Below are 490,712 nucleotides of genomic sequence, written 5' to 3'. Positions count from 1 at the left end.
GTTCTTCTTGTCATTGTTTGTGCTGTTCTGCTGAACATTGTGGACAGGCTATGTCGGCGCTGGAATGTGTGTGACGACGTTTGTGGGCTGCCCCAGCTCACTGTTGGGTGTGTTGGTTGTTAACAGAAACAGTAACTGCGTGTTTCGATATGAGAAAAATAAATATAAACCTGAATCCCAGTCAGCTGCGGAGCAGGACTCAGAGTGTTTCTGGTCTAACCTGGCATACCTGCTTTCCTCCATGCCCTGGGCTCCGCAGCCTGTTAACTGAGGAGGGAGAAAGGTTCAGTAGACACAACCTACAGACTCACTGTCAACGACTCTACCACTCATGTTCTCAGTGGTATTTATTTACTTTTTTAATTTATTATTTGCATGACTTGCAGTTTTTTATTTATTTTATAAATAATTTTATTGGCACATTTTCTCGTTTATCAGTCTTTAAGTATAGTCTTTCATTGATTTCTATTGTATTTCTTTATTTTCATAGAATAATAGTCACAGAACACAACAGCACAGAAAAAGACTCTTCAATCCACCTAGTTCCATCTACCTGTACCATAGCCATTCAAATCCCTCCCATCTCTGCACCTGTCCAACGTTCTCTTAAATGTTGAAACGGAACCTGCGTCCACTGCTTGTTCCACGCTGTCACCACCCTCTGAGTGAAGAAGTGTCTCCTCAGGTTCCCCCTAGACATTTCACCCTTCACATTTAACCCATCACCTCTAGTTCAAGTCTCGGCCAGCTTCAGTGAAAAAGCCTGCTTGCATTTACCCCATCTACACCCCTCATAATTTTGTATGCCTCTGTCAAATCCCCCTTCCTTCTCCTATGCCCCAGGGAATGAAGTTGTAAACCTATTCAATCTTTCCCTATAACTCAGGTCCTCTAGTCCCGGCAACATCCTTGTAAATTGTCTCTGCACTCTTTCAATCTTACTGACATCTTTCCTGTAGGTAGGTGACCAAAACTGCCCACAATACTCCGTGCAGTAACATCTTAACTCCTGTACTCAGTACTTTGATTTATGAAGGCCAATGTGCCAAAAGCTGACTTTATGACCCTACCTACCTTTAACATCACTTTCAAGGAAATATAGATCTGTACTCCCAGATCCCTTTGTTCTACTGCACTCCTCAGTTCCCTACCGCTCACCATGCAAATCCTACCCTGGCCTGTCCTTCCAAAGAGCGACACCTCACACTTGTCTGCATTGAATTCCATCTGCCATTTTTCCAGCTGGTCCAGACCCCACTGCAAGGTTTGATAGTCATCTTCACTGTCCACTACACCCGCAATCTTGATGTCATCTGAAAATTTGATGACTAATGAATACCCTGCCACCAGAGAGGTCTCGTCAAATTAACAATTACTGTTTACCTGTTCCACACACTACATGCATTTTGAATTATATTTTATCAGCTTATTTTGTTGTAATAATTTATGTGCTGAGTGTGATGTATGTCTTGTGGGTGCACCGTGGTAAGGAGGAGCGTTGTTTTGTTTGGTTGTATATATGAACAGTCAGATGACAATAAACTTGAACTTCAACCTGAACCTGAGGGGAACTTCTTCACTTAGAGGATGGTAGGAATGTGGAGCGAGCTACCAGTGGAATAGATGGATGTAGATTCCATTTCAATCTTTAAGAGAAGTTTGGATAGATACATAGTTGAGAGGGGTGTGGAGGGCTATGGTCCAGGTGCAGGTCAATGGGACTAGGCAGGATTAGTATTTGGCATGAACTAGATGCCAACAAAAGGACTACAACCTTGTCATGGTTTGGAAATTTATGTGCTCAATGACCAAAGAGCTATGCTGGCTGGAGTCAGGGCTTCAGGCTTTGGGTCTTGGTCAGGATACCCATGCTAAGCAGGTTAAAGGGTAGAGGCCAGATTAAGAGTGGTTCACCAAGAGCCAAACCACAAAGCCCTGACTCCAGCCAGCATAACTCTTGTTGCAGAGAGAAGGTGGCCCCTCCATAACTCTCCGGGTCATTGAGGCTCAATTCATTAGTCTCACAGCCTGAGGAAGAAACTGTTACCCAGTCTGACTGTCCTAGTCCCTCCTTCCCTACGGTAGTGAGTCAAAGAGATTGTGGGATGGGTGGTGGGCATCCTCAACAATGCTTTAGGTCCTTCCCGGTAAATGTCACAAGCAGGGAGGGAGAGACCCTGGTGACCCTCCCAGCGGTTTTTATACCCTCTGCAGGGTCTTGCGATCTGATGCTTTGTGGCCTCCATACTGTAGGCAGCCATCGATCCCAGGGGATCATGGGTTTGCACCTCTAGTGGACTGTGTCCTCTCCAGGGCGCAACCCTGAGCGGGAAGATTTGAAGAGCAGGCTGTTGTCCGTGTAGCGGGTTCCTCCTCTCCCCATCACTGATGTGGCCCAAGATAAGGACAAACACTGACACAGCTCGGCAGCAGTGTCGTCGCAGAGGCTGCCAGAGTGAAGTTGTAAACGACATCGAGCTGCTCCGGATTTCTTTCTCAGGGTTTACTCCCAAAGCTTTTGCCGCGGGTGGGTCTGGCTGCAAGGCAGTGGAGGTTTAAAATCAGAGTTCTCTCTCTCCTTCTGCCGCCCAAGGCTGACAAGCCCTATCTGCCCAAGTGGATCCATACCACACAGTGATGGAGTCTCTCAATGGTGGTCCTGTAGAAAGTTGTTAGAATTGGGGTGGGGAGCCTTGCATGTCTCAATTTCCTCAGAAAGTGTAAACGCTGCTGTGTTTTAAATATTTCATCTTTCATCGTTAAGCTACGATCTCTAGTTCTGGTTTCACTCAATCTCAGTAGAAAAAGTCTGCTTTCATTTTCTCTATCTCCCCCTCATAATTTTGTGTACCTCTATCAAATCTCCTCTCAGTCTCCTACACTCCAGAGAATAAAGTCCTAATCTATTCAACCTTGCCCTATAACTCTCTCTCTGTCCCATTTCCCTTCCTGTCTCCCTCTCCTCACTGTCTTGCATTTCCCTTCCTGCCTCCCCCTCACTTGGTCACTTTATCACAGACACGCCATGTTGCACTGCACTCATGTCCATTCAATCTCCGTTGCTCAGCGAACCATCTGTTCAGCCTGCCTCTCTCATCACTGCCTTCTCCTGCTTGACGTCATTTCCTCCATGGTCACTCTTCCGCTCACTCCAGCCTCCACATGTTCAGCGTTCTCCCCTCTCACCCCAAGTTCAAGGTTTCGAGTTTACTTATCACGTGTACATCAAAACATACAGTGCAATGTGTCATTTGTGTTAAAGACCAACACAACCAAGGATATGCTGGGGGCAGCCTGCAAGTGTTGAAACACATTCTGACACCAGAAATGCTTGGCAGAACAACACAGAACACAACTAAGCCAAACGGAACAAGCAATTAATGAAAAACAGCAGAACAAGCCCTATTCCTCACCTCCACTGTGCACTTACAGAGTCCTCGGACCCCAGGACGGGCCGTTGCCAGCTGCCAGCGGATTCTGACTCAGACTTGCAGATGTTGACCTTTCAACTTTCCCTGCAGGCTTACAGAGACTCGCAGTGTTGTCTATCACTGCAGAGTCTCTGTCCTTGCTCCCAGCTTGACTCCTGGCCCATGTATTCCTGCTCGTCTCCACATCTGTCCTAACGATGGTGGGCTCCATGATCAGTCTCCCCCACCACCCAGACCATGTTCCCTTCTCCACCAGGAGGCACAGGAGCCACAACACCAGGTTCAGCACGGTTATTACTGTTCAACCATGAGGCTCCGGAATCAGTGTGGTTAACGTCACACACTTCAACACCGAACCGACTCCACCATCTACAGACCCTCAATTCATGTTCTCAGTGTTCCTTATATATTTATTTACTGTGCAGTTTGTCTCCTTTGCATATTGGTTGGTTGTCAGTCTTGGTTTATGTAAAGATTTTCATAGATTCTATCGTATTTCTTTATTTTCTTGTAAATACCTGCAAGAAAACGAATCTCAGGGTAGCACATGGTGACATGCAGATTAGCCACTTTATGAGGTACAGGAGTAGAACTTACTGTGATCTCCCGCTGCAGCTGCAGCCCATCACTTCAAAGTGTTAATACATTCAGAGGTTCTCTTCTGAACACCACTGTTGTAACGCCTGGTTATTTCAGTTACTGTCGCCTTCAACCAGTCTGACCATTCTCCTCAGGCCTCTCTCATTAACAAGGTGTTTTCGCCCACCGAACTGCCACACACTGGATGTTTTCTTTATTTTTCGCACCATTTTCCCAGAGAGATCAGGAGTTTCTGAGATACTCAAACCACCCCGGCTGACACCGACAATCACTCCACCATCAAAGTAACTTCGATCACATTTCTTCCCATTCTGAAGTTTGGGCTGAACAGCAACTGAACCTTTTGACCGGGTCTGCATGCTTTTATATATTGAGTTGCTGCCATATAATTGGCTGATTAGATATTTGCATTAATGCGCAGGTGTACCTAATAAAGTGGCCACTGAGTGCACAGTATATATACTCAGATGATTAACTTACTTTGACTTTGACTAACTCTCAACTTCAGTCTGGGGCCTCATGGCTGAATGGTGTCTGGACATTGTTGCTGCAAATGCGGTCTCAGCTCTCAGTGGAACCCAGCATTGTTCGGTGTTTGGCAAACCAACAGCACCATTCCCCATGCCCAACTCCACCACCACCATCTGACCTCCAGGTGGAGAGAAAGGCATTTCTCATACAGAAGCTAATCTAGTCAACACATCTTGACATTTCAAGCCCGTGGGAGGCTGCAAAGAGAAACAACTGAGCAGGCCCTGACTGTGATTTTCTAAACTTATTTGTATGAAGGGTAAGCCTGGAGGGAGCATGGTGATAATAAAAGAGAAAGAATGACATAAATAATCAGAAAACAGTGTCTCCTTTCTAACCCCACAGTTAAAAGGTGAAAGAAAGGGTTAGTGTGAAAGAAGGGAGGGATAGAGGGAGAATGAAGGTGGGTGGAGGGGAGGAGGAAGTACAAGGTGGTTGCTGAAAGGTGAAAACGAGAGGAGGTCTAAAGAGTCAGTAGTCACATAGCCAGCTCGTCACGTCACCCCTCCCTCTTCCCTCTCCCTGTTTCACCTCATCGAGACAGGGGTTGGACACGGCACAAAGAGCTACAAAACCAAACTCTTTGGAGCTCACAGTGCTCAGGAAATTGAAAATTGTTGAAAGGTGAAGGCAGGGAAAGTGCAGACGGCTGCGTGGTGCTGGAAGTGCGACCTTCAGGGAACACAATGATAAGTGGAATGAAAGAGGACAGAAAGCCATTTGGCCTATTGTTACCGATACTGGCTGTTGAAAGCACTTAAAGTCAAAAGTCAAAGTCAATTTATTAACAAATTACGCACGTTAACACCGTATTCTACCTTGAGATTCATTGTCTTGTAGGCATTTAAGGGAAAATAAAGCAGACATCCCACCTCTCCTGGAGGTTCCAGGAGTCTCCTGCATGTTAATAGTGGCTCCCTGATGCCCGCAAATTATATACGATGTCCCAGAAACCAATTTTTTTGAGAGCGAGAAAGAGAGCACGCGAGAGAGAGAGAGAGCGCGAGTGAGAGCGATGGCGACATGTCAGAGTGTTCCAAACAAAGAAAATATAAAATGTACGTCATCCCAGACTACCCTAAAGTGTAGCCCTGACTAATAGGGGTCAAAATAATGACAGTGTTGCTCGCTGCACTGTTTGCAACAGTGACTTTTCTATTGCCCATGGTGGGTTAAGACTGTAAAAGACATGTTGAGGTGAGTTTAACAGGTGTCATTCGTTCATTAGCAAAGCTAACGTTATTTTAACTAGCTGGCTAGCTGCTAAGGAGCTACTCTGTTGCAGACATCCCACCTCTCCCGGAAGTTCCGGGAGTCTCCCGCAAATTGATGGTGCTACCTCCCTGAAATGAGTTTTTGCAGGGTGGGATGTCTGATAAAGAAGTACAGTTACGAAAACCTATCAATTCGTTTGTTATACACTGTGTCATATGATGTGGGCAATCGTAGTCTTTCCATGACCATGATTGTTTTTGGCAAATTTTTCTACAGAAGTGGTTTGCCATTGCCTTCTTCTAGCCAGTGTCTTTACAAGACAGGTGACCCCAGTCATTATCAATGCCTGGTATCAGTGATCGCATAATCAGGACTTGTGATATGCACCAGCTGCTCCCATGGCTTCCCATGACCCTGCTCGAGGGGTGAAGCAGGTGCTACACCTTGTCCAAGGGTCACCTGCAGGCTAGCAGAGGGAAGGATCACCTTACACCTCCTTCGGTAGAGACATATTTCCACCCTGCCACCCAAAGAAAAATTATACATAGCAGTTTCATTTATACATATATAATTTTCTTTGCATTTAGTGTAAATGCCTGCAAGAAACTTTGATAATGCATTTATTTTGAACTTTGCTTGTTTATCAATCTTTGTTTATTCAATGTTGAAAGGAAGAAAAGTTATACAAATTAAAAAATAAGAAGTAGATAATACTGAGAACATAAATTGTAGAGTGAGTCTGTAGGTTGTAGAATCAGTTCAGTGTTGAGGTGCGTGAAGTTATCCATACTGCTTCAAGGGCCTGATGGTTGCAGGGTAATAACCGTCCCAGAACCTGGTGGTGTGGGTGCTGAGGCTGTTGTATCTCCTGCCTGATGGTAGTCATGAGAAGAGAGCATGGCCTGGATGGTGGGGATCCTTGATGATGGATGCTGCTTTCCTGTGGCAGTGCTCCAGGTAAATATCCTCACTGGTGGGGAGGGCTTTGCCTGTGATGGACTGGGCTGATCCATCGTTATAGATTTTTCCATTCCCAGGCACTGGTGTTTCCATACCACGATAGAACCAGTTAGGATGCTCTCCGCTGTGCATCTATGCAGTCAATCTCACTCTCTGCTGTTTCTCCATCACCCTGCAGAAGTACTTCCTCCATTATCAACTCCAACTCTCTGAAATTCCCTGTTGAATCCAGGTACCCCATTTTCAGATCACAAAAACTGAGTGTGTGGAAGCATTCTCCTTGTCTCCCCATCTTTTGTCAATTATTTTGAAACTTACTGCCATCTCTCCCTCAGGACGCTCACCGTCTGGGTGATAAAAGGAATCATTTATTGTGTTTTGTGTGGAATTTGAATACATAAATTCGGCTAAACCTCAGTTAAACTTACAGTAAGTCAGTGGTATTGCAGCGCACACTGAAAGAGTAGTCACCAATGTCTTTAGCTTTTTACTGAGGTCTTCCATTCCCACTCCTACACCCACCTCAGCCCTCATTAAAGGAGTTGCAGTCAGATCTCAGGAGGAGACACCTGGTTTGTACGTGCTTCACAGATGTTTCACCTGGTGGCCAGCAGGGGTCAAGGAGGGCAGGAGTTTCAGGTCAGGAGTTTCAGGGTAGAAGATTCAGGGCAGGAGATTCAGGGCAGGAGGTTCAGGGCTGGAGTTTCAGGGCTGGAGTTCCAGGGAAGGAGATTCACGGCAAGGGTTTCGGTTCAGCCCAGTTTCTCGACAGGCGTCAGCAGCCTCTCAAGTTGCTGTTTGGACGCAGGCCTCAGAGAGACGCCGGACGCTGTGTCAGTTGCTAATCTGGTGTTGCGAGGCAGAGGCGTCAGCAGCTGCTGAAAGTTACTGAAAACCAGGTTCAAGGACAGTCCTCCAGCCTTGCAAATGACTAATGCAGTTAAGGAAGCTAATGGCAGCTCACAGCTGGGCTCCAGCCCTGAACTCAAGCTGTCACAGCAAACAGATACACTGTGGATGCAGTACCATTTAAAGAAAATTATTAGAAATTTATTTGTCACACATACATTGAAACATAGAATGAAATACTGCCATAAGACAAAGGAGCAGAATTAGGCCATTCGGCCCATCAAGTCTGCTCTGCCATTCCATCCTGGCTGTTTTACTATCCCTCTCAACCCCACTCTCCAGTCTTCTCACCTTAACGTTTGATGTCCTAACTAATCAGTAACCTATGAATCTCCGCTTTAAATGCACCAAATGACCTGACCTCCACAGCCACCTGTGGCAATGAATTCCACAGATTCACCACACTCTGGCTAAAGAAATTCCTCCTCATCTCTGTTCGAAAGAGATGTCTTCTATTCTGAGGCTGTGCCCTGTGGTCCGGCATCACCAGCGTTGACGAGTCGTTTGCATTGACAGCGCACTCCGAGGGCGTGCCAGGGGCAGCCCACAAGGTTTGCCATGCTTCTGGGGCCAGTGTAGCATGCCCGCAAATCACTAACCCTAACCCGTACGTCTTTGGGCTGTGGGAGGAAACTGGAGCACCCAGAAGGAACCCATGCAGCTGCAGGGAGAAGGCACAAACTTCTTAAAGACAGCGGCAGGGATTGGCTCCTGATCCGTGATCGCTGGCACCTAAAGCATTGCACCGACCACTACACTACCATGCTGTCCTGTTCTCTCTGTTCCTCATTCACTTGAGACCTGCTGTTTCCAAGAAGTTTAGTGTGTCTCGTTTTCATGAAGGAAAACATATAATATCTCCCACATTTTTTATTTCTGAAACACTTCTTCCCCCAAGCAGATAATCTAATCCACCATTCTAGTTAGGCCCCCCCCCAAAAAGCCCCTCTCTGTCTACTACCCACATCGCTGCACTGTACAGTAAACATTTTTAAACCACATTTTATAATGCTGTTTACATCGTATGTACCTGCAGGACTGTGCCTAAGTCTTAAGCACTGATATATAGCTGGGGTGTCTAAGACTTTCACACAGTACTGTATTGTCAACATGGAGTGGAGAGCGAGTTTGTAAATCTGGTGGGAGGAAAGGATGTTGGGAATGGTGAGGGTGGAGGGCCGTGGGAGGGGTGTGGGACAGGTGGCAGAGAAGGAGTGCCAGGGGCAGGAGGTGGCACAGGTACAGACTCACCCAACCCTGAGATACCAGGCAAGGTCATTTGATTCCAAACATTTGGTTCATTGATCATTACAGAATGTCTTTCTGATGCTTCCCACTCCCTCCCCTCTCCCTTCCCCTTCCCCATGATTCCCCTCTCCCTTCCCCTTCCCACTCTCAGTCCACAATAGAGACCCAGATCAGAATCAGGTTTATCATCACTCACATATGTCATAAAATTTGTTTTTTTATTGTGGCAGCAGTACAGTACAATACATAAAATTACTGCAGTACTGTGCAAAAGTCAGGGGCTCCCTCATGATATGTACTGTATGTGCCTAAGATTTTTGCTCAGTTCTGTATTTCATTGTACGTTCCAATGTCCATCAGACAAATAAACTTGAATCTTGTATCTGACACTGGGTTTCAGCTACCCTTGCTCGCCGGGTGTCGTGGAGAAGCTGGTTTGCAGGGTCACAGCACAGTTATAGCACCAGGTGGAACCACTCCGCCCCTTGAGTCTCTGCTAGCTCTCTTCAATGCTTAGTTGGACAGACAGGAGGTTCTGTGCACAGGAACGAGATTCCCAGATGGTATATTGCTTCCCAGGTGCCAGGGACAGGGACATCTGAGATCGAGTCTACAGCATTATTAAGTAGTTTGTGTCAGTACCAATGACATAGGTAGGAAGGAGGTCAAAGTTCTACATAGTTAATCCAGGGAGTTAGGTGCTAAGTTATACAACTATACATAGCAACACACACACACAAAATGTTGGAGGAACTCAGCAGTTCGGGCAATATTTATGGAAAAGAGCAAACAATCGACATTTCAGACAGCCTCTTCTTCAGGATGGGGGTGGGGGAGAGATGCCTGAATAGAAAGATGGGGGGAGGGGAAAGAGGCTAGCTGGAAAGTGATAGGTGAAGCCAGGTGGGAGATCAAGGGCTGGAGAAGAAAGAATCTGATAGGAGAGGATAGTGGCCAATAGGAGAAAGGGAAGGAGGAGGGGACCCAGGAGAAGTAATAGACAGGTGAGAATGGCCAATAGGAGAAAGGGAAGGAGGAGGGGACCCAGGGGAAGTAATAGACAGGTGAGAATGGCCAATAGGAGAAAGGGGAGGGGACCCAGGGGAAGTAATAGACAGGTGAGAATGGCCAATAGGAGAGAGGGAAAGAGGAGAGGGACGGGGGGGGGGGGGGGGGTAGTAATAGACAGGTGAGAATGGCCAATAGTAGAGAGGGGAAGAGGAGGGGGACCCAGGGGTAGTAATAGACAGGTGAGAATGGCCAATAGGAGAGAGGGAAAGAGGAGAGGGACCCGGGGGTAGTAATAGACAGGTGAGAATGGCCAATAGGAGAGAGGGAAAGAGGAGAGGGACCCGGGGGTAGTAATAGACAGGTGAGAATGGCCAATAGGAGAGAGGGGAAGAGGAGAGGGACCCGGGGGTAGTAATAGACAGGTGAGAGTGGCCAATAGAGAGGGAAGGAGGAGAGGGACCCGGGGTAGTAATAGACAGGTGAGAGTGGCCAATAGTAGAGAGGGAAGGAGGAGAGGGACCCGGGGGTAGTAATAGACAGGTGAGAATGGCCAATAGGAGAGAGGGAAGGAGGAGAGGGACCCGGGGGTAGTAATAGACAGGTGAGAATGGCCAATAGGAGAGAGGGAAGGAGGAGAGGGACCCGGGGGTAGTAATAGACAGGTGAGAATGGCCAATAGGAGAGAGGGAAAGAGGAGAGGGACCCGGGGGTAGTAATAGACAGGTGAGAATGGCCAATAGGAGAGAGGGAAGGAGGAGAGGGACCCGGGGGTAGTAATAGACAGGTGAGAATGGCCAATAGGAGAGAGGGAAAGAGGAGGGGACCCAGGGGTAATAATAGACAGGTGAGAATGGCCAATAGGAGAGAGGGGAAGAGGAGAGGGACCCGGGGGTAGTAATAGACAGGTGAGAATGGCCAATAGGAGAGAGGGAAAGAGGAAAGGGACCCGGGGGTAGTAATAGACAGGTGAGAATGGCCAATAGGAGAGAGGGAAAGAGGAGGGGACCCAGGGGTAGTAATAGACAGGTGAGAATGGCCAATAGGAGAGAGGGGAAGAGGAGAGGGACCCGGGGGTAGTAATAGACAGGTGAGAAGACGTGAAAATTCAGAGTGGGAAATCTGTTCACTGGAAGGAGAAATCGATGTTCGTGCCAACAGGCTGGCGGCTACGCAGACAGAATATAAGGTGTTGCTGCTCCACCGTGAGGGCGGCCTCATCTTGGCATAAGAAGAGTCCGTGAATCGACACGTCCATCCATAGCTATTTCTGTGCCTAAGACTTTTGCACAGTAAGATACGCTCTGGTATTAAGTGTTTATGCACATTTTATTCCATATTCATACTTTTACCTTATTTTTATATAATTCTTCATAATTGTTGAATGCTGTTGTTTTTGTTGCGTGTCACATCCTGACCAACACACCTCAGCAAATTCCTCATCCACGTGATGTATATGGCGAATGAAGTTAATCCTTGACCCTGGATTCCACAGAGTAACTACTGCCTCAGTCTGTAAGAGGCTCACACTTCACCTTTCCTCGTAAATCAGTGGTTGCTTTAACAGTTTTTTTTTCGCGAGGATACTTTTTCGTATCAGTCTTACTCCGTCTTTGCTGAATTCTGAAATTTTCCCAGTCCTTCAACGGGGACAGCAACAGTGTGAGCTGTTTGATCCACTTTCTTTTGATGCAGCTCAGCTACTTTTGATCTTTAAAAGGGCAGATTTAGCATGGATGGAGCATAGGTTATTAAAGCTTACAGGGGGATCTGGACCAGCTGGAAAATGGGCTGGAGAATGGCAGATGGAATTTACTGCAGACAAATGTGAGGTGTTGTGCTTTGAGAGGAAAAGCCAGGGTAGGATTTTCACAGTGAATGTTGGGGCACGGAGGAGTGCGGTAGAACATAGCGATCCAGGAACACATAGACATAAACATAGAAAATAGGTGCAGGAGTAGGCCACTCAGCCCTTCGAGCCTGCACCGCCATTCAGTACGATCATGGCTGATCATCCAACTCAGAACCCTTCCCTCCATACCCCCTGATCCCTTTAGCCACAAGGGCCATATCTAACTCCCTCTTAAATATAGCCAATGAACTGGCCTCAACTGTTTCCTGTGGCAGAGAATTCCATAGATTCACCACTCTCTGTGTGAAGAAGTTTTTCCTAATCTCAGTCCTAAAAGGCTTCCCCTTTATCCTCAAACTGTGACCCCTCGTTCTGGACTTTCCCAACATCGGGAACAATCTTCCTGCATCTAGTCTGTCCAATCCCTTTAGGATTTTATACGTTTCAATAAGATCCCCCCTCAATCTTCTAAATTCCAGCAAGTATAAGCCTAGTTGATCCAGTCTTTCATCATATGAAAGTCCTGCCATCCCAGGAATCAATCTGGTGAACCTTCTTTGTACTCCCTCTATGGCAAGGATGTCTTTCCTCAGATTAGGGGACCAAAACTGCACACAATTTTCCGTATCAGAGCCATAATTCCTTGAAAGTGATGTTACTGGTAAAGTTAAAATCCAAGTAACACTTATTATCAGAGTACATAGATGTCTCCACATGCAACCCTGAGATTCTTTTTGCTTCGGGTGTTCTCAGCAAATCTACAGAGTTATAACTGTAAACAGGATGAATGAAAAATTATACAGAGCATAGAAGACAACAGATTGTGCAAATGCAAATATAAATAAATAGCAATAATTAACGGAAGCATGAAATAACAAGATAAAGAGTCCTTAAAGTGCGATCACTCTTCTCTATAGATGAATGTAGTTATTCCTTTTTGATCAAGAGCCTGATAGTTGAGAAGCAGTAACTGTCTTGAACCTGGTGGTGCGAGTCCTGAGGCCCCTGTACCTTCTACCTGATGGCAGCAGCGAGAAACAAGCATGGCCTGAGAAAGGGTCATAAAGAAAGCTTTTGGCACCTTGGCCTTCATAAATCAAAGTGTTGAGTACAGGAGTTGGGATGTTATGTTGGAGTTGTACAAGCTGTTGGTGAGGCCTAATTTGGAGTACTATGTGCGGTTTTGCTCACCGACCTACAGGAAAGATATCAATAAGATTGGAAGAGTGCAGGATGTTGCCAGGAACAGTCGCAGGGAAAGGTTGAATAGATTCCGACTTTATTCGCTGGAACGCAGAAGAATGAGGAGAGATTTGACAGGGACGTACAGAATTATGAGATATAGGTAGGGTAAATGCAGGCAGGCTTTTCGCACTGAATTTGGATAAGACTGGAACTAAAGGTCATGGGTTAAGGGTAAAATGTTTAAGGGCAACTTGTTGACTCAGAGGGTGGTATGTGTGTGGAACAAGCTGCCAGTGGATGTGGTGGGTGTGGGTTTGATTCCAACGTCGAAGAGAAGTTTGGATAGGTACATGAATGGGAGGGCTGTGGTCCGGGTGCAAGTCAATGGGTCTAGGCAGAATAATAATTAGGCGCAGACTAGATGGGCTGAAGGGCCTGTGATGTAGTGTTCTATGCCTCCTTCGAATCATTACATAGTGCATTGAGCTAGAATGAGGTAAAACAATAACAATGCTGAATAAATTGTGAGGCACTATGTTGGTTGGGGTTGACCATGGATGTTGCATTTTAGCTGCCTCTGTGATACGCAAGCCGGGGCAGTACGATACGGGGAGCAGGCTGTGGCCCGTGTAGCAGGCTCCCCCTCTCCACGCAGCAAATGAACCCAAAGGAACGGCAGAGACCGATACAGTTTGGTACCAGCAGCGTTGCAGGAGTTGCCCATCAGCATTGAACTCGACGTAGGGACTCCAGCTCCAGGTTTTTCCTCGGGGTTTACTCCCGAAGCCTTTCCCAGGAGTGGGTATAGCTGCAAGGCGGCGGAGGCGAGAGATCAGTTTTCCTTCTCCTCGGTGAGCTGACAAGTTCTATCTGCCCGAAGCGACTGGTTTTAAGGCACCAGTAACCTGCCTCTGCCCCTTCTCCTGCCAGTAGGAACGGTTCTGCCCAGCTCAGTAGCTACGCCACACGTGAAGGCCAGGAGCTGGACATGGTTGTCAGAGCCCATTACAGACGCATGTCATTGGGAGCTCGTTCCTTTGACTACCCCCGGCTGCAGCAACCTCATGGAACATGAACATAAAGCTACCAGAAGAGTGAAGTATGAGATGCTAACGAGGTAGAAAGTGAGGATAAGCATCTCTTTCCTTGAAGGGACGAGTGAGGCACATGGAGATGGATTCTGTGCGTGGCTACTCGTTTGAAGTTTAAGGACACAGTCTGTGTGTTGGAACTCATTTTCAGCTGTTATTACTCATAAATTTCCTCTTATGATAAACTGTAACCAACCAAGATGATGGTGCAGTGTCTGCAGGACAGGTTTTGATTTTGAATTTGCAATGTGCCTACAGGGCAAGATGAGACATGATAGTCAGCTGCATGTTCTGAGACGCCGATTTATCACTGAACATGTTTGTTCCTCTTTCAGGATCCGGGGAGTACTGACAGGGGTAGCAGTTATCACTAATTACACCCGTATTACCCCTGTAAAGGTGTCAGTGACAGCTCTCCAGTTACCCCTGTAAAGGTGAGGGTGACACCTCCCCAATTACCCTGTAATGGTGACCCCAATTACCCCTGTAAAGGTGAGGGTGACACCTCCCCAATTACCCCTGTAAAGCTGCCGGTGACACTTACCCCAATTACCCTGTAAAGGTGAGGGTGACACCTCATCAATTACCCCTGTAAAGGTGAGTGCAGCAAGGTAGCCCAGCACTATTACAATGCCAGTAGTGTGTGTTCAGTTCTTGCCGCAGCCCGTAAGGGAGTTTGTATGTTCTCTCTGGGGTTTCCTCCTGGTGCTCTGGATTCCTCCACAGTCCAGTGACACGGTTTGGGGTCAGTGAGTTGTTTGCCCACGCCGGGCCCCTAGGCCTGAGTCGACATAGTAGTAGAGTTGTGGGCATGCAACACTGGCACCGAAGGCATGGCAACTGTTGTGGGCTGCCCGCAGCACAACCCCAGACTGTGTAGGTCACTGACGCAAACAACGTATTTCACTATGTACATTTGGCAAGTAAAGCTCATCTTTATCTTTATAGCTGTTTTTCCTTTTTTTATTCAGAGACTCAGCATGGTTACCAGCCCTTCTGACCCAACGAGCCCACAGTGACCAAATACACCCACTACATGAGCAATTACCCTACTAATCTCCCCGACTGCCTCTTCTTCCAATCTCTGCTCTCCCCACCCCCTTCTCTCCCCTCCCCTTCTCTCCCTCCCCTTCTCCCCCTCCCCTTCTCCCCCTCCCCTTCTCCCCCTCTCTCCCTCCCCTCTTCTCCCCTCTCTCTCACTCACCCCCTCACTCCCCCCTCACCCTTCTCCCTCCACAACTGTCCTCCTCCCCACCCCTCCGCTTCTCCCCATACTCCTCAACCACCTCTCCCCTTCTCCCCCTCCCAGCCCCCTCTCCTCCTCCCCGCACTCTCCTCCCTCTCTCCCTCCACCTCCCCTCTCCCCTGCCCCTTCCATTTCCCCCTACCCGCTTCCCCTCTCTGTCCCTCCTTGTGATTCACAAACTACCCATGCACCTTGTTTTCCCAGCCACCTGCTTGCATTGGAATCACCTTTTCCCAAAGCCATAAATCCCTCTGTATCCCGCTCAGTGTGACGGTGTCTGTCCCCTCGTATCCCACTCAGTGTGACAGTGTCTGCCCCCTCTGTATCCCGCTCAGTGTGACGGTGCCTGTCCCCTCTGTATCCCACTCAGTGTGACAGTGTCTGTCCCCTCTGTATCCCTCTCAGTGTGACGGTGTCTGTCCCCTGTATCCTACTCAGTATGACGGTGTCTGTCCCCCCCGTATCCCAGTCAGTGTAACAGGAAACTGCTTTGGATTTCTGAAGCCTGTCCTTGATCTTTCAGCCACGTGACCCAGACCACCTCATGGACACACCCGGTGAGCAGTGCCCTGCCCCGTGCAGAGGGGAGCGTCGAAGCTGTTACAAGGGTCCTTCCAGAGTTCAGGAGCTGACAGAAACACAGAATGTCCAGCAGCAGGGATGGCGAGAGCATTAGAAAACTCATTTCATCGAAAGCATCTTGCACAGATCACACAAGCAGTGAGATTTACCAAAAGATCTTGAGATACCAATGTATACCCAGTCGATATGTTCAGTCTGTACCGGGTCAATATGCTCGGTCTATGCCCAGCCAAGTCAAGGTATACCTGGTCAATGTGTTCAGTCTGTACTCGGTCAGCGTATGCCTGGTCAATATGTTCAGTCTGTTCTAAGCACAATAGAATTTAGATCAGTGAGTCTCAGTTGTCTGTGTGTAGAACCCTGACCATCCACCATTGCACACAGGGAAGGAGTGGGAAGGCCTTGTTCACCAGACAAGAAACACCATCTTTACCATTCCAGTGACACAGTGCTGTTGGAATCTGCATTATGAAATTGCAATAGAGACGTGAACATTAGATTTTATGTACATGTCTTGGGAGTGTGAAGCTTCACTCTGTGTCTGACCATAGGAGTGTGTGCTGAGACAATGTGGAGGGAGCTTCACTCTGTGTCTCACCCTGGGGGTGTGTGCTGAGACAGTGTGGAGGGAGCTTCACTCTGTGTCTCACCCTGGGAGTGCGTAATGGGATGGTGTGGAGGGAGCTTCACTCTGTGTCTATCCTGTGCTATTCCAAACCTGGTAGTGTTATTTCTGAAAATGGGAGAAAATTATTCCTTTTCTCCACACCAGCAGCCCCTCCCTGTTTTCTAACCTACGCTACTTCACAAATAAAAGCAATAATTGTTTTTGTGGAAGGGTAGGTTTTTTCACTGTATGTTACATCCTCTGAAACCGATTGCCCATATCCTGGCTCTCGCACAGTGGGACTGTTGCTGAAGCCATTATCTCTTGGATCAGATGTGAGTGAGATTCCTTCTGCGCACTCCGATGGATATGAAAGGTCCCAGGACACTCTTCAGTGAAGGGCAGGGTCCCATGTACAGAGTTCCTGCTTTCTGTGCTAATTCATGTCGTGACCTCACAGTCCAACACTTCAGCCGAACATCCTGAGGTCACCAAAAGTTAAAGCCATTCGACCTGTGGAGACTGAAAGATTAAAAAGGATAAAAGGTTAGCTTTATTTGTCATATGTGCATCGCAACGTATAGTGAAATGTGTTGTTTGCATCAATGGCCAACACAGTCCAAGGATGTGCTCGGGGCAGCCCACAAGAGTCACTACGCCAGCATAGCAATTTACTAACCTGCAACTCATAGTATCGTACTAACTTACTGACCCATAGCAACTTACAAACTTACTAACCTGCAACTCATAGTAACGTACTAACTTACTGACCCATAGCAACTTACAAACTTACTAACCTGCAACTCATAGTAACGTACTAACTTACTGACCCATAGCCATGTACAAACTTACTAACACACAGCAACTTACTAACCTGCAACTGATACTAACGTACTAACCCACGGCAACTTACTTAGCTGCAACTCAGAGTAACGTACCAACTTACTAACCCATAGCAACTTACTAACCTGCCCCTCATAGTGACGTACTAACCCATGTGTCTTTGAAGTGAGAGAGGAAACAGAGCACGCGGAGGAAACCCACGCCGCCGCGGGAAGAACGTATAACCTCCTTACGGGCAGTGGTGGGATTTGAACTCAGATGGCTGACATTGTAAAGCTATCCATGTCATCCATTCCACCATGACTGATTTATTACCCCTCTCATCCCCATTCTCTACCTTCTCCCTGTAACACTTGATGCCCTGACTAATGAGGAACCTATCAACCTCCGCTTTAAACATCTACTCATTTCTTGGCTGCTACAGAAATGCAGTTGGTTATTGTAATGGTGTTTGATCTTGGTGTGGAGAGCGGATGGGTGAGTCACTTTCCGAACCAGAATCAGATTTGGATGCAGCCAGCAGCCGTGTACGGAGAGCAACAGAAATGCCACGCCAATGTTTTCCTCATCAGCCCCTCTGGCAGGATGCTGGGGTTGGCTTCCTGTCATTGTGTGTGGACCGGGAGAAGCTGCAAGTTCATCACCTTTGCAGAGATGTCTGCCCAGATGAAAGGAGCAAGCCGCGTGCCCGTGACTGTTGCCTGTCTGTTTCACCGCGACGTGCAGCCGCACGCACAGAGCGTTCACTGGGTCAGACCGAGGTCAGACACTCCCTTCCCAGCAAACAGAGTACGGGTCAGGATACAGAAACACAGGTCCACACTGCCAACCTACCCCTCCGATCACAGATCAGAGCAGGGTCCCAAGATACTGCCCTTACAGTGCTAGGCCCCTGACCCTTGAGATTCAGAGTATGTACATTGGAACACTGTGAAATGCATCGTTTGCAACATCATGTCAATCCACGGTCATCTCTACTGCCACAATGAGGCCAAACTTAAAACAGAGGGGCACCACCACATATTCCCTGTTGGAAGCCTGCATCCTGATGGCATTCCTTTAATTTCCTGTAATTTCTTCTGCCTGCCCCTTCACTCTTTCTCCATCTTCCATTTTGGTTCCTCTCTCAGCCTTTTTCCTCTCCTCACCTGCCCTTGTTCCCTTCCTCCTTCCCTTTCTCCCATGGTCCACTCTCCTCTCTTATCAGATTCCTCCTTCTTCAGCTCTTTACCTTTTCCACTCATCACCTCCCAGCTTCTTACTCATCCCCCTATCACCTGCCAAGTTATCCTCATTCCCCCTCCCCCCCCCCCCAACTTCTTATCCTGGCTTCAACCCCCATCCTTTCCTGTCCTGATGCAGGGTCTCAGCCCAAAGGTTTGACCATTTAATCCCCTCCGTAGACGCTGCCTGACCTGCTGTGTTCCTCCAGCATTCCGTGATGTGGCTGTAGATCTCCAGCATCTGCAGAATCCCTTGTCCGAGCTCCCAAAGCAGGCAGCTTCGTCAGCTCCAACACAAACACTGCACGGACCAGGCAGCGGCTGCGGAGGCTGGGAGAGGCCGTAGACATTTCAAGGTGGTGGTCAGGGAGGGACACGTCCCGTGGCCAGAATGCCGGGAGCCTGTGCAAGGAGTGAGACTGAATGGGCCACTCTGCATTTACGCTGGGCCACGCCAGGGTAAACCCTCCTGGAGGAGTAACAAGCCTCCGGCTGCCCAAACCCCACAGTCCCCACACCACCGGTGCAACGAAAGCGTAGCGGTTAGCACGAAGCTATTACAGCTCAGGACGTCGGAGTTCAGAGTGCAATACCAGCATTCCCTGCAATAAAGTCTGTATGTTCTTCCCACGAGTATGTGGTGTTTCCTGCCAGCTCAATGGTTTCCTCCCACAGTCCAAAGGCGTACCAGTTGGTAGGCTGGTTGGTCGTTGTAAAATGCCTGGTGAGTAGGTGAGGGTTAAGTCGGCATATTTATCATTTGCAAACGTCTGTGGGCAGCCTCAGACCCACCCCAAACTTGCACTAATAACCAACACGACTGAGGATGTCACCACTCTTTCCAGCATCGACGTAGCAAGCCCACAATGTTCAAGAGAGCAACACAGAACACAAGCAAAGTCTTTTTATTATCAAAGGCCATATATGTCACCATACACTACGTTGACATTCATTGTCTTTTATAGAGAACATAAAAATCTACATCACATTACAGGCCCTTCGGCCCACAATGTTGTGCTGATCATGTAACTTACTCTAGAAGCTGCCTGGCCACATACCCTACCACATAGCCCTCTATTTTTCTAAGCTCCAAGTACCTATCTCAGAGTCTCTTCAAAGACTGTATTGTATCCACCTCTACCAGCTTTGCTGGCAGTGCATTCCATGCACCCACCACTCTCTGTGTGAAAAACTTACCCCTGACATCCCCTCGGCACCTACTTCCAAGTGCCTTAAAACTATGCCCCCCATGTGAGCCATTTCAGCCCTGGGAAAAAGCCTCTGACTATCCACATGATCAATGGCTCTTATCATCTTATACACCTCTATCAGGTCACCTCTCATCCTCCGTCGCTCCAAGGAGAAAAGACCAAGTTCATTCAGTCTATTCTCATAAGGCATGCTCCCCAATCCAGGCAACATCCTTGTAAATCTCCTCTGCACCCTTTCTATGGTTTCCACATCCTTCCTGTAGTGAGGTGACCAGAACTGAGCACAGTACTCCAAGTGGGGTTTGACCAAGGTCTTATATAGCTGTAACATTACCTCTCAGCTCTTGAACGCAATCCCATGGTTGATGAATGCCAAGACATCATATGCCTTCTTAACAACACTGTCAACCTGCGCAGCAACTTTGAGTGTCCTCTGGACGTGAACCCCAAAATCTTTCCGATCTTCCACACTGCCAAGAGTCTTACCATTAATATTATATTCTGTCTTCAAATTTGCCCTACCAAAATGAACCACTTCATACTTACCTGGGTTGAACTTCATCTGCCACTTCTCAGCCCAGTTCTGCATTCCTATCGATGTTGTGCTGTAGCCTCTGACAACCCTCCAGACTATCCACAACATCTCCAACCTTTGTGTCATCAACAAACTTACTAACCCACCTTTCTACTTCTTCATCCAGGTCATTTATGAAAAATCACAAAGAGGACGGGTCCTAGAACAGATCCCTGCAAAACACCACTGGTCACCAACCTCCATACAGAATATGAACCATCTACAGCTTTGCTTTCTGTGGGCAAGCCAATTCTGGATCCACAAAGCAAGGTCTCCTTGGGTCCCATGCCTCCTTACTTTCTCAATGAGCCTTGCATGGGGAACCTTATCAAATGCCTTGCTGAAATCCATATACACTACATCTGCTGCTTTACCTTCATCGATGTGCTTTGTTACATCCTCAGAAGAATTCAGTCAGGCTCACAAGGCACGACCTGCCCTAGACAAGTCCATGCTGACTATCCCTAATCAGATTATGTCTCTCCAAATGCTCATAAACCCTGCCTCTCAGTATCTTCTCCAACAACTTGCCCACCATTGAAGTAAAACTCACTGGTCAATAATTTCCTGGGTGATCTCTACTCCCTTTCTTGAACAAAGGAACAACATTTGCAACCCTCTGGTACTTCTCCCATCCCTATTGATGATGTGAAGATCACCAGAGCCTCAGTAGTCTCCGCCCTTGCTTTCCACAGTAGACTGGGATATATCTCATCCAAACATGGCAGCTTATCTGCCTTAATACCTTTCAAAAGCTTCAGCACATCCTCTTTCTTAATGTCTATATGGTCAAGCATTTGTCCACTGTAAGTCATCCCCACAATTGCAAAGGTCCCTGGTGAGTACTGAAGCAAAGTATTCATTAAGTACCTCCGCTACCTCCTCCAACTCCATGCACATGTTTCCACTATCTCACCTGATTGGTCCTATTCTCACACGGCTCATCCTCTTGCTCTTCACATACTTGTAGAGAGCCTTGATGTTTTCCTTAATCCTGATCACCAAGGTCTTCTCGTGGCCCGTTTGAATTCTAATTTAATTCTTAAACTCCTTCCTGGCAACCTTATAATTTTCTAGAGCTCTAACAGTACCTAGTTTCTTGAACCTTTTGTAAGCTTTTCTCCTTAGCTGAATTTTCTACATCCTTTGTACACCATGGTTCTTTTACCCTACCATCCTTTCCCTGCCTCAATGGAACACACCAATGCAGAACACCATGCAAATATTCCCCAAACATTTGCCACATTTCTGCTGTGCATTTCCCTGAGAACATCTGCCCCCAATTTATGTTCCCCAGTTCCCGCCTTATAGCATCACATTTCTCCCACCCCAATTAAATATTTTTCCCAAATTGTCTGTTCCTATCCCTCTCCAGCACTGTAGTAAAGCAGATAGAGTTGTGATCACTACTGTACCTCCAAAATGCTCTCCCTCAAGAGATCTGACACCTGACCAGGTTCATTTCCCAATACCAGATCAAGTACAGCCTCTTCTCTAGTTGACTTATCTAGATATTGCATCAGGAGACCTTCCTGAACACACCTAACAAACTCCACCCCATCCAAACCCTTTGCTCTATGGAGATGCCAATCAATATTAGGAAAGTTGAAATCACCCATCACAACAAACCTATTATTATTGCACTGTTCCAGAATCTACCTTCCTATTTGAACCTTCATGTTTCTGTTACTATTGGGGGGTCTATAAAATCACCCAGTTGAGTTATTGGCCCCTTCCTGTTTCTGACTTCCATTTACTCTAACTCAGTAGACATTCCTTCCATGACTTCCTCCTTTTCTGAAGCCGTGACACTATCCCGAATTAGGAATGCCACACCCCCATCTCTTTTGCCTCCCTCCCTGTCCTTTTTGAAACATCTAAAGCCTGGCACACTCAGCAGCCATTCCTACCTCTGAGTCATCCAAGTCTCTGTAATGCCCACAACATCGTAGTTCCACGTGTCGACCCATGCTCTAAGTTCATCCACCTTGCTTATAATACTCCTTGCATTAAAATAGACACATCTCAAACCATCTGCCCATCCTTCACAAACTCCCTACAAGCTGTCTCTGCTTGTGCGCCAACATCTCCATCCTCTGCCTCTTCACTTCGGTTCCCACCCCCCTGCAAATCTAGTTTAAACCCTCCCCAACAGCATTAGCAAACCTCCCTCCCAGGATATTGGTTCCCCTCCAGTTCAGGTGCAACCCGTCCCATTTGTACAGATCACCAATTCCCCAGAAAAGGTTCCAATGATCCAAGAACTTGAAAGCCTGCCTCCTGCACCATCTCCTCAGCCCCTCATCCATCTGCGATATCTTCCTGTTCTGACCTTCACTAGCTCGAGGCACTGTGAGTAATCTAGAGACTACCACCTTGGAGGTCCTGCTCTTCAGCCTCCTTCCTAACTCCCTAAACTTACTGCGCAGGACCTCTACCCCTCTCCTGCCTACGTCATTGGTACCAACGTGTACCACAACCTCCGGCTGCTCGCCCTCCCCTTCAAGAATCTTCTACAACTGCTCAGAGACATCCTGGACCCTAGCACCCAGGAGGAACCACACTATCCTGGCGTCTCTTTTGCTGCCACAGAATCTCCTATCTGTCCCTCTAACTATCCAGTCCCCTATGACTATCGCTCCGCCTGACTTCACCCTACCCTTCTGAGGCTCAGAGCCGACCACTGTGCTGCTGCCTTGCCCAGATAGGTCATCCCCCTCATCAGTATCCAAAGGGATAAACCTGTTGCTGAGGGGAATGGACACAGGGGGACCCTGCACTGTCTTCTTTCTCCCTTTACCTCTCTCGGTGTTCACACACCTACTCTCTGAATTCTGCACTCAGGGTGTAACCACCTGTCAATTCCTTTGCCTCCGGGATGAGCCTTAGTTCATCCAACTCCCACTCCAGCTCCTTAGTGCGGTCTTTCAGGAGCTGGAGTTGGATGCACTTCCCGCCTCAGCTTCCTTGAATTCCCACGTCCCACGGGTGGAGCTTTCCACTGCCATCCTGCCTGCACTGTACCATGGGCGACCAAGACCACGCCAGAAATGATGAGATGAAAAATCTGTCCTCCTTACCTGTTCCTTTGGCCTCAGCCTCTTCTCATCAAAGCCCCTAAGTTCCCAATCTGACTCTAGCCCCACTCCGACAATGGCCGCTCCGCTAGATCCTATCTCTCTTTTATGGTTTAAAAAATGAGAAAAAAAGCACACAAGGAGAAAGAACTCACTGCGGTTGGTGGTGCTCCGTCTGCCTTCCGCGGCCGCCGATGCCTCTGACGCTTCTTGCGCTTGCACACTGGTTGTTATGGTTCCTTAAGGTTGTTATAGCTGGGGGGGGGAGTTATGGGGAAAAGCTCCCACTACATATTAAATGTTCCCAGTAGTGTGTGTCTCAAATAGCTTCTGACAACCAAGTCCCGCTCCCTGCCTTCGAGTGTGGCTTAGCCCGGCGAAGCTGTTTCTACTGACAGGAGAAGTGGCAAAGGAGGGTTACCAGTGCCTTAAAACCAGTTGGTTTGGGCAAATGGGGCTCGTCAGCCATGCTTGGCAACTCACCTAGGAGATGGAAAACTCTGATCTCAAGCCTCTGCTGCCTTGCGGCTGTACACAGTCATGAGGAAGGTCTTAGGAGTAATCCCTGAGGGAAAAATCCGGTGCTGGAATCCCTAAGGCGGTCCTACATGGAGTTCAACGCTGACTGGCAACTCCTGCTGTTCTGTTGAGTTCATCAAATGCGTGGAGAGGGGGAGCCTCCACCACTGCAATGGCTTGCGTGCCATGTAGACAGCTGGGACACGGCATCCATGTCGACCCTGACCAAGGGAGGGCCTCATATAGAGAAATACAAAGGAATTGATGAAAAAAGACACATAACGAAGACCGGCAAACATCCCAACTGCACAGGAGGATACGTCGTGCAAACAATAAATTTAAACAGTAAATAAATACCACTGAGAACATGAGTGGTAGAGTTGTTGACAGTGAGTCTGTAGGTTGTGTCTACTGAACCTTTCTCCCTCCTCAATTAACAGGCTGCGGAGCCTAGGGCATGGAGGAAAGCAGGTATGCCAGGTTAGACCAGAAACACTCTGAGTCCTGCTCCGCAGCTGACTGGGATTCAGGTTTATATTTATTTTTCTCATATCGAAACACACAGTGAAATGTGTTGTTTCTGTTAACAACCAACACACCCAACAGTGAGCTGGGGGGGCAGCCCGCAAACGTCGTCACACACATTCCAGCGCCAACATAGCCTCTCCACAATGTTCAGCAGATCAGCACAAGACACACACCCACACACACAATTCCTGAAACTTATTGTCTTTGAGCCAGCAGTACATAATAATGGAGAAAAAAAACGTGAATTGCAGAAAGTATATATATTCAATAGTTAAATATATAAGGCAAAAAGAGTAGTAGGGTAGTGTTGTGGGTTCAATGTCCATTTAGGAATCGAGTGGCAGAGGGGAAGAAGCTGTTCTTGAATCGCTAACTGTGTGTCTTCAGATTCCTGTACCTCTTTCCTGATGGTAGCAATGAGAACAGGGCACGTCCTGGGTGGTGTGTGGGGGTTTGATAATGGATGCTACCTTTTTGAGGCATCGCTCTTTGAAGATCTTGTCATAGAATCTTAGAAAAGTACAGCACAGAAACAGGCCATTCGGCCCATCTACTCTGTGCAGAACCATTTAAATTGCCATTCTGACCCCTACCATTCAGGACCCCAAACAGTCCTTCCAGGTGAGGCAACGCTTCACCCGTGAGACTGTTGAGGTCACCTACTGCTCCCTCCTTTGGTGTGACCCACGTAGATTGGGAGCGCACTCCACCAAGCACCTACACTCCATCTCCCAGAAAAAACGGGATCTCCCGGTGGCCACCCGTTTCAACTCTGTTCCCCATTCCCACTCCGATATGCAAGTCCATGGTCTCCTCTACTGTCACAACTAGGCCACACTCACATTGTAGGAGCAACACCTTATGGAAATCGAGCTCACACGCACCACTTGCACTGACAGCTCATTCCACACTCTCACCACCCTCTGAGTGAAGAAGTTTCCCCTCCTGCTCCCCTTAAACTTTTCACTTTTCATCCTTAACCCATGACCTCTGGTTGTAGACCCACCCAATCCCAATGGAAAAAGCCTGCTTGCATTTACCCTATCTATACTCTTCATAATTTTGTATACCTGTTCAAGTCTCCCCTCATTCTCCTGTGCTCCAGGGAATAAAGTCTGAACCTATTCAACCTCTCTTTAACTCAGGCCCTCAAGCCCTAGCAACTCTTTATTCCTTTCCATAGATGCTGACTGACCTGCTGAGTTCCTCCAGCATTTTGTTTGTTACTCTGGATTCCCGGCATCTGCAGAATCTCTTGTGTTTATGAAGTTTAACAGTTCCTCAGTTAATGTCTCAGAGTTTTGATTAAAACTTGTTGGCTGCCAACCAGACGACCCCATGAACTCAAGTGGGCAATCCCAGGCCTGGGCTGAATTAGCTGATCCCCGTTGGAACAACAGGTTGCTGCAGGTCCATCTGTGTGCTGGAATGGGATGTGGGGCAGACTCGTAACTATCCTATAGTTAGGATTGTTCCACAGAAGTACAGTCCTTCCCAGAATGGGCTGGTTCAGCCTGTATCCCTGCTGTATTGTCCTGTGTCCTAGGCCACAGTGGTGTCAAATGTTCTGTGCAGGGTCTGCGCAGGTTTAAAGGTGCTTTGTAAAAGTTCAAAGTAAATTTATTATCAAAGTACATATTTCACCAGATACGACCTGAGATTTGTTTTCTTGCTGGCATCACAGTAGATAGACAAACTACACACAACAAACAAAAATGGGCAAAAGACAAACTGCAAATACAAATAAATGTGAGAATATCAGTTGCAATGTTGAAATTTATGTTGCTAAAGTGGGGGAGATTAAGGGAAAGCTGTGAGTAAAACTTTAAATCCATTTCATATAACCATATAACGATTACAGCACGGAAAAAGGCCATCTCGGCCCTTCTAGTCCGTGCCGAACTCTTACTCTCACCTAGTCCCACCGACCTGCACTCAGCCCATAACCCTCCATTCCTTTCCTGTCCAATTTAACTTTAAATGACAATATCGAACCTGTGTCAACCACTTCTGCTGGAAGCTCGTTCCACACAGCCACCACTCTCTGAGTAAAGAAGTTCCCCCTCATGTTACCCCTAAACTTTTGCCCTTTAAATCTCAACTCATATCCTCTTGTTTGAATCTCCCCCACTCTCAAGGAAAAAGCCTATCCACGTCAACTCTATCAATCCCCCTGATAATTTTAAATACCTCTATCAAGTCCCCCCTCAACCTTCTACGCTCCAAAGAATAAAGACCCAACTTGTTCAACCTTTCTCTGTAACTTAGGTGATGAAACCCAGGCAACATTCTAGTAAATCTTCTCTGTACTCTCTCTATTTTGTTGACATCTTTCCTATAATTCGGTGACCAAAACTGTACACAATACTCTAAATTTGGCCTCGCCAATGCCTTGTACAATTTCAACATTACATCCCAACTCCTATACACAATGCTCTGATTTATAAAGACCAGCAAACCAAAAGCTTTCTTCACCACCCTATCCACATGAGATTCCACCTTCAGGGAACTATGCTCCATTATTCCTAGATCCCTCTGTTCTACTGCATTCATCTTAAATCCATCTCCGCAGCAAGAATTAATCCAGATGTTGTTCCCGAGTTTGCTTCTCGCACGCTTTCCGTCTGTGCTGGGTTGAGCATCGAGCAAGCAACTCGTCCTCATTAAAAACTGCTACAGAAACAGCAAAAAAAATGCCACCCGATGCACCACAAGGCGCGATAAAAACAACATGGCAGAAGGTAGACAATAATAATTCTCGGATTTACACCAGAGCCACGGAACATAGCAAAGTCAACATCAACATTGCGTTCAGTTCTGCTCTCCTCATTATAGGAAGGATGTGGAAGCTTTAGAGAGGGTGCAGAGGAGACTTGCCTATATTACAGAGTACGTCTTATGAGGGAGCTAGAACTTTTCACTTTGGAGCAGAAGTGATTTGATAGGGGTGTACAAGATGATAAGAGATATCGATCTAGTGAACAGCCAGAGATCTTTCCCCAGGGCAGAAATAGCCAATAGTAGGGGGCAAAGTTTTAAGGTGTCGGGAGGAAAGTATAGGGAGAGATGACTGATATACCGGTGAGTTATTTTACATGGAAAACAATGGGTACATGGAACACACTGCCGGGGTGGTGGTCGAGGCAGATGCATTAGGAACACGTAAGAGACTCTGAGACAGACACATGGATGATAGAACAATGGGGGGCTATGTAGGAGGGAAGGAAGGGTTAGATTGATCCTGGAGCAGGTTAAAAGATCAGCACAACGTTGTGGGGTGAAGGTCCTGTGCTGTGCTGAACTTTTTGATGTTCTAGAACCGGAAGCGAAATGTGGGGAGGTCGTAGGGCACAGTCAGGCGGTTGAAGTCTGGGTGAGCAGACCGAAGACCAGGAGAGGCAGGAGTTACTGAGCCGAGTCAAGTGCATGGACAGGAGAGGACCAGGAAAGATTGGGAAAGGGATGAGGGGTGCTTGGGCAGCAGCTGGCATAGGCCAGCGCCCTCTCAACTGCTGGGACCAAATAAGTCGAAGGTACCAGCAGCATGGCAAGGGAGAGGGGAGCTGTCACACCAAAAGAGCCTGTTGTGGAGATAGAGGTCGACATGGAGATGGAGGTTGCCATGGAGATGGCAGTCGCCATGGAGACAGAGGTTGTCATGGAGACTGAGGGTGTCTTAGAGATGGAAATCATCATGGAGTTGAAGGTTGTTGTAGAGATGGAGATTTGTCCAGTGCAAGGGAGGATGCTTCTCCAAACTGTTTTAACCCTGAGGAAGCAGATGGAAGCAAGGTTTGACCTCTCACTCGAACGTCAGTGTTTCCTCTTTCTCCCTGCTCCCCACTAACAGCCTAAAACTATAGAGGACACTCCCCCCATATCAATCCAGTACCTGTGAGCACGGCCTCACCAGCACCTCCCAGCGTACAGTGATGGGATCCCACGCCCCATGTCCACTGTCCACAAGAGAGAAGCGGTACCTTCAGAGGACACTTGCCGAGAGATCAGCAAAAAGGGCAGAGGAGAGCAGTGAGCGACCGGTTCACATCCAGCCGCCTGCACAGTTGCTTAGAAACACAAGCAGAGTCGGAGAATGAGCAAGGGTTGAATCAGCTGTAGTATTCATTGTGAAACAAAGCAGGATTAACTGTGAAAGAGATTGAAAATGGTAACAAGTCCTGAGGGTGGAGACTGAATCCAACGACTTGTGCTGAACGTGTGATGGTATGGGACCGTGCACTCTGCTCTAATTCACTGGCTCATCTCCACTGTGGCTGACTAAATCCCAGCCTCAGTAACACTCAGTTGTTGGATAATTACTCCTGTGTTGACAGGATTACTTTCTGTAGTTAACTGTTGTCGTCCTGAGAAAGTCTATCAAAGAAAGCAACACCAGTAAGTCCAGGGAATTGATTGTGGACTTCAGGAAGGGGGAGGTCGAGGGACGTACGCCAGTCCTCGTGGAGGAATCAGCTGTGGAAAGGGTGAGCCATTTCCTCTTCCCGGGTGTCAACAACTCTGAGCATCTGTCCTAGGCCCAACACATTGATGCAAATGCAGCTGCTATATTTTACTACAAGTCTGAGGAGATTTGGCATGTCACCAAAAGCTCTAGCAAATTTCTACAGTTATACCACGGAGAGCATTCTAACTGGTTGCATCACTGGCTGGCACGGAGGGGCCGCTGCACGGGGTCAGAAAAAGCTGCAGAGGCTTGTAAACTCGGTCACGGGCTCTAGCCTCCCCACTATCAAAGCCAATACCTCAAGAAGGCGGTATCTACCGTCCCTCACCATTCGGGACATGGCATCTTCTCATTGACTACATCAGGCAGGAGGGACAGGAGCCTGAAGACCCACAGCCAACGCTGCAGGAACAGCTTCTTCCCCTCCACCAGCAGAAACCACAAACACCATCTCACTATTTTTCTCTGTTCTTGTACTCTTTTAAATATTTCTTATTGTAACTTACTGTAATGTCTGTATATATTGCAGAGAACTGCTGCCGCAATAGAAGAGATTACGTGACAGGTCGGTGATAATAAGCCCGGTTCGAATTCTGATTTGTTTCTCGATTCCGTTGCTGCTTCCTCATCCTGTGCTCTGGCTCACTACAGCAGTGAAGGTACAGAGTATTCATCCCAACTCTTCCGAGACAGGACAACAACACTGCCAAAGTTCGGGAAAGGAGGCAGAGATTCGCGGGGTGAGATGGAGCAGGAGTTCAAATCATTCATGTCCCTCCTCCCTTGCTGAAGGGAATGGATGAGGAGTGGTTGGATTGGATTGAATTTAATTTGAATTGACTTTATTTCTTACATCCTTCAAATCCTTACGTTACTTCTCCGTCTAAATGTGCCTTCACTGTGACCTGAGCAGTGAATTAAACAACGTCTCTCCAATTCTGTTCGAGAGTCGAGAGCCAGGAGATAATGTTGCAGTTCTATAGAATACTGGCGAGAACACACGTGCATTCAGTTCCTTATAGGAAGGATGTGGAAGCTTTGAAGAAAGTGCAGAGATTTACACAAGAACCTAAGAAATAGGAGCAGGAGTCGGCCATCTGGCCCGTCGAGCTGCTCCGCCTTTCAATAAGATCCTGGCTGATCATCTCCACCTACCTGCCTTTTCCCCGTAACCCTTAATTCCCCTACTATGCAAAAATCTCTCCAACAACCAGGATGCTGCCTGGAGTAGAGAGTGTGTCTTGTAGGAGGACAGGTTAAAGAGATTGAGCTTTTGTCAGCATCAGAATCAGGTTTAATATCACTGACGTATGTTGTGAAATTTGTTTTGTGGAAGCAGTACAGTGAAATACATCATATTAAAAATATATAAATTACTAAATTACAAAAAGAGAGGAAAAATAGTAGAGTTCATGGGTTCACTGTTTATTCAGAAATCAGACAATGGAAGGAAAGAGACTGTTCCTCAGTCGTTGAGTGGATGCCTTCAGGCTCCTGTAACCTTCTCCCTGACGAGGAGAGGGCTCACCCTGGGTGACGGGGGTCCTTACTGATGGATGCTTCCATTCTGAGCCATTGCCTTTTGAAGATGTCCTCAGTGCTGGGGAGAACAGAGTCCACGATGGTGCTGGCTGAGATTACAACTTCCTGCAGCTTTTTCTGATTCTGTGCAGTAGCCCCCATCCTACCCCCCCCACCCCCATACCAGACGGTGATACCAGTTAGAATGCTCTCCAGTGTACATCTGTAGAAATGTGCAAGTGTCTTCTGTGACCTACCCAGTCTTCTCAATTTCCTAATGAAATATAGTTGTGCCTTCTTTGTAACTGCATCAATATGTTGGATAGATTCTCAGAGATGCTGACATCCAGGAACTTAAAACTGCTCACTTTTCCCACTGTTGACCTCTCAATGAGGACTGGTGTGTGTTTCCCTTGACTTCCCCTTCCTGAAGTCCACAATCAATTCCTTTGTCTGACCGGCACTGAGAGCAAGATTGTTGCTGTGGAACCACTCTACCAGTTGACCTATCACCATCTGAAACTCTGCCAACAATAATGCCATCAGCAAATTTATAGATGGCATTTGAGCTGTGCCTAGCCACACAGTCATGGGTGCAGGGAGAATAGAGCAGTGGGCTAAACACACATCCTTGAGGTGCGCCAGTGTTGATTGTCAGCAAGGAGGAGATGTCATTTCCGATCCCTGCTGCCTGTGCTCTCCCAGTGGATCCAGCTGCAGGAGCAGGTACAGAGGCCCAGATTTTGGAGCTTGTTGATTAGAACTGGGGGTATAATTGCATTTAGCGCTGAGCTGTAGTCAATAAACAGCAGCCTGATGTAGGTATTGCTATTGCAGAAATGGTCTAAGGCCGAGTGAAGAGCCAGTGAGATGGAATCTGATGTAGACCTACTGTGGCGACGGGCAAATTACAGCAGTCCAGGTCCCTGCCTAGGCAGGGGTTGATTCTAGCTCATTCATAAGGCCAGTGACGTTGTGAGGATGGAACTGGACTCTCTGACGGTGGTGTCTGAAAAGAGGATGCTGTCCAAGTTGCATGCCATCTTGGTCAATGTCTCCCATCCACTACATAATGTACTGGGTGGGCACAGGAGTACATTCAGCCAGAGACTCATTCCACCGAGATGTAACACAGAGCGTCATAGGAAGTCATTCCTGCCTGTGGCCATCAAACTTTACAACTCCTCCCTTGGAGGGTCAGACACCCTGAGCCAATAGGCTGGTCCTGGACTTATTTCCTGGCATAATTTACATATTACTATTGAACTATTTATGGTTTTATTACTATTTAATTATTTATGGTGCAACTGTAATGAAAACCAATTTCCCCCGGGATCAATAAAGCATGACTATGACTAACCAACCTCTCAAAGCACTTCATCACCATACGTATGAGAGTTATTGGACAATAATCGTTAAGGCAGTTCCCCTTCCTCTTCTCGCCCACTGGTGTATTTGTCGCTCTTTTGAAGCAGATGGCAACCTCCAACCGCAGCAGTGAGAGATTTGGGGCGAGGAAGGATGTGGGGAGACTTGATAGAAGTGTCCAAGATGATAAGAGGCATAGACTGAGCGGACAGACAGAGACTTTTCCCCAGGGCGGAAGTGGCTGACACCAAGGGACATAATTTTAAGGTGATCGGAGGAACGTACAGGGGGTTGTCAGGGATAGGTTTTTCTACACAGAGAGCGGTGGGGGTGTGGAACGCCCTGGCAGGGGTGGTGGTAGAGGCAGATACATTAGGGACATTTAAGAAACTCTCAGATAGGCAATTGAATGACAGAAAAATGGAGGTCTATGTGGGAGGGAAGGGTTAGATTGATATTAGAGTAGGTGAAAAGGTCGGCACAGCATTGTGGGCCGAAGGGCCTGTACTGTACCGTTCGATGTCCTAACATCCACGCTCTCACACAGTGACTTTGCTAAGCTGCGGCTTACAATACAATTAATATAAAAGCCCTCAAAGAAGATCTGAAATCTAGACTCATTAAAATGCAGAGTGAATTAGTTGACATCAGCAGTTCAGACGGAGACACCATCGATCCTGAGCCGTGGCGTGTTTTGTACTGTAATGCAAGCTCCACTTTGCACAGATATTTGACAACAGCTTCCCCTCACCTGCCTCCCCTCTCTTCCTTGGTTGCGCATTGTAATTAAATTTTTACCCTCTGATTAACTGGGAGATTCAGCCCTGCAGAGGTGTTAGAACTGGTTTTACTGGATGAACTCTGCACTCTGTGTCCGGGCAGGGTGTGGCAGGAGGAGTTCGGTCTGAGTGGTGACGGAACCTCGGGGCCCCAGTGCGCAGTCAAGTCAGGTGAACTGCAGGGTTTTTCTACCATCGCTCCCCACTATTCCAGCTCTATGGGGGGTGGGGGGGGGTGGGGAAAGCATGCAAATTTTGGACAGTTTAACATTACAGCACAGCGCAGGATCCTGGTCTCGCCCATGCCCGGGCAAGGTGCTGGGTGCCTGCAGTCCCTTCCAAACGCTGTGAGCATGATCCACATGCTCCCTGCGCTCAGAAATCACCAGTTCCACCTCCTGTAACCGAGCAACTCTCCCCAGTAGCCGGAAGAGTGCTGCTGGTAGTGTACATAGAACATTACAGCACCGTACAGGCCCTTCGGCCCACAATGTTGTGCTGACCTTTTAGTCATAGTCATACTTTATTGATCCCAGGGGAAATTGGTTTTTGTTACAGTTGCACCAGAAATAATTAAATAGTAATAAAACTATAAATAGTTCAATAGTAATATGTAAATTATGCCAGGAAATAAGTCCAGGACCAGCCTATCGGCTCAGGGTGTCTGACCCTCCAAGGGAGGAGTTGTAAAGTTTGATGGCCACAGGCAGGAATGACTTCCTATGACGCTCTGTGTTGCATCTCGGTGGAATGAGTCTCTGGCTGAATGTACTCCTGTGCCCAACCAGTACATTATGTAGTGGATGGGAGACATTGACCAAGATGACATGCAACTTAGACAGCAACCTCTTTTCAGACACCACCGTAAGAGAGTCCAGTTCCATCCCCACAACATCACTGGCCTTACGAATGAGTTTGTTGATTCTGTTGGTGTCTGCTAACCTCCTCCAAGATCAATCTAACCCTTCCCTCTCACACAGACCTCTATTTTTATTTCACCTATGAACCTTTCCTCGAACTTCACAAATTTCCCTATTGGGTCCTTACCACCCCTCTTGGCAGTACTTTCCATGCACCCACTACTCTCTGTGTAATAAACCTACCTTTGACATCTCCCTATACTTTCCTCCACACACATTAAAGTTCTCACAAACATGAGGAAGTCAGCAGATGCTGGAAATTCAGAGCAACACACACAAAACACTGGAGGAACTCAGCAGGCCAGGCAGCATCTGTGGAAAAGTGTAAACAGATGATATTTCTGACCGAGACCCTTCTTCAGGACTCATGAGTATTCCGTAGATGCTGCCTGGCCTGCTGAGTCCCTCTAGCATCATGTGTGTGTCACCTCAAAGTCATACTCCCTCGTATTAGCTAGTTCCAACCTGGGAAAAAGTCTCTGGCTGTCCACTCTTATCTATGATTCTTATCATCTTGTACACCTCTATCGAGCTACCTCTCATCCTCCTTCACTCCAAAGAGAGAAGTTTTAGGTTGCTCAACCTGTCTTCACAAGACATGGTCTCTAATCCAGACAGCATCTTGGTAAATCTCCTCTGCACCAGCTCCGAAGCTTCACACCCTTCCTGTAATGAGGCAACCAGAAATGAACACAATGTTCCAAGTGTGGATCTTCATTAACCGGGGGATTGAGTTCAAGAGCCAGGAGGTAATACTGCAGCTCTATAAAACCCTGGTTAGACCACACTTGGAGTATTGTGTTCAATTCTGGTCACCTCATTACGGGAAGGATGTGAAAGCTTTAGAGAGGGTGCATTGGAGATTCACCAGGATGCTTTCTGGATTAAAGAGAAGTCCTAAGAGGAAAGATTGAGCGAGCTAGCTTTAGTAACTTTATTTGTCACATGTACATGAAAACATACAGTGAAATGTGTTGTTCGCGTCAAATCAAGTCAGCGAGGAGGATTGTGCTGGGCAAGTGTCACCATTCTTCTGGAGCTAACGTAGCACGTCCTCAGCTGACTAACCCAAACCCATATAGTTCATCTTTGGAAAGTGGAGGAAACCCACGTGGTCACAAGGTTAAGGTACAATCCACACGGTACCCGCACGTTCACACGGTCACAAGATGAAGGTACAACCTCCCTACTGACAGCAGCGGGAATCAGATTCAGATTTTCAGGTTGGCGGCGTAAGGTGTTGTGTTAACCGCTATACTACCATGAAGAGATGTGCGAGGCAGGTTTTTACACACAGAGGGGTAGGTGTTGGGAATTGGCTGCCCGGGAAGGTGGTGAAGCAGATTTGATAGCCACGTTTCAGAGGATATTAGATAGGCAGATGAACAAAACAGGTTTAAAGTTCAAAGTAAACTCATTATCAAAATACGTATCTGTCACCATATACAACCCTGAGACTCATTTTCTTTCAAGTATTTACAGAAAAATAAAGAAATAAATGGAATTTATGAAAAATTACAAAAACTAAAAGGCAACCAATGTTCAAAAGAAGACAAATAGTGCAAATAATAAATAAATAAACAAATAACATTGAGAACGTGAGTTGTAGATTCCTTGACAGTGAGTCTGTAGGTTCTGGATTCAGTTCGGTGCTGAGGTGAGTGAAGTTATCTTGATGGCTGTAGGGTAATAATTGGTCCTGAACCTGGTGGCGTGAGTCCTGAGGCTCCTGTACCTCCTTCTCGATGGAATCAGTTCAGAGTTGAGGTGAGTGAAGTTATCCACACTGGTTCAGGAGCCTGATGGCTGCAGGATAATAATTGGTCCTGAACCTGGTGGCATGGGTCCTGAGGCTCCTGTACCTCCTACTTGATGGTAGTAATGTTGGAGCTTAAGAAGAGGGAAGTGCCGGTTGGCCAAATCTGAAGGACTTGGCTCAGCCTGGTCCACTGACCAATGACTGGATACAATAACACTGGACAATGGAGATTCTTTGGGTTAATTCCTGGGTTGAGAGGGTGAGAGGGTTGTCCTAAGAAGAGAAACTGGGCAGTTTAGATCTGTGCTCATTGGAGTTTAGAAGAAAGAGGTATGACCTTGCTCAAACAACTAAGATTCTGAAAATGGAAGGTGAATCTACACCTGGTCAGGTGGGGCCCACTCGCACGGGACTTGCACTCTGTACAGTGATGTACTGGGAGGTTAGTCAACTGGTCGGAGTAAATTACTGCTCGATGTAGCTTTACGGCAATGTGGAGAGTCGAATAAGGACGTTACCCACCTGCGATCTGCCTTTTCCAAAAGGTTTCCTCTGGAAAGTGCTGTAGGCCAATTAAAACAAAAACATCACACCACCTTAAAAATTCTTACCTCTGGCAGTTAATGATCAACCATTCCGACTTCAAACGAGAGGGGTGTGGAAATGAGGAGGAATTTCTTTAGCAAGAGAGTGGTGAATCTGTGGAATTTGTTGCCACAGGCCAGGTCACTGGATGCATTTAAGGCAGAGGTCGAGAGGTCGATATTCGGGGCATGAAGGGATACGGGGGGAAAGATGACAGGAGACCGGGGCTGAGAGGGAAAATGGATCAGCCATGATGAAATGGCAGAGCAGGATTGATGGGCCGAGCAGCCTAATTCTGCTCCTGTATCTTATGATCTTATTGTTAACTTCCCCATCCCCCCCCCATCGCTGCACTACAAACATTTTAAACCACTGTTTACACTGTCAATACATGCTGGGATTTATGTAATGCTGCACATTTATTCCATATCTGTTCTTTAACCTCTAACTTCCTTTTTCTATAATTCTTTATCCTTTATAAACAAATAACACCGGGCATGTGGCCAAGTGGTTAAGGCATTGGACGAGCGATCTGAAGGTCATGAGTTCGAGCCCCAGCCGAGGCAGCGTGTTGTGTCCTTGAGCAAGGCACTTAACCACACATTGCTCTGTGACGACACCGGTGCCAAGCTGTATTGGCCCTAGTGCCCTTCCTTGGACAACATCAGTGTCGTGGAGAGGGGAGACTTTCCAGGCATAGATCCATGGTCTCGCAAGACTAATGTATGCCTTAATTATCCTTTATAATTGTTGAGTGTAGTTTTCTGTAGCATGTCACACCCTGACCAGCACACCACAGAAAATTCCCAATCCATGTAAATGTATATGGTGAATAAAGCTGATCCTGGGAGATCAATGAGATCCACAAGAGGGTACAGGACAGACAGGAGGGTGGGGGAGGATGGGACCAGTGAGTCCTCCCCCATGGGAGGTGGAATTGCTCCAGTGAGTTGAATGATCTTCTGAATTGATATAAAGAACTGAATTAATTATCGTGGCTTCAGGAAGTTGGCATTCCAGCTCTTCTGGAGGAACAGACCGTGTTGAAGGGATGGGGGAGGCTTGTGTGAGGAGAATCAGCCCCTGCAATTGTCAGTTGTGTGATCTCTGTACCGAACTGTGTGACCATCAGCCCATTTACAACAACATCGTCCCCTGCCCTGGAACCACATCACCATCACTGTGCCTTACACAGGAAGAACACAGCTAACCTGCAGTTCAGTGGGTTTTGTACTGAGCAAGCCTTCTCACCCACCCTTGCCCTTTGCCCTCTCCGCGATTGTGACTTCCGGGCACAGACGTAACAGGGCTGTCCCTCTGCTTCCTAAACACAGGAGATTCTGCAGATGCTGGAAATCCAGAGCAACACACACAGAATGCCGGAGGAACTCGGTAGGTCAGGCACGGTAGTGTATTAGTTAACGCCATCACTTTACAACGATCACCGATCAGAGATTGATTCCTACCGCTGCCTGGGAAGGAGCTTGTACGTGATCCCTGTTGCTGTGTCAATTTCCTCCGGGTGCTCTGGTTTCCTCCCACCATCCAATTAGAGATTGTGCTGTGGGAGTTTGTACGTTCTCCCTGTTGCTGTGCCAGTTTCCCCTGGGTGCTCTGCTTTCCTCCCACAATCCAAAGACGTACAGGTTAGGGTTAGTAAGTTGTGGGCATGCTGTGTTGGCGCTGCAAGTGCCAGATCCCTTTGTTCTACTACATTCCTCAGTTCCCTACCACTCACCGTGCAAGTCCCACCCTGGTTTATCCTCCCAAAGAGCAACACCTCTCACTTATCGGCATTAAATTCCATCTGCCATTTTTCCAGCTGGCCCAGACCCCACTGCAAGGTTTGATAGTCGTCTTCACTGTCCACTATACCCCCAATCTTGGTGTCATCTGAAAATTTGATCCAGTTTATTGCGTTATCATCCAGATCATTGATATAGATGACAAACAACAACAGACCCAGCACCAATCACTGCGACTGAACCTTTTTAACCAATCTCCCATGTGGGACCTTGTCAAAATGCCTTGCTGAAGTCCATGTAGACAACATCCACTGCCTTGCCTTCACCAACGTTCCTGGTAACCTCCTCGAAAGCTCTGTAAGATTGGTTAGACACAACCTACCACACACAAAGCCATGTGAACTATCATTAACCCAAATACTTACATACCCAGCCCCTTAGAATACCTTCCAATAACTTTCACACAACTGATGCTTAGAGACTTTCTTAAGCAACAGAACAACATTACAAACACGAGGAATCCCATCCAGCCCGTTTACAGTATGGGAGTCCCAGTCAACCTGCCCTGCTTGAGCACTGCCACCCATCCCCTTTAACCCCTCCCACTCCATCACGTCTAAAACCCCGGAACTTGAGCTGCCAGTCCTGACCCTCCAGCAACCAAGTGTCACTAATGGCTACAATGTCGTAATTCCACATGCTGATCCATGCCCTAAGCTCATCTGTCTTTCCCACAATACTCCTTACATTGCTCCGTACATTAGTCCCACCATGCGTGATCCTTTGATTACTGACTATGTATGTAGGCTTAACACCAGCTTTCTCCACAACCACTCCACTATCAGTTCTGGCACCCTGGTTCCCATCCCCCTGCACCTCCAGATTAAACCCCCTCGTGCAGCAGCAGCAAACATAGAAACATAGAGCACAATACAGGCCCTTCGGCCCACAAAGCTGTGCCAAACATGTCCCTACCTTAGAACTACCTAGGCTTTACCCATAGCCCTCTATTTTTCTGAGCTCCATGTACCTATTCAGGAGTCTCTTAAAAGACCCTATCATTTCCGCCTCCACCGTCACCGGCAGCCCATCCCACAAACTCACCACTCTCTGCGTAAAAAAACTCACCCAACATCTCCTCTGTACCTACTTCCAAGCACCTTAAAACTGTGCCCTCTTGTGCTAGCCTTTTCAGCCGTGGAGAAAAAGCCTCTGACTATCCACACAACCAATGCCTCTCATCATCTTATACACCTCTATTAGGTCACCTCTCATCCTCCGTCGCTCCAAGGAGAAAAGGCCGAGTTCACTCAACCTATTCTCATAAGGCATGCTCCCCAATCCAGGCAACAGCCTTGTAAATCTCCTCTGCACCCTTTCTATGGCTTCCACGTCCATTCCACAAGGATATTAGTCCCCTTCCAATTCAGGTCCAAACCGTCCATTCCACGTTCCCTGGAAGAGAGCCCAATGAACCAAAAATATGATGCCCTCTCGCCTACACTGTCTCCATAGCCATGTGTTAAACTGTATAAACTTCCTATTTCTGGCCTCACTAGCATATGGTACAGGCAGTGATCCTGAGATCACAACCCTGGAGGTTCTGTCCTTCAACTTGGCATCTAACCCCCTGAATTCACTTTGCAGGACCTTGTTCCCCCTTCATTCCCACGTCATTGGTATCGACATGGACCACGACTTCTGGCTGCTCACGCTCGCTCTTGAGAATGTTGTAGACTTGATCAGAGATGTCCCTGTCCCTGGCACCTGGGAAGCAATATACCATCTGGGAATCTCGTTCCTGTGCACAGAACCTCCTGTCTGTCTAACTAAGCATTGAAGGGAGCTAGCAGAGACTCAAGGGGCGGAATGGTTCCACCTGGTGCTATAACTGTGCTGTGACCCTGCAAACCAGCTTCTCCACGACACCGGGCGAGCAAGGGTAGCTCAAACCCAGTGTCAGATACAAGATTCAAGTTTATTTGTCTGATGGACATTGAAACGTACAGTGAAATACAGAACTGAGCAAAAATCTTAGGCACATACAGTACATATCATGAGGGAGCCCCTGACTTTTGCACAGTACTGCAGTAATTTTATGTATTGCACTGTACTGCTGCCACAATAAAAAAAACAGATTTCATGACATATGTGAGTGATGATAAACCTGATTCTGATCTGGGTCTCTATTGTGACTGAGAGTGGGAAGGGGGCAGGGAGAGGGGAATCATGGTTGGGAAAAGGGGAAGGGAGAGGGGAGGGAGCAGGAAGCACCAGAGAGACATTCTGTAATGATCAATAAACCAAATGTTTGGAATCAAATGATCTTGCCTAGTGTCTCAGGGTTGGGGTTGTCTCCACCCACACCACCCACCACCCCTCACACCCCTGGCATTCCTTCTCTGCTATCTGTCCCACACCCCTCCTGTGGCGCTCCACCATCACCATTCCCAACACTCTTTGCTCCCACTAGATTTACAAACTAGTTCTCTGCTCCACGTTGACAAATACAGTAAACACAAAATACTCTGCAGATGCTGGGGTCAAACCAACACTCACAACACGCTGGAGGAACTCAGCAGGTCGGGCAGCATCCGTGGAAAAGATCGGTCGACGTTTCAGGCCGGAACGTCGACTGATCTTTTCCACGGATGCTGCCTGACCTGCTGAGTTGACAAATACAGTACTGTGTAAATGTCTCAGGCACCCTCGCTGAGACTTTTGCACAGTACAGTATTTCATTTGCATTACACCCCTGGATGTGCTGGGGGCAGCCCACAAGCATTGCCACACATTCTGGTACCAACACAGCACGTCCACAATGTTCAGCAGGGCAACACAGAACACAAGAAGCGATGAAACAACAAGAACAAGACAAGCCCCATTCCTCCCTCACACCCACCCAACGCATAGTTCTCTAACCCAAGGACAGTCCGTATCCTCCAGCCTCCAGCTTCCAGCAGACTCAGATGAGGATGCCTACACGCAGACAATGGACCTTCAACTATCATAGCGGACTCACAGATCTGGGCTTCCAGACAACGAACCTCACCTTCTGGACTTTTGATCTTGGCCCTCAGGTCTCAGTCCTCAACATCGACCCCAGGACGTGCCAATCACCGAGCAGCAGGCGTCAAACACCAGGCTTACTGAAGACAGGACCTTGAACTTTGGTCTCAGCGACCTGTGAACCCGGGGGCGCCATTGGACCTCACTCTTGCCCGTCCAGAACAACGACTCCGGAACTCGCGAGCACGGAGAGAGCTGGAAACCCTGAGCAGGTCAGGGGCGAGGAATAGACTGTGGACCACTCCACATAGGCGCTGCCCGACCTGCTGAACCCTTCCAACCGATTGCATCTGATTTCAGACTTCCAGCAGCCAGAGTTAGGTGACTTTCAACATTTCCCTACAACTCAAGTCCTCAATCCCGGCAACATCTTTGTAAATTTCAAAGACTCAAAGTACATTTATTATCAAAATACAGAAGCAGTATACACCCCTGAGATTTGTCCATCCACAGGCAGCCACAAAGAAACACCGTTCAAAAAAACATCAAACACCCAACGCGCGATAAAAGAAAAAATTGCACAAGCAGCAAAAAGTGAGTTAACAACATACTAAAATACCAAACAACAGGCCAGTAGTATTCAGTTTAGTTCATTTCAACATGGCGTCTCTAGCCACTGCTGGCCGCAAGCCCGTTCTTCACCAAAACGCCCCAGTCTGCATCGATCAATCCGCTCAAAAGCAGCAAAAAAGGAGAAACCAGAATCTAGGGACACACAACCTTACAAAACTTGACACGACCTGCAAAATGTTCTCTGAACTCCTTCAATTTTACTAATACCTTTCTGTAGGTAGGTGACCGAAACTGCACACGATACTCCAAACTCAATATATATGTTTGCTGATGACACAACAATTGTAGGCCGTATCTCGGGTAATGATGAGTTTGAGTACAGAGAGGAAATTAAGAACCTGGTGGCATGGTGCGAAGACAATAACCTATCCCTCAACGTCAGCAAGACGAAGGAATTGGTTGTTGACTTCAGAAGGAGTAGCGGACCACACGACCCCATTTACATCAGTGGTGCGCAAGTGGAACAGGTCAAAAGCTTTAAGTTCCTCGGGGTCAATATCACAAATGACCTGACTTGTCCAACCAAGCAGAGTCCACTGCCAAGAAGGACCACCAGCGCCTTTACATCCTGAGAAAAGTAAAGAAATTTGGCCTGTCCCCTGAAACCCTCATTAATTTTTATAGGTGCACTGTAGAAAGCATTCTTCCAGGGTGCATCACAACCTGGTATGGAAGTTGTCCTGTCCAAGACCGGAAGAAGCTGCAGAAGATCGTGAACACAGCGCAGCACATCACACAAACCAATCTTCCGTCCGTGGATCAAAGTTGCTGGTGAATGCAGCAGGCCAGGCAGCATCTGTAGGAAGAGGTGCAGTCAACGTTTCAGGCCGAGACCCTTCGTCAGGACTAAGTTAGTCCTGACGAAGGGTCTCGGCCTGAAACGTTGACTGCACCTCTTCCTACAGATGCTGCCTGGCCTGCTGGTGAACCTGACGAAGGGTCTCGGCCTGAAACGTCGACTGCACCTCTTCCTACAGATCGTGCCTGGTCTGCTGGTGAACCTGACGAAGGGTCTCGGCCTGAAACGTCAACTGCACCTCTTCCTACAGATGCTGCCTGGCCTGCTGCGTTCACCAGCAACTTTGATGTGCGTTGCTTGAATTTCCAGCATCTGCAGAATTCCTGTTGTTTCCATCCGTGGACTCACTTTACACCGCACACTGTCGGAGCAGGGCTGCCAGGATAATCAAGGACACGACCCACCCAGCCAACATACTTTTCATCCCTCTTCCCTCCGGGAGAAGGCTCAGGAGCTTGAAGACTTGTACGGCCAGATTTGGGAACAGCTTCTTTCCAACTGTGATAAGACTGCTGAACGGATCCTGACCTGGATCTGGGCCGTACCCTCCAAATATCCGGACCTGCCTCTCGGTTTTTTTGCACTACCTTACTTTCCATTTTTCTATTTTCTATTTATGATTTATAATTTAAATTTTTAATATTTACTCATTTTTGCTATTTTAAATATTTAATATTCGTTATCCAGGGAGTGGGAAGTGCAGAATCAAATATAACTGTGATAATTGTACGTTCTAGTAACAATTGTTTGGCGACAATAAAGTATAAAGTACAAAGTATAACTAGGCCTCACCAATGTCTTATAAACTTCAATGTAACATCCCATCTCCTGTACTCATTACATTGATTTACGGAGGCCAATGTGCCAAAAGCTCTCTCTATGACCCAATCTACCTGTGACGCCACTTTCAAGGAATCATGGACCTGGAATCCCAGATCCCTCTGCTCTACCACATGTTGTGGGAAATGTTGATTTTCACACAGCCACACCTATGTCTGATGAACACAAAGCTGTTTCTCACCACGTTTCACACCAGGAAAGGAAATTGCTTGTTTGGTTGCATAACACTAATTAAAACAGTGTTATACATCGAGTTTCCAGGATGCTGCCTTAATTCATTCTTGCGATTTTTCTTCTCACAGAACGTCAACGGGTTATTAACCTCCGGACTTGTCTGTGTCACGAGTCACCACGTAGACTCTGCGCTGCCAATATCTGGAATTGGAATGGTCACATCTGCAGAGAAAAGCTTGTCTTGCAAACTGTTTCAAATTCAGATCTGTTTACTTACCGCATCAAAACATACGGCCAACACAACCTACAGATGTGCAGGGGACAGCCCACAGGTTCAGGCGCCAACACAACGTGCCCACAATGTTCAGCAAATCAACACATGCAACAACAACAACACAACAAACAAAATAACAACAGCAGAACAAGCCTCTTTTCTCCCTCCTACCTGTCTCACATACACAGACAGGCCTCCAAACCCAGGACAGGTCACTCTGGGCCTCCAACCCCAGGACAGGCCATCTCTGGGCTTCTAACCCCAGGACAGGCCATCTCTGGGCCTCTAACCCCAGGACAGGCCATCTCTGGGCTTCTAACCCCAGGACAGGCCATCTATGGGTCTCTAACCCCAGGATGGGCCGCTCCGGGCCTCCAACCCCAGGACGGGCTGCTCCGGGCCTCCAACCCCAGGACAGGCTGCTCCGGGCCTCCAACCCCAGGACAGGCCATCTCCGGGCCTCTAACCCCAGGACAGGCCTCTCCAGGCCTCCAACCCCAGTGCAGGCCGCTCCGGGCCTCTAACCCCAGGACAGGCTGCTCCAGGCCTCCAACCCCAGGATAGGCCTCTCCAGGCCTCCAACCCCAGTGCGGGCTGCTCCGGGCCTCTAACCCCAGGACAGGCAGTCCCTGGCTCGGACTCACAGATGTGCAGACGTTAGGCCTCTGACTTCAGGACGCGCTAACCTAGAGGCTTCAACTATCAGGCCTCAACTTTCGGTCTTCAATTTTCAGACAACTACCTTCAGCATCGACCGCAGTACCCTGCTGTTCACAGGACTTCCGGGCCTCCACCTCCAGACTCAGATGGGCTACCAATCCCGGGACTCACTGACAATTACTGCACAGTACATTGAGGTGGAACAAGGGGTAGGAGGAGCTGTCCTTGAGCCTGGTGGCTTGTGCTTTAAGGCATTAGTAACTTTTTCTCAACAGAGGAGAGAAGAGAGAATTCCTGGGAAGGTAGCAACAGGGTAGCCAGTTGCAGCTGAAACATCAACTGTGTATTCCCCTCTATAGATGCTGCCTGACCTGCTGTGTTTGTACATTTTTCCGTAATGGTCTGGGTTTCCTCTGGATGTCTGGTTTCCTCCCATGTTCCAAACACAAGCTCTCCAATCCAAGCATCATCCTGGCAAATCTCCTCCCCACCCTCTCTACGGCTTCCACATCCTTCCTATAATGAGACGACTAGAACTGAACACATTACCAGTGTTTTGTAGAGTTGTAACATTACTCACTTGAACTCAATCCACCAACTGACAAAGGCCAGCACACTGTAACCACCCTATCAACTAGCACAGCAACCTCGAGGGATCTGTGGACGTGGACCCCAAGACCCTCTGTTCCTCCACACAGCTAAGAACCCTGCCATTAACCCTGTACCCTGCCTTCAAGTTTGACCTTGCAAAGTGAATCACTTCACACTTTCCTGCATTGAACTCCATCTGCCACTTCTCTGCCCCCATTCAGACTTTGTTGATTGTTGACGCAAACTATGCATTTATATTTCAATATACTTGTGACAAATAAAGCTCACCTTTAAAACTTTAGGTGGCCATGATTTCTTTTTCTTCCTTTGTTTTTGTAACAGTTAACCTGCACCATAGCCCTCCCATCCACGTACTTATCCAAATTTCTCTTAAATATTGCAATCAAACCCACAACCACCACTTCCTCTAACTTCCCCTACCAGTCAAGAACCTGTCAATCTCTGATTTAAATGTACCAAGTGACTTGGGCTCCACAGCCGATTCACCACCCTCTGGCAGAAGAAATTCCTCCTCACCTCTGTTCAAAAGGGACATCCCTCTATTCTGAGTCAGTCTCCTGAGATCCAAGACTTTCCACGAATGGAACATCCTATCCACGTCCACTCTATCTTTGCCTTTCAATGTCCAGAGGGTTTCAGTGAGATTCCCCTGATATATCTGAGCTCCAGTGGGTACAGGCCCACCGCCATCAAACGCACCTCCTACGTCAACCCTTCCATTCCTGCGATCATTCTTGTGAACCTCCTCAGGTTCTCGTCTCCAGGGCCAGCACATCCTCACGGGGCCGAGATTCCAAATGCAGTCTGACCAACAGGAATCCTGAAAGACCACAGGACTGACGTGCTGTCCCTCACGGACACCTGCAAAGAGCATCTATAGCTGGTCAATGTCGATGTGAATGACTGGGAAGACAGAACAGACGGCCAGGCCTCCTGGAGTCGGGCAGTTTGAAAGGGCCTGCGAAGAGCAGAAAGTCCCCGCATCAATGAGCTGGCTGCCAAGAGGGCTGGACAGAAAGGGAGGGCCGTTCCAACCAGATGCCCGTCTTCCTTCACCTGCGGCCACTGTGGAAGAGACTGTCACTCCAGAGTGGAACTCCTCAGCCACTCTAGGAAGTGCACCACCACCAGCTGACACCCAAGGTCTTTTGAACCAACAACAACAACGGTACAGCAACAAACAGAGGTCTCTCCATTCTCCTCCATGAACGGTGTCCACCTGAAAGCACTTCAAACTGCAGGGAGCTGTGGACACGTCTCAGTACGTCATAGGAACCAGCCTCCCCTCCATGGATCCTGTCTACACTTCTCACTGCCCCAGTTACGTCCAGGGTGTCTGGGTCTTTGACTATGCTAGTTAGCACAATCAAAGAGTCGACCCACCCTGAGCTTATTGTCTTCTCCCCTCTCCCATCAGGCAGAAGGTACAAAACGTCTGAAAGCACGAAGCACCAGGGTCAAGGGCAGCTTCTGTCCTGCTGGGATAAGACTACTGAACAGACCCCTTGCGCACAGCTTGATGTCTCCTATGCTCTTGCTCTTTCATTGATCCTCTTTACAGTTACCGTTCTATAGGTTCGCTGAGGATGCCCGCAGGAAGAAGAATCTCAGGGTTGTTTGTGGTGACATGTATGTGCTCTGATCATAAACTTCTGCTTTCAACTTTTTGAATTTTTCTACTTCATTATGATCTTGCACCTTATTGTTTGCCTTGCACTGCACTTTCTCTGTAGCTGTAACACTTTATTCTGCATTCTGTTGTCACTCTACTTTGTTCTAGTTCTTGATCTGCTCTGTATGAACAGTATGCAAGACAAGATTTTCACCATACCCTGGTATGTGTGACAATAATACACCAGCTTACCAATTTAATTCTCACAATGGAGCATGTCAAATGACATACAGTTACGGACAAGAGGCCACAGCCTACGCCAACTACCTTTCTTTGAAAGACTAATTCTAATCTGAGAATTTAATGAGTCGCTGCTTCACACACAGCAGATTGGACCTAACAAGACTGATTTCAGAGTTTTAGCAGTTGGCTTAAAAGACTTGAATGAGATTTGAAGTCTTTTAAGGGCATCAAAGGTTACGGGGAGAAAGCAGAAGAACGGGTTTAGAGGGATAATAAATCAGTTTGACGGGCCAAATGTCCTCTGCTTCTGCTTCTACATCATATGGGTTTAGTAGACCACTGTAAATAATGTGAATGAGGGGGCAATTTTTTTCAAAGATTTTTGTGATTAGCTTCCTTGCTCATATATACCTGTACGTAGAGAGAGGAGGAATTCCGTTAGTCAGAGGTGGTCAATCCGAGTCCCGTTTAATTTCTCTGGCACTTGTCGTGAAATTTGTTAATTTTGTGGCAGCAGTACAATGCGATACATAATAATAGAGGAGATAAAACTGAATTACAGTAAGTATACATAGGTCTATTAAATAGTTAAACTGAGATAAGTAAAACAAAAACAGATATTTTTTTTAAAAATCACCATCACAGACTGTTGTTGAGGCCAAGTCAACAAAGGTTGATAGGTTCCTAATAAGTAAGGTTACGTGGAGAGGGCAGGGCAGGAGGCTGGGGTTGAGAGGGACGATGCAATGCTGGAGCAGACTCAATGGGCCAGACACTCCTGTACCTTACTATCTTTCCCCAGATAGACCTCCAGTGATCAAATACAGTTTGTTCCATCTCGTTTCTATTGGTTCCGTCCGCTCTAAGCTTTTCTCTGTATGTTCTCAAACAGCAGATGAAGAATTTCATGTTGTGAGTTTAATGTTTGGTCTGGTGAAGGACCAAACCGTTGACTTTTGTCTCAATAACCGGTGACCTGGGAGGAACTTGTTTTCTGTGTCTCAGGCGAGTGACCGGCGTGGGTTTACCACGGCTATCTGGTGACTGTGGCGATGAGCGAGTTAGCACGGCGCCGGGGGTGAGAGTTGGCAGTGTGCACACACCCCCTCACGAGGCATTTTACACACAGACGCCAACGGAAGGGGGAGCCAGTCCACTGACTGGACCCCACACCACTGACCGGGCTCTGCCGCACTGGGGCCAAGCTCACGCACGCTGGAGCTGCTCGACACAACGAGGTCAATCAGACGCACACACTCACACACACACACATACATGCATACTCTCACACACACTCACACACACACACACATACATGCATACTCTCACACACACTCACACTCACACACACATACATGCATACTCTCACACACACTCACACTCACACACACATACATGCATACTCTCACACACACTCACACTCACACACACATACATGCATACTCTCACACACACTCACACTCACACACACATACATGCATACTCTCACACACACTCACACTCACACACACATACATGCATACTCTCACACACACTCTCACTCTTACACACACTGAACATCTTAACAGAAAATGCCCTCAGAGGAGACCCGGCAATCCTGAGGAACAACAGCAGAACCAAGAGGGAATAGGGAAGTATTTGAAAGCCTAATGCATCTCTCCTGGAAGGTCTGACAACTTTTTTTTAGTCTGACAACTTTGCATTAGTTTGACAACTCCTCCTGATTCCACAAGCTCTCGAGCTCCTTCCAACCCTCGGAGAGTTACAGCGGAGAAGCAGACACTCTGTGGGAAGGTGGGCACTCTGATAACCCTGGGGGGCTGGAGATCCTGGCAGTTTTGGCAGTTGGACTGTGCAATCAAGTCAATCAAGATTCAAATAGCTCAGAGTCAGCAGAAAGCAGCTGATTGGACAATCGAGGCCAGGTGACCAAGCAGTTTGAACAGCTCAAACAGATAAATAGAGGGCTAGCTCAAGCGAAGCGGCCAGTGCGTGAGTGGGCCAGTGAAGGAGTGGAGCTTTGAGGCTTCGACTCGAGAGGCTTTGACCAGAAGAGGCGGAGGACGAGTTTGTTCCCAATTAGTCTTTACAATGCTTCCTGAGATGGTGATGTGCCTCTCATGTGAGATGTGGCAGTCTTGGGGGAACGCCCCTCTCCCGCAGAGTCACATCTGCCAGAAGTGCATACGGCTGGGCGATCTGGAAGACCGTGTCAGGAATCTGGAGCAGCAGCTGGCTGACCTTCGACTCATAAGGGAGAATGAGGCAGTCATAGATGAGAGCTACAGGGAGGTAGTCACACCTAGGCTGCCGGAAGCAGGATGTTGGGTGACAGTCAGAGGGTGGAAAGTGAAGGTGAACAGACAGGTAGTGCAGAGCACCCCTGTTGCCATTTTCCCTGAATAATAAGTTTACCATTCTGGATACTGTTGGCGGGGACAACCGACCAGGTGTGAGCCACAGTGGCAGGGCCTCCGGCACTGAGTCTGACCCTGTGGTGCAGAAGGGTGGGATGGAGAAGAGGAGAGCTGTCATCATTGGGGACTCGATAGTCAGGGGAGCAGACAGGAGATTTTGTGGACGTGAGAAGGACACCCGCATGGTTTGTTGCCTCCCAGGTGCCTGGGTCTGGGATGTCTCTGACCGGGTGCACGAGAGAGAAAGCAACCAGAAGCCATGATACGTGTAGGGACCAACGACATAGGCAGGAAGAGGGAAGAGGTCCTGAAGTGTGAGTTTCGGGAACTAGGCAGAAGGCTGAAGAACAGGACCTCAAGGGTGGCGTTCTCAGGATTGCTGCCAGTGCTACGTGACAGAGATGGTAAGAATTGGAGGAGATGGCAGTTGAATGCGTGGCTGAGGAGTTGGTGCAGGGAGCAGGGTTTTAGATTTTTAGATCATTGGGATCTCTTCTGGGGAAGGTGGGACCTGTACAGATTGGATGGGTTGCACCTGAACCCGAGGGGGAGCAATATCCTTGCAGGTAGGTTTGCTAGCATGGTTCTGGAGGGTTTAAACTAATCTGCGAGGGGAATGGGACCCAGAGCGATAGAGCAGTGGAAGAAGTGCATGGAGTAAAGCCAGATCTAACATACAGAGAGGCTTTGAGGAAAGAGAAGCAGAATAAACGGTGTAAAGACAGTAAGGTAGAAGGGCTGAAATGTGTGTACCTCAATGCAAGAAGCATCAGGAACAAAGGTGATGAACTGAGAGCTTGGATACATACATGGAATTATGATATAGTGGCCATTACAGAGACTTGGCTGGCAGCAGGGCAGGAATGGATTCTCAATATTCCTGGATTTCAGTGCTTTAAAAAGGATGGCGGGGGGAGGAGAAGAGGGGTGGCATTACTGGTCAGGGATACTATTACAGCTACAGAAAGGGTGGGTAATGTAGCAGGGTCCTCTTTTGAGTCAGTATGGGTGGAAGTCAGGAACAGGAAGGGAACAGTTACTCTACTGGGGGTATTCTATAGGCCTCCTGGTAGCAGCAGAAATACTGAGGAGCAGATTGGGAGGCAGATTTTGGAAAGGTGCAAAAATAACAGGGTTGTTATCATGGGTGACTTTAACTTCCCTAATATTGATTGCCACCTGATTAGTTCCAAGGGTTTAGATGGGGCAGAGTTTGTTAACTGTGTCCAGGATGGATTCCTGTCACAGTATGTGGACAGGCCGACCAGGGGGAATGCCATACTAGATCTAGTACTAGGTAACGAACTGGGTCAGGTCACAGATCTCTGTGGGTGAGCATCTGGGGGACAGTAACCACCGTTCCCTGGCCTTTAGCATTATCATGGAAAAGGATAGAATCAGAGAGGACAGGAAAATTTTTAATTGGGGAAGGGCAAATTATGAGGCTATAAGGCTAGAACTTGCTGGTGTGAATTGGGATGATGTTTTTGCAGGAAAATGTACTATGGACATGTGGTCGATGTTTAGAGATCTCTTGCAGGATGTAAGGGATAAATTTGTCCCAGTGAGGAAGATAAAGAATGGTAGGGTGAAGGAACCATGGGTGACAAGTGAGGTGGAAAATCTAGTCAGGTGGAAGAAGGCAGCATACATGAGGTTTAGGAAGCAAGGATCAGATGGGTCTATTGAGGAATATAGGGAAGCAAGAAAGGAGCTTAAGAAGGGGCTGAGAAGAGCAAGAAGGGGGCATGAGAAGGCCTTGGCGAGTAGGGTAAAGGAAAACCCCAAGGCATTCTTCAAATATGTGAAGAACAAAAGGATGACAGGAGTGAAGGTAGGACCGATTAGAGATAAAGGTGGGAAGGTGTGCCTGGAGGCTGTGGAAGTGAGCGAGGTCCTCAATGAATACTTCTCTTTGGTATTCACCAATGAGAGGGAACTTGATGACGGTGAGGACAATATGAGTGAGGTTGATGTTCTGGAGCATGTTGATATTAAGGGAGAGGAGGTGTTGGAGTTGTTAAAATACATTAGGATGGATAAGTTCCTGGGGCCTGATGGAATATTCCCCAGGCTGCTCCACGAGGTGAGGGAAGAGATTGCTGAGCCTCTGGCTAGGATCTTTATGTCCTCGTCTACGGGAGTGGTACCGGAGGATTGGAGGGTGGCGAATGTTGTCCCCTTGTTCAAAAAAGGTAGTAGGGATAGTCTGGGTAATTATAGACCAGTGAGCCTTACGTCTGTGGTGGGAAAGCTGTCAGAAAAGATTCTTAGAGATAGGATGTATAGGCATTTAGAGAATCATGGTCTGATCTGGGACAGTCAGCATGGCTTTGTGAAGGGCAGATCGTGTCTAACAAGCCTGATAGAGTTCTTTGAGGAGGTGACCAGGCATATAGATGAGGGTAGTGTAGTGGATGTGATCTACATGGATTTTAGTAAGGCATTTGACGGGGTTCCACACGGTAGGCTTATTCAGAAAGTCAGAAGGGATGGGGTCCAGGGAAGTTTGGCCAGGTGGATTCAGAATTGGCTTGCCTGCAGAAGGCAGAGGGTCGTGGTGGAGGGAGTACATTTGGATTGGAGGGTTGTGACTCGGATCGGTTCTGGGACCTCTACTTTTCGGGATTTTTATTAAGGACCTGGATGTGGGGGTAGAAGGGTGGGTTGGCAAGTTTGCAGACGACACAAAGGTTGGTGGTGTTGTAGATAGTGTAGAGGATTGTCAAAGATTGCAGAGAGACATTGATAGGTTGCAGAAATGGGCTGAAAAGTGGCAGATGAAGTTCAACCCGGAGAAGTGTGAGGTGGTACACTTTGGAAGGATGAACTCCAAGGCAGAGTACAAAGTAAATGGCAGGATACTTGGTAGTGTGGAGGAGCAGAGGGATCTCGGGGTACATGTCCACAGATCCCTGAAAGTTGCCTCACAGGTGGATAGGGTAGTTAAGAAAGCTTATGGGGTGTTAGATTTCATAAGTCAAGGGATAGCATTTAAGAGTCGCGATGTAATGATGCAGCTCTATAAAACTCTGGTTAGGCCACACTTGGAGTACTGTGTCCAGTTCTGGTCACCTCACTATAGGAAGGATGTGGAAGCATTGGAAAGGGTACAGAGGAGATTTACCAGGATGCTGCCTGGTTTAGAGGGTATGGATTATGATCAGAGATTAAGGGAGCTAGGGCTTTACCCTTTGGAGAGAAGGAGGATGAGAGGAGACATGATAGAGGTATATAAGAGGAATAGATAGAGTGGATAATCAGCACCTCTTCCCCAGGGCACCACTGCTCAATACAAGAGGACATGGCTTTAAGGTAAGGGGTGGGAAGTTCAAGGGGGATAGTAGAGGAAGGTTTTTTACTCAGAGAGTGGTTGGTGCGTGGAATGCACTGCCTGAGTCAGTGGTGGAGGCAGATACACTAGTGAAGTTTAAGAGACTATCAGACAGGTATATGGAGGAATTTAAGGTGGGGGGTTATATGGGAGGCAGGGTTTGAGGGTCGACATGACAATGTGGGCCGAAGGGCCTGTACTGTGCTGTACTATTCTATGTTCTATACTTTAGTCCCCAGCTCTGACTGGCTGCATTCAGCATGGGCAGAGCCTGTGGAGGGATGGAGACACACAACTGCCATCAGCAAGATCTAACAGTCTAACTCCAATCTAAATATAGAACAGTGCAGCAGAGGCCATTTGGCCCAACAACTCTGTGCTCTCCCAATCTCATCACCTGTACTCACTCCCCCAGTTCCCTGTCTGTTCACGTGAAACTTGCATTTCTTATCAGAGTAAAATGTCCCAAACTGATTCTTAGTAGAGATGTTAAGTTCAGTTAGAATGAGCAGATGGTTGGGAAGGTGAGGACAATGTATTCAGGGTGGTGGGTCCACATTTGCTTTTAAATTTACTTTGGCGATACAATGTGGGGTAGGCCTGCTGGCTCGTCGAGCCACACTGCCCCAACTCCGCTCAATAACCCCGATTTAACCCTGACCTAATCACAGGACAATTTTCAATGACCAGTTAACCTCTGGACTGTGGCAGGAAACCAGAGCACCCGGGGAAACACAAATGTCGCAAGAGAAGGACGTACAGAAGACACTGGGATTGAACTCTGACATGCTGAGCTGAATTAACATTGCGCCCAGCGCTGCGCTACCGTGGAGATCTTTGACCCCCAACGCGGACTGTCCCTCTGCCTCCACAGATGCAGCGCGACCTGCTGAGGTGGTTTCAACAGTAAAAACATCGACATGCCAAAGACGGGACGTTGGGATACTGTGTTCCATTCTGGGTGCCTCGCTATAGGAAGGTTGTGGAAGCTTTAGAGAGTGTGTGGAGGAGATTGATCAGGGTGCCGCCTGGATTAAAAAGCGTGCCCTGTGAGGAGAGGTTGAGGGAGCTCGAGCTTTTCTCTTTGCAGTGAAGGGGGATGAGAGGTGACCTGATAGAGGTGTACAAGATGAGAAGAGGCATAGATCGAGTGGATAGTCAGAGGCTTTTTCCCAGGGTGGAAATGGCTAGTAGCAGGGAGCATAATTTTAAGGCGATTGGAGGAAAGTACAGGGGGATGTCAGAGGTAGGTTGTTTACACAGAGGGTGGTGGGTGTGAGGAACACACTGCCAGGGGTGGTGCTAGAGACAGATACATTAGGGACATTTAAGAAATTCTTAGGCACATGAATAACCGTCACCAGCAACAAGGAGACGGCATACAGGGAGGAGATCCAAGAGATGGAAGAGCTCAAGGGCTGGTGCCAGGCAAATAACCTCCTCCCCAATGTCAACAAGACAAGGAAGGTGGTTATTGACTTCAGGAGGAGTCACACCACTCACACCCCCCTTTACATCAACGGCACAGCAGCGGACACCGCAAGCAGCCCCAAACTCCCCGGGGTGCGCATCGCACACAATCTCTCACGGTCGCAGAACACAATCAGGAAAGCTCTACTTTCGAGGAGGCTGAAAGGAGCTGGACTTTGCACATCTACCATCACATCGTTCTACAGAAGCGCAGTAGAGAGCATCCTGATGTGCTGTGTCACTGCTCGGTACGGAGACCGCACTGTGGTGGACTGGAGGACCCTACAACGGGTCGTCAAAACTGCCCAACGCACCACCAGCTGCAGCCCACCCACTAGCAAGGACTTGGACACAAAGAGGTGCTGGAAAAGGGCCAGTAACATCATGAGGGATCCACTCACCCTGCTCACGGTCTGCCTGGCCCACTCCCATCAGGGAGCAGGCTACATAGCATCCACGCCAGGACCACCAGACTCGAAAACAGTTACTTCTCTCAAGCAGTAAGGCTGATATTTGTCAGCCACACTACGTATAGACAACCCTGTATCTACTATCACTTTACAGATATACAATCAATACAAGTATATAAAGCTATCTTATACATTTATTCTTTATTATTGTGTTTTTTCTCTGCATTGTATCCGGAGTAATAATTATTTCATACTCCTTTACACTTGTGTACAGAAAATTACATTAAATAATCTTGAATCTTAAATCTTGGATTGTAGAAAAATGGGGGCTGTGTGGGAGGGAAGGGTTAGATTAGTCTTGGAGTAGGTTAAGGGTCAGCACAACATTATGGGCTGAATGGCCTGTACATGATTGTATTGTTCTGTGTTCTATCCCTTGAGACTGCAGAGAACTTGTTTTCCAGTTCCTGTGCCCAATGGCCATGCCTCAGTACACAGCAGAGAACGGCACTGATCGTTACAAACAACTCTGATGTTAGTCAGGACTGCTGAAATGATTTTCCTAGCCAGGGCTGTGCCAAGCAGGCAGCAAGATATCCTTCCGGTGGGAAGCAAGGCCCCTGAGGGTTCTGCAAGAGACGTGGGGACCCTCTTCATGGTCCATGGACTCAGAATGAGGGCAGGAAGTGTGCAAGAGGAGAGAAAGAGAAGGTGTCGGCTGGGGTGTGGTGATAGTGCTGAGATGTGCTGGCATGTAGCAGTGAAAAAGCCCTGAAGCTCTCTACAGCTAAATCATTTTTTCATGGTTTTTAGCATAAGAGGCTCACTCATATGACACATCCATCTGTAACCATAAATAACTAAAATTAATCTCCTAAACACAGGAGGTTCTGCAAGTGCAGGAAATCTTGAGCAACACAGACAAACTCAGCAGGTCAGGCAGCGTGCATGGAGGTGGAATGAACAGTCGACATCCCAGGCCCAGGTTCTACACAGTGGTAATGATCTGATCTGTGTGACCAGTATGCAAAACAAGCTTTTCACTCAACCCTGCTACATGCCATCAGAATAAACCAAGTCCAACTCAATTTGCATTTTCATCTGCATTTAACTGAAATGTTTTGATGTACATGACTAGTAAATTTAATCAAAAACCTTATCTAAACCTCTTCGCTGTACCTTGCTACACATGATGATAATCAACTGATTTACCAGTTTAAAAATGCCAACCTTTTGTCTCCTCTGACACTCCTTCAATTTTCCTGCCAAAGTTCCCGGTTCAGAAGGACGGCTTGAACGCTCAGAACCTCTGAAACCAGAGGGAAGGCAACCACCTTCAACCCCAAACGAAGGCTGATGGAGAGCTTGCCACTGACATTACATCAGAGATATTAACTGGCTGAGATATTCCGAGTGACTGCTGTTAGCTTACAGTCTTTCTGGATTGTTATTTTATTTAGAGATACAGCACAGTGGCGGGTGGAGATGCGATCCGTCTCTGTCAGGGGTGTAAGTAAGGCTTGCTTGCAGGGCACCCTTGGGCTCTCTTTGTGCACACTTATTTAATTGATATGTATATTTTCTTATTTTAATTTATAGTTTTTTTTATTGTTATGCACTGCACTGTACAGCTGCTGCTGAACAACAAGTTTCACGACATACGCCAGTGATATTAAACCTGCTTCCTCTTCTGACTCAGGAACAGCTTCTTCCCCTCTGCCACCCGACTGCTAAATGGACATTCAACCCTTGAAAACTACCTCACTTTTTAAAATTTAACTATTTAATATACTGATGCACTATCAATTACTCCAGAAGACTGGAGGTAGAGTAAATACTGAAAGGCTTTTATTAACAGTAAATGGACCCACGTCCATGCTGAGTATCTGCCCTGGACTGAGGGAGGAGCAATGGCGCAATCACCTTTATTCAGGGGTCTGTGGGAGGAGCCACAGGAGCAATCAGCAAAGGGGCGTGTCCAGACAGGTAACCCAGTTACAACGTATATATATATATATGGTTTACCACATATACATAAATATTTACTGCGATTGACTTATTTATTTTTTTCTATATCATTAAGTTTTGCATTAACAAATTTCACGACACATGCTGGTGATATTAAACCTGATTCAGATTCTGAAGCCTCAGGTCCTACACCACCAGTGACTTCCCCTCAACCATTCAGTTCCTGAACCAACTGGCAAAACCCCGACGACTACAGTCCAGCAGCACCGTGAACCATGAGGCCCTCTGTTTGTCCGGGTCAACCACGATGTTGATCCTAGCTGTCCGTGGGGTGCACAAGCCACGACAGTACGACACGGAGGGTAAGCTGTTGCCCACACAGCAGGAGCTGCCAGTCAGCATTGAACTCAACATTGGACTGACTTAGGGACTCCAGCTCTGGATTTCTCCTCAGGGTTTACCCCTTGAAGCCTTCCCCGTGAAGTGGGTATAGCCACAAGGCAGCAGAGGTTTGAGATCAGAGTTTTCCTTCTCCCAGATGGGCTGCCAACCACAGCTGACGAGCTCCATTTGCCCAAAGTGACAGGTTTTAAGGAGCCAGTAACCTGTCTTTGCCCCTTCTCCTGTCAGTAGAGACGTGGTTCTGCTGGGCTCAGCAGCCAAGCACCAGTGAGGCCTATGATCACTTTGCATCCAAGTGGACTTTCAATGGTCTAGATGTGCACTTTCTAGTTAAAATTATGTATATGTTTAATGTTTTTCGTGTGAATGACGCCTATCTGATGCTGTTCCTTGTGATGAAGTTGGTCATCGTGCCCACAGATGGACTTACTTCTACCTATGTCAATAAACTCAACTTTTTTTTACAAAATATCTTGATTACAAATTCAGCGCTACAACATATACAAACCAGTGACCAACACAATTACTACACTACTGCTAGACAAACGTCATTAAACTAAAATGTTTCCATCTCTGTCAATGGTGGCGCTAATCCCCCGCGGTGCCCAACGGTCCCGGAAAGCCTCTATGGTCACCGTGGACAGCGCGTGTTCCTGCTCAATGGTTACCCGGGCACGGGCGTACGCCCTAAACATTGCTAGCCAGTCTGCCCGGGCAGATCCTCCGCCACCCATTTCCAGGACCCACAGATAGATGTTTTCGCCAGCCCCTGGAGCAAGTTGACAAGATGGTCATCTCTCCATGCCCCCCTGGCTGACCATATAAATAGGGTGGGGCTAAAATGTAACCAGAAGGTTACATTTGGTTTGTCCTGTTTTCTGTGATACCACTCCGGAGAAACATTGTATCATTTCTTAACGCATGTATGCATTTCTAAATGACAATAAAAGAGGACTGAGTGTTCTCATAATCTAAAAAAAACAGGGGCTGCCCCCTCACACACCCCATGTACAAGTGGCACACGGTCTCCTCCAGCCCCCAGAAGTGACATGCGGCTGGGAGGTCCGTGTACAAACTAAGGATCTTGTTACAGGGCACCGCTCAAAGCAGCGGCCTCCACCCCAGAGCCCCAAGGTGCATGGGAAGAACTCCCTCCACTGGGGACCCCCTCACCTCCAAGTAGAAAGTCAGCCCACCATTGGCGTGCAACTCAACTTTGACAACCACCTAGTCAATGATCTAGTTACGCACAACTCTTTTGGGACCTTGTCAAAGGCCTTGCTGCATCAATCACAAATCCCCCATCGATCCTGGTTAAGAACTGTTGTGACTTAGAAGGCTATTAGGAGGGTACAGGCTGACCATTTCTCATTGCGCAGGAACAACTCCGCCATGGAGAGTTAAGAGCACCAAGTTTCAGGGCGCGCTCACAACGGACAATCTCACCTGGCCCCTCAAGACCAGTTCTTTAGTAAAGGACAGCAGCGTCAACCTCCTGAGGAGATTGAGGCTCCCTCCCCTTATCCTAATCAATTTTTACAGCAGCACCATCGAGAACATCCCAACTAAATGCATCACCGTCTGGTATGGGAATTGGAAGACGTCTAACCACAAGACCCTATGTAAGATTGTGAGGACTGTTGAGATCACCAATGTCTTTCTTCCACCCAAGTGAGATATTTATCAGGAGCGCTGCATATGCAGGGCCCTTAGCATTGTCAATAGTCCCTCCCATCTGTCCCACAATCTCTTTGACCACCACCCCCCACAACCACCATCAAGCAGGAGGTACCATAGCATTAGGACATCAACTGTTAGGATGAGAATCAGCTTCTTCTCCCAGGACGTGAGACTCCCTGCCACCAGCCACATCTCATCACTTATGAAGTGCCAGTAGTGTTATACTGTTTACTTTTCAACTTGTGTCATAAATGCACCTTATGTTAAACGCCAAACTTCTGGAATAGATTTTACTATCTGTTAATTTTGGGTGGCGCGGTGAAGATACGTCTCTACTAAAGGAGGTGTAAGGTGCTCCTTCCCTCCACTAGCCTGCAGGTCACCCTTGGGCAAAGTGTAGCACCTGCTTGGCGCCGTCCCCCACCCTGCTGATCAGGGTCATGCGGAGCCATGGGAGCAGGTGGTGGATGGTCGTACGACTTGTGCCCATCACAAGTCCTGGTTATGTGACCACTGACACCAGGCAGACAATCTCTGAAGAGTTTTGATAATGGCTGGGGTCACCTGTCTTGTAAAGGCACTGCCCAGAAGGCAAAGGCAAACCACTTCCGTAGAAAAATTTGCCAAGAACAATCTTGGTCATGAGTCACGTCATCGAATGATGATGATGATAATCTGTCAATTTATTTGTGGTAATATTACTTTGTGTATTGTGTGAGTTATATGCACTGTGTTGTGCACCTCGGTCCAGGGTAACATTGTTTCGTTTGACGGTGTACATTTGGGCGTTTGACAGTGTTTAGTTGGGACATTTGACAGTGTACATTTGGACACTTGACGGTGTACATTTTGAGGTCTGACAGTGTTTAGCTGGGATGCTTGACAGTGTACATTTAGAGGTTTGACGGTGTACATTTGGACATCTGAGAGTGTACATTTGGACACTTGACGGTGTACATGTGGACGATTGATGGTGTACATTTCGAGGTTTGACGGTGTACGTGTGGACGGCTGACGGTGTACATTTGGACAGTCAGCCATGTACATTTGGACATTTGACAGTGTACATGTGGACATTTGGCCATGTATATTTGGACATTTGACGGTGTACATTTAGAGGTTTGATAGTGTACGTGTGGATATCTGATGGTGTACATGTGGACGATTGACGGTGTACATTTTGAGGTCTGACAGTGTTTAGCTGGGATGCTTGACAGTGTACATTTAGAGGTTTGATGGTGTATATTTGAAGGTTTGACATTTGACGGTGTACATATGGATGGCTGACGGTGTACATTTGGGCATTTGACAGTGTACATTTCGAGGTTTGACAGTGTAAGTGTGGACATGTGGATGGTTGGCAGTGTACATAGAAACATAGAAATCTACAGCACATCACAGGCCCTTCGGCCCACAATGTTGTGCCGACCATGTCACCTACTCTAGAAACTGCCTAGAATTTCCCTACCGCATAGCATCCTATTTTTCTGAGCTCCATGTACCTATCTAAGAGTCTCTTAAAAGACCCTATCGTATCTGCATCTACCACTATTGCTGGCAGTGCATTCCACGCACCCACCACTCTCTGTATGAAAAACTTACCCCTGACATCCCCCTTGCACCTACTTCCAAGCACCTTAAAACTGTGCCCTCTCGTGTTAACCATTTCAGCCCTAGGAAAAAGCCTCTGACTATCCACACAATCAATGCCTCTCATCATCTTATACACCTCTATCAGGTCACCTCTCATCCTCCGTCACTCCAAGGAGAAAAGACCAAGTTCACTCAACCTGTTCTCATAAGGTATGCCCTCCAATCCAGGCAACATCCTTGTAAATCTCCTCTGCACTCTCTCTATAGTATCCACATCCTTCCTGTACTGAGGTAACCAGAACTGAACACAGTAATTCCAAGTGGGGTCTAACTAAGTCTTGTATAGCTGTAACATTACCTCACAGCTCTTGAACTCAATCCCATGGTTGATGAAGGCCAACATACCATACGCCTTCTTAACAACACTGTCAATCTGTGCAGCAACTTTGAGTGTCCTGCGGACACGGATCCCAAGTTCTCTCTGATCCTCCACACTGCCAAGAGTCTTACCATTAATATGATATCCTGTCTTCAAATATGACCTACTGAAATGAACCACTTCACACGTATCTGGTCTGAACTCCATCTGCCACTTCTCAGTCCAGTTTTGCATCCTATCCATGTCCCGCTGTAATCTCTGTCAATCTTCCAGACTATCTACAACACCCCCAACCTTTGTGTCATCAGCAAATTTACTAACCCATTCCTCCACTTCCTCATCCAGGTCAGTTATAAAAATCATAAAGAGAAGGTGTCCCAGAACAGATCCCTGAGGCACACCACTGGTCACCAACTCCATGAAAAATGCAAAGCATCCACAACCACCCTTTGCCTTCTGTGGTCAAGCCAATTCTGGATTCACAAAGCAAGGTCTCCTTGGATCCCATTACTTCCTGAATGAGCCTCGCATGGGGAACCTTATTAAACCTTATCCATATACACTACACCTACTGCTCTACTTTCACCAATTTGTTTTGTTACATCCTCAAATAATTCAATTAGGCTCATAAGGCGTGAACTGCCCTTGACAAAGCCAAGCTGACTATCCTTAATCATATTATGTCTCGCCAAATGCTCATAAATACTGCTTCTCAGGATCTTCCCCAACAACTTGCCCACCAATGAAGTTAGACTCTCTGGTCTAAAATTTCCTAGGTTATCTTTATTTCCTTTCTTGAACAAGGGAACAACATTTGCAACTTTCCAATCCTCTGGTACTTCTCCCATCTTTATTGATGATGCAAAGATCATCGCCAGGGACTCAGCAATCTCCTCTCTCACGTCCCACAGTAGCCTGGGGTATATCTCATCTAGTCCTGGTGATTTATCTAACTTAGCACCTGTCAAAAGCTCCAGCACATCCTCTTTCTTAATGTCTATACACTCAAGGTTTTCAGTTGGCTGTAAGTCAGCCCCACAATTGCCAAGGTCCTTGTCACTGGTGAATACTGAGGCAAAGTATTCATTAAGTATCTCTGCTACCTCCTCCGGCTCCAGGCACATGTTTCTACTCTCTCTTCTGATTCGTCCTATTCTCACATGGCTCATCCTCTTGCTCTTCACATACTTGTGGAATGTCTTGGGGTTTTCCTTAATCCTGCTCACCAAGGCCTTCTCATAGCCCCTTCTAGCTCTCCTAATTTCATTCTTGAACCACTTCTGGGCACCCTTGTGATTTTCTAGAGCTCTAACAGTACTTAGTCTCTTGAACCTTTCATAAGCTATTCTTCTTGACTAGATTTTCTACATCCTTTGTACACCATAGTTCTTTTACCCTACCATCCTTTCCCTGCCTCAGTGGAACACACCAATGCAGAACGCCATGCAAATATTCCCTGAACATTTGACACATTTATGCTGCGCATTTCCCTGAGAACGTCTGCTCCCAATTTATGATCCCCAGTTCCTGCCTAATAGTATCATATTTCCCCCTACCCCAATTAAATGTTTTCCCAAATTGTTTGCCCCTATCCCTCTTCAGCGCTATGGTAAAGGAGACAAAGTTGTAATCACTATCTCCAAAATGCTCTCCCACCGAGAGATCTGACACCTGACCAGGTTCATTTCCCAATACCAGATCAACTACAGCCTCTCCTCTAGTTGGCTTATCTACATATTGTGTCAGGAAACCTTCCTGAACACACCTAACAAACTCTACCCCATCTAAACCCCTCGCTCTAGGGAGATGCCAATCAATATTAGGAAAGTTAAAATCACCCATCCCAACAACCCTATTATTATTGCACCATTCCAAAATCTGCCTCCATATCTGCTCCTCAATCTCTCTGTTACTACTGGGGGGGGGGTCTATATAAAAGTTGAGTTATTGCCCTCTCCCTGTTTCTGACTTCCACCCACACTGACTCAGTAGACCATCCCTCCATTACTTCCTCCTTTTCTGCAGCTGTGATACTATCCCTGATTAGCAATGACACTCCCCCACCTCTCCTTCCTCCCTGTCCTTTCTGAAACATCTAAAGCCCAGCACACTCAGCAGCCATTCCTGCCCCTGAGATATCCAAGTTTCTGAAATGGCCACAACATCATTGTTCCATGTATTGATCTAATCCACGCTCTAAGTCCATGCACCTTGCTTATGATACTCCTTGCATTAAAAATGACACATCTCAAACCATCTGGCTGAGTGCTTCTTTGCTCAATCATCTGCCTATCCTTCCTCATAAACTCCCTACAGTTGTCACTACTTGTGCGCCAACTGCCCCGTCCTTTGCCTCTTCACTTCTGTTCCCACCCCCCTGCAAATCTAGCTTAAACCCTCCCCAACAGCATTAGCAAACCTCCCTCCCAGGATATTGGTTCCCCTCCAGTTCAGGTGCAACCCGTCCCATTTGTACAGATCACCAATTCCCCAGAAAAGGTTCCAATGATCTAAGAACTTGAAAGCCTGCCCCCTGCACGATCTCCTCAGCCACTCACTCATCTGCGCTGTCTTCCTGTTCTGACCTTCACTTGCTCGTGGCACTGGGAGTAACCTAGAGATTACCACCTTGGAGGTCCTGCTCTTCAGCCTCCTTCCTAACTCCCTAAACTTACTGTGCAGGACCTCTACCCCTCTCCTGCCTGCGTCATTGGTACCAACGTGTACCACAACCTCCGGCTGCTGGCCCTCCCCTTCAAGAATCTTCTACAACTGCTCAGAGACATCCTGGACCCTAGCACCCAGGAGGAACCACACTATCCTGGCGTCTCTTTTGCTGTCGCAGAATCTCCTGTCTGTCCCTCTAACTATCCAGTCCCCTATGACTATCGCTCCGCCTGACTTCACCCTACCCTTCTGAGGCTCAGAGCCGGCCACTGTGCTGCTGCCTTGCCCAGATAGGTCATCCCCCTCATCAGTATCCAAAGGGATAAACCTGTTGCTGAGGGGAATGGACACAGGGGGACCCTGCACTGACTTCTTTCTCCCTTTACCTCTCTCGGTGTCAACCCCTCTACTCCCCGAATTCTGCACTCTGGGTGTAACCGTCAGCTCAAAAGTTGTTTCTATGAATTGCTCTGCCTCCCAGATGATCCTAAGTTCATCCAACTCCAGCTCATTAATGAGGTCTTTCACGAGCTGGCACTTCCTGCAGATGTAGTCTTCAGGGAGACCATTAGATTCCATGAATTCCCACATCCTACAGGTGGAGAATTCTACTGCCATATCTGCCATCCTGCCTGCACTGTACAATGGGCAACCAAGACCACACCAGCAATAACAAAAGGAAATACCTACCCTTCTTACCTGTTTCTTTGGCCTCAGCCACTTCTCGTCGAAGCCTTGAGTCACAGCCTGATGCTCCCACTCCCACTGCTGGTCTACTCACAACAATAGCCGCCCCGCTTGTCCCTTCTGTACTCTTATTCAATTTGCAGTGCCCTGCTCCCGACGCTGATTGGACCTCTGGAATGCCCGAACACCTGCAAAGCTCTGCTTTTATACCAGCTTCACCAACCTGCGGGTAACCTCTGTGAAGTGCCCTGCTCCCGACGCTGATTGGACCTCATGTGGATGTCTGGCGGTGTACGTGTGGACACCTGACACTGTGCATGTGGACATTTGATGGTATGTATGTAGACGGCTGGCGGTGTACGTGTGGACACCTGACACTGTGCATGTGGACATTTGATGGTATGTATGTGGATGTCTGGCGGTGTACGTGTGGACGGCTGACACTGTGCATGTGGACATTTGATGGTATGTATGTAGACGGCTGGCGGTGTACGTGTGGACGGCTGACACTGTGCATGTGGACATTTGATGGTATGTATGTAGACGGCTGGCGGTGTACGTGTGGACGGCTGACACTGTGCATGTGGACATTTGATGGTATGTATGTAGACGGCTGGCGGTGTACGTGTGGACACCTGACACTGTGCATGTGGACATTTGATGGTATGTATGTAGACGGCTGGCGGTGTACGTGTGGACGGCTGACACTGTGCATGTGGACATTTGATGGTATGTATGTAGACGGCTGGCGGTGTACGTGTGGACACCTGACACTGTGCATGTGGACATTTGATGGTATGTATGTAGACGGCTGGCGGTGTACGTGTGGACACCTGACACTGTGCATGTGGACATTTGATGGTATGTATGTAGACGGCTGGCGGTGTACGTGTGGACGGCTGACACTGTGCATGTGGACATTTGATGGTATGTATGTAGACGGCTGGCGGTGTACGTGTGGACGGCTGACACTGTGCATGTGGACATTTGATGGTATGTATGTAGACGGCTGGCGGTGTACGTGTGGACGCTGAATGACAATAAACTTGAACTTGGTACATCAAGTCTATCCGAACTCACCAGTTCCAAACCCTTATCTTATCTCACTCTCACTTGCCCAACATCTCTTCATCTGGGCAACCACCTCATCAAGCACTTTCTCCTGGTCCACCACAAAAGGCAGGATCTCCTGCTGGTCACCCATTCCAATTCCACTTCCTGGACCAGGATGTCTTTCAATTCCAATTCCATTCTGATATGTCTATCCAAGGTCTCTACTGCTGCCACAATGAGGCCACACTCAGGTTGGAGGAGCAACACCTCATATTCTGTCTGAGTAGCCTCCAACCTGACAGTTCAAACATTGATTTCTCCAACTTCTGATAATTTATTCCCCCTGCCCTTCCCTCTTTTTTCAATTACCCGTTACCTTCTCATCCCTTCCTCACCTGCCTATCACCTCCCCTTCGTCTCCTTCTATGGTCCAGTCCCCTCTACTAGATTCCTTCCTCAGCCCTTCAGCTTTTCCACCTCTCTCCTGCCCTTCAGATTCTGAAATAATAGTCATACTTTATTGATCCCAGGGGAAATTATTTTTTGTTACAGTTGCACCATAAATAATAAATAGTAATAGAACCATAAATAGTTAAATACTAATATGCAAATTATGCCAGTAAATTATGAAATAAATCCAGGACCAGCTTATCGACTCAGGGTGTCTGACCCTCCGAGGGAGGAGTTGTAAAGTTTGATGGCCACAGGCAGGAATGACTTCCTATGACACTCTGTGTTGCATCTCGGTGGAATGAGTCTCTGGCTGAATGTACTCCTGTGCCCACCCAGTACATTATGTAGTGGATGGGAGCCATTGTCCAAGACATCTGGAAGCCTGCGGCACTGTAAATCGGGGGTAACACACACACAAAATGCTGGAGGAACTCAGCAGGTCAGGCAGCGTCTACGGAGAGGGAATAAACAGACGACGTTTCCATCGGCGCTCACAACAGGACCTCACGCCGGCAATGTGTGCGATCAGGGCGCCTCTCCCGAGTGGGTGAGCGAGCGGGAAGAGGTCTGTCGCCGGCGTGAGTTCGAACCGCAGCGCCCAGGGCCACGGGGGTTTTGCGGAGCCGGGAGGGCGCACATGGTGACCAATGTGAGCGGCGGCGAAAGGCAGAAGTTTACAGCGAGCGGCGCCGAGCGATTGGCCAAAAGTGGGTCAACTCCGCCTCATTCACATGACTTGGATTTTCTGCAGGGGAGAGAGAAGCGTCAATGTGTTCGCTCGCTGGCACAGCCGTTTAGTGCAGGAGCGAGAGAGAGAGCTGGATAGATAGAGGGAGAAAAGAGAAGCGGAATATTCGACCCCAGATCCTTGACGTAAGGGTTTTTCTTGGGGGGAGCGGATGGGCGAGGACTGAGGGGATCTCCAGCCGAGTGCAGAGCCGCCGCTGTCCGTCTCCCACACGACCGAGCCCCCGCGAACGGAGCCGCCCGGAGATGTCCCGCCCGGTCCCGGTCCCGGTCGCCCTCAACTCCCGGTTCGTGCCGGCGACGCACGGAGTCCTCAAGTCGCTGCTGGAGAACCCGGTCAAACTGCCGCCGCGGCAGGACGATGGTGAGCGGGGTGGGGGCGGCGAGGGGTGACACGGGGTGGGGGGAGCGAGGGGTGACACGGGGTGGGGGGCAGCGAGGGGTGACACGGGGTGGGGGGCAGCGAGCGGTGACACGGCGGGGTTGTGTGGTGGGGGTGGGCGGTGAGGGGGAGGTGATGGAGGAGGGAGAGGGAGGGCTGGCAGCTGAGGGGGAAGGTGGGCGGGAGAGGGAGGGGGTGGGAGACTGAATTGGTAGGAGTGGAGGTTGAGGGAGGGGGGTTGGGGTGGATGGGAGGGGGAGGAGGGAGGGAGAGGGGTAGGGAGGGTGTGAGTTAAGGGTTAGAGGGAGGAGCGATAGAGGAGGGAGGGAGAGAAAGGTGGAAAAGGAAGGGAAGAGATGATACAGGGGGAGGAGTGGAAGACAGTGAAAGGGTTGCTGATGGAGGAGGGGAGGAAGGGAAATGGAGGGGTAGTGTGGTGGAGGAAGGAGAGGGGGTGGGTCCAGAGGGAGGGGTAGGGGAGAAAGGGAACTGTGGGGAGGGTGTTCAGATTGTGGAGGAGCGGGTGAGGTACTGAGGGTGGGGAGAGACAGGGATTGGGGGAGGAAGTGAAGGGGTGTGGACATGAGAGGGTGTGTGAGGTACTGAGGGTGGGGAGAGATGGATTGGGGAGGAGTGGGGAAGGAGGCGGCGAAGGGGTGTGTGGAGATGAGGAGGAGAGGGTGTGTGGTGTTAGGGTTAGGATCACTGGCACAAGGGACCCAGGGTCAGACTGGACCCCCAGGATAGAAACTGATCTACTGCCAGGCTGGGGAGGAAGCAGTGTATAATGTTGCGGAGGGAGGCCACCCTCACGTGGGATGCCAACCTGGGATGTTGCCCTGTAGGCTGCTGGAAGTCGGGTTGTTGTTGTTGTTGTTACTCTGACAAACGCGGTGGACGTCCGCGGGAACCTGCGGGCTGCCGCCCCCCCCAGCACGTCGTGAGGTGGTGTTGGGTGTTAACGCAAACGGGCATTTCACTGCATATGTCAGAAACAAATCATGGATATCGTGTGATGTCAGTGCAAGATTATAATCTAAAACCGTGGAGACCCAAGTGCACTACCATCTCTGCTGAACCTGTGGAACTAGTGAAGGATTGTAACCAGCATCATAGTGTGATTCAAATTCTGGCAATTGTCCAAATGCAGGAAAATACAGTGAGGTCCCACAGCAACTCCGTCTCCCTGAAACACTTTTCAGTGCTCTGACTGTGTTCTCCCCGTACTTACGCCACCATGTAATGCCTGACTGTCTTTCTATGAAGTGTTGTGTTCGTATCGCTGGAGGCACGGTAGCACAGCGGTTGGCCCAATCGGTTCACGGTGCCGACAATAACCGATCGGGCTTTGATTCGTGCTGCCGTCTGTGAGCCGGTTGTATTTTCCCTGGGTGGCCGTGTGGGCCCCTCTGGGAGCTCCACGTTCCAGACACGTACAGCTGGGGGTCAGTGAGCTGTGGGCGTGCTACGTTGGCGCCAGAAACACGGCGACACTAGCGGGCTGCCACCCCCTCGCCCCCCGCACACTCCTCGGACTGTGTTGGTCGCTGACACGACGACACTTCACCATGTGCTTTGATGTACATGTGACGTCCTTACTGGTATAGCCGGGGGTGGGGGGAGGTGGGGATAAGCTCCCACTCCCTATTAAATGCTTTATGTCACATGTGGTAAGGTCCTTCACTGGTTGGGATCGACCATGGATGCTGCATCCCAGCTGTCTGTGATACACCAGCCGGGGCAGTACAATACGGGGAGCAGGCTGTTGCCTGTGTCCCAGGCTCCCCCTCTCCACACAGCTCATGAATCCAAAGTCACAACAGAGACCGATACTGTTTGGCACCAGGAGTTGCCAGTCAGAGTTGAACTCAAGGTAGGACTACCTGCCTTAAAGTTTACTAACTGTTTACCCCCAAAGCCTTCCCCATGAGTGGGTATAGCCGCAAGGCAGTAGAGGTTTGAGATCCATCTCCTAAATGATCTGCCAACAATGGCTGATGAGCCCCACCTGCCCAAAGCAACTGATTCTAAGGTGCCAGTTAACCACCTTTGCCCCTTCTCCAGTCAGTAGAAATATTTCTGCTGGGCTTCGTAGCTACATGTGAAGGCCAGGAGCTGCACGTGGTTGTCAGAGGCTGTTTGAGATGCACGCCATTGGGCGCATTTAATAGGTCGTGGGAGCTTGTCCCCACTACCTGTAACAACCTTCAGGAACCTCTGTGATAGTAATTCTCGAGCAACTCTCACCAGAAGCTGGAGGAACTCAGCAGGTCAGGCAGCATCTGTGGAGAGGAATGAGCAGATGGTATTTCAGGCCGAGACCCTTCATCAGGACCAGAAAGGAAGAGGACAGAAGCCCGAGTAAGAACTTTCTGACCCTTTCCTCTGCAGTCCTGATATGAGAATGATAAGGTGTTTTTGTGATACACTGATATTGTGTAACCCTAGTGCAGAATGGCCCTTGAATATTTGGTTGGAGTACTTTGTCACCATTACTTTGTTATTCTTTTATGGGATAATTATGCTCTAGGTGGTTACACAGCGGTTAGTGTAGCCCTTTTACGGTGCCTGCGGGCACCGATCGGGGTTCAGTTCCTGCTGCTGCCTGACATGAGTTTGCATGTTTGTGTGAGTTTCCTCCAGGTGCCCTGGTTTCCTCCCACACTCCAAAGGTGCATGGGTTAGGGGTAGTGAGTTGTGGGCATGCGATGTTGGCACCGGGAGTGTGGCAACACTTGTGGGCTGCCCCCAGCCCAATCCTTGCTGGTTTGACTTGACACAAATGAGGCATCTCACTGTGCGTTTCGGTGCTGCGATGTACATGTGACAAACAAAGCTCATCTTTAATCTTTTTAAGCCTTGATGACGCTGTGTGGTTCTGCTGCTGGACTGTTCCTGGCACGGGGAGGGAATCCTGAGGAAATGCGGTGAGATGTCGCTGGGGCCGGAGGATTTCAGTGACGGGCTCAGCTTGTTTCCAGATGTTAAAAAATTGGCTTTAATTGTCACCTGTCCAGTGAGATGCGTCGTTTGTGTCAGTGACCATTATGGTTCGAGGATGTGCTGGGGGCAGCCCGCAGGCTTTGCCGTGCTATTACTGCGCAACATCGTGAGCTCACAGCTCAGTAACCCTGACCCATACGTCTTTGGAATGTGAGAGAAAAGCGGGAGACTCGGACTAAGCCCCTGTGGTCACACAGGGAGAGCACACACACTCCTTGTGTTCTGTTTGAGAATGTCACGTTCCCTGGAGCAAAGGAGATTGAAGGCGGACTTGATAGAAGTATATACGATTATAAGAGGCACAGGTAGCCAAAGTATTTTTGCATGATAATCGTATCGGGTGGGCGTAGGTGTAAGGGAAGGAGTTTGAATGGGGATCTGAGAGGTGCGTGTGTTTTTTTTTACACAGAGGGAGGCTGATATCAGGAACTGACTGCCTGAGTAGGTGCTGGATCAGATACAGTCAGTATGTTTAACAGACCTTGCATAGGTGAGATATAAAGTTCAAAATAAATTTATTATCGAAGTATGTATGTGTATATCACCATATACTACCTTTGAGGCCTCCGTCAGTCAGGGTCAGCCATGGATGTTGTGCCCTGGCTGTCTAGATACACAATCCTGGTCAGTACGATACAGAGAGCGAGCTGTTGCCCAATGTATCAAGCTCCCCCTCTCCACACATCTGACGAACCCAGAGGAACGGCAGAGACCGATGCAGTTTGGCACTGGCAGTGTCGCAGGAGCTGCCCATCAGTTTGATCTCAATGTAGGACTGCCTTAGGGAGTCCAGCTCCGGATTTTTCCCTCTGGTTTTACTCCCGAAGCTTCCCCGTGGGTGGATACAGCTGCAAGGTAGCAGAGGTTTGAGATCAGAGTTTTCCTTCTCCTAGATGGGCTACCAGCCACGGCTGACATGCCCCTTCTGCCGAGAATGAGGGGTCATAGTTTGAGGATAAAGGGAAGCCTTTTAGGACCGAGATGAGGAAAAACTTCACACAGAGAGTGGTGAATCTGTGGAATTCTCTGCCACAGGAAACAGTTGAGGCCAGTTCATTGGCTATATTTAAGAGGGAGTTAGATATGGCCCTTGTGGCTAAAGGGATCAGGGGTATGGAGAGAAGGCAGGTACAGGGTTCTGAGTTGGATGATCAGCCATGATCGTACTGAATGGCAGTGCAGACTCGAAGGGCTGAATGGCCTACTCCTGCACCTATCTTCTATGTTTTAAAGTACCAGTGACCCACCTTTCCCCTTCTCCCGTCAGTAGACATGGTTCTGCTGGGCTTAGTACCCAAATGTGAAGGCCAGGAGCTGGGTCAGTTGTCATTGTCATTGCCCATTTGAGAAGCGTTGGGAACATTCAATAGATAGTAGGAGCTTGTCCCCATTACCACCCCCAGCTATAACAACTTTAAGGAACTATCTACTATCTAGAGGTTGTTTTCTTGCGGGCATCTACAGGAAAATAAAAAAAAAAGAACAGAATTTCAGAAAAACTGTAAATGGCAAAGAATGACCAACTAGAGATGTGTGAGTGTAAGATGTACAGAAGGACGTGGTCTCACTGTGGGCACAGGGGTCAAATGGGATCTGGTGTGTTTTGGAAGGGCTGCTGCTGTGCCCTACAGCTCTGATCCTCTCAGGTATTATGACCCTCGTGTTACTGGATGAGGGTCTGTCATGTTGGGACAGTTTGTGATTCTGATGGTGTGTGTGTACGTTATAGTCTGATCCTTGTCACGAGCAGTCACCTCCTGATGCTGTGGGATCTGAATAGGGATGTCACCTATGTTTTCTGACTCGGACATGGGGCAGTTGCCCTATAACGGCGAGTGATAGTAACACTCGTTTCTGTTCCGGATACGTAGATTGTAGAACATAGAACACTACAGGCCCTTCGGTCCATGATGTTGTGCCAGTCTTTTAACCTATTCTAAGATCAACCTAACCCTTCTAGGCCTCCATTTTTCTTTCATCTATGTGCCTATCTAAGAGCTTCTTAAATGCTCCTAATGTACCTTCCTCTTCCACGACCCCAGCAGGGCATTCTACGCACACACCACTCTCTCTCTGATGAAAGAAACATGCCTCGAACATCCCCCTATATTTTCACCTTCAAGTTATCCTCCCTTGTATCTGCCATTTCCGTCCTGGGAAAAAGTCTTTGGCTGTCCACTCTATCTGTGCCTCTTACTATCTTGTACACCTCTATCAAATCACCTCTCATCTTCCTTTACTTCAAGGAAGAGAGCCCTAGCTCGCTGAACCTATACTAATAAGACATGCTCTCTAATCCAGGCAGCATCCTGGTAAATCTCCTCTGCATCCTCTCTAATCCAGGCAGCATCCTGGTAAATCTCCTCTGCACCCTCTCTAAAACTTCCACATCCTTCCTATAATGAGGCAACCAGAACTGAACACAGTACTCCAAGTGTGGTTTAACCAGGGTTTTAAAGAGCTGCAACATTACCTCGTGGCTCTTGAACCCAGTGCCCCGACTAATGAAGTCCAACACACCGTACGCCTTCTTGACCACCCTATCAGCTTGCGTGGCAACTTCATGCGATCTATGGATGTGGACCCCCAAGTACACTGTAAAGCACGTGGTGAATCTGTGTTTTTGATAGGAGACTGTCGTGCTGTGATATCATTTTGTTCTAATGTGAGGCAATCATAGAACAATACAGCACAAAACAGGCTATTCAGCCCATCTAGTCTGTGCCGAGCTATTATCGTGCCTGGTCCCATCATCCCACTGCTGGAATCATAGTCATCCTCACCCCTCCCATCCACTACTTATTCAAACTTATGTTAATTGCTGCAATCCAACCCACATTTATCACTTCCACTGGCAGCTCCTTCCACACTTACCACCCACTTGAGTGAAGAAGTCCCCTTCCCCCCCCCCCAGGATCCTCTTAAACATTTCACATTTCACCCTTATCCCATGACCTCTAGGTCCAGTCTCACACAAGGTCGGTGTCTGCCAGCCTGTAATGAGTCCCTTCCCCTTACCACCTTATTCTGGCTCTGCTCCTTTTCTTTCCAGTCCCGAAGAAGGTTCTCAGCCCGAAAAGTTGACTGTTTATTCCTCTCCATAGATGCTGCCTGACCTGCTGAGTTTGTCCAGCATTTATGATTATGATTATGAGGACACACAATCCCCTTTTATTGTCATTTAGTAATGCATGCATTAAGAAATGGTAAAAATGTTTTTCCAGAATGATATCACGAAAACACATGACAAACCGACTTAAAAACTAACAAAAACCACATAATTATAACATATAGTTACAACAGTGCAAAGCAATACTGTAATTTGATAAGAACAGACCATGGTACAGTAAAAATCTCAGAGTCTCTCGAAAGTCCTATCATCTCACGCAGACAGTAAACCTCCAGCACAGCCAACTTGCCGATGCAGCATACTGGAAGCATCCGACCACAGTCTGACTCCGAGTCCGTCCGAAAAACTCTGAGCCTCTGACCGGCTCTCTGACACCAAGCACCATCTCTGCCGAGTCTTTCGACCCCGGCCCCAGCAACAGGCGATACGCAAAGCCGAAGATTTGGGGCCTTCGCCTCCGGAGATTCTCGATCACACAGTAGCGGCGGCAGCGAAGCAGGCATTTCAGAAGTTACTCCAGATGTTCCTCTGCGCTTCACGGCTGTCCCCATCAAATCCGGATTGTGCACGGCCCCTAGTTACACATATCGATATTTTGTGTGTGTTACTCTAGAAAAAGCCTGCTTGCATTTACCCTATCTGTATTCCTCATAATTTTGTATACCTCTATCAAATCTCCCCTCACTCAGGTCCTCGAGCACTGACAGCATCCAAAATTATACCGGTGCTTAAGAAGAACATGGTTATCTGCCTCAATGACTATCATCACTTACATTCACAGTGATAAAATGTTTTGACAGGTTGGCGATGAAACACATCAACTAATGCCTGAGGAGTGACTTGACTCCGCTCCAATTTACCAACCGGAGCAACAGGTCCACAGTAGATGCCATCTCTTTAGCTCTTCACTCAACCCTGGAACATCTGGACAGCAAAGGTGCACACATCAGGATGCTCTTTATCAACTACAGTTCAGTATTCCTTTAATATTCCTTCAATGCCTTTAATACCATCATTCCAAATAAACTGATTCCTCAGCTCCGGAACCTGGGCCTTAGCACCCAGACCTGCAGCTGGATCTTCAACTTCCTCACAGACAGGACCCAGGCTGTAAAAATAGGGGACAAGCTCTCCTCTACAATCACTCAGACCTGCAGCTGGATCTTCAACTTCCTCACAGACAGGACCCAGGCTGTAAAAATAGGGGACAAGCTCTCCTCTACAATCACTCTGAGCGCAGGTGCCCCACAAGGCTGTGTACTCAGCCCCCTGCTGTACTCACTGTACACCCATGATTGTGTAGCCAAGTTTCCATCAAACTCAATACATAGGTTTGCTGATGACACCACAATTGTCGGCCGTATCTCGGGTACTGATGAGTTTGAGTACAGAGAGGAAATTAAGAACCTGGTGGCATGGTGTGAAGACAATAACCTATCCCTCAACATCAGCAAGACCAAGGAATTGGTTGTTGACTTCAGAAGGAGTAGCGGACCACACGACCCCATTTACATCAGTGGTGCACAAGTGGAACAAGTCAAAAGCTTTAAGTTCCTCGGGTCAATATCACAAATGACCTGACTTGGTCCAACCAAGTACAGTCCACTGCCAAGAAGGCCCACCAGCGCCTTTACTTCCTGAGAAAGCTGAAGAAATTTGGCCTGTCCCCTAAAACCCTCACTAATTTTTATAGATGCACCATAGAAAGCATTCTTCTAGGGTGCATCACAACCTGGTATGGAAGTTGTCCTGTCCAAGACCGGAAGAAGCTGCAGAAGATCGTGAACACAGCCCAGCACATCACACAAACCAATCTTCCGTTCGTGGACTCACTTTACACTGCACGCTGTCGGAGCAGTGCTGCCAAGATAATCAAGGACACGGCCCACCCAGCCAACACACTTTTCGTCCCTCTTCCCTCCAGGAGAAGGCTCAGGAGCTTGAAGACTCGTACGGCCAGATTTGGGAACAGCTTCTTTCCAACTGTGATAAGACTGCTGAATGGATCCTGACCCGGATCTGGACCGTACCCTCCAAATATCCGGACCTCCCTCTCGGTTTTTTTTTGCACTACCTTACTTTCCCTTTTCTATTTACGATTTATAATTTAAATTTTTAATATTTACTATCGATTTGTGATCCAGGGAGCGCGAAGTGCAGAATCAAATATCGCTGTGATAATTGTACGCTCTAGTATCAATTGTTTGGCGACAATAAAGTAAAGCATTCAATACCATCACCCCCTCAAAGCTGATCAATAAGCTTCAAAGCCTTGGCCTCAATACCTCCTTGCGCAATTGGACTTCCTCACTTGTAGACAACAGTCATTTCAGATTGGCAACAACATCTCCTCACAATCTCCATCAGCACAGGTGCACCACAGGGATGTGTGCTTAGCCCCCTGCTCTATTCACTTTACACTTATGACTGCATGACTAAGCACAGCTCCAGTGCTATATTCAAGTTTGTTGATGACCCCACTGTCACAGGCTGAATCAAAGGTGGTGATGAATCAGCGTACAGGAGGGCGATCTGGCTGAGTGGTGCCACAACAACCTCTCACTCAATGTCAGCAAGACCCAGGAGCTGATTATTGATCTCAGGAGAGGGAAACCAGAGGTCCGTGAACCAGTCCTCACTAGAGAATCAGAGCTGGAGAGGGTCAACAACTTCAAATTCCTCGAGGTTATCAGTTCAGAGCATCTGTCCTGGGCCCAGCACAGAAGTACGGTTGCAAAGAAAGCACAGCAGCACCTGACTCCCTTATTGGCATCTAAAACTTTGATATTCATCTATAGATGTGTGGTGGAGATTATATTAACTGGCTGCATCAAAAATGGTATGGAAACACCAATGCCCTGAACGGAAAATCCAACAGAATTAGTCTGAAATGGCCCAGTCCATCACGGATAAAGCCCTCCCCACCACTGGGCATACTTACAAGGAACACTGTCACAGGAAAGCGGCATCCATCATCAGAGACCCCGCCACCCAGGTCAGACTCTCTTCTCGCTGCTGCCATCAAAAGGAGGTACAGGAGCCTCAGGACTCACACCACCAGGTTCAGGAACAGTTATCACCCCTCAACCATCAGGTCCCACACCACCAGGTTCGGGAACAGTTATCACCCCTCAACCATCAGGTCCCACACCACCAGGTTCAGGAACAGTTATCACCCCTCAACCATCAGGTCCCACACCGCCAGGTTCAGGAACAGTTATCACCCCTCAACCATCAGGTCCCACACCACCAGGTTCAGGAACAGTTATTACCCCTGAACCATCAGGTCCCACACCACCAGGTTCAGGAACAGTTATCACCACTCAACCATCAGGTCCCACACCACCAGGTTCAGGAACAGTTATTACCCCTCAACCACTAGGTCCCACACCACCAGGTTCAGGAACAGTTATCACCCCTCAACCATCAGGTCCCACACCACCAGGTTCAGGAACAGTTATCACCCCTCAACCTTCAGGTCCCACACCACCAGGTTCAGGAACAGTTATCACCCCTCAACCGTCAGGTCCCACACCACCAGGTTCAGGAACAGTTATCACCCCTCAACCGTCAGGTCCCACACCACCAGGTTCAGGAACAGTTATCACCCCTCAACCATCAGGTCCCACACCACCAGGTTCAGGAACAGTTATCACCCCTCAACCATCAGGTCCCACACCGCCAGGTTCAGGAACAGTTATCACCCCTCAACCATCAGGTCCCACACCACCAGGTTCAGGAACAGTTATTACCCCTGAACCATCAGGTCCCACACCACCAGGTTCAGGAACAGTTATCACCACTCAACCATCAGGTCCCACACCACCAGGTTCAGGAACAGTTATCACCCCTCAGCCATCAGGTCCCACTCCACCAGGTTCAGGAACAGTTATCACCCCTCAACCACCAGGTCCCACACCACCAGGTTCAGGAACAGTTATGATCCCTCGACCACCAGGTCCCACATCACCAGGTTCAGGAACAGCTATCATCCCTCGACCATCAGGTCCCACACCACCAGGTTCAGGAACAGTTATTACCCCTCAACCACTAGGTCCCACACCACCAGGTTCAGGAACAGTTATCACCCCTCAACCGTCAGGACCCACACCACCAGGTTCAGGAACAGTTATCACCCCTCAACCGTCAGGACCCACAGCACCAGGTTCAGGAACAGTTATCACCCCTCAACCATCAGGTCCCACATCACCAGGTTCAGGAACAGTTATCATCCCTCAACCGTCAGGCTCTTGAACCAGATAGATAACTTCACTCGCCCCATCGCTGAACTGTTCCCACAATCTAGAGACTCATTTTCAAGGACTTTTCATCTCTTGTTCTCAATATTTATTGCTTATTTACTTATTTATTTTTCTTTTTGTATTTGCAGTTTGTTATCTTTTGCACATTGGTTGTCCATCCTGTTGGCGCGGTCTTTCATTGATTCTACTGTGGTTATTATTCTATAGATTTATTGTGTATGCCCGCAAGAAAATACATCTCAGGGTTGTATATGGTGACAAGTATGTATGTATATGTATATATATACTTTGATAATAAATTTACTTTGAAATGTTCTCTCCACTCTTTCAATCTGTGGTTAAGGCGGCGTATGGTGTATTGGCCTTCATCAATCATGGAATTGAATTTAGGAGCTGAGAGGTAATGTTGCAGCTATATGGGACCCTGGTCAGACCACACTTGGAGTACTGTGCTTGGTTCTGGTCGTCTCACTACAGGAAGGATGTGGAAACCACAGAAAGGGTGCAGAGGAGATTTACAAGGATGTTGCCTGGATTGGGGAGCATGCCTTATGAAAGCAGGTTGAGTGAACTCGGCCTTTTCTCCTTGGAGCAACGGAGGATGAGAGGTGACCTGATAGAGGTGTATAAGATGGTGAGAGGCATTGATTGTGTGGATAGCCAGAGGCTTTTTCCAAGGGCTGAAATGGCTGCCACAAGAGGACACAGGTTTAAGGTGCTGGGGAGCAGGTACAGAGAAGATGTCGGGTAAGTTTTTTACGCAGACAGTGGTGAGTGTGTGGAATGGGCTGCCGGCAACGGTGGTGGAGGCGGATACGACAGGGTCTTTTAAGAGATTTTTGGATAGGTATGTGGAGCTTAGTAAAATAGAGGGCTATAGGTAAGCCTAGTAATTCCTAAGGTAGGGACATGTTCGGCACAACTTTGTGGGTCAAAGGACCTGCATTGTGCTGTAGGTTTTCTATGTTTATTGATAACTTTCCTGTAGGTAAGTCACCAACACTGCATACAATGATACTGTGTGTGCTTTTTAAAATGGACTGTTTTACTGTGAGAATTTGTACGTAGTGGTCATTGTTGAACATTGTCCCTGTCCTAATAGTGACATGGACTTTAATATAAATCAGAGTGCTAGTAACGCTGGGCTCAGTTTATTGTATAGGACAGTGATAGTGTGTGATTCTAATTCTGGACAATCCCAATGGGGGAATCTGTGAAACTGTCTGTCGCTAGGACAGACATGTCACATTTATACAGTCATACTGTAAACAGTGCGATTCCAACATTGTGCAATCTGTGTTTCCGATACAACTTACTGGAGACAAATGTGAGGTTCTGCACTTCGGTAGACCGACGACAGTAGATCTTGCACGGTGAACAGTGAAGCTCTGAGGAGTCTGGGATTACAGGCCCATAACTCATTGAAAGCAGCACCACAGGTAGATAGGGTTGTAAAGGAAGCTTTTGGCACATTGACCTTTATAAACCAATGTATTGGGTACAGGAGATGGGGTGTTATGTTGAAGTTGTATCAGACATTGGTGAGGTCTAATTTGGAGTATTGTGTGCAGTTTTGGTCACCTAACTACAGGAAATATGTAAATGAGGTTGAATGGACGGAGAAAATTTAAAGGATTTTGCCTGGTCTGGTCAATTGAGTTAGAAGGAAAGGTTGAATTGGTTAAGACTTTATTCCTTGGAGCGTAGAATATTGAGGGGAAATTTGATAGAGGTATACAAAATTATGAGGGATATTGATAGGGTTAATACAAGCAGGATTTTTCCACTGAGGTTGGGTGCGACTAAATAGATGGACACTTTACTGATCCCAAAGAAAATTACAGTGTCACAGTAGCATTACAAGTGCACAGATATACAAATAGTAGAAGAGAAGTAAGAAAGAAAGAGAAGAAATAAGTTACCTCAAACAGTCTAACAGGAAGGGGTCATCATTAAAGGTTTACTCATTTAAAAAGTCCAATGGCCAAAGGTAAGAGTGACCTCATATAGCCCTCTTCGGAGCAGCACAGTTGTCTTAGTCTATTACTGAAAGTGCTCCTCTGTTCAGTCAAGGTGGCGTGCAGAAGGTGAGAAACATTGTCCAGAATTGCCAGGATTTTCCGTGGGGTCCTTTGTTCTACTACAGCCTCCAGTGTAGACTATAGTGTAGTCAGTGTGTCAACTACCTCTAGAGGTCATGGGTTAAGGATGAAAGGTGAAATGTTTAAAGGGACCATGAGGGGAACCCTCTTCACTCAGAGTGGTGGAAGCTCGATTTCAATGTTTAAGAGAAGTTTGGATAGGTCCGTGAATGGTTGTGATATGGAGGGCTATGGTCCCAGTGCAGGTCAATGGGAGTAGACAGTTTAAATGGTTCAGCATGGACTAGATGGGCTGAAGGGCCATTTTCTGTGCTGTACTTCTGCATGACCCTAACTGTCTAGCTGTGCGATGTGTGTTCCTGATCCGGGTCTGTCTCGTTGAGTGACGTGCATTTCCGATAAAGGACAGCAAGGTCGCGTAGCGGTTAATGCAACACTTTACAATGCTAGCAATCAGCAGTCGGGGTTCAAATCTTGCTGTTATCTGTAAGGAGTTTGTACGTTCTCCCCATCACTGTGTGGGTTTCCTCTGGCTGTTACCTGTAAGGAGTTTGTACGTTCTCCCCATCACCGTGTGGGTTTCCTTCGGGTGCTCTGATTATCTCCCGCGTTGCAAAGGTGTACAGGTTGGGGTCCTACCTGAGCTGAGTGCCTGCCCGTTTTCCAGAGTTGCACCCGTCTTGTGAAGACACTGCCCAGGAGAAGGCAATGGCAAACCACTTCTGTAGAAAACTTTGCCAAGAACAATCATGGTTAAAAGACCATGATCATCCACATCATATGGCATGGCACTTAATGATAATATTTTAATTTGAAACTGTAAATAGTTAATGAAGCCTTGATTACTGAATTATTGTGTAATATTTCACTGTGAATATACTTTTGTATAAATAGCACAAGTTTCCTAATACGGGGTTGCCATGAAGTGATACTGTTTTATCTTGACTATGGGACGGTCTCGCTGTGAGATGGTGATACTGATTAGGACATGCCACCTTTACAGTGTGATTCTGTTACGGGATAGTTGACTGCTAACGTTGTAGGTACTATTCCTGAAATGAAACTGATACATTGTGGTCTAGTGTGATCCTGATACGGGACTGTCCCACTGTAGTATTGTGTGGTAATAATGGGCTCTCGCCTGTGATATTATTAGATCTAATACTTGACTTTAGTATGGGACTTGTCACCTTAAAGTTTTATTTGTCGCCATGTGATATGTGTTCTTGATGCTCAAAGCTATTCTCTGCTATGCATTTACCCTTATGATCTGTTAGTCCTCAGATAGCTAACATCTGAGGTTGTGAGAGAGATGGATGTAGTCCGGTCCATCCCTACTATTGGGTACATTTGAGGTAGAGGGCTGAAGAAGGAATCTGATAGGAGAGGACAATGGACCATGGGTGAAAGGGAAGGAGATGAGAGAGGGAAACCAGAATGGGGAATGGAAAAAGAGAGAGGGGGAGAAATTCTCTGAAGTTAAGAGAAACTGATGTCCATGTCTCAGGTTGGAGGCTACCCAGACAGCATATGAGGTAGTCCTGGTCAGTGGAGGAGCTTAGATTAATCTGAGCTCAGGGGAAAGCTTGTTTGAGGTGGTCACCTTGGCTTTGTAAGGGAGGGAGCTTGGGGTGCGCCTTGTCATCTCGATTAATAGAATAGACACAGGGACAGGCTCTTTGGCCCATCGGATCTGTGCGAACCATGCTGTAGATCTGAATGAATTGCACCTGTCTGAATATGGACCTTTTCTCTCTGTTCCCAGCCTTCCATATTCATATCTGAATGTCTCTTAAATGTAGTTTTCACCACTTCCCTTACTGACCTGTTCCAGACACCTATTGCTCTCTGTAAAAATAAATAAATAAATAAATTTTTAATGCCTTGTAATTCTCTTTTAAACTTTCCCCTTCTCGCTTTATTCTAATATTTGAAGTTTCTGCCCTGGGAGAATAAATCTATCTCCCCTACCTCTGCCTCTAATAATTTATCTACACATGATCCCTGTGTTGCAGCCATTCAAGTTATGGAAATTTGCCCTTGCAGAATTCAGAAATCACAACCCAAAAATCTGAGATGCACGATAAAGTTCATTCTCCTGGAAATTATGTGGGAGGTAAAGTGTAGACAAGCAAACAGAACAGTTATTTTCTCTCAGTTTGCACATAGAAACATAGAAAACCTACAGCACAATACAGGCCCTTCAGTCCACAATTCTGTGCCGAACATGTCCCTACCTTAGAAATTACCTAGGGTTACCCATAGCCCTCTATTTTTCTAAGCTCCATGTACCTATCCAGGAGTCCCTTAAAAGATTCTATCGTATCTGCCTCCACCACCATCGCCGGCAGCCCATTCCACGCACTCACCACTCTCTGAGTAAAAAAACTTAACCAACATCTCCTCTGTACCTGCTTCCAAGCACCTTAAACCTGTGTCCTCTCGTGTTAGCCATTCCAGCCCTGGGAAAAAGCCTCTGACTATCCACAAGATCAATGCCTCTGATCATCAAATACAGGAGATTTCACAGCTTCACGTTATGAAAAACCAGGCTACAGACCAATTCCTAGGAATCAAGTGTACCAAGGGGGGGGGTCCCTGCACTGTGCAATGATCCGATCGGTATGAACAGTGCCTAAGACAAGCTTTTCACTGTATCTCCGTACCTGTGATAATATAAACCAATTCCAACTCGACTGGCATTGCTGAAATGGGCTGAGGGGCCTGTTTCTGTCTGTATGTCTCGGCGGCACAGCATCGCAGCTATCATTACGCTTTCCAGCGCATTCAGTATCCACCGCTGTTTGTAAGGAGTCTCCCCGTGACCATGTGGGTTTCCTCTGGGTGCCCTGGTTTCCTCCCACATGCCAAAGACGAACGGGTTGGTGAGCTGCGGGCATGTAATGCTGGTGCCGGAAACCTGGTGCCACTTGCGGGCTGCCCCCCCCAGCGCATCCTCGGACTGCGTTGGTCGTCGACGCAAACAATGCACTTCGCTGTATGTTTGGATGAACGAGTGAAGGATGAAGCCAATCTTTATTGGTCTCACCGCCAATCGCCACTGCAGCGTGGGACAGTCACCCTGTGAAATACCACAGCTCCTGCCAGTGACTGGGATGGGTTTGGGGGTGCCAGCCGGCGATGGGGCAGGAGGCGGGGCCGCGAACGGCACAGTGGGGGGTGCCCTGTACTGACGACCGGGGTGGGGGAGGTCTGGCATCAGTGACTCGGGCAGGGGGAGTGGAGGGGTGGAGTGCCAGGCGACTGGGATAGGGGAGGGGAGGGGGTCTGGTGCCATTGACCAGGGCGGGAGAGGGGTCCAGCGCCAATCGACTGGGACTACGAGGGGAGGAGGGAGGTGTTTCGCCAGGGACCGGGGTGGGGGCCGTCGGTCATTACTTGCACAGGGGTGTTATTTATTTTTTATGATGTGCTGTAACTAAGGTTGGATGTTGTGTCCTCTAGGGTTCAGTAAGGAGGAGAAGGAGAAACAGTTGGAAGATGAAGCAGCGAGCAGCACCGTCACGCAGTCCGCCTTCCTGGGACCCACGCTGTGGGACAAGACGCTGCCCTACGACGGCGACACCTTCCAGCTGGAGTACATGGATCTGGAAGAGTTCCTTTCGGAGAACGGCATTCCGCCCAGTCCGTCGCACCAGCAGAAGGCAGGACAGCACTCGCCACTCCAGCACCCCGGTGCCCCGCAGGCGCCGCCCATTGACCTCAGCAGGGCCGGCACCTCTGTTCTCCCGGCACCGAGTCCACAGAATCTCCTACCCAACACGGCAAGGACAGGTAAACTCTTTCCCCAGCTTCACCCCCCACCACCGGCACCGTCTGACCGACCGACCGGGAATGCAGGTGCTGGACTGCGGGACGAAAGGGTCTGAATCAGTTCAGCTTACTGATCCGTGAAGCTTTCACTCACCTCAGCGCTGAACTGACTCCGAGTCTGCGGCCTGTAGTCGTCGGCCTTGTGGTCTGGTTTCACTCACCTCAGCGCTGAACTGACTCCGAGTCTGTGGCCTGTAGTCAGCAGGCTCCTGGTCTGGTTTCACTCACCTCAGCGCTGAACTGACTCCGAGTCTGTGGCCTGTAGTCGTCGGGCTCCTGGTCCGGCTGCAGCACTGAATTGGCTACGTGGCTGTGGACTAATTTTCAGGGTGTTTGTGGTTCATGTTCTTTGGATGTCTGTTCTTCTTGTGGTTTGCATGATTTGTTTTTCATTGAATATTTTGACAGTCTTTGCTGTGCGTGTGTGTTTTTGTGGATTCTATTGTTTATCTGTGGCTTTCTATAAGGTTGTATATGATATTCATACTTTGATAATGACTGCAGAACTTTGAATGTATGAGGAGTGACAGATGGCTCTAGGTCTGTAATTGCTGGAGTTTAGCAGAATGGAGGGGTTCTCATTGAACCCTGTGGTGCATTGAAAGTCCCAATCTGGGGTTCATAGACCCCTCGGTTAATGGTAAGGGTCCATGGCCTAAAAAAAGTTGGGACTAAATGGGAGAATGGATCAGCTCATAATAAAATGGCGGAGCAGAGTCGATGGGCCGAATGGCCAACTTCTGCTCCTTTGACTTATGGTCTTACAGAATTCCTAGCCTAGATAGAGTGGATGAGGAGAGGGTGTTTCCTATCATGGAGGAGTCTAGGACCAGAGAGCACAGCCTCCGAATAGAAGGACATCCCTTTAGAACAGAGATGAGGAAGAATTTCTTTAGCCAGCACGTGGTGAATCTGAGGAATCCATTGCCACGGACAGCTGTGGGGCCACGTCGTTGGGTATATTTAAAGCAGAGGTTGATAGGTTCTTGATTAGTTAGGGTGTCAAACGTTACAGGGATGGTGTTGAGAGGGCTAATAAATCTATCAAGGAACAGCTGAGTGGGCGACGGGCCGAACGGCCTAATTCAGCTCCTGTGTCTTGTGTCAGAGGGTTTGAATCACTGACATGTAATAATCATGAAATTTATTGTTTGTGACAGTAGTACAGTCATCATCATTATTGTGCCGTATCGTATGACATGGGCAATCACGGTCTTCCATCAGTCTTTAACCCGAGAAGTTCGAATAAACTCTACAAAAATTTTGCCTGTCCATTGCTTGATGTAACTTACGAATGTCATGCACTGTCAACCATGACTTTTTCTCCCATCAGATTTTCACGTCACTGCAAGATGTACTGAGGAAAGAGAAGCTCAAACATGTCCCAAAACCTCCAGCTGATAGTTCCTGATTGATGATATCAGCTCTCTTCTTATTCTGGCTTTTCACAACTGTAAGAAATATGTCCCACGGCAGTACAGTACAAGACATAAATACTGTAAGCTACAATTAGTAAATTAATAGTGCAAAGGGCAAGTATTGGGGTAGTGTTCATGGACTGTGAAATCTGATGGGAGGAGGGAGGAAGTTCCCCTAACAGGTTAAGTGTGTAACTTCAGGCTCCTGTACAATGAGGGGTGGGCGTGAGCTCGATGGTGAGGGTCCTTCATGATGGACACTGCCTTCTTGAGGCATTGCCTATTGAAGATGTCCTCGACGCCTATCCCGTTAATGGTTTCAGCTGAGACTGTGCAATGCCCCACCCCACACCAGACCGTCATCCAACCAGTCAGAATCCTCTACATCTGTAGGAATTTGCTGGAGTCTTTGGTGGTAAACCAAATCTCTTGTGAAGGAACATTCCGCAGGGATCTGGGAATACAGATCCATAATTCCTTGAAAGTGGTGTCACAGGTGGGTAGGGCTGTAAAGAGAGCTTTTGGCATATTGGCCTTCATAAATCAGAGTATTGAGTACAGGAGTTGGGAATCTACCAGCAGAAGTAGTGGATGTGGGTTCAATTTCAACATTTAAGGGAAATTTGGATAGGTATGTGGATGGAAAAGAGGTGGAGGACTGTGATCAGGGTGAAGACAGATAATAGTTTGGCACCAACTAGATGGGCTGAATGGCCTGTTTCTGTGCTGCAGTGTTCTATGACTCTAGGTGTGGTCTAGATGCTGACTGCACTCCGGTACTGGTGAAAACACCCCGATTGACTGGACATCAGCATGCCGCACATATAGAGGAGCGGTCACGTGTTTCCCATCTTCCTGTTCCTTCCTCAATTACACATCATCCCCTCCTCAAACTCTATATAAACCAGATGATCATCCGCACCAGAGGAACTGTGCCCTAGGGTTCTGGAAGAGGTAGCATTAAAGATTGTGGAGGCATTAGTGACGATCTTTCAAAAATCATTGGGCTCTGGCATGGTGCAAAGTCACTCCACTCTTTAAGAAAGGAGGAAGGCAGCAGAAAGGAAACTATAGACCAGTTAGCCTGACCTCAGTGGTTGGGAAGATGTTGGAGTCAATTGTTAAGGATGAGGTTATGGAGTACTTGGTGACACAGGACAAGATAGGACAAATTCAGCATGGTTTCCTTCAGGGAAAATCCTGCGTGACAAACCTGTTGGAATTGTTTGAGGAGATTACAAGTAGGATAGATAAAGAGGATGCAGTGGATGTTGTATATATGGACTTTCAGAAGGCCTTTGACAAGGTGCCACACATGAGGCTGCTTACCAAGATAAGAGCCCATGGTATTACCGGAAAGTAACTAACCTGGTTAGAGCATTGACTGATTGGTAGGAGGCAGCAAGTGGGAATAAAGGGATCCTTTTCTGGTTGGCTGCCGGTGACTAGTGGTATTTCACAGGGGTGGTGTTAGGAGCACTTTTTATGCTGTACATCTATGGTTTAGATGATGGAATAGATGGCTTTGTTGCCATATTTGCAGATAATACAAAGATTGGTGGATGGGCAAGTAATGTTAAGGAAACAGGTAAGCTGCCAGAGGACTTGGACAGATTAGGAGAGGAGAATGGGCAAGAAAGTGGCAAATGAAATGTGTGTTGGAAAATACATGGTCATGCACTTTGATATAAGAAATAAATGTGCAGACTATTTTCTTAATGGGGAGAAAATCCAAAAATCTGAGATGCAAAGGGACTTTGTGCAGAACACCATAAAGGTTAAGTTGCAGGTAGAGGCAGTGGTGAGGAAGACAAATGCAATGTTAGCATTCATTTCAAGAGCAGGGATGTGATGCTGAGGCCCTATAAGGCACCGGTGAGGCCTCGCCTCGAGTATTCTGAACAGTTCTAGGCTCCTCATCTAAGAAAAGATGTGCTGGCATTGGAGAGGGTCCACAGGAGGTTCACAAGGATGATTCCAGGAATGAAAGGGTCATCAAATGAGGAACGTTTGATAGCTCTGCGTCTCTACTCGCTGGAAGTTAGAAGGATGAGCGGGATCTCATTGAAACCTTTCGAATGTTGAAAGGCCTGGACATGGTAGATGTGGAAAGGATATTTCCTTGGTGGGGGAGTCTAGGACAAGAGGGCACAGCATCAGGATAGAGGGCCGTCCATTTAAAACAGATGTGGAGAAATCCCTTTAGCCAAAGGGTGGTAAATTTGTGGAATTTGTTGCCACAGGCTGCTGTGGAGGTCAGGTCATTGGGTGTATTTAAGGCGGAGATTGATAGGTTCTTGATTGGACGTGGCATCAGAGGTTACGGGGAGAAGACCAGGGAGTGGGGCTGAGGAGGGGAATAAAAAAGGATCAGCCGTGATTGAATGGCGGAGCAGGCTCGATGGGCCAAATGGCCTAATTCTGCTCCTATGTCTTATGGTCTTATGGTTTTATAAGCATCATGTCATGTGATAGAACTTTTTTTAAAAATTCTTCTTCCTGCTCCTTTAGAGTGATGACATGGAGAGCATTGTATCCAAAGTTCAAAATAAATATGCTGTCAAAGTGCATGTACATCACCATATACAACCCTGAGGTTCGTTTTCTTACGGGCATTCACAGTAAACCCGAGAAACACAATTGAATCAATGAAAGACTATATTCAGCAGGACGAACACACAACCAGTGTGCAAATGACAGGAAACTGCAAGTTCAAAACTAATAATAACAATAAATATTAAGAAAATGAGATGAAGAATCCGTGAAAGTGAGTCCATTGATTGTGGGAATAGTTCAGTATTGGGGCGAGTAAAGTTATCCCCACTGGTTCAGGAACCTGATGGTCGAGGGGAGAGCAGTAACTGTTCCTGAACCTGGTGTTGTGAGTCCTGAGGCTCCTGTACCTTCTTTCTGATGGCAGCAGTGAGAAGAGAGCATGTCCTGGGTGCTGGGGGTCCCTGATGATGGATGCTGCTTTCCTGGGACAGCGTTTCGTGTAGATGTGCTCAGTGGTGGGGAGAGCTTTACCTGTGATGGACTGGTCCGTATCCACTACCTTTTTATAGGATTTTCCGGGATCCAGCCACAGCAGCTCCTGTAGACTTTGTGCACATGGCCTGCCCCTTTAAGTGGTGTCTTTTGTGCCTGGTTCTGCTTTTTAAGATGAAAGTTTATTTGAATACTTTGGCCCAAGTGTTCTGCCCCGGGGTTAAGTGATGTGAAGTATTTTTAATCTTGTGACCTGGGGGAAACAATGTGGCTCAGTATCTGGGTTTTGGTTGTGGTGATGCTGTTTTCTTTGATTGTGTTTCTTTATCATGGCTGCATGAATTCCCTGAGGATTAGTTTTCAGCAAGTCCCGCTGCTACAAGCAGCAGTGGCAGGAGGCATCCTTTTCTCTGCTCCTTCACTCTTTATCAATTCCTTCTCCTCCTCCTCCTCCTGCTGCGGGGGCGGCAAGATAGTGTGGCGGTTTATGCATCGCTTTGAAGCGGCTGGGGGAGATCAGGGTTCAATTCCCACCACTGCCTGTGTGTTCTCCCCGTGACTGCGTGGATTTCATCCGGAGCGGTGCCTCGGTACCCTCCCGCTTTCTGAAGACGTGTGCGTTACGGTTAGAGCATTATGGCATGCTACGTTGGCGCCGGAAGCTTGGTGACCCTTGCACCTCCTCAGACTGTGTTGGTCGTTGACAGGAATGATCACTGTATGTTTTGACAGATGTAAATAAAGCTCATCTTTAATTTCTCCCCTCCTCCCACCTTTTAAATCTATTCCTCAGCTTTTTTTTCTCCCTTCCTGTCCTAGGGTCTCAGGCCAAAGCGCCGTCTGAACTCTTTCCCATAGATACTGCCCGGCCCGTTGAGTTCCTCCAGCGATTTGTGTGTGTTGCTCATCTTTAATCTCTTTGTTTCCATGAGCTTAGCCACGTGGAGGAGTTAACTGATGCCACACAGGCTCGTTATGCAGACATGAACCACTCCTCCTTGCCTCACTTGCTTCTTCTCACTCCCTGCGACTTTCCTCAACCCCTCACTATCTCCCTCACTCTCTGGGACCCACCTCTTCCCTCCCTTCACTGCCGCGGTTCCCTTCGATCTCTGTGACCCTCCTCCCTCTTCCATTCTCGGAGAGTCTCCTTGCTCCCTTGTTTTCCCCTAGCTTTCCCCCGGGACCCTCCTTTCCACCTTCCTTCTGGAACCTACTACCGCCCGCGCTGCCGCTGGCGTCTGGGGCAGTGTTGAAGGTCCTCCGTCTCCATCTGTCCTTGGCCACACAAATGTAGAAGGATTCTTCACTGCTGCTTCCAGGGTTGTTAGCCCTGAGCTGAACCCCCGAACCTGGAGGACCAGTGGGTCACTCTTAGTCTGGCCTTTACCCTCTGACCTGTTTGACATGAGTGACCGTACCAAGAGACAAAGCGTAAAGCCCTGACTCCAGCGCTCTGAGTCACTGAGGCACACAAATTTCCAAACCTTCTGGCAAGGTTGTGGTCCTTTGGAGATCTCTCTGGACGCCTCACCTTACTTCCCCTCACTCCTCGAACTGACTCCCTCCCCCTGCCTACCTCCACCCCATTAACCCACCCAGCAGAAGGAGAAGCCTAGAGCCGGTTGTCCCCTCTGGGTGTGAGCTGCTGGGGGTTCTCAGTAGAAACATGGTCCCTTAACGTCCCAGTCAGGGGCCAGCCGGGTGATCTCATTGTCTCTGTCTGACTGCACCAGGACTGGGTGTAATTCTCATTGTCTGTGTCTGATCTGCACCAGGACTGGGTGTAATTGTCATTGTCTCTGTCTGATCTACACCAGGACTGGGTGTAATTCTCATTGTCTGTGTCTGACTGCACCAGGACTGGGTGTAATTGTCATTGTCTGTGTCTGATCTGTACCAGGACTGGGTGTAATTGTCATTGTCTGTGTCTGATCTGCACCAGGACTGGGTGTAATTCTCATTGTCTGTGTCTGTCTGCACCAGGACTGGGTGTAATTCTCATTGTCTGTGTCTGACTGCACCAGGACTGGGTGTAATTCTCATTGTCTGTGTCTGATCTGCACCAGGACTGGGTGTAATTCTCATTGTCTCTGTGTCTGACCTGCATGGACTGGGTGTAATTCTCATTGTCTGTGTCTGACCTGCACGAACTGGGTATAACTCAGCCGAGCAGTCTCACACCGTGTAGCAAAGGCCAGTCCCGGAATACACTGGAACCTCTGACAGATCGGATGGCCGTGGTTCAAGGTCCCGATGTCAGGGGTCGGTGGAGAAACCAAGAGACTCTTCATTTAACCCTTGTGTCACCTCGACCCCGTCTCATTTTCTGTTTGACTCTTTTTGAGTGGTTCTCTCTCTGGGAGATGTCTGTCTTGTACAGCACGGAGGGAGGCCTTTCAGCCCATCGTCTGTACACGACCCACATGCCCATCTACACAACATGCAGGATTAGAGAGCATGTCTTATGAGGATAGGATAAGTGAGCCCAGGCTTTTCTCTTCGTTCAAATTTAATTGTCATCCAACCATACTCATGTACACAGCTAAACGAAACAGCGTTTCTCCGGGGCCAAGCTTTACAACACTGTAGATATAGTTCCGATTCAGCGCACAAAGTCACCAATAATATCAGCACTAGTCCCTAAGTAGCATGTCCTGAAGATTGATGGTGTAAAGGATATTGTCCTGGAGCCACGTTTCTGCAAGAACAAGTACATAGCAGTTCCTTATCTCTTTGGAGTGATGGAGGATGAGAGGTGACTTGATAGAGGTGTACAAGATGATAAGAGGCATTGATCGAATGGACAGTCAGAGACTTTTTCCCCAGGGCAGAAATGGCTAATACGAGGGAGCATAGTTTAAAAGTAATTGGAGGAAAGTCGCTTGCCTGCATTAATTCCATATTCCTCTGAGCCTTGCTCATTCTGGTACTTGTCCAGATCCCTCTCAAATGTCATTACTGCTCCTGCCTCCACCGCCTCCACCACCTCCTCTGGAAGCTCATTCCAGATACCAACTCCCCTTCAAACCTCCTCTCTCACATTAAACATTTGCCAGAGTGCATCACAGAATCATAATCCTGAACTCCTGGGTCTTCGCATCATCAGTGGAGAGGTTCCGGAGGATTGGAGAGTTATGGATGTTGTTTCCTTGTTCAAGAAAGGGAGTAGAGATAGCCCAGGCAATTATAGACCAGTGAGTCTTTCTTCAGTGGTTGGTAAGTTGATGGAGACGTTCCTGAGAGGCAGGATTTATGAACATTAGGAGAGGCATAATATGATTAGGAATAGTCAGCATGGCTTTGCCAAAGGCAGGTTGTGCCTTATGAGCCTGATGGAATTTTTTGAGGCTGTGACTTAAACACGTTGATGGAGGAAGAGCAGTAGATGTAGTGTGTATGGATTTCAGCAAGGCATTTGATAAGGTACCCCATGCCAGGCTTATTGAGAAAGTAAGGAAGCATGGGATCCAAGGGGGTATTGCTCTGTGGATCCAGAATTGGCTTGCCCACAGAAGGCAAAGAGTGGTTGTAGACGGGTCGTGTTCTGCATGGAGGCCAGTAACCAGTGGTGTGCCTCAGCGATCTGTTCTGGGACCCCTTTTCTTCGTGATTTTTATAAATGACCTGGGTGAGGAAGTGGAGTGATGAGTTCGTAAATTTGCTGTTGACACAAAGGTCGGAGGTGTTGTGGATAGTGTGGAGGGCTGTCAGAAGTAACAGCGGGACATTGATAGGATGCAAAACTGAGCTGAGAAGTGGCAGATAGAGTTCAACCCAGATAAGTGTGAGGTGGTTCACTTTGATAGGTCAAATATGATGGCAGAATATAGTATTAATGGTAAGATTCTTGGCAGTGTGGAGGATCAGAGGGATCTTGGGGGTCCAAGTCCATAGGACACTCAAAGCTGCTGTGCAGGTTGACTCTGTGGTTAAGAAGGCGTACGGTGCATTGGCCTTCATCAACTGTTAGATTGAGTTTAAGAGCTGAGAGGTAATGTTGCAGCTATATAGGACCCTGGTCAGACCCCACTTGGAGTACTGTGCTCAGTTCTGGTCGCCTCACTACAGGAAGGATGTAGAAACCATAGAAAGGGTGCAGAGGAGATATACAAGGATGTTGTCTGGATTGGGGATCATGCCTTATGAAAATCGGTTGAGTGAACTCGACCTTTTTTCCTTGGAGCGACGGAGGATGAGAGGTGACCTGATAGAGGTTTATAAGAAGAGAGGCATTGGTCATGGGGATCATCAGAGGCTTTTCCCCCAAGGCTGAAATGGCTAACACGAGAGGGCATAGTTTTAAGGTGCTTGGAAGCAGGTACAGAGGAGATATCAGGGGTAGGTTTTTTAGGCAGAGGGTGGTGAGTGCGTGGAATGGGCTACTGGCGGTGGTGGTGGAGGCGGAAACGATAGGGTCTTTTAAGAGACTCCTGGATAGGTACATGGAGCTTAGAAAGATAGAGGGCTATGGGTAACCCTAGGTAATTTCTAAAGTGAGTACATGTTTGGCACAGCATTGTGGGCTGAAGGGCCTATATTGTACTGTAGGTTTTCTATGTTTCTTCCACTGGTCTATTAAATTTGAACAATCTCCCTCAGAAGATAATTGGTAGGTCAGCTTTTTTTGTTAACTATGCTTCTAAACTGTGGAATTCAAAACCTAAAGCTATAAGGGATGCAGACTCAGCTGATGGTTTTAAAATCTAGCTTAGAGCCTATTTATTTAACCTTGCTTTCAACTAATATATATTTATTGTATTTTCATGTTTGCAGTTTATCCCATTGTAAGATATAGTACTGTGAACTGCATCGTCTGTATGAAAAGTGCTCTACGAAGAGGCTATTGTTAGTGTTGATTATTTAGTTATAGACACCCCTACCATGGCTGTCTGCCTTATCTGTGTCTCTCAAACCTTTACATACGTGCATCTATCATAGCATTCCTCAGCCTCCTTCACTCCCGGGGAGAAGGGCTCAGCCTGTCCAATCTCTCATTGTCACTCGGCCCCTGCAGTCTAGGCAAGTTCTTTCCGAGTCTTTTCTGCACCCTCTCTAGTTCCGTTGCATCATTCCTGTGGTGTGGTGACCAGAGCTTTACACACTAATCCCAGCGCTTTAGGACATAGAATGTTCCAGTTATTCAGGCCCTTCGACCCACAGTATTGCTACTTTCCCACCTGATCCATACCCCGTGGTCTCGCTTAGACCACCAGCTTCAGTGTATCACATGCCTGCAAACTTGCTAATCGCGCCACTCACATTCAACCTTGCAAAGTCCTCTCAAATATCTGGGCACTGGTGTGCAGACAGGCTTGTCGAGTGACAGCCAGACACAGATGGTCCAGGCGACATTCCTTCACAATTCCCGTGTGACTCCTGTCCCAGTGACGGGGCACAGGTAAACAGGTAGAGGTTGGGGGGGTGGAACGTAAGGGATTCTGCAGACACCTGCAATCCGGCTCAGCGCGCACACTGATCGCTGAAGGCATTCGGCAGGTCAGACAGTGTTCAGCGGGACAGTCGGCCTTTTGGGTTGAATGCCTTCGTCAGGACTGGAGGGAAAAAAGGGGGTAGAGGGGGCGGGGGAAGAGGTGTAGTAAGAGCCGGCAGGTGATGGGTGCATCCAGGTGATAGGGAGGTGAGGGAGGCCGGGTTGTGGGAAAGCTGTCGGAATCTGGGGGAGGTGATAGGTAGAAGTCACAGACGGTGGTATCTGACCAGTGAAAATTGGAATAAAGGGAAAGATAAACATGAGAATCTGCAGGAGCTGGAAATCCAGAGGAACACCCACAAAAGGTGGAGGAACTCAACAGGTCAGGCAGCATCTGTGGAGGGGAATGTTTTTTCCTGAGACCCTCCATCAGGACTGGAAAGGAAGGGGGCAGAAGCTTGCTGCCTCCTCCCTCTCCCCATTCCCCATTCACACATAACGAATATTGATTGACCCAGATAGAGTAGACATGGAGAGGATGTTTCCTGTAGTGGGAAGGTCTAGGTCCAGAGGGCACAGTCTCAGAACAGAAGGACATCCTTTTGGAACAGATGAGGTGGGATCACTTTAGCCAGAGGGTGGTGAATGTTGGATTCATTGACACCAACGCCTGTTGATGCCAAGTCATTGGGTATATTTACAGCTGAGGTTGATAGGTCCTTTGGTGGTAAGGGAGTCAATTTTAAAGTTAATCATGGAATAAAATACAATTTAACATTAACAGTATTCTGCAGAAAGGATCACAGGATTATTGTTTTAAATATATAGTTCAATTCCTTAAGGATACAGGTAATTTTTAGAGAAATTGACTCAACTATAAATAGATATCCTGACCAGAACGTGGCCGTTACACACCTTAAAGCTGTTTGACAACCACCGTAAAACCTTGGAAGAAGGAGGATGTCAAATGTTACGGGAGAAGAGGGAGAATGGGGTTGAGCAGGAAAACAAATCGGCTGTGATCGAATGGTGGAACAGACTTGATGGACCAAATGGCCTAATTCTGCTCCTGTGTCTTGTGGGAAGCATAGGGAGGAGATTGGGACAGATTGCTTCAAACACGCGGCTGTTGTGTAGCAACCACATGTTCTTCAGTGAGGCGGTGAGCCGGCAGAGAGAAGTTGTTTGTGTTGGGGGCAAGCAGGTGAGAGAGCTGGTCATGTGATCCCGACATGTGCAGTGTCTGAGTGTGTGGAAAATTACTAGACATCAGTGTTTGGTTCAGACAGATGGAGACCTCAGGCAGAATAAGGTTTAATATCACGGGAATCTGTTGTTGCAGCAGTCCAGTGCAATAAATAATAAGTTAAAAGCTGTTTGAATTGCAATAAGACATAGTGTGTGTGTGTGTCTGTGTCTGTGTGTGTGTGCGTCATGATCTTACGGCTGGCGTACTGAAGTACTGAAGTGTTGCACTATCCGCTGTGCCAGCCTGCTGCCCTGTTGAGAGTCTATTGCTGTGGCTCTGGAGTTTCATACAGTCCAGAGGGAAGGCAACTGAACCTGTTGGGCTTTTTCCTTTGACACTCAGTTTTCTTGGCCACTACACATTTAAAGTTTCTGACGCCTCCCTCCTCTTTCTCGATCTCTCTGTCTCCATCTCTGGAGACAAACTGTCAAACGACATCTTTTATAAGCCTACCGATTCCGGTTGGCTGCACCCCTTGCCACTCTGTCTCCTGTAAAAATAATATTCCCTGTTCTCAGTTTCTTCAACTCCACTTCACTTGTTCCCAGGATGTGGCTTTCCTTTTCAGAGCATCAGAGATGTCCTCCTGCTGCAAAGAACGGGGTTTCCTTCCCTCCGCTATTGATGCTGCCCTCGTTCTCATCTCCTTCATTTCCTAATAATCCACGCTCACCCCATCTTCCCGCCACCTTAAAAGTGATAGGGTTTCTCTTGTCCTTACCTACCACCCCATCAGTCTCTGCAACCAACACATCACCCTCCACAACTTCTGCCAACTCCAAAGGGAGTCTACCACTAAAGATATTTTTACCTCTCTCCCCCCCCTCCGCTTTCCACAGTGATCGCTCCCTCCACGGTTCCCTTCTCCGTTTTTCCCTCCCCGCTATTCTCCACTTAACCCCCTGCGAGTGGCCAAGTGTTAAAACTGCCCATTCGCCTCCGCCCTCACCTCCATTCAGGGCCCCAAACCGTCCTTCCAGGTGAGGCAACACTTCACTTGCAAACCTGCTGAGGTTGTCATTGTGTCCAGTGTTCTCGATGCGGCCTCCTCCACGTTAGTGAGACCTGCCGTAAACTGGGGGAACCGCTTCCTCGAGCACCTCCACTCCCACCGCCAGAAGTGCAACTTCCCAGTGCCCGAATACTTTCATTCCAGATCTCATTCCCTTTCTGATGTGTCGGTCCATGGTTGCCTGTTGTGCCAAGATGAGGCCACCCTCAGGGTGGAGGAGCCACACCTTGTATTCCGTCTGGGTAGCCTCCAACCTGATGGCATGAACACCAATTTCTCAAACTTCCAGTAAAAACTTGTTCTCTCCACCTTCCCTCTTTTTCTTTTCGCCACTCTGGCCTCTTACCTCTTCTCACCTGCCTATCACCTCCACCTGGGTCCCCTCTCCTTCCCTTTCTCCTATAGTCCGCTCTCCTCTCCTATCAGATTCCTTCCTCCCCACCCCTTTATCTTGCCCACCCACCTGGGTTCACCTCTCACCTTCTAGCTATCTAGCCTCTTTCCCCTCTCCCATCTTTTTATTCGGGCATTTTTCCCTCCCTTCTCTGTCCTGATGAAGGGTCTCAGCCCCAAACGTTGAAAGTTTAGTAATTTCCAAAGGTGCTGCCTGACCTACTGAGATCCTCCAGCATTTTGTGTGTGTTAGTCTGGATTTCCAGCATCTGCAAACTTTCTTGTGTTTAACCTTTTTATTCTAGTTTAATGAAATTAACTGATTAAATGTTCAGCAAAGTTGAGTTTACTATCCTACTCAGAAATCCATATGTACACAGGTGCAATGAAAAGCTTGCTTGCAATAACATGATACAAGATACACAGCATGATACAAGAAGCTGTTCGTAACGAGTTTGTATGTTCTCCCTGTCACCAAGTGTGTTTCCTCCGGGTGCTCCAGTTTCTTCCCACATTCCAAAGACATATGAGTTATGGACACACTATGTTGGTGCCGGAAGCCTGGCAACACTTGCGGGCTGCCCCCAGTACATTCTCGGACTGTGTTGGTTGACACAAACAACATTTCACTGAGCGTTTTGATGGACATGATAATTGATCTGAGTGGCGGGGTGGAGATACATCTCTGCCACTGGAGTTGTCAGGCCCTCCTTTCCTCCCAGTAGCCTGCAGGTCACCCTCGGGCAAGGGGTAACACCTGCTTAGCCCCTTGATCAGGGTCACGTGAAACCATGGGAGCAGGTGGTGCATATCACAAGTCCAGGTTATGTGACCACTGATGCCGGGCAGACAATCTCTGAGAGTATTGATAATGGCTGGGGACACCAGTCTTGTAAAGACACTGCCCAGAAGGCAATGGCAATCTACTTCTGTAGAAAAATTTGCCAAGAACAATCAAGGTCAAAGACCTTGATCGCCCACATCATACGACATGGCACGATGATGACATCATACAACATAACACATGATGTCATATGACACGGCATCTAATGATGACATCGTACAATACAACACATGATGTCATACAATACAACACATGATGTTAATTGGTCGGGTGTAATTGCGCAGCACAGGCTTGAGCCTGAATGAAACACAATATAAGCAAGAAAAACAAACATTAAACAGCATATTTTATAAGAAAGAGTACAATAGAACTGAAAAGCTAGGTCTGTTTTAGTTCAAAGTGGCTGTAGGGTTGTTTTATCAGCTGCCCTAATCTCTGAATCTTTAGAACCACTGACGGGGGATTAAACAGTTACTCAGTTCTGCATGTAGGCGGTCCATTGCTTCCTCCGGGTAATAAGGTTAAGGTTATGAGCTTAAATGAAAAGTCTGCACTCAGTTCTGCATGTAGGCAGTCCATTGCTTCCTCTGGGTAATAAGGTTAAGGTTATGAGCTTAAATGAAAAGTCTGTATGGGTTCAAAGCCATCACCGGGCCCCCGATGGCTGTTGCCTTGTGTGTGGGCGTTGCAGAGGCGTTTATAGACACAAGAAACAGCAGATGCTGGAATCTGGAACAAACAATCTGCTGCAGGGACTGAGTGGGTCAGGCAGCAACAGTGGAGGGGATGTGGCTGATCTGAACTGATAGACTCGGAGCAAAGCACAGACTGCCCGCTGCCACCACCCCCCCCCCCCCAGCCCGCTGCGTTCCTCAAGCATTTCTCTGTCACCACAGCGGTACCATAACATACAGGAGCAGAATTAGGCCATTTGGCCCATCGAGTCTGCTCCGCCATTTCATCATGGCTGATCCAATTTTCCTCTCAACCCCAATCTTCTGCCTTCTCCCCGGATCCCCTCATGCCCTGACCAGTCAAGAATCTATCAATCTCTGCCTTAAATATACGCAACAGCTTGTCCTCCACAGCCACCTGTGGCAATGAATTTTGCAGATTCACTCCTCCTCATTTTTCTAAAAGGATGCCCCTCTATTCTGAGGCTCTGTCCTCTGGTCTTGGAGTCCCCCACCACAGGAAACATCCTCTCCATATCTACACTATTGAGGCCTTTCAACATTCGATAGGTTTCAATGAGATCTCCCCTCATTCTTCTGAATTCCAGTAAGTACAGGCCCAGAGCCATCAAACACTCCTCATATGATAAGCCTTTCAATCCTGGAATTATTTTCATGAACCTCCTTTGAACCCTCTCCAATGTCAGCACAAAACTTAAATAAAGGGCCCAAAACTGCTCACAATACTCCAAGTGAGGCCTCACCAGTGCTTCATAAAGCCTCAACATTCCATCCTTGCTTTTGTATTCTAGTCGTCTGGAAACAAATGCTAACATCCCATTTGCCTTCCTTACCACAGACTCAACCCGCAAATTAACCTTTAGGGAACCCCACACAAGATCCCTTTCCACCTGAAGTTTTTGAATTCAGATCTTTGATTTTCCTGGTGGAGTGTATCCCAGGATAGATGCAGGTATTGTTGGGATGGAGCACAGACCACTGAGAGAACGGTGGTGCCTGGGGAACTTTAAATACTGCTTATTAATGACCTAGCATTTAAAAAGCTAGTATCCATCTCAATCTCCTTCACACTTTTGCCCAGCCTGGTTCATCACGACACCATCCCGGTCTGTGGCTGAGAGGGGGTTGTACAGAAGTAGGCCCTTTGGCCCATCTAGTCCCAACTGCACCCGGACCGTAACCCTCCATACCCTACCCATGTTCTTATCCAAACTTGTAAATGTTGCAGTCAGCCTCATGTCCACCACTTGTGCTGGCAGCTCGTTCCACACTCTCACTGCCCTCTGAGTGAAGTTCCTCCTCATGTTCCCCTTAAACATTTCACCCTTCACCCATGACCTCTAATTCTAGTCTCACTCAACCTCAGTGGAAAAAGCTACTTGCATTTACCCTCCCTATACCCCTCATAACTTTGTACACCTCTATCAAACCTTCACTCATTCTCCTGCACTCTGGGGGATAAAGTCCTAACCTATTCAACCTTTCCCTGTAACTCAGATCCCCAAGTCCCGGCAACATCCTTGTGAATTCTCTCTGCACTCTTTCGATCTTAGTGATATCTCTCCTGTAGGCAGGTGACCAGAATTGCACACAATACTCCGAATTTGGCCTCACCAGTGTCTTGTACAACTTTGACATAACATCCAACTCTTGTACTCAATGCTCTGATTTATGAATTCTGTTGTGCCAGGTACTCAATGTGAGCCTTGCCAGAGATGCCCACAGTACAGAGCACTGAGCAGTGTTGAGGTGGGGCATTGGGCTCAAGAGCCACGAGGTAACGTTGCAGCTGTTTAAAACCCTGGTTAGACCACACTGGGAGTATTGTGTTCAGTTCTGGTTGTCTCATTATAGGAAGGACGTAGACGCTTTAGAGAGGGTGCAGGGGAGACTTACTGGGGCTTTTCTCCTTGGAGTGAAGCAGGAAGGGAAGTGACTTGATAGAGTTGTGGATGATAAGTGACATAGATCAAGTGGACAATCATTTCCTGGGGCGGCAATGACCACCACTGGAGGGCTTCCACTTGAGGTGAGTGGAGGAGATGTCAGAGGTAGGTAGATGTAGTGCAATACAGAAACAGTTACTACAAGTTACAATAACGAATATATTTTTAAATATAACTACTGCAAGAAGAGAGAAAAATAATGATCCAATCACAGAGAAGAGAAAGTCTGCAAATGCTGGAAATCTGGGCAACTCACACAAAATGCTGGAGCAACACAAATGTTGCCAGGCAGTATCTAGGAAAAGAGCACTGTCGCCGTATCGGGCCGAAACCCTTCGGCAGGACTCAAAGTAGTGAGGTAGTGTTCGTGGGTTCAATGTCCATTCAGAAATCAAATGGCAGAGGGGGTGGGGGGATGAAGCTATTTCTGAATCGTTGAGTGCGTGCCTTCAGGCTTTTGTACCTTCTTCCTGATGAGATGAGGGCAAGTCCCATACGGTGAGGGTCCGTTACGGTGGATGCCGCCTTCTTGCGGCATTGCCTCTCAAAGATGTCCCTGATGGTGGGGAATCTCATCCCCCTGATGGAGCTGACAGAACCTACAACCCTTTGCAGCTTTTTCCAACATCACCCAGGACATGCCCCCTTCTCACTAGGGCGGAGGTACAGAAGCCTGAAGGCACACACTTAATGATTAAGGAACAGCTCCGTCCCCTCTGCCATCAGATTTCTGAACGGACATTGAACCCATGAATGTTACCTCACTGTCTTTTCTTTTTTGCACTAGTTATTTAATTTAACTGTTTTATATATTGATCAATCAACGTCCAAGTCCAAAGAGTGAAGCAGGTCCAAAAAAGCCAGCTGAATGGGAAGAACGAGATCAGAGCCATCAACACATTCACCCTGCCAGTCATCAGATACCCAGCCGCAATAGTGTGCTGGTGAAGAAACAAACTGGAAGCCGCTGACACCAAGACCCAGAAACTACCAACAATACATGGAAGATTCTGTCCAAAGTCCAACATCGAGCGACTGTACACCCGTTGGAATGAAGGGGGATGGACACTTGGATGTGTCAAGGCCACAGTCCTGGAAGAAATGGGAAACATCCATGAGTATGTCAGGAAGATGGCCCCTAAGGGTGACCTGCTAGGAGAGTACCTCAGACAGCAGGCAGGGGACATGGAAATGGAAGAGGATGAAGCAGAGCCAGAGGACCAGAGGCCATGGCAGGACAAGCCGCTGCACAGGATGTAGCATCAGGAGGAGAAGATGGCAGCGTGACGCAGATCGCGCAGCCTCTCTGGTGAAATGATATCGTATTTATTAAATAGGGGCCGTGCACAATTCTGATTTGATGGAGATAGCCATGAGAAGCACGGAGGAACATCTGGAGAAACTTCTGAAATGCCCGGTTTGCTGCCACTGCTACTGTGCGATCGAGAATCTCCGGAGGGAAGGCCCCAATATCCTCGGCTTTGCCTGCTGCTGGCGGCTGGGTCCGGGGTCGAAGCGTTTGGATAGAGATGGTGCTCGGTGTCGGAGGGCTGGTTGGAGGCTCGAAGTTTTTGGACGACTCAGAGTCGAACTGTGGTCAGGCATGGCAGGGAGAGTTTTCTTCCTTCTCCCGTCTGCGTGAGATGTGGGACTTTCGAGAGACTTTGAACTTTTTTTTTTTACCATGCCCATGACCAACGCACCGTACGCCTTCTTGACCACCAACTGTGCGCGATCTATGGATGTGGACCCCAAGTACACTATAAAGCACATGGTGAATCCGTGTTTTTGATAGGAGACTGTCGCGCTGTGATATCATTTTATTCTAGTGTGGGGCAATCATATAACAGTAAAGCACAAAACAGGCTATTCAGCCCGTCCAGTCTGTGCCGAGCTGTTATCGTGCCTGGTCCCATCATTCTATCAATCTGCAGCTGGAATCACAGCCACCGCACACCCCCCCCAATCTCTGTACGACCCCCCAATCTCTGCGTGCCCCCCCAATCTCCGTGCACCCTCTCTAAAGCTTCAATGTTCTTATAATGGGGTGAACTGAACAGAATAAATGAATTGTTGTAGACAGTTAACAAGTTATCAAGTTATGGTATTGTTTGCACTGTTGTAACTATATGTTATAATTATGTGGTTTTTGTCAGTTTTTCAGTCTTGGTCTGTCTTGTGTTTCTGTGATATCACACCGGAGGAATATTGTATCATTTCTTAATGCATGCATTACTAAATGACAGTAAAAGAGGACTGTGTGTCCTCATAATCTAAATCTAAATCACCAGATATCAGAGGTGGCTGATATAAGAAAGTCCCACCTATGGCTGGAAATGACAGGACTGAGGAACAGCACGGGGACGCTGCTCATGGCTGCACAAGAACAGACGCTGAGCACAAGAGCGATAGAAACAGGGATCTATCACACCAGACCAGACCAGACCCAAGATGCAGACTGTGCAAGGAATCCCCTGAAACCATCCAGCACCTAGTAGCAGGATGCAAGATGCAGGAACAGCATCAACAGAACAACCGCACCAAGTTGCAGGAATTGTATCTGCACTGAGTATGGATTGGACACTCCCAGGTCCAGATGGGAAATATCTGAGAAGGCAGTGGAGGATGACAGAGTTAAGATCCTGTGGGACTTCGGAATACAGACTGATAAGCAGGTACTAGCCAACCAACCAACCAACCAACCAGACATAGTAATACTGGACAAGAAACAGAAGAAATCAATAGTAATAGATGTGGCGATTCTGAATGACAGGAGCATCAGGAAGAAGAGTATACCAGGAGAAATGCCAGAGCTTGAAAGAGCAGATAGAAAGGATACGGAAGGTTAAAGCCAGAGTGATCCCAGTGGTGATAGGAGCACCTGGACTGGGAGAGTGGCTCCAACAAATCCCGGGAACAACGTCTGAGATCTCGGTCCAGGAGAACGCACTATGGGGAACAATTCAGTTTTCTTTTTTCTCTCTATTATGTATTACATTGTACTGCTGTTGAAATTTAGCACATTTTGCCACATATACCAGTGATACTAAACCTGATTCTGTCTGCACTGATTTTGTTCATTTACAGTCAATCAAAGGAACACAGCAACATGCGCTGCATGAATTCTCCAGTTGATAACTATTAAAACTAATACAGTTTTATAGTACTGTACTAGTAGCATTGGTAGTGTTCTCATTTGTTCTGTATTTCCTTGAAATGTATAATTTATTACTCAGTTAAAATGTAGTTTGTCTTTTTTATACCTTTTGAACCATTTCAGTTAATTGGGGCAGTCACCTAATTGGGCATTGATCCCGATGTGTCCAAATTAACCAGAATCCACTGTACTTGGGATTTTTTTTTCAGGAATTTACAGATTCTGCAACCAATCAGAATGCTCCCCACTGTACATCTGTAGAAATTTGCTACAGTCTTTGATGACATACAAGATCTCCTCAAACTCCCAATGGCGTGCCTTTCTCAGGAATCCAAGAAAGTGGGGTTGGCTCAAAGTGAAATTAAATGTATTATCAAAGTGTGCATATGTCAGCGTGTACAGCGCCACCTTGGGATTCGTTCTCCTTTAGGTGCTTACAGGAAAATAAAGAAATAGAATAAAATTTATGAAGAGCTGTATATAAAGTACAAAAGAACGCAAACTGCACAAACGAAATAAATGATTAAATAACAGGATTTGTAGAGTTCTTGAACTTGGAGGCTAAAGATTGTAGAATCAGTTCAGAGTTGTGGTGAGTGAATTTCAGGAGACTGATGGTTGAAGGGTAATAACTGTTCCTGAACCTGATGTTGTTTGATCCAAGGCTCCTGTACCTCCTTCCTGGTGGCAGTAGTGAGAAGGGAGCGTGGCCTGGATGGTGGGGGTCCTTGATGATGGATGCTGCTTTCTCCTGGCATCGCTCCTTGTAAATGTGCTCAATGGTGGGGAAGGTTTTACCTGTGATGGATTGAGTTGTGTCAACCACTTCCTGCAGCCTTTCCCCTTCCTGGTCATTGGTGTTTCCAACTCAGAGCATGATGCGACCAGCCGGGATACTTTTATTTATTTATTGAGATGGTCCAGAATTGGCCTTTCCAGCCCATGGAACTGCAACACCCAACAACCCATCATGGGACAGTTTACAATGACAACTGAACTACCAGCTGGAACAAAGATACTTCCTGGGAGATGAGGAATGTCCTGTCAAGAGAGGCTGGGCAGTTTAGGTTGCACTCTTCAAAATTTTCTAGAATGAAGAGTGACCTTATTGAAATATTATCGTAATAAGACACAGGACCAGAATCAGGCCAATCTTCTCCACCATTCCATCTCGGCTGATTTATCATCCCTGTCATCCCCATTCTTCTGCCTTCTCCCCTTAATCATAAGACCATAAGACAAAGGAGCAGAAGTCGGCCATTAGGCCCATCGAGTCTGCTCCACCATTTTATCATGAGCTGATCCATTCTCCCATTTAGTCCCACTCCCCTGCCTTCTCACCATAACCTTTGATGCCCTGGCTACTCAGATACCTATCAATCTCTGCCTTAAGCACTCCCAATGACTTGGCCTCCACTGCTGCCCGTGGCAACAAATTCCATAGATTCGCCACCCTCTGGCTAAAAAAATTTCTTCACATCTCTGTTCTGAATGGGCGCCCTTCAATCCTTACGTCATGCCCTCTCGTACTAGACTCCCCCATCATGGGAAACAACTTTGCCACATCCACTCTGTCCATGCCTTTCAACATTCGAAATGTTTCTATGAGGTCCTCCCTCATTCTTCTAAACTCCAAGGAATACAGTCCAAGAGCGGACAAACGTTCCTCATATGTTAACCCTCTCATTCCCGGAATCATTCTAGTGAATCTTCTCATGAATCTCCTCTTTGATGTCCTGACTAATCACAAACCTATCAACCTCTGCTTTAAATCTACTGAATGACTTGGGCTCCACAGCTGCCTGTGGCAATGAATTCCAGATTCACCACCCTCTGGCTAAAGAAATTCCTCCTCGTCTCTGGGTTCTAAATGAATGTCCCTAGTCTGAGGCATTTCCCTCTGGTCCTAGATCCCACTACAGGGAACATCCTCTTCACATCCACTCCATCCAGACTCTTCAATGTTTGATAAATTTCAACGAGATCCCCTCTCTTAAGCTCCAGCCAGTAGAGACCCAGAGCCATCAAACGCTCCTCGTACATGAATCCTTTCATTCCCAGAATCGTTTACGTGGTTAGAACAGATATGGTCCTGTTGGATGATAGGGCAGGCTTGAAGGGCCTCCAGTTATACCTGTGAGGTTTGCTGCCGACGGGAAGTGAATGACTGTGGTGAGCAAGGCTGGAGGAGCTCAGCAGGTCAGGCGGCATCTGTGGAGGGGAATAAACTGTCGACATTTCAGGCTGAGGCCCTTCATCGGGACTAGAAACGAAGGGGGCAGAAGCCAGGATAAGAAGGTGGAGGGAGGGGGAAGAGGACAAGCCAGCAGGTGATGGGTGAGGAGAAAGATGGGGGAGGGGAATGGGTGGAAGAGGTAAAGGGTTGAAGAAGAAGGGATCTGAGAGAGGAAAGTGGACTATGGGAGAAATGGAACCAGAGGGAGGTGAGGGTGAACAGAACGTGGAATGGAAAAAGAGAGTGGGGGGGAGATATTACCAGAAGTTGGAGAAAGTGTGGTAGTGTAGTGGTTAGCACAACACTTCACAATCAGACAACCGGGGTTCAATTTCGGCCGCTGCCTGTAGGAATTTGTATATTCTCCCCGTGACTGCTTGGGTTTCCTCCAGGTACTCTGGTTTCCTCCCACAGTCCAAAGACGTACCGGTTGGTAGGTTAATTGGTCATTGTAAATTGCCCCGTGATCAGGCTAGGGTTAACTTGGGGGTTACTGGGTGTCACGGCTCGAAGGGCCGAAATGGCCTGTTCCACGGTGTGTCTCAATAAATACCAATGTTCATGCCGTCAGGTTGGAGGCTGCCCGGAGGGAACATGAGGGGTTTCTCCTCCAGCCTGAGTTTAGCCTCATGATGACCGTGGGAGAGGCCATGGACTCGCGTGTTGAGATTCAAGATCACTTACTGTCATTCTTCAGTGCACGCGAGTAAGGTAGAACAAAGTGGCCATTACACCAGATCCCATGAATCGTTAAAAAAACACCCTAAAAGCAGAATGAAGCGATCATTACAGTACTCCAGATCCCATGCAGTGTAAAAACACCCTAAAAGCAGAATGAGCTGCTAAGCATAAATATGGAAACAATCCTATAAAAGAAAATGTACAAGTAACTTTTTGAGTGTGGCCGGACATACATAAGATTAGTTTGCATACGTAGACTGATTCATAACGTGAGGTGGGACATTATGTTGAAGATGTGTACGATATTGGTAAGGCCTAATTTGACATATTGTCTGCAGTTCTGGTCATCTACATGCAGGAACCATATCAATAAGACTGAAAGACTGCAAGGATGTTTCCAGGGAAAGGTTGCATCCGTTAGGAATTTAATGCCTGGAGTTTAGGAGGATGAGGGGAGATTTGATAGCAGTGTACAAAATTATGAGAGGTGTAGATAGGGTAAATGCAAGCAGGCTTTTTCCACAGAGATTAGGTGAGACTAGAACTAGAGGTCATAGGTTAAGGGTGAAAGGTGAAATGTTTAAGGGGAACAAGAGGGGAACTTCTTCAAGAGAAATTTGGAGAGAGAAATGGATGGCAGGGGTATGCAGGTTGATGGGAGTAGGAAGATCAATAGATTGCCACAGGCTAGATGGGCCGAAGGGCCTGTTTGTGTGCTGTTGTACACTATGACTCTAAGTGCAGGTGACTCTGACAGGAAATGATAATGTGACAAACACAGGAGACTCTGCAGAGGCTGGAGATCCAGTGACATGCACAAAATGCTGGAGGGACTCAGCAGCCAATCGTCTCTGACTTCTCATCTTTCTTTCCTGTCCTGAGGAAAGGTCTCAGCCCGAAACACCAACTGCTTACTCTTTTCCGTAGATGCTGCCCGACCAGCTGAGTTCCTCCAGCATCTTGTGTGTGTGTTTCAAGTGACAAGGTGACTGGGCGAGAGAAGCTGTGCTCGGTAGCAGCACACTGAAATACTCCAGACCGGCAGCCTCTGCGGAACGTCCTGTGCTTTTGACGGTGTGGCTGGATACGATCCGTGGAAAGGTGCTGCTCCCTGCCAGCAGTGGCTCACGTGATTTACTAATCTGGGATGTGCTGGTTTCGCCCGGGTGCCAGTTAATCCCACTCGCGCTCTGTTGGGTGAATCATGTTTCAGCTCAGCAGGGCCCACCTAAATGAAAGCTGTGCTATCACTCCCCCGTGTGGTGAACAGCAAACACTGTGGCTCACTGCTACTGCCATCTCTGTGTGTGCTGCAATGTAAACCACTGGCGGGCGGGTACGCACCGACACAGCACCACATCTTCAGAGCGGGCCTCTCGCAGTTGAGGACGACCCAGGTTCACTTCACTTCCCTTCCACGCAAGCACTTGGCCTGACTGCAGTAGGATGTGAGCACTCTTCAAACTCCTCCACCCCTCTTTACCCCTCCTCACCCCTCCTCCCCACTCCTCCCCTCCTTACCACTCCTCCTTCCACACCCCCTCCCCTCCTTACCCCTCCTCCCATCCTCCACTCCTCAACCCTCCTCTCCTCCTTAACCCTCCCCCTTACCCCACCTCACCCCTCCCCCTCCTCCCCTCCTTACCCCACCTCACCCCTCCCCCTCCTTACCCCTCCTCCCCTTCTAACCCGTCCCTCTTACACCTCCTACCCTTCTAACTCCTCTACACCTCCCCCCCCTTACCCTCCCCCTTACCCCTTACTCCTCCTCCCCCTTACCCCTCCTACACCTTACACCTCCCCCCTCCTCCCCCTCCTTTCCCCTCCTCCCCCTCCTTTCCCCTCTTTACCCCTCCCCCTCACCCGCTCACACCTCCTTACCTTCCTCCCCTCCTCCTCTCCTTCTCCTAACCCCTCCTCCTCTTCTTACCCCCACTCCCCTCCTTACCCCTGCTCCCCTCCTTACCCCTGCTCCCCTCCTCACTCCTCCCCTCCTCAACTCTCCCCCTCCTTACCCCACCCCCTCCTCACCCCTCCTCCCCTCCTCCACTCCTCAACCCTCCTCCCCTCCTTAACCCTCCCCTCCTTACCCCCTCCTCACCCTTCCCCCTCCTTACCCCTCCTCCCCTTCTAACCCATCCCTCTTACACCTCCTACCCTTCTAACCCCTCTACACCTCCCCCCCTTACCCCTCCTCCCCCTTACCCCTCCTCCACCTTACACCTCCCCCCTCCTCCTCTCCTCCTCCTAACCCCTCCTCCTCTTCTTACCCCCACTCCCCTCCTTACCCCTTCTCCCCTCCTTACCCCTGCTCCCCTCCTCACTCCTTTCCTCCTCACCTCTCCCCCCTTACCCTCCTCCCCCACCCCTCGTCCCCTCACCCCTCCTCCCCTCCTCACCCCTCCTTCCCTCCTCTCCTCCCCTCTCACTCCTCCCCTCCTCCCCTCCAAACCCCTCCAAATCCCTCCTTACCCCTCCTCCCCTCCTTTCCCCTCCTTACCCCATCCCTTATTTATTTATTTATTCCCCCTTTTTTCCCCTCTCTCTATCACTCTCACAATAACTCCTTGCCTGCTCTCCATCTTCCTCTGGGTTTTCCCCCCCTCTCCCTTTTCCTTCTCCCTGGGCCTCCTGTCCCATGATCCTCTCATATCCCCTTTTGCCAATCACCTGCCCAGCTCTTGGCTCCATCCCTCCCCCTCTTGTCTTCTCCTATCATTTTGGATCTCCCCCTCCCCCTCCCACTTTCAAATCTCTTACTAGCTCTTCTTTCAGTTAGTCCTGACGAAGGGTCTCGGCCTGAAACGTCGACTGTACCTCTTCCTAGAGATGCTGCCTGGCCTGCTGCATTCACCAGCATTTTGTGTGTGTTGCTTGAACTTCCAGCATCTGCAGGTTTCATCATGTTTGCAACTCTTCTAACCCATGTTGTTTTCACTATAACAGCAGCTCCTCAGAGTGGTACAGCACAAAAACGGGCCATTCAGCCCATCCGGTCTGCACTGACCATCAACCATCCACTTCATCCCTCCTCCACCTGGTCTCACTTATCAGCTTCGCTTCTAGCTTGTCCTCTTTCCACTCATTCCCACCCCCCGACCTTTTTATTCTGACATCTCCCGCCTTCCTTTTCAGTCCTGATGAAGGGTCCTGGGTCTGAAACGTTGTTGGTTTATTCCTCTCCATAGATGCTGCCTGACCTGCCGAGTGCCTCCAGCGTTCTGTGTGTGTTACCATTTTATGGCCAAACAGCAAGCATGTCTTATGAAGTTTGGTCGAGCGAGCTAGGGCTTTTCACTGGAGAGGAAGGAGGATTAGAGGTGTATAAGATGATAGGAGGCATAGATTGAATGGACAACCAGAGACTTTTTCCCAGGATGGAATCGGCTAAAACCAGGGGGTGTTAAGGTGGTTGGGGGAAAGCAGAGGGGATGTCAGAGGTAAAGTTTTTACACAGAGAGTAGTGGGTTTGCAGGGTACCCTACCAGGAATGGTAGTAGAGGCAGATACACTCACAACATTACAGAGACTCTTGGATGGTAGAAAAATGAGGGTTCTGTGGGAGGGAAGGGTTAGATTGATCCGGGAGTAGACTAAAGACGAACACAACATCATGGACCAAAGGGCCTGAAGTGTGCTGTACTGTTCTATGTTCGAACTCAGCAGGTCAGGCAGCATCTATGGAGGGGAATAAATAGTCAGCGTTTCAATCTGAGGCCCTTCATCAGGATTGGAAAGGAACTGGGTAGAAACCAGAATAGGGGTTGAGAGGGTAGCCAGCGTAGCCCTGCTTCACTTTTTCCATTCCCCATTCTGGCTCCCCTCTCACACCTTCTCCTCACCTCCCTCTGGTTCCTCTCCTCCTTCCCTTTCTCCCATGGTCCACTCTCCTCTCCTATCAGATTCCTTCTTCAGCCTTTTACCTCTTCCACCTATCACTTCCCAGCTTCTCACTTCTCCCCATCCACCCTCATTCCCCTTCCCCTGATCTCACCTATCCCCTGCCAGCTTCTCACTTCATCCCTTCTCCCCATCCACCCTCATTCCCCCTTCCCCTGATCTCACCTATCCCCTGCCAGCTTCTCACTTCATCCCTTCTCCCCATCCACCCTCATTCCCCCTTCCCCTGGTCTCACCTATCACCTCCCAGCTCCTCACTTCATCCCCTCTCCCCATCCACCCTCATTCCCTCTTCCCCTGGTCTCACCTATCACCTGCCAGCTTCTCACTTCATCCCCCCCTCCTCCACTCACTCGCCTTCCCCCCTCATCTAGTCTCACCTATCCCCTCCCAGCTTGTACATCCCCTTCCCTAACCTCCTTATACTGGCTCTTTCCAGTCCTGCTGAATGGTGTCAGCCCAAAACATCGGCTGTTTATTCGTCTCCATAGAAGGAGCCTGAATTGTTGAGTTCGTCCAGCATTTTGTGTTTTTTTTTGCATAGGAAAGTGTTTGCATGAGCTCCAGAAGTCTCCACAAAATGTGTAACACTGCTACAGACCTATAAATATCCCCACCACTGACCTTCAACTCAGCCTGAGGCAGAAACAGGAGAAAATCGTGTGTGTTTTGTCTTCATGAAGATTCGCAGCTGGAAACATTGAATACTCGGGTCTTTTAAGTTATGGAGAATCTCGAACATAAACACTGACTGTGTCTCTTTGCAATTGTGAGGCCCTTCGTTGGTCAGGGTGGACCATGGCTGATGCGTTCCAGCTGTCTGTGATACACAAGCCGGGGCTGTACGATGCGGAGAGCAGGCTGTCGTCCATGCAGCAGGCTCCCCCCCTTCACGCAGCTGATGAATCCAACGGAACGGCAAAGACCGAGACAACTTGGCACCGGCGGCATTGCGGAAGTTCCCAATCAATGTTGAACTCAACGTCGGACTGCCTTAGGGACTCCAGCCCTGGATTTCTCCTCGGAGTTTACTCCCGAAGCCTTCCCCGTGAGTGGGTATAGCCGCAAGGCAGCGGAGGTTTGAGATCAGCGTTTTCCCTCTCTGAGATGAGCTGCCAACCATGGCTGACAAGCCCCTTCTGCCCAAAGCGACTGGTTTTAAGGCACCAGTAACCGTCTTTGGCCCTTCTCCAGTCAGTAGAAGTGATTCCGTTGGGATAGCCACATGTGAAGTCCAGGAGCTGGACTTGGTTGTCAGAGGCTATTTGAGGCGCACGTCATTAGGAGCATTTAATAGATGGTGAGAGCTCACCCCGCTGGTTATAACAACAACTTTAAAGAACCAGCCTTTGCAACGATGCTCTGATCCCCGGGAGTTCCTGACGTTTTCTGTTTTTATTTCCGATCTCTCATGCCTGTCGATTTATCTTTTTATTTTTGAAAATAAGGCATCCATTAGTCTTGTGAGACCATGGATCTGCGCCTGGAAAGTCTTCACTCTCCAGGGCGCAGGCCTGGGCAAGGTTGTATGGAAGACTGGCAGTTGCCCATCTTGCAAGTCTCCCCTCTCCATGACACCAATGTTGTCCAAGGGGAGGGCAAGGGCCGATACAGCTTGGCACCAGTGTCGTCGCAGAGCACTGTGTGGTTAAGTGCCTTGCTCAAGGACACAACATGCTGCCTCGACTGGCGCTCGAACTCTCAACCTTCAGGTCATTTGTCCAATGCCTTAACCACTTGGCCACATGCCCACTTTTTATTGAATTGGGTGGTTTTTCATCTCCGGTTTGGACTGAGATTGTTGGTGTCTAGACCAAGGAGGAAGCCCCTTGAGCAATTCTGTCTGATTAAACCCGAAACATGGCCCACTCATCAGAAGGTTGTAAGTTCTGTACAAACCCGCGTAAGCGTGATCCTCTACAATCTTCACAGGTGTCGGAAAGCTGTCCTAAACCAATTCAGCTGTCAGAACAAGGTACACACCCGAATCTGCAGGGTGCCACTGGCAAGAGCTCAGTCACATTCCAGAGCTGGAGTTGGTGGAAAAGTTTTGCAAAGTTGGGAAATTAGTCATTATTGATGTTAGCATGGCTGTTCCTAATATCGTACTGATTCTTGGTAAATCTTCCGGAATGCTGCTGGTGGGAGACCTCAACAGTGACCATGATGGGGGGCAAGGTAGCAAAGTGGTTAGTCTAACACTGTTACAGCACCATCAACCCACGTTCAATTCCTGGCACTGGTCTGTAAGGAGTTTCTACGTTCTCCCCATGACGGTGTGGAATCCCTCCGGGTGCTCCTGTTTCCTCCCACGTTGCAATGATGTAACGAATGGGGGTTAGGGAGTTGTGGGCATGCTACCTTGGTGCCAGGAGTGTAGTGATACTTGCGGGCTAGCCCCAGGACATCCTCGGGCTGTGTCGGTCCTTGACGCAAACTGTCTGTTTTGATGTACGCCTGACAAATAAAGCTCATCTTTAATGCCAGCACATGTCAAAAGGGATTAGACGCACCTGCTGAAGATATAACTTGGTGTGCTGTGAGTATCACTCAGGCTTCTGAAAGGCAGATCTGATTGTTCACAACTTGTTAGACAAGAGCTCAAACTCTAACATAGTTTGGATCTGACGTGCATAAACATGGGAAGCCATTAGATTAGTTTTATTTGTCATGGGTACATCGAAACGTGTTGGAACTGTGTCATTTGCGTCAATGACTAATCTCTCAATCCTAGGTCAGGGAATGCCAAGAAAACCCGGTGAGACAGTAAACACAGGCGATTCTGCAGGTACTGGAAATCCAGAGCAATGCACAGAAAATGCTTGAGAAACTCAGCAGGTCAGGCAGCATCTGTGGAAAAGAGTAAACAGTCGATGTTTCGGGCCGAGACTCCTCTTCAGGACTGGAAAGGGAGGGGGAAGACGTTAGAATAAAAAGGTGGGGGGGCCAGGGGAAGGGGGATAGCTAGGTGGGGAGAGGGGCCGGGGAAGGGGGATAGCTAGGTGGGGAGAGGGGCCGGGGAAGGGGGATAGCTAGGTGGGGAGAGGGGCCGGGGGAGGGAGATAGCTAGGTGGGGAGGGGGCAGGGGAAGGGGGATAGCTAAGTGGGAGAGGGGCCGGGGAAGGGGGATAGCTAGGTGGGGGGGCAAGGGGAAGGGGGATAGCTAGGTGGGGAGGGGGGCCGGGGAAGGGGGATAGCTAGGTGGGGAGGGGGGCAGGGGAAGGGGATAGCTAAGTGGGGGGGCCAGGGGAAGGGGGATAGCTAGGTGGGGAGGGGGGCCGGGGAAGGGGGATAGCTAGGTGGGGGGGCCGGGGAAGGGGGGATAGCTAGGTGGGGGGGCCAGGGGAAGGGGGATAGCTAGGTGGGGAGGGGGGCCGGGGAAGGAGGATAGCTAGGTGGGGAGGGGGGCCGGGGAAGGGGGATAGCTAGGTGGGGAGGGGGCAGGGGAAGGGGGTAGCTAGGTGATCGGGGAATCCCGGTGGGCAGAAAAGGTAAAGGACTGGGGAGGGAGGAATCTGATAGGGAGGAGAGTGGACCATGGGAGAAAGGGAAGGAATGGGCAGGTGATAGACTAGAGGAAGAGGGGAGGGGGAGTGAAAAATTTGTTTACCAGAAAGAGAAATCGGTATCATGCCATCAGGTTGGAGGCTACTCTGATGGAGTATGAGGTTTTGCTCCTCCACCCTGGGGGTGGCCTCATCTTGGCACGAGAGGAGGCCACGGACCGACATGACGGAATGGGAATGAGAATCAGAATTAAAACTTTCAGTGGGAAGATCATCTGGGCTTCTGAAAGGCAGAAGTTCCACTTTTGCCGGATGGAGCGGAGGCGCTCGACGAAGTGGTCTCACCAGTGTAGAGGAGACGCATCGGGAGCACCGGACGCAGTAGACAACCCCCCAGCTGATTGGCAGGTGAGGTGTTGCCTCACCTGGAAGGACCGTTTGGGGTCCTGAACAGAGGTGATGGAGGAGGTGAACGGGCAGATGTAGCACTTTGGCTACTGCCAAGATAAGTGCCAGGAGGGAGATTAGTAGGGACAGGCGAATGGACAAGAGATTCACAGAGGGGAGCGATCCCTGCGGAAAGTGAGAAGTAGGGGGAGGTAAAGATATGTTTAGTGGTGGGGTCCCTTTGGAGATGGCAGAAGTTGTGGAGGATGATGTGTTGGATGCAGAGGCCCGTTGGTCGGTAGGTAAGGACAAGGGGAACTCTATCCCTGTTAAGGCAGTGGGAAGATGGGTTGAATGTGGATGTACGAGACATGGAGGAGATGCAGGTGAGGGCAGCATGAATGGTGGAGGAAGGGAAACCACGTTCTTTGAAGGAGGAGGACATCTCTGATGCCCTGGACTGGAAAGCTTCATCCTGCAAACAGATGTGGAGGCAAAGAAACTAGTGGTAGAGACAGATACATTAGGGACGTTTAAGAGACTCTTAGATATATTCACATTGACGGAAAGAAAATGGAGGCTGTGTGGGAGGGAAGGGTTAAATTGATCTTGGAGTAGGGTAAAGGGTCGGCACAACATTGTGGGCCGAAGGGCCTGTACTGTGCTGTAGTGTTCTGTGTTCTATTACTTACATGTTGCAAATAAAACTAATCTTCTTTAAAATCTTTTATCCTTGCAGGCCAAATCCTACCGCCCAGCCGCAACACGCCAAGTCCGATTGACCCAGAGAGCATCCAAGTGCCAGTCAGCTACGAGCCGGATCCCGCTGACCTGGCCCTGTCCAGTATCCCAGGGCAGGAGATGTTCGACCCGCGCAAGCGCAAGTTCACGGACGAGGAGCTGAAGCCTCAGCCAATGATTAAGAAAGCCCGTAAGGTCTTTGTGCCTGATGAGATGAAGGTAACTTGGAACTGGTTCAGCAAGGTGGGGAGGCAGTGCGGCGCGGTGGGGGGGGGGGAGGCGTGGTAGGAGGAGGGGGGGGAGCGGTACGATGCTGGTGGTCTGAACACCACTTCCAGTAACTCGGCAGATTTTCTTGCCTTCAGTCATAGGGCACCACAGCACAGAAAACGGCCCTTCGCTCCATCAACCTCCTCCTGAACCACAGCCCTCCATGTCCCACCCATCCAAACCTCTCGTAAATATTGAAATCCACTTCTGTTGGCAACTCATTCCACACTCTCGCCAAACCTTCGAGCGAAGGTGGTTCCCCACGGCTTCTCCTTAAACATTTCCCCTTTGATCCTTGTCCTCTTCTCACCCGACCTCAGTGGAAAGACCCTGTCTATACCCCTCGTAATTTTAAATACCTCCCTCATTCTCCTGCGCTCCAGGGAATAAAGTCCAGGTGGGGTTGGCTCCCTGGCACAAGAAGTGAATAGCAGGGCCAGTTTATCCCTGGTGGATAGATGGATACGATGGAAGGTTTGGAGAACTTAAGAGTTCTGGGGGTCTGACCCAGGAGGAGCTGAGGCCGTGGAACATAGACCATTACAACACGGTACAGGCCCTTCAGCCCACAATGTGGTGCTGACCTTTTTAACCCACTCTAAGATCAACCTAACCCTTCCCCCCTACTTAGCCCTGCAGTTTTCTACCTTCCATGTGCCTATCCAGGAGTCTTTTAAATGTCCCTAATGTATCTGTCTCTACCACCACCCCGGCAGTGTGTTCCACACCCACCACATTTTGTGTAGAAAAAGCTACCCCTGACATCCCTCCGTACTTTAAAATTACCCTCCCCATATCAGTTATTTCCACCTGGGGGAGAAAATGTCTGGTTGTCTGCTCGATCGATGCCTCTTATCATCTTGTACACGTCTATCAAGTCACCTGTACCTGTCAAAAATGTCTTCATCACTTCCTCTGGCAGCTCATTCCACATACGGACCACTGTCTGTGTGGAAAGAGTTGCCCGTCAGTCTGTCCCCTTTCACCTTAGGCCAGGGTTTCCCAACCCTTTTTTATGTCGTGGACCCCCGGCAATTACCGAGTGGTCCTCGGGCCGCAGGCTGGGAACCCCTGCCTTTGGCCATGATCATGTTAAGGGATAGGGGAGGCTTAAGGGGCTGAGTGAGCTTCTGCTGGTCATGTTTCCTTGCCGCCCTTGGATACGTGCAGCTGTGGGCTGTGCTCTCTGTAGATCTTAGCGTGGGAAAAATGTTGCATGTGAGACCCCAGGGAAGCTGCAGGTGCTGGCAACGCAGAGCAACACACACAAACTGTTGCAGGAACTCGGGCAACATCTATGGAGGGGAATAAACAGTTGATGTTATGGCCAAGGTCTTTCGTCAGGGCTGGAAAGGAAGGAAGTCCTCCTTACAGCCCTTTCTCTCTTCCACCTCCCAGCTTCTCACATCGTTCCATAAGCCCATAAAACACAGGAGCAGAATTCGGCCATTTGGCCCATCGAGTGTTCTCCGCCATTCCATCAAGGCTGATTTTTTACCCTGTCCCCACCTTCCTTCCATCTCCACCCTTCTCACCTGATCTCACCTGTCACCCGCCAGCTTGTCCTCCTCCCCCGTCCCCACCCCCCACCACCCTCCTTCCTACCCTGCCTTCTGCCTCCTTCCTTTCCAGTCCTGATGAGGGGTCTCAGCCCGAAACGTCGACTGTTTATTCCCCTCCATTAATGCTGCCTGGCCCGTATGTGAGGGGCAGGCTTGGAAATTTGACAGCAGATCCAACCGGTGTCAGGTGGAGAATCATTCTCCATCAAACCCAGCTCCCTGCTCCCCTCCAGTGTCTCCCTTTTACTAAGTCTAACATCTCCCCCTTCCCCTCAAACTTCAAACCATGAGCAGGATGAAAAGTACTGGGCTCGGCGCAGGAAGAACAACATGGCGGCCAAGCGCTCCCGGGATGCCCGGCGCCTCAAGGAGAACCAGATCGCCATCCGCGCGGCCTTCCTGGAGAAAGAGAACTCGGCACTGCGTCAAGAACTGGCCGACCTGCGGAAGGAGCTAAGCAGGTGCAAGAACATCCTCTCCAAATATGATGCCTGACCACCACCCCACCAGAGGGCTCTGGAGGAAGTTTGCAAGACCTGATCCATCTCCCCCCTGTTTCCTCCCCCTCCCCCCTCCCCCCACCACCTGTTCCGAGCACAAGCCAAGAGGGACAGATTGGCATCAGTTCCAGAGTCCTGTGTCCCCTTTGGAAACAGGGCCTACCTTCCCCCTAGAAACAGTAATCATAGTAAGATCTTCAATTTCACTTTCAGAGCCCCCTCCCTCCCCTGAAATCCAGCATGATTCATCTCCCCCCCCCCCCCCCCATCCAGCACACAAACGGGTCGTCAAATGCTCTTAATCTCCCGTTTTTTTTTAAACTGTTGTTAGATAATTGCAGAGTTTTAAAAAAAAGCATTTGTAATCAGTCACCCATATGGAGTTCTCTAGCCCCTGGGCTTCTAACCGCAGACCCTGCGCCTGTTTTTTGAGAACTCGTCTGTTGCTTCTAGATCCAAGTTCATTTCTTCCCCTCGCTTTTGGCGATAGGCCCTGCCTTTCCCCATAGAAATAGTCATCGCTGTAAGATCTTCAATTTCGCTTTCAGAGTTCCTAACCGCCCCTGAGATCCAGCATGACCCCCCTCCCCCATCCAGCAGACAAGCAGGTTGTCAAATGCTCTCAATCTCCTATTTTTAAAAAAAATCTGTTGTTAGATAATTGCAGAGTTTTAAAGAGAAAACATTTGCAACCTGTCACTGACTTCTAACCCCAGGCTGTGTGTTGGTTTTTTGACAGCTCATTCTTCCCCATCATTCCCACCTTCTCCCCCCCCCCCCTCACTATTCTCCAACCTCTGAACTTCTGGTGAAGGAGAAAATGCTCAAGATTATATATAATTTAAATTTTAGTTGTTAACTGTATTCCCTTTCTCTGTGATGTATCCCTAATGTGCTTTTTAGAATGAAGACGGTAACCTTTCAACGTTGGTGAACTTCCTCCTCCAAGTGCATGCTTGTTTATGAAAACAATTTAACAATTGTGAGTTTACTCCCTTCTCCCAACACTCTTCTCATCTCCCTGAGTGTAAGGCATGGCGTGTTGGGCTAAGCTTTTATTTTTCTCCAAACTAAAAGCAATAATGGTATTAACGTCAGTGAAGGCAAGGTTTGTGGTTGTCATGGAGTCCTGGTTGGTCCAAGAGGGCTGGAAGAGCCTCCCTTTCTCCAAAGCTGTTGGGATCTCGGATTAATCAGTTGCTCTTTATGTCAGCTCCCCCCCTCAGAGGTGGGGTTGGCTGTCTGAACGAGGGGCTCCCATACCACGAAGAACTAGCACCAGCTATTGAGAAGGGGGATCGATTCTCTTTTTTAAAAAATCTGCAAAGAAGTGTAACCCTTGTGGGTTTTGAAGGCCACTTGATTTTGGATATTTGAATGTAGAGGTGGTCAGTACAGGCCCCCAGTGATCAGGGTTTAGCTGTGAATGGTGGGTAATTCTCGCTTTCAGCCTGATTTATACTCACCAAAAGCATAGATGTTCTATATGATAATGTTAATGTTTATAGAGAGAATTATAAAGGTCCTTTTTGTACAGTATTTTTGAATGGAATGCTGACAAGTGTATTTTAAGAAAAATAAAGTTATATTATATATTGTGTATTCTATAAAGAAAGAGTTTAGATCATAGAACAGAATGCTTCACTCTTCAGTGGACAGGGAGAGAGGCTTTAACTTCAATGTTTGGATACTGGGGTAGTTGTCTTTTCCTTCAACTCAGAGACACAGTAAATCAGTTTCTGGAAAGCTAAAAATTTGTATAAAGCAGCCCTCTTCAGTAAGGCCCAATGATACAGATCAGTCAGGTTGGGTCGGGTGGATATGGCTTCAAGATCACATCAGAGCAGTTTGTCTGAGTTTGATCTCCTTGGTGTAGAACAAGCTTCTCTTCTCTCTGAGTCTGACCCAGGGAGTGTGTGATGGGACGGTGTGGAGGGAGCTTCTCTCTGTGTCTGACCCCGGGAGTCTGTGATGGGACGGTGTGGAGGGAGCTTCTCTCTGTGTCTGACCCCGGGAGTCTGTGATGGAACGGTGTGGAGGGAGCTTCTCTCTGTGTCTGACCCTGGGAGTGTGTGATGGGACAGTGTGGAGGGAGCTTCTCTCTGAGTCTGACCCCGAGAGTGTGTGATGGGATGGTGTGGAGGGAGCTTCACTCTGTGTCTGACCCCGGGAGTGTGTGATGGGACGGTGTGGAGGGAGCTTCTCTCTGTGTCTGACCCCGGGAGTCTGTGATGGGACGGTGTGGAGGGAGCTTCTCTCTGTGTCTGACCCCGGGAGTCTGTGATGGGACGGTGTGGAGGGAGCTTCTCTCTGTGTCTGACCCTGGGAGTGTGTGATGGGACAGTGTGGAGGGAGCTTCTCTCTGAGTCTGACCCCGAGAGTGTGTGATGGGATGGTGTGGAGGGAGCTTCACTCTGTGTCTGACCCCGGGAGTGTGTGATGGGACGGTGTGGAGGGAGATTCACTCTGTGTCTGACCCCAGGAGTGTGTGATGGGACAGTGTAGAGGGAGCTTCATTCTGTGTCTGACCCCAGGAGAGTGTGATGAGACCGTGAGGTGGGAGCTTCACTCTGTGTCTGACCCTGGGAGTGTGTGATGGGACAGTGTGGAGGGAGTTTCACTCTGTGTCTGACCCCGGAAGTGTGTGATGGGACGGTGTGGAGGGAGATTCACTCTGTGTCTGACCCCAGGAGTGTGTGATGGGACAGTGTGGAGGGAGTTTCACTCTGTGTCTGACCCTGGGAGTGTGTGATGGGACGGTGTGGAGGGAGTTTCACTCTGTATCTGACACTGGGAGTGTCTGATGGGACAATGTGGAGGGAGTTTCACTCTGTATCTGACACTGGGAGTGTGTGATGGATGATGCGGAGGGAGCTTCATGTGTGATCCCAGGAGTGTTTGATGGGACCGTGTAGAGGGAGCTTCTCTCTGTGTCTGACCCTGGGAGTGTGTAATGGGATGGTGTAGAGAGAGCTTCACTCTGTGTCTGAACCCGGGAGTGTGTGATGGGATGGTGTGGAGGGAGCTTCACTCTGTGTCTGACCTCAGGAGGGTGTGATGAAACTGTGTAGACGGAGCTTCACTCTATCTGACCCTAGGAGTGTGTGAAGGGATGGTGTGGAGAGAGTTTCACTCTGTGGCTGATCCCAAGAGAGTGTGATGGGACAGTGTGGATGGAGCTTCAATCTGTGTTTGACCCTGGGAGTGTGTGATGGGACCGTGTAGAGGGAGCTTCTCTCTGTGTCTGACCCTGGGAGTGTGTAATGGGATGGTGTAGAGAGAGCTTCACTCTGTGTCTGAACCCGGGAGTGTGTGATGGGATGGTGTGGAGGGAGCTTCACTCTGTGTCTGACCTCAGGAGGGTGTGATGAAACTGTGTAGACGGAGCTTCACTCTATCTGACCCTAGGAGTGTGTGAAGGGATGGTGTGGAGAGAGTTTCACTCTGTGGCTGATCCCAAGAGAGTGTGATGGGACAGTGTGGATGGAGCTTCAATCTGTGTTTGACCCTGGGAGTGTGTGATGGGACCGTGTAGAGGGAGCTTCTCTCTGTGTCTGACCCTGGGAGTGTGTAATGGGATGGTGTAGAGAGAGCTTCACTCTGTGTCTGAACCCGGGAGTGTGTGATGGGATGGTGTGGAGGGAGCTTCACTCTGTGTCTGACCTCAGGAGGGTGTGATGAAACTGTGTAGACGGAGCTTCACTCTATCTGACCCTAGGAGTGTGTGAAGGGATGGTGTGGAGAGAGTTTCACCTGTGGCTGATCCCAAGAGAGTGTGATGGGACAGTGTGGATGGAGCTTCAATCTGTGTTTGACCCTGGGAGTGTGTGATGGGACGGTGTTGGGGGAGATTCACTCTGTGTTTGACCCTGAGAGTATGTGATGGGACAGTGTGGAGGGAGCTTCTTTCTGCGTCTGATCCTGGGAGTGTGTGATGGGTAGGTGCAGTGGGAGGTGTGCTCTGTGTCTCACCTGCATCTCCCTGCTGTGGGTACATCTAATAGGACATTGTAGGGTGAGCTTTGCCCTGATCCTAACTTTAGAAATGTCTTCCCAGGGAAGCCTTGGAACTACTCTAATGAGCAAAGTTTTGATGCAAACCATTTACTGAGATTTTTCTCCTTACACATCAATCATGGGGTAATGTGATTCCCTGAGAATTAATCTCAGCATTTGGGTCTTGTTCCACTCTAGTTGTTGGCTTGTGGTCCTGATAAAGTTAAAACCATGAAATTGTTCCTACATTAAGTCAAACTCTAGGGTCAGAATTCGGCACATTCTGGGCCCGTGGAGATGCACTAGAATTCTGAAACTCTTAGTAAATGATGTTGGGTATAGGTAGCAGGTCAGGTTACAGGGAGATCTTTGACTGGGTCTTTTTGTCAGTCCCTTGACAAAGCAGCATAATTATGGGCTCACCAATGCTGATTGCTACTTGGAAGAGGCAGGCGAGTTGTAATGTCCTTTATCTCTCAGAAGCTACCCTGAGGACGCTTTCCAGCATTTTCTGTTTTGTTTGGGACATACAGCAGGGAATGAGTGCCTTTTCATCTGCGATGAAACCCATGTTTAACTGGGGAAGGTTTAGCTTACAGATCAGTGTATTTGCTTTTAATTCCTATTTATTTAAAGCTTTGAACAATATAATTGTGACCTCCACTCCCTTTCCTCGCCGGGCATTTCTCTGCTGCTGCAGAATATTGATAATGAATCAGTGTGTGGAGAAATCCTGGGCGAAGGGACAGGTGGTGGGATTTGTCCAAGCTGAATGCAGGGGAATGCTTTCTCCATGTAAAGCAGAATTTGTATATTTACGAAATGAAAGGGGAACGGCTGATTGTGAAGATCCAAATTGAAAACTGAAATTGCTGGAATAGACCCATCAAACCCCGATGTGTGATGAGGCGTTAAGATGCAATTCTTCAAAAACACGATCTCTATCTGCCTTTTATAACTGAGCTGCTATGTTAAGTTTTTTAATTTATGTATTTAGTAATTGGTCACAATTGAGCAAGGACATTTATAAAGCCTTCACTCTAAACCTAAGAGGATGTCTAAGTCTTTTAGCTTCAACGCTTACTAATTTATAATAACGTTACAAATAAAGTGTTTTATTTTCAGTGGAGTGATGTTTTTTTTTCAAGAAAGATCAAATTAAAGAAGAAAAAAGAATCATCAACCTATTGTATTCCTGGCAACACTGTCAGGTGATCAGTTATAAAAGTAAGTAACTAGAATACTTTTCAGCTGTCTCCTAGTTTGCATCTATTGTGCAGCCCGTTCCCAGCTGTATGTATTTGTAGAACTGTTTTAATAAATTCTCTTGTTGCCTTGACTGTATTTCCTCCTTGTTTACTCTTGCTGTTTGCCTGATGCCCGTGGAGTCGACTTCCGGGAGTGGATTGCTGCCTGTGTTTGGCGGTGGCTGATTGCCGAGTTATCTTCAGACACGTTTCCCAAATTCAGTGCAGACTATCACTGTGCTAGGAATGGCTGGCTTTGGGACCGGCCTCAGCCAGACCCATCGTGGACACCAGCCTCCCCGCCGTTGGGGACATCTTCAAACAGCAGTGTCTCAAAAAGGCAGTGTCCATCATTAAGGGCCCTCACCACCCAGCACCTGCCCTCTTCTCATTGCCCCGTCAGAGAGCAGGCGCAGGAGCCTGAACATGTGTTCAATGTTTTAGCAACAGCTCACCCCCACCCACCCACCCCATCAGATTTCTGAACGGTCCATGAACACTGCTGTGCTATTTTGCACTGCAAATTTATTTAATATCCCTTATTGAATACGATCTAAGTATTTTGCTCTCATTTTCCATGTGCACACACTCACACACAGTATATATAAAATAGATAATTTTCTGTATTGCACTGTACCACTGCCCCAAAACAACAAACTTCAGGACGTGTTGGCGATAAACCTGATTCTGATAATCAGACACCAAGGTCAGAACACAGGCTACAAGTTTCACCTTGGGAGGCCACTTTAGAGATTTGCTTTGGAAACTGATAAGTAATTATTTCCTACTGATAGTTGAGGAATGATGCTGTATTGAACAGTGTAACGTGTATGGATTCTTCAAGCCCATTGAGTGCAGGGATTGCCTGACTGTCCCATCGTAAGTAGGCACAGGAAGTTCAGGATAACTGGTCCTCATTGATGCAAATTCAGATTTATTTATTGATAACACGTAATGCAAACTTATAGTGAACTGCGTCATTTGCGTTAACAATCAACTTCACCTAACGATGTGCTGGGGGCAGCCTGCAAATCAGAGCGTGCCCACAATGCTGGGCAGAGCAAGACAGAACACAAGTAGCAACAAGTCAAAACAAGCCCTGTTCCTCCTTCCCACCCAAACACACGGACACGTGGGCAATCCTCCAGCTACAGGGCAGGGCTCCAGGCTTTGGCCATCGGAATTCTAGAGTACTGATCAATCTTCAAGCTCCAATCTTCAGTATCAACTCACAGATTAGGCAGTGACAGGTCTCGAACTCCGGGTGTGCTGAGTGACCGGCCTTCATGCCTCCTGGTCTCTGCATCAGCACCCATTACAATACTAGAGGTTATATAGCTACTGTATCTGGTGATTTTGTATAGAACCCGTTTTAGCCCAGAACACACAGAGACTGTGGACTGCGCAGGCGTGTGACGTCGGGCAGTGCAGCGCGGCAGATTTAAAAGGGCAGACATCCTGCTTCGGGTTTGAGTCGAAGAAGGAGTCTGAGAGTCTGAGTGGGAGTGCCGAGAAAGACATTTTTGAAATTTTCGTTATTTTTTTTTCTCCAACGGCGTTCTGAGAGGCGGGACTGCGCAGCCGTGTGACGTCGGGCTGTGTAGCGCGGCAGATTTAAAAGGAACAGAGCCTCATAGAGCGGGCAGCGGAGTGAGCCGGGAGCAGAGTGAAGACTTAAGGGCTTCGGCTCAACTGGCTTAGGCGGAAACAGGCGAGGCGAGGGAGGTTTGGCGTTCATTTTCTGTTGTTATTTGAGGAGAGGGGCAGTATGAGTGTGAGGGCAGTTTGTTGTTCTCGGTGTCGGATGTGGGAGGCCCTGGAGCCTTCAAGCCTCCCGGACATCTACATCTGCGCCAAGTGCATCGAGATGCAGCTCCTAAGGGACCGCGTTACGGAACTGGAGCTGCAGCTCGATGACCTTCGTCTGGTCAGGGAGAGTGAGGAGGTGATAGAGAGGAGTTGCAGGCAGGTGGTCACGCCGGGGCCACGGGAGGCAGACAAGTGGGTCACGGTTAGGAGGGGGAAGGGGAAAGATCAGGTAATAGGGAGTACCCCGGTGGCTGTGCCCCTTGACAACAGGTACTCCTGTTTGAGTACTGTTGGGGGGGACAGCTTACCCGGGAGAAGCGACAGTGGCCGTGCCTCCGGCACAGAGTCCGGCCCTGTAGCTCAGAAGAGGAGGGCAGTTGTGATAGGGGACTCGATAGTAAGGGGGTCAGATAGGCGATTCTGTGGACACAGTCCAGAGACCCGGATGGTAGTTTGCCTCCCTGGTGCCAGGGTCCGGGATATTTCTGATCGTGTCCAAGATATCCTGAAGTGGGAGGGTGAGGAGCCAGAGGTCGTGGTACATATAGGTACCAATGACATAGGTAGGAAAAGGGATGAGGTCCTGAAAGGAGAATATAGGGAGCTAGGAAGGGAGTTGAGAAAAAGGACCGCAAAGGTAGTAATCTCGGGATTACTGCCTGTGCCACGCGACAGTGAGAGTAGGAATGCGATGAGGTGGAAGATAAATGCGTGGCTGAGGGATTGGAGCAGGGGCACAGGGATTCAAGTTTTTGGATCATTGGGACCTCTTTTGGCGCAGGCGTGACCTGTACAAAAAGGACGGGTTGCACTTGAATCCTAGGGGGACCAATATCCTGGCAGGGAGATTAGCGGGGGCTACTGAGGTGACTTTAAACTAGAATGGTTGGGGGGTGGGAATCAAATTAAAGAGGCTAGGCGTGAGGAGGTTAGTTCACTACAGGGGGATGGGAACCAGTGCAGAGAGGCAGAGGGGTGTAAAGTGAGGGTAGAAACAAAAAGTACTATGGAGGAAAGTAAAAGTGGCAGGCCGACAAATCCAGGGCAAGCATTAAAAAGGGCCACTTTTCAGCATAATTGTATAAGGGCTAAGAGAGTTGTAAAAGAGCGCCTGAAGGCTTTGTGTGTCAATGCAAGGAGCATTCGTAATAAGGTGGATGAATTGAAAGTGCAGATTGTTATTAATGATTATGATATAGTTGGGATCACAGAGACATGGCTCCAGGGTGACCAGGGATGGGAGCTCAACGTTCAGGGATATTCAATATTCAGGAGGGATAGACATGAAGGAAGGGGAGGTGGGGTGGCGTTGCTGGTTAAAGAAGAGATTAACGCAATAGAAAGGAAGGACATAAGCCGGGAAGATGTGGAATCGATATGGGTAGAGCTGCGTAACACTAAGGGGCAGAAGACGCTGGTGGGAGTTGTGTACAGGCCACCTAACAGTAGTAGTGAGGTCGGAGATGGTATTAAACAGGAAATTAGAAATGTGTGCAATAAAGGAACGGCAGTTATAATGGGTGACTTCAATCTACATGTAGATTGGGTGAACCAAATTGGTAAAGGTGCTGAGGAAGAGGATTTCTTGGAATGTATGCGGGATGGTTTTTTGAACCAACATGTCGAGGAACCGACTAGAGAGCAGGCTATTCTGGACTGGGTTTTGAGCAATGAGGAAGGGTTAATTAGCGATCTTGTCGTGAGAGGCCCCTTGGGTAAGAGTGACCATAATATGGTGGAATTCTTCATTAAGATGGAGAGTGACATAGTTAATTCAGAAACAAAGGTTCTGAACTTAAAGAGGGGTAACTTTGAAGGTATGAGACGTGAATTAGCTAAGATAGACTGGCAAATGACACTTAAAGGATTGACGGTGGATATGCAATGGCAAGCATTTAAAGGTTGCATGGATGAACTACAACAATTGTTCATCCCAGTTTGGCAAAAGAATAAATCAGGGAAGGTAGTGCACCTGTGGCTGACAAGAGAAATTAGGGATAGTATCAATTCCAAAGAAGAAGCATACAAATTAGCCAGAGAAAGTGGATCACCTGAGGACTGGGAGAAATTCAGAGTTCAGCAGAGGAGGACAAAGGGCTTAATTAGGAAGGGGAAAAAAGATTATGAGAGAAAACTGGCAGGAAACATAAAAACGGACTGTAAAAGCTTTTATAGATATGTGAAAAGGAAAAGACTGGTAAAGACAAATGTAGGTCCCCTGCAGACAGAAACAGGTGAATTGATTATGGGGAGCAAGCACATGGCAGACCAATTGAATAATTACTTTGGTTCTGTCTTCACTAAGGAGGACATAAATAATCTTCCAGAAATAGTAGGGGACAGAGGGTCCAGTGAGATGGAGGAACTAAGCGAAATACATGTTAGTAGGGAAGTGGTGTTAGGTAAATTGAAGGGATTGAAGGCAGATAAATCCCCAGGGCCAGATGGTCTGCATCCCAGGGTGCTTAAGGAAGTAGCCCAAGAAATAGTGGATGCATTAGTGATAATTTTTCAAAACTCATTAGATTCTGGACTAGTTCCTGAGGATTGGAGGGTGGCTAATGTAACTCCACTTTTTAAAAAAGGAGGGAGGGAGAAACCGGGGAATTATAGACCGGTTAGCCTAACGTCGGTGGTGGGGAAACTGCTGGAGTCAGTTATCAAGGATGCGATAACAGCACACTTGGATAGCGGTGAAATGATCAGACAAAGTCAGCATGGATTTGTGAAAGGAAAATCATGTCTGACGAATCTCATAGAATTTTTTGAGGATGTAACTAGTAGAGTGGATAGGGGAGAACCAGTGAATGTGGTATATTTGGATTTTCAGAAGGCTTTTGACAAGGTCCCACACAGGAGATTAGTGTGCAAACTTAAAGCACACGGTATTGCGGGTAAGGTATTGGTGTGGGTGGAGAGTTGGTTAGCAGACAGGAAGCAAAGAGTGGGAATAAACGGGACCTTTTCAGAATGGCAGGCGGTGACTAGTGGGGTACCGCAAGGCTCAGTGCTGGGACCTCAGTTGTTTACAATATATATTAATGACTTGGATGAAGGAATTAAATGCAGCATCTCCAAGTTTGCGGATGACACGAAGCTGGGCGGCAGTGTTAGCTGTGAGGAGGATGCAGGGTGACTTGGATAGGTTGGGTGAGTGGGCAAATTCATGGCAGATGCAATTTAATGTGGATAAATGTGAAGTTATCCACTTTGGTGGCAAAAATAGGAAAACATATTATTATCTGAATGGTGGCCGATTAGGAAAAGGGGAGGTGCAACGAGACCTGGGTGTCATTATACACCAGTCATTGAAAGTGGGCATGCAGGTACAGCAGGCGGTGAAAAAGGCGAATGGTATGCTGGCATTTATAGTGAGAGGATTAGAGTACAGGAGCAGGGAGGTACTACTGCAGTTGTACAAGGCCTTGGTGAGACCACACCTGGAGTATTGTGTGCAGTTTTGGTCCCCTAATCTGAGGAAAGACATCCTTGCCATAGAGGGAGTACAAAGAAGGTTCACCAGATTGATTCCTGGGATGGCAGAACTTTCATATGAAGAAAGACTGGATGAACTGGGCTTGTACTTGTTGGAATTTAGAAGATTGAGGGGGGATCTGATTGAAACGTATAAGATCCTAAAGGGATTGGACAGGCTAGATGCAGGAAGATTGTTCCCAATGTTGGGGAAGTCCAGAACGAGGGGCCACAGTTTGAGGATAGAGGGGAAGCCTTTTAGGACCGAGATTAGGAAAAACTTCTTCACACAGAGAGTGGTGAATCTGTGGAATTCTCTGCCACAGGAAACAGTTGAGGTCAGTTCATTGGCTATATTTAAGAGGGAGTTAGATATGGCCCTGGTGGCTACGGGGGTCAGGGGGTATGAAGGGAAGGCTGGGGCGGGGTTCTGAGTTGGATGATCAGCCATGATCATAATAAATGGCGGTGCAGGCTCGAAGGGCCGAATGGCCTACTCCTGCACCTATTTTCTATGTTTCTATGTTTCTATCTCTGAAGTGCTGTGAAAATGGGCCTTATTCCCTGCAGTGCAGGAGAATGAGGGGAGATTTGACAGAGGTATACAAAATTATGAGGGTATAGATAGGGTAAATGCAAGCAACACACACAAAATGCTGGTGGAGCACAGCAGGCCGGGCAGCATCTATAAATCGCTAATACAAGAGGGCATAATTTTAAGGTGATTGGAGAAATATATAGGGGGATGGCAGAGGTAAGGTTTTTATACAGGCAGTATTGGGCACATTTTTGGGTGGTGGTAGATGCAGAAATGTTAGAGACATTTAGACTCTTAGATAGGCACGTGGAAGGAAAATGGATGTTCATGTGGGAGGAAAGGACTGGCCCTCAATTTCTATTCATCCCCTGGCACCATGTTCCACACACCCACCTCTCTCTGTGTAAAACAATTTACCTTTGATGTACCCCCTGAATTTTCCTCCAGTCACTTTTAAATTAGCGATTGGCATCCTGGGAAAAAGTCTCTGGCTGTCCACTCAATCTATGTCTCTTATCATCTTGTACACCTCCATCAAGTCACCTCTCGTCCTCCTTCACTCCAAAGAGGAAAGCCCTAGATCATCGAACCTATACTAATATGACATCCTCTCTAATCCAGGCAGCACCCCGGTAAATCTCCTCTGCACCCTCTCTAAAGCTTCCACATCCTCCCTATAATGAGGCAACCAGAAGTGAACACAATACTCCAGGTATGGTCTAACACGTTGCGTGATCCAGGTTTGCGAGCTGCGGTCTCTGGAGGGTGCTCCCACTGAGGCGCCGATAGGGAGCAATGTACTTTGGATCTGGAATGGAGCATGTGACCCCTGCACTAGGTTGGTATTGTCGACATTAGATGAGCAAAGACTTAGGCTGCTGCCTGCTAGAGTCGCACGGTCAACGGGTTATACAGCACGGAAACAGACCCTTCAGCCCATCTGATCCATACTGACCAAGTTGCCCATTGGCCAGTGTTTGGCTCAGAACCATCTAAATCTTTACCTGCCCAGCTGTCTTTTACACAGTGTTATTTGGTCCGCCCCAGGAGCTCATTCCATGTACGCACCAGCGTTTGTGTTTAAAAAATAGTTACCCCTCCGTAGCTTAGCGGTCAGTGGGACAATATAACCAGTTTGGGGTTGAAGTTCGGTGTTCAATTCTGCTGCCATCTATAAGGCGTTTGTATGCTCTCACTATTGCCATATGGGTTTCCTCCAGGTGTCGCGGTTTCCTCCCACAGTCCAAAGTTAGTAGGTTAATTGGTCATTGTGGCGACCTTTTATTCAATATTATCATTTAATTTGATTTATTATTCTTTCAATCTTCTTTTTTGAAGTTTTAGATTGGACCGGGAAGTCTGTCTTTCTTTTATTTTCATCGTATCTTCAAAAGGACTGCCAAGTCCCTTTTTTCCCTTTTTTTTTGTTTTTTTTTCATATAGTGTAGTGGGTTTTTTTCTCTTCATTTTAAACTCAATGTTTTTTTTTCTCTCTATAAACTGATAAGAGGAGAATTGCTATTTGCCTTTTTTATTATATATTTTATATTAGTTTAACAATATCTATGATTTTGACAATGTTTGTCTTAATCTCGGTTTATATTGTTACTGTTTTATATATATATATTTGAGATAATTCTCGGTTGTATTTATGCTCCTTTTAAATCAATAAAAAGATTAATAAAGGAAAAAAGAAAGAATTGGTCATTGTAAATTGCTTTGTGATTAGGCTAGAGATAAATCCGGGGATCGCTGGGTGGTGCAGCTCGTTGGGCTGGAAGAGCCTGTCCCGCTTTGTATCTCTAAATAAAATAAATCTCTCCCCTCTCACCTTAAGCCAATGCCCTCTTGGTCTTGATTCTCTAACCCTGGAAAAGATGCTTGCATGCATTCATTCTGTCTTTGTCCCTCGTGATTTTATATACCTCTATGAGATCACCTTTCAGTCCATTCCCTCATCAGAATTCCTCACTGCGTCCCTCTTTGATATTGACATCATAGTTGGGGTTGGCGCAATAGGATCGTGCTATTACAGTGCCAGTGGGCAGCATTTGAAGGACAAACTCCAAGGCAGAGTACAAAGTAAATGGCAGGATACTTGGTAGTGTGGCGGAGCAGAGGGATCTGAGGGTACATGTCCACAGATCCCTGAAAGTTGCCTCACAGGTGGATAGGGTGGTTAAGAAAGCTTATGGGGTGTTAGCTTTCATAAATCGAGGGATAGAGTTTTAGAGTCGCGATGTAATGTTGCAGCTCTATAAAACCCTGGTTAGGCCACACTTGGAGTACTGTGTCCAGTTCTGGTCGCCTCACTATAGGAAGGATGTGGAAGCATTGGAATGGGTACAGAGGAGATTTACCAGGATGCTGCCTGGTTTAGAGAGTATGCATTATGATCAGAGATTAGGGGAGCTAGGGCTTTACTCTTTGGAGAGAAGGAGGATGAGAGGAGACATGATAGAGGTGTACAAGATAATAAGAGGAATAGATAGAGTGGATAGCCAGTGCCTCTTCCCCAGGGCACCACTGCTCAATACAAGGGGACATGGCTTTAAGGTAAGGGGTGGGAAGTTCAAGGGGGATATTAGAGGAAGGTTTTTTACAGAGGGTGGTTGGTGCGTGGAATGCACTGCCTGAGTCAGTGGTGGAGGCAGATACACTCGTGAAGTTTAAGAGACTACTAGACAGGTATATGGAGGAATTTAAGGTGGGGGGTTATATGGGAGGCAGGGTTTGAGGGTCGGCACAACATTGTGGGCCGAAAGGCCTGTTCTGTGCTGTACTTTTCTATGTTCTATGTTCTATTTCATTTCTGCCACTGTCTGTACGTTCTCCCTGTGACTGTGTGGGTTTTCTCCGGGTGCTCTGGTTTCCTCCCACAGTCCAAAGAAGTACAGGTTGGGGTTAGTGAGTTGTGGACATACTACATTGGTGCCAGAAGCCCAGCAACTCTTGTGGGCTGCCCCCAGTGCATCCTTGGACTGTGATGGTCGTTGTCGCAAATGACGCCTTTCACTGTAGTTTTCGATGTTTCGACGTACACATGACAAGTAAAACTAATCTTTAATTTTTAAGTGGCCGCAAGGGTCTCGGCCCGGAACGTCGACTGTACTTCTTCCTAGGGATGCTGTCTGGCCTGCTGCGTTCCACCAGCATTTCGTGTGTGTTGCTTTAATTTTTAAGTCTTTACTGGTTGAGTCACAAGAGCAGATGTTCTTCAGTGTGTCTCCCTCTGAAGTTGATATAATGGTCACAGTTTAAGATTGGGCAGTCACTGAACTCTATCCAGTAATCATAAAAGAGGAGAGCGGAGGTGGGGGAATGGAAGGGCCCACCCGGGAACCCACATTGCTCCAGAGACAACTCCAGCGGCAGACACGACTCCTGGGAGCAGGACTGGTCCTTGAAGATCCTCAGCGTGGTGCTCTCAATGCCTGTCCAGGCCCGAATTTGGCCAATCAGTCCGTACACCTTGACGTGGGAACGGACCGTGCGCTGTAGGTGGCCGGGGTGGGACCGCGAGTTGCTGAGGCTGATGAGGCGCAGGTCGAGAGAGATGTATCTGGGCGGGCAGGGGAGGGGAGCAAAGGAAAGACAGGTCAGTCAGGAGGGTGGTGAACCTCGGGAATTCATTGCCGCAGAGGGTTGTGGAGGCCAAGTCATTGGGTATGTTTAACTTGCAGGTTGATAGGGTCTTGATTAATCAGGGCAACAAAAGTTATGGAGAAAAGGCAGGAGAATGGGGTTGAGAGAGATAATAAATCAGCCATGGTGGAATGACAGAGCAGACTCAATGGGCCAAGTGGTATAATTCTGCTTCCATGTCTTATGGTCTAATATTTAAAGTGGAGGTTTATGAGTTCATCAGTATTAAGGATATCGAAGGTTACAGGGAGAATGGGTTGCAGAAGAGGAGAATAACTTGACCATGATCGAAAGGGGAAGCATACTTAATGGAATGAACGGCCTAATTTTGCTCCTGTGTCTTGTGATCTTATCTCAGTTCCCTTTAACATCCTACTGGGAGAAAGAATTCACTGTAGGTGGCTGGCTTTGGAATCGAGTGAAGGGTGTTATGTTGAAGTTGTACAAGATGTTAGAGGCCTAATTTGGAGCACTGTGTGCAGCTTTGGCCAGCTACCTACAGAAAAGACATCAATAAGCTTGAAAGAGTACAGAGAAAATTTACAAGGATTTGTGAGACTTGATGACCTGAGTTATAGGCAAAGGTTGAGTAGGTTAGAACTTTATTCCCTGGAACGTAGGAGAATGAGGGGAGATTCGACAGAGGTATACAAAACTATGAGGGGTATCAATAAGGTGAATGTGAGCAGGCTTTTCCCACTTACATAGGGTGACTCCAGAACTAGAAGTCATAGGTTAAGGGTGCAAGGTCACATATTTAAGGGGAACTTCTTCACTCAGTGGGTGGTGAGAGTGTGGAATGAGTCAATAACAGAAGAACAGAAGATTCTGAAAAGTTTCGGTGTTCGTTTGTGGTGATTTTAACCCACCAAATTACATCTAGTTCCACCTTGGTACCTCGGGAGTTTAGAGGGAAGGGTTTGATTGATCTTAGAGGTGACAGGATCAGTATAACATTGTGGGCTGAAGGGCCTGTACTGCTCTATGTTCTAGAAAAAAGACCAGACCAATGATCCCCTCACACATGTACCTCATAACCTGTGTCTCCAAATGGTATTTTGGAGAGTGATAGATGTGGGTTTAATTGCCACGTTTAAGAGAGGTTTCAATAGCTACATGGATGGGAGGGGTATAGGGAGCGATGGTCTGGTGCAGATTGATGGGACAAGGCAGAATAACAGTTTACACAGACTAGATGGGCCAAATGGCCTGTTTCTTTGCTGTAGTGCTCTATGTAGACCACACCTGGCTTCAGAGACTTGTAAAGGGCTTTGGAGGCCCAGATGGCAGCCCGGACAATGGTTCAATTTTTCCTTGGTGATCACTAGCGTCGTCCCAGCTTCCTGGCTTATTTCATGTCTTTCCTTGCCTCCCCTCACCGCAATCCTGTCATTGGCTTCCTTCACCTCTTTCACCTCCTCCTCATTCTCCTCGTCCTCCTCTTCAATGCTGCCCTGCCGATACCTGAAAGCAAGATTGTAATATCTGAACAAACATGATCTGTAAACTTCATAACATGTTCCGCGCTGGAAGGCCAGCAACTCATTGGGCTGACGAAGGACTCCTTCAGTCCAGCGTAGTTTGCAGGCTGCAGAGTGAGCCGGGAGCAGAGTGAAGGCTTAAGGGCTTTGGCTAAACGGGCTTAGGCGGAAACGGACGAGGCGAAAAGGGTTTGGTTTTTCTTTTTTTCTCCCTGTTATTTGAAGAGAGGGACAGTATGAGTGTGAGGGAAGTTTGTTGTTCTCAGTGCCGGATGTGGGAGGTCCTGGAGTCTCCAAGCCTCCCGGACGTCCACATCTGCGCCAGGTGCACCGAGATGCAGCTCCTAAGGGACCGCGTTAGGGAACTGGAGATGCAGCTCGATGACCTTCGTCTGGTCAGGGAGAATGAGGAGTTGATAGAGAGGAGTTACAGGCAGCTGGTCACACCGGGGCCACAGGAGGCAGACCAGTGGGTCACGGTTAGGAGGGGGAAGGGGAAGAGTCAGGTAATAGAGAGTACCCCGGTGGCTGTGCCCCTTGACAATAGGTACTCCTGTTTGAGTACTGTTGGGGGGAACAGCTTACCCGGGGGAAGCGACAGTGGCCGTGCCTCCGGCACAGAGTCTGGCCCTGTAGCTCAGAAGGGTAGGGAAAGGAAGAGGAGGGCAGATGTGATAGGGGATTCGATAGTAAGGGGGTCAGATAGGCGATTCTATGGACGCAGTCCAGAGACCCGGATGGTAGTTTGCCTCCCTGGTGCCAGGGTCCGGGATATTTCTGATCGTGTCCAAGATATCCTGAAGTGGGAGGGTGAGGAGCCAGAGGTCATGGTACATATAGGTACCAATGACATAGGTAGGAAAAGGGAAGACATTCCAAAAGAAGAATATAGGGAGCTAGGAAGGGAGTTGAGAAAAAGGACTGCAAAGGTAGTAATCTCGGGATTACTGCCTGTGCCACGCGACAGTGAGAGTAGGAATGCAATGAGGTGGAGGATAAAGCGTGGCTGAGGGATTGGAGCAAGGGGGCAGGGATTCGGGTTTTTGGATCATTGGGACCACTGATTGACCTGTACAAAAAGGACGGGTTACACTTGAATCCTAGGGGGACCAATATCCTGGCGGGGAGATTTGCGAGGGCTACTGAGGTGACTTTAAACTAGAATGGTTGGGGGGTGGGAATCAAATTAAGGAGACTAGGAGAGGGGAGGTTGATGTAGGGGAAAAGGAAGAAAAGGATAACAAAGTTGTTTGCTCCATTGAGGATAAACAGAGAGAGGGAGGTGGAGAATTTCTTAAATGCATCTATTTTAATGCTAGGAGCATTGTAAGAAAGGTGGATGAGCTTAGAGCATGGATTGATACCTGGAAATATGATGTTGTAGCTATTAGTGAAACGTGGTTGCAGGAGGGGTGTGATTGGCAACTAAATATTCCAGGATTTCGTTGCTTCAGGTGTGATAGAATAGGAGGGGCAAGAGGGGGAGGTGTTGCATTGCTTGTCAGAGAATATATAACAGCGGTGCTCTGGCAGGATAGATTAGTGGACTCGTCCAGGGAGGCTATTTGGGTGGAATTGAGGAATAGGAAAGGTGTTGTGATGCTTATAGGGGTGTATTATAGACCACCTAATGGGAACCGAGAACTGGAGGAGCAAACTTGTAAGGAGATAGCAGATATTTGTAGTAAGCACAAGGTTGTGATTGTGGGAGATTTTAATTTTCCACACATAGACTGGGAAGCCCATTCTGTAAAAGGGCTGGATGGCTTAGAGTTTGTCAAATGTGTGCAAGATAGTTTTTTGCAGCAATACATAGAGGTACCAGCTAGAGAAGGGGCAGTGTTGGATCTCCTGTTAGGGGATGAGACAGGGCAGGTGACAGAGGTATGTGTTGGGGAGCACTTTGGGTCCAGTGATCACAATACCATTAGTTTCAGTGTAATTATGGAGAAGGATAGGACTGGACCTAGGATTGAGATTTTTGATTGGAGAAAGGCCAACTTTGAGGAGATGCAAAAGGATTTAGAAGGAGTGGATTGGGACAATTTGTTTTATGGGAAGGATTTAACAGAGAAATGGAGGTCATTTAAAGGTGAAATTTTGAGGGTTCAGAACCTTTATGTTCCCATTGGTTGAAAGGAAAGGTTAAAAGTTTGAGAGAGCCATGGTTTTCAAGAGATATTGGAAACTTGGTTCAGAAAAATAGAGGGATCTTCAATAAATATAGGCAGCTTGGAGTTAATGAGGTACTCAAGGAATAAAAAAATGTAAAAAGAATCTTAAGAAAGAAATTAGAAAAGCTAAAAGGAGATACGAAGCTGCTTTGGCAAGTAAGGTGAAAATAAATCCAAAGGGTTTCTATAGATAGATAGATAGATAGATATACTTTATTGATCCTGAGGGAAATTGAGTTTCATTACAGCCGCACCAACCAAGAATAGAGCATAAATATAGCAATACAAAAACCTCGAACAATCAAACAAAATGCAACTATGCCAGATGGATAAAAGTCCAGGACCAGTCTATTGGCTCAGGGTGTCTGACCCTACATGGGAGGAGCTGCAAGTTCGATGGCCACAGGCAGGAACGACCTCCCCTGCCACCCAGTGTTGTATCTCGGTGGAATATGGCCAAAGTCCAACAGTAAAAAGTTCAATATCTGGTCTACAAACACGTCCTCGATGGTAATATGACCCGGATTGCACCATCTGTTGTTAGTGGCAAAAGGATAGTGAGAGATAAAATTGGTCCCTTGGAGAATCAGAGTGGACGGCTATGTGCGGAGCCAAAAGAGATGGGGGAGATTTTGAACAATTTCTTTTTTTCGGTATTCACTAAGGAGAAGGATATTGAATTGTGTAAGGTAAAGGAAACAAGTCGGGTAGTTATGGAAAGTATGACAATTAAAGAAGAGATAGTGCTGGAACTTTTAAGGAATATAAAAGTGAATAAGTCTCCGGGTCCGGACAAGATATTCCCTAGGACCTTGAGGGAAGTTAGTGTGGAAATAGCAGGGGCTCTGACAGAAATATTTCAAATATCATTAGAAACGGGGATGGTGCCGGAGGATTGGCGTATTGCTCATGTGGTTCCATTGTTTAAAAAGGGTTCCAAGAGTAAACCTGGCAATTATCGGCCTGTGAGTTTGACATCAGTGGTGGGTAAATTGATGGAATATTCTTAGAAATGGTATATATAATTATCTGGATAGACACGGTCTGATTAGGAACAGTCAACATGGATTTGTGCGTGAAAGGTCATGTTTGACAAATCTTATTGAATTTTTTGATGAGGTTACTAAGAAAGTTGACGAGGGTAAAGCGGTGGATGTTGTCTATATGGACTTCAGTAAGGTCTTTGACAAGGTTCCACACGGAAGGTTAGTTAGGAAGGTTCAATCGTTAGGTATTAATATTGAAGTAGTAAAATGGATTCAGCAGTGGCTGGATGGGAGACACCAGAGAGTAGTGGTGGATAACTGTGTGTCAGATTGGAGACCGGTGACTAGTGGTGTGCCTCAGGGATCTGTACTGGGTCCAATGTTGTTTGTCATATACATTAATGATCTGGATGATGGGGTGGTAAATTGGATTAGTAAGTATGCAGATGATACTAAGATAGGTGGTGTTGTGGACGATGAGGTAGGTTTTCAAAGCTTGCAGAGAGATTTAGGACAGTTAGAAGAGTGGGCTGAAAGATGGCAGGTGGAGTTTAACGCTGATAAATGTGAGGTGCTACATTTTGATAGGACTAATCATACATGGTAAGTGGTAGGGCATTGAAGAATGCAGTAGAACAGAGGGATCTAGGAATAATGGTGCATAGTTCCCTGAAGGTGGAATCTCATGTGGATAGGGTGGTGAAGAAAGCTTTTGGTATGCTGGCCTCTATAAATCAGAGCATTGTGTATAGGAGTTGGGATGTAATTTTGAAATTGTATAAGGCATTGGTAAGGCCAAATTTGGAGTACCGTGTACAGTTCTGGTCACCGAATTATAGGAAAGATGTCAATAAAATTGAGAGAGTACAGAGGTTTACTAAAACATTGCCTGGGTTTCATCTCCTAAGTTACAGAGAAAGGTTGAACAAGTTAGGTCTTTATTCTTTGGAGCGTAGAAGGTTGAGGGGGGACTTGACAAAGGTGTTTAAAATTATGAGGGGGATTGATAGAGTTGACGTGGATAGGCTTTTTCCATTGAGAGTGGGGAAGATTTAAACAAGAGGACATGAGTTAAGAGTTAAAGGACAAAAGTTTAGTGGTAACATGAGGGGGAAATTCTTTACTCAGAGAGTGGTAGCTGTGTGGAACGAGCTTCCAGCAGAAGTGGTTGAGGCAGGTTTGATGTTGTCGTTTAAAGTTAATTTGGACAGATATATGGACAGGAAAGGAATGGAGGGTTATGGGCTGAGTGCAGGTCAGTGGGACTAGGTGAGAGTAAGAGTTCAGCACGGACTAGAAGGGCCGAGATGGCCTGTTTCCATGCCGTAATTGTTATATGGTTATATGGAGGAAACACGAGTGCCGGTCAATCAGCACGCCTGGAGTTAAATGCCTTATGGGCTAAACCAATGGCCTTGAATTCACCATTGTAGGACTGGTTCAAAAACCAAATGCCTTCAATGTTCATTCCTACCGCAGTTCACCCTCAAAGACCATCAAGTTCTTGCCTGGCTTTCTCGAGACCTGCACCCAGTTCCACGTAATCAATCGTCCCAGTATTGTTGGGATCCAAGAGTCTGGCCAAGATGTGCAGCTGGGCTTCCACACAAGGAATCTTCAAGTCTCGCATTCCTGAAAAATTGCAACATAGACAGAATAAACCATTCTGCTCAATACTACATCCGACGTCAGGCCCAGTCGAGTCACACATCTGCACAGATGCAATGAAAAACTTACCCGTAGCAGCACCACAGGCACACAGCATCGGATAAACAGCATTAACAAGAGAAACAGAAACATAAATTATCCGCAATTTTTACAAAGAACAATAAGGTCCATTGTGTTGCTAAACCAGTGATTAGGGTTAGGAGACACCACAGGCCCATTGGCAAATGATGTTCTGCCATCCTTTTAACCTACTCCAAGATCAATCTAACCCACCCGTCTCTTGTGTCTCTATTACACATAATTTGCTAATCTTTTCAATTAATCATTTAAATTCATTGACAAAATACCATTTGGAGATGCAAGTTATGAGGTACATGTGTGAGGGAATCATTGGTCTGTTTTTTTTCTAGAACATACAGCAGTACAGGCCCTTCAGCCCACAATGTTATACTGATCCTGTAACCTATTCTAAAATCAATCAAACCCTTCCCTATCTGAGAGTCTCGAAAATGTCCCTAATGTATCGGCCTCTACCACCACCCCAGTCACCATTCTATGCACCTATCACTCTCTGTGTAAAAATAACCTACCTCTGACATCCCCCCCATACTTTCCTCCAATAAAATTATGTCCTCTCATATGAGCCATTTGTGCCCTGGGGAAAGTCCCTGGTTGTCCACACTATCTAAGCCTCTTATCATCTTGTACACCTCTATCAAGTCACCTCTTATCCTCCTTCGCTCCAAAGAGAAAAGCCCCATCTCACTCAACCTTTTCTCATAAGACACGCTCTCTGATCCAGGCAGCATGTCAGTAAACCTCCTCTGCACCCTCTCTAAAGCTTTCACATTTTCCTATAACAAGGTAACTAGCACTGAACACAATACTCCAATTGTGGTCTAACCAGAGTTTTATAGAGCTGCAACATTACCTCTTGAACTCAATTCCCCCTTCTTAACCAACCTATGAACTTGTGCAGCAATTTTGAAGCAGCCATAGACCCCATGGATCCACGCTCCTCCACACTGCCATTAACCCTGAACTCGCAAACTTCTGCTCTGAGGCAGGCTGTTTGCAGTGGAATGTCTTCACATTGTGAGGGTGTGCATTACCGAGTTTGAACTCCTCGTAGTGAAGGATCTCGTTGCCAATCCGGTCATACTTGCCAAAGAGCTGCATCGCCTGCTCTTGGTGTGCCTTCAGCCATTTGTCCATTCGATCCAGGAAAAGTCCGTACTCTTGGCTATCCCTCTGGAATTCTTCTGCTGCTTTTGCAAGCTTCTCCTTTCCCAAAGAAATACACACAGGGTTAGCATGGGCTAATAGGAGGCGTACAGGGGTGAGACAGATCAGCTGGTGATGAGGAGGCGTACAGGAGTGAGATAGATCAGCTGGTGATGAGGAGGCGTACAGGAGTGAGATAGATCAGCTGGTGATGAGGAGGCGTACAGGAGTGAGATAGATCAGCCGGTGATGAGGAGGCGTACAGGAGTGAGACAGATCAGCCGGTGATGAGGGGGCGTACAGGAGTGAGACAGATCAGCCGGTGATGAGGAGGCGTACAGGGGTGAGGTAGATCAGCCGGTGATGAGGGGGCGTACGGGAGTGCGATAGCTCAGCTGGTGATGAGGGGGCGTACAGGAGTGAGATAGCTCAGCCGGTGATGAGGAGGCGTACAGCGGTGAGATAGATCAGCCGGTGATGAGGAGGCGTACAGGGGTGAGGTAGATCAGCCGGTGATGAGGGGGCGTACAGGGGTGAGATAGATCAGCCGGTGATGAGGAGGCGTACAGGGGTGAGGTAGATCAGCCGGTGCTGAGGAGGCGTACAGGAGTGAGATAGATCAGCCGGTGCTGAGGAGGCGTACAGGGATGAGGTAGATCAGCCGGTGCTGAGGAGGCGTACAGGAGTGAGATAGATCAGCCGGTGATGAGGAGGCGTACAGGAGTGAGGTAGATCAGCCGGTGATGAGGAGGCGTACAGGAGTGAGATAGATCAGCCGGTGATGAGGAGGCGTACAGGAGTGAGGTAGATCAGCCGGTGATGAGGAGGCGTACAGGGGTGAGGTAGATCAGCCGGTGCTGAGGAGGCGTACAGGAGTGAGATAGATCAGCCGGTGCTGAGGAGGCGTACAGGAGTGAGATAGATCAGCTGGTGATGAGGAGGCGTACAGGGGTGAGGTAGGTCAGCCGGTGCTGAGGAGGCGTACAGGAGTGAGGTAGATCAGCCGGTGCTGAGGAGGCGTACAGGGGTGAGGTAGATCAGCCGGTGCTGAGGAGGCGTACAGGGGTGAGATAGATCAGCCGGTGATGAGGAGGCGTACAGGGGTGAGGTAGATCAGCCGGTGATGAGGAAGCGTACAGGGGTGAGGTAGATCAGCCGGTGATGAGGAAGCGTACAGGGGTGAGGTAGATCAGCCGGTGATGAGGAGGCGTACAGGAGTGAGACAGATCAGCTGGTGATGAGGGGGCGTACAGGAGTGAGACAGATCAGCTGGTGATGAGGAGGCGTACAGGGGTGAGGTAGATCAGCCGGTGATGAGGGGGCGTACAGGAGTGAGGTAGATCAGCCGGTGATGAGGAGGCGTACAGGAGTGAGATAGATCAGCCGGTGATGAGGAGGCGTACAGGAGTGAGACAGATCAGCCGGTGATGAGGGGGCGTACAGGAGTGAGACAGATCAGCCGGTGATGAGGAGGCGTACAGGGGTGAGGTAGATCAGCCGGTGATGAGGGGGCGTACGGGAGTGCGATAGCTCAGCTGGTGATGAGGGGGCGTACAGGGGTGAGATAGATCAGCCGGTGATGAGGAGGCGTACAGGAGTGAGATAGATCAGCCGGTGATGTGGAGGCGTACAGGGGTGAGGTAGGTCAGCCGGTGCTGAGGAGGCGTACAGGAGTGAGGTAGATCAGCCGGTGATGAGGAAGCGTACAGGGGTGAGGTAGATCAGCCGGTGCTGAGGAGGCGTACAGGGGTGAGATAGATCAGCCGGTGATGAGGAGGCGTACAGGGGTGAGGTAGATCAGCCGGTGATGAGGAAGCGTACAGGGGTGAGGTAGATCAGCCGGTGATGAGGAAGCGTACAGGGGTGAGGTAGATCAGCCGGTGCTGAGGAGGCGTACAGGGGTGAGGTAGATCAGCCGGTGCTGAGGAGGCGTACAGGGGTGAGGTAGATCAGCCGGTGCTGAGGAGGCGTACAGGACTGAGATAGATCAGATGGTTGAGTGGTATCACAGCAACAACCTTCACTCAATGTCAGTAAGACCAAGTAATTGATAGTGGACTTCAGGAAGGAGAAGTGAAGAGAACACACACCAGTTTCAAGTTCCTGGCAGTCCTGAGGATCTATCCTGGGCCCAACATACTGATGCAATTACAAGGAAGGCACGGCAGTGGCCATATTTCATCAGAAGCTGCAGGAGATTTGGTATGTCACCAATGACGCTCACAAATTTCTACAGATGTACTGTGGAGAGCATTCGAACTGGTTGCATCATCACCTAGTATGGAGGGGCCACTGCACAGGATCAGAAAAAGCTGCAAAAAACTATAAACTCTGTTAGCTCCATCATGGGCACTAGCCTCCCCGGCATCCAGGACACCCTCGAAAGGCAATGCCTCAAAAAGGTGGCATCCATCATTAATGACCCCCATCACCCAGGACATAACCTCTTATTGCCACCATCACCCACGACGTGCCCCCTTCTCATTACCCCCATCACCCAGGACATGCCCTCTTCTCATTACCCCCATCACCCAGGACATGCCCGCTTCTCATTGCCTCCATCACCCAGGGCATGCCCTCTTCTCATTGCCCCCATCGCCCAGGACATGCCCTCTCCTCATTGCCCCCATCGCCCAGGACATGCCCTCTCCTCATTGCCTCCATTACCCAGGACATGCCCTCTCCTCATTGCCCCCATCGCCCAGGACATGCCCTCTCCTCATTGCCCCCATCGCCCAGGACATGCCCTCTTCTCATTGCCCCCATCGCCCAGGACATGCCCTCTCCTCATTGCCCCCATCGCCCAGGACATGCCCTCTCCTCATTGCCCCCATCGCCCAGGACATGCCCTCTTCTCATTGCCCCCATCGCCCAGGACATGCCCTCTTCTCATTGCCCCCATCGCCCAGGACATGCCCTCTCCTCATTGCCCCCATCGCCCAGGACATGCCCTCTTCTCATTGCCTCCATCGCCCAGGACATGCCCTCTCCTCATTGCCCCCATCGCCCAGGACATGCCCTCTCCTCATTGCCCCCATCGCCCAGAACATGCCCTCTTCTCATTGCCCCATCGCCCAGGACATGCCCTCTCCTCATTGCCACTCAGGGAGAAGGTAAAGGAGCCTGAAGACACACACTCAACATTTCAGGAACAGCTTTATACCGTCTGCCATCAGATTTCTAACTGACAATGAACCCATGAACACTACCTCAGTATTTTTCCTCTCTTTTTGCACTACATTTGTAATTTAATGTTTTTTATTATATGAAGTTCAAAGTAAATTTTATTTTCAAAATACATATATATCACAATATACAGTACAATCTTGAGATTCATTTTCTTACGAGCATACTCAATAAGCCTATAGAATGATAGCCACAACAGAATCAATGAAAGACCACACATCTGGGGTGCAGAAGTGAGATAGATAAACTGTACAAATACAAAAAGGAGAAATGATAATAACTTGGTGGTGTGAATGGGGCTTGTTTTGAGTTTGTGGGTGGTGGGAGGGAGGGGTGGGGCTTGGTTTGCTATTGTTGCAGTTACTTGGTCAACTTCCCAGCTCTTTACTTCACCCCTCCCCCTCTCCTGGTTTCACCTATCACCTACTGCCTTGTACTTCTTCCTCTTCCACCCCCACCTTCTCAGTCTGACCTCCTCTCTCTCTTTCCACAGCTGCTGCCTGGCCTGCTGAGTTCCTCCTGCATTTTGTGTGATGTTCTGCCGATCATTGTGGACAGCCTACGTTGGCAATAGAATGTGTGGCGACACTTGCGGGCTGCCCCCAGCACACCCTTGGGTGTGTTGGTTGTTAACAAAAAGATGCATTTCACTATGTGCTTTGATGTACACGTAATACATAAGCCTGACTAGTTAAGGATGGTCAGTCGATTCTCGAGCTTCCTGTGACATTCACATCAAATTTCAGGTAATAATAAATCTGATTGTAATTCCGAAGCAGCTCTTGATTTGATGGAATAGCAGACCATCACCTCTGACCAAAAACTCAAAAATCTCTCTGACCCAGCTGACCTGCCATCGGCTGTTTATTCCTCTCCACAGATGCTGCCTGACCTGCTGAGTTCCTCCAGTGTTTTGTGTGTTTTGTTCTGGCCGAGGTGTGAGAGTCCTACCCATGGACACAGGCTACACCATTAACGTTCTACAGCTCATGAAACGGAACGTACTCTTTCTCTTTCCTCTTTGGACAGTGCAGGTTTCCCCTTCCTTTTCTTTTTCTTGGCCGTTCCTTGGTCCTTGATGCTGAAGAGTTTCTTTGTGTTTGGAGGGCCCATTTCAGAGCTGGGGCACAAGTCCTGGAGAAAGGGGTTGCATTGAGAGTTAACTCTTCGCTACCCTGAACCATCAGTGTTGGGGAGTAGCCAACTTCTCTTTGCTCCATCATTAAAGATTTAAAGGTTAGCTTTATTTGTCACACGTACATTGAAACATACAGCGAAATGTGGCATTTACATCAAATCAAATCTTTACTTTTTTTTTCTTTACTTTGTTCAAGATTCAAGATTCAAAAAAAAACTTTATTGTCATTCTAATCGTACATCAGCTCTGCAGGGCAGAATGAGACAGCATTTCTCAGGGGCAGTGCAATCATAACATAACAAACGCAACACTAAATAATAAACATAACAATAAATAGTAAAACACAACGGCCATATGTCAGTTAAAATCAAGTTATAAGTGTCCAGTGCAAGTTAAAAGTGTCCAAAGCAGAGTCAGGTTTGTCGCCAAACAATTGATACTAGAGCGTACAATCATCACAGCGATATTGATTCAGCACTTCACGCTCCCTGGAGTACAAGTCGATAGTAAATATTAAAAATTAAAATTATAAATCATTAATAGAAAATAGAAAAGGGAAAGTAAGGTAGTGCAAAAAAAAACGGGGGGCAGGTCTGGATATTTGGAGGGTCAGGATCAGGATTTCACATATACATATCATAAATGTAACTGTATGTGTTTCTGCGATCGTAACTCTTTGTGCTAAATGTTCTGTGTATGGTGCTGTGGTTTGTATCTTGGCTCCAGAGGGATGCTGTTTTGTTTGGCTGTGTCAAGTGTATGGTTGAATGACAATCAAAATTCAACTTGAACTTGTGATAGAAAGCGTTGTGCAGACCACTACACTACCATGCAGTGCAACAGGACTCTGTCCACTCTTCTCTGCTTCCCAGCAGCTCTGCATCTACCTGAATAATTCCGCATTTACTTAGAGTTACAGAGTCACATAGGACAGAAACACACCCTTCAGCCCAACTGAACCAAGATTCTATCCAAGCCTGGCCGTTTGACAACACACACAAAATGCTGGAGGAGCTGAGAAGCTCAGCAGGTCAGGCGAAGAGGAGTAAACAGTCTGCATTTTGAGCCAAGACCCTCATCAGGACTGGAAAGGACTGAGGCAGAAGCCGGAAGAAGAATGTGGAGGAGTACAGACTGGTAGGTGATAGATGAAACCAGGTGAGGGGGGAGAGAGGGGATGAAGTAGGAAGCCTGGAGGAGGCAAAAGGCTGAAGAAGGGAAGGAGGAGGAGTATTGGAGAAAGGGAGAAGGAGGTGATGGGCTGGTGAAAAGAAGATAATGGATGACAGGCAAGTCGGGATAGGGAAGGGCAAAAGAGAGAAGCGGGGAGAAATTACCAGATGTGAGAAATCGATGTTCATGCTACACAGACAGAATATAAGATGTTGCTCCTCCAACATGAGTTTGGCCTCATCATGGCAATAGAAAAAGCCATGAACAGAATGTCGGAATGGGAATGGGAAGTGAATTTAAATGAGTGGTCACTGGGAGATCCTGATTTTTTACAGTGGATTGCATTTGACGATTTACCATATATCCAGTCCTGAAAGTAATGCAGGAATATTTAGAACCAAAACCATTGTTAATTGCAGAACACTTTAGGTCTCATAAGCAGAATCAACATGGAGTCCATTTTAGCTTACGTGACTGAATTGAAGAGATTGCCTGAGCATTGTCAGTTCAGTGATGGGTTTAATGATACACTAAGAAATCATTTAGTTTGTGGAATCTTAAAAGAAAACATTCAAAAACCACCTCCTAACTGAAGCACAACTTACATTTAAAAGAGCAGTTGAAAGCACTGTATCAATGGAAACAGCAGACAGTGACACAATTCAGTTGCAGTCAAGAATGAAAGGGCTGCAGCGTCTAAACAGAAACTTGCCTAGCTGAACAAACTGTGCTACTGTTGTGACAGGGGCTCACATACACCAGACCAATGCAGGTTAATGCAGCAAAATAGGACACATACAAAGAGCATGTCAGGCAGACAAAAATAAATGGACTGCTGAGGGAAGAGAAAAAGCTAAAATGTCAAGTTGAGTTTCAAAGACACTAATCTGCATGCTGTTGATGAAAAATCTGATAATGGTGAGAGTAACACAGGGTAGGGTAACTCAGGCTGGAGCAGCAACACCTCATATTCCATCCCGTCTGCCTCCAACCTGATGACACAAACATTGATTTTTCTAACTTCTGGAAATTTCTCCTTCCTCCACCCTTCTCTCTTTTTCACTTTCCCATTCCGGTTCCCCTCTCACTCCTTCTGTTCCCTTCATCAACTCCCCTGGGTCCCTTCCTCCTTCCTTTACTCCCATCCTCCACTCTCCTCTCCTATCAGATCTTCTTCTTCAGGGCTTCACCTCTTCTTACGCCCTCCCAGCCTCTTACTTCATGCCATACACCAGAAAATCCACAGGTGCTGGAAGTACAAACCAACACACACACTCAAAGTTTTCTCTTCCATAGACGCTGCCTGGCCGACAGAGTTTCTCCATCATTTCGTGTACTTTGCTCTGTCTGTAGGGTATTAGACAGTAAACGTTTTGGGCCGTGACCTACTCATACTTTTCTTTTCACATCCTACTTTCTATTTTTTCTCTTTGCTTTCTTCCTCTTTATCTCTTGTACCCGTTTGTCTGTCTGTCCGTCTGTCCATCCATCGAACACCGGGTTCTCCCTCCGTCTCCCGCGGTTTCTCTGACTGCCCCTCTCTCAACCTTGTTCCAGGCCCCCGTTTATTCCCTTTGCTGTATGCATTTGCCCCCGAGGCCTGTTCTTCACCTGCTTCCCTGATATGGTCTGAAAGCTTACCGTGAAATCTCCTGGACATTTCAGTGAAATTCCCGAGTTGCACGGTTGCTAGGACGCGTTGCCAGGGCGAGCGCCAATATCGCGAGGTTTGGAATGGATATTATTGACAGGTGGGTGTATCAGTTCTCTGCAAGATTCTGTGTGTCGAAGCGACCGGCGACAGACTCTCCGCGTGAAACATCCAATAAACGCTCGAGTAACACATGATCTCCAGTGCAAATTACCCCAAAAGAAGGCAAATGTAGACACCTCTGAAAGAAAAACTTATTTTTTATGTGACGAGAATACACATAGATGTTAGCTGTCCTGTGAGATCAGCAGTTGGTCTGCCACCTGTCCTCAGCGGAAGGAGAGATAAGGAACAATGAAGCAGCATCTGGAGATGTTAATGAAGGGACGGGAGAGAGAGCTGTCTGGAGCGGCTCCCCCTTTGAACCCTGAACTGTTTGAAGTGATGGACAGGCGATACCCCAGCAGGGGGATAAAAAGGGACAGGTTTGCTAAGGCAGCACACATGACACCCGAGGTAACGAGACCCTGGAAGCGGTGCGCCTCTCACGAGTCGGTGAGAAGTACCGGACAACGCACAGGGTGGAAAGGTACGATCAGCGGGAACCCGGTGTGTGTCCGCCCTTGCCTGGGTGCCGAGTTCACTGCAGAGGATCGACCGCATCTGGAGAAGGGGTCACAGTCGGTGACCTCAGGTGACATCACCAAGGACTCGCCCGAAAGCTGCTTGTGAGCAATCTCGCCGGTCTGTGAGTGGAAGCCGTGTCTGAATGATCAGTCGTTCCCGTTCTCTCTCTCCCTCCCCCCACGTTGTCCATCGCCATGGCAACGATTACTGCGAACTGAACTAAATTGGACTGAACTTTGTGTCACTTTGAAATTTGGTCATTTACCCCTAGACAACGATAGAGCTTGATTGATGCTGTTATTTTAATTCTGTGCACATGTGTGGTTATCATTGCTGAACTGTTGCATTTATTATCCTTTCGATTACTGTGTTGCTTGTTTCTTTAATAAAACTTTCTTAGTTCTAGTAATCCAGACTCCAACTGAGTGATCCATTTCTGCTGGTTTGGCAACCCAGTTACGGGGTACGTAACATTTAAAAAACTGCAGATGCTGGAAATTTGTCAGAGACGCTGGAAATTCTGCAGATTCTGGGAATCTTGAGCAACATACACAAAATGCTGGAGGAACTTCTATCAAGTCATCTCCCATTCTCCCCAAAGAGAAAAGACCTAGATCACCCAGCCGCTTCTCAAGATAAGCCCTCTAATCCAGGTTGCATTCCTGGGAAATCTCCACTGCACCCTCTCTAAAGCTTCCACGTCCACTCTATAGAAAATCATAATCAGGTTGAACATCACTGGCATATGTGGTGAAATACATTCCAAACATGATATTGAAAGCATAAATGACAATAAGATGTCTATATACAAATTAAATTAAATCAGTAGTGCAAAAAGAAGGGGAAATACTGAGCTACTGTTCATGGGTTCAATATCCATTCAGAAATCTGATGGGAGGGAGGGGAAAAGCTGTTCCTGAAATGTTGAGTGTGAGTCTTCAGGCTCCTGTAACTCCTCCCTGATGGTAGCAAGGAGAAGAGGGCATGTCCTGGGTGATGGGATCCTTAATGATGGATTCTGCCTTTTTGATGCAGCACCATTTGAAGATGTCCTCGATGCCGGGGAGGCTAGGAGCCCATGACGGAACTGGCTGAGTTTGCAACTTTCTGCAGTATTTTCCAATCCTGTGCAGTGGCCTCTCCATGCCAGACGATGATGCAACCGGTTGGAATGCTCTGCATGTGATATGATTTGCTTTTAACAAGGACGCCTTAATCAATCTCCATTTGAACAGGTAACCAGTGATGCCATCCCCTTGCCCCTCAAGTTATTAATAAATCTCCCCTCTCACTTTAAACCTGGGCCCTGTAATCCTTGATTCCAACTTTGGTAAAAACAGAACTCATTCACCCCATCAATTGCTTGTGACAGTAATGGATTCCTTAAAGGTTAACTTGCAGGTTGAGTCAGTGGTGAGGAAGGCAAATGCAATGTTAGCATTCATTTCAAGAGGAATAGAATATAAAAACAAGGATGTAATGTTGAGGCTTTATAAGGCACTGGTCAGACAGCACTTGGAGTATTGTGAACAGTTTTGGAGTCTTTTCATAGATTCTGTTATCGTTATTATTCCATAGTTTTACTGAGTATTCCCACAAGAAAATGAATTGCAGGGTTGTATATGGTGACATGTATGTATTGTGATTATAAATTTACTTTGAACTTTATCAAAGATAGAACATGCTGGCATTGGAGAGGGTCCAGAGGTTGTTTACGAGAGTGATCCCCAGAAAGAAAGGGTTAACAAACCCTCTGCAATTGGATACCTAACTTCCTAACCGGAAGACCACAATCTGTACGGATTGGTGATAATATCTCCTCCTTGCTGACAATCAACACTGGTGCACCTCAGGGGTGTGTGTGTAGCCCACTGCTCTACTCTCTCTATACCCATGACTGTGTGGCTAGGCATAGCTCAAATACCAAATATAAATTTGCTGATGACACAACTATTGTTGGTAGAATCTCAGGTGGTGACGAGAGGGCGTACAGGAGTGAGATATGCCAACTAGTGGAGTGGTGTCACAGCAACAACCTGGCACTCAACGTCAGTAAGACAAAAGAGCTGATTGTGGACTTCAGGAAGGGTAAGACAAAGGAACACATACCAATCCTCATAGAGGGATCAGAAGTGGAAAGAGTGAGCAGTTTCAAGTTCCTGGGTGTCAAGATCTCTGAGGATCTAACCTGGTCCCAACATATCGATGTAGTTATAAAGAAGGCAAGACAGTGAGTATACTTCATTAGGAGTTTCAAGGGATTTGGTATGTCAACAAAAACACTCAAAAATTTCTATAGATGTACCATAGAGAGCATTCTGACAGGCTGCATTACTGTCTGGTATGGAGGGGCTACTGCACAGGACCGAAAGAAGCTGCAGAAGGTTATAAATCTAGTCAGCTCCATCTTGGGTACTAGCCTACAAAGTGCCCAGGACATCTTCAAAGAGTGGTGTCTCAGAAAGGCAGTGTCCATTATTAAGGACCTCCAGCACCCAGGGCATGCCCTTTTCTCACTGTTACCATCAGATAGGAGGTACAGAAGCCTGAAGGCACACACTCAGCGATTCAGGAACAGCTTCTTCCCCTCTGCCATCCGATTCCTGAATGGACATTGAACCCTTGGACACCACCTCACTTTTAAAATATATATTATTTCTGTTTTTGCACGATTTTTAATCTATTCAATATACATATGAACTGGACCCCCTACAATTCGCCTACCGACACAACCGATCAACAGATGACACAATAGCCACTGCTCTACACACTGTCCTTACACATCTGGAGAAGACTTCACCGACTTCACCGCACCTTGTTCCCATTCCAACCTCGCTCCTTCGGAACGCTGTGCTCTCCACTCCTTCCGCACTAATCCTAACCTTATTATTAAACCCACCGATAAGGGAGGTGCTGTTGTAGTCTGGCGTACTGACCTCTACCTTGCCGAGGCACAGCGACAACTCGCGGATACCTCCTCTTATTTACCCCTCAATCGTGACCCCACTAAGGAGCACCAGGCCATTGCCTCCCACACCATCACCGACTTTATCCGCTCAGGGGATCTCCCATCCACTGCTACCAACCTTATAGTTCCCACACCTCGCACTTCCCGTTTCTACCTCCTACCCAAGATCTACAAACCTGCCTGTCCTGGCCGACCTATTGTCTCAGCTTGCTCCTGCCCCACCGAACTCATTTCTGCATACCTCGACACTGTTTTATCCCCCCTTGTTCAATCCCTTCTTACCTACGTTCGTGACACTTCTCACGCTCTTAAACTTTTCAATAATTTTAGTTCCCTGGCCCCCACCGCTTTATTTTCACCATGGATGTCCAGTCCCTATATGCTTCCATCCCCCATCAGGAAGGTCTCAAAGCTCTCCGCTTCTTTTTGGATTCCAGACCTAATCAGTTCCCCTCTACCACCACTCTGCTCCGTCTAGCGGAATTAGTCCTTACTCTTAATAATTTCTCCTTTGGCTCCTCCCACTCCCTCCAAACTAAAGGTGTACCTATGGGCACCCGTATGGGTCCCAGCTATACCTATCCTTTTGTTGGCTTTGTGAAACAATCTATGTTCCGTGCCTATTCTGGTATCTGTCTCCCACTTTTCCTTCGCTACATCGACGACTGCATTGGCGCTGCTTCCTGCACACATGCTGAGCTCGTTGACTTCATTAACTTTGCCTCCAACTTTCACCCTGCCCTCAAGTTTACCTGGTCCATTTCCGACACCTCCCTCCCCTTTCTCGATCTTTCTATCGCTATCTCTGGAGACAGCTTATCTACTGATGTCTACTATAACCCTACTGACTCTCACAGCTATCTGGACTATTCCTCTTCTCACCCTGTCTCTTGCAAAAATGCCATCCCCTTCTCGCAATTCCTCTATCTCTGCCACATCTGCTCTCAGGATGAGACTTTTCATTCCAGGATGAAGGAGATGTCCTCCTTTTTTAAAGGAAGGGGCTTCCCTTCCTCCACTATCAACTCTACTTTCAAATGCATCTCTCCCATTTCACGCACATCTGCTTTCACTCCATCCTCCCGCCACCCCACTAGGAATAGGGTTCCCCTTGTCCTCACCTACCACCCCACCAGCCTCCGGGTCCAACATATTATTCTCCGTAACTTCCGCCACCTCCAACGGGATCCCACCACTAAGCACGTCTTTCCCTCCCCCCCCCCGCTTTCCACAGGGATCGATCCCTACGCGACTCCCTTGTCCATTCGTCCCCCCCATCCCTCCCCACCGATCTCCCTCCCAGCACTTATCCTTGTAAGCGAAACAAGTGCCCTTACACTTCCTCCCTTACCACCATTCAGGGCCCCAAACAGTCCTTCCAGGTGAGGCGGCACTTCACCTGTGAGTCGGCTGGGCTGATATACTGCATCCGGTGCTCCCGATGTGGCCTTCTAAATATTGGCAAGACCCGACGCAGACTGGGAGATCGTTTCGCTGAACACCTACGCTCTGTCCGCCGGAGAAAGCAGGATCTCCCAGTGGCCACACATTTTAATTCCACATCCCATTCCCATTCTGATATGTCTGTCCACGGCCTCCCCTACTGTAAAGATGAAGCCACACTCAGGTTGGAGGAACAACACCTTATTATCTGTCTGGGTAGCCTCCAACCTGATGGCATGAACATTGACTTCTCAAACTTCCATTGATGCCCCATCTCCCCCTCGTACCCCATCTGTTATTTATTTATATACACACATTCTTTCTTTCACTCTCCTTTTTCTCCTTCTGTCCCTCTGACTATACCCCTTGCCCATCCTCTGGATTCCTACCCCACTTTTCTTTCTCCCCAGACCTCCTATCCCATGATCCTCTCATATCCCCTTTGCCAATCACCTGTCCAGCTCTTGGCTCCATCCCTCCCCCTCCTGTCTTCTCCTATCATTTCAGATCTCCCCCTCCCCCTCCCACTTTCAAATCTCTTACTAACTCTTCCTTCAGTTAGTCCTGACGAAGGGTCTCGGCCCGAAACGTCGACTGTATCTCTTCCTAGAGATGCTGCCTGGCCTGCTGCGTTCACCAGCAACTTTGATGTGTATCAATTGATTGACTTATTTATTTATTTTTCTTCTGTGTTATCTATTGCATTGAACTGCTGCTGCTAAATTAACAAATTTTACGACACATGCCAGTGGTAATAAACCTGATTCTGATTCTGATTTTGATATGAGGAGAGTTTGGTGGCTCCAGGCCTGAACTTGCTGGAGCTTGGAAGAAAGGTGGGTGGGGGGTGGATTTCACTGAAACCTATTGAACATTGAAAGGCCTGGGTTGAGTGGATGTGGAGAGAATGTTTCCTATAGTGGGAGAGTCTAGGACCAGAGGACACAGCCTCAGTATAGAAACACATCCCTTTAGACCAGAACTGAGAAGGAATCTCTTTAGCCAGAAGCTGGTGAATCTGTGGAATTCTTTGCCACAGACGGATGTGCAGGTCTAGTCATTGGGGATACTTTAAGTGGAGGCTGAGAGTCTCTTAATCAGCAAGAACATCAAATGTTGCTGGGAGAATGGGGTTGAGAGGGATAAAAAATCAGCCATGATGGAACGGTGAAGCAGATTTGATGGGCCGAATGGCCTAATTCTGCTGCTATGTCTTATGGTCTTTTGGGCGGAGTCACGGAGGTTTTGGAAAACTACTGGTGGCTCCCAGCAAGAACACACGAGGGAGCTGGGTGAAGTCAATGTGTCAGGCAGCATCAGTGGAGGGGAGTGGTCTTGAGCAACCTGCCGACCTTCATTCTGAGGTTCTGTTGGAGAAGATGGGAGAACTCCAGCTGTAAAAGCATCCGTGGAGAGATCCACATTCATCATCACCACTCAGCCGCCCCGCAGCCCGGGCGCAGAAGGAAATGTCACTGATAGAGATGGTCTGGTTGGGAGTTTGATCCAAAGTATGAACTGTTGTATTTTGCATTCTGGTTGAACACCAAGTTGGTGTGGTCTTTCGGTGATCCTATTATGGATTTATTGAGTATGTCCACAAGAAAATGAATCTCAAGGTCGTATATAGTGACATATATGTACTTTGATATTAAATATCCTATATACAGTACTACTTAAACTCTCATGCTCTGTCTCTGTCTGTCTGTGACCTCCAATTAGCGCAAACGGTGCATTACAGCGGCACCTTTTTTGGCTACATCGAATTAAAATGCGCTAACTTACAGAACACAGGCAAAGTTCAGGGTTATTTTAACAGGCTCCCTTTTAACCCGAGGCCCAACCGGCTATCATGGAAATCGGGATGCGACAGCCCAACGCATGCGCACGGCCAGCCTCAGCAGCAACACCTACTGGAGCAAAAGGGCAGGGCCGCTCAATTTCGAGGCGCCACATTCTGCTGATCACCATTAGCAAGTGCAGGATTGGGACAGATCAAACTGCCACCCATCAATAAGAGATAATTAAATCTTATTGTAATGACAGACTTGGAGGAGGAGAAGATGGCGGTGCAACGCAGCGTGCGCAGCCGCTCCGAAATGATATCGTATGTGTTAACTAGGGAGGCCGTGCCCAATTCTGATTTGATGGAGACAGACGTGAGAAGCACGGAGGAACATCTGGAGAAACTTCTGAAATGCCTGCTTCACTGCCGCCGCTACTGTGCAATCGAGAATCTCCAGAGGAGTAGGCCCTAAATCCTCGGCTTTGCCTATTGCCTGTTGCCGGGGCCAGGGTCGAGGTGCTCGGCAGGGATGATGCTCGGTGCTTGGTGTCGGAGGGCTGGTCAGAGGCTTGATGTTTTCGGACGGACTCAAGAGTCGGACTGTGGTCGGGTGCTTCCAGGGTGCTGCATCGGCAAGTTTGCGGCGCTGGAGGCTCATGGCAGGAAGAGTTCCTTTTCTTTCTTCTACCGTCTGCGTGAGATGATGGGACTTTCGAGAGACTTTGAGACTTTTTTTTACTGTCCCCATAGTCTGTTCTTCATCAAATTACGGTATTGCTTTGCACTGTTGTAACTATATGTTATAATTATGTGGTTTTTGTAAGTTTTTCAGTTGGTTTGTCTTGTGTTTCTGTGATGTCATTCTGGAGAAACATTGTATTATTTCTTAATGCATGCATTACTAAATGACAATAAAAGAGGACTGCGTGTCCTCATAATCCAATCTAATACTTCGAGACACCCATAAAACCCTATGCTGCAGTCAAAAGACAGCGGTGACTATATCACGTCCATTTAGGAGAGCGCCGACCACATCATCAAGAATAATCACCATCCTTTGGTGTTACTGCTTCGTATCTTCTATCCAGCATGAGGGTAAAAGAAATGTCAGCCTAATTATGCTGCGTGGAAAGAGAAGGGGGACATTATGGTCAAGAGATAACGCCAGATGTCATTGGGGAGCGGCAAGGAGAGGGAGAGAACAAGAATTGGATGAGGCTGCACGACTCCAGGATCAAAGAGTCAGGACAAAAAAAGATGAGGGAAGAAGAGACAGAGGAGGAGAGGCATGCACGTCTCCTGGATCAGAGACAAACAACAAACAGCAGAAGAGATGAAGAGACGGGGGATGAAAGGGCTGCACGTCTCCAGAATGACAACGAGAGGCATAAGGGTGGCAGATAAACCAGAAATGATGCCATCAAAAGTGTCCTTCGTTAAATGAGGAGCAGCTATATTTGTTTCGTTACACGTTGTTCTTCTTTAATAAACTGAGGTTTTCTACTTCAGTTTCCAAAGCAAAGCGATACCAATAACATTCAGAAAAATGTAATGTTCATTCTGGTCACATCAGACTGCACTACCCTTCTCTCAAAGGGTGCCCCAACGGGCCACCCCATTGTCTAGTTTATCCTCTATCGAACTTTGAATTATCTTCAACTTAATTGTTAGGGTCTTTTTTCCGACCCCCAGTGTATACTATGTGAAGACATAGCTTTAAGGTGAGAGGGGAAAGTTCAAAGAGATGTGTGGGTAAGTATTTTACACAGAGAATGATTTCAGATTTATTTATCATGCGTACATCGAAACATATCCTGTACAGAGAAATGCATCATTTGCATTAACAAGCAACGCACCCGAGGGTGCGCTGGGGGCAGCCCGCAAGCGTGGCCACACATTCCAGCGACAGCATCCCGTGCCCACCGTGCTTGGCAGAGCAGAACAGAACACAACGAGCAAGAAAACAAAATAACAACAGCAAAGTTCTTCCCTCCCACCCTCACCTAAGCACAATCCTTTACCCCCAGGAGAGGCCTCCTGCCTGCAGCCTCCAGCATGCAGACACTCAGGCCTTAACCAACAGCAGGCAGCAGGCTTCAATCTCCCCAGCGAACTCGCAGAAATCTGCAGACTCAGCTCTGGTCAACAGGCCTTGACTTTTGGATTTCTGATTCAACCTTGGGCCTTAAAGCCCAGCCCCACCAATAACTGGCTCCTGAACAGTAGGGCTCAAAGTCTGAATTCACTGATCTTCGAACCCGAGGGGTGTCATCGGAACTCGTGCCTCCTGCCCGCATGGAACTCTGGATCTGAAACGCACCAACAACATGCTGACCTGTTTCCCTGGTTTGGGGGGAGGGGGAGTGGGGGCCCTCGGGTTCTTCACATCCTGCCGGCCCAACACCCTGTATCGAAGCACAGAGGTCCCACATCTGTGTCACTGGCTTTTGATCTTGGAATGGAAATTTAAGACTCTGTCCTGAGCAGAACCTCTCATTGATAAATCAGGTTGTGATTAGGCACGGCTCCTGGACTCCTCAAGTTTCAGCAAAGAGCTTTCTTGACATTCCATTCTCTTTTATCTTACTTAGAGACACAGCATGGAACAGACCCTCCAGCCCAACGAGCCACCCATGGAGCGTAGCAGTCAGTGGGATGCTATTACAACGCAGGGCATCGCAGTTCAGAGTTCAATTCCAGCGTCCCCCGTAGGGAGACTGTACATCCTCACCGCGGAATGTGTGGGTTTCCTCCCCCAGTCCAAAGACGTAGCCGGTAGGTTCATGGGTCATTGTAAATAGTCCCGTGATTCGGCGAGGGTTAAATCAGGGTTGTTGGGGGTTGCTGGGTGACGCGGCTGGAAAGGCCAGAAGGGCTCACTCCACACTGTATCAATAAATAAAATAAAATAAACCCCCCAGTTTTATCCCCCCCCCCCCAATCACAGGACAATTTACAATGACCTGTTAACCTACTAACCGGTATGTCCTTGGAATGTGGGTGGAAGGACACCCATACGGTCACAAGGAGAAGGTACAAACTTGTTATAGACAGCGCTGGAACTGAGCTCCAAACTCCGGAATGGCCCAGAGCCAGACCAGAATGTCGTGCTAATCATTACATTACCATAGTGCCGAAATCACTCCGATCAGACTGCACTGAGCACCCCACAAGTCAGGCTGGAATGAGCCGACACCTTTCTTTCACTAACCAGATGGGTTTTTACAACTGCTGTATACCGTTCAGCTCGGTCTTCTAAAATACAGTAACAAACTACAACAGATTCAGAGTGGATCCAATTATGTGCATTTTTTATTATTTGCAAAGGAAGATCTACCTTCACGTGTTAGATCATTTGGAAAGTAGCTTCAATCTTACAACTCAAAACAGACTATTTGATACGTTTAAAAAGTCCGGTAATTCACCAACTTAATGGCATTCCTCCCTTATTTATATCCATAAGATCATAAGACCATAAGACGGAGGAACAGAAGTCAGCCATTCAGCCCATCGAGTCTGCTCCGCCATTTTATCATGAGCTGATCCATTCTCCCATTTAGTCCCACTCCCCCGCCTTCTCACCATAACCTTTGCTGCCCTGGCTACTCAGATACCTATCAATCTCTGCCTTAAATACACCCAATGACTTGGCCTCCACTGCTGCCCGTGGCAACAAATTCCATAGATTCACCACCCTCTGACCAAAAAAACTTTCTTCGCATTTCTGTTCTGAATGGGCGCCCTTCAATCCTTAAGTCATGCCCTCTCGTACTAGGCTCCCCCATCATAGGAAACAATTTTGCCACATCCACTCTGTCCATGCCTTTCAACATTCGAAATGTTTCTATGGGGTCTCCCCTCATTCTTCTAAACTCCAAGGAATACAGTCCAAGAGCGGACAAATGTTCCTCATATGTTAACCCTCTCATTCCCGGAATTATTCTAGTGAATCTTCTCTGTACCTTCTCCAACATCAGCACATCCTTTCTTAAATAAGGAGACCAAAACTGCCCACAGTACTCCAAGTGAGGTCTCACCAGCGCCTTATAGAGCCTCAACATCACATCCCTGCTCCTATGCTCTATTCCTCTAGAAATGAATGCCAACATTGCATTCGCCTTCTTCACTACTGACTCAACCTGGAGATTAACTTTAAGGGTATCCTGTACGAGGACTCCCAAGTCCCATTGTATATCCTTGGCATTTGTTCTTTAGTCCATCCATTTGTCTTTTGAGGCTTCTCTCCTCATGACAGCTGAGTTCTGTTTTTCTCTATTGTCAAAATGCTACCTACCAAAAAATCACACACTGACTTCTTGTAAGACTCCCATCCAAACAAACCAACAAACCAGCATAGCACTCTGGGATCACGCATGTTCCATTTTGTCACATTACATTTTCACAAAAGTTATAAATTCATGAAGACTTCAGGGTTATGGGTGTATTTCCACAAAACGTTTGGGAAGTTTCAATGTTATTAACATTGGCCCAGTTTTTTTTATTATTCCAAATGTATTTAATTACTTGAATTTAAAATGTCTCAGTTGCTACATAGTCATTTAAAATTATTTAATCTTTAATGTCATTTCCAGTACACAAGTGTTAAAGGGAATGAAATTATTGTTACTCTGGATCTAATGCTGCACAAAAAAAAAGAGCACAATAAGAGCACAATAATAAAAAATACAAAAGATGTCGGTAATTTTAGGGCATTGCCCTTCCTCGGCAGCTTAGAACTGCCCAGTTTTCATTCTCCTAACACCCTGAGTACTTGTGCGTACAGAAGTAGCTTCTCGTGAAAGCATCTCAAAGGGCTGCATTGATATAAAAGGACGGACGCCAGGAAGGAGAAGGAGGGAACATTGTAACCAGTTAATGTGACAATAATGCTTTCAAGCTTTCACTCAGTGCACGGGATTAACTTAAAAACCATTGATAGTCTTCCAAATGAACACCAGGGTTACTTGGCTGTGAATGCTTTGCTTTCGAAAAAAAAATCAGCACAGCATTTTTTGCTACCCTTCTATAAACAGAGTGCTTTCTTTCTCAGAATAATATGTTTCTAATCGAACAAAATTTCCCGTCTAAGTTATTTTGATGAGAAGTTTACCTAGCATATTTAATTGAAGAAAAATCAGAGTGTCATAGAGCACAACTGTACAGAACCAGGCCCTTCAGCCCATCTAGTACATGCCAAACTGTTATTCTGCCATCAACCTGCACCTGGACCATAGCCTACCATAACCTTCCCATCCATGTACTTCTCTCAATTGCTGAAATCTAACCCACATTCACCATTTCTGCTGTCAGCTTCCTCTAGAGTCTAGACCAGTTTCCAAAGAAGGAGGTTAATATAGCTAACAGCACGTGCAGTAAAGGAACAGAAAAGTTGATAACACAAACAAGAGGAAATCTGCAGATGCTGGAATTTCAAGCAACACACACAAAAAATGCTGGTCAACGCAACAGGCCAGGCAGCAGTTTTTGAGGAAAGTTGATAGTTTCCAGATCAGAATCAGGTTTAATTATCACCAGCACGTGTCCTAAAATATGTTGTTTGAGACAGCAGTACATTGCAATGATATATACAGTACTGTGATAAAGCCTGAAACACCCTAGATTTTTAATGTAAATTTTATTTTAGTTCCTTATTGTTTGTCTTCTGCATTAGCGTTGCTGCGGATAAATGTCAGGAGCAGCAGACAGAATAAATCAGGCCGACTCAGAGAGTTGTTTCAGACTAAAGGACTTTATTACATGATATCATGGAGAGCCCTTGTACCTAAAAGCGGTGCCTAGGGGCTCTGCTTGACCTGCAGACCTGCTCCATTATATAGACGCAGCATACGTGACTAGAAACACTTAACAAGAGCATTTCTTGACTTTGAATTTAGGACTAGATTTTCAACAAACAAGAGCATTACATAAATACGACGCCATAACACCTTCCTTGAAAGGACTTTTAGCTAAATTTTAAGAGCATTCACAAACAATTAGGTTAACCCCTACGATTAGGTTAACCCCTACTTATCCAAAGAGTCTTAAATTCTTCCACCAAGCATGCACATAAAAAAGAGCAAATTTTAGATTTCCAAACAAAGATAACAAACAGGATGCTAACGATTAATGACATAATGAGTTGAATGAGCTACACTGATTAACTAGAACAGAAACGTAAACACGAGGAATTCTGCAGATGCTGGAAATTCAAGCAACACACATCAAAGTTGCTGGTGAACACAGCAGGCCAGGCAGCATCTCTAGGAAGAGGTACAGTCGACGTTTCAAATCTCTTACTAGCTCTTCCTTCAGTTAGTCCTGACGAAGGATCTCGGCCTGAAACGTCGACTGTACCTCTTCCTAGAGATGCTGCCTGGCCTGCTGTGTTCACCAGCAACTTTGATGTGTGTAACTGGAACAGAAATGTGTGTAGAAGGAATCAAACTGGGTGAAAGACAACCAAACTAAAAGGTGTGGGCGTGGCAGATGTGACAGTTTAACCTTTTACACCGTGGCAAGAGTGAGCATAGTAACAAGAGACAAGATGATCATTCTGCATCAGCAAGGTCTCTCCCAAACAGAAACTTCGTGGCAGACAGGAGTTTCAAGATCTGCTGTCCAAGCTCTTCTGAAGAAGCACAAAGAAACGTGCAAGATTGAGGACCAGAAACACAGTGGTCAGCCATGAAAACTGAGTGCAGCAGACGAGAAGTACATCAAACAGACGTCCCTTCTAAATCAGAAGATGTCCAACTCTGCTGTCAGCTCTGAACTCACAGAAACGCTCGGAAGCCAAGTACAGCCCTCCACAGTATGGAGAAATCTTGTCAGAAGTGGTCTTCATGGAAGAGTTGCTGCCAAAAAGTCACTCCTGTGAAGTGGAAACAAAGCCAAGAGACTCGCCTATGCACAGAAAGCGCGTGGGCTGGGGTGCTGAATAATGGCAGCAAGAGCTTTTGGACTGGTGAGTCAAAATTTGAAATTCTTGGCTCAAACAGGAGACAGTTTGTCCGTAGAAGGGGTGGACAGCACTACATAGATCAGTGTCTGCAGCCAACAGTGAAGCACGGTGGAGATTCCCTGCAGGATTGGGGCTGCATTTCTACAAACAGAACTGGTGTTACTTTTCACCAATTCCATTTATAGTCCATTTCACCACTGGCATTTAGGGCAGCAAGTTCTCCATCTCTGTCTGTCCATACAGTCACGCACAGATGTAGAAGGATTCTTCAGTGCTGTTTCCACAGCACTGTTAGTCCTGAGCTGAACCCCAAACCTGGAGGTACAGTGGGCCACTCTAAATCTGCCCTCTACCCTTTGACCGGTTTGGTATAGGTGACCCTACCAAAAGCCAAAACACAAGGTCCTGACTCCAGCCAACACAGCTCTCTGGACCATTGAGGTACGTAAGCCTCCACACCCTATGACAAGGTTGTGGTTCTCTTGGAGGGAACTGGTGATCTGGTCAGAATTAATGGAATCCTCAATGCTGAGAAGTACAAGCAAATTCTCATCCACCATGCAATAGCAACAGGGAGGTGTCTGATCTGTACCAGCTTCATTCCCAGCAGGACAATGACTGGAAATACACGGCCAAGGTCATGAAGAACTATCTTCAGCGGAGAGAAGAATGAGGAGTTCTGCGATTGATGGCATGGTATGGCCTCCACAGAGTCCTGTACACATCATCGAGGTTGTCCGGGATTACCTGGAGAGGCTGAAGCAAGCAAGACAGCCAAAGTCTGCAGAATTGTGGCAAGTTCTCCAATTAAAACTGCACAACAGGGAACCTAAGATTATTGAGGTAGAGTGAAAAGTTTGTCTTACAGTCTGTTCATGCAATTCAGAATATTGCATAATGTATTGAGGTAGAACAATGTAAAACGATATTAATGTCTTTGCATTTTACCACACAACAATAGGTTTATAGGAGGGAGATTGAAAATCTGCTTAAGTGGTGCCACAACAACAACCTCTCACTCAACGTCAGCAAAAACCAACGAGCTGATAATTGTCCACAGGAGGAAGAAGCCAGAGCTCCAATGGTCAGTTGTCATTAGATTGGAGGTGGGGAGGGGTCAGTAATTTTACATTCACGGGCATGATCATCTCAGGGGATCTGTCCTGGGACCAGAAAACAATCACCATCACAAGGAAGGCAGAAGAGTGCCCTTTCTTCAGGGCATCCTGACCGCTTGCTATGCAGTTAGTGGTAGAGGGCGCATGAACCCCAGGGTTGAGAACCCCTGCACTACATTCTAAATGCTCGCGTACATTCAGCACATCACCAACATCTTTGTCCAGCTTGTACAGACGCAGTGGGGAGTATCCTGACTGGTTGCATTGTGGTCTGATGTGGAAACACCAACGCCCAGGAACAGAAAGGTCTACAGAAAGTGGTGGACACAGCCCAGTTCATCACAGGCAAAGCTCTCGCCACCACTGAGCACAGATATAAGGAAAGCAGCATCCATCATCGAAGGATTCCCTTCGTCCACGTTCTCAAATCTAATGATTTATTTAGTATCTGCACAGCTTGTTGTCTTTGCACACTGGTTGTTGGTCCATTCTGCTGAGTACGGTCATTCACTGACTCCATTGTGTTTCTTGTATTTATGTGAATGCCTGCAAGAAGATGAATCTCAGGGTTGTATATGGTGACATATTTGTACTTTGATAATAAACTTACGTTGAACTTTTGGACACTGTTGTGGAGAGGGGTTTGCTGTTCCTCTCTGTGCGTTCGTCGCAGCAAATGTCAGGGTCCAACAGGAAAGGAAGGCGGAGCATGGAACCAAATAAAGGAACTGGGAGAGGGGAGGGGGAGAGGGGAGGGGGAGAGGGGGAGGGGAGGGGGAGAGGGGGAGGGGAGGGGGAGAGGGGGAGAGGGGAGGGGGAGAGGGGAAGCGGACGGGGAGAGAAGGGGAGGGGAGGGGAGGGGAGAGAAGGGGAGGGGAGGGGAGGGGAGGGGAGGGGAGGGGAGAGGGGGAGGGGAGAGGGGGAGGGGAGGGGGAGAGGGGGAGGGGAGGGGGAGAGGGGGAGAGGAGAGGGGGAGAGGGGGAGAGGAGAGGGGGAGAGGAGAGGGGGAGAGGGGAGGGGAGGGGGAGAGGGGAGAGGGGGAGGGGAGGGGAGGGGAGGGGAGGGGAGAGGGGGAGGGGAGGGGAGAGGGGGAGGGGAGGGGGAGAGGATTGAGAGGGGGAGGGGGAGAGGGGGAGAGGAGAGGGGGAGAGGGGGAGAGGAGAGGGGGAGAGGGGAGGGGAGGGGGAGAGGGGAGAGGAGAGGGGGAGGGGAGGGGAGGGGAGGGGAGGGGAGAGGGGGAGGGGAGGGGAGAGGGGGAGGGGAGGGGGAGAGGATTGAGAGGAGGGACTCAGCCGGCGCCCCTCCCACTGATCCGGTATCCGGATGAAGTGCGCGTCTGCCAGTGCCGGTGCTGTCTCTGTAGTGCGCACCATGAGTGAGCGGTACGTCGTGCACGAGGGGATCCCGTTCCCCAAGCACGTTACCTCGGAGGAAACCCTGAGATCCACCCGGGAGGAGTTCCAGGTCCGAGACGAAGACATTTTCATTGTCACCTACCCCAAATCAGGTAGGCGTTAGATCGGGGTTGTGGGGAATCGACTCGGTAAACTCCACAACGCGGACTTTTCTTCCCTCTCCCTGGAGCTCTGCCAACCCCAAGTCTGTGGAATGTTGTGTAGCCTCCTTATCTCTGTTAAACACGGAGCACAGACCAGTTAAGCGCGGTACGGGCTCTTTACGGCTCACCATGTTGTGCCGACCAGTTAACACAGCCCAGTCCTGACGAAGGAACTCAGCCCCAAACGTCGACTGTTCATTTCCCTCCATAGATGTTGCCCGACCGCTGAGTTCCTCCAGCATTTTCCGTGTGTCCCTCCCACATACAAGTACCCTTAAATGTCAAGCAACACACATCAAAGTTGCTGGTGAACGCAGCAGGCCAGGCAGCATCTGTAGGAAGAGGTACAGTCGATGTTTCAGGCCGAGACCCTTCGTCAGGATCTGAAGAATTGCCCTTAAATGTCAAAATATATTTGCCTCCATCAGCACCCCCGGTAAAATATATAAAAAATATATAATATATGCCTCTCCTCTACCCCGGTAAATATCCCTAATGTATCTGCCTCTACCCCGCCACCCTCCCAGGCAGCATGATCCCCATATCCATTAATCGCCTTTAACTTGCCCTGCCCCCAGGTACAACCTGATTAAATCCCAAACACTGAGTGTATACCATTGAAGGAAATGTGCACATTCTTGAGGAAATAACTGACCCACTTGGTAAACAAGGAAATTGTGTGCCGAACCAGATCTGAAGCTGGCGGATCCACAGCCTCCACATTATGGAAGGGAGAGGGTGCTGCTGAATTAACCTGTTGTTCAGAACCCAGCAGATGCTGTCAGTTTAATCTCTGGGGTGGGGAAGCATTCTAGAAATGAGTTAGAATTAACCCATCGAGTCTGCTCCCCCATTCCGTCATGGCTGATTTATTATCCCTTTCAACCCCATTCTCCTGCCTTATCGCCGTAGACTGAGCCACTCTTCCTAATCGAGAAGCCTACCAACCTCCCCCTTAAATACACCCGCTGACTTGATCTCTAAGCCGTCAGTCAACGGTTCCTCTTTTTTAACGCTGCACGGACCAGCCATTGCTCTGAGCAGGAAATTTTTACGTGGCTGAAAACTTCATGGCTCTTCATGTAGAAGCAAATTCCAGCTGTGCGGCAACGAAGGCTATGTGCATGGGAGCATTTCCGTTACTTGCTGTCACGTACCCGCGCAGCTTAGCTGCTGCCGAGCACAGATTCGCCACCCTCTGTGCAAAAGAACTTGGTGGGTGTCTAGAATGTACTGTCAGGGTAGTGGTAGACGGAGATAGGAGAGTGGCATTTAAGAGTTGTTTAGATGAAGACATGACTATGCAGAGAGGAGGGATATGGACATTGTGTAGGCAGAAACCTGTATGTCGGAAATTGCAGTACAGCCAGGTGATCGGACTTTTCAAAGTGAGGGCATTGGTTTGTTAGCACAGTAAACATTCTTGGTGGTGGTGTAACAGTGGTCAAGTATGTTGGCTTCTCTGGTTCCACAGATGAAATGTCGGTGGTAGTTGTTCAGAAACTTCTTAAAGGCGGCCTTGTTGAAATCTGAACTTCAATAAATATAGGCAGCTTGGAGTTAATGAGGTACTCGAGGAATAAAAAGAATGTAAAAAGAATCTTAAGAAAGAAATTAGAAAAGCTAAAAGAAGATATGAGGCTGCTTTGGCAAGTAAGGTGAAAATAAATCCAAAGGGTTTGTATAGATAGATAGATATACTTTACTGATCCCGAGGGAAATTGGGTTTTGTTACAGCTGCACCAACCAAGAATAGAGCGTAAATATAGCAATACAAAAAACACCAAAATGCAAACTATGCCAGATGGAAAATAAGTCCAGGACCAGTCTATTGGCTCAGGGTGTCTGACCCTCCACGGGAGGAGCTGCAAGTTTGATGGCCACAGGCAGGAACAACCTCCCGTGCCGCCCAGTGTTGAATATCGGTGGAATGTGGCCGGAGTCCAACAGTAAAAAGTTCAATATCTGGTCCTCGATGGTAATATGACCCGGATTGCACCATCTGTTGTTAGTGGCAAAAGGATAGTGAGAGATAAAATTGGTCCCTTGGAGAATCAGAGTGGATGGCTATGTGCGGAGCCAAAAGAGATGGGGGAGATTTTGAACAATTTCTTTTCCTCGGAGAAGGAAATTGAATTGTGTAAGGTAAAGGAAACAAGTCGGGTAGTTATGGAAAGTATGACAATTAAAGGAGAAGTAGTACTGGAACTTTTAAGGAATATAAAAGTGAATAAGTCTCCGGATCCGGACAAGATATTCCCTAGGACTTTAAGGGAAGTTAGTGTGGAAATAGCAGGGGCTCTGACAGAAATATTTCAAATGCCATTAGAAACGGGGATGGTGCCGGAGGATTGGTGTATTGCTCATGTGGTTCCATTGTTTAAAAAGGGTTCTAAGAGTAAACCTGGCAATTATCGGCCTGTGAGTTTGACGTCAGTGGTGGATAAATTGATGGGAAGTATTCTTAGGGATGGTATATATAATTTTCTGGATAGACAGGGTCTGATTAGGAACAGTCAACATGGATTTGTGTGTGGAAGGTCATGTTTGACAAATCTTATTGAATTATTGTTCTGGGTCACTGGTCTTGAATGCCACAAAACTAGTCCTTAGCAGACTTCATATCTCCCGGTTCATCCATGGCTTTTGATTTGGGTATGTCCACTTGAAGGCAGTAAAATGGATTCAGCAGTCAGACATCAGAGAGTAGTGGTGGATAACTGTGTGTCAGATTGGAGGAGGGTGTGTAGCAGTGTGCCTCAGGGATCTGTACTGGGTCCAATGTTGTTTGTAATATATATTAATGATCTGGATGATGGGGTGGTAAATTGGATTAGTAAGTATTGTGACGAGAATACACATAAATTAAGATGTTTGCTGGCCTGGGTTAGCATCAGTGGCATCAGCAGTTGGTCTGCCACCTGTCCTCAGGGGAGGGAGAGATAAGGAACAATGAAGCAGCATCTGGAGATGTGTAATGAAGGGACGGGAGAGAGAGCTGTCTAGAGCGGCTCCCCCTTTGAACCCTGAACTGCTTGAAGTGATGGACAGGCGATACCCCAGCAGGGGGATAAAAAGGGACAGGTTCGCTAAGGCAGCACACACACGACACCCGAGGTAACGAGACCCTGGAAGCGGTGCGCCTCTCACAAGTCGGTGGGAAGTACCGGACCTTAGACGCACAGGGTGGAAAGGTACGATCAGCGGGAACCCGGTGTGTGTCCACCCTCGCTTGGGTGCCGGGTTCACTGCAGAGGATCGACCGCATCTGGAGAAGGGGTCACAGTTGGTGACCTCAGGTGACATCACCAAGGACCCGCCCGGAAAGCTGCTTGTGAGCAATCTCGCCGGTCTGTGAGTGGAAGCCGTTCTGAATGATCAGTCGTTCTCGTTCTCTCTCTCCCTCCCCCCACGTTGTCCATCGCCACGGCAACGATTACTGCGAACTGAACTAAATTGGACTGAACTTTGTGTCACTTTGAAATTGGTCATTTACCCCTAGACAACGATAGAGCTTGATTGATCCTGTTATCTTAATTCTGTGCACATGTGTGTTTATCATTGCTGAACTGTTGCATTTATTATCCTTTCGATTACTGTGTTGCTTGTTTCTTTAATAAAACTTTCTTAGTTCTAGTAATCCAGACTCCAGAGGCAAAGTTAATAAAGTCAACGAGCTCAGCATGCGTGCAGGAAGCAGCGCCAATGCAGTCATCGATGTAGCGAAGGAAAAGTGGGGGACAGATACCAGAATAGGCACGGAACATAGATTGTTCCACAAACCCAACAAAAAGGCAGGCATAGCTAGGACCCATACGGGTGCCCATAGCTACACCTTTAGTTTGGAGGAAGTGGGAGGAGCCAAAGGAGAAATTATTAAGAGTAAGGACTAATTCCGCTAGACGGAGCAGAGTGGTGGTAGAGGGGAACTGATTAGGTCTGGAATCCAAAAAGGAGCGTAGAACTTTAAGACCTTCCTGATGGGGGATGGAAGTATATAAGGACTGGACATCCATGGTGAAAATAAAGCGGTGGGGGCCAGGGAACTTAAAATCATTGAAAAGTTTAAGAGCTTGAGATATGTCACGAACATAGGTCGGAAGGGATTGAATAAGGGGTGATAAAACAGTGTCGAGGTATGCAGAAATGAGTTCGGTGGGGCAGGAGCAAACTGAGACAATAGGTCGGCCAGGACAGGCAGGTTTGTAGATCTTGGGTAGGAGGTAGAAACGGGAAGTGCGAGGTGTGGGAACTATAAGGTTGGTAGCAGTGGATGGGAGATCCCCTGAGCGGATAAAGTCGGTGATGGTGTGGGAGACAATGGCCTGGTGCTCCTTAGTGGGGTCACGATCGAGGGGTAAATAAGAGGAGGTATCCGCGAGTTGTCGCTGTGCCTGGGCAAGGTAGAGGTCAGTACGCCAGACTACAACAGCACCCCCCTTATCGGCGGGTTTAATAATAAGGTTAGGATTAGTGCAGAGGGAGTGGAGAGCAGAGCGTTCTGAAGGAGTGAGGTTGGAATGGGGACAAGGTGCGGTGAAGTCGAGACGGTTGATGTCCCGTCGGCAATTAGCGATAAAGAGATCCAGAGTGGGGTGTCCATGAAGAGGTGGAAGGTTGAAGACGGGAGAAGGGGTCATCGGTGGGGGTGGAAGAGTCCTTGCCGAAGAAGTAGGCTCGGAGACGGAGACGGCGGAAGAAAAGTTCCGCATCGTGGCGAACACGGAACTCGCTGAGGTGTGGGCGAAGGGGGACAAAGGTGAGGCCCTTACTGAGGACAGAGCGTTCTGCCTCCGACAGTTGAAGGTCGGAGGGGATGGTAAAGACCCAGCACGGATGAGAGCTGGGATCAGAGGGGAGGGTTGGGGTGAGAGGAAGATGGAGCCTCCGAGGGCCCAGGAGTTGACGGTGGGATCTGAGGAAGACGGGGCTGCGGAGTGGCGGTGGGGGAAGGGGAGACGGGAGTCACAACAGCAGCACATAAAGACCCGGCCCGGAGTTCAAGGCTGGAATCTTGAGAGCTGGGATCAGAGGCGGGAAGGGGGAGGCTGGGGGTGTCAATGGAGAGGGGAGGGTTGGGGTGAGAGGAAGATGGAACCTCTGAGGACCCAGGAGCTGACGGTGGGATCTGAAGGAGACGGGATTGCAGGGTATTGGTGGGGGAAGGGGAGACGGGAGTCACAACAGCAGCACATAAAGACCCGGCCTGGAGTTCAAGGCTGGAGTCGCAGTTGGTGGTTGCGCAATCGCTGTGAAGGTGTCCATGGTCGTTGCTGGAGTCCGGGTTTTGAATATGCCCTGAGGTGTTGGAGCCGCCGAGATCAGTGGCAGGAGCCGCAATCTGAAGTTCATGCCTGCTAGTTTCAGGGCCAGCAGGCTCTGGAGTCCATAGATGTAGGATCTTGTGATCTTTGCCGAACATGACAAAGTCAAAAAAAACGGCGACTGCAGGCGTGAATCCAACGGAGGATGAAATAACGGGTAGGTCCATTACAGATGGCGAAGAAAGTGTCCCGAAGGTGTGGAAGGGTCTGGGATAGGGACACCAAGTACCTCCTCATGACAGTGTCTTTACCAGACAGGTGACCCCAGTCATTATCAATACTCTACAGAGATTGTCTGCCTGGTGTCAGTGGTCACATAACCAGGACTCGCGATGTGCACCGGCTGCTCGTACGACCGTCCACCACCTGCTCCCATGGCTTCACGCGACCCTGATCAGGGGGCTAAGCAGATGCTACACTTTGCCCGAGGGTGACCTGCAGGCCAGCGGAGGGAAGGAGCGCCCTACATCTCCCTTGGTGGGGACGTATCTCCGCCCCGCCACCCAGCCGTATTATACTTTGCAAGTGTAGATCGCAGATTCGGAATGTGGATAACTGATACATGTGATTCTGGGGGTTTAATTTGTGAGGATATACAGAGTACCAAAGGGGTCCTGGGTTTTGTCTGGTCTTGGGTGCCATTCTTCGGGAAAGTTGGCAAAAGAAGCTACATGTTGAGCTGAGGAGAAACTTTTGAAGGCATGTTGGGTGGGCATCTGGAATGTGTGGTGCAGCAATGCCTAGCAGAGAGGGTAAATATCTGAATGTACCCTCACCAGGAGACCAGCTAATGTGGATTGGAAACAGCATCTCCTCCTCACTATCAACATAGGCACACTTCAAGGACGTGTGCTTAACCCATTGCTCTACCCCCTCTGCAGTCATGACCGTGTAGTTGGGCACAGCTTAATAAAAATCAATGATCTCAGAGCTAGGGTGCTGTATTAGAGGGACGATGCTGAGGATGTTCTACAAGTCTGTGGTGGCCAGTGTGATCATGTTTGCTGTTGTGTGCTGGGGCAGCAGGCTGAGGGTAGCAGACACCAACAGAATCAACAAAATCATTCGTAAGGCCAGTGATGTTGTGGGGATGGAACTGGACTCTCTGACGGTGGTGTCTGAAAAGAGGATGCTGTCCAAGTTGCATGCCATCTTGGACAATGTCTCCCATCCACTACATAATGGACTGGGTGGATACAGGAGTACATTCAGCCAGAGACTCATTCCACCGAGGTGCAACACAGAGCGTCATAGGAAGTCATTCCTGTCTGTGGCCATCAAACTTTACAACTCCTCCCTTGGAGGGTCAGACACCCTGAGCCAATAGGCTGGTCCTGGACTTATTTCATAATTTACTGGCATAATTTACATATTACTATTTAACTATTTATGGTTTTATTACTATTTATTATTTATGGTGCAACTGTAATGAAAACCAATTTCCCCCGGGATCAATAAAGTATGACTATGCCTATGACTATTAGGACCGCGTGTGTCCTTTGTTTCACAGAATCCTATTTAACCCCAATGCAGCGATTCAGATCAACAGGTTTACTATACGCCATCAGGATACATCTATAGAGTCTCTCAGAAGCAGAGGTAGAGGAGTATGCCTCATGATCAACTCCTCTTGGTGCGCAAGTATATCAGTGCTGTCCCAATTCTGCTCACCAGACCTGGAATATCTAGCAGTTAAGTGCCCGTCCATTTTACCTACCACGGGAGATTTCCGGGATCATTTTGGTAGTGGTGTACATTCCACCTCAGGCCAATGTCAGTCAGGCTTTAGATGATCTGAACAATGGGATCAACATGGCACTCTAATCCCTTCACCATTGTTTTGGGGGATTTTAACCAGGCCGGTCTGAAAAAATCTCTAAGCGATTACCACCTACAGATCACTTACAACACTACAGGAAACAACACACTGGACCATTGTTACACCACCATCAAGAATGCCTATTGTGCTACCCCACACCCTCACTCCAGGAAGTCTAATCACCTGGCTGTACTTCTACTCCCTGAGTATAGGCAGAGACTGAAGACTGCAGCACCAGCACTGAGGACCAAGAAGGTATGGACGAGGGAAGCACAGGAGCGCCTACAGGACTGCTTTGAATCAGTGGACTGGACTGTATTCAAGGATTGATCTTCAAACCTGGATGAGTATGCTGCAGTTGTTACTGATTTCATTAAAACCTGTGTGGATGAGTGTGTGCCTGCAAAGACTTGCTGTACATTCCCAAACCAAAAGCCATGGTTGAGCCAGGAGGTATGTCATCTGCTGAAGGCTAGATCTGTGGCATTCAAGGCTGGCAACCCAGGTCTGTACCAGAAAACCAGGCATGACTTGCCGAGGGCTATTCCAAGGGCAAAATTTTGAACGAGGCTGGGAGTGACATTGGATGTACAACAACTCTGGCAGGGTTTGCAAGACGTTACTTCCTACAAAGCAAAACCCATTAGCATGAATGGCAGCGATGCTTCACCACCAGATGAATGTTACAGGCGGAAGGTCCCACTTGCTTCAAAAAGGCAACAATTCTACCAGTGCCTAAGAATAATGTGAGCTGCCTTAATGACTATCACCCAGTAGCACTCACATCTACAGTGATGAAATGCTTTGAGAGGTTGGTCATGACTAGACTGAACTCCTGTCTCAGCAAGGACCTGGACCCATTGCAATTTGCCTATCGCCACAATAGGTTAATGGCAGATGCAATCTCAATGGCTGTCCATACGGCTTTAGACCACCTGGTCAACACAAACACCTATGTCAGGATGCTGTTCATCGACTATAGCTCAGCATTTAATACCATCATTCCCACAATACTGATTGAGAAGTTACAGAGCCTAGGCCTCCATACCTCTCTGCAATTGGATCCTCGACTTCCTAACTGGAAGACTGGATATTGAACTTTTTACTGTTGGGCTTCGGCCACATTCTACCGAGATACAACACTTGGCAGCACGGGAGGTTGTTCCTGCCTGTGGCCATCAAACTTGCAGCTCCTCCCGTGGAGGGTCAGACACCCTGAGCCAATAGACTGGTCCTGGACTTATTTTCCATCTGGCATAGTTTGCATTTTGTTGTTTGATTGTCTGTGGTTTTTGTATTGCTATATTTATGCTCTATTCTTGGTTGGTGCGGCTGTAACGAAACCCTATTTCCCTCGGGATCAGTAAAGTATATCGTATCTATCTATCTAAGACCACAGTCTGTGCAGATTGGTGATAACATCTCCTCCTCGCTGACAATCAACACTGGTGCACCTCAGGGGTGTGTGCTTAGCCCACTGCTCTACTCTCTATATACCCATGACTGTGTGGTTAGGCATAGCTCAAATACCATCTATAAATTTGCTGATGATACAACCATTGTTGGTAGAATCTCAGATGGAGACGAGAGGGCGTACAGGAGTGAGATATGCCAACTAGTGGAGTGGTGCCGCAGCAACAACCTGGCACTCAGCGTCAGTAAGATGAAAGTGTTGATTGTGGATTTCAGGAAGGATAAGGCAAAGGAACACATACCAATGGGGTGATTCCAGCCGATGTTTCAGCCCGAGACCCTTCATCAGGACTTGGCCCGAAACGTCGACTGTACCTCTTCCTAGAGATGTTGCCTGGCCTGCTGCGTTCACCAGCAACTTTGATGTGCGTTGCTTGAATTTCCAGCATCTGCAGAATTCCTCGTGTTTACCAATGGGATGATTGATTGGTGCTACGTACAGTTGACATTGATTTGACAGATTTTCTAGAAGGCTCCCATGTTGTATAATTCTGCTGATTACACAATCTGCAGGTTGTTTTGCTTTAATGTATTTGGAGATTGCGGCATTTTTCTGGCTGAATGAATGTTTACAGTTTAAAGTCGAGTTTAGTGTCTCTTTGCGCTTAGCAGTGTAATGATAAGCTCACTTGGAGCAGCCACAGCATCACATGGCCCCTGAGCAGCATTCAAAAGAAAAACCTTAATTTAACAAATTGTACACAATCTTTTTACAAGAAAGAATGCAATTAGAACAAGTCTGTTTTAGTGCAAAGAGATCAAGGTGGTTACAGTCTTGTAGTCGTTACAGTTGTGCAGCCTAGTTCAAGAACCAAGTGGTTGAGACCACAGACCATAAGATATAGGAGCAGAATTATGCCATTTGGCCCATCGAGTCTGCTGTGTCATTTCATCATAGTCATAGAGAAGTACTGCACAGAAACAGAGCCTATGTTCCTGTGACGCCACTTGCAATGAATTACTCCCAGATTCCCTTGTTCTACCACACTCTTCAGTGCCCTTCCATTCACCATGTAAGACCTACACTGGTTGTTCCTCGCACCTGTCTGCATTAAATTCCATCTGCCATTTTTCCAGCTGATGCAGATGCAGATCCCTCTGCAAGCTAGAGAGCCTTTCTCGCTGTACACTACACCCCCAGTCTTGATGTCACCTGCCCTCACCTTACTTTTATTCACCCTTTCTAACGAACTCCATTCAGTGATTGGGCGCAGTCCAACTTTGAAAGCCGCCACGAAGCGCTGAACATTAATTTTTAATGTTCACCTGCATACGAAAGTCAAATTGCCGCTTCTTATCATGTTTCATCTTTTCACTCATTGGGCACAGTCCAACTCCCGAACTCCTGACGTAGCAGTTCCTGAAACCGGCGGTGTGGGACTTCAGGCTGCTGTACCTGTTTTTCCCAGTGTTACTTGCTGCACTCTGATCCAAAGCTGGCTGATGTGGACTTTTCCCTCAGTGCCTTTTTGCCCTTCAGTAACATTTTCAGTCTGTGCTTTGGAGTTATGGAGCGGGAGGGCACAACCCAGCCCACTGTGGCTTTAGCCGCTCTGAAGGAGTTGCCAGTCCTTGGTTTTATTCTTTATCTCAATATCCATCCACCCCCGTTTGTATTTGCAGACGAGTGGATGTATTTTTGTTTTCTGAGTTCCATCAGCCTAGTAGGACGTAGGCAGTTGACAGCAGCAGGAGTCCTCGATCTTGGGCTGATAGAAGATTGACCGGTTCTGTCACTTCTGCTTTCACCACATGACTCTATATGTCTTCTCTGTGAAGGTCCTTCCTCTCCCAGGAATGATGTCTCTGGAGCATCTGCTGATGTTTCGGTAGCTCTGGGATTTCACAGGATGGTACTGCTAGTGCCACGCCCAACCCTCGTTCTCTCGCAGCCAGACTGGGCACCGTCCAGGGCAGAGTTATGTATGTGTGTGAGGGAGGAGGTTGCTGCACGGGCTCAGAGATACGAGAGGGAACGGGCTGAATGGGAGGGCGACAGTTCGACAGTTTGACTCAGTTAAGGGAAACCACTCATTCAAAGTCCATACTTACTTGGCTCTTTATTTTTTTTTGAACTTTATTTGGAGATACAGCACGGTAAAGGCCCTTCAAGCCTAATGCACCCGCACCACCCGGTTACACCCATGTGATCAATTAACCTACTAACCCATGCCTTTAGACTGTGGGGGGAAACCAGAGCATGCGGAGGAAACCCACTCGGTCACACTGAGAACATACAAACTCCTTACAGCCAGCAGCAGGAATTGATTCTCAGGGTTACGTACGGTGACATATATGTACTTTGGACAATAAATTTACTATGAACTTCGTACTGTCACTGGCAGTAGCTGTAATCCATCATGAAGAATCCTCACCACACAGGACACACTCTCTTCTCGTTACTACCAGGAAGGAGGCACGTCTATTTCAGCTCTATTTTTGTACTATTTATCTATACATAGGCATCCATTCGTCTCGTGAGACCGTGGATCTGCACCTTGGGAGGTTTCCAGGGTGCAGGCCTGGGCAAGGTTGTACGGAAGACCAGCAGTTGCCCTTGCTGCAAGTCTCCCCTCTCCACGACACCCATGTTGTCCAAGGGAAGGGCATTAGGACCCATACAGCTTGGCACCGGTGTCGTCGCAGAGCAACGTGTGGTTAAGTGCCTTGCTCAAGGACACACACACTGCCTCAGCCAAGGCTCGAACTCTCGACCTTCAGATCACTAGCCCGACGCCTTAACCACTTGGCCACGTGCCAACACTTATTTATTTATGTATTGTAACTGATAATATTTTTATACCTTTGATGTACTGCTGCTGGAATAAAAAGCAAGCTACACAACACAGGCAACACACATCAAAATTGCTGGTGAACGCAGCAGGCCAGGCAGCATCTGTAGGAAGAGGTGCAGTCGACGTTTCGGGCCGAGACCCTTCGTCAGGACTAACTGAAGGAAGAGTGAGTAAGGGATTTGAAAATTGGAGGGGGAGGGGGAGATCCAAAATGATAGGAGAAGACAGGAGGGGGAGGGATGGAGCCAAGATCTGGACAGGTGATTGGCAAAAGGGATATGAGAGGATCATGGGACAGGAGGTCGGGGAAGAAAGACAAGGTGGGGGGGAGGACCCAGAGGATGGGCAAGGGGTATATTGAGAGGGACAGAGGGAGAAAAAGGAGAGTGAGAGAAATAATGTGTGCATAAAAATGAGTAACAGATGGGGTACGAGGGGGAGGTGGGGCCTTAGCGGAAGTTAGAGAAGTTGATGTTCATGCCATCAGGTTGGAGGTTACCCAGACGGAATATAAGGTGTTGTTCCTCCAACCTGAGTGTGGCTTCATCTTTACAGTAGAGGAGGCCGTGGATGGACATGTCAGAATGGGAATGGGATGTGGAATTAAAATGTGTGGCCACTGGGAGATCCTGCTTTCTCTGGCGGACAGAGCGTAGATGTTCAGCAAAGCGGTCTCCCAGTCTGCGTCGGGTCTCGCCAATATATAAAAGGCCACATCGGGAGCATCGGACGCAGTATATCACCCCAGTCGCCTCACAGATGAAGTGTTGCCTCACCTGGAAGGACTGTTTGGGGCCCTGAATGGTGGTAAGGGAGGAAGTGTAAGGGCATGTGTAGCACTTGTTCCGCTTACACGGATAAGTGCCAGGAGGGAGATCAGTGGGGAGGGATGGGGGGGACGAATGGACAAGGGAGTTGTGTAGGGAGCGATCCCTGCGGAATGCAGAGAGAGAGGGGGAGGGAAAGATGTGCTTAGTGGTGGGATCCCGTTGGAGGTGGCAGAAGTTACGGAGAATAATATGTTGGACCCGGAGGCTGGTGGGGTGGTAGGTGAGGACCAGGGGAACCCTATTCCTAGTGGGGTGGCGAGAGGATGGAGTGTGAGCAGATGTACGTGAAATGGGGGAGATGTGTTTAAGAGCAGAGTTGATAGTGGAGGAAGGGAAGCCCCTTTCTTTAAAAAAGGAAGACATCTCCCTCGTCCTAGAATGAAAAGCCTCATCCTGAGAGCAGATGCGGCGGAGACGGAGGAATTGCGAGAAGGGGATGGCGTTTTTGCAAGAGACAGGGTGAGAAGAGGAATAGTCCAGATAGCTGTGAGAGTCAGTAGGCTTATAGTAGACATCAGTGGATAAGCTGTCTCCAGAGACAGAGACAGAAAGATCTAGAAAGGGGAGGGAGGTGTCGGAAATGGACCAGGTAAACTTGAGGGCAGGGTGAAAGTTGGAGGCAAAGTTAATAAAGTCAACGAGTCCTGCATGCGTGCAGGAAGCAGCGCCAATGCAGTCATCGATGTAGCGAAGGAAAAGTGGGGGACAGATACCAGAATAGGCACGGAACATAGATTGTTCCACAAACCCAACAAAAAGGCAGGCATAGCTAGGACCCATACGGGTGCCCATAGCTACACCTTTAGTTTGGAGGAAGTGGGAGGAGCCAAAGGAGAAATTATTAAGAGTAAGGACTAATTCCGCTAGACGGAGCAGAGTGGTGGTAGAGGAGAACTGATTAGGTCTGGAATCCAAAAAGAAGCGTAGAGCTTTAAGACCTTCCTGATGGGGGATGGAAGTATATAAGGACTGGACATCCATGGTGAAAATAAAGCGGTGGGGGCCAGGTCAGTGATTCGGAGAGGGTGAAGGAGAAGGTATAGGGGAGCCAGCAGGCAGAAGATGAGGCTGATGGTTAGACAGGACCAGAGGGGAGAAGATGGCAGCGCGACGCAGTGCGCGCAGCTCTCCGGTGAAATGATATCGTATTTGTAAGTAGGATGCCATGCACAATTCTGATTTGATGGAGACAGATGTGAGAAGGCACAGAGGAACATCTGGAGAAACTTCTGAAATGCCCAGTTCACTGCCGCTGCTACTGTGCGATCGAGAATCTCTGGAGGGAAGACCCCAAAGTCCCCGGCTTTGTCTGCTGCTGGTGGCCGGGGCTGGGGTCGAAGCGCTCGGCAGAGATGGTGCTCGGTACTCGGTGTCGGAGGGCTGGTCGGAGGCTCGAAGATTTTGGACGACTCAGAGTCGAACTGTGGTCGGGCATGGCAGGAAGAGTTTTCTTTCTTCTCCCGTCTGCGTGAGATGTGGGACTTCGAGAGACTTTGAACTTTTTTACTCTGCCATGGCCTGTTCTTCATCAATTTATGGTATTGCTTGCACTGTTGTAACTATACGTTATAATTATGTGGTTTTCTGTTAGTTTTTCAGTCTTGGTCTGTCCTGTGTTTCTGTGATATCACACCGGAGGAATATTGTATCATTTCTTAATGCATGCATTACTAAATGACAATAAAAGAGGACTGAGTGTCCTCACAACTAAATCTAAAACTGGGTAAATCAGGAGCTGAGAGAAAGGATAGCAGAAGGTGGAGGTTACCTGAAATTGGAAGATTAAGTCTAGGTACCAACGGGTTGTAGACAACCCAGGAACAGAAGATGTTTTCTTTCTCGTTCACAATTGCCATTGTAGACAAAAGCACAAGTGTTTCATGAAACGGTCACCTGACCTACACCTGGTCTCACCGATGCGCAGTAGGAGAGCGGGGGAGCTATGGTGTAATGGATGAGGTTCAAAGTTCAGAGTAAATTTATTATCAAAGTACATATATGTCACCATATACAACCCTGAGATTCATTTTCTTCCAGGCGTTTACAGGAAAATAAAGAAACACAATAGAATTTATGAAACTATACATGAACAGGCAATGTGCAAAAGAGGACAAATCATGCAAATTCTAACTAAAAATGGTAAATAAATAATCCTGAGTTGTAGAGTCCTTGAAAGTGAGTCTGTAGGTTGTGGAGTTGGTTCAGCATTAAACTTGGAGCATTTGGTACACCGTATTCCTACGTACTTACAATCTCCAGGTGTACATTACAGTAAGAGATGGCTTTGACGATCAACACTACCATGTCTCAGGGTTGTTGACGTTGTATCAAAAGTTTGTAAGTAAACAATTGCAAACTGAGGGTGCCTGTAATTTTAAAAGCTTTTTGTTTGTCTCTCCTGCATTCCATCATGGAAGGAGATCTTATCTCACAAGTGGTAGGTTAACTCGAGTCTATTTTCATGCTGAAAGTTCAAAGTAAATTTATTGTCAAAATATTCTATCCTGAGACTCATTCGTCCAGGCTTCCACTCCGTGTTCGAAGGCCAGACGAGCAGGAGTTACGAGGGCTGGTCCTGAGTTTGAGTCTGAAGTTTCGGGGTTCCATCATTAGCTAATCCAGGGGATCAATACTAAAGATTAGAGCCTGAAGGTTGATCAAAAGGTTTCAATAGGTACATTTAATGTCAGAGAAATGTATACAATATACATCCTGAAATTCTTTTTCTTCGTAAACATCCATGAAAAACAGAATGAATGACAGATAAATGTTAGAACCCCAAAAGCCCCCCCAGCTGCCCCCTCCCATGCATAGTCAGTAGCAAAGCAATGACCCCCCTCCCCCACCAGCAAAAAGCATTGGCAACCCCCACCGAGCAGTCAAGCATGCAGCAAAGCATCGATAAAGACACAGACTCGCAGTATTCCAAAGACTACTCATTCAACCAGTAATTCAACCTATCACAAGCTCTCTCTCTCCCTAATAAGGGAAAAAGAAATGTTCCCGTTACACAGCGAGAGTGGAGACAAAACAAAACAACTCACTGATTTATGGTGTTAAAAGTCTGTTGTGTCACTCTTTCCGAGCTCTGCCCAAACTGGACACGCAGCCAGCAGCCAGCTCGCTACTTTCGATCTTCCGTGTTCTCCCACGACATGCCAGCAGTGGCACCGGCCTCGAATCAGCCCTCTCCGAGCCACGAAAATCCGGCAGCCTGGAGTCTTTCAGGCCGCGTCCTTGGTGTATTCGCAAAGCGGCCGGTCGCGAGGTCCTGAGAGCCAGCCCCATTTCCGCGAAGAACTGCTCAGCATGTAACTCCAGGTCAGGGTCTTCAAAAGAGCCTTGAAAGGGGAAAAAAAAGAGATGTCAAAGATAGAACTAGAGCTGTTTCCGAAGATGCAAGATCAAAGGAGTCGCTGTTAGGTGCCGTCATCTTCCTAATCTCCACTGGTGTCTTTCGATGTACATGGCATAAATAAATGAATCTGAATTTGAAACAAAATATAATTTACAAATCAACTATATATAAACAGGCGAAGACTGACAATTGACCAGAAGACAAGTGATTGGAGTTATCCACGCGGTTCAGGAGCCCGTAACACTTGTTGCTAAGTTTTGTAACTTCAAAATATTAAAACTAATTCAAAGGAAGATACGGGAGTCCGAAATGCGGGTGTTAACTTCGAGTTTGCTTTAAGCAAGGAGCACACGTATCACGTGATAGCGCGGTGATATTTGCAATTCACGTATTTCTACATACAAGACCATAAGATACAGGAGCAAAATTAGGCCATTTAGCCCATTGAGTCTGCTCCATCATCTCATCATGATTGATCCAATTTCCCTTTCAGCCCCAAACTCTTGCCTTCTCCCCCCGCCCCACCCCCGGTATCTTTTCACTCCTAACTAATCAAGAATCTATCAACCTCTGCCTTAAATGTACATAAAGACTTGGCCTGCACAGCTGCCTGCCCCCAGCACAATCCTTACCGATTTGGTTTGACGCAAACAACGCATATACATATGTTTTGATGTGTGTGCGACAAATAAAGCTAATCTTTTTTTTCTTTAAAAGGTACAACATGGATGCAAGAGATAGTGCCTCTGATCTTCAGCAACGGCGATCTGACTCCAGTGCTGAGCATCCTGAACTGGCAGCGGGTACCGTGGCTGGAGCATCACCTCTCTAAACGCCTGCTGGAGGACAGACCATCGCCTCGGCTGATTACAACGCACCTTCAAAGGCACATGTTGCCAAAGACCTTTGATAAGTCAAAAGCAAAAGTGAAGTATGGTTTTTCCTTTCAACCAGCTGAGAAAGTGGGCTGATAAGTGGCAGATGGAATTTAATGCAGACAAGTGTGAGGTTTTGCACTTCGGTAGGACCAACCGGAGTAGATCTTACACAGTTAACGGTAGGGCACCAAGGAGTGTGCGGGGGTAAAGGGATTTGGGAATACAGGTCCATAATTCATTGGAAAGTGGTGTCACAGTTTGATAAAGTGGTTTAAAAAAAACGCCTTTGTAATTTTGGCCTTCATAAATCAAAGTATTGAGTACAGGAGTTGGGATAGAACATAGAATAGTACAGCACAGTACAGGCCCTTCAGCCCACAATGTTGTACCGACCCTCAAACCCTGCCTCCCATATAAGCCCCCACCTTAAATTCCTCCATATACCTGTCTAGTAGTCTCTTAAACTTCACTAGTGTATCTGCCTCCACCACTGACTCCGGCAGTGCATTCCACGCACCAACCACTCTCTGAGTAAAAAACCTTCCTCTAATATCCCCCTTGAACTTCCCATCCCTGACCTTAAAGCCATGTCCTCTTGTATTGAGCAGTGGTGCCCTGGGGAAGAGGCGCTGGCTATCCACTCTATCTATTCCTCTTAATATCTTGTTATGCTGAAGTTGTATAAGACATTGGTGAGGCCTAATTTGGAGTATTGTGCGCAGTTTTGGTCACCTACCTACTGGAAAGATGTAAACGAAGTTGAAAGAGTACAGAGAAAATTTACAAAGATGTTGCTGGAACTGGAGGACCTGAGTTATAAAGTTCAAATAGGTTAGGACTTTATTCCTTAGAACATAGAAGACCGAGGGGAGATTTGATAGAGGTATACAAAATTATGAGGGGTATAGACAGGGTAAATGTAATCAGGCTTTTTCCACTGAGGTTGGGTGGAACTGCTACGAGAGGTCATGGGTTAAGGATGAAGGGTGAAAAGTTTAAGGGAAACATGAGGGGAAACTTCCTCGCCCAGAGGGTTATGAGAGTGTGGAACGAGCTGCCAGCGCAAGTGGGGCGTGAGAGCTTGATTTCATTGTTTAAGAGAAGTTTGGATAGGTACGTGGCTGATATGAGTATGGAGGGCTATGGTCCCAGTCCAGGTCCTGACAAAGGGTTCCGGCCCGAAACGTCGACCGATCTTTTCCGCGGATGCTGCCCAACCTGCTGAGTTCCTCCAGCGTGTTCTGAGTGTTGCTTTAACCCCAGCATCTGCAAATTATTTTGTGTCCAGGTTGATGGGAGTAGGCAGTTAAATTGGCTCAGCATGGACGACTTCTTCTTCATGTGCCTTGCACGTTACACGCTTGGGCGATCATGGCTCTCCACATCGAATGATCCCTCACAGTGTCAATGGTAGTTCACACTTAGCTCTGTTAGTTCTTTCACAGTGTCCATATATTTTCTTCTTTGCCTTCCTCTTCCGCGTTTCCCAGGCATATGGCCTTGTAATGTAAGGCATTCTAATTCTCCCTTCCTGATGACATGGCCCAGGAATTTAAGTTTCCTCTCATTTAATGTTCTAATTAAAGATCTTTTTGTATGGCACGTTGGAGTACTGTCTTATTAGTTACCCTATCTCTATATGATATTTTCAGCGTTCTTCTAAGACACCACATTTCTGTTGCTCCTAAGTTTCTTTGGAGTTCTGGTGTTACAGTCCATGTTTCGGAAGCATACAGCAAGATTGACCAGATGTAACATTTTAGTAGCCTAAGCCTTATTGTTATAGAAATGTGTCTGTTGGTAAAAATGGGTTTCATTTTTTGGAAGTTGGTTTTGGCGACGGCAGTTCTTCTTTTTATTTTTACTTTATGTAGGGAGTTTCTTCTTTTATGTTACTGCGTATGTTAATTAAAATGGCTTCTTTGCTATATTAAATGCTGAGGAAGTTCTCTCGCTAGCCGTTTGCTTGGGTTATATTATTGATATCCGAGCGAATGAACCAATGGGTGTTCATGTTATTCTTTCTCGGGGTGATATGCTGTTTCATATGGCTGGGAAAGGGGGGTTTTGGTGGGGAGTTGGAGGAGAGACCGGGAGGACGATGGACGTGCTGGGAGTGCTCCGGTCGATCACTTTGGGTGGTCCTGAGCTGTGAGTCAAAGGTGTCCAGAGTGGATTGCAGGGGGAAGGAAGACGGTCCCAAGCTCCAACTGTGTGCACGAAGAAATTGATAAGTCTGGCGCCTTTTTCATTCCCTTTTGTATTGTACCTCTATTAACCTCATGTCCTAGTAAGATTTATAAAGTGTAATTTGTAAAATGTACATTGTGTGCTGGCTGATGGTAGATGTCTGAGGCCGTATCAGGTGGCATTGCACAGCAACCGCCGTAACCAGGAGACAAGGTTGGGCGGCAGACGGGGTTTCCCTAGATAAATATGAGCCAATATAGCTGAGCGTTACATTTACTTCTGGCATCTTGTGATATAAAGCTACCAAGGTAACTAAAGCTGGTCTTTTGTTCAATCTCTTGGTTACCAGTGTACAGCATGGACTAGCTGGGGCAAAAAAGCCTGTTTGTGTGCCGTGCTTTCCTATGACTTTATGTAAGTCAGGGACCCAGGAATATCAAAATGTCACAACACCCCCCCACACACACACACACACACCTCTTTTCTTTGACAGGAAGATAAATTCAATGAGAATTTCACTGAGGTTAGGTGAGACTAGAACCAGAGTTAACGGTGAAATATTTATGAGGAACCTGATGCGAACTTCTTCATGCAGAGGGTGGTGCGAGTGTTTCAATAGGTACATGGGTGAAAGAAGTTTGGAAGGCTATGGTCTAGGTGCAGGTTGAGTGGACTATGCAGCTAAATGGTTCAGTGCAAACTAGATGGGCCAAAGGGCCTCTTTCTGTGCTATACTGTTCTAACACTCTAAAGAGAGCTAGGAACTCTCAAAGTAGTCACCACACTGACATTACTAATAGGATAAGCGTTCTCCATTTTGCAGGAGCCTGGTCGAAGAACGTATCAAAAGTGCTGAAGTCAAAGTCAAGTTTATTGTCATCTCCACAAGTCCATGTGTGCACAGGTGCAATGAAAAACTTACTTGCAGTAGCGTCACAGGTACCAAGCATCAGATAAGTAGCATTGGCAAGGAAAAGCATAAATTAAACAAATTATACACATTTTTATGCAGAATAAAAAAAACATCCATTTTAGTGCAAAGTGTTGCTAAACTTTAGTGATTAGGGTTTTGTTAGTCAGTTCAAGAACTGAATAGAGAAGAGAAGAAGTTCAAAGTAAATTTATTATCAAAGTATATGCATGTTACAAAAAAAACATTTGAAGTGCCTCTCAGTTTTAGGCTCTGTAAAATTTTCCTGCTCAGATCAATGGTTGGTGTGCGCAGCTGTGAAAGAAGTTTGGGGGAACGTTGAATTGTATCCCCATAAAAAGCATGTCAGTTCTTGCAGACTAAACATTTTGACTGTCATTTTTATTACATTTTGCAGGTTGTATACATGGCACGTCATCCAAAGGACGCTCTGGTGTCATCTTTCCACTATCACAATATTGCTGCCTTCTTGGACAATCCAGGCAGATTCGATGAGTTCATTGATAAGTTCTTGGAAGGAAAAGGTAATTTCCTGCATATGTTAAATTTGTTCAAAGTAAATTTATTTTCAAAGTACATATATGTCACATATATAATAACCCTGAGATTCAATCTCTTGTGGGCATACTCAGTAAATCCAAGAACCATAATAGAATCAGTTAAAGACTACACCCAGCAGGACAGACAACCAACGTGCAAAAGACAACAAACTGTAAATACAAAAGAATGAAAAAATAAGCAATAAATATTATAGGATATGAGAAGAAGAGTGCTTCAAAGTGAGTCCATAGGTTGTGGGTCAAGTGAAGTTAAGTGAAGTTATCCCCTTTGGTTCAAGAGCCTGATGGTTGAGGGGTAGTAACTGTTCCTGAACCTGGGTGGTGTGGGACCTGAGGCTCCTGTACCTCCTTCCCAATGGCAGCAGCGAGAAGAAAGCATGTCCTGGGTGGTGGGGGTCCCTGATGATGGATGCTGCTTTCCTGTGACAGCACTCTGTGTAGATGTGCTCAATGGTGGGGAGGGCTGTACCTGCCACGGACTGGGCCGTCTCCACTACTTTTTGTCGGATTTTCTGTTCAAGGGCATTGCTGTTTCCATACCAGGCCATTCAACTTAGACTCAGAAGAATGGTACAAATTCTCAATTTTTCTTTCAGCTGGTTTCTTTTCCTTCAATTCTGGTTTAATTTGAAAGACAAGCAGTGCACAGAACAGTTGTGTAGAATGGCGCTGTGGTAATTCAGAGTAACGTACAGTACAGTCACAGAGTGTTACAGTATGGATACAGGCCTTTCGGCCCAACTCATCCATGCCAACCACCTGAGCTAGTCCCTTTTGCCCTTGCTGGACCCTGTCCTGCCCGTGGATCTGTACAAGTACTGTTTAAATGTTCCTGCCTCAACCACGTCCTCAGGGAGCTCATTCCACATACTGACCACCATCTGGGTACAAATTTGCCCTTTGGGTTCCTATTAGATCTCTTTCTTCCCACCCTGAACTTGTGTCCGTTAGTTCTTGATTCTAGTGAGACCCCCTAGTTTCCCTGGCTGCGTAAGTCTCGGGAAATCAACCTCTGGCCCCGCCAGACTCGTGAGATTAAGGTGCTGTCCCACCTCAACCCCAGTTTGTGCAGGTGCTGGGTAACTTGCTACCCGGTTACAAACTGGTGCCATGAAATGACAGGCAGTACACCACATACGATTAAAGGAATTATATTTATAAATCTTAACTAAAGAATAACAAAAAGAAGACGGCCCATTCTAATTAAACAGTCAAATGTGAACAAGTTGGAGCTCATCTTGAACTTCTCTGTCACTCGCGTGCTGGGCCCTCGGTCAACGTGAAAGCTCACACCACCTTCCGAATGTCGCTCGCAGTCCACCTCGAACAAACGGGTCTCCCACCGGATTGCATGCTACGACCGGTTCTCCCCAGCGTCTTCTCTCTTCATCTCCTCCCGAACAAAAGCCCCGAGCCCAACCTTACTGTCCCTCACCAAGAAAACCTCCCGCCAATTGGACGGCACACATTCCGCATCATCCCCTATCTTCAACAGTAACGCAAACAAGCTGCTCTCACAGAACTGCCAAAATGAAATACATACAGCATAGCAGTGAAATTACGAAGCTGGGCATTACACTAGTTTCAGTAGGAGTTTCCTGTTTCCTGATCATTACTAAACGTGCTTCCTTACTGTCCGTCACTCTGCTGGTGTTTAGGGCACCGGTGAAGGTGCTTCATTTGTCCGTTCTTGGCCGCTCAGATATCGAAGGATTCTTCGATGCTGTTTCAGGTGTGCGTACCCTGGAGAAGTTAAATCTTCTCCTTGGGAGTTCGGTGACACCCCCTCTCAGTGCACCCTCATCGACATTTTAATATGACGAATGGATTGTGCATTGATCTGAAATATTCCCGCTTTCTGTCAATGATGCTGGTTCACATCCAGTTCGCTTGGCTGTGATCCTTCTCTCGATTTCTAATCTAGTTTGCATTGTGAATTAGAGAAAGCTGATATACGTGCTTACTTGCTGCCCGTTACACTGCTGGTGTTGAGGGCAGCAGTGAACTTCCTCCATCTCTGGCGGTGTTCATAGTGCCAGTAGTTTCCTCTTAGTTTTCGCTACTGTCAGTCATGCAAGTCCCGGGTGGAGACTCAGGAACACTGTCACACTCAGATGTAGAAGAATCCTTTATTGCTGTTTCCGTAACAATTTTGTTTTACCAATCAGTGTTGTTCGCCCTGAGCAGAACCCCCGAACCTGGAGGACCGGTGGACCACTCTTGGTTGGTCCTCTACCCTTTGACCAGTTTGGCATGCGTGACCCTACTGAGAGCCAAAGCATAAGGTCCCGACTCCAGCCAACATCGCTCCCTGGGTCACTGAGGCACACCAGCGTCCAAACCATGACAAGGTGGTGGTCCTCTTGGAGGGATAATTACTAAAGTCTTCCTTTACACGTGGCTGAAAGACTATCTTCACGTGGGATAAGTCGTCAGGCAATGCATTTGTATCTCATACAGCTGAGTTGTCATCCATTTATTTACTCTCTAGTTGAGGGTCTCCGACCTTTCTTATGCCATGGACCAAGGGGTCTGTGTACCCTGGCTGGGAAACCCTGCTCGAGGGATGTGGTCTCAATTTTACACTCTTTGTATTGTGCTTTGACAGAAGTAAAATTTCTTTTATGTGTTGATGAGGAGAGTTTTTTTTTTAAATTTAGACCATGAGACACTGGAGCAGAATTCGGCCATTCAGCCCATTGTGTCTGTACCACCAGTCCATCATGGCTGATTTATTATCCACCTCAACCCCATTCTGATCTGAAGGGACGTCCCTCTATTCTGAAACTGTAGCCTCTGGACCAAGACTCCCCCACTACAGGAAATACCCTCTCCACATCCTTTCTATATTCAGTGAAGTCCCCCTTGGTTCTTCTGAAATCCAGCGAGCCGAGGCCCAGAGGTATCAAACATTCCACATTCAGTACATTAATCCTTTCATTCATGCCATCATTCTCGTGAACCTCTTCTGGACCCTGTCCAGTTCCAGCACATCCTTTCTTAGGTAAGGAGCCCAAAATAGCACATGATACTCCAAGTGCGGTCTGACCAATGCCTTACAGAGCTTCTGCATTCCATCCTTGCTGGGACCAGCACCATCACACTCAAAAACAGTTATTTGCCCAAGCAGTAACTCAGATTTACACTTCCACCTCCTAACTCACCCGTCCAAACCCCCAACCACCACTACTTTATTGTTTCCGGTCAGTCACCTTATGTATAGACACTCCTGTGCCTAGCGTCACTTTATGGACATACAATCAATCCACGTATATAAGCTATCTTATGTATTTATATTTACTGTATTGTGTTCTTTACCTTTACAGTGCCATAGTAACAATTATTTTGTTTGTATTTATTTTGTACACTTTTTTACTGGAAATGATATTAGACAACCCTGAATATTCTAGCATCGCATCATTATTCATGAAGTAATGTTTGGTGCTCCTGGTGTGGCCTCCTATGTATCAGTGAGACCAAACATAGATTGGGAGACCACTTCACCGAGCATCTCCACTCCGTCCGCCAGAACAAGCAGGATCTCCCAGTGGCCACCCGCTTTCACTCCACTTCCCATTCCCATTCCCATATGTCTATCCGTGGCCTCCTCCACTGTCGTGATGAGGCCACACTCAGGCTGGAGGAACAACACCTTATATTCCGTTCGGGCAGCCTCCAACCTGATGGCATGAACATCGATTTCTCAAACTTCTGGTTATGCCCCCCCCCCGCCCCTTCACCATTTCCCATCCCGTTTTCCCTCTCCCACCTTATCTCCTTGCCCACCCATCACCTCCCTCTGGTGCTCCTCCCCCCCTTTTCTTTCTTCCATGGCCTTCTGTCTCTTTCACCAATCATCTTCCCTGCTCTTTATTCCATCCCTCCCCCTTCAGGTTTCACCTATCACCTGGTGTTTCTCTCTCTCCTGCACCCACCTCTTAAATCCACCCCTCAGCTTTTTCTTCTCCACTCCTGCTGAAGAGTCTCGGCCCGAAATGTCAACTGTACACTTTTCCATAGATGCTGCCTGGCCTGCTGAGTTCCTCCAGTGTTTTGCGTGTGTTGCTGTGGTCTCCAGCGTCAGCAGATCTTCTCTTGTTTGTAAAGTAATGTTTGCTTTGCTTCCTGTAGTAATGTATGGTTCCTGGTTTGACCACATTAAAAGCTGGTGGCCAGTAAGAGATCAGGAGTACTTCTTGTTTCTGACCTACGAAGAGATGAAGCAGGTAAATATATCCTGTTTTTTCCGAGCAGGAAGAAGGGACTATCCAAACATTCATTTTCATTTAGTGAAGGTGCCTTCTTCACCTCGTGTCCACGTGAGCCCCACAAAACAGTGTGCAGCATAAGTGAGACCAAGCGATCAAGTTGAAGTCCAGGTTTATTGTCATTTGACTGCACATATGTCCTCTGGACCACAGTGCGCCCACAATACAAATACTACACTCAGCACATAAAACACAAGTAAGTTACTAAGATACTATTGAGAGTGCATGTAGTGTGCAGCACGGGTAAGCAGTAAGCAGCTCGCTGTTCTAGTGACGAGACCTCGGTGGTGCCAGTCTGAGGGGAGAAGCCATTACCCAGTCAGGCGCATGTAATCCTGGAGCTCCTGTACCTCCGTCCCGAAGTTAGTGTCATTATCGTTCGAGTTAGAGGGCCACACAGCACGAAAATGCTTCAGGACCGTAAACTGCATAGATTGAGGGGAAGGTCAGACTCTTTCTCTCAGGGTGGAAGCAGCTAATATAAGGGGGCATAATTTGAGGAGATTGGATGAGAGTAAAGGGAATGTCAGAGGCAAGTTATTTTTTACGCAGAGAGTGATGAGTGTGTGGAACACCCTGCCAGGGGTGGTGGTAGAGGCAGATACATTAGGGACATTTAAGAAACTCTTGTGCCCATGGATGGTAGAAAAATGGAGGGTTATGTTGGAGATTGATCCTAGGGTAGGTTAAAAGGTTCGTACAACACGTGCGCTGAAGGGTTTGTGACAATTCTAATGAAAACAGCCCCTTTGATCTGCCTTGCCCATGCCAACTGTGTTGCCCGGTGAGCTAGTCCCATCCCCTGCATTCGGCCCACGGCCCTTCAGAACTCTCCTGTGTCCAGTCAGATCCAGTGAGATGGCTGCACCCTCTACGGGGGGCAACCAAGGTGGTTATTGTCTCTTGTGAATGCCTTTTCTATGATCGCAAGACCCTGTTCGACATTAAGAACTTCGAGTATTGCAGGTCTATCGAGTCAGCAAGTTGCTCATTGGCGGAGAGGCTGGACTTGGTGTAGACCGTGTTGCTGTCTGCTACAGAGAGGTGTTGGGGTCAGGGGAGGGGGGTTGGTGGGGAAGGCAATGTGCAGTCTAACAGCGACTGATTGTCTGAGTTGTCTTTTTTGTAATGGAGGACCCTGTCGGACATTGGTAATGTGGAATGCTGCAAGTCTGATTTGTCAGTGAAACAGGTGACAGGGGAGCTGTGTGGTCTACATTGTAGGAAGGACTAGGCCTCATGCCAAGTTGCCCCTTGTTTGTATACACCTGAGAGAGAGGCACCGGAGGCAGTGTGGCATCAGCGCTGCCCTCTAGTGTCCGCTCGGTGAAAGACAAGCTGGATTGTGTTTGACTGCAAACTGCTGCGGGCTTGTTCTTGGCGACAGCATTCATGGACTCGGCCTTTTTCTTTGTGCGACTGTATGTTTACCGCTATTTTACGCAGTATGTGTCTCATGCTGTTGGTACGGTATTTTGTACCTTGGCCCCAGAGTAACGCTGTCTTGTTTGTATTCATGTACAGCTGAATGACAATTAAACTTGGACGAGTACTTGTGAAACTTGCAGCAAGGAAGGGGTTAAAGTGATGTGCTAACAGAAGAGGGAGCAAACACTTTGTACAGCCAGCTCTTCTCCATCCCTTCCCCCAGCTCGTTATACTGTGTTGCTGCAGATTTCCATCAGCTCTTGTCCCTCCTTGTCAGTCAAGCATTCTATTTCCAAACGTTATTGGGCGACACAGTGTAGTGGTTAGCACGTCTCTTCACAGAATCAGTAATCACCAACTGGGGTTCAATTCCTGTAAGGAGCCACTGTCTGTAAGGAGTTTGTACGTTCTCCCCGTGATAGTGTGGGTTTCCTCCGGGTGCTCCAGTTTCCTCCCACAGTCCGAAGGGGTTAGGGTTAGTGAGTTGTGGGTAGGCAATGTTGATGCTGGAACACTTACGGGCTACCGCCAGCACAATCTTCGCTGACTTACTTGAATTTTTGAATCTTCGATTTGATTTTGATGCAAATGACACATTTCACATAAACAATGACAAATGAAGCTAATCGTTAATCTTATTTAGCAGAATGTCTAATTATTGTATGAAATGTTTGCATTGACAGCTAATGCATGATGTGACCATAAGACGGGCAGAACTGGGCCAATCGGCCCATCGAGTCTGCTGCCCCATTCCATCATGGCCGCTTTATTATCCCTCTCAACCCCATTCTCCTGCCTTCTCCCAATAACCTTTGACTTGCTTACTAATCAAGAACCTATCAACCCCTGCTTTGAATATACCCAATGAGGTGTCATATTATTCAAAGGTGGGGTGAACTCTTTCAGGACGCATGGAATACTGTGACAAAACTTGGGGAATTTCTGGGGAAGCAGCTGAGCAGCGATACGATTGACAAGATTGTAAGCCAAACCAAGTTCAACAAGATGAAGCAGAACAACATGTCGAACTACAGCTTTGTACCCTTGGACATCCTCAATCAAGAGAAAAGCAACTTCTTAAGAAAAGGTAAGATTCAGACTCATTCTATTTCATCACTTGTACAACGAAATAATGCCAGCTTACTTGCTGCCCGTTAACCTGCTGGCGTTTAGGGCAGCAATGAAGGTCGTCCATCTCTGGTGGTACTCAAGTCTTCCTTTGTCATGTAGAATATAGAACAGTACAGCACAGTACAGGCCCTTCGGTCTACAATGTTGTGCTGACCCTCAAACCCTGCCTCCCATATAAGCCCCCACCTTAAATTGCTCCATATACCTGTCTAGTAGTCTCTTAAACTTCACTAGTGTATCTGCCTCCACCACTGACTCAGGCAGTGCATTCCACGCACCAACCACCCTGATGTCAGTAGCTCCCTCTCGGTTTTCACTGCTGTCAGTCGGGCAAGTCCCGGGTGGAGACTCAGGAATATCGTCGCACTCGGATGTAGAAGGATTCTTCATTGCTATTTCCGTAAATTTTGTTTGACCAGTCAGGGTTGTTAGGCCCTAGCTTAACCCCCAAACCTGGAGGACCAGTGGCCACTCTTACTCCGGCCTCTACCCTTTGACCTGTTTGGCATGGGTGACCCTATCAAGAGCCAACGCACAAGGCCCTGACTACAGCCAGTACAGCTCTGCCGATCACTGTAGCATGCCAGCCTCTGAACCCCACACTAGGCTGTGGCCCTCTTGGAGGAAATTAATACTAGAGCATCTAAGGAAAGGCGTGTTGGCACTGGAGAGGGTGCAGAGGAGGTTCAGGAGAATGATCCTGGGAATGAAGGGGTTAACACATGAGGAGCGTTTGATGGCTCTGGGCCCACACTTGCTGGAGTTTAGTTAGCTGGAAGTTTATTGTCATTGCTGAGAATGAAGAGATTACAGTGCTGCTCCATTCAGCTCAGAACCGCATACCAGCAGCTCAATTACTAAAAACATTTCAAATGACATCGGAGATATTCATAGGTTACAACTCTAAAATGGAGCCTTGTTCTGTTGTACGACAGCCCGGACGTTAAAGCCATTTTTCAGTCTGGACGTCCATGCAGAGATGTGTCTGTATCTCCTGCCAGGTCTGCCAGGGGGTAGGAGATTAAACAGGTGAACACTGGTGTGGGATGAGTCATGATTTAGACATGGTGAGTTGTAGGTTGTATCCATATCTGGTAGTTGTGTCGCAGTGATGTTCTATGCATTGCTGATCATTTGTTGAAATACTTTATGATTATGATTATTAGGACACGTAGTCCCCTTTCATTGTCATTTAGTAATGCATGCATTAAGAAATGATACACTATTCCCTCCGGTGTGATATCACAAAACACAGGACAAACCAAGACTGAAAAAACTGACAAAACCACATAATTATAACATATCGTTACAAACAGTGTAACAATACCATAACTTGATGAAGAAAGTCCGTGAGGACAGTAAAGTTCAAGGTTTCTCAAATGTCCCACATCTCACGCAGACGGGAGAAGGAAGAAAAACTCTCCCTGCCATGCTGACCACAATCCGACTCTGAGTCATCCGAAAACTTCAAGCTCTGATCGGCTCTCCGACACCGAGTACCGAGCGCCATCTCTATCCAAACGATTCTGCCTCCTTCTTGGTCGCCAAAAGCAGGCAAGGCCGGGGATTTTGAGGCCTTCCCTCTGAAAGATTCATGACCACACAGTAACGACAGCAGCGGACCGGTGTTTCAGAAATTTCTCCAGATGTTCCTCTGTGCTTTCACGTCCATTCTCCATCAAATCAGAATTGTCCACGGCCCCCATTTAACAGATACGACATCATTTTTCACCGGAGGGCTGTGCACACGCAGGCGCGCCGCCATCTTCTCCTCCCACCGAGGTTGATCTTGTTGCAGGTGGTGTACCATGCTGTCATACAGTAGGTCAGTAAGCTCCCAATTACATATCGATAAAGGTTTACAGCAACCTTGGGGCAGATTTGCTCTATAGGCACTGCTGGGCCTTCCCTCCTACCAGAGGGTGTTGGTCCAAGCGAGCTCCTCTATGACATTCACCCCAAGCACCTAAAGCTGGGACCCTTTTCACTGCTTCACCATGTATGAGTAGTGGAGCTTGTCCATACCTTCTTGATTTCCAGAAATCGATAATCATTTCTTTGCTTTTTTGATGTTGAGTGAAAGGTTATGGTTATTACACTATTCATGGTCCCTGCACCTCCTCTCTGTCTGCTGTTTCGTTGTTGTTTGTAATTAGTCCAGCCGCTGTGGTGTCGTCTGCAGTCTTGGTGATGGAGTTGGTGGCAAAGGCAGAGCCACAGTCATGGGTGAATAGAGAGGGTTCAGTGCCCATCCCTGCCGTGGGTTCAGTGCCCATCCCAGCAGAGGGGTTGAGTGCCCATCCCTGCCGTGGGTTCAGTGCCCATCCCAGCAGAGGGGTTCAGTGCCCATCCCTGCAGTGGGTTCAGTGCCCATCCCTGCAGTGGATTCAGTGCCCATCCCTGCCGTGGGTTCAGTGCCCATCCCAGCAGAGGGGTTCAGTGCCCATCCCTGCAGTGGGTTCAGTGCCCATCCCTGCAGTGGATTCAGTGCCCATCCCTGCCGTGGGTTCAGTGCCCATCCCAGCAGAGGGGTTCAGTGCCCATCCCTGCAGTGGGTTCAGTGCCCATCCCTGCAGTGGATTCAGTGCCCATCCCTGCCGTGGGTTCAGTGCCCATCCCAGCAGAGGGGTTCAGTGCCCATCCCTGCAGTGGGTTCAGTGCCCATCCCAGCAGAGGGGTTCAGTGCCCATCCCTGCAGTGGGTTCAGTGCCCATCCCTGCAGTGGATTCAGTGCCCATCCCTGCTGTGGGTTCAGTGCCCATCCCTGCCGTGGGTTCAGTGCCCATCCCAGCAGTGGGTTCAGTGCCCATCCCTGCCGTGGGTTCAGTGCCCATCCCTGCAGTGAGTTCAGTGCCCATCCCAGCAGAGGGGTTCAGTGCCCATCCCTGCCGTGGGTTCAGTGCCCATCCCAGCAGAGGGGTTCAGTGCCCATCCCTGCAGTGGGTTCAGTGCCCATCCCTGCAGTGGGTTCAGTGCCCATCCCAGCAGTGGGTTCAGTGCCCATCCCTGCCGTTGGTTCAGTGCCCATCCCTGCCGTGGGTTCAGTGCCCATCCCTGCCCTGGAATCAGTGCCCATCCCTGCAGTGGGTTCAGTGCCCATCCCTGCAGTGCCCCAGTGTTCCGGGTCAGGGAGGTTAATGTGTTCTAGTTTAGTCTGACTGTCTGGGTGCGATTGGTGAGGAAGTCCAGAACCCAGTTGCAAATTGATGTGTTTAGTTCCAGATCGCCTCGGGATCAATAAAGTATGACTGTGACTGTGACTATTGTGCAGTTTAATGGTCAGCTTATTGGGGAGCATGGTGTCGTAGGCAGAAAGCATAGAGGAATGAAGGGGGATCCCATCAAAACCTGTCGAATATTGAAACGTCTGGATGTGGAGAGATGTTTCCCATAGCGGGGGAGTCTGGGACACAAGGATACAAGGGTATATCTTTAGAACAGAGGTGAGGAGGAATTTCTTTAGCCAGTGAGGAGTGAATGTATGGAATTCATTGCCGCAGATGGCTCTGGAGGTCAAGTCATTGAGTGTATTTAAAGTGGAGGTTGATAGCTTCTTGATTAATCAGGGCGTCAAAGGTTACGGGGACAAGGAAGGAGAATAGGTTTCAGAGGGATAATAACTAAGCCATGGTGGAAAGGTGAAGCAGACTTGATGGGCCAGAAGGCCTAATTCTGCTCCTGCGTCTTAGCGAAAAGTATCAAACCCCCCCCTATGTGCGGATGAAAAATAAATAGTTATGCTGAGAAGAAAAGTGAGTTCCCCCATCCTAGCTTCCTCTGACTGTAGTGTAGTGGTTAGCACAACGCTTTACAGTGCCAGTGACCCAGGTTCAATTCCCACCACTGCCCGTAAGGAGTTTGTATGTTCTCCTCGTGACCGCGTGGGTTTCCTCTGGGTGCTCTGGTTTCCTCCCACGTTCCAAAATCCTGCCGGTTGGTGGATTAATTGGTCATTGTAAATTGTCCCATGATTAGACTAGAGTTAAATCGGGGGATTTCTGGACAGCACAGCTCAAAGTGCCGGAAAGGCCTATTCCATGCTCTACCTCAATAAGTTAAAAAAATTAAATTAAAAACCATTTTCACTCTCTAGTTATTCTTTGTTCTCACAGGATTGGAATCTCACAAAGTAAGATACGTGAGTGTGGCTTTTCATCTACACTAAAAAAATGGCAATTATTGTTTTAAAAAAAAATTAACAACCAACACAACCTAAGGGTGTGCTGGGGGGCAGCCCACAAGTGCCACCACGTACTCTGGTACCAACATCGCATGCCCACAATGCTTAGCAGAACAACACCGAACACAACACACAACAAAACAACAACAGCACAACCAGCCCTCTATCTCCCTCCCTTCCACCCACCAGCACACGTACACAGTCCATCAACAGCAGGACAGGCCTTCAACTTCCTGGTGGAATCACAGATCTGCAGGCATCAGGCCTTTGACCTCCTAGTGGACACACAGACTCAGGGTTCTAACCATTGGTTCTTGGCTAAAGTGGAAAGGATTCTTTCCCTGGCTCCCTTGGGTCTGGATCCCGTCACAGGGCTCCCTTCTTCCACCACCCCATCCCCGCATTTTCCCCTTCCTGCAACTTACAAACAAGTCCTGAAGAAGGATCTCGGCCAGAAAGGTCGACTGTTTATTCATTTCCATAGAGGCTGCCCAACCTGCTGAGTTCTTCCAGCATTTTGTGTGTGTTGCTCAGGATTTCCAGCATCTGCAGTATCTCTTGTGTTTGTATATATTTAATTTCTTTGACTTATTTTGTTGTGTATTTTAATTCTGTTGGACAAGGACAATTTGGTTGCTCAGGAAGAAGAAAAAATCTGCAAACACTGGAAATCCAAGCAACACACACAAAATGCTGGAGGAAAAGAGGACTGTACTCTTTGCCTGGTTGCTGAGTTCCTCCACCATTTTGTGTGCGCGATTTGGTTGCTCGGTTGCCTTTTCTTTGCAGCCACTCTAAATTTCAAGTTCAAATTCAAGTTTAATTATCATTCAACGACACATGGATGCAGCCAAATGGAACAGCATTCCTCTGGGGCCAAGCTGCAAAACCCAGCACCAAAAGCAGACAGCGCACTGCAAGTAGCACATATGGTTACGACTTCGGAAAAATATGCAGTCACAGAGAAAAAAAATGTAATATAGCCCAAGTCTTTGAGCGGCATGACTGTAGATGGTCCAGGTCCAGCTTGTTCTTCCCCTGAGCAAATGCAGGAGAGCAGCACAGAGCAAATGCAGGAGAGCAGCACGGAGCAAAAGGAGCAAATGCAGGAGGGCAGCACGGAGCAAAAGGAGCAAATGCAGGAGGGCAGCCGGGAGCAAATGTAGGACGGCAGCATGGAGCAAATGGAGCAAATGCAGGAGGGCAGCACGGAGCAAATGGAGCAAATGCAGGAGAGCAGCACGGAGCAAATGGTGGGCAACATAGAGCAAACACAAGAGGGCAGCACCGAGCCAACACGAGTCAGCACTGACAGGAGGGGCCAGCCTCCAACCCAGTAAGATTCCAGCTTGTCACTATGGATCACCTTAGAATAGCAGTTAATGTAACGCTTTACAGAGCCAGCTGTAACATCAGGATTCAATTGTTGCAGCTACTTGTAAGGGGCTTGTACATTGACCCTGTAAAGGCTGATTTATACTTGTGCATACTAGCTTACGCTGTAGCCTACGCAAGTGGGCTACACCGTTGTGAGCATTTATACTTGTGCGTTGGTGTGTCTGTGTCGCTCTGCAATTCACCGCCAAAACGCTAGTTGGCGGTGGGGTCTCTGTGCCACTGTGTTGAGTTTCTTCGTGTTGAAACTCAAACTTCAAACAATGGCAACTGAAACTGAAGGAGGGTGAATTTTCTGTATGTACAGTGTAGTATCACTTAACAGAATCGAGAATTTTGAGCCAAAATCGATTTGTCAAAAAAATCGGCACGTCACGCATGCACACACATCTGCCCGCGCAAGGCTTCATGGTCATGGTAGTCTTTCTCGGGGTAAACAAGTTTAAAGCGAGCGTCTTTTATCGTAAAAGCGAAAATCCTCTTTCGGTTAACGAAAACAGGTAATAATGTAGGTCTTTCATGAAAGCAAAATGTGTCCTCCATAATTTCGGAGGTCTGTAAAGCTTTATGGAAAGCATTGCAGCCAGAGTTCCTTCCCTGTCCTTCAGTCGCCCAATGGGAAGCTATTGCAGCCTAGGAGGAAATGCGATGCTACCAAGTGGACCAATCACAGTTGTTTCGGCCTGCGTTGCCGTGACGCGTAGTTACATTTTGGGAGAGGTGCACGTTAGGCTATGGCGTAGGGTTTGCATAGAGTACAGTGTAGGGTTCGCGGCGACGCCGTACCTATGGCATACACTTGATGCACAAGTATAAATCAGCCTTAACCGTGTGGGTTTCCTCCCACATTCCAAAGACTTACTGTACGGGTTAGGGTTAGTGAGTTGTGGGCGTGCTAGGTTGGCACCAGAAACACAACAACACTTGCGGGCAGCCCCCAGCACACCCTCTCTGATCTGATTTGCTGCGAATGATATATTTACTTAGATGTTTTGATGTACACGTGACAGATAATGTTAATGTTTTCGGTAATCTTCTCACGAGCAGATCTTTTATAATTTGCTGTGGTTTTACTTGAACCAAACGGACGGCACTAGTCACAAAATTTTTGATAAAGAAATTTGGGGGAAGAAAGCAAAATCTTAGACTTCACTCAGCCACTATGCTGTTGCAGATGGTTTTCCCACAAAGTCGTGAACCTGTGGAATTCTCTGCCCAGGGAAGCAGTAGTGGCTACCTTATTAAATATATTTTAAACACTGTATCCGGTGTTCCCACTGTGGCCTGCTCCACATTGGTGAAACCCGATGTAAACTGGGGGCCTGAAGGGCATCTGCAGAATCTCTAATATTTAAGACATACAGTCGATAGATAGATTCCTGGATAACAGGGAATTAAGGGTTCTGGGGAAAGGTCGGGTGGGTGGAGCTGAGTCCACGGCGAGATCAGCCACGATCTTTTTGAATGGCAGAGTAGGTTCATAGCCCAGATGGCATACTTTTGCTCCTAGTTCTTGTTATTATGAGTTTGAAGTTTCTGGGCTCATCTTCCACTCCACTCTTACAGAGTGTTAAATGGACACTAATGTAAAGTGGTGGGGTGGAGATACGTCTCTACAACAGGAGGTGTAAGGTGCTCCTTCCCTCCACGAGCCTGCAGGTCACCCTTGGGCAAGGTGTAGCACCTGCTTAGCGCCGTCCCCCACCCTGCCGATCAGGGTCACGTGAAGCCACAGGAGCAGGTGGTGGACGGTCATACGAGCAGCTGGTGCCCATCACAAGTCCTGGTTATATGACCACTGACGCCAGGCAGACAATCTCTGAAGAGTATTGATAAAGACTGGGGTCACCCGTCTTGTAAAGACACTGCCCAGGAGAAGGCAATGGCAAACCACTTCTGTAGAAAAATTTGCCAGGAACAGCCGTGATCACGGGGCCATGACTGACACAGCACAGAATAATGACGAATACAAAGCCTTCCAGGTATAACATTAAAATGTGCCCTCTCAAACCATCAGTAAAAGATCACAAGGTAGCATTTTGTGTAAGAAGACAGCAATATATTTCCCTATAATTCTGTAGGTAATATTTGACTATCATTACACTGTAATTTGTGGGAATGTTCTGTGCACCTGATCTGAATGTTTTCTACATTAGACAGTTACGTCACTAATTAAACACAATCCTGATGTAGGGTCTTGGCCCAAAGTGTCAACTCTTTATTCCTCTCCAGAAATGCTGTGTGACCTGCATTTTGTGTGTCTTGCTTCATTGATTGAATTTTGGGCGTGAAAGGTCACAACGTCTTTCAGTATTCCATTAGTTTTTTTTAAAGTGGTGAATTGGTTTACTGTTGTCACACATATTGGTTTACCGTTGTCCAGTGGAAGAACTTGTCTTGCATACCGATCACACAGATTAATTCGTTACAACAGAATGCAGAATAAACTGTTACAGTTACAGAGGGAGTGCCCAGCGGGCAGACAATAAGGTGCAAGATCATAATGAGGTACGCTCTGAGGACAAGACTTCATTCTGTCTTACTGGGAATCCATTCAGTAGTCTGTTAACGGTTGGGTGGAAACTGTCCTTGAGCCTGGTGGTTCTTTAGTAAATGAAACCGCTCTTGTTACAGGTATTGTTGGAGATTGGAAGAACCATTTTACCCAAGCCCAGTCTGAATATTTTAATTCCGTGTTTGCCGAAAGAATGAAAGGATTGAATTTTCCATATTACAAGGACTGAAGGGACAAGAATCGATATCCTGAATTAACTGCAGACTTCGTAAAATATTTACTTAGCTTTCTCACTGCCACTAAATCTTATTCACTTTGCAAAGAATTGTAATGTGTCAATCATGCTTCCCATTCTTTCTGTACTGATGGGATGTCTCCCAAATGATTCTCTGTACAACAGACGTGCTATTGAAACTTTTGCCTACATTTCAAGTCAAGTTTATTGTCATTTAGCTATATACATGTATACCATCAAACGAGACAATGGTTCTCCGAACCAGGTGTAAAGCACAATAGTACACATAACACACAATAACTTTTGAAAGTAAGGATGAAATCTACAGATGGATTGCACACAACTGAAGTGCAGAAATTAAATATTGTACAGTACAGAACAGATTTAATAAGGTGAAATAGTAGTATGATAAATATCTACTGGTCAAAAATGTATTTGTAATTTCAGCTTTTAAATTTTAAATCAATGTTATTCATGACATTTACAGTTTTATCAAAAAATATAATCTCTATGGCTTAAAACAAATATATGTCTTATATTGCAGGCAGATAACAATACGCTTTTCAATTAAAAGACATTCAAAATGAATGTGCTTCACCTCAAATTCTCAACATCACAGTTGTCAGTGTTCTGGTACTTTAGTATCAAGGTGGACGGTTGGCCAAGTCGCCTACTTTTCATTCTGGAATCCGGGTTTTTATTTCAATCCAAACCAATGGAACAAAATCTGTACCATGGAGACCATCTGGAATGGAGCACACCGTCTCCCAGAGATACTTTATAATTTTATTTTAGAGATCGAGCCCAGAACCAGCCCTTCCAGACCCGTGAGCCACACCATCCAGCAGCTCACTGTTTAACCCTAAACGTTCATTCGTTATGTGCCACGATGTATGATGTGGGCGATCCTGGTCTCATGGCCATGATTGTTCTTGGCAAATGTTTCTACGGAAGTGGTTTGCCATTGCCTTCTGGGCAGTGTCTTTACAAGATGGGTGATCCCAACCATTGTCAATACTCTTCAGAGATTGTCTGCCTGGTGTCAGTGGTCGCATAACAGGACTTGTGATGTGCACCGGCCGCTCATAGGACCATCCACCACCTGTTCCCATGGCTTCACATGGCCCTGATCGGGGGGGGGGGGGGGCAAAGCAGGTGCTACACCTTGCCCAAGGGTGACCTGCAGGCTAGCGGAGGGAACAACTGTAGAGATATTCTGTATCTCCAACCCACCACACATTCTGTAATCACAGGACAACTTACAATGACCTACAAAGCGGTACGTCTTTGCACTGTGGGAAACCCACGGGAAAGTGTCATGGTGAATGTTTGACTGTGAACCACTATGAGTCTGCAGGGGAGACAAAACAAGGAGGGCAAGACTGGTATGGACGAGGGGCCCGCCCAGCCAGTGACCGTTCCTGAGCTCCTGGAGAGGGGCAAGACGGTAGATGAAAGGCAGGGTCTGAGACCCACAGGAGGGTCCTCTGAATAGTCAAACTATTGATTGGACTCACCATGTCTAGCAGTAGTTTTTCAAAACTTCGGTGACTCCGTTCAAAAGACCATTAGACATATGAGCAGAATTAGGCCATTTGGCCCATCAAATCTACTTCACCATTCCATCATGGCTGATTTTTTATTCCTCTAATCCCATTCTTCTACCTTCTTCCTGAAACTTTTGATGTTCTTACTAATTAAGAGTCTATCAGCCTCCACTTAAAATATACCCAATGACTTGACCTGCACATCCGTCTGTGGCAAAGAATTCCACAGATTCACCAGCTTCTGGCTAAAGAAATTCCTCCATGTTCTGTTCTAAAGGGATGTGTTTCTATACTGAGGCTGTGTCCTCTGGTCCTAGACTCTCCCACTATAGGAAACAAAGTGCTGTCTGACCAGTGCCTTATAAAGCCTCAACATTACATCCTTGTTTTTATATTCTATTCCTCTTGAAATGAATGCTAACATTGCATTTGCCTTCCTCACCACTGACTCAACCTGCAAGTTAACCTTTAAGGAATCCATTACTGTCACAAGCAATTGATAGGGTGAATGAGTTCTGTTTTTACCAAAGTTGGAATCAAGGATTACAGGGCCCAGGTTTAAAGTGAGAGGGGAGATTTATTAATAACTTGAGGGGCAAGGGGATGGCATCACTGGTTACCTGTTCAAATGGAGATTGATTAAGGCGTCCTTGTTAAAAGCAAATCATATCACATGCAGAGCATTCCAACCGGTTGCATCATCGTCTGGCATGGAGAGGCCACTGCACAGGATTGGAAAATACTGCAGAAAGTTGCAAACTCAGCCAGTTCCGTAATGGGCTCCTAGCCTCCCCGGCATCGAGGACATCTTCAAATGGTGCTGCATCAAAAAGGCAGCATCCATCATTAAGGATCCCATCACCCAGGACATGCCCTCTTCTCATTGCTACCATCAGGGAGGAGTTACAGGAGCCTGAAGACTCACACTCAACATTTCAGGAACAGCTTTTCCCCTCCCTCCCATCAGATTTCTGAACGGATATTGAACCCATGAACAGTAGCTCAGTATTTCCCCTTCTTTTTGCACTACTGATTTAATTTAATTTGTATATAGACATCTTATTGTCATTTATGCTTTCAATATCATGTTTGGAATGTATTTCACAACATATGCCAGTGATGTTCAACCTGATTATGATTTTCTATAGAGTGGACGTGGAAGCTTTAGAGAGGGTGCAGTGGAGATTTCCCAGGAATGCAACCTGGATTAGAGGGCTTATCTTGAGAAGCAGCTGGGTGATCTAGGTCTTTTCTCTTTGGGGAGAATGAGAGATGAGTTGATAGAAGTTCCTCCCGGCATTTTGTGTATGTTGCTCAAGATTCCCCGAATCCACAGAATCTCCAGCGTCTCTGACAAATTTCCAGCATCTGCAGTTTTTAAAAAAAGTTTTTCTTTCAGAGGTGTCTGTATTTGCCTTCTTTTGGGGTAATTTGCACTGGAGATCATGTGTTATTCGAGCGTTTATTGGATGTTCCACGCCAGCCGCTTCAACACACAGAATCTTACAGAGAACTGATACACCTACCTGTCAATCAAAGGAGAGTATCCATTCCAAACCTCGGGACACTGTCGCCCGCCCTGCCAACGCGTCCGAGCAAATCGGAAATTGCACTGAAATGACCCGCAGATTTCGCGCAACACACACAAAATGCTGGAGGAACTCAGCAGGCCAGGCAGCATCTATGGAAAAAAAAGTAAACAGTCGACATTTCGGGCCGAAATCCTTCAGCAGGAAGAAACAGCAGAAACGTCAATTGTACTTTTTTTTTTCCCGTAGATGCTACCTGGCCTGCTGAGTTCCTCCAGCATTTTGTTTGTGTGTGTTGCTTGGATTTCAGGCACCTGCAGATTCTCCCCTGTAGGAGATTTCGCGGTAAGGTTCCGTACACGTCGGGAAAGCAGGTGAAGAACAGGCCTCGGGGGCAAATGCGTTCATGCAAAGGGAATAAAAGGGGGTCTGAAACGAAGTTGAGAAAGAGGGAATCGGAGAAACCACGGGAGACGGAGGGAGAACCCAGTACTGGAGGGAGGGAGAGAAAGAGTGAGGGAGGGAGGGAGACATACAGGTAAGAGAGATAAAGAGAAGAAAGCTGAGCGAAAGAATATAATATAGGAGGTGAGAAGAAGAGCATGAGAGGGTCACGACACAACATGGAGGAACTCAGCAGGCCAGGCAGCATCTATGGAAAAGAGTATTGTGTGAGTTGGTTTGGATTTCCAGCATCTGCAGATTTTTCTCGTGTTTGGGAAGTAAGAGGCTGGGAGGGCGTAAGAAGAGGTGAAGCCCCGAAGAAGAAGGAATCTGATAGGAGAGGAGAGTGGAGGATGGGAGTAAGGGAAGGAGGAGGGGAGCCGGGGGTGGGGGGTGATGAGGGGACGAGAAGGAGTGAGGGGGGAACCGGAATGGGAATCTGAAAAAACAGAAGGGTGGAGGAAGGAGAAATTTCCAGAAGTTAGAGAAATGAATGTTTGTGTCATCAGGTTGGAGGCAGACAGGACGGAATATGAGGTGTTGCTGCTCCAGCCTGAGTTTGGCCTCATCCCTTCACAGAGGTTGCCGGACTCACTGATTTCCTGTAGAACAAGGGTTAACCACCATCTTTACGCCATGGTCCCCTCGCATTAACCGAGGGGTCGGTGGACTCCAGTCCGGGAAACCCTGCAGTATTTGCATAAGGAGAGGCTGAACGGACACAGTTACGGCTCGGGGCTTCAGAGTTCAATTCCAACGTCATCTGTAAGGAGTCTGTACAGCCTCCAAAGTGAGTGTGTGGCTTTTCTCCAGTTTCTTGCCACAGTCCAAAATCACATCAGTTAGGAGGTTAATGTGTCATTGTAAATTGTCCTGTGATTAGGCCTGTTCTGCACTGTATCTCAATCAATCAATAGACTGGGGGGTTTTTCTGCTGCAGCTCTCATCCGTGCCGGGTCTTTACCATCCCCTCCGACCTTCAACTGTCTGAGGCCGAACGCTCTGTCCTCAGTAAGGGCCTCACCTTTGTCCCCCTTCGCCCACACCTCAGCGAGTTCCGTGTTCGCCACGATGCGGAACTCTTCTTCCGCCGTCTCCGTCTCCGAGCCTACTTCTTCGGCAAGGATTCTTCCACCCCCACCGATGACCCCTTCTCCCGTCTTCAACCCTCCTCTTCTTCATGGACACCCCGCTCTGGTCTTCTGCCTGCTCTGGATCTCTTTATTGCTATCTGCCGACGGGACATCAACCGTCTCGACTTCACCGCACCTTGTCCCCATTCCAACCTCACTCCTTCCGAACGCTCTGCTCTCCACTCCTTCCGCACTAATCCTAACCTTACTATTAAACCCGCCGATAAGGGCGGTGCTGTTGTAGTCTGGCGTACTGACCTCTACCTTGCCCAGGCACAGCGACAACTCGCGGATACCTCCTCTTATTTACCCCTCGATCGTGACCCCACTAAGGAGCACCAGGCCATTGTCTCCCACACCATCACCGACTTTATCCGCTCAGGGGATCTCCCATTATTTTAAAAAGAGTCCTGACGAAGGGTCTCGGCCCGAAACGTCGACTGTACCTCTTCCTAGAGATACTGCCTGGCCTGCTGCGCTCACCAGCAACTTTGATGTGTGTTACCTCTTTGGGCTATGTTCTGCAGCAAGGCGCTAGGAGACTTGGTCCTGAACGCATGTCCGCCATCGCACAATGTCCTAGGCCAGAAAAATTAAAAAAACACAGATGCATTCCCGGGAATGACAGATTTCTGAGTACAGAGCCTATGATGCCGTGCTCCGGGCAGCTATACTACAAGACGCACGTCTCAGATCCAATGAGCCCGGAAATGCAACAGGCATATGAGAGGCTCTGGGATCAGTCTTGGGCATTCCTGACCACTCTAAATCCTTCCAGTTATACACTCATGAAAAGGAGGGGTTGGCGGGCACCGGGCTGACTCAGGACCACGGTGCTTGAAAAGACCGATGCATATTACCACCCGTGGTACGTGGCCTGCTTGGCTGCCGGCGAGGTGCAGCGGGTGGCTGCGGTGACGGTCGAAAAGGCAACGCCGATAATGGCACACTCCTGCACCGTATTGACTCCTCACTGTAATGCCGCTCCTCACGTCCATTTAAACCAGGTGATTGTATCTATATTTGATCACTGAAAGGACTGCCTCTCCCTGCCCCCTTCCCTCTCCCCCTCCCCCTCCCCTCTCCCTCTCCCCTCCCCTCCCGCCTTTTCTCCCCTCTCTCTCACTCTATCTCTCACTCCCTCTCTCTCACTCTCTCTCTATCTCTCTCTCTCTCTCCCCCCCACCCCCCTTGGTGGAAGAGACCCTGTACCTTAAGGAAGTCAGGTGCAAGGCAAAGTCTGGGCGCGCGGAAGCCAGCGTAGGCATCTTCCGGAGTCCGACAGTGCACTGAAAACGAGGAAAACCGAAGGAAAATGAAGTGGCTTACGATATCTGGACTTTATTTGCCTTATTGTTTTCGCGTCTAGACTCATGATACACATTCAGGCTTAGCTGCTGAAGCGGCTGCCTCTCGAACTGTGGCCCTGAGATTTTGCTTCAGCTGAGAGAGGAGGAACAGGACAGGAATGCTGTACCTATACTGTACTCCAGGTGAATCTGACATCATAACCCACTTCGCCTACTGTATCCAGACAAGTGGGAAACAGACACGTAATATCGGGGAAGAATGGAAGTACTTGGAGAGCATTCTGACAGGCTGCATCACTGTCTGGTATGGAGGGGCTACTGCACAGGACCGCAAGAAGCTGCAGAGGGTTGTAAATCTAGCCAGCTCCATCTTGGGTACTAGCCTACAAAGTACATCTTCAAGGAGCGGTGTCTCAGAAAGGCAGCGTCCATTATTAAGGACCCCCAGCACCCAGGGCATGCCCTTTTCTCACTGTCACCATCAGGGAGGAGGTACAGGAGCCTGACGGTACACACTCAGCGATTCAGAAACAGCTTCTTCCCCTCTGCCAATCGATTCCTAAATGGACATTGAAGCTTTGGACACTACCTCACTTTTGTAATATATTTATGTTCTTGAACGATTCTTAATCTATTCATTATACGTATACTGTAATTGATTTATTTGTTAGTTATTATTTTTTTCATTTTTCTATACTATGTATTGCTTTGGAACTGCTGCTGCTAAATTAACAAATTTCACGACACATGCAGGTGACAATAAACCTGATTCTGATTCTGAATTCCACAACTGTGACCCTCCTGGGGGCTGGGAGGGGCCTTTGGGAACACCTTTGGTGGTTGGTGGAGAGCGCCGGTACTTGACGGGATCATTATCGCTTTGACAACTGGACTCAGATGTGCGATCCTACCCTGTCTGACGACTCGCCCCGTCTCTCCGTTCCCTCGCTGACCCGGAGTATAATACTGTAACGAGGAACGTTTCAACTGAGACCCCTACCACCCATGTGCTAACTCCAATATTTATGGTTGGTCTTGCCATCGAAAAGGAGGGAACGGTGTAGGAAAATATCGTGAGTTAAAGGTTTTGATAGACAAAGGGTTGTTAATATGGGCTTTTTGAGTACACAATATCTCAGTTTGTTATAGCTATGGCCTTGGCTTTCGGCAGAGATTACTCAGAATAAATACTTGCCATTGCTTATCTTGTAAGAATTAGATTCAACGATACGAGACAAACTGTTTACAACCCTCTGCAGCTTCTTGCGGTCCTGTGCAGTAGCCCCTCCATACCAGACAGTGATGCAGCCTGCCAGAATGCTCTCCAAGTACTTCCATTCTTCCCCGATATTACGTGTCTGTTTCCCACTTGTCTGGATACAGTAGGCGAAGTGGGTTATGATGTCAGATTCACCTGGAGTACAGTATAGGTACAGCATTCCTGTCCTGTTCCTCCTCTCTCAGCTGAAGCAAAATCTCAGGGCCACAGTTCGAGAGGCAGCCGCTTCAGCAGCTAAGCCTGAATGTGTATCATGAGTCTAGACAAAGTTGTACACAGGACTGATTTTTTTAAACTTTTGGCTGTAGCTGCGGGTATAGTTTATCACAAAAGAACAGCATGTAAACGTAGCTTATCTTCTCTAAATCACAAGGTTAATCGATCAGCCTTTGTTTTTGCAATCGATCTGTACACTCATAAAAGGAGCTGCGCTGTCTGAATTATCTGGAGTTCGAAGTCCACTGGAAGGTGATGGTGAGGTGGGTGGGGGGCGGGTGGTGATTGAATCACAAGGTGAAGGTGAGGGATGAAGTAAAGAGCTGGGAAGTTGATTGGTGAAAGAGACTGAAGGCGATGGAAGAAAGTAAAGGGGGGAGGCGACGGGTGGGCAAGGACATGAGGTGAGAGGGAGGAAACAGGGTGGGAAATGGTGAAGGGGAGGGAGTGGGGGGCATTACCATAAGTTTGAGAAATCGATGCCATCAGGTTGGAGGCTGCCCGAATGGAATTTCAGGCGCTGTTCCTCCAACGTCGTCACGACAGTGGAGGAGGCCGTGGACAGACATCTCGGAATGGGAATGGGAGGTGGAATTAAAATGGGTGGCCACTGGGAGATCACGTTTTTTCTGGCGGGATCCTTCTCAAGTTAAATTACTTCCTGGAAGAAGACCATTCTGTAGCTCATGTATCCCCGGGAATTTCCTGAGCAAATTAATTTGCTTAACAAACATTAACAACCCTTCTCTGACTATTAGCTGACAAACTTCTCGCATTCTGTTGTTTAAAAAAATAAAAACAGAGGAAAACAAAAAAGAAAAAAAACATTAACATCCCTTTGAAGTCTGAACATTATTTACTCCTTGTAGGGCGTCATTAATAACTTCTAGAGTTAAGAATTTTATCTTTAGATGTTTTTCTGCTGTTTTTAATAGAATTTTATTTTTTTCTGTCCTACATTTAGTTTGTGCTGTACAATCAGAATATGGTTTGTTATAACCGGCATGTGACGTGAAATTTGTTAACTTAGCAGCAGCAGTTCAATGCAATACATAATTTAGCAGAGAGAGAAAAAAATAATAATAATAAATAAGCAAGTAAATCTATTACATATATTGAATAGATTTTTAAAAATGTGCAAAAACAGAAATACTGTATATTAAAAAAAGTGAGGTAGTGTCCAAAGATTAAATGTCCATTCAGGAATTGGATGGCAGAGGGGAAGAAGCTGTTCCTGAATTGCTGAGTGTGTGCCTTCAGGCTTCTGTACCTCCTTCCTGATGGTAACAGTGAGAAAAGGGCATGCCCTGGGTGCTGGACGCGGCCTTTCTGAGACACTGCTCCCTGAAGATGTCCTGGGTACTTTGTAGGCTAGTACCCAAGATGGAGCTGACTAGATTTACAACCTTCTGCAGCTTCTTTCAATCCTGTGCAGTAGCCCCTCCATACCAGACAGTGATGCAGCCTGTCAGAATGCTCTCCACAGTACACCTATACAAGTTTTTGAGTGTATTTGTTGACTTGCCAAATGTCTTCAAACTCCTAATAAAGTATGGCTGCTCTCTTGCCTTCTGTGTGACGACATCGATACGTTGTGACCAGGTTAGGTCCTCAAAGATCTTGACACCCAGGAACTTGAAACTGCTCACTCTCTCCGCTTCTGATCCCTCTATGAGGATTGGTATGTGTTCCTTCATCTTATCCTTCCTGAAGTCCACAATCAGCTCCTTCGTCTTACTGACGTTGAATGCCAGTTTGCTGCTGTGGCACCACTCCACTAGTTGGCATATTTCACTCCTTTATGCCATCTCTTCACCACTTGAGATTCTACCAACAATGGTTGTATCATCAGCAAATTTATAGATGGTATTTGAGCTATGCCTAGCCACACAGTCATGTGTATATAGAGAGTAGAGCAGTGGGCTAAGCACACATCCCTGAGTTCAATTGTCAGCGAGGAGGAGATGTTATCACCAATCCACACAAATTGTGGTCTTCCAGTTAGGGAGTCGAGGATCCAATTGCAGAGGGAGGTACAGAGACCCAGGTTCTGTAACTTCTCAATCAGGATGGTGGGAATGATGGTATTAACTGCTGAGCTGTAGCTGATGAACAGCATCCTGACATAGGTGTTTGTGTTGTCCAGGTGGTCTAAAGTCGTGTGGCTAGATTGCATCTGCTCTTGACCTATTGTGGCAATAGGCAAAATGCAATGGGTCCAGGTCTTTGCTGAGACAGGAGTTCAGTCTAGTTGTGACCAACATCTCAAAGCATTTCATCACTGTCGATGTGAGTGCTACCGGGTGATAGTCATTAAGGCAGCCCACATTATTCTTCTCAAGTACTGGTATAATTGTTGCCTTTTTGAAGCAAGTGGGAATTTCCACCCATAGCAGTGAGAGGTTGAAAATGTCCTTGAATACTCCTACTAGCTGGTTGGCACAGGTCTTCAGAGCCTTACCAGGTACTCCATTGGGACCTTCCGCCTTGCGAGGGTTCACTCCCTTTAAAGACAGTCTAACATTGGCCTCTGAGACGGAGATCACAGGGTCATCAGGTGCAGCAGTGATTATCACAGCTGTAGTTATATTCTCCCTTTCAAAGTGGGCATAGAAGGCGTTGAGTTCATCTGGTAGTGAAGTATCGCTGCCAATCATGCTATTGGGTTTCACTTTGTAGGAAGTAATGTCTTGCAGACCCTGCCAGAGTTGCTGTGCATCCGATGTCGCCTCCAACCTCGTTCAATTTACCATTAAAGTGACAAACTTTAGTTTATTGACAATCACTTTGTTATCTGATCATGCACTTAACATACTGTCTTCAAGCTATCTGTATTCTGGATATTAGTAGGTCTCATTGACATTGTCTTCTGTACTTTCTGAGGAGCCTCCGCATATGATATTCCTTTTTCCACCTGAACACAATTGCCATAATCATGTTCTGCACCATATCTACCACATCACATTTTACCCTTACACACAGCTGCTACATGACATTGAAAACATCTCAGAGGGGCAGCACGTAGACTCGAGCCATATAACCTAAATTAATCCTATCCGGCAACTTTTTCCCATCAAATTTAATAAACTCTGATAAGCCATCTGTTGTAGCTCCACCACAAAACCCTTTTAAATGTTTAGCATCCACAACTAAACTATTTTTAACTTGGTACATGGATACATCTAGAGGCACTGCAGAGAATACTCCCCAAATCCGCTGTTCGATATGATTCCTTAGTGTTACTTTCCTTCCTCCCACAGCTTTTAATCCCAAAGTTTTCTCACATTACTTACTAACTTTACAAAGTACTAAGAGTGCCCTGTCTCTTAAAAGTTTTGGGCCCACGATATCTCCTCATTTTTTTTCAAATCCTTATAGTTTAGTTAGATTGATAATAGAAACAGGTCCATGCTTTTTTGAAATCTTTAGTTAGTCTAATTGGATTGCTATCAGAAACAAGTCCACCTTCAAAACTCAACAAAACCTTAAATTCCTCCTTCCTTCTTATATTTAAACCTGGCTGCTGCCTTCATCACTGGATGATAAGCCACTACAATCTTCTCTGCTTATTTTTCCATTTCCCAGAAATCTGACATTCGCCTTCCTCCTTACAACTCTTATCACCCAATACCACCTTCTGTTTACAGCCTCCATCTTCTTCATGACTTCCTGACATCTCTACCCCACAATCCTCAGCTGAAACCCTCTATCCAACTCCACACTCGCGGTTCCAACTGAACCTCTTGACCACATCTGCATGCTTTAATGCATTGAGTTGCTGCCGCATGATTGGCTGATTGGACATTTACATTAACACGGTGTACAAGTGTATCTAATAAAGTGGCCACTGACTGTATATGTCACGATATACAAAGATTCAAGGATTCAAAGTACATTTATCATCAAAGAATGTGTAAATTATACAACCTTGAGATTTGTCTGCACACAGGCAGCCACAAAGCAAGAAACCCGAAACATCCCCATTAAAAAAAAGACCAACACCCAGTGCACAGCAAAAGAGGGAAAAAAAACACAAATCATGCAAACAATAGAAGCGAGCAACAACATTCCGAGCCAGATTGAGTCCCTGGAGCAGCCGGAGAAGGTCGAAGCCTCAGTCTCAGTCCATCATATTAACGGGGCAAATGACCGCCAAGCTCACAGACACAAAGCACAGCAGCTGGGGCGGTCTCGTAGCCTCAGCATCGCAGAGAGAGGAGTGAACAGAGCAAGGGAAATCGGCCCGACACCCTGCCTTCGCAGTCTCTCTGGGGCAGTGTTTAAATTGTCCAGACAGCATATAAAGCCTTGTATTAGGACCCAGGTGCCGCACAGCGAAACGCTCCAGGACTGGACCATGCCGCCCGGCGATTCGCTCTGCGCCTAGATCTCGCCAGAAGCCGTTCTCGACCTCCCCCAATTGGCTTGGCACTTAGAGCAATTCTATCTCGCTCCCGGGTTAGGTGGATGGACAGCAAAACCCCTCTGCCTCGAGTCCTCCTCTTCGAATTGCTCACTCCAAATCCATCTGCGCTGATTTTGCAACGCGTGCCCTGTCCCTCGAATTCACTTCGCCTTCGCTCGCCTCTTCATTGTTCGCGGTGAGAGTTTCCCATAATTTACTTGAGAAAAGGAGTAATTAATGACGCTTTCAGGCGAATTTCTTGCCTTTCGAACTACCAGTAAGCTGTCGCATACCCCAGTAATGCCATCGTAAACTGGGAGCTAATACGTGCCGACCAGCGCTGGGCCGGCCCGGTGGTGATGCGTGTGTGATCGTACTAAAACCATACAGAGCCTTAAGATGAATTTTTCTGCAGCATTCACATGGAGAACGTAACTATTCCTGCGCAGCATCTTGTGACCCTGTGACCTCTGTCTCAGAGGCCGAAATCAGAACACCTTTCAAGGGGGTGAACTCTCGCAAGGCTTCAGACCCTGATGGTGTAGCTGGCAGGGCCCTGAAACCCTGTGCCAACCAACTGGTGGGAGTGTCCGAGGACATCTTCAATCCCTCACTGCCGCAGTCGGAGGTTCCCAGCTGCTTCAAAAGGGGTGACAATCAGACCAGTGCCCAAGAAAAGCAGGGTGAGCTGCACCAATAATTATCTCCCAGTGACACTTATGTCTATGGTGATGAGGTGCTTTGAGGGGTTGGCCATGGCCAGAAACAACTCCTGTCTCAGCAAGGACCTGGACCCGCTGTAATATGCTTATCACCAGAATAGGCCTGCAGTGGATGTAATCACAATGGCTCTTCGCTTGGCCTTGGGTCACCTGGACAACAGCAATCCCTATGTCAGCTTACTGTTTATTGACTACAGCTCAGCATTAAACACAATCATACCCTCAGTTCTAATGACTAAGCTCCAAAACCTGGGCCTCTGTACCTTGCTCTGTAACTGGATCCTTGACTTCCTCGTTGGGAGATGACGGTCTGTGCAGATCAGAAATAACACCTTCACCTCACTGACAATCAACACTGGCGTAGCTCAGGGATGCCTGCTTGGCTCTGTCCTCTCTACACCCAGGACTGTGTGGCTAGGCACAGCTCAAAGACCATCTATAGACTAGCCAATGGCACTACTATTGCTGGAAGAATTTCAGATGGTGGTGAAGAGGCGTACAGGAGCGAGATAGATCAGCTGGTTGAGTGGTGTCGCAGCAACACCTTTCACTCAATGGCATTAAGACCAAGGAACTGACTGTGGATTTCAGAAAGGGTAAGTTGAGGGAACACACACCAGTCCTCGTGAAGACTCATCGTCTGGTATGAGGGCCCCCCACACAGGATCGAGAAATGCTGCAGAGGGTTGTAAATTCTGCTAGATCCATCATGGGCACGGGCCTCCCCAGCATCCAGGACACCTTCAAAAGGCGATGCCTCGATAAGGTGACATCCCTCACAAAGACCCCCATCACCCAGGACATGCCCTCTTCTCATTGTTACTGTTAGGGAGGAGGTATAGGAGTCTGAACGCTCACACTCAATGATTCAGCAACAGCTTCTTCCCCTCCTCCACCAGATTTCGGAAAGGGCAATGAACCCATGAACTCTGCCTCAGTAGGTCATTGAGGTGCTGGTGGATGGAGCTGTTTGAGCCTCTCCCAGTCTCTCCTTACATTGAAGCTGCTTAGTCTCAATGACACACTGGAAGTATTCTTCGAGCTGTGCGGTCCCCTCATAGACAGCCCTTTGCCAGCTTTTCCTGATCTGCGCTAATTTCTCCTCATTCAGGATGATGTGTCACTTCCTCAGGTAGGTCTAGGATATTGTCCTTGAACTGCTTTCTCTGCCCTCCAGCAGCACGCTTCGCATCCCTGAGTTGGCCGGACAGGAGTTGTTTCGGGAGACGGGGGTCAGGCATATGGACAATGTGGCCGACCCATCACAATTGGTGTTGAGTCACGATTCTGGCTAAAGGGTTAATGTTAGTTTCCTTCAAGGTGCTAGAGTTAATATGCCTGTTCTTCCAGCTAACTCTCAGAATCCTTCGGGGGCATCTTTGATGGCAAGTTTGTAGGGGTTTTATGTGGCTGTGTGTGTTGTCCATGATTCTGCTCCACATAGCAAAGTGTGGGGGGGGGGTAGCTTTATAGACCAGACGCTTAGCCTTGGTCTTGATATTCCAATCTTCAAAAACCCTCTTTCCCAGCCTGGCAAAAGCTCCATTCGCGCATCAGTGATTTATTTCAAAGTCAATGTTGGCTCTTGAAGAAAGAAGGCTGCCGGGATATGGGAAATGGTCAGGGTTCTCCAGAGGGATGTTGCCAACTGGGATGGATGGAGGTTTAGAAAGCAGGTTGGTGCAGGTCTTGGGTTTTCTTGATGTTTAGATCAAGTCCCAGGAGTTTGTATGCTCTGACAAAAGCATCCATTATGCACTGCAGAATCTTTCTCAGAGTGAGCGTTGTTATCTGCATATCGGAGCCCCATGATGGAAGAAGTTGACACCTTGCTCTTTGCATATATACATGTTGTTTTACTATTATTGTGCTGCTGCCGCAAAGACACGTGCCGGCGATATTGGACCTGATTCTGACCCCTGGGGCAGTGGTCAGAGTCTGTCCGGACCCTCAGCGGGGCGCCGGCGGTCGCGGTCCTCCCAGCTGCAGGGGGCGCAGAGGGCCCGCCCCGGCCGGCCCGCCCGCGTGGGACGCGAGCCGGGCAGATGCTCGCGCACGCGGCGGGGTTGGCTGGGAGCCGGCGGCGGCCGCCGAGGGAGAGTCCAGCCGGGAGCCAGCAGCAGCAGCGGGGACCGCGCCGCTCCGCCTTCCGCTGTCAGGTGCCTCATTTCTACTTCCCGCTCGCGTTGATCCCCGGTCTCGCTCCCTGCGAGTCCGGGCGGCGTTTCTGAAAGGTCTCCGGTGCTTTGTGTTTTCCCGTCACTTTTCAGGGGCTTGGGAGAAAATTTGGGCTATTTCCTCCACTTTGGTTAAACTCAGCCTTGCCTTGTGTTAAAGTGGCTATTTTCCAACTCATTTGGAGAATTACATCGCCATGCGGGGGTGCAGTGCTAATTTTTTTGGGTGCCGGAGCTGACGAAATGCTTGCAATTTCCTATACGGTCCCCTCTGTATATATACACGCGAGGGGTGATTGATGAGTTCGTGGCCCAAGGTAGAAGGAGTCACTTTTAGAAAACCTAGCACATTTATTTTTCCTACATGTACACTTAGTCCCGCGGTCGTGGAGCGTACGGATCCCTTCTTGGTGGAAAGTCGGCGTCTTGGACCTCCAGAAGTGGTCCACGGCAGAGGTGATTGATAGGTTCGTGGCCTGAGGTGGAAGCATTGAGGAGTTATTAACTTGAAACTTTCTGCAGCTCAAAGAGTTGAACTGCACGTGCGCGTAACCAGAGCTGAATAAACTCGTCTCCTTCCACCTCGGGCCACGAAGTTATCAGTCACCCCTGCTGTGGACCTCTTCCACAAAGAAGGGATCCGTATGCTCCAGGACCGCTGGACTAAATGTGTACATGTAGGAGGGGACTATGTTGAAAAATAAATGCTCTAGGTTTTCTAAAAGTGACACCGCCTACCTTAGGCCACGAACTTATCAATCACCCCTTGTATGTCACACCCAATTTGTGTACCTGCTCATTTCATGTACTGGGCAACTTCTTTGCCCCATTCATGTAATGAGCAGGTACACAAATCGGGTGTGACACACACGTGTGTGTATGTATGTATATATATATATATATGAATAGGGCTTCTTATAATGTCAAGCACTAAACCAAGGTGTAAGAAATATATGAAATCCAGAGCTCCATAGAAATATAGTGATAGTTAAAGACATTAACAAGATTATAGCCTATCACTAGGTTTCAGTGCATAACTGGTACAATAAAACATATGACAGAGTATTGCATGGTTGCACTTGCTAATTATAAAATATAATTATCAAGCAAGTAAAGAAAAAGAGGGTAATCATATATTTTACCAATTTAAAAGTAATTGCCTACTTACCAAATGCCACCAGTGGGAAGTTTTACAATAATTTCCACAAAGGGTCAGGAGTGATATGTGTTCAGAGGTCTGAAGCAACTCTTGTCCTTGGTGTCATCTGCTGACCTGTGGTACCGCAGCCATGATGTGGCATACGGCTCAGGATTCTACTGAACTAGAGGAGGTCCATGTAGTTGAACAAACATAAGTGATGATACATGATCTATGAGAATTCTTGAGCGTGTTGTTGTTATTATCACGTTCATGTGACTGAATCCTCTCTCACACTCAGCAGTACTAATAGGAATAATTTGTGAACAGCTCAGTAATGGGCGTAAATCTTGGGGGATGCTGCGTCCATGATCCTCCACATAATCTCTGAAGGCATTTATTACAGAGGAAGAGGAAAGCTTAAACCTCTTACAGAGAGATGATATTTCAACTTCTCCATAATCAGGCGGTACTTCAGCAGGCCAGTTATCTTTATCAAGGACACACATTTCACTTAGTAGGGATTTATACATACTTTGAGGTTTAGAAGTTTGAGAACCTTTCAAGGATGTTGCCATGAACATACGGCGCTGCAAGTTGTTTATAAGACTAGTAAGAAACTGTAGATAATTAATGGAGACAATTTTGTTGTTGCTTCAAACTTCCCCTTTTGAACTGCCTCTTGAGCTTCTAGAGTTTTTGTGCCAGGTTGCTTGTTCAGTCCATGCAAATCTGATGCTCCATTGGATCAATTTGTCTACATAGACAATCGTATTAGTGCGTTTCTGTAAACACTGTGACAGTAAACCAAGTTCCTGCAACGTGCCATATGTTAGAGCTAAGTCCAATAGAAGCTGTTCTGAAGAGAGTCTTTTCAACTGACCTTCATAGGTTTTTCTGTCACTCCCAGATCTTGTTTCATCCTTCATTGCTTTTTCAAAATGAAAACACAGTGCTTCATGATTTTGCTACACTGCTGAAACTGTTCAAAACGAGCTAGCTACCCACCTGGTGCCCAGAACATGGCCTATTTTGCAAATTTGTTGTTCTAGTTGCAAGGCACATTCAGACAGTTCCTTTTGTTTTAGAGGTGATCTACTGTAAACAGTACGATTTGTCCATAAATGATTGAAAATGATTTATTCCATGGACTTCTCTCACCAATCACCTACTGCAAGTTGTAATCTGACAGTGCCAAATTTTCACATCAGGGTGATGTTCCTTGAGAATTGTAGCAACACCAGATTTGACACCAAGCATTACGCTCGCCCCATCACTAGCAAATGCTACAAAGGTTCTGTTGCAAGTAAGAGGCATCAAACCCATGGTTATTGAGACAGTTCAATAGATGCTTAGTAATAGTTGCAGCTTTCTGATCAGGTAGTTCAATTAAATCTAAAAACATAAAATGGGGATCACCTTCATTATCACTTTCACATTTCAAATAAGCTATTAGGGTGGTCTTAATGCTCAGGCTTGTTGATTCATCAATGAGAACAGAAAATTTGCCATTTATCTGCTTGATGGCAAATTTTCTTTTTCACATTAATGGCTATGTGATTAATTATCTCTAGCACTGGTGCAGCAATGCAGTCCAATTCCAATGTCAATACCTTTTTTTTGAAGTTCCAATAAGCCAAAGTGATCAGAATATGGTCTGTCATTCTGAGCTAAATAATATGCAGAACAAAAAATTGAACAAGTTGCTTTTAGATGCGAAGCATTCATGGTGTCACATTATTTTCCAAGAGCATCTTCAGGAGCTATATTTTCAACACTTAGAGCAGCAGTGTGAGCTTTTGATAGTTTGTGATCAACAATCTTTTCTCTGAGAGACTTCAAGCGTGTACTTCGATCGGCTCCATAATAGGATACTTGGTACATCTGCCATTCACTTGACAGCCTCGAACCCTTAGAAGTGAAAAGTGTCAGCTTGCTTTTGTTTGCACGTACTTTACACCCAAGTTTATCATCCTTGAAGTCTAACCAGGGATAAATTTCCTTCTTTTTCTTCCCCATTTCTTCAGTCCAAACACCAGAACAGGGATACAAGCCTGACTTCGAAGGACCATTACTTTCAGAACTGCATTTGGACCCGGTTAGAAAATTTGAACTCGAAGCAGGCGAAACACAGCTTTTGTCACTTTTACTGTTATCAGTCTCTTGTACGTTATTCTTGTTACGCTCCTCAGCTTGTTTATGAAAGAAAGAAGTTAACATTGTTTGCTTAGAAGCCATAGGGTTGTTAGTGAGAAAAATTTACTTTTGTATTAGCGAGTAATCCACGAACCACCACAGATGTAGCCTTACTGAGTGCTTTTTCACGCATAATTTTGCCATCAGCAGGGATATGCTTCTGTGACATGTCCTCTAGCCACACACCTAATGCTTTCTCAGTCTTTGCAAGCACTTTATCACGAACCAGAGAGACAATTTTTGCCGTTGTAGGAGTAGCAGTAACACTTCCACGAATTTCAGCTTCTTTCTGCTTTATTGTGCGAATGCTCGATCTGTTCTTACTGACCTTACGGCCCACTTGGGCAAGCAACATGCCACTTTTCAAAAGATCTAAGATTTTTATTTTCTCAGCGAACAATGCTCAAACAATGAGTGCTGGAGAGAGACTGGGGATCTGCGAAATGGGAGGCTACAGCAGGGTATGCTGGGACAGCCGGTCGGGCGAGGAGGAATTTCACAAAACAGTCACAGCTCCAGGATTTCACCAAAAAACCATATATACACACACACACACATATATATATATATATACACACACACACAGTGCATTTCAAAAAAAAATATTTTTTAATAAAATTTAAACCATATTGCAAAAACAACAAATACAAACAGATGATCACTTTAGTTATCTTATTAGATAGATAGATAGATAGATATACTTTATTGATCCTGAAGGAAATTGGGTTTCGTTACAGCTGCACCAACCAAGACTAGAAAATAAATATAGCAATACAAAAACCACAAACAATCAAACAACAAAATGCAAACTATGCCAGATGGAAAATAAGTCCAGGACCAGTCTATTGGCTCAGGGTGTCTGACCCTCCACAGGAGGAGCTGCACGTTCGATGGCCACAGGCAGGAACGACCTCCTGTACCACCCAGTGTTGTATCTCGGTAGAATGTGGCTGAAGACCAACAGTAAAAAGTTCAATATCCGGTCTACAATTAAATAAAAATTATAACATGATACTTTTTTTTGCCTATATAAATCCAGCAAAAACCTAGCTATTTCATCATTAATCAGTGATTTTTCTGCCAGAGCCCTTTTTCCTATTCAATGATTCATCATTCTGCATATTACATACATACATTCATACAGTATAAATAAAGAACTGAAAGAAATGAATATTCATTTTTACTCCTGCTAACCAAATTAACTTACTTCACAAACTAAAGAACGTAGCCTACTTAGGCCTACCATGGACTGCCAGGTATGGATGTCTATTTTTTGTATTTCTGCCCTTTACTTGCCATCTCCAGGAGTTTTCTGTTGGCCAGGAGTTTTTTGTACATGGCTGGGCACTCTCCTGAGAAGTTGTTACATATATTTGGAGCTCTGCTGTGACTGAGTCCACTTATCTGTGGTAGCGTGTGGTTCAGCTGCACTTTTCCCCTTACTGCCAGTCTCCACATCACAATGTGTGCAAAAAACATCAAAGTCATCTTTTCTGCTTTTAGCAATAATTCCAAATTCTTTGGCCCATTCATGGTTAAATATAGTCTTTCTTTCCGGCATTTCTTTAGGGGCTTGAAACAAGAACAAAAAGGTCAACCACTCTCCACTGCGGCCTTGGGCAGACTGACCCTCTCAGACGTGTTGAGGTCATGTGACTTGTACACTGCAACTGGGCAACTACATATAATAAGAATACGTTAACAGTTGTTATAGCTTTCAGTTCCCACTGTTTTAAGTATTTCTGAGGTAATTTATATCAGTTTTTTTAGTCAGACCCAAAAAAGGAGGGCAAATTAACGTCCGGCTTGAGGTGGCGCCGGACAGAGTGTTCAAAAGCTGGACTGTCCGGCCTCCCCAGGCAGAAGCCAGAGTAAGTTGGTGAGAGTGGGGAAGGAGTAGAAGCTGGCAGGTGATGGGTGCTGAGTGAGCCAGGCTCCCAGAGTCAAAAGGCAGCAGAGATCACACAAAGATGGGGAGTATTCATTCCCCTCCATAGATGCTGCCTGACCAGCTGAGACCTCACCTGCACTTTGTGTGTGTGTGGCTCTGGATTTCCAGTATCTGCAGAATCCGTGCATTTATGATTTGCTGCTCGACTGCGAAGTCTGTTCGGGTGTGCGTACCCTGGAGAAGTTAAATCTTCTCCTTGGGAGTTCGGTGACACCCTCTCTCAGTGCACCCTCATCAACATTTTAATATGACGAATGGATTGTGCATTGATCTGAAATATTCCCGCTTTCTGTCAATGATGCTGGTTCACATCCAGTTCGCTTGGCTGTGATCCTTCTCTCGATTTCTAATCTAGTTTGCATTGTGAATTAGAGAAAACTGATATACGTGCTTACTTGCTGCCCGTTACACTGCTGGTGTTGAGGGCAGCAGTGAACTTCCTCCATCTCTGGCGGTGTTCATAGTGCCAATAGTTTCCTCTTAGTTTTCGCTACTGTCAGTCATGCAAGTCCCGGGTGGAGACTCAGGAACACTGTCACACTCAGATGTAGAAGAATCCTTTATTGCTGTTTCCGTAACAATTTTGTTTTACCAGTCAGTGTTGTTCTCCCTGAGCAGAACCCCCGAACCTGGAGGACCGGTGGACCACTCTTGGTTGGTCCTTTACCCTTTGACCAGTTTGGCATGTGTGACCCTACTGAGAGCCAAAGCATAAGGTCCCGACTCCAGCCAACATCGCTCCCTGGGTCACTGAGGCACGCCAGCGTCCAAACCACGACAAGGTGGTGGTCCTCTTGGAGGGATGTAGATGCCTCATTACCTTTTATTGAATCTTGGGCACAAGGAGCATCCATACCGGTTTTTTAAAATGTTAACGATTCTTTATAAACAAATTATTTTTAGATATCAGTCAGGTAACTTTTGAGAAAGAATTGTATTTATAGAACTAGTTAATTTAATTTAATCTGGGGAGAATAGCTTTCCATCTTGGGGGAGATACAAGAGATTCTGTAGATGTCGGAGATCTTGAGCCACACACTCAAAATGCTGGAGGAACTCAGAAGGTCAGGTAGCATCGACGGAGGGGAATAAAGGGTCAGAACCAGTGAAGGGTCTCAATCCAAAGCATTGACTGTTCATTCCCCTCGTAGATGCTGCCTGTCTTGCTGAGTTCCTCCAGCATTTTGTATGTGTTCTACTTTCCATCTCTCCTCCCTTTCTTTACAGGACTGTTTCAGGTTCTTAACCAAGATCTCTGGATTTTTTATTCTGTAGCCCCGTCTTTCCCTGCGTGATTTCTCTGCTCGAGTTGTCTCCTGTTTCGTCAGAAATAAGAGACAACTTGTGGTGGCTCCTTGTGATGCTCAGATGTGGCAGTCTTGTCACTCTTGTTCCCCCGACCTGGAATATGTAAGTGCTGACCACTTTATTACCAAAAGAGATCTCCATGATGCTGACCACAGTTTACATACCACCAAAAGCCATCATTTTCCAGACATTTGATACGTTGAATGCTGCCATCACGAAACAAGAACCAGTCCTCCTTGACGCATTTCAAATCATAGTTGGGGGCTTCAGTCAGGCTTACTTGAAGAAATCTCTTGCCAGTTATCATCAGCATATAACCTGCAGCGCCAAGGGTCCCAACACACTAGACCATTGCTATGCTACGATTAAGGATGCCTACCTTCCCATGGTCAGACCGCATTTAGGGAAACCTGATCACTTGGCTGCCCTTCTCCTACCTACATACAGGCAGAGGCTAAAGAGAAAATCTCCAACAAAGAGGTGGTCGTGGGAGACAGAGGAGTGTCTGGGGGTTGGGCCGCGTTCAGGGTCTCATCAGAGTATCTGAATAAATACTCCACAGTCGTCACAGACTTTATAAAAGCAGTTGTGGATGAGTGCGTCCCCATCAAGATATTCAGAGTCTTCCCAATCAGAAGCCCTGGATGAACCATGAGATCCACAGTCCGCTGAGGGTCAGATCAGAGCCATTCAGGTCCAGGTGACCAAGTAAGATGGGAGAAGTCCAGGTACGATCTCTGGAAAGCTATCTCATGGGTGAAGTGACAATTTCGGACCAAATTTGAATCACTTCAGGATGCTCAACACCTCTAGCAGGACTTGAATGCTATTACCTCTTGCAAAGTAAAACCAAGCAATGTAGGTTTCAACAGGAGTACGCTCCCAGATGAGCTAAATTTCCTATTGCTCACTTTGACTGTCCAAACATAGAGGAACCTTCATGATCTTCCACAGCCTCCGATGACCTTGTGATTTCAGTTTCTGAGGCTGACGTCAGAGCATCCTTCAGGAGGGTGAACCCACAGAAAGCACCCGGCCCAGATGGGGTACTTGGCCGAGTACTAAAGACCTGTGCTAATCAGCTGACCAATCTCTCTCATCTCTCACTTTGGCAGTCTGAGGTACCCACCTGCTTCAAGCAGGCTTCAGTTATACCGGTGCCTATGAAGAACGTGCTAACCTGCTTCAATGACTATCGTCCAATAGCTATTACATCCACTGTGCTGAAGTGCTGTGGGAGGTTGGTGATGAAACACTGACTGCCTGAGAAGCAAATTGGATCCGCTTCAGTTTGTCTACTGGCACAACAGGTCCATAAGAGATGCCATCTCACTAGCTCTTCACTCCACCCTGGACAGCAAAGGTGAATAGATCAGGATGCTCTTTATTGACTACAGATCAATACTCAATACTATCCTGCCCTCAAAACTAATCAATAAGCTCCAAGACTGTGGTCTCAATACCTCCTTGTGCAATTGGATCTTCGATTTCCTCACTTGCAAACGCCATTCAGTTCGAATTAGCAGCAACATCTCCTCCATAATCTCCCACCAGCACAGGTGCACCACAAGGCTGTGTGCTTAGCCCCCTGTTCTACTCGCTTTATACTTATGTCTGTTAGCTCCAGGGCCATATTTAGGTTTGCTGCCGACACCACTGTTGTTGGCTGAATCAAAGGTGGTGACGAATTAACATACAGGAGGGAGGTTGAAAATCTGGCTGAGTGGTGCCACAACAACAACCTCTCACTCAATGTCAGCAAGACCAAGGAGCTGATTTTTGATTTCAGGTGAGGGAAACCAGAGGTCTGTGAGCCAGTCCTCACTGGGGAATCAGGGGTGGAAATGGTCAGCAACTTCAAGTTTCTCGGTGTTACTGTTTCAGAGGCCCTGTCCTGGGCCCAGCATGTTAGTGCAATTACAGAGAAAGCACGGCATTGCCTCTACTTCCTTAGAAGTTTGTGAAGATTTGGCATGACATCTAAAACTTATATACGTAGATGTGTGGTAGAGAATATATTGATTGGTCGCATCATGGCCTGATAAGGGAACACCAATGCCCTTGAGGGAAAAATTCCCCCAAAAAATAGTGGACATGGCTCATTCTATCAGGAAAGCAGCATCCATCATCTGGGTTCCCACCACCCAGAACGTGCTCTTTTCTTGTTGTTGCCATCAGGAAAAAGGTACAGGAGCCTCAGGACCCATACCACCAGGTTCTAGAATAGTTCCCTCAACCATCAGGCTCTTGAACCAGAGGGGATAACCTCACTCAACTTCATTCATGTTCTTGATATCTATCTATTATTTGTGTTTGCGTAATTTGTTGTTGTTTGCACGTTGGTTGTTTGTTCTGTTGGACATGGTCTTTCATTGATTCTGTTATATTTCTCGGAGTTGCTGAGTAGGCCTACATGAAAATGAATCTCAGGCTGACACAGGTATAAGTACTTTGAACTTTGAAATAAACCCAGCTGGTCCTTGACTCCCCCACTGTAGGAAACGTTCTTTCCACATTGACTCTAACTAGGCCAGCCTTACTTAAGGCTTTTTGATTAAGTAGCTGATTTCAGTTGGCAATGAGTTAATCATATCTGTCTGGAGGTAGAATCCCATGCCTGACCTGAGGAAATTATACTAAAAACTTTTGCTTCCCTTGCAGGAGCTGCTAGTAGCTGAATTGCACAGTGCTCTTTCCTGAAGGCTCTCTCCTGAGCCCTCTGTCCGGCCTTTACCTGCCTGTGCAAGGGAGATCATTGCAACAAGCTGATTGTGGGCTTCAGTCTCTATCAAGCATGCTGGAACAGACGAACGATGTGCTCTGTTCACATTACAAAGAGCAAAATTTGATCGTTAATCCTGCCAGTAGGACAGAATCAATAAAGTATGGCTGCCCACCCATCAGCGCGACGAGACATTTGTCCTTGGTGAACCAAGTGCGGACTCCAGAACTCCCCCTGGGTAAGAAACAATGCCAAAGTAAATCTTTTAACAAACTACACATTTGTCACCATGTACAACCCTGAGATCCGTTTACTAGGAGGCATACTCAGTAAATCCAACAGACTCAATGGAATCAATGAAAGACCGGAAAGGGACCGGCAAACATTTGAAGCCCACAATCTGCTGGTTCGGCATCGTTTCAGTGATTTGCTGTCTGTAGCCCAGCAGTGCAGGCACTGAGTTCGAGGTTACTAGAACATTAACCTCAGTACTTGTTGTCTTTGTAAGCTGGCACCTTAGCTGCCTTGCAGTGGCTACTACTACTACTACGTCAACTCAGGCCTAGGGGGCCGGCGCCGGGCACGATGATGGACTCTCCACTTCTCCCTCTCCCTCATCAGTGTGTTCAGTTCATCTACATTAGCCGCGCCGCTGTCTTCTAGGAGCGTGTTGACCATAGTCTTGGGAGGGCGCCCAGGGTTCATCCTCCCATGCTTGGGTTCCCATATGATGACTAGGCTGGCAGGTAGCTCGGGGTGGCGTAGACAGTGCCTCGCTAGTTGTAGTCTTCTCGTATCGATTTTAGTGGAGAGCATCGTTATAGAGCTCGACGTTCGTCATGTGCTGTTGCCAACTCACGTCAAGAGCCATCCGGAGCATTCGTGTATAGCAACCATCTAGAGACTTTTGCATAGTCTTGGTGAGTGTCCACGTCTCGCATCCGTACGTGAGAATGGACTCTATGACTGATTGCAGTGGCTAGTGAGTATTTTTTCCTTTCTATTTTTACCACTGAGTTGATAATCTACAGCCCTTGATAAGGACCTTCCCGTGGAGCTCCACAGTAGCTCCTTGTGCGTTTTAAAAAAAATCAGGACACACTCACTAGGAATCAAGCTGTACCCTTCTGTGGCAGCAGAAACCCTTCTGTAGCAGCAGAATCCCGTTGAGAGAAGCAGACCATGCACTTTGGGTTAATGTCACACAATTGTTAACTAAACTGCCCACTGTAATGTGTTTATCAGCCTGTCTGAGATCAAGAGCTCCCAGTAGTGATGTGGGTCACCCTGTTACCAACTTGAATGGACTTAGTTTAGTTTACTTATTTGGGGCAACTCTGATGCACCATGAGACCACGGGAAGGGCTGTAGGCAATGGTCCACCTTCCTCATGATACATAGCCATTGCTTTGACGGTTCCATTCATTCATTTGAATTGTCCTGATGACTCTGTATGATATGGACCCTTAGTCAACACAATTCCTGACAAACAGTCCCAGTGAAGGGTGTTCCTTGGTCAAAGTCAATGTGACATGGTAATCCCCTTCTCAGACTATAGTCCTAGGTCAGTATACTTTATTGATCCTGAGGGAAATTGGGTTTCGTTACAGCCGCACCAACCAAGAATAGAGCGTAAATATAGCAATACAAAAACCACAAACAATCAAACAACAAAATGCAAACTATGCCAGATGGAAATAAGTCCAGGACCAGCCTATTGGCTCAGGGTGCCACGGGAGGAGCTGCAAAGTTCGATGGCCACAGGCAGGAACAACCTCCCGTGATGCCCAGTGTTGTATCTCGGTGGAATATGGCCGGAGTCCAACAGCAAAAAGTTCAGTATCCGGGCTACAAACATGTTTCTCAATCGTAATATGACCCAGATTGCGCCATCCGTTGTTATCCGTTGTGTGTATGGCAATGGCTTTCCTTGCTGGAATAGCTTACACTCACCTTGAAAACTTTTCCACTATTACCAGCACGTCTGAGTATCCCTGACACTTTGGTAAAGTAATGTAATCAACTTGCAGTCGCAGTAATGGACCTGTTGGGGCATGAGCAATTAGTTGTGGCAGCTTCTCCGCTGTTGCAGGACTCTGATCTTTGGTCCGAAACTTTGGATTTCACCACCAGTGGGAGATTATGATCATCTTGTCCACTCCAATGTGTCCTAGGGCAGGGATCCCCAACCTTTTTTGCACTGCGGACTGGTTTATTATTAACAATATTCTTGCGGACCGGCCAACTGGGGGGGGGGGGGGTAGGGTTGGGTTGCCAACGGACAGAAGTAGCAGTCAAATGCGTTGTGTTTACCCCGAGAAAGACTACAATGACCATGAAGCATTGCGCGGGCACCAGTGCACATGCGTGTACGTACCGCTTTTTTTCCTACAAATCGTTTTTGGCGATTCTGTACGGGGGGGGGGGTGTTAATCAGGACCGGAATATAGGTGATAAGTGGCTAATACACTCAATTTCGTTTCTACAAGGGTTTATCGAACCAATTTAATATTAAACACAGAACACATATTTTCCTCACATGAATATAGTGATAAGTCAATTATCAGGGAAGGACAGGGGAGCTTGAACTAAGTGTTGAACAAATTTCCAGTAGAAGTGGTAGAGGCAGGTTCAATACTATCATTTAAAGAATAATTGGATAGGTATATGGACAGGAAAGGAATGGAGGGTTATGAGCTGAGTGCCGGTCGGTGGGACTAGGTGAGAGTAGCGTTCGGCACGGACTAGAAGGGCAGAGACGGCTTGTTTCCATGCTGTAATTGTTATATGGTGATATGGTTATATAAGTCAATAGCATCATAACATTTTAAGTAACGCTTGGATATTAAACACACAGCACATATTTTCCTCATATGAATATATAAAATCATTGCAACACACCAATATCGCTGAATCAGTGGGAGCCCTGGGCTTGTTTCCCTGCAACAACACGGTCCTATGGAAGGGTGATGGGAGACAGCGATAGTCGAAGGGGGTTCCTTATGTCCAGTCTATTCCGCAATTTAGTTTTAGTTGCATTCATTGCAGAGATATGTTGGAAATGGAAGCAACGTTTTCAGTGCTTTCGTGGCTATCTCAGGATATTCAGCCATGACTTTGATCTGGAATGCCAGCAGAGATGTTATGTCAAACATACTTTTCAGCCCACCGTCATTTTGCAAGCTCGAGCAGTTGATCTCCTTCCCGCGCTGATATGGATGACGTGCGGGTAATGACCTCGCGTGCGTTCAAGCTCAACAGTGGGTGTGACAGGGAATGAAGAAAGGTGCAGCTGGCTCATATCACCAAATCATATCGTTTCCTCGTGGCCCGGTAGCACATGCTTTGTGGCCCGGTACTGGTCCGCGGCCCGGTGGTAGGGGACTGCTTTCCTAGGGAGTATATCTGCTGTGCGTAGTTGTGGCTACCAGTCTGTGACTAGTGCCCTATCTCCTTGCACAATCAAGGTTTAGTTTCACACCAATCTCCATCCAGACCCACTTCTTGTCCTTAGAGCATTGAGCTTGCATCTCTTGAGTTTCACGTATGCTTGTCTGTGATAAGGAATTCAAATCTGTTTCCATAACTTCAGTGGTCATGTGTTCTTGGTACTTTAAATTATTTTGTTTCTTATACTTCCTTTCCGACGCTACCTCCTACATATATTGTAGATACTATAATTAACCTTAATCCATGTCAGAAAGGTGTAACGGCTATTATTTATAATACTATTATGAAACCTAGGAAAGCTCCATTTGATAAGATTAGGCCAGATTGGGAAAAGGAATTGGGTCTTATTATTCCGGTGGATGACTGGGCGCATATTTTACAACTAGTTAATACTTCCTCTATCTGTTCTAAACACTCCCTAATTCAATTTAAAGTTGTCCATAGAGCACATATGTCTAAAGATAAATTAGCTCGTTTTTATTCTCATATTAACCCTTTTTGTGACAGAGTCATGGGGAGATAGCTTCCTTAACTCATATATTTTGGGCCTGTCCTACTTTGGAAACTTTTTGGAAAGACATTTTTAATATTATTTCAAAGGTATTGAATATAGATATTTCTCCCCATCCTATTACTGCTATCTTTGGATTATCTAAAATTTCCAGTAATCTTTCTCCTTCAGCCCGTAGATTGATTGCATTTCTTACTTTAATGGCGAAAAGATGTATTTTACAACATTGGAAGGAGATTAATGCTGCAACTTCATTCTTTTGGTTTTCCCAGACGATACTATGTTTAAATTTGGAGAAAATTAGAAGTAATCTTTATGATTCTTCAGTTAAATTTGAACAGACTTGGAGATCTTTTATTCAACATTTTCATTTAATGTAACTTTTTTTCTTCCTCTGGCCATATCTACATTCCCTTCTTGTTTTTTAACTGTTTTTAATGGAGGTCAGGTTTGAGGCCGTGATTGTTTTAAGTTGTTTAACTCTACTTGATACCTAGTGAGCCCATTGCTTTGCTTTGCTTTTTAGTTTAGTTGCACGGTGGGTTTTTTTGGGTTTTTTTTTCCTTTTCCTTATTGACATGTTTGAAAATTAGTATACTATTATATTACCTTGTTATTTTATATCTAAACTGCACTGTTTGTACTAACTTTTTTTTGTGTATTAATATCTCTTGTAAAGTTATATTGCAACTGTGTATCAGTGCCTATATGGTTTACCTTTTGTGTACTAATTCAATAAAAAGATTTTTTTTTAATTTATTTTGTTTCTTTTACTCCTTGTGCTGCTTATTTTACAATTTCATCTATGAATACATTGTATTCATGTTGGCTTTTACTCTTTAATGCAGCCTCTTCTGATAGCATTTGTATATCATTCATTAGTTGTACGAGCTGGCCAATCTTGATTGGGGTTCCTACAGCTGTAAGAAATCCTCTTTACTTTCATGTTTCCAAAGCTACTCCAGAATGCATCAAGAATCATGTACATGATAGCTGATCTTCTTTCTGCCACCTTACAGACTTCAATCAGGGCTTTCAGTTCTGCCTGTTGCAGAGAGGTACCAGGAGCCATGCTTCCTGGTGTGAGTACTTCAGTTTTGGAAACAATGGCCCATCCAGCCATTCCGAGGAACCATCAGTGCGCAGAATCAGATCTGCGTTCAGTAGAGAGTCTCTTTGTACCGATTTGCATCTTCAGGGCACATTATTGTCCTTCCACAGCCATGGTCATGATAGACCTCCATGTCCAGTGTAGCTGGATTCACTAGACTTGCTCGCAGGACGATGAGATTAGGTGCCTTGTGAATAGTACACCATTTGGGCTGCTGAGCAGCTGTTACTCGAGAGGCCCTATTCATTGTCGGTAAGGTGTGTACTGAGTATGGTGTTGTGACTGTCAACAAAGTCAGTGGAGAGACAGTGAAGCTGGTGGATAAAGAAGTCGTTATTCAGCACACAAGCGGGCATCATGCTGAAAACACTCTCGGAAGAAGAGGCCTCCTAAACTCAAAGTACATCACATTTTTATACTCTTAAGGTCAATGGTAACTCTACAGTTACAATGACATCATTTACTTTAATACTTTGGGTTGACAATGCTTCATTTAAGTTACATATAGTTTTCAAATACCTAAAACTTCACTCTAGATTACCACTGGTTAATCACCACTGTCTCTGAGCTGCATTCATGCATATGCAGACATCTCAGGTGATTGGGTGTTTCTTGGTTTTCAATTAACCCCAGTCTGCAGCTCCAGGAAGATCATTGTTCTGAGCTGTGTTTGAAACTCAATCTACAATCCACATTCAGATTTGAAGACTGATTGCTGTTGAAATTAATACCTGCTATATTCCATAACTCCAGAATATGCCCTAACAAACAGATATTGAACATTTAAAACTTGATTGAGCACAATTCTAGCAACAGACACGACTCCCAGGTAGGCTGCCTGCACTGCTCGTAAACATGGTCCCCATCCTAATAGTAGGTTATCTGATTTGACAGATTAATAACCAACAGGATGCTGTCGGTCTCTGTGTTCCTGAGTCAAGATCGTTGTCGTGTAGCCACTTTTTTCGTTGATGTACAGGAATTCCTAATGCAAGGACAGTACATAATGTTGCTTTTAAAGTTTGAAATGCTCCTAGTTGTTCTTCATTAAGAGTCACAGAGTCCTCTGAATGCTTATTGCCCTTCACTAGATAGTTGAGTGGTGGTGCAGTTTCAGCATACAAATCAACCCATACTCCGTTAGTTACACAAACCCAGAAACGATCGGAGTTGTAGGTGGTTTTGCTGATTTGATGGCCACCTCACAATCCTCAGCGCTGGTGAGGCCTCATCTGGAGTATTATGACCAGTTTTGGGCCCCTTATTTAAGAAAGGATGTGCTGACATTGGAGAGGGTTCAGAGTCAGATGTTTCTAGGATTGAAAAGTGTGTCATATGAGCACCAATTGAAAGCACTGGGCCTGTACTGACTGGAATTTTGTAGAATGAGGGGGGAATCTCATTGAAACCCTTTGAATGTTGAAAGCCCTTGATAGAATAGATGTGAAGAAGATATTTCTTTTGGCGAGGGAAGTCTAGGTCCAGAGGGCATGGCCTCAAAATAAAGAGACATCATTTAGAACTGAGATGAGGGGGAGTTTCTTTAGACAGAGGCTGATAAATCTGTGGAACTTTGCGATTGGCAGTCAGGTCACTGGGTGCATTTAAGGTGGAGGTTGTTGATTCTTCAGATCACGAAAGGTGATGGGGAGAAGGTAGGAGAATGGAGTTAAGAGGGAAGTAGGTCAGCCATGATGAAATGATGGAGCAGACTGGATGGGCCGAATGGCCCGATTCTGCTCCTGTGCCTTGTGGTCTTGAGTTACTACTTGTTGCAGTTGTGCCTTGTCCAAATTTGAGTCGTGACCTTTGGAGATCTATGCTGATCTGTGGTGTTGGATGTAATCAAATCATCAACCACATACTGTACGATAACTGAATCAGTGGTCGGTAAATCCCTCAGATGTTGTCTCAGGGCCATGTGGTAGACAGTGGGGCTGTCGTGGAGCTCTTGTGGTAGACTCGTCCTTTGATGTTGTTGTTGCTGTAAAAGCCAATCATGGTTGATGTTTGAGCACCACTGGTATGGACCAGAATCCAGTCGCCATATCAATAACTGTAAACTACTTCTGTGATGGCTTCAGGGCATTCAGAATAGCATAGGAACACAGATTTCTTTCAAAAGTGTTGCTTCCTCAGATATATATGTTTTGTTTATGATAGACCAGTTGAAGCTAAAGAGAAATATAATTTCAGATTACTTGTATCGCGTAGAAATCTGAAGAAACAAGAAACTAACTTTTATTGAATGTAATGTCTTTAATTGCATAACGGTGCTGATGCTTTGCAACTAAGCTAAAAATGTTTTGTCGATGATTTTCTTAGTACTCAGTGTCTGAGGCTTCTCGCTTGACTGTCCAACAATAATCAGACAGCATTGATGGATTCCAGTTGCCCTGATACAGTTTCTCCACGACTGCAATGTCCTGGTGAAGCCTCTCACTGTGCTTGTCACTGATAGCACCGAGATTTGCAGGGAAGAAGTCTAAATGGGAAAGCAGAAAATGAACCTTTAGTGACATGTTGCACTTCATGGTTTTGTATGCTTGAAGCATGTTGTCAACCAGCTGCACGTAGTTTGGTGCTCTGTAGTTGCCAAGAAAATTTTCAGTAATATCCTTGAATGCCTTCCATGTGATTTTCTCCGGTCCCACTAGAAATTCTTTGAATTGCCTGTCATTGATAATCTGATTTGTGGATCAACAAAAATGCCTTCCTTCATCTTGTCATCTGTTATTCTGATTTGAATTATGAATTGAAATAACAAATATAGGCAATTTAAAAAAATGCTGCACAATAGGCAAATTTCATGGTTATTTTCATGATCTGCAGCCCAAAATCCATAAGATATACCCAAAGGTATTCAGGAAGCAAGATCTTTGTTGTGCAGTGTAATTGATGAATCAGCCACTAGCGGGATTAACTTGTCAATACATTGCCTAGCATCTCTACAATCCACTGTCAGTCTCCAGGTACCATTTACTTAACAGGCCAGACGGTAAAATACCTTCTGTGGATATTCTGCTCAAAGGATGCTACTTAATACAAGGTGGCATCTTCCCAGTAAACTTAACACAATTAATTTCCAGTTGGCCATGTGGGATGGTTAGTTAGATCTGATTTGGCTAAACGCATGAGATTCCAGGGGAGTCCCCTCCATAAACTGAAGGGTACAGTTTAAAGTTAACAAGACATTAATTCCTAGAAGAGGTTGTGGGATGTCTCCCACCCAAAAATGGATTTCTCATTCGAGATTCAAGTACATTTATTGAATCTTGAATCCGTATCTAATAAGAATTCAGCACAATCATTTCCAATTAGTAAACTAATATGAAGTTCTGCAGATGCTGGAAATCCAATGCAACATACAAAAATGGCTGGAGGAACTCAGCAGGCCAGGCAGTGTCCATGGAAATGAATAAACTGTTCACATTTCAGGCTGAGGCTCTTCATCAGGATATAGAAGCTGTTTGCTTTTTTTGCTTTATCAAGGCAAACAAAGGCTGTAGGGAAGGGAGTCGACTGTACCTCTTCCTACAGATGCTGCCTGGCCCGCTGCGTTCACCAGCAACTTTGATGTGTGTTGCTTGAATTTCCAGCATCTGCAGAATTCCTCGTGTTTAAGGGAAGGGAGTAATCATTTTTTTTTCAATTAAGCAATACTTACATAATATTTGAAATTATTGAAGTTGTGTTGTCAGGTCAGGGTTGCCCAAAATTTGAGGGGCAGAGGACTGAACTTGTCTATCCTGTTTTTGACGCCAACAATTTTTAGTGTAGTTCAAAAAATGCCCTTTTTACCACAATATTGACATATTGCTGTTGGGGGTTGGTGTGACTCAGACTGGGGTTGCTATGATTCATTCACCTGGTGGTTTCTAGTCCTGCTGTTTCTGTTGATTAATGGGTGTTGGTTGTTGACTTACCCGCAGTAGGTATGCCTGTTGACTCATGGTCAGTGGCTGATGATCAACAGGTAGCAGCTCCAACTATAATGATCTTACTTCCGCTTCACTATCTAGTTCTACTTGTTTGGTGGCTTGCACTAGCTCACTATATAGAGCACCGGTTTCACTCCAACTCAAGGTTTTTGCAGCCTCACCATTTTGGTGGTACCTGATGTCAGGCTGACGTCAAGGGACCCTATGTGGATTCCTCCATGTTTTGTTTATTTACTGCTGGAAACGCTGAGTCGCATTCCTTGTACAGTAAGTCCCCGGGTTAAGAACGCCCGACTGACAGACAACTCGTACTTATGAACGGACTGCCATAAAGCCTATTATATTAAAAATTCGTCAGCTCGAGGAAGGAGAACACTGTCCGCCATTTTAAGTCGGATCACGTTGCCGTTAACACTGTGTTGAGTGTGTAACTTTGTATTTGGCTTAAATTTTTCTCACCCCTGTAAACATGCCTCCAAAGGGTAAATCCGATGCGAGTGCTGGTGATGCATCAAAGAAAAGGAAAATGATCACAATTGAAAATAAAGTGGAAATAATAAAGCGATCAAGAAGAGGTAAAATGCCATTGGTCATTGGAAAAGCGTTAGGCTACAGTCAGTCAATGATCGGAACAATTTTAAAGGATAAAGTGAGAATAATGCAGCATGTGAAAGGCCCTGCCCCGATGAAAGCTACAATTATTACTAAGCAACGCAGTGGTTTAATTATTGAAATGGAAAGGCTATGATAATTTGGTTAGATGATCAAAATCATCGTAATATGCCTACTAGCCTTACTTTAGTGCAAGGAAAGGCTCGATTTAAAAGCTGCATGTGCAGCAAGTGAAGGTGATTGTGATGAAGAATTTGTTGCAAGTAGGGGATATTATTATGTACTGTATTATTATGTTTAAGATGTTTTAGTGTATTTGGAAGTGTTTCTTAAGTGTTTTATATGCATGGAAAGGTGAAATATATACTATGTACTAAGACAAACATTTGACTAACTGACGCTAAATAAGAACTGTATGTACCTGTTCCGACTTACCTACAAATTCGACTTAAAGACAGACTTAGGAACGGATCTCATTAATAACCCAGGGACTGCCTGTGTTCAGAAACCTCCTTGGAAATCTTTTACTTGCACTCAACCGCTATCCTCCAATCAGTCTGTTCTTCCATCCACCTCTTAACAGCATCCCAACCACCTTGTAGCTTTTGTTTATCATTCCCATGCTGTCGTCAACTCTATGAGTCAATTGATTTGCTGAGAAGACAATGTAGTAGCCAAGATATGGATGCTATAATGTAAGTGCAAGTTGTATATGTTCTTTCTTTCTTTTTTTTCTGTGTGCCTGCGTGCATGCGAGTTTATGCGTGTGCGTCTGCATGTCCATGCGTGCGTCCATGATGATGTCTTTTTCATGGCTTTTTACAAGGCGCGGAGCGAGAGAGAGACTGAATGGCGTGCCACTCCTCACACATTCTTGCAGTATTTTCCCTTTATTTTACAAGGTCGAGTTGCGATCTCAACCCTCAACCCGGCACGGATGCAAAGCGTACTCGGGAGCGGACCCGACTAGTTTCGAACCCGGGAACCTCCGCTCCTGGGTCTGGCGCCGATGTCATTGTGCCACCAGCCGGCCCTTTATATGTTCTTAATATGTTGTTTAGCCCAACTCTTTAGACTTCTTTTTTGTTGGGATGTGAAACCTTCTTGACCATTCATCAATCTTTTCCAGTTCAGGTGGTTAATGAAAAACCATCTGTTTCCTGTAGGTTCCATCTCCAGCCCCGCATGTCTTCACTTCCTTGGTCTTTATTGGGGCAGGTCGTGCTATGGCTGCCAATCCTATTGTTTCATCATTGTCATCCTCGTTTGAGTCACTAGAGGTTGCTGTATGCTGTAGAGTCCATGTCAAGTCCATTCCGTAATTCCTGCAAGTTGTAGTGCTGCCACAGATGTCTGTGCCATGTAGGAGCAGGGTCACTGGGAAGGCCACTCTCTTAATGACATGGTTACCAGTTTGTTGACCTTTAAAAAGAAAAGAACAACAAATGACTTTTCCAAATAGAATTTCAAATGTTATATTTCGGCTTTAATCAGTCAAAACTAAAAAACACATCAGGGTCCATGAACAATCAGAATCTGGTTTAATATCACTGATAAACGTTGTGAAATATGTTGTTTTGCAGCAGCGGTACAATGCAATATATAATAATAAAAACTATAAATTACAATAAGAAATACATGTGAAACTATATTAAATAAGCAGTGCATAGTGAGTTAGTGTACATGGCTTCATTGTTTAGAAATATGATAGTGGAAGTGAAGAAGCTGTTCCTAAAACATTGAGTGTGTGTCTTCAGACTCCTGCACCACCTCCTCAATGGTAACAATGAGAAGAGTGCATGTCCTGAGTGAGGGATGATGGAGCTGGCAGAGTTAATAACTCTTGGCAGCTTTTTCTGATACTGTATAGAGCCACTCCCCCTCCACCCCATACCAGACGGTGATCTAACCATTTAGAATCCTCTCAATTATAGTAGAAACTTGCAAGAGTCTTTGGTGACATACCAAGCCTCCTGAAATTCCTAATGAAACACAGCTGCTGTCGTGCCTTCTTTGTAATTATAATCAATATCCTTACGTCATAGAACAGAGTATAGCTCCTTGAATCTGATCCATTGGTTAGTGAAATCATAGTTGATCAGATTGTTATTTTAACTCCTTTTTATTGGCTGGCCCCAATAGCCTTTGATTCTTCAATGGACCAATCATTAGGCATCAGTATACCTAATGATAGGTCCAGGTTAGAGCTATCCAAAGCCTCAAAACCTTATGAAAGAAGAAGTTCCTCCTCATTTTACTCTTAGAAATGGGCATCCTTTTATCTTGAGACAATGTTTTGTAGTTCTGGATTTCATCCATTTCTGCAGACGAGATTGCAGATGTTAGATTTTTCAGCAACCAGAAATCTGCTGGAGGAACTCTGGGTCGAGCAGCATCTGTGGGGGAAGGAAATGTCATTTGCTAATTGTCCACGGTGACGATGGTTTTCAACCTGCTGGGTTCCTCCAGCAGATTATATCTTCATTCACTTGACCTTGACACTGTCTTCAACTGCATTAGACTGCTGAAGTGAAATAGCCTACTGAAATTCTCCTATAAGGTTCAGCCACATCGAATAGGGAAGGACTCGAAGTTGTAGGGAATTAAGGTTCATTGTTTTGGATGGGAGGGAAATTAAATGAACAGAGTGCAGGAAAGGGGAAATAAAAACAACATGTTTTGTATTAAAGCATGTTCGATGTAAATATACAAAAATTAGAACATTGCATTAAGGCATAGAACAATTGGACAAGTGCGAAGTTCTGAAGTGCAAAGGAATGTTTCAGATGAGGGGTGTATGCATGATTTATATATGAAATATGCAGAAAATCTTCACTAGCTTTAGTCTAATGTAGTGGATTACTTTTGAAATCTATTATTTGGTTAAAAAAAAACTAAGGTTGCTTATATCCACAAGTGGAAGGAGTGCTACACCTGCCCGTTCAGAGCCCCAAAGAGTCCTCTGAGTGAGGCATCACTTCACCTGCGAATCTGCTGGGGTCGCCTACTGTATCCAGTGCTCCTGATGAGGCCTTCTCTACACTGGCAAGAACTGACGTAGATTGGGGACCACTTTGTTGAGCAACTTTGCTTCATCTGTATTTCCCAGTGGCCAACCAGTTTAATTCCGATCCCCATTCCCATTCTGACATGTTAAGTCCATGGTCTCCCCTGCTGCCACAATGAAGCCAGTCTCAGGGTGGAGTGGTAACACCTCACACTCCATCTAGGTAGCCTCCAACTTCTGGTGTTTTCCTCCTCCCCCTTCCCTCCTCTTCAATTCCCCACTCTGGCCCCTCTCTTATTTCTTCTCACCTGCCTATCATCTACCCCTGGTGCCCCTCCTTCCCTTTCATCCACGGCCCACTCTTCTCCCCTATCAGATTCCTTCTTCTCCAGCCCTTTAACTTTCCAGCTATCACCTCCCGGCTCCATGCTTCATTCCCTCTCTCCTCCAATCACCTGGCTTCACCTATCATCTGCCAGCTTGTAGTCCTTCCACCTCTTCCCTACCTTCTTCCTCCTTCCTTTCTAGTCCTGGTGAAGGGCCTTGGCCCAAAACATCAACTGTTTTTTTTCATTTCCATAGATGCTGCCTGACCTACTGAGTTCCTCCAGCATTTCTTGTGTGTTACTCTGAATTCCCAGTGTTTGCAGAATCTCAAACATGAGAAAGTGCAAATTCTGGAAATCCAAGGCAACACATATGAAATGCCGGAGGAACTCAGCAAATCAGGCAGCGTCTGTGGAAATGAATAGACGGTCAACATTTTGAGCTGAGATCTTTCTTCTTTTAAGATTCTTGTTTAAAAGCAGATGTTCATCTTACCATTTGTGACAAGGGTTTTTTCTTTTCTGCAGATGATCGGAAGGTGCTTTTGAAAAATGAGCTGCAAAAGCTGGTTGCGTTTTATCCTGAAGGCGTCAATGTAACAAGACTAGCCAAGAAATATAGAAACAGATACCGGAAGGAGCTGAAGATATTAGACTATGGATTTGAGTCCATAGAACAGATGGTGAAATCGATGTGTGATGCTCTGTCTCTGATACCTGGTACAACTGGCTTCAATGTTATCGCCAAACAGAATACAGTGCCAAACATGGCAAACGCTAGTTCGCAGATCCCAGTCACCTCTTTTGGGTTATCTAAAACTCAGTCTTCGGAGGGTTTCAGTTCCAAACTTCTACCCTCTCTGACGCCACATCCGGATCCAAAATCTTCGTTAGGTAATGTAGCCAGGTTTCACACTTACTCATTATTAACTCTGATCTCAAACCTCTGCTGCCTTGTGTCTGTACCCACTCACAGGGAAGGCTTTGGGAGTAAGTGCCAAGGCAGCTGTGGAGGCCAGGTCATTGGGTGCATTTAAGGGGAAGACTGGGTGTGAAAAGTTATGGGGAGAAGGCTGGGAGTGGGGTCGCGAGGGAAATGGGTCAGCCATGATGAAATGGGCAAGTAGACCCGATGGGCCAAATGGCCTAATTGTACTCTTGTGTCTTATGATCTTATGTTTAAAATTGGGTGTTCATTTCAAGTTTATGATGAAGGAGCTTTGTTTTCCACAGATGATCAGAAAACACGTTTGAAGAATGAGTTGAGAAATCTCATCAGGGCTTTCCCCGAAGGCATCATTTCAAAGAAGATCGCTGACAGATATAAGAATAAATACTGGAAGGAATTGAAAATATTGGACTACGGATTTCAGTCAGTTGAAGAAATGGTGAAATCAATGCCTGATGTTCTGTACGTGACACGTACTGTAAAAGGCTTAAACGTTAAAGCCAAGACAAACAAGGCCAACGCAAGTTCGCAGATTCCAGTTGCTTCTTTGGGTTTGTCTGAAACTCAGTCTTTGGGTGATTTCAATTCGGAACTTCCACCCTCTCTGACACTGTCTCCAGATCCAAAATCTTCATCAGGTAATGCTGTCAAGTTTCACATTTACAGATATATCAAATATTCTGTCTCTTATGAATGCTTGGGTCTTAGTCTTAAAGTTACCTGAGATGGACCCGCGACCATCTGGAAGGACGAGAACAGCAGATACCTGAGAACACCACCAGTTGGAAATTCCCCTCCAAGTCACTCACCATCCTGACTTGGAAACATATTGCTGTCCCTTCATTGTCGCTGAGTTAAAATCATGGAATCCCCTCGCTAACATCACTGTGGGTGCACCTACACCTCAGGGACTGCAGCGGTTCAAGAAGACAGATCATCACCACCTTCTCAAGGGGCAACTAGGGATGGGCAATGAATGCTGGTTTAGCCAGCGATGCCCACATCCCGTAAATGAATAAATAAAAAAAACTTCACCTCAACCCCCCCCCCCCAACCCATCCTCCATGAGTATCTGTTTGAAAATGAAGGAGCATTAAATAGGCCTCTGGCCTTGAAACTCAGTTACAGGAGCACCTGGAGGCCAAGTGCAAACTGCAGGAAAACACGCATTGTCCCAAGCAAGTCACTTGGGTACCATCCGCCCCCTTTGTGCTGGAGTCAGTGGATCGCTCTTCACCTCAGAACCTCAAAAATGGGTTCAAGGCGTTGTTGGCTCGGTGACAGTGTAAGAAGCAACAAAATTGAAGTCACCAGCTTCAAAAAACTAAACAGCTGTAGCAATTTCAGAATGATCCCAGGACATGAGGGACCCATTATCCACACGTGTTCCATTTGCTTCTTTTAATTGGGATTTACTTCCACATCGTAATACTGAGACACTCTTAAGTATTTTTAAAATTTACCTTTTAAGTAGAGCTGTTGTCATTATATAGGGGTGCACACTGATCCAATTTAAATTATTGTAGGTGAGACATTAGAAATACCAATGAAGTGAATAGTTTAATAGTTTTATTACTTTACAGTGTTAATTTAAAGTTCAAAGCAAATTTTATTATCTAAGTACATATACGTCACCATATCCAACCCTGACATTCATTTCCTTGCGGGCATACTCAGTAAAATTAGTAACCATAATAGAATCAGTGAAAGACTGTACTCAACAAAGCGGGCAAACAATGTGTAAAACTGGAAATATAGAAGAAAAATAAGTAATAAATACTGAGAACATGAGATGAAGAGTCCTTGAAAGTGAGTCCATAGGTTGTGGGAACAGTTCAGTAATGGGGCAAGTGAATTTGAGTGAAATTATCCCCTCTGGTTCAGGAGCCTGATGGGCTTGTATCCCTGTCGCATTGCGTTACGAGGGGTGATTGATAAGTTCGTGGCCTACGGTAGAAGGAGATGAGTTCTACAGCTCTCATTATGTGCACGTGCAGTTTAACTCTTTGGGTGAAAATGCAGAAAGTTTGAAGTTTTTCCTCATCTCCTTCTACTTTAGGCCACGAATTTATCAATCACTCCTGCTCTGGACCACTTTCTAGAGGTCCAAGACCCCGACTTCTACAAAGAAGGGATCTGTATGCTCCACGAATGTGCTAGGTTTTCTAAAATTGACTCCTTCTATCTTAGGCCACGAACGTATCAATCACCCCTCGTATATGTATCCGAGGTTTCCGTGTGTGTGTGTGTGTGTGTATATATATATACACACGTGTATTTACTATAATATGTTTACTATAATTCACAGTTTTTTCTCTATTTTTATGTATTGCATTGTACTGCTGCCGCAGAGACAACAAATTTCATGACATCTGCTGGTGATATTAAAACTGATTCTGATTCTAGGCCTGTAAATATATGACTCAACGTACCTGCAATTTAACATTATACATCTTGTGCCAGGTGACAAGTTATCAGAGGTTTGCGAAGGAGTTTTGAACATGCTTAAAAATAACACGGATGGCATTCCAGTGCATAAACTAGCGAAGGCATACAAGTCATGTTATCAACGACCTATCCAGCTGAACATGTTTGGATTGAAATCTATTCACGAACTGCTTCACCTTATGAAGGAAAAAGTGTATGTTCAAGCCACAGGACAGAAGTGCCGTGTTTTTGAGAGTAAGCTTATGGCAGGTAAGATTTCAATAATCTGTAGGAATGGTTACTCTTTTAAAATTTAAATGATCTGGGTGAAATTACTCCTCTTTCCCTCTCCCACAAGATAATTGAACAGTCCTGTAGTACAATAAGATGAACTCTCAATCTCACAAACCACCTTACATCTTGGTGTCTGACTGCACAGCACTTTCTTTGTAACTTTAACACTTTATTCTTCACTCTTGTTTTCCCTGTGCTACTGTAATGAAGGGATCTGTATGGATCCTTCAAAAGGCAGCATCCATCATTAAGGACCCCCATCACCCAGGACATGCCCTCTTCTCATTACCACCATCAGGGAACCTGTAGTCCCAAAATCTACGTTTCAGGAACAGCTTCTTCCCCTTTGCCATCAGATTTCTAAATGCATTTCTGGATGGTTTGAACATATTGATCCATGGGTTTTTTTTGTTTTGTGGTTTTCTGTGGGGAAGATGAATCTCAGAGTTGGATACTGCATAACAGTATACGTGCATCCTAATACGTACGAACGTATATGGCAAATAAAACTGATCCTTTATCCACGAAACTCTCTAACCATGCCAACAACATTTCTATTCAAATTGTTAGTATAGAAGACAAACAACAGTGAAGAAACCAAAGATCTCAGGCTATGGTTTCCAGAGAAAGTAAATGTTAGCTATTCCTAGTTGAGAGTGCTGATGAAGATAACAGTTATGTTTCTGGATTTTTTTTCACCTTGTGTCCATTATAGGACTAAATTCATGAATTACTTAGAACTTGTACTGTATCTGTGATGTTAAAGTCAGTAAGACCTCCTCCTTGACAAGTGCTACACCTGCCCCTACATCTCCTCCTTCAGGGCCCCAAACAGTTCTTTCAGTTGAGGCCTTACTTCACCTGTGAGTCTGTCAGGGTCATCTACTGTATCTGGTGCCTCCTCAGTGAAACCCAACGTAAATTAGGGTGCCATTTTGTCGTGCACTTTGTGGCTCTGTCCATCACAAAAGGCAGGATCTTCTGTCATGTCTGTCCATGGCTTTCTATACTACCATGATGAGGCAAAACTCAGGCTGGAGTTTCACACTCCAACTGTGTAGCCTCCAACCTGATGGCATTCAAATCAATTTCTCCAAATTGCAGTAATTTCTCCCTCTCCTCTCCTCATCTCCTTTTCCATTTTCCATTCTGGTAACTCTCTCTCTCTCACTCCTCTTCACCTCCCTCCGATTCCTCTCATTCTTCCCCTTTCCTTTCTTCCATGCTCCACTCTCCTCTCCTATCAGATTCCTTCATCTCTTTACCTCTTCCACCTATCACCTCCCAGTTTCTTACTTCATCCTCCTCCCCCACCCAGCTTCCCTCTTGACCTGGTTTCACCTATTAGAAGCCAGCTTGTACTCTCTTTCCCCCCTCCCCCCACCTCCTTATTCTGGCTTTTGCCCCCTTACTTTCCGGTCCTGAAGCTGCTTAGCCTCCTGTGTTGCTCCTGAATTTTGTGTGCATGTTTCTCAAGATTTGCAGCATCTGCAGAATCTTTTGGAATATGATCTCAAGAAATCAAAAAGATGTCTAGTAGCCCAGAATCAATAAGCTTCAATGCCTGGACCTCAATACCCCTTTGCTCAACTGGGTCCCCAATTTCCTCACTTGCATACTCCACTCAGTTGGGATTGGCGACAATATCTCCTCACAATCTCCATCAGCACAGGTGCACCACAAGGCTATGTGCTTAGTCCTCTGCTCTATTTGCTTTACGCTTGAGACTGTGAGGCTAAGCACAGCTCCAATGCTGTACAGTTATTCCCCGAGTTATGAACACCCGACTTACAAGCAACCCGTACTTACGAACGGCCTGTTATATTAAAAATTCGTTGCCTCAAGGAAGGAGAACGCCATTTTAAGTCGGATCATGTTGCCATTAACACAGTGTTGAGTGTGTAGCTTTGTATTTGGCTTAAATTTTTCTTAGCAAGATTCATCCTGACCCCACTTTTCCAGTCAGCACCACCCCCACTTGTTCCATTTAACCTGTCTCAGTGCGGGTGGACTTTAGGACCCGGGGGAGCTCAGGATCTGCCGCCCGCGGCTGCTGCTGAATCCGCAGTGTTTCTGTTTCTTTGACGGAAAACGATCACAATTGAAAATGAAGTGGAAATAATAAAGCGATCGAAAAGAGGTGAAACGCCATCGGTCATTGGAAAAACGTTAGGCTACAGTTGGTCAACGATCGGAACAATTTTAAAGGATAAAGTGAGAATAATGGAGCATGTGAAAGGCCCTGCCCGATGAAAGCTACAATTATTACTAAGCAACGCAGTGGTTTAATTATTGAAATACATACGTTTCTTAAGTGTTTTATATGCATAGAAAGGTAAAATATATACTATATACTAAGACAAACGTTTGACTAACTGACGCTGAATAATACCGGATGTACCTGTTCCGACTTAAAGACGGACTCGGGAACGGAACTCGTTCGTAACCCGGGACTGCCTGTATTTAAGTTTGCCGACAACACCTCTGCTGTAGGCTGAATCAAGATAATGACAAATCAGCATACAGGAGGGAGATTGGAAATCTGGCTGAGTGATGCCACAACAGCAACCTCTCACTCAATGTCAGCAAGACCAAGGAGCTGATTATTGACTTCAGGAGGAGGAAACCAGAGGTCCATGAGCCAGGCCTCATCGGAGAAGCAGGGTTGGAGAGGGTCAGCAACTTTAAATTCCTCGCTATTGTTATTTCATTGGATTTTTCTTGAGCCCAGCAGCAGCAATTCCAAAGAAAGCACGGCAGCACCTCTACTTCCTTAGAAGTCTGAAGATTTGGCATAACATCTTAAAAACTTTGACAAACTTCTAAAGGTGTGTGGTGGAGACTATGTTGACTGGTTACACTATGGCCTGGGATGGAAACACCAATGTCCTTGAATGGAAAATCCTACAAAAAGTAGTGGATACAGCCCAGCTCATCATTGAACACATCTACACGGAGTGCTGTCGCAAGAAAGCAGCATCCATCATCTGAGATCCCCACCATCCAGGCCATACTCTCTTCTCACTCCTGCCATCGGGAAGAAGGTACAGGAGCTTCAGGACCCACACCACCAGGCTCAGGAACAGTTTAAAGTAAACTTTGTTATCAAAATACGTACATGTCACTACATATAACCCTGAGATTCATTTTCCTGTGGGCATACTCAGCAAGTCTATAGGATATTAACTATAACAGGATCAATGAAAGATCAACTAGAGTGCAGAAGACAACAAACTGCAAATGCAAATATAGGTAAATAGCAATAAATAATGAGAACATGAAATAATGAGAGAAAAAAGAAGTCCCTAATATTATCCTGAAGATAAATCCAAGGATGGCAATGGACTCAGATGGCGTCCCAGGGCGGCTTCTCCGGGCCTGTGCAAGTGAGCTAGCTGGAGTGTTTGCTGACATCTTCAACTGCTCCTTGCTTCAGTCTAGATCCCCTCGTGTTTTAAGAAGGCAACGATAATCCCGGTGCTGAAGAAGAACAAGGTGACATGCCTGAATGACTACCGACCTGTGGCTCTGACATCAATTTCTATGAAGTGCTTCGAGAGATTGGTTATGGCACACATCAACTACAGCCTACCGGTCAACCTCGACGCTTTGCAATTCGCCTACCGGAGCAACAGGTCAATGGCAGATGCCATCTCTCTGGCCCTACATTCCTCCTTAGAACACCTGGAGAATAAAGAAGCATACGTAAGGCTCCTTTTCATTGACTACAGCTCTGTCTTTAATACCATCATTCCAAATAAACTGATTCCTAAGCTCCGGAACCTGGGCCTTAGCACTCAGATCTGCAGCTGGATCTTCAACTTCCTCACAGACAGGACCCAGGCTGTAAAAATAGGGGACAAGCTCTCCTCTACAATCACTCTGAGCACCGGTGCCCCACAAGGCTGTGTACTCAGCCCCCTGCTGTACTCACTGTACACCCATGATTGTGTAGCCAAGTTTCCATCGAACTCAATATAAAGTTTGCTGATGACACCACAATTGTAGGCTGTATCTCGGATAATGATGAGTTTGAGTACAGAGAGGAAATTAAGAACCTGGTGGCATGGTGCGAAGACAATAACCTATCCCTCAACGTCAGCAAGACGAAGGAATTGGTTGTTGACTTCAGAAGGAGTAGCGGACCACACGACCTAATTTACATCAGTGGTGTGCAAGTGGAACAGGTCAAAAGCTTTAAGTTCCTCGGGGTCAATATCACAAATGACCTGACTTGGTCCAACCAACAGGGTCCACTGCCAAGAAAGCCCACCAGCACCTTTACTTCCTGAGAAAGCTAAAGAACTTTGGCCTGTCCCCTAAAACCCTCACTAATTTTTATAGTTGCACTGTAGAAAGCATTCTTCTAAGGTGCATCACAACCTGGTATGGAAGTTGTCCTGTCCAAGACCGGAAGAAGCTGCAGAAGATCGTGAACACAGCCCAGCACATCACACAAACCAATCTTCTGTCCTTGGACTCACTTTACACTGCACGCTGTCAGAGCAGTGCTGCCAGGATAATCAAGGACACGACCCACCCAGCCAACACACTTTTCATCCCTCTTCTGTCCGGGAGAAGGCTCAGGAGCTTGAAGACTCGTACAGCCAGATTTGGGAACAGCTTCTTTCCAACTGTGATAACACTGCTGAATGGATCCTGACCCGGATCTGGGCCGTACCCTCCAAATATCCGGACCTCCCTCTCGGTTTTTTTTTGCACTACCTTACTTTCCCTTTTCTATTTTCTATTTATGATTTATAATTTAAATTTTTACTATTTACTATCGATTTGTACTCCAGGGAGTGCGAAGCGCAGAATCAAATATTGCTGTGATGGTACACTCTAGTATCAATCGTTTGGCGACAATAAAGTAAAATAAGAGGTCTTTGGTTGTGTCACATCGCAATGGATGGGGCCAGTGAGTGTTTATCTCCCTTTGTTCAAGAGCCGGATAGTTGAGAGATAGTAACTGTTCTTGAACCTGGAGGTGCGAGTCCTGAGGGCTATTGTACCTTCTGCCTGGTGGTAGTCATGAGAAAAGACCGTGGCCTGGGTGGTGAGGATCTCTGATGGATGCTGCTTTTCTTCGGCAGCACTTCATGTAGATATGCTCAGTGGCTGGGAGGGCTTTACCCGTCATATACTGGGCAGAATCCGCTACCTCTTGTAGGATTTTCCATTCAAAGGCTTGGTGTGTTCCCATACCAGACGGTGATATAGCCAGTCAATATACTCTGCACCACACCTCCACCCCTCAACCATCGGGCTCTTGGACCAGAGGTGATAACTTCACACGCCCCATCACTGAACTGTTCTCACAACCTGTGGACTCACTTTCAAGGGATTCTTCATCTCATATTCTCAATATTTAAGGCTTATTTATTATTGATTTTTTTGTATTTGCACAGTGTGTTGTCTTTTGCAGATCATTGTTTGTTCATCCTATTGTGTTTATTGTACTTACTGTGAATGCCAACAGGAAAATGAATTTCACGGTCAGATATGGTGACATATCTGAACTTTGACAATAAATTTACTTTAAAATTTAAATTTTGTTTAAAAAAAATATTTTTGAGAGTGCAGCATCACCCAACTGCCTTAGTATTTAAATGTGATTGTTAATCTTTTAATTCTGATACAACTGTCGGATTTATTAGACGATATTTATTATTGAAAATCATGTGATTGTGATTTTGATGATTGTAGGTCAGACCAGAAAATTGCTTAGAATATCGCAACAACTTGTTAATTATGGTATATAAATACATGTCCCAAGAGACCTCCCAGTGTTATTTTACAAGGCATATTTGATATGAGACCATTGTAATACTGGGATGGATGACTGAAGGCATTGGTTTTATGGGATTCCTTTTAAAGAAGAAGTGGTTGAGGCAGGTTCGATGTTGTCACTTAAAGTTGAATTGGATAGCTATATGGACAGGAAAGGACAGGAGGGTTATGGGCTGAGTGCAGGTCGGTGGGACTAGGTGAGAGTAAGAATTTGGCACGGACTCGAGGGGCTGAGATGGCCTGTTTCTGTTTGTAATTGTTATATGGTTAAGAAGAATGGGATAAGTAAAGTTTCAGAGAAATCTGGAGCTTAGGAAATTGGCAACCACAGTGATTAAGCTTGGAATTAGTAGGATACAGCTGCAGCAGAGAAGATTAGAGGTAGAGAAGGTTAATGTTAAACCAAAAACCAAACTGAGAGTTTCACATGTGTTGAGTAGGAATTAATGTTGGCATTTGGGCAGGTGAGGAGATTGTCAGGCTGATGAAAGTGCACTGAAGGCGAATGTGTATTGGAACGGTCTCATATTCAGGTAACAAAAGATTGGAATTTGCTTTCAAGTAATGACTAAAAGATTAGTTTTACTTGTCACATGTACACCAACACATGCAGGGAAACGCATCGTTTGTATCAACAGCCATCGCAGCCTGAAGATGTGCTGGGGTTAGCCTGCAAGGATCCCTCCTGATGCCCACTTAGCACGCCCACTAACTCGGACCCCTGTGTCCTTGGAATGGGGAGGAAACCAGGGCACTCCATGCAGTCGTGGAGAGAACATACAGACTCCTTACAGACAATGGTGGGAACTGAGCCCTGATCTCCTGATTCTTGGCACTGTAAAGCATTATGGCAATCACTAGACTACTGTGCCTCCCCTTTCAATGGCGAATTACCTTATTCAGAGATACAGCACGGAGTAAGCCCTTCTGTCCTTTCGAGACACAGTAACCCTGCGACCCCTGTTAACCCTAACCTAGTCACAGGACAATTAACAATGACCACTCAACCTACTTGGTACGTTTTTGGACTGTGGGAGGAAACCGGAGCACCTGGAGGAAACACACGCATTCCACAGGAAGGATGTACAGACGGCACCAGATCTGAGCTCCAGGCTTAATAGATTCGCTACCCTGGCACCCTAAGGCAACACCAGGTGCAAAGTGAATTAGGTGCTTTCAGTAATGACGTGGGTCAGTGATCTACAGCGTGTGTGAATCAGATAGAACTGCGAGGTCCTGGACACGTAGGGGAGAGGCCAGTGATGAGAACCAACGAACAGTATTTCCACCTTTCGGTACTTAGGAGGAGCCAGGGTAGTGCAGTGTTTAGCACGATGTTTTTACAGCTCGGCGCGTTCCAGGGTTCAATTCCCACGCTGTCCGTAAGAAGTCTCTGTAAAAGGGGAGATCTCCTCATAGGCTGGTTTGTGACTAATGCTAAGAGTCGAATATAGAGACAAGGACCTCTAGAGGGAGAGGGAAAGGGAGACTGGAAAAGCTGTCTGATTTGCTGTTCCCTCTGGCAGTATATTGTATGGAGTGGCTTAGTAATTGGTTTTGATGTACTGTAGATGTGACATAAAGGTAATCTTTAACCTCAGAACGTCTGACAACAATAAACCAATTTACCAATAGAAGGAAATTAAAGGTGATGTGAAATGTTAAGGACAGTGTCTTAAGGGGCCAAAGTGGAATCTTTTACCTTGTAACTAAATTGGGTCATAGTAAATTTCCTGTGATTAGGTTGGGGTTGGTGGGGCAGCTTGGCTGGAAGGGCCTACTATGCACTGCATGATCTTGTACTTGGTACAAGATATTGGGCAGTCAGTTGGACAGGTAGAGTGGGGGCTGAAGTAAAGTTATGTCCATAGAACATAAAACATAGACCAGTACAGTACAGGGAAGGCCATTCAGCCCACAGTCAGCTAAAAAGCAAATCAAAACACCCAAGCACTAATCCCTCCTACCTACACCATGCCCATATCCCTCCATCATCCTTACAACCATGTGCCTATCCAAAAATCTCTTAACAGCCTCTAATGTATTTACCTCTACCACCACACCAGGCAGCGCATTCCAGGCATCCATGAGTCTCTGAGTAAAAAAACTTACCCCTCACACCCCCCTTGAACCTACCCCCCTTGCCTTCAATGCGTGGCCTCTGATATTAGACATTTCAACCCTGGGAATCAGATACTCCCCTGCCCACTCTATCTATGCCTCTCCTAATCTTGTAAACCTCTATCAGATCTCCCCCTCAGCCTCTGACACTCCAGAGAAAACAACCCACGTTATATCCAGCCTCTTGTGATAGTACACGCCCTCTAAACCAGGTGGCATCCTGGTAAACCTGTCCTGCAGCCTCTCCAAAGCCTCAGCATCCTTCCTACATTGGGGCAACTAGATCTGTACAGAATACTCCAGATGTGGCCTAACTAGGGTTTTCTAAGGTTGTATTATAACCTCCTGACTTGGAACTCCTTGCACAGTGTAACTGGATTTTGGATTTTGAAATAAGGCAGGAATGGACGTGAAAGCACAGAGGAACATCTGGAGAAATTTCTGAAACGCCCGTTCGCTGCTGTCATTACTGTGTGGTTGGGAATCTTTTGGAGGGTAGGCCTCAAAATCCCTGGCCTCGCCTGCTTTTGGTGACCGAGAAAGAGGTTGAATCGTTGAGATGGCGCTCCATACTCAGTGTCGGAGTGCTGATCAGAGCTCGAAGTTTTCGGATGACTCAGAGTCGGATTGTGGTCGGCATGGCAGGGAGGGTTTTTCTTCCTGCTCCCATCTGCGTGAGATGTGGGAATTTGAGAAACTTTGAACTTTACTGTGCTCATGGACTTCTTCATCAAGTTATGGTATTGTTGCACTGTGGTAACTATATGTTATAATTATGTGGTTTTGTCAGTTTTTTCAGTCTTGGTTTGTCCTGTGTTTTGTGATATCACACCGGAGGGAATAATGTATCATTTCTTAATGCATGCATTACTAAATGACAATAAAAGGGGGCTACGTGTCTTCATAATCATAACATATTGTGAAAGGGCAGCTTGTAATTGAGTAACAGGATATATGCTTGGAAGAATGCAGGACTGATCAAATGAATTGAAACTGAAAGTTAAGTCATCTGTCAGGTTTTGAACAACAAGACTCATGCTCAGTTTTCCTTTAAAAGGGATTCTGTGTTTCAGTACTGGAAACATTTTACTTCTAGAGCAACAGATCTGTGAATTAATTATCAAGTTAATCAAGGAAGGGTTACTATATGAGGAACATTTGATGGCTCTGGGTGTGTATTCACTGGAATTCTGTAGGATGAAGAGGGATCTCATTGAAACCTATTGAGTGTTGAAAAGCTTCGACAGAGTGGATGCAGAGAGGACGTTTCCTATGGTGGGGGAGTCTAGAACCAGAGGACACTGCCTCAGAATAGACAAGTGCCCATTTAGAACAGGAATGAGGAGGAATTTCTTTAGCCAGAGAGTAGCAAATCTGTGGAATTTGTTGCCACAGGCGGCTGTGGAGACCAAGTCATGTGGGTATTTTTAAGGCAGCGGTAAATAGAATCTTGATTAGTCAGAGCATGAAGGCTGGAGATTGCAGCTGAGAGGAAATGAATCAGGTGGAGCCAACTCAACGGGACAATTCTGCCTCTATATCTTATGGTCTTTATGCACTCAGTGACCACTTCAGTATGTACCTCCTGTACTTAATAATAAAGTGACCACTGAGTGTATGTTTGTGGTCTTTTTCTGCTGTAGCCCATCCACGTCGAGATTCAATGAGCTGTGTTTTCAGAGATGCTGTTCTGCATACCACTTTTGTAATGTATGGTCATTTGAGCTACTGCTACCTCCCCGTCAGCTTGAGCCAGTCTGGCCATTCTCCTCTGACCTCTCTCATTAATAATGCATTTTTACCCACAGAACTGCCACTCACTGGATTTTTTTTTGTTTTTCAAAGGTTCTAAGGTTCATGTTATTGTCAAAGTGTGCATGCACAATACAACTCCGTTATTTGTCTTCTCCAGATAGCTGTGAAATACAGAAAGACCATACATCAACTCCACCCCCCTTCCCCCTCCCCATTCTCTGTAAACTTCAGAGATTGTTGTGCTTGTAAACCCCAGTAATCAGCAGTTTCTGAGGTAGTCAAACCACCCTGTCTGGCACCAACAATCAACCCACGGTCAAAGTCACTTAGATCACATTTTTTCCCTGTTCTAATGTTTGGTCTGAATAGCAACTGAACCTCTTGACCATGTCTGCATGCTTTTATGGACCGAGTTGCTGTCACATGATTGGCTGAGTAGATATTTGCATTAACGAGTGAGGAGTGACCTGGTGAACATATCTAAATTCACTCTTCTTACCCGCCACAGTCTGATTTCAGAATGGCCCGTGAACATACCTTGCCCTTCCTCTTTTGCTCTGTCTGTCTGTCTATTTCTATGACTTCTTGCAGTGTACTGCTATCACAAGATAACACGTTTCGCAACACACGTCTGCGATAATAAATCTGTTGCTGGTTCTTGCTTTCCTGCCAGAATCATGACATGAACTATGTACTGTGGAGAGCATCATCGTCTGGTGTTGGGTGGGGTGGGGAGGTGGCTACTGCACAGCATTGAAGTCAGCTGCAGAGAGGTGTAAACTTTGTCAGCTCCATCATGGGCACTAGCCTCCGTAGTATCCAGGACATCTTCAAGGAGCGATGCCTCAGAAAGGCACTGTCCATTGTTAAGGACTCCCGTCACCTTGGGCATGCCCTCTTCCCATGGCTCCCATCAGGGAGGAAGTACAGGAGTCTGCAGGCACACACTCAACGTTCAGGAGCAGCTTCTTCCTTTCTGCTACCTGATTTCAGAATGGACATCCACAGGGATCGGTCCCTCCACGACTCCCTGATCCACACGTCCCTCCCCATGGATCTCCCATCCGGCACTTATCCCTGTAAACGTAAATGCTACACCTGTCCCTACACCTCCTCTCTTGCCAGCATTCAGGGCCCCAAACAGTCCTTCCAGGCGAGGCAACATTTCACTTGTGAATCTGTTGGGGTCATCTATTGCATCCAGTGCTCCCGGTGCGGCCTCCTCTACATCGGTGAAACCCGACGCAGATTGGGGGACCGCTTCGTTGAGCACCTCCGCTCCGTCTGCCACAACAGACAAGATCTCCCAGTAGCCACCCACTTCAACTCTGCTTCCCATTGCCCTTCAGATATGTCCATACATGGCCTCCTCTACTGCCATGATGAGGCTAAACTCAGGTTGGAGGAGCAACACCTCATATACCGTCTAGGTAGTCTCCAGCCCCTTGGTATGAACATAGAATTCTCCAACTTCCGGTAATTCCCTCCCTCTCCCTTCCTCTATCCCTATTTCACTCTACCCCCTCCCCCAGCTGCCTATCACCTCCCTCATGGTTCCGCCTCCTTCTACTACCCATTGTGTTTTCCCCTATTCCTTCTTCACCTTTCCTGCCTATCACCTCCCTGCTTCCCCCCCACCCCTTTATCTTTCCCCTTACTGGTTTTTCACCTGGAACCTACCAGCCTTCTCCTCCCCACCCTCCCCCCACCTTCTTTATAGGGCCTCTGCCCCTTCCCTCTACAGTCCTGACGAAGGGTTCCAGCCCGAAACGACTGATCTTTACCACGGATGCTGCCTGACCTGCTGAGTTCCTCCAGCGTGTTGAGTGTTGATTTTAGAATGGACATTGAACCCATGAACACTACCTCACTTTTTATTATTTCCTATTTTCACCATCTATTTAACTATTTTATTCAAAAAAATCCAATTCTTTCTCTTTTATTATGTCATTGTACTGCTGCTGCAAAGCTAGCAAGTCTCATAACATATGCCAGTGATATTAAACCTGATTTTGACTTTATAATTTAAACAAGCTCAATATTTTCCCAGTAAGGTTTCGTTACCTTGGTTGCTCGAAAGCACTACTCATTTGTAACTGATCAGTTTCAGTTTTGTTTCATCATCTCTTTCTCTGGCGTGTCATTGGATGAGCAGCCTGTAGCTGACTCATAACAAGGAAGGAGACTCAGTGTTTTAAAGAGAACGTTTTGAGGAGAGCTGTTGTCTGCTTATGTTTGGCTCAAGGGCTGATCGTTCTGTCTGAATTTGTACTCCGTTTGTATGGTAAGTCCAAACCAGATGCTGTATCAACGTTGTTGCATGTCAGCTTCAGCTAGTGTTAATCTTCAAGGTTGTCTGTGACTGCACTTCAATAGACAAAGAGAATTTCATATTTCCTGTGACACTTAGAAAACAGAAGGTAACACTGCTGGAGGTTTTTCAGCTGTTTTGTAATTTAAGTATTTTCTTATCTTAAATCACAATTTATTTTTGTAACTTCTGTACCTGTCTCTGGAAAACTAAAGGGATTCCTTTATATTCTCCCCCCGCCCCCCCCCCCAGTGTAATTCATGTCCTATCCCTTCAGTGGACTGCCCGGTGACTGTTTTTCAGAATCAGCTGCTGGGAAGAATGCCAGTGTAAATTCATGAATTATATGTACACTGTTCCTGATTGGAGGACTAGCAGATTTGTCAAAACTATTATCTGATGATCTGGTATACCATGGAGATGCAATACATGATGAAGGCTTGCAGTATTTATTTTATTAGGTAATACTGAAACATACCATAGCAGGATGTTTATTCTTTGAAGTTCAGATATATGTTAAGTGATATGCATGTTAGTTAATGCTAACTGCGCCGAGGATCATTACCTTGTCGTGCTGGAGAGGCTTGTGAGTTCCTGAGTTCCCGAGAGCGATGCTGTTCGGAGCTTGGCTCCTGTGGCGGCGAGGTTAAGGAGGGGGTTCTGGACAAAGAATGGTCCAACCAAGACCCCAGCGGTGGAGCTGGCAGAAGATGTTTACACATCACTACGGCAGTGGAGGCGGAGGAAGGCTGCAGAGACAAGACAAAACCTGCTGATGCCAGGCAGCCAACACAGCGCACGCACAATGCTGGAGGAACTCAGTATCTATGGAAAGGAGCAAACAGTTGCAGTTTCAGGCTGAGACCCTTCTTCAAGACTGAGCAGGAAGGGGCAAGATGCCAGAATGAAATGGTGGGGGGTGGGGGGGGGGCAGGAAGAGGCTAGCTGGAAGGTGATAGGTGAAGCCAGGTGGGTGGGAAAGGTCAAGGGCTGGAGAGGAAGGAATCTGCTAGGAGAGGAGAGTGGACAAAAGGAGGAGGGGACCCAGATATTTATACCACCAGGGTGGAGGCTATTCAGACTGAATATAAGTTGTGGCTCTGTCACTCTGAGAGTGGCCCCATCTTTGGCACAAGAGGAGGCCATGGACTGACACGGAACAGGAACGGGGATTGGAATTAAAACGTTTGGCCACCGGGAAGTCCCGCTTTTGGTGGACGGTGGGGAGGTGCTCGACAGCAGTGAAGGGTCCCCAGTCATTATGGTTGCCGTGCTACTGGACCTCGATCCCAATCTGTCAAGGACTGTGTAGTGGCCACTGTTGCATCAGCCCCCCATGTTAAGCAAAGTCACACACAGGTGTTCTCCCCACTAGGGAGACTATCATACTGCACTCAAAGATTACACTACTACTAGTTCATACAAAGCAACCAATCAAAAGTTGATGAGCCTTCTGGTGTTAATTATAAACAGTTTTAAAACGTAAGTATTTCCTTTTACTGGTTAAAGTTCTAAGTACATTTATTATCAAAGTATGTATGAGTTAAACAACCTTGAGGTCAGTCTGCTTGCAGGAAGCCATAAACAAGAAACCCAAAAGAGCCCAATTTTAGAAAAAAAGACCAACACCCAATGCACAGAGAAAGAGGGGAAAAGAGAAAAAAATCGTGCAAACAGTGAAAGCAGGCGACAGCGTTCAGAACGAAAGTGAGACCGTAGCCTGGAGCAGCTGGAGTAGGAACGTAGCCTCGTCCTGATTCATCACACAGCGGGCAAATCCTCATGGAGCTCGCAGGCACGAAGCCCGTAGCAGGAAAACAACCTCCGCCTCAGCGCTGCGGCGACAGAGAGCAAAGGAAACGTCGCGGAGCAGCAAGAACCGGCCCGGCCCTCAACTCCGGTTACGCACCCTGCCTCTTCACCCTATCTGGCCCAGTGTTTAAATTGTCCAAGCACCTGGTCGTCCTCTGCACTAGGACCTGGGCTGCGCCGCATCTATACACTCTGCGCCCAGATCCTGCTGCCACACACTGGCCCATATACGGCCTTTCCACAGCGGCCTGGCACTTGGATCGATCCAGCCTCACTCTCGGTGCACAGGGTCCTCCACACCCACTTCACCCCAGACTGCATGCTCTGGCTCTGACTCCAACTCCGTTCGAACACGCCTCGACCTCGCTCCGACTTTGCATCGCACCCGCACGCCTCGACCCTCAAGTCAGCCTCACCTTCGCTCACCTCTTCATTGTGTGCAGTGATAGTTCACCACAATTTTCCACAGGAAAAAGTGTTACTTGTAAAGTATTTCGTTGTTTTGCCTAACTTGACATTGAATTCACCCATTCTTACTTTCTGAATGCTCTTGCAGGGGATCTTGACCTAGGGGTTGTTGTTTAAACAAAATAAAGGTTTTCCTGCCCCCCCCCCCACCTTTTAATTTTGGAACACTTCCTTAAAGGACGGTGGAAGCTGAGCTTTTGAATGGACGACGCAGTAGTGTAGTGGTTCACATAACTCATGTAAAGTTTTACAGTGCCAGCGATCCACGTTCTCTTCCCACCGCTGTCTGTAAGGACTTTGTACGTTCTCTCCGTGACTGCACGAGTTTCCTCCGGGTGCTCTGGTTTCCACCCACATTCCAAAGACGTCTGGGCTAGGGTTAGTAAGTTATGGGTTTGCTATGTTGGCATTGGAATTGTGGCGTCATTTGCGGGCTGCCCCCCAGCACATCCTTTTGGACTGTGTTGGTTGTTGACACATTTCACTGTAGGTGTCGATGTACATGTGACAGATAAAGCTAATCGAATAGTAAGACAGAGCAAGATAGATTGTTAAGCAGAGGATTAAAAATGACTGGAATGCGGATTTGGAGACAACAGTCAGATGTGCCGTGATCTTAATGAATGACAGAGCAGGCTGAAAGAGCTGCGTGGCCTACACCGGTTTCTAATTTGTAAGTTCCTATGTGTACTTCATCCCATAGTCCCTTTCGTTCAGTCTGTCTGAAAGACTGAAGCTGGACGCAGTCAGGTGCTTATTAACTCCGGGTTCAGGTGTCTGCTTTCTGCCTCTTAGCTTTTGCACTTTCTGCAGTTTGGTGTATGTTAAAGTTTACAAATTGAAGCTCACAGTGTGAACGATGTGTTTTGATACGCTGCTACAGTAAGTGTGATCTGGTACATTTTCCTACCTTGCACCTGAGGGGTTCTCATTGTATCTTTGCAGTGATATCAAATTTTAAAAACGACGGAATGTGAAGTTGAGGAAATATAGAGTCATGGTGCTCAGGAGCAGCTCCATCGGTCTGTGTTGACCTGTTAATCTGCCTAGTCCCAGAGATTTAACTGTTTCTTGTACTCACTTGTATGTAGGGCTACTTTTCACTTCCTAATTTCTTTTGAGAATGGGGTGAATCACTGTGTTGAACAGCTGCAGTCCTGCTGCAGAAATTGTTGCATGCCGGAAGGTTTCAGGATTGGGGCCCCAGTGTTCATGAAGAGAGAGCACCATATTTCCAAGTCTGGATGCTGCGTGACTTGCAGGTTGTGTTCCCAAGGGCCTCGATGCCCACATCCTCCTCGGTGCCGCAGATTGTGGGTTTTGGAGCTGTTAATGAGATTCGCCTCGGGGGTGGGGGAGGTAAATGGAGTAAATGCAAGCAGGCTTTTTCCACTGAGGTTGGGTGGGACTGCAAGTAGATATTATGGGTTAAGGGTGAAAAGTGAAAAGTTCGAGGGGGAACAAGAGGGGGAGACTTCTTCACTCAGAGGGTCATGAGTTGGAACGTGCTGCCAGCACAAGTGGTGCATGCAAGCTCCTTTTCAATAGCTGAGAGAAGTTTGTATGAGTACAGAGATGGAAGGGGTATGGAGGGCAGGGTCGATGGGAGTAGTCAGCTTAAATGGTTTGGCATGGATAAGATGGGCTGAAGGGCCTGTTTCTCTGCTGTATTTTTCTATGACTCTGCTGGATCTCTTGTGTATGTGTTTTTTTTAAAAAAAGGAAAAATTCAAATATTTTTTCAGGAAAAGCACACTAGGAGAACTACCATCTTTGCCACCAGGGATGGCATGTTACCTCATTCAGCTTCAGCCAATGGGGTGAAGCTGCCATGTCTTAAGTTCTGCATTGTGATGATGCTTTCTGCTCGTGACGCCGCAGGTGTTCAGGGCAGCAACGAAGATCCTCCATCTCTCTGTCTGTACCGTGGCACACAGATAAAGAAGGATTCTCCATTGCTTTTTCTGTAACAGTTTTCTTCTACCAGTCAAGGTTGTTAGCCCTGAGCTGAACCCCCGAACCTGGAGGGCTGGTGGACCACTCTTAGTCTGACCTGTACCCTTTGACCTGTTTGGCATGGGCAACCCTACCCAAGAGCCAAAGCATAAAGCCCTGACTCTAGCCAACTTCGCTCCCCGGGTCACTGAGGCACTCAAGCCTCCAAACCCTACAACAAGGTTGTGTTCCTCTTGGAGGACTGTATGACAAAGCATTATTTAATAATTTATTTAGAGGTACAGCCTGGTAACAGATCCTTCTGGCTCAGTGGGGCCTGCACCGCCCATTTACACACACGTGACCAGTTAACCTTCTAACCCGGACGCCTTTGGAATGTGGAAGGAAACCGGAGCACCTGGAGGAAATCCGTGTGGTCACGGGGATAACATACCATCTCCTTACGGGCAGCAGCGGAATTGCACCTGGGTCGTCGGTGTTGTGAAGCGTTTCGCTGACCGCTACGCTTCCGTACCGTATTCCTTCACCTTCTAAATTATAATTAACGTTGCCGCTTTATAAAACGCTGGTTAGGTCACATCTAGAGTATTACGTACAGTTGTGGTTGCCCCTCCCCACTGTCAGAAAGATGCTGAGGCTTTGGAGAGGGTGCAGGAGAGGTTTATCAGGATGCTGTCTGGTTTAGAGGGCAGGTGCTGTCACGAGAGGCTGGGTAAATGTAGGTTGTTCCCTCTGGAGTGTTGGAGGCTGAGGGGAGATCTGATAGAGTTTAAGAAGATTATGAGAGGCATAGACAGAGTGGACAGAGAGTATCTGTTCCCCAGGATTGTCATGTCTAATACTAGAGGGCATGCATTGAAGGCGAGCGGGTGTAGTTTCTTTCAATCTTTTTATTAATATCAAATTCTCAAACATTACAAAGAATTGATACAAAGCTATTGGGATTACATTGTTAATAATTAGTATATATAGATATAAACACAGTTAATACACAGATATTAACCTCCCAAAATCTTACAGAGTACAAATATAGTAGTATATAGAAAAAAAACATAAAACTATCATGGAAAAAGAAAAAAGAGGAAAAAAATGCCCCAATAAGAAAAAAAAAACCCTAATCTACATCAAACTAATCAACTAAACTAAAAAAAGCAAAAGAAATGGGCTATTATCAGATAAAACCAATAATGTCATTAACTCTGCTCCTCTCTTCATATATTTAAAAGTGGCAGAATAGAATTGGAGAGGGTCAGACTACATCATATGAAAGTATTGAATAAATGGCCTCCAAGTCTCTTCAAATTTAATATTAAATTTGAGAGGGGGTAGTTTCAAGAGGAATGACAGAGGTAAGTTTTTTAACTCAGAGTGGTGAATGCCTGGAATGCACTGCCTGGTGTGGTGGTAGAGGTAAAAACATTAGAGGCTTTTAAGAGACATTTGAAAAGGCACATCAATGTAAGTAAGATGGAGGGATATGGACATGGTGTAGGTAGGAGGGATTAGTGTTTGGGTGTTTTTGATTGGCTTTTTAGCTGGCCTCTCCCTGTGCTGTACTGGTCTATGTTCCAATAAAGGAAATAATAATCTCAGAGCAACACACACAAAATGCTGGAAGAACTCAGCAGGTCAGGCAGCATCTGTGGAGAGGAATAAACGGTCAACATTTCGGATAGGGAACGTTCATCAGGACTTGTCTGCACTTAAGTTATTCTGCAGATTTAGTGGATTCTGGTGTGGTAAATGTAAAACTTTACATGTATTTGTATGATTCCCTCTGGCACAAGGTTTAGGAGCTATAAGACCGTAAGAATGGGAGCAGAATCAGGCCATTCGGCCTATCAAGTCTGCTGTACCATTCCAGCACAGTGGATTTACTTTCCCCCTCATCCTTTGGAAAATGTGTATCATATGGAGTTTCCTATACACCTGATTATTACACACAGGACCTTTATCCATTGTCTAATTCAACATTTCTGCTTTTGTTCACAGTTCAACTCATGGAGCGACTGAGAAGTCAGATCTTGGAGCTGTTCAACTCTGAGCCTGGTGGTATCCCCGAGGCAAAGCTATGTGAATATTACTGCAAGAAATATCGGCAGAATTTAAAACTGAGCAATTATGGATTTAGCAGCTTGAAAGAGCTGATCAAGAATCTGGGCGATGTGCTGGAAGTAGTCGATGTGCCAGCGTTAGGCAACGTGATCAAACTGAGGACCAAACAAGAGGGACAGAACAACGTTAATGGAGGATTGTCAGCTTCGGTGCCAGGTGCTGCTGCAAAGAGTGTGGATGTGCCCATCAGATACTTCTCAGCTCCTCAGATGCCTCCCTTAGGTACCTAAATATTTTAAATTGTTGATGTTAAAACTCTCCCTTGTGAAATAGAAATTATGAGAAGACAGTCAATATTAGAGAGACACACATAAACTACTGGAGGAACTCAGCAGGTCATGCAGCATCTGTGGAGGGAAATAAACAGACGACATCTTGAGCCAAGACCCTTCATCATTGTCAACACCAGACAGTTTGAGTCCCGGAGAAGGGTTTTGGCCCGAAACGTTGACTGCACTTTTTTTTGCATAGATGCTGCCTGGCCTGCTGAGTTCCACCAGCATTTTGTGTGTGTTGCTCTGGATTTCCAGCATTTGCAGATTTTCTTGTGTTTATGAAGTAAAGTCTACTTTGGATTTCATTGAGGCAGTGGCTGAATGGGCTTTTTTTTTTGTTCCAATGTGTTTATTGTAAAAGCTTATATAATTTATGTTTAATTGATGTTTATTTCTGGTGAATTCTGCTTATCTGATGCTGTGACTGTGATACTGCTGCATTAACACTTCCTTTGCACCCATCCATACACGTGCATGAGCACGTGACAATGAAATCTGACTTTCACGTGTATATCCCACTCTATCTTCCTGTCCTGTCTACATTCACATTGATACCCATAATGATCAAGTATCTCTGTATCTGAATCTTGATTATATTTCATTGTCTGATCTTTTGAGGCAGCCAATTCAAAGGTTTATGATCCAGTAAGTGGGAGAAAGCCTCTCGATCCCATCCTCCCTCTCCCCTGTACCTCCTTCCCGAAGTCTTTTCTTGCTGCTACCATCAGGAAGAAGATACAGGAGCCTCAGGACTCACACCACCAGGTCCCAGACCAGTTGTTACCTCTCAACATCAGGCTCTTGAACCGGTGGAGATAACTTCACTCACCTCATCACTGATCTGTTCCCACAGCCTCTGGATTCTCTTCATCACATGTTCTCAATAGTTACTGTCTTTAAAGATTATTTATTATTATTAACTTGTCTTTTTTCATAATTGCATTAGGGTTACGGTTTGTTGTCTTTTACACATTGGTTGTCTGTCTTGTGTGCGGTTTTTCATTGATTCTGTTGTGTTTCTTTGTACTTACTGTGAATGCCTGCAAGGAAATGAATCTCAGGGTTGTTTATGGTGGCTAATACTGTATGTACTTTGATAATAAATTTACTTTGAACTTTTAAAAGGATTACCCTTACCCAGAAACTACAAACTTTAATTTTTCCAGTGGTACTTTTTCCAAGTATTGAAAAAGACTCATTATTTTGATTTTCTGTCTCTCAAAGATTGTTACATGTCTCAAAGCTCCAGGTACATAGTGTATGTATCATCATATTTACTCACTGCCCGTTACACCATTGGTGTTTAGGGCAGCAATGAAGGTCCTCCATCTCTGACTGTCCTTGGCCATCTTCTCTATTGTGCCCCAGAATCATCATTTCGACCTCCACCGTACCTTCAACTTGGTATGGCGCCAAGTTCTCTTCAGTCTCCCGCGTTTCCTCCGCCCCTCGGGGATCCAATGAAGTGCTTGGTCTTCTTTCATTGTACCAAGAGCTTCCTCTTGGTTTTCACTACTGTCAGTCCTCAGGTATAGAAGGATTCCTCAGTACTGTTTCCGTAACAGTTTTGTTTGACCAGTCAGGGTTGTTCGCCCTGAGCTGAACCCCCGAACCTGGAGGACCAGTGCACCACTCTTAGTCTGGCCTCTACCCTTTGACCTGTTTGACATGGATGACCCTGCCAAGAGACAAAGCACAAGGCCCTGACTCCAGCCAGCATCGCTCTCCAAATCACTGAGGCACTCAAGCCTCCAAACCTTTGAGAAGGTTGTGTTCCTCCTGCAGGTATGTCACCATATAATACCTGGAGATTCATTTTCTTACAGGCATGTATGGGAAAATAAAGCAACACATAGAGTTCATGAAAAGCTGTATATAACCAAAGACTGACAAACAACCAATTTTTAAAAGAAGACAAATTGAGCAAATTATTTTTTAAAAAGTTAAATGAATAGTACTGAGCACATGAGTTGTAGAGTCCTTTGAAAGTGAGCCTGTAGGTTGTGGAGTCAGTTCAGTGTTGAAGTGAGTCAACTTATCCATGCCAGTTCAGGTTGTAGGTTAGTAACTGTTCCTGAGCCTCGTAGCGTGGGACCTGTACCTCTTACCATGGGACCATCAGATGGTTATCAATGTGCCTGCTGCTCTTGCCCCTCTCTGTCACTGACTGTCAGGATGGTTAGAATCTCCTGTTGGTGATGGTCATTTGTGGAATGCGTGGGCTTCCGTAACATGAACGTTAGTTGCCGCTATAAGACATAGGAGGAGAATTGGGCCGTTCGGTCCATCAAGTCTGCTCCACCATTCCACTATGGCTCATTTATTATCCCCCTCAACCCCATTCTTCTGCCTTCTCCATGTAGCCTTTGATGCCCTTACTAATCAAGAACATTTCAACCTCTGCTTTAAGTATACCCATTGACTTGTTCTCCACAGCCATCTGTGGTAAAGAATTGCACAGATTCACCACTCCCTGGCTAAAGAAGTTCCTCCTCATCTCCGTTCTAAAAGGATGTCCTTGTTTTTGAGGTTGCGCCCTCTCCCACTATTGGAAAAATCTTCTCCATGTCTACTCCATCTAGGGCTTTCAATATTTGGTAGATTTCAATAAGAATACCACCCCCCCTCCCCCCATTCTTTACCCAGAGCCATAAAATGCTCCTCATTTCTGGGATTATTCTTGTTATCCTCCTGTGAACCCGCTCCAATGCCAGCATGTCCTGTCTCAGCCCGCGTCTAATGTTATGAGTGCTGCTGTGTGCAGACATGGCCTGTTTCATTTTCTCGGGATTGTGAATGGAACTGACCATGGTGCAGTTTCCAGCAAATATCCTCACCTCTGATCTTGTGATGGAGCCATGGTCACTGATAAAGTAGCCGTAGATGTGGTCAGAGCATTACCTTTAGCAACTTCTGCACTGGAGTCTAAGGACTGGCCTGGCTAAGTTACAAAAGGTTCGCTAAGTTTCAGAGAATGTATACAGTATACAACCTGAAATTCGTCCTCTTCACAGACATCCATAAAGCAAGAAACCCCATAAATAGAATGATAGAAACATTGAAGCCCCAAAGCCCCATTCCCCTCTCTTCGCATTGTCTGTCTGTCTAGGTACCATATCCGATGCGAACGTTGGTGACCATAGTTTTCCATATAGATCTATCCCTCGTTTTTTGGATGACTTCCATTTCCTCGATGTGTAGCCACCTGGCTATGCTTTTGATGTACATAAGCCAAGGTCTTCCTCTAGGTTTGCTCCCCTCGATCTTTCCAGAAGGTACGAGTTTTTCTAGTTCATCTTTCCTCATGATGTGTCCTAGGAATCTGAGTTGTCTTTCTCTTATTGTTGGTATGAGTGATCGAACTGCTTGGGCTCTTCTGAGAACTTCTTCATTTGATGTATGTGTGGTCCATGATATTTTTAACATTCTCCCGTAGAACCAAAATTCAGCTGCTTCTAGTCTCTTTTCCATTGCTGGGGAAATGGTCCAGCATTCACTTCCAAAAGTCAGGTTAGAATAAATGTAGCACTGCAGTATTCTGTTTTTAGTGTATGTGCTCATCTTTCTGTCTGTTAATATGGTCTTCATTTTTCGCATCAGCAGCAGTAAAAACATTGACCTCTCCCACTCTCCCCTCCACCTGTGCCAACAGAAGCACTGCCCTGGCTGCCCCCATCATGCAAGCAACAGCATTAACCCCTCCCACCCCAAAGTGTTCTTGATCCAGAGTCCCTCAAAAACTACAGTCCACAAACCAGCACTTGGGTATCAGTGACAGGCTGTCTTTCCCACAACTAGCGCAATGAGAGCACAACTGTCTGCTGTCAAACCATGACTGGCCATTGTAGCGTGCCACTTTATTGAGAATCCGGAGAATCATCAGCCGGACGGCAGCTCATGCATTCTCTGCGGAGAAGTGTTGGCTAACTTTTTGGATCAACCCACTGCTGATTGGGAAATGCAGATTTCGCAAAAAATGAAACAGTCTCACGCAGAACCAGCTCTTCGGCCCAGGATGTTTTGCCGACCTTTTAACCAACTCCAAGATCAAACTAAACCTTGCCTCCCACTCAGTTTCATCCATGTAACTACCTAAGAATTTTTTAAATGCCCCTAATGTTTCTGCCTCTACAAGTACCCCTGGCAGCACAGCATGTTCCATGCACCCATCCAAAAAATAAACAGCTACCTCTGACAAGAGGATGATGGTAGAACTCTACAGGACATACAGGCTCTATGGCCCACTTTTGTCCTGACCTTTTAACCTACTCTAAGATCTATCTTACCCTTTCCTCCTGCATAGTCTTCCATTTTTCTATCCATCTGCCCATTTAAGAGTTTTTTAACTATCCCGAATCTATCTATAGATCTACGTTGTCATAGAAACCCAGCTCAGAAAAAGGCCCTTCAAACCACTAAGAACGTAGAACACTACAGCACAGTATAGGCCCTTCGGCCCACAATTCATTGCCGACCTTTTAACCCTCTTTATGATCAAATTTCCATTCTTCTATTGTCCATCTGCCCATCTAAAATCCTCTTAAATGTCCCTCATCAATTCATGAATGTGGTTTGAAAGCAGTTCACCTTTACCCCTCAACCATCTTGTTATTGTTCCTTGTTGGAATTTGTTGAACGCAGATCTCCTGTATCAGTGATGCAGATCTCCTGTATCAATGACTGTCCTTCAGCATTGGCTAGTAACAACAGGGGTTCCCAACCTTTTTTGCACTGTGGTCCAATTTATTATTGACAATATTCTTGCGGACCGGCTGACCTGGTGTGGGGGGGGAGGGTAGGGTTGCCAGCAGACAAGAGTAGCAGTTAAATACGTTGTGTTTACCCTGAGAAAGACTACAATGACCATGAAGCCTTGCGCGGGCGTGTTTGTGCCAATTTTCTTTCCTACAAATCATTTTTTGGCGATTCTGATCGGGGCTGGGGGGTGTTAATCACGACCAGAATATCGGTGATCAGTGGCTAATACACTCAATTTCGTTTCTAAAAGGGCTTATCTAACGAATTTAATATTAAACACAGCGCATATTTTCCTCGCATGAATATAGTGATAAGTCAATTATCGGGAGGACAGGGGAGCTTGAAGTAAGTGTTGAACGAATTTCCAGTAGAAGTGGTAGAGGCAGGTTCGATATTATCATTTAACGAAAAATTGGATCGATATATGGACAGGAAAGGAATGGAGGGTTATGGGCTGAGTGCAGGTCGGTGGGACTAGGTGAGAGTAGTGTTCGGCACGGACTAGAAGGGCAGAGATGGCCTGTTTCCGTGCTGTAATTGTTATATGGTGATATAAGTCACTTATAAGTCAATAGCATCATAACATTTTAAGTAACGTTTGGATATTAAACACACACTACATATTCTTCCCGTATGAACATATAAAATCATTGCAACACACCAGTATCGCTGAATCAGTGGGAGCCCTGGGCTGAATAATTGTTCCCTGCAACAAGACGGCCCTATCGAGGGGTGATGGGAGACAGCGATACTCGAAGGGGGTTCCTTATGTCCAGTCTATTCCGCAATTTGGTTTTCATTGCATTCATTGCAGAGATACGTTGGAAATGGAAGCAACGTTTTCAGTGCTTTCGTGGCTATCTCAGGATATTTAGCCTTGACTTTGATCCAGAATGCCGGCAGAGATGTTATGTCAAACATACTTTTCAGCCCGCCGTCATTTGCAAGCTCGAGGAGTTGATCTCCTTCCCACGCTGACATGGATGGTGCGCGTGTGTTCAAGCTCAACAATGCATGACAGGGAATGAGGAGAGGTGCGGCTGACTTATATCGTTCCTTGCGGCCTGGTAGCACATGCTTTACGGCCCGTTACCGGTCCACGGCCTGGTGGTTGGGGACCGCTGACTAACAACATTGCTTTTTCCTGGAAGGAAATATTAATCAATATCTTTGGGTGAATGTTGGATTCAGTAGCAGTTATTGCCATTGGACTGAAATGGATCAAACAAAAGATTATATTTTCTCTCTCTCCCCATATTTCTCCCACAGCTCCTGCCAAGGTAATGGGGATGCAAGCTATTCCATTGAATAACCTTTGGTCTGCCCTCCCAGTAAGAATGCCATTGGCTTCCAGACCAACAGATCAAGGATTGTTACCATCTCCGTCAACAAGATCTTTGGAGAACTGCTCTGATCTAAGTACAAGACCAAAAGGTGGTAAGGAGGGGGAAACTGTGTACAAAAACTCTTTACCCACAGCAAATTTCAGCCAGCCTGCATCAAGTGGCAAAGCAAATCCTGAATTGCAGCAACTTGAGTCGTCCATATTTAATCAAAATATCAATGGTTCAGCCGCAGGAGGACAACGTTCAGCCTCTCCGGCACCTTCATCAGTGTCTTCAGAAGACTTCCCTGCATTGACAAAACTAAACCTGAGGAAGATCAAGGAAGAGGAACTGAAGAAGAAAAGGTCAATGCATCGATATCCCCAAAGTTATTATAGGCAAGTAAGGGAGGAGCAAAACTCTGTAATGCAGGAAATCGAGATATCGGCCTCTGTTAATCTAGGTCGCCAAAAAAGCCCACGCGTCACTTTGGAAGAAGTGAACCAACGAGCTGAAGAGTTTATTCGTGCTCTGGCTGCTGAAGGGGAACAAGTTACTGAAAAGAAGGTAAAAAAAAAAAAAAATCTCTGGAAAGCAGCACTTTACTGGCTTCTGACAAGGCGAAAAGCACAGGTTGATATAAATAGAGACTCTGACTCCCACGGGCTGTCATATATTCATATTCACAGACATGTACCCAAGGTGCTGGAGGAACTCAGCATTTATGGAGGAGAATAAAGAGTCAACGTTTTAGGCTGAGACCTTTATGTCAACTGTTTACTCCCCTCCTGTGTTGGTCGTTACCATTCTGGGATGTTAGCCCTGAGCTGAACCCCCCCCAAAGCTGGAGGACCAGTGAACCACTGTTGGTCTGGCCTCTACCCTTTGACCTGTTAGGCACATGTGACCCTACCCAAGAGCTCAAGTATAAAGACCTGACTCCCAGCCAACAGGGCTCTCCGGGTCATTGAGGCACAGAATCCTCCAAACCCAACACAAAGTTGTGGTCCTCTTGGACGTTGTAACAAATAAACCTAATCTTAAAGACTCAACAGATCAGACAGCATCTGTTGAAGAGGAAACGGGGATAACATTTCTGGTCCAAAATGTTGTTAGATCTGAAACGTTACTCTTTTGTAGGTTCTGCCTGATGTGCCGAGTGGGTACACCATTTGTTTTAACTTTAGGTTTCCAGTGTCTGCTTGTTTGTAATATTTTTTTTTTGATGCAGGTATTGACTAGAGTTTGCAGATCCTTCAGAGTGGAGAATTTAAGAATCCTTGAGATCTGGCCTCCTAATAAACTTTCTGCAATTCAAGAACTTCGACAGACACAGCGAGAAATCACCACTTACATTGAGGTAATAGTCAGGATTGTTTGATGCCATTTCCAGCACACAAGTGTAAAGGAGAACAAAGTAATTTTTACTCTGGATCTGATGCAGCACAAAAAAAACCACACAGTATGATAAAGAGCACAATAATAAAAAACCACAATATATATAAATACATAAGATAGACATACAATCAATGTATATAAACTATAAAGTAATGCTAGGCACATGATTGTCTGTACATAAGGTGGACTGACAAGAGATGATGAAGCAGTGATGGTTAGGATAGGATGGGGTGGGTTAATGAATGGAGGTGTTGATTGGCCTTACTGCTTGGGGAAAGTAACTGTTTTGGAGCCTGGTGGACTGGGCGCGGCCTGCTCCCTGATGGGAGTGGGACAGGTAGTCCATGAGCAGGTAAATGCTCATTATTTGGGTTATATTCTAGTAGAATATTGTCTTCTCTTTAGAAGTGACTCGATGCATGTGTCCTAGCCCCTGTGAATGGCAAGATGCTTTTTTAACGAAGGATGTTGTTATTTTCTACTTCAAGGCTTTTGAGAGCAATAGGTGTGTTTGCACTCTCTATGAGTTGAACCAGTGCTTGGCAGCACTGAAGAACAAGCAAAGCTTTGAAGAACTGAACCTTGGGCCTTTATGCAAACAGCCTCTTGTGCACAGGATATTCAAAGTGCCTTCGACAATGAAGGATGAAGATATATTTGAAATTGAGACGGTGGATATTTTGCAGGTACTCTACACAACGTCTTTGGAGTGAAATCAACTTTTATTTCAGTTGGATTTGCATCTAATTCAAAATAATAAACCAATAAAATAATATTTTAGTATAACTTCAAAAAAAGTTTAGAAGTTTAAGATAGTTTATTGTCATTCTTCAGTACACAAATGTAAAGGAGAATGAAATGATTGTTATTCCAGAATTATCAGCGGATTCGTTGTACTTTAAGTTGCAATGCAAAATATAAAAAATAAATCAGTGCAAAAAAGAGCAAAGCAGTGGGGTAGTGTTCATGGACTATTTAGAAATCTGTTGGTGGGGAGGAAGAAGCTGATCCTAAAACATTGAATGAGTGTCTTCATTGCTACTTCCTCCCTGATGGTAGCAATGAGAAGAGGGTATGATCTAGATGATGAACATCCTTAATGATGGCTGCCAGCTTCCTGGGACCTCGCCGTTTGAAGATGTCCTTGATGCCGGGATGACTAGTGCTCATGATGGAGCTGGCCAAGTCTACAACCCTCCGGAACTTCTCTAGATCCTTCGAATCGGCGCCTCCACACCAGACGGTGATGCAATCAGTCAGACTGCTCTGAACGACTGAATGAAATACCGCTTGAAATATTTCTTAATGAAACAGAGTTACATTTGGAGGGAAGGATCATGAGAGGTGACTTGATAGAGGTGTACAAGATAATAAGAGGCTTAGATCGAGTGGCCAGCCGGAGGCTTTTTCCCAGGGTGGAAATGGGTAATATGAGAGGGCATAATTTTAAGGTGATTGGAGGAAAGTTTAGAGGGGATATCGGAGGGAGGTTTTAACACAGAGAGCGGTGGTAGAGGCAGATACATTAGGGGCATTTTTGGAGACTCTTAGACAGGCACATGAATGATAGAAAATGAAGGATCTTAAGCAGGTTAAAAGGTCGGCATAACATTGAGTGCTGAAGGTCTTGTACTGTGCTGTAGTATTCCTTGTTCTCCCTCAAATCCTTGTCTCACTTCCACTTGCCACATCTGGCCACTGGGGAGTGAATTATACATTCTGGGCACTATAGGGTAGAGAAGTTTGTTAATTCCCTGTTTAATCCTTGGTAGCCATCAAGTTGGTTTCAAGTTGTGCTTTTCCTTCCAAGCAGAATGTCAAATGTTGAAGAGTTCTGTTAGCTCAGTGCCAAGATCATTTTTCATTACTGCAACAGGGTAGACTATGGACGCCAGTTTTAATAGTCTTGTTCACAGTCAGGATCAAGTAGTGTGCATATTTAAATTGTGGATTTGTGGATATCTGCTTTCCAAAAGAATGTGGTTCCCATCATGAAGAGTAGAGTTGTATAATGGCCTAATTGGGGCTACAGTTTGCAGAGTGCTTTTACAGCCCCCATTGTCTTGGGTTGAGTTCTGATTCTATCTGTAAGTAATCTGTACGGTCTCCCCATGACTACATGGGTTTCCCCCGGGAGCTCTGGTTTTCGCCCAGAGCTCAAAAATGCATGGGTTTGTAAGTTAATGGGTCACATGGGTGTAACTGGGTGGCGCGGGCTTGTTGAGTGTAAGGGCCTGTTAACCATGGTGTATCTGTAACGTATCGATGTAGTCATAAAAAAGGCAAGACAGTGGCTATACTTTATTAGGAGTTTGAAGAGATTTGGCATGTCAACAAATACACTCAAAAACTTCTATAGTTGTACCGTGAAGTGCGTTCTGACAGGCTGCATCACTGTCTGGTATGCAGGGGCTACAGCACAGGAACGAAAGAAGCTGCAGATGGTTGTAAATTTAGTCGGCTTCATCTTGGGTACTAGCCTACAAAGTACCCAGGACATCTTCAGGGAGTGGTGTCTCAGAAAGGTAGCGTCCATTACTGAGGACCTCCAGCACCCAGGGCATGCCCTTTTCTCACTGTTTCCATCAGGTGGGAGGTACAGAAGCCTGAAGGCACACACTCAGCAATTCAGGAACAGCTTCTATCGGATTCCCAAATGGACATTGAACCCTTGAACACCACTACCTCACGTTTTTGAATATACAATATTTCTGTTTTTGCACATTAAAAAAAACCTATTCAATATATGTAATTGATTTACTTGTTTATTTGTTATTATGTTTTTATTTATTGTTTTTCTCTCTGTTAGATTATGTATTACATTGAACTGCTGCTGCTAAGTTAACAAATTTCACATCACATGCCAGTGATAATAAACCTGATTCTGATTCTGCTGGTGTTCTGCTTCATTGTATTTACAGACACTCATGATTTGCTTTCTCTCCCCCCAACCCATTCTGCCACCCTCCAGAGCCTCAACACATATAGAAGATCTGTCAGAGCAGCTAAAATAGATTTGGCTGAATTTATAAAACACCTGGCTGATCGATATCACTGTGATTCGCCATACGATCTTGGCATCAGAATTACCAGCATTGGCCTTCCGTTATCGGTAAGTTCCTTTTGTTTTATTCACTACGTAAAGTCCAGTGTTTGGGCGCAGTGCCTAGCGTAAGGCTATTACAGCCCTAGTGACCTGGGTTCAATTCTGTCACTGCCTGTAAGAGGTTCGTATGTTCTCCTCGTGACATGTGGGTTTCCTCCGGGTGCTCCAGTTTCCTCCCGCATTCCAAAAGCATACAGATTAGTAAGTTAGTTGGTCACATGGGTGTAATTGGGGTGATGCGGGGTCGTTGAACTGGAAAGCCTGTTGCTGGGCTATAACCGCCAAACAAATAAATAAACTAATAAAATGTTGTGCTTCGGATGTTAATGGATTTTCTCTCCCATCCAGGTCGTCACCTAGCCTACTGAAGGTGCTCAGTGGGATATCACAAATGGATGAATGGTATAGCACAGAAACTGGCCCTTCAGCCAACTCATCCAGTAGGCACCTTCCCTTAGTAACAAGCTGCCTGAGGAACCCAGCGGGTCATGGGGCATCTGTTGAGACAAACGGATGGTTAATGGCTTCAGGTCGATGCTGATGCTGCTTGATCCACTGAGTTCCTCAGGACTTCAACAGACCTCCTGGTTCAGCTTGCTGGCGTAGTGGCTGGTGTAATGCTTTACCGCATCAGCGACCGGGGTTCAGTTCCTACCACAGTCTGTAAGGAGTTTGCACGGTTCTCCCCGTGACCGCATGGGTTTGCCTGACTGCTCCCCTTCCCTCCCAAGCTTAGAATTAGTAGGTTGTGGGCTTGCTGCTTTGGTGCTGAAAGCATGGTGACATTTGCGGGCTGTCCTCCAGCACGTCCTGCACTGTGTTGGCCATTGACCCAAATGACGCGTTTCACTCCCTTGTTTCAATGTGAATGTGACAAATAAAGCTCATCTTTGAAGGTATCGTTCATTAAAAGGTGGACTCCTAATCTCCCAATCTACCTCGTCTTGACCCTTGCACTTCTGTCTACAAGAGTTCCACTAACTGCAGCGCAGTATTCTGTTTCCTTTTTTTTAACTACATCAGTATACTTGTGTGTGGAATGATCTGTCTGGTTGGCAAACAAGCTAAAGCTTTTCACTATGTCTCGGTGCATGTGACAATGATAATCCGTTCCAGCAGTTTATTTTGTTGCTCCAGACTCCAATATCTGCAGTCTCTGAGGACTCCACGTTAACCCGCTGCTGAGTATTAGATCCATTGTGTCTATGCTGAAGACACTTCTGAAATGCTGCCAGTAACCCAACTTCAACTCCTGTCTCAGGCTGTGCATTCTAGGTACTCACCACCATCCTTTTCATATTGCCTCTGAACCTCTTCCCCATGTCCTGTAGTCTTCACTACCTCTGACCAGGGGAAACATCTGCTACAGAATACTATATCTATACTCCTCATATCTTACTCGTCCCCCATCTCAGAAAAATCGAAACCTGGGTCTCATCCTGAAACATCGACTGTTTATTCCTCTCCGTAGATGCTGCCTGATCTGCTGAGCATTTAGTGTGTGTTGCTCCAATCATATCCTCTCACGATGACTTTTTGTTTTTGCAGTTGAAATTAAATTACTAACAAATCCTGCTAATGAGGGAGGAAAAATATCCCTGAAGGTAAGCAAAACGAATTCCTAACCATCTCTCTAAAAATGTTAAAATTTCTGTTAAACAGACATTGACGAAATCTGCAAACAGTGAGCGCAGTGCTTTGGAAGCGGCAAGAAATCGTATTCAGCGAGAAATAGAGGAGGAAGTACAGAGTCGGATGAACAAAGTTAAGAGGAACCTGCTTGACCCCGCTAGTGGACCGCAGCTGTATTCAACCAGTGGCTGCCTGGATCTCCGCAAACAGTATGCCACAAACTCGGCAGCAGAGGCAGTTCTTCAGGTTTTCATGAATGCAAAGGAGGTTTTCAGTGAGAAAATGGCTAAGGTACTAATTACATCTTTTCAACATGCTATGTTCTTCCTTTTACATAGATAGATATACTTTATTAATCCCGGGGGAAATTTGGATTCGTTACAGCCGCACCAACCAAGAATAGAGCGTAAATATAGCAATACAAAAACCACAAACAATCAAACACCAAAATCCAAACTATGCTAGATGGAAAATAAGTCCAGGACCAGTCTATTGGCTCAGGGTGTCTGACCCTCCACGGGAGGATCTGCATGTTCGATGGCCACAGCAGGAATGACCTCCCATGCTGCCAAGTGTTGTATCTCGGTGGAATGTGGCCGAAATCCAACAGTAAAAAGTTCAATATCCAGTCTGCAAACACGTTCCTCGATCGTAATATGCCCTGGATTGCACCATAGCACCCAACTCCTTTACGCTTACTGCTCTCAGTGCACTTCCAGTCAGGCGGAACAGTATTACCCACCGAACTCCTCTTCTCCAAAAGTCTCTGTTGTCTCGACCTGGTCCTCTTTCCTTGACTTTGTGATCCCCCTCTGCATCCTCTGTGTGTTTTCCTCCAGATTTCAGCAGGGGTGTCCGCCGCTCTGCTCACTAAACCGGCCGGCATTAGCGGGTCCATGGAATACACAATGCGACCTTGCTTCTGTCCCGCGTGTTGGGATGTAACCATTTCCAGCGTAAAAAAAGACCCAAATAAAACACTCTATACCAGCATGTTAGAGAGGGTGCAGCTTGGACGTGTTACCGTGAGAGAAAAAAATACAAAAATAACGTAAATTAAAAAGTAAGAAGAAGAAAGTAAGAATAGATCGGAACGGCTGTACCAGGCTGCGTGCACGACCGGCGCATGCGCACTAAGATACATGGATGAAGCTCTAGCTATTTGTGAATTGAGGCTGAAGGTGATTGACTATGGGAGCAAACTTTAAGAGGAGCAAGTGGGGGAAGTAGAGTTAGTGAGTATTAGGTGTAACATGGCTGAGAATCTTCAGTTATTTTGCTTCGGTGCACCAGTAAGATGCCTGTCACCCTCGTCTGGCCCTCGCTTTTCTGCATGTTTCCTCGTGTTGGAAACTACAGATTTTTGAATAATACTTTTTATAAGATATGTACTTTTTAACAAACTCGTGTATTTTTGGCAGTATGTGGTGGTTCATCCCCACTCACTGGCAGAAAGCGGTATAGCAGCTAAACTAACGGTTTATCACCTTTCTCGTTTTTCATTGGCCAGGTATTAGCGCATTACCCATGTGATGTCATGGTAGCCTATACTAGTTTATTCCTATCTAAGGAATTTCTTATCTATAAAAGTGATGGATTTTTCAGAGGCGTCATCTCTATTCCTTTTGTCGTCGCATCCATTCACCTCTTGGCACCGTTCCTCAGCTCTTTATTTAGTTTGTTTAGTATCTGAATGTTCTTACTTTAAAATAAACTAAAATCTTAGAATTAACACCACTCGTGATTCCCGACTCCTGGAAGATCTCTAAGGATCAGAAAATAAATGGAGAGCCAACCCTCAGAATGTAGAAGGGTACAACATGGAACAGGGCCTTCAGCTCACAATGTGCTGCTGAATTAATCTAACCAATAAGCCATAATTAATTAATCCCCCTTCCCCATGCATGGACCATATCCCTCCTTTCTCAGCATATCGATAGACCTATCTAAATGCTTCTGTGCTCTCTGCCTCTACCACCTCCCTTGGCAGTGCATTCCAGGACCCCACTAATCTCTTGGCTGAAACTAACAGTAATAATTTAAGTCCTCCATTGGTTGGGTCAGCCATGGACGATGCATCCCAGCTGTCTACATGATACACAAGCCAGGGCTGTACAATTTGGAAAGCAAGCTGTTGCCCACGCAACGGGCTGCCCCCCCACGCACCTGATAAATCCAAAGGACCGGCAGAGATCGATACCAGCGGCAACACAGCAGCTGCCAGTCAGCTTTGAACTTAGTGTGGGTCTGCCTTAGGGACTCCAGCCGTGGATTTTCTTCAGGATCCCCACGAGTGGGTATAGCTGCAAGGCAGAGGAGGTTTGAGATCAGAGTGTTCCTTCTCCCGGATAAGGTACCAACCATGGCTGATAATTCCCTCCTGCCCAAAACGACTGGTTTTAAGGCAACAGTAACCCACCTTTGCCTCTTTTGTCAGTAAAAATGGATCTACCGGGCTTAGTAACTAAGCCAAACGTGAAGGCCAGGAGCTGTCCTCAGTTGTCAGAGGCTATTTGAGAAGCACACCATTGGGAGCATTTAATACATAATGGGAGATTATCACCCCCCCTCCCCCCCCCCCAGCAGTAACCACCTCAAGGATCCAGTAATAATTTATTTCCACAATAATAATGAAACAATAATAATTTAGTATTTGTATTAATGCTCAGTATATCCAGGACTTTCTGGTGAAGGTGGGTGATAATCGCTTGGCCCGATCACTTTTTCAACTTGCCATTTGCTGTGGTTCTCTGGAAGCTCCTCGAGACTTGGTGGCTAAAGAGAAACCAAATCAGCCAACAATGAATGCATCAGGGGACCAAGGAACTCCACTTCCAAGTGAAGGTGAGTTGTGTTCTTCCTGCGCGAGAATTCCATTTCATTCAATCCAGAGTAAAAGATACCATCAGAAGCGAGTAGTCTACTGTACTTTTTTATTTTTAAAGTTTTGAGTGAAACTTAAGTAATTGAAGCATTGGATTCAAGTTGTGATCTGCTACACTGCTAACTCAATCCCCGTCCACAGCATGGTGCTTTAAATTGCAGACAAATGCTTGGAAGGTAAGTCTTGCTTTCACTATGGCGACAGTAACAATGGTTCAGGGGTCCCACTGAATATCGGAGAATGTAGACAGCATACACCCTGAAATTCTTACTCCTCACAGACATCCTCGAAACAGAATAAAACCCCGAAGAATGAACGACAGAAAAACTTTAGAACCCCAAAGCCCTCCCCGTGCCACGCACAAGCAGCAGCAAAGCATCAACCCTCACCTACCATCTACCTCAGCAAAAGCATCAGTACCCACCCCACCCCACCCCAAACTCCCACCCACCACTCACTCCCAGGTAGTGCTTATGCTCCACCTGGTCAACTACCATCGCTCTTCAACTGCATCGACCCTCGTGCTCCTCCTCGGATGCTTGCTTAGATTTTGATGATGTTAGTACACACACACACACACACACACACACACACACGCACGCGCGCGTGCACACACACACACACACACAGACGGAGAGAGAGAGAGACGGGCAGCGAGAGAGAGAGCATTCCCATGTCTTCTGGGGACCCCGCTGCCCAGGACATGCCCCTTCCTCATTGCTACCATCATGAGCCAGTAGTCACTGTCAATGTTTCACCAATTCCGTCTTCCCAGCTTCACTATTTTTCTCTCTTTTCCCACTACTTATTGAATATATTTTGTAAATATTTGTCATTTATGGTTTAAAAAAATATTATGAATTGCAAAGTGCTCCTGCCGCAAAACAATGCATTTGGTGATATATGCCAGTGATATTAAACCTGATTCTGATCGCCAGTCTGGGGAACAGCTTCTTCCCTCGGGCTGTGAGACTAATGAACACCTTACCACCACCGAGGTCTCGTCACCAGGGTAACGAGCTGTTTACCTGTGCTGCACGCTACACTTGCATTTTGAATGATACTCTATTAACTTATTTGTGGTAACACTTTGGTTTATGTGCTGTGTGTGATTTATGTATTGTGGGCACATTGTGCTCCAGAGGAACCTGGTTTCATTTAGTTGTAATACCGTGTGAAAGTCTCAGGTATATGTATATAGCTCGAGTGCTTCAAGTCAAGTCACTTTTTATTGTCATTTCAACCATAACTGCTGGTACAGAACATGGTAAAAATGAGACAACGTTTTTCAGGAACATGCTGCTACATACTTTATACTTTATTGTCGCCAAACAATTGATTCTAGAACGTACAATCATCACAGCGATATTTGATTCTGCGCTTCCTGCTCCCAGGATTACAAATATTAAATATTAAAAGTAGTAAAAATTAGTAAGTATTAAACTTTTAAATTATAAATCATAAATAGAAAATAGAAAAATGGAAAGTAAGGTAGTGCAGAAAAACCGAGGCACAGGTCCGGATATTTGGAGGGTACGGCCCAGATCCGGGTCAGGATCTGTTCAGCAGTCTTAAACAGTTGGAAAGAAGCTGTTCCCAAATCTGGCTGTACGAGTCTTCAAGCTCCTGAGCCTTCTCCCGGAGGGAAGAGAGATGAAAAGTGTGTTGGCTGGGTGGGTCGTGTCCTTGATTATCCTGGCGGCACTGCTCCAACAGCATGTGGTGTAAAGTGAGTCCAAGGACGGAAGATTGGTTTGTGTGATGTGCTGCGAATGAAACAATACCAAAAACTACACTGAACTACGTAAGAAAAAAAAACAAAAACTACACTAGACTACAGACCTATCCAGGACTGCATAAAGTGCACAAAACAGTGCAGCCACTACAATAAATAATAATAAATAATAAACAAGACAATAGGCACAGTAGAGGGCAGTAGGTTGGTGTCAAGCCAGGCTCTGGGTGTTGAGGAGTCTGATGGCTTGGGGGAAGAAACTGTTACACAGTCTGGTCGTGAGAGCCCGAATGCTTCGGTGCCCAGTTCCATACTTGTCAATGTGGAGCGGAGAGCAAGTTTGTAAATCTGGTGGGAGCAAAAGACGTTGAGAGTGGTGAGGGTGGAGCACCACAGGAGGGGTGGCAGAGAAAGAGTGCTGGGCAGAGGGTGGTGAGGGGGCTCTGAGACACCAGGCAAGGTTGGTTTATTGATCATTACAGAATGTCTCTCTGGTGCTTCCTGCTCCCTCCCCTCTCCCTTCTCCTTTTCCCCACCATGATTCTCCTCTCCCTGTCCTCTTCCCACTCTCAGTCCACAACAGAGACCCATATCAGAATCAGGTTTATCATCACACGTCATGAAATTTGTTTTTTTTTTTGTGGCAGCAGTACAGTGCAATACATAAAATTACTACAGTACTGTGCAAAAGTCTTAGGCACCCTGGCTATATGTATGTGCAGTCAGGTGACAAACTTGGAGCATCTAAGGACAGATTGAACTAACTGGCCTGTTACTATACTACACAGGCAGTGTAATAAAAGCAGCAATTTCAGTTCTCATGAAAGGTTAATACAAAGATTAGCTTTATTTGTCACATATACGTTGAAACATTGCAGCATACAATGTGTCGTTCGTGTCAGCGACCAGCACCGTCCAAGGCTGTGCTGGGGGCAGCTTGCGAGTGTAGCCAGGTTTCCAGTGCCAATGTAGCACGCCCACAACTCACTGACCCTAACCCGTACGTCTTTGGAATGTGGGAGGAAACCAGAGCACCCGGAGGAAACCCACAGGGTCATGGGGAAGAACGTAGGAATGTATGTTTCGATGTATGCGTCACCAATAAAAGTAATCTTAATCTCTCTTTTCACCTCTGAACAGCTGTACCTGTGCCAGGGTCTAACCTGTGATGCCCAAAATTAAGTTGATACCACTTAAAGTCAAAGTTCAAAGCAAATTTATTATTAAAGTGCATAAATGTCATTGTATACTACCCCGAGATTCATTTTCTTGCAGGCATTCGCAGAACAAGGAAGTACAATAGAGTTGATGAAAAACTACACACAAATAAAGACTGACAAACAACTAATGTGCAAAATAAGGCAAACTAAAAATAATAAAAAGAAATTAATAATAAGTAATTAAATAAGTAACTACACTTGGCTAAATGAGTCCATTTGGGCGGCACGGTAGCTTAGTGGTTAGCAGGACGTTTTACAGTACAAGCGATCCAGGTTCAATTCCCACTGCCGCCTGTAAGGAGTTTGTTTGCTCTCCCCGTGACCATGTGGGTTTCCTGAGGGGTGATCCAGTTTCCTCCCACAGTCCAGAGATGTACCGATTCGTAGGTTTGTAAATTGTAAATTGTAAATTGCCCCGTGATGAGGCGAGGATTAAATCGGGGGGATTGCTGGGTGGTGTGGCTCAAAGGGCCAGAAAGGCCTATTCCACGCTGTATCTCAATAAAATTAAATTAAAAATTGTAAGGGCACAGCCGGAAGACCATATAGGAGCAAGATGAAGCTATGCAGACTATCACATCTACTGTGCCATTCAACGATATTTGATTTTTTTTCGACCCCATTGTATTGTCCTGCCTTCTCCTGTCACAATGATTACAGAATCTAGTACCTCTCAAGAAGTCAAACACGAGGAATTCTGCAGATGCTGGAAATTCAAGCAACACACATCAAAGTTACTGGTGAATGCAGCAGGCCAGACAGCATCTCTAGGAAGAGGTACAGTCGACGTTTCGGGCCGAGACCCTTCATCAGGACTAGATGAAGGGTCTCGGCCCGAAACGTCGACTGTACCTCATCCTGGAGATGCTGCCTGGCCTGCTGCGTTCACCAGCAACTTTGAATTGTGTTACCTGTCAAGAAGTTCTGACTTCCTGCGTTAGGGATTGGCCTTCCAAAAGGACTCCGATAGCAATCTAACCCTTCCTGCATAAACATTGTGCAAAGCTGCCCTTGCACTGTGCAGTTCTACCAGTCCTGTGCTGATGTGGTTTAAGGTATTTTACTACACTAGCTGGCCCAATAGTTGCATGAATGTTGTTGCTGGTGGAAATCTGGGTGGTGTTAAGATTACTTGCGTGTCTCCCTCCTTGGTTTTCAGGATCCGTAAGAGAATATTTGCAGAAGAATCTCTCCGCTGTCACCGTGTCTTTGAATCTAGCCTACTTATCTCGGCTAGAGAAAAGGTTGGTTGAAGAATTCAAGTTGAAGGGCTTTGTTGCCCTGGGACATGGCACATTCCTGGAGTATCTGGTGAAGCACTCTCAGGTGAGTCTGTGGAGCTGTGTGTGCTCCCATTAAGATGGAAGTTAAGAAATTTTTGGCTTGACTTGCTCTGAGCTATTTTGCTCTTGTGTCATAAATTTATTTACAATGTGTATTTCTTGCTCTCCCCTCTAGCAGATAATAGAGATTATAGATTAATAAGCATGATTGAACACAAAGAAAATAGCCTTCCAGCTCTCAAAAGATCAATTTCTATTTTGTGATTATATAGTCGTTGGGTCCTCTATGATGCATTGAAGACTCTAAATTATTGCTATTGTTACTTGTTTGCAAATCCAACATCAATCAGAGGAACAGACAACTTTCCAGATGTAGAAAATCTAAATACTACAAATGCTGGGAATCTGGGGCATTAAAAATACCCAATCAGTCAAGCAGCGCAGAGAGTCGGGGCTAATAGTTATGTAGCACATTGTGTCTGTTGGATCTCTGTTTAATTTCTGATCCTTGGGGTTCTTCCAGGAGTCAGGAATGAAGAACAGTCTTAATTTCAAGATTTCAGTTTATTTTAGAGTACAAGCAAACATAGAAATACTATGCAAACTAAATAAAGAACTCAGAAACGGTGCTAAAAGAGGTGTGTAGACAAAGGAGTAAAGAAGCCAAGATGGTGCTTCTGAAAAATCTAGCACTTTTATAATAAGATGAGGAAAATTGCTTAGATAGGAATGAATTAGTTAATAGACTACAGAATAAAACAATATGCTAGTGAAAAATGAGAAAAGTACTAATTTTCTTTCTGCCAGTGAGTGTGAAAAATACACAACTTTGTTAAAAAGTACAAATGTTATAAAAATATTTTTTATTAAAAAACACAGTAGTTTCCAACATGCCCCACTACAAATATCCCACGTCAGCAGCAGTTCTGCATTCTTCTACGCCTGCATTAGGTCTCTTAAATATTGTGTCTGACTCCACCACACCATGGAACTGAGATACAGCAGGACTAAGGATCAACTGTATTCAACATAAACAGTAACTTGCATTAGGAATTTACTGTCGTGTGTTGGCAATACACGCAACAAAAATCAACATTCAACAATTATAAAAAAAATTTTAAAATAAAGTTAGAAATATGGATGTGGAATAAAATGTGTATAAACACATAAATACCAACATTCATAAAGATAAAGATTAGCGTAACCATTGTTTGTGTAACAAAATTTACGCCTTAAATTTCATTCCTTACACCAAATGCAATACATTTGTTCCCCTTCATCAGGATGAAAGCACTTAGCAACCAGGACAGCCACAAGAAAATGTGGTTCTTGTCCTCACCTGCCACGCTAAGCGCCTCTGCATCCAACACATCATTCTCTACAGCTTCCACTATCTCCAAAGGGATCCTACCAACAAGCGTATCTTTATGTATTCCCCCCCCCCAAGTCCTTTATCTTTCCCACCCCCTGTCTTCACCTATCATCTTCTAGCTCTCCTCCTCCCCCTTCCCCCCTACCCACACCTCTTGATCCGGCATCTTCCCCCTTCCTTTTCAGTACTGAGGAAGGGTCTCGGCCTGAAACATCAGCTGTTTCTACTTTTCCAGAGGTGCTGCCTGACCTGCTGAGCTCCTCCAGCAGTTTGTGTGTGTTGCTTTGTTCCATTTTAACGAGCTTCCATGTTTTTGCCTTAACTCTGGAGTCACTCCGCTCTGTTGTCCTCAGTAAACGAGAGTTGACCAAGAGTTTAAAGAACCCTCTGGTGGTCAGAGTCAAACATGGATGTTACGTCCTAGCTATCTAGATACGCACACCAGCGCACTATAAACTGTTGCCCGTGTGACAGGCCCCTCTCCCCACACAGCTGATGAGTCCAGAGGAACGTTAGAGACCGATACAGTTTGGCACCAGCAGCGTTGTAGGGGCGTTGAACTCAACGTAAGATTGCCTTAGGGACTCCAGCTCCAGATTTTTCCCTTGGGGTTTACTACCAAAGCCTCCCCCATGAGTGGGTATAGCCACAAGGCAGCAGAGGTTTGAGATCAGAGTCTTCCCTCTCCTAGTTAAGCTGCCAGCCACGGCTGACGAGCCCCATCTACCTGAAGTGACTGGTTTTAAGGTGCCAGTGATCCGCCTTTGCCCCTTCTCCTGTCAGTAGAAACGGTTTCACAGGGCTTAGTAGCAAGGCCGCACATTGCAGAGGCTATTTGAGACACATGTCATTGGGAGCATTTAATAGATAGTGGAAGCTCACCCCCACCGTCTCCCCCGGCTATAACAACCTGAAAGATCTGATAGTTTAATAGCAGCAGCTTTTTTCATTCTGTAATCCACTACTGTACCAGTGACCAGTGTGCATCACCTTGTGCACATTTTGCTAACTGAACCTGATTCCAGACGTCAGGATAAATCATGCGGTGACCCGGGGTGGGGTGGGGGGGGGGGGAGTGGAGGCCAGAAGAGCCACCCGGAACAGGAAGGGTTTCTGATCAAGAATGTTAATGCTTTGTAATCCAGCTGCTGGAAGAAGCTGCGGGGGGCATCCTGTTCCTGCAGCCACAAAGCGCCCGAAACTGTGGCTTCCAACCCAGCCACCAGGACGTGTACGAGTTCATCAGGCAGTGTGGGACCCTTGAGGAGAGCATGGTAAGTAAAGTCTTGCACAGAAAGGGAGGGAGTAAAAGAAATCAGGATGAAATACATATAGAAACTAGTCAAAGTAAATTTGTTATCAAAGCGCGTACATGTTACCATATACATTATAAGGTGCCGTATGTATGTATATGTTACATAGGGACATTTAAGAAACTTTTAGATAGGCACATGGATGATAGAAAAATAGGTGGTCACATAGAGGGAGAGTTAGATTGATATTAGAGTAGGTTACAAGATTAGCACAACATTGTGACCTGAAGGGCCTGAATCGTACTGTGTTTTATTTACTATCTTGAGGTTTACTTTATTGCGGGTATTTACAAGAAAATAACAGCATGCAATAGAATTTATGAAAAACTATACACAATCTTATTTATTTATTGAGGTGCAGTGCAGAACCGGCCCTTCTGGCCCTTCGAGTCTCACTGCCCAACAACCCCCCAGTTTAACCCTAGCATAATCACAGGACAGTCAAGTCAGCTTTATTGTCATTTAGTTATGTACATGTATACCATCAAACGAGGCATTTCTCCAGGCAAAGATGTAAAGCAAAGTGGTGCACATAACACACAATAACTAACGAAAGTAAGGACAAAATCTACAGATGGATTACAGATAAATGAACAAACTTCAAGTGCTTAAATTAAATATTGTAAGGTACAGAACAGATTAACTGGTGACGGTTTGAATGTGATGTGTCAGTGAGTTTAGAAGCCTAAAGGCCTGAGGGAGGAAGCTGTTTCCCACCTTGACCGTTCTTGTTTTCATACATCGTAGTCTCCTGCCTGATGGTAGAAAATCAGAGGATGCTGAGTGGATGAGGTGGATCCTTAATAATACTAAGGGCCCTGTGTATGCAGTGCTCCTGATAAATGTCCCAGATGGACGGTAGGGGGACTCCTATGATCCTCTGGGCTGTTCTCACAGTCCTTCGTAGGGTCTTCTGGCCCAGTGCTCGGCTGCTCCCATACCAGATGGAAATGCAACTTGTAAGGATTTTTTTTAGAAAGAAATTTTTTTAGTCAGAGGGTGGTGAATCTATGGAATTTGTTGCCATGGGCAGCAGTGGAGGCCAGGTCATTGGGCGTATTTAAGGCAGAGATTGATAGGTATCTGAGTAGCCAGGGCATCAAAGGTTATGGTGAGAAGGCGGGGGAGTGGGACTAAATGGGAGAATGGATCAGCTCATGATAAAATGGCGGAGCAGACTCGATGGGCCGAATGGCTGACTTCTGCTCCTTTGTCTTATGGTCTTAATGGTTCTCCTGTAAAATGCAGTTAAGCAGATAAGTTAATGACCAGTTAACTACCACCTGGCATGTCTTTGGAATGTGGGAGGAAACCAGAGCACCCAGAGGAAACCCAAGCAGTCACAGGGAGAATGTGCAAACTCTTTACAGAGGATGGTGGAGTTGAACCTGGGTCACTGGTGCTATAAAAGCATATGCATTAAATTTACACTAATTTTATGTCTTTGCACTGCCTTACAGGCAGTGGCAGGATACTGACAACCAACCATGGTGCAAAAGAAGGTGAATAGTCATAGTCATACTTTATTGATCCCGGGGGAAATTGGTTTTCGTTACAGTTGCACCATAAAAAATAGTAATAAAACCATAAATAGTTAAATAGTAATATGTAAATTATGCCAGTAAATTATGAAATAAGTCCAGGACCAGCCTATTGGTTCAGGGTGTCTGACCCTCCAAGGGAGGAGTTGTAAAGTTTGATGGCCACAGGCAGGAATGACTTCCTATGATGCTCAGTGTTGCACCTCGGTGAAATGAGTCTCTGGCTGAATGTACTCCTGTGCCCAACCAGTACATTATGTAGTGGATGGGAGACATTGTTCAAGATGGCATGCAACTTAGACAGCATCCTCTTTTCAGACACCACCGTCAGAGAGTCCAGTTCCATCCCCACAACATCACTGGCCTTACGAATGAGTTTGTTGATTCTGTTGGTGTCTGCTACCCTCAGCCTGCTGCCCCAGCACACAAAAGCAAACATGATAGCACTGGCCACTACAGACTCGTAGAACATCCTCAGCATCGTCCGGCAGATGTTAAAGGACCTCAGTCTCCTCAGGAAATAGAGACGGCTCTGACCCTTCTTGTAGACAGCCTCAGTGTTCTTTGACCAGTCCAGTTTATTGTCAGTTCGTATCCCCAGGTATTTGTAAATAGTGCAAATAAAAAATAAGTAATACTTAGAACATGAATTGAATTCAAGTTCAGGTCTAATTGTCAGTCAACCATGCACATGTATGCAGCTAAGAGAACAGTAATTCTCCAGGGCCCAGTACATACAACCACACGCATAGCATGCAGTTGTAGAATGCTTTGGACTGTGGAATCAGTTCAGAGTTGTGAGTGAAGTTATCTACACTGGCTCCTGATGGTTGAAGGGTGATAACTGTTGTTGAACCTGGTGGTGTGGGACTTACGGCTCCTGTAGCTCCTTTCCGATGGTGGTAGCGTGAAGAGAGCATGGTCTGGATTGTGGGAGTCCTTGATGTGGGCGTCACTGCCGCCTTCCTCCTCTTCCAAGGGCCAGAGCAGAAAGGCACTCTCTGCTTGGTGGTTTCTTTCTGATAAATGCCACCCATCCCTTGTGTTTGTGGTAGTGTAAGATCAGATAAATTCCAGAGGAACTATACCTTCCGGACACAAAGTCTGAGAATGGATTGCAGAACCAATATTATGATGCAGTGAATTTGTGCCAAACATGACATGAATGGTTAATTTTAAAGGCAGTCTTTTTCTCAGCCAGAAGCCACCTCCTGACTTCGAGGTGTTATATCTCCCTTTGGCTTCTAATATCTTCGCTCTCCTGGCATCGTTTCATCCTGTAGCATACTATAAATGCAAGCAGGCTTTTTACGCTGAGGTTGGGTGAGGCTAGAACTGGAGGTTGTTGATTAAGGGTGAAAGGTGAAATGTTTAAGGGGAACATGAGGAGGAACTTCACTCAGAGTGGTGAGAGTATGGAACGAGCTGCCAGTGGAAATGGTAGATGCAGTTTTGATTTCAAGATTGAAGAGAAGTTTGGGTAGGTACATGGACGGGAGGGGTATGGTCCCAGTGCAGGTTAACGAACCAAGGCAGAGTAACAATTCAGCATGGAGTAGATGGGCTGAAGGGCCTGTTTGTGTGCTGTGATCTATGATTTTATGACTATGATAGTCTGAGTTTGTTTGCTCACTTTCTTTATCTGTGTATTTTCTAGTAAATTGAAGAATTGTTGTCCTAGAATTGTTCTCAAAATGGTCAACATTCTGAGTCATAAATAGCTGATGTTTGTTCTTGGGAAATTTAATGAACATTTTGTGCTATGTACACCCCTTGTTCATCTTCTGAGTTAAAAGATCTGCATACTGCTTTTCCTGAATATAACTTCTATGATTTCAGTTTCCAGCAATTGAAGCTGCTTTAAGAAGTCAGTTCATGGTGAAGGACGTCAAGGAATTTGGTCTCGGAGCATTATCCAATCTGGTGAAAATGGTGCAACGTCAAGCCAAGTCCCACAGTGACTATAATAGTTTCCAAAGTTTGGTGTTGTATGAAGCCACGCTCTTTGTTAACGAACCCAGGTGAGGTTCAGAAATTAAACCTCCTACATCCGGGAAATTCATCTGGAGCACCTGGAGAAAGAAATGATAATTATCAGAGCTTTACTTAAAATCTGCTGCAGCTTTAAGTTAAAGGAATATTGTATTTCTGTTCTTCATATGTTTTTGTCCCTGACTGCATATGTTGGTTGTTTTTATTAAACTGTGTGGTTGCACCCCATCTATTTCGCCAGAATCAGGTTTAATATCGCCAGCAGATGCCATCAAATTTGTTGCAGTACGATGCAATGCATAAAAACCTATAAATTACAATTTTATATTACAACTATACTCAGAAATATATACATTAAAAACACACACTCACACTCACACACACTCTGTCACACACAGTGTTCACATGTTCAATGTCCATTCAGAATTGCAATGACTGAGGGGTAGAAACTGCTCCTGAATCACCGAGTGTGGGTCTTCAGGCTCCTGTAGCTCCTTCCTGATGGTAGCAATGGAAAGAAGGCATGACGTGGGTGGTATTGGTCCTTGATGATGGTTGCTGACTTTTTGAGGCATCATCTTTGTAAGATATCCTTGATGCTGGGGTGGCCAGTACCCATGATGGAGCTTTGCAGCTTTTTCCGATCTTGTGCAGTAGCCACTCCATACCAGATGGTTATGAAACATTTGTAGACATTTGCGAAAGTCTTTGCTGACATACCAAATCTCCTCAAACTGCTAAAGAAATATAGCCACTTCTTTGTAACTGCACCAATTTGTTGGGCCCAGGATAGATCTTCAGATAAGTTTGACACATGGGAACTTGAAACTGCTCACCCTTTCCACTGCTGATCCCTCAATGAGGATGTGTGTGAGTGACGTTTGAACTGTTCCTAGCCGTGTATCTGGCTTCTTCCCCCTTCCCTTCCAGTCCTGAGATATTCACTGTTCATTCCCCCTCCACTGATGCTGCCTGACCTGCTGAGCTCCTCCAGTATTTTGTGTGTGTCGCTCTGGATTTTCAGCATCTGCTGAATCTCTTGTGTTTGTTTTGTGTAGTTAATGTTTTTATGCAAAGAATATCTAATCCTTTCTAATTAACCCCCAGACTTCTATTAACTAATTAATAACTTTTACAATATTTCAATGATTTGTGTCTAAAGCTTTGCAGATTCAACTGACAGCTCCTATGTTTTTTAAAGCTGTTTGAGGATATTATGTGGCTGCAATTAATCAAAATAATTCTGTCTTTTAAGTTATTGCAACACCGAAGCAAATAATTCAGTGGGTCTGCTTGGGGACCTGAGTAAGCAGCAGGCTTTGATATGTCTGCTGAATACCCCTCTACTGGAGGATCTCGCCGAATGGTCACAGTGGGAGCTGGTGTTCCAGCCACAGCATGGTTCACTGAAGGACTTCATCGAAAGAAACTGCAGCGAAAAAGCAACTCAGCTTGGTGTAGGAGGTAAAAATCTGATGCATTGTATCTTAATGCTGATTTATAGTTATGATTTGAATGTGGATCATGTGCTAGGATGCATATTTAAATGCCTAGTTGTTAACTGCACCACTGCATATCACCAGCACCATCTTTATCTACAGTCAGGTAGAGAGAGCAATGAAAGGCAAGTGAAGACATTAATACAGAACAGTGTAGCACAGTACTGTTGTTCTGACCCTTTAACCTACTCTTCAATCTAGATCAATCTAACCCTTCCCTCCTACATAACTCTCCATGTCTCTATCTTCCATGTGCCTATCTAGGCGATTCTTAAATACCCCTGAGTGTTAAAGATCCTCCTCACTTTCCAAAGGTCAGAATTCAACATATTGCTGTGTGCCTTGGTCAAAATTCTTCCCTTAGTGCATTGTGTGGGACTCGCAGTATTTGTGGTATTTAGCCTAATCATAATGCATGGATCTGAGATCTGAGGTAGACCCATGGGATGTGGAGGTCCCGGGGATGGGGGGGTGGGGGGGGGGGTTAGTTGCTGAGAACGTCGTGATCCTGGGCTGAGTTAGAGTTAGGGTTGTGGTCCCTCAGCCATCAGGCTCTTGAACCAGTGGGGATAACTCATTCAACTTCGCTTGCCCTATCACCAAAATGTTCCCCCCACCTTATGGTCTAATCTGTGGATCCACTTTCAAGGACTCCTCATCTCATGTTTTCAATATTTATTGTTTGTTTATTATATTTTCCTCTCTTTCTTGCACAGTTCACCTTTTGCATGTTGGTTGTTTGTCTGGTCTGTTGATTGTTGTCTTTCATTGATTCCGTTCTTGGAGTTACTGAGTATGCCCACAAAAAAATGAATCTCATGGTTGTATATAGTGATGTGTATATACTTTGACAATAAGTTGCTTTGAACTTCGAACTATAGTTGCGATGAAACGGATGCCTGTGAAGTGCCCTGAGACGTGAAGCACTGAATGCACCCTGCAAACGTGTACAGTAGTTGTTTTCTCTCCCCTGCAGGGTCAGCTGTGCTGAATGACTTGATCGCCATGGAAGTGAAGCCAGGCGTGCTCCTGAGGCTCACCACTCAAACCAACCCTGACCTCTTTGCTCAGGCTGTTAGGTCACATGACCCCATAGGGACAGCAGGCCACTTGGTTTCCATAGTAACTGCAGACGGATTAAGGAATGCTCCCTTATCCTTACTAGCCAATCACGTGGAATCTGCTTTGGCGATTTTGGGAAATTTAGAAGGTAATATTTTTTGTTCAGAATTGCAGTTCTTTGACAAATTCTTCAATCTATGTTACTGCAATGGCTCCATCTCTCTTACCTTGCTGATGAAACACACACAAAATGCCAGAGGGACTTAGCAGGCCAGGTGGCATCTATAGAAATGAGTAAACAGTTGACGTTTCGGACCGAGACCCTTCCTTCAGCAGGACTGGAAAGGAAGGGGAGTAGTCAGAGTAAGAAGATGAGGAAGAAGTATAAGGTGTTAGGTGATAGGTGAAACCAGGAGGGGGTGAAATAAAGAGCAGGAAGTTGATTAGTGAAAGAGATAAAGGGCTAGAGAAGGAGGAATTGGATAGGAGAGGGCAGAAAAAAGAGAACTGGGAAGGTGTACCAGAGGGAGGTGATGGGCAGGCAAGGAGAAAAGGTAAGAGAAGGAAACAGAAATGGGGAATGATGAAGGAGAGGAGGAAGGGCTAATTACTAGAAATTCGAGAAATTGATGTTCATGCCTTCAGGTTGGAGGCTACCAGATGTGGTTCAGAAGATCAAAATACAGTTGGAACAAATAGATTGCTTTGTTTCTCATGAGTGGTAGCAAACAGTTTGAGAAGATGTCAAGTCAGAAACTGTGCGTTGTTCTGTGAAGTAAGTCTTTACCTCATTTTCAGAGTGATGGAATGTTAATGAGTGTATTCTCCTCTTCAGCTTCCTCTATATGGCCTTATCACATGCTCCAAATAAAGGTGCAGAATATATTTTGTTCTGATGAAGGAGCTCAGCCCTAAACATTGTCTCGGTCTGAAATGTGGACTGTACTCTTTTCCATAGATGCTGCCTGGCCTGCTGAGTTCCTTCAGTAATTTGTGTGTGTTGCTTGGATTTCCAGCATCTGCAGATTTTCTCTTGTTTGTCATGGGCTGTTTATTCCCTTTTGTAGATGCTGCCTGACCTGCTGAGTTACTCTGGATTTCCAGCAACTGCAGAAGCTCCTGTGTTAGGGTTTATTTTGATTAATTTAGCTGAGAAGTGAAAATAAGCTGTTGTAACTGTGAACGAAGTCACTGGGGAGACGCAGCTGGTAGATAAAAGTCTTTATTTAGGACACTCACAAACTGGCAGCCTTTGAAGTCATGAGAGATGCAGAGACAGTCACTAGACTGGATAAATCTATAACCAAAGCCTTTTCTCTTCGTTTTGACTCTCCACCCACACTGAAACAGCATTTTCCTCCCCCAAAAACAGAGCTTTTCTAAAACACTCTCCAGAGTGGTTAAATCTGAAAACACCGGCTGGCTGTTCTAGTGTGTACGGGGGGTAGCCGGCTAATTTTAAAACCGCTGTCATGACCTGCCGGAACAAATGGTAGCAGCAGCGCGGCATTTCATTGTTTTCTGGAACACAACCTCCAACACCACAACAACAATATCTGACAGTAGATGTGTAACATTGTATGGAAACACTGATGTAGACATGTTTTATACATTTAACACAGTGTTTTATTAATGTATTGCTTGTGTAAACATTCAGTAGATGCAATTGTCACTTTTGCCCAGTAACTCATTTTATTGCACATGTTAAATACAGCAAAATAATACACAAAGACTCGGCAAAAGTAAAGGCAAACGAATGAGGTAACAGCAAATTTCACTTTTGCCCAGTAACAAGCCTTATTGTGTTTAGTTGTAGCTGTCGTCCCTTTCATCGGTGAAGAGACTGTGGCTGCAGGAAATGTTTCTGGACAAACGCACACCAAATCTTTCGTTTGTCAATTTCCTTTTTAAGTTTTTCTAGTCTATAACTGGATAAACGCACACCAAGTATACAGTTTCCTCTTCACTTGTTTTCTGTGTGTCCTGTGGATACCCAGTAGGAGGAGATTCACCCAAATATCCGTTTTAATGTGGACTGAGGCATTTTCAAAAACGCCTAATATGGACACCTGTCGTTTTTACGTGAAACTGGCGTTTTCAAGATTGTCCGGTCTAGTGTGGACGTAGCCAGAGACTCCCCAACCTAACATTACAGCACATTTTTATATGTTAAAGCCCAAAGGTAACAGGATAATTTATATAGCTGCTATGCCCTCATAATGTCTCTTTTGAGTTGCATGTAGTTTTCCAATTCCTGGATCTTTCCACCAATGCACTCAAAGTAAGTGTTAATTACTGTGGTCTCTGAGTCGTATTCATGCAATGGGGTGTTGATTACATTCATGCATATGCAGACAGCTCAAGTTGATTGGGTGCTTCCTGTTCTGAGCTGCATTCCCCACCAGAGCTGCATTTTAAATTTAATCCACGATCCATATTCAGATCTGAAGGTTGTTTGATGTCGAATTAATACTTGCTATCTTGCATCTCCAAAATACACCCTAACACAAACCAAAACAATAGAATTTAGAGAAGTGTAGAACTTGGATTTATTTCCAAGCAAACCCAAAATTAGCTACAGGAGTGAGTAGGCCATATATACTAGGCTGCATCTAAGCAATTTAACTAATGTTCAGTTTGTTGGGAAGTACTTTTACCTTTCTGCAGGGTTTAAGAACCCACATTACAATTAGGCTGTTCAATACATTGGTCCAAAGAAATCCATTTCACCACTCACACTCAATGAATCTTTTCAAGATTGTTTAACGTCGTTTCCTGTACATAGGTGTAAGAAGTACAAAATAATTGTTGCTCTGGATAAAAAAAAACACACATAAGATAGAGAACACAATAAGAATACAAAAAAATGCAATAAGTATAAATACATAATTTAGCTTATATACGTGGATTGATTGTATGTCCATAAAGTGATATTAGGCCAGCATAATGTGACTGATTTTGACTGTGTAGGATGTGTTTTGAGACCATGAGAGGTTGTGTGTGATGTGCACTCCCAAGAGTTTGAAACTGCTTGCAGTTTCCACTGCTGTGTTGCCAACGTAAATGTGGGGGGTGTGAGTTCTCCTGAAGTCGATAATCAGCTCCTTTGTCTTGTTAACATTAAGAAAAAGAATACCTGCCTGGCACCAGTCCTCAAACTCTTCCGCCTCCTCCGTGTAAGCCGTCTTGTTGTTGGTGATCAGTGTACTTGGCGATGTGATTGCTCGGGTGTTTGGCTGTGTAGGCATGTGTGACCGGTGTACAGAAACGGGCTCGCCACAGAGCCCATTGGATCCAGTTGGATTTGGCAGGGAATTAGTACCTAACCTATTCAACCTTTCCCTATAACTCAAGTCCTCAAGTCTTGGCAACGTCCTTGTAGGTGCTCCCCATGCTCTTTCAGTCTTATGGATAGCTTTCTTGTAGGCAGGAGATCAGAACTGCCTTGAGTTGTGTTAAGTACTACTAATAATGAATGGGTATGAAAGCACGTTCCACCAGGCTCAAGGACACCTCCTGTCCCATTGTCATAAGGCTATTGAACAGTCCCCTAGAACAAAAAGATTGACTCTTGACCTCACAATCTACCTCGATAAGGCCTTGCACCTTATTGACTGCCTGAGCACTGCAGTTTCTCTGTAACACTGTATTCTGCACTCTGTTATAGTTGGTGACATACCAAATCTCCTCAAACTCCTAATGAAAAATAGCCGCTGCCACCCCTTCTCTGTAGTTGCATCGACATGTCGGGTCCAGGTTAGATCCTCAGTGATATTGACACCCAGGAACGCGAAATTGCTCGCTCTCTCCACTTCTGATCCCTCGGTGACAACTGGTGTGTGTTCCCTTGTCTTTTTTGAAGTCCACAATCAGTTCTTTGGTCTTACTGACGTTGAGTGCAAGGTTGTTGCTGCAGCACCTCTCAACCAGCTGATCTATCTTGCTCCTGTACGCCTTCTTGTCACCATCTGAAATTCCACCGGCAATGGTTGTATCGTCAGCAAATTTATAGATGGCATTTGGGCTGTGCCTAACCACACAGTCATGGCTGTCGAAAGAGTTGAGCAATGGGCTAACTACACGTCCCTGAGGTGCACCAGTGTCTGTAATCATGCATTACATTGTACTGCTGCCACAAAGTCATAAATTTCATGATATATGCCAGTGATATTAAACCTGATTTTGATTCTGATTGCAAACAAGAGAAAATCTGCAGATGCTGGAAATCCAGGCAACACGCATAAAATGCTGGAGAAACTCAGCAGGCCAGGTAGCCTCTACAGGAAAGAGTATAGATGACGTTTCAGGCCGAGACCCTTCGGCAGGACTGGAGATAAAAAGATGAGGTGTCAGAGTTAGAAGGAGGTGGAGGGAAGGAAGAAACACAAGGTGATAGGTGAAAGCAGAAGGGGTGAAATAAAGAGCTGGGAAGTTGATTGGTGCAAGAGGTACAGGGCTGGAGAAGGGGGAATCTGATAGGAGAGGTCAGAAGGCCATGGAAGAAAGAAAAGTGGGAGGAGCACCAGAGGGAGGTGATGGGCAGGTCAGGAGATGAGGTGTGAGAAGGAAATGGGGGTGTGCAATGATGAAGTGGGGGGGGGGGGTGCATTACCAGAAGTTCGAGAAATGGATGTTCATGCCATCAGGTTGGAGGCTACCCAACTGGATTTTTTTGTTGTACTACCTCGGTGGACTGCTATGATGTATGGATGCCATGCAAAACAACATTTTTCTCTACATGTGGTGATAGTAAACCAGTGACATTAAACGTCGACCATCCCTTCATTTCCATAGATGCTGCTTGACCCACTGACGTCCTCTGGCTGTTTGACTTTTAAAAATTTTTTAATGGAACTTATGTTTAAAGATGACCTGTGTTGTTGACTGTGAGGGTTTGCATATTGCCTGTGCATCTATCTGAAATGAATAATGAAATTTCAGTGCTGTTGCTTAAAACTAAATTTGAAGCCAGATTGAGGCTTTCTTCCCATTGTCGAATGAACAGGAAATTAGCAACTTATTCTCAGTGTAAACACGAGGCTGGAAATCCAGAGTAACACACACTAAACACTGAAGGAACTCAGCATCAATGGAGAAGAATAAACTGTTTTGACAGCATATAGATATGCCCAAAGATTAACACTAGTTAGTAATTTATTGAACTGTAAATGAAATGTTGTACTTGGTTAGAGTGATTGTTAAAGCCACTATGTTGACATTTCAGGCTGAGACCCTTCATTTATTCTCAGATTGTGGTTATTACATTGATTTCTGCCAATGTTTGACACCTTTTATTTGTATTTCCCTGCACAGAAACGTACTTGGAGACTGAAAGCCAATCGCCACATCGAGCTGCCAAATTTATTATTGATTGTCTTGTCAGGATTCCAATAAGACTTTGCAAATCACTTTTACAGAAGGTACACTATTATATGAATATCATGTGACTTGTGTGTCTGATGGGATAGTTTTAACATGCCACTATAACCAACTGGTCCAAGACCAGAGGATACACCCTCAGAAGAGAGGGGTGTCAATTTAGAATGGAGATGAAGAGGAATTTCTTTAGCCAGAGAGTGGTGAACTCGTTGCCACAGGCAGTTGTGGAAGCCAAGTCTTTGGGTATATTTAAAGTGGAGGTTGATAGGTTCTTGATTAGTCAGTGTGTCAAAGGTGACAGGGAGAAGGCAGGAGAATGAGGTTGAGAGAGATAATAAATCAGCAGTGATGGATTGGCAGAGCAGACTCGAAGAGCCAAGTGGCCTAATTCCAAAATTTCATCAACAGTTCAGTAGATTACTAATTAGTGTTCATTTTTGGGCATATCTGCACTTGCTGTCGGATTAAGAACATTCTCTTTGCAAGCCAGATCTGTCAAAATGGCAGATTGTCCAGTCCGTTTGTGATGCCGAGCATTGAATGATGTAGTCTGTTCGACTGTGCAAGGTATGTTCAAAGTTCCTGCTGCTCTGTACTTTCCAGCAGCTATGATTACTGTCTCCAAGGGATAACTTTCCAGCATAATAACCACTTGGAGACTGGGGTCAGTAAAGAACAGGCAGTCTGTTGACCCGCACAATGCTCATAAAGGCCGCAAAGAGGAATTCATTCTTAGTGAATTCTTCTTTGAGCTTAGTGACGTGGTGTCATGACAACAACCTTTCCCTCAACGTCAGCAAAGCAAAAGAGCTGGCCGTTGAACTCAGGAAGGTGGGGAGCAGTACCCGTGCTCCTGTCTGCACAGCAGTGTTGATTAGGTTGAGAACTACAAGTTCCTGGGAGGGGTATTACCAGTAGCCTTCCGTGGTCTAACCACATAGACGCCACAGCCAAGGAGGCTCACCAACACCACTACTTCCTCAGGAGGCTAAAGAAATTTGGTGTGTCCCATCAACTCTTCCCAATTTTTATCAATGCACCATAGGCAGAACCCTCTCTGGATACATAACAGATAGGCATGGCAACTGCTCTGCACGTGATCACACAAAACCAGACTCCCTTCTGTGGACTCTTGTCTGACTACTCAATGCCTTGGTAAACCAGCGGCAAAGACCCCACCCACACCGGACATTCTCTCTTCTCCCCACTTCCCTCAGGCAGAAGGTACCAAAGCCTGAAAGCACATCAAGCCCAAGGACAGCTTCTCCCCTGCTGCTATAAGGCTAGTAAATAGTTCTCTGTACTTTTTTTTAATATAATTTTTATTGAGTTTTCAAAGTGAATACATGAAAAGATAATGCCTACCCTCCCCCCTCCCCTTAACCCTCCCCCCCCCCCGATATATACTCCTACCTAAAAAAAAGAAAGAAAGAAGAAAAAAGAGAAGTGCCTGGATATTGGAAGGTTTCCACATGCTCCATGGGATTCAAAATAAATTTAGTATATTTATTTATTACTTTCCCCAAGGGACCAACATCTTTATCATCGGAGCAACTAAATATGCCATCCTACCTTTTGTAAATAAGGGGGCCAAATATTCAAAAATGTTTCATATTTATCTCTTAAATTACAAGTAATTTTTTTGAGTGGAATAGAGCTAGCCATTTCATTGTTCCAATGATTCATACTTAAATACGAATTGGATTTCCAAGTAACTGCTATAGCCTTCTTAGCTACTGCCGATGCAATTTTTATGAATTCTTTCTGATATTTATTCAATTTAAGTTTCGGTTTTATCCCTTCAATATCACCTCATAGAAATAATACAAGGTTATGTGGAAGTTGAGTTCCAGTAATTTGTTCCAATAAGACTCTTAAATTTCTTAAACTCTTAAACGTTCGACTTAGATTAGTACAATATAATTTTTTACACCAATTATATATTACACCACAAAAAATAAATAGATTAAATTCAAATCTATCTGATCAATGCTTTTGGTGTAATCAAGAAATTGGTACTTTCTTACATTCTACTTGGTCTTGTTCTAAAATTCAACCTTTTTGGATAAGTTCTCTGTACTCTTGACCCACAATCTACCTCGTTATAATTTTGCACTTGTCTTTTATCTGCCCTGCATTTTCTCCGTAGCTGTTCCACTTTATTCTGCATTCTGTCATTGTTCTACTTCAATGAACTGTGTAATGATTTGATCTGTACAGACAATCTGCAAGGCATGTCTCACTACAGGTGACAATAATAGTCCAATTCACTCCCCAAAATAAATAATTTGCTAACTTGTCATTGTCCTTTTCCACATCAGTCGGTCATGAGACAGAGGTTTGGTGGGGATGTCACAGAAAGAGTTTACAAAATAATATTGTTGATCTGTGAATAAGCAATTAGCTGCAGTAGTGCTTGTATCTTTGGTGTGCCAAAGTAGAATTAACAAAATACTGTAATTAATTAAATAATTGGAAACGTTTGTAAATTACAGGTCTTCCTAGAACCATTTTCCAGAGTTGTTGGGCAGTCTGAATCTAAGGAAATCCTTCTGCAAACAGCAGAAGGTTCCTTCCGGAATCTAAGCCGACTGCATGAACTGGGAATTCTTCTGGGAATCACAGAATGGAGGAGGCAATATCATTCCAAACTGGATTCTGCCCACCTTGTTTCCATTGCATCACAAACCTTAAAGGTGAGTCCTAATGTCAAAGGGCTTGAAATTGTTTATAGACACTTAACAGGTTGGTGGGCACACAAGGGGAAATCTGTTTTGACACAGGATCTCAAGTCCGTGTTGTCTAAAAATTGCCTTATATTTTAGATGTTCATTTCTTCCTACTCTGCATTCCCATTGCTTTCTACTTTTAAATTAGAATTTTGTGTACCACTAATCATGATTCTGTCCTGCCACGATGAGGCCACAGTCAGGTTGGAGGAGCAATGCCTCTAGGTAGCCTCCAACCTGATGAGTGAACATTGATTTCTCTAACTTCTGGTAATTTCTTCCCCCACCCTCTCTTTTTCCATTCCCCATTTTGGCGCCCTCTCACGCTGCCTTCTCACCTGCCTACATATCCCTCTGGTTCTCCTCGTGTTTTTGAACTCTGCTCTGTCTGCCAAAGGCAGAATTTCCAGGTGGCCAGCTATTTTAATTCCTATCCTGTTCCCATTCTGACATGTCAGTCTGTGGCTTTCTCTTTTGCCGCGATGAGGCCACTCCCAGGTTGGAGGAACAACACCTCATATTCTAACCTGATGGCATGAACATCGATTTCTTCTTCCAGTAATTTTTTTCTCTTTTTTTTTCTATTTCCCTCTCCTTTCCTTCTTGTGCTCCTTACTCTAGCCTCTCATCTCTTCTTCTCACCTAACTAGTACCTCCCTGGTGCCCCTCCTTTCCTTTCTCCCATGGTCCACTCTTCTCTCCTTCTTCAGCCTTTTACCTCCTCTACCTGTCCCCTGGCAGCTTCTCACACCATCCCCCTCACCTCATCTCGCCTACCACCAGCCAGCTTGTGCTGCTCCTCCTCTCCCTACCTCCTTATTCTGGCTTCTTTCCCGTTCCCTTCCAGTCCTCAAACCTTGACTGTTTATTTCTCTCCGTCTGACTTGCTGGGTTCCTCTAGCATTTTGTGTTTGATGATCTGGATTTTCCAGCGTCAGCAGAACTTCTTGTGTTTGTGATCGTAGTGATTCTTTTTATCTAAGAGTCATCCAAGGCTTTCTGTGTGTTGTTTACTCACCCCCTTCACTGTTCTGAATTGCTTCGCTGAGATCTACCGGTGACTTTGATTCAGCAGCAGTCATCCTGACTAGTGCATTTTCTGGAGCCTGTGGCAGTGGCTGAGTAACCCTGAACGCGGCAGCATTAGTCTGTAGTTCAGTGGCCGCAAGGTAATGTTGCAGCTCTATAAAGCTCTGGTCAGACCGTGCTTGGAGCACTGTTCCGGTCCCCACATTATAGGAAGGATGTGAAAGCTTTAGAGAGGGTGCAGAGGAGATTTACCAGGATGCTGCCTGGATTAGAGAGTGTGTCTTATGAGGAAATGTTAAAGGAGCTAAGATTTTTCTCTTTGGAGTGAAGGAGGATGAGAGGTGACTTGATAAAGTTGCTCAAGATGATAAGAGGCTGAGATAGAGTGGACATTTGCCTAGGGCGGAGATGGCTAATATGAGGGGGCATCATTTTAAGGTAATCAGGGAAAAGTATAGGGGGAGATATCAGAGGTAGGTTTTTTTTACACAATGATAGTTTTTGGGGTCGCACTGCCAGGGCTGGTGGTAAAGGCAGGTATATTAGGGACAATTATGAGACTCTTAGATAGGCACATGGATGATAGAAAACTGAAGGGCTATGTAGGAAGGAAGGGTTAGATTGCCTTAGAGTAGATAAAAAGGTTGGCACAACATTGTTGGGTGATTGGACTGTACGGTGCTGTATCTTCTAACTTGTCAGATGTAAATTTTATTTCAGGATCCTTTAATGTGCAAGAGCTCTGAACAGAGTTGAGTCCTGACTCATATTTTGGCTAGTGACTAATTTAGCTTTGCGATACTTAATAAGGTGTATGAAATGATCTTTTAATTGCACACCCATATTCTGAATTTATGCCCACATTTGACTCTCCCAGATATAAACAGATTAAAATATTACTTTCCATTATTTTTATTTTGTTTTAAAAAGGAAAGCCGGAAATTGTTTGCATGTAGGAAGTTGTACTTTTAGGTGAAGACCAAATCTTATTTCTAAATGTCATTGTAAATTATGTTACAGACGACAGATTCTGTGTCGCAGAGTAGTAGATCTTCATTCATGAGCTTGAGTGATGATGAAGCTGGTAATATTACTGTCCCTGAATCAGAAGTCGACATTGGATCTGAAAGCACATCTGCCAGTTCAGGTAAGGAACATTTTAAAACTACTCAACACAAGGTTATGCATGTGCTGGAAATCCAGAGTAACATCTGCAAAGTGCTGGAGGAACTCAGCAGATCAGGCAGCATCTGTGGGAGGGATTAAAGAGGCTGAGACCCTTCATCAGGACTGGAAAGAAACGGGGGCTGAAGCCAGAATAAGGTGGTGCAGGAAGAGAAGGTGTACAAGGTGATAGGTGAGACCAAGCGAGGGGAAGGTGGGTGGGGTGGGGGAGTTGGATGAAGTGAGAAGCTGGGAGGTGATTGGTGGAATAAAGGGCTGAAGAAGAAGAAGAAGGAATTTGATAGGAGAGGAGAGTGGGCCATGGAGGAAAGGGAAGGAGGAGAGGCACCAGAGGGAGGTGATGTGGGCTGGTGAGGGGAAAAGAAGGGATAAGAGTGGAGCTAGAAATGGGAATGGAAAAAGAGGGAACAGGGGAGAAATTACAGGTGGCTACCCAGACAGAATACGAGGTGTTGCTCGTCCAACTTGAGAGCAGCATCGTTAGTTTTAAAACTACTTCCATCTTCTGAAAGAATTGCTTTGGTTCTGGGAAACATTTCAGGCTTTCTGCAGCCCTCTTGCACCTCACCCAGGAAGCTATTGGGCACAGCCGAGCCAAACTCTTCCCTACTGAATGCCTGCAAGTGTCTGGCAGGAGTCACCGTGACATCTGGGGTGGACAGCATTGCCAGAGTGGCTCAGGGGCAGCTTCTACCTTGCTGTTGTCCGACCCTTGAATGGACTGCTTGTATGCTAAAGATGAAGTCTTGATCTTCCAATCTACCGCTTCGTAGCCCTTGGCTTTGAGTCTCATAGTCATACTTTATTGATCCTGGGGGAAATTGGTTTTCGTTATAGTTGCACCATAAATAATAGTAATAGAACCATAAATAGTTAAATAGTAATATGTAAATTATGCCAGTAAATTATGAAATAAGTCCAGGACCAGCCTATTGGCTCAGGGTGTCTGACCCTCCAAGGGAGGAGTTGTAAAGTTTGATGGCCACAGGCAGGAATGACTTCCTATGACGCTCTGTGCTGCATCTCGGTGGAATGAGTCTCTGGCTGAATGTACTCCTGTGCCCACCCAGTACATTATGTAGTGGATGGGAGACATTGACCAAGATGGCATGCAACTTAGACAGCATCCTCTTTTCAGACACCACCGTGAGAGAGTCCCCACAACATCACTGGCCTTATGAAGGAGTTTGTTGATCCTCAGCATCGCCGACAGATGTTAAAGGACCTCAGTCTCCTCAGGAAATAGAGACGGCTCTGACCCTTCTTGTAGACAGCCAGAGTGTTCTTTGACCAGTCCAGATTATTGTCAATTCGTCTCCCCAGGTATTTGTAATCCTCCACCATGTCCACCCTGACCCCCTGGATAGAAACTGGGGTCACCGGTGCCTTAGCCCTCCTCAGGTCCACCACCAGCTCCTTAGTCTTTTTCACATTAAGTTGCAGATAATTCTGCTCATCTCCTTACTGATGCTGAAACCTAACGAGTATTGAAAGGCCCAGATAGGGTGGGTGTGGAGAAGATATTAGGACCAGAGGGCACAGCCTCCAAATGAAAGATGTCCCTTTAGAGCAGAGATAAGGAGGAATTTCGTTAGCCAGAGAGTGGTGAATCTGTGGAATCCGTTGCCACAGACGGCTGTGGAGGCTAAGTGGAGATTGGGTTCTTGGTTAGTCAGGGTATCAAAAGATACACAAAGAAGGCAGGAGAATGGGATTAAGAGGGATAGTAAATCAGCTGTGATGGGATGGTGGAACAGACTCGATGGGCTGAAAGGCCTAATTCTGCTACTTTGTCTTAGGGCCTTACACATGGTGTGCTGTGTCAGGGTGTATGCAAAACAGAATCTTTTCACTGCCTCTTGGTGCATGGGCCAATAAGATACTAATCATCATCATTAACATTCAAGGATCCCAAACAATTTCAAGTTCCTGTAATTCACAAATTTTTTACTATTATTACGTACTGCTTTGCACTGCTGCTGCAAAGACAACAAATTTCATGACGTATGGCGGTGATATCAAACCTGATTCTGTTTGTGTCAGGAATCATGGTTCTAGTAGCCTCACAGGCGAGGTAAGTCACCCGCAGAATCTTGCCTCCAATTACTTCACTTGGTGACAAGGAAATGGTGGAGGGCCACAAAGACGAGCTGTAAATTGTGGTGGATTCTGGTGTTTAAATCCAAAGTTCTTTTAGAAGTGGAAGAATGAGGCATAAAACTTGTTGCTTCACAAAACTGTAACTTTATGAAGAATTGATAGAACAAAGAGAACAGGGACGGGGAGGGGAGTCTTACTACTTGAAAAAGAAAGGACCTAAAGATGACACCCAGAATTAAACAGCTACATTTATACCCAAAGATAAGAAAATTTCATAGGTACAAATAATCCAATTGGAAGATACTTATTTAATAATGCCGTAAAATTAACCAATGAGAAAATACTAGGAAAGAGCAAAGAAACTCGAAGAGATTTCCTGAATTATATTTTGTATAGCTGCTAAAGCAGGGGTTTTTGACTGGGGTCCATGGACCCCTTGCTCAATGGCATTAGTCTATGGCATAAAGCCAGTAATGTTGTGCGGATGGAACTGGACTCTCTCACGGTGGTGTCTGAAAAGAGGATGCTGTCCAAGTTGCATGCCATCTTGGACAATGTCTCCCATCCACTACATAATGTACTGGTTGGGCACAGGAGTACATTCAGCCAGAGACTCATTCCACCGAGATGCAACACAGAGTGTCATAGGAAGTCATTCCTGCCTGTGGCCATCAAACTTTACAACTCCTCCCTTGGAGGATCAGACACCCTGAGCCAATAGGCTGGTCCTGGACTTATTTCCTGGCATAATTTATATATTACTATTTAACTATTTATGGTTTTATTACTATTTAATTATTTATGGTGCAACTGTAACAAAAACCAATTACCCCTGGGATCAATAAAGTATGACTATGACTATAAAAAAGCCATGGTGATGAGAGGGATATTAAACTGTTATAATACAAGCAGATAATTGATTGTAAAATTAAACTGTCAGATCCAACAACTGAATGTGAATATTCTTATTTCAGTGGCTGAAGATGATGTTGGTGACAAATTTGTGCTTGCTGATGAAGCAAACGACTTGCCAATATCTGAGGAGAAGCCTCCTGAGCCTGAAGATGACTCGACTCTCTCAAAAGTTGTTCCGTCTGATCCGGCTGATGTAGCAAAGCGTGAAGAGTGCTCGCTCGATGGAGCTAACGAGGAGGACAACCTGCGTAAGTCGATCATTGACGACATCAGGTCAGTACTAGTTTCAGATTTCAGATTTATTTCATCACATGCACACTGCAGCATATGGTGAAGTGCGCCACAAACACGAGACGCTGGAAATCCAAAGCAACGCGCACAAAGTGCTGGAGGAACTCGGCAGGCCAGGCGGCATCCATGGAAAAGAGTAAGCAGTCGATGGTTTGGGCCGTAACCAGTGAAATGCATCATCTGTGGTAGCAACCGGAACAATGGGCGCCTCAGTGGCCAAGCAACTAGCGCAATCCTACTGCAGCTTGGGGCTTTGGAATTCAGAGTGCAGCCCTGGCGCCGTCTGTAAGGAGTCTCTGTACGTCCTTCTGGAATGCACGAGTTTCCCCCAGGTACTCCAGTTTTCTCCCGTGGTCCAAAGGTTAGCCAGTCAATGTAAATTGTCCCACGATCAGGTTAGGGGTTAAATCGGGGTCGATGGGGGTTGCTGTCAGTGCAGCTCGAAGGGCCAGAAGGGGCTACTCCATGCTGTATCTCTAAATAAGGCATCCGTTAGTCTTGCGAGACCATGGATCTGCGCCTGGAAAGTCTTCACTCTCCAGGGTGCAGGCCTGGGCAAGGTTGTATGGAAGACCGGCAGTTGCCCATGCTGCAAGTCTCCCCTCTCCATGACACCGATGTTGTCCAAGGGAAGGGCACTAGGGCTGATACAGCTCGGCACCGGTGTCATCGCAGAGTACTGTGTGATTAAGTGCCTTGCTCAAGGACACAACACGCTGCCTCGGCTGGGGCTCGAACTCACGACCTTCAGATCGCTAGTCAAACACCTTAACCACTTGGCCACGTGCCCACTGTATCTCTAAATAAGTTAATAAATATCTAAGGATGTGTTGGGGAGCAGGCAGCCTACAAGTGTGGCCACTCATTCTGGTGCCACAGTGTTCAGCAGAACAACGCAGGCAGCAACAACAACAGAACAAAACTAAACAACAGCAAAACAAACCCCTTTCCCACCTTCCCACCCATCCATGCACACAGGCAGGCCAACAACCTGGACATGGCGGAGGATTACAAATACCTGGGGATACGAATTGACAACAAACTGGACTGGTCAAAGAACACTGAGGCTGTCTACAAGAAGGGACAGAGCCGTCTCTATTTCCTGAGGAGACTGAGGTCCTTTAACATCTGCCGGACGATGCTGAGGATGTTCTACGAGTCTGTGGTGGCCAGTTCGGTCATGTTTGCTGTTGTGTGCTGGGGCAGCAGGCTGAGGGTAGCAGACACCAACAGAATCAACAAACTCATTCGTAAGGCCAGTGATGTTGTGGGGATGGAACTGGACTCTCTGATGGTGGTGTCTGAAAGGAGGATGCTGTCCAAGTTGCATGCCATCTTGGACAATGTCTCCCATCCACTACATAATGGACTGGGTGGGCACAGGAGTACGTTCAGCCAGAGACTCATTCCACCAAGATGCAGCACAGAGCGTCATAGGAAGTCATTCCCGCCTGTGGCCATCAAACTTTACAACTCCTGCCTTGGAGGGTCAGACATCCTGAGCCAATAGGCTGGTCCTGGACTTATTTCATAATTTACTGGCATAATTTACATATTACTATTTAACTATTTATGGTTCTATTACTATTTATTATTTATGGTGCAACTGTAATGAAAACCAATTTCCCCTGGGATCAACAAAGTATGACTAACCCCAGGACAGACTGCCTCTGGTTCTACAGTCCTTGCCCCTGGACTCTCAGACTCACAGGCGTCGGGCCTCTGACCTTCCAGACAACCCGATCCAGGGGCTTCAGCCTTCAGGTCTAAGTTGCTTCACTGTCTCTCATGGAGGCACCAATGCCAGTTTCAGAAAATGCTGCAGAGGGTTGTAGTCTCACCATCCAGGACATGCTGTCTTCTCAACCATCAGGGAGGAGCTGCAGGAGCTCAAAGAGCCACACTCGACTCTAGGAACAGCTTCTTCCCCTCCGCCATCAAATTTCCGTACGGTCCATGAACACTGCCGCACTAGTTTTGTTCTCTCTGTGCATTATTTTTATATTATTGTGAATTATAATACTTTTTATGTATTGAACTGTTCTGCCACCACAGTGCTACGATTTCCACCACGTGTCAGTGATAATGAAACTGATTCTAATGCTGAGAATCGTACGCCTGGCTGTGAATTTGAAGTGTGTAGATTAGTATTGGGAAGTTTGGGCAGAATAAAAAGAGGCATTAGGGTTTGTGGTGCCGGAAAACTGTCAGTTATTGAATTGATGTAAACATTCGCGTACGTTCTTTTGGTTTAGGAAAAATGAATTTGGCATTGGGATTGAGCTGAACGACGAGGGGAAGAAGCTAATGCAAGTTCATCAGAATCGATTAGGGCGAAGCCTTGCACGCTTATCCACAGAGCTGTATAGTAAAGACACACATTTTGTCCTGGAACTGATACAGGTAAGCTCAGTCAGTGTGCACAGCCAATAAATCCAGAAAATAGTATTGTTATAAACGTACGTAATAATGCATGCATCTTCAAAACGGCCACCTTTCTACTCTTTCCTCAGTGCATAAGAGATGGGAACAGAATTAGGCCGTTCGGCCCATCGAGTCTGCCCTGCTATTCAATCGCGTTTGATTAATTATCCCTTTCAACCCACTCTTCTGTCTTCTGCCCTTTGACACCCTTAGTAATCAAGAACCTATCAACCTTCACTTTAAATATATCCAGTGATGTGGCCTCCATAACCGTCTGTGGCAATGAATTCCACAGATTCAGCACCCTCTGGCTGAGGAAATTCCTCCTCATCTCCGTTCTAAAGGAATGTCTGTCTATTTTGAGGCTGTGCCCTCTGGTCCTAGGCTCTCCCACTATTGAAAATATCCACTCCACATTCATTCTGTCTAGGCCAGGGGTTCCCAGTCTGGGGTCCACTGACTCCTTGCTTAACAGTTTTGGTCCATGGCATCAAAAAGGTTGGGAACCCCTCCCATCTAAGCCTTTCAGGCTCCGTAATGCTGATTGGTGACCTGTCAAACCACGCTCATCTACATGGAGTGACACACACAAAATGCTCGAGCAACTGAGCAAGTCGGGCAGCATCTGTGGAGAGGAATAACAATTGATGTTTTCCTTCATCAGGGCGGGAAAGGAGGGGGGAAGAAGCCAAAGAAGAAGATGGGGGGGAGGGGGATGAGTATGAGCTGGGAGGTGACAGGTGAGACCAGGTGAGGGGAATGGAGTAAGAAGCTGGGAGGTGATTGGTGAGACCAGGTGAGGGGAATGGAGTAAGAAGCTGGGAGGTGATAGGTGGAAAAGGTAAAGGGCTGAAGAAGAAAGAATCTGATAGGAGAGGAGGGTGGACTATGGGAGAATGGGGAGGAGGAGGGGAGGCAGAGGGAGGTGATGGTCATGTGAGGAAAAGTGAAGGGGTGGGAGGGGAGCCAGAATGCAAAATGGAAAAAGAGGAGGAGGGAAGGAGGAGAAACTACTAGAAATCGATGTGCGTGCCATCGGGTTGGAGGCTATCCAGACAGAATAGGAGGTAATCCTCCTCGTTGGGGACCTTGGATAAGATACGGGATCAGAATGAGGTCTGCTCCACCATTTGTTCATGGCTGATCCATGTTCCATCTCAGCCCCAATCTCCTGCCTTCTCCCCGACATACACAGGCACACAGAAACAGACACACACAGGCACAGACATACAGAGACACAGAGACAGACACAGGCACACACATACCGACACACAGAGACAGACACGCACACAGAAACAGGCACACAGAAACAGACAGACAGAGACAGACACATACAGAGACAGACACAGGCACACAGAAACAGACACACAGAGACAGAAACATACAGAGACAGAGTCAGACACAGGCACACACATGCAGACACACAGAGACAGACACAGGCACACACATACAGAGACAAAGACAGACACGCACACACATACAGAGACACAGAGACAGATACAGGCACACAGAAACAGACACACACAGGCACACACATACAGAGACAGACACAAATAGACACACACACACACACACATCATAGAACCATAGAAACTACAGCACAGAAACAGGCCCTTTGGCCCTTCTTGGCTGTGCCGAACCATTTTCTGCCTAGTCCCACTGACCTGCACACGGACCATATCCCTCCATACACCTCCCATCCATGTATCTGTCCAATTTATTCTTAAATGTTAAGAAAGAACTCGCATTTACCACCTCTTCTGGCAGCTCATTCCATACTCCCACCACTCTCTGTGTGAAGAAGCCCCCCCCCCCCGAATGTTCCCTTTAAACTTTTCCCCCCTCACCCTTAACCCATGTCCTCTGGTTTTTTTCTCCCCTTGCCTCAGTGGAAAAAGCCTGCTTGCATTCACTCTATCTATACCCATCATAATTTTATATACCTCTATCAAATCTCCCCTCATTCTTCTACACTCCAGGGAATAAAGTCCTAACCTATTCAACCTTTCTCTGTAACTGAGTTTCTCAAGTCCCGGCAACATCCTTGTAAACTTTCTCTGCACTCTTTCAACCTTATTTATATCCTTCCTGTAATTTGGTGACCAAAACTGAACACAATACTCCAAATTCGGCCTCACCAATGCCTTATACAACCTCATCATAACATTCCAGCTCTTATACTCAATACTTCGATTAATAAAGGCCAATGTACCAAAAGCTCTGTTTACGACCCTATCTACCTGTGACGACACTTTTAGGGAATCTTGTATCTGTATTCCCAGATCCCTCTGTTCCACTGCACTCCTCAGTGCCTTACCATTAACCCTGTATGTTCTACGTTGGTTTGTCCTTCCAATGTGCAATATCTCACACTTGTCAGTATTAAACTCCATCTGCCATTTTTCAGCCCATTTTTCCAGATGGTCCAAGTCCCTCTGCAGGCTCTGAAAACCTTCCTCACTGTCTACTACACCTCCAATCTTTGTATCATCAGCAAACTTTTGCGCACACACACACACACACACACACACACACACACACACACACACACACACACACACCCACGCACGCATAGAGACAGACAGACACACTGACTTCCAGCCACCAGACAGACCGCCTCTGGGTCTCCAGTGGACTCTGCCCTGCCCACTGATGATAACGGGTGTCAATAATGGAGAGGCTGTTGCCCAGGATGGAAGATTTCAGCTGTGGAGATAGGCTGCCTTTGTTTTCTCTGGGATAGAGACTGATAGATGATCTGATTGAGGTATATAAAATAAAGGGCACAGATGGATGGTGAGAAACCTCTCCCCTTAGGGAAGATGTGTAAAACAAAAAGGCAAAAGGGCTATGAGGGATTAAGTTTTGGGGTTAAAATATTTTGAGCTGGGTCATAAATTTTCTGCTTTTATGTTCTGATTGTGCCTCCTCCTCCTTCCTAGAACGCTGATGACAACAGTTACCCGCCATTTGATGACGATACGACTGCCAGCCTGCTGTTCGTGGTGGAAAGGGACTGTATCATTCTCCTCAATAATGAATGTGGTTTCGAGGAGAAGAATATCCGAGCGATCTGTGACGTTGGCTGCAGCACCAAAGGGAAGCACAAATACGGCTACATAGGTAGGAAGGCGTGGAGTGTTTTGCAGGGCAGCTGTCTGGCAAATAATGGATAGATAATTTAATACCAAACACCATTTAATGTGGAATGAAGCCATGCCACTCTAATGAAGTTCTGTCAATCAGAACACAGTAGGATTTACAACAGTAGCCACAAGTAAGAATAAATAAATAATACTGAGAACGGGAGATTAGAGATATTGAAAGTGAGTCTGTAGTTTGTGTTCCGTGATCAGTTCAGTGTTGAGGTGAGTGACGTTATCCACGCTGTTTCAGGAGCCTGATGGTCGAAGCTAGTTGTTCCTAAGTCTAAGGCTCCTGTACCTCCTGACTGATGGGAGCAATGAGAAGGGAGCACGGCCTGGATGGATTTTTATGAAACACGAGAAAGTCTGCAGAGGCTGGAAATCCAAGCAACACACACAAAATGCTGGAGGAACTCAGCATCAGGCAGCATCAATGGAAAAGAGTAAACAGTCGACGTTTTCATCTGAGACCCTTCATCAGGACTGGAAAAGAAGGGTCTCGGCCCGAAACGTTGACTGTTTACTCTTTTCCTGGCCTGCTGAGTTCCTCCAGCATTTTGTGTGTGTTGCTCGGGTTTTACAGCATTGACTGAATGTTAGTGTGTAAGTTTTGATGTTATGCTCCGTATTCAGGTCTCCATGGGAATAATTGTCTTCCCTGTTTGTCATCTACCCTTTCATACTTCATATTAGTATTAATCCCTCTTGAATAAATTCAAGCAACATGGTAGTGGCCTGGCTTTTCTCTGTAAATGAAAAGTGCATACATTCCATTTGCTGATTGAATTATTCTTTGTACATTGGGTGCAATATTTTTATCAATTTGTTGTGTGCCACTTAATTAAACTGCTATATTTACTAAATGAGACAGTCCATTGGTCGGTCAACCATGGATGTTACATCCCAGCTGCCTCTGTGATACGCAAGCCGGGGCAGTATGATACGGAGAGCAGGCTGTTGCCCGTGTAGCAGGCTCCCCCTCTCCACACAGCTGATGAATCAAAGGGAACAGCAGAGACCGATACTGTTTGGCACCAGCAGCGTCACAGGAGTTGCTAGTCAGAGTTGAACTCAACATAGGACTGTCTTAGGGGCTTCAGTTCCGAATTCTTCCTCAGGGTTACTCCTGAAGCCTTCCCCATGAGTGGGTACAGCCACAAGGCAGCAGAGGTCTCAGATCAGACTTTTCCTCTCCGAGGAGAGCAGCCAACCACAGCTGATGAACCCCATCTGCCCAGAGTAACCCACCTTTTACCAAATGACTGCAAGTTGAAATAAGCTGCAAACAGATTAATATTTTGATTTCTTGGCAGGCCAGAAAGGCATCGGATTTAAGTCGGTCTTCAAAGTTACGGACACCCCAGAAATTCACTCTAATGGTTTCCATATCTGCTTCGACAAGCTCAGTGGCCCAATGGGATACATCCTTCCCCACTGGATCGACGATAAAAGACCTGTGGACTTGATGGGGTCGGGTGCAGAGAAGGCAAGGTAATATACAACAATGTTTATTGATAACAATGAGACATCCATTGATTTGGAGATTTGACCTGGCAAACAGTGTACAATATAATTGTACAATATAAAGAGTCTGTTAACTACTAAGCAAAGTCAAAGGAGCAAATAAAACAGGAGGAGCACACAAAGTGCTGGAGAAACTCAGCAGATCAGGCAGCATCTGTGGAAGTTAATAAGCAGTCGACATTTCGGGCCGAGACCCTTCTTCAGGACCGGAAAGGAAAGCGGAAGATGCCAGAATGAAAAAGTGGAGGAAGGGATAAGAGGATAGATAGCTTGAAGGTGATAGGGGAAGCCAGGTGAGTGGGAAAGGTAAAAGGCTGGAGAGGAAGGAATCTGAGAGGAGTGGAGAGTGGGCCATGGGAGAAAGGGAAGGAGGGGACCCAGGAGGAGGTGATAGGCAGGTGAGAAGTGGTAAGTGGCCAGACTGGGGAATAGAAAAGGGGGGTTCACTGGAAGGAGAAATCAATATTCATGTTGGAGGCTGCCCAGACAGAATATAAGCTGTTGCTCTCCTACCCTGAAGGTGCCCTCGTCTTGGCACAAGAGAAGCCATGGACTGACATGTCAGAACGGTGATTAGTTCGGCCATGGACTGACATGTCAGAACAGGGATGGGTTTGGCCATGCACTGACATGTCAGAACAGGGATGAGTTTGGCCATGGACTGACATGTCAGAACGGGGATGAGTTTGGCCATGGACTGACATGTCAGAACGGGGATGGGTTTGGCCATGCACTGACATGTCAGAACGGGGATGGGTTTGGCCATGGACTGACATGTCAGAACAGGGATGAGTTTGGCCATGCACTGACATGTCAGAAAGGGAATGGGTTTGGCCATGGACTGACATGTCCGAACGGGGATGGGTTTGGCCGTGGACTGACATGTCAGAACGGGGATGAGTTTGGCCATGCACTGACATGTCAGAAAGGGAATGGGTTTGGCCATGGACTGACATGTCAGAACAGGGATGGGTTTGGCCATGCACTGACATGTCAGAACGGGAATGAGTTTGGCCATGGACTGACATGTCAGAACGGGGATGAGTTTGGCCATGGACTGACATGTCAGAACGGGGATGAGTTTGGCCATGCACTGACATGTCAGAAAGGGAATGGGTTTGGCCACCGGGAAGTTGTGCCTTTGGCGGTGGAGCGCAGGTGCTCTGCGAAGCAGTACCCCAGTTTACAACAGGTCTGACCAATGTAGAGGAGGCTGAGGCTGCATCGGGAGCACTGGACAGAATGGACGGCCCCAGCAGATTCACATGTTAAGTGTTGCCTCACCTGGAAGGACTGTTTGGGGCCCTGAATGGAGGTGAGGGAGGAGGTGAATGGGCAGGTGTAGCACTTTGCCACTTGTAGGGACAAGTGCCAGGAGGGAGATTAGTGGGGAGGGGTGAATGAACAATGGAATCATGGAGTAATCCCTGCAGAAAGCGGAGAGGGAGTGGGAGGTAATGATACGTTTGGTGGTAGGGTCCCTTTGGAGAGGGCAGAAGTTCCACTGTCCATTTCCATCCATAGCTGCTGCCTGGCCTGCTGAGTTCCTCCAGTGACTCGATGATCAAAAATGTGCCCAGATGACTTATTTTAGACATTAGCTAAAGGCATAACAGCAAACCAGGAGGACCAGAGCATTGTACTCTCTAGTGCTTTACTGTTCTCACCCTTTTACACTGGGAGTGAGAATTTGGGAAAATTCTGATGGGGTGAGAAGAGCTCACACGTCTTTCCATGTCCCTCCCACCCATCTTTTTATGGCTGAAATGTTGGAGTTTGATTGCCTGTTTACCTGCTAGATTAAAGGATGACAACTGTAATGTACAGTTTTTTGGATTCAGTGTCCTGGGTGGTGGTAAAGGCAGATATATTAGGGACATTTAAGAAACTCTTATCCAGACACGTGGATGATAGGAAAATGGAGGCTATGTTAGAGGGAAAGGGTAGATTAATCTTGGAGTAGGTTAAAGGGTTGGCACAATGTAGTGGGCTATAAGGCCTGTACTGTGCAGTACTATATCTCGGATGGTGACGTGAGGGCATACAGGAGCAAGCAAGACCAGCTTGTTGAGTGGTGTCACAGCAATTACCTTGCACTCTACGTCAGTAAGACCAAGGAACTGATTGTAGACTTTAGAAAGCATAAGACAAGGGAACACACACCTGTCCTCATAGAGGGATCAGAAGAGGAGAGAGTGAGCAATTTCAAGTTCTTGGGTGTCAATATCTCTGAGGACCTAACATGAACCCAGCATGTCGATGCAGCTATAAAGAAAGCAAGATAGTGGCTATATTACGTTTGGAGTTTGAGGAAATTTGGTTTGTTACCAAAAACACTCACAAATTTCTACAGATATTCCGTGGAGAGCATTCTAATGGGCTGCACACCGTCTGGTATGGGAGTGGGGCTGGGGGCTACTGCACAAGATCAAAGTAGAGAGTGGTAAACTTGGTCAGAGCTATCATGGGCACCAGCCTCCCTAGTATCCAGGGCATCTTCAAGGAGCGATGCCTCTAAAGGGTGGCGTTCATCATTAAGGAGCCCCATCACCCGGGACATGCCCTCTTCTCATCGCTACCATCAGGGAGAAGGTACAGGAGCCTAAAGACCCACACTCAACAATTCAGGAACAGCTTCTTCCCCTCTGCCATCTGATTTCTGAACGGACAATGACCCAAGAACACTTCCTCACTACTTTATTTAGTTTCCATTTTTTGCAATGCTTATTAAATTTAACTATTTAATATACAGTGCCTATAAAAAGTATTCACCCCCTTAAAAGTTTTCATGTTTTATTGTTTTACAACATTGAATCACAGTGGATTTAATTTGACATTAATCAACAGAACCCTTTATGTCAAAGTGAAAACAGATCTCTACAAGGTGATCTAAGTTAATTACAAATATAAAACACAAAATAATTGATTGCATAGTTACTCAACCCCAGTATTTAGTAGATGACCTTTGGCAGCAATTATAGCCTTGAGTCTGTGTGGACAGGTCTTTATCAGCTTTGCACATCTAGACACTGCAATTTTTCTCCATTCTTCTTTACAAATCTGCTCAAGCTCTGTTAGATTGCATGTGAATCTTGAGTGAACACCCCTTTTCAAGTCTAGCCACAAGTTCTCAATTGGATTGAAGTCTGAACTCTGACTTGGCCACTCCAGGACATTAACTTTGTTGTTTTTAAGCCATTCCTGTGAATTTATGCATTGTCTTGCTGGAAAACAAATCTTCTCCAAAGTCACAGTTTTCTTACAAACAGCATCAGGTTTTCCTCCAGGATTTCCCTGTATTTTGCTGCATTCATTTTACCCTCTACCTTCACAAGCCTTCCAGGGCCTGCTGCAGTAAAGCATCCCCACAGCATGATGCAGCCACCACCATGCTTCACAGTAGGGATGGTGTGTTTTTGATCTGTGCGGTGTTTGGCTTACACCAAACATAGCATTTGGTCTTGATGGCCAAAAACCTCTATTTTGGTTTCATCAGACCATAGAACCTTCTTCCCGCTGACTTCAGAGTCTCTCACATACCCTGTGGCAAACTCTAGCCAAGATTTCATGTGAGTTTACTTAACACTGGCTTTCTCTTTGCCACTCTCCCATAGGCTGCGACTGGTGAAGCACCCAGACAATAGTTGTATGTGCATTCTCTCCCATCTCAGTCACTGAAGCTTGTAACTCCTCCAGAGTTGTCATAGGTTTCTTGGTGGCCTCCCTCACTAGTCCCCTTCTTGCTCAGTCACTCAGTTTTTGAGGACAGTCTGCTCTAGGGGCAGATTTACAGCTGTGGCATATTCTTTCCATTTCTCGATGATCGACTTGGAAATTTTCTTGTATCCATCACCTGACTTGTGCTTTTCAATAACTTTTTCACAAGTTGCTTGGAGTGTTCTTTTGTCTTTGTGGTGTAGTTTTTGCTAGGATACTGACTCACCAGCAGTTGGACCTTCCAGATACAGGTGTATTTTTACTACAATCAGTTGAAACATCTTGACTACACATGGTGATCTCCATTTAACTAATTATGTGACTTCTAAAACCAGTTGGCTGCACCAGCGATGATTTGGTGTGTCATATTAAAAGGGGGTGAATACTTGTGCAGTCAATTATTTTGTTTTTTATATATGCAATTAATTTAGATCACTTTGTGGAGATCTGTTTTCACTTTGACACGAGTCTTTTTATGTTGTTCTGTGTCAAAAAAAGCCAAATTAATTTGACTGTGATTCAATGTTGTAAAACAATAAAACATAAAAACTTCCGGGGGGGTTAAATACTTTTTATAGCCACTTTATAAATACTGTAATTCAGTTTTTTTTTTTGTTCTGTTATAATGTTTTGCATTGTACCGCTGCTGCAAAAACAACAACTTTCACATATGCGGGTGATATTAAATCTGATTCTGTTCTGTGTTCAATTCTAATTTCTCAGGTGGACAACAAAGATTGTTCTTCCACTCAAACCGCAGAACCAACAAATGCAAAACCTGTTTCATGACATTGACCCGTCGTTGCTGTTGTTCCTCCATAGACTTCGCTCCATTACCATCATTAACAAGGTGACAGTTTTCAAAACGTTTTTGCAGTTTGGAATTGAAGCTGTTATGAACGTTATTTTATTGAGTAGTGATCTTTAAGAAACGTTTTGAAAAGAGGCTTCTTACACGTGTTTGCTGTATCTGTTTTTGGCCTCATTGTATTGGTCAATCTGTTCGGTGGTCTGAGCGTCTCACTTTTACGGGAGTTGGCTTACACAGCCCTGTGCCAACCCAGAGTGTCAACGTTGCATCACTTTGCAATGGTTTCAGGGTGTCTGTGGATTTCTTCAGCTCTGAGGTTGGATAGAGTGGATGCCAGGTGAATATCAAGCTCTGTGACCGGGTTTGCGGACACTGCAAAGATACGTGGAGGGACAGGTAGTGTTGAGGAAACAGTGAGTATGCGGAAGGAATTGGGCAGATTTGGAGATTGGACAAAGGTGTGACAGATGGAATACAGTGTAGGGAAGTGGATAGTCATGCACTTTGGTGGAAGGGATAAAAGTATAGGGTATTTTGTGAATGGAGAGCAAATTCACAAATCAGAGGTGCAAAGGGACTTTGGTGTTCTTGTATAAGATTCCCTAAAGATTAACTTGCAGGTGGAGTTGGTGGTGAGAAAGGCAAATGTAATATTAGCATTCCTTTCTTTTAATTTAATGCGATTCATTATTTACCAACACAGATAATTGGATTCGTATGCTGTTTCATATTCAAAATGATGTACGCCAGCTGTAGCCCACATGACCCGAAACTCTCCTGTGTTTGATATTACAATCTTTTTTTTTAACCAAACTCCACTCCATTGTGCTGATCCTAAAAGATCAACTTCATCAGCACCTTCTGGGGAACTCAGCTCAACCCCACTGCTGCAGCCTTTGCTCTGACACAAGCAGTGTTCACTGACTTGCCAGTGTCCATCACTCTGTTGTTGTGTTTTCACGATCTGAGCTTAACACGCAGCTGAGGGAGATTTAAGAATGAAGAAGTCTGTCGGCCTTTAATCAATTCACCAACTTCATGCTGCATCCTTAACCCTTCCTAAATTCAAAATGTTTGAATAACACCATTTAATAACAAATGTTTTAATGCAGCATCCAGAGAATTTTGTGGCAGGTGGTGAACTGGGAGCATGAAAGTGCCAGTGGTCAGGAAGAAGCCTGTAAGGATTTTTAAAAATAGCAAGTTCTTGAACAGATTGATGATAAGATGGACTGTTGTCCTCACAGTCTAACTCATTATGATCTTGCACTTTACCATTTCCCTGCACATTGCTCTTTTCAGTAGCTTTTACACTTCATTCTACATTGTTACTGTTTTTACCTTGTTCCAGATCGATGCACTGTGTAATGATTTGATCTGTATGAACAGTATGCGAGACAAGCTTTTCACTGTTTGTTGCTGAGTGAGGCCTCTGTCGGTCAGGATCCACCTAGCTGTCTAAAGTAAGTCTGGTCACTACAATATGGAGAACAAGCTGTTGCCCATGTAGCAAGTTCACCATCTCCACCCATCTGACGAACCCAAAGGAACAGCGAAGGCTGATACAGCGGTGTCGCATGAGTTGCCAGTCAGCGTTGAACTCAGTGTAGGACTGCCTTAGGGACTCCAGCTGCAGACCTTTCTTTCAGGGTTTACACCCGAAGTCTTCCCCATGAGTAGATACAGTCACAAGGCGGTGTAGGTTTGAGATCAGAGTTTTCCTTCTCCTAGATGGACTGTCAGCCATGGCTGACACGACTCATTTAAGCCAAAACGATTGGTTTTAAGGTGCCAGTAACCCGCTTTTGCCCCTTCTAAGCTCAGTTCCACCAGGCTTAGTTGCTAAACCACACGTGAAGGCCAAGCTGGACTTGGTTATCAGAGGCTATCTGAGGTGGGAACATTGGGAACATTAATAGGTAGAGGGGTATGTCCCCATTACCACCCACGACTTTAACAACCCTAAGGAACCAAGGTACATGTGACAGTGATAAACCAAGACTAATACCAAATTGAAGGCAGTGCAGTAGCAGCTAGAGTAATGCTTTCATAATACCAGCTGTAAGGTCGGGTTCAATTCCCACCGCTGTCTGTATGTTCTTCTCCAGGTTTCCTCCAGAAGCGTAGGAGGGTTTGATAGAATATACAGAATTGAGAACAGATATGGTAAATGCAGGCAGGCTTTTTCCTCTGAGGTTGGGCAAGACTAGAACTTGAGATAAGAGATTAATTGTGAAAAGTGAAATGTTTAATTAAAGGCAACGTGAAGGAGAACTTCTTCAGTCAGAGCATGGAACGAGCTGTCAGAGGAAGTACTTGGTGGATGTGGGTTTGATTTCAACATTTGGGAGAAGTTTGGATGAGTACATGGATGGGAAGGGAATGGAGGGCTATGGTCCAGGTGAGGGTCGATGGGACTAGACAGAATAACAGCTTGGCATGGACTAGATGGGCCAAAGGGCCTGTTTCTGTGCTGCGCTGTTCTATGACATGCTTGTATGGTGCCTGGATCAAAGAATCAGGGAGCTGTGAACTGGCATGAAAGGAAAGAGAATTTTACTTAAATTATTAATGTATACAGTCTCTATCTTTGCCAACCCACAGTACTATTTTCCGAAAAGTAATCACATCTCCTTGTGCCAAATAAACAGTAGTTAATTAGGTGCAAAAATAAGCTAAAATAATTCATGTCCTTTAGACACAAAAATACTGGAGAAACTCAGCAAGGCAGGCAACATCTACGGAGGAGAATAAACAGTCACCAATTTAGGCCGAGACCCTTTTTGAATGTTTATTCTCCTCCACAGATGCTGCCTGACCTGCTGAGTTCCTCCTGCATTTTGTGTGTGTTGCTCTGGATTTCCAGCACTTGCAGAATCTCTTGTGTTTGTCAGGTGCATTAATTCTGTGATTCAGGTGCAGCTATGGGTCTGGTCACCTGAGACTTGCCAATGGAAACTCTGACGGAGCATGTTCGCTCCACTGCTGCCAGGAGGTGCTGGCTGGTAGATCTGCTCCTGTGCACACTTGCGTCACCATCTGTGACTCTGCCAACAGTGGTATTTGATGACATTTGAGCTGTGCCTAGCCACGCAGATATGGTGTAGAGAGAGTAGAGCAGTGGGCTAAGCACACATCCCTGCGGTGAGCATGTGTTGACTGTCAGCAAAGTGGAGATGTTATTTCCAATCCGTACAGATTGTGGTCTTCCAGTTAGGAAGTCAAGGATCCAATTGCAGAGCCAGGTACAGAGGCCTAGGTTCTGTAGCTTTCCGATCAGGACTGTAAGGATGATGGTGTTAAATGCAGATCTATAATCAATAAACAGCATCCTGACATAGGTATTTACATTGTCCAGGTGGTCCAAGGTCATGTGGAGAGCCGGTGAGATTGCATCTACTCTAGACCTATTGCATCAATAGGCAAGTTGCTATGAGTCCAGGTCTTTGCTGAGGTAGGAGTTGATTCTAGCTGTAACCAATCTTCTCAAAGCATTTCATCACCATAGATGCAAGTTCTACTGGATTATAGTCATTAAGGCAGCTCACGCTGCTCTTCTTGGGCACTGGTATAATTAGTGCCCTTTTAAAGCAGATGGAAACTTCTGAATATAGCAGTGAGAGGTTGAAAGTGTATTTGAACACCCCGCCAGTTGGCAGGCATGGGTTTTTAGAGCTTTAGCAGGTACTGCATCGGAGTCTGTCACCCTGCGAGGGTTCACCCTCCGGAAACACAGCCTGACGTCAGCCTCTGAGACAGAGACCACAGGATCACCGGATGCAGCAGGGAACCTCATTAGCTGTAGTTTCATTCTCCCTTTCAAGGTGCGTATAAAAGGTGTTGAGCTCGCCTGGTAGTGAAGCATCGCGGCCATTCACGATGTTGGGTTTTGCTTTGTGGGAAGCCCTGCCAGATTGACGTGCATCCGATGTCACCTCTAGCCTTGCTCAAAGTTGTCTCTTCACTCTTGGAAATAGCCCTCCGCAAATCATACCTGGTTTTCTTGTTAGCGTTCATTTTGAAAGGACTAGAATATAAAAGCAAGGATGTAATGTTGAGGCTTTACAAGACACAGGTCAGCTAGACTTGGAGCATTATGAGGAGTTTTGGGTCCTTTATTCAAGAAAGGATGTGCTGGCAGTGGAGAGGAGGTTCACAGGAATGATCCCAAGATTGAAAGAATTAACATATGAGGAGCATTTGATGGCTCTGGGCCAGTACTTGCTGTAGTTTAAAAGGATGAGGGGGGATCTCATCGAAACCTATCGAATATTGAAAGCCCTGGACAGAGTGGATGTGGGGAGGATGTTTCCTGTTCTGGGGGAGTCTAGGACCAAAGGGCACGGCCTCTGAATAGAGAGATGCCCATTTAGAACAGAGATGAGGAGGAATTTCTTTAGCCAGAGGGTGGCAAATCTGTGGATTTCATTGTAGCAGATGGTTGTGAAGGCCATGTGACTGGGTATACTTAAGGAAAAGGTTGATAGTTTCTTGATTAGTAAGGCTGTGAAAGGTTATAGGGAGAGGGCAGGGGAGTGGGGTTGAAATCAGCCTTGATGGAATGATGGAGCAGACTCAATGGGCTAAATAGCCTAATTCTGCTCCCATGTCTGATGGACTTATGGTTTAAATAACCTCTTCCTCGTTGTCAACAAGACAGTCTTTGCTTGTTCTACTGTCCTCACTAGCACTAAATTGTACGAGAATTCTCAGTTACAGCTACTTTCAACATTTAGGTAATCAATGGATCAGGGGACAAGTATAACAGCAGCTGATTATTTACATGATTTTACCTTGGCAACCAAAGCTCAGCTTAAATAGAATGAGGTTTTATCTCTGTTGGATTAGGGTGCAGAATTGTTATTTTACTTGCAGATTAATTTTCCTATGCTTGCTTAGATTTTTTATATAATCACTTGTATGTGTGATTTTTTCGGTAATTGTGTGGAATGGTTTCGTGAGCTTTCAGTAGTTGATTCTGTATTTTTTCTGAAAGTTTCTCTGCAGCCTGTGCTTCTTTCCATCACATACCATGCTTTTCGAACACAGGATGATTCACACAAAACAACCCCCTCCCCTTGTGCCCTGTGCTTTAACATCATAAACCATCCTAACCCCAAGGGCAAGGAGCATGCGGCTTCCAGGAAATCAGCCTTGGGATTCCACTGTGATTCCAAGTGAGAAATGGGGAGATCATTCCGATGTTTTTCTCTTACTGCTCAAATCGAGGTATTTTGAACCAAAGGCAGATAACGAGCTGCCACAGCCAACACAGACTTGAATGCCCAAGTAAAAGGGAAAGGTTGTGTGCTTTGAGAGGTTGCTCAAGGCTAGAATGAACTCCTGTCCAAGGAAATGACTTGGACCCACTGCAGTTTGCCTATTGCCACAAGAAGTCTACAGCAGATGTGACCTCAATGGCTCTCCGTGCAGCCTTGAACCATCTGGACAATGCAAATACCAATGTCAGGATGCTGTTTATTGACTATAGATCAACATTTAACATCATTCCTACAGTCCTGATCGGAAAGCTACAGAACCTGGGCTGTTGTACCTCCCTCTGCAACTGCATCCTTGACTTGACTTCCTGACTGGAAGACCACAATCTATGCAGATTGGAAATAACATCTCCACCTTGCTGACAATCAACACATGCTCTCCACAGGGGTGTGTACTTAGCCCACTGCTCTACTCTCTCTACACCCACGACTGTGTGGCTCGGCATCACCATCTGGAGTGGGGGGCTACTGCACAGGACCGAAGTAAGCTACAGAGAGTTGTGAAATTAGTCAGCTCCATTATGGGTACTGGTCTCTGTAGTATCTGGGACATCTTCGAGGAGCAATGCCTCAAGAAGGTGGCATCCATCGTTAAGGACCCCCATCACCCAGGACATGCCCTCTTCTCATTGCTACGATTAGGAAGGAGGCACAGGAACCTGAAGACACGCACTCAGCAGCTCAGGAACAGCTTCTTCCCCTCTGCCATCGATTTCTGAATGGACATTGAACCCATGAACACCACCTCCCTTTGTTTTAATTTTTATTTTTGCACTAATTATTTAACTTTTTAATATATATGTATATATAAATATGTGTGTGTGTATGTATATATATATATTTACCATAATCCAGTTTTTCTTTTTCCCCCAGTATTATGTATCATATTGTACTGCTGCCATATGTGCCGTTAAACCTGACTTCGACTCTGAAGTTCATGAATTCCCCGTAGTGTTATGGTGCTCCATCTAGTGTTTGAGTTGAGAAATGACAATTGCTTCCTATGATGGTCATCAAAAGAGGGAGATACAGTTGTTTGTGAAGCAAACGTTTCACCATAAGTTGCCTTGCAAGTAAACAAGACATCAGTTGTGTCCAAAGCTGATACTGATCTGGATCGACTGTTGCGTAAGCCAAGTGACATCTCTATTCAGTAAATTATAAACATTTTCTAAAGCAAGATGTTATCTTTAACAGGTAAAGGGCCAAGATTTCTTAGTAACTCGGACGGATCTTGGTGACAACATATTAGAAGTGAAACACAAGACTGGAATTGATCACTGGCTGGTAGTCAAGAGTACTCTTGATGCAAGAAAGGTGAGTTAGTCTTCGTCCGTTGAACAGTACAGCAGAGTACAGGCCCTTTTGCCCACAGTGTTGTGCTGACCTTGTAACCTGCCTCAAGGTCACCCTAACACTTCCCTCCCGCAGATCCCTCCACTTTTCTTTCATCCATACACCTGTCTAGGAATCCTTTAAATGTCTTTAAAGTATCTGCCTCTACCACTACCGTTGGCAGGGCTTTCTACACACCCACCACTACCTGTGTATAAAAAAAAATACCTTTGACATTCCTCCAATTACTGTAAAATGATGTCCTCTTGGACTGGCCGTTCCAGCCCTGAGAAGCAGGCACTGGCTATCCACTCAATCTATGCCTTTTATGATCTTGTACACCTCCCATCCTTCATCACTCCAAAGAGAAAAGCCCTAGCTCTTTCAACCTGTTCTCGTAGGACATTCTGGCCAATCCAGGCAGCTTCCTGGTAAATCTCTACACTTGCTCTAAAGCTTCCACATCCTGCTTGTAATTCCTGCAGGTGACCAGACTGAGCACAATACTGCAACTGCAGTCTTTCTAGGGCTTTATAGAGCTGCAACATTACCTCGTGGCTCTTGAACTCAATCCCTGACTAATGATGGCCAATACATTATAAGCCGCCTTAACCACCCTATCAACTTGTGCGCCAACTTTCGGAGATCTATGGATGCAGATCCCAAGATCCCTCTTTTCCTCAACACTGCTTAGAGTCCTATCATTAACCCTGTGTTCCCAAAGTTCAAAGTACATTTATTATCAGAAGTATGTATATGTTATGCAACCTCGAGATTTGTCTCCAAACAGGCAGCCACGAAACAAGGAAACACAAAAGAAAACCCATGAGGAAAGGCTGTCAACACCAACGTACAGAGGGAAAAAAACACATTATGCAAACAATAAAGGCATTCGTTAGTCTCGCGAGACCATGGATCTGTGCCTGGAAAGTCTTCACTCTCCAGGGTGCAGGCCTGGGCAAGGTTGTATGGAAGACTGGCCGGCAGTTGCCCATGCTGCAAGTCTCCCCTCTCCACGACACCGATGTTGTCCAAGGGAAGGGCACTAGGGCCGATACAGCTTGGCACCAGTGTCGTCGCAGAGCAATGTGTGGTTAAGTGCCTTGCTTAAGGACACAACACGCTGCCTCGGCTGGGGCTCGAACTCACGACCTTCAGATCACTAGTCGAATGCCTTAAAAACTTGGCCACGTGCCCACTGATAAATGCAAGCAAATAGTGTCCACAAAGAGTTCGCCCTTCCAAAGTGCTTCACTTTACACTTTAACAGATGGAACTCTCATCTGCCTCTACGTCGAGAGCTGCTTCTGGATAGTTGCTATTCTTGATGCTGACTCCTGCTCTTATGATTCATTCAACTCACAACAATATGATTAAGCTTTTCATTATCATATGGGGCGAATGTTTATGGGGGGGGTGGAGTTTGAGCTTGCATTTACTGTGCAAGTTTTTACTCGGAGGGTGCTGAGTGCCTAGGTCATGCTGCCAGGGAAGGCAGGAGAAACAGATACGATAGTACCATTTAGGAGTCATTTAAATACGGTAGGCAGATGATAGTCATAGCCATACTTTATTGATCCTGGGGGAAATTGGTTTTCGTTACAGTTGCACCATAAATAATAAATAGTAATAGAACCATAAATAGTAATATGTAAATTATGCCAAGAAATAAGTCCAGGACCAGCCTATTGGCTCAGGGTGTCTGACCCTCCAAGGGAGGAGTTGTAAAGTTTGATGGCCACAGGCAGGAATGACTTCCTATGATGCTCTGTGTTGCATCTTGGTGGAATGAGTCTCTGGCTGAATGTACTCCTGTGCCCAACCAGTCCATTATGTAGTGGGAGACATTGTCCAAGATGGCATGCAACTTGGACAGCATCCTCTTTTCAGACACCACCGTCAGAGAGTCCAGTTCCATCCCCACAACATCACTGGCCTTACGAATGAGTTTGTTGATTCTGTTGGTGTCTGCTACACTCAGCCTGCTGCCCCAGCGCACAACAGCAAACATGATAGCACTGGCCACCACAGACTCGCAGAACATCCTCAGCATCGTCCGGCAGATGTTAAAGGACCTCAGTCTCCTCAGGAAATAGAGACGGCTCTGACCCTTCTTGTAGACAGCCTCAGTGTTCTTTGACCAGTCCAGTTTATTGTCAATTCGTATCCCTAGGTATTTGTAATCCTCCACCATGTCCACACTGACCCCCTGGATGGAAACAGGGGTCACCGGTACCTTAGCTCTCCTCAGGTCTACCACCAGCTCCTTAGTCTTTTTCACATTAAGCTGCAGATAATTCTGCTCACACCATGTGACAAAGTTTCCTACCGTAGCCCTGTACTCAGCCTCATCTCCCTTGCTGATGCAGCCAACTATGGCAGAGTCATCCGAAAACTTCTGAAGATGACAAGACTCTGTGCAGTAGTTGAAGTCCGAGGTGTAAATGTTGAATAAGCAGAGAATAGAGCAATAGGAGCCATGTGGGAGTAGGTGAGATTAGCTAGATTGGCATCGTGGTCGGTACAGATCTGATGGGCGGAAGGGCCTATTCTGTGGTGTAGCTTTGCCAGCCCTCGTCCCTATTTACATCTTTGAAATTTTTATTGTAGAACCCCCGAGCAGACGAGTTGCAGTGAGTTATGTAATGCTGCGCTGGATAGTGGCTCTGCCCTAGTCTCTGCGAAACTGAAGAGATTTGTAGTTGTGGACACAGAGCACATCACAGACACCAGCCCACCCCTCCATGAACTCTGTCTACACTTCTCGCTGACTCAGGAAAGACTTCTCCCACCCCGAGCATTCTCTCTTCTCGCCCCTCCCGTCCGGCAGAAGATACGGAAGCCTGAAAGCACGACCCAAGGACAGCTATTATCTCTCTGTTCGAGCCGTCTCCAATATGTCAAGACCTCACAATCTACTCCATTGTGGCCTTGCACCTTATTGTCTGTCTGCACTGCACAATGTACCCGATTTCCTGCGTTCTGCTGGTGTTTCACCCTGAACTATCTCAGTGTACTGTCGTGATGAAATGATCTGATTGGATGGCATGCAGAACAAAGGTTTTTTACTGTACCTCTGTTTGTGAAAATTAAAAACTGATCAAAAACTTCGATTGTTCCTGTGTTTGCAGATTAAAGACAACGTGGAATGCACCGAACTGGCTCTTGCCTTTAAACTCGATAGTGACAAGAGGAACCAGGGACTGAGGAGTAAACCAGAGAAGCAGCCTGTGTTTGCCTTTTTGCCTTTGAGGAGCTTTGGCTTCCGCTTCATAATACAAGGTCTTTTATTGTTTAACTTGAATAATAAAGGTTTATTTATGCAGCTTCTCTTTTGGTTTGATAAAATATTCATCACAGTGGGAAAGAAGTCTTAGAAAACTGCTGTTCACAGTCTGAGTCAGAAAACCTTCTGTAGTTTTACAGCCCTCGTTCTGACCATATGACATAGGGGCAGAACTAGGCCATTCAGCCCATCAAGTCGGGTCCATCATTCGATTATGGCTGATTTATTATCCCTCTCAACCCTATTCTCCTCGCTCTGTGCCTTACCTTCTCATCAAGAACCTATATTAAATATACCCAATGACTTGGCCTCCGCAGCCATTTGTGGCAATGAATTCCACAGATTCGCCACCCTCTGGCTAAAGAAATTCCTCCTCATCTCATACATTTGATTACCTGAGTTATAGGGAAAGAGTCTTCCTTCTGCTCTGAGGCTGTGAGAGGAGATGTCCTCTCCACATCCTGATCTTCATTCTTACAGATGCGGCTCCTTGTCAAGAGCGGTAGGTTTGGTGAATTACGCAAATATTTGCAAGTCAGTTAGTTATTTAGTTAGTTGGTAACAAGCCCTTTTGGCCCAGCAAGCTCGCGCCACTCAATTACACCCATCTGAACCAATTAACCTGTAGTCTTTGGAATTGTTTCTTTAACTCTAGCATGTTCACAAATGTTATGAAGGACTAGCGTTGTACCTGTCCAGTTCACTGAATGACTGATGTTGAAAAGATTAAAATATTCAGTCATTTTAAATCACTACTACTTTCCCTTTTAAAGTCACTTGTGATTGATGAAGAATAATCTGAGACACTGACTTGATTTTTTTAAATTCCAATTTTCATTCTGTCTTACACAGGTGATTTTGATATCCCATCTTCCCGTGAAGATATTGATCGTGACAGCCCGTGGAACCAATGGCTTCGATCTGAACTGCCCCACCTGTTCCTGAAAGCCATGGAAACTTTCAGTGTAATGACTGAGTTTTAACTTTGCTTTTCAAAGAGAGGAATAGTTTTACTTCGGTGTTTGCCGAAACTAATTAGATTAGATTATGAGGACACTCAGTCCTCGTTTATTGTCATTTAGAAATACATGCATTAAAAATGATACAGTGTTCCTCCAGAAAGATATCACAGAAACACAGGACAAACCAAGACTAAAACTGACAAAACCACATAATTATAACATATAGTTACAACAGTGCAAAGCAATACCGTAATTTGATAAAGAGCAGTCCCTGGTGTATACTGGTATCAGGCATTGCAATGAATGAGTTCATCCTGAACTGCTGAAAGATGTAACAATCCATAAAGACAGCATCAGACTTGTGCAGTAACAACTCAGCTCGTTCCTCTTCATCTAAACTTGCCACAAAAAGCAAGCACATTTCAATACCAGTTTATGGAGGGGAATGAACAGTCAATGTTTCAGACTGACCCTACATTGAGACTGGAAAGGAAGGGGGCAGAAGCCAGAAGGTAGGGGGAGGGAGTCTGTACTGCTAAAGAACTGAAGATACAAAAGTGAAGTTTCTCAGTGAGTCAGGAAACGTAGAAAAAGTACTTGTTAATATTTCAGATCAGAACTGTTAACTTTGACAAAACTGGGGAGGAAGAAGCAAGTTGATTTAAATTGCAGAGTCGGGGGTGGAGTTGCTGGTGGTGGATAGGACAGGGGGAAGGAAATATCTCTTGAGGTGAGACCCCTTGTTCTGGACTTCCCCAACATCGGGAACAATCTTCCTGCATCTAGCCTGTCCAATCCCTTTAGGATTTTATATGTTTCAATAAGATCTCCCCTCAATCTTCTAAATTCCAATGAATTAAGTAAGGAAAAGCAATTGATCAGAACTATGAAGATGCAGAAACAAAGACGCTTTTCAAGTTCTCACCCACTTGAAAATAATTTTTACCTTAAACTTTGGTTTGTGGTTAGCCAAGTATATATTGTAGTCAGTTGTGGTAGATTTGTGATATATTATAATCAGTTGTGGTAGACCTCTGACCACAAGTCGTCTCAAAGGGCAGCTGAGGGGATCATTGGGGTCTCTCTTCCACCCATCAGAGATATTTATCAGGAGTGCTGTGTATGCAGGGTACAATCAAGGATCCCTCCCAATTGTTGTCCAGCAATCTCTTTGACTCCCTACCATCAGTCAAGAGGTACCATAGCATTAGGACAAGAACTGTTAGGATAGGAAACAGCTTCTTCCTCCAGGCCGTAAGACTACTGAACTCCCTGCCACCACCCAGGTCTCTTCACAAAAAAAAACAGTAGCACTATACTGTTTACTTTTTAACTTGTAAATGCACTTTATTATTTGTTAATTTATTTGTGGTAATATTGTTTTGTGTGTGAGTTATATGCACTGTGTTGTGCACCTTGGTCCAGAGGAACATTGTTTCTTTTGGTCGTATACATGTGTACTGTTGAATGACAGTAAACTGAACTTGATAGGTTTGGTTTCAGAGAAGAAAAGAGCTTGCACAGTGATTGAAGTATCCTTGTAGGAAACAGTATAGAAAAATATGTTCATTTTATTGTCTTAACAGAGCCATCCCAATTTTGAAGGTTTGGAAGGTCTCTGCCATTTCTTGCCATTCATTCCATTACCAGATGAGATTTTGGATTTCTTCCGACCTGTTGCTGGGCAAATTATTCAGATCCTTAAAGCAAAATCCTGTTTGCCGACAGCAGAAGATAAAGGTAGGAAAGATTCTCTGTGTAAATACTTGGTTTTGTAACACCCTGGGATTCAACAACTTCTCCTATGCCGTACCTTTGTTTAAAGTGAAAAGGAAACTCAACATGAAGCATCTATGATTTGATGTTTTTGATTAATTTGATAAGAGGTCATCAACAGCTGAGTGAGTTGGGTTAAAAGCACCACCTATGGACAGGATCCAGTTTGCGGAATAATTTGTTAGGCAAAAAGACCCTATCAGTTTCAAAATACAAAATGCAATGTAACATTCTTGGACAGTCTTTTTAACTTAGGACTGATTGTAGATTTTATAAAGTTTAATAATTATATTGTCCTGGGAAAGAGACAAAGTCAGAATAACCATCTAGTTAGTTTCCCATTCACTGTCTCCCCTCACCTTTGCCCCTCATCTGCCTCTCTTCGCCCCATCTTGTCTTCTCTCTCCTTGTCACTGTCTGTCTGCCTCTCTGTCTCTCTGTCTTTGTCTGTTTCTGTCTGTCTGACTTTCTCTATTGCATCTCAAAACTGCAATCACTGCCTAGTTTATGAATTTGAAAACAGTAGCTGTAGCAGGTCTGCTGTTTGTAAATAAATCTTGTCTTAATCTTTGTTGTTGCAGATGGCAAAATTGAATACAGATTGCCCTCCCAGATTGCAGTGACGCATGATATATTGATACAAGAGGTGATTACCCCGGAGCTGCTGCAGAAGCACCTGAACTTGGCTTACCTAAACCCTGCTGTGTGGTCCGCTCTCACCCCTGCCCTGGTGTCGGCACTTGGTATTCACAAACTCAGCAGTGCCGATATCATTGCCGTCACCAAAGCCATTGCCAAGGAGGTTGCAGAGACCACTTTGATATTCACTGGTACGAAGTTTGGCTTTTGTTTTTGAGTACATGTTCTGACTCCAAGCACTTTGGTAATAATTATCGAACATGACAGAATCAGAGTCAGATTTATTGTCACTGATGTACGCTCACTGGCCTCTATATTAGATTACACGGTCAAGAAGGGTTCAGTTGTTGAGAGCAAACATCAGAATGGGGAAGGAATATGATCTGAGTGACTTTGTGGAATGATTGTTGATGCCATTATGGGGTGATAGTCTCTAGAGTTTACAGGGAATGGTGCGAAGAACAAAAAGCATTAAGTGAGCAGCATTTCTGCGGGCGAAAACACCTTGTTAGTGAGAGAGGTCAGAGGAGAATGGCCAGACTGGTTCAAGCTGGCAGGAACTCAAATGACTACACGTTACAACAGTGGTGTGCGGAAGAGCATCTCTGAACAACCTGTCGAGCCGCGGAGTGGATGGTCTACAGCCGCAGAAGACCACACTGGGTCCCACTCCTGTACCTAATAAAGTAGCCACTGAGTGTACACATAGCTTGATAATAAATTTACTTTGACTTTGGAAGTGTATGCAGATCACCCTAAATTTGCAAGGTGTAGTTGGCAAGGACAGTGAAATCATAAGACCATAAGATAATAGGAACAAAACCATTTGGCCCATCGAGTCTGCTCCGCCATTTCATCGTGCCTGATTCAGTTTTCCTCTCAGCCCCAATCTCCTGCCTTTCCCCCCTGTATCCCTTTGTGCTCTGACCAATCAAGAATCTATCAGCCTCTGCCATAAATATACCCAATGACTTGGCCTCCATACCCGCCTGTGGCAACAAATTCCACAGATTCACCACCCTCTGGCTAAAGAAATTCCTCCTCGCCTCTGTTCTAAATGGACGTCCCTCTATTCTGAGGCTGTGTCCTCTGGTCTTAGATTCCACTCTAGGAAGCATCCTGTCCACATCCACTCTGTCGATGCCTTTCAACATTCAATGGATTTCAGTGAGACCCCCGCCCCCCCCTTACTCTTCTGCTTTCCAGTGAGTACAGGCCTAGAGCCGTCAAATGCTCCTCATGTAATGTGCCTTTCATTCCCAGAATAATCTTCGGGAAAATTTAAACCCCCTCCAATGTCAGTACAATATTTCTTAGATAAAGGACCCAAAACTGCTCTCAGTACTCCAAGTGAGGCCTCACTAGTGCTTTATGAAGCATCAGTATTAGGTCCTTGCTTTTATATTCTAGTCCTCTCGAAGAGGATGCTGACATTGCATTTGCCTTCCTCACCACCAACTCAACCTGCAAATTAACCCTAGGAAATCCTGCACAAAGACTCCCAAGTCTCTCTGCATCTCAACTTTTTGTATTTTTTCTCCATTTAGAAAACAGTCAACCCCTTCATTTCTTTTACCAAAGTGCATGACCGTACACTTCCTGACATTCTATTCCATCCGCCACTTCTTTGCCCTTTCTCCTAATCTGTCTAAGTCCTTCTGTAGCCTCTCTACGTCCTCAAAGCTACCTGCCCTCCACTTGTCTTTGTATTGTCTGCAAACTTGGCCACAAAGCCATCAATTCCATCGTCGAAGTCATTGACATATAATGTAAAAAAGAATCTGTCTCAACGCAGACCCCTGTGGAACACCAGTAGTCACCAGCAGCCAGCCAGAAAAGGCTCCCTTTATTCCCACTCGTTGCTTCCTGTCAGTAAGCCACAGCCTTATCTGTGTTAGTATCTTTCCTGTAATACCATGTGCTCTCAAGCAGTTCAGCAGCCTCATGTGTGGCACCTTGTCAAAGGCCTTTGGAAAATCCAAGCACACAAATCCAAAGATATTGGAATATTTTAGGAGGTGGGATTGAAGCAGCTCTGCAGTCTGGTTTCTGACAAAAGACGTTATGTATGAGGGCTGAAAGAGAGATATGGTAAGAGGGAATTAAAGGCTCTGAATTGATTAACTTTGAACAATTATAAATAAAAGTGCTAAATCTTTCCCAACTTAGATGAGAAGATGAAGAGAATTGCAAAGCTCCTGGTTTGCATTTACCGAAGCCTTGAACAAGAGTATGGGAATGTGGATCAGTACTTCGAGGATCTAAAATCGGTGCCACTCATTCCTCTTGCTGATGGAAGCATGGCTTCACGGAAAGATCAAGCCATATTTTTCCCCCTTTACGATAAAGAGAATGAGCAGTTTGCAAAACCGACCTCAGGTAAGGATTACTTCTAGTTCTACGCGGAAAACTGCTGGAGGAAATCTGGGTCAGGCAGATAGATTGGATTGAGACCGTGCTTTTCAGGAGGTGGCCAGTATGAGGGGGAGAGGCAGCAGCTGGCGCGGGTGATAGGCAGAACCAGGTGAGGGGGCTGGGGTGCCTCAGTGACCTGGAGAGCCATGTTGCCTGGAGACGGGGCTTTATTCTTTGGCTCTTGGTAGGGTCACCTGTGCCGAGCAGGTCAGGCAGAGTGGTCTGACTGGTCTCCAGATTCATGGTTCAGCTCAGGGTTAGCTACCCTGACTGGTCAAACAAAACTGTTACAGAAACAGCAGTGAAAAGTCCTCCTTCATCTCAGTGTGACGGTATTCCTGAGTCTCCACCCGGGGCTTTCAGGACTGACAATAGTGAAAACAGAGAGGAAGCTACTCGCACGATGAAGGAAGCCCTGAACCTCCCCAAGTCCAGGACCAGAATTACTTTCTGGAGTGTCTGAACCATTGGTAAGGGCCAAGGGCAGACGGATGTCGTTGTTTCCCTGAACACCGGCGGTATAAGATGACGAGGAGGGAGATGATAGGCTGACAGAGATGTGTAGGGGTGGGGGGAGGTTGAAATCTGGACACACTGACTGGCAGGTGGCAAGTATCACCTTTCTCTTGCCCGTCTGGTAGCAAGGTAGCGTAGCGGTTAGCCCGCGCTTTGTAGCGCCAGTTGTAAGATTGGGTTTGGATTCTCACCGCTGTCTGTAAGGGGACTGTGCAATCTCCCCGGTGACTGCACACAGTTTCCTCCCGCAGTCCAAAGACCGTATGGGTTAGTGAGTCACGGGCATGTTATATGGCGCCAGAAGCGTGGCGACACTTACGGGCTGCCCCCAGCGCATCCTCACTGCTTTGATTTCACACAAACGACACGTTTCACTGTAGGTTTCGATGTGCAAGTATAATATTTTAACTCTGTTAAGTAGAGAAAATAGAAAACAGGGAGCAGATAGCAGTCTTATTTCTGGTTACAAATTCTAATGTAAAATAGTTAATGTATATTGTTCTGGGGAGTTAACACACCCCTCCCCCAATTCAGCCACTGCTCTCCACAGCCTCACAGCACCCTTCGTCGCCCCGCGCACTGCCAATTTACACAAACCCTCCGTACCTCATACCTACACCGACATGGCCACTGTCCCACTGTGTTCTCATCTGTCCGGCTGCCTCCCAGGAGAGTCGCTCTGGCCAAGGGTCACTTTGTCATCTCCTGTCAGAGTCACCTTGCGTTCAGATACTGCTGCAGCAAACATCACTTTATGTACGTACAGTCAACCTATGTATATAATCTAATCTTATGTATGTGCGGCCACACTCAGCGGCTCCCTGTACATTGCGTTTCATAGGATTGGTTTTATATCTGTGTTTTTCTATGTATTTATTGAGATACAGTGTAGAACAGGGTCTTCCAGCTTTTCGAGCCCCACCACCCAGCAACCCCCAATTTAACCCTAGCCTAGCCTAATCACAGGACTATTTATGATGACCAGTTAACCCTCCACCCAGTATGTCTTTGGACTGTGGGAGGAAACCGGGTCACCCAGCCAGCAGCCCTCACTATCTCTCCACACCCACAGTTGTAAATGGGCTTTGTCTATGTGAAGAGCTTCAGTCCGAATTGGGAGCTTACCCACAGCGTGCTGTTCCAGTGGCATCGATTGACATCAGGCCTTCGGTGTTTTTCTCCCCGCCCTCAAACACAAAACAAATCTCTTTTTTTTAAAAAGGATTAGCTTTATTTGTCACTGTGGTGAACATTCAGTTGGATTGAGGCATCAGACTTGAGAGAACAGCGGTTAAAAACAGCTCAGCAAACACAAAGCACTGGAGGAAGTCAGCAGGTCAGGCAGCATCTATGGAGAGGAATAAACAGTCGACGTTTCGGGCCGAGGCCCTTCAGCAGGACTGGAAAGGAAGGGGTCAGAGCCAGAATAAGGTTGTGAGGGGTGGGGGGAGGGAGAGTACAAACTGGCAGGTGATGGGTGAGACCAGGTGAGGGGAAACTTTATTTGTATTCAAATCAGCTATCAGCTGGGAGTTTTTGTCTGCGTTAATGTCGGCATAGGCTCAAACAAGGGTTGTGCTTGAGATGAGTAGCTCAGTCAGTAAAAGTTGTAAACAACCGTGACTTGAGTCTGGTATTCACTTTCACTTTCCCATCTAGATATTTGAGTTGGTATTTACAGATACACCAGGGTAACAGGCTCTTCCAGCTCAACAATCCCGCGTCATCCAGTTACAGCCACGTGACCAATTAGCCTACTAACCTGTCCGTCTTTGCAATGTGGGAGGAAACTGGAGCACCGGAGGAAACCCACACGGTCGTGGGGAGAACATACAAACTCCTTACAGGCAGTGGGGAAATTGAACCCAGGTCACTGGTGCTGTTGCCATGGGGAAGTACACAGACAGGTCGCTGGTGCTGTTGCCATGGGGAAGTATACAGACAGGTCGCTGGTGCTGTTGCCATGGGGAAGTACACAGATCGCTGGTGCTGTTGCCATGGGGAAGTACACAGACAGATCGCTGATGCTGTTGCCATGGAGAACTACACAGACAGGTCACTGGTGCTGTTGCCATGGGGAAGTACACAGACAGCTCGCTGGTGCTGTTGCCTTGGAGAAGTACACAGACAGGTGGCTGGTGCTGTTGCCTTGGAGAAGTACTCAGACAGGTGGTTGGTGCTGTTGCCATGGAGAAGTACAGCACAGATATGGGCCCTTTAGCCCAGCTAGTCCATGCTGAAGTTACCTACCCCCATCAACCTGTACCGGGACCAGACCCCTCCCATCCATGTACCTGTCCAAACTTCTCTTAAAGATTGAAATCAAACTCGCATGCACCACTTGTGCTAGCAGCTTGTTCCACACTCTCACCACCCTCTAAATGAAGAAGTTTCCCCCCATATCTGCTCATACCTTTCACCTTTAACCCATGACCTCTGGTTGTAGTCCCACCCAACCTCAGTGAAAAAAGCGTCCCTGCATTTGCCCTATCTATATCCCTCATAATTTTGTATACCTCTATCAAACCATTACGCTACCGTACTGTCCGAATAGTTCAACATGGGTGACCGGCTCACTGGCTATTGGCCTGTTTTTAGACAAACCTTTCCCTAAATCCAAATGGATGTTTCATTTATACGCTGACTGTTGTTTCACCCTGTGCTACAAAGCCATTTTTCAGGTGTTCTCGGAATTATCAACTCCGCATTTTAAAACTACTTTCCATAGGTTAATGTACATTTTAGGGTGGTGGAGTGGAGATACGTCTCTTCCACAGGAGGTGTAAGGTTCTCCTTCCCTCTGATAGCCTGCAGGTCACCCTCGGGCAAGGTGTAGCACCTGCTTAGCCCCCTGATCAGGGTCACGTGAAGCCATGGGAGCAGGTGGTGGACGGTCGTATGAGCAGCTGGTGCAGATCACAAGTCCTGGTTATGTGACCACTGACGACAGGCAGACAATCTCTGAAGAGTTTTGATAATGGCTGAGATCACCCATCTTGTAAAGACATTGCCCAGAAGAAGGCAATGGCAAACCACTTCTGTGGAAATATTTGCCAAGAACAATCATAGTTGTGGAAAGACCATGATCGCCCACATCAATATGACACAGCACATAACAGACAATCGAATGCACATTTAAACGTTTGAAAGCTTTGGGCAGAGGGTGAAAAAAGTCAGCACTACCCATAAGATAACAAATCAAAATGAACTCTCTACCATTAGTGTAGCTCCTCCTCTATGTTTTTTGTTGGTCATACTTGACGTTGTGTAATTTAACCATGAACACTGTCATAGCTGTAGGCTTTTCTGCACAGGTATGCGGGACCTCTATCTGGATCTAAAAACTGTTCACCCCAGTGTGCTTACCTGTCTTGACAATCTGGGTAACTCTCAAGTTCGAAAACTTCTTGAAAAAATGGACATTCATTACCTTAAACCGGACAAAGTCATGTATGAGCACATTCTACCCATCTTAAAGGAACAAAAATGGAAGGTAACCTTCTAAGTTTAAATCTGTCCATTTGTCTGCTCTGCTGACTTGTTAATCGCAATCACCGGTCGTGACTGTTCTTTTCCCCCATGTCTATTCTATTTCATTCACCTTCTGTTCCCAAGTTTGGGAAATTCGTGGAGTTTTTTTTTTACTAAAATTGGTAACAACTCAACTGTCTATGCCTTCCTTCCTGAGATCATTTTTGAAAACCTCCTCTGGACCCTCTCCTGGGCCAACACGTCCTTCCTTGGGTACGGAGCCCCGAATTGTTCACAACTTTCCAGATGCGGCCCTTAAAAAACCTCAGCTGTGCATCCTTGTTTTGATATTTCGGTGTCCTGGGAATGAATGCTAATATCGCATTTGCCTACCAATTGCATTTCTTCAGTTCTCTTTTAAACACGCTCACATCAATGGCCACTTCAAAGATTCAGAGTCTGCGTGCAGTGTACAACCCTGAGGTTCGTCTTCCCCACAGGCAACCACGAAACAAGGAAAACATTGGAACCCATTCGAAGAAAAACCTCAGCCCCTGGCCCTAGCGCAAAAATAAATAAATCGTGCAAATGGCAAAAAAGAAATAAAAAAAGGAGCAGAATGCACAGAGAATAGAAAGAGTCCAGTCATACTCAGTTAATTTCAATCTAACACTGTCATTCATTACCTGAAGGCCACCCCAATCAAAATTGCCCAAAATAGCAAGAAGAAAAGGAGTGACTGAAAACCAGACACACTTCACTTATAATAACACTCCACATAGTTACTCCTGTAGAAATCATAGCAAGCAATTTCTAGAAAGACACCACCTTACAGTGCCTGTGTCTATAAAAGTGTAAAGCACCATTGCAGCATTTGAGATTGACCCTGTTCAATTGTTTGTGCATTCTTTTCACCCCTGTCCCGCATCTTCAGAACAAGCCTCAAGGGATTGTGATCAGCTACAGTGTCTTCCTCAAGATGTACTCCCAGGAAAATGAACTCCAGCAGTTCAAACCATACCTCCCCGTCCTCACCAACAAGGGCTTCTTCTGCCCATTGCAAGTTAACGTCAACTTTACGCGTGACTACAAGAATGCTATCAATCTACCCGTGGATCTTCCAGGTAAACAGATTGGTTATGTGGGCAAATAGACTAGGGTTTACTCTGCAATATGGTAAATGCTAACTTCATACTGTGTCCAGGGGTCCTGGTGGTAGACTACCCTGGGGTTGGAGGCCTTTTTGTGTGTGGGTAGGAAAGGGCAACACACACAAAATACTGGAGGAACTCAACAAGTCAGGCAGCATCTGTGGAGGGGAATAAATAGTTGACATTTCGGGCCGAGGCTTTTCATCAGGACTCGAAAGGAAGGAGGCGGAGGCCGGAATAAGGAGGTGGGGGGAGGGGAAGGAGGGGAATAGGTGGGTGGGTGGTCTCAGTCCTGATGAAGAGTCTCAGCAAGTCAGGCAGCATCTGTGGAGAGGAAAAAACAGTCGACGTTTCAAGCTGAGTTCCTCCAGCATTTTGTGCGTTTTGCTGTGGATTTACAGCATCTGCAGAATCTCATTGTGTTTAGGGGCTTGTTTTGCTGCTGTTGTTGCTTGTGTTTGTCTGCTAAACATTGTGGGCCTGCTATTTTGGCACCAGAATTGTGGGAAGTCCCCAGCACATCCTTGGATCGTGTTGGTTGTCAGTGCAAACGACACATTTCACTGAACTTGTGATACATCTGAACTGTTGGCCCAGCCAGCTAACATGGAGCACTGCGAATGAGAGGTGGCACTGTACTGCCTTATGACCTATTTTTATTCATTTAGCGATGCGGCACGGTAACCTGCTTTTCTGGCCCAACAAGCCCATACCGTTCCCGTTCCACCCATGTGACAAACTAACCTACTAACCCCCACGTGGGAGGAAACCGGAGCACCCGGACCCGGAGGAAGTCTGCGACGTCGTGGTGAAAATGTACAAACTTCTCACAGGCAGTGATGGGAACTGAACCCGGGGTCGCAGGCGCTGTAATAGCATTTCACTAACCGTGCACCCCAGGGTGTTTACGGGGGGGGGGGGGGCGGGGAGTGACAGGTGGGTAACGTGATGTAGATGTAGGTGCCAGTCTAAGTAGTGAGACAGTCCCGTCCAGTCTCTGCGAGGAAAAGTGCTTGATGCCTCCTTGTGATCGGTGACCTGACTGTGTGAAGGAAAGTCATAGACATACTTTATTGATCCCGGGGGAAATTGGTTTTCGTTATAGTTGCACCATAAATAATAAATAATAATAAAACCATAAATAGTTAAATAGTGATATGTAAATTATGCCAGGAAATAAGTCATGACCAGCCTATTGGCTCAGGGTGTCTGACCCTCCAAGGGAGGAGTTGTAAAGTTTGATGGCCACAGGCAGGAATGACTTCCTATGATGCTCTGTGCAATAGGAATATAGGAGCAAAGAGGTCCTTCTGCAGCTGTACAGGGCCCTGGTGAGACCACACCTGGAGTACTGTGTGCAGTTTTGGTCTCCAATCTTGAGGAAGGACATTCTAGCTATTAAGGGAGTGCGGCGTAGGTTCACTGGGTTAATTCCCGGAATGGAGGGACTGTCATATGTTGAAAGATTGGAGCGACTGGGCTTGTATACACTGGAATTTAGAAGGATGAGAGGGGATCTGATTGAAACATGTAAGATTATTAAGGGATTGAACACGCTAGAGGCAGGAAACATGTTCCTGATGTTGGGGGAGTCCAGAACCAGAGGCCACAGTTTAAGAATAAGGGGTAGGCCATTTAGAACAGAGTTAAGGAAAAACTTTTTCACACAGAGGGTTGTGGTTCTGTGGAATGCTCTGCCTCAGAAGGCAGTGGAGGCCAATTCTCTGGATTCTTTCAAAAAAGAGTTAGATAGAGCTCTTAAAGATAGCGGAGTGAAGGGATATGGGGAGAAGGCAGGAAAAGGGTACTGATTGTGGATGATCAGCCATGATCACAGTGAATGGTGGTGCTGGCTCGAAGGGCTGAATGGCCTACTCCTGCACCTATTGTCTATTGACTAGTAGGGCTGTCGTGGTAGAGTGGCAGCATGGTGCACTGCTGCTACAACACCAGTGACCCACGTTCAACTCCCGCCACTGCCTGTAAGAAGTTTATAAATTCTCCCCATGATCGTGTGGGTTTCCTCCAGATGCTCCAGTTTCCTCCCACATTCCAAAGACACGCAGCGTTAGTCGGTCGCATGGGTGTGATTGGCTCGTTGGGACGTGCTGCATCTCTAAATACCTCCTAACATTCTGGGTACAGTGGAAATCCAGTTAACCATTCTATGGTGAACATTTTGTGTTGAGGCCAGGTGCTGAGTTATCAAGTGTTTGAAAACCATCTGTGCTTTTTGCATCACCTCTCCGTGCTAAACTGCATTGCTGTCGTTTGCTAACTAGGTGTGGACTGGGTGCTGTTAGACTCCTGTTACCTCAGGACAGACAACGATTCCGAAGGATGGAGGCTGTTTTTCAGTTCACTTGGCGTGCAGGACTCTTTTATTTTTCAAAAGAAAAGATGTACCTTCACAAAACAACAACTGGTTAGTTAAACGGATCTTTCGGCTTTCTTTAACTGTGTGAAGATAGTGAATTTATAGGATGTTATATACCTGTTGCAGGACAATGCAGTAGGATACTCTGGGCCTGTTCTTGCTGGAGTTCAGAAGAATGAGAGGGGATCTCATTGAAACCTATTGAATATTGAAAGGCTGAGATAGAGTGGATGTGCAGAGGATGTTTCCAATAGTGGGAGAGTCTAGGACCAGAGGGCACAGCCTCAGAATACAGGGACCCCTTTAGAACAAAGATGAGGAATCTCTTTAGCCAGTGGGCGGGTGGACCTGTAGAACTCAATGCCACAGTCAGCTGTGGAGACCTAGTCATTGGATGTAATTAAAGCAGAGGCTGATGGATTCTTGGTTAGTCGGGGCATGAAAGGTTACGGGGTGAAGGTTGTATTAGTTCTTAATACAAATAACGCATATCACTGTATGTTTTAATGTACATGTGATAAATCAATTAATCGAAATCCGAATCAACAGTCAAGAGTTCGTCGTTGATCAGAGAGTCAGCGGAAATGGCCAGGTAACCATGAGGCTAGAGGGGCAGCTGGGTGTCTGAGTGACACCCATCACCCGCAGGGCACAAGTCGGGAGTGTGACAGAAAAACTCTCCACCTGTCTGAATGAGAATAACAACACCACCCAGGACCAAGTAGGCTGCCTCCTTGAACCACCCCAAACATCGGTTCCCTCTGCTGTGAGCGGTGATTATTTAACTGCACTAGTTATTTACTTTAACTATTTAACATTCTACTTTTTAAAGACAGTGCCTATAAAAAGTATTTGCCCCCTGTCCCCCCACCCCCAGAAGTTTTCATGTTTCACACATCAAAGTTGCTGGTGAACGCAGCAGGCCAGGCAGCATCTATAGGAAGAGGTACGGTCTCAAATCTCTTAACAGCTCTTCTTTCGAAGGATCTCGGCCTGAAACGTCGACTGTTCCTCTTCCTAGAGATGTTGCCTGGCCTGCTGCGTTCACCAGCAACTTTTATGTGTGTTGCTTGAAATTCCAGCATCTGCAGATTTCCTCATGTTTGAGTTTTCATGTTTTACTGTTTACAACGTGAATCAGTGCAAAGCTGATAGAGACCTATCTACACAGACTCCAGGCTGTAAAGGTGCATCTACTAAATACTGACTTGAAGGGGGAGAGGAATTATGCAATCAATTATTTTGTGTTTAATAACTGTAAAAATAATTAGACAAATTTGTGGAAATTTGTTTTCAGTTTGACATGAAAGAGTCTTTTCTGTTGACCAGTGTCAAAAAAGCCAAATTAAATTCACTGTTGTAAAATGACAAAACATGAAAGCTTCGGGGGGTGAATACTTTTTCTAGGCACTACATGCAATGTATATTTACTGTAATTCATGTTTTTTTGTCTCTAGTATTATTATGTATTGCTGCTGCAAAGATAACATATTTTGTGACATATGCCAGTGATATTAAACTGGATTCTGATTCTGATCGAGTGATAAGAGCCAGAGTCTTTTCCACAGGTTGAAAATTGCTAATACCAAGGGGCATAATTTCAAGGTGATTGGAGGGGAATATAGGGGATGTCAGAGGTAAGTTTTTTATACAGAGGTGGTAGAGGAAGGTACATTTTGGAGATATTCAAGAAACTCTTAGATAGGCACAGAGATGAAAAGGAAGGAGAAATAGAGAGCTATATATATAGGGAAGGGTTAGATTGATCTTGGAGTAGGTTAAGTGGTTGGAACAGTATTGTGGGCTGAAGGGCCTGTACTGTGTTGTAGTGTTCCAAGTACTTTGTTTTAATCTCAAACATAAATGTGAAGGCAATTATTTTTTATTACCTTTAGGCCTCTGGCCCCTGGGCACCTGTCTATGAATGTTGGCCCAGCACGGTGGATGATGTGTACGTTGTGGACGATTATGTCTGTGAGGAGCTTCACAGGCTCTTAACAGTGGATTTGTCAGAAAATTTAAAATGGAGACAGAGAGTAAACCTACTCAGACTTCTCGACAGAAACTGGGATGCCGGGTAAGTTAACCACATGTAATCACTGCCAGGGGTGGGGGAGAGGCAGATACATTAGGGACATTTACCAGGGGGGAGAAGAGGCAGATACATTAGGGACATTTGCCAAGGGTGGGGGAGAGGCAGATACATTAGGGACATTTATCAGGGGTGGTGGGGGCAGATACATTAGGGACATTTACCAGGGGTGGGGGGAGAGGCAGATACATTCGGGACATTTACCAGGGGTGGGGGAGAGGCAGATACATTAGGGACATTTACCAGGGGTGGGGAAGAGGCAGATGCATTAGGGACATTTACCAGAGGTGGGGAAGAGGCAGATACATTCGGGACATTTACCAGGGGTGGGGGAGAGGCAGATACATTAGGGACATTTACCAGGGGTGGGGAAGAGGCAGATGCATTAGGGACATTTACCAGAGGTGGGGAAGAGGCAGATACATTCGGGACATTTACCAGGGGTGGGGAAGAGGCAGATACATTCAGGACATTTACCAGAGGTGGGGAAGAGGCAGATACATTCGGGACATTTACCAGGGGTGGGGAAGAGGCAGATACATTCAGGACATTTACGGGGGGGGGGGCGAGAGAGGCAGATACATTAGGGACATTTAAGAGTCTCTAGACATCATGTGCACTGATATTCTGACAATATAACTAATTCTAACTGACTGCTCTCTAATGGCTAAGCAAGTCGTTGAGACACTGCGGTGGGCAACACTTAGTGTGTTGGGAAACAGTTCACTTTTCAGCTAAGGAACACAAGTATTTTTTTGGAAGATAGGGGAATGAGGGGAGATTGGATAGTTGTATGCAATATTATGAGGGCTATCGATAAGGTAAACACAAGTGGGTTTTTTTCCACTGAGGTTGGGTGAGACTACAAGTAGAAGTTATGGGTTAAAGGTGACAGCTGAAGTATTTAAGGAGAACCTGATGGAGATCATCTTCCCTCAGAGGGTGGTGAGGGTGTGGAATGAGCTGCCAGCAGAAGTGGTGGATGCAGCTTTGATGTCAACATTTATGAGAAATTTGGGTATGTACGTGGATGAGAGATGATGGAGGGTTGTGATCCAGGGGCAGGTTGGTGGGTTCTAGGCAGAATAATATTTCAACATGGACTAGATGGGCCAAAGGGTCGGTTTCTATGTTGCAGAGCTCTTTGCCCTTATCTAGAGACCTCAAGGAGAAGGTGTTTTAAAAAGATAGTTCAGTTAAGTAAAAGATGAAGAAAGTATTGGTTGGGGGAATGCGTGCCTACATCGAATGATGAAACATTTTTAATGTTTAAATTCTTTCTTGCAGATCTAGATTATCTCAGTACTGCTCAGCGAGAGTCTTTAACAGCCAGGATAAAGTGCTGAGGAATGATTTAGATTCTTCATTTGCAATTTACCTGAAAACCTTACCGTGGTTGCCCTCCAAAAGTCCTACCATGGACAGCTCTGAATTCTGCAGTGCCTACCTGCGCCCTATTGAGGTATACCTGAGCTCACAAAGTTTGCTGGAGCTCTTGGCGAACAGTGTGAGCTACGTGTGTTGCGATCTACTTGAGCAGAGTACCTTTGCCTCTTTCATCGGTAAGTACCATGGTAAAACCGTTTGTCGGTCACTTGGCATCCTTCAAAAGGGGTTGTGGTCAGGTTCTTCTGATTAATTAGTGAGTGACTAACCCACATGCAGACCAAATACTGCTGAGTCTCATTCCTGTCTTACAACAGTTTAAACTAATAATTATTCATTTCACTGGGAACTGAGTAAAACACTGGTGGTGGACGCCTGGAATGCACTGCCTGGCGTGGCAGGAGAGGCAAATACATTCGAGGCTTTTCAGAGTTGTTTGGATGGGCACGTGGAGGTAGGGAAGATGGAGGGATATGGACATGGTGTAGGTCGGAGGGATTAGTGTTTGGGTGTTTTTGATTCGCTTTTTACTGAACACACAGGTTTCCTCTCACTTCACAAAGATGTGGGTTAGGGTTAGTAGTAGGCATCTTACGTTAATGTTGCTAGCATGGCGAAACTTGCAGTCTGCACCGAGCACATCATCCGGCTGTTGGCTGCTACACATTACCACATGTTTCAATTTACTTGTGAGCAATAAAGCTAATCGTTATAAAACCTGGAGGCCTAAGTTCAGATCGCACCAGGGCAGCCAAGGAATTCAAAGTTAGTTAATTTGATAAGTAAACATGGAATTAAAATTTAAACTGGGTTCAGTTCCTGCCGCCGCCTGTAAGGAAGCACAATTCTTAGTCTGAAGATTGTGCTGGGGGCAGCCCACAAATGTCGCCACACTTCCAGCACCAACAAAGCATGCCCACAACTTGCTAACCCTGATCTGTACTGTATGTCTTTGGACTGTGGGAGGAAACCAGAGCACCCGGAGGAAACCTATGCGATCATGGGGAGAACGTACAAACTCCTTACAGACTGGTGTGGGAATTGACCTTGATCTCTGATCAGTGATTGCTAACTTTTCACCCTCTGCTCAGGTACCCATGTAGTATAAAGGAGTAAATCTATATTTAACCTATTTTTTTTTAATACTGCAGTAACAATGTAGATAATTTGCTGTAATTGGACCTGAACCTATGACCACCTGCCACAGATGAGTACTCTGTCAGTTGATGTGGATGGCAGGGTGGAGATATGTTTCTACCAAAGGAGGTGTAAGGTGCTCCTTCCCTCCGTGGGCAAAGTATAGCACCTTCTTCGCCCCCCGCGAACAGGGTCATGTGAAGCCATGGGAGCAGGTGGTGGATGGTCGTATGAGCAGCTGGTACACATCACAAGTCCTGGTTATGCGACCACTGATGCCAGGCAGACAATCTCTGATAATGGCCGGGGTCACCCATCTTGTAAAGACACTGTGCCCAGAAGACAGCAATGGCAAACCACTTCTGTAGAAAAATTTGCCAAGAACAAATATTGTCAAAGACCATGATCGCCCACATCATACAAAATGGTACATGGTGATGTCACTTGGTAGAGACCCCATTACTGATAAATGTCACAGAACTGGGCAACAAATCCATTAAAATGTTTTCCTCATTTATAAATGTAAATGGAACAGATTTAAGATTTATTTATGTTTTGGATTAATGTAATCTGTACTGACCTAAAATTATGTTGTCTTTCCTTTGGATCACGAACAATAATATTTTTTAGGTATTAAAACCTCCATAACTGTGGAGATGATGTTGAACCACTTCAAGCTGTGGTGTGTGAAAAGTCCTCCAAGTGAATCTGATGAACTGGTGGGTGCAGAATTCCGCACAACAGCGGACCATATCTACAGGGTGTATGCCTACTTGGGAAGAAACTGCAGTCACAATCAGCTGAAAGAGATGTTTGAACGCTACCCAGCTGTGTTCGTGCCCAACAGGTATCTACACCCCCTTCTCTTTACCACAAGGCTTGTTAAACCCCCGAGGTCTGGAGGATATGTTTAGAATGCTGTTTGAAGCTTTTAAGACCATAAGACTGTAAGATGTAGAAGCAGAATTAGGCCATTTGGCCCATCGAGTCCACTCCGCCATTTCATCATGGCTGATCCAATTTTCCTCTCAGCCCCAGTCTCCTGTTTGCCTTCCATATCGTTTCATGCTCTGACTAATCAAGAATCTATCAACCTTTGCCTTAAATATAAAAAAGATGTGGGCTCCACAGATCCACTATTCTCTGGCTAAAGAAATTCTTCCTCATCTTCGTTCTAAAAGGACGCCCCTCTATTCTGAGGCTGTCCCCTCTGGTCTTAGGTTCTCCCACTGTAGGAAACACATCCATTCTATCAAGGCCTTTCAGCATTCAATAGGTTTCAATGAGGTCACCCCTCATTCTTCTGAATTCTCGTGAATACAGACCCTAAGCCATCAAAAGCTCCTTGTATGACAAGCCATCCTGGAATCATTTTTGTGAACCTCCTTTGAACCGTCTCCAGTTTCAGCACATCCTTTCTAAGTTAAGGGGCCCAAACCTGCTTACAATACTCCAAGTGAGACCTCCCCAGTGCTTTCTAAAGTTTCAACATTACATCCTTGCTTTTATATTCTAGTCCTCTTGAAATGAATGCTAACATTGCATTCGCCTTCCTTGCTACAGACTCAATCTGCAAATTAACCTTTACGGAATCCTGCACAAGGACTCCCAAGTCCCTTTGCATCTCAGTTTTTTGTATTTTCTCTCCATTTAGAAAATAGTTAACTCTTTCATTTCTTCTACCAAAATGCATAATCATACACTCCCTGACATTGTATTCCATCTGCCATTTCAGTGCCCATTCTCCTAATCTACCCAAGTTCTTCTGTAGCCTCATTACTTCCTCAAAACTACCTGCCTCTCCACCTATCTTCATATCATCTGCAGACTTTGCAACGAAGCCATCAATTCCATCATCCAAATCATTGACGTATAATATAAAAAGAATTGGTCCCAACATAGACCACTATGGAACACACCAGTCACTGACAGCCAATCAGAAAAGGCTCCCTTTATTCTCATTCTTTGCCTCCTTCCAATCTGCCACTGCTCTGTCCATGCTAGAATCTTTATTCTAATACCATGGTGTTCTAGCTGGTTCGGCAGCCTCACGTGTGATTCCTTATCGAAGGCCTTCTGAAAATCCAAGTACGCAACATCAACCGATTCTCCTTTGTCTATCCCGCTTGTTATTACTTCAAAGAATTCCAACAGATTCGTCAGGCAAGATTTCCCCTTGAGGAAACCATGCTAACTACAGCCTATTTTATCATGTGCCTCCATGTACCCAGATCTCATCCTTAATAATCAACTCCAACATCTTCCCAACCACTGAGGCCAGACTAAGTGGCCTATAGTTTCCCTTCTTCTGCCTCTTTGCCTTCCTGAAGAGTGGAAGAGTGACATTTGCAATTTTCCAGTCTTCCGGAACAATTCCGGAATCTAGTGATTCTTGAAAGATCATTACTGATGCCTCCACGATCTCTTCAGCCTCCTCTTCCAGGTGACTTATCTACCTTCAGACCTTTCAGTTTCCCAAGAAGCCTGTCTAGTTATGGTAACTTCACCCACTTCATGACCCCTGACACCTGGAACTTCCACCATACTGCTAGTGTCTTCCACAGTGAAGACTGATGCAAAACACTCATTCAGTCCTTCCGCTATTTATTGTCCCCCATTGATACCTCTCCGGCATCATTTTCCAGTGGTCCAATATTCACTCTCACCTCTCTTTTACACTACGTATCTGAAGAAACTTTTGTTATCCTCTTTAATGTTATTGGTAGCTTACTTCCATATTCCATCTTTATCTCCTTAATGACTTTTTTAGTTGCCTTCTGTTGGTTTTTAAAAGGTTTCTGATCCTCTCCCACTAATCTTTGCTGTATTATACACCCTCTCTTTGGTTTTTATGTTGGCTTTGATTTCTTTTGTTAGCCATGGTTGTGTCATCTTTTCTTTAGAATACTTCCTCCTCTTTGGGAAGTATACATCCTGTCCCTTCTGAATTGCTTCCAGAAATTCCAACCATTGCTGCTCTGCCATTGTCCCTGCCAGTGTTCTTTTCCAGTGAATTTACTAAGAACTCGTACCTGAATAAAATATTTCATTTTGATAAAATGAAAAAAGGTCCAGATGAAAAATAACCAGCAATGCTAAGTTTATTAAGAAGAATTGCAGAATGGACATGACACAGACTCTGTAAGCCCCCAGTGACTCAAGTGAGAATGATAGTGATGAAACTATAAGATTGACAGTTAGGTCACAGCTTGCTCCCATAGCTACAGAGGAGATGCCAGGGTAAGGTTTTTACGCAGAGAGCGGTGAGTGCGTGGAATGGGCTGCCGGCAACAGTGGTGGAAGCGGATACAATAGGGTCTTTTAAGAGACTTTTGGATAGGTACATGGAGTTTAGAAAAATAGAGGAAATTTCTAAAGTAAGTACATGTTTGGCACAGCATTCTGGGCCAAAGGGCCTGCGTTGTGCTGTACGTTTTCTATGTTTCTATGAATTTTGGCCACCTCCTCTCTCATGCCTCTGTAATTCCCTTTACTCCACTGTAATACTGATACATCTGACTTTAGCTTCTCCTTCTCAAATTTCAGGGTGAATTTGATCATATTATGATCACTTGCCCCTAAGGGTTCTTTTACCTTAAGCTGTCTAATCAAATCTGGTTCACTGCACAAAACCCAATCCAGAATAGCTGATCTAGAAATTCCCCCTCCTGATTTTCCTAATCTACTGCACATTGAAATCTCCCCATGATTATTATAACATTGCCCTTTTGGTATGCATTTTCTATCTGCCACTTCCTTACTACTGTTTGGGGGTCTGTATACAACTCCCATCAGAGTCTTTTTACCCTTGCAGTTCCTTAGCTCTATCCACAATGATTCAACACCTTCTGACCCTATGTCACCTCTCTCTAATGATTTGATTTCATTTTTTACCAACAGAGCAACACCGCACCCCTGCCTTCCTGCCTGTCCTTTTGATACAGTGTGTATCCTTGCACATTAAGCTCCCAGCTATAATCTTTCAGCCATGATTCTGTGATGCCTACAACATTATGCATGCCAGTCTGCAACTTTGCTGCAAGTTCATCTACCTTATTCCGTATACTGCATACATTCAGTAAGAACACCTCAATCCTATATTCGTCCTTTTCAATTTTGTCGCACCGCGCTCAATCTTTTGATTCTTAACTTTGTTTGCGGTCTTACCAACATCTGTCTCCACAACCTCTCCACTAACTGTTCTGGCACTCTGGTTCCCTTCCCCTGCAACTGTAGCTTAAACCCCACCGTACAGCGTAAACAAACCCTCCCGTTTGGATAGTCGTCCCCCTCCTGTTCGGGTGCAAACCATCCCTTCTATACAGGTCCCACCTTCTCTGAAGAGAGCCCAATGATTCAAAAATATTATGCCTTCCCTGCTACGCCAACTCCTTAGCCACGTACTAAACTATAATCTTCCTCCTCTGGCCTCACTAGCACATGGTATAGGCAGCAATCCTGAGATCACAACCCTGGAGGTCCTGCCCTTTAACTTGGCACCTAACTCCCTATGCAGAGCCTCGGCACTCGTTCTACCCATGTCATTGGTACCTACATGGACCACGACCTCCAGTTGTTCACCCTCCCACTTAAGAATGCTGAGGACTCGATTTAAGATGTCCTGGACCCTGGCACCTGGGAGGCAACATACCATCCGGGAATCTTGTTCTCGCCCACAGAACCTCCTGTCCATTCCCCTAACTAATGAATCACCTATCATCACAGTGTGCCTGTTCTTCTCCCTTCCCTCCTGAGTCACAGAGGAAGACTGAGTGCCAGAGAACCTATTCTAACCTACTCTAAGATCAATCTAACCCTTCCCTCCTAACATAGATCTCCATTTCAATCTCATCTATGTGCCTATCTAAGAGTTTCTTAAATGTCCCTAATAGTTGCCTCTGTCAATGCCCCTGTACCCACCACTCTCTGGGTAAAAATTAAAAATCTATTTCTGATGTCCCCTCCTATAACTTTCCTCCAATCACCTTACAATTAAGCCCTCTCATATTAGCCATTTCCACCCTGTAAAAAGTCTCCGACTGTCCAGTCCATAAGCACCTCTTATCATCTTGTACACCTCTCATTCTGTTTCGCTGCAAGGAGAAAAGCCCCAGCTCGCTCGACCGGTCCTGGTAAGACGTGCTCTCTAATCCAGGCAGCATCTTGGTAAATCTCCTCAGCACCCCCTCTGAAGCTTCCACACCCTTCCTATAAATGAAGTGACCAGACCTGAACACAATACTCCCAAGTGTGGTCCTTAGTGAAGGATTTATATGCCTGCGTAAAATTGTGGTGTCACTTAAAACTTGACTCTGTTTTGAAGCAGTGAAAGTGGAAAATTCTACCACCTGAAAGAGGTATGTTGGAATGATCCAACTAGAATGTTCCTGCGCTACAAAGGCAAAATCCACGAAGCGGGAGGGTCATTCCAGGAACCGCGTCTACTTGCTCCATTTTATGGTCAAAGGGAAGACCTGAAGGATCTGTTTCAAAAGGTATTCTTTGCACCAGATATCTCAGTTTGTGGCCACCTCTGCCTCTTTTTCTAGGCATCCGTTAGTCTCATGAGATTTGCGCCTTGGAGGGTTTCCAGGGCGCAGGCCTGGGCAAGGTTGTATGGAAGACCAGCAGTTGCCCATGCGGCAAGTCTCCCCTCTCCACGCCACCAATGTTGTCCAAGGGAAGGGCATTAGGACCCATACAACTTGGCACCAGTGTCGTCGCAGAGCAATGTGCGATTAAGTGCCTTGCTCAAGGACACAACACGCTGCTTGAACTAGCGACCTTCAGATCACTAGACGAATGCCTTAACCACTTGACCACGTGCCAACACCTCTGCCTTTACTGCAAGTTAAATGGCCTAGGAAGTTTGGGGGCTCTCTTTATGGGGAGCAATCCTTGCTTCTAACAGTGGGACAGTAACGAGGCGATTAGCGCATCACGTTACAGCGCCGGCTGTAAGATCGGAGTTCGATTCTGGCCGCTGTCTGTAAGGAGTTTGTACGTTCTCCTTGTGACCGTGTGGGTTTCCTCTGGGTGCTCCAGTTCCTCCTCCCCCCCCCCCCCATTCCATAGACATACAGGTTGGTAGGTTAGTTGGACAGTGCGGGCCAAAAGAGCCTGCTACCATGCTGGATATCTAAATAACAACCTCAAGGATGGTTCCTGCTTGGGGAAATTTCTGGCAAAATGCTAAATCTTTTAAATGGCTGTAATCTTGGTGACCTTTGCCTTGTCGTTTGGGTGTGAGGCTAGGTGAGACAGTGAGGAAGAGGAGACTGGTGGTTCTAGCTGAACCAGAACCGGACTTCCTGGTGTATATCTAGTTCACTCCCCGCCACTGCCTGCGAGGAGTTTGTATGTTATCCCGGTGACCATGTGGGTTTCCTCCAGGAGCTCCGCATTCCTGCCACAGCCCAAAGACGTTCAGGTTAGGGATAGTGAGGTGTGGGCCTGCACAGGGGAGCTCAATATCTTGCAAACTGTGGCACGTCAGGAAGTACCACATCCCATTAGTGCTGCACGAAATGTCATTGTCAGCTTTAGTACTTAACCGAGTATTGAACCAACCGTATTCTAACTTGGAGGGAGACGATTTTCTGTATCAATGACTTCTGTAACTTTTGCCTCTGGAAATATCCTGTATGTTCTGTTCTCATGATGCTTCCTGTCAGAGTCCGTATTCAGTGTGATTAATTTGCTTCAATTATAGAGTCTGAATGTAGAGAAAATACCATCTATGCGACACTATGTAGACCTGCTTGTATTGATATGTGGTACGATGTCGTTGCCTGAAAATTCTGTCCTGCAGGATGTGTCTGTGATTTATGCAATTCTAGGTAAGTGATTTTGCAAAACCTAAAGTTTGTTTTACTTTTCTCCCCCGTTAGAGAAAAACTGACAGACTTAAGTTAACTGATTTTCTCTTCTGACCTACCACTTGAGTTAGATATTGTAACAAATTTAACCTTTGTCACCCTGAGTAACTACCCATAATTCAAGCTTGTCCACACTAAATAATGCATTGCAGAGGTCACGCCCTGGATGACATCTGCTGGGCTTTGGCAAAATACTGCAATTGGAATAGGTGTATTTTTGTCACATGTACCGAGACACAGTGACGAGCTTATTGTACAAGTCTGTCCAAGAGTCTGTTTACAGCGGCATAGAAGCTCTCCTTGAGCCTGGTGGTACGGCTTTCACTCCTTAAATGGTTAACTCTCCGCTGAAAGAAAACGTTAAGACAGTTCAAAAGTTCTTTGCTTAAAAGGAAATTACAGGCTGCTGATTGCAGTGAGAGTAATTCAGAAGAGGTATATTTAGAAGTTTGGATCAAGAAAGCCCACCAAAGCCTCTATTCTCTGCGGAGACTTAAGAGAGCTGGACTACCCTCATCTATACTTGCATCCTTCTACAGATCTGCAGTAGAGAACATTCTCACTTGCTGCCTCACTGCATGGTATGGAAAACACCCTGCAGCAGACAGGCAGGCTCCAGAATGGGTAGTCAAAACTGCCCAACACATCACTGGCACCAGACTACCCACCACCAAGGACATCTATTTAGAAGGATGCCAGAAAAAAGGCCAGTAACATCAGGAAGGATCCCACTCGCCCTGCTCGTGGACTGTTTGTCCCACTCCCATCAGGGAGGGAGCTACGTAGCATCCACGCCGGGACCGCCAGACACAGTGCTCAGGGAAAGTAACTGTCTCTAAGGCAGACCAATGCCCCTCCCCTCACACACCAACCTAACCCACCCCAACAGCACTCCTTTATCATTTCCTGTCAGAACCACCTCATATACTGACACTCCCTGTGCCTAGCACCACTTTATGGACATACAATCAGTGTATGTATCCAGGTTATCTTACATTTTTATTGTTAGGTTCTTTATCTTATTGTGTTTGTTTTTGTACTCTGTTGGATCCGGAGTAAGAATTATAAGATCATAGGACATAGGAGCAGAATTCGGCCATTCGGCCCATCGGATTTGCTGCGCCATTCAATCATGGCTGATCCTTTTTCTCCCTCCTCAGCCCCTCTCCCCGTAACCTTTGATGCTGTGGCCAGGCAAGAACCTAGCAATCTCCACCTTAAATACACCCAACGACCTGGCCTCCGCAGCTGCTTGTGGTAACAAATTCCACAAATTCACCACCCTGTGGCTAAAGAGATTCAGATTCAGAATCAGAATCACGTTTATTATCACTGGCATGTGACGTGAAGTTTCTCCGCATCTCTGTTTTAGATGGATGTCCCTCTCTCCTGAGGCTGTGCCCTCTTGTCCCGAATTCTCCCACATGGGAAATGTCCTTCCATGTCTACGCTGTCTAAGCCTTTCAACATTCGACAGGTTTCAATGAGAACTCCCCCCTATCCTTCTGAATTCCAGCGAGTACAGACCCAGAGCCATCAAACATTTCTCGTACGATAACCCTTTCATTCCCGGAATCATCCTTGTGAACCTTCTCTGAATCCTCTCCCATGCCAGCCCCTCTTTTCTTCGATAATTTTGTTTTCCTTTACACTTGCGTACTTGAAATGACTTCAAACAATTTTGAATCTTGATTATTTTACAAGGTCAGGCAACTCTTAGCACAGCTGTCAGCTTACCACAATGGCAGCACCAGAGGCCCAGGTTCAGTTCCTGTCACTGGGAATTTTACATACTCTCCCTGTGACCGGGTGAGTTGCCTCCCACGTTCCAATGCTGTATGGGTTAGGGTTAGTAAATTGTGGGCATTCAGTGTTGGAGCCCAGCACATTTCTCACTGGTTTGATTTGATGCCTTTTCACTGAGCGAGGCCCCCTGTTGTTCGGGGTCGAGTGTGGATGTTGCATCCCAGCTCTCTACGCGGTACACAAGCGGAGCGAGCTGTTGTCTACGCAGCAGGCTTCCCCTCTCCATGCAGCCGGTGAATCCAAAGGCATGGGAGAGGCCGATACAGTTTGGCACCAGTTGTGTCACAGGAGATGCCAGTCAGTGTAGGACTGCCTTAGGGACGCCAGCTCTGAATTTTCCCTGGGGATTTAATGCTGACGCCTTCCCCATGAGATAAGGCAGTGGGAGGTTTGAGATCAGAGTTTTACTCCTCCTAGGTTGAGCTTTCAACCACGGCTGACAAGCCCCACCTACCTGAAGTGACTTGTTTTAAGGCGCCAGTAACCCACCTTTGCCCCTTCTGTTTGTAGAAACAGTTCTGCTGGGCATAATAGCTAAGCCACACGTGAAAGCCAGGAGCCGGACTTGGTTGTTAGAGGCTACTGGAGATGCACTCCATTGGGGACATTTAATTGGTAGTGGGAGATTATCCGCACCTCCTATCCCCTCTGGCCATAACAACCTTAAGTAACCGCATTTCCCTGCTGCATCTTTTGATATACATATGACAAATAAAGCTAATCATTTTTAAAAATTTCATTTATATTCAATATTAAACTGGCCTATGCATCGTGTAATTTACATAAAGGTTACCTCAGTTACGTAGGGGTTCTTTTGTCTCTCCAAATAAAAAGCTATTCTGTTGTGCGTGAGCAGCCTGACCGGCCATTTCATTGTCATTTCTGTTCTTTGTCTGCCTACAGCTGAGAAGTGCTGCAAGTATAACGACTTTGATGACTCAGTCGAACTTATACCCCGCTACTGCCAGACACTGAAAGGCAAGTACTGCATCTTGATTCTACAGGGAGGAAAGTAGATATCAGTATATACATAGTAGAACAGTACAGCAACGTACAGTGCTGTCCCTTCAGCCCACAATGTTGTACTAGCCCTTTAACCTACTCTAAGGTCAATCTAACCCTTCCCTCTCACGTAGGCCTCCATTTTTCTATCATCTGCGTGGCTATCCAAGAGACTATTAAATACCCCTGACGTATCTGCCTCTACCCCTTAAAAAAAACACCCGACACCCCCCTCTCCAATCATAACTCCTTTGTGCATCCATCCCTCCCCACTGTTCTTGCTACTGGCACTTGTCGTTGCAAACAGAACAAATGCCAAACAACCTCCCTCACTACCATTCAGGGCCCCAGACAGTCCTTCCTGTTGAGGTGACACTTCACCTGTGAGCCTGTGGGTGTCATCTACTGTAACCGGTGCTCCCGGTGTGGCCTCCCGTATATCAGTGAGACCCAACATAGATTGGGAGACCGCTTCGCCAAGCACCTACACTCCGTCCACCAGATAAAGTGGTATCTCCTGGTGGCCACCCATTTTAATTCTACTTCCCATTCCCATTCTGACATGTCACTCCTTGGCCTCCTCTACTACCACACACAGTTTGGAGGAGCAACACCTCATACTCCATCTGAGTAGCCTCCAACCTGACGGCATGAACATCGATTTCTCCAACTTCCAGTAATGGCACACACACCCCCGTTCACCATTCCCCATTCCCATTTCCCCTCTCTCACCTTACCTCCTTACCTGCCCATCACCTCCCTCTGGTGCTCCACCCCCTTCCCTTTCCTCCATGGTCCTCTACCCTCTCCTATCAGATTCCCACTGCTCCAGCCCTTTATCTCTTTCAGCAATCGACTTCCCAGCTCCTTACTTCACCCCTCCCCTCCTCCCAGCTTCACCCATCACTTACCACCTTGTTCTTCCTCACCCCCCCCCCCACATTCTTACTCTGACTTCTCATCTGTTTTCCTGTCCCGATGAAGGGTCTCGGCCTGAAATGTCACCTGTTTATTCCTCTCCATAGATGCTGCCTGGCCTGCTGAGTTCCTCCAGCATTTTGTGTGTTTTGCTCTGGATTTCCAGCATCTGCACATTTTCTCATGTTTGTGGTCTCAAAATTATACCTTCTTGTATTAGGCATTTCTGCGCTGTCCACTCTATCTAAGCCTCTGATCATCTTGTACACCGCTATCAAGTCACCTCTCATCCTCCTTCGCCCCAAGAGTAAACCCCTAGATCGCTCAACCTGTCCTCATCGGACATGCCCTCTGATCCAGGCAGCATCCTGGTAAATCTCCTCTGCACCCATAATTAACACCATTTGGCACCCCTTCACCACAGGACAAGAGGACATAGATTTACAGTTAGAGGCGAAAGGTTTAATAAAAACCTGAGGGACAGCTGTTTCTCATGGAGGGTGGCAGATACGTGGAGTGGGATGCCAGTGGAAATGGCTGAGGCAGGTACATTTTAAGAAGTATGTGGATGTGTGCACGGAGGACAGGAGTTTAGCAGGATATGGGCCAAGTACTAGGCAATGAGGTGAGTTGGAATATGCATCTTAGTCAGCAAATGCAAATATAAATGAATAGCAGTAAATAACAAGATTAAAAATCCTTAAAGTGAGATCATTGGTTGTGGGAACATCTCAATGGATGAGTGTAGTTATAGTCAAAGTCATACTTCATTGATCCCGGGGGAAATTGGTTTTCGTTACAGTTGCACCATAAATAATAAATAGTAATATGTAAATTATGCCAGGAAATAAGTCCAGGACCAGCCTATTGGCTCAGGGTGTCTGACCCTCCAAGGGAGGAGTTGTAAAGTTTGATGGCCACAGGCAGGAATGACTTCCTATGACGCTCTGTGTTGCATCTCGGTGGAATGAGTCTCTGGCTGAATGTACTCCTGTGCCCAACCAGTACATTATGTAGTCGATGGGAGACATTGTCCAAGATGGCATGCAACTTAGACAGCATCCTCTTTTCAGACACCACCGTCAGAGAGTCCAGTTCCATCCCCACAACATCACTGGCCTTACGAATGAGTTTGTTGATTCTGTTGGTGTCTGCCACCCTCAGCTTGCTGCCCCAGCACACAACAGCAAACATGATAGCACTGGCCACCACAGACTCGCAGAACATCCTCAGCATCGTCCGGCAGATGTTAAAGGACCTCAGTCTCCTTAGGAAATAGAGACGGCTCTGACCCTTCTTGTAGACAGCCTCAGTGTTCTTTGACCAGTCCAGTTTATTGTCAATTCGTATCCCCAGGCATTTGTAATCCTCCACCGTGTCCACACTGACCCCCTGGATACCCTTTTCGCTTGAGGTCCTGATGGTTGAGGGGTGGTAACTGTTCCTGAACCTGGTGGTGTGAGTCCTGAGGCTCCTGTATCTTCTACCTGATGGCAGCAGCAAGAAAATAGCATGGCCTGGGTGGTGGGGATCTCTGATGATGGATGCTGTCTTCCTACAGTGGGGTTTCATGTAGCTGTGCTCAATGGTTAGGAGGGTTTTACCCATGATATACTGGGCTGTACCCACTACCTTCTGTAGGATTTTCAGTATTTTGCCTTCACTGTCATGTACTTGAGCTAATAACACTGTCCTTTCTGTTAATCTCACCTTGCCTGTGTGCTTAGGAATGATTAAAGAGGAGAGGATATTTCCTGCCAAGGATAATCGCTGGGTCTCCCTGGCCAGCTGCCCTCTCATACCAGATGATAAGCACTTGGAGCGCATATTTAAAGCACATTCTCTGTGTCTGCTGACTGTGCCCGCTGCAGAGAGGAACCGTCAGCCCAACAGGAGCAGCAAGCAAGGTAACACTTCAGCTTTCCGTGTTGAGACCCTGCACATGCGGGACGAGGCGCGTGGGATCAGAGAGGTTTTGTCAGTCGTCACAGGCCAGAGGAAATAAAGCTAAATAAATAGATAGCTAGATGAATGAATAAATGGATGTTGGCTCGACTTGTCACGTGGACTTCGAAACATAGAGTAAAATGGGTCGTTTGTGACAAATCAGATCAGTGAGGAATGTGCTGGGCAGCCTGTAAGTGTCATGTTTCTCGCGCCCACAACTCACTAACCCTAACCTGTACGTCTTTGGGATGTGGGAGGAAACTGAGGCACCCGGAGGAAACCCACACGGTCACCAGGAGAACATACAAACTCCTTGCAGAGAGCAGCGTGAATCAAATCCAAAGTCCTACACCTGCCGCTGTAATAGGGCACTAACCATGCTGCCCCTGTCTGCTCCACAGTATAGACTTCCAGAGGCACTCCTATGGCCCTAAATGATTCCTTTTCATCAGAATGGCTTTCAGCTGGAGTACTGTATACAGTTACAGGCTCCACACAATGGGAAGAATATGTTTGTGTTGGAAAGAGTGCAGAGGAGACTGGTCAGTATATTCAAAGTTCAGAGTAATTTTATTATGAAAGTAGATGTATATGTCACCATATACCACCCTGAGATTCGTTTTCTTGCGGACGTAGTCAGTAAATCCATAATAGAACCAATGGAAGACCGTACCAGCTCGGGCGTTCAACTAGTGTGCAAAAGACAACAAACTGTGTGAAAACAAAAAGAAAGGAATAATAACAATACAGAAATAAATATCGAGAACATGAGATGAAGGTTCCTTGAAAGTGAGCCCATAGGTTGTGGGAACATTTCAGTGATGGGGTGAGTGAAGTTATCCCCTTGGTTCAGGAACCTGATGGTTGAGGGGTGATAACTGTTCCTGAACCTGGTGGTGTGGGACCTGATGATTGAGGGGTGATAACTGTTCCTGAACCTGGGGGTGTGAGTCCTGAGACTCCTGTACCACCTTCCTGAAGGCGGCAGCGAGAAGAGAGCATGACCTGCGTGGTGGGGGTTCCTGACGATGGATGCTGCTTGTCATTGAATCGTACACATGTATGCCACCAAATGAAACATCGTTTCTCGGGGACTAAGGTGGACAAAACAGTACATATAACTCAAACACATAACACATAAAGTAATAAATTAACAAATAATAAAAATGTATTCCAGAAGATTGACGTTTAGCGTAAGGTGCATTGGCAACACCAAGTTACAGAGTAAACAGTATAGCACTACTGGCATTTCATACGTGGTGAGACCTGGGTGCTGCAGGGAGTTCCGTCGTCTCACGGCCTGGGGAAAGAACAGTCCTTGTCCTAATGCCATGGTACTTCCTGTTTGATGATGGGGTGGGTCAAAGAGATTGTAGGACGGATGCGAGGCATCAGTGTCTTCAGTTGTAATGCTAAGTTATATAGGATCAAAAGTCTTGAGCCATGCCCCAATCTATACAGCACTGACCATTTGAGGGGATATATTGGCTCTCATTCCTGATGGACTGGAATGGGGGAATTGAAGGAAGCCAGAGCTCCCATTTATGATGTTCATTATCTGTGTAAGAATCCTCAATTAATAATCTGCTTGTACTTGTTGTCTGGGTCATGTAAGAAATGGACACTTGGTCAGGATAACTGAAAGCAGTTGAAACCTGAGCCTACTTCAGAGAGAGTTGCAAGAAAATATTTTGGAACTTCCGCGTATAATCGGTAACCATTTCCTTTCACCAGAGATCCGATTTAATGAGGAAGATCGCAACTTGTTTTTTGAAATCTGCGGTGTGCAGCGACTTTCCAATTGCATCACTGTAGAAGCCCAGACCGAGGATTTCAGACCTTGTCCTCGTGTCCAAAACTTTGTCCGTTCTCTCACTCCATTCATCCAGAGATGGTTTTATCACCGCACCGACTTGTATGAAGAACTACAAGGCAATAATATTGTTGCAACTCTCAAATCCATGGCTTTCTACCAGGTAAGTATTCCGTTATGAAGACATCAGTAAAGTACTTGACCCTGGGGTCCCTTTAAATTGGGGAGGGATTCCTCCCAGCACACGCTCTGTACTTTTTGAAATGAATTTTGGACGTCCTTTCTGTCTCTTCTGACAGAAGTATCGGACATTTTGTACATTGGAACTAGAATTGGTTTATTATTGTCACCTGTACCGATATACAGTAAAAAGCATGTCTTGCCTACTGTTCATGCAGATCCAATCATTACGCAGTGCACTGAGCCGTCTGTCTCTGTCTGTTACGCCGCTGGTGTTTAGGGCAGCAATGAAGGTCCTTATCTCTGGTGGTGTTCAGGACTTCCTTCGTCCTGTCAGTAGCTCCCTCTCGGTTTTCACTGCTGTCAGTCGGGCAAGTCCCGGGTGGAGACTCAGGAATACCGTTGCACTCAGACGTAGAGGGATTCTACATTGCTGTTTCTCTAACAGTTTTGTTTTCCCAGACAGGGCTGTTAGCCCTGAGCTGAACCCCCGAACCTGGAGAACTGGTGGGCTACTCTTACTCTGACCTCTACCCTTTGACTTGTTCGGCATGGGTGACCCTACCAAAAGCCAAAGCCTCCAGCCCTGACCCCAGCCAGCATCGCTCTCTGGGTCACTGAGGCATGCCAGCCTCCAAATCGTGGCAAGGTTGTGGTCCTCTTGGAGACTGAGGGAAAGTGTGACAGCTACAGAGAAAGTGCAGTGCAGATAAACAATAGGATGCAGAGTCATAATGAGGTGGACTGTGAGATCAAGAATCCATTTAGAAACTGTTCAGTAGTCTTATAACAGCGGGGCAGAATCTGTCCTTGAGCCTGGTGGTCCATGTATGTCAGCTATTTGTATGTTTTATACTGGAAACTGATGTCCTAGCAGCTTACTACCAGTATTGGCTATTCTTTGAAACGTGCAATAGAATGCTATGCATCAGCCTGAAAAAGCAGAGAGGCTTTTGGTATAAAGTGCCTTGGATCATTGTGTGCAGTTGCAGTTGCCCTTTCACAGGAAGGTGTGGAGGCTTTGGAAAGAATGAAGGAAAAGGTTTACCAGGTTGCTGCCTAGATTAGAGGGTTTGAACTATAAGGGGAAGTTGAAGTTTAATTGTCATTCAGCCATATATGAGTACTCATGAATACAGCCAAACGAAACAGCATTACTCCAGGGCCAAGGTACAAAACACAGTACCAACAGTCAGACACAGCGCAAAGCACATATAAGACAGCAGTAAAACACTGTCACACAGAAAAATATATAGTCCAAGTCCCTGACTCCATGAATGTTGCAGCAGTTTGCAGTCCAAACATAATATAGCTTGTCTTCTGCCGAGTGAGTACTGGAGAGTAGCTCCGATGCCTTTCTCCTGGGAGGGCTGCAAACAGGTGACACCGCAGTTTGAGGCCTAGTTCTCACTACAACTGAAATGTTAGACAAACTTGGGTTGTTTAAGAGTTCAAGAGCTGCGAGGTAACATTGCAGCTCTGTAAAGCCCTGTTTCCACCACACTTGGAGTATAGTGCTCGGTTCTGGTCCTGGTAGAAACTGAGATTCTATTTGTCATCTGACATAAACAGGATCTCGATTTCCAATTATACTCAATTGTACTTGATTGGAGTTGTCCACCAGGTCCAATATGGGTAGCTGATTCAGGATTGGGTTCAAGAGTCACAAATACTCCGGTCAGACCACACTTGGAGTAATGTGCTCGGTTCTGGACACCTCATTATAGGAAGAATGTGGAAGTTTTAGAGAGGTGCAGATGAGATTTACCAAGATACTGCCTGGACTAGAGAGCGTGTCTTATGAGGACAAGTTGAGCGAGCTCGGGCTTTTCTCTCTGGCTCGGAGGAGGATGAGAGGTGACTCGACAGAGGTGATAAGAGGCATAGATTGAGTGGGCAGCCAGATACTTTCCAGGGTGTAAATCGCTAATATGAGGACCCCAGGTTAAGAACCCCTGATCTAACAGACGTGAGGAGTTCTTTCACCCATGACTGTGTATTTGTGAAATGTGGAGATGGGTTGCATATTAATCCTGATATTTGTGCCTGATTACTACTTCAGGTTGGTAAGCTGTATCTCTATTATCAACTGACCTTGCCTGATGCTGACTCTGTGTTTGAGAAAGAGGATATTGTTTGTCACCTGAAGAGTAAGAAGACCTTTTATATTCAGAAAGATCACATCACTTCGCATATCGATATCTGCAGGTAAACAATCTTCTCCATTTAAATAAAAAAAATACAAAACATTTCAGATGAAAATAATACCCTGAAATCTATAACTATTCCTTCATAAAATGTGGTTTAAAAGAAAAAGCATCTTTTTGTGGTTCCAGTCACAGCAATGGCTTATCGCGAAAGACCACAGCTCGGTGAAGTTGCAGCTGAAGTCACTCCAGCTTAGGAACACAGTGTGCCGAGCACACTTGTGTATTTCCATGGAGCAATGATCAATCCTCTACCCTTTGACCTGTTTGGCATGGGTGACCCTACCAAAAGCCAAAGCCTCAAGCCCTGGCTCCAGCCAGCATCGCTCTCCAGGGTACAGAGCAGATTCATCAGGATGCTGCCTGGTTTAGAAAGTATGCATTCTGATCAGTGATTAAGGGAGCTAGGGCATTACTCTTTGGAGAGAAGGAGGATGAGAGGAGACATGATAGAAGTGTACAAGATAATAAGAGGAATAGATAGAGTGGTTAGCCAGCGCCTCTTCCCCAGGGCACCACTGCTCAATACAAGAGGACATGGCTTTAAGGTAAGGGGTGGGAAGTTCAAGGGGGATATTAGAGGAAGGTTTTTTACTCAGAGAGTGATTGGTGCATGGAATGCACTGCCTGAGTCAGTGGTGGAGGCAGATACACTAGTGAAGTTTAAGAGACTACTAGACAGGTATATGGAGGAATGTAAGGTGGTGGGGTTATATGGGAGGCAGGGTTCGAGGGTCAGCACAACATTGTGGGCCGAAGGGCCTGTACTGTGCTGTACTATTCTATCTACCTATCCTTTTTCACTTACTCAGCCCAGAATCCTCCATTTTTCTTACATCCATGTGCAAATCTAGGGTCTTTTAAATGTCCCTAATGTATCTGCCTCTATCCCCAACCCCACATACTATTCTCTGTGGTGGTAGAAACCTACCTCTGACATCCTTTCTTCCACTCACTGTAAATGGATGCCCTTTGGTATTTGCCATTGCTATAATCTTAAACACCTCACATCCTCCGTCACTCCGAAGGAAAAAAGCCCTTGCTTGCTCAGCCTGTAAGATAACATCCTGGTACTATAAAGCTCTGCACTCTTTCTAAAGCTTCCACATCCTTCCTGTAAGAACTGAACACAGTGAAGTCTATCCAGAGTTTTAGAGAGGTGCAAAAATACCTTGCAGCTCTTGAACTCCCATTTCCCAACCAATGAAGGCCTTCACACCATACTCTTCCTTAACCACCATATCAACTGGCACAGCAACTTCGAGGAATCCGTGGGCTTGGGCCCCAAGATGATAGGCAGACTCCATGGAAGGGAGGCTTGTTTCTGTGATGTTCTGAGGTGTATCTACAATTCTTATATGACTTGAAATCAGTACAGTGCAAAAATATTAAGCATTACTATAAATTACAAAATAATTAGACCATAAGACATATGAGTAGAATTGGGCCATATCTCCCCATAAGCTTTGACACCCTAACTAATCAAAAACCTATCAACTTTGTTGGATCTCTGTTTATTTTCTGATCATTGGGGTTCTTCCAGGAGTCAGGAACAGCGAGCAGTCTTAATTCCAAGATTTCAGTTTATTTTGGAGTACAAGCAAACATACAAATATTAAGCAAACAAAATAAATAAAAAGCTGAGCATCGATGCAAAGACAAAGGAATAAAGAAGTCAAGATGCCAAGATGGTTGTGAAAAACCCCCTCACTTTTATAGATAAGAAATTCCTTAGATAGGAATAAACTAGTTAATAGACTACATATTAAAACAAATACATCACGTGCTAATTCTTAGCCAATGAAAAATGAGAAAGGTGATAAACTGTTAGTTTAGCTGCTATACCGCTTTCTGCTGGTCAGTGGGGATGAACCACTACATACTGCGAAAAATACACGAGTTTGTTAAAAAGTACATATATTAAAAAAAGGTGGTTTCCAACCCAACAACCTCCACTTTAAATATGCCCTGTGACTTGGGCTCCAAGTCAATGAACTAAGGCACAACAAAATGAAATGACAAGGTAGTGTACATGGGTTTGTGGACTGTTCGTAAATCTGATGGTGAAGCAACTGTTTCTGAACTGTTGAGTGTGGATCTTGAGGCTGCTCACTGTGGCTCCTCCCCAGAGAGAAGATAGGATGAGACTAAATGTTTAAAAAAAAAAGGGTTAACAATCTCACTTCCTGGAAAATTTATGAAATAAAAATAAGCAACTGTGAAGTGGGGTTTGAAGCTTTGCTCTTTCCTTTAATGTAATTGTTATTCCATTATCTTTCTAGAGAGATTGTAAAATTATTTAGTCTTGACAATAAGGAACTTGAAAAGGAACTGGAACGCTTCCTACAAAGTCTCATCTCTTGCTTTGAGGTAATCTTTCTATGTTCATGTGAAAAGAGGACGGGTTTCAGTGAAAATTACAACTGTTACAGCACTGTGCAAATGTCTTATTTATTGAGGTACAGCATGGAATAGGCCCTTCTGACTCTTTGAGCCACACCGCCCAGTAATCCCCCAATTTAATCGCGGGACAATTTACAATGACCAATTAACCTGCCAACCGATACATCTTTGAATTGTGGGAGGAAACCAGAGCACCCGGAGGAAATCTGGGAGAACATACAAACTCCTTGCAGGCAGCGACGGGAAATGAACCCGGATCGCCTGTAATGTGAAATGTACCAACCACTATTCTACCTTGTAGCCCTAAACACGTATATACAGCTAAGGTGTCTAAGACTTTTGCATAGTGCTGTATTTGTCAATGTGAAGTAGAGAGGGGCGTGGGACAGGTGGTGGAGAAGGGGTGTCGGAATGGGGAGGCACATGTGCAGACGCACCCTGCCCTGAGACAGCAGGCAAGGTTATTTGATACCAAACAATTGATTTATTCTTCATTACAGAATGTCTCTCTGGTGTTTATCACTCCCTGCTCTCTCCCTTCCCCTTTTCCCAAGCATGATTCCTCTCTCCCTGCCCCCTTCCCACTCTCAGTCCACAATAGAGACCCATATCAGAATCAGGTTTATCATCTCTCACATACGTCATGAAATCTGTTTTTGCAAAAAAAAACAAATTTCATGACATATTTGAGTGATTGTAAATCTTTGAGTGAGTGAGGATATGGGTCTGTATTGTGGACTGAGAGTGGGAAGGGGGCAGGGAGAGACCCATATCCTCACTCACTCAAAAGTTTACCATCACTCAAATATGTCATGAAATTTGTTTCTTTTTTGTGAGTGATGATAAACCTGATTCTGATACGGGTCTCAAGTTGGAAACTTTAGAAATGGCCTGTTTTAATTTGGCACTCCTGATAGGCTGGGTAGTTAGCCAATGTGTTTTAAGAGAAGTATCTTTCCTTTCCATTTTTAGTAATCCCTCAGCAGTGGGTGACAAATGATCACTGTGGCTTTATTGCTGATGGAATCATAGAACTGGATCAAATGAGATTAAAAGAAAGAGATTAGTCTTATTTCTCACGTGTACATCGAGACATACTGTACAGTGAAATGTGTCACCAGCACACCATGCGGACAGCCTACTAACCCTGACCCATGCGTCTTTGGAATGTGGGAGGAAACTGGAGCTCCTGGAGAAACTCCATGTGGACACGGGGAGAACGTGCAAACTCCCTCCATTCGGCGGTGGGAAGTGAACCCAGGTCGGTGATTGCCGGCACTGCAGAGCAACTGAGCCGGCCCTACACTACGGTGCTGCCCATCAAAGAGACTCTTGCTGCACTGTAGTAATTTCCCGTGGAAACAAAATACAATGCAGTACAACAGAACATGTGATGTGCGGAGAGAGACGCCGTTAATATTTCAGGTCAATATGTTTTGTCAGAAATATTCAACAGGAATAGCGACACAAAATACTGGAGGAACTCAGCAGGCCAGGGAGCATACTTGTGAAAGTTTGGGGTTGAGACCCTTCATCGGACATTTCTGACAAAGGGTCTTGGCCCACAATGTCAACTGTTTACTTCCTTCCCATAGACGCTAGCTGGCCCGCTGAGTTTCTCCAGCATTTTTTGTGTCTGAGCAAGATCGAAGGTGTCCTCAGCCTGCTGGTACACCCTTTCAGGCTTTTGTGTCTTTGCCCGATGGGAGAGGGGAGGAGAGAGAACGTCTGGGGTGGTTGGGGTCTTTGATTATGCTGGCTGCTTTTACTGAGGCGGGGAGAAATTGAACAGAGTCTGTGGAGGGGAGGCTGGTTCCTGTGTGCTCAGGAACGGGAGGTAGTTGTGTGGCAATCTGGAGCCAATGTGCAGCAACTTGGTCCACGTCAGATGTCAGAGGCATTACAGTAGATGAGATTTGGATGATACAGTAGTGTAGCGGTTAGTGTAAAGTTATTACATTGCAAGCTGTCTGTAAGGACTTTGTGCATTCTTCCCATGACTGAGTAGTTTCTTCCGGGTGCTCTGGTTTCCTCCCACATTCCAAAGGCGTACAGATTAGTAAATTAATTGATCACATGTGGTCACATGGTGCTTGTTAAGCTGGAAGGGCGTGTTACCATGTTGCATCTCTAAATAAAATGTTGAAAAGACAACTAGAGGCCTTTGTGCCAGAATTTCTCAGGTCCTAAGGCTACGCAGCAATTGAGGGCCTGGTTGCTTGTTGAATCATTTTGCTCGGATTTAGTTTGAAACCTCTTCCACCCCCAGGATTCAAAAGCACTGCAGAAGTTGTTGAAGAAGGAAGATGTTGCTGAGTTGCCCGAAGGTGAAGAGGAGTGGGAAATACCTCTGGCAGCCGAGATAAAGACAGAGCCACGATTTACAGGTGAGGGCGAGAGCGGATCAGACTTGCTCATCACCTGTGGTGTCTCTGTCTGTTTGTCACGATACAGTATCTCCACATCAGAGGATTTCCTAATTGTTTTTCTGTCAGAGACACAGAGCACCACAGCACAGCAACAGGTCCTTCAGAGCCAAACCGTTATCCTGCCTACCCCCATTGACCCGCACTGTGACCACTTCCCTCCACCCTCCATACCCCCATCGACCCGCACTGGGACCACGTCCCTCCGTACCCCCATCAACCCGCACTGGGACCACGTCCCTCCGTACCCCCATCGACCTGCACCGGGACCACATCCCTCTCCTCTCCTATCAGATTCCTTCCTCTCCAGTCCTTTACCTTTCCCATCCACTTGACTTCACCTATTATCTACTAGCTATCCTCCTTCTCCTCTCTTTGTCCCACCCCACCCCACCTATTCTGACGTCTGCCCCCTTCCTTTCCAGTCCTGAAGAAGGGTCTCAGCCCAAAACGTCAACTGTTTATTCATTTCCGTAGATGCAGCCTGACCCCGCTGAGCCCTTCTGGCATTTTCTCTGTGTTAGTGTAACCCTTCCCTCCCACGTGTCCCTAATGCAGCTGCCTCTACCTCCACCCACGGCAGGGCATTCCACACTCCCACCACTCCGTGTTTAAATAAAAACAACAAACAAACTACCTCTGACATCACCGCTGTACTTTCCTCCAGTTGCCGTATTGGCCATTGCTGCCTGGGGAGAAAGGCAGTAATAATCCAAAATAGAACTGTGGGTTGTGGGACAAAAGGCATTGACTGTCAAGACATAAACCAGGTCACCTTTCAGCCCACAATTCTGTGCCATACTCATTAAGCCAGTAATTACGTCCCTTCAGCCTACACAAGTCCATGCACGTTGAGGGGGAACGCCTGAAGGTACCTGAGAATAAATGGCCAGTCGGTTTAGGTAGTTACAAAAACACAAGGAATTCTGCAGATGCTGGAAATTCAAGCAACACACATCAAAGTTGCCAGTGAACGCAGCAGAATGATCTCTTACTAACTCTTCCTTCAGTTAGTCCTGACGAAGGGTCTCGGCCTGAAACGTCAACTGTACCTCTTCCTAGAGATGCTGCCTGGCCTGCTGCGTTCATCAGCAACTTTGATGTGTGTCGGTTTAGGTAGTTGCTGGGTTCTACGTTGGAAAAACACAAGTAATGTTCTCAATTTCCTTTATCAGAGAAAACAGCCACTCAGGTGCAAGCGCAGATTCCAGTCGGTACAGAAAACCACAAGAACAAAGACAACAGTGCTGACGAAGAGCGGACGCTGGCCAGCTGGCCTCCCAAGTCATCCCTTCATGCTTATCCTGACGCAGTACCGAGTAAGGGAGATTTCTACTCGAAGGGTTACAGGGGAGGAGAGGTCAGGGCCTGTGTTCACCTTCCGTTTTACAAGTGATGCTAAAGAGTTATGGTCTCATTATACAGCTCTTGTTGGTTGAGTGGTAAGATTGAAATCTGGTGATTGCTTAACTCAACGCTGGGTGGGGGTGAGACTTTTTTTAAATGCAGAAGGGGCAGCTCGGTAGTGTAGCAGTTAGCAGAATGTGATTACAGCACTAGTGACCCAACTTCAGTCCCCACCACTGTCCGTAAGGAATTTGCATGTGCTGCAGTTCTGACTGCGTCTGGGCCCTTTGCTCCTGGACACCCCGCATTCTCTCCACACCCACTCTCTCTATGGCTTTCAGTATTCGATAGGTTTCAGTGAAATCTCCCCTCGTTCTTTTAACATCCGGCATGTGTCGGCTGACAGCCATCAAACAGTCCTAGTACATAGAAACATAGAAAATAGGTGCAGGAGTAGGCCATTCGGCCCTTCGAGCCTGCATCGCCACTCAGTATGATCGTGGCTGATCATCCAACTCAGAACCCTGCACCAGCCTTCCCTCCATACCCCCTGATCCCTTTAGCCACAAGGGCCATATCTAACCCTTTCATTCCTGGGATCATTCTTGTGAACCTTCTCTGGACCCTCTCCAATGCCAGCACATCCTTTCTGAGATGAGGGGCCCAGACCAGCTCTCAATACTCCAAGTGCAGCCTGACCACTGCCTCAGCATCACATCCTTGATTTTATATGCCAGTCCGCTTGAAATGAATGCGAACATTATATGTGCCTTCCGTGCATTAGAGTGTGCTGGGCTGGTACTCACTGGACTTCAAAAGATTGAAGAGTGATCTGATTGAAACCTACTGAATATTGAAAGGCTTAGAGTCGGTGTGGAGAGGATACTTCTTATAGTGGGGGGTGTCTAGTATTTCAATGCTGTAGTAATGACTTCTTATGAAAAACTGAATTCTGTCTAGTGAACAAAATACTCTTGAGTATTTCTGTCAGTGTGGTGCATGTTCCAGCCTCTCGGGGTATGACTGCTTCTGGTGAGGCTGCTCTGTAGCTGCATTCAGAGTCGAGAGAGAGCAGGTGGAAATATTCCAGCCCATCCCATTTCCCAACACGTGGCGCGATATCCCTCTAAACTCATCTTATCCGCATAGTTGTCCACGTACTTAGATTAGATTATGAGGACACACAGTCCTCTTTTATTGTCATTTGGTAATGCATGCATTAAGAAATGATACAATGTTTCTCCAGAATGGTATCACAGAAACACATGACAAACCAACTAAAAAACTGACAAAAACCACATAATTATAACATATAGTTACAACAGTGCAAAGCAATACCGTAATTTGATAAGAACAGACCATGGGCACGGTAAAAAGTCTCAAAGTCTCTCGAAAGTCCCATCATCTCACGCAGACGGTGAACCCTCCAGTGCTGCAAACTTGCCGATGCAGCATCCTGGAAGCATCCGACCACAGTCCGACTCCGAGTTCGTCTGAAAACTCCGAGCTCCCAACCAGCCCTCCAACACCGAGCACCATCTCTGCCGAGCGGATCGACCCCAGCGACAGGCAGTAGGCAAAGCCGAGGATTCGGGGCTTTCCCCTCCAGAGATTCTCGATCGCGCAGCAGCAGCGAAGCGGGCATTTCAGAAGTTTCTCCAGATGTTCCTCCATGCTTCTCACGGCTGTCTCCATCAAATCCGGATTGTGCACGGCCCCTAGTTAACACATACGATATCTTTCAGGACGGCCGCCGCCTTAAACGTAACCAGCACAGGCACTCAGGCAGCTGGTTCCATATATCAATCACCCACTGTGTATAATTTAAAAAAAAACTTCTCCTCAGGTTCCTATTAAACCATTCCTCTAACCTTACCACTGTTGTCCAACCCTGGATAAAACACTCCCTCCACAGTGAGACTGACACGTCTCTGAACAAGAAGCCACCAGGGGAGTTTGTATATCCGGTCCCTCTGTTATAAAGTTTCCTTCAATTCCTTCATCTGTGCCTTGGGATAAGGTCAAAGTGCACTCCAGCACAAAAACAGCCCCTTTGGCCCATCTAGTCAGAGTAAATTACACGTAGGTCACCGTATACAACCCTGAGATTCATTTTCTTGTGGGCATACCCAATAAATCCATAATTGAATAATAACCATAACAGGATCAATGGAACACCCCACTAACTGGCTGTTCAACCAGGGCGCAAATGACAACAAACTGTGCAAATAACAGAAAGAAATAATCGTAAGCAATAAATATCAAGAACATGGGATGAAGGGTCCTTGAAAGTGGGGCCATAGGTTGTGAGAACACTACAGTGCTGGGGGAAAGTGAAGTTATCTCCTTTGGTTCAAGAGGCTGATGGTGGAGGGGTAATAACTGTTCTATGCCAAGCTGCCACTCAGCATAGTCACACAGAGCACTGCCCTCATAGTCTGCTGCTCAGTAAAGTGAGTTACTTTGGGGTGAGGTTGCATTCTGCGGAGTAGTTATTAGACCTCTATTTGTCGTCTTCAGACAAAGCAGTCGACGCGGTGATGAAGATGTGGCCACCTCCAGCACCCCCGTCTGATACTGGCGATAAAGGCGATAAGGTGCTTTCTGGTAGCCACCAGCACCCTCCACGCCCAGGTGAGTCGGCTTTTACAGTAATGCAGGAGAGATCACACCCACTGCTACAGACATCCAGACATCGTCTGTGCACAAGCTTCACCTTCCTTTGCGATTTTTTATTGCTTGGTTTACAAGCTCCATCCCTCTCAGGCTTTGATCTTCAACAAATGATCTCCCCTACCTCTGTGATACCTCGATATCGTGTTCCTTCAACCCTGGCCCCTTACATCTCTGACCTCTCACTGTTAGTAGGGCTCCTGCTCTGGAATTTCCTGCCCAAACCTCCTCTTTCCTCCTTCGCATACACACATGCACATATGGACCTACATGCACTCTGTGTGTGTGTGTGTGTCTCTCTCTCTCTCTCTCTCTCTTCCCCTCCCCCTCATCTTAGTCTCCCCCCTCTCCTCTGCCCTCTCCCCCCTACCCCACTGATGGTCCGAGGGCTGAGTGTCTGTCCTGTGAGTTACTGCCCGAGAGCTGATGGTTCTGGTCAATAACTAGTGTTCCTTTTTCATCCAGCTGGTCAAAGTAATGTTGGAGCCACCACAAGCCCAAAGCCCAGTGCAGATCAATTGCAGCCGCCGGAGCTACAGAACGGCCAGAACCACCCCTCGCACACAGGTAAGCCCTCGGTTTCACTGCAGAGCACTCTCCGCTCTCCTGCACCACTCACCTTTGGGAGTCAGCGTATTCCTTTCTTCAAGCAGTGAGAAGAGAAAGTCTCGCATTTCCATCAAAAACTGTAAATGCCAGGAATCTGAAATAACAACTTGTTAATTCTCAGCAATCTGGGCTGCATACAGGGAGAGGAAAACGCACATCCGTGGAAAAGATCGGTCCAGCGTGTTGTGAGTGTTGCTTTGACCCCAGCATCTGCAGAGTATTTTGTGAAAACGCACATAATTTCTCTGGTCAGTAAGCTCCATCAGAACTGGAGAATTCAGGAATCAAACATAAACACCAGAAAGTCTGCAGACGCTGGAAATCCAGAGCAACACACACAAAATGCTGGAGGAACTCAGCAGGTCAGGCAGCGTCCATGGAGGGGAATGAACAGTCAGTGTTTCAGGCACAGACCCTTGTTCAGGAAAGGAAGGGGGAAGAAGCCAGAATATGAAGGTGGGGGGAATGGGAAGTGTATAGAATGGCGGGTGGTAGCCGAGACAGGGGGTGCTTGGAGGTTTATGGGCCAAGTGCAAGTAAATGAGACTAGCAGGGAGGGTGCTGTGTCAGCGTGGAACCGTTGGGTTGAAGGGCCTTTTGCTCTGTTTTAATATGTAGTAAAGCACAGCACCGGAACAGGGGTGTGCCCGACTTGTTTTTCCCAGTGCCAGCACCCCTACTGGAACCACAGCCTCTCTTGGCCTCCAGCCCATCGCAGAAGTTCCCTTTGTATTCGCTGTTCTGTTCCCCCCGTAATTATAAAACGGTTTTCATTTCCAGCAACTTCATTTCCGATGATAGTTGTGGACCATCAACACTATCCTTTCCTCCACAGACGCTGCCTGACATGATCACCATTTCACTTGCATTTCTTTAGACCGTAAGACATAGGAAGAGAATTAGTCCATTCGGACTGTGGAGTCTGGTCCACCATTTCACCATGGCTGATTTATTATCCCCCTCAACCCCATTCTCCTGGCTTCTCCCCGTAACGTTTGACTCCCTGAAAAATCAAGAACCCATCAACATTTGCTTTAAATACGCCCAATAACTTGACTTGCACAGTCTTCTGTGGCAACGAATTCCACGGATTCACTACCCTCTAGCTAAAGAAATTCTTCCTCATCTCAGTTCTAAGTGGACATCCCTCAGCTTTGGGGCTGTGCCCTCTGGTCCTAGACTCCCCCACTATAGAAAACATTTTCTCCACTAGGTCTTTCAATATTTGATAGGTTTCAATGAGTTTCCCCCCTCATTCTAAACTCCAGCGACTACAGACCCTGAGTCACCAAACATTCCTCATACTGTATGTTAACCCTTTCATTCTTATTAACTCCCTCTGAATCCTCTCCAATGCCTGCACATCTGTTCTGAGATAAGGGGCCCAAAACTGCTCACAATACTCCAGTTGCAGTCTGACCAACGCCTTATAAAGCCTCAACATTACATTTAATTCCAGTCCTCACAAAATGAATGCCAACACTGCCTTCCTCACCACCAATTCAGCCTACAAGTCAACCATTAAGGAATCCTGCACAACAACTCCCAAGGCCCTTTGTACCTCTGATTTTTGAATTTTCTCCCCATTTAGAAAATAGTCCACGCTGTTTTTCCTTCTGCCAAAGTGCATGACCATACACTTCTCAGCACCGTACTCCATCTGCCACTTCAATTCCCATTCTCCCAATCTGTCTCTGTCCTTCTGCAGACTCCCTGTTTCATCAGCATTACCTGCCCCCCACCTATCTTCATATTGTTGGAAAACTTGGCCAGAAAGCCCTCAATTCTTTCATCCAAATCATTGACGTATAGCATGAGAGGCAGTAGTTCCAACACAGACCCACTCATCAGAAAAGGCCCCCTTTATTATCACTCTTTCCCTCCTCCCAGTCAGCCAATCTTCTATCCATGCTAGTAGATTTCTTGTACTTGCCTTGGGTTCTTATCTTGTTAAGCAGCCTCTTGTGTAGCACCTTATCAGAGGCCTTCTGAAAATCCAAATGAACAACATCCACTGACTCTCCTTTGCCTGTTCTGCCTGTTACTTCCTCAAAGGTTTATGACTGATTTGTCAGGCAAGATGTCCCCTTTAGAAAATCATGCTAACTCTGGCCTTTTTGAAGTACCCCAAAACCACGTCCTTAACAGTCGACTCCAACATCTTTCCAACCGCTGAAGTCAGACTAACTGGCCTATAATTTCCTCTCTTCGGCTTCCCTCGCTTCTTAAAGAATGGAGTGTCATTTTAAGACGATTGGAGGAAAGTGTAGGGGTGGAATACACAGTCAGGGGTGGTGGTAGAGACAGATGTGTTGGGGTCATTAAAGAATCTCTAGGCAGGCATGTGGCTGAAAGACAAATGGAGGGCTGTGTGGGAGTGAAGGGTTAAATCGATCTTTCGAGTATGTTTAAAGGTCGGGGGCTGAAGGGCCTGTACTGTTCTGTGTTCTAACACTGCATCCAAATACGACAGCTCTCCCCACACCATCGTAAAAGTGCCTTTACCATAACACTGAAACTATTCACCACCACCTTCTCTGGGAGATGGTGCTGGCCTGGTCAGTTACCGGTGCCCCAGTTTGTGTCAACAGAGGAAAGGCCATTCATCAACTGTCTCTCCTGTTTGTCTGTAGAGCTGTATCTTTGTTCGGGTGTTTGAAATATATTCACGGGCTTGGTTTACTTTCTACAGCCCATGCTGGTCCACCAGCAACCCTGGAACCAAAGGTGGATCCTGTCCAGACCAAACCAGCTTGCCTGCAGCCCGCCGACAGCAAAACAGAAGATGGTCTGCCTGCTGATGATGAGAAACACTCAGGGTAGGACACGGCAACTCGTTCAGTCATTGTGCATGCCATGCTGTGGGAGAGTCTGATCTCAAATTCCGGTCTGTTCATCACGCACAGTGAAACGCCTTGTTTGCTTTAACTACCAGCACCACCTGAGCACGTGCTGGGGGCAGCCCCATTGTTCCCACACATTCCAACGCCAGCATAGCATGACCACAACATTCAGCAGAACAACCTGAGCAGAAGTGACAGGACAGAACCAGGGAATGACAGTGTAAGCCCCTTGCCCACCCTCCCTCCCACCCACAAACACAGACAGGCTTCCAACCACAGGCCTGATTTGTGCCATCCTCTGGCCTTCCAGGGAGGATCTGATCTTTGTGTTCAGCGTGTTCCATCCCTGTCCACAGAACAGACAGTGCACCAAAATCAAACCAAGAGTGAATTTCTCCGGATCAGAGTGTCCTGTGTCCCAGCAGGAAGCTCTTCCACTAATCATACTCTATAGATCAGTTTTACACCCTGGATGTCGCAGCAAGTGCCAATATTAATTGAGCTGGAAGGTTGTAGTGAATTTTCCACTCTTTCCTCTCAGTCCTGTCGAAATTTACTCCCCACCCTCTGGTATCCCTTCATGCCCTGACTAATCAAGAATCTATCAACCTCTACATCAAATGTACCCAATGAGTTGGCCTTCACAGCCTCCTGTGGCAACAAATACCAGAGATTCACCATCCTCTGGCTAAAGAAATTCCTCCTCATCTCCATTCTAAATGGACATCCCTCTATTCTGAGGCTGAGTCATCTGGTCCCAGACTCCTCACCACTGGAAACATCCTCTCCACACCTACTCTATCGAAGACTTCCAACATTCGATAGATTTCAATTAGGTCACCCTTCATTCTTCTGAATTCCAGTGAGTACTGGCCCAGAGCCATCAAACACTCTTCATACGACAAGCATTTCAATACTGGAATCATTTTCATAACCCTCCTTTCTTAGCTAAGGGGGCCCAAAACTGCGCACTGTACTCCAACCGAGGCCTCACCAGTGCTTATAAAGCCTCAACATTACATCCTTGCTTTTTATCTATAGTTTTCATAAATCCTACTGTATTTTGTTATTTTCCTGTGAGAATAGCTTACAAAGAAATGCATCTCAAGGTAGTATATGGTAACATATACATGCTTTGATAATAAATTTTGTCTTTGAAATTCCCTCCTTCCACCTTTTAGCAATCTGTTACAAGTCACCGCCTGATGCTCAGAAGGTTCCGCCCTCTCCCGTCCTTTGGTCCACTATCATAGACCTGAGCCCTTGGCTTACCACATCCCGACTGGGAGTAGCTTCAGATCGCTCCCAGTGGTCTTTGCCACCTTGACCTCAGCAGGCAACTGATCTCATTCCAGGTCCTTGTGAGCAGTTTTGGGCCCCATTTCTAAGAAAGAATGTGTTGGCAATGGAGAAGGCTTACAAGAATGATCACATGGACGAAAGAGAAACGGAAAGCTATGTGGGAGGGAAGGGTTAGGTTGAACTTGGAGTAGGTTAAAGGATTAGCACAATATCATGGGCTAAAGGGCCTGTACTGTATTCTCTGTTCTATGATTTGCTGGGAGGAATTATTCCATTGTGCATCTTTTCTCTACCAGAGTATTATCTCTGTAATCAGAAAACAGCTGTTAGAATTGTGTGCATCAGGGTGAGGGTAGGAGGCTGGGCTGGGTAAATATTGATGTTTCACACCATTATTTCATGTCTGTACCATACAGCCAGGAAACGTCAGTGTCCAAACCGGGAACCAACCGTAACCAACACAACGGAGCGGCTGCCAGCGCTTTCCGGCCAGCCGTTCCCCTGGATGCTCCGGTGTGGCAGAAGGAGCAGCCCCACGAGGAGGCACTGGAGGAGCTGGTGATACACAGTACGGTGGAACGGCCGCAGGCGGTCATCTTCAGCGAGGACAAGATAGATAAGCGAGCCATCGGAGAATGGGGGGAGCACCTGGTTCACGGGTTCTTGATGGACTGGAAGGAGAGCGACAGCGAGCTGAAGCCGATAGCTGTGAATTGGGTGAATGAGAAGGGCGAGAGTGGGCTGCCCTATGACTTCAGGGTGGTGTTTACGTCCGTGAGCCAGGGACAGGTGGACACCTTCATAGAGGTTAAATCCACCAGCAAAGCTGACAAGAACTACGTACAGCTCTCAGCCCAAGAAGTGGACCTGGCCCTAAAATTCAAAGATCGTTACCACCTGTACCGTGTTTATAATGCAGGAGACTCTCTGAACGTAAAGCTGTGTCAAATTAAAAACCTGGCACAGTGCCTGCATACAAAGCAGCTTGAACTGTTCCTCTATATGTAAGTTACTTTGCACTGACTTGGGGGAAATGTTTGTCCCACTCAAAATGCTTTTAATTATTTTTTTAAGAAAGCAAGCATATAGTGATGGAGGATTAAGAAAAATATCACTGCTGAGAGATTGTTAGTATATTTTTTAAACTTTTATTTCCAGAGGAGAAAAGATGTTTTAAAATGTGGAGAATTACTGTACAATTTTAGCTTTTCAAACCTTTTATTATATCATGTAGCTGTGATAATGTTTGGAATAAATTATCATAAATTTAATTGATTAGCTTTGTTTACACATGTACGTCAACCAACCCAGTCCGAGGATGTGCTGGGGGCAGCCCACAAATGTCGCCAGGCTTCTGGTGCCATAACTCATACATCTTTGGAATGTGCAAGGAAACCCACACAGTCATAGGGACAAATTCCTTTCAGACAAGAGCAGGAATTGAACCCAAGTCAATGTTCCAATTTACTCGCTCTCTGGGTGGTGTTGGCAAAGTCAGTGTTAATTGACACAACTGAAAACAATTATAACCAGGAAGTTTCATTCAAGTAATAGTTTATTTACACAATATTTCAATAAATGATTGGCAGTTGTGTCTGGCACAGTAATACTGGATCGTCATGCTGAGGTATCAAAAAGCTTCTCGATCATTTCTTCAACATGCTCCACTCTGTATTTCATGTACTTTTCGACATTCTTGGTAAAGGGAACGTTTGAATACCTGCAGCAATCAATAAAGAGTTAACAAGTAAGCACTGGGAGGTACGAAAGCCTGAAACCAGACATCCAGAGTGAAAAGCTGCTGGAAATCTGGAGAAACAACGGAGAAAACAGTCAGTACGTTGGCATCTCTTCACTAGAAAAGGGAAAAGTGAGAAAACTTGTTTAGAATAAACAAGAGATTCTGCCTATGCTGGAATTCCAGAGCAACACACACACAAAATGCTGGAGGAACTCAGCATCTATGGAATGAATGAACAGTCAATGTTTCTGGCTGAGAGCTTTCTGCAGGACTTTAAGTTGCAGGAAGGGAAAGATGCTGGGTGGGTGGGGGGGGGGGGCGGGTGGCGGAGAGAAGGGAGCCAGGGTATCTTAGCAATAAAAGAGAAAAACTAATTGAAACAAAGGTTCAACCACATTTGTGAAGGGGACAGAAAAATAGAACTGCACCCAAACTTGTTAAAATCAATATCAAGGTCCATGGTGCCCAGGTGCAAGATGGGTTGTTCCTGGAGCTTACTCTGGCCATCACATTGAACAAAACAGGTCAGAAGGAGCAGTTTGGAGAACCAAAGTCACAGGATATTGGAAAGCTCTTACAGCACACACACAGAATTTGGATTTGGTTTCTCCAACATGGAGGAGATCACGATCAGAGCACAGTAGTGCACTGGATTGTGAGTGCAGGTGAGTTGTTGCTTTCCTGAAAAGAACAAGGTGAAAGGGACAAGTCCTTGAGAGGAGGAAAGTGGTTGGTAGAGGGGAACGAGTGAACTGGGGAGGGTGGTGGTATTCTTTCTACACCAGCAGCAGATATTCCTGCTGCTGCGTCATTTAACCACGTAGGAGAAAAACTGATAGATCAACCCAAGGTGCAGTTTCCACATCATCCCGCAGTCAATTATATTCAAACAGTTACAACTGGTGAAATGTGGTAAACACAGAATTCAGTAAGAGCCCATGAGGAGGTTTCTCTGTCAGTGCCTCTGATTAACCAGGAGACACAGATTAGCATCCTAATGAAGGGTCTTGACCCAAAATGTTGATTATTTATTTCCCTGCATAGATGCTGCCTGACCCGAGTTCCTACAAAATTTTGTGTGCGTGACTCAAGATTTCCAGCATCTGCAGAAAATTGTTCTAAAAGATTAGCTTTGTCACATGGACACTGAAACATACCGTGAAGTTTGCATCAAAGGCCAACAAAGTCAGAGGATGTGCTGGGGGCAGCCCACAAGTGCTTCCAATGGCAACATAGCATGTTCACAACTTACTAACCCTAACCCATAGGTCTTTGGAACATGGGAGGAAACCAGAGCACCCAGAGGAAACCCACACGTTCACGGGGAGATCGTGGAGACTCCTCACAGACAGCAGCAGGAATTGAACCCGGGTTGCTGGAGCTGTAATAGCATCTTGCTAGTCGCCGTGCTACTCTGCCGCCCACAGATGTGGGACCCCTGTGGCAGCATTGAAGAAAAGCAGATGTATCCGTGGCAGATGGCCCTCCATTTAGTGACACAGCTGTAGGGTTACTGCAGCCTTAGGACCTGCACACTCAAAGCCAGAGACAACACTAGACCTTCCCCCACCCCAATGAACCTGAATCTCAGATACTGTACACTCTGCTCCCTGGCCCAGACAACCAGACACGAGGACAGATACAAGGGGCTACACTCCTGCCTCTTACCTCTGCCAGAAGACCTGATAGGCTCCAGTCACATTCTCCTTCTGTGCCCGCCTGATCTTGTCCCTCTGTTCCTTATCAGGGATCGCCCAAGATTTCTGGATTTTGCAAAGTTCTTCCAGTCCATCATTAAATGCCTGTGAACCAGAACAAGCTGCATTTAAAGGAACTCATCCACACGAGAGAAGACATCTCTTGTGCAGACTCCAAAAAGCAGTTGGGACATTTCCCAATCCAAATCATTACTGGCCTGTCAGCTTTGGCTACAGGGTTAGTGTGACTGGCCATCCCCGAACATACACCAACCAGTCAGTATCCAGGTTCTTGTGTTATCCTGTGACAGTGTGCAGCTGGCCTTGGAAGCTGGAGTGACCAAGCCTCTGTCCTTCAGTAGGTGGAATCTCTTCAGATTTATTTATCACGACATCAAAATATACAGCGAAATGTCATTTGCTTTAACAACACATCCGGGGGGGGAGGGGTTGCGTGTGTGTGCAACCCACACGTGTCGCCACAATTCTGGCGCCAATGTCGCGTGTCCACAATAGAACACAGAACAGTACAACACCATACAGGCCGTTCAGCCATGAGTCCAAGGTATTAGAGGGAGGATGCTAGCACGGATAAAGCAGTGGCCAACTGGCAGAAGGCAAAGAGTGGGAATAAAGGGAGCCTTTTCTGGTTGGCTGCCAGTTCCACAGGGGTCAGTGTTGGGACCGATTCTTTTTACATTATATGTTAATGATTTGGATGATGGAATTGATGGCTTTATTGTAAAGTTTGCAGATTATATGAAAATAGGTGGAGGGGCAGTTACTTTTGAGGAAGTAGAGAGGCTACAGAAGGACTTAGACATATTAGGGGAATGGGCAAAGTGGCAGATGGAATACAGTGTCGGGAAGTGTACAGTCACGCACTTTGGTAGAAGAAATGAAAGGGTTGACTATTTTCTAAATGGAGAGAAAATACAAAAATCTGAGGTACAAAAGGGATTTGGGAGACATTGTGCAGGATTCCCCAAAGGTTAATTTGCAGGTGGAGTCCGTGGTGAGGAAGGCAAATGCAATACTAGCATTCATTTCAAGAGGACTAGAATATAAAAACAAGGATGTAATGTTGAAACTTAAAACATCTTTGGAATGTGTTAAGTTTCCGGTAGTTAGGTGATCAGAAATGCATACAATAATCCAAATTTGGCCTCACCTACATCTTAGATATCATGAAACAATCATAGTACCTCCAGAAAGGGACGGTTAGGTTGCAAGTACAGAAAGGTGGAAGAGGCTAGAGAGAAAGTTAGTCTATACCAGAGGGCACACTGAAGGTGAGAGGGGGTAGATTCAAGGGGGATGTGAGGGGTAAGTTGTTTTTTTTTAAAAACAGAGTGGTGGATAACTGGAATGTGCTGCCAGGTAGTGTGGAAGAGGCAAATACATTAGAGGCTTTTATGATATGTTTGGATTGGTAAAAAAAAAGATGTAAGAAAGCTGGAGGGATATGAACATTGTGTGGGTAGGAGGGATTAGTGTTTGGCTGTTTTGATTTGCCTTTTAGCTGGTTCAGCACAACACTACTGAACTCTTCCATGTTCTATAATGCTTCCATCTTACCTTAAAACGGTCTTTGATTGCTTGCCTTTCCTTATCTTTCAACTGCAAAAAATAAAATGGAAATGATCAGTACAGATTGCTGGTAAAAATTGTATGGTGACTGCATTCAAGTACCAGTCAGAATTTGATCCCGACACAGGTGACCCCAGTCAGAATTCGATCCAGGCACGGGTGACCCCAGTCAGAATTCGATCCAGGCACGGGTGACCCCAGTCAGAATTCGATCCAGGCACGGGTGACCCCAGTCAGAATTCGATCCAGGCACAGGTGACCCCAGTCAGAATTCGATCCAGGCACGGGTGACCCCAGTCAGAATTCGATCAAGGCACAGGTGATCTCAGTCAAACACCGGTCAGAATTTGACCCAGACACGGGTGTTGGTAGTCAAAAACGCGTCAAAGGTTAGAGGGAGAAGGCAGGAGAATAGGGTTGAGGGGGTAATAAATCTGACTCGATGGGCTGAATTCTCCTCCTGTGTTTTATGTCTAAATTGCTGTGAAACTGTTAAGAACCCAGCTGGATAGTTACCATTCCTATAGGGAAGGAATCAATGATTCCTATCCTGTCATGTTGCTGAGGGTGGACAGTCGAGCGAGCTGAAGTGTTTCAGCATGATATTAATGAGATACCGTACACACTGTGAATGGAAAGGAATGGAATTCTGTGCTACTTACTTTGGTCCCGGGCTGGAAGGCAGGTAGGTTACCCTCAGTAAGGGGTGTTGTGACCTTCAACCAGCTGTGAAGACACAAGTTAAATAAGAAATGCTGCTGAAGAATACTTTGACATAAAAGATCGTGGCCCCTTCCTCCCACTAACTCCAGCAGTAACGACACTACCAACACCGGCAGTCTCAACAGCCTGGGTTATGTCCTTCCCCCGACTGGTGTGCCAAGAGCAAGCCTGAACAGTTGTGGCCAAAGCCCTGGAAAGGGGAATCAACAGGTTACACTTCAATCACACCTTTAGCTACTTACATATGTGAGAGCGAATGATCCAAGACAGTATGGATTCTCAAGAAAAGCGTAGAAAATGAGAAAAAAAATCTTGGCAGCATTTCATAAAAAGAAGAAAAACAGGGAGGGTGCTGTATGCTTAAAAACGTACACTTGGTGGCCATTTCGTTATGTACATCCTGTACCTAATAAAATGGCCATTGAGTGTGTTCGTTGACTTCTGCTGCTGTAGCCCATCCAGGTCAAGATTCAATGAGCTGTGTGTTCAAAGATGCCGTTCTGCACACTACTGTAACACGTGGATATTTGAGTTACTGTTGCCTTCTTATCAGCTTGAACTGGTCTGGCCGTTCTCCGCTCAGCTCTCTCATTAATCAGACATATTTAACAACAGAACTGTTGACCACTGGATGATTTTTGCTTCTCGCACCATTCTCTGAACTCCAGAGACTGTCGTGCGTGAAAATCCTAGGCGATCAGCAGCTTAAAGACAAAACAGAAATGGCAGAGGCCAAAGACTGTTACCACAGATGCTGCCTGACCAGATGATAAGAGTTACCTGCGCTGGTAAATCTGAAGTTGCTCTTCAATGTGCCCCTTGTAAGTCTTGTCTGGGTGCTTCTGAGATACGGCCACAAGTTGGATTAATTCCGACCTGCACAACAGCAGAATGAAAGTTAGGAAACTAATTCAGCTTCCAAACAATAAGTAATTGCACCTGGCCACAGAACTTGAACTGTAATTGTAGGAAGGCAAAGAGCAGCCCACCCCCATTACCTCCCTCTGATCCCCTTCACCTCCCTCTGTTCCTCTCCTCCTCCCCTTTCTCCCATGATCCACTCTCCGCTCCTATCAGATTCCTTCTTCTTCAGCCCTTTAGCTCTCCCACCTGTCACCACCCAGCTTCTCAGTTCATCCCATCTCCCCCATCCACGACTGTGATATCTGTGGGGCGCACAGCAGCTCGAGGGACCTAGATTGCCCAGACCCAGACCCATAAGTAACTATAAACTTAAAGCAGCAGAGAGAAGGAATCATTCTCAGCCGGGAGAACAGCAAAAGGACGAAACTGGAATCCACCTTTTGATTTTATGAGGACAATTTTTACATTTGTTATCCTGAGAACATAGAGCTTGATTATCACAAACTTACTTCTCCAGAGATTTGAGGATGTAGTTGAAGTTGTTGAGAAGGAAGACAGCGCCCAGTGCTGTATCCTCATACACCTTGGCCTTGCTATGCAAGTTCAGTTGTAGGTTGCCGAGTATTTTGCCTACAGTAAGAAAGGAAATTGCTTTAAAGTGTAAAACAATCTTTTCCATTTTTTTTGTATTTGCTTCATTTGTTGTCTTTTGCATATTGGTTGTTTGTCCGTCTTTGTTTAGGTGAAGCTTTCACTGATTTTCTATTGTAACTTTTTTGTATTTACTGTGAATGCCCACTAGAAAATGAATCTCGGGGTTGTATGTGGTGACACACGTACTTTGAACGGTACAGTACTGGGGTAGACCAGAGGCCTTGCCCACCTCCCCTCTCTCCCCATCTCACTGTGAAGCAATACTCACAGATGTAGTTGCTGAGAAGCCGCCGGCTGAACTCGGAGTTGTAGGAGCTGGATGAAGTTCCAATCTCTGCAAGTCAACAATTTCCCGTCTCAGTCAGAAAACTAAAAGCAGCCATTCAATAAACTTAGCTTCAGGGAGTGGGATGTTGGGATAAGATGCACAACATTTTAAATAATGGATAGCGCCTAGATCCACCAGTGCTCCCTCCATTTCCTTACCCACACCGCCTCACCCCAGATTTCAGCCCCACTGGGATACCAGCGAGCTGTTCTGCTGAGAAAGGGTATAACAACAGGCCGTAGAGAAGGGTATGAGGGAACAAGGCTGACATTTGTTCCAGTATAACAACTTGTCTGTTTGGGCCATCCACCTGAGCAAGGATCAAGGAAACTTAGAACTTTCAACAGTACAGCACAGTGCGGGCCCTTTGGCCCACACTGTTGTGCCGACCTTTTAACCTACTTCAAGATCAAACTAACCCTTCTCTCCCACATAACTCTCCATTTTCCTATCATCTATGTGCCTGTGTGAGAATCTTTTCAATGCCCCTAATGTATCTGCCTCTACCACAGCCCTGGCAGTACGTTCCATACACTCATCACTTTATTTAAAATAACTTGCCTCTGACATTCCCCTATACTTTCCTCCAATTACCTTAAAATTATGCCCCTGGTATTAGCCTGGGCAACTGTCTCTGGCTGTCCACTATCTGTGCCTCAGTTTATAACAGCCAGGACCAGCCATTTAGAGAGGTAAAGAGAAACGTCTTCACTCTGAATGGGTGCATATGTTCCTTTAGGATACATCAAGACAGATTTTTGGATTCCAAGCAGATTAAAAGCTCAGAGAAGGGATAGGTGACAAAAACAGCATCTGGAACTTGGATGAACTCAGCAGTAGGCCAGGCGGCATCTACGGAGAGGAATAAGCAGTCCACATTTCAAGTCAGGACTCAGGTGGTCCTGTTTATCCCCCTCCATTGATGCTGCCTGACCTGCTGAGTTTCTCCAGCATTGTGTGTGTGTATGTGTGTGTTGCTCTGGATTTCCAGCATCTGCAGAATCTCGTGTCTGGAACTTGGATCACCTTTGGTTGGTGGAGGATGGCTAGCTATTTGGCACCTTTCTACTCTATACAGAGGTAGCTAGCAACCTGCCCTTTAGAACACACACTGAAATAACTTAGCCTATTTACAGAATAATAATGGTCCAACATAACGTCCTAGTCCGTAGCCTATAGTTTTCCCTCCAACTGATCTCCAAACCCAACCCCAAACTCTACAGGGAATTCACTCAAACAAATGAACTGCTGGCAATGTGGGCTAACGGATACATGGGTTCCAAGGACATAACATCAACCAACAGACAGATGCCAGAGATGACGGGACTTACAGATGCATCGACTCACCTCTGGGGTCTAAAGGGATATGGTAAGTGTCCCCCAGAACTACCGGTCAGAGCAGAGCAAAAAAAGTGCAAAAGTGAGAGTTAGCAGATCATTAATGTGGAGTAGTTAAATAAAAACAGTGGACGATGAGAACGGCGACACCAGAGAATCAGCTTAGGCAGTGGTTGCAGCACCAGGCGGACAGTAATGGTGGGTCAAGGAGTGGACAAAAGGGTTTGGTAGCAACAGAGGAGGAGCTTAGCACTGAATACGCAAGAGACAGAAGAGTTAAAGAAGAGCACCGCACTAGACAGGTAATGGCTGGGGGGAGGGGTGGGTGTCAGGGGCACAAGGCAGTGGGTGGTTAATACGATGGACACAGAGGGGCAGGAGCATCAGGGAATAGATGCAATATCACAGAAAGATAAAACAAATTCATGAAAGGCAATGTGAGAAAATGTTTCTATAATAAACACAAACACTCCATTAAGACAGGAATTAACAACAGTTGAACTCATTGGCTCCGTATGAGCAGTTTTGAAAGGCCCCTCATTTTTAAAAGATCTCCACACTACATATTTTTTACACAAATACACTGACAGAAATCTCTCCGTTAACAGACAGGTAAATCTTCAATTAGTGACCTCCTCTAGCAATCCCATGGCAACACTGCCTCCAGGAGGCAACATCTAACATCAATGATGCCCGTCATCCAGGCTTTGCCATCTTCTCTCAGCTACCATCTGGCAGGAGGTCCAGAAGCCTGAAGTCCCACACCCCCAGGTTCAACGACAGCATGCCAGTGATTGGGGTTCAATTCTTACCACTGTCTGGAAGGAGTCTGTACGTTCTCCCCGTGGCTGTGTGCGTTTCCTCTGGGCGTACTGGTTTCCTCCCACAACCCAAAGACGTATGGGTCAGGGTTAGTTGTGGGCATGTTATGTTGCTGCCTGAGGGGTGGTGCCCCAACACATCCCTGGGTTACGTTGGTCATTGACATAAATGATGCATTTCACTGTATGTTTTGATGTACATGTGACAAAAAGCTCAATCTTTATCCATCTCTGCTTCCTTTCAACCACTTGGTTCTTGAACTAACCAGCACGACCCTGATCACTACCTATTAGTAACAATGACCACATGGACTACTCTTTGTTCTAATAATACTCCCCCTTATAAAACTTGTGTTAATGTTTAATTTACATTTTTCTTGTGAACGCTGCTGCAAGTAAGTTTCTCACGGTGCCTGTGCACACTCATACTGAGAACACAGAACAGTCCAGCACAGGGACAGGCCTTCAGCCCACAACATCATGCCAAACCAATTCAATAAGTCATCAAATGGCTAATCACTAATCTACACAAGGTCCCTATCCTTGCATCGTCCTCACATTCATGTACCTACCTAAATGTCTCTAAAAAGTCTAATGTTTCTGCCTCTGCCACCTCCCCAGGCAGCACATTCCAGGCACTCACCACTGTGTAAAGAAAACTTGCCCCTCACATCTCCTTTGAGGTTACCTATTCTCATGTTAAATGCATGCCCTCTGGTACAGGATTAGACATATCAATCTTGGGGAAAAAGATACTGGCAGTCTGCTCTATCTATGCCTCTCATAAATAAACTCAACTTTGACTTTGAAACGGTGTGGTTAACTAGCCTCTATCACATTGAGTTGTCAGTGAACTCCAGTAGTCACTTTGGAGCACGTTTGGACGGAAGTGTTAAACAATTCACACCAAGCACAGGGTGTAACTAATTCCAGATTTTGATTTACTTACCATGTGTACATCGAAACACGTGTGTAATTGCATTACCAACCAATGCAGTCCAAGCATATGCTGGGGGCAGCCCACAGGGGTCACCACACATTCTGATGTCAACACAGCATCTCCACGAAGCTCGGCAGATTAACACAGAACACAACAGAGCAACATCAGCGAAACAAGCCCCGTTCCTCCCTCCCGTACATTGTCCGCCAACCCCCGGCTAGGCTTGCCTCTTTGTACACCTGTGAGCATATTTACCCTGAGATGCTAACATGGCACTGGCCGTCTCCTGGAAGTACAATAGTTGCTGAAGGAACAATATGGCCTGAAGATTAAAAAACAAAATTCAGTGATCTTGCAGTTTCATGTAGCAAATATAACATTTTTTTTTTTAACTCTCTTCCATCCCAGCGATTTCCCTAACCGTTCCCCACACCACAATAACCCAACCAAAGATCCAGGTCATCAGCCAATGACCCCTCTCCACCCATTTCTGAGGATGAGCAAGTTATCAGGATAGAAATATCAATACCAGACGACACATGCCTTTAAGGTTAGGGAGGGGCTCGGGTTTAAAGACGATGTGAAGAGCACATCACGCACAAAATGGTGGAGGAACTCGGCAAGTCAGGCAGCATCTACGGAAGGGAATAAACAGTGAACGTTTCAGGCTGAGACCCTACATCAGTACTGGACAGGAAAGCGGGACGAATCCAGAGTAAGAAGGTGGGAGGAGGGGAGGGGAAGGAGTAAGTGATAGATGAGACTACATGAGGGAGTGGAGGAGGGATGAAGAAAGAAGCTGGGTGGTGACAAGTGGAAGAGATGAAGAGCCGATCTGATGGGAGAGGACAGTGACCATGAGAGAGAGGGAAAGATGAAGGGGACCAGAAAGAGGTGATGGGCAGGTGATAAGGGAAGGGAGCCGAAAATGGGGAATGGAAAAAGCGGAGGTAAGTACTTGTTTGCCTATGCAGAGTGATGGACACCTGGAATGGCTTACCAAGGGCAGTGTTGGAACCAGGCAGTTCTGTGAAGCTTGAGAGGCTTTTCAGATAGACACATGAATATGAGGGAATGAAGGATTATGGATGATAAACAGGAGAAGGATATTTGGGCACCAATACAGGTAAAGCATCTTGGGCTGAAGGATTTGAGCAGTGCTGTGCTGCTCCACAGCCAATCGACGCTGTACAGCAGGCACCAGTTGTTGGTAAGATCAAATGTTTCCCTCCCCCTCTACCCAGGATACATCAGTAGTGTTCCCACATTCCCAGTGCCACCATGAAGCTGGGCTAAGACTGGCCCATCATCTGCACTATGTTGCCATGTCATATGACCATGTAAAGTCACTGCCCAGAAGACGACAACGGCAAACCACTCCTGTAAAATTTGCCAAGAACAATCATGGTCATTGAAAGACTGTGATCGCCCAAGACAGGTGGGCCCAGACATTATCAATACTCTTCAGAGATTGTCTGCCTGGTGTCAGTGGTCACATAACCAGGACCTGTGATGTGCACCGGCTGCTCGTACGACCATCCACCACCTCCTCCCGTGGCTTCACGTGACCCCGATTGGGGGGATAATCAGGTGCTACACCTTGCCTAAGGGTGAACTGCAGGCTAGCAGAGGGAAGGAGTGCCTTACGCCTCCTGTGGTAAAGGTGCATCTCCATTACACAATGTATTTCTCAGCTGGGCGAGGAAGGCATCTGTGCATGATATTCCTCTCCCTACTCCTGCTCAAAGCCACAGTGTTTACCATGCAGTGGAGACTAACTCAAAACACACAAAATGCTATAGGACTAAATAACGGTGCTGGCGCCATACCAACGTACATTACTGGTCAGTTCATGGACAGTTCCGTCTTTGGGCATGTTGTACTCCTTGTCCGGGTCATTCTGTGAAAAAAAAATCAAAACAAATGTCCATTTGCAACAGAAACATTCCCTCAAAGGACAGAGATCTATTATTTAGAAGTCAGCCTTGAGTATCAAGTTCAATGCTGCTCATCTCATTAGTGGAACAACGTGGTAGTTTTAAGAGAGGGTGCAGAAAAGATTTACCAGGTTGCTGCCTGGATTGGAGAGCAGGTCTTATCAGGATAGGTTGAATGAGCTCGGGCTTTTCTCTTGGATGAGTGGAGACTTGATGGAGGTATCAAGATAAGAGACAGATTGAGGGGACAGCCACAGACGTTTCCTCAGAGTGGAAACGGCTAATACATTGGGGCATAACTTTAAGGTGAATGGAGGCAAGTATAGAGGAGAGAAAATGTCAGAGGTGGTATTTTTTAAAACACACGGGTGCGTGGAACACACTGCCAGTGGTGGTGTTAGAGCCAGATACATTAGGGATACTGAGGGCCTTTCACACAGGCACATGGACGACAGAAAAATGGAAGGCTGTGTGTGGGAGCGAAAGGTTAGAATGATTTTGGGCACAGGTTAGAAGATCAGCACAAGGCCATGGGCACTTCAAAGCTGAACTATATAATTATACAATCTTTAGCTAATGGACAATGTTTTAAGGGATACCGTTTACTACATACAGCTAAAAATAGATTACTTCAAACTCAAGGAAAAGACCGCAAGACATAGGAGCAGAATTGGGCCATCGAGTCTGCTCCACCATTTCCTCATGGCAGATTCATTATCCCTCTCAAACTCATTCCCCTGCCTTCTTCCAGTATCCTTTGACACCCCTCATAATCACGAATCTATTAAACTCCACTTTAAATATACCCAACGACTTGGCCTCCACAGTTGTCTACGGCAATGATTTCCACAGATTCACCACTGTCTGGCTAAAGAAATTCCTCTTCATCTCTGTTCTAAAGGTACATCCTTCTACTCCAAGGCTGTGCCCACTGGCCTTAGACTCCCCCACTATAAGAAATATAGTCTCCACATCCAGTATATAGGCCTTTCAATATTCAATAAGTCATTACAGACTCATACATTACCTTAATGCTATCTGCAAACTCTTCCAGCGCTTTGGCACCCGTGGTCTCCATGGAAGTGATCAGCACCGGCAATTTATTCTTTGTGCTGGCAGCTGTGCCCTACACAAAGCAAGCACGACAGAGGTGATTAGCTGAACACATTGGTCTCGAACACACACCATTCCCCATCGAGGGATCAACAGTGAAGAGAGCGAGCTGCCTAAAGTTCCTGCGTGTTAGCATCTCTGAAGATCAATCCTGGGCCCAATATATTGATGCAGTTACAAAGGAGGAACAGCAGCTGGCCAACTTCATTAGGAGTTTGAGGAGATGTGGTACGTCACCAAAGACTCTTGCAAATCAGAATCAGGTTTTAATATCACCGGCATGTCCTGAAATTGTTAACTTTAAGGCATGAAATACATGATAAATATAGAGAAAAAATGAATTTAAGAAAACCCAGAGGCTTTCTCGATCTCTCCTTTTTCTCCCTCTGCCCTCTGACTATACCCCTTGCCCATCCTCTGGGTTTTCCCCCCTCCCCCCTTTTCCTTCTCCCTGGGCCTCCTGTCCCATGATCCTCTCATATCCCTTTTGCCAATCACCTGTCCAGCTCTTGGCTCCATCCCTCCCCCTCCTGTCTTCTCCTATCATTTCGGATCTCCCCCTTCCCCTCTCAAATCTCTTACTAGCTCTTCCTTCAGTTAGTCCTGATGAAGGGTCTTGGCCTGAAACGTCGACTGTACCTCTTCCTAGAGATGCTGCCTGGCCTGCTGCGTTCACCAGCAACTTTGATATGAGTTGCTAGGAAGAAGTTGTTCCTGAATCGCTGAGTGTGTGCCTTCAGGCTTCTGTACCTCCTTCCCGAGGGTAACAATGAGAACAAGTCATGTCCTGGGTGGTGGGGGTTCTTAAAGATGGACACTGCCTTCTTAAGGAACCGCTTCTTGAAGATGTCTTGGATACTACAGAGGTTAGTACTCATGATGAAGATGACTAATTTTACAACTTTCTACAGGTGTACTGTGGAGAGCATTCTGACTGGTTGTATGGCTGTCTGGTGTGGAGGGGCCACGGTACAGGGTCAGAAAAAGCTGTAAACACAGCCGGCTCCATCATGGGTGCCAGCTTCCTCACCATCGAGGACATCTTCAAAAGGCAATGCTTCAAGAAGGTATGTCCATCATGGAAGACCCTCATCATCCAGGACATGCCCTCTTCTCGCTACAACCATCACTTTCCTTAGGTGCACAGATGTATATTGGCTGGTTACACACACCAGCAGCACCACCTCTTCCTGCTGTGCACTAAACCTCAGCCAGGGCCAGGTAGCCGCTTAGCCTCTCAGTTGCATTGTACACGTACAGGGAGATAGTGCTTTCAGGCCCCATCCAGCCAGTAGGTTAGATGCCAGCAACACACATCAAAGTTGCTGGTGAACGCGGCAGGCCAGGCAGCATCTCTAGGAAGAGGTAGAGTCGACGTTTCAGGCCGAGACCCTTCGTCAGGACTGCCACCCCCCCCAGTACGTTAGATGCCATTGCCGCACCCCCCCACCCAGTACGTTAGATGCCATTGCTGCCCTCACCTGAAGCACCTGATCGAACTCCTGTTTCATCAGCTTGAGGTGCTTAAGGATGGGGAATATGTTTAGGACCGCAGAGTAATCATGCCGCATGATAGCTCGGCGTGCCGTGGACACGATGTTGTCTCCTTCTACCATAAGGGAGTCCAAAGCTTCCTGTAATAGGAATGAAGTGAATTCAGTCAGAGGCTCCGATACGCAGCAGGAAGACCTCCATCCTTCCCTCAAACACTAACAGGTTCACCAGAAATACTATTGACAGGACTACAACCAGCACTTTTAACAATTTCACAGAACCATCACCTGGAGACAGAGTGTTATATAACATGGAGACCGGCTCTTTGGCCCAGCTGCTCCCTACCAACCAGATACCCCATCCAGATCAGTCCAGCAGCCAGTGTTTGGCCTAGAACTCTCACACCTCTCCAAAAACCAGATACCCCATCCAGATCAGTCCATTGGCCAGTGTTTGGCCCAGAACTCTCACACCTTTCCAAAAACCAGATACCCATCCAGATCAGTCCATTGGCCAGTGTTTGGCCCAGAACTCTCACACCTCTCCAAAAACCAGATACCCATCCAGATCAGTCCATTGGCCAGTGTTTGGCCCAGAACTCTCACACCTCTCCAAAAACCAGATCCCCATCCAGATCAGTCCATCGGCCAGTGTTTGGCCTAGAACTCTCACACCTCTCCAAAAACCAGATATCCATCCAGATCAGTCCATTGGCCAGTGTTTGGCCCAGAACTCTCACACCTCTCCAAAAACCAGATATCCATCCAGATCAGTCCATCGGCCAGTGTTTGGCCCAGAACTCTCACACCTCTCCAAAAACCAGATATTCATCCAGATCAGTCCATTGGCCAGTGTTTGGCCCAGAACTCTCACACCTCTCCAAAAACCAGATATCCATCCAGATCAGTCCATTGGCCAGTGTTTGGCCCAGAACTTTCTACACCTTTCCAAAAACCAGAGAAAATCTGCAGATGCTGGAAATCCAAGCAACACACACAAAATGCTAGAGGAACTCAACAGGTCAGGCAGCATCTATGGAAAAAGTACAGTCACCGTTTTGGGCCGAGAGCCTTCAGCAGGACTGGAAAAAAAGGCTGAGGAGTAGATTTAAAAGGTTGGGTGGGGGGGGGGGGGTTAAATCACATACACATACATACACATATATATATATATACACACACACACATCACTATATACAACCCCATAATTCATTTTCTTGCAGGAATACATTGTAAATGCAAGAACTGTAACAGAATCAATGAAAGACCGCACCCAACAGGACAGTCAAACAACCACTCAGCAAAAGACAACCAGCTGTGCAAATACAAAAGAGAAAGATGTAAAAACAATAAACAATAAATATGGAAAACACGAGATGAAGAGTCTTTGAAGGAGAGTGGATAGGTTGTGTGAGCTGTTCAGTGATGCGGTGAGTGAAGTTAATTGAAATGATCCCCACTGGTTCGAGGGGCTGAAGGTTGCAGGGTATGAACTGTTCCTCAACCTGGTGGTGTGGGTATTCAGGCTGTTGAGTCTACTCCAAATTCAATCATGGCCAATTTATTATCCTGCTCAACCTTCTCTAGCCTTCTCCCTGTAACCTTCAACATCCTTACTAATCAGAACATATCAAACGCCGCTTTAAATCTATCCAATGACTTGGACTCAGCAGCTGTCTGTGGCCATGAATTCCACAGATGCACCATCCTCTGGCGTACACACCACCCTTTGTGTAAAAAAAGTTCCAACTCAAATCCCTATTAAATCTCTCCCCTCTCACCTTAAACCCGTGACATCTAGTTCTTGATTCACCAGTCCTGAGAAAGAAACTAAACCCCTATAAGATCACCTCTCAATGTCCTAGCCAGTCCAACCTCTGCCTGAAACTCAGTCGACAGAACAGCAGCATAGTGGTTAGCATAATCACTTTACAGTGCCAGTTATCACAAACAGGGTTCAATTTCTGTTGCTGTCTGTAAGGAGTTTGCACGTTCTTCCCATGACCACGAGGTTTTCCTCTGGGTTTCTTGTGCATTCCAAAGACGTACGGTTAGGGTTAGTGAGTTGTGGGAGTGCTATGTTGTCAACAGAAGCATAGTGACACTCACTTAATTCAGCATAATACTTGCAGACTTGATACAAACAATTCACTGTATGTTTCAGCGTACATGTGGCAAATAAAGTTAATTTTTATCTTTCTCTCTCTAATCCAGGCATCATCCTGGCAAATCTCCTCTGTACCCTCCCTAAAGTTTCCAAAGAGGCAACAATATATCTTCCTACAAAGAGGTTCTGGTATCAATTGTTTGGCGACAATAAAGTATTTAAAGTAACAAAATCTGAACACACTATTCTAAGTGTGCTCTAACCAGTTTTATAGAGCTGCAACATTACCTGATGTTTCTTAAACTCAATCCCCTGACCAATGAAGGGCAACATGCTATCCCTCTTCTTAACCACACTATCAACTTGCACAGTAACTTTGATGTAATGGAGAGAGAGCAGTAAAACGAGGAGCAGTGAGATCCCACCTGTATCAGGGAGTCAAAAGTTCTCTTCTGGTGGTGCTCCGGGATAATCTCCGTCAGTAACTGGTACTCACTCTGGGCCAACTTCACAAACGCGCTGATACAGTGAATGTAAGAATCAATTTCACTGTCCATTATGTCATCCTTCCCTGAGATAAACCGGAAAATGTAAAGAATCCAGGGAAAACAAAAAAGCAGAGACATTCCCGATACAAGTTTAGCATTCACACAGTCATCAGGGAGGAGCTACAGGAGCCTAAAAATATACACTCAACATTTTAGGAACAGCTTCTTCCCCTCTGCCGTCAGATTTCTGAACAGTCCATGAACACTGCCTCAGTATTTTGCTCTCTTCTTGCACTACTTATATTTCTTATTGCAGCATACTTTTATGTATTACACCATATTGCTGCTGCAAAACAAACTTCACAACACGTCAGTGATAATAAACCCGATTCTGATTTATCCTGCCTGAGCTTCCGGTGACAGATCCCATTATCCCCATCCCGGTGACACATCACATCACCCCCATCCCGGTGACAGATCACATCACCCCCATTGGCTGGTGACAGATCACATCACCCCCATCCCGGTGACAGATCACATCACCCCCATTGGCTGGTGACAGATCACATCACCCCTATTGGCTGGTGACAGATCACATTATCCCCATCCCGGTGACACATCACATCACCCCCATCCCGGTGACAGATCACATCACCCCCATTGGCTGGTGACAGATCACATCACCCCTATTGGCTGGTGACAGATCACATTATCCCCATCCCGGTGACACATCACATCACCCCCATCCCGGTGACAGATCACATCACCCCCATTGGCTGGTGACAGATCACATCACCCCTATTGGCTGGTGACAGATCACATTATCCCCATCCCGGTGACACATCACATCACCCCCATCCCGGTGACAGATCACATCACCCCCATTGGCTGGTGACAGATCACATCACCCCCATCCCGGTGACAGATCACATCACCCCCATTGGCTGGTGACAGATCACATCACCCCCATTGGCTGGTGACAGATCACATCACCCCTATTGGCTGGTGACAGATCACATTATCCCCATCCCGGTGACACATCACATCACCCCCATCCCGGTGACAGATCACATCACCCCCATTGGCTGGTGACAGATCACATCACCCCTATTGGCTGGTGACAGATCACATTATCCCCATCCCGGTGACAGATCACATCACCCCCATTGGCTGGTGAATGCCAAGGCAATGTACCAACAGACAACACCTACTGATACTCGGGAGGGGGACTGAGATGGTGCTGGGAATGGCTTGGGAGACAAGGGCAGCCAGGAGGGCTACCTCCGGCTGTGGGCAGGTTATGTTGGCCCCACTCGTGGGCTGTCCCCAGAATATCCTTCAGGTACTTTGGTTCTTAATGCAAACTGCATGTTCTGATGCTTTCGTGATAAATAAATGAATCCGAATCAGAGGGCGGGGGAGAGAAGGAAAGAGTACAGAACACAGGCAGGAAACATTTTGAAGGCTTAATCACTGTGTCTGATCCAGGCTGCTTATGCACAGAGAATCCACTGACTTTAACTGAGCCAACTTTTTGCCCATGCCCAAGATTATATTAATTTTAGAAATGACATTTAACACAATATAGGCACAAATATATTGCGAGGGAGCCCAAGACTTTTGCACAGTGCTGCAGTAATTTTATGCATTGTACTGTACTGCTGCCACAGAGAAAAACAAATTGCATGACTTACATGAATGATGATTAACCTGATTCTGATATGGGTCTCTACTGTGGACTGAGAGTGGGAAGGGGGCAGAAACAGGGTTAGGAAAAAGGGAAGGGAGAGGGGAGGGAGCAGGAAGCACCACAGAGACATTCTGTAATCATCAATAAATCAATTGTTTGGAATCAAATGATCTTGCCAGGTGCCTCAGGGCTGGGTGTGTCTGCACGTGCCTCCACAGCCCCTGGCATTCCTTTTCTGCTACTTGTTCCACACCCCTCCCACGGCACTCTACCCTCGCCATTCCCAAATCGTTTGCTTCCGCCAAATTTACAAACTTGCTCTCTGCTCCTCGTTGACAAGTACAGTACTGTGGAAAAGTATTGGGCACCCTAGCTATAGCAGGAATTCAGCAGGTCAGGCAGCATCTATAGAGGGGAATAAACAGTCGATGTCTCAGGCTGAGACCCTTCATGATGAAAAGTCAACTGCTTATTCCCGTCCACGGATGCCAAGCTTGCCATATGTGCATTTCCAATAGCGATCGCGGTTTAACCACAAGGACCATGAATAAAAACAGTAAGAAAAAAACTGAAGAAACTCAGGAGTCAAGCAGCATCTGTGGAAGAAAAGGAATCAATGGAGACCTACATCAAAACAGTAAATGCTAGTAATATCCATGTGGTCAGGCAGCATCACTGCATAAACAAAAAAGTCAATACTTCTTGCTGAAGACCTCTCACTAGAAAGGGCGAAAGCAAGATTTAAGCTAAAGAGGGTGAAGAAAGCAAATTGGAATGCCCACGCTAGGCAGGAGATCAAGACAGACTGAAAGAACAAGTTGTAGTGAAAGCTGGTTAATTGTGGTTGATTTGTTTGAATTAAAAAGGGATGAAAGTAATAGAACGCCAGTGGATATACCTCATTAGGAATTTGAGGAGATTTGGTACGTAACCAAAAACTAGCAAATTTCTACAGTGATACCGTGGAGAACATTCGGACTGGTTGCATCACCGTCCGATATGGAGATGCCAATGCACGGCATTGAAAGAAGCTGCAGAGGGCTGTAGACTCAGCCAGCTGCATCATGGACATCTGAAAACAGGGGGAGTCTCAAAAAGGCAGCATCCATCACGAAGGACGTCCCCTCTTCTCATTACTACCATCAGGGAGGAGGTACAAGAGCCTGAAGACATAAACTCAACATTTTAGCAACAGCTTCTTCTGCTCCACCATCAGATTTCTGAATGATCTATGAACCTAAGCACACTACCTCACCATTTTCCTCTCTGCACTATTTATGTATCTGCTCATTGTCATGTTTATGTACTGCCGTGTCCTGCCACTGTGAAACAACAAATCTCCTGACACTGTAATGTCTGCAATAATAAAGCCAATTCTGATCCAGCTTCTACACACATGTGCCCGAGGCATCTGTTGACACATTTCTGTCAAAGTCAGAACATAATTTAGAATGTGTGAAACCAGCACTGAGGGAAGCACTTCACTCACTCCCTACACAGTTCACCTCATCTCTTAGTCACCATTCAACGAACAAAACCACATCACCCCAGGTTTTCTCACGTAACCAGCCACTGGCGAAGGAGATGATATCCAACAGATTTACTTCTCGGTGACGCCTCTGACTTCTGAAGTCACTTGTGCGGCTTGCGTGTTACACTTTACTGAGAGGGGGGAAGTGGTAATTGTCCCACTAACATCATGTTGAGGTGGTACAACCGCAAGGCACAGCTTCTCACTCATTACTCCCCTTTCATCAGATTCAATCACAGATTGGGGAGTATGCTCTTTCTAAATTACAAATATCATTGTAATGAAATGAACAATCTTGTGTATCCAACAGCAAAGCACGCTGAACTGTTTTCATTTTCTGTGTACTGGCTGTTTCGGGTTTGGTTAATACTCGTAGAAAATGGAACACTACAGCACAGTACAATTTCAGCCCATGATGTTGTGTTAAACCTTTAACCTACTCTAAGTTCAATCTAACCCTTCCCTTCTCTGTAGCCCTCTATTTTTCTATCATCCATGTGCCCATCTAAGAGATTCCTAATGTATCTGCCTCTACCACCACCCCGGCCATGCACCGTGCACTGTCACAATCATCACCATGTGCCGTATCGTATGATGGTCTTCCATCTGTCTTTAATCTGAGAAGTTCTAACAAACTCTTCAAAATTTTTGCCTGTCCATCGCTTGATGTAACTCATGAATGTCATGTGCCAATGACAGCGATTTTTCCCATCACTGTGAGATGTTTGAGCTTTTCTTTCCTCAGTAAGTCCCAGAAATTCCAGCTGCTGTTTTCTGACTGATGATATCAGATCTCTTCGTATTCCAGCTTTTCACAACACTTCCTCATCTGTCCTTCCATGACATTTTCATCATTCTCAAAAACTACTTATCTGCAGTTTCGAGTCTCCCTCACTCGGCATTGATTTTGTCCAACATTTGTTTCCACATGTTAGTATGAAATGAACGAAGCACCACAACACTGAGTTTCTTACCCATAGAAATTAAATTATTCTTGAGTATCTTGTTCAAAAATGCTCAAACATGCTGTTAGCAATCCAATCCTCCTCCCAATTCCATCGTCAGCCCTACATCACATGTTATCATGCTCCCCAAGTAACTGAACTTCACTATCTAGCAACACCGAGCGTCATAGGAAGTCATTCCTGCCTGTGGCCATCAAACTTTACAACTCCTCCCTTGCAGGGTCAGACACCCTGAGCCAATAAGCTGGTCCTGGACTTATTTCATAATTTACTGGCATAATTTACATATTACTATCTAATTATTTATAGTTTTATTACTATTTAATTATTTATGGTGCAACTGTAACGAAAACCAATTTCCCTCGGGACCAATAAAGTATGACTATGACTACCTGATGTGGGCTGAAAGGGTAGTATAAGAGCAAATATGAAACATGGTCACATTTTACATGAAACAGAGTAGGACATGCAGCAGCAAATACGTGCGTAGCTAATCCGCACACAAAAAGAGATAATGACCAGAGAAACATTTTTTTATTGGGTCTTTAATATGAACCCTTGGCTTAGCATTACACTTCCAAAACTCCCCTAGTACTACAGGATTGTGTCAGCCCACACCTGGGGTATGACAAGCCCACGATCTCCAGACTCGCGCAATGATGCCATGGAGCCATAGCTGACGCAGAGGCAAAATACCAGAGCAACCATCAGAGTAATTTACACCTACATTACAACTGTACAAGTGGGGACGCTCCCCGCACTCAAAGAACACCAGCAGCATGAAGTGCGGCTGTCAGGCTCTTGCCCTGTCACGAGGAGCTGGTTCAGATTTACTTAACGGTTCCCACTCAGCACTACAGAAGTCAGTATACTGCAGATTGTACCGGGGAAGCTGTCGCACAACATGAATAGTGCTTTGCCGCAAATACTTTCTGTTAAACGACATTGAACAGGATCTGGCTTTCGTTAAATCTAAGCCATCATCTTGCTTGTAAACTTCAATGCAAGGAAACAGTTTAAAGCTAACACCATACATCAGATTTCTGAACAGACCGTGAACACAAGATCACTACCACTCTTTTTGAATGACTTACTTTTATATATTTCTTGTTGTAACTAAGTGATTTTCATGTATTACACTGCACAAAAAAATTTCATGACACGTTAGCGATAAAAAACCTGATTCTGACCTACATCTCAATTCCTATGACAAGCCAAAAACAAAAGACAAGAGACAATGTTGTTATATTATAAAGAACTGCTGTACGTTTAGGGAACTATTACCTAGCGCCTATATAGTAGACACCATTCGTCCATTTTCAGATGGAAGTGGTGCCCAACACGCATCGTAAAGACTCAGCAATGAAGAGGCAGCGAAGAGTAGAATAGCAGCCTCACCATCCTTCCCTGGAAGAAATGGACCCTGCAAGCCTCAGTAGACTCTACTACCCCTTCAATCACCGCTCAGTGAGAGCTGGAGGAGAGGGAACAGGAAATGGAGGTGATGAGCAGCCAAGAAAGGATATGGAGATGAAAAGAGGTCAAAGACTTGGCATGAGAGAAAAATGGATGCCAGGTAAATTATTCAGCAATTGAAAACTTGAACTGTTATTTCCATGCTAAAACTAAAACATTGTTAAACAAAAAAAGTCGAAGGAGCTTTGCTTTTTTTGTTCTGAAAGTAATAGGCAACTTACCCATGGGAGTGCCATGCTTCTCATTCAGCGGCTCTGAGAGATGTTTAACTCGCAACTCGTGATCATGACCTGCTCAGACGTTAATTAGCAGAAATAGAAGGAGTTGATCCAGAGCTGCTGAAAGGACGGACTATGGGCACATATGGAAATTCTCAAGGAAAACCCTCCCATCAGTCGTCAGGCTTTAGGAAGGAGTGCAATCCAACAAGATACTGATTAATCTTTTAATCCAAATTTTACGTAGCATTTCATTTTGGACTTTTCGTTTTAAGGAAAATTCAGAATGTAATTTGTACAAGGCTTGGTCCGAGATCCCAAATTCAGATCCAGGAGGCAGCTGAAAGATATTCAAATCTCTCTGCAACCCTATTATAACTTACATCTTCCTGATTTTCCTAAGTTACCAAGGTGATGTGGATCAGGAGGCAACAAAAACTGGGCCAAGAGACACAACTTATCACCCACTTTAACAAATTCCCATTATGAACGACCATTGGAAATCCACCATATAAACTCATCTCACTTGATAACAGCTGCCTACCACTGATGTTATGAGGCATCCATTTGAAGAGATGCAAGATTTGTTAATACATCAAATCCCTACAAATGCAAACTTACAAAGTCGCTAAAAGTTTACTAGACATTTTAGTCTAACATACTCAAAAGATAATTGGCAGGTCAGCTTTTTTGAACTATGCTCCTAAACTGTAGAATTCAATACCTAAAACTATAAGGGATGCAAGCTCAGTCGACACTTTTAAACACCAGCTCAAAAACCATTTACGTAACCTTGCTTTTAACTAACATCTGTCTTTTATTTGCATATTTTTATTTTTTATTTTACTTTTCGTATTTACATTTTTATCCCAAAGAAACACACTTTGGACTACATCATCTGTATGAAAAGTGTTCAATTAATAAAGTGGTTATTATTATTTCTAAAACAGATGCATTCAGAAATAATTAGCTATAGAATCTGCTGCACCGTTAAGTGTTACAAATCCTCCCGCGGATCTGGAATTCTACCTGTTACTGGTTACATACAATTTATCTGTCCTGCCCTGGAATCTACTCTACCATTTTAGAACACACTCTCATCACCGCCAGTGACATATCTGGCCCAGGCTTTGAATCCTATCTGCTAACTGTGGTCAAGAATCCTTTCCATTTGATATATTCCTTCTCAGCTTGTCAACAAATCATCTCGTACCCTATCCTCTTTCGAACATTGAAACAGTACAGCACAGTACAAGTTCTTCAACCCATGATGTGATACTGGCATTCTAACTTACTCTCACATTAATCTAACCCTCCCTCTCTCATAGCCCTCCATTTTTCTTTCATCCATGTGCCTATCGAAGAGTTTCTTAAATGTCCCAATGTATCTGCCTCTACAACCACCCATGGCAGGATATTCCATACACGTACCAGTCCCCATGAAAAAACACTACCTCACACATCCCTAATACTTCCCTTGAAATTATGTCCCTTCATAATAGCCATTTCCACCCTGGGGAAATAAAATCTCTGGCTGTCCACTTTATGCCTCTTATCATTCTGTACACCTCTATAAAGTCACCCCTCATCCTCCTTCACTCCAAAGAGAAAAGCCCTAGCTCGCTCGACCTTTTCTCATAAGACATGCTCTCTAATCCAGGTAGCATCCTGGTAGATCTCCTCTGCCCCTTCTCTAAAGCTTCCATCTCCTTCCTTTCTCGGTCCACACCAATTCTATAAGCAACCACTGGGCTTAGACCAAGCCAGGAACTGTCCAAAATAATTCTCAGCAGATGTTTGCAAGATTGAAACTCCGATCCAAAGTTCCAGAGGCAGAGATTGGATACGGTGTGTGGAAAGTGCTCGAGTTAGAATTGCTAGGAAGCAGCGGTTGTGTTAATGAAGAGCAAGGCAGAAAGAAGCATGTCCAGGGTCAAGGAAATGATTACCTTCACTGGGAGTGAGATTAGAAACACCCTTTTTGCCATCCAGCCCATGCTGAGAATATTGTTTCAGAAGGTTCTGAGCCTTACGAATTGTGCCTGTTACCACAGTGATGCAGAAAAGACAAGACCTCGGCAAATCAGTGAGAAACACCAGATCCCTGCCACCAACACCACACTACGACCAGAGCAATTGCTAGTAAACTCTGACACCAAGACAGATGTTAAAGCAAAACAAAAAAAAGCTACTTAAAACAGATATCACAAAAACTTAAGAACAGAGTAAATCATTAAAAAATTAGATCAGTGTTTAACAATCTTAAAAATGTAACATTCCATTTAAAATAAATCTCTACCAACAATTCATAAACCTTTGACTACAACTAAATAATATTTCTAATCACTTGTTGGCTGCATGTTCGGAACCCGCCAATTCTTCCTCACGCAGACTTTTTGTCCAATTACAAGAAAACTTTGGAGAAACATCAAAAACATTGCGTACGACTTCCAGCTCTTCGACATCCAGGGGCACGACTTGCAAACTTGAGCTTGCAAATGCCAGAAGTTCCCTTTAATGCCATGAAAAGATGTTCTATATTCTAAAACTGTACACTCAACTTTAACACTGCACTAATTTAAATCATTAGTCGGAGAATTAAGACAAGGTACTAACAGAACTGACTTTGGATGGAGAACTGATCTGTCTAAATAGCTCTGGTCAGCGCCATACCTGTCCAGTTTGTAGAGTTAAAAATTTAACTTTCACACTGCCGCCACCTACCTAACTGTTCTCATTACCTTTTACACTCATTAGCAGGATGGAGTAGGTAGTCTATTCCTGCTATCTTTCACGTTCTACCAGTCTATTGGTACTGGAACAATAGTATTAACATGGGAGATGCCAACAGGCCCAATAAACTGATTAGAAAGGTTGGCTCTGTTATCGGAGTCAAACTGGACACACTGGAGGCTGTGGTAGAACAACGGACCCTACGGAAAATGCTGGCCAGTCTGGACAATGTTTCTCACCCTCTGCACACCACCTTGGCTGAACAGAGGAGCACTTCTAATAACAGACTAAGACAACTGTGCTGCTCCTAGGAGCGATATGAGGTCATTCTCACTCTTGGCCATTAGGCTCTATAATGAGTCACCTATAGCTGAGGAAGTGATGACCCCTCTTGTTAGACTGTTTGAGGTAACTTATATTTTTTATTTATTTGTTTTACTTCTCTTCTAGTATAGTATATCTGTGCACTTGTAATGCTACTGTGACACTGTAATTTCTCCTGGGATCAATAAGTATCTAGCACTTCCATCTTCAACATCACCACCAGATATTAACAATCCTTCAAATGACAGGAAATTCCAATTCTGTAATAAAACTCCATTGACAAGTGGTGATGAATCAAATTAAAATATGAAAGTCCCCATAGCAATTGACCAGGGTTAAAATGATGTGTGAGGTGTATGTCACTCCGATCCCACAGCCATCTGGCTGCTTGTATGCCTTTCCCTCGGTCCTGGATGAGGATCTAACACACAAAAATGAGACAAAGTTATTTTTTTTTTTAAACCATCTCTAAAGCAACCTATTAATGTCACAAACTGCCCACTGCAATCTCACCCACCTATCTGTGGTAAAACATGGACAAAATAATCCCAAACTGCAAAAATTTTAATTTCTCCAAAGTTTTCAGACGTCTTTTGAGTTTTATTGACACCGAATCACCCAAGATTAGTCAGCACAAACACTAGAGATTACGCAGCAAAACTTTGCATTAGGCAAAAGCTTCCAGTGACACAAACAGAAATACTTTTCTCCTGCAGTAGAGTTTAACATGTGCCACAGGCAGTGGACACAGGCAAAGACTGGCAAGGCTTAAAGGGCACATACAAGCATGGTTTACCTGGGATGAAGACTGCAATTCATCAACATGAAGAAAATTGAGAAAAAAATAAAGTTAGTAGTGATCAAAAAGACTTTTTTTAAAATATCCTCCAAAGCACGCCCTCCCAAAAAAATTCTCAGAAATTAATGTTTTTGACCTTTGGAAAGAATTGCTTAAAAGTGTCCCAAAGCTGACTTGGCTGAAGTGAAAGGAAGGTGACGGGTAGTGGAGACAGAAAACCAGGAATAATTAAAACAACAGCAAGGTACAAACCTGGTCTCTTCATGGCCTTTTTACTGGGGGTGTCTTTCCTTTTGTTCTGCATGGCAGGAGAGTACAGAATACCAGAGGATGAGCTATTTTTGCGGAAATGCTCCTTCAGGCCTTTAATTGAACGATCCAGCTGGTTGGAACGGATCTGGTAATACACATTCATAAAATCTGCAAGGAAGAGTGTACAAGTCAGCAAACTGAAATCCAGAGGTAATTATTTGTTTCCTTTTCCTGAAGGAATGGCTGAGAATTGCAGATAAAATCTCCTGCATCAATTTATATTGAAACAGCAAAACCTGTTTCTGAAAAATAAAATCCACATGCAACTGACAATTATCTCCCTCGTTAGAATTACAAATACACAACAAATTATTTAAAACTGAACCTTAGATTTCTACTACACTAGATCACTGTCTGATTCTCATGAAGAGAGGCACCCGACACTGCCTCAGATGGCATCTAATTAACACCAGACTCTTCTCTCATTTCCACAGCAGACTGCTGCATCCTCCCAAGGGCTTACAAAAATTAGACCATAGAGCAATATGTAGGAGATTGTGTATGTATCCCTTCCTGGAGTATTCACGTACAGTACAGCACAGACCCTTTGGCACACAATGGCATGCCAACCCTTTAACCCCCAAAATCTATTTAACCCTTCCCTCCCACATATCCCTCCATTTTTCTATCATCCATGTGGAAATCTAGAAATTTCTTAAATAAAATGCATTAGGGCTATTTATTTACTGGGATACAGCACAGAATAGCCCTTCCAACACTTCAAGATATGCTGTCCAGCAATCCTCTAATTTAATCTAGCCTAATCACTGAATAATTTACCAATTAAACTACCAACTGGTAGGTCTTTGGACTGTACGAGGAAACTGGAGCACCAGAACATCTGCCTGTAACACCACCCCTGGCAGGGCATTCCGTGCACCCACCGTTTTTATGCTTTCCGTGTGAAAACCCAGCTCTGCCATCCCCTCTATACTTTCCTCCAATTGCCTTAAAATTATGTCCTCTTGTTTTAGCCACTTCCACCATGGGAAAATGTCTCTGACTGTCCACTCTATCTATATCTCATCATTTTATACAGCTATCACAGAAAGAACTACTAGCTTTATTTGTTACACATACACAATGAAATACATCAGGTGTCAAATCAAATCAGTGAGGATTATGCTGGGCAGCCCACAAGCTTCTGACACCAACATAGCACGCCCACAACTCACTAACCTGACTGTATGCCTTTTGAATGTGGGAGAACACCAGAGCCCCCAGTGGAAACCAATGCAGTCATGGGGGTGGGGGGGGGGGCATACAAACCTTACAGACAGCAATGGGAATCAAACCTCAATCTTACAGCCAGTGCTGTGCTAACCGCTGTCACTATCTATGTCACCCATATAATTAAAAGAGGCTCTGCCTCGAATATCCATGCAACCAATGGACTAGCTTTGAGGGAGAGGGAATAGGAAGGGAAATGGTAAAGAGAAGAAAAAAACATGGCACAGCAGGAAAAGCACCAATGAGAAAGATTCCCCAGCAGAGCAGGAATCTGACATGTCAAAACAAGTATTTCAACAAGCACGAAAGAATATTTGTACCCATGGCTCTGCAAGGACACTTCAGCATCAAACTATACTGCAAAAGTACTGTACATCACCAACCATAAAACACCGGTGTTCCAAAAAGAGATTTAATTTAAAAAAAGGGATACAGTACAGAACAGGCCCTTCCAGACCTTTGAGCCATGCCGCCCAGCATCCCCTGATTTAGCCCTAGGCTAACCACAGGCCAATTTACAATGACCAATAACCTACTAACCGGTAGGTCTTTGGACTGTGGGAGAAAACAGGAGCACCTGCAGAAAACCCATACATCCCACAGGGAGGATGTACAAACTCCTTACAGAGGCATTAATAGGCAAAAAGGTTACACAAGCTAAAAGCCTGTGATACGTCAAGAGTTAAAAGTAATTGTCCAATAATTAGTGTCACGCTGGAATGCTTCATTTGCATCCTTATCTTGACTCTGTATGTCAAATGGCTCTGGCCTGCTGCTGTGCAAAGGCGAGCTATGCTCTCAAGGACCTTTCTCATCTGGGTTAACTGCACACTGTCTGTAAACTATCCGTGTCTGGACATTACCTTAACCCTTGCCTTGCCACAACTTCCACCCCTGAAATGTTGACTGTTCATTTGCGTCAGTAGATGCTGCCTGACCTGCTGTGTTCCTACACCATTTTGTGTGTTTTTTCTGATTTCCAGCATCCACAGTCTCTCTTGTAACTGCGTTTCCACCACTAAACTTTTTATTCAGAATATAGTTAAATTAAAATTTTTTGAGATATAAATTCATGTCTCCAGATCATTAGTTCAGGTCTCTGGATACCAAATAGAATTTTAATCACAAGAATTTCACACCATTTGAATATTTGACAATAACCAAGTTAAAAGTGAAAGCAAAGCAAAAAATTAGGCAGTGCAGATGTTCACTCAACTGCATGGTAGTGTAGCAGTTAACATAATGCTTTGAAGTGCCAGTGAATGGAAAAAGGAAATCCAGGTTCAATTCCCACCGCTTTCTGCAAGGAGTTCCCCTATTCTTCCTCCTGCATTCCAAAGATGTACAGGTTAAAGTTAGTAAGTTGCTACTAATTGTGTCTTACTATGTTGTCGCTGGAAGCCTGGTGACAGTTGCAGGCTGCACCCAGCACAGTCTCCAACTGTGTTGGTCTTTGACACAAACGACACATTTCACTATATGTTCTGGTGTACATGTGACAAATAAAGCTAAACTTTCATCTTGATTTTAAACGACTGCACCAGAGGACAAGCATACCCAGGCTCCTCCCATAATCCACCAACCACACTGAAACACAGATCAAATCCTGCAAAATGTTCTCAGGGAGATGCTCCAGAGGCACTTCATCTGTTGTCTCAATTTCTTCATCCGCAGTGATCAGGTCCAGGATGACAACGGGTGGAACTGGCTTGCTGTTGCGAGTTAGGAGGTTTCTGAACTCTGATTCCAAAGACTCTTTGCCTTTTTCAAAGAGGAATTTCTGTGAAAAACAATCCAGAGTTATTATTCTTCGAAGAAACAAAGCAGCTCTGGCACAGAGCTCAAGGGCCAAAGGGAATGTTTCAGAGGGACTGAGACTATTGGAGCCATCAGATCCCTGCTAGCTCTCTGCATGCTCTATCCCATTCCCACTGACTCCTCTGTTATTTTATTGCACATAGGAGTTGGGATGTTACGCTAAGGTTGCTGAGGCTGAATTAGGAGTATTGTGTGCAGTTCTGGTCACCTACCTACAGGAAAGACATAAATAAGATAAAAAGAGCACAGAGAAAGTTTACAAGGACTTGAGGACCTGAGTTATAGGGAAAGGTTGAATAGGCTAGGAGTTTATTCTCTGGTGCATAGGAGAATGAGGGGGGACTGGACACAAAATGAGTTTAGATAGGGGAAATGCCAAAGGTCATTGGTGAATCAAAGGGTGAAAGGCAGATCTCTGCCCCTCTGATCACAAGAAGTCAGAAAAATAAATGACATTTTACAGCTGATCGCTTCTTACACTTACCACCCGATTCAGCTCGGGGCTGTCTGGGTTGTTGTCCTCACACTTACCACCCGGTTCAGCTCGGGGCTGTCTGGGTTGTTGTCCTGGAAGAACTCCACAGCTTTCCGAATCCTCGCCATGCAGTTCAGGTACTCCTCCAGCCTTCCAGCAGGACTGTCCGACAGCAGGAGAGGATACCACAGATCAGTAACTCAGAACACAGAAACTGCCTGCTTTAGAAGGTCATAGGGCCATAACCCACAGCAGCGGAATTAGGCCATTCAGCCCATCAGCTCGCTCCGCCATTCATTATCCCCCTCAATTCCATTCTCCTGCCTTCTTCTCATAACCTTTGATCTTGCATCTTTGGAAACAGCTCTATTTCTATCTTTAATATCTCTGTTTTTCTCTTTCAGGGTTCCTTTGAAGACCCTGACCTGGAGTTACACGCTGACTTCAGTTCTTTGCGAGAATGGGACCCCTCTCAGGGTTTCACAACTGGTCGTTATTCGATATGCCAAGGATGCAGTCTAAGAGATCAGCTCTCCTTTGGAGTTCCAAGATCTCGTGGCTCTGGAGACTGGCGGAGCGAAGGTCGGTGTCCCAGCAGGAGATCGGTATGTCATGGGAGACTGAAGATCTCTGGCTGTGTGCCCAGAGACCCGAGATCTTTGGGCACAGACCTCGGAAAAAGCAATGCAACAGACTCTTAACATCGTAAATCAGCAAGTTGTTTTTTTATGTCTCCCCTCTCACTGGGAAACAGAGACACCTCTTTCTCCCTTATTAGGGAGAGGGAGAGAGAGCCTGTGGTATGTCTATTACTGGGTGAACGACTAGCCTTTGGGGTACAGCAGGTCTGTGTCTTTGTTGATGCTTTGCTGCATGCTTGAGTGCTCAGTGGTGGGTGCATATGTTTTTTTTACTGGTGGGGGAGGGGGGATCGTTGCTTTGCTGCTGCTTACACGTGGGAGGGGGGAGTTGGGGGGCTTTGGGATTCTAACATTTTACTGTCATTCATTCTTTGGGGGGTACTCCTCTGTTTTTGTGGATGGTTGCAAAGAAACAGCACTTCAGAATGTATATTGTATACATTTCTGACATTAAATGTACCTTTGAAACATGTACATTAAACCTTTCATTCCTCTCAAAATGAATGCCAACATGGCTTTTGCTTTCCTTACCACTGACTGAACCTGCAAGTTAACCTATTCGATTTTTTGAATTTTCTCCATTTAGAAAATACTCTATGCCTTTATTCCTTTGACCAAATAAATGCGTGACCATACACCTCCTAACACAATATTCCATCAGATCAGAATGGGCAAAGAAGTGACAGATCGAATACGGTGTAGGGAAGTGTATAGTCTTTGGTAGAAGGAACAAATGCATAGACTATTTTCCACATGGGGAAAAGAATTCATAAATCAGAGGTGCAAAGGGACTTGGGAATCAATCCTTGTGCAGGGTTCTGTCAAGGATAACACTGCAAATTGAGTTGGTAGTAAGGAAGGCAAATGCAATGTTAGCATCCATTTCAAGAGGATTAGAATATAAAAGCAAGGATGCAATGCTGAGGGTTTAAAAAGGTATTGGTCACGCTGCACTTGGAATATTGTGAACCATTTTGGGAACACTTATCTCAGAACGAATGTGCTGGCATTGGAGAGAATCCAGAGGAAGTTTTTAAAAAAATCCCAGGATGAAGGGATTTATGTGTAAGGCATGTTTGATGGCTCTGGGCAGCATCAGAATAGACGGACATCTCTTTAGATAAAGAGGAATTTCTTTAGCCAGAGAGCATCAGTGGAATTCATTGCCACAAACGGTGAGCAGACTCAATGAGCTTATGAGTTCTGGTGGGAGGAATGAACATGAAATAACTGAAGTCAACTGTAAGTGCTCATGTTGTCATTTGGCATGGGACACAGATTTCCAAAACAATAAAATGAAGGGGAAGCCAGCTTCTGCAGATCTCAAGGTCATACCTTTAGCTTTCCATGCTCTCTCTCCTGGACTTTTCCTTCCCAAGCATCTTTGCCTTTCTTCTTTAAGATAATTCTCAAAACTTACCTTGTTGACCAAGCTTTTGTCTGTCTATCTTAACTGTTCCTCCTTTAGTTCAGAATGAAATGCACATCTGTGACGTGCCTTGATATACTTGTTTAAAGGTGCTAATGGTCTCCACTGATGTAAGGGATCGCAGTCTCATGACCGTGATAGTTCTTGGCAAATTTTTCTACAGAAGTGGTTTGCCATTGCTTTCTTCTGGGCAGTGTCTTTACAAGACATTATCAATACTCTTCAGAGCTTCTCTGCCAGGTGTCAGGAGTCACATAACCTGGACTTGTGATATGCACCGGCTGTTCATACGACCATTCACCACCTGCTCTCATGGCTTCACGTGACCCTGATCGGGGGCTAAGCAGGTGCTACACCTTGTCCAAGGGTGACCTGCAAGCGGAAGGAAGGAGCGCCTACACCTCCACTGAACAAAGCATACAATGATGAATTGCCCCCACTTTCTACTAGCACAGAATGAACACACCCTTTCAAGTCTCACTCACCCTTCCTTGATGATCTTTTCAGTGTCCTTCGCTACATGGTAATAGCTAATCACGTGGTCCAGGCAAGACAGCGTTTTGTCCACGTTATCCTGCAGACGCTGCAGATTTTCCGTCTGCTTGTGGACCGGAATGATGGAATTCTCCAGTTGCATCAGTCGACTTTCAAAGGATGAAAGGATGGAAACCTAGGACAATAGATGCAGCAATCAGGTGTTGATGTAACGCCGCGGTTCTCATGTTCCTGTCCGAAAGCCCACAACCACTCCATGATGTTTACTACAATTTCCAGATTTAGTAATCCTCCCTTTGAGCAGAGTGGCAGTCAGAGAAACAGAGGACAGAGTACAAACAGATTCGGAGGCGTGCTTTCTAGTCGTGGGTCAATGGTTAACACTAACCTCCTAGTTAAAAGGTCTCTCTGAAGTCTCAGACTGTGACCTATTTATCACACATATTAAAACATACAGAGAAATGCACCATTTACGTGAACAACCAACACAACCCAAAGATGCACTGGGGCAACGCACAAGTGTTCCCACACATTCCCACACCAACATAGCATGTCCGTAATGTTCTATGTAACGCTACAAGTAAAAACAGCAATAAAAACAATGAAACATGCCCCTTTCCTCCCTCCCACCCCCTCTTTCTCTCTCTCTCTCACACACACACACACCCTGATTCCTCACCCCGGAGAAGAAAGTAGCCAAAGACTCATGATCGACAAGGACAGAAGTTCCACCTCATTTTAAATCTCCTGCAGTGGCACAGTCGTGTCCGCTGCAGTTCTCACGTCCCTCCTCTCCATGGCTCAGTGGCCAAACATCCACGATGCTATGTCCAGCCTAACTGGTCAAAATATTCACTGCAAACCCAAGTCAAATAAATTCCTTACCATGTTTTTTGTCAGTTGATCACTTTTTTCCAAGCTCTCTCTTATAAATGACAAAGTTTCTTGTTCCTATTAAACAAAGTTGGAAACATGGATTTAATGACCAAGACACTTCAATGCTTTGTGTTCAGAAAAAAACGCAAAGCCACCAGTTTTCAGTAACAGCACAGTGAGTGTTTGTTTTAGGAGATAACACAGAACCACATTTCAGCCTAACAGAGCTTCACCAAACCGGGGCGGGTGGCAGTGTAGTGGTTAGCACACTGCTTTACAGCACCAGTGACCAATGATTGGGGTTCACCTCCTGCTACTGTCTGTACGTTCTCCCTGCTCCGGGTTCTCCAGCTTCCCCCCACATTCAGAGCAGAACGGATTGGGTTAGTGAGTTGTGAGCAAGCTACTTCAGTGCCAGGAGTGTGGCGACAGGAGATGCCCAGCACAATCCTCACTGATTTGACACAAATGCCACATTTCACTGCCTGTTTCAATGTACGTGTGACAAATAAAGCTAAGCTCCTAATCTTTAAATGTTTTGGCCATCTACACTAATCCCATTTGCCTGCATTAAGTCAGTATTGTTCTGTGCCTTGCCTGTTCAAGTGGCTGAATCAGCTCCTATGGCAGACAGTTTTAAAAAAAAACTTTCCTATCAAATTTCTTTTCAAACTCTTTCCTCTCACCTGAAATCCATTGGAAACTAACAGAAAAGACTACAGAACATGACCACACACACACAAAATGGTGGGAAGAACTCAGCACATCAGGCAGCAACTACGGAGGGGAATAAACAGTCAATATTTTGGGCCAAAACCCTTCATCCGGCGAGGTAGTGTTTGTGGGGAAGTTCAGGGCAATCAATCAGCTTCAATACCCCACTCAATGATTGACTGTTATTAACCTGCTAGAAAGAGCTGGACACATCCAGACCGATTCTGAAATAGGCCCAAATCAAAGTTCTACGTAAATTTATTATTAAAATACATATACAGTATTGTGCAAAAGTCTTAGACACCCTAACTATATATGTGCCTAAGATTACTGCACCATACTGTATGTTACCATATGTACTACACTAAGTTTCATTTTCTTTCAGGCATTCACAGTAGATACAAAGAAATGCAATAGAATCAATGAAAAACTACATTGACGGACAAACAACCAATGTACACAAGAAAATAAACTTTGCAAATACATACAAAAACAACAAATAGCAATAATAAGCAATAAATATTAAGAACACAAGTTGTAGAGTCCTTGACAGCGACCCACTGATTGTGTTGAGGTGACTGAAGTTATCCACACTGGTTCTGGAACCTGATGGTTGAGAGGTGATAACTGTTCCAAACCTGGTGGTGTGGGACCTGATGGTTGTAGGGTAATAACTGTTCCTGAACCTGGTGGTGTGGGTCCTGATGGTTGAGGGGTGATAACTGTTCCAAACCTGGTGGTGTGGGACCTCATGGTTGAGGGATAATAACTGTTCCTGAACCTGGTGGTGTGGGACCTGATGGTTAGAAACACAGAAAATAGGTGCAGGAGTAGGCCATTTGGCCCTTTGAGCCTGCACCGCCATTCAGTATGATCATGGCTGATCATTCAACTCAGAACCCTACACCAGCCTTCCCTCCATACCCCCTGATCCCTTTAGCCACAAGGGCCATATCTAACTCCCTCTTAAATATAGCCAATCAACTGGCCTCCACTGTTTCCTGTGGCAGAGAATTCCACAGATTCACCACTCTCTGTGTGAAGAAGTTTTTCCTCATCTCAGTCCTAAAAGGCTTCCCCTTTATCCTCAAACTGTGACCCCTCATTCTGGACTTCCCCAACATCGGGAACAATCTTCCTGCATCTAGCCTGTCCAATCCCTTTAGGATTTTATACGTTTCAATAAGATCCCCCCTCAATCTAAATTCCAACGAGCATAAGCCTAGTCGATCCAGTCTTTCATCATATGAAAGTCCTGCCATCCTAGGATTCAACCTGGTGAACCTTCTTTGTATTCCCTCTATGGCAAGAATGTCTTTCCTCGGATTAGGGGACCAAAACTGCACACAATACTCCAGGTGTGGTCTCACCAAGGCCTTGTACAACTACAGTAGTACCTCCTTGCTCCTGTACTTGAATCCTCTTGCTATAAATGCCAGCATACCATTTGCCTTTTTCACCGCCTGCTGTACCTGCATGCCCACTTTCAATGACTGGTGTATAATGACACCCAGGTCTCGCTGCACCTCCCCTTTTCCTAATCGTCCACCTTTCAGATAATAATCTGTTTTCCTGTTTTTGCCACCAAAGTGGATAACCTCACATTTATCCACATTAAGTTGCATCTGCCATGAATTTGCCCACTCACCTAATCTATCCAAGTCACCCTGCAACCTCTTAGCATCCTCCTCACAGCTAACACTGCCGCCCAGCTTCGTGTCATCTGCAAACTTGGAGATGCTGCATTTAATTCCCTCGTCTAAGTCATTAATATATATTGTAAACAACTGGGGTCCCAGCACTGAGCCTTGCGGTACCCCACTAGTCACTGTCTGCCATTCTGAATAGGTCCCGTTTATTCCCACTCTTTGCTTCCTGTCTGCTAACCAACTCTCCACCCACACCAATACCTTACCCCCAATACCATGTGCTTTAAGTTTGCACACTAATCTCCTGTGTGGGGCCTTGTCAAAAGCCTTCTGAAAATCCAAATATACCACATCCACTGGTTCTCCCCTATCCACTCTACTAGTTACATCCTCAAAAATTCTATGAGATTCGTCAGACATGATTTTCCTTTCACAAATCCATGCTGACTATGTCCGATGATTTCACCACTTTCCAAATGTGCTGTTATCACATCTTTGATAACTGACTCTAGCGTTTTCCCCACCACCGATGTTAGGCTAACCGGTCTATAATTCCCCAGTTTCTCTCTCCCTCCTTTTTTAAGAAGTGGGGTTACATTAGCCACCCTCCAATCGTCAGGAACTAGTCCAGAATCTAAAGTGTTTTGAAAAATTATCACTAATGCATCCACTATTTCTTGGGCTACTTCCTTAAGCACTCTGGGATGCAGATCATCTGGCTCTGGGGATTTATCTGCCTTTAATCCCTTCAATTTACCTAACACCACTTCCCTACTAACATGTATTTCCCTCAGTTCCTCCATCTCACTAGACCCTCTGTCCCCTACTATTTCCGGAAGATTATTTATGTTCTCCTTAGTGAAGACAGGAGCAAAGTAGTTATTCAATTGGTCTGCCATGTCCTTGCTCCCCATAATCAATTCACCTGTTTCTGTCTGTAGGGGACCTACATTTGTCTTAACCAATCTTTTTCTTTTCACTATCTATAAAAGCTTTTACAGTCAGTTTTTATGTTCCCTGCCAGTTTTCTCTCATAATCTTTTTTCCCTTTCCTAATTAACTCTTTGTCCTCCTCTGCTAGACTCTGAATTTCTCCCAGTCCTCAGGTGTGCCGCTTTTTCTGGCTAATTTGTATGTTTCTTCTCTGGAATTGATACTATCCCTAATTTCCCTTGTCAGCCACGGGTGCACTACCTTCCCTGATTTATTCTTTTGCCAAACTGGGATGAACAATCGTTGTAGTTCATCCATGCGATCTTTAAATGCTTGCCATTACATATCCACCGTCAACACTTTAAGTATCATTTGCCAGTCTATCTTAGCTAATTCACGTCTCGTACCTTCAAAGTTACCCTTCTTTAAGTTCAGAACCTTTGTTTCTGAATTAACTATGTCACTCTCCATCTTAATGAAGAATTCCACCATATTATGGCCACTCTTACCCCAGGGGCCTCTCACGACAAGATTGCTAATTAACCCTTCCTCATTGCTCAATACCCAGTCTAGAATAGCCTGCTCTCTAGTTGGTTCCTCGACATGTTGGTTCAAAAAACCAGCCCACATACATTCCAAGAAATCCTCTTTCTCAGCACCCTTACCAATTTGGTTAACCCAATCTATATGTAGATTGAAGTCACCCATTATAATTGCTGTTCCTTTATTGCACACATTTCTAATTTCCTGTTTAATGCCATTCCCAACTTCACTACTACTGTTAGGTGGCCTGTACACAACTCCCACCAGTGTTTTCTGCCCTTTAGTGTTATGCAGCTCTACCCATATCGATTCCACATCCTCCTGGCTAATGTCCTTCCTTTCTATTGCGTTAATCTCCTCTCTAACCAGCAGTGCTACCCCACCTCCTTTTCTTTCATGTCTTTCCCTCCTGAATATTGAATATCCCTGAATGTTGAGCTCCCATCCTTGATCACCCTGGAGCCATGTCTCTGTGATCCCAACTATATCATATTCATTAATAACAATCTGTACTTTTAATTCATCCATTTTGTTACAAATGCTCCTTGCATTGACCCACAAAGCCTTCAGGCTTGCTTTTACAACACTCTTAGCCCTCATACAATTATGTTGAAAAGTGGCCCTTTTTGATTTTTGCCCTGGATTTGCCAGCCTGCCACTTTTACTTTTCACCTTACTACTTTTTGCTTCTACCCTCATTTTACACCCCTCTGTCCCTCTGCACTTGTTCCCATCCCCCTGTTGTGAACTAACCTCCTCTCTCCTAGTCTCCTTAATTTGATTCCCACCCCTCAACCATTCTAGTTTAAAGTCACCCCAGTAGCCCTCGCAAATCTCCCCGCCAGGATATTGGTCCCCCCTGCTCCAATCCCTCAGCCACGCATTTATCCTCCACCTCATTCCATTCCTACTCTCACTGTCGCGTGGCGCGGGCAGTAATCCCGAGATTACTACCTTTGCAGTCCTTTTTCTCAACTCCCTTCCTAACTCCCTATATTCTCCTTTCAGGACCTCTTCCCTTTTCCTACCTATGTCATTGGTATCTGTATGTACCACAACCTCTGGCTCCTCACCCTCCCACTTCAGGATATCTTGGACGTGATCAGAAATATCCCGGACCCTGGCACCAGGGAGGCAAACTACCATCCAGGTCTCCTGACTGCATCCACATAATTGCCTATCTGACCCCCTTACTATCGAGTCCCCTATTACTACTGCCCTCCTTTTCCTTTCCCTACCCTTCTGAGCTACAGGGCCGGACTCTGTGCCGGAGGCACGGCCATTGTCACTTGAGGGGTAATAACTGTTCCTGAACCTGGTGGTGTGAAACTTGATGGTTGAGGGGTGAAAACTGTTCCTGAACTTGGTGGTGAGGGGCCTAAGGCTCCTGTACCTCCTAGAGATACCACTTTAGCCAGTTACAAGTGCACACTAGAATATGTGGAGTTTGTGGTTTTGGAATTGCAGGTTTTCCTTATTCACATTTGCCTGCAATTAGCAGTTTACCCTTGTGAACCAAACAACAAATTCACAATATGGATTGGCAAGATGTGAGACAAGTAATTATTACTTCAACCCAGCAAATAGAAAACATTTCCTAAATAGAAAAACAATGCAGTGGCAAAAACGAGTCAGGAGGGAAAAGATTTGACCTGCCCAACTGACAGGCAGACCCAAGCAAACTGGAACTGATAAGATGCAGTTAGAATGCTCTCCACGTGACAGATACCGTGGAGAGCATTCTAACTGGCTGCATCACCATCTGGTATGGGGGGGAGGGGGCTGTAGGATTGAAATAAGCTGCAGGGAGTTGTAAACTCAGTCAGCTCCATCATGGGCACTAGCCTCCATTGTATCCAGGATATCTTCAAGAAGCAATGCCTCAAAAAGGCAGCATCCATCACAAGGATCCCCATCAACCAGGACATGCCCTCCTCTCATTACTACAATCAGGAAGGAGGTACAGGAGCCTGAAGACACACACTCAACAATTCAGGAACAGCTTCTTCCCCTCTGCCATCAATTCCTGAATGGACAATGAACCCAGGAACACCACCTCACTACTTTATTTTTACTTTAGCACCACTTATTTAACTATTTACTATCTACATATAATAACTAATTCACAGGATTTTTTCTTTATTATTACGCATTGCATTGTACTACTGCTGCAAAAACAACACATTTCATGATGTGTGTCAGTAATATTAAACCCGATTCTGATTCATAATTGTCACAAGTAAAGGTCTCACCCAAAAATATTGCATGTCCATTTCCCTCCAGAGATGCTGCCGAACCCACCGAGGTCCTGCATCACCTTGTGTTGCCCAAGTTGGAGTGGATTATCGGGATCTCTCTTCCATCCATGAGGTATTTATCAGGAGTGCCCTTAGCATCGTCAATGATCCCTCCCACCCTTCCAATAATCTCTTTGACCCCCGCCTCCCCAGCATCAGCTACCGTAGCATTAGGACAAGAATCAATAGAATGGGAAACAGCTTCTTCCTCCAGCCCATAAGACTACTGAACTCCCTGCCATCACCAGGTCTCAACATGTATGACACGCCAGTAGCACTAGACTGTTTACTTTTCAAACTTGTGTCATACATGCACCTTATTACACTAGTAAGTTATATGTGAGTTATATGTACTGTGTTGGCACCTTGGTCTGGAGGAATGTTGTTTCATTTGGTGATATACATTTATTTTTTTAAGCAATGCTGCACAGAACAGGCCCTTCCAGCCCTTTGAACTAAGCCACCCGGCAATCCCCAAGACACTGAGTAACATTTACAATGACCAATTAACCTACTCAGTGGGAGGAAACCAGAGCACCTGGGGAAAACCCATGCATTCCACAGGGCAGACGTACAGAGCGTCCTCACAGAATGGTACCAGAATTGAACTCTGAATTCCAGAACGGCCTGAGCTGTAAAAGCATCGCGCTAACCGCTACGCATTTGTACGTCTGAATGACGGTAAACTGAACCTGAACTTGCTTGCATGGCATTCAGTGGGGATTTTCCATATGCAGGCACACCAAGGTAGTACAAAAGGAAAGCAAAACGAAACATAGTCTATAGTGTTGCAGTTACAGAGAAAGTGCAATGCAGGTAGGCAGCTACAGTGCTGGGGGCAACAGGAGATAGCTTGGGAGAACAAGAGTTCATTGTTATCGGATTACAGCCATTCAAGAGTCTGCTATCAGTGAGATAGAAGTTGTCCTCGAGCTTGGTAACGTGTTAATTGCAACATCAGAATCAAGTTGACGTGAGGTTTTCCATGGTTGCAGTGAAATGCAAATATACTACACATTAAAAGAAAAAGTTTGTAAACTCTTTGCAATTACCTAGTTTTCTGCATTAATTACTCATAAATGTGGTCTGATCATCTAAATCAGAATAATAAACACAATCTGTCTAAACTAATACAAAACTATTGTACTACTATTTGTCATTACTGAGTGCACATTTAAACAATCACAGTCTAAATTCAAAGAAGTACAGGTGTCCCCCGCTTTTCGAACGTTCACTTTACGAAACCTCACTGTTACGAAAGATCTACATTAGTTCCCTGTTTTCGCTTTCAGAAGGTGTTTTCACTGTTACAAAAAAAATCAGCGCGCGATAAAAGGCAGCGTGCGCCCCGAGCAGCCGCTCTCCCCCGGATTCAGAACAGCATTCTAGCCAGCATTGTTTTAACACGAGCCTGTGAGCAGCCGTTTGCAAGATGAGTTCTATGGTATTGGAAAAGCCTAAAAGAACTCGTAAGGGTGTTACACTTAGTGTAAAACTAGACATAATTAAGCGTTTCAATCGTGGTGAACGAAGCGAGCACAATGTGAGTTTGGCTTGTGGAAGCTGACGAAGATGATGTTGAAGAGGTTTTGGCATCCCATGACCAAGAACTGATAGATGAAGAGTTGATGCAATTGGAAGAAGAAAGGATAACAATCGAAACCGAATGCAGTAGCGAACAGAACGTGAAGCAACTGCGTGAGATTTTCGCTGCAATGATAAAGTACGACTTCAATTTTGAAAGGGTATGTAGGTTTAGGGGATATTTGCAAGATGGTTTTAGTCCTTACAAAGAATTGTATGATAGAAAAATGCGCGAGGCTCAGCAGTCAAGCAAGCCTTCCACATCAGACACAGCAGACAACAAACCTCGACCTTTGACATCGAGGCGGGCAGTCATAGGAGAAGATGAGCTGCCTGCTCTAATGGAAACAGATGATGAGATGACACCCCAGTGTCCCACCACCCCAACACCCAGGCCGCTGACAGATACCGATTCGCAGAGAATGCAGCGGTAGCCGGGAGGCACACAGCACATCTTTAAGAGAAAAGCCAAAATAAACATGCTAATTAATTAGGTACCGCCGGACATGTAATTGTCGGCCCAGATCAGTGCCGATTTCCGATTGCGTTGTCTCTGATCTGGGCCGACAATTACATGTCGGGTGGCACCTAATTAATTAGCATGTTTATTTTGGCTTTTCTCTTAAAGATGTGCTGCGTGCCTCCCGGCTACCACTGCACCCCTGCATGCTTCGCGGATCGGTATCGGTCGCCTGGAGGGTGGGGGCCACTGCACCACCCCAACCTGCAACGACTCAGTCTAACAGACCATCATCAGTGTGCTCGCTGTCTTCCCAATTCCCGCAAGTGATACCACACTGTACATACAAACCCCATTTCCAAAAAAGTTGGGATATTTTCCAAAATGCAATAAAAACAAAAATCTGTGATATGTTAATTCACGTGAACCTTTATTTAACTGACACAAGTACAAAGAAAAGATTTTCAATAGTTTTACTGACCAACTTAATTGTATTTTGTAAATATACACAAATTTAGAATTTGATGGCTGCAACACACTCAACAAAAGTTGGGACAGAGTTAAAATAAGATTGAAAAGTGCACAGAATATTCAAATAACACCGGTTTGGAAGACTCCACATTAAGCAGGCTAATTGGTAGCAGGTGAGGTATCATCGCTGGGTATAAAAGTAGCGTCCATCAAAGGCTCAGTCTTTGCAAGCAAGGATGGGTCGTGGCTCACCCCTTTGTGCCAAAATTCGTGAGAGAATTGTTCGTCAGTTCAAAAGGAACATTTCTCAACGCAAGGTTGCAGAGAATTTAGGTCTTTCAACAGCTACAGTACATAATATTGTGAAAAGAGTCAGAAAATTCAGAGACATCTCAGTGCGTAAAGGGCAAGGTCGGAAACCACTGTTGAATGCGCTTGATCTTCAAGCCCTCAGGCGGCACTGCCTAAGAAACCGTCATGCTACTGTGACAATTATAGCCACCTGGGCTCGGGAGTACTTCGGAAAACCATTGTCACTCAACACAGTCTGTCGCTGCATCCAGAAACGCAACCTGAAACTGTATTACGCAAGGAGGAAGCCATACATCAACTGCATGCAGAAACACCAGTGAGTTCTCTGGGCCCGAACTCATCTCAGATGGACCGAAAGACTGTGGAACCATGTGCTGTGGTCAGATGAGTCCACATTTCAACTAGTTTTCGGAAAAAACGGGCGTCAAGTTCCCCGTGCCAAATATGAAAATGACTATCCAGATTGTTATCAGCGAAAGGTGCAAAAGCCAGCATCTGTGATGGTATGGGGGTGCATGAGTGAGTTGCATGTATGTGAAGGTACCATTGACTCTGAGGCGTATATTAGGATTTTAGAGAGACATATGTTGCCATCAAGGCGATGTCTCTTCCCAGGATGTCCATGCTTATTTCAGCAGGACAATGTCAGACCACATGCTGCACGGGCTACAACAGCGTGGCTTTGTAGACACAGAGTGCGTGTGCTTGACTGGCCTGCTGCCAGTCCAGATCTATCTCCTATTGAAAACGTATGGCGCATCACAAAGAGGAGAATCAGACAACGGAGACCACGGACTGTTGACCAGCTGAAGTCTTATATCAAGCAAGAATGGACAAAATTTCCAATTGCAAATCTACTACAACTAGTATCCTCAGTTCCAAAATGATTAAAAGTGTTATTAAAAGGAAAGGTGATGTAACACAATGGTAAACATGCCTCTGTCCCAACTTTTGTTGAGTGTGTCTCAGCCATCAAATTCCAAATTTGTGTATGTTTACAAAATACAATTTAGTTGGTCAGTAAAACTATTGAAAATCTTTTCTTTGTACTTTTGTCAGTTAAATAAAGGTTCACGTGAATTAACATATCACTGATTTTTGTTTTTATTGCATTTTGGAAAATATCCCAACTTTTCTGGAAATGGGGTTCGTACATTATTTCTACTTTATATAGGCTGTGTATTTTTACGTGTTATTTGGTATGATTTGGCAGCTTCATAGCTTAAAGGTTACTGGAGAGCGCTTGCGCCGTGTTTCTGCCGACGGCGCTTGCGTGAGATTTTTGCTACGGAGAACAGTGCAGTAATGATTGTAGAAAAGTATTTCTGCTTTATATAGGCTGTGTATTTATCATATCATTCCTGCTTTTACTATATGTTACTGTTATTTTAGGTTTTATGTGTTATTTGGCATGATTTGGTAGGTTATTTTTGGGTCTGTGAACGCTCACAAAATTTTCCTATATAAATAAATGGTAATTGCTTCTTCACTTTACGACATTTCAGCTTACGAACCGTTTCATAGGAACGCTCTACCTTCGGATGGCGGGGGAAACCTGTATGTGAATCTCTGGGGTAATGCCTTCTACAAGCGCTACTTGGAGTCAAGTGTTCCGATCAGTGAGATGAGATTGGAGGTGTGGGTTGTAGAGGCACCCCGCTCTTTGGAAAAGACACACAAAGTTAGGTTACTGACAGAGCCTGCTCGTCTCAAGAAAGATCTTTTTATGTGCACCATGCCTCAATCAAAATAACTTTCACAGGACTTTTGAAGAAGAATTGTAGAGATGCATCAAGCTGGAAAAGGATACAAAAGCATTTCTAAAGTCCCAAGTGTTCTTCAGTCCACTATAAAAGAAATTATCTCCAAATGGAAGAAATTCAGTACTGTTGCTACTCTCCCTAGGAGTGGGTGTCCCGCAAAAATCATACCAAGAGCACACATGCAATGCTGAAGGAGGTGAAAAAGAGCCCAAGGTTAACAGCAAAAGACCTGCAAAAAATCTCTCGAACTTGCTAAAGTCTCCGTTCATGTGTCCTCTATAAGAAAAGCAGTGAACAAAAACGGTGTTCATGGAAGGACACCACGGAGGAAACCACCACTCTCCACGTCTCAAGTTTGTAAAGACCACCTGAATGTTCCACAATGCTTCTGGGACAATATTCTATGGGCAGGTGAGACAAAAGTAGAACTTTTTGTCAGAAATGCACTATGCGATGTTTGGAGGAAAAGGCGCACTGCACACCAACACCAAAATGTTATCCCAACTGTGAAGCATGATGGAAGGGCATCATGGTTTGGGGCTGCTTTGCTGCCTCAGGGCCTGGACAACTTGCAATTATTGAGGGAATAGAAAATTCAAAATTGTACCAAGACATTTTACAGGAGAATATCAGGGTAGCAGTCCGTCACCTGAAGCTTAATAGGAGTTGGATGATGCAAGAAGACAACAATCCGATACACAAGAGTAAATCAACAACAGAATGATTTAAAAAGAAGAAAATTTGTGTTTTGAAATGGCCAAGTCAGAATCCCAGATCTTAACCCAATTGAGGTGCTGTGGCATGACCTGAAGGGGGCTGTTCATGCAAGGTATCCCAGAAATGTTGATGAACTGAAACAGTTTTGCATGGAGGAATGGTCTAAAATTTCTCCTTGCCTATGTGCAAGTCTGATCAACAGTTACCGGAAACGTTTGGTTGAAGTTACTGCTGTACAAGGGGGTCACACCAGTTACTGAAAGCACAGGTTCATATTTTTCCAACAAATACATATAACAATGGATCATTTTTCTCAATAAATAAAGTATAACAATTTTTTGTGTTGTTTATTTAATTGGGTTCTCTTTATCTAGCTTTAAGACGTGACGATTTGATCACATTTTAGGTCATAATGATGCAGAAATAGAGAAAATTCTACAGCGTTCACAAGCTTCCTAGCACCACTGTATATAAACAGCACAAAAATTAGTTTATTCCCAGGTAAGGAGGAGAGGGACAGGGGACTAGGGTTAGGGAGAGGTGGACAGGGGAACAAGGGATGGGGAGGAGATACAGAGTAAGTGCGCTGCAGACAGACAACATGGGCTACCGGGTAGATTGGGATATAAATAGCATAAGGCATCTATTTCAGAGTCCAATAAGAGTGGGATAGAAGCTAATTGTGAGGCTGGTGTTGGTTAATTGCAATGTCAGGATCAAGTTCATTATTACATAGATGACATGAAATTTCCTTTTTGCCGCAGCAGTACACTATAAAGTAGAAAAATTACTATAAGTTACAAAATAACTAGAGCAACAAAGTGGTGCATCTCAGCTATGTGATTATCAAGGCAACCCCACCTCAGTGAGTCAACTGGACCAAGGGAGGAGAAGGGATCAGGCAAGAAAGGATGGGGAGGGATTGGGCATCCTCTTTGACATTCTACCATCAGGCCAGAGGCTCCGATGCATAAAAACGAGAACAGTCAGGATAGGAAACAGTTTCTTCCCTCGGGCCATTAGGCTTCTGAACTCCCTGCCACATCGCATTTGAAGTGTCACTGTTTTGTACCTTACAATCATTCAATTTATGCACTTTAGCTTGTCATTTATGCGCAATTCATCTGTAGATTTTATCCTTACTTTCCTAAAATACTGCGTGTTATATGTTAACTGCTGGGCTTTACATCCTGGTTCAGAGAACGGTTGTTTCAGTTGACAGTGTACATGTATAGAGTTAAATCACAAAAACTTGAGGTGACAAGCCGCAGGGAGGAAGGGGGTGGGGACGAGTAACAGAAAGAGTGCAGAGAAATTACAAAACAAATATGTGTAAAAATTATATATCTCAGCCTGCGTGGTTATCAAGTAGTGAGTTAAATGTACGGGCGGTGGAATAGGACACGCGAAGCGTGGACAAGCGACACCAAACCCAACCCCAACCTGCACCATTTAAGACCCCCCTTTTTAAGAGAGCGTACAGCAACCTTCCTCGGGCACCGGGCACCGGACCCCAACCCAAGGGCCCCTTGCCCCTCCGCCCAGCCTCCCTCTCCCGACCCGGCCGCCGGCCTCCGCCCCACCTGCCGCAGCTTCTCCTCGATATCCCGCTTCCGAGCCGACGAGTCCTCGGTGGGGATCATGGTGGCGGCCCTTCCTCCCCACTCTCGCAGTACTAGCCCCGCCCGCCTCCCCTTGTTGTCATCCACTTCCGCCCGGGCACATCCGTTACGTCACGGTTCACGGGAGGCCGGGCCTGTTTCCAAGGCAACGGAGCACCCGGCGCTGTGGAGTTTCGCTTTTATTTCCTAATGTTTATACATTCAGGGTTTATTTTACACGTTAATTTTTTTGACACGAGGAACATATATCTGAGGAAATGAAACTGCCAGCCATCAACTTTAAGGAGAGCAATTATGACCTATTTGGAATTAATAGCATAATCCCAGTTCCCTTCCCCACCTCCTTCGTAGCCTGGTAACTCAGCTTTATCTCAAGTGCTAGTCACTTTGCTACTAGTTGTGGATTCAATAGCTGCCTAACAACTACCCATGTCACTAGCTAATAATCTGCATCTGTGTAGAACCTTTCCTGTATGCCTGTACCCCAGTAAAGGTGCAGAAGGTTGTGAACTCAGTCAGCTCCATCGTGGGCACTAGCCTCCCCAGCGCCCAGGACATCTTCAAGGAGCGATGCCTCAGAAAGGCAGCATCCATCATTAAGGACCCCCATCACCGAGGACATGCCCTCTTCTCATTGCCACCAAGGAGGTACAGGAGCCTGTAGGCACACGCTTTAACATTTCAGGAACAGCATCTTCCCCTCCACCATCAGATTTCTGAATGGACAATGAACCCATGCCTCAGTATTTTTCCCTCTCTTTTTGCATTACTTATTCAATTTAATTTTTATACATTATTGTAATGTATAGTTTACATGATTATGTATTGCAATGTACCACTTCTGCAAAACAACAAATTTCATGATATATTTTGGTGATATTAAATCTGATTCTTTGTTGAAGGATCAGCCACAGAAAGGGTGAGCATCTTCAAGATCCTACGTATCAACGTCTCTGAAAATCTACGCTGGGTAAAGGAAGATTAACATTACCCTTATTTGTCGAAGTACATTGAATCATCAAAGCATACTGTGAAATATGTCATTTGTGTAAACAACCAAACACAGTCTGAGGATGTTCTAGGGGCAGGCTGCAACTTTTGCCACACTTCCAGCACCAACATAGCATGTCCACAACTTACTAGCCCTGACCCATTCGTCTTTGGAACGTGAGAGGAAACCGGAGCACCCGGAGGAAACCCACACGGTCTCGGAGAGATCATACAGAGACTCCTTACAGACAGCAGTGGGCATTGAACCCCAATCAATGATCGCTGGCACTGTAAAGCAATGCGCTAACCACCATGTTACCGCGCCACCCCAAAGGAAGGACATGCAGGACTTCCCATATAAGAAAGTATATCCCTCCTTATGAAAATTATCCACGATATCACAGCTATAATCTCACCAAAGCCCATATTGTTACAGTGTAAAAACATCTCTCCATCCACCAAAAGCAGAACTTCCGGGTTGCCAAACATTTTAGTTCTGGTTCCTATTCCTGTTCTGACATGTCGGACCATGGCCTCCTCCTGTGCCAAGATAAGGCTACCCGCAGGGTGGGGGAACAACACCTTGTACTCCATCTGAGTAACCTCCAACTTGATGGCATGGATATCAATTTCTCCTTCCGGTGAAAAGATATTCCCTCTCCCTCTCCTCTTCTATTCCCCACTCTGGCCTCTTACCTCTTCTCACCTGCCCATCACCTCCCCCTGGGTCCCTTCTTCCTTCCCCTTCTCCTATGATCCACTCTCCTCTCCTATCAGATTCCTTCCTCTCCAGCCCTTTACCTTTCCTGCCCATCTGGCTTCACCTATCACCTTCCAGCTACCCTCCTTCCCCTCCCCCCCCACCTTTTTATTCTTGCCCCTTCCCTTCCAGTCCTAGAAAAGGGTCTCAGTCTGAAATGTCGACTGTTGATTCTTTCCAAAGATGCTGCGTGGCCTGCTGAGTTCCTCCAGCGTTGTGTGTGTTGCCTCTGTAAAGGTGTAGAAGACAGATCGGCTGTTTGAGTGGTATCACACTCTATCTCAAGGAATTGACTGTGGACTTCAGGAAGGAGAAGTTGAGGGGACACTCACAAGTCAGCAGAAAGTTGTAAACTCAGCCATCCCATCGTGGGCATTCGCCTCCCCAGCATCTAGGACACCTTCATAAAGAGATGCCTCAAAGCTGTAGCATTCATTATTGAGGACCCCCATCACCCAGAACATGCCCCCTTCTCAGTGCTACCATCATAAAGAAGGCACGGGAGCCTGGAGACATACACTCAATGATTCAGGAACAGATTCTTCATCAATATATTCCTATATAAAGAAACACCTATATCCTTTCTTATGAAAATCATACACCATGTTACAACTATAATCTCACCAGGGCCCATATCGTTGCAACGTGAAAACATCTCTCCTTGTACTGAAGTGCTCTTGCAGTTCGACCAACACACAGTTTCCCTTCCCAATTGTCTGTATATTACATAGAGGGACACCCAGCTCCCTCTGAAGATCAACTTACTTAACGTCTACCCATTTGAAAACTACTCATTGTTTCTGCTTTTTTATCTACCATTATGGATAACCTGACATTTTATCCATGTTGTGCTCCATCATCATCTTGTGGCTCACCCTCTTAGCTTTCTTATATTCCCTTGAAATTTCTTTGCGTATTCATCACTTATCTCAAGTTCCCACTTAGTTTTGTGCCATCAGCAAAATTAAAAATGTAACACGTGTTCCCTCTAATGAGCTTCAAGTTCCTCAAACCTCCTTGAACTCTCAACAAAGCAGAGTTGTTGGTGTGCTTCCTTCACAATTGCATCGATATATTGGGCTCAGGATAGAAGCTTTGAGATATTGACGCCCAGGAACTTGAAGCTGCTGACCCTTTCCACTTCTGATGAATCATGAAAAAGTCACACCAGTGGCTATACCTCATTAGGAGATTGAGGTATAGTTACATTTGTCAAATGGTGCAAGCTGAATCATCTGCAGTTCAACATCAGAAATAAAAGGAGATGGTGGTGAACTTCAAGAAGACTAAGCTTGCACTGCTCCCTGTTACTATTGATGGTGAGGACGCGGATGTGGTGAGGACCTACAAGTACCTGGGGGTGCACCTGGATGATAGACTTGAGCACCAACACAGAGGCTGTGTACAAGAAGGGCCAGAGTTGCCTCTACTTCCTGAGGAGACTGAGGTCCTTTGCAGTATGCAAGCCTCTCTTTCACATATTCTACTAGTCTGTTGTCATCAGAACAATCTTCTATGTGGCGGTGTGCTGGGGCAATGGCATCAATATGGGTGATGCCAACACGCTCAATAAACTGATTAGAAAGGCTGGCTCTGTTATAGGAGTCAAACTGGACACACTGGAGGCTGTAGTAGAACAAAGGACCCTGTAAAAAATCCTGGCAATTCTGGACAATGTTTCTCACCCTCTGCATGCCACCTTGGCTAAACAGAGGAGCACTTTTAGTAATAGACTAAGACAACTGCGCTGCTCTTGAGAGCAATATGAGGCCATTCTTACCCTTGGCCATTAGGTTCTATAATGAGTCTATTTACAGCCGGGGAAGCGATGACCCCCTCCTGTTAGGCTGTTTGAGGTTATTTATTTTCCTTTGGGATTTATGAAGTATCTATCTAGTCTACGAGTTTCTGTAGATGTACTGTGGAGAGCATTCTGACTGGTTGCATCCAGTGCTCCAATGCACAGGATCACAAGAAGCTGTAGAGGTTGTAGGCTCGGCCATTTTCATCGTGGGGACAACCCTCTCCACCACTGAGGACATCTTCATCTTCAGTAGGCAATGGTTCATCAAGGCAGCACCCCGCCATCCAGGACATGCCCTCTTCTCATTGTGGAAATTTTCCAGAATACCTCAAGTTCCTGATGAGGTACAGCTGCAGGCGTGCCTTCTTCCTGATTCGTCAGTAGTCGAAAGGATAAGCATTCTGTCAGGATGCATCCGTTGGGTATGAAGGCTCCGATGCATAGGGATTGATTGCAAGAAGTTGCAGAGACTTGTAGATTTGGCCAGTTCCATCACAGGGACACCTCTGCCCACCACTGAGGGCATCTTCAAGAGGTGATGCCTTGGGAGGATGGTATGCATCAATCAGGGCCTCACTATCCAGGATGTATCCTCTTCTCATCACTACCTGCGGGGAGGAGGTACAAGAGCCTGAATACCCCGTTTTAGGAACAGCTTCTTCCCCTCTGCCATCAGGTTTCTGAATGGTCCATGAAACCATGAACACTACCTCACTATTTTGCACTCTGTTTGAATTATTTATTTATTTATTATATATATATTTCTTATTGTAACATAGTAATTGCTTGTGTATTGGACTGTTCTACTGATGTAAGACAATATATTTCATGATGTATGCCAGTGATAATAAACCTACTGATTCTGCATCAATATGTTAGGAAAGCAAGCATCCTAAAACAAAGATGTAATGCTGAGGCTTTATAAGACACTGGTGAGGCCTCACTAGGAGTATTGTGAGCAGTTTTGGGCCCCTTATCTACAAAAGGACGTGCTGAAATTGGACAGGATTCAAAGGAGGATCACAAAAATGATTCCGGGAATGAAAGGGTTATCATTTGAGGAGCAGGTGGCTCTGGGCCTATACTCACTGGGATTCAGAAGAATGAGGAGGGATCTCATTGAACTCTATTGAATGTTGAAAAACCTCAACAGAGGGATGTGGAAAGGATGTTTCCTATTGAGGGGAAGTCTAGGACCAGAGGTCACAGCCCCAGAATTGAGTGACTTCCATTTAGAACGTTTGTGGTGGCCAAGTCATTGAGTATATTTAAGGGACAAGTTGATGGATTCTTGATCAGTCAGGGCATAAAGGGTTACAGAGAGAAGGCAAGAGATTGGGGCTGAGAGGGAAATGGATGAGTCATGATGAAATGTGGAACAGACTCAATGGGCCAAATGGCCTAATTCTGCTCCTGTATCTTATAGTCTTATGATTGGCATCTCCATTGGAAATTGTGGTATAACAAAAGTTAGAGGGAAGAACCCATCTAATTTCTCATTTGTGCCAATTAATTCTCCTGCTACTGAGGAGAATTAATTCTTTGCTATTCAATTGAGGCCCAAATTAAGATGAGTACAATGACTGAAGACAAGACTCCCTCATCTCAAATAGTGAAAGTTAAGGAGTTGTTCACAGAGGGTCTATTAGAAATAGCACATACTCTACAGTATACAATAACAACAAGTGAATATGTTTCTGTAAAGCTGAATGAGCAAAAGATAGTTTACAGGAGATTCCTTTGTTTTCTTTGAACTGAAACCATGAGTTCACTGACTTCCAGCAGAGAGGCAGAGCATATATTTAAAGTCACATCAAATGGAAACTCTCGCCTGAGTAATACTTTCCTGTCCTCTCTCTCTGTCATTCGATTTACTGAATATCCATAAATCTTCATTCAATAACAGGAGCTTCACAGTTCTCTGGCACTAAAAAGTCCGAAGATATTCTATCCTCTGAGAGATGAAAATTTTCCTTGTTTCAGTCCAGTTATTTTGAGACTATAGTAGTTCCAGATTCCTTGGCTGGGGATATGTATCCTCCCCATATCTAAACTGCTGAACCCTCCAAGAATTTGGTATGATTCAATTGGGTCAACTCTCATTTGGCTGTGCTCTAGAGGATATAGGGCTACTCTGCTCAGTCTCTTCTGCATCAAAATTCCATACATTAATGGCACTATACAAATGTAAATATTATTAACCTCTTCCTTCCTTGTCCCATCTGGCCTAGATCCACAACACAGAACGTATCCAAATACAGAACTACTGCTAGAACTTTGAAGTTATTTTGCTCTAATACATCAAAGTAAATTTATTATCAAAGTGCATACTATATGTCGCCATATACTATGTGGAAGTTCATTTTCTTGCAGACATTTACTTGAAAATAGAGAACTACAATAGGTCATGGTAGCATAATGTTTAGTGCAACGCTTTGCTGTGCCTGCGACCCGGGTTCAATTCCTGCCGCTATCTGCTGAGATGTCTTTATGGTCTCCCCATGACTGCGTGGGTTTCCCCTGGGTGCTCCAGTTTCCCCCCCACATCCCAAAGGTACACAGGTCAGGAGGTTAATTGGTCAGCGTGGCTCACTGGGCCAGAAGGGCCTGTTACCATACTGTATCTCTGAATAAAAAATTAACAACCTATAGAAGTACAAAGTCTTTTTTTTAAATCAGAGTACATATATGTCACCATATACAACCCTGAAATTCATTTTCTTGCAGGCACACTCAATAAATTCATTATAGGATAATAACCAATGAAAGACCACACCAACTTAAGCATTTAACCAGTGTCCAAAAGAAACAAACTGTGCAAATAAATAAATAAACAAACAAACAAACAAACAAACAAGCAATAGGTATCGAGAACATGAGATGAAGAGTTGTTGAAACTGAATCCATAAGTTGTGGGAGCATTTTAATGATGTGGCAATTGAAGTTATCCCCTTTGGTTCAAGAGTGTGAAATATTAAAAAAGCTATACATGGAGAAAGACTGACAAACAACCAATGTGCAATGAAGCAAATTGTGCAAATGAATAATACAAAGAACATGAGTTGTGATATTTGTACAATTATGCTCACACAATTCTATGAATAAAGAAAGGACATTACAGACCATGGGAACATGTAAGTGATTCATACCTGTTCAAGAGCAGTTCATTTTCAGGAGGTTGCAACTTGCAATCTTTATGAAAGAAAGTCTTTGACTTCAAGTACCTCACGTCAAGAATGATGAGTTCGGAGAAGGACATAAAGATACGGAGGGCGCTGGCGTGGAGGGCTATGAAGGACATGAAGGAAATCTGGAAGTCGAACCTGACCAGAGGGCTTAAAAAGAGGATTTTCATAGCAGTCATAGAGTCCATTCTCACGTACGGATGTGAGACGTGGACACTCACCAAGACAATGCGAAAGTCTCTAGATGGTTGCTATACACGAATGCTCCGGATGGCTCTTGACGTGAGTTGGCAACAACACATGATGAACGTCGAGCTCTATAACAACCTACCAATGCTCACCACTAAAATCGAGGCGAGAAGACTGCAACTAGCGGGGAACTGTCTACACCACCCTGAGCTACCTGCCAGCCTAGTCATCATATGGGACCCCAAGCATGGGAGGATGAACCCTGGGCGCCCTCCCAAGAATATGGTCAACATACTCCTAGAAGACAGCGGCGTGGCTAATGTACGTTTGTAGATGAACTGAACACACTGATGAGGGAGAGGGAGAAGTGGAGAGTCTGTCATCGTGCCCGACGCCGGCCCCCTCAGCCTGAGTTGATGTAGAAGTAGTGCAACTTGCAAACAGAATGGATTTGCGAAATGGAAAATTCATGTAAAGATAAGTAAATTAATAGATAGTCATTTTCACAATACCTTTCACAATCTCACCTCAATTCTAATCAATTTTGAGCCAATGGCAATGCTTTTTAACAATTAAAGATTCGCTTTCTTTGTCACATGTACACTGGAAAACACGGTGAAATGTGTCTTTTGCAGGAATTGAACCAGGATTGGTAATCACTGGGGCTGCAGAGCAATTGCACTAGACACAATGCTACTGTGTTGCCCTGAAAAGGTCCAAAAAGTTATTTTAAATAATTATCTGGATGGCATCTGTCAGTCTTACGAGACCATGGATCTGCGCCTGGAAAGTCTTCACTCTCCAGGCCTGGGCAAGGTTGTATGGAAGACCAGCAGTTGCCCATGCTGCAAGTCTCCCCTCTCCACTACAACAAAGTTGTCCAAGGCAAGGGCATTAGGACCCATACAGCTTGGCACCAGTGTCATCGCAGAGCAATGTGTGATTAAGTGCCTTGCTCAAGGACACAGCACGTTGCCTCAGCTGGGGCTCGAACTCACGACCTTCAGGTAGCTAGTCCAATGTCTTAACCACTTGGCCACGTGCCCACGTATCTGGATGAATGACTTAAAAAAAGGCAGCTCTGTATGTCTAAGATGGTGTGGTAGTGACATGGGTTAGAGATTCCATTCCACCCACCGTCTGTAAGGGGTTTGTACATTCTCCCCATGGATTTTCTCCAGGTGGCCCAGATTCCTCCCTCATTCCAAAGATGAACAGGTTGTGGGCACGCTGTATGGCTACTGGAAGCATGGAGGCACTTGTGGGCTGTCCCCAGCACATCCTTGTACTATTTTGGTCTTAACACAAATGATGCCTTTCATTGCATGTTTCGATGTACATGTGATAAATCAAGCTATTGGAACATAAGGCTATTGTGAAGTGTACAAGGTTGTTACTGAGTTCATGTCTGATATTTGTCTCCCAATCAATATTTATAACCAAGTGGTTAAGGCATCGGGCTAGTGATCTGAAGGTTGCTAGTTCGAGCCTCAGCTGAGGCAGCATGTTGTGTCCTTGAGCAAAGCACTTAAACCACACATTGCTCTGTGATGACACTGGTGCCAAGCTGTATCGGCCCTAGTGCCTTTCCCTTGGACAACATCGGTGGCGTGGAGAGGGAAGACTTGCAGCATGGGCAACTGCCAGTCTTCCATACAACCTTGCCCAGGCCTGTGCCCTGGAAAACCTTCCAAGGTGCAAATCCATGGTCTCATGAGACTAACAGATGCCTAAAAAATATTTATAAAACAAATTAACTACCATTGATGTGTGCAGGAGCTTGCTGTGTGACAGTGTGTGAGAGTGTGGTCAAATTATTGGTCTTGTAGCCAAGGAATGCAAGAGACCTGCATTCAATCATCACTATGGAAATTAAATCAAATTAATCATCTGGAGTGCAATTTAAAAAAAGGTCTTAGTACCTCCAAGAAGACCACAATCTTGCCGTAGGGTATGGAGGCTTGCGCGCCTCAATGACCTGGAGAGTGATGTTGGCTGGAGTCAAGGCCTTGTGCTTTGGCTCTTGATAGAGTCACCCATGCCAAACAGGTCAAAGGGTGGAGGCCAGACTAAGAGTGGTCCACTGATCCTCCAGGTTTGGGTGTTCAGCTCAGGGCTAAACACCCTGACTAGTCAAACAAAACCATTACAGAAACAGCAATGAAGTGTCCTTCTGCATCTCTGCACCGGTATTTCTGACGACCTGGCGCCATACTGTAGAGGCAGAAGTGAGGACACTGAACCACACTTGGGGCACAATAGAGAAGATGGCCAACGACATCAGAGATGGAGGACCTTCATTGCTGCCCGAAACACCAGTGGTGTAATGGGCAGTAAGTAAGTCATGCAGTAGTTAATAAGATCCCCACTACCTGGTGGCTTGTGAGGTCAAGAGTGCATCTTATCATACTAAGGAACTGTTTGATAGTTTATAACAGTGGGATAAACCTGTCATTGAGCCTGGTGGTATGTGCTATCAAGCTTCTAGGTCTTCAGCCTGCTGGGATGGGGGAGAAAAGGATAGATGCGATCTTTGATTATGTTGCTTGCTTTACTGAGGTAGCAAGGGATAAATGGGACATTCTGCATTTGTGAAAGAGCTTGGTGCTCATATAAATGTAAGTATTTCTCATAAATTTGTTCGGTCATTCTGTGCTGTGCTGTATGATGTGGGTGAACATGGTCTTTCCATGACCATGATTGTCCTTGACAAATTTTTCTATAGAAGTGGTTTGCCATTGCCTTCTTCTGGGCAGCATCTTTACAAGACAGGTGACCCCAGCCATTATCAATACTCCTCAGAGATTGTCTGCCTGGTGTCAGTGGTTGCATAACCAGGACTAGTGTTATGCACCAGCTGCTAATACGACCATCCACCACCTGCTCCCATGGCTTCCTGTGACCTTAAGCCCAAGGGTGACCTGCAGGCTAGCAGAGGGAAGGAGCACTTTACACCTCCTTTGGTAGAGATGTATCTCCACCCTGCCATGCCTTCTGAGTTGATATTATAAAAAATAGCCTGTATTTTCATAAATACATGTTGTTATTTGTAACATTATCTCAGAAGATCCATCCTGGGCCCAACAAATTGATAGAGTCATGAAGAAGGCACAGCAGCAGCTGTACTTCACGAGGAGTTTGAGGAGATTTGGCATGTTACCAAAAATTAGCAAATTTCTACAGATATACAGTGGAGACCATTCTGACTGGTTGCATCACCAGCTGGTGCGGAGGCTCCAATGCACAGGATTACGAAAGGTTCAGCCAGTTCCACCACAGGTACAAGCCTCTCCATCACTGAGGACATATTTTATTGACAAACAAGAGAAAATCTGCAGATGCTAGACATCCGAGCAACACCAGCAAAATGCTGGAGGAACTCAGCAGGCCAGGCAGCATCTGTGGATCATCGTAGATGCTGCCTGGCCTGCTGAGTTCCTCCAGCGTTTTGTGTGTGTGCGTTGCACATTTTTTTTGATATTTTTATTTACTGAGATGCAGCACAGAACAGTCCCTCCTGGTCCTACGAGTCACGCCGCTCAGCAATCCCCCGATTTAACCCTAGCCTGATCACGGGAGAATTTACAATGACCAATTAACCTACTCACTGGTATGTCTTTGGACTAAGGAATGAAAGCAGAGCACCCGGAGAAAACCCATGCTCTGCAGGTTATTGCTACCATCAGGGAGGAGGTACAGATATACCCTCTTCTCATTACTACCATCAGGGAGGAGGTACGGAAGCCTGAAGTTTTAAGAACAGCTTGCTTCCCCCACACCATTATATTTCAAGTTCAAATTCAAGTTTAATTGTCATTCAGCCATACATGAATACTCATGAATGCAGCCAAACAAAACTCTCGGGCCAAGGTACAAAACACAGTACCAACAGTCACACACAGCACAAGGCACATGTAAAATATAGGCACATACAAAAAGAGTCCAAATAGTTTATTTCTCCTCTTCTCATGTCTCTTCTGTCTTTTTCAAGGTGGCTGGGGTACTGTTGGAGTCTAGTGATCTACAGCTGGAGCTCAAACTACAGTTCCTCACAGGCGCTGGGTTCTCATTCTCAGACTCGGCGTGCGGCTGGTGTTTCAATATCTCCAGGTGCGCCTCCAGGGTGTGGTCCCATGGGTGACCTGGCTCCTCGCTGATAACACTGACTGAAGCATTGTGATAGATTGAAGCATTGAGACAGCAGGTGACGTACACTGATTTTGAAAGAAGGCTCCTGCACTTGAGCGGTTTCTCTCTCTCTCTCTCTCTCTCTCTTTCTTGATGGTAAGTGAGAGCCTATTGGCCCTCAAGTTGGGGAATTCAGACAAGCGACGTGACAGATTGTAACATCGAGACAGCGAGCTGTTGACAGGAGCAATATCTCTCGCTCTCTCTGACGCTCATGAAAGAGAGAGCCTGTCTGAGATGTCAAAGTGTTGGAATGAGCTCTTGGATATGGTCTCCTTGAGGGCTTTGCTATTGCTTGCATGGTTGCCGGTGGAGGTTGTTGCTTTTGCTGGAGTGAGTAGGGGAGGTGGAAGGCTGTTGTTTTTTGCTGGAGCAAGTGGAGGAGGTGGTGGGGGAGGTTTGATGCTTTTGCTGGATCAAGTGGGGGAGGAGGGTTGATGCTTGTGTGTGGGAGGGAAGGGGACTTTGAGTTTCTAACGTTTTCCGTCATTCATTCTTTGGGGTTTTATTTCTGTTTCATGGATGTCTGTGAAGAGTAAGAATTTCAGGTTGTATACTGCATATATTCTCTTTTATTAAATTACACCATCTGACTATCTTCACACTATTTATACTGCAGTCTAACAGGATGAAGTTGTAAATTTATTTAAGAATTTGTAAGATGTGAGACGAATGATGAGAACTCCAGGGCTGACCCATTACCCCATCAATGACCCCGCCCCCTTCACCCATCCTGCACCGCGCGCGTTTCCCGCGAAAACCGTTCAAGCCGAGCGAGCGGCAAAAAAAAACCCTTGGCGCCCGTCAAACCAAACCTGATAACGGAAGTGCGACTTGAGCGGCGCGACCTGGCGGCCAATGGCGAGCCAGGGAGAGCCGGCCGCCGGCGGGGTGGGCACCAATGAGAGGCGAGAGGGCGGGATCTCCGGGCAGGGAGGCCGCCGAGGTGAGGTTGAGCCCGGCGGTGCTTTCTACTGGGAGTTCGGGGGGAGCGAAGGATTTTTCTCCCTCCCTGCCTGCCGCTGCCCCTCCTCCCGTTAGCCGGCCGCCTTTCAGAGGCAACCTCCCTCGCCCTATTCCCCGAGCCGCCTCTTCGACCATGGCTCCTCACAAACACGTCGGGGGTAAGAACGCCGTGAAGAAGCCGAAGATCGACCAGATTCAGGCCGACCACGAGCTTTTCCTGCAGGCCTTCGAGAGTAAGTTCACCCCGCCGGCCTTACCCAGGGCGCTGCTCGCCTCCCTCGCTCATCAGTACACCTTATCGGGATGAAATGGCGTGTGGGAGGGAGGGAGGGGATGAGAGGAGGCTTCACACCCCTCCTGTCACCGGCATCCGGTCAGAATGATGGCCCCGGGATCCGACTCTTGACTAGGCCGCGCTCTCTGACCTAGTTTTCCCCTTACCCTCGCCTCCTCTCCCCTTGCTGGAGTAGAAGAGGGGTAAATGATAATCCGTGGGTATTTTCTGGTTGGTGGGGGGTGGGGATGCTTAAGAACCGGGTGAGATTCAGAGTGGTGACACGGTTACGGGGGAGAAGAGGTTATCTTCAACTTTAGTGATGTTTTTTTATTATTTGCACTTCTCGAATAAAATTAACACAGGGTGTGGGAGTGGAGGAGGAGGATGGTAGGGTGGTAATGTGCTTTGAAAGTGCTTTCACACCATTTAACAACATCTGCAATGCTCAACAGTTGTGAAGTGACAATCGTTAATTTGTAAAGTCATTTTTCGCCCATTCTCCCTTTTAATAGCAAAGTGTATAGAAATGTTTAATATTACTTGCTTGAGCACGACCCCACTTTAAATTTGGCTTCTTGATGGGGTTGTTCTAGTGTTTCCTGGATCCTCTGCCGGCTTGTGGAAAGATTAGGGGGTGTGGGAGTGAGAGACTTGCTGGATGAGACTGTGACACTAATTCATTCCCTTTCATTTTCTCAGAGCCGACTCAAATTTATAGATTTCTCCGAACCAGGAACCTCATAGCGGTAAGTGTTATTTAAAAAAAAACACTAAATTCTGGTGTGCCATCGCTTGTTGGGGAGATGGGTATGTGACTTGGTAGAGGGTGTGCAGTTTGGTTAAATTCCACCTGATTAATGAATCATAGCAATTCTTCGGGTAATAGGGTCGCAGTTGCTTTCGGTTTGTAACCAGATTCGTGTAAATAAAACATTTACTCTTAACATATGTTATTATTTTAATATTCAAATTATTCCTCACCCCCAGTTCACAGAAACGATTTTACGGAGAAACTAATGAGTCCGTTCTGTTTTTCAGCCCATCTTTTTGCACAGAACTCTCACTTACATGTCACATCGATTATCAAGAACTAATGCCAAAAGGTAATTTAAAGAGTCTAATATTATTCTTGGGACAATGAAAACCAAGCATTTTTCGTTGGTTAAGACTTTTATTGAATGAAAGTAGAACATGCTTTGGTTCATTCAGCATTAATAAATTGCCATGCATTTGCAGGTTTTTACATTTTAAAAACACCTATTGTGATTGACACGTCAAAAGGAAGAGTTTGATGTTAAATCGATCTGTTTTTTAAAGTACACGACTTGACAGGTTTCTAAGTAAACATGCAAGAAGGATGTGCTGTTTTCACATCTAATTGAAGCAGTTTGATTAATGCAACACACACAAAATGCTGGTGACCGAGGAAAGGCCAGGCAGCATCTATAGGCAGAGGTGCAGTCGACGTTTTGGGCTGAGACCCTTCGTCAGGACTAACTAGAAGAAGAGATAGTAAGAGATTTGAAAGGGAGAGAGGGAGATCTGAAATAATAGGAGAAGACAGGAGGGGGAGGGATGGAGCTAAGAGCTGGAAAGTTGATTGGCAAAAGGGATACGAGGCTGGAGAAGGGAGAGGAATGGGACGGGAGGCCTAGGGAGAAAGAAAGGGAGAAGGAAGCCCAAGAGGATGGGCAAGGAGTATGGTGAGAGGGACAGAGGGAGAAAAAAAAAGAGGAAAAAAATTAATAAATAAATAATGGATGGGGTATGAAGGGGAGGTGGGGCGTTAATGAAAGTTAGAGAAGTCAGTGTTCATGCCATCAGGTTGGAGGCTACCCGGACAGAACATAAGGTGTTGTTCCTCCAACCTGAGTGTGGCTTCATCTTGACAGTAGAGGAGGCTGTGGATAGACATATCAATGGGAATGGGACGTGGAATTAAAATGTGTGGCCACTGGGAGATCCTACTTTCTCTGGTCTGATTAATCCTAACTTTAGAGTTGTCTGTTTCTTAAGGAGAAAATTGAATGTGGAAGTGATGTTTACCTGAACTAAATTGTTCAAGTATTTTCGAAGACTGCATCTTTCCACTTCTCTAAACTGAGATGAATATTTTTGTTTAAATGTGAATGTTATGCACGAGTACCCAATAGTTGAAGAAATTCTAACACTGACAGTTTGTTGTCATAAGTATTTGAGAAAGAATATTGTAATAGAAATGGTGTATTGTGAATGGATGGTGATGGTTTGAATAACATAGGTGATCTTCAGATACAAACAAAATCATCCTTGTGCAATATCCCGGTCAAGGCTGTTTCTTAACTTTTGTTTATTAATCAAGGATGTTAATTAAATTAAAGGAGTCTTGATGCACAGATCCCCTGAGGAGGGGGCAGGCAGTGCTTGTGAAGATGCAGGTGGTTTGATGTGGTATACAATCTTGATTTCTGAGATACTTGTCTTGAACTCCCAGGAGTCAGTGATCTTTCGCTTTAAGGAGATTTTGGGCAACTTCCTGGAAATTTGTTTTTACGCTGGATATTGTTTATAGCAAAAGCCAGGGAGAGAATTTGTTTTGGGAGTCTATTGTGGATAATCGGGCCTGACCTGTGAGGTTGGTTGAGTGAGACTTGTATCTGGAGATGTTGGCCTGAGATAGGACACCATTGCTGAATTTGCCTGACTTCCAAATGGATTGAAGGATTGTTTTTTGGAGACAAGTGCTTTAAGATGCTTGCTATACATTGTGTGTGTGTGTGTGTGTGTGTGTATGTGTGTGTGTTCATTCCATTGATCGTGGATCATTAGTGCCCAGTTTACCATGATCCTGATTTTGGTTTTCTTGAGCATCCGAAGGCTCTGCTGACAAACTAGTTGGTGGTGGTGATGGATTCCATCAGTAATCTCTTCTCTTGTTGAAAGGAGGCTTTTGAAGTGTCAAATATGCTCTAAACATTCCTGGATTCATCTTTATGGGAATGTTTTGTGATTTGGCAGGTGAAACATTTTTTGCCTGTAAGTAAAATGACAACAGATGAATAAACTCACCTATAATATTGGGAATAATCCAGTAAGTTCTCCATGAATTTTCCAGGATCACCTGTGGCAATATTTGAATTTACCCCTGATATAACTTGCTAAAGTATTTAATAGGTATAATGACTGTTGAAGCTCTTTTTATAGGCATCAATGCTTTGTTCTTTACAAGCATTCATTATTTAGAAAGTCTGAAAGATCTATTTTATATCAAAGGCATTGTTTTTACTTGGATTAATAGGAAGGTCATAATTCAAATGTATTTTAAGTGAGACATTGATTAGATATGTTTTTCAAGTTAATTGACAGTAGTAGTGTGTATTCACAGTAGTCACAGTATTTGCTGGACCACCTCTGTTGGGAGCAGAAACTTAGGTCTAGTGACATTCTTTTTATCTTGCAACACCATTAACTTGAAATGATTTAATTCTTTTGGTTGTGAGTGAAGAATAAGCATGAATTAGAAAAGCTCATTGCAGGGTTTATACAATACCAGTTTTTCAATTATTTATTCATTTGTGTTAAGGATCATGTTAGCTTTTCCCTGGTGAGTTTATCCTGTGTTCTTTGAAATAAACTCCAGGATAAATTTCTGAATAGTACCTACCCAATCTAATGTGTTCTTGTGGAAAAATATATTTCAGAGGTTTGTTTGCTTGTTATTTGTTTCTCATTTTAGAGGTATTTTGTTATCTGTTCCACTTCATCAGTTTAATATTCATTGTTCTTGGGTAACTTTGTTTCCACCTAACCTCACTGGGACTCATTTGTTTGTCAGTCTAATTTCTTTGTGCAAATACAAAAAGATGAAGAGTGAAATGTTACCTGATTGAGTGGAAATAGTGTATTTAAAAAGGTAATATTTAAGGTGAAATGAACTGTTGCAAAGGATTCTCGTGTAGTTTCATTTGCCCATGTGAATCTTAAGTGAAACTATGCAGAGTTGTTTCTGAAAATATGTAATTGATGACCAGTCTGTATTAAAGACGTACCTTGGTATGTTATCTCTTGTTTTCATCTGAAATTGTTATCAGCACAAGTTGCCGTCTTAAATGAAAATTATAATCTGCAGCATGTAAAAGTGACTTCTATCACAAAGTACATGGACAGCTTATATAGCACTGCATATATCCATTTTCATGGCAGAATAGTTTTTAGTATGTAAGAAATAGTGAAAGATATTTTAACTACTTGTTTTATGTGTGAATTGCCACACTGCTCATGCTTTCCTTCCTTGCTTCCTCTTCCTCCAACATCCTCTCTCCAGCATCATCTCACTACTTTCCAAAAGAAAATTTAAGGGGAACAGAAAGTGTGGAGAAATGTTTAGGAGTGGGTCTTCTACCTCTTTAACATGATTCCTTGAAACCCCTTAATGTTCTTCCCATAGGGGGAGTAGATCATATTATCGCAAACCAAAAGATAGGAGTGAGGAATCTAGGAACGGTGTTGCGTTTGAATCTTAAGTTTTTGACAACCTATATTTCTAGTAGTAATAAAATTTTTAAAGCTTTAGCGATTCATCAGAATTTGACTGGTTACTGCTCTTGAATCATGAAATATTGAGTTCAGTTTCTTTAGATGCAAATAATGCACTGTAAGTGGGAACCATACATTGGAAAAAGATATTTGATGAAAAATTTAATAGAAATGTAGATGAAATGTTTGGGAAAGAAAATTTGTTTTGACTACTTATACTGATAATTGGTGTATTTAAAAACTATAATATTGATACCTTTAAGTTTTGGTCATATCTGTTTTTCAAAAGGCAGGTGTGACAAAACTAAAAGATTTCTGCAGGAAAACATTTGGATTTTTTCATTGCTGCAAGTTTCATTGCCTTATTTAAGCTTTAAAGTTATTTGTACATCAATTAGGCACTCTAGATATAGTTGGTGTTAGTGGTTATCTTTCTTAAAATTTGCTATTTAAATCTATCTCAATTGAAGGTGGGTAACCTAAATGGAATCAAGCATGTCTTCTGTAATTACAAGAAGAATGTGCATGTGAAGTCCTATCTGAAGTTTAATATGACTGCTAGCTTCTATTGTTCAATTTTTTTTCTTTGGATTTAATGTCAACTGGCTAGAAAACAAACATTTTATTTTTTACATGACATCTGAGGAAGAAGTGAAGGGTGCTTTCGCAAAATACCCAGAACTGTTTTGGCTGACTCTTTCAGTTTAATGACAGACCTGGCTGAACTTTTTTGGGTGATTTGAGCATCTCAGCCAAGACATGATTTTGATGTTTAATTGTGATAACTAGGTATGATACTGCTCGATATCAGTCTGTCCATGTATTATGCCGTTGGTATTGCAGTGGAATATGAATCCAATACTGTATTTAACTCCAGGTATTCAGATTTTTTGGATTTGATGTTAATATTGGCTTAATATGTAGTTTGTTTCATTTGCACATGCTGTTCACCTGCATCTTTCAGATTGTTCTCGGTATACAGAAGGAAAAGGTGCCTTGAAACTAAATCCAAGCCCTTTTTTCCCTTTTTTCTGATGAATTTAAGACCGAAACCTGTGTCCCAATGAACACACAATCTAAACTCTTGCTCATAAATAAAACGTTGTGACTTTAAGCATTTTTTCTGCACCACAACTAAAATAATGAATTTTAGTAGCATAATAAATTTTGTGAAAGTAAGAACAAAATTTTAAAGATAAAGGGGAAAATAGCAATCATTTATGGACAAGGTTGCAAGTGACCTTCATGCTTCCTTAGACACAAGAGGTACAAGTCCCATTTCCTCCACTTATCTCACTGTAATATTTTCTCTCATGCCCAGCCACTCGTCATGATTTTGTTCCTGTCACCCAATAAAAGCAGCTTACAGTATCCAGTTAATGTATCGGGTTGTTTTTGGGATGTGAAACAAAACTGGAACCCATGCAGTCAGAGAACCTGTGTGTTTAGCCAGCATCACACAACAGTACCAAGTACCGTATCTACTGTTACTGTATTGTAAATGTTTCACTGAAACTTAGCTTTATTTGTCACATGTATGTTAAAATGTATCGTGAAATGTGTTATTTGTGTCAATGACCAACAAAGTGCAAAGTGTGCTGGGACCAGCTCAAGTGTGGTGCCAGTATATTACGCCCACAATATACTAATCCTCAGTAGTCTGTCTTTGGAATGTGGGAAGAAACCCACGCGGTCGCAGGCAATGAGAAATTGAATCCAGTTCCTGAGTTACGCTGATACTCTACCATACTGTCATACCAATTTTGCAGGTCTATGCATAATTCATCCATCATTTTAATGCATGAGATTTCTTTTCTTTTAAATTATGTATATAAGCTTCTGTCCATTATCCCCTACTAGCAATTTGTGTTTCATTACGAATGATGTTGTCCACACACGATGCATTTTAAAAGATCTTTGAACAAAATCTTGTTTTTTTTTTTGTTACCTGCTGGTTTAATCCATAAATTTCGTTGTGCAATATATGTGGATTTATCAGGGCACATTGTACACCCCATTTGAAAGTGCCTACTTTGATTCTTTTCAGATTTAAATTTCAAATGGTAGAAGCTTGTTTTCTAATTGTGCAATGGTATTATTTAATAAAGTTGTTATTTACATTTGTTATCTGAAATCTTTCTGCAATTCAATGTGGACATTGCTATTATGATTTCTAATTGCAAAAAGATGTTTCGCTAATGTATGCTCCTTGTCAGACTAATTTAAAATGTAAATGGAGTAACAGAGAGGCTTTCAGTTCAGTGAAATGTTTGTGAATAGTGGTTAACTTCTGGGAAAGCAGTGTACATCATGGTAAAATTTTTCTAAACTGAACATTTGTTTTCATTTATCATTTGGAAGTCTTGAAGGTGAGAGGAAGATTTCCTAGTCTAGGATACTAGTGGATAGCTCTATTGGGTAGTATCCTCACTAGCAGTATCATATTCCCTTTTAGGAAACCTTGCTGTTTTTATGAAATTTAGTGTTTGACACTACAGCTTTTATGTCAGTGCAAAGTAAAATTCTTGCATTCCTGATATAGTTGCTGCAATCAATCTGTGGTATCTTGCTGTATACCAACACTGACCCTTAAAATGAATTGCCACTCATGTTGCAGTCAAGTGAGTGCCTGTCCAAAATGATTTATTTCTTCAGTGAATAGTGATCATAGTTGGAGGCTATATTGCCCCTTTATTGAATGCTCTTAGAATTTAGTACAACTTAATTATGTATTGATTGAGTTTTTTCTTTCTTCCTTTTTCCTCCTGGTTTCCCACCTTTTTGAGCATGTAGGTGATTTAATTGGGCCAACTACACACTGTGTGAGCTTGTAGTTTCTGTTTTATCGTCTGTTGATTAGTTTCCACTAATATCACACAAATTGTGAATTTAGATTGTGTAATTAAAAAATGTTGTCATTCTGATACAATGCCACTGGTTTATAATTGAGCTGTTTCCATATTTATTAAAAACCAATCTGGGAGACTTCATCCTTAACTAGCCTGTCTTAATCCTTCCTCCAAGATAACCCACCAATGTCAAGAAACCCCTGAATTGCTACCAACCATTAGCATCATTAAATAAGCAGACCACTACTGTATATCATACTTCACATGGTCTCATCAATGCTTTATATAACTCGATCATACTGTTAAGTTCCACTGGAGATGATAACACTGGATTTCCCATTTGCTGTGGCTGTGTACTTGCAGTTTCTGAATTATTTCAAAATCCCATTGCAGGATCTTGACCTGATCCTTTCCCCCCACAAGTGCTGTTTGACCTTCTGAGTTCCTTTTGGAGGTTTTTTTTGGTTCCAGACTCGGGTCTCTGCAGCCTCTCTGTCTCCATTTTAAAGTTCTTGTTTTTTTTAAAGGTTAATTTAATTTAATTTTCATTTTGGAATTTAGTAATGTTTCCTGTACTTTCATCTTCAGTGGTCACATCCCTCCATGTTCACTGTTGTGTGTTTCTCTCATCTCTCATCACTGGTTAAAGTGAGAGAAGAATATAAAGGTAGAGGTCTGTAAACTTTATGGATGAAGAAAGAATGCATTTCGCTCTTTTTGGGTCTGTTCCTGCTTATTGGCATTTTATTCTCAAGTCAAAATATTTTCCACTGTTCAATTAATTTTTACATCAATTTTTTAGGTATTGAAGTTCTCTTTTAAACTCATGATATTTTGATCTTCTTGCCCATTACTCAGAACTTAAAAATATTTGTCCTCTGGTTTCTGCTCTGTTGGAAGCAATGTTTGCTTCTCTGCAATATTTTTTTTTTGCTTATTGGATTGTAGATTTCTTGGTCAATGCTGCTGTCAGAAATTTAACCGTAACAGCCAAAATTCCTTTGTAAACTTTTCTCAGTAGGTTTAAGGCATTCAATAAAGTCATTCTTGTTTACTTCAGTGCTGCTTTTTCATGCACTAACCAAAATCCCTTGATTTCCTCAAAAGCTACTGATGGAGCAAGTCTCAGAGGCAGATATTTCTTGTCACAATCCTGAATGGTTAACCCCTTTTGAGATTGTCAGCTGATTCCAGACAAAGTTAACTTCTCATCTACCCATACTGTCTTATTCTTCTAAGCACAATAGTACAGACCTAGTCAGCTTAATTTTTTGTGACAAACCTGCCATACCAGGAATCAAACTACTGAACCTGCACTGAACTGTCTCAATTGGAAGAATATCTGCCCTTGGATAAGAAGAGTAGACTTGTACACACGAATCCAGATGTGGTCTTGCCAAAGCTCTGTGTAATTGGAACAAGATGATTATGTGAACACAATTGCTATCTGTCATTTTGCACACCAGTGTTTTATAATCTCACCTCTTCTTTTCTGCCAGATTAGATGCTTCTGCATTTTTCTACATTATGTTCCAATTATAATTATTCACTTAGCCTGTCACTATCCCCTTTAAGCCTCCCTACATCTTGCTCACAGCTATCAACAAGGAACCTGGATATATTACATATGATCTCATTTGGATGATTAATCCAGATTGTGACCAACTGGGCCCCTACATTCATTCCTATTTCACTCCCTTGGACATATCTTCACTACCTGAAAAAGACGGGTTTATTCCACTGGTTTCACCCCCAGACCAATGCTGCTATGATGCACTTCAATTTTAATTATCCTTTGTGTAGCACTTTATTGAAGATTTTCTACAAGTCCAACTACATAACAACAACTGGTTCACCCTCATCTACTCTACTAGTTTCATGTTTATCAAACATGTTTGATAAACATGATTTCCATTTCACAAGTAACTTGTTGGCTACCCAATCCTACTATTCACTAAATGCCTTGTTACTGCTGTCCTAATAATTCCAGTATTTTCTATGTTAAGGTCAAGTTAATGGGTCTGTAGTTCCTTGCTGAATCTTTCTTAAGTAGTGGAATATTTGTTACCTTCCAGTCTGGGAACCTTTCAGAATCAGGTTTAACATCACCAGCATATGCTGTGAAATTTGTTGTTTTATGGCAGCACTACATTCAATATATGCATCAAACTACAAATTTATATACTGTAAGTATATAATAAGCAGTGCAAAAGGAGAGGGGGGAAAAAGAGAGGTTGATTGTCCATTCAGAAATCTAATGGAAGAGGGGAAGAAGCTGTTCCTGAAGTGTTGAGTGTGTCTTTGGGCCCCTGTACCACTGCCTTGATGAGAAGAGGGCATGCCCTGGGTAATGGGGAACTCTGATGGATTCCACCTTTATTTTTGAGGCATTTCCTTTTAAAGGTGTCATGGATGCTGGGAAGGCTACTGCCCACGATGGAGCTGTCTAAGTTTACAACCCTCTGCAGCCTTTTCTGATCCTGTGCAGTGGCCTCATCGTATATTGTGAAATTGTATATCTGGGATGTACTGCTTGCACTGCAAGTAGGTAGTAAGTCTCTACATTCTGCCAGCAAGCTAGTGAGTCTGGTGCACTAGCTTTTTTCAAGTTTCATGGGAATTTGTATTTTTATTTTAACTTTGAATGCCTTTGCTCCACTTGAAGTCCGTCATCATGGAGCATGGATTTATGACCAGAATCTGTGCTGGAGGGTTTTTGTTTGTTTTACAATCTGACTTACTGTTTATACTAAATACAAGTGCACTGAACCTTTTGTCAGATTCATTTTTGTCACTCCCTATTGCACGGCTTGATTCATTCCTGCTTCAAGTGATTATTTTAACACTAGTGGAATAACACTTTAGTACTATTACAAACCTGATAAAGCAATTTCAGTGAATAAATTTGGGAATGAAATCCACTTTCAAAATAACTATGGCATCTGCACTATTGAAGCAAGTATCGATCTGTATTTTCAAGTGCTGCTTAGTAAACAAATTACAACTTCTGTGAGTGACTTTTAGCTGGAAAAATGAAAAGAAAACCTTGGCATTGGATTGGAAGTTAATGCCAAAGCATTCAAATAAGTGCAACACATTGTTAACCTCTTGTATAAATGCTGAAACACTTTCTGAAAATGCCATCCAAGCCGATCTACAGGATAGGTATTTGTTTATAAGCTATATATTCATCATGACTATGTGAGCGAAATTGAATTGATGGGATGTTACTGTGAATAAGTTTAAATTTGAACGAGTCTATCATTGACAAGTACATCAATTGCACAAGTGCAGTGGAAAAACTTGCAGCAGCATCACAGGCATACAGCACATTAATCACATCATTCACTAGAAAAACATATTTAGCATAAAGTTTACAAAATTATATAAGAGTACACAATTACAACAGAAAGTCCACTGTGGTGCAAAAGGGGCATGGTGTTGCTATTTCTGAAGTAATGATGAGGGTTATGCACGTTGGTTCAAGAAGCAAATGGTTGAAGAGAAGTAGCTGTTCTCGAAACTGGTGATGGTGTAAACGTAACTTTGCTGGATCAAATAACGACAGCACAAAAAGATCGTTACTTTTCACCCGTTTATTTCCTCGAGCTCAGTTGCAACGTGAACTTGGACCCGACATCAGGGAGAGACTCTTTCTCATCTCCCCAGCAGTTTTACAAGTTCACTGCCCGATGTCAGAATTGTCAGAAGTTATAAGGCCACCGATACAAAAGAACAATCAGTTTGATAACCATTCCGGTCAAGTCAATGGACTATTGATACAAAAGTACAATCAATTTGTTAGACACTCCTGCCACCTTAAATAAAAAGGAAATGACCTACCTGGTTTGCTGGAGCCACAACTTAATTACAAAGATAAAAACATCCGTCAAATTTATGCTTTAATTAAGAAAGGAATGTTCTGTCTAATTTCCATCAGGTACTGCTTTTTGTCAGAATCAATAGGTGTGAAAAGCCCAGAGATATCTTACGTGGATCTGGGCGAACTTTAATTATCTTGCTCCAAAGAAAGCAACTGTGAGACATTATTCAAACACACTGAAGTCACAGACATAGTCAGTATTGAATCCATTGTTTACAGGAATCTGAAAATCCCCCCATTCCGTTAAACTTTATCAGTGGTGTGGGACTGCAGGCTTCTGTAAACTTCAGCCCAATGGTAGCTGCAAGAAAGTGGCATGGCCCAGATGGTGGGTACCTTTGATAGATGTTGCTGCCTTAAGAAAATACCTCGTAGATGCCACCTATGGATACCATCTGTGGTGAAAGTGGATGTTTGGTGGCTTTCAGGTTTTCTTGGAGAAAGTTACTAATTTGTGCTGCAGGTCTATCATGGTTTAATTATTGACAATTATATTCTCCTGGCTAACTTATAAACTGACATTCTATGCTACTGAGAACAAAAGTATTCATCGTTGAGTTAATCAGCTTTTAAAAGATTATTGTAGGCTGTCTGCATTCACAATGATGATTTGCAGACTGAAATTTATGCATATCCTTGACCAAATATGCACAAATGGTGTGCGCATGCACCGGTCATGCATGCAGCCTGTTACAGCTGTTCCGATCAGTATTCTTACTTTTTAACTTGCGTTATTTTTGTATTTTTTTTTTCACGGTAACATGTCAAAGCTGCACCCTCTCTAACATGCTGGTAGAGAGAGTTTTATTTGGGTTTTTAGCGCTGGAAATAGTTACATTCTGACACATCTCATTAGCGGGACAGAAGCATGGTCGCATTGTTTATTCCAGGGACCAGCTGCTTGCACTAATGCTGGCTGGTTTAGTGAGCAGAGCGGCGGACACCCCTGTTGAAACCTGGAGGAAAACACACAGAGGATGCAGAGGGGGAATCACAGAGTCGAGGAAAGAGGACCGGATCGAGACAACAGAGACTTTTGGAGAAGAGGAGTTCGGTGGGTAATAAAATGGACGAGTTGACGGCGCTAGCCAGGCATCAGGGAACATTTCGGGAGTGCAGTGTTATGTGTTGCTCTGGAACGAGGCTGCACGAGGACATACCCGATCAAAACTTTTCCATGGACGGCTTCCAGAACTTTCAGGCTGACCGGAAGTGCACTGAGAGCGGTAAGCGTAAAGGAGTTGGGGGCTTACTGTTCTGTTTAACAATGGATGGTGCAATCCGGGTCATATTACGATTGAGTTACATGTTTATAGACCGGATATTGAACTTTTTACTGTTGGACTTCAGCCATATTCCACTGAGATACAACACTGGGCGGCAGGGGAGGTCGTTCCTGCTGGTGGCCATCGAACTTGCAACTCCTCCTGTGGAGGGTCAGACACCCTGAGCCAATAGACTGGTCCTGGACTTATTTTCCATCTGGCATAGTTTGCATTTTGTTGTTTGATTGTTTGTGGTTTTTGTATTGCTATATTTACGCTCTATTCTTGATTGGTGCGGCTGTAACGAAACCCAATTTCCCTCGGGATCAATAAAGTATATCTATCTATCTAAAACAACTGCATATATTTGTAATATTTTGGCTGCTGCTCATTATCAGTTCAGTACAAGGAGTCTTGCCCATTAGGTGCAAACCTTGGCTAACATGGATTAACATAATAAGGTTCAGTTGACAAATAGCACAAGATACTTTATTTTCGAGGGTAATTCCATTTGAAGGTTAGCAATGCAAAAATGTTGCTTCTCAAATCAACAAATTCTCCAACTTACACCATTCTCAGTTTTTTTTTCTATTGCACCTTATATGCCAGTAGTTTTGTTGTATAGTGTTGGCGCATGCGAAGTGGTTAAGGTGTTGGTCTAGTGATTTGAAAGTTGCTAGTTTGAGCCTCAGCTGAGGCAGCGTGTTGTGTCCTTGAGCAAGGCACTTAACCACACATTGCTCTGCGATGACACCGGTGCCAATCTGTATTGGCCCTAATGTCCTTCCCTTGGACAACATCGGTGCCATGGAGAGGGAGACTTGCAGCATGAGCAACTGCCGGTCTTCCATACAACCTTGCCCAGGCCTGCGCCCTGGAAAACCTTCCAAGGTGCAAATCCATGGTCTCACGAGACTAACAGATGCCTATTTTATTTATGCCTATAGTATTTTATTTCTAATGGCTAATCCAAATGAGGGTTGTTTGGCGAATAGACTGGAGCCAAGTGGTGTTTCTGAGCCTACTTTTAGTTGCAGAGGAAGTAGCAGAACTGACTAATTGTTCTCTCTGCCCTCCACCCCCCTCCCCCATCACCATACCTCTGCACTTCCAATTTTCGCATGATGTGAGTTTTGAATAGTTGGTTTTGAATAGTTTTGAGGCTAAAGACCAAAGCAGGTGATTCTTTGCTGATTAAATATGGGTGATACACTGAAGATCAATGAATATTGTATTTAGACAGTGCATCTTCTAAACGTATACATGGCATCAATGAACGCTGATATGCCAAAATGTTTTGCACAGGAGGAAGTAAGAATGTTACTGAATTGATAATTTTGAGGTAAAGGAAGGGGTTATTGTAATTTTGGAATTGTAGGTGCGGAAGTTTGGCTTGAATCACTGATTGAAGAATCTTTTTCAAAGTTTACCAGCATTATGTGTAATCTCACACCCTGCCCTCCGAGTCCTTCAATTTTTTTTCAGCTATATGGCTGACTCCTTTTTAAATATACAATTGAAAATCTCTCTCTACTATATCTGGCAGTGCCTTCCAGACCCTGATTGCTTTGTTTTTGGTTTTGGCAAGTGTCTTAACGGTTTTAACTACAAAGGTGATCAGTTTCCTTGTCTTGATCCTTTTCTGATTGTAGACACCTATTAGCACCTTTCTCAACTTCCATTGCTCTAAAGGCATCTCCAGCATCCGTCTATCCCCATAATTAGCCTGTAGCCATGTAATAATTTTAATAAGTCTTTTCAAAACTTTAAAGCCTTTACTAGAGAGCACAGCCTCTGAATAGGATGTCCCTTTAAGTTCAAAGTGCATTTATTATCAAAGTATGTATAACATTCATTGGACATATGATTAGGAAAGAGGAGTTAGAATGCATGGTAATTATGGGAAAGATTGAAGGGAAGAAAGCAAGAGGAAAACAAAGACAAATGATGATGGAGACAGCAGCCAGAGAACTGGAAATGAATACCAATGAATTGATCCACTTGACCCGAAACAGGAGTGTGTGGGCCATGGTGGTCAAAGCTCAAACTGGGCACGGCAACCGATGATGATGTATAACATTATACAGCCTTGAGATTTGTCTCCTAACACAGCCACAAACAAAGAAACCCATATATAAAAAATGATGCAATATGCAGCGAGAAAAATCTTTGAACTTTGGAACAGAGATGCTGAATTTCTTTCACTAGAGGATGGTGAATCTGTGGAATTCATTGCCACAGACAGCTGTGGAGGCCAAGTTGTTGGGTATATTTAAAGGCTGATGAGTTCTTGATTAGGCAGGGTATCAAAGGTCATAGGGAGAAGGCAGGAGAATGGGGTTGAGAAGGATTTTAAATCAGCCATGATGGAATGACAGAATGGACTTGATGTGCTGAATGACCTTTTTTTCCTATGTCTTATGGTCTACTACTTCCATAAGGGGGTGGGTGAGTGTGTGTGTACTCCTCCAGTTTTGTCGGACAAAGTTGTTGCTTTTGTTATTTTGTCTCTCACTGCTTCCGTTAGCCCATTGACGGGATAACCTCACCAACTCATCCTCACGGCATTCTTGACCTTAACATGAGAGACTCCCTTTTGTCTTCATTCATCCCAACCTGCTCTGCAAGTATAGTTTCTCTCTCCCAAGTTTGATGAAGGTCTTCCACCTGAAACAGTTTCCCTTTTCACAGAGTGCCTGACCAATGAGTGTGTCTTGCACGTTCTGTTTTTATTTTGAATTGAAGTTGTGGGAAGGGCAGTGTTAAAGCGATAGTGGATGAGTATAGCTAACCTAATGTCATCTCAATGTACTCTGCCTCTCCCGATACAAAGCTCCTAGGTGACCTGTTAATTATAGGCTTTAATTGTTTGACTACTGCACAATTTGAACTATTGTTGCTTTAAGACTACATACAATATGGCGATTACTGTATGTTGAATAATGAGAAAAAGAAAAAGCTACTTGTTTATAGAAAGAGTAAAAATAAAACCAGAGGAATTGTGGGTATATCAAGGCACTTTGGAAAACTGACAGTCTGTGAGCCAGGACCCCAAATTTGGGCCACTGGTATCATCTAGGGGGGGAATAATTAGTCCTGATGAAGGTTCTTGGCCTGAAATGTCGACTGTACCTCTTCCTAGAGATGCTGCCTGGCCTGCTGCATTCACCAGCAACTTTGTGTGTTGCTTGAATTTCCAGCATCTGCAGAATTCCTTTTGTTTGCGGAATAATTCTTATAGTGATTTTTGGCAAGGTATACGCCCCTCGTGCTAGAAAATATGTGATAGCGTTGCAGCGGTGGTAGCTTTCTGTGAGGGGAACTGGGAGTTGTACCTCCATGCTATAAGAACCATGATTCCATGGTGCTTTGTCTATGATAAGATGAATTATGCCAGCTACCTGTCCCCTTACTTTGCTCAGATGATGAACCTCCCAGAGAAGAATCCTTCTGTGTATGAGGCCTTCAAGACAGGCCAATTCTCAGTGCAGCTGTCACGTAACAACCCCTTTGGACAGATCCCTGTGGACCAGGCTAGTGAAGCCACAGTGAACAAAGACACACAGACTCCTGGAGGCACATCACGGTTCAGCCGGAATGCTGGAGCTATCAAGCATTACTGCATAACAGCTGAGCACCGCAGTGCATTCCTGGGACAGTTCAGGGAGATGGTGCAAGACAACAAATCAGAGCTTTGTCATGCGGAGCTACAGCGGTCAAGAATCCGGAAAGATGAGGAAGCAGTTTCAGCAGTGGTTAGCCTTATACATGAATGGGTCAACCCACTTGCAGAGAAGCGGGACCTCATTAGCATCTCTATGGCAAAGGCAGCCCCCAAGGGCATTGCCTCAGACCTGATGAAGGCATACGAGATTGGTGAGCAATGCTATGCAACCCTTAAGGATGAGAGACTAGAGGAAGACCCACCAGCAAAGAAATTCCATGACCCAATGAAAACCAACAAGCTGAAAACATTCAGTGATATGTGTAAGAAGAGAGAAGTGAAATCAAATGGGAGGACGATCATCTTGAAAGCAGACAGGTCTTTGTTTGGATGCATTGTAGTGATGGCACAAGGGCTCAGTCTATGTATGGAGGATATCCTTTCTCATCCCCTTGGACCATTGCCCTGGGCCATGTCCACACCAGAAGGATTGCTGAGAAAGACAAATAAAGCCACTTTAGCCACAACTTTGCAGAAAAATGTAGCAGTAGAAGAGCAACTCCCAGGAAACTCTGCTACAGGGGTTGATGGAATGAACTTGGTCCAAAGAGTGAGAGGTGATCAAGTTACTTTCAGAGATGTTGCCACAACAATTCTGGATATGGCTCCGAGGGAAGGCAGTCAGAGTAGCAGAATAAATGTTGTGTTCGACACATACAAGGAGAACTTTATCAAGAATGGTGAAAGATCTCTACGGGGTGAAGAGACTGGTCATGAGTTGCAAGGTATCATATGCACACAGATGGTAAGTCAGCAGAGGAGCTTCCTGACCAAAGTCAGTAACAAAAACAGTCTCATTAGCTGCATAGTCCATGAATGGAGGAAGGCGGAGTACAGAGCAAAGCTAAAGCAGAAGATTCTGTATGCAACTGTGAATGACAAATGTTACAGAATCACATCTCAAGACAGTGAGGAGGTGTCAGCTGTTCATTGTCAACAAGAAGAAGCAGATAGCCGCCTACTTCTCCATGCTGCCCATGCCACAAGGGAGAGATACCAATCTGTAGTGATCTGCTCAGAAGACAAAGGTGTCTTTATCATGCCTTTAGCATCTTATGACAAAGTTGAGGCCCCATTGTTCCAGAAGTGTGGCACTAGAACCGTTACAAGGCTTGTAGACATCAGGAAGGTTGCTGCCACTGTTGGCATAGAGGTTTATAGGGCTCTCATGGGGTTGCACGCATATACAGGATGTGACACTGCAGGCAAAGGGAAGACAAGTGCCCTAAAACTTCTGACCAGCAACAAGGAAACTCAGAACATATTCTTAGAGTTGGGTCAGGAATGGGACCTCTCCCCAGAACTGATGGACAAATTGGAGGCATTTACATGTCTCCTGTATGCCCCAAAACATCGACCACCAAGGTCAATGAGCTCAGCCATCACGTTTTCTGTGCCAAAAAAGGTGAAATCAATAGTTATGAACTCCCACCATGCAAGGACTGCTTAACAAAATATGCACAGTGAGCCAACTACCAGGCTGGTATATGGAGAAGATGTTTGGAGAAGTCCCTACAAGTGCCAAGCCCTGTTGGCAGAGGATGGAAGATGGAGAGAGAAGAGGAAGCTGAACAGTTGGTGGTGCACTGGATGGAAGGCCAGCCAGCACCTGATGCTGTCCTGGATCTACTGGCCTGTAACTGTCCAAAAAAATGTTCACTCCCAAGATGTATGTGTGTTGCAAATGGCCTCGGGTGTACTGACATGTGTGGAAAGTTCAGATGAAGATGTGGAAGACTTGGAAAATTATTATGATTATTAATGGGTTATGAAAGTATGGAAAGCAGTCTTTGATTAAATATATATTTATTTTACAATCAAATGGGGCCTAGGTTATGGCCGTGTAGAACCCCACATTTGAATTATTGTACTGAAATTCTATATGCTATGACAAAAGCTTAAGATTGTTTTGATTTGATACAATATGGAAAATATCACATTGATAAAACTCCAGAAATCTCTCCAAATGAGGTTTTTTACCTTTTGTGGGGATGGGGTAACATTTTCTGCTGTACTGATGTTAATATGGAATATATACAAAAAGTGATGACTTATTTGAAGTAAAAGCTACCACTGGTGCAATGCTGTCACATATTTTCTAACTAGAGATGTATACCTTGCCAAAAATCACTGAGTAGTATTCCCCTCAGATGGTACCGACCAACCCTACTGGCTCACGGTCTAAGTGGACTTAGTTTGATTTACAAAGAATTAATTCACTGTAAAATTTAGGAGTATTGTCTTGGTAACAAATGCTAATAACTTGAGTACCATAGGACATAGTAAAACATCAATATATAATCCTGTTGATTACATTTGCTTCCAACTGCATCCAGTGAATTTTTTCCCTTCCATTCACAGAAGTTGAATGTTACTGGCAGCATTTACATAAACACAAGATTCTGCAGATGCTGGAAATCCAGAGTAACACCCCAAAGGCTGGAGGAACTCAGCAGGTCAGGCAGCGCCTATTGAGAAGTTGTTGTCATTTTGGGCCAAGATCCTTCATCAGTACTGGAAAGGAAGGGGGGGAGGGGGAGATGCCAGAATAAGAAGGTGGAGGGAAGGAGTACAAGCTGGCAGGTGATAGGTGAGATCAGGTGTGAGGAAAAGTTGGTGAATGGAGGAGCAGGGGAGAAAATAAAGAATTTTAGACCATTATCACTGAATATCCAGCATTCACTCACAAATGACAGAGCGAAGCCAAAACCGTCTGGTCAACTGTTTACTATCCAAATACTGATGTGTACACCAGTTCTATGAGGATATCAAAGTGAGTCATCAAAGGTTGCGTGATTTCACAACTATCTAGCTCGTGCCAAGCCAGCATGAAGAGTTTCCTGTGAAAAACAGCTCGCTGTTCAGGTTGTGAGAAAAAAAACATTCGCTGCTTCATTTGGCAATAAAGATAATGGTTGTCTTTATGTGTGTCGTCTTAAGAATCGAGGAATAGCCCTCCATGCCGGGTGCCAACAAAATTTTATCGTGTTATATTGGGCACATGTGCCATAGGTTTGCCACTCCTGTAGCTAGAGAATGAATATACATTTTTTAGTGCTTTGTCCTTGTAATGTATAGTAACACATTGCAACTAATTAAATATTTGAAATTTAGTTAATATTCTGCACCCAAGCACATTGTGCAACATACACAATTGGCACCAAGGTAATTGTCTAGTTAATTTGTTTTCGGTGGCATTTGGGGAATAAATATTACTCAGGAACAGCATGAGTTCCCCTCCATTTTAATTACCTTCCATTAGGGAAGTGTACGGGAGCGAAGTTTAATGTTTAGTGTAAATGTTGGCATCTGATAATGAGATGTTCTTAATAAAACTTAACTGTCACTTATTCTGTGACAATGGCACTAGTGAGACATGGCGACGCTTTGCAGGCAGCAAACAGTACTAACAATTCTACCAAATATACTTTCTTGGGACTAAGAGCAATTAATCCGGAGCTTGTAATTTCCCACTGGAAAGTGTGATTTTTTGTTTTGAACTGTCTGTATGGCATGGCATTTTTGTGCTATCCTGAAATATTCAATGAACTGGACTTGAGGTTGCAGGTATGGCTGTAGCAGCAGTTGTTAGATTGGACTTGGGGTTGAACTGAAGCGGTGGGGCCCAGACCCAAGAACAGATAAAGAAATGATTTGGCCGATTTAAGCGCCCGAGCCAGATTAAAAAGGTAAAGGTGCCGAGGGCAGAGGAGGAACCGGCCGGTGTTCAGTTTACTAGTCTGTGAGGCTTTCTTGCCTCATTGCTGAACTAACTCTGTAACTGCAGCCTGCAGCCATCAAGCTCCTGGCCTAGCTGCAATTCTGAATTGGCTTTGTTGTTGTGGACTTGCTTTCAGGGACTCTGCAGTTCATGTTCTGTGGATTGTTGCGCTATCTGTTCTTTTCTGCCCTTTTGATGTATGACTGTTTTTGTGGTGTGGGTTTTTTTTAGTGAATTCCGTTGTTTCTTTGTTTTGTGGTTGCCTGCAAGAAGACAAATCTCGGTTTTATGTGGTATACATACCTTGATAATAAATGTACTTGGAACTTTGAACCCCAAATTGTGTTCACATTCTTATTTGGGTCTTGAGGCTACTGGATTGATTTGAAGTCGTACAGCTTGACACCATTTTGCACCATCTAAGTAAAAGCTAGCTTGTCCCCTAGAGAACCTGGGGTTCATGTGATATTTTTCTGTAACACAGATCCTTTCTTCTCCCCATTGAATTCCATATTATAAATGGAGATGGGTTCCTATGGGAAGTTTTACACTCAACAGAGCACCCCCATGGGCACACAGTCTATAGGCAATGGAATTGTGATCGCATTGTAGTAGATTTGGTGTTTTTAATTGGCTAGAATTGGTGTTACATTGTTTGATACTTGAACAACATTTTACTCAGTGGCCATTTTATTAGGTACAGAAGTGGAACCTGGTGTGGTCTTCTGCTGCTGCAGTCCATTCACTTAAAGGTTCTAAGTTGAGTGATGCTGTTCTGTATACCACTGTCATAATGCATTGTTAGTTGTTTCAGTCACTGTTGCCTTCCTGTCAGCTTAACACAGCCTGGCCATTCTCTTCTGACTTCTCATCTTCCATAGAACTACTGCTAATTGGATTTTTTTTTTTTGGCACCATTCTCTGTAAACCCTAGAGCAGGGGATCCCAACCCGGGGTCTGTAGACTCTTTGGTTAATGGTATGGGTCCATGGCATAAAAGATTGGGAACCCCCGCTCCAGAGACTTCTGTGCATGAGATTCAAAACCCGTAGTAAATTTTCTTATCAAAGTATATATGTCACCAAATACAACACTGAGATTCATTTTCTTGTGGGCATAGTCAATAAATCTATAGAATGATAACAGTAACAGAATCGATAAAACACTGTCCATCGAGGGCATTCAACCAAAGTGCAGAATACAACAAACATTGCAAGTACAAAAAAAAATAATATTTATGATTTGTTTATTAAATCAGCAATAAATCTTGACAACATGAGATGAAGAGTTCTTGAAAGTGGCTCTGTTGGTTATGGGAACATTTCAGTACTGGAGTAAATTAAGTTATCCCCTTTGGTTCAGGAGTCTGATGTTTGAAGCGTAATAACTGATTCTGAACCTGCTGGTGTGAATTCTGAGGCACCTGTGCCGTCTTCCTGATGGCACCAGTGAGAAGAGAGTACGTCCTGAGTGGTGGGCATCCCTGAAGATAGATGCTGCTTTCCTGCAACAGTGTTTCATGTAGATGTGCTGAACGATGGGGAAGGCTGTACCCTTGATGGACTGGGTTGTATCCACTACTTTTTGTAGGATTTTACATTCAAGGGCATTGGTGGTTCCATCCCAGGCTGTGATGTGCCAGTCAGTATACCCCTACACATCCATAAAAGTTTGTCAAAATTTTAGATGTCATGCGAGATCTCTGCCATCTCCTAAAGTAGAGCTTTTGCTGTGCTTTCTTCGTAATCGTACTTATGTGCTAGGCCCCAGGACAGATCCTCTGAAATGATAACACAGAAATTAAAAGTTGGTAACCCTCTGCACCTCTGGTCCTCTGCTGAGGACTGTCTCATGGGCTTCTGGTTTCCTTCTCTTGAAGTCTATAATCAGCTTAGCTTGCTCCTTGCTCAGCAGTTTTTGAGATACTCAAGCCCCCCTTTCTGGCACCAACAATTATTCCACGGTCAAAGTTGTGTAGATCACATTTCTTCCCCATTCTGATGTTTAGTCAACTGAACCTCTTGATCATGTCTTCATGCTTTGATGCATTGAGTTGCTGCCTCTTCATTGGCTGATACAGATATTTGCAATAATGAGCTGGTGTACGTTAAAGTGGCTACTAAGTGTACATTACGAGAATCAGAATCAGGTTTATCATCACTGGCATGTGTTGTGAAATTTGTTAACTTGGCAGCAGTTCAATGCAATACCTAATATAGTAGGAAAAATAAATTGATACATTACAGTATATGTATATTGAATAGATTAAAAATCGCACAAAAGCAGAAATAATATATATTTTAAAAGTGTGGTAGTGTTCACAGGTTCAATGTCCATTTAAGAAATGGATGGCAGAGGGGAAGAAATTTTTGTAAGCTTCCATATGCAGTTGAAAAGTCCGTCTTTATTTTTATAAAATTTTATTCAGTGATACAGTGCAGAATAGAGCTTTCCAGCCCTTTTGAGCCACACTGTCCTGTCGTCCCTGATTTAGCCATAACCTAATCATGGGATAATTTACAATGACCAATTAACCTACCCAGAAAAGTTGGAAATTGTGAACAAAAAGTCAATTTGCTAGTTGGGGTGCAGAGTTTGTGTTAGATTTCCACCATCTTCGGTGACTGAGCAAAACAAAAGAACCAATTACAAAATCAGCAGATCAATATTGGGATCAGGAGCATCAACGGTGGTAAAGGCTGTAAAAAGAAAACACTAGGGAATAGACTTGTCGCTCAATTGACCCTTACTGGTGTGATTAAATCAAAGGAAATCAAGGAAATCAAAATCTAAAAAGCCAGACAAGGATCAGTTCACTTGAATGAAAGATACTATTACATAATGGTGTGCCAGATGAGGTTCAAGGAGAAATTGTAAAAAAATAAATTCAGTAAAAGACGTTCAAATGTGAGAATCAGGCAGCCCTTTGCCACCGAATTGGTGTTAAAGATTCTCTCTTGCAAGTTATTGTAAGCATTTACTATTGAATAAATATAACTATTAACTACTGTAATCCCGCTGAATAAGTATTATTTACTGATGTAGAAGCAGAAAAGATCATACTGTATAAAATTCACATTTTGCCAAGTTTGTTTTTTCCCCCTTAGTCAGGGAACCATTGGGACAAGAATCTATTAACCAATTTTGAAAGCTTCATTGATTCATCATTGCATTAGTTGAAGTGTGAACCATCCATAAAGTGTACTGCAGTTACTTAGCCAGGTTTCTTCAACAACACCTCACAAACTCTTAAGCTTCTGCCCAGAGTAGCTACACCAACCTGTGTATATTACCCTCTAAGTTGCAAACCATCCTTTCTGGGATTCTGTCACTGCTCCCTTAATATTGCTGTGATTAAATCCTGGAACTTTATCCTATTATGGGAGCACCTTCAAGACTAGTAGTAGTTATTTCTGATTACGTCGCTGAATTTTTAAAAAATCCCAAGAGAAAGGTATTACCTAAGTTATAAATTGATATTTGGAAATCTGAAACTTTTTGTTACATTGTCATTCCTTGTCTGGTTTCATATTTTCACAGTAAAATCTCTGCTGTTATGTTGCATTGTGGTATTTATATGAAGTTAGATTCTGCAGGAGTTTGTATGAAAGAAATGAACAAGTCTGAAAATGTGAAAACCACGATGTTTTGTTTTATTAGTAGCGGTTTTTCACACGGGCAGGTGAATGATTCTGTTAATCTATTAAGATTTTCTCTAAAATAATATAGTACTGAATTTGAAGTAACTGATGTGTCCTGGTGGTTTTATAAGAGTAATTAAAGATGAAAGACAAGAACTTGCATTTATATTGTTCCCTACATACACTAATTCCACAGCAAGTGGATTACTGAAATTCTATGGAAAATCAAGCTTTCCATTTGAGAAACAGGTTAGTATCAACCCATATAATTGCTTGACAGTTCACACCAAACAAAACTGCTGTTCACCTTGTGTCAAATCTCTCAACAACTGTTCAAATCATTTGTACATATACTGATAATAGACAAAAGAGCTACTGGTTGTCTGCTCAGTTGGTGCCGTGTTTCATTGATTCTATTATGGTTATTTGATTTATTGAATATGCCTACAAGAAAACTGAATATCAGGGTTGTATATTGTGACCTATGTACTTTGATAATAAATTTACTTTGAACTTTGTTTTCCTGTGTTTAGGACTGCACCGGCTAGTTAATCAGCTTTTCAGTACCCATACATATTGTCCACAGTTCTAGCTCTCTTAGCCCAGGGTAAGAATACCAGAAGACGGTCAATTTTTACTGGATTATTGTCTTGCCAGATGTGTCCAAACAGCTTATTGAATGTGGCTGTAAAATTCCCATTTGTGTATTTCATTAGTTTCACTGGTTTACCTGAAGAAACAGTCGTTATAGGGTTTAAATTTATAATGTGTGAAATGGAACAGTAAGTTTTTTGGTAATCAGTCAGAAGTGTGCCTGTCCAAATGTGATACAAATTCCAGTTCAGTTAAATTGGTTACTCATTCTTCATTTTGTTGGTGAAGACCATGAATATCAACAATATTTCTTCTATAGATGTTTGACATTTATAGCACTCCAAATTTCAGATTTTCACTATTTGAAATTCATCTTTAGAGTGGCATTATTCAGATTGAGTACAGAATTTAACAATTGTGGGGCATTTCAACAAAATTGTTAGTAGATTAGTTATAACCTTCTGATAGAGCATTACAGCATGGACACATGCCATTCGGTACATGTCCTGTCCTGTCCCCTCTATGTAGCATTCAAGTGTTACTTAAATGAAATTATTGTACCTGCCTCAGCCACTTCCTTGGCAGCTTATTCCATATACTCACCTTCCTCTGAGGAAGAAGTTGCCACTCAGGTCCCCTTTAGAATCTTTCCCCTAAATCTATGCTCCCTTGTTTTGGATTCCCCTACCATGGGGGGGGGGGGGGGAACTGTTGCCATCCACCTCATCCATGCCTCACACAAGTTTTATAAGGTTGTACCAGTCTCTTCTGCTTCAAGGAATTGAGATCTAGCCTGGCCAACCTCTCCCTATCAGGTGGGCTCTCTAGTCCTGGCAGCATCCTCAAATCTAATCTTTTCTGCACTCTTTCCAGTTTAACCACACCTTTCCTGTAACAGAATAACCAAAACTCTATGCAATCTTGCAGGTGCAGCCTCCCCATTTATACAGTTGCAACGCAAAGTTCCAACTCCAGTATTCATTTTCCTGACTGATGAAAGCCAGTGTGTTAAATGCCTTTTCATCACCTTGTATAACCTATGATGATGCTTTCAACAAAGTATGCATTTCTACTCCTAAGCCCCTCTACTGTCCCACTCCCCAATGCTCTACCATTCATAGTACAACACCTGTACCACTTTGACTTTCAAACTAATATAGCTGAACTTTATTATTTTGCAGGAAGACCTTTAAAGTGAATGATATGCTGGCCAAAGTAGAGAAGATGAGGGGAGAGCAGGAATCTCCTAGGTACGTTGGTTTCAAAGTGGTTTAAAATGTTCTGTAGCTTAACGTGGCTGTTTTGTTCATTTACTAATTTCGGTAGAATTTTTCCCGCACAACAGAACATTGATCTTTGAGTCTTTGTAATTAATGTATCTTCACCATCAAGTTGCTGAAGATATATGTGGGAATAGAGGTGGGAATGGACTGTGCTGGGTGTCTGGGGATGGAGGTGGGAGTGGACAGTGCTGGGTGTTTGGGGATGGAGGTGGGAGTGGACAGTGCTGGTTGTTTGGGGATGGAGGTGGGAGTGGACAGTGCTGGTTGTTTGGGGATGGAGATGGGAGTGGACAGTGCTGGGTGTTTGGGGATGGAGGTGGGAGTGGGAGTGGACAGTGCTGGGTGTCTGGGGATGGAGGTGGGAGTGGACAGTGCTGGGTGTTTGGGGATGGAGGTGGGAGTGGACAGTGCTGGGTGTCTGGGGATGGAGGTGGGAGTGGACAGTGCTGGGTGTTTGGGGATGGAGGTGGGAGTGGACAGTGCTGGGTGTTTGGGGATGGAGGTGGGAGTGGACAGTGCTGGGTGTTTGGGAATGGAGGTGGGAGTGGACAGTGCTGGGTGTTTGGGGATGGTGGTGGGAGTGGACAGTGCTGGGTGTTTGGGAATGGAGGTGGGAGTGGACAGTGCTGGGTGTTTGGGGATGGTGGTGGGAGTGGACAGTGCTGGGTGTTTGGGGATGGAGGTGGGAGTGGACAGTGCTGGGTGTTTGGGGATGGAGGTGGGAGTGGACAGTGCTGGGTGTTTGGGGGTGGACTGTTTCAGGATGAGAAGAGAATCTGAAGGCACTATCTAAGCATTGATTTGGCAGATATATAAAATAGCAAAATATGTTTAATTTGGCAAATTTATATGCACCACAATTAGTGTTAATGTAGTTGGAATTTGAAAATTGGGAATATTATCCTTTCTTAGACTTTACTTGCACAACACTATTAAAGCTTGAAGCATTCTGGAGCTCGGAGTTAAATTCTAGCACCACTTGAAAAGGTTGCATGGTTTCCTCCGGGTGCTCCCAGAGCCATACGGGTTAGTAGGTTAATTGGTCATTGTAAATTGTCCTGTGATTATGCTATGGTTAAATAGGTGGATTTCTAAGTGGTGCAGCTTTTTGTGCTAGAGGGGCCTGTCTGCACTGTATCTCAAAATAAGTAAATCAATGGTTATGCATTACTGCATTAGTAGAAATTATATTTTAAATAGCTAAGTTCTTCTACCACTGGAGTCTCTTAATTTCATTGATATCTGGGACTGACACAAATAAGTATCAACTTCAGCATCTTTGAGGTAATTGTAGAACATTCTCAAAGCAGCTACAAATATATCCATAATTGAAAAATTAGTTCCTTAGGTGTCAAAGGCTAATGTGTGCCTGCTACTTGGTGTATATGGAGTGGAGAATACATTATCTTGGATTGCAGTAATGAAAATTCGATTATTGTCACAAAACTAGATGATTTGCTGTAGGAAAGACAATGTCCCAGTGAAATTTGATGTCTTAGTGATTTACAGAAAGAAGCAAGAGTAGGAAATTTGGCCCTTTTTTTTTCTGCTCCACCATTCAAAAAGATTATTGTTTTTCAATTTAGTGTCACTTTCCCACATTACTCCCTATTCCCTGATTCCCCAAATATCTAAAAATCTGTCTCGAATATACTGTGACTGAACTTCCACAGCCATCTTGGGTAGGGGATTCTTGATTCATTACCCTTTGGGAGTGGAAGCATCTGGCTTATATAGCTAAATCATATCCATTTTAAACACTTCAGCCAGGGCAAACATTGACTCTACTTAAACCCCTATGAATTGTCTTGTGGAGTCACATAATCTCTTGATCTCCTGAAAGAAAGTAAGGGTTCAGCTTGCTTTAACTCTCTGCAATCAATCAACTTTGCACTCTTTCCTCTTTTGCAAGTTTAATCTTCCGTCAGTACACCTGTGTGTGTATATCTCGGTGATGCCTCGTTTGTTCTGTAGTTCTGGGAGTGTTTTTATAATGAAGACCAATGAAACAGTTTCCTCCTTGATGCTATCTGAACTGCCATGTTCACTATTTCTGGAAGCCTTGACGAAAGCTAATTCCTTGGATATCATAACTTTCCTACTCACTCTGCCACTTTCAAAGGTTAATTGAATTGATTTTTAACAATGAATTGTTCTTTTTGACTTGCTGCCTGACGTGCTGCTAGTGTTTAGGGCAGCAATGGAGATACTCTCATCTGTTTGTCCTTGGCCCTTTCCATAAATTCCAGAAACTAAATTTGGTCTTGGTGTTGGCAGTGTCAGGACGTTCTTCATCATGCCATTAGCTTCCCCTCAGTTTGCGCTACAGTCAGCCACGTGAGTCCTGGAATACTGTAATGAATATTGTCCCACACAGATGTGGAAGTATTCTTTATTGTGTTTTCTCTAACAGTTTTGTTAGGGCTGTTAGCCCTGAGCTGAACCCCCAAACCTGGAGGACCGGTGGACTACTCTTAGTCAGGCCCATGCCCTTTGAGCTGTTTGGCATGGGTGACCCTCCCAAGAGCCAAAGCATAAAGCCCTGGCTCCAGGCAGCATAGCTCTCTGAGTCATTGAGGCATGCAAGCCTTCAAACCATAACAAAGTTGTGGTCCTCTTGAAGGTTCCTTTTGACTGTAATGATTAAATTGTGTAAATGGAGGTCTGCGGATTGAGCAATGCAAATTTATGGCCTTCCTGGAATCTGTATATTCCAAGTAAACATGCGCAGAGGAATTTGAATCTGAGTCAGTTTTAATATCACTGGCATATGTCGTGAAATATATACATTAGTTAAAATAAGTAGTGCAAAAAAAAAATACAAATAAAAATTAGTGAGGTAGTATTCACAAGTTCATGTCTCATATCTGACCATGTTTGTTTTTGTATGGTGGTGGAAGTGGATCCATAATATTAGACTGTGCAATTGCAGTACCATCTGTTAAGTTCTTTTTCAAAGGTTAATAGATATCTTACAAGGATTGTGTGACTATTTCAAGTAATGAACTACTGTTTTTGCACATATTGGTGAGCTTCAAGGGAATTAATTTTTTTTTAATTTCTCTCCAGTTTAACAGCTCATTTGCAACTTACGTTTACTGGTTTCTTCTATAAAAATGGTATGTATGTTATTCTTGGGTATTGCAACTTCACCGAGAATATAATCAGAGTATATTCAGCTATGATGTGTAGCTATACTACTTGTTAAGTGGTATTGACCACAGATTCTAGCAGAATATTCTCTCCTTGAAATCCCAATGTGCTCTTCATTGTGTAATCTCCAGTTCATTTTTGTTCTGTGGAGGCATCAGTAAGACAGAGGATGATAAATAGTTCATGGTTGGAACTAACACAGTTCTTTATGATTATTTTGTTTCAAACTAGAATAACATTCGTGCCGTAATATATGCTATAAATTAGACCATGATCTGTTGACATATATTGAGATGTGAGCCATTCATTGGCATAAGGAAAAAACACACATACTGTTAATTCAAATTACTTGATGTAACATATACTGTTAATTCAAATCAGATTGATGTAGCTCTGGCAAATGTTTGCTGCTCAATGCAGTGAGCCATAAAAAAGGATTCCAAATTGGTGCTGAGTTAACTCCATTGCGTCCTTGGCATAGCTGATCTTGATCCTGGTATGGGTGGAAAAATAGCCACAGTTGGGGTTCTTGATTACTACCCCATAAGAGGAGGCTTGTTCGTCCAATTGCATATTCTGCCATTTACATGATGTACAAGCTATGTAAGTGACGTGTCCCCCTAAGATCTTAGGGAAAAGAAGCTTGCAGAAAGGGAGTGGAGAAGATGGCGAGGAAAGGAATAATTGGGGCTAAAAACATAAGAAATAGGAACAAGGTTGGACCAATTTCTTGCTTGCCAGTTAGTCAGATAATGGTGAATTGAGAGGAATAGATGGTAAAATATCAACAATGAATTACAGTTCTGGTTAGGTAAACATCAATTACAGTTGTCAGTTAACATTAAACGAATAATGTATCCCATGAGTTAAATAAAGTGCACTACAGTGGCTTAGGAAATTGTTTACAATTCCTCCCAATTACTTTTATGCTGCTAGAGGTTGAGTATGGAATTAATATGTGGTTTTAATAGCTTTACAGTTTTTCTTCAGCTTTTTGCATTCTAAATAAGTCTGCCTTGTACTTATCAGAACAAGCAAGAAAAGTTTACATCTAGATAACTTGTGTTACCTACACAAGTCTTAGGCACCCCAGCCGAGATTTTTTTCACAGTGCTGTAAAACAGCTGGACTGCCTAAGACTACACAATACTGTGTTTGTCAACATGGAGCAGAGAGTGACTTTGTAAATCTGATGGGTAAAGGATGTTTGGAATGGCAAGGGTGGAGTGCCACATGAGGGGTGCAGGACAGGTGGCAGAGAAGGTGTGATGGGCAGGGGGTGGGACAGATGCAGATACAAGGCAATCTCCCCTCCCTCCCCCCCCCCACCTCCTCCCTCCCCATATCAGAATCAGGTTTACCATCTCTCACATGTCATGAAATTTGTTTTTATTCTGCAGCAATACAGTGCCATACATAAAATTACTACAGTGCTATGCAAAAGTCTTAGGCATCCTAGCTATATCTATGTATCTAAAACTTTTGCACAATACTGTACATTTTGGTACTTCTGGGGAAAATAGAGAAATGAAATTTAGTTGGCTACTTTCTGTACTCTCACACCTGAATGTAAAAACCCTTCGGTGAGTATGCGAAATGTGAAATGGACAGAACAACGTGGGATGAGAAATTTAAAGATGAGAGGTTCATACACTGGATAAAATGATTGATGGACACAGCTAACATGTACAGGCTTCTTTTTAACATTTAAGCACACGAAAAAACCTGCCTGTCTGCCATGTTTCCACCATTAAGTTGTATGCACATATTTAGAGGAACATTTTGTGTGTTTCTGTTCTGACCAAAGTTTGCAAAACATTCTCTTCCAGCAAGAGGCAAGGACAACTGTTACACAAGTACTGAGGCAAATGCTGGTTCTGTTGCCTGATAGTTAATTAATTACAGATGACCACATTGCATTCCTTCGATTTATGTGGCTTGACTACTCATCAGAAAACACTTCACTATTACCTCTCTCCTTTTGATAGTAATTGGCTCCCAGTTGTATGATTAAGCAGCTTCATTGCTTCTGATGGTGTTTTTCTTGGAAGTTCTATCCCTTTTACTGAAAAGGTTTTAACTACCAAAATAACATTCAGGAAATGTAATCAACTATGTACTCAAATGCAGTTAAACTGTTCCTGGGTCATTTCAGGGCACAATGATTAATCCTTTATAGCTCAATATTAATTAACACAGTAGCCCTCTACACTTCTTGCTCAACAGTCACATGTCACAGCTAAACTGGTGCATTTCTGGCCTCCCAGGTCGCAGCATCATCTGGATAAAGGGATGTACACGAAACCTATTGAGTGCCTGTGTATTGCTTCAGTTCAGCTAGGAGATGCAAAAGGGGCTGACTGGGATCTTGCCCCTATATTTTTTTTGTTGTGTGGGAAAATCTTGATACACTTTGATGGCTTGGCAAAGATAGAATTTGCTGTGGAATGGCAAATACAACCTCATGCTCTCATGGCATGAAACATTAATATCTTGTTTTGACTAACCGGTATGTTTTTGTTTTATTTGAATAGTCTAAGCTAAATTTATTAATTTTGCTTTATCAGATATTCTGATAGAATAATAAAATTAATCAAAGCTGTGATAGTTTATTGCTTTGGTTCAGCACCAAAACTATATCTTACTGATTTTTTTTTACTGTTTAATATATTTCATGACACTTTGTATTTTGTCCAGAAAAGCCATCTCAAAACTCAGAGAACGAACAAAATTCAGTGTCCCTGGAGGTGCTACTTGTTAAAGTCTGTCACAAAAAACGTAAGGTAGAGTACACAGACCTTTTTTAATTATCCTATATGGTTGCTTAAGATGTTTACAATTGTATTTTGTGTTCATGGACAATGTAATCGCCAATAATCCTGGAGAAGGGACTTGGTGCTGCTATACATTCACGTGGGAGAACCTAACAAAAGATGGATTAGTTTGCTTTATTTAAATTTTGGCAGAGTAGGGAAAGACTTTCCATTGGGAATTAAATGAATGGAAGAGTCTATGCATTCTATTGGAGTAGGTTTGAAGCCTTGGTTATTATTTACTCTGCTTACGTTCTTTTGGGCAACTATATCTATTCTTTTGAAGATCTTGTTCTGTTAGCAGTTGGAGTATTTTAAATTTCAATAGCCCAACAGAATTAGATGTCCACACTGCCACTTATTTTGTAGTGTAGTAAGTGAAACTTTGGTTTTTGCATAATGATGTAGAAAGAAGCCTTAGAAGTGTGGGGAAGAAAGGCCATTGAAACAGTTGAATGTCATTGAGCTTAGGACACTGGCTTGAAGAACTGTTAAACACGAGATTCTGCGGATGCTGGAAATCCAGAGCATCACACAAAATGCTGAAGGAACTCAGCAGGTCAGGCAGCATCTATGGAGGGGAATAAACCTCCGTAGATTTATTCTATAGATGTTTATGGAGGAAGGGTCCTGAAGAAGTGTTGGTACGCAACTGACTGTCAGTTCCACTCCATAGATGCTGCCTGACCTGTTGAGTTCCTCTAGCACTTTGTGTATTGTTGAGGAACTGATGTTCTGGATTGGCATTTGACCTCCAGCTGGCACAATCTTACTGCTTTGTGTTGAGGTACTGTATGGCTGCAACCATTTGAGTGTTTTCTCCCTTGATTTCAGGTTTACCAAAACTACTGAGTCCCTCAAGCGTTTTTCGAATTTGGCTCATTAAACCCCTGATTAGATCAGAGCTGAGAGTTCATGAGTTGAGTGGTCTTGGCAAATTCCAAATTGTTAGTGGGCAGGTTATTGGTAAATAAGTGGTGCTAAAATCATCATTAGCGCATCCCTTGTTTTACTATCTTAATGTAAAACCTTTTTATCAATATTATTGTCATTCCATTATGTTGAGGAAAATGTGTCTTTATAGTTGATTGCTTTCTTCTATTTCAGCTACCTTTTTGACCATTCTGATGACAAGCTTTTTAGTTAAAATTATTTCATGTTTGCTGAACCAATTGAATATTACTGAAATAGACCTCTTGGTTATCAGTGTCCCTCTGGTATTTCTCCCCCCGTAAGTGTGTTGAAGGTGAAATACAAGCTAACAAGGACAATTTTATTGTTACCATTCAATGGAAGGTGCACTTTTCTAATAGAAGCATTTGGTGTCCAACATATAACATGGATAACCAGAAGCTGTATTCCAACTAGCAGTGTAGTCAAGAAGGGGAATCAAATGGACAAAAATATTTCATGAAAGTAAATGTCATGGTGTATATTTTAAAAAAAAAAGTAGTTAACTTCAGGGCAAAGCAATTCAGTTGTTAATAAATTAATAACTTTGGATTCATGAATGGGAGTGTAAATGTCATTGACAGTGGAGTAGTTAAAGACTGGGAACCAATGTACAGAACTGAATCTGTATGTTTGTGTAAAATTGTTTTCAGTGGGATTCCATGATTGAGACCAGGTTCTCTGATGTAAATAATATTAATGAAAGGCAAAAAGCAAGGATAATGTACCCAAGCTAGCTATCCATAAAACACCAGAAAGTGAGCTGTCATGACGATGACGATGTAAGGAAATGGACCGAGTGAAAGGACAAAAGAATGACTGGATGAGGAAGTATAAGCATTCCTCATTTTAATTAGAGTAGCAAAATAAAAATATTTGAAATATATACCAATGATCTGGAAATGCTGATATCTAAACCTAGGAAGGCAAATGAAATGTTGACTTTTATTCCAAGAGAGTTGAGTACAAGAATAATTAATGTAATTATACCAGGCTTTGAAACCACACCCAAAAAAGGACATGCTTTTGGAAAATGGGAAAGAGGGGCACAAAATAGTAGTAAGGCTATAAGATGTTTTTGCTTTAAGAAAAGTATTGAAAGTTTACTAAGACAATTGGCATAAATTTTGCATGTGTGGAAAGACAAAAGGCATCAAATAAGCCATGGCATTGATTTGCAGCATATATGCATCTAAGATGATTGACAAAGCACTTTACATAAGCTACTGGAAATATTTAACATCACATTAAATTCCATTTCCATGTAATATTATATCTCAGGGCATGTGTAGGTAAGGATTGAAGTGTGGGGCAGGTAAACATGGAAGTGCCCTTTTTTTCCCTGAGGCTTTGATATTTTTATATACTTGTATTTTAAAGTCAATCTAGGGATGGGGCGAAAATTCATGTCCTTTCCTTTGGTTTTGCCTTCACTATAAGCAGTTTCATATTAAGTTTCATTAATGGTATAATACATTACTTGTTTAAATCATGAAATCCTTACACAAAATCGTAAGGGAACTCCTGCCCCCAACCAGTTGTCCTTATATTAATCTCTTTTGATAATTTACAAGTTTCTTTTCTTTTCAAGGATGTTAGTTGTCCAATCAAGCAAGTGCCTACAGGTAAAAAGCAGGTGCCTTTGAATCCAGACAACAGCCAGTCCAAACCAGGCAATTGCCCTTCCCTCGCAGTTCCCAGCAATGAGTTTGAACCTAGCAACAGCCATATGGTTAAATCCTATTCGCTGCTCTTCAGAGTGACACGTCCAGGCAGGAGGGAGGTCAATGGATTGACTAATGGAGAGATTAATGAAAATATTGGTAAGTATATCTTATTGAAGTTCTGCTAATTAGCATGTAGCTAATTGTAATGTCTTATGCAATTAAGTCCCAAGTCAATGCATGTGCATTGAGTTATAAAGAATATATTAACCTATAAAATGCAAGAAATCTGGTTCAGAAATTCTGACGTAAATTTGTTTTGAGATTTATTTGCACCAAATCAGCTTAATTTGAATTCTGTAGCAATGTAGATGTACAAATCTAATTTTATTAAAACATTTAATTTAACAAGAAATGTTTGTGTTGACTGGATTATTCTTTTGAAATTTGATTGTTTTTGGATGAGGAGCTATATATTAGAAGTTTTTAAACCATAACATTTTGGATCACCGAATTGGTGAGCTGGTGAAGCTAATCTGAATTCAGGAAATGTGTGAGCAAATAATTCTCATTACTTATAGTGTGTCTAACATTTCATAACCAGGTGTTTTTGCAGTGTAGGTACTTTGTATTATGGGGAAGGACTATAGCGACCAATTTATACACAAGATTTATAGTTAATGTAATAATATCAATTATCTTCTAATTCTGATTGACATGGGTTGTTAGGGCAGATGACCAAGCTTGGTTAAAGGTGTGCTTTAAGGATTGTCTTCAAGGACAAAAAGATGATGGAGAAGTCAAGAAATTTTAAAAGAATTTCAGCATTCAGTTTGGCAGTTGATGGCCGTCAGTGGTGGAATAATTGGTTAAAATAAATAACTAAATTTTGTTTCTGTGATAGTTGAGGAATACACAGATCTTTGCAGTAGGAATTGGAAATACAATCTTCTAACTGAGGTGAGGGTGTTTCCGCTGACCCAAGTCTAACAGTTTAATGTGTGCATGAAATGTGCTGATGGCTTCATGCAAATATCACTGTTCTACATAAGAAATTTGCACTGGATTTAGTATCTACTGTATGTAATTATGTTACATGCTTTGTCTGTTGAAGGATAAAAGTTTGTTTTTGAACATTTAATATTGACTCATCTTGGCCTAATTGAATGAATTTCCAGGACTCAAGTTGTTTAAACACAGTAGTGTATCGTAAAGATTTCTGTAAGTGACTTGCATTGCTATTTCAAGTGTAACACTTAAATAATAGAACCAATGTTAAAGAACTTCTTGTGAGACATGAGACATTAGATGGTTGAATCTAGAACAATGATTTGCTGAAGGAACTCAGTATGTCGAGCAGTATCTGGTGGGAAGAAAAGAGTTGATGTTTTTAATTCTCTCCTTACACACACACACACACACACACACACACACACACACACACACACACACACACCCCCGTGTTACTGTTGCTGTAATAGTGATAAACTAACCACTACACTATAGTGTCCCCATCTTTGCTCAAGGAGCTGATTCCAGGAGCACTGATCTGTAATGGAATTGAATTGTGTTGACAACAGGAATTCTGTAGATGCTGGTAATTCAAGCAACACACATCAAAGTTGCTGGTGAACGCAGCAGGCCAAGCAGCATCTGTAGGAAGAGGTGCAGTTGACGTTTCAGGCCGAGACCCTTCGTCAGGACTAACTGAAGGAAGAGTGAGTAAGGGATTTGAAAGTTGGAGGGGGAGGGGGAGATCCAAAATGATAGGAGAAGACAGGAGGGGGAGGGATGGAGCCAAGAGCTGGACAGGTGATGGGCAAAAGGGGATACGAGAGGATGATGGGACAGGAGCTCCGGGAAGAAAGACAAGGGGGGGGGGGACCCAGAGGATGGGCAAGAGATATATTCAGAGGAACAGAGGGAGAAAAAGGAGAGTGAGAGAAAGGATGTGTGCATAAAAATGAGTAACAGATGGGGTACGAGGGGGAGGTGGGGCCTTAGCGGAAGTTAGAGAAGTGGATGTTCATGCCATCAGGTTGGAGGCTACCCAGACGGAATATAAGGTGTTGTTCCTCCAACCTGAGTGTGGCTTCATCTTTACAGTAGAGGAGGCCGTGGATGGACATGTCAGAATGGGAATGGGATGTGGAATTAAAATGTGTGGCCACTGGGAGATCCTGCTTTCTCTGGCGGACAGAGCGTAGATGTTCAGCAAAGCGGTCTCCCAGTCTGCGTCAGGTCTCGCCAATATATAAAAGGCCACATCGGGAGCACCGGATGCAGTATATCACCCCAGTCGACTCACAGGTGAAGTGTTGCCTCACCTGGAAGAACTGTTTGGGGCCCTGAATGGTGGTAAGGGAGGAAGTGTTAGGGCATGTGTAGCACTTGTTCCGCTTACACGGATAAGTGCCAGGAGGGACATCTACGCTCTGTCCGCCAGAGAAAGCAGGATCTCCCAGTGGCCACATATTTTAATTCCACATCCCATTCCCATTCTGACATGTCTGTCCACGGCCTCCTCTACTGTAAAGATGAAGCCACACTCAGGTTGGAGGAACAACACCTTATATTCCGTCTGGGTAGCCTCCAACCTGATGGCATGAACATCGACTTCTCTAACTTCCGCTAAGGCCCCACCTCCCGCTCGTACCCTATCTGTTACTCATTTTTATGCACACATTCTTTCTCTCACTCTCCTTTTTCTCCCTCTGTCCCTCTGAATATACCTCTTGCCCATCCTCTGGTTCCACCCCCCCCCCCCCCCCCCCAGTCTTTCTTCCCGGGCCTCCTGTCCCATGATCCTCTCGTATCCCCTTTTGCCAATTACCTGTCCAGCTCTTGGCTCCATCCCTCCCACTCCTGTCTTCTCCTATCAGTTTGGATCTCCCCCTCCCCCTCCAACTTTCAAATCCCTTACTCACTCCTCCTTCAGTTAGTCCTGACGAAGGGTCTTGGCCTGAAACGTCGACTGCACCTCTTCCTACAGATGCTGCTTGGCCTGCTGTGTTCACCAGCAACTTTGATGTGTGTTGCTTGAATTGTGTTGACTTTATTACTTATAAAAATGCTGCTTCACATATATGAGGAGTAAAAATCTTTGTTACGTTCCTGTTTGAATGTGCAAACTTTAGTAAGTTGTAATAAGTGTGTATAGCAAGATATACAGCAGAACTGTCAATATAGCTTAGAAATACAATTGTGTCAACGTGAATTAATCAGTCTGGTCTGTTGGAAGAAACTGTTCTGGAGCCGGTTGGTCCTGGATTTAATGCTGCGGTACAGTTTCCTGGATGGTAGCAGCTGGAACAGTTTGTGGTTGGAATGACTCAGGTCCCCAATGATCCTTCGGGCCTTTTTTGTGAACCTGTCGCTGTAAATGTCCTAAATAGTGGGAAGTTCACATCTACAGATGCTCTGGGCTGTCCGCACCACTCTCTGCAGAGTCCTGCGATTGAGGGGAGTACAGTTCCCATACCAGGCAATGATACAGCCAGTCAGGATGCTCTCAATCGTGCCCCTGTAGAAAGTCCTCAGGATCTGGGGACTCATGCAGACTACTTCAACTGTCTGAGGTGAAAGAGGCGCTGTTGTCCTTTTCTCACCACACAGCCAGTATGTACAGACCAAGCGAGGTCCTCTGATGTGTATACCGAGGAACTTAAAGTTGTTCACCCTCTCAGCCCCAGATCCATTGATGCCAATAGGGGTGAGCCTGTCTCCGTTCCTCCTGTAGCCCACAACCAGCTCCTTTGTTTTTGTGACATTAAGGGAGAGGTTGTTTTCTTGACACCACTGTGTCAGGGTGATTTCTTCTCTGTAGGCTGCCTCATTAATTGAGACAAGGCCAATCAATGTAGTATCATCTGCAAATTTAATAAGCAGATTGGAGCTCTGGGTGGCAAGTAAAGGGAACTGACTTGCACTTTAGAGCGGACATATTTCTTCCTAAATACAACATACAGTTGCAAGAAAAAGTTTATGAATCTTTTGCAATTACCTGGTTTACCGCATTAATTATCATAAAATGTGGTCTGATCTTCATCTGGGTCACAATAACAGATAAAATCTGCCTAAACTAATAACACAGACAATTGTACTTTTAAAAATTGCTGGGGAACGCAGCAGGACAGGCAGCATCTCTAGGAAGAGGTACAGTCGACGTTTCGGGCCGAGACCCTTCGTCAGGACTGACTGAAAGAAGAGCTAGTAAGAGATTTGAAGTGAGAGGGGGAGGGGGAGATCCAAAATGAGAGGAAAAGACAGGAGGGGGAGGGATGGAGCCAAGAGCTGGACAGTTGATTGGCAAAAGGGATATGAAAGGATTATGGAACGGGAGGCCTAGGGAGAAAGAAACGGGGAGGGGTGAAGCCCAGAGGATGGGCAAGGAGACAGAGGGAGAAAAAGGTGCTAAAGCCGAGCAAGGCTTTATGTAGTGAAACATGGATTGCAAGCTTGGTTTCTTCAGTTGATGTTAAAGATTTTAAACCTGATACTGACAGGTAATTAAGAAACGGATAGGTTCCCATCCCTTCCCTTCAACATTATCAAGTAGGTGATGAACTGCTTTTTAGAGACCGAGATACAGTCTGGAAAGTGAATTGGAAACCAGTGAATCTCCACTCTTTCCAATTCAAGTGCCCAGATGGATATTTAACTTAAAAATGTTGCACAACATATTTCTAGTAATCCACATTTCACCTTTTGGAAATATATAACTTAATTTTTCAATAGATGATTTAGTTTTATTAAACGCTATATTTGAGGATATACCTTATTCGAATAAGTCTTGGGATATTCCAAATTAGTTTGGTCAATCAAGCAATTTTGTCGCAAATGTACTACCATCCAGGCAATGTAGTCAATTTGCATGTAAGCAGAAAATGACTTCTGTGTTTATGGTTGGGGTTGTGGATGTTGTCTAGAAACCTCGAATATCTCTTCCATTGTTAGAATTGGCTGTGGGGAATCTTGCATCCGCCCGAGAGAGTAATACTTTGTCTGATAGACCCTGTCTGTTACAGCAGGACTAGGAGGCGGAACTATCTTTTGAATATAGTTCAGATATGTTCAGAAGATGTATCTTTTGGAAATGTGCTTTAGAGCCATTGTACACACTGAATTGCTGGACATTAATGCTAGGTGAGCTTTCCCCCCTAAGATTATTCTACAGATGAAGTTGGTATTGGGGGAGACAGAGAAACGGTTGGCTTTTCAGACTGGTGAGCTGTCATTGCCCATAAATCTGCATGTATGATGTACAGTTGTCTGCTGGTTGTAGATCCACTTTCAATAATTCGTGAAGTTCAAAGTTCAAATTTATTAAAGTATGTATGCCATATACAATCTTGAGTTTCATCTTGCAGGCTGTCACAAAACAAAGAAACACAATAGAATTCACAAAAAACTATACACAACAAAGACTGACAAACATCCAATGTGCAAAAGAGGACAGACCATGTAGATAGTTAATGAAAAGTAATTAAATATTACATGGCATGTGAGCTGCAGAGTCCCTGAAAATGAGTTTGCAGAGCAAGTTCATCCCTGAGGTGAGTGAACCTGGTCCAGGGCCTGAAGGTTGCCAGGCAACAATTGCTCCCAAACCTGATGGCATGAGACCGGAGAGTTTCTACCCCATGGTGGTAGGAGAAGGGAGAGAGATCATTCAAATGCAGGCAGACAGCACTGAACATCAGTTTGTTTTCCATTCTTGGTACTTGATGGTTTAATCAGTGTAGAGTAATGGAGCAGAGCACAGGCTTATTTTCCGCTCTCAGGCCTCGACACAGTGCTGTGCACAGTGAGGGCCACCCTGGTTGTACATGCTTGTGAGCCAATTTCACCGATTCCTTTGGGAGGTCATACAATCTCTAGTTTGTTTAGATGGTTCAAAAATGTATTTCTTAAAGGGAAATTACAGGCTGCGGATTGTAGTGATAATATATCCAGTTGAGCGTCTAGTAGTCGTGTGAGCTGTCTGCAAAATCTTGCCAGTGCCATCTTGGAAAAGGTTGAAAATGTATGGAAGCAAAAAAAGTCCTTCAATCTTCTTTCTCTAACAACTGATGCTTTTGGGCTTATATTGGAAGCAGAGGGCCTCTGTGAGACATTTCTATAACGATAGCTTGGTCTTAAGAGGCTAAATTTTAAGCTGTTCAGTTGAGGAAGATTTCAACAAACATATGCTTCTATTTCTGTGTTTCCATTGCTGTCAGAATTTCAGTGCTTAATCCATTTTAGTCTGTATGTGGATATTATTAGTTATCTTGCATTTGCAGATTTTGTGTAGCATAGATTTCTGGTTTATTGCTGACTTTATAATCACACTCCCTTAAACTTGTAAAATGGGTTGCTGAGATGCAAATGTGACTCAAATCAACATCAACATTAAAAAGCTAGCTCTGGAGAACAGGATGTTAAGCCTTTTTTTCTACTATAAAATGGTTTTAATTTACAGTAAGCATTTTGGTTTAATTCTATTTACACTGAGCATGGTCACACTAAACTTGAAGGAAAGTTTACACTTGTCCATGTGCTTAAAATAATTTATTGAAACAGATCCTGTTGCACAACAATCATTCAAATCATCACTCCTAATTCTTCTTCTTTTAGAAGTAACGGATGAGTTGCCAAGTCGACGGAAACGGAACTCGTCTCATAAAGATGATGGGGAGAAGACCTTTGTAGCTCAGATGACAGTTTTTGATAAGAATAGGTAAGCATGCTGCTGTCACTGGACTGTGCAGGTGAAAATTGCTAGTACAAAGGAGCAGAATTGGGTCATTTGGCCCATTGTGTCTGCTGCACCAGTCCATTGTGGCTGATCTACCTTCCCTTTCAATCCTATTCTCCAGTTTACTCCCCGTAATCTTTGACACCTTTAATCAAGAACCTGTTAACCTCTGATTTAAATATACCCATGTTTCTCTTCGAAATTAGTGGCCAGGCAGAGCAAACAATGCCCAGGTGGATTTGAAACTGATTGAGGAATCTGTTGTGTCAAGCTTGAATTCCTCATTGTTTTAGTATCAATAGTGTTCAAAGATTTTGTTTTTTTGGTTAAATTGCTTGATTTTGGTTACTGAAATGGCCTGTTAATGACGAACGTGATCTTTTGATTTCTAGTAGAAGTGTGATCACTTGAGTCAAGTGTAATCTCTCAAGGGTTTGATTTCTAGGTGCAGCTAAATCAGAATAATCCAGAATTGATCTGATACTCATGTCTGCACCAATTCAGCAAAGTTACTTAGTGATTTTTTTTAATCTGGTGTTTTGGAAATATAAGCATGGCCCCATTACTCTTTGTCATAAAGTTTGCTCTTCACTTTCCCCTTCAGTACAGAGTCAGTTTAGTTCTGCTGATCTTGTACACAAACGTGCTCAGGATTAGATGGGTGATTTGCTAATAAATGGGGTAAGTGACAAAGGTGATTGTTTCAATCATAATATCTCCGGTTTCCTTTAACTAAATTTATTTGGTTGAATACCAGAGAAAGCTCATAAGATTTCTTCAAGGCATTCTTGTCTTTGGAACAAGTTCCTTCAAACTAAACATTTTTTGTTGGTAGGGATGTATGGTTTAGTTCCATCCATATTTAGATGAAGGAAAAGCCCATGTGATTCAAGGAAAGAGGCAGGTGAGCTTTAAGGCTGATGCGGTGACAGAAAGCCAAGGATTACAGCGTGCAGGAATTTTATTGACGGCAGGGATGCTTACAGTGGGGTCCTGTAAGTCTCGACACTGTATGCCTTGCTTTTTATGGAGCATGTAATCCTACCTTTAAGGAATTTGACTGTCAGTATAACTGATGATAAGGAAGAAACCCCTGGCACCAGCAATATGTTGGTGAGCTAGTTAGAATGGCTCAGAAGTGAGGAATGGAATTTGTCTCAAGCAAGAGTTCTTAACCTTTTTTATGCCATGGACCCCTACCATTAACCGAGTGTTTTGTGGACCCCAGGCTGGGAGCCTCTGGTCTAGAGAAATGAGATACGTCGATGTATGATAATTAGATGTCCAATCTCTGAAGGCAGCAGGATGAGCAGTTAAGGTGTTCAGGATACACTTCTTGGCTGGGAATGTAGAAAACATGAGTGGGGTAGTTGTGCATTAAATATATAAATCTAGTTGGGCTATGGTTATACTTCTGGTTACTGATCTTGTTTTGGAAAGATGTCTTTGAGAGGGTGGAGAGGAGACACATTGTCCCCAGTGATGGGGAATTGTAGTTATAAGGGAAGACAGTCTAGGTTGGAATTGTCCTCTTGGTACAAAAAAACGAAGAGGTTCTGCTCCGGTGTATGAAGTTACAAGAGGTTTAGATGGTAAGTAGTCTGCTGTTTATAAAACAAAAGTCAAAGTCAAGTTCTTTAGATGTACGTTTGCAAAACTTGCGACGTAACAGCACATAACATAATATAAGCAGCATTCACAGGGAAAAAAAAACTAAACATGAGCTTTACACAACTTTTACATGAAAGAATGCAATTGGAACAAAAAGTCCACTTTAGTGCAAAGCGATCAAAGTGGTCATAGTGTTGTTATCCTGTAGTGATTAGGGTTATGGTGGTTGTATGTATTTAAGTGTGTTGTCAACCATCATGGTATGGGCTTAGATCAGTAAAGAATAAGCCTGTGTTCTGGAGCTTACAATATGTAGTAATTGAACTGCTTCAGTACCAAACTACAGTTTTAGATTTTAAAAGTTGATTTTTCATTTTAATTTATCCCATAGAAATGAAACTCACCCTCTTCATTCTTCCTTTAGATTGTGTTTGAAGCAAGTTGTGGTATTCTGAATTTAAATGTTTATTTCCAGACGCTTGCAGCTCCTGGATGGAGAGTATGAAGTAGCCATGCAGGAAATGGATGAGTGCCCTGTTAGCAAAAAGAGAGCCACTTGGGAAACCATTCTTGATGGAAAGGTATATTTATAACCCTTGCCCCTTTCCCACAGAGACTCAACTTCTATACATTGTTGTATTGAACTATGGTAAAACTCACTGTGATAAGAGAGTGGCTTTTTTTTAAAGACCGTAGGGGTTAGGTAAATTTGCCATAACCTGCTATTACAGCTTAGTGGCCTATAACAGAAACATCAAGTTTTCATACCGTTGGAGACAAATGCACAGTGCTCTTCTAGGTGGTATGATGAAAATCTATTTTGGTTTAGATTCTGTATCTGATACAGCACTCATTTGAAAACTGTTGTCAATTATTTTTAGTGCCAAAGCTTACTGTTATTACTGTCTTGCTTTGTTTTCACAGCGGTTGCCTCCTTTCGAAACCTTTTCTCAGGGTCCTACACTCCAGTTCACTCTTCGATGGACAGGAGATGCTGCAGACAGATCCACTGCTCCAGTTGCTAAGCCTCTTGCAACTCGCAATACAGACACCACAGCTGCAGAGACTAAGCTCAACTCAGTGAAACCAGCTCAGACCCTCTGTAAGAACCACCAGCAAATATAAATCACTTTGAAAAATGTATTATTCTTGGAGTCACAGAGCAAGACAGCATCATCCCAATTTCTAGCTTTTGACTCGTAACCCTCCAAATCCCTCCCCTCATCTGAATGTCTGTCAAATATTGCACTTGTACCCAGCCCTATCCACTTCCTGTGGCAGCTCATTCTGGGTGCTTCTGTATGAAGAAGTTACCTCTTGTGTCTTTTCTAAATCTCTTCCTCATCATGTCCGTGCTCTTAGGTTTTTGACTCCCCAACCCTGGGGAGTCCACCATATCCAATCCTCTCATGATTTTATAAATGCCAACCTTTCGTTCTCCAGGAAATGAAGATTCAGGGAGCTCACCCTCTTCCTATAACTCAGGCCCTCTAGTTCAAGCAGCATCTTTGTAAATCTCCTATAACAGGGTGACCAAAGCTGTACACAATACTCTGAGTGGGCCCTCACCAATGACTTGTGTAACTGCAGCAGTTCAGAACATCCTAAATGCAATTCCACAACACTTATTGGTGCCCTACCAGTCACTGTACAAGTCCTACATCATCTCATACTTAGTTGAATTCCTTTGCCATTCTTCAGCCCATCTCCCTGACTGATGAGGGTCCTTATGCAACATAACAACCCATGTCTTGAATTTTGTGCCCTGATATATGAAGGAAGCTTTTCCTGTGCTTTCACCATCTTATCTATTTGTGTGGCCGCTGTCAGTGTGAACAATGTACTAAACCCTAGTGTGTCTCTCTGCATTGATGTTACTCTGCACCAGGGGTTCCCAACTTTTTTATTATTCCACAGACCCCAAGTTGGGAACCCTTACTATGCACACTACCATTTACTATACCTAGTAACCCACTTTGAATTCCCAAAAATGCAGCATCTTGCATTTGTCAGGATTAAGCTGCACCTGCCAGGGTTATGCCCAACTTTCTGATCTCTATCCTGCTGCAACGGTAAGGGGCATCATGGTAGCGTAGCGGCTACAGCGACCCTATTACAGCTCGAGGCATTCTAGAGTTTGGAGTTCAGTTGTGGTGTACCCTGTAAGTAATTTGTATAGCCTTCCTGTGAGTACATGGCTTTCTTCTGGATGCTCTGGTTTCCTCCCACAGTCCAAAGAGATGCGTTGGTTGGTTGTTGGGCAGTGTGGCTCATTGGACTGAAAGGGCCTGTTCTGTGCTGCATTGCTAAATAAACCTTCCTTGTTATCATTAGGCTATAAGACAGAAGCAGAATTAAGCCATTCAGTCCATTAAGTTTGCTCCACCATTCCATCTTGGCTGATCCCAGATCCCGCTCAACCCATACACCTGCCTTCTCGTCATATCCTCTGATGCCCTGACTTATCAGGAAGCTATCAACTTCTGCTTTAAATATACCCACGGACTTAGCCTCCACTGCAGTCTGTGGCAGAGCATTCTACAGATTCACTACTGTCTGGCAAAAAAAAATCCTCCTTGCCTCCATTCTAAAAAGTCGCTCCTCAATTTTGAGGCTGTGCCCTCTAGTTCTGGATGCCCCCACCATAGGAAACATCCTTTCCACTTCCACCTTATCTAGGCCTTTCAACATTCAATAGGTTTCAATGAGATCACCTGTATTCTTCTAAATTCCAGCGAGTACAGGCCCAAAGCTGCCAAATGCTCCTTGTATGTTAACCCCATTATTTCCAGAACACCAATCTTCCTGTCATCCCACCAGATTATTAATTACACCATTTTCATTCAAGTTGTATCACAGTAGACTGTATCTGAAGACAGAGGTTAGCTTTATTTGTCACGTGTACATCAAAGCACAGTGAAATGCGTCGATTTGTGTCGACGATCAACACAGTCTGAGGAAGTGCTGGGGTCAGCCCCTAAGTGTCGCCATGCTTCTGGAGCCAGTATAGCATGCCCACACCTTTCCCTAACCTGTACATCTTTGTACTGTGAGAGGAAAACGGTGCCCCCAGAGGAAACCCATTCAGTTGTGGGGAGAACAAACAAACTCCTTACAGCTATCTGGACTATTCCTCTTCTCACCCTGTCTCTTGCAAAAATGCCATCCCCTTCTAGCAATTCCTCCGTCTCCGCCGCATCTGCTCTCAGGATGAGGCTTTCCATTCTAGGACGAGGGAGATGTCTTCCTTTTTTAAAGAAAGGGGCTTCCCTTCCTCCACTATCAACTCTGCCCTTAAACGCATCTCCCCCATTTCACGTACATCTGCTCCCACTCCATCCTCCCGCCACCCCACAAGGAATAGGGTTCCCCTGGTCCTCACCTACCACCCCACCAGCCTCCGGGTCCAACATATTATTCTCCATAACTTCTGCCACCTCCAACAGGATCCCACCACTAAGCACATCTTTCCCTCCCCGCCTCTCTCTGCATTCCGCAGGGATCGCTCCCTACACAACTCCCTTGTCCATTCGTCCCCCCCATCCCTCTCCACTGATCTCCCACCTGGCACTTATCCGTGTAAGCAGAACAAGTGCTACACATGCCCTTACACTTCTTCCCTTACCACCATTCAGGGCCCCAAACAGTTCTTCCAGGTGAGGCAACACTTCACCTGTGAGTCGACTGGGGTGATATACTGCGTCCGGTGCTCCCGATGTGGCCTTTTATATATTGGTGAGACCTGACGCAGACTGGGAGACTGCTTTGCTGAACATCTACGCTCTGTCCGCCAGAGAAAGCAGGATCTCCCAGTGGCCACACATTTTAATTCCACATCCCATTCCCATTCTGACATGTCTATCCATGGCCTCCTCTACTGTAAAGATGAAGCCACACTCAGGTTGGGGGAACAACACCTTATATTCCGTCTGGGTAGCCTCCAACCTGATGGCATGAACATCCACTTCTCTAACTTCCGCTAAGGCCCCACCTCCCCCTCGTACCCCATCTGTTACTCATTTTTATGCACACATTCTTTCTTTCACTCTCCTTTTTCTCCCTCTGTCCCTCTGAATATACCTCTTGCCCATCCTCTGGGTCCCCTCCCCCTTTGTCTTTCTTCCCGGACCTCCTGTCCCATGATCCTCTCGTATCCCCTTTTGCCTATCACCTGTCCAGCTCTTGGCTCCATCCCTCCCCCTTCTGTCTTCTCCTATCATTTTGGATCTCCCCCTCCCCCTCCAACTTTCAAATCCCTTACTCAGTGTTCCTTCAGTTAGTCCTGACGAAGGGTCTCGGCCTGAAACGTCGACTGCACCTCTTCCTACAGATGCTGCTTGGCCTGCTGCGTTCACCAGCAACTTTGATGTGTGTTGCTCAAACTCCTTACAGGCAGTGGCAGGAATTGAACCCCAATCACTGGCACTGTGAAAAATTAGGTTACGTATTATACTATTGTACTGCCCTGTACTTAGTCTATATTCTGTTCTAACCTGAGAGAACCTTCCTTGTTGTCCACAACACCAATTATCATGTCATCTTACCAACAATCATTAAACTAGGATTTCAGTGTATCAGGTACCTGCTGAGAAAGTACATCTTATCAGCTTAGTACCTGAAAAATATTGAACTTCTGAATCCAAATCTTCAAATGCTTTTCAGGGCCATGGGTAGCATAATAGTTAACATGCTGTTACAGCTCAGGGAATCAAAGTTCAACTCCGGCACCATCTGTAAGGGGTTTGTACGTTCTCCCCATGAACGTGTGAGTTTCCTGTGGGTGCTCCAGTTTCCTCCCACAGTCCAAAGATGTACTGGTTAGTAAGTTAGTAGGTCATTGTGAATTGTCCAGTGATTAGGCTAGTGATAAATAAGTGGTTTGCTGGGCATCGCGGCTCATTGGGCTGGAAGGGCCTGATCCACACTGTGTCTATAAATAATAAATCTCAGCTGATTAAACACCAGAGCAGAATTATTAGATTCAGCACTTAAGTAATACCTGAAATTTTGACTGCTGATGGATGACATAGCTAGTTCCTCCAGTTACGTGTATTTCTATCTTTCCATTTGTATTGGAAATGTTGTTACTGGTTTTTATAACCTGTGCTCTCTTAAAACAAAAGGTTTTTATAAGTGAAGTATGTCATTTGCATCAACAGTCAACACAGTCTGAGGATGTGCTGGGGACAGCCTGCAAGTGGCACCACTCTTCTGGTGCCAACGTTAGATGCCCACAACTTGGTAACCCTAACCCATATAACTTCCAAATGTGAGAGGAAACTGGAGCACCCAGAGGGCACCCACATGGAGAGAACATATAGATTCTTCAAAAACAGTGGTGGGGACCGAACCAGGGTTGCTGGCACTGTAATAGTGTTACACTAACCACTACTCTACCGTGCTGCTCCTTAATAAAGCTAATTTAACCTGGATTAAGTTGTTAAATCTAAACTGCCTGAACTGCAAAATGGATGGTAGTGGGATAGGATAGAAGCAAAACACAAAGATGTAAGTGCCAACAGCAGTTCGGGTGGTACTTGATCTAACAGCTCATGATCTGAAATTATAAAATGTAATTTGAAAGGTGTTGTGCATTTTCTCTTCTTTTTACATTAAAGGCGGGAGGGGTTAGAGCTGGGGTCTGAGAACACTTTGAAACTCATATGGACTGAGTGGCTGCACTTCCTACATTTGGCACATCCCCTCCACCGCCTTGTGAGGTGACTGCATTACGAACAGTAAATAGATCATATTAAATTGTATGAAGTGCGAGAACTTGGCTGTTTAAATGTGTGAACCCAGTTACAATGATAGCACTGGTGAAATGAGTGCATCATGAATATCGGCGAGGGATCTCAGATACATCCTTCATATGCAACTTGTTTTTAACCTCACAGCTGTAAAAGACTCTTTGACAACTGAACTTCAAACTAAAAAGGAACAAGTTTCAATGGAACCGAGGCAGAAATTAAGGATATTTTACCAGGTACCGTATAAATGTGTCCATATAAATCTTCTGATACTGAAGTTGACGGTGTGATGGAAGAAAGCTGTAGATTGCAAAGAAGTGTGTGGAATGGTCAGGCGTGCAAATCCATGAAGATGTTGGGAAGAGCAGCTAAAAGTTGTTCAGCAGGCATCTTTAAAACATGAGGAATTTCTGCAGCCAGAGGGTGATGATTCTGTGGAATTCATTGTCACAGAGGGCTGTGCTGAACAAGTGCCTGACTATTTAAGTTAGAGGTTGATAGGTTCTTGTGGAGAGAAGGTGGGAGAATGGGGATTAAAAAACAATCAGCTGTGATTGAATGGTGGAGCAGAATCAATGGGCCATTTTACTAAGTTCAGAAAATCCAGAGCCCAGGAGGTTGTACTGGAATTTTATTTAACACTAGCTGGGTACGGTTTGACCATTGTGTTCGATTCTGGTTAGCATGTTAATAATGTACGTTTGTATATTATTTAAAAAAAAACTCCATGGCAAAAATCCTTAACATTGCTACGCTGTTCCAGTTGGAGAGCTTAAACTGCTGGGCATTTGGATGCTTGAGCAACATCCTCCTTCCCTTCCCAATCAAAAACTACAGTTTGTGGGTTGGGGCCAAACCTGTGGTTTTTGTGGTGATTACAGTTGAATTTAAATATTTAGCTTCAGTCTCATTTCAAATGTGAGCAAGGTTCGTGGAAAGTTTTGTAATTGTTCTGCCATCAAAATTAATTCACATATATCTAAATTAATCATTCGATACTCTCAATAAAATGCAACCTCTTGAAGATTACCAGTTTTTAGCACCTAGTATTCTGCTTTCATACTAATCTTCTTAAGATGCAAGACACTATTATATTTCACAGTTCAAGCTAGTTTTGATTTATTACTGCCTGCTACCATGTTCTGGGATTATTTTCAAATTAAAGTTTATCTTTGAGTTAGCTGTTTGTTTATTTCCCTGAGATTTATTTTGAAAATGTACATGTTGGACAATTAGATTCTGTTTATAATTGGTATTCACTTTCCAACCTTTGACATACATTCACACACTAAAAGAACCACTTTACATGGAGGATTACCCCCAACCTGAACCACACAGTGCGTTATACTTATTGTTATACTTATTTTGCTGGTTGGCCTGTAATGATGTTCTGTGACAATGTTCACACGGCTCATTCCCTGATCTGTCCATTAGTTACAGTGCAGTTGAATCAGCTCATAGTTGGCCATTAATTTATGGTTCATAGTTGACTAGTTTATTCTGCCCAGTCCTTAACAAAACTCGTGTTTAAACTCATGAATCCTTGTGGACAAGGATATATTGTTATTGGTGGAGGAAAATAGGGAGAATCGATTTGTCATTAATTATTTCCTTGTTTTACCTTCTGTATGTACTGTTATTGACATATATACCAGAGATATTCTCCTCCTGTTTGTATACTCACTTTTTTTAATCAATAAAAAAAATTGAAAAAGAAATTATAATTTCCAGATATGTTAAACAAATTGACGTATGTTCTTTAGCTATGTTTAGTCTTTTTTTATTAATATGCTATTTGTGATGCTGGATTAAAAGGTGTCCGGATTCTTTTTTTTAAACTATCTCGATTTGTTCCCACAGTTTCTTTACAATAACAATACCCGCCAACAGACTGAAGCCAGAGATGACTTGCACTGTCCTTGGTGCACGCTGAACTGTCGTAAACTTTACAGTTTGCTAAAACACCTCAAACTCTGCCATAGCAGATTTATCTTCAATTACGTGGTATGTGTTCCTTATTGAAGTTCCCTAAAGGGGCACTGCAACTTGCTGAGAGAGTTACCATTACCATCAAATACTTTTGCAAAATTTCTCCTGCTGTGCATTTGTTCTATTTAAGTTTAGAAGTGAACATACTTAACCCAGGCATTTGTTTCGACTGGTAGGTTGTTCTATAGTCAGATCTCTGAAGGATATCATAAATTTCAAAGTTTAAAGTAAATTTATTTTCAGAGTATATGCAGTGGTGCTAGAAAGTTAGTGAACCCTGTAGAATTTTCTCTATTTCTGCATAAATATGACCTAAAATGCGCTAAGATCTTCACGCAACCCCTAAAACTAGATAAAGGGAACCCAATTAAATAAATAACACAAAAAAACAATATACTTGTTCATTTATTTATTGAGAAAAATGATCCAGTATTGCAAGTATTTGTTGGGAAAAGTATGTGAACCTCTGGGGAAATGCCTTCTACAAAAGCTCTTTGGAATCAGCTGTTCCAATCAATGAGATGAGACTGGAGGTGTGGGTTGCAGACGTGCCCTGCCCTACTTTTTAAAAAAAAAAAAGACACACTAAGTCATGTTAATCTTGGAAAAGAGGCGAATCATCACAAATGCTCTCCCACAAACATCGGCAGGAAATGTCCACATTACACGATTTGTACCAGCAGGCCAACCTCCAGAGCACCATATAACATCAAAAGATGTAAACATTCTGCAGGTTGCTCGGGATTGGAAAATGGACGTGGACTTAGGAAAAAAAGCTTGCCTTTTCCCCAGACATTGCAGCTACAACACTCCAGTCAGACATGGTCCTGTGGTCCACAACAGCCAAGCTGGCATATGTTGTGGAATTGACAGTACCATGGGAAGATGGTGTCGAAGAAGCTTATGAGAGGAAAAAGACCAAGTACTCTGAACTGGCAACTGAAGCTGCCCAGAATGGCTGGAAGACCAAGATTCGTTGCTACATCTACGACCAGTCTATTGAAGAAGAGGGGGGTAAGGGGTCACTCCCTCCAACAAGCAATCAAGGCCTTGTCAAATGCAGCAGAAGAAAGCAGCAATTGGATTTGGATTAAAAGGAAAGACAACAACTGGGCTGCAAGATGAAGACAGGAGGGTATGGAACTGAGGGGGGTGTATCTGGGACGCCAGGTAGCACCGTTGAGCCCTCTGGAGACGTCGTGGGCTTATCAACGAAACGTCAAAGAAGGAGGGTGCCCACCTGATGACCCCGATGACATACCTACCCTTCCTCCTTGTCACCACTCCAAACCCACTGCCAACATCAAGAGTGCCAACTTATCATAGGGATTGAAACATCAAGTCCTAGTAGCTCTACTTACTGACAGAGCCTGCTCTTCTCAAGAAAGATCTGTTTATGTGTAACTTGCCTCAATAGGCACAACTTTCAGAGGACTTTAGAAGAATTGTAGATATCATGAAGCTGGAAAAGGCTACAAAAGCATTTCTAAAGACCTGAGTGTTTGTCAGTCCACGGTAAGAGAAATGGAGGAAACTAAGTACTGTTGCAATTCTCCCTACGAGTGGGCATCCTGCAGAGATCACACCAAGAGCACAACGTGAAGTGCTGAAGGAGCAACAGCAAACGACCCGCAGAAAGCTCTAGAACATGCTAAAGTCTCTATTCATGTGTCCTCTATAAGAAAAACGCTGAACAAGAATGGTGTTCATGGAAGGACACTGGAGGAAACCACTGCTCTCCAAAAAAAAAAAAAAAAAAAAAAAAAAAAAAATATTAGTGCATATTTCAAGTTTGCAGAAGACCACCTGGATGTTCCACAATGCTTCTGGAACAATGATCTGTGGACAGGTGAGACAAAAGTTATATTTTTTGGCAGAAGTGCACATTGCTATGTTTGGAGGAAAAAGGGCACTCCAACAAAAAAGAAACCTCATCCCAACTGTGAAGAATAGTGGAAGGAGTATCATGGTTTGGAGCTGCTTCGCTGCCTCAGGGCCTGGACAGCTTGCAATCAGTGAGGGAATAGTGAATTCAAACTAGTACCAAGACATTTTACAGGAGAATGTCAGGGTAGCAGTCTGTCACCTTAAGTGGGATAATGCAACAAAACAATGATCCGAAAGACGAGTAAATCAACAGCAGAATGGTTTCAAAAGAAGAAAGTTTGTGTTTTGGGATGTCCAAGTTAAAGTGCTGACCTTAATCCCTTTAGAGATGTTATGAAGGGACCTGAAGCAAGCAGTTTATGCAAGGAAACCCACCAACATCCTAGTTTTGCAAGGAGGAATTGCTAAATTCTGGAGGGTTCAGAAACTTTCTAGCACCTCTGGGTGAGTGTGTGTGTATATTTTTTTTCTGTGTGTGTGTATATATACCACCACCACCCCCTCCCTCCTCTCCCCCACCCCAAAGATCTGATTTCTTGCGATCATTCTCAGTAGATCCGAGAAACGTAATAGGATCAATGAAACACTGCACCCAACAGGATGGACAAACATCCAAAATGTACAAATACAAAATGGAAAAAAAAAACAAATGAGAAATAATAATAACAAATAAGCAAGACGTGAAGAGTCCTTGAAAGTGAGTCCACTGATTGTGGGACAAATTAAATTGTCTTCTTTGGTTCAAGAGCCTAATGATTGAAGGGTAATAACTGTTTCTGAACCTGGTGGTGTGGGCTGCCACCTTCCTAAGGGTAGCAGTGAGAAGAGAGCATGGCTTAGGTAGTAGGGATCCTTGATGGATGCTTCTTTCCTGCGACAGCACTCTGTGTAGATGTGCTCAGTGCTGGAGAGGGCTTTATCCATGATGGATTGGGCTGTGTCTACAACATTTTGTAGGATTTTCTGTTTAAGGGCATTTGTGTTTCGATACTGGGCAATATACTCTCCACTGCACAACTATAGAAGTTTGTCAAAGTTTTAGATGTCATGCCAAATCTCTGCAAACTTTTAGGGAAGTAGAGACACTGCCGTGCTTTCTTCGTAATTGCTCAGGACAGATCCTCTGAAACGATAACACCGAGGAATTTAAAGTTGCTATCCCTCTCCACCTCTGATCCACTAATGCAGACTGGCACATGAACCTCTGGTTTCCTCCTGAAGTCATTCAGCTACTTGGTCTTGCTGACATTAAGAAAGAGGTGGTTGTTGTGGCACCACTCAGCCAGATTTTCAGTCTCCCTCCTGTATGCTGATTCATTGCCACTTTTAAATGTCTTTTGAAGACCCAAAATTCATATCTGAAATGATTTATTCTTGATATTGTTGATTCTCTTTGAGAATGGTGATTACATTTTTAATGTATGTAGTAGTATACATTTGTTCAAAGAGGGTTCTGAACTCGACTGCAACTTGAACTTGATCTGTGAGATCAGCTTTTTTACTTTGTAGTTTGACTGTGATGCTCAGGCAGTGTTGTATAGAATTTAATCCCAATAAATGTGAGGTGATTTCTGGGAGGACTAATAAATGGTACGCTCCTGTTGTAATAAGGAGCAGAGAGTATGTCTGATGATCCATAAGGTTGGTGGCATGGTACAGTTGTATTAGCCTGGGAGATTATGGTATACTTACATAAACATTGCTGCAATACAGTTTTTTTCCCTGAAAGCAGACAGATTAAAAGTAACCTGACTAAGCTTTACAAAATAATGAGGAGTACAAATAGTTTCGATGGTAAGGAACATTTTCGTCATTTCAGATTCAAAGGTTTGATAAACCATCTGTGGGAGGAACCCTTGCATCAGGTCCTGATTCTTCATTCCAGAAGCTGCAGTCTTTCATGTTGGCAGAGGTTTAATCCAAGGATTAAACAGTTCAGAGGGGATCTAAGAGATCATCAAGTTGATGATGGAATGTGGAATGCACTCTCTGAGGGATGGAGAAGTCAGTCTGTCAATAGTTATACTTCCCTCACCACTACTTGGAACTGAATCTACAACCTACACAGACTTTCAAGACTCTTTACAACTCACGTTCTCAGTCTTTAAGTGCACAAATTGTCTTTTGTACAACGGTTGTTTGTCAGTTTTTGTTTTTGTAAAGTTTTCTTAAATTCTGTTTTTTATTCACCTGTAAATGCCTGCAAGAACATTAATCATGATTGTATATGGTAACATATACATACATACTTTGATAATAAGTTTTGCTTTGACTTTGAGTTGTGGTACGGTGAGTCAAGCTACTGCTTCAGTTCCAGAAAGTTCAACTTTGACCTTGATTGCTGCCTTTGTGGAGTCTGCATGTTCTCCCCATGATCATGTGGGTTCCTCATGGTTTGATAGGCTAATTGGCCACTACGTTACCCCCAGTGAGTGATGGAATGTATCAGGAGTGATGGGAATGTGGTGAGAAATGGAGCTAGTGTCAGATTGGTGAGTGATCCAAATGGCCTGTTCCCATGCTGAAAATCGTAAGCATCTAAATCTGCATCTGATTCACCAAAAATGGTTAAGTGCCAAATGATGGAAATGGGTTACTTTAGGTGGGTGCATGGGTATAGGGGGAAGGTGGAGAGTGTGAAGGAGTACAGGTTGGCAGGTGATGGGTGAGACAAGGTGGATGGGGGAGAGGGGATAAGGTGAGAAGCTGGGAGGTGATGGGTGGAAAAGGTAAAGTGCTGAAGGTAAAGGAATCTGATAGGAGAGGAGGGTGAACCATGGGAGAAAGGAAAGATGAGGGGCACCAGAGGGGGGTGATGAGCAGGAGAGGAGAGAGAGAGAGAACCAGTTTTTGGGTTAGGTGATTACGACTCTAAATGTGTTAACAGCTCTGTCTTCATGCACTGAATCCTAGACCTTCATTCATGTGTTACTGTGGATGGCCTATGTATTTTCAACTGTTTTCAGTCCTATGTCATCTCAACACTTGATAAAATTGGCCTAATTTTCAGTCACATCAGTTTCATAAACACATGGCTTTTAACGTAGTGGTTGTGCTGTGTAGTGAGCTTGTCACTTCAGAAACTTGCCAGCAGCACAATGTTGGAAGTTAATACAATTGTTCTGTTAAAGTCTTCATGGCAGTGACTTGTACACCGTCTCTGTTTTCTTTGCAGCCTCATCCCAAAGGTGCTAGGATAGATGTATCCATCAATGAGTGTTATGACGGCTCTTATGCAGGGAATCCTCAGGATATTCATTCCCAGCCTGGCTTTGCCTTTAGCCGGAATGGCCCCGTGAAAAGGACGCCAGTGACCCACATCTTGGTTTGCAGGTGAGGACATACTGGCAGTGTTGTAGCCCAGAGAGGCATGTTCAAATTGTCACAGTGATGTAGCAGTTGCCAAGGTTTCACTTGCTTCCTGTGTCCTGTGGGACTCCTGTATGTTAATCATTGTCTTGAGAATGGTGCGCAGGCTGCAGATTAGTATTTCCATTAACCTGCTGTCTTTAGCTATGGATCTGAATGGCTCTTGATTTTGTTTTACAATTTATCCTGTACTGAGGTCATAGCCTGAAGAAAACCTGATGGGACAAAGCAATGCAGTCAAAGAATGATAATCATAAACACAAACGATTGTGTGGGTGCAAGAAATCTTGAGCAATGCGCGCGCATACACACACACAGTCGTGCAGCATCTATGGAGGGGAATGAACAGTCGACATTTTGGGCCAAGACCCTTCGGGACTGGAAGGGGAGAGGGAAGAAGCCAAGATAAGAATGTTAGGGAGGGAGTACAAGCTGGCAGGTGATGGGCTTAAACCAAGTGAGAGGGGGGAAGGTGGCTGATTGGCAAGGGGAGGATGAAACTGGGAGGTTTTAGGTGGAAGAGGTAAAGAGCTGAAGGAGGAGGAATTTGATAGGAGAGTGGATCACTGGAGAAAGGGAAGGAGGGGAATTAGAGGGTGGTGATGGGCAGGTGAGGAGAAGAGAAGAAGTGAGAGGGGAGCCAGAATGGGGAATGGAAAAAGAGAAAGAGGGAGTGTTTGTGTGAGAGAGGAGTAGGAGAGTTCTAATCAATTGTGTTGTCTCTGTTGAATGAAGAAATAAACAGGAAACAGCCAGGCTATGCTTTGTACATCGTTATCAATGATGGGAGTGCTGAAATATTTTACTATCAAGTTATGGCAGATTTAACCTTGTTTATACCAGTTGAAAGAGAAAGAAAATGGGAAATAAGAGCAAAGTATTAAAAATAGAGATATGGCTCACAGGGTACCTTGAACTTCACATACATTCTAATTAGATTGTATCTGATCTGATTGGCCCAAACTCCACTCGTGTTCCAGTTCCCCATAAAACCCAATTTCTTGGTAGTCCAAAAGTCTGTTTAAGGTTCTCTATGGTCAAAAATTCCAAAGATTCACAAACTGAGAATAAATTCTTCATTTTCTCAGTCCCAAATGGGCACCATATTATCCTGAGACACTACCTCTGATTTCTCCACTCTGTAGAGAAAACTCTTACAGCTGCACCCTTGAATGTTGTCAGAATCAGGTACAATTCAGTAAGAAACTCTGGACCAATCAACTCGATCTCTGCTCTTTAGAATAGCCCTTCAAATCTGCACCATAAGACAGAGGTGCTGAATTGGGCCATTTGGCCCATCAAGTCTGATCTGCCATTCCATCATAGCTGATTTATTATCCCTCTCAACATCATTCTCCTGTCTTCTCGCTATAACCTTTTATGCCATTTCTAACCAAAAGCCCATCAGCCTCTGCCTTAAATATACCCAGTGACTTGGCCTCCACAGCTGTCTGTGGCAATGAATTACCTGGATTCACCACCCTCTGGCTAAAAATATTCTTTCTCAACTCTGTTCTAATAAGACACTCCTCTATTCTGAGGCTGTTCCCTCTGACTGTAGAATCCCCACTGTAGAATCTCCTCTGCACATTTACTCAATCTAGGCCTTTCAATATCTGAGAGATTTCAATGAGTTCCCCTCACCTTGATGATCATATGTTAACCGTTTCACTCCTGGAGTTGTTCTTGTGAACCTCCTCAGGACTTTCTCCAATGACAGTACATCCTTTGTTAGATAAGGGGCCCAGAACTGCACACAATACTCCAAGTGTGGTCTGATCAATGCTTTTATATTCTAGTCCTCTTGAAATCTTCCTGTGAGAGGATTCCCCAGTTCTGCTATGTGACCAAATAACCTATTAACTAGTAAATCTTTCAATTGTGAGAGGAAACCGGAGCACTCGAGGAAACCCACGTGGTCACATTAAAAACTGCTTAGAGACTGCAGTGGAATTGAACCCATGTCACTAGCGCTGTAATGGCGTTACTCTTAACCACTACACTACCGTAGCCTAGCTGGAGTTTTATAACAGTGCAGCGTAACTTTCTGACCCTTGAACACAATGCCTTGATTAATAAATTCAAGCATTCTATACACCAGCTTTACCACCCTATCAACCTGTGTAGTCACTTCTAGGGAGCCATGGATTTGGACCCCCTAGATACCTATGTACATCAACACTGTTAAGATTTTGGACGTTAACTTGATTAAGTTGATATCAACAGTAAATTGATATCCACCTGCTATTTCTCAGCCAAAATCTGCAACTGCCTCTGTATCCTGCTGTATACTCTGGCAATCTTCTGCGTTCTCCACAACGTCACCAGTCTTTGAACTTGCCCATCCAGGTGAATGACAGATGTATTATTGACATCCAGGTGTAACTGAGGTTCTCTGGTGATTAGTTTTGTTATAACTAAAAGTCATACAGAACAGAAGGTCCTAGATTCATGACCTGTCTCAGTTGACATTGAGAGCACGAGATGGAGTACTACAATTTGCCCTGCGAACTCCTTCCCTCAGGCTGTGAGACTAATGAATACCCTGCCACCAATGAGGTCTTATCCCTAGGACAGCAAGCTGTTTACCTTTGCTGTGCTTTACTACATGCATTTTGAATTTTATTTTATTAACTTGTAATATTTAGGTGTGTATTGTGTGTGTGTGCACTGTAGTCGAGAAGAACGTTTTGTTTTTTTTATATATGTACAGTCATGACATTAAGCTTGAACCTGCTGTATGCTATCTCAGTACCTGCATGGATATTAAGCATGTATTCTGTGTAGTTTGGATTGTGGACATAAGAACAATGAATTTACTTTGTTTTGAAGACCGAAGCGTACCAAGCCCAGTCTCTCTGAGTTCTTGGAGTCTGAAGACGGAGAAGTGGAGCAGCAGCGGACGTACATTAGTGGGCACAACCGCCTTTACTTCCACAGTGACACCTGTCTGCCACTCAGGCCGCAGGAGATGGACGTGGACAGTGAGGACGAGAAGGATCCTGAGTGGTTGCGGGAGAAGACAATTACTGTTAGTAATGTTCAAACCTTTGCTTCTGCACTGCAAATCGGAGGTTAAACAATGCTGGAAAGGTTCAGCAGCTCAGGCGTCTTCTGTGGAGAGAGGGAGAATAGAGGGACTTCAACTTGCAATGTTGATTCCCTTTTCTTATCGCATAGACGCAACCTGACATGTTGAATTTTATGCCATTTCAAAAACTGTTAGCAGATTGGCCATCTGGATCTTCAGGAAGCAGGTTATTGCTGAGACTGTTCACTCACTCTCCATTTGTTTTGTTGGTAGAGGGAGGGATATGCTGGTTGGAGAGTAGATCACTAGCACAGCTGAATTCTGTTCTCACTAAGCCCCAAGTTTCACTGACGTTTAGTGACAGAAACCACATCTGCTCCAACTACCTCCACTACCATACTGGAGTAGACACAAAACTTCCATTAGTTTGGCTGATGTGGACTGGTAATTGAATCTGATTTCAGCTACAGGAGTACTGCAAATGTTGGTGTTGTGATAAAGCTTTTAAAGCATTAATCTTTAGATGTCCATGGTTTTACTACTGTAAAGCCATCAATACGTTTCATGGTGAACTTTTAACATAGAACACAACACAGCACAGGCCCTTTGGCCCACGATGTTGTGTTGACCTTTCTCCATGATCCTTCTCTCCCATTTTTTCATTTTTTATTTACTATTTAAGTTAGATTAATTTTCCAGGAGTGCCCTTGCGCCATATTGAAGATGGACATATTTTCCAGAATGTTTCACTCATATTTATTTGAACTTTTTATCGTTTGTTTCAACAGCAAATTGATGAGTTCACAGATGTTAATGAAGGAGAGAAAGAAGTAATGAAACTATGGAACCTCCACGTTATGAAACATGGGCAAGTCTTGTTCTCTAATTATTGTTCTTTTTTAATTACTCTTAATTGCTGGTGCTGTTTCCTGTGGAACGTAGTGCAAGGTGGCTTGTGTTATCTTCTACAGCACTGGGGCCGTTGGTTTATTTGGCACCTACTGAGCTAGGTGGAATTACTTGTTGAGACACAGAAGGTGGCTGTCCCGTCCATTGGGCAAACTGATGGTAAATGGAATTTCATTCTGATAAGTGTGAAATGATACGTTTTGGAAGATCAGATAAGGATAGACCGTACACAGTAACTAGCAAGGAATATAGATGAACGGAGTCCTTAGGTTCAAGGCTACTTATCTGTAACAGTTGTAGCCTTGGTCTGGTGGTGAAGAACATGTTGAAGGATAAGGCTTTCCTTTCGAGGACATCAGAGATGTTGTCCTCCTTCAAAGAGTGGGGTTGCCCTTCCTCCACCATTGATGCTGCCCTCACCCGCATCTCCTCCATTTCCTGGCCATCTGCCCGCACACCTTCTTCCTGCCATCCTCACCTGCAACCCCTTGAGCCTCTCCATCCAGCTCACCATTCTCTGCAACTTTCACCATATTCAACAGGATCCCACCACCATCTTTACTTCACCCCTCCCCCAGTCTCCGCTTTCCACAGAGATCACTCCCTCCATGATTCCCTTGTTCTTCACCCTTCCACACTAATCTCCCTCCTTGCACTTAATCCGCAAGCAGCTGAAATGCCAATGCCCATTCACTTCCTCCCTTAACTCCAGGGCTCCAAACAGCCTTTCCAGGCGAGGCAGCACTTCACCTGCAAACCTGTTGCAGTTGTCTGCTGTATCCAGTGTTCCCGATGTGGCCTCCTCTACATTGGTGTGACTTAATGTAGTTTGCAGGACCACTTTGTGCAGTACCTCCACTCTGTCCACAAAAAGCAGGATTTCCTGGTGTCCAACCATTTTAATACTAATCTCCATTCCTACTCCTCTACTGGCATAGTGAAGCCACACTCAGGTTGGAAGAGCAACACCTCAGGTTCCATTTGGGTTGCCTCTAACCTGATGGCATGAATGTCAATTTCTCCCTCCCCTTTCACACCCCACTCTGGCTCCCCTCTCACCTCTCTGTGGTGCCTCCCCTTCCCCTTCTCCAGTGTTCTACTCTCCTCTCCTATCACATTCCTACTTCTCCATCCTTTTACCTTTTCCACCAATCACCTCACAGCCTCCCTCCCCTATCCAGCCACTTTCTTATTCTGGCTTCTTCCCCCTTCCTTTCCAGTCCTGATGAAGGGTCTCGGCCCATATCACGACTGTTTATTCCCTCTCCATAAATGCTGCCTGAGCTGCTAAGTTTTTCCAGCATTTTGTGTGTGTTGTAGATGTCAGTCTTCATTAACCATGGCATAGAACAGGGGATCCCAACTGTTTTTATACTATGGACCAATACCATTAAGCAAGGGGTCCATGGACCCTAGGTTGGGTACCCTGGTGTAGAATATTGGTTAGCAATGCACGTGACCCCCACTATGTGTAAGGAGTTTGTACCTTCTCCCTGTGACTGTGTGGGTAATAGTGAGAAGTGGGGATGGTGAGAGTCGTTCATGATAGTTGCTCTTTTCCATCTTCCTGTTCTGTTACCCCTGTTCCAAAAAAAAATCATTGCCCATCTGATGTGGATAAATCCACTCCTTGCTTTGTGGCTGAATATAAAAGCCATTAATCTGTTGGTCTGTGCTGTAGTGAATGATCTTATCCAGTGGTAAGAGCGTTGTCTGCATTTAGCCTCACCCATGCATGCAACTGCAATAAGTATCTGCAGTAATTGGGTTGTAAGACAATCTATTGATCATCTGTTACTGTTCTACAGGTTCATTGCTGACAACCAGATGCATCAGTCTTGCCTGCTCTTTGTAGAGACTTGTGGACCAAGAATAGTGGAGAAAAGCCTGTGTCGGAACTTTCTGCTCCATCTGGTTAGCATGCATGACTTCAACCTGATAAATTTAACCACCATAGATAAAGTGATGGCCAGGCTTGGTGAGCTGCAACAGAAGCTGCAGAGAGATCACTCTGCCTTGAAACTGAGACAGGAGCCCATGGGTGAAAGCCAGCCGAACACTGAAGACAGTGCTGCTGCTGTGAGAGACAAAACATCAAGCACTGACATTCTCACCTCAGGTGTCACCAAACAGAGCAAAAGGCACAAACTCTGAAGTCAGGCACCCAATCTTCTTCCCTGACTCCTGAACCCTCCCTCCCCACCCCCTTCTACTCGTCCTCGCTCCCTGTCCACACCTTTCTCTGGATACAGTGGGTCGTCACTGAAGAGAGAGGGGGCAAGACAGGATTTGTCTGTATGCATCGCAGTTGGAGTTCGCAGGCTCCAAATGGACACTGGGCTATTCATTAACTGAGTGAAGCGAGATAGCAGTGTTGTATTCAGATACTTTATTCTTGTAAATGTTGGTGTGTTTGTTTAATTGTACTTAATTTAGCCGATGAAGTACAATTTAAAAAGACATTACATTCATCACAGTGAGCGCAGTTCCATCTGGTTACAGATGTTTTCTGTGCTAATCATTCTTTCTACAAGATCTTATTTTGGCTACAAAAACCAAATATTTCACCCATCAATATTGGCAGTTTAAAAAAAATGGTATTGTACAGTTTTAAAAACTCTTGGAAGTGTTTTTTGTGATAAAAGGATCTCTGAAAGGATTGTGTATCACTTCCCTTTTTTTTGAAGAAAGCATGTACTTTAGATGAAGTATGCTGTATAAAACCATGAGTGTAACACGTCCTGTTTTTTTTAAAAAAAAACAAGTGCAATTTAAAATATTGTGTATATCTCAGTCTTAATTTCCTTGTGACACAGGAGCAGTACTGATCTGTTCCTGTATAGGAAGGACTGCTTTTTTAAAAAAAGTTTCTTTCTGTTTTAAAATATTTCTACTCTTTTTTTTTTGCCCACACACCTCTCGGTGTCGTTTGCTCTTTTCTTTCTGCATTTCTTGCTTTCAGCTTGCTGTCATGCCAAAGCGTACAAGCTTCATTTAGACTCTTTTGTTTTTAGAACAAAAGCTCTTCTGGTGAGTAGTAGTGTCCTGCGTTACATCCTGCTGTGTTTCACTGTTGTTTTCTGCTGGTAATGTTGGGGCTGTTTCGTCGACAGAAGCTTACAAAGCAGTGGCTATCTTTCTGCTGGTTATGCCAGATGTGTCATCTCAACAGGAAGAAAATGCTCTTTAAAGTAAAGGAACGTGGAGTCTTGGTGCTGCCACTCCAGAGGTGAGTGAGGTTGGGCTAGGAGGGGCATGGAACTTCACAGCAAGGCTGGGCCAGAAATTCTCTCCATCTCTCTTTGCAGTTGATACTATGACTTCTTATTTTCCTGTTACCAACACACAGGGTATTTATTGCAGGAGACACTAAAAAGGGTATGGATGGGAGGTATGTATTTTACACAGTATTTTGTCACGTCAGAGAGGTCAGTTATGCAGGTAGAACACATCTGAGTAATGTTAATGTTTACAATTTATTTCCAATGGAAAGCAATGTTTTTGTCCTCCACTACTGGTACAGTATAAGGAATGCAAATTTTTGAACTCATTTAACACTGTGGGCCAATCAACATTAAGTGTTTATTTTTAAAACTTCCGTAAGGATTGCTTTTTAAAGAAAAAGACTTATTTAAAATGAGAGCGAAGGGTGCTGCTGTTTGATCGATATTATGTTGAATTTACTGTATCCCACAAGTCGATGACTTTTCTTCATTCCCAGCTGTATGCATTTCTGTGAATTGTTTTTAAAGT

The 490,712-nt window shown here is 45.4% G+C and overlaps 6 protein-coding genes across 15 annotated transcripts; 4 read left to right on the top strand and 2 right to left on the bottom strand.

Annotated features, from left to right (window-relative positions):
• The first annotated feature begins 65,476 nt into the window (after positions 1–65,476).
• Positions 65,477–119,467, top strand: hlfa (HLF transcription factor, PAR bZIP family member a). Of its 2 annotated transcripts, none has more exons than XM_072242136.1 (4): positions 65,477–66,062; positions 82,043–82,372; positions 112,997–113,217; positions 115,125–119,467. In XM_072242136.1, the coding sequence occupies exons 1-4, from the start codon at positions 65,945–65,947 to the stop codon at positions 115,323–115,325; spliced, it is 870 nt and encodes a 289-aa protein (XP_072098237.1). In that variant the 5' UTR covers positions 65,477–65,944; the 3' UTR covers positions 115,326–119,467. The 2 variants fall into 2 exon arrangements, with proteins under 2 accessions (XP_072098237.1, XP_072098236.1); XM_072242135.1 differs by having other exon boundaries at positions 115,122–119,467.
• Positions 119,468–126,329: 6,862 nt separating this feature from the next.
• Positions 126,330–144,730, bottom strand: LOC140187299 (uncharacterized). The gene is made up of 6 exons (XM_072242464.1): positions 144,711–144,730; positions 141,764–141,892; positions 137,461–137,632; positions 136,189–136,312; positions 131,285–131,503; positions 126,330–129,956 (listed from the first exon to the last, which is right to left on the bottom strand). Exons 2-6 carry the CDS (start codon positions 141,869–141,871, stop codon positions 129,593–129,595), a joined length of 987 nt encoding a protein of 328 aa, XP_072098565.1. The 5' UTR covers positions 141,872–141,892; positions 144,711–144,730; the 3' UTR covers positions 126,330–129,592.
• Positions 144,731–160,948: 16,218 nt separating this feature from the next.
• LOC140187279 (sulfotransferase 2B1-like) lies at positions 160,949–197,079 on the top strand. Its single transcript, XM_072242421.1, has 6 exons — positions 160,949–161,130; positions 177,498–177,706; positions 181,177–181,303; positions 185,471–185,565; positions 187,942–188,122; positions 196,376–197,079. The coding sequence occupies exons 1-6, from the start codon at positions 160,995–160,997 to the stop codon at positions 196,483–196,485; spliced, it is 858 nt and encodes a 285-aa protein (XP_072098522.1). The 5' UTR covers positions 160,949–160,994; the 3' UTR covers positions 196,486–197,079.
• Positions 197,080–210,188: 13,109 nt separating this feature from the next.
• On the top strand, positions 210,189–368,891 carry LOC140187266 (uncharacterized). Its single transcript, XM_072242400.1, has 50 exons — positions 210,189–210,208; positions 210,961–211,235; positions 234,055–234,420; positions 234,760–235,113; positions 236,939–237,172; positions 255,405–255,749; positions 261,830–262,452; positions 263,117–263,245; positions 263,772–263,969; positions 266,255–266,395; positions 268,052–268,312; positions 270,691–270,865; positions 275,020–275,186; positions 277,661–277,789; positions 281,209–281,390; positions 282,617–282,825; positions 283,837–284,070; positions 289,236–289,342; positions 291,797–291,997; positions 294,080–294,206; positions 297,319–297,532; positions 299,806–299,953; positions 302,917–303,097; positions 304,434–304,611; positions 309,085–309,211; positions 315,649–315,768; positions 318,918–319,068; positions 319,925–320,037; positions 321,621–321,774; positions 322,392–322,640; positions 324,619–324,828; positions 328,695–328,873; positions 329,786–329,975; positions 332,285–332,427; positions 334,275–334,456; positions 335,759–336,033; positions 337,625–337,841; positions 342,318–342,489; positions 343,707–343,833; positions 346,582–346,656; positions 349,326–349,505; positions 351,280–351,521; positions 353,601–353,746; positions 356,028–356,115; positions 358,418–358,535; positions 359,750–359,893; positions 362,442–362,555; positions 363,060–363,161; positions 365,896–366,022; positions 367,765–368,891. Exons 1-50 carry the CDS (start codon positions 210,189–210,191, stop codon positions 368,354–368,356), a joined length of 9,735 nt encoding a protein of 3,244 aa, XP_072098501.1. The 3' UTR covers positions 368,357–368,891.
• On the bottom strand, positions 368,886–415,339 carry exoc7 (exocyst complex component 7). Of its 9 annotated transcripts, XM_072241909.1 has the most exons (22): positions 415,221–415,339; positions 402,204–402,269; positions 401,309–401,493; positions 398,810–398,915; positions 398,018–398,240; positions 395,171–395,338; positions 394,916–394,927; positions 393,012–393,104; positions 391,066–391,134; positions 385,120–385,265; positions 382,576–382,728; positions 381,009–381,107; positions 379,882–379,944; positions 378,300–378,366; positions 376,293–376,331; positions 374,886–374,951; positions 374,473–374,593; positions 373,880–373,975; positions 373,039–373,102; positions 372,365–372,406; positions 370,758–370,891; positions 368,886–369,068 (listed from the first exon to the last, which is right to left on the bottom strand). In XM_072241909.1, exons 1-22 carry the CDS (start codon positions 415,278–415,280, stop codon positions 368,966–368,968), a joined length of 2,175 nt encoding a protein of 724 aa, XP_072098010.1. In that variant the 5' UTR covers positions 415,281–415,339; the 3' UTR covers positions 368,886–368,965. The 9 variants fall into 9 exon arrangements, with proteins under 9 accessions (XP_072098010.1, XP_072098011.1, XP_072098012.1 ...); XM_072241910.1 differs by lacking the exon at positions 376,293–376,331; XM_072241911.1 differs by lacking the exon at positions 391,066–391,134.
• An 11,961-nt stretch (positions 415,340–427,300) lies between these two features.
• suz12b (SUZ12 polycomb repressive complex 2 subunit b) lies at positions 427,301–490,144 on the top strand. The gene is made up of 16 exons (XM_072241955.1): positions 427,301–427,574; positions 428,318–428,364; positions 428,657–428,721; positions 452,992–453,060; positions 456,163–456,212; positions 458,944–459,029; positions 461,602–461,833; positions 468,293–468,395; positions 470,500–470,605; positions 470,949–471,126; positions 475,922–476,010; positions 477,635–477,778; positions 482,826–482,983; positions 485,852–486,050; positions 486,839–486,918; positions 488,768–490,144. Exons 1-16 carry the CDS (start codon positions 427,475–427,477, stop codon positions 489,111–489,113), a joined length of 2,052 nt encoding a protein of 683 aa, XP_072098056.1. The 5' UTR covers positions 427,301–427,474; the 3' UTR covers positions 489,114–490,144.
• The last annotated feature ends 568 nt before the right edge of the window (positions 490,145–490,712 follow it).

The sequence above is a fragment of the Mobula birostris genome, chromosome 24 (assembly GCF_030028105.1).
Source record: "Mobula birostris isolate sMobBir1 chromosome 24, sMobBir1.hap1, whole genome shotgun sequence".
NCBI classification, from domain to species: Eukaryota; Metazoa; Chordata; class Chondrichthyes; order Myliobatiformes; family Myliobatidae; genus Mobula; species Mobula birostris.
The sequence above is the reverse complement of the archived record's forward strand: the minus strand, read 5'-3'. Positions and strand labels throughout refer to the sequence as shown.

Bases quoted from the DNA above. Each gene is read 5' to 3' on its own strand.
- LOC140187299 (XM_072242464.1), bottom strand. From the start codon at position 141,871: ATGGGCCCTCCAAACACAAAGAAACTCTTCAGCATCAAGGACCAAGGA. The intron at 137,633-141,763 runs GTACGTTCCGTT...TCTTTGGGAAAG, and splicing joins CCAAAGAGGAAAGAGAAAGA to GAGAAGCTTGCAAAAGCAGC. The intron at 131,504-136,188 runs GCAAGAACTTGA...TCTTGCTTTCAG, and splicing joins GCAGGTCTCGAGAAAGCCAG to GTATCGGCAGGGCAGCATTG.
- LOC140187279 (XM_072242421.1), top strand. From the start codon at position 160,995: ATGAGTGAGCGGTACGTCGTGCACGAGGGGATCCCGTTCCCCAAGCAC. The intron at 181,304-185,470 runs GTAATTTCCTGC...TGCTTCCTGTAG, and splicing joins TAAGTTCTTGGAAGGAAAAG to TAATGTATGGTTCCTGGTTT. The intron at 188,123-196,375 runs GTAAGATTCAGA...CTCTTGTTACAG, and splicing joins AAGCAACTTCTTAAGAAAAG to GTATTGTTGGAGATTGGAAG.
- hlfa (XM_072242135.1), top strand. From the start codon at position 65,945: ATGTCCCGCCCGGTCCCGGTCCCGGTCGCCCTCAACTCCCGGTTCGTG. The intron at 82,373-112,996 runs GTAAACTCTTTC...TTATCCTTGCAG, and splicing joins ACCCAACACGGCAAGGACAG to GCCAAATCCTACCGCCCAGC. The intron at 113,218-115,121 runs GTAACTTGGAAC...TCAAACCATGAG, and splicing joins TTGTGCCTGATGAGATGAAG to CAGGATGAAAAGTACTGGGC.
- suz12b (XM_072241955.1), top strand. From the start codon at position 427,475: ATGGCTCCTCACAAACACGTCGGGGGTAAGAACGCCGTGAAGAAGCCG. The intron at 486,051-486,838 runs GTTAGTAATGTT...TTGTTTCAACAG, and splicing joins TGCGGGAGAAGACAATTACT to CAAATTGATGAGTTCACAGA. The intron at 486,919-488,767 runs GCAAGTCTTGTT...ACTGTTCTACAG, and splicing joins CTCCACGTTATGAAACATGG to GTTCATTGCTGACAACCAGA.
- exoc7 (XM_072241909.1), bottom strand. From the start codon at position 415,280: ATGATCCCCACCGAGGACTCGTCGGCTCGGAAGCGGGATATCGAGGAG. The intron at 395,339-398,017 runs GTATGCTTGTCC...TCTTCCTTGCAG, and splicing joins GGATTATGGGAGGAGCCTGG to ATTTTATGAATGTGTATTAC. The intron at 374,594-374,885 runs GTGAGTATTGCT...TTCTTACTGTAG, and splicing joins GCTTCTCAGCAACTACATCT to GCAAAATACTCGGCAACCTA.
- LOC140187266 (XM_072242400.1), top strand. From the start codon at position 210,189: ATGATGTGTCACTTCCTCAG. The intron at 263,246-263,771 runs GTAATAGTCAGG...TTCTACTTCAAG, and splicing joins AAATCACCACTTACATTGAG to GCTTTTGAGAGCAATAGGTG. The intron at 266,396-268,051 runs GTAAGTTCCTTT...TCTGTTAAACAG, and splicing joins GCATTGGCCTTCCGTTATCG to ACATTGACGAAATCTGCAAA.